At 50.5% G+C, this 537,571-nt stretch overlaps 187 protein-coding genes and 1 non-coding gene across 188 annotated transcripts in view; 86 read left to right on the plus strand and 102 right to left on the minus strand.

Annotated features, from left to right (window-relative positions):
- Window positions 1–4,141: 4,141 nt before the first annotated feature.
- Z518_02274 (uncharacterized protein) lies at window positions 4,142–5,353 on the minus strand (the record flags this gene model as incomplete). Its single annotated transcript, XM_013419303.1, has 1 exon — window positions 4,142–5,353. One exon carries the CDS (start codon window positions 5,351–5,353, stop codon window positions 4,142–4,144), a length of 1,212 nt encoding a protein of 403 aa, XP_013274757.1.
- Window positions 5,354–6,053: 700 nt separating this feature from the next.
- On the plus strand, window positions 6,054–6,458 carry Z518_02275 (uncharacterized protein; the record flags this gene model as incomplete). The annotated part of the gene is made up of 1 exon (XM_013419304.1): window positions 6,054–6,458. The coding sequence occupies one exon, from the start codon at window positions 6,054–6,056 to the stop codon at window positions 6,456–6,458; it is 405 nt and encodes a 134-aa protein (XP_013274758.1).
- A 1,153-nt stretch (window positions 6,459–7,611) lies between these two features.
- Z518_02276 (uncharacterized protein) lies at window positions 7,612–8,359 on the plus strand (the record flags this gene model as incomplete). Its single annotated transcript, XM_013419305.1, has 2 exons — window positions 7,612–7,803; window positions 7,883–8,359. 2 exons carry the CDS (start codon window positions 7,612–7,614, stop codon window positions 8,357–8,359), a joined length of 669 nt encoding a protein of 222 aa, XP_013274759.1.
- A 903-nt stretch (window positions 8,360–9,262) lies between these two features.
- On the plus strand, window positions 9,263–10,042 carry Z518_02277 (uncharacterized protein; the record flags this gene model as incomplete). The annotated part of the gene is made up of 1 exon (XM_013419306.1): window positions 9,263–10,042. The coding sequence occupies one exon, from the start codon at window positions 9,263–9,265 to the stop codon at window positions 10,040–10,042; it is 780 nt and encodes a 259-aa protein (XP_013274760.1).
- Window positions 10,043–10,817: 775 nt separating this feature from the next.
- Window positions 10,818–11,114, minus strand: Z518_02278 (uncharacterized protein; the record flags this gene model as incomplete). Its single annotated transcript, XM_013419307.1, has 1 exon — window positions 10,818–11,114. The coding sequence occupies one exon, from the start codon at window positions 11,112–11,114 to the stop codon at window positions 10,818–10,820; it is 297 nt and encodes a 98-aa protein (XP_013274761.1).
- A 2,042-nt stretch (window positions 11,115–13,156) lies between these two features.
- On the minus strand, window positions 13,157–13,650 carry Z518_02279 (uncharacterized protein; the record flags this gene model as incomplete). The annotated part of the gene is made up of 2 exons (XM_013419308.1): window positions 13,157–13,499; window positions 13,550–13,650. 2 exons carry the CDS (start codon window positions 13,648–13,650, stop codon window positions 13,157–13,159), a joined length of 444 nt encoding a protein of 147 aa, XP_013274762.1.
- Window positions 13,651–14,130: 480 nt separating this feature from the next.
- Z518_02280 (uncharacterized protein) lies at window positions 14,131–14,941 on the plus strand (the record flags this gene model as incomplete). Its single annotated transcript, XM_013419309.1, has 3 exons — window positions 14,131–14,305; window positions 14,389–14,802; window positions 14,865–14,941. The coding sequence occupies 3 exons, from the start codon at window positions 14,131–14,133 to the stop codon at window positions 14,939–14,941; spliced, it is 666 nt and encodes a 221-aa protein (XP_013274763.1).
- Window positions 14,942–16,962: 2,021 nt separating this feature from the next.
- Z518_02281 (uncharacterized protein) lies at window positions 16,963–19,477 on the minus strand (the record flags this gene model as incomplete). The annotated part of the gene is made up of 2 exons (XM_013419310.1): window positions 16,963–18,874; window positions 18,924–19,477. 2 exons carry the CDS (start codon window positions 19,475–19,477, stop codon window positions 16,963–16,965), a joined length of 2,466 nt encoding a protein of 821 aa, XP_013274764.1.
- Window positions 19,478–21,521: 2,044 nt separating this feature from the next.
- Window positions 21,522–21,725, minus strand: Z518_02282 (uncharacterized protein; the record flags this gene model as incomplete). Its single annotated transcript, XM_013419311.1, has 1 exon — window positions 21,522–21,725. One exon carries the CDS (start codon window positions 21,723–21,725, stop codon window positions 21,522–21,524), a length of 204 nt encoding a protein of 67 aa, XP_013274765.1.
- A 308-nt stretch (window positions 21,726–22,033) lies between these two features.
- On the minus strand, window positions 22,034–22,577 carry Z518_02283 (uncharacterized protein; the record flags this gene model as incomplete). Its single annotated transcript, XM_013419312.1, has 2 exons — window positions 22,034–22,502; window positions 22,567–22,577. The coding sequence occupies 2 exons, from the start codon at window positions 22,575–22,577 to the stop codon at window positions 22,034–22,036; spliced, it is 480 nt and encodes a 159-aa protein (XP_013274766.1).
- Window positions 22,578–23,354: 777 nt separating this feature from the next.
- Z518_02284 (uncharacterized protein) lies at window positions 23,355–24,035 on the plus strand (the record flags this gene model as incomplete). The annotated part of the gene is made up of 1 exon (XM_013419313.1): window positions 23,355–24,035. The coding sequence occupies one exon, from the start codon at window positions 23,355–23,357 to the stop codon at window positions 24,033–24,035; it is 681 nt and encodes a 226-aa protein (XP_013274767.1).
- Window positions 24,036–26,826: 2,791 nt separating this feature from the next.
- Window positions 26,827–27,217, plus strand: Z518_02285 (uncharacterized protein; the record flags this gene model as incomplete). The annotated part of the gene is made up of 4 exons (XM_013419314.1): window positions 26,827–26,867; window positions 26,915–26,952; window positions 27,010–27,080; window positions 27,128–27,217. 4 exons carry the CDS (start codon window positions 26,827–26,829, stop codon window positions 27,215–27,217), a joined length of 240 nt encoding a protein of 79 aa, XP_013274768.1.
- Window positions 27,218–27,383: 166 nt separating this feature from the next.
- On the minus strand, window positions 27,384–28,106 carry Z518_02286 (uncharacterized protein; the record flags this gene model as incomplete). Its single annotated transcript, XM_013419315.1, has 1 exon — window positions 27,384–28,106. The coding sequence occupies one exon, from the start codon at window positions 28,104–28,106 to the stop codon at window positions 27,384–27,386; it is 723 nt and encodes a 240-aa protein (XP_013274769.1).
- A 339-nt stretch (window positions 28,107–28,445) lies between these two features.
- Window positions 28,446–31,643, plus strand: Z518_02287 (uncharacterized protein; the record flags this gene model as incomplete). Its single annotated transcript, XM_013419316.1, has 1 exon — window positions 28,446–31,643. One exon carries the CDS (start codon window positions 28,446–28,448, stop codon window positions 31,641–31,643), a length of 3,198 nt encoding a protein of 1,065 aa, XP_013274770.1.
- An 819-nt stretch (window positions 31,644–32,462) lies between these two features.
- Window positions 32,463–34,235, minus strand: Z518_02288 (uncharacterized protein; the record flags this gene model as incomplete). The annotated part of the gene is made up of 1 exon (XM_013419317.1): window positions 32,463–34,235. The coding sequence occupies one exon, from the start codon at window positions 34,233–34,235 to the stop codon at window positions 32,463–32,465; it is 1,773 nt and encodes a 590-aa protein (XP_013274771.1).
- A 478-nt stretch (window positions 34,236–34,713) lies between these two features.
- Window positions 34,714–35,460, minus strand: Z518_02289 (uncharacterized protein; the record flags this gene model as incomplete). The annotated part of the gene is made up of 1 exon (XM_013419318.1): window positions 34,714–35,460. One exon carries the CDS (start codon window positions 35,458–35,460, stop codon window positions 34,714–34,716), a length of 747 nt encoding a protein of 248 aa, XP_013274772.1.
- A 601-nt stretch (window positions 35,461–36,061) lies between these two features.
- Window positions 36,062–38,915, minus strand: Z518_02290 (uncharacterized protein; the record flags this gene model as incomplete). Its single annotated transcript, XM_013419319.1, has 6 exons — window positions 36,062–36,362; window positions 36,432–37,173; window positions 37,226–37,491; window positions 37,545–38,112; window positions 38,160–38,753; window positions 38,810–38,915. The coding sequence occupies 6 exons, from the start codon at window positions 38,913–38,915 to the stop codon at window positions 36,062–36,064; spliced, it is 2,577 nt and encodes an 858-aa protein (XP_013274773.1).
- Window positions 38,916–42,354: 3,439 nt separating this feature from the next.
- Window positions 42,355–43,488, minus strand: Z518_02291 (uncharacterized protein; the record flags this gene model as incomplete). The annotated part of the gene is made up of 1 exon (XM_013419320.1): window positions 42,355–43,488. The coding sequence occupies one exon, from the start codon at window positions 43,486–43,488 to the stop codon at window positions 42,355–42,357; it is 1,134 nt and encodes a 377-aa protein (XP_013274774.1).
- Window positions 43,489–44,065: 577 nt separating this feature from the next.
- Z518_02292 (uncharacterized protein) lies at window positions 44,066–44,836 on the plus strand (the record flags this gene model as incomplete). The annotated part of the gene is made up of 1 exon (XM_013419321.1): window positions 44,066–44,836. One exon carries the CDS (start codon window positions 44,066–44,068, stop codon window positions 44,834–44,836), a length of 771 nt encoding a protein of 256 aa, XP_013274775.1.
- A 489-nt stretch (window positions 44,837–45,325) lies between these two features.
- Z518_02293 (uncharacterized protein) lies at window positions 45,326–46,235 on the minus strand (the record flags this gene model as incomplete). Its single annotated transcript, XM_013419322.1, has 2 exons — window positions 45,326–45,892; window positions 45,969–46,235. 2 exons carry the CDS (start codon window positions 46,233–46,235, stop codon window positions 45,326–45,328), a joined length of 834 nt encoding a protein of 277 aa, XP_013274776.1.
- Window positions 46,236–47,346: 1,111 nt separating this feature from the next.
- Window positions 47,347–48,416, minus strand: Z518_02294 (uncharacterized protein; the record flags this gene model as incomplete). Its single annotated transcript, XM_013419323.1, has 2 exons — window positions 47,347–48,166; window positions 48,226–48,416. 2 exons carry the CDS (start codon window positions 48,414–48,416, stop codon window positions 47,347–47,349), a joined length of 1,011 nt encoding a protein of 336 aa, XP_013274777.1.
- Window positions 48,417–48,787: 371 nt separating this feature from the next.
- Z518_02295 (uncharacterized protein) lies at window positions 48,788–53,449 on the minus strand (the record flags this gene model as incomplete). Its single annotated transcript, XM_013419324.1, has 1 exon — window positions 48,788–53,449. The coding sequence occupies one exon, from the start codon at window positions 53,447–53,449 to the stop codon at window positions 48,788–48,790; it is 4,662 nt and encodes a 1,553-aa protein (XP_013274778.1).
- Window positions 53,450–54,310: 861 nt separating this feature from the next.
- On the minus strand, window positions 54,311–58,696 carry Z518_02296 (uncharacterized protein; the record flags this gene model as incomplete). The annotated part of the gene is made up of 2 exons (XM_013419325.1): window positions 54,311–56,172; window positions 56,221–58,696. The coding sequence occupies 2 exons, from the start codon at window positions 58,694–58,696 to the stop codon at window positions 54,311–54,313; spliced, it is 4,338 nt and encodes a 1,445-aa protein (XP_013274779.1).
- Window positions 58,697–60,088: 1,392 nt separating this feature from the next.
- Window positions 60,089–61,028, minus strand: Z518_02297 (uncharacterized protein; the record flags this gene model as incomplete). The annotated part of the gene is made up of 3 exons (XM_013419326.1): window positions 60,089–60,711; window positions 60,760–60,863; window positions 60,922–61,028. The coding sequence occupies 3 exons, from the start codon at window positions 61,026–61,028 to the stop codon at window positions 60,089–60,091; spliced, it is 834 nt and encodes a 277-aa protein (XP_013274780.1).
- Window positions 61,029–61,544: 516 nt separating this feature from the next.
- Window positions 61,545–63,254, minus strand: Z518_02298 (uncharacterized protein; the record flags this gene model as incomplete). Its single annotated transcript, XM_013419327.1, has 1 exon — window positions 61,545–63,254. The coding sequence occupies one exon, from the start codon at window positions 63,252–63,254 to the stop codon at window positions 61,545–61,547; it is 1,710 nt and encodes a 569-aa protein (XP_013274781.1).
- A 1,199-nt stretch (window positions 63,255–64,453) lies between these two features.
- On the plus strand, window positions 64,454–67,296 carry Z518_02299 (trehalose-phosphatase; the record flags this gene model as incomplete). Its single annotated transcript, XM_013419328.1, has 2 exons — window positions 64,454–67,076; window positions 67,136–67,296. The coding sequence occupies 2 exons, from the start codon at window positions 64,454–64,456 to the stop codon at window positions 67,294–67,296; spliced, it is 2,784 nt and encodes a 927-aa protein (XP_013274782.1).
- A 1,879-nt stretch (window positions 67,297–69,175) lies between these two features.
- Z518_02300 (uncharacterized protein) lies at window positions 69,176–70,683 on the plus strand (the record flags this gene model as incomplete). The annotated part of the gene is made up of 4 exons (XM_013419329.1): window positions 69,176–69,935; window positions 69,987–70,093; window positions 70,152–70,454; window positions 70,516–70,683. The coding sequence occupies 4 exons, from the start codon at window positions 69,176–69,178 to the stop codon at window positions 70,681–70,683; spliced, it is 1,338 nt and encodes a 445-aa protein (XP_013274783.1).
- Window positions 70,684–71,307: 624 nt separating this feature from the next.
- Z518_02301 (uncharacterized protein) lies at window positions 71,308–72,097 on the plus strand (the record flags this gene model as incomplete). Its single annotated transcript, XM_013419330.1, has 2 exons — window positions 71,308–71,356; window positions 71,412–72,097. 2 exons carry the CDS (start codon window positions 71,308–71,310, stop codon window positions 72,095–72,097), a joined length of 735 nt encoding a protein of 244 aa, XP_013274784.1.
- Window positions 72,098–72,742: 645 nt separating this feature from the next.
- Window positions 72,743–74,033, minus strand: Z518_02302 (uncharacterized protein; the record flags this gene model as incomplete). The annotated part of the gene is made up of 2 exons (XM_013419331.1): window positions 72,743–73,869; window positions 73,952–74,033. 2 exons carry the CDS (start codon window positions 74,031–74,033, stop codon window positions 72,743–72,745), a joined length of 1,209 nt encoding a protein of 402 aa, XP_013274785.1.
- Window positions 74,034–76,583: 2,550 nt separating this feature from the next.
- Window positions 76,584–78,164, plus strand: Z518_02303 (uncharacterized protein; the record flags this gene model as incomplete). The annotated part of the gene is made up of 1 exon (XM_013419332.1): window positions 76,584–78,164. One exon carries the CDS (start codon window positions 76,584–76,586, stop codon window positions 78,162–78,164), a length of 1,581 nt encoding a protein of 526 aa, XP_013274786.1.
- A 318-nt stretch (window positions 78,165–78,482) lies between these two features.
- On the minus strand, window positions 78,483–79,368 carry Z518_02304 (uncharacterized protein; the record flags this gene model as incomplete). The annotated part of the gene is made up of 2 exons (XM_013419333.1): window positions 78,483–78,749; window positions 78,805–79,368. 2 exons carry the CDS (start codon window positions 79,366–79,368, stop codon window positions 78,483–78,485), a joined length of 831 nt encoding a protein of 276 aa, XP_013274787.1.
- Window positions 79,369–82,603: 3,235 nt separating this feature from the next.
- Z518_02305 (uncharacterized protein) lies at window positions 82,604–85,962 on the minus strand (the record flags this gene model as incomplete). Its single annotated transcript, XM_013419334.1, has 10 exons — window positions 82,604–83,131; window positions 83,154–83,824; window positions 83,883–83,967; window positions 84,021–84,440; window positions 84,494–84,607; window positions 84,661–84,739; window positions 84,813–85,359; window positions 85,410–85,475; window positions 85,542–85,647; window positions 85,699–85,962. 10 exons carry the CDS (start codon window positions 85,960–85,962, stop codon window positions 82,604–82,606), a joined length of 2,880 nt encoding a protein of 959 aa, XP_013274788.1.
- Window positions 85,963–87,103: 1,141 nt separating this feature from the next.
- Window positions 87,104–89,263, minus strand: Z518_02306 (uncharacterized protein; the record flags this gene model as incomplete). The annotated part of the gene is made up of 1 exon (XM_013419335.1): window positions 87,104–89,263. One exon carries the CDS (start codon window positions 89,261–89,263, stop codon window positions 87,104–87,106), a length of 2,160 nt encoding a protein of 719 aa, XP_013274789.1.
- Window positions 89,264–89,809: 546 nt separating this feature from the next.
- On the plus strand, window positions 89,810–91,344 carry Z518_02307 (uncharacterized protein; the record flags this gene model as incomplete). The annotated part of the gene is made up of 5 exons (XM_013419336.1): window positions 89,810–89,865; window positions 89,920–90,136; window positions 90,188–90,940; window positions 91,002–91,099; window positions 91,194–91,344. The coding sequence occupies 5 exons, from the start codon at window positions 89,810–89,812 to the stop codon at window positions 91,342–91,344; spliced, it is 1,275 nt and encodes a 424-aa protein (XP_013274790.1).
- A 1,361-nt stretch (window positions 91,345–92,705) lies between these two features.
- Z518_02308 (uncharacterized protein) lies at window positions 92,706–94,558 on the minus strand (the record flags this gene model as incomplete). Its single annotated transcript, XM_013419337.1, has 4 exons — window positions 92,706–93,437; window positions 93,505–93,767; window positions 93,820–94,416; window positions 94,474–94,558. The coding sequence occupies 4 exons, from the start codon at window positions 94,556–94,558 to the stop codon at window positions 92,706–92,708; spliced, it is 1,677 nt and encodes a 558-aa protein (XP_013274791.1).
- A 442-nt stretch (window positions 94,559–95,000) lies between these two features.
- Window positions 95,001–96,956, plus strand: Z518_02309 (uncharacterized protein; the record flags this gene model as incomplete). The annotated part of the gene is made up of 2 exons (XM_013419338.1): window positions 95,001–96,704; window positions 96,759–96,956. 2 exons carry the CDS (start codon window positions 95,001–95,003, stop codon window positions 96,954–96,956), a joined length of 1,902 nt encoding a protein of 633 aa, XP_013274792.1.
- A 389-nt stretch (window positions 96,957–97,345) lies between these two features.
- Z518_02310 (uncharacterized protein) lies at window positions 97,346–97,801 on the minus strand (the record flags this gene model as incomplete). The annotated part of the gene is made up of 3 exons (XM_013419339.1): window positions 97,346–97,448; window positions 97,541–97,606; window positions 97,677–97,801. The coding sequence occupies 3 exons, from the start codon at window positions 97,799–97,801 to the stop codon at window positions 97,346–97,348; spliced, it is 294 nt and encodes a 97-aa protein (XP_013274793.1).
- A 1,183-nt stretch (window positions 97,802–98,984) lies between these two features.
- Window positions 98,985–99,944, plus strand: Z518_02311 (uncharacterized protein; the record flags this gene model as incomplete). Its single annotated transcript, XM_013419340.1, has 4 exons — window positions 98,985–99,045; window positions 99,099–99,405; window positions 99,463–99,775; window positions 99,828–99,944. 4 exons carry the CDS (start codon window positions 98,985–98,987, stop codon window positions 99,942–99,944), a joined length of 798 nt encoding a protein of 265 aa, XP_013274794.1.
- Window positions 99,945–100,817: 873 nt separating this feature from the next.
- On the minus strand, window positions 100,818–101,751 carry Z518_02312 (uncharacterized protein; the record flags this gene model as incomplete). Its single annotated transcript, XM_013419341.1, has 2 exons — window positions 100,818–101,400; window positions 101,585–101,751. 2 exons carry the CDS (start codon window positions 101,749–101,751, stop codon window positions 100,818–100,820), a joined length of 750 nt encoding a protein of 249 aa, XP_013274795.1.
- Window positions 101,752–102,857: 1,106 nt separating this feature from the next.
- Z518_02313 (uncharacterized protein) lies at window positions 102,858–104,531 on the minus strand (the record flags this gene model as incomplete). Its single annotated transcript, XM_013419342.1, has 1 exon — window positions 102,858–104,531. The coding sequence occupies one exon, from the start codon at window positions 104,529–104,531 to the stop codon at window positions 102,858–102,860; it is 1,674 nt and encodes a 557-aa protein (XP_013274796.1).
- Window positions 104,532–104,878: 347 nt separating this feature from the next.
- Z518_02314 (uncharacterized protein) lies at window positions 104,879–106,015 on the minus strand (the record flags this gene model as incomplete). Its single annotated transcript, XM_013419343.1, has 1 exon — window positions 104,879–106,015. The coding sequence occupies one exon, from the start codon at window positions 106,013–106,015 to the stop codon at window positions 104,879–104,881; it is 1,137 nt and encodes a 378-aa protein (XP_013274797.1).
- A 3,763-nt stretch (window positions 106,016–109,778) lies between these two features.
- Window positions 109,779–112,850, minus strand: Z518_02315 (uncharacterized protein; the record flags this gene model as incomplete). The annotated part of the gene is made up of 3 exons (XM_013419344.1): window positions 109,779–112,531; window positions 112,583–112,726; window positions 112,784–112,850. The coding sequence occupies 3 exons, from the start codon at window positions 112,848–112,850 to the stop codon at window positions 109,779–109,781; spliced, it is 2,964 nt and encodes a 987-aa protein (XP_013274798.1).
- Window positions 112,851–113,868: 1,018 nt separating this feature from the next.
- Window positions 113,869–117,096, plus strand: Z518_02316 (uncharacterized protein; the record flags this gene model as incomplete). Its single annotated transcript, XM_013419345.1, has 1 exon — window positions 113,869–117,096. The coding sequence occupies one exon, from the start codon at window positions 113,869–113,871 to the stop codon at window positions 117,094–117,096; it is 3,228 nt and encodes a 1,075-aa protein (XP_013274799.1).
- An 844-nt stretch (window positions 117,097–117,940) lies between these two features.
- Z518_02317 (pre-mRNA-splicing factor slt11) lies at window positions 117,941–119,083 on the minus strand (the record flags this gene model as incomplete). Its single annotated transcript, XM_013419346.1, has 1 exon — window positions 117,941–119,083. One exon carries the CDS (start codon window positions 119,081–119,083, stop codon window positions 117,941–117,943), a length of 1,143 nt encoding a protein of 380 aa, XP_013274800.1.
- A 505-nt stretch (window positions 119,084–119,588) lies between these two features.
- On the minus strand, window positions 119,589–119,724 carry Z518_02318. Its single transcript has one exon. It is a non-coding gene; the product is annotated as a tRNA-Arg (tRNA).
- A 421-nt stretch (window positions 119,725–120,145) lies between these two features.
- Window positions 120,146–121,367, minus strand: Z518_02319 (uncharacterized protein; the record flags this gene model as incomplete). Its single annotated transcript, XM_013419347.1, has 2 exons — window positions 120,146–120,271; window positions 120,333–121,367. The coding sequence occupies 2 exons, from the start codon at window positions 121,365–121,367 to the stop codon at window positions 120,146–120,148; spliced, it is 1,161 nt and encodes a 386-aa protein (XP_013274801.1).
- A 1,506-nt stretch (window positions 121,368–122,873) lies between these two features.
- On the plus strand, window positions 122,874–124,804 carry Z518_02320 (glycolate oxidase, subunit GlcD; the record flags this gene model as incomplete). The annotated part of the gene is made up of 3 exons (XM_013419348.1): window positions 122,874–123,180; window positions 123,230–124,680; window positions 124,733–124,804. The coding sequence occupies 3 exons, from the start codon at window positions 122,874–122,876 to the stop codon at window positions 124,802–124,804; spliced, it is 1,830 nt and encodes a 609-aa protein (XP_013274802.1).
- Window positions 124,805–125,181: 377 nt separating this feature from the next.
- Z518_02321 (D-xylulose reductase A) lies at window positions 125,182–126,314 on the plus strand (the record flags this gene model as incomplete). Its single annotated transcript, XM_013419349.1, has 2 exons — window positions 125,182–125,205; window positions 125,265–126,314. The coding sequence occupies 2 exons, from the start codon at window positions 125,182–125,184 to the stop codon at window positions 126,312–126,314; spliced, it is 1,074 nt and encodes a 357-aa protein (XP_013274803.1).
- Window positions 126,315–126,557: 243 nt separating this feature from the next.
- Z518_02322 (uncharacterized protein) lies at window positions 126,558–128,509 on the minus strand (the record flags this gene model as incomplete). Its single annotated transcript, XM_013419350.1, has 9 exons — window positions 126,558–126,664; window positions 126,720–126,953; window positions 127,027–127,301; window positions 127,362–127,367; window positions 127,441–127,696; window positions 127,818–127,890; window positions 127,951–128,225; window positions 128,342–128,380; window positions 128,434–128,509. 9 exons carry the CDS (start codon window positions 128,507–128,509, stop codon window positions 126,558–126,560), a joined length of 1,341 nt encoding a protein of 446 aa, XP_013274804.1.
- A 1,329-nt stretch (window positions 128,510–129,838) lies between these two features.
- Z518_02323 (uncharacterized protein) lies at window positions 129,839–131,712 on the minus strand (the record flags this gene model as incomplete). Its single annotated transcript, XM_013419351.1, has 8 exons — window positions 129,839–130,200; window positions 130,250–130,366; window positions 130,421–130,931; window positions 130,978–131,037; window positions 131,088–131,147; window positions 131,206–131,349; window positions 131,399–131,646; window positions 131,700–131,712. The coding sequence occupies 8 exons, from the start codon at window positions 131,710–131,712 to the stop codon at window positions 129,839–129,841; spliced, it is 1,515 nt and encodes a 504-aa protein (XP_013274805.1).
- A 1,139-nt stretch (window positions 131,713–132,851) lies between these two features.
- Z518_02324 (uncharacterized protein) lies at window positions 132,852–133,961 on the plus strand (the record flags this gene model as incomplete). Its single annotated transcript, XM_013419352.1, has 5 exons — window positions 132,852–133,184; window positions 133,232–133,373; window positions 133,422–133,521; window positions 133,566–133,801; window positions 133,849–133,961. 5 exons carry the CDS (start codon window positions 132,852–132,854, stop codon window positions 133,959–133,961), a joined length of 924 nt encoding a protein of 307 aa, XP_013274806.1.
- Window positions 133,962–134,420: 459 nt separating this feature from the next.
- Window positions 134,421–134,735, plus strand: Z518_02325 (uncharacterized protein; the record flags this gene model as incomplete). The annotated part of the gene is made up of 2 exons (XM_013419353.1): window positions 134,421–134,602; window positions 134,657–134,735. The coding sequence occupies 2 exons, from the start codon at window positions 134,421–134,423 to the stop codon at window positions 134,733–134,735; spliced, it is 261 nt and encodes an 86-aa protein (XP_013274807.1).
- A 745-nt stretch (window positions 134,736–135,480) lies between these two features.
- On the plus strand, window positions 135,481–136,167 carry Z518_02326 (uncharacterized protein; the record flags this gene model as incomplete). The annotated part of the gene is made up of 3 exons (XM_013419354.1): window positions 135,481–135,527; window positions 135,578–135,872; window positions 135,949–136,167. 3 exons carry the CDS (start codon window positions 135,481–135,483, stop codon window positions 136,165–136,167), a joined length of 561 nt encoding a protein of 186 aa, XP_013274808.1.
- A 142-nt stretch (window positions 136,168–136,309) lies between these two features.
- On the plus strand, window positions 136,310–138,823 carry Z518_02327 (uncharacterized protein; the record flags this gene model as incomplete). Its single annotated transcript, XM_013419355.1, has 5 exons — window positions 136,310–136,757; window positions 136,816–137,392; window positions 137,448–138,269; window positions 138,325–138,504; window positions 138,562–138,823. The coding sequence occupies 5 exons, from the start codon at window positions 136,310–136,312 to the stop codon at window positions 138,821–138,823; spliced, it is 2,289 nt and encodes a 762-aa protein (XP_013274809.1).
- Window positions 138,824–140,875: 2,052 nt separating this feature from the next.
- Z518_02328 (uncharacterized protein) lies at window positions 140,876–142,186 on the plus strand (the record flags this gene model as incomplete). Its single annotated transcript, XM_013419356.1, has 2 exons — window positions 140,876–141,585; window positions 141,658–142,186. The coding sequence occupies 2 exons, from the start codon at window positions 140,876–140,878 to the stop codon at window positions 142,184–142,186; spliced, it is 1,239 nt and encodes a 412-aa protein (XP_013274810.1).
- Window positions 142,187–146,339: 4,153 nt separating this feature from the next.
- Z518_02329 (uncharacterized protein) lies at window positions 146,340–148,792 on the minus strand (the record flags this gene model as incomplete). The annotated part of the gene is made up of 6 exons (XM_013419357.1): window positions 146,340–146,807; window positions 146,861–147,223; window positions 147,304–147,491; window positions 147,548–147,980; window positions 148,097–148,354; window positions 148,403–148,792. 6 exons carry the CDS (start codon window positions 148,790–148,792, stop codon window positions 146,340–146,342), a joined length of 2,100 nt encoding a protein of 699 aa, XP_013274811.1.
- A 686-nt stretch (window positions 148,793–149,478) lies between these two features.
- On the minus strand, window positions 149,479–150,775 carry Z518_02330 (uncharacterized protein; the record flags this gene model as incomplete). Its single annotated transcript, XM_013419358.1, has 2 exons — window positions 149,479–150,594; window positions 150,641–150,775. The coding sequence occupies 2 exons, from the start codon at window positions 150,773–150,775 to the stop codon at window positions 149,479–149,481; spliced, it is 1,251 nt and encodes a 416-aa protein (XP_013274812.1).
- Window positions 150,776–151,224: 449 nt separating this feature from the next.
- Z518_02331 (uncharacterized protein) lies at window positions 151,225–151,776 on the minus strand (the record flags this gene model as incomplete). The annotated part of the gene is made up of 1 exon (XM_013419359.1): window positions 151,225–151,776. One exon carries the CDS (start codon window positions 151,774–151,776, stop codon window positions 151,225–151,227), a length of 552 nt encoding a protein of 183 aa, XP_013274813.1.
- Window positions 151,777–152,195: 419 nt separating this feature from the next.
- On the plus strand, window positions 152,196–154,239 carry Z518_02332 (methionine-tRNA ligase; the record flags this gene model as incomplete). The annotated part of the gene is made up of 2 exons (XM_013419360.1): window positions 152,196–152,282; window positions 152,335–154,239. 2 exons carry the CDS (start codon window positions 152,196–152,198, stop codon window positions 154,237–154,239), a joined length of 1,992 nt encoding a protein of 663 aa, XP_013274814.1.
- Window positions 154,240–156,629: 2,390 nt separating this feature from the next.
- On the plus strand, window positions 156,630–157,601 carry Z518_02333 (uncharacterized protein; the record flags this gene model as incomplete). Its single annotated transcript, XM_013419361.1, has 3 exons — window positions 156,630–157,034; window positions 157,087–157,152; window positions 157,230–157,601. 3 exons carry the CDS (start codon window positions 156,630–156,632, stop codon window positions 157,599–157,601), a joined length of 843 nt encoding a protein of 280 aa, XP_013274815.1.
- A 1,064-nt stretch (window positions 157,602–158,665) lies between these two features.
- On the plus strand, window positions 158,666–160,150 carry Z518_02334 (uncharacterized protein; the record flags this gene model as incomplete). The annotated part of the gene is made up of 1 exon (XM_013419362.1): window positions 158,666–160,150. The coding sequence occupies one exon, from the start codon at window positions 158,666–158,668 to the stop codon at window positions 160,148–160,150; it is 1,485 nt and encodes a 494-aa protein (XP_013274816.1).
- A 2,528-nt stretch (window positions 160,151–162,678) lies between these two features.
- Z518_02335 (uncharacterized protein) lies at window positions 162,679–163,824 on the plus strand (the record flags this gene model as incomplete). Its single annotated transcript, XM_013419363.1, has 2 exons — window positions 162,679–162,936; window positions 162,997–163,824. 2 exons carry the CDS (start codon window positions 162,679–162,681, stop codon window positions 163,822–163,824), a joined length of 1,086 nt encoding a protein of 361 aa, XP_013274817.1.
- Window positions 163,825–164,875: 1,051 nt separating this feature from the next.
- Window positions 164,876–167,017, minus strand: Z518_02336 (uncharacterized protein; the record flags this gene model as incomplete). The annotated part of the gene is made up of 1 exon (XM_013419364.1): window positions 164,876–167,017. The coding sequence occupies one exon, from the start codon at window positions 167,015–167,017 to the stop codon at window positions 164,876–164,878; it is 2,142 nt and encodes a 713-aa protein (XP_013274818.1).
- A 910-nt stretch (window positions 167,018–167,927) lies between these two features.
- Window positions 167,928–169,843, plus strand: Z518_02337 (uncharacterized protein; the record flags this gene model as incomplete). The annotated part of the gene is made up of 2 exons (XM_013419365.1): window positions 167,928–169,638; window positions 169,719–169,843. The coding sequence occupies 2 exons, from the start codon at window positions 167,928–167,930 to the stop codon at window positions 169,841–169,843; spliced, it is 1,836 nt and encodes a 611-aa protein (XP_013274819.1).
- Window positions 169,844–171,694: 1,851 nt separating this feature from the next.
- Z518_02338 (uncharacterized protein) lies at window positions 171,695–174,501 on the plus strand (the record flags this gene model as incomplete). The annotated part of the gene is made up of 6 exons (XM_013419366.1): window positions 171,695–171,819; window positions 171,869–172,136; window positions 172,189–172,290; window positions 172,349–172,537; window positions 172,594–172,732; window positions 172,781–174,501. The coding sequence occupies 6 exons, from the start codon at window positions 171,695–171,697 to the stop codon at window positions 174,499–174,501; spliced, it is 2,544 nt and encodes an 847-aa protein (XP_013274820.1).
- Window positions 174,502–176,874: 2,373 nt separating this feature from the next.
- On the minus strand, window positions 176,875–177,638 carry Z518_02339 (uncharacterized protein; the record flags this gene model as incomplete). Its single annotated transcript, XM_013419367.1, has 3 exons — window positions 176,875–177,111; window positions 177,296–177,445; window positions 177,531–177,638. 3 exons carry the CDS (start codon window positions 177,636–177,638, stop codon window positions 176,875–176,877), a joined length of 495 nt encoding a protein of 164 aa, XP_013274821.1.
- Window positions 177,639–178,539: 901 nt separating this feature from the next.
- On the minus strand, window positions 178,540–180,134 carry Z518_02340 (uncharacterized protein; the record flags this gene model as incomplete). Its single annotated transcript, XM_013419368.1, has 2 exons — window positions 178,540–178,617; window positions 178,677–180,134. 2 exons carry the CDS (start codon window positions 180,132–180,134, stop codon window positions 178,540–178,542), a joined length of 1,536 nt encoding a protein of 511 aa, XP_013274822.1.
- Window positions 180,135–183,204: 3,070 nt separating this feature from the next.
- Window positions 183,205–184,395, plus strand: Z518_02341 (uncharacterized protein; the record flags this gene model as incomplete). Its single annotated transcript, XM_013419369.1, has 1 exon — window positions 183,205–184,395. One exon carries the CDS (start codon window positions 183,205–183,207, stop codon window positions 184,393–184,395), a length of 1,191 nt encoding a protein of 396 aa, XP_013274823.1.
- An 801-nt stretch (window positions 184,396–185,196) lies between these two features.
- Window positions 185,197–185,749, plus strand: Z518_02342 (uncharacterized protein; the record flags this gene model as incomplete). The annotated part of the gene is made up of 2 exons (XM_013419370.1): window positions 185,197–185,446; window positions 185,508–185,749. The coding sequence occupies 2 exons, from the start codon at window positions 185,197–185,199 to the stop codon at window positions 185,747–185,749; spliced, it is 492 nt and encodes a 163-aa protein (XP_013274824.1).
- Window positions 185,750–185,790: 41 nt separating this feature from the next.
- Window positions 185,791–186,333, plus strand: Z518_02343 (uncharacterized protein; the record flags this gene model as incomplete). Its single annotated transcript, XM_013419371.1, has 1 exon — window positions 185,791–186,333. The coding sequence occupies one exon, from the start codon at window positions 185,791–185,793 to the stop codon at window positions 186,331–186,333; it is 543 nt and encodes a 180-aa protein (XP_013274825.1).
- A 215-nt stretch (window positions 186,334–186,548) lies between these two features.
- Z518_02344 (uncharacterized protein) lies at window positions 186,549–187,031 on the plus strand (the record flags this gene model as incomplete). Its single annotated transcript, XM_013419372.1, has 1 exon — window positions 186,549–187,031. One exon carries the CDS (start codon window positions 186,549–186,551, stop codon window positions 187,029–187,031), a length of 483 nt encoding a protein of 160 aa, XP_013274826.1.
- Window positions 187,032–189,712: 2,681 nt separating this feature from the next.
- Z518_02345 (peptidyl-prolyl cis-trans isomerase-like 4) lies at window positions 189,713–191,204 on the minus strand (the record flags this gene model as incomplete). The annotated part of the gene is made up of 2 exons (XM_013419373.1): window positions 189,713–191,072; window positions 191,125–191,204. 2 exons carry the CDS (start codon window positions 191,202–191,204, stop codon window positions 189,713–189,715), a joined length of 1,440 nt encoding a protein of 479 aa, XP_013274827.1.
- A 2,582-nt stretch (window positions 191,205–193,786) lies between these two features.
- On the plus strand, window positions 193,787–195,427 carry Z518_02346 (uncharacterized protein; the record flags this gene model as incomplete). The annotated part of the gene is made up of 4 exons (XM_013419374.1): window positions 193,787–193,813; window positions 193,874–194,068; window positions 194,121–194,231; window positions 194,282–195,427. The coding sequence occupies 4 exons, from the start codon at window positions 193,787–193,789 to the stop codon at window positions 195,425–195,427; spliced, it is 1,479 nt and encodes a 492-aa protein (XP_013274828.1).
- A 1,269-nt stretch (window positions 195,428–196,696) lies between these two features.
- Z518_02347 (40S ribosomal protein S24-A) lies at window positions 196,697–197,166 on the minus strand (the record flags this gene model as incomplete). The annotated part of the gene is made up of 2 exons (XM_013419375.1): window positions 196,697–197,024; window positions 197,090–197,166. 2 exons carry the CDS (start codon window positions 197,164–197,166, stop codon window positions 196,697–196,699), a joined length of 405 nt encoding a protein of 134 aa, XP_013274829.1.
- A 281-nt stretch (window positions 197,167–197,447) lies between these two features.
- Z518_02348 (uncharacterized protein) lies at window positions 197,448–198,609 on the plus strand (the record flags this gene model as incomplete). The annotated part of the gene is made up of 2 exons (XM_013419376.1): window positions 197,448–197,696; window positions 197,818–198,609. The coding sequence occupies 2 exons, from the start codon at window positions 197,448–197,450 to the stop codon at window positions 198,607–198,609; spliced, it is 1,041 nt and encodes a 346-aa protein (XP_013274830.1).
- A 441-nt stretch (window positions 198,610–199,050) lies between these two features.
- Window positions 199,051–199,575, plus strand: Z518_02349 (zinc-binding alcohol dehydrogenase domain-containing protein cipB; the record flags this gene model as incomplete). The annotated part of the gene is made up of 1 exon (XM_013419377.1): window positions 199,051–199,575. One exon carries the CDS (start codon window positions 199,051–199,053, stop codon window positions 199,573–199,575), a length of 525 nt encoding a protein of 174 aa, XP_013274831.1.
- A 29-nt stretch (window positions 199,576–199,604) lies between these two features.
- Z518_02350 (uncharacterized protein) lies at window positions 199,605–200,081 on the plus strand (the record flags this gene model as incomplete). The annotated part of the gene is made up of 1 exon (XM_013419378.1): window positions 199,605–200,081. The coding sequence occupies one exon, from the start codon at window positions 199,605–199,607 to the stop codon at window positions 200,079–200,081; it is 477 nt and encodes a 158-aa protein (XP_013274832.1).
- A 783-nt stretch (window positions 200,082–200,864) lies between these two features.
- On the minus strand, window positions 200,865–203,736 carry Z518_02351 (uncharacterized protein; the record flags this gene model as incomplete). Its single annotated transcript, XM_013419379.1, has 2 exons — window positions 200,865–203,153; window positions 203,458–203,736. 2 exons carry the CDS (start codon window positions 203,734–203,736, stop codon window positions 200,865–200,867), a joined length of 2,568 nt encoding a protein of 855 aa, XP_013274833.1.
- Window positions 203,737–204,223: 487 nt separating this feature from the next.
- Window positions 204,224–205,367, minus strand: Z518_02352 (uncharacterized protein; the record flags this gene model as incomplete). The annotated part of the gene is made up of 2 exons (XM_013419380.1): window positions 204,224–205,255; window positions 205,308–205,367. The coding sequence occupies 2 exons, from the start codon at window positions 205,365–205,367 to the stop codon at window positions 204,224–204,226; spliced, it is 1,092 nt and encodes a 363-aa protein (XP_013274834.1).
- A 1,494-nt stretch (window positions 205,368–206,861) lies between these two features.
- On the minus strand, window positions 206,862–208,244 carry Z518_02353 (uncharacterized protein; the record flags this gene model as incomplete). Its single annotated transcript, XM_013419381.1, has 1 exon — window positions 206,862–208,244. One exon carries the CDS (start codon window positions 208,242–208,244, stop codon window positions 206,862–206,864), a length of 1,383 nt encoding a protein of 460 aa, XP_013274835.1.
- A 2,291-nt stretch (window positions 208,245–210,535) lies between these two features.
- On the minus strand, window positions 210,536–210,754 carry Z518_02354 (uncharacterized protein; the record flags this gene model as incomplete). Its single annotated transcript, XM_013419382.1, has 1 exon — window positions 210,536–210,754. The coding sequence occupies one exon, from the start codon at window positions 210,752–210,754 to the stop codon at window positions 210,536–210,538; it is 219 nt and encodes a 72-aa protein (XP_013274836.1).
- A 760-nt stretch (window positions 210,755–211,514) lies between these two features.
- On the minus strand, window positions 211,515–213,306 carry Z518_02355 (uncharacterized protein; the record flags this gene model as incomplete). The annotated part of the gene is made up of 6 exons (XM_013419383.1): window positions 211,515–211,587; window positions 211,646–211,839; window positions 211,941–211,956; window positions 212,012–212,655; window positions 212,705–213,115; window positions 213,202–213,306. 6 exons carry the CDS (start codon window positions 213,304–213,306, stop codon window positions 211,515–211,517), a joined length of 1,443 nt encoding a protein of 480 aa, XP_013274837.1.
- Window positions 213,307–214,632: 1,326 nt separating this feature from the next.
- Window positions 214,633–215,974, plus strand: Z518_02356 (uncharacterized protein; the record flags this gene model as incomplete). Its single annotated transcript, XM_013419384.1, has 9 exons — window positions 214,633–214,921; window positions 214,955–215,117; window positions 215,170–215,239; window positions 215,302–215,309; window positions 215,372–215,407; window positions 215,468–215,521; window positions 215,572–215,608; window positions 215,669–215,813; window positions 215,868–215,974. 9 exons carry the CDS (start codon window positions 214,633–214,635, stop codon window positions 215,972–215,974), a joined length of 909 nt encoding a protein of 302 aa, XP_013274838.1.
- A 569-nt stretch (window positions 215,975–216,543) lies between these two features.
- On the minus strand, window positions 216,544–217,024 carry Z518_02357 (uncharacterized protein; the record flags this gene model as incomplete). Its single annotated transcript, XM_013419385.1, has 2 exons — window positions 216,544–216,815; window positions 216,853–217,024. 2 exons carry the CDS (start codon window positions 217,022–217,024, stop codon window positions 216,544–216,546), a joined length of 444 nt encoding a protein of 147 aa, XP_013274839.1.
- Window positions 217,025–217,968: 944 nt separating this feature from the next.
- Window positions 217,969–219,725, plus strand: Z518_02358 (uncharacterized protein; the record flags this gene model as incomplete). Its single annotated transcript, XM_013419386.1, has 5 exons — window positions 217,969–218,126; window positions 218,203–218,419; window positions 218,482–219,166; window positions 219,207–219,348; window positions 219,374–219,725. The coding sequence occupies 5 exons, from the start codon at window positions 217,969–217,971 to the stop codon at window positions 219,723–219,725; spliced, it is 1,554 nt and encodes a 517-aa protein (XP_013274840.1).
- A 626-nt stretch (window positions 219,726–220,351) lies between these two features.
- Z518_02359 (uncharacterized protein) lies at window positions 220,352–220,690 on the plus strand (the record flags this gene model as incomplete). The annotated part of the gene is made up of 1 exon (XM_013419387.1): window positions 220,352–220,690. The coding sequence occupies one exon, from the start codon at window positions 220,352–220,354 to the stop codon at window positions 220,688–220,690; it is 339 nt and encodes a 112-aa protein (XP_013274841.1).
- Window positions 220,691–222,194: 1,504 nt separating this feature from the next.
- On the minus strand, window positions 222,195–223,424 carry Z518_02360 (uncharacterized protein; the record flags this gene model as incomplete). Its single annotated transcript, XM_013419388.1, has 1 exon — window positions 222,195–223,424. One exon carries the CDS (start codon window positions 223,422–223,424, stop codon window positions 222,195–222,197), a length of 1,230 nt encoding a protein of 409 aa, XP_013274842.1.
- Window positions 223,425–225,447: 2,023 nt separating this feature from the next.
- Window positions 225,448–226,776, plus strand: Z518_02361 (uncharacterized protein; the record flags this gene model as incomplete). The annotated part of the gene is made up of 2 exons (XM_013419389.1): window positions 225,448–225,651; window positions 225,730–226,776. 2 exons carry the CDS (start codon window positions 225,448–225,450, stop codon window positions 226,774–226,776), a joined length of 1,251 nt encoding a protein of 416 aa, XP_013274843.1.
- Window positions 226,777–230,195: 3,419 nt separating this feature from the next.
- On the minus strand, window positions 230,196–232,241 carry Z518_02362 (uncharacterized protein; the record flags this gene model as incomplete). Its single annotated transcript, XM_013419390.1, has 3 exons — window positions 230,196–231,420; window positions 231,476–231,665; window positions 231,719–232,241. 3 exons carry the CDS (start codon window positions 232,239–232,241, stop codon window positions 230,196–230,198), a joined length of 1,938 nt encoding a protein of 645 aa, XP_013274844.1.
- Window positions 232,242–232,454: 213 nt separating this feature from the next.
- On the minus strand, window positions 232,455–233,774 carry Z518_02363 (uncharacterized protein; the record flags this gene model as incomplete). Its single annotated transcript, XM_013419391.1, has 1 exon — window positions 232,455–233,774. The coding sequence occupies one exon, from the start codon at window positions 233,772–233,774 to the stop codon at window positions 232,455–232,457; it is 1,320 nt and encodes a 439-aa protein (XP_013274845.1).
- Window positions 233,775–235,163: 1,389 nt separating this feature from the next.
- Z518_02364 (uncharacterized protein) lies at window positions 235,164–235,712 on the minus strand (the record flags this gene model as incomplete). Its single annotated transcript, XM_013419392.1, has 1 exon — window positions 235,164–235,712. The coding sequence occupies one exon, from the start codon at window positions 235,710–235,712 to the stop codon at window positions 235,164–235,166; it is 549 nt and encodes a 182-aa protein (XP_013274846.1).
- A 1,646-nt stretch (window positions 235,713–237,358) lies between these two features.
- Z518_02365 (uncharacterized protein) lies at window positions 237,359–239,483 on the minus strand (the record flags this gene model as incomplete). Its single annotated transcript, XM_013419393.1, has 3 exons — window positions 237,359–237,489; window positions 237,537–238,064; window positions 238,112–239,483. 3 exons carry the CDS (start codon window positions 239,481–239,483, stop codon window positions 237,359–237,361), a joined length of 2,031 nt encoding a protein of 676 aa, XP_013274847.1.
- Window positions 239,484–240,369: 886 nt separating this feature from the next.
- Z518_02366 (uncharacterized protein) lies at window positions 240,370–241,264 on the minus strand (the record flags this gene model as incomplete). Its single annotated transcript, XM_013419394.1, has 2 exons — window positions 240,370–240,796; window positions 240,855–241,264. 2 exons carry the CDS (start codon window positions 241,262–241,264, stop codon window positions 240,370–240,372), a joined length of 837 nt encoding a protein of 278 aa, XP_013274848.1.
- Window positions 241,265–242,332: 1,068 nt separating this feature from the next.
- Z518_02367 (uncharacterized protein) lies at window positions 242,333–243,094 on the plus strand (the record flags this gene model as incomplete). The annotated part of the gene is made up of 2 exons (XM_013419395.1): window positions 242,333–242,944; window positions 243,005–243,094. 2 exons carry the CDS (start codon window positions 242,333–242,335, stop codon window positions 243,092–243,094), a joined length of 702 nt encoding a protein of 233 aa, XP_013274849.1.
- A 455-nt stretch (window positions 243,095–243,549) lies between these two features.
- Window positions 243,550–244,074, plus strand: Z518_02368 (uncharacterized protein; the record flags this gene model as incomplete). The annotated part of the gene is made up of 1 exon (XM_013419396.1): window positions 243,550–244,074. One exon carries the CDS (start codon window positions 243,550–243,552, stop codon window positions 244,072–244,074), a length of 525 nt encoding a protein of 174 aa, XP_013274850.1.
- A 173-nt stretch (window positions 244,075–244,247) lies between these two features.
- Z518_02369 (uncharacterized protein) lies at window positions 244,248–244,567 on the plus strand (the record flags this gene model as incomplete). Its single annotated transcript, XM_013419397.1, has 2 exons — window positions 244,248–244,391; window positions 244,451–244,567. 2 exons carry the CDS (start codon window positions 244,248–244,250, stop codon window positions 244,565–244,567), a joined length of 261 nt encoding a protein of 86 aa, XP_013274851.1.
- A 313-nt stretch (window positions 244,568–244,880) lies between these two features.
- Z518_02370 (uncharacterized protein) lies at window positions 244,881–245,724 on the minus strand (the record flags this gene model as incomplete). The annotated part of the gene is made up of 2 exons (XM_013419398.1): window positions 244,881–245,626; window positions 245,676–245,724. The coding sequence occupies 2 exons, from the start codon at window positions 245,722–245,724 to the stop codon at window positions 244,881–244,883; spliced, it is 795 nt and encodes a 264-aa protein (XP_013274852.1).
- Window positions 245,725–246,641: 917 nt separating this feature from the next.
- Window positions 246,642–248,456, minus strand: Z518_02371 (uncharacterized protein; the record flags this gene model as incomplete). Its single annotated transcript, XM_013419399.1, has 1 exon — window positions 246,642–248,456. One exon carries the CDS (start codon window positions 248,454–248,456, stop codon window positions 246,642–246,644), a length of 1,815 nt encoding a protein of 604 aa, XP_013274853.1.
- Window positions 248,457–248,910: 454 nt separating this feature from the next.
- Z518_02372 (uncharacterized protein) lies at window positions 248,911–254,208 on the plus strand (the record flags this gene model as incomplete). Its single annotated transcript, XM_013419400.1, has 6 exons — window positions 248,911–249,291; window positions 249,343–249,555; window positions 249,609–250,686; window positions 251,569–251,737; window positions 251,787–252,082; window positions 252,128–254,208. The coding sequence occupies 6 exons, from the start codon at window positions 248,911–248,913 to the stop codon at window positions 254,206–254,208; spliced, it is 4,218 nt and encodes a 1,405-aa protein (XP_013274854.1).
- A 2,070-nt stretch (window positions 254,209–256,278) lies between these two features.
- Z518_02373 (uncharacterized protein) lies at window positions 256,279–258,229 on the minus strand (the record flags this gene model as incomplete). The annotated part of the gene is made up of 4 exons (XM_013419401.1): window positions 256,279–257,143; window positions 257,199–258,004; window positions 258,072–258,145; window positions 258,202–258,229. The coding sequence occupies 4 exons, from the start codon at window positions 258,227–258,229 to the stop codon at window positions 256,279–256,281; spliced, it is 1,773 nt and encodes a 590-aa protein (XP_013274855.1).
- A 4,254-nt stretch (window positions 258,230–262,483) lies between these two features.
- On the minus strand, window positions 262,484–264,346 carry Z518_02374 (uncharacterized protein; the record flags this gene model as incomplete). Its single annotated transcript, XM_013419402.1, has 5 exons — window positions 262,484–262,675; window positions 262,750–263,061; window positions 263,136–263,362; window positions 263,418–264,153; window positions 264,206–264,346. 5 exons carry the CDS (start codon window positions 264,344–264,346, stop codon window positions 262,484–262,486), a joined length of 1,608 nt encoding a protein of 535 aa, XP_013274856.1.
- A 4,187-nt stretch (window positions 264,347–268,533) lies between these two features.
- Window positions 268,534–270,260, plus strand: Z518_02375 (uncharacterized protein; the record flags this gene model as incomplete). The annotated part of the gene is made up of 4 exons (XM_013419403.1): window positions 268,534–268,766; window positions 268,817–269,199; window positions 269,254–269,897; window positions 269,955–270,260. 4 exons carry the CDS (start codon window positions 268,534–268,536, stop codon window positions 270,258–270,260), a joined length of 1,566 nt encoding a protein of 521 aa, XP_013274857.1.
- Window positions 270,261–270,640: 380 nt separating this feature from the next.
- Z518_02376 (uncharacterized protein) lies at window positions 270,641–273,960 on the minus strand (the record flags this gene model as incomplete). Its single annotated transcript, XM_013419404.1, has 10 exons — window positions 270,641–270,815; window positions 270,876–271,061; window positions 271,112–271,979; window positions 272,029–272,219; window positions 272,280–272,313; window positions 272,376–272,611; window positions 272,658–272,759; window positions 272,868–273,481; window positions 273,541–273,778; window positions 273,830–273,960. 10 exons carry the CDS (start codon window positions 273,958–273,960, stop codon window positions 270,641–270,643), a joined length of 2,775 nt encoding a protein of 924 aa, XP_013274858.1.
- A 518-nt stretch (window positions 273,961–274,478) lies between these two features.
- On the plus strand, window positions 274,479–278,000 carry Z518_02377 (uncharacterized protein; the record flags this gene model as incomplete). The annotated part of the gene is made up of 7 exons (XM_013419405.1): window positions 274,479–274,829; window positions 275,043–275,235; window positions 275,280–275,702; window positions 275,754–276,374; window positions 276,426–276,534; window positions 276,666–276,941; window positions 276,995–278,000. 7 exons carry the CDS (start codon window positions 274,479–274,481, stop codon window positions 277,998–278,000), a joined length of 2,979 nt encoding a protein of 992 aa, XP_013274859.1.
- A 3,717-nt stretch (window positions 278,001–281,717) lies between these two features.
- Z518_02378 (uncharacterized protein) lies at window positions 281,718–283,776 on the plus strand (the record flags this gene model as incomplete). The annotated part of the gene is made up of 8 exons (XM_013419406.1): window positions 281,718–281,910; window positions 281,974–282,081; window positions 282,135–282,245; window positions 282,295–282,400; window positions 282,453–282,615; window positions 282,669–282,751; window positions 282,803–283,012; window positions 283,068–283,776. 8 exons carry the CDS (start codon window positions 281,718–281,720, stop codon window positions 283,774–283,776), a joined length of 1,683 nt encoding a protein of 560 aa, XP_013274860.1.
- A 2,791-nt stretch (window positions 283,777–286,567) lies between these two features.
- Window positions 286,568–286,897, minus strand: Z518_02379 (uncharacterized protein; the record flags this gene model as incomplete). The annotated part of the gene is made up of 1 exon (XM_013419407.1): window positions 286,568–286,897. One exon carries the CDS (start codon window positions 286,895–286,897, stop codon window positions 286,568–286,570), a length of 330 nt encoding a protein of 109 aa, XP_013274861.1.
- A 1,076-nt stretch (window positions 286,898–287,973) lies between these two features.
- Z518_02380 (uncharacterized protein) lies at window positions 287,974–289,470 on the plus strand (the record flags this gene model as incomplete). Its single annotated transcript, XM_013419408.1, has 1 exon — window positions 287,974–289,470. The coding sequence occupies one exon, from the start codon at window positions 287,974–287,976 to the stop codon at window positions 289,468–289,470; it is 1,497 nt and encodes a 498-aa protein (XP_013274862.1).
- Window positions 289,471–291,405: 1,935 nt separating this feature from the next.
- Window positions 291,406–293,146, minus strand: Z518_02381 (uncharacterized protein; the record flags this gene model as incomplete). Its single annotated transcript, XM_013419409.1, has 2 exons — window positions 291,406–292,901; window positions 292,963–293,146. The coding sequence occupies 2 exons, from the start codon at window positions 293,144–293,146 to the stop codon at window positions 291,406–291,408; spliced, it is 1,680 nt and encodes a 559-aa protein (XP_013274863.1).
- Window positions 293,147–294,265: 1,119 nt separating this feature from the next.
- On the plus strand, window positions 294,266–294,960 carry Z518_02382 (uncharacterized protein; the record flags this gene model as incomplete). Its single annotated transcript, XM_013419410.1, has 3 exons — window positions 294,266–294,427; window positions 294,483–294,808; window positions 294,879–294,960. 3 exons carry the CDS (start codon window positions 294,266–294,268, stop codon window positions 294,958–294,960), a joined length of 570 nt encoding a protein of 189 aa, XP_013274864.1.
- A 2,158-nt stretch (window positions 294,961–297,118) lies between these two features.
- On the plus strand, window positions 297,119–298,081 carry Z518_02383 (uncharacterized protein; the record flags this gene model as incomplete). Its single annotated transcript, XM_013419411.1, has 1 exon — window positions 297,119–298,081. The coding sequence occupies one exon, from the start codon at window positions 297,119–297,121 to the stop codon at window positions 298,079–298,081; it is 963 nt and encodes a 320-aa protein (XP_013274865.1).
- Window positions 298,082–300,398: 2,317 nt separating this feature from the next.
- On the minus strand, window positions 300,399–300,818 carry Z518_02384 (uncharacterized protein; the record flags this gene model as incomplete). The annotated part of the gene is made up of 1 exon (XM_013419412.1): window positions 300,399–300,818. One exon carries the CDS (start codon window positions 300,816–300,818, stop codon window positions 300,399–300,401), a length of 420 nt encoding a protein of 139 aa, XP_013274866.1.
- Window positions 300,819–301,534: 716 nt separating this feature from the next.
- Window positions 301,535–303,059, minus strand: Z518_02385 (uncharacterized protein; the record flags this gene model as incomplete). The annotated part of the gene is made up of 2 exons (XM_013419413.1): window positions 301,535–301,641; window positions 301,697–303,059. 2 exons carry the CDS (start codon window positions 303,057–303,059, stop codon window positions 301,535–301,537), a joined length of 1,470 nt encoding a protein of 489 aa, XP_013274867.1.
- A 2,153-nt stretch (window positions 303,060–305,212) lies between these two features.
- Z518_02386 (uncharacterized protein) lies at window positions 305,213–309,878 on the minus strand (the record flags this gene model as incomplete). Its single annotated transcript, XM_013419414.1, has 5 exons — window positions 305,213–306,792; window positions 306,841–309,222; window positions 309,274–309,538; window positions 309,586–309,639; window positions 309,690–309,878. The coding sequence occupies 5 exons, from the start codon at window positions 309,876–309,878 to the stop codon at window positions 305,213–305,215; spliced, it is 4,470 nt and encodes a 1,489-aa protein (XP_013274868.1).
- Window positions 309,879–310,926: 1,048 nt separating this feature from the next.
- Z518_02387 (uncharacterized protein) lies at window positions 310,927–312,279 on the minus strand (the record flags this gene model as incomplete). The annotated part of the gene is made up of 1 exon (XM_013419415.1): window positions 310,927–312,279. The coding sequence occupies one exon, from the start codon at window positions 312,277–312,279 to the stop codon at window positions 310,927–310,929; it is 1,353 nt and encodes a 450-aa protein (XP_013274869.1).
- A 673-nt stretch (window positions 312,280–312,952) lies between these two features.
- Z518_02388 (uncharacterized protein) lies at window positions 312,953–314,455 on the plus strand (the record flags this gene model as incomplete). The annotated part of the gene is made up of 1 exon (XM_013419416.1): window positions 312,953–314,455. The coding sequence occupies one exon, from the start codon at window positions 312,953–312,955 to the stop codon at window positions 314,453–314,455; it is 1,503 nt and encodes a 500-aa protein (XP_013274870.1).
- Window positions 314,456–315,059: 604 nt separating this feature from the next.
- Window positions 315,060–316,525, minus strand: Z518_02389 (uncharacterized protein; the record flags this gene model as incomplete). The annotated part of the gene is made up of 2 exons (XM_013419417.1): window positions 315,060–316,176; window positions 316,230–316,525. The coding sequence occupies 2 exons, from the start codon at window positions 316,523–316,525 to the stop codon at window positions 315,060–315,062; spliced, it is 1,413 nt and encodes a 470-aa protein (XP_013274871.1).
- A 649-nt stretch (window positions 316,526–317,174) lies between these two features.
- On the plus strand, window positions 317,175–319,101 carry Z518_02390 (uncharacterized protein; the record flags this gene model as incomplete). Its single annotated transcript, XM_013419418.1, has 3 exons — window positions 317,175–317,239; window positions 317,291–318,831; window positions 318,953–319,101. 3 exons carry the CDS (start codon window positions 317,175–317,177, stop codon window positions 319,099–319,101), a joined length of 1,755 nt encoding a protein of 584 aa, XP_013274872.1.
- Window positions 319,102–319,939: 838 nt separating this feature from the next.
- Window positions 319,940–322,778, minus strand: Z518_02391 (uncharacterized protein; the record flags this gene model as incomplete). Its single annotated transcript, XM_013419419.1, has 2 exons — window positions 319,940–322,147; window positions 322,200–322,778. 2 exons carry the CDS (start codon window positions 322,776–322,778, stop codon window positions 319,940–319,942), a joined length of 2,787 nt encoding a protein of 928 aa, XP_013274873.1.
- Window positions 322,779–323,980: 1,202 nt separating this feature from the next.
- Z518_02392 (uncharacterized protein) lies at window positions 323,981–325,836 on the minus strand (the record flags this gene model as incomplete). Its single annotated transcript, XM_013419420.1, has 2 exons — window positions 323,981–324,177; window positions 324,336–325,836. 2 exons carry the CDS (start codon window positions 325,834–325,836, stop codon window positions 323,981–323,983), a joined length of 1,698 nt encoding a protein of 565 aa, XP_013274874.1.
- A 2,040-nt stretch (window positions 325,837–327,876) lies between these two features.
- On the minus strand, window positions 327,877–329,418 carry Z518_02393 (uncharacterized protein; the record flags this gene model as incomplete). Its single annotated transcript, XM_013419421.1, has 1 exon — window positions 327,877–329,418. The coding sequence occupies one exon, from the start codon at window positions 329,416–329,418 to the stop codon at window positions 327,877–327,879; it is 1,542 nt and encodes a 513-aa protein (XP_013274875.1).
- A 686-nt stretch (window positions 329,419–330,104) lies between these two features.
- On the plus strand, window positions 330,105–332,558 carry Z518_02394 (uncharacterized protein; the record flags this gene model as incomplete). The annotated part of the gene is made up of 9 exons (XM_013419422.1): window positions 330,105–330,177; window positions 330,294–330,359; window positions 330,417–330,474; window positions 330,535–330,686; window positions 330,747–330,901; window positions 330,952–331,071; window positions 331,118–331,262; window positions 331,315–331,470; window positions 331,525–332,558. 9 exons carry the CDS (start codon window positions 330,105–330,107, stop codon window positions 332,556–332,558), a joined length of 1,959 nt encoding a protein of 652 aa, XP_013274876.1.
- A 554-nt stretch (window positions 332,559–333,112) lies between these two features.
- On the minus strand, window positions 333,113–333,665 carry Z518_02395 (uncharacterized protein; the record flags this gene model as incomplete). The annotated part of the gene is made up of 3 exons (XM_013419423.1): window positions 333,113–333,243; window positions 333,311–333,382; window positions 333,461–333,665. 3 exons carry the CDS (start codon window positions 333,663–333,665, stop codon window positions 333,113–333,115), a joined length of 408 nt encoding a protein of 135 aa, XP_013274877.1.
- A 1,734-nt stretch (window positions 333,666–335,399) lies between these two features.
- On the plus strand, window positions 335,400–337,363 carry Z518_02396 (uncharacterized protein; the record flags this gene model as incomplete). Its single annotated transcript, XM_013419424.1, has 2 exons — window positions 335,400–336,021; window positions 336,075–337,363. The coding sequence occupies 2 exons, from the start codon at window positions 335,400–335,402 to the stop codon at window positions 337,361–337,363; spliced, it is 1,911 nt and encodes a 636-aa protein (XP_013274878.1).
- A 917-nt stretch (window positions 337,364–338,280) lies between these two features.
- Z518_02397 (uncharacterized protein) lies at window positions 338,281–339,413 on the plus strand (the record flags this gene model as incomplete). Its single annotated transcript, XM_013419425.1, has 3 exons — window positions 338,281–338,517; window positions 338,593–339,074; window positions 339,143–339,413. 3 exons carry the CDS (start codon window positions 338,281–338,283, stop codon window positions 339,411–339,413), a joined length of 990 nt encoding a protein of 329 aa, XP_013274879.1.
- Window positions 339,414–340,955: 1,542 nt separating this feature from the next.
- On the minus strand, window positions 340,956–341,777 carry Z518_02398 (uncharacterized protein; the record flags this gene model as incomplete). Its single annotated transcript, XM_013419426.1, has 1 exon — window positions 340,956–341,777. The coding sequence occupies one exon, from the start codon at window positions 341,775–341,777 to the stop codon at window positions 340,956–340,958; it is 822 nt and encodes a 273-aa protein (XP_013274880.1).
- A 1,194-nt stretch (window positions 341,778–342,971) lies between these two features.
- On the minus strand, window positions 342,972–344,507 carry Z518_02399 (uncharacterized protein; the record flags this gene model as incomplete). The annotated part of the gene is made up of 2 exons (XM_013419427.1): window positions 342,972–343,298; window positions 343,353–344,507. The coding sequence occupies 2 exons, from the start codon at window positions 344,505–344,507 to the stop codon at window positions 342,972–342,974; spliced, it is 1,482 nt and encodes a 493-aa protein (XP_013274881.1).
- Window positions 344,508–346,534: 2,027 nt separating this feature from the next.
- Z518_02400 (uncharacterized protein) lies at window positions 346,535–347,586 on the plus strand (the record flags this gene model as incomplete). Its single annotated transcript, XM_013419428.1, has 2 exons — window positions 346,535–346,571; window positions 346,646–347,586. 2 exons carry the CDS (start codon window positions 346,535–346,537, stop codon window positions 347,584–347,586), a joined length of 978 nt encoding a protein of 325 aa, XP_013274882.1.
- A 1,145-nt stretch (window positions 347,587–348,731) lies between these two features.
- On the plus strand, window positions 348,732–351,656 carry Z518_02401 (uncharacterized protein; the record flags this gene model as incomplete). The annotated part of the gene is made up of 1 exon (XM_013419429.1): window positions 348,732–351,656. The coding sequence occupies one exon, from the start codon at window positions 348,732–348,734 to the stop codon at window positions 351,654–351,656; it is 2,925 nt and encodes a 974-aa protein (XP_013274883.1).
- Window positions 351,657–352,533: 877 nt separating this feature from the next.
- Z518_02402 (uncharacterized protein) lies at window positions 352,534–352,800 on the plus strand (the record flags this gene model as incomplete). The annotated part of the gene is made up of 1 exon (XM_013419430.1): window positions 352,534–352,800. The coding sequence occupies one exon, from the start codon at window positions 352,534–352,536 to the stop codon at window positions 352,798–352,800; it is 267 nt and encodes an 88-aa protein (XP_013274884.1).
- Window positions 352,801–353,275: 475 nt separating this feature from the next.
- Window positions 353,276–354,445, minus strand: Z518_02403 (uncharacterized protein; the record flags this gene model as incomplete). The annotated part of the gene is made up of 1 exon (XM_013419431.1): window positions 353,276–354,445. One exon carries the CDS (start codon window positions 354,443–354,445, stop codon window positions 353,276–353,278), a length of 1,170 nt encoding a protein of 389 aa, XP_013274885.1.
- Window positions 354,446–356,751: 2,306 nt separating this feature from the next.
- On the minus strand, window positions 356,752–358,122 carry Z518_02404 (uncharacterized protein; the record flags this gene model as incomplete). Its single annotated transcript, XM_013419432.1, has 1 exon — window positions 356,752–358,122. The coding sequence occupies one exon, from the start codon at window positions 358,120–358,122 to the stop codon at window positions 356,752–356,754; it is 1,371 nt and encodes a 456-aa protein (XP_013274886.1).
- Window positions 358,123–358,891: 769 nt separating this feature from the next.
- Z518_02405 (pre-mRNA-splicing factor rse1) lies at window positions 358,892–362,778 on the plus strand (the record flags this gene model as incomplete). The annotated part of the gene is made up of 3 exons (XM_013419433.1): window positions 358,892–359,135; window positions 359,187–361,260; window positions 361,461–362,778. The coding sequence occupies 3 exons, from the start codon at window positions 358,892–358,894 to the stop codon at window positions 362,776–362,778; spliced, it is 3,636 nt and encodes a 1,211-aa protein (XP_013274887.1).
- Window positions 362,779–363,281: 503 nt separating this feature from the next.
- Z518_02406 (uncharacterized protein) lies at window positions 363,282–364,478 on the minus strand (the record flags this gene model as incomplete). The annotated part of the gene is made up of 1 exon (XM_013419434.1): window positions 363,282–364,478. The coding sequence occupies one exon, from the start codon at window positions 364,476–364,478 to the stop codon at window positions 363,282–363,284; it is 1,197 nt and encodes a 398-aa protein (XP_013274888.1).
- A 3,234-nt stretch (window positions 364,479–367,712) lies between these two features.
- Window positions 367,713–368,645, plus strand: Z518_02407 (uncharacterized protein; the record flags this gene model as incomplete). Its single annotated transcript, XM_013419435.1, has 1 exon — window positions 367,713–368,645. One exon carries the CDS (start codon window positions 367,713–367,715, stop codon window positions 368,643–368,645), a length of 933 nt encoding a protein of 310 aa, XP_013274889.1.
- Window positions 368,646–370,085: 1,440 nt separating this feature from the next.
- Window positions 370,086–370,706, minus strand: Z518_02408 (uncharacterized protein; the record flags this gene model as incomplete). Its single annotated transcript, XM_013419436.1, has 1 exon — window positions 370,086–370,706. One exon carries the CDS (start codon window positions 370,704–370,706, stop codon window positions 370,086–370,088), a length of 621 nt encoding a protein of 206 aa, XP_013274890.1.
- A 735-nt stretch (window positions 370,707–371,441) lies between these two features.
- On the plus strand, window positions 371,442–372,406 carry Z518_02409 (uncharacterized protein; the record flags this gene model as incomplete). Its single annotated transcript, XM_013419437.1, has 2 exons — window positions 371,442–372,241; window positions 372,286–372,406. The coding sequence occupies 2 exons, from the start codon at window positions 371,442–371,444 to the stop codon at window positions 372,404–372,406; spliced, it is 921 nt and encodes a 306-aa protein (XP_013274891.1).
- Window positions 372,407–373,427: 1,021 nt separating this feature from the next.
- Z518_02410 (uncharacterized protein) lies at window positions 373,428–373,832 on the plus strand (the record flags this gene model as incomplete). The annotated part of the gene is made up of 1 exon (XM_013419438.1): window positions 373,428–373,832. The coding sequence occupies one exon, from the start codon at window positions 373,428–373,430 to the stop codon at window positions 373,830–373,832; it is 405 nt and encodes a 134-aa protein (XP_013274892.1).
- Window positions 373,833–374,948: 1,116 nt separating this feature from the next.
- On the plus strand, window positions 374,949–376,226 carry Z518_02411 (uncharacterized protein; the record flags this gene model as incomplete). The annotated part of the gene is made up of 1 exon (XM_013419439.1): window positions 374,949–376,226. One exon carries the CDS (start codon window positions 374,949–374,951, stop codon window positions 376,224–376,226), a length of 1,278 nt encoding a protein of 425 aa, XP_013274893.1.
- A 433-nt stretch (window positions 376,227–376,659) lies between these two features.
- Z518_02412 (uncharacterized protein) lies at window positions 376,660–378,747 on the minus strand (the record flags this gene model as incomplete). The annotated part of the gene is made up of 3 exons (XM_013419440.1): window positions 376,660–377,065; window positions 377,135–378,253; window positions 378,314–378,747. The coding sequence occupies 3 exons, from the start codon at window positions 378,745–378,747 to the stop codon at window positions 376,660–376,662; spliced, it is 1,959 nt and encodes a 652-aa protein (XP_013274894.1).
- Window positions 378,748–383,590: 4,843 nt separating this feature from the next.
- Z518_02413 (uncharacterized protein) lies at window positions 383,591–384,115 on the plus strand (the record flags this gene model as incomplete). The annotated part of the gene is made up of 1 exon (XM_013419441.1): window positions 383,591–384,115. The coding sequence occupies one exon, from the start codon at window positions 383,591–383,593 to the stop codon at window positions 384,113–384,115; it is 525 nt and encodes a 174-aa protein (XP_013274895.1).
- Window positions 384,116–385,827: 1,712 nt separating this feature from the next.
- Window positions 385,828–387,191, minus strand: Z518_02414 (uncharacterized protein; the record flags this gene model as incomplete). The annotated part of the gene is made up of 4 exons (XM_013419442.1): window positions 385,828–386,748; window positions 386,826–386,923; window positions 387,026–387,082; window positions 387,140–387,191. 4 exons carry the CDS (start codon window positions 387,189–387,191, stop codon window positions 385,828–385,830), a joined length of 1,128 nt encoding a protein of 375 aa, XP_013274896.1.
- A 421-nt stretch (window positions 387,192–387,612) lies between these two features.
- Window positions 387,613–389,611, minus strand: Z518_02415 (uncharacterized protein; the record flags this gene model as incomplete). Its single annotated transcript, XM_013419443.1, has 6 exons — window positions 387,613–388,634; window positions 388,686–389,010; window positions 389,066–389,243; window positions 389,301–389,370; window positions 389,422–389,456; window positions 389,514–389,611. The coding sequence occupies 6 exons, from the start codon at window positions 389,609–389,611 to the stop codon at window positions 387,613–387,615; spliced, it is 1,728 nt and encodes a 575-aa protein (XP_013274897.1).
- Window positions 389,612–390,351: 740 nt separating this feature from the next.
- Window positions 390,352–393,305, minus strand: Z518_02416 (uncharacterized protein; the record flags this gene model as incomplete). The annotated part of the gene is made up of 2 exons (XM_013419444.1): window positions 390,352–392,959; window positions 393,010–393,305. The coding sequence occupies 2 exons, from the start codon at window positions 393,303–393,305 to the stop codon at window positions 390,352–390,354; spliced, it is 2,904 nt and encodes a 967-aa protein (XP_013274898.1).
- A 1,331-nt stretch (window positions 393,306–394,636) lies between these two features.
- Z518_02417 (uncharacterized protein) lies at window positions 394,637–396,394 on the minus strand (the record flags this gene model as incomplete). The annotated part of the gene is made up of 1 exon (XM_013419445.1): window positions 394,637–396,394. The coding sequence occupies one exon, from the start codon at window positions 396,392–396,394 to the stop codon at window positions 394,637–394,639; it is 1,758 nt and encodes a 585-aa protein (XP_013274899.1).
- A 749-nt stretch (window positions 396,395–397,143) lies between these two features.
- Z518_02418 (uncharacterized protein) lies at window positions 397,144–398,236 on the plus strand (the record flags this gene model as incomplete). Its single annotated transcript, XM_013419446.1, has 3 exons — window positions 397,144–397,313; window positions 397,535–397,814; window positions 397,889–398,236. 3 exons carry the CDS (start codon window positions 397,144–397,146, stop codon window positions 398,234–398,236), a joined length of 798 nt encoding a protein of 265 aa, XP_013274900.1.
- Window positions 398,237–399,649: 1,413 nt separating this feature from the next.
- Window positions 399,650–400,429, plus strand: Z518_02419 (uncharacterized protein; the record flags this gene model as incomplete). The annotated part of the gene is made up of 2 exons (XM_013419447.1): window positions 399,650–399,901; window positions 399,953–400,429. The coding sequence occupies 2 exons, from the start codon at window positions 399,650–399,652 to the stop codon at window positions 400,427–400,429; spliced, it is 729 nt and encodes a 242-aa protein (XP_013274901.1).
- Window positions 400,430–400,981: 552 nt separating this feature from the next.
- On the plus strand, window positions 400,982–402,202 carry Z518_02420 (uncharacterized protein; the record flags this gene model as incomplete). Its single annotated transcript, XM_013419448.1, has 3 exons — window positions 400,982–401,441; window positions 401,494–401,552; window positions 401,597–402,202. 3 exons carry the CDS (start codon window positions 400,982–400,984, stop codon window positions 402,200–402,202), a joined length of 1,125 nt encoding a protein of 374 aa, XP_013274902.1.
- Window positions 402,203–402,548: 346 nt separating this feature from the next.
- On the plus strand, window positions 402,549–405,170 carry Z518_02421 (uncharacterized protein; the record flags this gene model as incomplete). Its single annotated transcript, XM_013419449.1, has 1 exon — window positions 402,549–405,170. One exon carries the CDS (start codon window positions 402,549–402,551, stop codon window positions 405,168–405,170), a length of 2,622 nt encoding a protein of 873 aa, XP_013274903.1.
- Window positions 405,171–408,451: 3,281 nt separating this feature from the next.
- Window positions 408,452–409,321, plus strand: Z518_02422 (uncharacterized protein; the record flags this gene model as incomplete). Its single annotated transcript, XM_013419450.1, has 2 exons — window positions 408,452–408,776; window positions 408,804–409,321. 2 exons carry the CDS (start codon window positions 408,452–408,454, stop codon window positions 409,319–409,321), a joined length of 843 nt encoding a protein of 280 aa, XP_013274904.1.
- A 2,707-nt stretch (window positions 409,322–412,028) lies between these two features.
- Window positions 412,029–413,657, minus strand: Z518_02423 (uncharacterized protein; the record flags this gene model as incomplete). The annotated part of the gene is made up of 2 exons (XM_013419451.1): window positions 412,029–412,594; window positions 412,646–413,657. 2 exons carry the CDS (start codon window positions 413,655–413,657, stop codon window positions 412,029–412,031), a joined length of 1,578 nt encoding a protein of 525 aa, XP_013274905.1.
- A 967-nt stretch (window positions 413,658–414,624) lies between these two features.
- Z518_02424 (uncharacterized protein) lies at window positions 414,625–416,607 on the plus strand (the record flags this gene model as incomplete). The annotated part of the gene is made up of 1 exon (XM_013419452.1): window positions 414,625–416,607. The coding sequence occupies one exon, from the start codon at window positions 414,625–414,627 to the stop codon at window positions 416,605–416,607; it is 1,983 nt and encodes a 660-aa protein (XP_013274906.1).
- An 859-nt stretch (window positions 416,608–417,466) lies between these two features.
- On the minus strand, window positions 417,467–418,960 carry Z518_02425 (uncharacterized protein; the record flags this gene model as incomplete). The annotated part of the gene is made up of 1 exon (XM_013419453.1): window positions 417,467–418,960. One exon carries the CDS (start codon window positions 418,958–418,960, stop codon window positions 417,467–417,469), a length of 1,494 nt encoding a protein of 497 aa, XP_013274907.1.
- A 5,395-nt stretch (window positions 418,961–424,355) lies between these two features.
- Z518_02426 (uncharacterized protein) lies at window positions 424,356–426,797 on the plus strand (the record flags this gene model as incomplete). Its single annotated transcript, XM_013419454.1, has 3 exons — window positions 424,356–425,312; window positions 425,361–426,698; window positions 426,750–426,797. The coding sequence occupies 3 exons, from the start codon at window positions 424,356–424,358 to the stop codon at window positions 426,795–426,797; spliced, it is 2,343 nt and encodes a 780-aa protein (XP_013274908.1).
- Window positions 426,798–427,807: 1,010 nt separating this feature from the next.
- On the minus strand, window positions 427,808–429,288 carry Z518_02427 (uncharacterized protein; the record flags this gene model as incomplete). Its single annotated transcript, XM_013419455.1, has 2 exons — window positions 427,808–429,127; window positions 429,187–429,288. The coding sequence occupies 2 exons, from the start codon at window positions 429,286–429,288 to the stop codon at window positions 427,808–427,810; spliced, it is 1,422 nt and encodes a 473-aa protein (XP_013274909.1).
- Window positions 429,289–430,271: 983 nt separating this feature from the next.
- On the minus strand, window positions 430,272–431,217 carry Z518_02428 (uncharacterized protein; the record flags this gene model as incomplete). Its single annotated transcript, XM_013419456.1, has 2 exons — window positions 430,272–430,436; window positions 430,849–431,217. The coding sequence occupies 2 exons, from the start codon at window positions 431,215–431,217 to the stop codon at window positions 430,272–430,274; spliced, it is 534 nt and encodes a 177-aa protein (XP_013274910.1).
- Window positions 431,218–434,986: 3,769 nt separating this feature from the next.
- Window positions 434,987–436,096, plus strand: Z518_02429 (uncharacterized protein; the record flags this gene model as incomplete). Its single annotated transcript, XM_013419457.1, has 1 exon — window positions 434,987–436,096. The coding sequence occupies one exon, from the start codon at window positions 434,987–434,989 to the stop codon at window positions 436,094–436,096; it is 1,110 nt and encodes a 369-aa protein (XP_013274911.1).
- A 1,254-nt stretch (window positions 436,097–437,350) lies between these two features.
- Window positions 437,351–439,401, plus strand: Z518_02430 (uncharacterized protein; the record flags this gene model as incomplete). The annotated part of the gene is made up of 5 exons (XM_013419458.1): window positions 437,351–437,583; window positions 437,632–437,732; window positions 437,921–438,158; window positions 438,285–438,639; window positions 438,736–439,401. The coding sequence occupies 5 exons, from the start codon at window positions 437,351–437,353 to the stop codon at window positions 439,399–439,401; spliced, it is 1,593 nt and encodes a 530-aa protein (XP_013274912.1).
- A 395-nt stretch (window positions 439,402–439,796) lies between these two features.
- Window positions 439,797–440,525, minus strand: Z518_02431 (uncharacterized protein; the record flags this gene model as incomplete). The annotated part of the gene is made up of 1 exon (XM_013419459.1): window positions 439,797–440,525. One exon carries the CDS (start codon window positions 440,523–440,525, stop codon window positions 439,797–439,799), a length of 729 nt encoding a protein of 242 aa, XP_013274913.1.
- A 4,974-nt stretch (window positions 440,526–445,499) lies between these two features.
- Window positions 445,500–446,363, minus strand: Z518_02432 (uncharacterized protein; the record flags this gene model as incomplete). The annotated part of the gene is made up of 1 exon (XM_013419460.1): window positions 445,500–446,363. The coding sequence occupies one exon, from the start codon at window positions 446,361–446,363 to the stop codon at window positions 445,500–445,502; it is 864 nt and encodes a 287-aa protein (XP_013274914.1).
- A 1,802-nt stretch (window positions 446,364–448,165) lies between these two features.
- On the plus strand, window positions 448,166–450,313 carry Z518_02433 (uncharacterized protein; the record flags this gene model as incomplete). Its single annotated transcript, XM_013419461.1, has 1 exon — window positions 448,166–450,313. One exon carries the CDS (start codon window positions 448,166–448,168, stop codon window positions 450,311–450,313), a length of 2,148 nt encoding a protein of 715 aa, XP_013274915.1.
- Window positions 450,314–450,613: 300 nt separating this feature from the next.
- Z518_02434 (uncharacterized protein) lies at window positions 450,614–453,089 on the minus strand (the record flags this gene model as incomplete). Its single annotated transcript, XM_013419462.1, has 6 exons — window positions 450,614–450,964; window positions 451,016–451,475; window positions 451,546–452,010; window positions 452,076–452,351; window positions 452,409–452,815; window positions 452,952–453,089. 6 exons carry the CDS (start codon window positions 453,087–453,089, stop codon window positions 450,614–450,616), a joined length of 2,097 nt encoding a protein of 698 aa, XP_013274916.1.
- Window positions 453,090–455,150: 2,061 nt separating this feature from the next.
- Window positions 455,151–455,885, plus strand: Z518_02435 (uncharacterized protein; the record flags this gene model as incomplete). The annotated part of the gene is made up of 1 exon (XM_013419463.1): window positions 455,151–455,885. One exon carries the CDS (start codon window positions 455,151–455,153, stop codon window positions 455,883–455,885), a length of 735 nt encoding a protein of 244 aa, XP_013274917.1.
- A 1,946-nt stretch (window positions 455,886–457,831) lies between these two features.
- Z518_02436 (uncharacterized protein) lies at window positions 457,832–459,069 on the minus strand (the record flags this gene model as incomplete). The annotated part of the gene is made up of 5 exons (XM_013419464.1): window positions 457,832–457,871; window positions 457,937–458,022; window positions 458,071–458,195; window positions 458,296–458,818; window positions 458,878–459,069. The coding sequence occupies 5 exons, from the start codon at window positions 459,067–459,069 to the stop codon at window positions 457,832–457,834; spliced, it is 966 nt and encodes a 321-aa protein (XP_013274918.1).
- Window positions 459,070–459,881: 812 nt separating this feature from the next.
- Z518_02437 (uncharacterized protein) lies at window positions 459,882–462,162 on the plus strand (the record flags this gene model as incomplete). Its single annotated transcript, XM_013419465.1, has 9 exons — window positions 459,882–459,933; window positions 459,998–460,566; window positions 460,621–460,665; window positions 460,728–460,787; window positions 460,889–461,100; window positions 461,167–461,266; window positions 461,337–461,440; window positions 461,518–461,699; window positions 461,801–462,162. The coding sequence occupies 9 exons, from the start codon at window positions 459,882–459,884 to the stop codon at window positions 462,160–462,162; spliced, it is 1,686 nt and encodes a 561-aa protein (XP_013274919.1).
- A 1,026-nt stretch (window positions 462,163–463,188) lies between these two features.
- Z518_02438 (uncharacterized protein) lies at window positions 463,189–467,687 on the plus strand (the record flags this gene model as incomplete). Its single annotated transcript, XM_013419466.1, has 6 exons — window positions 463,189–463,610; window positions 463,659–463,726; window positions 463,788–463,958; window positions 464,020–464,044; window positions 464,110–464,685; window positions 464,774–467,687. 6 exons carry the CDS (start codon window positions 463,189–463,191, stop codon window positions 467,685–467,687), a joined length of 4,176 nt encoding a protein of 1,391 aa, XP_013274920.1.
- A 1,138-nt stretch (window positions 467,688–468,825) lies between these two features.
- Z518_02439 (uncharacterized protein) lies at window positions 468,826–469,991 on the plus strand (the record flags this gene model as incomplete). The annotated part of the gene is made up of 4 exons (XM_013419467.1): window positions 468,826–469,147; window positions 469,204–469,264; window positions 469,341–469,754; window positions 469,826–469,991. The coding sequence occupies 4 exons, from the start codon at window positions 468,826–468,828 to the stop codon at window positions 469,989–469,991; spliced, it is 963 nt and encodes a 320-aa protein (XP_013274921.1).
- A 1,891-nt stretch (window positions 469,992–471,882) lies between these two features.
- On the plus strand, window positions 471,883–473,683 carry Z518_02440 (uncharacterized protein; the record flags this gene model as incomplete). The annotated part of the gene is made up of 2 exons (XM_013419468.1): window positions 471,883–472,600; window positions 472,653–473,683. The coding sequence occupies 2 exons, from the start codon at window positions 471,883–471,885 to the stop codon at window positions 473,681–473,683; spliced, it is 1,749 nt and encodes a 582-aa protein (XP_013274922.1).
- Window positions 473,684–473,889: 206 nt separating this feature from the next.
- On the minus strand, window positions 473,890–479,421 carry Z518_02441 (uncharacterized protein; the record flags this gene model as incomplete). The annotated part of the gene is made up of 1 exon (XM_013419469.1): window positions 473,890–479,421. The coding sequence occupies one exon, from the start codon at window positions 479,419–479,421 to the stop codon at window positions 473,890–473,892; it is 5,532 nt and encodes a 1,843-aa protein (XP_013274923.1).
- Window positions 479,422–481,023: 1,602 nt separating this feature from the next.
- Window positions 481,024–482,466, minus strand: Z518_02442 (uncharacterized protein; the record flags this gene model as incomplete). The annotated part of the gene is made up of 2 exons (XM_013419470.1): window positions 481,024–481,437; window positions 481,492–482,466. 2 exons carry the CDS (start codon window positions 482,464–482,466, stop codon window positions 481,024–481,026), a joined length of 1,389 nt encoding a protein of 462 aa, XP_013274924.1.
- A 1,585-nt stretch (window positions 482,467–484,051) lies between these two features.
- Z518_02443 (uncharacterized protein) lies at window positions 484,052–485,506 on the minus strand (the record flags this gene model as incomplete). The annotated part of the gene is made up of 1 exon (XM_013419471.1): window positions 484,052–485,506. One exon carries the CDS (start codon window positions 485,504–485,506, stop codon window positions 484,052–484,054), a length of 1,455 nt encoding a protein of 484 aa, XP_013274925.1.
- Window positions 485,507–487,646: 2,140 nt separating this feature from the next.
- On the plus strand, window positions 487,647–488,506 carry Z518_02444 (uncharacterized protein; the record flags this gene model as incomplete). The annotated part of the gene is made up of 3 exons (XM_013419472.1): window positions 487,647–487,733; window positions 487,837–487,972; window positions 488,067–488,506. The coding sequence occupies 3 exons, from the start codon at window positions 487,647–487,649 to the stop codon at window positions 488,504–488,506; spliced, it is 663 nt and encodes a 220-aa protein (XP_013274926.1).
- Window positions 488,507–489,021: 515 nt separating this feature from the next.
- Z518_02445 (uncharacterized protein) lies at window positions 489,022–493,189 on the minus strand (the record flags this gene model as incomplete). Its single annotated transcript, XM_013419473.1, has 3 exons — window positions 489,022–492,068; window positions 492,135–493,050; window positions 493,112–493,189. The coding sequence occupies 3 exons, from the start codon at window positions 493,187–493,189 to the stop codon at window positions 489,022–489,024; spliced, it is 4,041 nt and encodes a 1,346-aa protein (XP_013274927.1).
- A 1,221-nt stretch (window positions 493,190–494,410) lies between these two features.
- Z518_02446 (uncharacterized protein) lies at window positions 494,411–496,306 on the plus strand (the record flags this gene model as incomplete). The annotated part of the gene is made up of 3 exons (XM_013419474.1): window positions 494,411–494,649; window positions 494,709–494,996; window positions 495,055–496,306. The coding sequence occupies 3 exons, from the start codon at window positions 494,411–494,413 to the stop codon at window positions 496,304–496,306; spliced, it is 1,779 nt and encodes a 592-aa protein (XP_013274928.1).
- Window positions 496,307–497,017: 711 nt separating this feature from the next.
- Z518_02447 (uncharacterized protein) lies at window positions 497,018–498,400 on the minus strand (the record flags this gene model as incomplete). The annotated part of the gene is made up of 1 exon (XM_013419475.1): window positions 497,018–498,400. One exon carries the CDS (start codon window positions 498,398–498,400, stop codon window positions 497,018–497,020), a length of 1,383 nt encoding a protein of 460 aa, XP_013274929.1.
- A 263-nt stretch (window positions 498,401–498,663) lies between these two features.
- Window positions 498,664–500,172, minus strand: Z518_02448 (uncharacterized protein; the record flags this gene model as incomplete). The annotated part of the gene is made up of 1 exon (XM_013419476.1): window positions 498,664–500,172. The coding sequence occupies one exon, from the start codon at window positions 500,170–500,172 to the stop codon at window positions 498,664–498,666; it is 1,509 nt and encodes a 502-aa protein (XP_013274930.1).
- A 1,381-nt stretch (window positions 500,173–501,553) lies between these two features.
- On the plus strand, window positions 501,554–502,225 carry Z518_02449 (uncharacterized protein; the record flags this gene model as incomplete). Its single annotated transcript, XM_013419477.1, has 1 exon — window positions 501,554–502,225. The coding sequence occupies one exon, from the start codon at window positions 501,554–501,556 to the stop codon at window positions 502,223–502,225; it is 672 nt and encodes a 223-aa protein (XP_013274931.1).
- Window positions 502,226–502,495: 270 nt separating this feature from the next.
- Window positions 502,496–503,279, minus strand: Z518_02450 (uncharacterized protein; the record flags this gene model as incomplete). The annotated part of the gene is made up of 2 exons (XM_013419478.1): window positions 502,496–502,803; window positions 502,883–503,279. 2 exons carry the CDS (start codon window positions 503,277–503,279, stop codon window positions 502,496–502,498), a joined length of 705 nt encoding a protein of 234 aa, XP_013274932.1.
- Window positions 503,280–506,535: 3,256 nt separating this feature from the next.
- Window positions 506,536–507,811, plus strand: Z518_02451 (uncharacterized protein; the record flags this gene model as incomplete). Its single annotated transcript, XM_013419479.1, has 4 exons — window positions 506,536–507,104; window positions 507,176–507,307; window positions 507,401–507,479; window positions 507,554–507,811. The coding sequence occupies 4 exons, from the start codon at window positions 506,536–506,538 to the stop codon at window positions 507,809–507,811; spliced, it is 1,038 nt and encodes a 345-aa protein (XP_013274933.1).
- Window positions 507,812–508,475: 664 nt separating this feature from the next.
- On the minus strand, window positions 508,476–510,697 carry Z518_02452 (uncharacterized protein; the record flags this gene model as incomplete). Its single annotated transcript, XM_013419480.1, has 9 exons — window positions 508,476–508,589; window positions 508,652–508,927; window positions 508,988–509,148; window positions 509,205–509,711; window positions 509,779–509,874; window positions 509,943–510,117; window positions 510,180–510,231; window positions 510,290–510,366; window positions 510,437–510,697. The coding sequence occupies 9 exons, from the start codon at window positions 510,695–510,697 to the stop codon at window positions 508,476–508,478; spliced, it is 1,719 nt and encodes a 572-aa protein (XP_013274934.1).
- A 336-nt stretch (window positions 510,698–511,033) lies between these two features.
- Z518_02453 (uncharacterized protein) lies at window positions 511,034–513,271 on the plus strand (the record flags this gene model as incomplete). The annotated part of the gene is made up of 5 exons (XM_013419481.1): window positions 511,034–511,155; window positions 511,222–511,293; window positions 511,446–511,853; window positions 512,033–512,254; window positions 512,305–513,271. 5 exons carry the CDS (start codon window positions 511,034–511,036, stop codon window positions 513,269–513,271), a joined length of 1,791 nt encoding a protein of 596 aa, XP_013274935.1.
- Window positions 513,272–514,356: 1,085 nt separating this feature from the next.
- Z518_02454 (uncharacterized protein) lies at window positions 514,357–515,730 on the minus strand (the record flags this gene model as incomplete). Its single annotated transcript, XM_013419482.1, has 1 exon — window positions 514,357–515,730. The coding sequence occupies one exon, from the start codon at window positions 515,728–515,730 to the stop codon at window positions 514,357–514,359; it is 1,374 nt and encodes a 457-aa protein (XP_013274936.1).
- A 1,266-nt stretch (window positions 515,731–516,996) lies between these two features.
- On the minus strand, window positions 516,997–519,047 carry Z518_02455 (uncharacterized protein; the record flags this gene model as incomplete). Its single annotated transcript, XM_013419483.1, has 6 exons — window positions 516,997–517,638; window positions 517,698–517,943; window positions 518,006–518,352; window positions 518,398–518,510; window positions 518,631–518,849; window positions 518,911–519,047. The coding sequence occupies 6 exons, from the start codon at window positions 519,045–519,047 to the stop codon at window positions 516,997–516,999; spliced, it is 1,704 nt and encodes a 567-aa protein (XP_013274937.1).
- A 1,050-nt stretch (window positions 519,048–520,097) lies between these two features.
- On the minus strand, window positions 520,098–522,531 carry Z518_02456 (calcium/proton exchanger; the record flags this gene model as incomplete). Its single annotated transcript, XM_013419484.1, has 2 exons — window positions 520,098–521,660; window positions 521,713–522,531. 2 exons carry the CDS (start codon window positions 522,529–522,531, stop codon window positions 520,098–520,100), a joined length of 2,382 nt encoding a protein of 793 aa, XP_013274938.1.
- Window positions 522,532–527,760: 5,229 nt separating this feature from the next.
- Window positions 527,761–529,563, minus strand: Z518_02457 (uncharacterized protein; the record flags this gene model as incomplete). Its single annotated transcript, XM_013419485.1, has 1 exon — window positions 527,761–529,563. The coding sequence occupies one exon, from the start codon at window positions 529,561–529,563 to the stop codon at window positions 527,761–527,763; it is 1,803 nt and encodes a 600-aa protein (XP_013274939.1).
- A 1,224-nt stretch (window positions 529,564–530,787) lies between these two features.
- On the minus strand, window positions 530,788–532,414 carry Z518_02458 (protein ssh4; the record flags this gene model as incomplete). Its single annotated transcript, XM_013419486.1, has 3 exons — window positions 530,788–531,563; window positions 531,613–531,918; window positions 531,976–532,414. 3 exons carry the CDS (start codon window positions 532,412–532,414, stop codon window positions 530,788–530,790), a joined length of 1,521 nt encoding a protein of 506 aa, XP_013274940.1.
- A 732-nt stretch (window positions 532,415–533,146) lies between these two features.
- Z518_02459 (uncharacterized protein) lies at window positions 533,147–534,151 on the minus strand (the record flags this gene model as incomplete). Its single annotated transcript, XM_013419487.1, has 3 exons — window positions 533,147–533,372; window positions 533,450–533,540; window positions 533,599–534,151. 3 exons carry the CDS (start codon window positions 534,149–534,151, stop codon window positions 533,147–533,149), a joined length of 870 nt encoding a protein of 289 aa, XP_013274941.1.
- Window positions 534,152–535,022: 871 nt separating this feature from the next.
- On the plus strand, window positions 535,023–535,406 carry Z518_02460 (uncharacterized protein; the record flags this gene model as incomplete). Its single annotated transcript, XM_013419488.1, has 1 exon — window positions 535,023–535,406. The coding sequence occupies one exon, from the start codon at window positions 535,023–535,025 to the stop codon at window positions 535,404–535,406; it is 384 nt and encodes a 127-aa protein (XP_013274942.1).
- A 1,698-nt stretch (window positions 535,407–537,104) lies between these two features.
- Z518_02461 (uncharacterized protein) overlaps window positions 537,105–537,571 on the minus strand; it is a gene marked incomplete at both ends in the record, with an annotated part of 576 nt that continues 109 nt past the window's right edge. Inside the window, one exon of the mRNA XM_013419489.1 lies at window positions 537,105–537,571. This exon is cut by the window's right edge and continues 109 nt beyond it. Coding sequence (XP_013274943.1) covers window positions 537,105–537,571 — 467 coding nt within the window.

Consider the following 537,571-nt stretch of genomic DNA (forward strand, 5'->3'; position numbering starts at 1 on the left):
GACTGTTTTGCATGGAACGGGATTCCAGCGAAGGAATAAGGGAGGAATCTCTGGGAATACGTTCAATTGTGTCTGTTTGAGTCTACGCATCGCACCGCATTGCATGTGTTCTGTGTCCTGTAACCTATTTCTCCCCGATGTGGTCAAGAGACCACATTCACAATCCACCCCGACTAATTCCGTCGCCATCAGTAGGTAGCTGAAGTAGGTAGTCGAAATCCAACAATTACGTAGTACAAATGACCTATTCAGCTGAACATTGTGTTGTATACAGCAAACTTGTTTGAAGTGCACTGCATAGATAGCATCATGCTGCATTACATTTTCATTTTCCACCAGTCACCCGATGCTCAATGGCTCTCGGTGTATTGTCTCGTCTCGTACCAACTCAATTCAGCATCATCGCGTGCTCCGGTTTCAGTCCTAAGTCTTGACTCGGCCCGCTCGTGTGCCGCTACATACTCGGTAGTCGCCCCTCGCAAGTCGCCCGATATGATACTGTGACTGAGATCGAGGCCGGGTCCTAACTCCGCGTCGAGCCATCCAATTTCTCCACAGCCACCTATTTGACAGTAATAGTCAATTGTATTTGACAGCTTTTGACTCCTTTGAGACAAAAACTGCCGGTACCGGTGTGCTTCGGCAAGCGGCTTTGCGCCACGCCACGGTCCACAGTCCACGGTTCGAAAGGAAACCAACCGGTCATGCTTTGTTTTTCAGGCCAGGCGGGAAGTGTGGATGCGGATGTGGATGGACGCGTTTGGGCCTTAGACGCCAAACGGTGATATGCACGCGTTTGCGTAGATTCTGACTTCTATCTAAAGGTATCGGGGATGCCTTGCGTGCTTCAAAACGGTCAGAAGGCGCGTGGTCTTACGTCAATAATCTGCACGCACTTACAGGTTCAACTAGCATTTTCGATGAACCTCATCTACGAACAGAACACTAGCAAAGCTGAAGGATGGTCATGTTGATGATGGTCGCGTCAGAAGTCCCGCGTAACTCCACGCTAATTCCTCACTAGGAGGAAAGCTAGGACGAGGATTTACTAGCCTCACCTGGGCTCCATGCACGCATTTTACATGGGGTTTCAAGTTGGTACAAGACATCAACGTCAGCGTTCATTCGTAATCGCCATCCTTCATCTCCACAGACAGGTCAAGACAAGCAAGTTCACTTCGTATCCGCATTTACTTCCCGATCTGTCTTTCTTATCTAGCAAATTCTTCATTTGGTATGATATTGGACAATTAGTTTGTGGAAATCCTCGATCATTCAGCTGAGCAATACGCTATACTCGGGACCGGAGTGCGACGTGGCTTGAGAGAGCCTGGTGGCTCATTGATGATAAGATATATTCCATGATACAGAAGCAATTTCAGACGCTTCTGGAGTTCGCAGATATGTTTCCTAAACATCCGGGGGAACATGCGATGGTCAGCACACATGATCAGGCGAATGAGCACGAGGCGGGTAAAGTACCTGCGCATTTCCACCTTCGATTGAATACCTCTAGTGCTCTTAATCAAGGCAACTCTTTCTTCTTCAAGAAGACATTGTCTCTGAGATCCTTGAAGCGAAAGTCATGGTCAACTCACAATTGCTTTGCGTGCCTGCACGACTATCTCCGATATGAATTTGCTCGCTCTTCTAGCACGCTCAGATGGATGGGTTCGAGTCGATGGCTCGCAGAGGGCTAAAAGTGTGCTGTAACGCATCATCTCCATCTTTTTCGAAGTTCTGATCCGGGTGTTGTGTTGCTTCCCTGCAGGGTATGCCCATGTGCTAGTGTACAGACACCCCCCGTCTTTTCAGCCTCGGATTCGGCTGCTGTTGATCATAGTCTTCGCCGGCAGCTCCCCATCCCACCGTCCTACCTGGACGAGGATATCTGCATTTTCTCCACCTAGATCTCAACGGGTTCAGCACCATTAAAGCCTTTGTTGACGTGTTTGTTTCGATAGAGTCTCGTCTGGACGTGATCTGGCGTAATGAAGGTGTCATGGACATTCCTCCAGGGGGTACCACTGCCCAAGTGTTCAAAAGTCATCCTGGAATCAACGCATTGAGGCATTTCCTCTTCCAACATTATCTGATTCCGTTATGTCTTAGGACAGCGTCTAGCCCGGAAACAAAGCCACTTGCCCCGCCTGTCATCTTCGTCACCTCCTCGGGATACAGAGGCTCCACGAAGCCAGACAGAGTCCACTGGGATGATATAAACATGAATGCCTCAAGGGGATAAAAGGTGGATTGTTCAAATATGGCCAGGGTAAAGCCATGGATGTCATCTTTGCCCATGAGATGACCCGTAGGGATGCCTCACAAAGACCTGGTCTCCTTTTTCTCTCTACCCTGCATCAGTGACAACCAACTTGTAACGCTGTCGGCTAAGCTTCTTCAGAGCAATCACGTCGCTGTTGCTGTATGAGCAGCATTATGGTAGTTTCACTGAGCTTTTTGCCGGCTATACGAACGGCATCCAGGACTCCAAGTTGCCAAAGGGGGAAAGGACGTATATTATATTCAACCATGGGGACGGTGGCGAGATGAAAAATCGCATGGTATTCGAAGGTCTCAAGGAGAAGGAAAACCGGAGGGCGGTTGAGGAACATGTGTGAGGATACTTTGAAAGCCGATTCCTTTTCCCACTGGCTTCTCGTTGCTGGAAAAGGTGACACATTTCTCTCTCTAGGATATGCAAAGCATGCCTTGAGCAAATGGCATATAAGGCTGAAACAACCACCCCGCCTATGCTGCGTTATGAAAATCCCCCTTCCCGTATCACGCAACTGTACTCCCCTTAATTTGCGTTGACATCGTTTAAGTGCGTGACCTATTCTCGGCTCACGAACCCGTGCCCGTCGGTGTTGGCATAAGAAAGCAGAGATCAACAGCACACGGTGCTACGAAGTACGTAAAACCACTGATAACGTGGATAAGTCACTGGGTCCTGGCCTTGTCATGAGCCATGCCGCGGCTGAACACGCTGGTGGAAGCGAGGATGGATCGAAACATTCCAGGGAAAGGAGGGGCTGGGAATTCTCTTAGACGCGTGCGAAGGATTCGTGTGAGATGTTCTTGCTCCTTTTGATAAAATCCGTGCTTGTTCAACGATGCGAGTCCTAAATATATTCACTGGAGCTTGTAGTTTCATCAACGAGAAGAACGATGACTTTCGGGCCCCCGAACAGAAGAATGTTGGACGAAGAGTACAGATTTTTCCTTTCCCACTTTACGCGTCCAATATACTGGCCGTGTCTTAGCGCGTGACGCTATCAGGGAAACTTGTGATTCAAGAAAGCCAAACTTAGCCAGCCCGATGTTCATTATCAATGAAACTTGGTCCTGTATCTTTGCTTGCATTCTAGCCGAGACAACGGCTCCATGTTCAATAGGCGGTAGATGATCGACAACCGGGTCCATCGTCCATATCCTCTGATTCTCGTATGCACACCAAGACACGAGATTCAGGAGCCAGGGATCGTCCGATATCAATGACCTTGCCGTCCGCGGTAGACTCTGTAGCTGGCCTGGCTCAGTCGTCACACAAACCAAAAGATTGGTAAGCACCCGCTCATACCGCTCAAATTGTCCCGCGGCGAAATTTTATGCCCTTTCTGCTTGATATCCAGCTCCTGAATGCCGAACCCTAGCGTCATGGGGCGGCCCCTAACATTAAGACAAACATGCCAAAGCCAGCAAGCTGGCAGCCCTTCGAATCGTCTGTGACGGGCATGTTGCCTTCATGTCCCCTCCAAGCGCGACTAGTCGATGTTATAGACTAGCTCGCTACCATTAAGATCATCACCCAGCTCCCATGCCTTCATATCATTACGATTCCACCATGAGGCACTTTATCACCTGATCGTGAATCTCTCTCGGATTCGGAGCTCTCGCAACAAATTCCCTTGAAGCACGTTTCACCATATTCTGACCCCAATCTGCGCCTGAATTTGATAAGAGGTGGACAGAACCAAGACGGGGATGCTTCAGATAAAATTGACAGACGACTCGGAATCATCGGTTTCAGACATGGGACGGTGGAGTTCTCAGTCCCCTTGTTTTGTAGACCATGGCCAATATCCGTTGTTCCATCGCGCATCGATCTCCCGGGTGAATACCTCCAATGCTCTCGCATTCACTTTCTCACCACCCTTTCTTCCCACTGAACTCCCACCCATTCCTCCCGGAATGATATCTTTCCTGGGTCGCCACAGTTGTTCACACATGTCCCAAGGATGACTGTCCCCCACTCCATGCCGTCTTCCAAGTCCAATACTTCATCTTTTTCTAGTTCGTAGATCAATCCCGGCACTAGCTGCAACTCGAAAACTCTTTGTGCTGCGCAGCTCTCACACTTCGGGATGCCTCTCACGGCACCTGATTTGCCATGTGGAACAACAAATCTCGAAGCCACACTGTCTGTCCCAGAGTACAGGAGTGGTTCACCTTTGAACTCGTACCGCAAGACCTGTTCCGGATTCTGGCCTATTCGGTCTGAAAACTTTTGAAATGTCTTATCCAGTGAAGACTCAAAATTGTCTTTGTCCGCCCTGCTATTTCCACTATCGTCTATATCGTATTGTGTCTGGGACGATTCGGCTGTCGGCGGTTCAGGAGGTGCTGGGTACAAATCTTCAGGATAGGCGTCAAGGTAAAAAGATGCATACGGAGAGGGGAACGCGGAATTCTCCGGCCAAGGTTCTGTGGGCTCTTTCTTCAATTGTTCAGGGCTTTGGTCAGACACTATCTTGAGTTTGTCTGCAAAGGTCTCAGTAGGAGGCTCAGGTCCATCGACGGGTCGCTGTGGAGGTTTCGCTGCCAATGTTGAGCGGGAGGTCAGGGGGGAGAAAGGTTTTACGGAGGACCGTGTGCTCGTGCCGGACATCGAGAAAGGGTTTTCATTGCTTGTCGAGAGCTGTGGTCTGGTACCTCCAAAAAGGGCACTTCCCAAGTCTTGCAGAGGCTTATTTGATTCCTTTTCCTTCGGTGGGATTTCCTTCTTCTCTCGTCCTTCCGCTTTTCTCGTTTCTCGGAAAGCTCTGATGCTGCCAATTTTCTTGGAGCATGCTTTCTTTCTGCAGCACAGGACGTGAAGTCTTCGTTCGTCATGGGGGAAGTACTGTCGGAGATCTGCATTGAGCTGAACTAGGAGGGACATGTAGCCGTTGCACACTTTGCATTTGGCGAAAGTCGCAGGAGGAGGATGGTTCGAGTCTAACCAGGTGGGATGCCCACCGAGGTGACTGATGTCGTCGCCGGTTGATTCCGTGGTCGCATAACCGAGAGTGACGTTGGTGGTGGAATAGTCGTCGCCATCATCGGAGGAATCGCTGTCACAAGAAGGCATCTTTGCAACAGGAGAGGTGTGGGGGGAGCTTCCAGTAGTTTTTAGGAACCCTTCATCGGCGACTGATTCTTGATAATTTTTTTTTTATTTTTAGTGCCGGCCCACATTATTGTTAGAGGAATTAAGGTGTGTGCCGTACGGGTACCATGCCAAAACAAGTTAAATGGGGAGCCTTAATTCCAACCTTAGTCATCTACGGTTCTCCCCAACTTTTCCCCATTCCGGAGTACATATTCCGTACTCTGGTCTCCCGCCATCTCGTCCAGTCGTGAGTCTCTTGTCCCCTTTTCTCACCCTCCCTCATCCTGCCAGTTACCCTGTACCTCGCTGTCACTAACCGCATTTGTGCCCTGACAGTGCCCTTTCCACCATCATACCACCCATTCAACGTCCCCGTCTGTTCCCGGTATGTGTACTCCTCACTTGGCTATGCCAGCCAGATATTCCATATCCTCCCGTTGTCAAGGGAAAGTCCAATCATCCAACACCTCATTTTCCGTGTCCCACAATATTCCCCCGCGCATCCAGGCGGGGAACCATGCCAATCAACGTCTTACCTTACCCGGCATTCGAGCATATAACAAACCCGTTAGACCATCGCATCAGGCTTGCCGGAGAGTTTCCTGACGTCTCCTCTTGATCTTTCAGCATACAATCGCACCCGGCAGCTCCGAACCGAGAGAGCAAGTATTCGACCGCCATGGCTTCCCACAACGCCTCTGCTGTCACCATCGACGAGTATGAACTTCCCAAAGGCGGCAAACGAGTCGCAACGCTGGTATGTGCTGCGTTGATGGCACTTTCAGCTCGACGAAAACTCATCGAACCACGCTCAATCCTTCACGATCGAGTCCTAGCAAGGAGTGCCACAGCCGTCAAATACTCCAAGCCCGTCCAAGATGCCCTCTTTTATTTCTTCTTCGGCCTCCATGGGGCCGAGACCGTTTGGTTCGCTCTGACCAAGTTGAAGAAGCACAACGTTAAGCGTTTCAGCCCGGTGTGGTTCAAGTGGATCGTCACCGTCTTTCTTGGAGGTGTCTTTGCCACCAAGCATTGGGATGAAGTGGTGGAGAAGAAAGAGATCCAAGCCATCAAAGAAATTTAAGCAGAGGCCAACGCCCACCAATCATATTTTAAGAGCAAGCGGAAGGGGTCCCATGTTGGATGTCATTCTTTGGTTTCTGTCGTCGCATTTTGTCTTAACCATTAGCTAGCCGGAGTTATGGCGGAGTCTCTGGGATGTTTTGTTCTGCAGGATTTACCGACAACTCAAATGCCTATGAACTTCTCCCTACCAACAGACGGTCCAAAAAAGAAATGCCGCGGGCGATTAATGTCAGGTGTGAACCATGTGATCAAGCAGAGTCAATCCCTTCCAACGGTCCTAGTCCTTCCTTCGTCCTCCTATGATACTCCACTCTGACCACCAACCCATTTTGAGGTCTCTGCACGCATCACGCCGGGCAAGGTGAGTGGGAAACAAGTGGCTATCGATCACGGCATGTTTTGGAAACAGGGTGACCCGGGGTGCCTCTATCTCTCTGAGCGTTGAACAATATATGTTTGCGTCATGGTCACCGGTAGATAGTAGAAGAGCAACCAAGTCCAACTTAGCAGCATTATGATTGGTGGAGTCCTATGGATGCCGCTGGCTTTATATTGGCCCTCCACCCGTCATTCCACGAACTTTGCATTTTGTTCAGCCCAGATATCGCGTAGGAAACATTTGATTTCTGTCTGACCGACTCGACAATTCCAAATCAGAATCGCAAGAAGATTTACAATAGGGGGTAAGAATTTAATTTGGGTCGTTGGGTCCCAACCAAGCGTTGTGAGTGGTGTTATTGTACCCGTTATTCTCCAGTCTCGGAAAATTCAGACCTAGGAAGTAAATTACGGAGGATCTTCCTATATGTCGCAGTCCTCCATAGGAGAGCCTGGGCGCCGATGATGCGACGGCGCCATATCTGGGCATATCGAATAACCATAACTTACGCAAGGCGTGAAGCACCAAGAAGCTTGGCTTCGACATGTTTCAAGCCCCCATGGCGGGCCTGAGATGTGCAAAGGAGCCCTGGGTGCAATATGTGCGATCTGCTGTTTACTCTATATCATAAACCACCTGCACATTTTCATCCCCCCTGGATATTCATCAGGAGCAAGGCATATCCGACAATGTCCATCGATCCCTCAACGAAAAACCAAAAGTGCTACGACGCGAGGACTTGATCGAAACAACTCCGAACAACAGAACCAGGATGAAGTATTCTTACTCGATAAGCGCCGGAGCAACAGCAGCATTGTTTGGCCTGCTCTCTACCTCCGTGCGAGCGCAGAACGACACGACAGAGATTGACGGACCCGTGATCGACGTGTTATATATTACTGACCAGTCTCTTCTCGGCACGACGCTACAAGACTACCAACTGGCAGGAGAAGTCCTAGAAGCCGTGCGTATACTGATGTTCTCTCATCTTGTGCACTGCCCTCCTTTTTCTTTTCAAATCTGACTCGTGGTCGACTGAACAGAACCCATCCACTACGGTCCTTGCAATCGAGTGCTTAGGGGATGGCATCGACACGGATGTGTGCGGTGCAGACGCGGCGACACTGACATTCGGATCAACAACATGGCTCGCTTCGGACTCGACCGGTAACGTGGAGCTGACGGTGGACTGTTCGATTGCAAGGAACACGGAGAGCGCCGTTTGCGAGGAAGCGATCAAGGCACCGGCCCAAGTGTTCACAGATCCTTACATCAATCCAGCAGAGATTACTTCACTCATCACGGCCAGCGTGGACGATATCAGCTCGACAACCTTCACTGCCACCCTTGGCTCAACGCTGCTTACCTACCTCCCTATCACCATCACCGCGGGAGACGAGCTCTTGGCCAGCGCAAGTGCCCAGGCCACAGCCGAGGGTAATAACGCTGCAGCCAGGTCGAGCGTTATGCTGAACGGGCTTGTAGCCGGTGTTATGGGGGTGATGATATTGTTGTTGTAGATCTGTAGAAGAGCGAAAGAGGTGCACAACTTCAACTCTGAACATTGGGCGAACGGGTGCCCCATCTCATGCAGCTAACCCTAGCGAGGATGGGCTGTCATTTGTCTGTTGGAACAGAGCCAAGCATTTCTCACCTTTCAAGTTTCCAAAATAAGGCCGCGGTATCAACAATGATTTTGGGTTGGTATAGAGGTCTGGTGTGCATAGTCCACAATGGCAGAAGCAAGAGTGTTTGACGCTTCCCTGTATGATGTGTTGATTGACCCTCTTTATGGAGAAGGTTGAGGTTGGCAGTCCGCTGGTGTCCAGATGTATCGTTGTCAATCATATGCATTGGTCATACTATGGAGCGCATATCATCACCTGCTAGAATCTTGATCATCTAGGGTCCTTGTTGATTCTGCAGAAGGCCAACAGGAACGCATCCCATATTTCAGCTGTGGCCCCGGTTATCCTGTAGTTATAGTGCTTTTAGTACAGCTCATTAGACGCCAAGAGCCCGGGGGAAAGAAGTTGAAGCTAAACCTGAGAGATGTCAAGTTGATGGAAAAATGACTTCAATCCTCGTCCGACCATCTTTCACCTCTTTCATGAAGCTTGCGTAAACGCAACGAGATCTGGCCAACCACCAGCCTGATGAAAGCTTGGGAACTAAGTCAATGAGGAGCTTCCCAAAGTGGCGGATTCAGAGAATTCGGGGCAGCGGCGCCCTTGACTTGGCCCCCAAATCGCCCTTTATCTCTTCACCGCCGACTTCAACCTCATCTTCCCTTCCCCTCCATCCTTCTCCCCTCCTCCCCCTCCTCCTTGTTAGATCTGCTTCCATCCTGCTGCTCCTTCAATGCTCCCTAACCAGATCCTCTTGTCCACTGCTATGATTCCCTCAACCTCGTCCTATCCACAATGACAACCCTTGCGCCTCATGAACAGGCTTCGAACTTCCTCAGGCTGCCGCTCGAAGCTAGACTCCATATATATAGCTTCCTGCTCCCCCAGGGCACTTTCACAATTCAGTTTTGCCGACAATCCGAGCAGGATCTTTACAACCCCCGCCCAGGGAAGCGCTTCACCGGCTCCAAGCTTGTGGGACAAGTCTTTGCAATTGAAAACATTGTTCGCAACAACGGTCTCAACCTGCTCCTGGTAAGCAGACGAACCAGAGACGAAGTCCAGCCTATCTTGTCCAAACTGACAGTCCGCTTCCACTGCCCCAAATGCTTCGAAGAGTTGTTGCGCAACTTGTCCAACGGCCTCGGCCCCGGTATCAAATGGATCAGACACATCGAGATCCTCTATGAGACTGGATCGGGATTCTATGGCCCTCCACTCCGTCCCATAACCATCTGTCTAAGCAGATTCATGGCATCAGAGGAAATGCAAGCCATTCAATATACCGCGTGGTTGTACACCGGGCAAACAGCGGTCCTGAGGAAGGAAAATTGGACACAACAACCCCTTGCTCCCGACTGCAAAGCAATAACCCCGCCAGATCCAAGCCAGCCAAATACGGATCCTTCACTTAGAGGACGAATAGACCGCATTCAAAATCGGCTGGCGTATCAGACCGGTCCTACGCATCCCCAACTCCTCGCTCGGGTCGGCGAGCTAGCACACTCCGTGTCTCGCTATACGTTCGATCCTCTCACTCATGGGAAGTGGTTGATCAGTTTTTCGTTCGATTGATTCTAGAGCCATTGATTCCGATGAACGCGCAAAAGACCTACTCTCTCCGCTGAATTGAAATATACCAAGGAGATTGTAAGGATGGATTAAAAACGCATTCCCCTCATGCTCCCAGTGTACCCGTGTATTACGATGACCATGTTCGTCTGCTTCCAAATAATTATTACCATTACAGTCAGTAAGTTTTATGCAAAAGCCCGCCAACCAAATGCCGGCACATCATACTTTTCTCTTCTCCAATCTAACAAAAGGAGAACCTATGAGGTCGAATATAAAAATGTGAACTGCACCAATCCTGGGTTCAGGACAAGTGGTAGCCCGAGACTCACGACACTGCGAAAGGCAACAGTCAAGCGAAACTTTCGCATGATAGGGGGAACTCTCTTGAAAAAGCTGAGGTCTACTGCCTCTTTACTCGTCGCGCCCCAGGTCGTGTCCACGCTGAAAAGATGGCCCAAGATTGCTTGGGAGACGTGCAGTGAGATCTAGGCCCAAAATTATTGTCAGCAACGGAGTCCAACGGAAATTCTCCCACAGTGCTGAGACAAGAGTCTTGTTCTCGACCCAGTACCACATGACTGCAAGCGAGATGTTGCCGAAGAGAATCGCCACTTCAGAAGAGGGATTGCTCTATCTCCCTGACCGGGTCGAGGAAGCCGTCCACTGGCACGCGTGTGTCCGAGTCAATGAAGAGGATACAGTCGCCGAACCCCCACCTTACCGTCAGCTTGGGTGGGACTCTTCATCTTCAGCAATGACTTCGGCTAGCGCATGATCACAAGCCGCAAGCTCTTCCTCTGCAGGCCCAAAATGTCGGGGAGGCAGATTTGTGCATGTGTCTTCGACGCAGGCACTCGCGTTCAACGCATGGTTCATATTGGAGGCTTTCTTGCACTTGCCTGCTCGAATGGGCGGCTTTGCTCCATCGGCAAGGTTTGGGGTTATGTTTCGGTCGAACAGTCCAGCCGATGTTGTGTTTGTCATAATAGTCTCGTCTTTCTTGAGCTCGCTCCGCAGAAGTAATACGCATGTCGCCGTCGTTGACAAAGATGTTGGCGGTGCCTTCTTGCATCTTGTACGTGGAGATGGCAGCGATGATAGATTTGATGGTGGGATGGACCACGGATCACAGCCCTTCCCTTGTACAAGGGACATTGAGTCGTCACACAAGCTGCGTGGAGGTCGTGGACAATCGAGCTGGGACTGGCCAGAGAAGGATTTGGTGTTGGGTGTTTCGTTGGTTGATGGGACCGATGATCTGGGCAACTCAGCCGGCCACGGATTATATGAAGAAAATAGCTAGCCAGCATTGCAGGGCACAGCAAGGACAAAAATAAGGCGGATCCAGGATTTGTCAACTTTAATTTAAACGGCAATTTAACGCTAGCCACTGCCAGTGGCGTTAATAAGGAGGATCAGGGTAAACGTCGTGAGCAGGCGCTGAAATCAGGACGACTCGTCGAACAGGAGCTAGTTGTGTCACATTTTTGAGGTCGTCTTGTTGTGACTCTTCTGCAGAACTGTTATCGAGATTTACCGTACTGCTGGGCATGACACTCGCAGCGCAAGCGGCAGCTTTGTCGTATTCGATTTCTTTCAAATCATACTGATGAGTTGATTCTCGATACTTTGCATCCGGCGTAGGATGTAGTTTGGATCATCTTCCCAGACCACTAGGATTCCGTATTCTTGAATGAACGCCGCGAAATGATGCTTCTAACAGTCTGGCAAGCGGGATATACTGGGCAGGGTCCGCAGGAGGAGTTTGATGGCCCGGGTGTTGATCGTCATTGCACACTATGGGTATTAGTATCAATTGCAGTAACAAGTTTGCTATATCTCCTGGGTAAATAAAGCTGTCTTATCTTGACGTTAAGTTTCTAGGACGTGATCGCGGGTCTTCGGGAGGTAGACCTGTAGTCATCTTGGCTTTCTTGAGCGTAACACCCTCTTCGACGCCATGGGTCGGCCACGTTTTCTCCGGTTACTGTTTGTGAAGCCCGCTACACGTCATATCTGTCTGGAGATCTCGGAATTCCGCTGTAGAGCTGTTTCGAACGTCCCTACTGGTGTACGGGAAGTGTTTCCTGATTGGAGATAGTTTTGTGGCCGTCGATTTATTGTTTGTGGGAGAGCCACTACGAGAGCGTGCCTGGGTAGTTGGGCTTGGTGTTGCTGGACGGTTGGGAGTTGATGAGTAGTCGAAAGTTGGAAGAAGTCATGGCTCGACCGACGGGGAAGCATGGTTGTCAAGGTTGGGGGAACTTGGCCTGGCATCTCTTCTTTCGGGAGCTTGAGGATTGTCTTCAGTGTCTTCTCGGGCACACATGGTAGGAGCCTTGAGCACAGCACGAAAAGAATCGAAACTGGTGTGGATGGTAGATAGACTTTTGGCAAGGAGCGAGGATTGAAATAGAGAGAAGGAAAACGTCATGCATAGGTGAGAGAAGAAAAGTGGAAAGCTTGTCCAACCTCGTATCGGATTTGATCAAAGGAATATGGCGCCTCTAGGAATATTACCACTAAGGCATAGTAGCCAGGTCACCCACCGCTGCTACTTGGAAGTTTACTCGCATCGTGTTAAGGGGTTGATCAGCGAAGGGGATCAACGTACCCAGTATGTCCTTCCAACGAAGAAACCGGACCGATGCAGATCGAGAATTGAAATTCCTTCAGCAGTGGCGCGCAACACCTGGCCAGAAGGAGAGTCGGATAGAAATATCTGGACCGAAAGGTCCCAGCCGAATGGAAACGAATAGCTCGTACCAGAAAACGAATAGTCAAGCTGATCCTTTCAGAGAAGGTAGCGTTCCGTGATAGGGCTGAGAGGTTATTCAAAACTGTAGATACTGCAGGATTTTGCCGGGATTGTCATCGTCCTTATCTGAGATCCTGGCGGGCCGAGTTGTGAATGTTGCGATTCGACAAGGTAACCATGTGGTAAATCATGAAGCATAGGTTATGGTATGCTTGCAAATGATGCTAGAATTGACCGGACCAGGCCATGGTTTTAGCATCCAAGACATCTGGGAAAGAAAAGCTCGCCAGCTCCGAATAGAACTTGTCCCGGAGATATCAGCACCTGGTTTACCGGCCCAACTTCGAGGTTTAGCATCATTTGGGATGGGCCTGAAGCTGCTGCTGAACCAGTCTTTGCTCCTCCAATGTGTTTTCATAATCTCTTATTCTCAGAGAGCCGGCATCCCAGATCAGGATCGCTTGCAGAGAGACGACTTCGTCTCTCCGATGTAAACTATCCTTCCTCTTTCGGGCGTGTACGCCTGAATTTTGAGTATATCCAATCACGTTGATCCAACAGCCATGCCGCAGTGCCGAGGATGCTGTGCTTTCAAGAACAAGACTGACATCGACTGAGACGCGAGGGACTGGGTGAGCGTTCTTTGGATATGCATGCTCAAGAAGTAGTTGACCGTTGAGAACGTCATACTGCAGCACACTGGAAGTCTAAGTCAATAGCATGGCAGCTGTGATCAATGAGAACCCTACCAGCCTACGAATCTCACCTTCGTTGCCGGTGGCAAGGAAGCAAGTTCGTAGAGGAAGACGAGTTTGCTTGGAACAGGCGCGTTGGTAGCACCTTCGCTCATAGCTGTGTTTATGAAGGTGGTGGTGGGCAATTTGATGCCTGGCATCTCAGAAATATGTCGCGGCTGTGCGTCTGGGGGTGAATTGCTTGGCGCACGTGCTCTCGGCAAACCTGCAAGCGATGTCATTCATGCCTTGGACTCTTCCAGATGGCCGGTCTCAGGCTGCTCATCAAAACTCCGCCTCTCTTGTACTTCCCGACTAGTCCTCCCATTTCTCTATCCTAAAAGAACTTCAACTTCAAATTCCTGTTGCCTGGGTCCTTTTCGTCATTCTTTTTCACCCTAGACCCCTACCACATCAAACAAAGCCGGTCCGCCACCGGCTGAACACGCGATAAGAATTGAAGACTTTGGAGAGACCATTACCACTCCGCAGCCATCTTTACGCTGAGACTTGTCTTTCCGCGCATCGACACGCAGTCTACTACTTCCATTCCTGTGCACTTCGTTGCTTAGATCTTCATTCTCAAAGCGAACAATATGTGGGGTTGGTTCGGCGGGGCAGCGGCCCAGGCCAGAAGAGATGCACCCAAAAATGCCATTTTGAAGCTGCGCCAGCAACTGGATATGTTACAAAAACGAGAAAAGCATCTGGAAAGTCAGATGGCAGAACAAGATGCGTTGGCCCGGAAGAATATTTCAACGAATAAAAATGGTAAGCCCGCACAGCAATCCCGTATTACTCGGCGGAATTGTGTTTGACCTAGTACTGATACGAGGGTTTTTCTCAACACACAGCCGCCAAAGCCGCTCTGCGACGCAAGAAACTCCACGAACGCACTCTCGAACAGACTTTAGCCCAGATTGCACAAGTCGAACAGCAGATCTATTCCATCGAAGCCGCCAACATTAACCAGGAGACCCTGAACGCCATGAAGAACGCTGGAGCGGCCATGAAACAAATCCATGGCAATCTGACGATCGACAAAGTTGACCAGACCATGGATGAACTACGTGAACAACACGCTCTTGGAGAAGAAATCGCCAGCGCAATCACGAACGCGCCTATTGGAGAGCCCATTGACGAGGCGGATTTGGAAGAAGAATTGGAAGGCCTGGAGCAGGAAGCGATGGACGAAAGAATGTTGAAGACCGGCCCGACCCCTATCACAGGCGAGGTCAACCGGTTGCCCGCTGTGTCCACTGGTCCAGGTAGGTCAGACTCTATCCCGGCGAACCCTATATCTCAGCAGTCATATTGATCCTTTCTATAGTCAGCAACAAGCCTTCAACAGTGGAAGAAGACGAAGAAGAAGAATTACGCAAGCTGCAGGCCGAGATGGCGGTGTGAGAGCATTGCGACAAAGCCTCAAGTTGAGGATGATTTTCCATCGTTGGTTTCCGGCGATCCCAATCAATGCCTTGGCCACAGGGCGTTCTGTGAGAATTGAAATGAGATCTCAGATTCTGATGTACCCAGGCAGTAGAGGAGGCGTTTTATGGATGAGGTACGCGCTGAATGGGCTCGGCTCTCATGCTTCATGACCAAATTACTATGTTAAGAACGACAATCGCATTTCTTTGGGCCATCCCATCCTGTCTTCATATCCTCTGTGAATGGGAAGGCTGCCAGCAGCAAGCGCGTACTCCTTTCCCTTGTGGCTTGGGAAGAGTATCACGGCATGGTGAGTATTTCTCGTCGTGCCTACTAAGAGTTCATCGGGTTACAATATGACTCCCGTTTCCCTTGTGAAAGAGGAGGCCACCAGCAGCAAATGAAGTACTTGTTTCCGTTGTGCTATTGGAGGATAACGGTCGTGAGCCGCGTCTGTATTTCTTTCATGAACTGGGAGCATGTCTACGCCAAAGTGAGTATTCGTTGCCTTTGTCCACTAGAAGCACACCAACAGCAAAGTAAGCGCACAGCTGCAATATGTTCCAGGTTTCCTTCACTTATATCATTCCATTTCTTCCTTCACTTCACTTCAACGTGCAGCACAGGCATATAGCCGTGCCCTTTTATCGCCAGTCGCACTTCACGTCACCGTGTGCACTCATTTCCCACATGACAGCTCCCAACAAAACAGGACGGTAGAGCGTTCGCGCTTTCATACGGAGGTGCTATAGAACTTAGCACAGCAACTAATCAAATGACAATACCGCAGAGAATGACGAGCTTCGCCGGGAGGCAGCATTCCCCTTTGATCTTTGACTTGCGAGGCTGACCAAATCAGAGGCGCTCTTGTAACTCTCTGCGCTTTGCGACTAACGAGTCCAGATTTCGCCAGTATGAGCAGCATCATTGCCGTCCTCCTTAGAGAAATCGAACTCCACGTCACCAACGACAACGCCCCTCATCTGGGGCAAACAGATATCGGACCCATCGCCCGATTTGTCCAGAACGACTGTCGTTTGCCCTTCATCGTACGCCGAAAATATCTCCTGGAAAGATTTCAAGAATATTTTGCTTGTCAGTATCTACGGTCGCAGAGACCAGAGGCTTGTTGATGAAGGGTTGTTCCCAAAACATTGGACTTACGCACGAGGGAGATTTCATCGTCTTGAGTTCCCGAAGATTGTGTCCTCAATCGATGCTAGACCTGAGACGGCATGTTTTCCTCAAATCATGCTTGGGTTTAGCTGTCCTCTATCCTGTGCGCACGCAGCCTGCTCGGCCGAGCAACTGTGCACTGTTGAGATATGCTATTCAAAATTGTCTTGGACTGCCTCACGAACTTGAACGGAAACATATGCATCAAATTCTTCCCATCGAATTGCGAACTTTCAAAGACATGAGGTCGGGAATGGTCTGATTCAAAGTGGGATCAGCTAAGTTTCGGACACCTCGAAAAATTATAGTCGAGCTATCTGCCATCGCGTTTGTTCGACAATGCAATTGAATATCACCCACGATTGGGCACGTCCGACGATGCTTTAGAAGCCCTGCTGACCGCTCAAAATACATCGCAACTTGGAGTTGTATCGGAACCCACAACAAGAATATCGCTCTCTTTGTTTCATAGAGGTCGTCAACATCGTTTTATGGGTTCGGATATATTCAACCAGCTTATGGTGCTTTGGTCACCTAGAATTCATAATCGTCACAGGCTGCGTTCCCACAAGCCTGACACTAACGTCGGAAAAGATACGCCCAGGAGTCTCCGCCTCTGCCTTTCAAACCAAGTGGAAGTTAGCCAAGAACGGGAAGAGGAGTGTTCTCAAGAATACATTTTCAGGCGCAGATTGGATGACAGGGGCAATGAATGTCTTATTAGCGATTTGGAGTTGGCTTGAGGATGGTAGCCACTCGCGCAGTTGAATGGTAGCCTTGTACCACTAGGTAGAGTTCATTGCTGACGATTAGGACAGCAATCAAGACGTGAACGTCACGCTCTTGCCAGCCAATTCCTTACCCATCTTCGCACGTTTCGCCCCCGTACTAGTATCCAAGGCCTTTGCAAACGGGTTCATTCTCTTCGTTGCTTGCCCATTCGCATTACCCTGCACCGCCGGACTCGGTTGGTTCAGCAGTGACTCTGCACTCGCGTAATCAAATGGCTGAGTCGTCTTCGTGGCAGCCTCAGCCGTGAGTCGCTTGGCTTCCCTACGTGCTTCTCTCTTTGCTTTCTTGTCCGATTTGTGTTTCTCCTGAGCATGGCTCTTCGGTACGTCTTCGGGATCGGATGCTTCAGCGGACAGTATAGTCGCCTCTTTGAACGTTGGGGGAGAACCGTTGACCGGTGTCAACTTCGGCGCCGTTGAGGGCACGACGATAGAATCGTCGACATCCTCCGCCTTTCGTTTCTTGGGGGGCGAGACGTTTTTCAACGTGAAGATTTCGGAGACTTTGGAACGGAGTTGTTCTTGCGCCGTCATGACCACGGCCGCTGGTTGCATCTTGGCTGGTGTTGTGACCTCGTCCACTTCGCTCCCGGTGGCGAGAACTGGGAGCGGTAGGATCGATATCAAAGCGTGAACTGCAGTCGTGGCTTCCGGAGGTGATTGCCGATATTGCGGCGCCACTTCACCCCAAAAAAGGGACGTGGAGCATCGTGCCGCAATCGGAGTGTCATTTTCAACGTAGCCATCATAATTCAGGCTTGGAGAGGCTATACCAATGTCCCCATTGGCAGTGAGTTGCTGCAATGTCGCACCTAAGCCTGAATATGTAGTGGATGGTTGTTCTTTTCTTTCCCTCCGCGACCGGTAAGGATAAGCACCATGTACTTCTTCATAGTGCCGCATAACCTCTTGGAAAGACTTCCCATCACGGCCCTCATGCTTGCCCTTTTTGATGACCTCGATGAGTTCAGGTAGGTTTTTTAGGTTGTCTAGAAGAGTTTTGGGGACTCCTCGGATTGAGACGTGGAAGTTGAAGACCGAGGTCGGCATGTTGGTTGCGATTAAGAATAAGAGACGATTAGGAAGAATATATTGAATCCCTTCGTCCATTTCTCTTGCCTTGCGGTCTCGCCACGCGTGCACAGCTCGAAAGACCCCAAACTGTTCTTTGTTGAAGGTCACGGTTCTCTGCATGAGCAGTCCAAGCCACCCATACGAGCCACGCCCGAATTCTGAATCATAGAATGGATGATCATAGACTTGAAGAGCTTCTTTCTTCGATTGTGTCAGGACATGGTCCGTAAGATTTTCGGTGGGGGTGGATGATTCAATGAGCATGTTTCGGACGTGATCATAGATATGCAGCAGGTAATGTGTATCTGAGCGAGCATAGTCAACTAGTTCCGGCGGTAAAGGTCTTACCCGCCAATCGGCTGTTTGATACTGCTTCTGTGCCTCGAAATTGGCGAAACGGTGGAGGAGATGCTTCAGACCTTTCCCCTGAATCTGCAGGGCACAAGATGCGTGGAATGTGTCGAAAAGGCCAACGACGTATAAGCCGAGATCTCGTTGTAGCCAGATTATGTCCATATTTGAGCCGTGGAGCACTTTCAGGATCTTTGGATCTGCAAAGACCTCGTTGAGAATCTGTAGATTCTCGCGCCAAGGCTTCAAGGTATCGACAATCCAATCTTTTTCACGAGTGCTGATTTGCATGAGACACACCATACCAATATATGAGCGTTGGTCGTTGTGCTCAAGATCAACTGCGATCTCGGTGGCGCCTTTCAATTCTTCCAGCATTTCTTTGACGCCCTCTTCAGTGTCGACGAAAGTCGCTTCACTTCCATCTGCCGGATTAAAGGGAATGGGAGGACGTGTTTGATACACGGAAGCGGGATAGGCATATTCTTCGATCTCACGTTGATAGGGGTGCTTGTATCTGTCGCAATAAATCAGCGAATACAGAGTGGAAATGAGATTGAACGTACCCAGTATCTTCGTCGCCGATGCTCTCTTCTAGGGGAACGACTGCGTGAGGCTTTGTCCGAAGAAGAGGCTTAAAATGGCTGGTCTCGAAATTGTTGACCTTTCTTTCAAAAAGTTGTTGCGGTTTCTTTATGACTTTGGGAGACGACTGCGGAAAGTCACTGACGGGCGTTCCAGGCTTTGGAGTCGGCACCACACCTCGGTCATTGAGACTCTGACGCTGAAACGCCCCCGATACTTCATCCAGCTTGGAATCGGTTTTCTCAAGAAGATTGTCAATCACATCGACTATGCGGGGCCACCTATCCTCTATATCATCTTGACTTTGGAGGGATGGAGCTTTGATGTTCGTATCCTTGGTGGCGGCTTTCAGCAGTTTGTTGGTCAAGCGCAAAAGGTGTGCATTCTGCCGGTCGAGCGCACGAGACAGTTTTTCGCTGGAGGAGCGATGAAAGCTCAAATCTTGGTTAGAGATTTGATTTGCGGTTCTCGTTACGTTGATCAGGGAGGATTGCACCAGCTCTTGGAAAGACTTGAAATCGGCGGTCAAGTCCATGCTGAACCGGTCTTCATTTGACACATCGACAAGCTCACTGCCATCTGCAGGATAGAAGGGTAACAGGGATGTTGACGCGTGGTATGAATGATAGTCTCTCATCTCCAAATCTCCACTGGAGGACGAGTACCCGTGCTTCGGCGAAGTGAGGCACACTTTGCGCAGTCTTGGCATATAACTACGGCGGATCTTCCAACTCGCAGCGACACTTTTCCCGTGGGCAGAATCGATTAGATCGTCCTGCTGAATGCAAAGACGACACATGGTAGGGACATTCAAAAGCACCGGATGCGAGACCTGCCGAAAACGCAAGAAAAAGGTGAGACATTGTCTGGGTTCGAAGCGTGTTTGGAAGCTTCACTAAAATCCCATTCCTTAAGTGCGGCGAAGAGCTGCCTGAATGCCTCGCTTGCATCAAGGCCGGTTGGAAGTGCCCAGGATACTCCAAACGATGGAAATTCGTGGATGAGAATTCCCAGCTGGTCACATTTTATCGAAAAAGAAAGTACATTTTTGAAGATACCGACCCAGCACCGATTGACGACTCGGAAGTATTGGGAAGATATCATCATGTCATTCGTCTGAGGCAGAGATACGCAGGGCATGGCCACCAGTTTAGTTTGGGTATTGGAAGACCTTTGACCTCAACTGTTGATCAGACTTGCTCTGCGCTGTCATTTTTACTGGACAACCCTCAAAGCCGGAGTTGCTTCCCGGTGAGATCTCTCGGAAGTTTCTTTCCCATGATACCTGGTCGCCTTGGATACAACAATCCCCTGGACGACTCAATATCTTGCCTGTGCAGCATATACTTTGATTCACTCAGGCAAAACACAAAAGCTTCAAAGGGTTCGCTTCAGCTCTATGCACGAAGCCTAAGTTCCCTTCGCAAATACGTAGAGCTATCGCCGGCTCGCACTGATTCTGAGACGATATGTGCATCCATAATAATGCAAATATGCGAGGTAAAACCCCAAACCCCTCTTCCTTCCACATAGCTAAACTTATGTATAGCTTATTCTCAACGACGACACAGGACGATGGAATTACCTCTGTATGGGCACCAAGCTTCTTATTCAGAGATGTGATCCTACTCGATTTCTACAGCCATTTGAACGATCCATGCTCGAATCACAACGAGCTTGGTTTGTGAGTTGCATCCGCTAGCCCCTTTTCGATGACAGTTTGAATGTGACAGACAGTATAATTGCTTGCATACCTCGGGACGCAGATTGTGCAAGATATGAATGCTGGGCAAAATTGCTTCCTCACGGATCCGATATGGCGTGAGCTGCTGAAGACCTCGTCACAGCATTCTGTTACTGGAGGACCTCAGAGCTTGTCTCTACGGGGAGATCTCTGTAACTTCCTCGTGGACATCCCGATCCTGGTTACAGAGATATCGAGCATCTCATGCATCACCGAAGACTGTTCCGCCAATTCTGTCCACTTCGTGAAGCGACACGAAACCCTATTCAATCGGACGTTGTCCTTGAGAAACACCATTGAAAACTGGTATTCTGCAAAGGTAGTACCTCAACTTTCAGCACCCGGTTTGTCCTTTGCTACCTCCCAAGCTCCAGATAATAAATGCACCAAGGGTGTCACTCTGGAAGTTGCTGAATACCCAGAACTATTGCTGGCAGTCGTCGACTGTATTTCCAATTGTGTAATGATTCGACTGGACATGTTGCTGACTACTTTGCTCTCAAATTCACCATATGAGCAGAACGCAGCTGAATTTATTTACTCTCCTGCTATCATTGCGAGACGGCAAGAAATCATCTCTCGATCGCTAAAGTTTGTCCAAGGAATCTCGGAAGTGGCGGCTAAGCCTCTGGAATTCGGCCTACAACAGATACGATGCAATGACGGCCAAGGATTTGGTTCATTTAATGAACAAGATCTGAGGGAGGAAACGACGCCTTGAGCTGTATTCAATGAATCGATCGACCTCACAAATCATGGGACAGAGGAAGCAGAAGTCTAGAGTTTTCTAGATCACCGACTCTTCGAGTTGAAGGTAGGGGTTCGACCAGACACCCTACTTTTTCCCGAGCACTCGTTGAGCCATTTCCTCCCCGGCGTGGGCAATGAAATGGCCTTCTAGCTTCTTCCAACTCTTCTGAGCGAATTGCTCGCCTCGGGTCAGCATATCCTTTTCATACCGTTTGATTGTTGCCGGCAGTTGTCTAGCATCACCGCCACATCCCGCGATAGCTTTTGCTAGGTCCAGGGAATCAACCATGGCAAGATTGACGCCGACACCGGCAAAAGGAATCGTCAAGTGAGCAGCTTCTCCTACCAGGGTTACTCCGGGACACGACTCTCACCTCATACCGATGGGCAACATCCACATGAGTCGAGGAACGGGTTGATCGTTGGCGTCACGGATGGCTCGTTTCAAGTCCGATCCACAGTTGGCGAAATATTGGTCAATTCAGCTCTCCCTTGCTTGGTCTGGCGAGCACCAATCAATTCCACATGTCTGAAGCCAGTCATCTGGCTGTCGTACGCCAGCGTCGACTCGAACGCAATTATTCCCATTCTTCTGACTCAATATGGCACGTCCTTCATCGAACATGAAGCAATTGCCTGCTTCCACAAATTCGGAGAGCCATTGATGACGTTGGTCGATGTCCATTGCCCAAAGCTCAAAGGTGACTTATCCACAGACTTCAGCTTCTTTCCCCAGACCACCGTTCCAAGCTTAAAAGAATCAAGGAGCAGGTGTCGCAGCTTTGTTCGGTCGATCTCAGGACGGTCCGCATATTCTTCAGGCCTGCGGTTATTCTCCTGGTTCTCATCGAATATCACAGTGCCATCATATCTGAGTTTCATGACTTCTCCTGGTCGCGTGAGTCGTTTGTATTCATCGATGAGACCCGCTTCTTGGAGAGCAAGCTGTCCTCGGCGATACAAGTCGACTGTGCCTCCTTGGTCTCGGTCATTGGGAGTCTGTTCAAGTTCGAATACCGTGCATGTAATGTCGTGGACCTGAAGGAGCCTTGCCAGATTTCCTCCCCTGGCTAGAGGCAAGGTAATTAGGATTTGTGGAACGAACAATTTCGGCACGCGGTAAGCCTTACCAGTTGATCATTAGATGGAGCGCAACATAGACAGAGAGTTGACGTTCCAATTACGGCATAGTCGTGGCCCTAACACCATTTCAACCTCAGGATCGCCGCCTAGAATAAGGCTTATCAATACACCGAGCATGGTGTAAGACTTGGATCTCCGAACCGAAGAGATAGCCCCCTGATCTGTCGGTGCACTTTTGAGTGTTGGAGACGACAGCCAGACGGTGTCCACTCAATGGATCCTCCCGCGCCGACTGCGGATTGGGTAGAGCGCAACATCAACCACCATCCATTGAGAGCCATGCAGCAATTGCCCAATCACGGTATTCATAAAGAGTACCCGCAAAGAGCCATTCGCGTCATTCTGCCTCAGGTGAAGAAACAATAATGCTCAACGTATCTGATGCGGCACAACCATTCCCATCGTCTCCTGCAAGAAGAAACTCGGTCTTGCCAAAACCACGGTTACGCCCGAGACCGCTACGCATTTATGATGCGGAATTGATGGTTTATGGAATACAAGAAATAGACGCAATTGTGACTGTTATAGTCGAACCTCGAGCATATAACATGCGCAGTTGAACATTAACATCCCTTGCATAATTCATCTGTTTCCTATCACTATTTGGCATTGTCACCAACACAAGACTCAATAGTCAGTGACGTCGCCAAATTGAGTTGCTGAAACCACGGTCTTGAAAATTTTCAGTCTCGGTACCTCAGCCTATTAGATTATCTACTTAGTTGGCACAAAATAATGTCGACAAACACTTTCAACGGCGACATATTTGACAATCATGTCTGAAGGAGGGAAAATACTTACGCCAGGTGGCCTCCCCCTCCGATTCGGAGTGATAGTCTGCAGCCAGCGGACGCCACGCGCAGGCCTCCAAATCAGCAACCTTGTCATGGACACCCTGAGGAAATACCAACAAGCACAACCATCGTCACAAACCTCATACTCGCTCACCATGATCGACCTCGCCGAGCAACGCCTACCACTATTCGACGAACCAGGTATCCCATCTCAAATCCACTCATCTACGGACTACCAGCACGCGCACACGCGGGCGTGGTCAGATCTCATTTCGAGCTTCAACGCGTTCGTTTTTGTCACACCGCAATATAATTGGGGATACCCGGCAAGTGTCAAGAATGCAATCGATTACTTATTCAACGAGTGGAAGGGCAAGCCGGCGATGGTAGTCAGCTACGGTGGACACGGGGGCGGCAAGGCGGCAACGCAACTCAAGCAGGTCCTGCAGGCCGTGGGGATGAAGGTCGTCAGGGAGAATGTCGAGTTGACGTTCCCAGATCGCGGGTTCTTGATTAAAGCCGCTACAGGCCAAGATTTAAGGTTGAATATCACGCGTGAAGAAGAGGCTGAGGACGATAGTGGCGATGTTGGGCTATGGGCAAAGGAGAAAGAGCAGATGGGCAAGTCGTTTCAGAATCTGCTTGACACGTTGAATGAATAAGGGGCGCAGTAAAGGGGGGAAACCTACGATCACGATTATTTCCTGAGCAGTTTGATTGATGGAATGGGATGGAATAGATTGCAGGAACCATTAGAGGAAGCTGGATAGACACTGGTCTGACTTGCGTTTCCATCGTTGTACATTGAGAAAATTCCCAAAGAATCAAAGACAGCTTTCATTCTTTACCTCTTTTTCCTTCTGTGAAGTTGCCATACAGACCACTAAATTTCTCAGCGGTGGTGAGCTCGAACCGGAGAAGTCCCCGTTAGATCGAAAAGGCAGACAGCGGACTGCACGAGCATACCAGACTAGCCGCATTTAAAATCTTCAGGACTCAAGTTTTCCTCAGATCTCCGGTCGCATCGATTCGGCTGACGCGAAATCACTGAATAACAGAATGCATCATCAGAGAAATTATCGTCAGCTGCTTGGACGGAAGCGTTTCTTGGTGACGGAACAGCCAGGGCAATTCTGAAAAGAAGAACTGCCTCTTGATGGTAGGGGTGCCCAATATTCATGATAATCTTTCGGAAAACTTCGTCTAGATATCAGATATATCGTGCAGCCAACCGAAGATTCCCCCCACACTGTCGGTCTCAACCAGTTTTTGCAGGAGTGGCTATACTACCTAATACGCCACTGTGGTTGAACAGGTTGAAGATCTCGAAATTCAGTGTTCTCTTCATGGGACAAAATGTTCGATATCTGCTTTGGTGAGATCTCCAAGCTCTAGTATCGGCCGCACGCAACAGCGTTCTGAAAAGCTGGCTATGGCCGGCTGGAAATGCGGACGCTGGTGTTTTTGTGGGGCGAAATGAATTTCAAGGAGTCAATCAGGCCGCTTTGCTCCGGGAATGTGCCTTTGAATTCATCCAATCCATCTATGAAGAAAGCAATATTGTGTGTGTGTTATGGCTGCCAAACAGCTAGGAGAGCAAGGTGTTGTCTTCCTACTCGCGCCCTCCATCCCTGGATGGCTCTCAAAGTGATCAAGTCGATATCAATAGGCCAGTCAATTCCGTCTCCAATGCCCCGATATCATTCTTGCGTATCCCCTGACTTGGCCAGTTTGATCGTGTGATTCTGCACGTGGCGGCAATGAATTGGTTAAATGCCTGAATCAGTTCTGCATCGTTCCGTGAAATCACGTCCGGAAAGTCGATCAGCAACGACTTCCACATCCACGGTGAGAGTCTGGGTAAGATGGATGGCTCTTGTTCCACGAGGTCGTAAAGAAGCGATTTGATCAACCTTGAAAGGACTTCTGCAGCTCCGTACCTGCGAGTCAGAAGAAACCGTTCGCAACAAGGGAAGGATTCGAACATGACCAAACTTTGAGCGATCTTTTCGTTCGAAGCTCCTGGAGGAGGAAACGCATAAGTGTAGATCTCCCCAAGCTTGGTTTACCGGCCACCTGGTAGACGCCTCTCTTTGCACTGTGGCTTTCAATCCACTCCACCAAATTGGTGAAAGGGAGCTGGCCTTTACTGAGAAACATTGAACATCCAACCAAGACTTTGCATCCGCCGGTGAACACTGTATCGCCTGTCACGATTTCGCGGGATATACAGCTTGCTGATAATGTATTGGTCGATTCGTTCCACTCTACCGGCCTCAAGGACTCGGGAAAAATCTATAACACGGTCAATACGTCATCTTGATGTCCTACCTGTCAGTTCTGCCAATCCTCACCCAATGGAAACTATGGGGTGCGATGTTTTCTGTGAATGCTCAGAGCGTTTGACAAAGACGGAAAACTGGTTCTGTCGTTCATCATTCGATACTCGAACAGCTTCACCAAATACGAGCTTCATTGACTGGATACTCCTTCAGGAGTACGTCTTGATACTGTAGCGTGCCTGATGATTACTGGCGTTGGTAAGATCATGTCATTCCTGGACTAGGAAAAATCCGATCTCACCTCATGACTACAAGTAGATGTAAAACCCATAGTTCCCGCTGCTGTTTCAACCTTCGCTGTATCGTTTCCAGACCGTTCTTGTTTCATATCGCCTTGGAGGTTTGACCGCAGCTTTTCCATACCTTCTACTCAGGCGACACCAGAAGACGAATCAAAACAGTCCGAACCTCCTGCGCAATTTACCCACATTCGAGAGATACTTGCTCGAGAGCTGTTTCGTCCGGTTGACGCCGTCTTCCGCGAGGAGACAAGGTTTAGGGGGGTTTGAAGGCCATCGCTTAGCTGCGCTAGACGATCAGAGATCGCGCTGAGTTCTTGCTGTTCGATAAGGGCATTGCAAGAGCCCTCGTATAGCTCGGTAGCCTTTGAGACTCATTTCGTACAAAAGTCGACAAACTGAAACACGCTTGCAGCTACCCCCCCTGGGCGCTGACAGGATCAAGAACCATTTGAACGAGCGCAAGTGATGGACTGTTTAGTCCTGCATGTGAGAACGAATAGGTTGAACATGTGTGAGGCTACAAGGCTGAACTCGAAACCCGATGTGTTACCGGTGGTATAAGCAGTGAGGTACGACGCTATGAGGCCAGGCCGATCTCGCAGTGCAGTGTCATGGTCTGCAAAGTCGTGCTGGCAGCCATCACGACGCAGTGAAAGCATGGTGATATAGGCTAAAACAACATGTTGTGTGTGGTACCGAGTAGATATCTCGAGTATTGAGATACGGGGGGAGTAGAGGGGCAGCCGGCTCGGCTCGGAGAAATTGTTTCTCCCGGTCTGGGCGTGAAATTGGAGTTTTAGCAAGCCCTTCAGATTCAAGTTCAAATTTAAACTTTCTCCCTCACTCATCATCATCCACAAATACTAGATATGTCGGCTTCGCTTGCTTCTGAATGTAATGAAGTCAAAGAGTATGTGTGGTTCTCTCTTCTTCGCTCAGATAGCTAACCGCTTGCAGGAAATATGATACATGCTTTCTCAAATGGTATTCTGAGAGTAAGATTGCTTGACTCCGTGCTCATCTGCCTGGCACAAACTCAAACGATTCCGCAGAATACATTCGGGGCAATTCGTCCACTGACGAATGCGAACCGTTGTTTAAACAATATAAGACTTGCTTAACGGTATGGGCCTGAAAACGGCCAGCACGAATCGGCTAACCCTGGTGCAGAAGGCCCTCAAGGAGAAAGGCATTGACAAGATGCTGTCAGACGTCCGAGAGGGCACCGTCGAGACTGATGCAGAGTATCTGCGACGATGAAAAAAAAAAAAAAAACCCCCGGTTCGATGGATCCTACTTCAGCAACCTCCATGCAAGTTCGAGGAAGGGGGGAATTCCTTCACCACAAAGGCGAAGATGATTCATACCCAGCCATGAGCATCGAAAATCTTTGACCAAGACTCAATAGGGCAGACCCGAGTCTGCATTACCTTTGTACAACAAGATCGCTCCTCAAAACCCACTTCTCGCCACTCTTAACCTCCTTGCCTTCGTGGAGCAAACAATCATCGCCGTGCTTGTGCAGCAGCGCCATTCCAGTCTCCAGTCCAACCACGATGGGTTCCGGTGTCATCTGACCCTTCTTGAAAGCCTCAGGGTAGAAAGCAGTCTCGCCACCTTCGCAGTTTGTAAGATAGATCAGAAGCGTCCAGGTTGTTTTGGCAGGCAACTTGTCCTCGCCAAATTGTAATTTATTACTTTCATCATAGTGCTTGTCGAAGAATTGGCCCGGTCGATACCGGTACACTCTGATATTTGGGTTTAATCCCAGTACTTGGCCCTCAAAGATCCCTCTGCCTTCAAACGACTCAACCAGGTGCTGAAGCCCGCTTCGCTCCCAGAGCATTTGGGCAAAAAGGGCGTCTTGGACCTGGAAACGATCATTGACTCGGATGGCCTCTCCGCGTTTCGGCTTCCCTGGTGTCGTGGTTAAGGGTAAGGAGGACAGAAAAGATACATAGTTCTTGCATAGGCTCGAGGTGAATAGATTCCGAATCACCAGAATTTGCCCCGCCACCAGCGTCTCGATAGAGAGGTGCTCTGCTGGGACTAGCGGATTCAGAGGTGGCCAGTCTGGTGTTGGAGGGTTCTTTGGTCTATGGCTGTCGCCTATCGACTGGACAAGCTTTTGCTTCCCTCGAGGGGCCATGTTGGAATGGTACCAGGCGGTCGGGCAAATAGGAATTGCGGATTTTCTGCACCTTGCAGGAAATACGTAGCTGGTACCAGTAACAAGTGACTCATGGGGGTAATTAGTGTGCAGAACAAGGGCTCTGATGTTTGCAGCCAGCGGATTCAGCATGTGGCGTTTGTCGGCCCGAGTCATAGAAAGCCCTGTGATTGGTTCCTACTTGACTTCAGCGAGTTTTTCGTCTTGGCTGCGCTCGCCGCCTTTCTCGACTTTCATTCATTTCTGGTACGATCCTCAAGGCTTCGCGCGCCGTCGACCAGTCGCCCTACCGCGTCTTCCTCCTTCGCAGACCTCGCTATGTCGTCGCAGGCAATTGCGACGTCCACAAGAGGTCTGCGGGATTTTCATTCTCCAATCGACGTGCACAACTTTTCAGATTCACCATGGTCCGACCACTCGAATTCTCACAACACTGCCTCGAAACCCGAGGATGAATTAAACCAAAACGGCGAAACGCAATCTCCCACCGCTACCCAGCCATCTTGGAATGAAATGGATGCGCAACAACGGAACAGAGCTGTTGGTAACCTGCTCGCAGCTTTGGTGCCCGTCAGTCCCACCCAGACCACAACAGCAGCTGCACAGACAGACCTCGCACCTGTTGCAAACAAGAGTGATGACACGTTCAAACCAAGAGACAACCATCTCAGTACTACCCCTGCGGAGACAACAGAGTCGACCAACGACAATGTCAACCCAACTTTAAACACCTCACATCCTCCTCTTCCACCACTCAGTAACGACGGACTTATGGATGAACACGGTCCTCCGCCGTTCCCTCCTCCCCTCCCTCTAGATTCACTTGAGCGGCTTCAGACCGAAGTGCCTGCGACAGAATCCTTCACGATGCCCTCCCAGATGGAGTTACAGCCTCCAATTGCATCCCAAGGTCTAGTCCGAGAACGGCGAGAAGTCGAAGCTTTCGCAAAGATTGAGTTCGAGGATGGGAACTATTATATCACCACATATGCATGTGAACTGGGTCGAGATGCTTTTGCGTACAGAGCTGCACTGGTTAAGGCCGAAGAAGAAAGGCTGGCTGGAAAAGGCCGTGCTCAAAGCTCCAGTGGCAGACGGTCCGGTTTGTCTGAGGGTATCTCAAGACCTGGTGACAGCCAAGTGCAAGGAAGCGTGGTTAGTGAGGCCGGAGGCTTTGGTGGTGTCGACGATGGTCCAATTCTAGAAGAGGGTGATCAAGGCGACGCTCATCCGATTCATTCCCATTCATCCGAGAGATCTGCTGGTAGTGTGGTGAAACCCCAAGAAGTGCTGATCAACCCCCCGCTTATTCCATTCGATTACCACAAAATGAGCGAACGGCAGGCACAGCTGGAGCAGGACCTCGATGCGGACCAAGATAACGAGCTACCAGCGCCGGTCACCGCAGACCATATTCCTGATGCCAACAATTGCCCCCTTATACCCATCCATGCGATGCGAAATTTCCAGAAATCAGAACTGGAGAATCATAGGAGTATTTCCCGCCGACACGTCAAGATTCAGTGGGATTTTGACAAGGAATGTTTTATCATGATAGTCTTGGGCCGGAATGGTGCTTTCTTGGATGATCAGTATCTCCAACGAGGTTCAGCAAAGCGTCTTCGTGACGGCTCCAAGATCCAAATCTCGAATGTCTGGATGACTTTTCGACTGCCAAATCGAAAGACCGAATTATCAAGTGACGATTCGGAGCGCGAAGAAGGAGGTCGGAGTCCTCCCCCGCAGCGTAGCACCTCGCCCACTTCCAACGAACCCACCGGGAGTATTTCTCCCTCGCGAAATGGGAAGAACCAAACGAAAGTCGTCTTGACAACGGGTCAGAAAGCATCGCTAGCGGCTTCAGATCCTTTGATTGGACCCGATGGTCAACCCTTGCCTCCAAGAAAGCGTGGACCTGGAAGACCTCCCAAGGACGGAATCATGTCTACCCGAGAGAGGAGGGAGAGGGAGAAAGCTCAAAAGTTGGCGGATGCAAAAGCTGCGAATGGCGGAAAGACGCCACCGCCCTCAATGAAAGGGAAAATGGCTAAGCCGACTCCCAAAGAAGAAGTTATCAAGGCCGATCCAAAACCGGAGAAGAGAAAGTACAAAAAAAGGAAGCGATCTGGAGAGGATGGCGACATTCTGCAATCTATTGAGGGTGGTGAAATCGACCTTCCCAGCGAACCGGAAAAGCCGCCAACAAAGAAAGCAAGACAATCAAAATCGCCTACTCCAGAATATCCTGCTCTGGAAAGTTTGACCGAAGAGCAGCTCGCCAGGCCGTCCGAGCCATATGCTCGTTTGATATACGACATTCTAACGGACATTTATCCCAAAGCTCTCCCGTTGAGGCAAATTTACAGAGCGTTGAAGCTCAAATTTCCATTTTTCGTGTACAGGGTCGACTCTGAAGGCTGGCAAAGTAGTGTCCGGCATAATTTGAACCAAGAGTGGAACAAGTTGTTCGAAAAGGGAGAGAAGGAGGGCAAAGGGTTTGCCTGGAAAGCAATCCCTGGTGCTCTGCAACCACAAGCAGAAAGGAGACGAGCTGCTCAACAAGCAGCAGCAGCTAAACCCAAACCAACTTCCACACCACGTCAACATCCTCCACAAGGGCCTCCTCCTTTGAACTGGCAGAATAGCACTCCTTATGCTCAGCAACATGGTATGCCCCCTAGAGGGCCTCCTCCACCTTTCTTCGTGCAAGGCCCAAATGGTCAAATGCCACCACCACCAAATGGTATACCATGGCCTCTCCCTCCCCCCCCTCCTCCTGCTGGTGGGATGCCAACATCGACCGCACCAAATACAGATGGAAGTGTGCCCGCCATATTACCGCCTGGTCAACATCCCCCGTTCTATCCTCCTCCCCAAGCAGGTCATCCATCATTTACCCCACAACGGTCACCATCACAGTCCGGTCCTGATCAAGCAACGCCTCCAGCACATCAAGGGCCTCCTCGATCTTCTCCGTCAGCGTCTACACCGGTCCCGCCTTCCTCCATTCCCACCAGTTCTTCCGCATCTCGAAATATGCCGTGCACGACAGATGGTCTGATCGCCATCAGAAGATTTGAGAACGCCATGTATCAGCAAGTAGGCGACCCGACGAAAATTGAATATTGGCAAAGAATATTTGCCTCGGTCAAACGTCGATTACTACATGGTGCTCCTCATTCTTTGTTGCCAGAGGGCGAAACGAAAGAGGAGCTTACAATCATGGAGCATGTCCGACGATTTATCGAACGCTTCAAGAACCCTAATTTCGTCGGGTTTTCTCTCGAGCAGCCAAGGGGGACTAGTTCACCAGCTCCGGTCAACATGGCCAATGCCGGCGAAAAACCTAGCTCCTCACAACCAGTGATAGCGCCCGTCCCTGCAGAGACTGGGGCTTCAATAACTGCTGAGGGTGCTCCAAAGAGCGACACCCAGCCGAATGAGAATGAATCGTCAGCAGAGGATAAGGGAAAACCTAAGGAGCAGCCCACGAATTTAGATGAACCAACGGCTTAGTGGGTGAAAGGAATTATTTCTCACACGTTTCTGAACGTCAATTGTTCATCTGCCTGCCGTGTCCTGGCATAAGGATGTTCCTCAAGGAAACACCAGCCGGTCGCTCTACAAGATTGCTCTATCACTCGGCAAATTCCGTTCCTTTCGAACCCTTTATGATAACAAGGCTGAATGAAACCCTCGGCGTTCGCAATTTTTATCTTTCTCAGTCCTGGACATGGTCATCTTTTTACAATGACATATGAATGGAGTACTTCAAAGGTATTGATGTCTCTCTCGACGACCGAGACTTCAAAGAGAATCCAAACAAATGGGACAAGTATGCTGGCGTTGAAGTATGGCTATTCGTGTGGCTCTCACGATGGAATGAGCCGACCAAAAACAAAGGTGACCGACACCATGGGCAATAAAAACGATGAAAATTCTTCACGATTAGTATTTACATCAGAGCGACACCGTGTTGCGATGGACGTGTGACGTGCTGCCTGAAGTGACTGGGTTCAGGTGCTTAGAAAAAGTGGTCATTCCCAGATAATATAGATGAGGCTGAAACTGAAACTGAGTTGCAATAGACTGCCAGGGTTATTGGGACGGCTCTAACCTAACGATGAACTGTAAAATGATGGTTTCCAGTTCTGATCGCTCGATTTCTTTGATTGTCGACTTTTGTCCACAATTCGTTAGCGTGATGATACCCGTCACCAATTCCGCGATTAGAGTTTCCTCCGTTCCCCCCAAAAATTTACTCATGACTACGGATTGTTCGTGCTGGCATGCCATTGCCCGCCAAAGTCCCGCAGACCCTCGATGTCCCCGGTGCTAGTACCATGGTGTTCGAGTTGTGCCCTCCCTCCTCGCCTGTAGCTGGTTGACGATCAGCTTCGCGACATTCATCCCCGCGAGCGCACTGGTTTCCATCGTCGAAATGAATGATTCCATGCCCGAGAGGTACCATAGTCCCTCATGCTGGCTATCAGAAGAGGATGTGGAGGACAGAGCGGTGGTTGTGTGCAGCGTGAAATTCTCAAAAGTCGTAATGGGCGCTTCGTAGGGGTAGCTATGCCAGTGTTTCTCGTATAGCCAGGTTACTTCAGATTTAGGGAGGGATGAGAGTGGATCGTTGTTTGGGCTTGAGTCCGAGTCGGACGGAATGTATGGGAATCCGAGCAATGAGGAGAGGAATTTCCCTGTGAGAGGTGCGGGCGAGAAGATCTTGTACAGGTATTGGGCGTGGGAGTCATCGCTGATTGAGGCTTTGGTACCGTTGGAGTTGGGGGCATGGTGGGAAGTAATTGGGCCAGAAAAGGTACCGTCTGTCTCTGGGTGGAGAACGCGCAGTGTGCTGATTGACCAGAATCCGGCTGGGCCGACGGCGTCTACGCCGCGTCTGGAAGCTAGCTCGTCGCTCAGATCCTCGGTCAGTGTTGTGAGGACGGCAGAAGGTACATCTGCTTGGGATTGTAAGCCGAAGAAGGACGGGGACAGGCGATGAGGTGAGGTGAAGAGGGTCACGTAAAGCGAGACGTAGGGGATTTCGGCAGGCGGCCGAGCCAGTGGTGGTGTGAATGTTATGTTTGCGAATTGATACGGCGCCGCGAGGACGATAGTGTCGTATCCCTCCGTGTCGGTTCGATTGTTGATTTCTGAGTGAGCAGTTTGCAACTGAAAAGTGCCCCGGTCTGCATCCTTGATCACGTCCGTCACAGTGGTGTTCAACAGGAGGCGAGTCGCGGAGCTTTTCACCATCCTGTCGAAAATCTGCCAGTTCCCGCCATCCACGGCCATGGCGCCTTCAATGGCCATGCATACCAAAGTCTCCAGTCCATGGATACCTCCTAGATTGGAGGCATAATTGACTCTTGTGCTAGCCTGGATGAGCTCCCTGGAGAATAATTCACTTATGCCCGCCTCTTGTAAGGTCTGCTTGCCGGGCACAGCAGTATATTCATCTAGCCCCGAGCTGTCGACGGCGGATTGCAAGGACGGGAAGGGAAATAGTGGATCATTGTAGAAGGTCAGAAATTTCCCAATAGCAGCTTTAGTGGCCCTTTGGGTTCTGATAGGACTCCACCCGTATTTCCACAGCAGTTTTGCAATATCCCACCACTCCCGCCAGGAGCTGTTGTTATCGTCTGTAGCGGTCTTGAAGACAAAATCTGTCCCGTCCCATATTCCAAGCTTGTAGTTCGAGTTTGGGCCGGACTCGTAGATTTTGATGGAAGGAGTCAGGTTGAGGTCTCGAGTTGCATTGTAAAGGATGTGGTTGATCTTGACGAAGATACTGGCGCCAATTTCGGTCGGATACCGTGGGTCATCGAGGGCATTCACCGTTGTCGTTCGTCCGCCGATTCGAGAGTTCGAGTCGACGACAGTAATCTCGAAAGGGATGTCCACGGAGGCAGATCGAGAGAATTGGTTCAAGTAATAGGATGCAGCAGAACCCCCAGGCCCAGCACCGATGACGGCTATGCGGTGAGGTTTTGATTGAGAGGCGGGTGCATTGCGGAGGGGAGCTTGAATTGCGTCGGCCGCTGCGATTGAGAGGAATTGACTGAGGAAGACGGTCCACCTGAGAATTATACCATGGAACATGTTGAATCGATTGCCTAGAAGGCAATAGGGGTTATTCAAACTACATCATTGGGTAGATGCTCAGGCCACGGCGTGTGGTACACGACTTGTAAGCGAAGATGTGATAGAACTAACCACTCTTGAAGGAAATGTTTGTCATGTTTGCACCTCAGTTTCAGCCTTGCCCTTTTGACGCTTGGGTGGCATGATTGAGAAAGGGACCGAGTAACTCGTCTTCGGTTGGTTTTCTCCCCTATGTATTGATCTTTGTCTCTTTGTTAACTATATTCTCGTCGTAAGTTCATCTAAATGGAAAGGCACCCACTGAACTGTTGAAAATCTCAGTCTTGGCTTCACGATATGGAAAGGCGTTGGGGCTCTCGAGCTCCAAGCTCCTGGGGACGAAATAGACAACCCAGAGATCCAGGTTTTGACTCCGGTCTGATCAGGATACCAGCTGTCGGGGACCTCGCCAATCCAAACATTCCCACCACCGTCCTCATAACAAGCCTTTGGAGTGCTTCTCCTGGCACAGCTTCGCGAAAGTCTCAAGATTGTGCTGATCGCCTCCATTCCTAAACCCCGGCATAAGAGCCAGCCACTGGTACACACTCTTCCTCACTTCCTTCGGCATCCGGGGTGGTTCCTTGAGGACCTCCTCAAAGGCGTCAACGACCTTCTGCGCCACATTCTCGAGCATGTATTCGCCAGCGGATCCTTCTTGCCCCTCATTCATCGCCTTGGACAGACTCATCTTATACCCCACCATAGCGTTGATCGTCACACCGACCGTCCTCGGCCAACACGAGGTCATCAAGTTCCACGGATCGCCTGATCCACCTTGGTCGCCGGCCCCGCGAAAGTCCGTCCGCAAGATAACGGTGGGAATGTCTGCCATCTTGGCCACCATGTACTCAACGACAGTACCGGCATCGAGCTCTGCGCCGTCGTATGTGAACATGGCCATATCGCATGAGAGCAAGGCGCGAAGATCTTCATCTCTAATGGAATGTGGACTGAGATCTCTTTGTTCTAGATCTTGCGGCAAGATAGCGATGAGTTTCCCGGAAGAGTGTTTTTCGATGGCCTTGGACAAAAGAACGTTGTTGTGGAGCTCCGCGAGCGTAAATAATGGTCCGGCATGGTAGTAGGTGTATGATTTTGGCGGATGGGATATTTCTCGTTGAGATGGATCGATTGAAGTATGCGTGTGGAGAACGGAGGCCGTTCCGGCGGTTTCTGACATATTCACGGATCTGGTTGGATGGTAGATGTGAGATTAGAGACGAGCAGAATCGGCGAGGCGAAGTATAAAGAAATACTGGGGGTACTCCATGAAACTCATGAATTGAACCAATGGGTCATCGGCTTGGCATGGGAGGCGGAGAACAAGTGCAATCCCTCTGCCTTCAGTACTCAAGCTCCCCGTTTCGATATTATCGACGGACTCAACTCGATTACCCCCCGCCAAAACGGCGTCGCGCACCACCAGGGGCAATTCTATTCGAATACAGAAATTGGTGTTCTGGGCAGCAGCTATTGTCCTGTAGCATGCTGGCCAGAAGGGAGAAGAGAAAGAAGAGAGCTGGAGTTCAAAATGGCCTTGAACGCTATGAAGGGATCCTGCATTCATCGACGACCAAAAACTCATGTTTAAGTGGTACTCGGCGTGCCGCTTCCACGGCGCTGTCGGCTTTTTTCCACATTGGGAGTGCTCGAACTGAGACTGTTGGGGGGAATCGTGACCCATGGTGACACCTGTTCCTATTTTAAATCCTCACCGGTCGTCTAGTAGCATTGTCTCTAAATCCGACCATCGCGCCCCTTCCGTTACATCCTGCGCCCTCTCATATACCGGCAGCTCGCCTGTGCCCCTCGTTCTTCCCGTAAACCTCCCTGACTGTATGGTTACCATAAGATCGAACAGCTCCATCTTCGGGGCGTAGCTGCTTGAGAATTTGTGGGTGATCGCGAATCATCCGATCCTGGAAGTCGAGCGCTTCTTGCTCTAGTCCATCGGCCTCATCCAGTAATTCTGCCTGCCTTTTGTCTCTCAGGATGCAGGAAAGGACGTATTTTCCGCGTGCGTGGTGTTCAAGGGACCAAGAGGACTTTGCAGCGGCTGATAGACACTTGCGGAGCATCAATCTGACAGTAAGAACAGAGTTAGCATACTCTCTGTGCTCGAGTGTCATACTCGACTACGGGTGCACTCACTCTGCCTCGTCCAGGTTTCCATATTCCCAATGCATGGCTCCTGTACTATAGTAGCTGTCTATAGTGAAATGATGAGACTCGCCAAAAGCAGTAAGCCGGCTGCTAAGGACTTGGAGACTCGCGTCGATGGCTTCGACGTGGTGGCCCATATTGAAGAGAACATGAGAAGTGTGAAAATGATATAACAAGGTCCAGCCACTCTGGCTGCCTGCTGCTCGTTCACATAGCTCGGCGCCATGACGGGAGTATTCCAGTACCTCTTCATACCGCCCTTGCCAGCACCGTACCCATGTCATATTTTCATAGTATTTACTATGTTCATATGGTAACTCTGTTTCATCAGGATCCCACCTTTGGTATTGTTTCAAAGCGTTCTCCAGTATCAGCTCGGCCTTGTCGAATTCCTCGCGCTCGAGGTAGCCGCATGCTACATCTGTCCAGCCAGTCCACAGCACGATTTCCATATCCTTTGTACGCCTTTCCGGTGGCATGGAGTTGAAAAAGTGCCGTCGTACCAGGAGGGAACGACGGTAGTGTTCCATCATCGAGTCGCGAGCACTGATGCCGATCCATTCGTCGACAACGCCAAGGTCAGCCTCGACGTCGGTGCGAATACGCCCGTCAAGGTCGTAGCCAACAGCGTTTAGAATGTCGTCAACGCTTTGCATAGTCGCACGACAGTTTGTCCAATCTCCTGTCTGGAAAAGGAATGTGCCGATATCTCTCAGAAGAGTTGCAAACTCTATTGTCTGGTTCAGTGGAGGGGGGGGGTTCATGTCCATGTTGGTGCAAACTAAGCACTTGTGGCACCATTGTTTCGTAAAAAGGGTACATGGATGCGCGAAGGGTAGACGGCGCTTCTGGGTCGTATGGAATGATCTGACGGATGAGAGTAAATGCTTGATGAAAGACTTTCGTGCGGTGAGGAGGGTTCTCGAGTAACCTGTGCAAAATGCTCCACTGGAGCGAGCGATGTAGAGAAAGAGTCCTTTCACCACTTGCACTCACTTCACGTTTAATCAAATGACGATGCCGTAGTTCCCTGACCATTTCGATGTACCTGAGGCAATTGAATTAACGATAGCAATATGGCTGTATTCGTTATCAGCTCACCTTTCGCTGTCACCAAGAAAGTCGAGGTCTGCGTTGTTTTGTCGCTTCCGAAAGATGCTCTCTGGCACGCTATCCGGATTGAGGAAGGCCAGAATGTTCAATAATGACGATGCGTCTGTGGAAAGCTCGCTGAGGGCCAAGCTGAACACAGTGGCAAGCGTCTTCTCGTATCCTCCAGCTGTTTCTTTGTTTCCTCGAGTCCAGATGCGAGATGAGCGCGTGAAATTCGCACGATACTCAGCCAATGAGCAAGCCGACGCTCTGATATAGCCACTAACGGTGACTAGAGCTAGAGGCAAGCCACCTACAAGTTCAGATATGGTAGCTGCAGCGGCTTTGTCCTGTTCGGTGGACGATGAGCCTCGAAGATGATTGAAGACCAGATCCGCGCCTTCGTGGCTTGATAAAGACTCGAGTGGCAATTCCACGAAAATCTTCGAAATAGGACTGAAGTCGGATTTTTGCGTAGTAATGAGCACGGATCCTCTGCTTTGTGAATTCTTCGGCCAGTAATGTGCCAAGCTGTGAATACTCTCGACATTGTCGAAGACCAGGAGCCACTTCCGGTCTTAGCATGCAGAAACAGTCGGATTATTTACTACTGAGGCGACTTACCAGTCCGCTCTAGCCAGTTTCTTGCCATCTCTACAGATCTGCCCGCATCTAAGCCACCATCGGCTCCAGGTAGGTCTAATTTCCTGGCTATCGCGGCATACGTGGTGATCAGGCTGTGGTCCGTCTCGGCTCGAACCCAGAATGTGGCGTCAAAATCATTGCTATGCGTAAATGCATATTGCAAAGCAGTTTGTGTCTTACCCACGCCGCCAATCCCATGCAGCAGCACACAAGCAGGATCAGAGCGGTCCACGATAATCTGAGAATTGAAGACCTCGTGTATCTGGTCTAGGACATCCGTGCGCCCGGTGAATGCATAGTTTTGGAAGTCGACAATAGTTGTAATGGGAAATGCGACTCTTTCAGCGGTGCTGTTCCACGAAGTAGAAGGGGTAAGCATAGACGCAGGAGGTGTGAGAACTTGTGGCGACATGGCCAGCCTTCGTGAAAGGTCTAGTTGTTCTGCTCTCTGAGCTTGCCTGTGTGCAAGCTCGACTTCTTGTTCGAATTGCAAGGCAGACTTACTCATGCTCACCTTGATGCGGTCAAGGCTTGAGAGCAGGGACGACGAGCCGAGAAATCGGAAGAAGTTCGCTAGATTTTTCGTTGTATAGGTATCTCTTTGCTGGCAGAGCAGAGAACCGACTTACCGAATGGCTTGCGTCTCAGGTGCTTAACAGCAACAATGCAAAAGTCCATGTAATCCAGACACAGATCTCGCAGCGGATACTGCAATTGGGGTCGACCGGGAAACATGGCCAGATAGTTGTCGAAGAGGGGCAAGCAATTGTTTACCTCTTCTATTATATCTGCTATCATTGCAATGGCGTCTTTGAATCGGCATCCACACTGGGCAGATCAGCACTGCTGGTGCAGTCCAACATCAGCTAATACAACGTCTGGATACCTTAATAATGAGCTGCATGCCGCCCCGCAGAAGACAAGCTACGGACTCTGCTTGTGTAGCAGAGGATAAAGCATTCGTAAAGCTTTGAACATGGAGAAAGCTCGGTTCTAGCCTTGTGATGAAGCGTGTAACACAACGGTAGGTCTCCGAGCTCAGCTCTTAGAACGAGGTGGTGCACGCTGGCTTCTCACAACCATAGCATGCGGAGCGCTGACAGCATGAGACAGATATCAGTTCAGCAGGCGCCTTGAAGCGGGTCCACGAGCATTCGGGCCCAGAAGCGGAGAAACTCCTGAAGGGCCGTGTCCGCGTCGTTAAGTAAGTAGCGTGTTTGAAACGCAGTGAGACCCCAGGGCGCCGCAACATCAACCGAGCACGACACAGAGTGTGGTTTCCACTGGGTGGCTGAAGCGCGCTGAAGTGTTGAACACTGTAGCTGACCCAGCCATACATAGCACCTGGCGCCCGATATCTCACCCGGTCGAGGACTGGCCGCTCTGTCTTGGCGATGGAAGCACTGTTCCTGCTGAGTTTCTGGTAGAGTGCGACCACGTCCTATCGTCAAGACAAAGCAGCATGCAATACCTTCTTCCACCACCCAAGCCAGTCGGATCTGTTGTTCGAAACGGAGTCTCTGAAGAGCAGAGGCAGTACAAGTGGTACTATCTCAACCGCCAGACACCAAATGAAGTCACCTTCATCAAAACCTTCGATTCTGACGACACAGTAGAAGCGAAAGGCAAGTGGGCGTCTTTTACTTGCCTAGTTCTTCAAATGTTCCACCCAAACCTTGATCTATAAAATCTAACTCTTCAATTACAGCGTGTTTACACGCGTCATTCCGGCATATGCATGTTCGAGAAGGAGCACCACCCAGGGAGAGCATCGAGGTTCGAGCGCTAGTGTGGACCTATAGCACCACGGATGAAGGGCAATGAACAATTCCAACTATTATGTTACCCAAGTTTCCGTTGCTGATATATGACATATCACTCTTGAGACCGTACTGGCCAGCACCACATCGAAGCGAGAAGCCGCTCGAGAGATACCAAGCAGAGTAGAAGACGTTACTTTGCATAGAGGAATATCACTACCAGTAAAAGCAAGTCGGAAGTCCATAGTTATGGCCAAGACGCCAAGGACGGCGCCTATAAAACGGCCACGATTGTTCATAGACGACCCCCAGGCTTGGCGCATATGCGTAGTCTGTTCTGTTTCTCAATGTAAAGTCGGTTCTACACACGATGCTAGTGCGTCAAGCGATGGACAACCCACTTGACTAGTGATCTCAGGACGTCTGCTGTGGTAGGACGCCTGTCCCACATAATCTGGGCCATGACTGATGTCCTGCGGCAGTTTCCTAGCTGAGCGGGCATTCTGAGACATTCGAGCTGGGGACATATTCACATCTAGGATTACGCTCCCAGCACGTTCAGCCCCCTGGGACATCCACTCCCAGAAATGATGCCCCAGCTAACCGACCGTAACAGGACGTCGATCCTGCGGTGCTGCCGTTGCCCGGGAGGAGATAACCTAGTCCACGCTGGACGGACCAACAGGTAAACGGAAGTCAAACGAAAAAACTATATAAACCGTTCCAGTATTACAGCAATCCTTCTTTGCCTTATTCTACGAGGGCTGATAATCGAGTTCAAAGAATTGGACTTCATCCGCCAAGGGGTTTCGCACTTTTCGCAGCTTATCCCGGACATGATCGGCAGCAGAAACTGTCGAAATCATCAGTACGGTCACAGGACTAAGGGATAGATTAACGGATCGGCAACAAGCATCTTACAGCCTCTCCTAGTCGTGCTGTCGTCCTCGATTTAGTCCGGTTCGACGACTCTCTGAGTGTTCCAGTCCAATTTTTGCACCTCGTTGCGGATGGTTTCCGACATTGTGCCGTGATTGATGTCATTCAGAAGGCGGAACTTCCGATAAAAGAGTAGCCTTTAGGCGAAATATCCAACCACGTGTGTTCCGGGGTCATTCAAGACTGGATTCTGATTTCTTGAATGTCCTGAAAGACCCAAGAGGAAGATTTTGACCGAGGATAAGTTAGGAGACACAGCCTTAAATCCATGCCATTGACCAGCCCTTCCATGAATAAGACTCACTGCGTCTAACTCCTTGTTCGGTGATCTAGTGGAGTTCGGCCAAACGAAATTGACATGCTCTTCCCCTTTCCCCTCCGTTTCCTGGAGCTCGGAGATACAGCCGAATTCGAGTCTCCTCTTATCGTCCCGCGCACTCTGGACAATTTAACTGCTTATCTCTCTAGAGACGAATCCATTCGAAGTTCCAGCTCTCTGGATGTAATCTCATATTCCCACCAAAGAAGATCAAGATCGAGCGACTTCGACGAAAGGCTTATTGCCGTCGTCAAGTATACTTTGCCGTGGCCGTATCAGCAAGTATGTCGCACCTCCACCTCTCTCTTTCTTCGATGTGTGACAACTACATCTGCAGGAAGGATCTACCAGGGAGCAGTGCGGACTCTCTTTCTCATCCTAAACCCGTCCCAAGTCCAGTCGCTCTGTCGTCATCTCGACTGCGCGCTTTGACTTCTTGCGAGGCAGAATTCGAGCTTGACGACCACTCCCCAGCCAGTCATCATGACCGTGCCTTGTCGTTCCTCACATTTCACGCCGCAAACAGGTCGCCGGGGGGTCCGAGGTCGTGCGTCTTCGCCATCCCACTCTCTCACTCGTCTGCAAACGAGGCGGTGAGGCACTTCTTACCATTGGATCGAAGGTCCTGTTCAGATGCTAACGCGTCCGTCTCGAATCATAGATATTCCGGCTCGTGGATACCAATACCGGTCCAAGTTAACATTGAAGAGTTAGAATCTCTCACGCAAGAGAAGAGTCCGAAGGTCCACGTTCGAGATGTCTGTCCGATGCGAGCGAAATGGTGAATGTTATGTCCATGGTGTCATGGATGGGGGACGTATTTCGCATTCGAGACCGCTAGGGCCCACCATCTACTGAGTTCGAGCTCATATAAGAGAAAGTGCACACATTGGACATCATGGGCATCCGGAAACAGAAGGTTTGAGTATTAGACACGGACCTGGATTCAGAAGCGCCATCCACTTTCATGGGAGGGCAGGCAAGACATTGACAAACAGACAGAAAACCACTTCCGTATTTCTCCAGACTGGCGACAAAGCCAAGCAGCCTTCCGCCACCACTGGTGAAATTTCGTACCGTGTCCAATCTTTTTGCTGTTCGTTGTATGAAGTTTTGAGAAATATTTGTGTGCTGCACCAGGTAGCCTTGACCAACACTACTCCCGCACGGCGTGAATAGCTGCCATGACATCCAATACAGCAAGTTGACTGTGACTGGTAGGCAAGTCCATGGGGCCATCCCACCATGGACCATATTGACCCTGGCCATTGGTATCACGCTCCTGTAAGCTTTGGAACTGCCATTCGATGAACTTAGCAATTTGAGTCTGTAGCTCCAGATCGGCTTCGTCTCGTTGTATGGTTTTATACAGCTTGGCCAGACCGCGTACAAGGACCGCTTTGAAGCCGACCCCATCACTATTTTCCCAAGCTTGTTTTCGCCCATCACCAGTTCCAGGATATGCATCAGGCTCCGTCAGCGTCCCGTTGTCGTCGACCCAACCGGGCCGGGTCATGGCCCGACGCGCCATGTTACATGCAAGATCCAGGTACACGCGGCCATTGGATGATTGAGACTGATCAGTGTTGTTCTGATTCATCACATCGTAGACGGCGATGGAGGCAGCAATGGCCTGACCGGTGTTGTATGTGAAGGTCCAATCAGTCTTTTGGCCTGTATCGAGGTCGATGTGGTCCAAGACTAGATATTGATCGGGAACAAATCGGCATCTGAGTATCCAGGAAAGACTGCCGATGGCAAAGTCGAGGTGTTTCTGTCGGGATGCCGCATCTTCATGTAGACAGGCCAATCGAGCCGACAACTCCGAGAACAGGCCCGCGGTAATGGCATTCAATTGAGTCTCGTTCGGCTTGCTGGTCCACATGACACCGCCTTCCATGTCATTGTCGTCAATGATATATCTCCGAGGAGGGACGACGTAGTCACGGACATGTGTCCAGATGCTCCGTGCCACCCGGAGATGGTTGGGGTCTTGGGCGAGATTATACGTCTCTAACATACACATGGCCCACCACATGGAGTCGTCATTGAACTCGTTGATGTAGTTCTTCTGACCGTCTTCGACCTTTGAGAGAAGGTCGTGTAAGATCTCGACATTGCCGGTCGTGTGGGACCAGGAATCGTGTAAGGCTATCGCCGTGTAGCCATTGGCAGTCTGCCAGTAGGAGATTCCGGCAATTTGGCCATTGTCTTGTTTCGAGGCCAAGAAGATGCCGATGGCCTGTTGGGTTATTGCGAGTGGAGAATCACCTAGAAGAGAGAGATTCATGGTTAGTCTTGTCGGATGAGTCGAGCTAACGGAGAAAACGGTTCCTTGATTCATCTGAGTTGGAGCAGAGTTCAGACTTGGGGGGAGTCATGGTCGATCAAACGGGATGGTTTGACGGACTTATCGACTGTGGGCAAGGGAGTGATATGAACTCGTTGGTCTGAACGGGAGAATGGATTCCACTCGATTGTGAATCGAGGGCGGGTGCCTGAGGGATGACATCAGCGGACCCAATCTCCGCCGGTCGGAGAAGGGGGTGTTCACAAGCTCACGGGGTCGGGTCCCACTGTAACGTATACATTACTGGATCAGGAAATAGTGTTTCTGCGGTATCTCCTGCGCCTTACCTGTTTGAGAGCTTTCATCTGCCAAAACTCTGGTGATAACGGATTTGAATGATGGACCATACACTTCAATAGGCTCATGATGCAAAGACTCACAGAGGTGGAGATGGAGCTTGACAGGTTATATAAGCGTGCGACGAGCATCTTCGCCACCGACCTGTTCATCTCCCTCAGCGCAGCCTTGTCCTACAAACCTCAATACTGAAAACCAAACACCAACCCCAAACTCCACCATGACTTCCTCCATGTCCACGATCCTCATCTTCGGCGGCACCGGCGGCATAGGCGAATCTTTCGCGCGGGCCTTCCACCAAATGGGCAAAAAGGTCATCATCACCGGCCGCCGTGAAGGTCGCCTCGCGGCTATTGCCAAAGAGCTCCCCGGTCTCGAAACGTACACCATGGACAACAGCGACTTGGCTGCCCTCCCAAGCCACGTCGAGAACATCCTATCCAAATACCCCTCCATCGACACCGTCTGGGTCAACTCCGGCATCCAATACCAAGGCAATTTCGCCTCGTTGGATAACTTCACCGACGAAAAAATCGTCACCGAAATGAACACCAACCTGACCGCGCCCATTATCTTGGCCCGACACTTCATCCCACACCTCTTGTCGCTGAAAGACCGCGAGGGCAACTTCATGATCACCTCGTCCGGCATCGCATTTGTGCCCGCGGGCATGTTCCCCGTGTACACTCCCACCAAGGCGGGCGTACATGCTTTCCTCGTCGGACTCCGGCAGACGCTCAAGGATACAAACGTCAACATTATTGAGATTGCGCCGCCGTATGTGCGCACGGATCTTGATGCCGAGAATCGTCTCGATCAGGTCCACACTCCCATGGAGCTAGACGACTATACGAACCAGACGCTTGAAGCGCTTAAGAAGCCGGCCAAGGAGATCAAGGAGGTTGGCGTTGGATTTGCGGCGATGGGGATACAGACTTGGAGAACCGCTTTTGATCCGATCTTGGAAGCTACAGGAGTTGGTTTTTCTTGAATGGGGGAAAGAGGTGTCTCAACAAGGAGGAATCAGAAAGAATGGAAAAGCGCCGAGTCAAGTTCGCGCTGATTATCCAAATCCAATCAACGTCCTCATAATCATTGATCACGCAATGCCATCGATGCGGATGAACGAGGGATTCCGCTTTCTTCACATTACCAGACCGTTGTTCTCTGCGCTTGATCTCGTGAAACTTGAATTCTGCGCTGTTGTGTCTAGGCAATTCGCTGCTGTGGATGTAACTACACTACTCAATCCAACCCAATCAATCCAAACTCCATCGGCATGATAGATATGAACCACCCACACATCCCTTCAAGCGTCATGTGGCTATGTGTAGTTATTAGTAGCGTCGACAACCCATCTCTCTCAACTCAACTCATTCCATCTTCTCTCGACGTATTGTGTCCTCCCTTTTCCTTCATCCTGCTCGGACCCGCGGCGCCTCCAGACCATTGCCGATTCCTCATCGATGGAGACTCACACTCAACTCTCACCATCCATGGAGTCTTTCTTAAGCGGTACATTCGGATCACTCGCCGGCTCTGCATCGGGATCGTGTTTCTGTTGTGGCAGCGGGGGGTTCGACGAGGTGCCACTGGTTCCGGCGTCTGCTTTGCTCGCGGGTCCGTCCGAAGTAAAATTAGAAGGAGATGGTTCATCTTTCTTCCCATCCTTCTCCTTTTCGTTATGTTTCTCTTTTCCCTTTACGGTCCCTTTCGCGTCTCCATCTTCCTCGGCTTTCTCCTCTTCCTTCTTCGGCTCCTCCTTCTGCTCCTCCTTCGACGTCGGTTTCGCCGTCACAGGACTCTCGTCTAGATCCGGCGCCTGCGGTTGCTGCGTCAGAACCGCACTCTTAGGCCCTGGCGGTCCGGGATCGACCCCGACTACCGGTGCGGCCATGACAGGTTGTGGACTCCCCGCAATGGGCAGAGGCATGTTGCCTTGTGCGCCGCCCGCTGGCCTAGATCTCAGAGTCGCGCTGTACCCTTCATTCCCGGCCCCAGCCATGTACATGTCCGGATTATTGACGGTGTTATTTCGCACAGCCCGCTCGTATAGACGAGTCAATCTGGCCACCTCGCTGCGGACGGTGACTTTGTTGTCGTCGGTATCTATTTCGTCGTACCCATGCACGCCCGCGCGAGATGCCTAGCCACATGATTTCGGAGTTCTCGATCTCGTCGACGACTCGTTCCAGGTCGTCACGGTACATGCGTGCACGCATGGGTTGGCCACGCGATTTGAGGTACGCGACAAGGCCGGCGATGATGGTGTTCATGGCCCCGAACACCGTGATGAGGACGTGTGAGGACTCAGAGGCGCCGAGGGCCGTGAGCGCCGCGCCCAAGACCACTTGGGACAGGAGCATGGTGTTGGACAGCGAGGCGGTCATGTAGTACGTCGAGCGCTGGTTGGATAGTTGACGGCTGGCTCGGCCATAGAGGGATTTGGGTGGCGGTGAAGATTGAACACGGCAAACTGCAGCCTCGTGCCGATATTGGTGTGCTCAACGTGCTCAGACCAGAATCCTTTTGCTCTTCCACATGAGAGCTTCTTGCTCCTGCTCGTGCTCTCGACCGCCTTTGCACATCAACGACAATCCTCGTTGATAGCTGTAATGTCGATCAATGCGGTGCAGTCCACATTGATCCTCAAATCAGGCTCTTCGATTCGAGAGAACAAGACAACTGACTCTTTCTTTGTTGACCTTGTTGTCTGGCTAGCCAACACGCTTCCTAGAGAGCGGTCTCTGAAGGTGAGCTCCAGCTCCGCCATGACGCTGAATTTGAGGCCGGTCCCCAAAGCAATGCGCTTGACTAGCTAGTTGGCGCCATCGTGGCTCTTCGCGAAGGTGAATCCAGAAGAGGGCAAGTCATAACAAACCCATCTACCGCTTATCAAAAAGTCAAACTCAGTCGGTAAACGTCGAGCCGAAGAGTGGAGAGAGAACGGAGAATAAAGATCGATGGGGAAGGAAAGTCCAGGTCCAACGTGTGGAGTGTCCGAATTTCTAACTCCATCACGCACAAGAATAAAGGTGTTATATTCAAGTTCTGCAGATTCAATTTTGGCTCGTCTCTTCGTTAAACGAGGTAGTACATCAAAGAATCACCGTTTTCGAAACGAACTCCTCTTATCCATTGATTAATGGACAACATCTGTCAAATCATCCATTCAAAGAACAGAAGCATACCCGGACAAAATAACAAATCATGGTGTCCAACATCAACTTGTGCATAAGTGCTCCGCGTACAAGTCCTCACTCGCTATGCCAAAAAGGAAAAGAAGAAAGGCCCCCCCAAAAGGAAATAACGGCATCAACGCTTTCATCACACGTCTCTCGGAGAAATGGAACGCATCCATGGTCAAAGAGCCGACATTTCTGGACCGGGGAGTTGAGATCACAGGGCTTTGCTCTGGTGATTCGTGCTTGACGGGACGCAAACCTCTTCATCTCGAATCCGTCCAAGATCAATTTTGCTCTTCCTTCACGCCGATCGCTTCTACCATCCAACACCGGGGTTCCAGACCCCAATTGCCGTCGGCGGCCACGCCCCCTGCGCCGTCCTCAAACTATACCCATGGACCGGGCCGGCCGAACTGGAACTGGCATGCGGATTCTGCCCCGGTTGCTGCTGCTTATTCCTGGCCGTCGTAGCCGCTGCTCTCGCAGCACACACCGTCGTTGAATGGACATGATAACAACACTTATCCCACGTGGCAGGGTCCTTCCACGGTTCTGCCTGAAATTGCCATATCTTCTTCATGACGTAGAACACCAGGTCAGGAATTTTGAATAACTCCTCCATGTCGACCCGAGCGGGCTCGTTGCGTTTCAGGTCATGATACCATTTGGGATGCCTCATCATATGATGCACGAGATGTTCGACGTAGAAACGCTTGAGCGGGGATTTAGGCGGACCCGTGAGATGGGTGAGCGCTAGAGCCGAGAAGTTGGGCGCCTTGCACGGCTCGTTTTCGCGCCGACTGAAATTCGCTCGGACATTGTCTATGATGTTATTCTGAAGTTCCTCCATGCCGAACTTGTCGGCCATGCAGTATGCGGCGGACATGTCTGAGACGTCGAACGAGGGTTCGGTTCGAGAAGGGAGGCGACTTCGATAGATCCAGTCGACGACGATGGAGAAAGCCTTCGGGTCGTCTTCCGGCAGGTATAATTCGTTCTTGTACCCTTCGTCGAAGTGGCCTTTCTTTAGACATTTTTCCATGAAGGGGGACCGTTGGCAAACGAGTTCGCGGTGGAGGAAGAATCGTTTACGTTTGACGCCGACGTAGACGGTGACGATCTCGGAGGTGGTGAAACTATAGGGCTATTAGACCTGATGGTCCTGCGAACATGCTTAAACTGGGCGGTGACTCACTTTTCAAAGTCATCGTCGTCGTCTTGGTCTTCCTCTTCCTGTGCCCCTGAGCCTTCACTGTCTGCACTGATCTCCTCCCCGGCCGGGGTCTCTCCTTCGACATCGGCTTCGGATTTCTGCTTCGGCTTCTGTTCCTCGACACTGTCGCCCGATGCCTGGGATTGTGATTGCGGGGTCTGACCCTCGTCCATTATGTCTTTTGCTGCAGATGAACAAGTGGCGTAGAGAGAAAGGAAAATGACCACCCGGTGGTGCGTCAATGGGAGTTGAGTGACATCGGCGTGCGCCGTCTGGGCGGCCTCGTCGGCTCGGCGAATGTCTCGGAGAGAGGTTATCGGGTAATCAGGCCATCTACAGTCCTATCTACTTCCGGTGGGGACAAAAATGTTGAATCAGACATCAAAAAGACAAGGTACTTGTTCTCGAACTAAAATCCGAATACAAAGGGGCATCGCTTCTTCGGATGCCTATGGTAAAGGTATAAGGATGACGTTTCCCCGGCCCTTATAATGATACAAACCAAAACCCGCTGGAGAATTCAAGATCACCCCATAAAATGAATCTAGCGCTTCTTTGTTCCACTACCCTGTCCGTCCGATTCCGCCGCTGGAGCTTCACCGGCAAACGGTTGCAAGACGGCCTCACCCGCTTCCACGCTCTTTCGTACTCTCTCGCGTTCCAGCTCACGTCTCAGCTCTTCATTGACCGCATCTCTCTCCTCCAGTCTTTTCCTCGCACCACTTCGGTCTAGAAGTCTTGCCTCACGCTCGGCCTTGAGTCTCCTCTCCAATTCTCTCAGTCGATGAATCCATTTCTCTTGTCCCTGCCCACTCACGGCGGTCGTGATACTTGCGATATCGGACCCGGATGCCGTGCTTGGAGGGGCGGGAGGCGCTTCTCGTGGCGGTGGGAGGGGAAAGTTTCCGTTCGCTGGGGCATTGAATGGCCCGGCAGGAATCATGAGACCGCGATCACGTTCGCCTTGCGTATAGGCCGAGTTCCGACTGGAGATGGAGTTGGAACGCATCGAGGTTACATCTCCATTCATATTGGCCAGGTGCTCCACGACGCCCGTCGAATGGTGACGCTGGAGCTCCATTGCTCGATTGCGTCTCATGCTAGACGAACGTGCGGGAACACCCACGGCACCGTTCAATGCAGCATCTGGCGCTTGGCCCGGGCCGTCGTTGGACAGGATGCTTGAATAGCCCGACGCTCGACTTTCGTTCCGGTCTCGTCTGTGCTGGAGGCTGTGATGGACTTGTTGCTGTTGGAGGAGCTGAAGTTCTGCTTTGAGCAACCTATTTTCGCCCTTCAGCTTGCTAATTTCAGGCGTCCTGCTGGATTTCGGGGTTCGAGAACCGTGGTCGGAATGCATTCGTGTCTCCATGTCCGACATCTTGAGCTTCATTTTCTCCCAACTCTCCTCGATTCGTTCCAGCTTTCGAGTTCGCACCTCGAGAGTCTGCTCCAGGGCCTGATATTCCTTGTACAGTTCTCGCTCGACCCGTTTGATCTTGTCTTTGAAGGTGGATAATGTGCCTTCCACTTGCTTGGCAGCCAGAAGCAGATTGCGGCTGAATCCGGGCCAGAAGAGCATGTTGCCAATGACTTCCTGAGAAGGCAGATTGCCATTGATCAAGCTGTTGTTGTGGGCCCAGTCCGGGCCGCACATTGCAGAGAGTCTCTTCCAGAGATTGAGCAGGACCTGATTTCGTTCCGTGAGTTGATCTTTGAGTTGGCTCTCCATCTGTCCCATCCGTTTCCGATCAGCCTGTCGCAGGGATTCAAGCTCGGCCACTCTTGCAGATGCCGCGGTGAGCGCCCGAGTGGTCGAGTTATGACCCTTGTTGGTGCGCTCAAAGTCAATCTTGTCCTGTCGTCGACCTGCCTTTTCACGTTCAAGCGCATCGGCCAGCTTCCTGCATTCGTGGCTGGTCGACTCCAGCAGGGCATCACGGTCAGCCAGAAGACTCTCACTCTCGTCCAGTCGCCGTCGGACGGATTCGAGATCGACCGTCGCCTGGTCCAGTTCGCGTCGCATTTTCGTCACCGCACTAATCAGGCTCGATCTCGAGCTGTGGGGATCGCCAATGATATTCCGCAAGCTCTCTTCCAATTCAGACAACCGGTCTTTGTAGGCGGTGGCCTCAATGTCCCGAGAAGAGAGCGCCTTGCGAACTCTTCGAAGTTCGTCTTTGGCCCCCGAAGCTTCGCGATTGAGATCGTTGATGACCCTTTGAACTTCTTGCTTTTCTTGGCTGGCCACGGCGTCTCTTTGTGATCGTTCCTCGTTGATCCGACGCTCCAGATCCCTGCTCTTGTCTCTCTCCGATTCCAGGTTGAGGTGGACCTTCTTGAGCAGTGATTCCAAGTCACCGATTTTGATCTTGTCGGCGTCTTGCTCCTCACGGAGGAAAGCAATCTCGTTATGACTGCTCTCCTGTTGGACTGTCAGGCGTTGCACTTTGCTCTCGGCCTCTGCGAGAGTCTTTTCCAAACTCTCCACTTCTCGATTGGCGTCATCGAGCTCCCCTTTGACCGATTGGTAACGAGAGAGATTGTTTTGTGCATCCTCTTCGAGCCGAACAAGTCCCTCGGCAGCCGATCGCATCTCCGCTTGTAAGGCTTTGACATTTTCAATCTGCCCCTTGAGCTCTTGGTCCAGCCTGGCACATTCCTCCGCTTTGGCGTCAAGCTCGTCACCCAATCCGTCGATTTCTTCTTGAGCCTCATTCTTCAGTTGTTGGAAAGCGTGATCTTGTTCCTCGGCATCTCGAAGAGCGTTGTCGCGTTCTTGAGTTAACAGGTGGAGCTCTTCGTTGAACTGATCTGCATCTGCTTGGGCTTGCGCATCCACGGCATCGAGCTCGGCCAAGGCCTCGTCAAATTGATTCTGAAGATTTTGATTCTCCAATTTGAGTTGTGATACTTCATCGCGAAGTTCGTTGATTCGAGTTTCCAGGGACTCTCGTTCCTGATCGCTCATCCGAGACAATCTCGTCCCATTGCTTGCTCGAGAATGCGACCTCGCTCGAGACGCTGATCGTTCAAGAATGGAGTCTCCAGCCACAGATCGGAGGCCCCCCATCCGTCCGAGCTTTAAATCTTCGATCTCTTGGTACAGACGTTCCTTTTCTTTGTTGCGAGACGTGAGGGTAGATGCCTGCGCACCTATCATCTTTTGGAGTTCAGACACCTCGTGTCTCAGTCTTTCGATCTCCGCCGTCTGAGCATTGGCGGCCTCGACACTGCTGGACCTCGACACAACCGAGCCTCCCATGCGAGCCTTGCGTGAATTTGATTTGCCCGAGGCCAACGCCTCATTTCTGAGCTTGGCCATCTCCTCACGCAGTCTCTTGTTGTCTTCTTCGGATTGTTCACGAGCAATTGTCTCGGCCTCCAGCATATCTTTCCACATGTCCCGCTCTTCCCTCGAGCCGACATCGGATGTGGCGGCTCGAGTGTCACCCAAGGACTTGACCATCTCAGCCAATCTTCGCTTTTCCGATTCCTTGGCAACGTTCTCGGAACGAAGCTTTTCAATCTCGATTTCGTTTATCTCCACCCTCTCCCGAAGGTAGATGACTTCTTCCTCGGCCGTAGGACTCCTCTCCTCGTCAGTTCCGTATCCTTGATCGGCGCTGGGCGAGTCCCGAGCGCCGCTTTCGTCGAGTTTCTTCTGTAAATCTCGAACCTGTTTCCGTAGATTATGATTATCTTTTTCCAATCTGAGTCGATCAGACTTTAGTTGTACATTTTCGGTGATCATTTCCTTGATACCATCCTCCGATCGTTTTTGAAGAGCCTGGTCCAAGAAGTGTATCTTCATTTTCAAGTCAAAATTTTCTTTACCAAGCTTTTCCACCGTACTTCTGTGCTCTTTCAAGGTTAACCCTCGCTTCGGGCCTGGTGTCATACCAATAACTGATGTACTCTTCTCAGGTGAAATGCTTCGTTCTTGTCGATATTGGCGGGCGAAGGTCCCCGGTACTTCCAGGTCTCGAACATTATTGGCAATCACGGTGTCGGTCGGCATGTTAAAATTGAAATGCGACGCACGGGGGGTGGATAATTCGCCCGCTTTATGAGATCGTGGACTTTCTTCCTCCAGAGTACTCAAGTCGGGTGCACTCGGCTGCCGTTGCGTGCGAGGGTCATCGTCACTGATGCCCGATATCCCAGACATCATGCTACCGAGGCTAGCTTGCCGTGAAATTGTCGTTCGAGCTTTGCGCTGTGCACTAGAATCAGGCAATGCACCCCCCGACTGGAGGGCAAAGTCCGCCCCGAGGGTGGTATCACTGGCATCGGTATTGGAACTGGCCATAGAATCGTAGGACAGCCGTGCCTGAGATGATCGTTTGTGGAGATACCGAGGTCGCCTGGATCCTTGTTTCTGGTGGGTATCGGCGCTCTCCTGCTGTCCGTCCGATGAGTTGGGAACCCCAAGAAATCGATTCTCTTGCTCATATTTCCGAGGTGTGGCATCATGGTCATCTTGGGCCGGCTCGGATTTCTTGTCAGACCTGATTTGGTCTTCTCGTTCATTGGCTGTTTCGTAACCCCCCAGCGTTGCCAACGACTGGACTCGTGAGAGAGTTCGTGCGGCAGCCGCCGCGGTCGGGGAAGATGACATTTGTTCGAGGGCGGAGGTATTACGGATTTGAGGTGTATTCTCTTCGGACCCGTCCATATCGTGGAATTCTTGTTGTTCCAGCGCCGGGGTCTTGTACCCACCAGGTGGTGTCCGAGGGGATTGCGCGCTGACCGTGTTGGTCTCAGGCTGGTTTTCGGTATCTTCAGAGGTATACGAGATGTGGATCGGGTGCGGTTTCTTGCGCACGGCGATGTTATCGTTCAGTATCCCAAAAAAGTGTGTATCGTCGGCGCCGGTAGTTGCAGGGTCTTTCTCTGCCAGTGGCGATGACTCGGGCATGAAGCTTGACTCGACATCGAGTAGTTTCTTGTTCATTGCGCTTTCGTCTAGGGTCATGTTGGCAGGGAGTTCAATATTGGTGTTTTCATCAAGTGGCTGCAGGAGGCTGCTCGGATCTTTCGTGCCCGGCGGCAAGGACGAGGTCGGGCGGGAGTTGCTGTGCAAATCACCATCAACGCTGGCCGCAGGTGACATGTCCTCCTCCTCGTCCGGATCGAATCCACCTGGCACCCTCGATGACCGGCGCTGCGTCCGAGGCCGGCCGATGATGGTTAAGGACGACATTGTGGTAGAATCTGGAGGGCCAGCGAGCGCTATTGGGAACGCGGATGGCGATGTTGCAGGCCGATGTGGTTCGAGCCTCCGAGCCGTGATGTTGCGGACATCTGTGTGGAGACAGACAGATTCGGTTTGACACGTAAGGACGACAATGGTGGAGGGAGCGCGTTGTGATGGTTTTCCAGCGCGGACTGCAGCAGGATATTGAATGAGGCTTGCGGATGACGGGCGAGGTCGAAGATCGCACTGAAGAAGGACGTAATGGGATGAGAAACACAATTCACCCGTGGTGAGTTGGTGAGTGCAGGGCATCCCTGAAACCAAATTCGCTCTGGTGACCACTGGTGAGTGACTGGCTGCTCGTACCTTGACCCGATGCGGGCACGCTAACTTTTGGTATCAACAACACCCAGGCAGGGGGGCCGCGCACATCGTGGAGTGGCGTTGTCAGACACGCGAATCTCTCGACGGTGTAGTAACAGCCTCCTCAGTCAGACCGTAGCATTTCTCCTTTTCTTTTAAATCAGTGCTCACAAAACCACTAGTACGACAGTAAGCAGGGAGCCTTCCGCGAACAAGCACTAAGCGAAGTAGCCCGCCTGCTATGGTGTAACGCACTCGACAACAAACTTTATGAAGCACCAGGATATGCTGATATCTATGGGAGTACAGTAGGTGAGAGAGTCAAACAAAGTGGGTACACAAGAAGGGCTTCCGGTACACCAACGGCTCCAAATGTACGCCTTGCTTCAATGTTTACATTCCCGCACATAAATCGTTACTCGTTTGATATCAAGTACAACGTGTACGTGGGGATGATCCTATTGTCCTCCTTAGAAATCCTTCTACCCCAAAAGTCAGAGAGCTTTACGTCATCCCACTGGGAGGATTCAACATCCTGGAGTCGATTTTAGCCCGTTTTGCATCGTCTTCCTCCTTTCTCATCCGGTAGATTCGTTCCTTGGTCGTCTGGGCATTCTGCAGAGTGTCGATGTAAGTCCGGAATTTCACAATTTCCCTGAGAAGGTAACTGCTCTTCTTCTCCCAATTGTTCATGGCTTTGGTCGAATTGGGATGTTTGGTGGAAAAGGCTAGCAGCATTAATCCTCGAAGTTCATTGTGCTTTTGCAACTCCTCTTCCACATTGCTCACATATGTTTGCAATGCCTTGAGCTGGTCGACCTCCATCAACTGAGATGCAAACATCGATTGTTGAGGCGGTGTCCAATCGGCAATGTGTATCCTGTCACCAGGCAGTTTCACTCGAACCCCGCCAACGTGGTCCATCGAGCTCCGCATGGACATCTGCGTACTGGGACGTGGACTGATCGAGGCATTCAGTCCGGGCTGGGATTCTGATGCGATCAATGCTCGGTTGACGACCGCATCGCTCCAGCCGTATTCCATGTTGCTGATACCGCCCATCATGGGTTCCTTTGATAGCCTGGCGCTCCAGAAGTTTGCCGTGGAGACGAACTCCTTGACAATATCAGGAGTGCCGACCGAGAAAAGGTGTACAGCACCTGTCGGCAGGCTCAGAGCCCAGACATATGGCCGTGCTTTGGAATATCCAGGAGGAGGAAGTGAGCTTGCAATGGTGTGTCGAAGCATGAACTTCCATACCTCTTCCGCATTTTCTTGCCAGTTGCCCCCTCCAACCACCGCTCCCGCTTTGGGAGTTCGAGCTTTGTTTCGGAGAGACTTCGCCGTCATGGAGAAGGAGAACAGTCTCATCCATCCCTTTTCAATCACCGCGAAACAGTCATTCCAATTCCTATCTTTGGATCTCTTGTCCACACCTTCAAGGTGACATTTGTGTTTCACATTGCCCTCCTTTGCCCAAGGTGCACCACAGAGCTCGAGGGATTCGTCCTCTAAAAGTGCGCCCGCCTTGAGACCATCTTCAATTGGCAGATCCAGTTGGTCATCACGAATGATAGCTTGGCTCAGAGCATTGGCGAAACCAATAGAGGATTGGTAGTCGGCGTGAGTCGCCTCGGTATTGAATGAGTCGACCGACATGGATGTCGGTGTCTTCCCGAGCGATGCTTTGCTCCACGTGCTGGACATTGACGGACTCCAGGTCGATGACTGCTCATCAATGCTGGTCCTACTAGAACCAAACCCCGGTGCCGAGGGAAGACGAGGTCGAGATCTCGCCTTCGTCATGAATCGAGCCCCGAGAGATTTGCTCTCACCGGCGAATCGACCACGATTGGTATCGGAATGTGCTTTGCTGAGCACGCTGGGAGTCCGACGTAACATGTTGGATCCAATGGATAAGAAATTGCCCGACTGGCTGGATTGGAAGTTGGTATCCATTTGAGCTCCAAACAAAGGCAGCGGTTCTTGGGAAATTGAAGCGTAAAATGCTCTGAGGACAGATTCAATGTGTGATTCCCAGCCTTTCCCTAGTCCCGTGTCGGCCATTGATTCGCCGTTATAGTTGTTCGACTCGGAATTTGGCTGATCGTCATGGCCGGACTTGTCGACCGATCTTTTCGACCCTTTAGAAACGCTACTGAGATCATCTGCCGACAATGTGTTGGTACGAAAACTGGTGGGAGGACCCCGGAGAGTCTTGTCGGCCGCCGTTCCCTGGGCCACACGTCTGATGGTAGGGAGCGTATTTCGCACGAATTGGCTCTTGGTCATTTTCTGTCCAATGTCGGCCAGGTGGAGATCTGTATTCAGGAGCAAAATGGAATAACAAATGGTATGGACCACATCTCCGCGAGTCAGCCAGAAATTCGTCCACGTAAATAGCAATGACCTACCGCTTGATTTGAAAGGGTGTGACGGGTTGCATTCGCACCACCGCTGTGCAAAGGCATCCATGATTCGGTCCATTTGCTGAGTTTCGCCTCTTAGGGCAAGTCGATCGCAAAGACCTCTGAGAGAATCGAGGATGTTCTGATCTGACCAATCGAAGAGCTCCATGTACGCTTTCCTCACACGTTCTCGTTCGACACCTGCTTCTCCCAGCCAAGCTCCCACGTTTGAAGAATCAACCTCGTCATCTGTGTTGTCAAAGATTTGTTGTGCTTTGCGTTGGTCCCCATCTCGGGGACGTGTCTGAGAGTGACTAGGTCGAAGAGCATGGAATGATAACGCTCCGGTCTTCTCATTTTCGGATCCCTCGATGACGAGAGGAGTACTCGGGGCCGACCGGTACTCACTGACATCAGATGCGGAAGCATAGGGCGAACTCTTGGATCCGTTGGGTGCAGCTTCGAGAGTCTTGGTCTGCTTGTTGGGGATGGTGGATTTATTGCCCTGCTCCAACCTCGTGGCGCTAGAGAGCTGATTTGCAGCCGTGGATGAAGATGGCGATATCTTCTCTGATTTCCAAGATCCTTGCCGGGTGGTGGCAGTTCTGGGATCAGCTGATGGACTTGGTAATGTACCGGATGATGTTGCAGCCTCCAGCTTCAAGTCATTTACACTATGACGCATTCGCAACTCAGGTCGTTCGTTATCCGAATGATGGCCACCGTCAAGCGGAGATCGCTTCGCCACCTCTTCCGTACTGCTGCTGTCCGCCAGGAACGAGTCCTGATGAGGGATGCGAAGTGTTGATACTGGTTTGGTGTGGGATCTCAAAGTCCTACTGCTCCCATGAGAGTCGTTTCGATTGTGGCCTGCAGCTTTGGATCGGCTTCCAGGCTCTTTCGGCAGACCGAACGCAGGAGGAGAAAGAGTTGGAGTATAAAATCCTTGCATAGAGGAGGTTCGAACATGGCCGACAGAAGGCACAGGGTTTCCAGCGAGATACGGGTCCATGAAGGCTCTGAGGCTACTGACGGGGCTTGTTCCACCCACCGGTTCAGCTTCCGATTTCAATTCAGAGCTCAGAGTCAATGGAAGAGGTGGGGGAATACTGCTGGAAATGGACTTTTTGCGTCGACGGAAAAATGCAGATGACTTTTTGGTGACCACGGGTTGATTTTCCTTATTCGCAGAAATATCTGTGGATGTCCGCCTGACGGCTTTCTGCGTTTTACCCGGGGGAGTCGTGGGATAGGGTGTCTCGTCCTGAACCGGGGTCGATCGGCCATGTTGTTGTTGTTTCGTCAGGGTATTTGGGGTGTGGGAGTGAGCATCCGCACTGACCGCAGGATTTTTTGAGGATCCAAAGACACGGCGGAAGAAGCCTGGCCGAGGAGCGGTAACGGGTTCATGCGGCGATCCCGTAGCCGGCTTTGGTTCGTGCACGGTGTTATTGAGACTGGGCACACTTTTCATAGAAGGTAATTGCGGAACAGATTCGCTGTTTGCTCTCATCGTGTTGGTTCCCAATGCTGTCATGCGACCTTTTTTGGCATATGCACTCTTGGAGGATTTAGTGCTATTTTTTCGAACGGGCGGAGAAGCCGATGAACTGGCTGGTGTACCATTCTGAGCGTCGGATCCCGCAAAGTTCACCGGAGTAGGGCCACCATCGGCGGCCGTTGACGGTTTTGCGGTGCGTACACTTCGTTGTCTTGAGCCGAAATCAAAACTGCGTGATCGTCTGTTTCCTGCTCCTCCCAGCCGGCCCGAAAGACTGGCAAGATGACCCAGGTCAATGCTCGACGATGCACTGCTGTTGGTGCTTTTGCCGCCACCAGAAGCATTTTTCTTCCTTCTGGCCTGCCCTGATTGAACTGCGCGTTGGGCGTCATAGATTTTTGAACGCACGGAATCTTCATCCTCTCCAAATATGCTGGGTAGTCTCTGCAAATTCTTCTGATGTCTCACGCTATTTCGCATAGGCACTCGGGAGAAGGTCTCTGGAAGTGATGGTATAGGCCTCATGTCGTGCATATCACCCTCTGAAGACACCGAAGAAGAAAAGGTATGTCCTCTTCTCCGTATTCTGGTGCCTGTATCATAGCCGTTGTCGCGTGGTGTATAGTGCCCATCGTCGAAGCCCCCGCTCGAAAATTGATCCAACGACATGACCAAGTTGTCCACCATCGATGCACGGAGAATATGGTTGGAGGAAAAGGACAAGTCGTGGGGGTCTTCGATATCGTCATTGTCATTGATCTCATCGATCGGAGGAGACTCCGCCAAAAATGTGCTCGATCCTGCCATCTGTTTACTTGTTGTTCCCCCATTCATCTGGCGAAAACGTTGTGATTGCAGTGTGGGAGAGGATGGTATGGAGGTGGATTGTCTGTGAGACTCCAACTCCGTCAATGGCTTGGATGAGTGGCTGCGTGAATTCATTGGCTTCGCCGGAGAAGACAGAGGCGGCGCTGCGGTCATGGCTTGGGAAAATTCGACTGAATCTAGCGATGCGTTTCTGGGCTATGGGCGCAGCGGAAGAGTTGCGCGTGGTTGTCTGAGACAACTAGTAACACCCTGGAGCGCAGTTGTATGTCGCACGACGTGAAGTCGGTCGGATCGCGTTCCAGTGCATGTCCCACTTTCGAAGGCTTTGGAAGGGTTGCACACCAGAGGGATATTGCGCACGAGAAATCGAGCGGGAAGGGATTGTAAACAGGACGCCCAGGGTCAGAGATCCGGAGAATTGCTGATTTTGAGGAGTTTTGGGACAGGGAAGCCCACATTGAGTACGGAGTATACAGAGCACAGAGGAATCGCAGAGGCCGGGGGGCAAGACAACGGAGTCAAACAAACCACAGAGTGAAAAAGGGTGGGTACAGAGCATTGGAAGTCGACGCAGGGATTAGGGGGAATGACATGGGGCTAAGAGGTGCTAGACAGGGATCCTTCCATCCCTCCCAGCGAGAGAGAGCCACTCTCCCTCTCCAAGCCCACGTTGTAGAATTTTTCGTAAAAATTAGGAAATACGAGAACGTGGTGCACTCCATAGGGAGCATTCAGTTCTGACGCTGGAGCAGACTCTTTAGAAGCCGTAAGAGAACAGAGACAGCTTAGTCGAACGACAATGTCATAATTTTCCGGATTCTATCTTGTCTTTTCACTCTGGGCTTTGCGGAAACAGTTATCCGAGACACTGCCGACGCTTTGGACGACTCTCATCGAGTCGAGTATCACTGTCCGGGGATGGATCAGGATTCTGTTGTGTTTTGCTCTGCATCGCTAGGCCATGTGCATCTTCGATATATCTGCAGAACTTGATCGCGCTTTCTTCCAATGCCAACTTGGAGGCACATCGACCCCCTTACAAACCTTCCATGCGGATGTTGGGCACGAGGATGACCGAGGGACCTGCATTAGCATTCCCCACTACCGAACGCCACACCAACCCCAAAAGCTCCAAATCGAGTGCCTTGGCTTGGCTAGTGTTGTAAGCTGGGCCACACACGGTCATTCATTCCGTGTGTGAGGTGTCATGTCCCTCGACACGGTAATGCCGTCTGATATCCAAGTCGAAATCGTCGTGATTTTCTCAAATCGACCGAACTGCATCATAATTGAGGTAATGATCCATGTTCCTAATCTCAAATATACTCCGTCTTATAAGGCGATTGGCGCAAAAAAATAAGACCCGCCCGGTCTCTGCCTCTGGCGTGGCAGTACTGCCGTCGTCTTCTGTAAGCGCAGCAAACAGATAGCGACCTCGTCACGGGGACTTCCAAGTCCTATGCGCTATATTCAAGGAGGAATTTCGCAGGATTGTCCTCCAATGGAAGCTGGATAAAGATATTCCATATGCTTGCTCTTAAATGCTCAACTCTTCACGCCCAGAAACAGCCACCTCGTACCCAGAGTCGTGAGATTGATGCCCAGGATAGTGCACACAAGCCATATGATGATCCAGGCCAACATCGGCGAGAGGAGAAGCTGAGTATGATGAAGGAAATGCAATGCGTTGTAGCCGAGGAATGTGATCATGCTCCAGTAGAGCCCGGCTGCCAGGTAGAGGAGATTGGCGAAGAATGTCGCGACGCGGTTTTGGTGATTGATGGCGGGCATGAGAATGTATTGAATAATGTAGAGCAGAACATATGGCGGAAAAAAGGCGCGTATAGAAACATCAAAACAGTAGCCGAACTCCAGAACCTCAACACCTCTTGTTCCCCCCGGTGGACCGAAGAGTCCTTGTTGGCGTCTCCGGCCGGGGAGTCCTGCGATTCCTGGCCCGAGGAGGCGCCCTACCAGGTAGTACGCCAATGTTGACACCAGCAAAGAGCCTGCAAGGAAGTGAATGAGGACAAACATCAAGGCTAGTTTGATGACAGCGGCGACAGATGGGGTGTAGGCGAGTGACCAAGCGAAAGACGTGAGCAGGAGGAAGAAGGACAGCAAGTAGGTAAAGGAAGGGTCGGGTCGATGCCAGGTATTTCGGGTCTCTGGAGTGCTCATTAGCGAGGTGAATTGAACTGGCTTGTTGCACTGACGTTTATGGTAATATATGGATTTGAAGACCTTCTTGGGCGCAATCAAGAGATGTGTCATTTCCCATACAGCCATCTCAAAGTCCATCTGAGGGAATTTGAAGAGCCTGCGAACGCTGTGTCAATATGCCCGGCATCAACAGAAACACATTTAGAATGGCTCACCTTTTGAAGAATCGAGGCATGCGGATGTCAGAACGGCGCCTGTGTGTCGTGGCACCGAAATGACTACCGCCATACTGACGAGGAGTTGTAATACGAGGACTGCTCATCGGGCAGAGTGAGACGACCGCTGGAATCAGATATCCAAATGAATACAACCCGAAGGCGCGGCGCAGGAAAGGAAGAATATGGACAATAAACGGGAGCGCTTGGTTGGCCTAATAGGTAACGAGGTTACTCAGCAGGCAGAAGCCGTCCCAAGCGTAGGTTGGCGGGACTCGCTAACTCCCGTGGGAACACAAAGACACTTCATTCTTTCCGAGGCTGTATTTCACCAAAGCCCAAGATGGATCTCTTCAGGCTCATGGGGACAAAATCGGTTACATGAAATGAGATATCCCTCTGACCCCAAGGAGATGTCAAATGTTGGTACATATATACAGATTGACTTACGGCAAAGGAAGAACAGCGCAATCACCGCCGGACTCCCTCTGGTGTAACAATAGATGGATTTACACTGTTTTCATGATACATTACACATCAATAGTTCACCCGGTCTTCAGTGCCGGTAGGGTAAGCCCTTAGAGGAGATAGGTCGTGGCCTAGGGCATCAATTGATCAACTCCTCAGATGGTAACCTTCTTCAAAGCTCTTCTTCCCTGATCCAATTTTCTCAAGTCACTTCGGTCACCCTCGTAGATTCGATAGTCACCACCTAAACAGGGTTCCAGCAACGATCGCACCACGGAAGAATTCTCTATACCACCTGATGTGCCCTGTGAACTATCCCATTCCCTCATTGCTTTCTTCAGCTTCTCTCGCAGGCTGATGAAAGTCTCCTGGACATCCTTGATCCTGTAAACGGATTGTCCTAGGTCGTTGGATGGATTTGCCGGATCTTGCAACGTCATAAGATGTGGGTGCATCTTTGAGCGAATGATCAGTCGGCGCTGCCCTTCAAATTCATATTCAAGAGTCTCTGTTGTTTCCGCACCTTCTTTGGGATCGGGGAAATGCAATTTGGACTCCTCGGTAACTTCCTTGGGGAAAAATTGGGGTGGTCGTATTGAAATGCCCTGGGAAGAAAAGTCGATTTCCGAGTACATGTCAAGGAAATATAGAAGGTGGCTCCCAGCATCTGTACTCTGGAACTTACCTTCCGAAAATTTGAGGGCGGCCACGATCATGTTCAGAAGTGGATAGGAAGTCAACCCTCCGCTGCTGCCAGTGGTGAGAGCGCGCATGACGAGCATCTGTTTCAAGACTTTGTAGAGGCTCCCGAGTGTGGGATATTCCTTAAGAAAGGCCTTGGTATATTCGGTGCTATCGTATGTTCGAGGTGTACACTGCACCTGAACGGGGAGGCCGGAGGACTTGTGTCGACAGATTAAGATGGGCACCTTTGCGTTCTTAAGGTGGACAATGACCTCGAAAGGGCGATGGCTTAATTTGATTTTCTTGTGGCGGCCACGGAAAGCGCCCTCCAAGAAACCCAGGATCGCGCGGGGAGTTCTGAGTTTGTTCATGGAGGCAGGGGTCAGAGGATTGGAGACATTGACATCCAGATCCGATAAAGCGTCTGCGGTGCCAGTGGCACGGGAACCAATAATATCAACATCAAGATTGCCATCGGCGGATTTGATGAACCGAATGATGTCTTGAAGGGCACTATCGGCAACCCTTTGTTCTTCCTCAGAGGGAGAAACATACGTATAAAAGGCTTGAATCTCCGCAGAAAGTCTGTCAATTGCCGGAATCCAGGTCCCGGGTCGAGCATCACGAAGATGGACTAACCATGGAAGCCGAAATCGTATAGGAAGAGTCTCGCCATTATTGGGCCGCCACACGGTGGCTAGACCTCGACTTCTGCCTTTCACAATCTTCCCAGGCGACGAGGACCAGCGGCGAGAATTTTGAGCAGCACGAGAAGAGAAAAGTTGGGCGCTTTGTGATGACGTGTTTAGGTTTGGCTCCTGTTGATCAGGATAGTGAACGGAATCCGCGAGAGCAACCGCTCGGTTTTGAGGATTGTTTATTGTGGTAGTACGACCTTGCTGGTCGACCTTTCGTATGATGGAGGCACGATTCGCTTCCCGGTGGGCATCAAGGGTATTTCGCAGACTTGTGATATCGATGTTTGGTTCAGAGGAGAACGATGGCGGAGGGTCATGAGGGGAATGTTCAGAATCAGAAGGAGTCAGGCCGGCGGCCAGGAAACGGTGACTGCGGGAAAGAGGCCTCCTTGCCCAAGGAGGTCTCGAGATAATGAGCCGAACTGAGGCATCATAAGTGCGGAAGAGGGCAGGTGTTCGTGTGGACAGATGATCTCGTAGCATACAGCATAAAAGCCAGCCCCGAGAGGGGGACGATGCTGCGGTCTAGGGTAGTTTGGATGGACTGATTGATAAGACAAGGGATTAGTGGACTGCTACTTGGATTGAGAGGTGGGTAGATGTAAAAAAATTCTCTTTCAATTCTCTGGCTTATTGTGGTCAAATAGCGGATGACACTGGCCGCTGCTATACTCCTCCGTGATGCCTGCGCCCTCCAGAATCCATGATCTTAGTCATCGCCCATGGCAGAACGCAGGGCTAATTAAGTACGCTTGTATTTCGATGGTCCGGAAGTCCAGGCCCTTGTCCCTGTATGATCCTCCACCGCCTTCTGTCATAGGTCATATCTGGTGAGCCAGATTCTTTGGCTTGTTGGTAGACAAGATGGTGTCTCACGAAACTCCCAGACTCCCCGCTGCAAATACCCGTACCAATGGCAACACCTCTCTTTAATTCTCTTCCCTCTGTCTTCCGCACCGTTCCTGAATCGCCTTCGCTTGCCCTCGGACAAGCGGTTCCTTCAACAAACAAGGTTCCTGGGATCACAGACGAATAGGAACCTTCCCATTCCTTCCTCAACTCTTTCCAAGGTCCAACCTGGCCCAGCAAATCCAGCACACTGCTATGATCACCCAATCAAGCTGTCCGCCGTCATAGAACTTCCTATCCGCTTCCTATCCGTTTTTTCCATTTTCGATATCCTCACCTCATCCGACTTGCACGAAGGGGGAGAAAAAAAGACGGAAAAAAAAGTAAATAAAAAGCTGCATTCTCTTTGGGGCCTCCGATTTCTTCCCGGATGAGTTTGAGCTTTCTCAACTTGCCTTGGTACCGACCACTATTGGTCACTGAATAGTACTCCATCATTTCGTCATTTCTGCACAACTTATTCAGCTCCCTGAAAGGCCGTTGTTGGTGCCCGACACAGAAAGCGCCATCGTAACCTTCTGACGATTTTTGATTTTTAAAACACCCTTTGTTTGCTGCCTTTTCTTGGGGATTTTTGTAAAAGGTATTATTCTGTTCGTTCCTTTATTGTCATTTATTGTTATCCCTACCCCACGTCGTCGCCATGGCGATTACTGCCCTTTGCTCACCGGAGTTCTAATGCCTGCGAACGCAGAATCTAACCTAACAGCTCTCCAGTTTGGCCCCTCTCTGCGCTTCTCTCTCTTCTTCAATCTCACCGTATCAATCTCATCATGACTGCCGACTCCTTGGGGGGAGGCCCCAGGCCTTCGAGAGAAAACGATCTCCCAAGTTCTGGTGTCAACCCAGTTTCTGGCGCACCGAACGACCAAACTGCAGATTCGTCGCGAGGTCCACCTACCACTTCATACTTCTCGCTCCCACAAAATCCACCTTCCGATGAATCCGCAGCGTCAGGATCTCCGGTCGACGTCGCCAAAGGGGCTAGATCGGGCCAGGAATTACTCCGTCGACTCAGCCTTGTCGATTCCAAGGGCGCAGAATCATTAGATGTCGATCCTCGCACTGCTCATCCCGGCCTGAGGTTGAGCGGCAATGTCATCAGCGCGACCTTCTGCATTCCCTATCAACTCACTCTTGGACCTCAGGACGACTGGGTGCTCTCTACTCGTCACGGCACCTCTGCACTGTTCGATTCATTTGTCCACCTTGCCTCCGACAAAACGCCGTGGAACCATACATTGGTTGCATGGACTGGCGAAATTCATACACAGCCACACGACCGGGCTATGAGCATTTTGCAAGTGGATGGGGCATCTGCAACCACGACAGCACAGGCATCCGTGCCGATTAACAAATCAGCCGCCCCATATCCGGTTAACGGTGCTGTACAACATTCTCACCCACATTCTGAACCCCTTCGCCTATCACGTAGTTCCCGAGCCCAGCTCGAAAAGCTCCTCGCCGAGCACCCCAATGGGAAGACTCTTCCGGTGTGGTTGCCTGATGGTCCCGGGGACGAGCCTGGAGAGCTTGTGTTCAAAGACCAAAGTCGCTGGCGTAAATATGCAGAGCACGAACTATACACCCTTTTCCACTACCGACAGCACGGTCCCGACGACGGACGGGCCGAGAAGACCTCTTGGGCGGATTACGTACATATGAACCAGACCTTTGCCAATCGAATTCTCAACATCTACCAGCCCGGTGATATCGTTTGGATTCATGACTACCATCTAATGTTACTGCCAAGTATGCTTCGCCAACGCATCCCCAACATCTATATTGGCTTCTTCCTCCACATTCCCTTTCCCAGCAGTGAGTACATGCGATGTCTTCCCAGGAGGAAAGACATTTTGACCGGTGCTCTCGGAGCTACCATGATTGGCTTTCAATCATACAGCTTCTCTCGGCATTTCAATTCCTGCTGCAAGCGCATATTGGGCTTCGAATCGAGTTCGGCGGGCGTGGATGCCTACGGCGCACACGTGGCGGTGGATGTCTTCCCCATTGGCATTGATGTGGCGTCCGTTCAGAGAGAAGCGTTTATGGACCCGGTCATCGAGCAGAACATGGAGGCCTTGAAACAAATTTATGCCGGAAAAAAAATCATTGTCGGTCGTGATAGACTCGATACCGTCAGAGGAGTGTCTCAAAAGTTGATGGCATTCGAGATTTTCTTGGACCGATATCCCGAATGGCGCGACAAGGTGGTGCTCATCCAGGTGACTAGTCCTACCAGTGTTATGGAGGACAAAGTCGACAGTGCACACAAGATCGAACACAAGATCTCGAATCTGGTGTCGAGGATCAACGGCGAGTATGGTTCCCTAAGCCACTCTCCGGTCCAGCACTATCCACAATACCTCTCGGGTCAGGAATACTTCGCTCTTCTCCGGGTCGCCGACGTGGGACTCATCACCAGTGTAAGAGATGGCATGAATACCACAAGTCTGGAGTATGTGATTTGCCAAAAGAATCACTACGGGCCCTTAATTCTGTCGGAGTTCTCGGGCACGGCCGCGAGTTTAGGAAACGCCATCCACATCAACCCGTGGGATCTCGGCGGCGTTGCGGATGCCTTGAAGAAGGCACTTGAGATGCCCGAAGCAGAAAAGAAGAGCAACCATGAGAAATTATACAGCTATGTAACCACCCATACGGTGGCGACGTGGTCTAATAACTTCCTCAAACGCCTTCTGACCAACCTCACTTCCTTCACCCAAGGTGATCTCACGCCAGCACTGGATCGCAATCGCATGATTCAACAATACCGTGCTGCGAGGAAACGCCTCTTTATGTTCGATTACGACGGCACACTGACACCGATTGTGAAAGATCCCAATGCCGCCATCCCTGCCGATCGGGTCCTCCGAACGCTGAAAGTTCTTGCCGCCGACCCCCGCAACAACGTTTGGATCATCAGTGGTCGTGACGCCTCCTTTCTTGAAGAATGGATGGGCCATATCACCGAATTGGGCTTGAGCGCGGAGCACGGCTGCTTCCTCCGTCGACCTGGGTCTGAAGCGTGGGAAAATCTTGCTGCTTCTATGGACATGGGCTGGCAGAAGGAAGTCATGGAGGTGTTCAGTTACTACACCGAACGTACGCAAGGATCTTGGATCGAGAGAAAAAAGGTAGCTCTCACCTGGCATTATCGGCAAGCAGATCCGGACTTTGGAGCGTTTCAGGCTCGCGAGTGTCGAAAAGCGTTGGAAGATAATGTCATGAAGAAGTGGGATGTGGAGGTCATGTCCGGAAAAGCAAATCTGGAAGTCCGGCCACAGTTCGTCAACAAAGGGTTTATCGCTACACGATTGATCAATGAATACGGGTATGCCCGTGGTGATCCGCCCGAGTTTATTCTTTGTTTGGGAGATGATCAAACCGACGAAGGTGAGCTATAAATCGACTTCCAAAAACCTCTAGAAACACTCGGCTAACTTTGATATAAGATATGTTCCGAGCGCTTCTCAAGACAAATTTGCCAAAAGAACACGTCTTTGCATGCACGGTGGGAGCGAGCAGCAAACGGACGCTTGCGACCTGGCATCTTCTCGAACCGGGTGATGTGATTGCTAGCATTACTGCCTTGAATAAGCAGGAAAATCTATAGAGGCGAGGCCAAACAGCGGGTGCTATAGAGAGAGAGAGATCCCGGAGAATGATGCCACGGGGGGTGAACCGTTGCTCAGAATGTGCCTAGCCCGCGGCAGGATTTGAGTTTGATTGAGTTATATGAAGATGGACTATTTATGGCCGGGGCACTCGGAGTGAGCAATCAATTGACGGGATATGGACAGACAACAGCTATGAATGCTACTGGTGCTACTGGTACGAATAATGCGAGAGGGGGAAAAGCGAAGACGAAAATGGGGGGATGCCATGCCCAAGCCATGTCTTGCATAACTTTGGGCAAAATGAAGACAAGACCACAAAATAAGATGGTTATAGGGGACACAGAACTGAGCAAGATACAAGAAGATAGAACATGAAGATGACGGATTCGTTCCATTCAAAGTCATGGTCTAAGCACCGACCCCGGCACCCATTGAGAAGGGGCCAAGAAAAGAAGACGGGTGGCATAACAGATGTGGCGAACATTCCATCGAAAAAGTGTTTGTTGTCAGTGTTGGTGGTCTGATTTTTCGGATTGGGCAGCAGCAATAATTTACGCAATATCGCACGTGTTCCGTCTTCTAGTCCAAGCAAAGATGATGATTCTGGCTGTGATTCCGAACATGTGCTCTGTGTGCAGGACGCTGATGGTCCGTGATAGATGAGATTGCTCAGAAGAACCTCGCGGCGAACTAGCGGGCCACAAAACAACGTATTATATGAATCATTGCCGTACGTAGGACGTACATCAAGCTATTAAGCCGAGTTCGAATTTGTTGCAGTGCGCGTTAGCTGGTGTTTTGTACTCTGTGTCCCTTTCGCCTCGGAAGCATTGAACAATTCCTCACTCAATATCGCTAACGGGGGTAAATAGAGTACAAAGTCATTCGAGACATAGCGTGAGCATTCCTTTGTCCCAGACTGACGATAATTTACTAGTCTGGAGAGGAAGGGAGTAGCGAAGAGATTCAATGTTAGCTGAATATGCTAAAAAAGTTGACTCGTATCCGGCGGAGGAATTCTCTCCATCTGTAGTTAAGAGCGTTGTTGCTCATTTGCTGGGCTATCTGGAAACGTACCTGCATCGCTGTTCTCTCCGTCACTCAGTTCATCAGTGGGATCGCTAACATACCCTAGGTAGCCAGACGAAAACCACCACATACAATTGAGGATCTGCTGGGCCATGGTTTGATTTTTGGTCATCGAAAGAGCATTTTCTTTCTTCGGTCTATCGCAGAAATGTCGTTGAAACCGTCCAGAATTATATTTTGATTCGAGGTCATGCATCGACGGCTCTTAAGCAGCGGTCGGGGCTAACCATTCCGTGCAAGGTGATACTTGATCGCCATGTTGGGCCCCGGCGGGCGGCTATCACGGCTTCATGCCTGGTGCGGGGAACAAGTCTTTTCGCTGATCTTGAATGCTAGGGGGAAATCGTTGATATAATCAAACATCCCGCCCTGTCTCGTTGGTCTGGTTGCTAACATTCAGATGGTCTTCACTCGAATTTTCAGACTCGCTCTTTGATTCTTGGTGGTGGCATCCAAATGATTTGTGGCACAGTGGTCTCCGCATATTGTCACAATCATTGGAAAAGAGTTCCTCGAGTAGTGGAGCAGGGGGGTCGACAACCGTAGTATTCCAAGAGGACGACTACAAAGTGAATATGCGCGTGGAGTCATCCGTGTTACCATTGACCATTGCCCAAAATTTTCTGATACACATTGCAAAGTCGAGAAATATGTATCATCGTGAATGTTGACCGATTCCGGCACCTATTTCTATCCGCCGGTTGGAATAATCCCAGAGTTGACCCAGCGGTCTGTTTGCATCGGAAAGCCGCATTTGGTGCCGTCTGTCTATCGTCAAGGTTCACCATGTCCAAGACAGCCGACGTGGAGAAGGCGTCAGGACCTCAACGGAGCTCGGGCGATATCGAGAAGGCTGCGGAAGCGACATCGTCCGTTGAAGAGGAATTGAAACCAACAGTTTCGATCTCGCAGACTGTCACAGGTGCCCTGACCAAGACTCTTTCCAGAGTGCGGACGAAAGACGGGATCGACCCAGGACCACCACCTGATGGAGGCTTGCGAGCCTGGCTAACGGCCTGCATGGCGCATCTTGTCATATTCAACACCTGGGGATTCATCAACAGCTTCGGGCTGTTTCAAACCTTTTATGTGGAGGTGATGAAGATCGGGGGACCTAGTTCTGTTGCATGGATTGGAACCACCCAGGTATTCGTTCTGTTTGGTATGGGCACCTTCACTGGACGAGGTCTGGATGCAGGATTCTTCAAACTTCAATTCATCTCCGGCAGCATCATCTATGTCATTGGCATGTTTTTGCTCAGTCTGTGTGACCAATACTGGCAGATCTTCCTGGCTCAAACCCTGTGTGTTGGTATGGGATATGGCTTGGTCTTCGTCCCGACTCTGGCCTTAGTGAGTACCTATTTCTTGAAGAAACGAAGTACGGGGCTTGCCATTGCCGTCACTGGTTCGGCTACCGGCGGATTGGTGTTTCCTGCCATTGCGGAAAAGATGCTCCCTACTGTGGGCTTCGCGTGGACCGTTCGTACCATGGCATTTCTACAAATGACTCTTGCTATCGTGTCTGCAATATTTTTGAAAGCAAGTTTTATCCGCGTTGACTGTTGAAATATCCGGCGCTGACGGTGGATAACAGCCTCGTTTGCCGCCGCGAAAGTCTGGACCTTTGGTCGAATGGTCTGCGTTCAAGGAGACACCATATACACTTTATGTGATTGGATCTTTCCTGTACTTTTGGAGCGTGTATGTTGGTTTTTTTTTTGTTGGGAGTTTTGGTCGCAATGCTCTCGGCACCAGTCAGGCAACAAGTATCAACTTGCTGATGGTTTTGAACGGAGTGGGGGTTCCTGGTCGAATTCTTCCGGCGTATATCGCTCAGAGATGGATTGGTCCGTTGAATCTGATGATTCCAACCGTGGCTACCGCTGGGGCTATCCTTTATTGTTGGACCGGGGTGGATTCGGCAACGGGACTGTGGATTTGGGCGTCGTTTTACGGTGTTGCTGCTGCTGGTCTGCAAGCCTTATTTCCCGTCGTTCTGACCAGTTTGACCACAGACCCCAAGAAGGCTGGGGTGCGAGCGGGAATGGGCTTTTCCATTGTCGTAAGTTTCCCTCTCTTTCTGGAAGTCAGAGATGGATCTTACTCATTGATCTCGATTCTAGGGCTGTGCTGTTCTTACTGGACCTCCAATTGCCGGAGCTTTAGTACAAAAGGACGGAGGAGGCTTCGTGGGGTTGCAGCTCTTTTCCGCGACAAGTATGGTAGCATCAGCGGCGGTTCTTGTATGTGTAAGATTCGCAGCCGTAGGATGGAAACGAGCGAAGTTGTAGAGTGATGAGACCAGCGGTTGTGCAACAATTGAATTGACATCGAACCACTCATTCAAAGTCCTTTTTGCTAAAATGAGAAGAGTGGCTTTTTCCCTGGGAGGATCAGCCTTGCCACTGCCGGGCACAAAGTGTTGGCTCGACCCTGATTGGTCCAAGAAAGCCAGTAACAACTCACAAGAATTTGTCGCATCTTCCAACCGACCGTTGTATCTTCTCCTCTTCCCCCCCTAGATTTCGACTTGGTTGTCTCCTACGTGACAAGAATCTGACCTCTTCGACCTTGATCATTCACAAGATCTACCCTCGCGCACCGTAAGTCCCTTGCAAATCGACGTCATATCCCTCTTCGTTGGACACAAAGAAAAACATTTGGCGGCAATCAAAGGGGCCCCCCGCTCTTTGCTGCAGTCACATGCCCACAATTTCTTATGCCTTTGGGAAATTCTAACAAGGCCAGCACTGATCGAGAATTTAGTCAGGGTGACATTTGAGACTTCCTTTCTCAGCCTCCGCTGTTAATCAGCCGTCAGGTCCAAGTTTAGGATCCTGAAACCTACGGACTGCCTTCCACCCTTGAGACTCGATAGATACCTCGTATCCGGGGCAGCTCTCACCTCTGCAATCATGGCACCAAGAGGACGAGGAGGGAAATTTTCAAAACCTTCTAGGGGAGGTGAATCATCATGTTTCAATCCAAGCTGCAGCACATGCACTGACTCATATTTCAGGCGGCAAGCACTTCTCCCGCGATCTACAGCCCCTCGACAAAGAAGGGAATCTCATGGGTATGTGGCGAGAACCAGGTGATGAAGACGACGAATCTTCAGAAGAGGAGTCATCCGAGGAAGAATCTTCCGACGGCGGTGAAGGATCCTCCTCTGTACAACAGCCAGCCTCGAGCGAGATGACTCGGGAACAACGAAAGGAGGCCGCACGGCTGAGGAAGCAGGCCGCAATTGCGAAGAAGAGCCAGAAGGCCGCTGCCGTGGGAGACATGCCAAGCAGTTCAGAAGAAGAGGATGACGATGATGATGATGAGATGCCTGCAAATCCCAATCACACACCAAAGGCCAGATCACAGGCAAGAGCGGTGATAGGAGCAAGTGGCGAAGCACCCAAGAAGGGCGACAAGGAAAACCTCAGCAGACGGGAACGCGAAGCCATTGCCGCACAGCAAGCCAAGGAAAGATACCAGAAGCTACACGCCGAGGGCAAGACCGATGAAGCGAGAGCGGATTTGGCACGACTCAAATTGATCCGAGAGCAACGTGAGGCTGCTGCGGCGAGAAAACAGGCGGAGAAAGAAGAGAAAGAAGCGCGTGAGAAAGAACGGAGCGAGCGAGAAGCGAAGATGAGAGAGGCCGCTTTGGCCAGTGGTGGCGCCGGAAAGAAGGTGGGAAAGGGCAAGAAATGAATCTATCTCCTTGATCAGTGACTGGTAACGGATAACCGGACGGCTTCTGAGTACATACGTCGAAACGAACCGAGCAACATGACCATGATACGCAGCATGAAATGCACGGCTGGATGCCTTGTGGCTTGTGGTTGGAAACGCGGCTTGTGAGGAATATCCATTCTGGAGCAGCAACCTGGTCAAATGGGGACTGCCTTGAATTTGCATTGCATACAGCGTATGGGGGCTAGAATGGCATGGCATTGCATGGAATAGGTGGGTGCCTCAAACAATTAACACGGTAGCCTTGGACAGGGGACTGTTTTCCTCCTTTGCAGCCTTCCTCAACGCTCCACACCACAGCTTATTCTTTGTTAGATATCAAATGCCAATCTGGAAAGACTTCTTTCTCGGATATTATTCGTACTTGTTGGTTTACCTTTGAGCTCGTTATCACTTTCTTCCTCGACACCATCGCTTACTTGCCTGCTTGCCCTGTGAGCCTGTTCAAAAACATTCTGTCGATGCATTCAGGCCATAAGCACAATATGAAACTTCAGAAACAAATCCATGACGCTCGTCTCATCAATCTGAACAGCTTGCTCCAGACAGGGCATACCTTAGCCAATAAAACATCCGGATCATCCGCCTCGGAGAGATCTCACCTCAGACATCAGATGAATTTTTCTTGTACCAGTCGGCATACCTGCTGCGAGAACTGTACCGACTTGCCTTGAGTCCATACCCATTTCCACTCTTGATGTCCAGATACGTGTAGGCGTCGATTTTGTAGTAGATCGTCTTCAAGGCATGTCCGGCTTTGCTGTTGTGATCGAGAAGCCCGAGATCCTTTATCGCGCGTAATACCCGATCCACGTCATCTTCAGCGGTAAAGTCGTGCGTGTACACGCAGAGCAATCTATACCCCCCCTCAGTGTTGTTGCTTGATCTTTCTCCTTTGCCGTCTCCCCTTCCGTCCCCACTCTCATCGCTGTCGCCGTCCGACGCTGTTTCGACTTTCGCCGTGACCCCAAGCTTACCTTCCCAGGTGGCTCGCGCTACAATTTCCCACACTCGATCGACCTCTTCAGGAGCGAGAAACAGAAGCCATTTTCCAGACGTCACATTGTGCTTCGTGGCCAGGTCAATGATCTCCTTTTCCAAGTTTAGGCGGTCGTTCGACAGCATGCGTGTGATACTTCCCTTGGCCTTGCCTGGGTTCTGGGCTTCCATCTCCGCCTTGCGCTCACGGAAGCGTTCCAGGAGCCGCGAGCCATGTTGGAAGAAGGTCTGCCTGTCGACATCGTCGGGGTGACGGCGTCGTTGCAAGCCCGGAGGACTCCCGCGGACAATGGGTTGAGGATGGGGGTTGTCAATGTGGATCCAGGGGCCACCGTCCGAGATGGTGGTTGTGGAGGGGGGCAGTCGAGTTAGGAAGTCATCGAGGGATTCTGAGAGTTGTTTGGCCATGGGATTGCCTTCGTAGTAGTTTTGAGCGCTGCTATCACGAGCCGGATCGAGAAAGTCTCCATGTTCGAGCCCTGGATTCCGGACTTCGCCAGCAGCCTGCCGTGGTTGATTCGAGGACTCGGGTTTTACTGACAACGCGTTCTTTTCTGCCCGTTTCTTCGCTGCCTCCTTTGCGACCCTCCGTGCTTTCCTCGATGCGGCTTTCTGAGCTTTTAGGCCCTTCACGGCGACGACTTGGGCATTCCACTCGTGGGTCCTCCAGTACTTTTGCGGATCGTAAGATACGGCTAGCCTGTCATAGGTTGATTTGGCTTCCGAGTTGCCTAAATTAGGGGGGGGATTAATAATTTCATCTGCGAACAGATGTATTTGAACATGGGCACTCTTTGCCGTAATTTGACTTACCGAAGAAATCCGATTCTTCACTGAATAGATCATCGGATATGGGGCCAAGTTCTTCCGTCGTAGTGCTTGATATCTCCGACATGATTGCAACGTACGTCTGCAGAGTAAGTGGCTTACATGGTGTTTAGAACGACGAGAACGATCAGTCAGATAAGTAAGAGATAGAGAAACGCGGCATGATCAAAAACTGGAATGGCGTAGATCACGAGGTGAATGAAGCAAGAAACGACGAAAGGATGGTCGTCCGAGATGGCGAACAGGCTGAAGCGCTAGAAGAAGCCACATGAACAGGGGCCCCTGTTGCTCGGCGGTTAGAGGCAAGGCTGAACTTGCCACCATGTGTACATCGCTCAAACAAAACGTCTTAAATTCAACATCATTCAAATTCTGCGGGTCGTAATGTGCGCACATGAACTGCTAATTGTCCAACAGGTTCGACTTACAGAATGGCTAGGTCTGCTTCAGATCCGTCCCACCGTGCGATGTCCATCAATCAGTACGGCTTGTCCATCTCGAGTGACAATTCCCTGATTTCACGGTTCGGGAATCTCGGGAGATCCCACCGTTGTTCTCATCTCCTTGACCCATCGATATATTTGAAGCACCAGCCGTAATATGCGTCACTCAGCTCTCCGGTGATCAAAGTAGTTTCAGGCCCACAAGCCCGGAAATCCACGGTATGAGTTCCATGTCGCAACAAATAATGCCACGCTAGATTCGCCACACCCCTTTTCTGGCCCAAGTCCAAATTGACAAGTGCTGATGATGGAGGCAGACCTGTCAGTGGCCGTGACATTGAAGCCCGTTACGCCATTAGGACAATTGTCAGGATCGAACGAAGGCCCCTTTGTCCGAGCAGTACATTCATCGGATACATTGGCGCGTATGAAGGAGTCCACGAGCCCGTCAGGTGGGTGTACATACTTAAGGCTTATTTCTAGGGGTATACCAAAGGTATATGGTTCGCAGTTCTCTGAATTCGGGTCATGCGGATCGTCGAGTGTTCGCCGCTGCTGGTGTAGCAGAAGATTGGTGAAGCGCAAGATCTCCCAGAGGGGTGAACACGTGGTGATCTGCTGCGGCAGGCAAAGGCATTGGAGCACACCTGCTCGTGGTCGTTGATGATGGTACGGCGAGTGATGACATCGTCGAAAGACTGATCATGCTCGCCGTTGTCGTCAAGGTGGATGAAGATGCCTTCGAGAAGGAGGGACTTGTCATTATGGAGAATGTGGTCGTCGTAGTTGATGTCAGGCTACTCAATGGAGTGCTGGTGTCTCCATTCATGCTCATTAATGTGTAGAGAAAGCGGTGGGAGGATGGTGTGTTGCTCAAAGAGGAACTCGACTTCCCACATTCCGCAACTTCGGTAACAGTGATCGTTTTCGGGGTGGTTGCAAATGTCTCGGTGTTCGTAAAAGCAGTAACGGTAACAGTCTCAGCGGTAGTCACAGTGACAGTGGAGGTTATGGGCAGCAACGTCCGCTTCGCTGCTTCGAAAATCGAACAACCCATACGTAATTCTGCACGACAAGGCTGGTATTCAGAGCCAAATGGCTGCTGAAAATCCGTCGATAGTTGCATGCCTGCCAGAAGCTCTGTACAAAACCTGTCTGCAAGCGCTGTGTTTGCTAACAATCGAGAATAAAGAAGACGAATACCGCTGGGAATCAATAAGTAAGCATTTCCACACATACGAGGGGCCAAATACCATGCTGCTTGTGCCTGAATGGGGCTCAAGAGGGAGCATAAGATGATTAACAGACCTGTTCGATTCATTTTGTACATTGGATAGTCAAGCCAGAGTGAGCCGGACTGAAGGGGGCGTTGAGCAAGAGAATCGAAAGGTCAAAAGCCTTATATCTTGTAGTTCCTAGCCCTGAGAGTATCTTGGACCTCCGAATGGCCTATGCGTTTCTGTGCCGCTGAGTTTCGCGCTGGAAGTCGGGCCCGAAACGGCTCTTGACCTTGATAAGCGCATAGCTGCCCGCCGTTGCCTGTCCCCCTAAAGGACAGCGCTCAAGGAAATTGCCATCGGTTTTGGACGATGATACCTAGAGGCGTAGGATATCTACATGGACCTTCGAAGCTCAAGGGAGCGCCCTGCTTTGGGTTATCGGCCGAAGAAATTAAGGAGACGCTGACATGAAGCTGGCAAGTTGACAGCCTCCTTTTGTTTGGGCGCGAAATTCCTTTGACACGCGATCAGGCCGAAGTGCATGCCACCGCATCATATCGACAGCTTATGTTCGTAGGTATAATTCTGTCGAGTAGAAGTAAAATTTGTTTGGGAATGTCAACCAGCTGGATAGCACAATGAAAGAATTCGCTCCACCGTAATCGCAGCCTTGTCCAAAAAAATTTTGACTTTGACTGCATACCCTCCAACTGATGAAAGACGGCGAGATTGGAACGTAGGATAGGCCATCCGTTATGGTAGGCCACTATGGCTTCTCTGCAGCACCACACGACTACTGGTGCCTCCCTCTCCCTCTCCCTCCCCCCGAAACAACCCTTCTCGGAACGCGGTAAACGAGTTGGTGCAACTTTTCTAGCATCCGCCTTGAGCAAGTCTTGAATCGTACCTCAATTGATCCCCCTCGGTTCCTCCAACCTTACGCATCATCCCACAATGCCTCCCCCCAAACCTTCTCTCAACGAACTAATGCAGACCGTCAAAGCCAACGTCAAAAAGTATCGTGCAGAACGACCGTCTCTGTTAAAACCTACAACATCAATGCTCAAAATGGATGAACCTGAAATTGAATCCTCCTCCCGTGCTGCGGATCAAGAAGTGGACACTGTTGAGATCTGCCCTGAACACCCAGAGTACATGATCATTGGGACGTATTCGCTGGTGAAAAAGGGCGAACCGTGCGACTACGAAGGCCAAAGCCGCCGGGGAACACTACAAGTCATGACCGTTGCTTCAAATCCCCGGCCCAAATACGCCGGTATGCTGCCTCCGCAGCTCGATAAGGTGGCATTCTCCTGCGCTGTGCTGGACATACATTTCCACCCTACGGACAGATCACTCCTGGGCGTTGCGACAAGTAATGCTGAGATGCATTTCTTTCGTTTTATTATCCACGGCGATGTGCTGGGTCGAAGAACGATAACGAAACTCCTTCTGCTGGGAACTATAACGGTGGCAGAGAATGACGAGCATGGGCTCGTCCCGTTGGTTACGCAATTCACATGGTTTCCTGAGATCCGAACACGTGGAGTATCTGGAATCAGCGACATGGAGGATATCTCATTTGCAGCGACGACCTCATTCGGAGATGTCAAGGTCATCAAGACTTCCATTCCGGCGATCAAGGTCCTCTTTGATGATCGACTGTCTCAACCATCAGATCCGATACCAGTGATTTCCACTGATATCCACAAACATGATCTGGAGGCCTGGACGGTTACCACAATCACCCTCAACTCCTCCGAAAGCAAGAGCAATGCCAACCACTGTATGATCCTCAGTGGAGGCGACGACAGCGCCTTGATCGCATCCGCGGTTGGTCTTCCCAGGATAACATCCCAACCGAATTCTCCATCCATCTCCCCATCTGACATCCCAGACATCATTGTTCAGCCCCTCTGGAAAGACCGCCGCAGCCACACCGCAGGTGTAGTGTCAATCCTCCCACTCCTATTCCCGAACAATAGTGGCCTTGACACGGAGCACGAAACCATCTCCTTTGTAACAGGCAGTTACGACGAGTACCTCCGCGTTTTCGAACTCGACGCGAAGACGCTCCGCGCCCATTTCAAGACCGAGCTAAGACTCAATGGCGGCGTATGGCGGTTGAAAATTTTAGATCAGTACGATACTACAAGCGAGACGTCCGTGACTGCAAGCACGGGCCCTTCTCCAAACACCATATACCAGAGTGGGACAAGGATGGAACGGCACCAAAACACTCTCATCCTAGCATCCCTGATGCATGCCGGTGCCGCGGTCCTTCGCCTGACATACTCGTCTCCTTTCGACAGCTCGCAAGGAACATGGACAATCACACTTGTCAAGACCTTCCGCACCGGTCACGAGAGCATGGTCTATTGCTGTGACGCGAGGCGGGACACCGGGAACGAGGCGCTTTCACAGAAGGAATCCACGCCGACGTACACGGTCGTCAGTACCAGTTTTTACGATATGAAAATCTGTGCATGGACGTTTGCGGATCAATTCAAGGGGCAGATTCCGGCTCCACGTTAGGACAAGGAGGATATGAAGGGGCCTGTCATGAGCCTGGATATTCGTTTCGGTTGCTGAAGGGTGCATGGTCTGCTAGGTGCTGATTCCTGAAACACAGGCTCGCGACATTATGTTAAGAGTATGGCGACTCCCTGGAGGGAATACCAGATCAGGACCACAGCTAGACCGGCGCACCAAATCTCATATTCTGACTTGACTGTCTATGCTTTTGGCATGATTTCGGTTCCCGGTCCCAGGCCACGCTATGAGTGTACAAGAATATTTATCTCCCCTTTCCTGCCACCAACTCCAAAGCATCTCGCTCTTGTGAAGTAGGATTCAGACAATCATCTCCAATTCCCGGGCGTATTCGACCATGTGATTGATGACTTCTTTCTGATCACTCTCTTCTGCCTTCTTCGCGTCTTCCATGCCAGGGAAGTATATTCTCCCGTCCTTCAGGCTCCACCCTTCTTCATTCGCAAAGGCCATCACCGCACCTTCAGAGTCTAGGAAGAGAAGATTCTTGGCCGAAGCAATTGGGAGGGAAGGGTAGGAGCGGGCGGCGCACGAGGCGATCTCTCGGCGGATGGTATCAATCAGAATCTGGTCGCAAGTTAATCATTCGAGAGATCTTGTGTAATTCGCACGGGGGACGTACATCAGAGAACAAGGCGAATTCTTCACCGGGGACGTCTCGACCGCTGGTCTTGCGCCAGACTTGATCATAGCTCCCTTCCATCAGACTCCTTTCCAGCTCGATTGGGTATTTAATGAATTGGTCCTCTTCTACTGACGACGCACCATTCGACCCTTCGGCCACGATCAAGGTTTCGAGGAGTGTGTGAAATCCAGCATAGTCACCCTGACTGAGGAGGAGTAATAGATATAGCCCGGTGATTTTCGATCGGCCACGCGAGGGTGATGGTTGAAGGCCAGGGAAGTCGTAGAAAGGTTGGAGTTGGGAGTAATATCGCACGAAGGATTCGGGATCTCGTGATCGGATAGACAGAAGAGCGCCGGCTTCCAGGATCGATCGAGCGGTTGCCAGTGTGGAAACGGGAATTTGTTCTGAGGGTATTAGGGCATTCTGTTGGAGGAGGGCCAGCTTTGCTTTTTGCAATTGTGATTGCGCATGAGATGAGTCGCCATGGGTGAGTGATTGCTGAAGCGTATGTAGTATGGAATCGAGGGACGAGGAGTGTGAACCTGTCGCCGAAGGCATTTCGGATTTTATTCAGAGGCGCGATGGGCCCTTGTATTTTGTCGAGTGGATGAACAGACGGGCTCGGGTTGCTTGCGCTGGGGGAGAAGGATTGTGCAAGAACAGACGTCTCACTGGCAGTAGAATCGTTCTTGCCAAAGTTGATGCATGGGAGAGCCGCACAAAGCCAACCCGGAGTGCTTGCGAGTTGGAGTCCCAGCCTGCTCCGCCAAGAGCTGGTTGGTGCTCGGGTGGCGACCCACAGCTTACTTAATCACCAGCATGTTGGGACAACTCATCTCCCATCTGGGCGGAGAATCCCAAATCATTGCAGCATTCCTCCGGCGAAGTTCAACCTAGTGGGTCGAGTGGATTATCTAAATGTCAGGTACATTGCCTAGATATTTCGGGTTCCTACGATCATGCTGACGTAGAGTGAGATGAAGTATCGAGGATCCAAATACGGAATGCTTGTCAATGGGCAGGCACAGTTTCGTCCGCCTTGAGCTAGTCAACGATGTATCTGGCCTGCTGAATCAGATGTCTCCCTTAGAAGGCAAATCATCCTTTGCTTACTTGATCTTGGAACCCCAAGGTCAACATGACTCACGGCATAAAGCGACCAAGCAAATAAGTGACTCCCCCAATTGCGGACAAGCGACAATGAACTTCCAGTCGCCGTAGATTGGTGACGTTGGTACGGTCCGATTTAGACCGGACATCGGATCATCTTGCTTTGAAAGCATACCAAAAAGCTGAGGTACAGATGCTAGAACACCGTTTTGGAGTTGTTCAATCATTTCCCTTAATTTATTATGTTGAGCATTGAGAGCCGCAGATATCTGTTTTGAGGTATCAAGTAGAGCCTGAACTGTGTCGTCGATGGCACGTTGGAGGGAGAGAAGGCGACAGATACGCGGCCCTTTCCAGATCTGTACTGCCATGAAATTCTCGTAGACATGGTAAGAGCCTTTGACAGCATCATTTGAGATGTTTGTTTGTAATGTTCGAGGTAGCTTGCATGAACAGGCGAATTTCCGTTTCGATTGTAACCGTTGATATTTTCGCATCTTGAGCAGCGATGAAACTCCATCAATGCGGGCTTGTCGAGTAAAGATACCCTGCTGAGGGTAAGTATTCAGTTCTTCGAAGTGGCTTAGCACTATCACTGTTAAGAGACTGCTATCCCGTTTGATAGTTTTTTGGATCTCGAAGTGCAAAGTTAACAGGTTGTATTGCTGATCCGTCAAGACTTGCAAGTGAGCTCTATGGGTTTCTGAACGCTGGCAAGCCCATCACATCCAACGGCTTTCGTACAGTCTGCAAGGGCTTTGGAAGCTTTACTTTGGTCATTCCATTGGATCGATGCCGCAGAAGGTAACCATCCACTGTGAAGTGCAACGCAAATGCCCCCATTGCAAGATAGTCTATACCAGGAGAAAATGTGCTGTAGGGCAACGGTGATATGATGGCCTGACCAGCCAGATCAGCCTCTCTAGGTCCAATGACCCGAGCGGTCGATGGTTCCTGGGGTCCAGCTCGAGATTCATCATCAACTACAGTGTGCTTTGAAGGTGCGTGTTTTTCTTCCGCCGAGGCAATATCCTGGATTCGCTTACTGACACGACGTTGGACTTTTCTTGCAACATGGGAGGTTTCATCGTGAACTAAGACATTTATCTCGTTGCGGTGTCCCTAACATTAGAAATTCGCGTTCTGGCGATTTTTGCGCCCACCAGCAGCTGAATTATATTTTCAGCAAGTGCCGCCTGCTCTCCAAGAACCTGTCACGATACATCATCTCTTTTATGTAGGACTTTGAAGGAAATGAACTACTGTGCAAATCTTGACTTTGAATGAAATCTCTTGCTCAAGTACTTCTTTCCGTATCCCCGAGTTTCTGGGCAACGACCATGAAAGCCAGCAGGAGATGCTGGAACCCGATATCCCAATCGATGCTCAAACGGTACCCAACCGTATAGGGTCACCTGTAAGAGGAAACACCCAACCAGAATCTTGGAAACTTCGGCACCTCACCCCACAGAGTCAAGGTAGGTTCGAATAGGGTTGTTATGCCCTCAAATAGCGGGAAGAAATGAAACTGGAAACATGAACGGCGCTCGCCGAGACTTTATTCCGCAGTAAGCTTTGTAGCGGCCATGATGTGCAACTGCTTTGGTGCGGAAACGAACTGTCACTTACAAATTCCACATTTCACATTGCAATACTCGCTCGGATGTCTTTCCATGCGTCCTTTGGGTTTGATATGCCTTGACTCGGTGTGGAGACTTCAGGTAGCGACACTCGATTTTGATTGGCTGGTTTGGCCACCCCTCCTTTTCAGTCGGAGCCTTGCGATGCTGCGGGTTCGCACGATCACCTGAGCGAGGAAAGAAGTGAACTAGTGCTTGGAATAGATGTTCGCCCCTTCAAAGTGATCAACCGCAGACCCATCTAGTTGCCGTCTTATATGAAATACAAGCATCACCAGCCCTGAGCAGCTCTGCATCTCTCTATCTCTCGGATCATTCAAATATTTCATATCCACAGGAATCAACCACATTCAATCCACCCGACAGAGACCACGCGCACCAAGCATATCGTCCTCTGCCAAAAGTTCCCCCTTACCACCAATCCGCCGCGACACACATTCCTCTTCTGTTCAATCCTGTCTCATGGCGCCGGCGTCTAACTCGTGTGGTCCTCGTCGAGCTCGTCTGCTGATGCCTCCTCGCTCGAGGACGAAGATCTTGTAGCCACAGGCCTCGTGCTCCGCATCGTTGACTTCTCTCTACATATTAAGGCGCACGTGCACCGGCGTATTAGTTTACGTTACATCCTTATTTTGAAAGGAACGGAGTGTTAACGTCAGATCAGGGGAGTAGGACCAAGATCGAGGAAGAGGGACTCGTCATACAGCATACAACCAGCTTCTTTGAGTACGCTTTATCCGAGTGGGTAAGAAACCACTCGACTTTTACCTCATCGTCTGCCACTATGCTTACACTGGTTAATTCCATCGATCTTACTAATCTCGAGTTATAGGTATACCCTATGCCGTGAGTTCTATTTCGTCCTATAATCAAATGCAATGTCTAGATTTGAATTATCCAAAAAACAAAAGTCATATTCATATAGCTTGCATATTTTGAAGTAGGAAGCCGATACAAGGCCGGTTGCTTGCGCATTTTGGGAGCAGTCAATAAATACACAAAACAAATGAGACTGGCAAATTGCTACTCCAGACAGATTACTATTAAATGAACTTCCCAACAGCATCGACGATTCCATCGGGATCCTCAAACGTGTGCCAATGACCAGTCTCCTTCAACATGACCATTCGGGCTCCCTGCAAAAGTTTCACGAGTTTGTTGACATGGGCCGGAGGGCTGACTTTGTCTTCATCTCCGCCAACGATCAACGCCTCAGACCGAATACGAGGGTAATCAATTTGGAGATCTTTGGCCGAAGCTAACGCCGTACAGGCCTTAGCATACGCCTCGGGATCTTGAGAAAGCAAGCTCATCTGCACAGCGGCATATGCACTTGAACGATTTGTCTTTGTTCGGTCAGACGTGCCAGCGGTCGCCACAACCCTGGCAACATGTCTCATACCCTCTTTGCGAACGGTGGCGGCTCGTTTGACACTTGCTTCCACGCCGGGCTGAGGAAGTGGAGATGGAGGAGGGCCGATCAGGACCAAGCGGTGGGCTAGTTCTGGATGTTGCTGTGCGAACAGCTGTGCCACCAGACACCCCATGGAATGAGCAACGATGGTGACGTCCTTGTTCAGTGGGAGATTCAACGATGGCGTCTTGATCAGAGCATACAAAGTCTTCGGCGAGGCTCGAAATCGTGATCTCGCTGGTCGCTGACGTTGGGGAAAGCCCGTGGCCTTCAAAGTCGTAGAGAAGACAGGTGTAGTCCTTGTCCTGGTTGAGACGGTCCACCAGAGGCGTGTAGAAGTTGATGTTTCCTCCAAGACCGTGGACAAAGACCATCATGCGATTTCCTGTTCCAATCTTCTCAACATTTACTTTCTTTCCGGAAGAAATGGTAGTTAGCCCCAAACCACCCATTGTGATTGAGACGTTTTGAACGGGAATACTGCGTGCTTCCTCTTCGGCGATGCTCACGGTAACTTCCTTTGGATCTCTCGAATCAGTAATTTTGTTACGCAATGTGCCTATTCCCGCCACCGAAATCTCGACGACATCTGACGGTTTCAGGAAGACGGGCGGTTTCCTGCCAATGCCGACCCCGGCGGGAGTTCCGATGGCTATCACGTCTCCAGCACGCAGAGTCTGAGACTCGGACAAGGTCTTGATGAGTTGCGGGACTGAAAAGATCAATCGTTCTGTCGAGGCTTGTTGTCTCTTCTCACCATTGACATGAGTTGTCACGGTCAAAACATCTCCCACGGCTGATGCGGGTACTGCGACTGGACCCATGGGGCAGTATGTGTCGGCAGATTTACCTGTTTCAGGTGTCAGCCACCGTCCTAGAAAATTGGAAAGTTGTAGGCTGGAACCTACCAATGTAAAATTGTTTGTGATCTCGCTGCCTCTCACGGGCCGTGATGTCGTTGATAATGGTATATCCCCAAACGTGATTTTGAGCCTCATCTTCTGAGATTTTGAACCCACCCTTTCCAATGATGACTCCGATCTCACCCTCATAGTCCATTGACGTTGTAAACTCTGGGTCAGCATGACTTCCTTGTCATGTGCTATGATGGAAGACGATCGTTTAGTGAAGAACACGGGTAGCGACGGTCTAGCTTGGTTGTCAGACGAGTCGTATCCACTTGCATGGAACTCGTTTGCGTGTTCCATGTAGTTCTTGCCGACGGCAATGATATCCCTGCCAGATAATGGCGGAAGAATCTCAACACTATAGCCCCATTGAATGGCAGCCTGCCCTGCTTTGATGATTGCTGCTGGGTAGGCGCTGAGAGTGGATGGGTCGTCAGATGATAAGGCCGCGATCAGCGCAGACACTTGGTCTTTTGGAAATCCTATAGGAACAACAGCAGCAGTGGTGCGACTCAAGATACTGTCGGACGCTCGGTTGCCCAGGATTGAAGCAAAATCCTCGATTTGTCATCAGTTTAAGTGAAAACAAAAAATTGGACTGCTAGACTCACCGTCGTGCCAATAGCAGCACCTAGAAATCTGAACGTGCCCACCAGGCCGAGTGCAAGACCAAGGTCGCGCTGTGGTGCGTTGAGTCTAGCAATGATGTAATAAGCCAAGGTGATCTAAGCAAACGGGAGATTGGCAAAGAATTGAAAGACAATTGCCACCGGGTAACCGATCCGGTGTCAATATCCCAAACAGCGCGACAAAGATTGACTGCAGCAAGACCCAGTAAAGAGTTGCCATTGAACACGCTTCATCTTCGCAATGAGACCACCCAGGATCACGCCGCCTCCCGCGCCGGCAAATCCTCCCGGAATGTTTTACAATCCGGCTTCGACAGGGTCAGCAGAGTACATGTAGGCGATTTGCTGTGAGATCAACGCTGTCAGACTGAAATACACCATGCCCACCACAAAAATGAAGGCGAGCAAAAACGTGAACTCTCGATATTTCCGGAGAAGACGCGCAGGGAATTGTGGTCTTTTTGGTCGTCCGCTGAGCACGGGGGCACTGGCCCATGGATAACTGACACCTCCCCAGCCGAGCCCAATCAGAAACACAGTGATGCCGGCAGAATATAAGAAAATGCCAAGACAATCCAGCTCGGAAAGAAGCTGTCTTCTTGAGATTTCAATCAACGGGTGGGAAGGGGGATGGTAGAAAATTCCCGTTCCAACAAGTGCAATCATCCCTGTGGTGATCCCGAGAATGAAGACCCAGCGCCACGAGGCATTGGTTGCCAGGGTGCGAGCGATCAGAGGACCAAATGTTGCAGAGGGTAGTAGGTTCAATTCTGTCCAGGCCAAACCGATCGACCGATACCGATTTGGAACAAGCTCAGAAATTCCAGGGTAGTGGACAAATGTTGCTCCTCCTCTGGTCAACCAATGGGTTTCCTCTGGATCGAATCAGAATGCTTACCGGTACCAAATCCGATGATTACCATTCCAGCAATTCCTTGACCCAAATTCTGAGCTGTGGCGGCAACTAGATGACCCACGATGAGCAGCGTCTGACCAAACATGAGGATATAATGGCGGCCAAATTAGTCACTCAATTGTCCAGCTATCGCAAACGCCACACTTCCCACCAATGACCAGCCCGAGGCCATCCAGTTGGAATTTTCCGTATTGCCTTGCAGTGCAAGCGCCATAGGCACCTAGTTATCTCTCAGTTGAAGCCTCTTTGTAAGCAACGGGTTACGGCATACAATGAGCGGGAAAGCGCAGTACATTGCGAAGCTCAGTGAAGGTTGGAACGTAAACCCCAGGAAAAAGACTGCGGCGTAAGTGGATCTCGTCACCTTTGAGTCCACATCAATGTCTTCCAGGGCCGCCCGATGGGGGTCGCCGTGGTCATCCCGAATGTGAGGGTCAAGCTTGTCTTCAACTGTACCTGCACGGGTTGGTTGCGAATGCTCAACATGATGAATGTCGGCGTCTGAAGCTGCGGCGCTCTTCTCTTGAGAAGCCATAACGAATTTCCTGATAATGTCCAAGGCAATATTGGATTGTCAGGGATAACCCCTCCTGGGTATCAAGGCGATATACATGGTTACTTATGAAGCCAAGCTTTCGGGGGAGGACTCGTGCTGAACATTTCGCTGGGCTTCCTCCGCAACCTCTAACGTAATCGAACCATCCATGGGTTCGGGCCGAAGGTCAGGACCGGAGGTTAGCTTCCGGTGGAGAGGTGCGGGAGAACGTGGCGGAGCGGAGTAGGCGGCTTTGAGTGCGGTGATAACGGAAACAGTACTGGGGCTCTGTTCTTCCCCGAATACCAAAGATCTCCTTGGGGGGAACATTGCTAGAAAAGCTTATTTATTCGGGAATTCTAAGCTCCTTGTCGGGGATCATTCTTGTCTTATTTCTTAGCCAGAGCGGACGTTAAAATTCAAGCTTCATTGGCCATATTCGCGCCGACTTTTTTCTACCTGAAAGATGCACAGGAAGCAGAGCACATTGAAGTGTCGAGTCTTGAAAGCTGTGCTCCGTAAAAATGGGCATGGGTGGATGAAGTGTCTCGCCGTCAGCATGGGAACATCTGATCTTCGGAAACAAGGTAGTGCTGAGAACGTATACCCAGAGATATACCGATAATGCATTGGAGAATCGTAAAAGTTCTTTTTGGAGTGTACAGTGTCATTAGTCTTCCAAAGCTCTTAGATGCTGATGGAAGGCTCAGAGCATCGGCAATGTTATCAGAGGTCAGTTCGAGGCATGAGCCTTCGGTGCTAGCAGAGCTCCACGGTAGTGTACTCACGTCACTCTTGCACCGCGGTACTTGGACTTGCCCAAGACGTGGCGAACCTTCTATGTATACCTTTCAGAGGGTTCTGCGCGAGGCTTCCAGTGCAACTGCGACTTTGCTGATGAGTAGTCCATAATCATATCGACTCATGGGCTCCGTACGGAGGAAGAAGGTTGAAGGAATCTCATAAGAAGACACTTTGGATATGGGATGTTGGACCTCTACTTGCCGAGACATGGCCGGTTTAAACACTAACTGGTCTAACCGAAATAGTGACCCAGCTAACAATTAATAGAAGGTGGATTTGTCTTCTATGAGACAGTTTTACCTTAATGTACATTTTCCCCCTACTTCCTGTATATTGTTCAATATCTCGAATCGAGATCAGAGAAGAGATTGTCCCACTCAGGCATGTCCATATTCGGACCAAACTCCACATAGTCCTTCCAGATCTCATCAAAGTCCGACAAATAATTCTGCGGATTGTCTGGCGGTGGCCATGAATCATCGTATGACTGTCTTTCCTGTCCGGCTGGTGTTGTGCTCAAGCCATTACCACGTTGAGGCATTCCAGTCGAATCCGGAAGGATTCCCTCCTCGGTAGAGTCACCAGGTGGAGGATTATTATGCAATCGAACCTTATGCGTTCGCAGAATATCCATGAGAGATTCCAAGAATTCGTGGGCCATTCGAGACTGGCATTTCACGTCTTCCAATATCTTACAAGCTTCTCTGACTTCTGCTTTTCGCTCTGCATCATCCCCGGCTGTCTTGTTGAAACATAAGTCCATCACCAAGACAATCGTCGCCATAAAAACATGATGCACCACTCCAGTGAGTTTGACGCTGGCAACCAGGATGGATTGGTATTCTTTTTCATGGAGTCTCCACACACGGATGCAGGAACGAGCTGACTTGAGAGAAATTTCTCTCGAATAGGCGTAGTTGGGGTCAACCGAACCCCGAATGAGAAAAGGTTGATGCAATTTGCACCGCCTGGTGTCGGCAATCATCCTCAGCGCATATCGCTGAACCTGAAGAGCAGGATATTGGCACATAATTGGCTCAGCCGCAAGACGGCTCTTTTCATCGGTTTGGAAAAACACGGGCAGCTCCTGGAAGAAAGCTTCGAATTTGTCATCTAGTGCAATGACATCTTGATAGTCGACAAGGGCGAGATCCCGGCCATTTAATGGCATGACATCGACAACATTACGACATATATCAGCCAGCTTGATTCTTTGGATATAGTATGACATCGTAGTCGGTTCCGACAGAGGTAGATTTACGGGAGGTTTGTCGTGCGTCAGGTCGCTATCATTGACATTACAAGGTATGTTCACGCACATATGTCGGGGTTGCAAGAAATACGTGCCTTCTTGAGGACCACCACTGAGAGATAAAAGCCTAGAAAACCCCCCAGAAATTAGTAAAGACCCATAAAATGAGAAGAATGTGTACCAATCAGTAGCGACCACGTGCCACCAAACTCTTCGGCTGATTTCAGTCTCCAAGTGATCGGGTTGACAGCGAGAACCTGGGATTTGGCCAGGCCGAGCATCCAATTTGTGCAATGAGAGGTCACGAGCTGTCGTGATAGCGTTTGCAAACAGGCATCGAGATCTTGTAGAGAACCCTTCAATGTGGTAAAGAAGGAAAGCCAAAATGATGGTGGTTTGGACATCCTCTAACCTCCTGGACGCAGTACGACGGGAGAACTCGAGGACTTCAAGAGCGGCATTGGCCCAGAACAAAGATGCTTGAGAAGCATCGGAAGGTGAAAACTGAAATCGGGTGCCTCCATCAAAGTGAGAGCTGAACATGGATGAACTTGCGAAAATGCTCAACAGGAGTGCGACATGGCTATGGATCACAGGCAGCCCTTTCTCCAGATTTGCGTATATTGAATCCATTATCCGGCGAACCGTAGGGATGTAAACAACGTGTTGTAGGCCATCAAGATACTTGACGTAGTGGTCCATCAGAAGCACGGCTTCTTCTTTCCGCGGAAGGCTATACCATTTTGTGGCAGGGCGGCAATGAGAAAGCTGGTCTGGGACGTTCTGAAAGATGCCATAGTTAATGGAGATTTGGTGCGTTGATGAAATTCCAAATTCAAAACCTTTAGAGCTCAGAGAGATCCAAGAGTCCTCACTGGTACCAGTTCCTTCAAGGTTGTGAACAGCCTCCTCGTATTCAGGGTCAGGCGAAAGAGAGGCCCGAGGAGAGTGGATTTTCGGTTGAGCCACATGTGGCGTCGAGTTTGATGACCCTATTACGATATCCTCCAGCCTTTTTAACCGAGCCAAAATGGACACATTGTCGGTATGAGACGAGGCCGGAGTCTGCCGGCTATATGGCTGAAATTGACCCTCGCAGGCGAGACCCCTCGTGGCACAGTTTGAACAAGGTTGCTGGCGATTGCACTTGAGCTTCTTGGAGCGACAAAACTGGCAGGATACCGGATCTTGACGGGGTCTTTTCAACGGGTTGGCGGGATGAGGCTGGCGTCCGCTTGAGAGCATTTCGAATGATGGTTTGGTGATGAGCTGAGAGACGAGATGCCCCGCGGTCAGTCCATTGTAAGGCTTGACACTTCGATTTCGCGCGCTTGTGAAGGTCAAGAAGAAGGCATCTGCCTGAGAAATTATTCCACTCTCTGAGGGAAGGGGTAAGAAAGAAGTCGAGACAAGTGGGTCGCCCGGGAATTCGTTTCAATGGTGCCCCCTTCCGCTCCATCCCATTTCGGGCTTAGCGTATGTGAGTCCTTTATCATTCCGAAGCTCCGTGGACTTTGCGAACCGTCACCATCCTTGAATGCGAAGATGAACCTGTCCATCCGGCGAGTCACTTTCATCATCCTTGTTGCCTTCTCGGGCGAGTGTCTCCCTTGTTGTTCTCTTCTAGTTAAGGTGGGCTGATAATATCGAAATGTCCGACTTACAAGATGCTCTGGAGCAGCTATATAAGTGCTTCCGGGCTCCGATCTTGCTCCTCGATGGAGAGTTTGAAGCAGAAAATTGCGCACAAAACCTTCAACACGTCCGAAAAAGTCTGAGTTAGACACAACTATGAAGACTGATCTGCAAGGAAACGCTGAGAAGCAAACTGACGCCGGTGAATTCAAGTCAGCCCGGACTCCTGAGTCCAGCATTTCAACGATCCACTGACAATGCCGCAGCACCAGATCTATCCTGACAATCATCGGATCCGCCCTCTCAGCTTTCTGTACTGTTGGCTTTCTCAACGCATTTGGTGTTCTTCTGGACTGGTACCACCGGCATGAGCTTAGTGATCACAGCGAATTTGACATATCTTGGATCGGGTCCTTTACTACATTTGCATTGTTCCTTACAGCCATTCCCGCAGGTCTGCTGGCAGATCGAGTACGTCCGACGGTAGGTCCGGACCGCCACATTATGAACCTTCATTACCTGACTTCTACCCAGATCCTTCTCATCGTCGGCGGCATCGTCACCCTCTTTTCCATGTTCATGATCTCCCTCTCCAAAGAATACTATCAATTCTTCCTTGCTCAGGGCTTTCTGCTGGGCGTGGGCCATGCTTTCTTCACCTTCCCCGTCATCACTGTGGTCAGTCTTCATTTCAACAAGAACCGCGGGTTGGCAACAGGTTTCACAATATCGGGTTCATCACTCGGAGGCGTCATATGGCCTATCGTGCTGGACCAGCTCCTCAACTCAGACGGTGTCGGCTTCTCCTGGACCATCCGAATTGTGACTTTCACCATGCTACCACTCGTCGTGATATCTTGTGCTACTGTCCTTCCACCTGCCAAAAATAAAGCAACAAATGAGGAAGGTGCATCGACGACTGCCGGAGAAAAGGACCAAACAAAGAAGAAAACGGACCTGTCCATAATCAAGAATCCGGTATTCATTACTTTCTGCACAGGCCTTGGAATCTACTATTTGGGTATGTTCACCCCTTTCTTCTTCGTCACCTCATACGCCGTCAGCATCGACATGTCAACCGGCTTCGCATTTTACCTGGTTTCCATTTTGAATGGAGCCTCACTTTTTGGAAGAATCTCTGCCGGCTTCTTCGCGGATCGGTATGGCTACTTCAACCTGTGTTCGCTAGCAGCTTTAGCTTCGGCCCTGATTACTTTTTGCTGGACTGGTGCAGACAGCTCCGCGGGTCTGGTGGTGTGGTCTTCGGCCTATGGATTCGCGTCCGGCGTAAGTAGTTTCTGATTCCAGGGGAATTCAATTTGATAACTGACCCTTTTGGCCATTCAAGTCGATCCTGAGTCTTCAGGTGGCGTGTGCAACTAAACTGGCAACTCCCCAAACATATGGCACTGCTGTCGGCATGACCATGGGTATCGTCTCCTTAACGTAAGTACCTCTCTTTTCTGGGGCCTCTAGTTTTTTATTCTTCTGCATCTGCTATTGAAATGACTCCCACACTAACGCCTGGTTTTCGGGGCAGAGGCCTTTTCGGCTCCCCTATCAGCGGCGAATTGATCAAGTACAGCTATCTCGCCTTATCCATGTACGCGGGCGCAGTGCTGGCGGTCGGTGGTATCCTGATTTGTTTCACCCGGCTCCAATTGTCTCGCAAACTCCTTCATATAGTGTGAGCAAAGTGGAACTCAATTACGGGCTGATATTCCACTTGGGCCCTGTCGGATGTATAACTATATAGACGGGTAATCTCTTCTCGACATACACGTTGTTAACATCATATCGATGCATTGGTTCTAACGGGGAGAGTGACGTTAGAAATATTTTTTTTCCCTTCCTGCAAGACGCATACCGAAGATACCAAAATTGTGAAAACTTCTAGACTGCTCCAACAATCTCTCTGTCTCGGTGTCGTGATATTTAACGATCCATATGCTCCCTCGGCTTGAACTGGGAGCGGATACGAAATTGAAATATATGAGATCTCTTGGCCATCTCCAGCGTGATATGGGTGCGAAATATGGTAGTTTCTCGAGCACTCGGCAGGGTCAAGGACAGCCTCTACGACAGCAATGGACACCATTGTCCAATTCCTGACATGGTGCTGGGACAGCACGTGGCTCCCGTTCGAGTAGGCATCGTATCATCCAAGACTGGACCGATAATGAGTTCTTCAGACAGCATCAAAGTCACCATCTTCGGTCATGGCAGCCACGGGAGCATGTCGCGCCGTTGCATAAATCCGTTGTCATCGTCAGTCACACGATGGTCCGTCTGCGGACGGTGGTGGGCTGCATGATGCCTCTGGACGAGGTTGCCGTTATCAAAGTGGGATCCGTCATGTTGGTGAGGTCCACGCGAGCCTCCCAGCCAAGGCCTACACGGCGACCGTGGATTTGAAGCCGTGCCATGCATTCCAAGACCATTTTGCGCAATAATTCATGGTCGCTCCCAAATCCAGTCTGGCGAGCGAAGACTTCAGCATCTTCGCATGGTCGATCGGGAAGCCGGATTGCTTTTGGCTGTTTGGCGGCATCATTCAGAAAACGTAGGGTTCTCTTGTCGAGCACAACAAGTTGGACACGATCCTAATCAACCAGAGCTCCAACTTTGCACTGGCCATTCACCCGAACGCTTCCGACTGGCGAAGGCGCGATGACAGTTGTAGCACTCTCGTTCTTGCTCGAATAGACCTGTTCGGGGCCATTTTCTGTATGTCATTGACCAGGTCCGGACCTCATTCTTTCACAGACATTGTGACGGTGGCTTCTGGGAGCTGAGAGTCTCGGTGACTGTGCTTGGAGTATGGAGGTGAAATGTTGTATTGACCTACAGCCCCTAGAGCAAGCCCTATGACGTAGCTGCTGGTATGATAGTCGTGAGCATAGCCGCCACGACCACAGCAGGGACGGTGGCTTGTGTACGCAGACCGAAGGCGGAGGTTGAACCAGGTGGCGAGCTGAGAGGTGGGAGACTGGATGACAATGCGAGCCCGCCGGAACAGGTCCGATTTTGATGAATTTTTCCATCATCGAACTCACTTCCTCACCCTCCGCGCATGCCTGACAAGATTCTCAATGACACCCTCAAATGCCTCCTTTTCCTTCCGCAGCCCATCCCGTCTTTTGAGCCAGTATTCCAACAATTCTGACGTCTTCTCCGTGACGACTTTCAACTCCTTGACGTGCTCCTGAAGCTCCTCGTCCGTGAAGCCATCTAGTTTCTCGTCTGTCGTCGCACAGAGTCGCTTCACAGCCGCCAAATCTAGTTCTGGAGGAGGCGGAGGACCTCTGGGTCGTTTGGACCGACTGACCCGTTCCTTTGCACCCGACTGGTTGCTGTCAACTGAGCCTGTTGAGTCGTTAGCCGCTTGTGCCTTTAACCGCGCAACCGATCCCAGCATCTTGTCGGATTCCGATTTCCGAGGCGACGGTTCCAAGTTGATGTCTGGAAGGACTAGTTTCTTCTGTTTTGATGGAGGGAGAATCTCGTCTAAATCGACGGGAACGCCGAGGCTGACCAGAAAGAGACGTCGAATCCGGGACTGAGTCCAATTAGGTGGTTGAAGGGGGGGTGGTGTAATGAGTTGTTTCCATAATGACCGTGACCGGTCGGATGGAAAGATGGGGGAAGAGTCTGGGATGGGTTCTTCCTGTGGAATCGAGGAAATCTTTTCAGCTGTAGACGATGGGAACATGGCGTCGAGATGGATTTGTGTGGCGGTGAGAAGATCGGGTAGAGATGTCAAGGCATCGAAGTTTATCAGGGGCTGGAATTGAAGCCAGAATTTATTAGCATCGAATATACTGAGAAACGAGAAGGGTACAGGAACTCACGAAGGGCTCGGCGGGAATGGAATTGTTTTGAGAGGTAGATACAGGCGGTGGGTCCACAGTTTCAGCTTCAGCTTCAGGTTTCTGGAATCCTTCATCGAAGTCCCCAAAGTCATCATCAGCTCCAGTCTGGGCGCCTTCCTCAAAGTTATCGAAATCGTCTCCAAATTCATTGCCGTCGTTATCATCATCATTCCCATCATTATCGTTCTGAAGGGTCGATCTGCGTCTCGAGCTTCTCATGGATCTGTCGAGTTTGGGTGACCCTGAATCAGGTCAATGGTCCTCCTGATCGTGCTTACAGGCGCTAGATTTTACCTGCTCCCTGACTTTTGCTTTCTGAAATTTCCGCCGCCGCATCTAACACCGGTTTCTTGCGTAATTCGGTAGCCCGTGCGTCACCCAGAGTTGGAACGGTATCAGCTCGTGTAATAACCGTCTCCGGAATGGAGATATTTGAGGTAGATCTTGGTCTACTTGTAGTATCGTCCTCCGAATAGCTCGATCTCTCCCCCGGTTTAGGGCTCTTGAGGATAACATCGGGAGCCGAATCCATCTGTCTCTGCAGATAGGCCGAAGTTCCGGGGACTTCGCCATAACTTGGAGACTCGGGGTCGACTTTTTCTACCACGGTACGGGGGATGACACTGCCGCCAGGAGTGGTTGGAGGTTCGAGGAGTTGGGAGGAACGTTTACTTAGGCGACCTTCGGGGATTATCTCCACCTCATCAGGCACCGCATCTTGTATCCGTTTTTCATATGCCGGTGTTCCAGGAACCTCGCCATAGCTGGGGTCATCGTCGACCTTCTCCAAGCGAGTCTTTGGAATGGGAGAGGCAGGAGTAACTGGTCTTGAGAACCTCTTTCGACCTTCTGATGCGTCCGAGAAGTATTCGTCTTCGCCATCTGATGATACTGCAAGAAAACTTAGCCCGACCATCATTGGTCCATGTCAAGTCAGCGTTGTCTTACGTTCGTGTGCACCAGGATCGAACAATTCGACACTCTTCGGTGGTGGCTCAAGATGTAAACTTGTTCTCGAAGTTGGTCTCGACATTGTAACCTGGGGAATATATTGGCGCTCCTCTCTCTCAGCAGATGAGATAAAGACTTGCTCGGAGGAGGACCAAAGCCGAGCAGAGGAAGCAGCGGGAAGATGCTGAAGAGTGGCAGGATGCTGGGTGTGCAAGGGCCGGCATTGGCGTTTTTCGGTGATTCGCCCTGCATTGTCTGCCTGCACCGCGATCACTTTTTTTTTTAATGCTCCGCGCCTTGAGCGCGTCTTGCTTCGGCGTCAATACCACAACTCATTGTGAAATTATTCAACACTCACCTCCCCACTATCATTTTACCAGAATCGCGCCTTCTCCTATCTTTTGGCGACTTGATATTTGCCGGCCAGTCTCTTATTTTCTCAATTATACCCACCCTGCGATGCTGTCCTCCTAATCCTATCCTCCTCCCGCTGTGAACACATATTTCACCGGCCAATCCTCAACATGTCTTTCAACTTCGGTACATCGTCGTCGACCAGTGGTGGAAGTGGCCAGTCTCTTTTCGGAACAACAAACAAGCCTGCCGGCTCAGGAGGCAATCTATTCGGAAATAGTGGGACATCAGGCACAAATACTACTGGATTCAGTTTTGGAAGCTTCGGTCAACCAACATCTAATCCTCCTAGCCAGCCGAGGGAAGACAATCAGGGCAGTGATGCCTCCAAACTGGTTTCTCAAGGATTTGGGACTCCCGGCAAAACATCCACTCCATCAACATCAGCCCCGTCATTGTTCGGTTCAACCACTCCCGCAACTAGTGGTCCGAGCAATGTCTTCAACTTCGGCAACCCTTCAACCACTCCCGCTGGTCCTCCCCCATCAACATCGGCCTTTGGAGCCAGTACAGGAGGTGGTGCTGGCCTATTTGTCTCCAAGCCCACTGAAGAAACATCCAAACCGGCGTTTAACTTTGGAACCCCGGCTGCAACACCAGCTCCATCTACAGGAATATCTACAGCATCCGGCGGCCTCTTTGGATCCAAACCAGCCTCTGGCGGCTTTAGTTTCGGAGCCCCTTCAAAGCCAGCGGAATCTTCCTCAACCACCTCTGCTCCAGGCGTAGCGGAAACTTCAGCCTCTGAACAGAAACAGACATTCTCCTTTGGAGCTCCTACGTCAACTCCATCTTCTACTACGGCAGCTTCTGCTCCGACCCAATCAACATCATCTGCAGCGCCATCATCGCTGTTTGGTGGAGCACCCAAACAGCCCTCCAGTGGATCAAGTCTCTTCTCCAAGCCTGCGACGACAGAAGCAACAGCGTCAGCCAGCAAGGCGACGTTTCCTTTTGGACCTCCCGCCACGCAAGCTCCCGCATCAGCGGCACAAACCAGTTCCGGGGCGACCCAGAAGCCACTTTTTGGAGGTTTCAACTTGGGTACACCCACCACCTCTTCTTCTACGACCGCTGGCGCTACAACGACGACGACAACAGCACCGGCAGCCCCTGGGGCAAGCCCATTCTCATTTGGTCCTGCTACGACCGCCGCACTGCCTTCCCAACCCGCGACGACTTCGGCGAGTCCATTCTCCTTCGGCGGTGCCACGACAACAGCGCCGACATCGCAGTCGCCCACAACCGCCAGTACGGCGGCTCCGACAACAGGGGCGACTGCTGCACCGTTGGGTGTTCCAGGGACTTTGGGAACGCAGACGTCGACAACCGGCCCGGCTCCTCCAGCGCAGTCTCGGCTTCGTAACAAGACCATGGATGAAATTCTCACCCGATGGGCGACGGACATGTCGCGATATTCCAAAGAGTTCAAGGAGCATGCAGAGACCATCGCCCGCTGGGATCAGTTGATCGTCGACAATTCTTCCAAGATTGACAAACTCTATGTGAGAACGCGAACATGCGAGAGACAAACAATGAGCGTGGACATGCAACTCGCGGCGGTCGAAAATCAACAGACGGAGCTGGAAAGCTGGTTGACGAAATATGAGAATGATGTGGACGAGATGTTGGCGAAGGACAGTGCCAGTCCCAGTGAACTGGGCGGGCCAGATCAGGAGAGGGAACGAACATATAAGCTTGCCGAAAAACTTGGGGACCGACTCGAAGAAATGGAACGTGACTTGAACAGTATGGTGGAGGAGGTCAACGCGGCCAACGCAAGCTTAAGCAAGGATGGCAAGGCTGATGAACCAGTACGAAATCCTTTGTGCTATCATTCTGATACCTCGAGACTGACGAATGATTAGATCACTCAAATTGTCAAGATTCTGAATTCTCACTTGATTCAGCTTCAGGCGATTGACCAAGGTACCATCGCTCTTCAAGAAAAAATGGCTGCAGCACAGAAATCAGCTAGTAATTTGGGTTATCTCACAAGCTCTATGAATGGGAACAGCGGTGCAGCTGTTCAGGACTTTTATCGTAGCTACATGGGGAGAAGATGATGGCAATAGGAGTTTGGGAGATGGATGACCACGCCATTAAGCCACATCAACGCTGGATACCTGTCCACAGCACCGAGGGCCGAGTCTGGAAAAGCTAATATGTTAATCATTGCCCACCATCGATTTCAAGCAGAAACAGATTGATCTTATGAGGGAGTTGAGGGATACGTAAAATTAGAGGCAAAGGACCCCGAAGATGGACATAACACCGTCTGAGGAGGGAGAAGAAATATGATTGTGTAGCAGCCAATCTCTGTACAATGCAGAGCACTGTGTGCTAGGGGGTGTTAAAACGCCCCATGAATGTCCAGCACAGTCTCGATCAAATCAATTTGCGTAGCCACTCAATTTTGCATTGCCTGCCATTTGTGATTGTCCTCTATGCTGGTTTACTGCTCTCCCGCACGGTCGCTCTCCAAGTCCTTGATGTGCTGATCCAATTCATCGAGGTGCTTTCGCTGCTGGGCGAGCTTCTCTTTCAACTTTCGCAGACTAGATGGAATCCAAAGTCAGTTGTGTCCACCGCGGCGTGGAAGGCCGAGTTCGGATAGTTATCTGAAGGAGGGCATGGACGGTGGGATTACCTCTCCATTTCCCGTTCCCGAATGAATTTGGTTTCGCTGGCCTGCTCTCGTTTGGTCCATGAGTCACTACAGGTCAATATGTCAGCTCTAATATCGAAGAAAATCCGAGCATGAAATAACTGATAGAGGAACATACCTTGCAGCAATTCCGCCAGATCTGGGGGCACCGGTATCTCCCTCCGACGCTCTCCGAGCAGAGATTGAGAAAGGTCTTTTGATGGAAGATGCTCTTGCGAGCTTGACAACTGGAGTTCGCAGCATGATTGACGATTTGGAGTTTGGCGGTTCTTGAATCCGAAGTCAAAGATACTGGTTGCAGTTTGAGGCAGATGAGGTCTGGCTGCGGGAAGCTCGCTGCAGTCCAGACGATTGGCCCTACTCGGCTTAACACGTGATCTTACTGTCCATCGCGGGATTGGGATTGCGTTTTGCAACAACAGAAGGCTCCCCCCCCCATTACTCACCAGTGGCTTGATGCTCTTGTGGAGAATTGGGTATATATTTGCGACGGATGAAGTCATACCTCTGGGTTTCTACAGGGCCAGGAAATGGCCGGATATCTGAATCTCAGTCTCAACCTTATCAAGGGCTGGAAGAATCCCTATACTTTGCCCACCAAATAGCTATCTGTAGGGTTCAGGAGTAGGCTGAGTGGAACTGATTGATTGACGGGCTTTGCCTCATTCCGTCATAGGGGCCAAGCCTGGACTTTTCCCGTGATTCAGTCACAGATTCGCAGCTCCGCCTCTCCCTCTTAGACTCGCACTAAAACCCGCGAGTCCACTTCCAGCGCCTGCACCCAACTGTTCTTCTCGCCTTGTCACCGGGATTCCTGCTTTCCTACCCCCAATTTTACGCACACATCTTCTGCGCAATCACGTCCATTACTCTCTCTATCCATTGCCATCCTCTTCGATTTTCCCGAATTCTCTCCTCTTCGAGTCTCAGTCGTCTCCCTTTCAACGGTAAGCTGCCCTCCAACATCTCTACCTCTTTGTCCAGGGGTTCCTGTACCTACACCCCACGTCTCCCGCCGCAACGACGCCGACCATAATTGCGCACTCGATCATTCAAGCTTCAATCAGATTGACTGTTCGATCCTCTCATCGCCTGTGACTGCTCATCGTTCGCCTTCCTTCTCTGCCTTCCTTTGCGGCTCGCGCTGCGAAACACGCGCCCTGATTGACGCCAATCCCGTCTCTGGGCGCTCACTATTTTCAACCTCGAGTTTGAGCAGCCACAATCATTGCGGAACCTCAAGGGGAGGCTGAATGGTGCAGCTTGCGCGGTTTTCTACATTGAAAATTGTCTCCTGTTCGATATTTTGTTGTTGTTTACCCGTTTGTGGTGGTGATTGTTGACGTGTGTGATGGATGACTTGGCTAATCAATCATCACAGCAGGTCTCTTTTCATCTGAAATAATACACAAAATCCAATCCCAAAATGGGTGTAGAGGAGTCAGTCTACCTGGCAAAACTTGCCGAGCAAGCTGAACGATATGAAGGTAAATGTTTCTTGATCCCCCTCTTATCTGCATTGCGACTAACGACCATCTAGAAATGGTGGAGAACATGAAGGTCGTTGCCTCTGCGGATCAAGAGCTCTCTGTTGAGGAGCGAAATCTTCTGTCCGTTGCCTACAAAAATGTCATCGGTGCCCGACGAGCTTCCTGGAGAATCGTCACGTCCATTGAGCAAAAGGAGGAGTCGAAGGGAAATGAGGCGCAGGTCAAACTCATCAAGGAATACCGTCAAACAATCGAGAATGAACTCGGCCGGATCTGCGAAGACATCCTCGATGTTCTCGACAAGCACTTGATCGCCCATGCACAAACCGGTGAATCCAAGGTCTTCTATCACAAGATGTAGGTTGATGTCTAGTCGTATCTATTCGAGAACCCGACATTGACTCTCCCCAACAGGAAGGGTGACTACCACCGCTACCTCGCTGAATTCGCCGTTGCCGAAAAGCGAAAGGAGTCGGCTGACAAGTCCCTTGAGGCATACAAGGCCGCCACCGAGGTTGCTCAGACTGATCTTCCACCAACCCACCCCATCCGACTTGGTCTCGCCCTCAACTTCTCCGTCTTCTACTACGAGATCCTCAACTCTCCCGATCAAGCATGCCACCTCGCCAAACAGGCTTTTGATGATGCCATTGCGGAGCTCGACACTCTTAGCGAAGAAAGCTACAAGGACTCAACATTGATTATGCAATTGCTGAGAGACAACTTGGTTCGTTCTTCTGCCTCCACATTGGCCCCGATCCACCACTAACCGTCTCCAGACTCTCTGGACCTCTTCTGAGGCTGAGCCACAGGAACCAGCCGGCCAATCAAGTGAGGCACCCAAGGAACCCGAGGCTGCACCTGCTCCCGAAGCCACCACCGAGAGGACCGAGTAAAGAGGTGGCTGTTGCTTCCACGGGCATAGGCGTCATTTCTGATACCCCAGGCTGTGCTAGAATGGATGGAGGAGGTGTCTTTTTTGGAACAGCTGGGACACATCAACACAAAACATTCAACGATCTTTCCTTCTCACCGAACCCCCCACCCCTGATATTCCCCCCTGCGATAGCTCTTGCGGATGATTCAGCAGACATCTGCGGCGGTACAAAACCGATTGAAGTAGCTACTCTTAGATAAAAGACAGAAATAGCAATATGAAATCGGATCATCGTTTCAGGCTTTCAACAGGTCTTGTACCCTGTGCTTACGAGGCATTTTTCATTTTCGGCCCCAAGGCATCTCTGGTTCAGCAGCTTGGCTGCCCAACATGGGGTTTTGGTTTCAGCCCTAAGGAAATCAAGATCTCAGGCGAGCTTGATGCACGCTACCCTCGTAGTGGCTGAGCTAAAATCGACCTCTTCCATGAGATTGCATAAGGTTGCTCCCTGGGAAAGAGACGGTTCGATGGTAATGATCATGGTATCTTCCATGCCTACAAATTTCAATACAAGCAGTCTTGCTTACCGAGATATTTCTACATCTATCCCACTTGTTGGACGGTATTTGACTCTTTGGAAATCGTTGGTCCCGTTATCAGTAAGACACCTTTGTTACCGCGGGGAGCAGTTTATGGCCACATTTGGGCGATGGTGATGACAGTCTCCTAATTCTCATTCCGCTGCTGTCTACCTATTCATCACTGAATCGCACTTGCCCAGCAATCGTCTCCTTTCCTATGAATGGCCTCTCAAACCTCATATCTGACACCCATGGTCCTTTTCTCTGCCGGGAGACACATCTGATGATAACTCCACGTTATATATGCCATCTCATCCCTTGAAGTACATGGCTTTAGCCAGCGTGGACGTCGCCAAGCACGCCTCCAACCGACTCTTCTCCTCCTTCATTTGCTTGAACTCCCCTGCTGCAGTCCATCGGTTACACACGAGGTTGAACTCGGCCTCCAGCTCGGGGTTCGGCTCAGAATCCCCCCGCCCAGGGAGAAAATGTGGGTGGTGCTCGCTGACATAGTCGAGAAATCGACGCAGCTCGGTTTCTGGGTTCTTGCCGGCGTCAAGTCGGTAATGGATATCGATCAGGGTATTGATGTTGTTCAGGCGCTTTCGTGCAAATTGGTCCATCTTCGCCACCTCTGCGAGCTTCTTGATCAATATGTCTGGCTTGTCCACGTAGACGCATCCCTTGTCGTGCACGTAGACGACAGTTGGGTATGGGCGACTCTTGTTCTTGACGGTATCTTGGGCGGTGGTGGGATCCGCGTCAAACGTGATCTTGACGTTTTCCTGCAGTTCCTTTGTTGGAATGTCGGTCTTGCCCATCTCAGAATACAGTGCATGGATTGTTCGGCGGATCTCGTTGAGCATGGGGCTGTCGAAGGTCAAGTCCTTGGATCTATTGAAACATTCAGCACCATGACTGCAGCCATCAGAGCCGATATTAGAGGACCCGGGTCAACCATATCCGGATATTGCTGGGTGTCCAGTGCCGAGGGATCCATAAAACAGTGAATGAGGGTACACAGGCAACACCTTGAGTGAAAGAGAATGAGAACATCGACAATACAGGTTGGGCTCACGCTTCAACGTGTTTCTCACACAGCTGGAACCTCACAATCGTCTCTCCTAGACAAGCGCGGACTTCATGAGCGCGGACACAATCTGCACACGCTTTATAGGTCTCGTGTCCCCAATGATAGGACATCGGCGTTGCAATCTCATTGGTGAAGTGGATAAGGAAGACCATTGTGGTGAGGTGATTCACCGATGGCGATAGAGAACCATGAATGAAAGAAAGAAAAGATGAAGAAGAGGAGGTCCGGGGTTGAAAGATTTGAAGAGTGAAAAGAAAAGATCGGCGCGGTCTTGATTGAAGTTCATTCTGATATACCGAAGAATGCTAGTAGCACCGGTTAACATTTCAATTGAGTGACAAGCGCCCAGTCCCGTGGTTATATAGTGCGTTCGCTGGCTCCATGAACAGTCCCATGCCTTCTCAGCGTCTCCGCAGATGTGATGCCTGCTAAACCCAGAATACTCTGAAGCATCCTCGGGGGGCCTCTAAAATACAACCATGCGTGATCGCACAATGGCTGGTATGCGATTGTTGTTGATATGCCATACACCGGGCATCAATAGCTCCGTAGTGTGCAGTCACAAATGATTCGAGAAGAGAACAGGTGCCCTTGTGGTGATCTCTTGTCTGAAATCGAAACCAGAGCAAAATAACTGGGAGAACTTTTCAGTTACCGGCAAGCAGCTATCTGACAACATTCATGCTTTCGCTGGTACAGGGCTCGAAGCACGTCATAGTAACGGTAATGTCCATATCACCCCTTAAGGGATGGTCGACAGTCAGAAGCCGTGAATAGAGACCAGTCTTAGCATCTAGGGAATATATGGGGTGGGAGATGGGTTTGGTCTCAGGATTTGACCAGTCGTCTGTGACGATGTACTAGCCAGTGCGATATATGCGACATGTGCGAATGAAGAGGGTCTCTGGATCGATAGTCGATAATCGTCGTGTCTGGTACACAGTGAGGGCAACCAGGCCTGCGGAATATCTCCATTGTTCCTTTACAGGTCGGCTCCCTTACTTTGACCGCGTTTTTGTGACAAGCCTGTGCACTCTTGGTGGTGGCCATTAGGGGTATAGACCTAAGGCGATGATTGTGTCCTTGATCTTAACACGGCTGATCGAAGTGGCTGACTTATTGCTAGTACCGCATCTGACCAGGTCGTTGATGAACGAGGGGACTGCTTGCATGGGAGCTCCTCCCCCAGCCAAAGATTGTACAGGATGGCCAGTTCATGTTCGATAGGTACGCTGGCCGTTTCGAGATGAATATCTCTTCAATCAACCAATGACTTGGTCTGTCTGCCCGGGGTATTGGTCTTCTTTGTCGAAGACCCATGTTTGCTTTCTGCAGGCTGGCTCGTGATAGCGATCAGGCTGGATCTGACAAGGCTGAAGAGGAGGAACCCAATGGCAACCAAGTCAACAACATGGACGGCCCACCAGACTTTGAGGTTCAATCCACACATGTGGACGTTATACTTCCACTCTCCGGTTTCAAATTCAAACCACGCGCTTAGCAGCCCAGCATTACCGCCATAATCTCCCATCATGCTCCGAAGAGTGAGTTCTCGAAGCCCAGTATGGGAGTCGCTCCCATTTGCTTCCTTCCACCGAACGGTATCCCATTTCGTTTTCCTGTCTTCTTCAATGTCTTGGCTGGACCCTGACCAGACCGAATCGGACGGAATAAAGTGCCAGACATCGCAGCCCTCATGGTCATGGCCGGTCAAGATCAGGCCATGTCTGCCTTGGCCATGAGCTGGTGCATCTAGATTGCCGCTCATGCCAAACAATGCCTCCAGGGTTCCTTGGTGGCTGACATATTCGCTCAGATGATTTTGCTCTTTCAACCCACGGGGTTTGTAGACACCACCTCCGTCATCGTTCCCCCAATAATCAAAGAATGGGGCATCCGTACAGATCCCTTTCTTTTTATGGAGCGGGAGATGTGTGAGAAGTAGGGTGAAAGATGAATGGTCTTCTACCGGCCGTAAACGATGAGAAATGAGTCCATTGAGATAATCATAGGTCTCCGCTTGTAAATCCTCAGACAAAGCCGGTGTATCCAGAATAAGGCTGTTCAGGACGATCAAATGCAATGATGGAGGGACACTTGTCTCCTGACCCGTCAGGGTACCGTTGGTCCGAGGATATTGGAATCTGACATCCCAATTGGCTCTCCCAAACACCCGTTCGAAGCGCTCCATTCTGTGTCTGGAGATGTCTCCAGCATAGCCAACATCATGATTGCCCGCGATGTTGATTATATTATTGGTCCAGCTAGTGTCGTTCATGTCAAAGATCTTCTCCTCCTCTTTATTTTCCATGGTCCAAATTTCGTTTTCCACCTTTTGGCCTTTACCAAACACCCTATTCCAGAATCTCCACCCTCTCCAGTCGAATTCCTCGTCCGTCACCCATTGGCTTCCGATCAAATCCCCCAGGACAGTGACATGAGTCGGCATTGTCCACCAATGCAAGACCCGATAAACATGGCCCAAGTAGTGGTCATTGCCAAACAAATCCAGGCGTTTCCTCAGCGCCTGCAGAGCCTCTGGAAAGTCGTGCAGCCAAATCTCTCGTGCGGTCAGTAGAATATTGAGGAATATCTCTTGTGACTCTGTAGCACGTAGCCGTGTCCAGTGCCGTCCTAACTTCGGTATGAATCCATCTTCGGGTTTGGGAAGAGAACTGTCTCCTTCGAGTTGAGGATCAGCGAGGACAAGTAATCGGAAAGGAATGCGTGAAGGGCCATGAGATGCATGTGAGCCGCGAAAAGAACCCCAGTGTTGGGCGACAGTCTCAATGAAAGCGGTCACGGTGGAGGCATCTTTGGCAGGAAATACGCAGCCATGAAATGCTGGATAGAGATATAGATATGCCGTCAAACAGAGGGCAATCGGAAAAAGAAGGCGCAGAAGCTTGTCTGCAAGTCCAGATATGTACATCGAACCACGAAAGAAACAACAAAGGAAACAGATGGAGACATCGGTTTGCTATTTGGGAGAACCAAAACGTATCAGCACTGACGGGGATCAATGCCTTGCTGTAGGGCGGATTAAGTGGACACTTTGGCAATAACTCGCCAAAACAGAATTTTTGATCTCCACTCCTTTGCAGATTCTTCTCCAAACTGCTCGGGTAGTGCCGAAAGGATATCTACTCCTTCTATGACATGCTGATTGTAACAAATAGCAATTTGGGGACCTGTGGGATATTGCCAGTGTGTCCAGTTAATCCGCCGTACGCTGCAACTTGCCGTACACCATTTTCCCCTGTTCAAGAATATACCGTATTAAGCCCACTTTCCCAGTAGCGCCATCAACCCAGCACCAAGCAAGACACAAACCACCATAAATACCAGCCTCATATTGTCCTTGGTCCGCATAGGATTGAACAAAAAGTCTCTAGCCAGCAGCTCGACGAGCCCAGTATAGATCAAGATACCGGCTGAGATGGCATCCAGGACTCCGCTAACTACATTTGCAGTAAAGGAGTTAGGATTGTACGTTGTGCGTACTCCAAGACCGATGGCAATGGCGATTGGAGTCGTCAAACCGTATGCCAGACAAAGTATCCACGGGAGCCAGCTACCGGGCCTAAACGGAATCGACGACATTCTCGCACCGATCCCCAGGCCTTCAAAAGATTGATGAAAGACTAAAACCGGGTAGAGGGTGTTGAACTCGTCTCCCACGACACCGAGGTTGAGACCGATGACGACCGAGTGAAAAATCACGCCAAACTCAAGGATCAGGAATGCAGCAATCTGTTGTCTAAAGGAGTTTTTCCGCGCACTTGAATCGGCTTCTTCATCCTCAAAATCCTCGATGAATCTTTTCTCGTATGCGGCAGATGCTCGGCGGCCTTCGTGCTTGCGTTGTGCTTCCGTAGTGCTCAATGTCTGGTCTTGCTGGATGGCCGATGGACTGCGGTCCACAACACCAGTGACAGCTTCTTGAAGATCGTCATCGCTGTCAATGCCATACTTGATTTCCACGTATCGTTCGGCCCCAAAGTCCATTAGGAAGACCGCCATGACTGAAGTGAGGACAATCGCCGCACACCAAGGGTAGTCAGCCCATCCTCCTGTCATGCCCACGCACGTTTGCGTTCCGATCTCACTGTATGCCGGTTCCAGCAAATGAATGAAGGCGGTGGCGACGATAACGCCGGAACCGAAATATCGAACGAAGAGATAGACATACAGAGGTATGTGCAGTCGAGGTACTCTTTTGGCGATGACGGGGAAGAATGTTGTACCAGTAGACACGACCAAGATAACGAAGATGGCCGAGATCCTTGCGCCGAGCTGACCATTGTAGTCATTTCCCGAGAAATTGATGGCGCAAATCACATCTCGCGGATCTGCCGTGTTGAGATCCACGTTGTTTGGATTGAAGGTTGGTGCTGCTTCGTCAGGGGAAGCCATGTTGATAAGCCAAGGTCACCAACAAGGCTTAACGAAAGACTGGTTGTATTCCAAGACGATACAAACATTTCTTGTCATGGTATTTATGCATACCTCCGGACGCGTCCAGTGAAGAACTCGGTCCAGAGAGTGTGTAAGATTGAGGACCTTGCACCAAAAGTGAGGACCTTAAGATCAGGGAGTCCCAAAGACGCCAATGCCAGGAGGCTTTCTGCAACCCAACCTTGCCATGTCGAGGCTTTCCATTCTGCAGCTGGCCAATCTCTCTCGAGAATGAGAACCGGGAGGGAGAGGTAATCTCTCATTCAACGTATTAAGTCGGAGAAAGTGGACGACAGATTGTCACTAACTGTCGCCACATCCCCAATTCCACTTCTATAGAAAGAGCTATTACCGCAGCGTCCCTCCAGAAACCACACTTGAACTTTGAACCGGCAAACCTATTTTCCTTCCTGGGCCCATGGCTCTCTCAGGCGAAAGCCTTGTCGTCCTCGACTTGGGGCTCTCGAGCAGAACAGTTCACTACGATTAGCATTTGTATTCTTCCTGCGAAGAGCAACCTGTTAAGAATGAACGTGTCATGGTATACCACTACCAAACCGTCCGCTACAGCCAGCAACCCTGAAAAGACATCGAGCCTATCGAACCTACGTTCCTCCAAAGTTGACCGCAGAAACAACCGATTGAATGAAACGACCCCTTTGTTACTTTCCACCCTCCAATATCCCTTACGTCGAACTATTGGTTCGCCCAAATTACCAGGGCCAGTCTCACCTTCTTTCAAAGATGCAAGATCAGCGCAGTTAAAATTCACCGAATGCAAATAAGACACCAACGAGCGCCGCCACAGGGGTACTGAAGGTCATCGAATGCCGCTATATTTGTCTCGCTATAGAGTGAGGGTATACCAAAAGTCAACCCGACTGATACACGTCCGAAAAGGCACCACGCAGCGGAAAGCTCAATTCTGAGAACTGATGCTAGCTGAAGACCAGATACAGGGTGCCTCCATGGCATACGCCACAGGGATCGGACAACGAGGTTCTGAACACCTGTGTTCCGGAGAAACTGCTCCAAAGATCCGAAATTGACCGAGCGAGATTTCAGACTGCGATTCGAGGACGCTCTCCACTCATCTTTGACATCAGATTGAAGAACAAGTTCAAGAGAATGATCAAAGGCGAAAAAGAAGGGACGTCACATATCTGCTTTGAAATCCTGAGTGTCATCGCTGGAGTACTACGACAGAGCAGGAAATACAGTCTTGATCTTCTGTCGACAATGGGCACAAGGCTCTTTGACATGGCTGAGCCGCAAGGAACCACATTCACCATATAAGACGTTGTCGTGAGGACGTCTGCGACAGAATTCAAACTTACTTTACGATGTGGGTGCTTTCAACTTTCTTATTGCATACCTAGGCCGTCAAGAAGAAGAGCTACTACTTTGAAGCCTTTTGGACCAGAGAACGAGGAGAACTCTGTTGAGTTTCATGTCGGTGGCATTGTTAGTGAAGCCATGTCAAGAATATAGGGACAGCATTCCACAAGCCGTGATAGGGAAGATGTTTGAAGACCACGAGACCAGGGCCTGGAGAATGACAACTACGCACTCATGATGAGTTGTGCTCAATGAAAATGTGACCGGGCGCTACTGTACAAAGAGAGGAGATATAATAGGTTCACTTAAAAGAAGGTGTGTATTTAAGTCATGCTAACAACTGCCTAGCTCTGTACTCCCCCCTTCCATGATTGCCATCATCGGATTTGGTCCAAGTGTCTACAGTGTGCGCTCAAGACACTGATGAGATGTTTCTGAAAACCAACTCGCTATCTGGTTTGATGGAGGACTGGGTTGTTTTTCGTCAATGCTTCATGGTGGACATCAGTCAGTCAGCAATCTCGTCAAAAAGGTCTGGATGAGGTGGAAGGGACGAACCGAGCAGCAAGAGCAACCATTGCATCCGGAGGCTTCGTGGCCGCAGGTGCTGCAGTGAGGCTCCATTGGTGGAAGATGGGTTGGTTGATTGATGTGTGTGGGTTGTGGTTGAGGATTGAAGGTAACTGGATTGGAATCTGATGTTTGGTTGAAGGAAGGTAGGAGCAAAAGCTATGTGGTATTCATTTATATACATGTCAGTAGTCCTGTCTTTTGGTAGCACCTGTTGAATTCCTCCCACGCATGACTACTTGTGTGCCATCTTTGCTAATGGCTTCACGTAAATGGGACATGGGGAAGGGAAAGTCTCGTGCGTGGATCGATCTTCTCCGTGCTGAAAGTTTGGAAGTAAGACGAGTCCTTCCGTCGGCTCCTCTGAGCAATGTGAGTGGGCCTCATCCAGCGAATTCAGGCTCAAAGTAGGCTCAAGACTCAAGCGAAGATGCGAGACCCCCCACCCTGATGGGCCTGTCCGAACGATTCGATTTGGCAACAATCAGTCTCCAGGGAGATAGAATTCAAGCGGAGATCATGCACACATCCCACATTTTCCTGTGCTTCCATGAATTCAAACAGCAGGTCTCGCCAATTGCAGGTGATTCCCGAGCCAGGCTTTGCTTGTCATTGTCTGACATTTGTGTGATCTTGCTGGCAGCAGGATGCAAGGAGCTCTGGGGCTGGATATTGCTTCTGCGAGTAGGGATTGCTGTCCTATGACTCGATAAAAACTCAATACTGGTGTGAGATTCGTGTTCAGGTGATCACGAGTCTAGAAGATCTTCCAGGCAGAAAGAGAGAGTACGCGAAGAGTGGATACCCAGAAGCTCTTGAAGGAGGAGGGTGAGGTATCAGCAAGATACACAGGGATCGATGCCCTTATCCACCTAGAGAGGTGAGATGATCACGGCCACTCAGGACGCAAAATCACTGAATGACATCTGTGTGCTGGATGAGTGAAGGTTGGCCCAAATTCATGGTCACTGGTCGTCCATACGACATTATTCAAATGTTTTTTCGTTGTGCTCTGAAGCCTGGGAATGCATTGTTACTGGTTACATGCCTTGGTGGTGAAGATGGGGCTGAAGCTATGCCATTGACCCAAGACATGGCAATAGGTATCGTTTCGCCAATTATCAGGCTCCTGGTGCTATCAGCGCTGAATTCGATGTTGTGGTCGTAGGCATGGGATATCATAACTCAGCAGCTTCCCTTGCGCCAGCATGAGGCCGGTGTCACTCGCCGTGCATCAGGCGAAAATATTACGCTGCTGGCCGGTGTGTAAAATCTATTGGCTCCATTGACCCAGAAGGTGTGTTCTCGCCTCGAGTCATAGGGGCTGAAGGACAGCCCCACACGGTATAGCTAAGCCGAGCTTGGGTGAGTACGCAACCAAAGCTGTATATTTATCGTAAAGCGTATCTCGAATCCAGGGTCTTGATTCTAATAAATTGCCCCAGTCTGTCAATAAACTGTCTCTGTATTGTGATAGATCATTGAAGGCCCTGTAGCTACGAGTAATTCAGAAAAGGGACGAAACCAAAAGCGCATATCTCGCTAGAAAGGCCTATTCTGGGCTACATCTTCCCTTGTCTAGCACTTGGGCTACGGATCATTCCGTACCGGGGTTCCCTATGCCACTAGCAAAGTTAAGGCGGGTGTCTGGGGTGGGCGACTACTAGACAAGTCTTCCCTTTGAAAGGGGCTGTCATAAGGGACCTGCTGCAAGTGAAAGAAACCCCGGTGAGCATTATGAGTATTTCCATTTCCAAGGGAAAAATTATATATGTGGTCTGAAAAACGGTCATGGTCATCCCCTCCTCGGTCATCACGTCTTGATAGTCTGGGTATCCTGTACTGCATTATCCTCTGGGCCTTTCTCAGTTGCACCTTGTTTGTCAGTTTCCAACTGCAGATTAAGGTCCGACTCATCGAAATCAAGCCCTTGTATGTTCAATCCGCTCTCTCGCGGATCCTTCTCTTCCTGAGAGTTCTGACTCTCGGCCGACTCGGCCGGCTCGGCCATATCCTCAGTTCCTTTCAGCGCAGGAGGTCTCTCCTTTCTTGCTCTTGCTTTAGCCAAGCTAACTGTCTTTTGACGATTCGTCGTTTCAAAGCTAGACAGGTCATGTTCAATGGTTGCTTTGAGAATCTCGCCCATCCACTTTCTCCCTTCGACGATGTTGTCAACTTGGAAAACGTGAGTGGTTGGTTTTGTAAACTGAACCGCCCTGGACATTCCTGCTCTGGGAGGAACGAGCTTGAAGAAGAAGGGCGTGGCTGGGCTTGAATTCCGAGATGTCTCCGGTGAGTTTTCAACCGAAGATCCACCGGATCCGATTGACGGTGTCGAAGAATTTCCCGCTATGGTTGCTTGAAGTGTCGATATCGGGTCGGAGGAGGCACGGAGCACCTTATGGCCGGAAATGTCAATGACGCCCTTTTCTTCCGTGTCGTTTTCTGAATAATAGTACGACAGTCGTCGCCCTCGAAGAATGAAAAGCCGCGGTTTATATTGCGCAATCAGGCCGGTAGATCTTTTCTTCATCCAACCATGGTAGTCACAATGTTGGCGCGCTTCGGCAGGGGAAATCTGGAGTAAGCCTCTCGTGTACGCACTTGTTTGTCTTTTGGTCTTGGGATGTGTGCGCGTAGTGATTTTGGTATGCAGGAGCGGTCCAAGCTGTTCGGTGGTGCCTTTGGAAGAGGTGTCGGTATTATCGATCTCGAAGCTTCGCGACGTCGCCGAAGGAGTTTGAGAGCCTGACAGGGACGCTACGGGGCTCTCTTTCAGCGGTTCTGTCGTGACGGTGGAGGAATTCGCAGATTCCTTCTCGTTTCCTGTGACGGTATCGGGAGCTGCTCTCAGGCCCAACAACTTTCTAGCCTTCGGCGAGGCAGCCCAAGGCACAAGAGCAGCGACAGCTGGTGACGTGGGGCCGCTTATGGCCCTTGGCGATGACAGCGTCGACATGTTTTCATCCTCTAAATTCGTGACGGTGGGAGATTGCGCAGTGGGCGATCGTTGTGTCGTCAAATTTCGCGCACTCGCCGAGCGGAATCGTCCTTTGTATGACCGGCTGTGGTACGCTTTTGCCGCTGGCGACATCGCTGCGATTCCGCGATCTCTGAATGAATCAACGCTGCTGAGACGCGAGCGTCGTTTCGCACCGGCGACGGTCTTGCGTTGCTCATCAAGCATGCTCGACTGACGAGAATGTCCTGCACTCTCGGATCCATCTCTCTTTCTCAACAGATTCCGGGCCTTGCGATTATCGACCTCGTTTCCACTGAAATAACCACGGTCAAGATCAACAGTGGAATTATTGCCGTCGAAGGGAGATTCGGCAACCTTACCCACGCTGTCCAGTTTTGTGTCCATGTGTAATTTCAGAGATGGCGTACTCGCGCCAGCGGCTGCCGTGGTTGCGTTACTCATCGACCAGTCTCGGTCCAAGGACGCGTTTTTCTTGTGCTGAGTCGAAGTATTTGTCACCGCCATCGAAGGCATCTCCTGAGGGCCGTGTTTTGCAAAGTCGATCGACGAATGCCGACGTGAATGGTTCATTTCTCGGATTGACGCAGCTGAAGGCCGACTCGGGCTCTCGGCGGCCATGGATGCTCTCCAGGGTGATGGAGGAGTGCTTCCTCCTAACTGTGGCCGACTGTGAGATGTCGGAGACAGTTGTGGCTCCAGAGGAGGTGAGGCAGCCGCAACCAGGATATATGGATGACTGTGCTGCGGTGGGCGAATGGAGAGTCCTGGTTCCTCCCTCAAACTAGGTATCCTGGGCAGGATGGTGGTACCGGACAAGCCTCGGGAATGTTGGCGTGCCACATCTTCACGCGAGCCGGTTTGCCTCAAGCTCCTCTGTCGAGAATCTTTGGCGTTTCGGATCTGGTTCTGAAAATCCCGAATCTTGTGCCATGTCTTGAGTCGGCGGCCCATCAGACCGAAATCAAATTCTTTCATATGGATGAAAGACTGATCCATCTCCAATAGAACGTCGCCCGTTATCTCTTGCTCTTCAAATATATCGCAATGTCGGGGATCAGCCCCGACACTTCTCAGGTAATCGGCAGTTTCTTTAGCATCCCATTGCTTTACCTCGGCCTCCGTTAATTGGGAGCTTTCTTCACTATCGGTTTCCGGTCCAGCGATGTAGGATGCTCGATCCAGGTGGCTACTATATTCACTCCCTGAGTCTTCCATCGCCGGCTGGGGCGGAGCCAGACTTTGACGCGGGGTGTTCAGATTTGTGATATGCTCATCGATCACACTCAATGTTTCATTCATTACCGGACTCTCCTCTCCAGTCGTAGCGCCCGAGAGAGCCTGACCAATGCTACGCTGCACAGGCGGAATATTGGATGTCGAAGAAGGGGAAACCGAGCTTCTGGAAAGCGAATTGGAGTGTTGATGCGAGGAGGTGGAATGCGGCGCGGTCGATTCGTTGGCAGACGTGGGAGAAGCAGGCGGGTCGATCTTTGCATCGGTGCGGGACTGTTCAGGAAATCGAGGGCTCCTCGGGGCAGGGGCGCCGACAGGAGTGAAGTTGGGGGGAAGCTTTGCGGTGTAGACTAGTGGCATGTCAGAGATCAAGTGATGGCTGCGATGCTGAAACCACTTACCCCCCGGAAACAGGCCTGTCGTTCCCTGTCCCAAGTGCCGTCCCAAGTACCATCCATCGCCGAAGCCCTCGTCTAATTCAACCAACTCAATTTGATCGCCTTTTCGCAGGGTCAACTCATCCGGACTCCGAGCATCAAAATCATCTGTTGATATTGCAGAGTTTAGTTTTGCACATTGAGACCAGATGTGACCTGACGTACGAATGACCACCAGTGCATCTCCCGCTTGGAGAGTGACACGCTGGCGCTGTTGAGTCGGGTATGACATGGTGAGATATGGAGGAAAGAAGATGTCTGGCACGCATCCAAGCGAGCGTCGTAACACGCCAATGGTGCCAATTCACTTCATGGATATCTTAGCCGGAGTTTACCGTGGATGGATGGTGAACTGGAAGGTCATTGACAACTGTCTGCATGATAGAGACGTCTGCTGGGGAATAGTTTGACAGCGTAGGAGAAGAGATCAAGTCGCTCAGGAGCGTTGCACGAGGTGGTGGCTGAATTGGCTGTGGTCTTGCGGCTGCCGTTGTACAAGGCGCAGGTGTCGTTCGAGAAGGATGACGCATGCGACACGGAGATGGGGATGGGTGACAGGAGCCTGTTGTTGTTATGTACAGATGAAAAAGGACGGGAGAGGAGCAAGAAGTTGTGTTGTGAAGGGACAAAGATACAAAAAGTTGTTGAGCTGGAGGACCGAAACGATGAAAAAGGCCATCCGCCAGAGCTCCAAAGCCCATGCGCCGGAATCTTCCATCCGAACTTGGTTAATTTCTTGAAAGCAACAGCACCAACAAGATCAGCAGCCCAACCAGGATGTGATGTCTTTCTCTCCGCAGATAAAAACCATAGAACCACAGCGCACAGACGCAGACCCATAAATCAAAACTCCACACTGAGCACACCCACTCCCGTTTATACCAGCTCAGACAGTTCTTTTGACCTTTCCACCTGTCCGTCAGCCTTGCCGATGTGATATGGTCTGAGATGACTCTCCTGAGTGTTAGTGTTGTAGTCCGTTGTGAATGGTGTTCGTGGCTATTCACCACTCGCACGCCTATCAACAAGTAGCAGCGCGAGCCATATCGCGCTCGTGTCTTGCACCACAAAGGCGCGATGCTGTTTCACCACTCCAGTTGTTGGTTGTCCTGATTTGGCACCAGAGGCCTTTCTCGAGGACTAACCTGGTTCACACGTCACTATATCTACCCTCTACTGCCGTTGATGAGCCTCCTCCTTTCATCCTTTGCGCGTCTCTTTCTTTTGCCGAGCAGGACCTTGTGAGAAAGATGTCAAGTATGCCAGTGGCCAGCGGTAGCCACTCGAATCATGCCACATCTGCTCTCTCTTCTACTTCCCTTCAAGTGTCGAATACAACAAGCAATCATTTTCTAGGTGTATCTCTACGCCCGTGGATGGGTCATACCCGGAGTATTGTAACTGCTCCCAACCCCTCCCGCCCGACCAAACCACACCGCACTCCGGCGTCGAGAAGATCACAACAAGATCCAGCCCTAGGACGTTCAGCCGTTGGCAGTACAACTGCGACAACCCATTCTTCCCCGATACCCTCCTCCCTGCTCATTCAATCGGAAGCGCCAATGCTTTCGTCGTCGGTAACTCAACCGGATGCAGAGGAGAGGAATGAACAGCCCACACACAGAAGAGACAGTTTGAACAATGCGGGCATCAGTGCTCGTACACACAACGGTGTTGAAGGGTCGTCAGGGAAGGATATGAGCAATCGCCCAGAGCTGGTGCAAGATGTGCATCAAGTTATCGGCCCTCGAGGGTTTACCTCCCAACAGTCCATATCCCTACAAACTAACGAGACACTCAGGTTTCAAGTCTCTGCTCCAGGGCAGTCTATTTCGGAAATGGCCTCCATGAACAATCCCGGTCGTTCACCGCAAACTCAGCCACCGCCGACCACGGCCAATATTCCTACGGCAGTTGAAAACGTCGAGGGAATGAGAAAGCGGCCACGCCCGAATGAGGCCAATTTGGCCCAAGAAACGAACAAACGACGAGGAGGACCGAGGATGAGCAACGATGTGGCTCAGGTTTCAGCGCAACTGCCCACACCTCAAGATTCACCTACATTTTCCTCCGCCGCTACTCTTCGTGAGCAATTGGATGCGACAATTAACGCGCAATTTGACCGTCGACAATACACCGTTGACATGAAACCTGTCATCGACGGCCTTAGAATTGAGATGCTGCGTGATGCTTGTCGACACAATGACATTTTCTACATCCTGACGCATTCGCTCTATTGCCTTTGGTACCGAGACTGCACCGGACACACTGATCTGACCCCGACCTCGGCCGAACTTGTTACGTTGGACAAGTTTAACAAGTTTGGACTTACCTTACAACACCTGCGAGCCATGCACGTCTTGCGCTCGATATTGGGCCAGAATGACCTTCTTTCACACGAGATGAATGAGGTATTTGCAAATTTTCCCATGCGCCCGGAGCTCTTTATGGCACAGGCTAGTGGCCCAGAGCCATCGCTCCTTGACTCTGTGAAATGCTTTTTCCTCTGCTTGCCAAGCAGTTTCAATGCTCTCAAATCCAATACACTGCAGAGGGGATATCCTCCGTGTCCCTTAGAGTTCAAGTACGCATTGCAACTACCATCTCCAGTCCTTCTCAAGGCCGTTCATCTCTCAATCCTGCGACATCTGTATACCGACCAAGACTGGTTGCGACAGGCGACGTTACTTTTCGAGCAAGAGCTGAATGCTCCTGTTGGTAATTCTCTTACCATTGCCGAGTTGAACGCGGCTCAAGGAGCTCAATTATCTGCAGCTTCCCAAGCATTTTGCCAAAAATACTTTCAGCTTCTAAGCCAATATTCCGCTCTCAGGAATCGAGCCCCGCAACCAGTTCCACGTGCGGCTGGGATATATCAGCTGACACGCCAACAACCATCCACTAACGGTCAGTTTCACGAGGCTGGTCAGTCACAGAATCAAGTTGCGCCAGTCACACAACCCTTTATGTTCTCCTCTTCTACGTCTGACGATCGTCGATCAGCTCCGTTGAACCCATCGAATGTAATTGGCCCACGGTCCGCATTACCTCAATCTGACACCGGCGCATCTGAATCGCCAGTCAACGGTAGGGCTACTCGAGGTATTCGTCAGGTCTCGGTCCAACGAAATAAGCATCCTAATCCTGTGAGTCCCCCCTCGCCGCCACGGTCTCAGCTCTCGACGACCGCCCGTATTTCTCTTGTTCATACCGGAACTGGTCCTGGGCCGCCACAGTCGGTGTCGTCTGCCGGAATTCAACAGAATCGAGTGCCACCGCAGGTCCAACCTTTTATACCACGCGACCACACACATGTCTTACCGTGGATTGCGGTACCTAATCCCGATCGCATTGCCCTCCATCAAGCTCATCTCCGCAGCCCAACGTTCCAGAAGGCCGACAACACCGATAATGACAAATCTGAAGTGAGATACTATCAGTTTGTGGAAGAATTGATCGAGTTGCCACAGTTCCTCGATGCAAATTCTGGTCTGGTGCGCTGGAATGTGCATGTGCCTCATGAACTCTGGGTTCGGAAAGCTAATAGCTTAGACCCAACTGGCGAATTCCTCTCAAAATCCCGAAAGGTCTGGGACGGATGTGTCCAGTTCCGATTGAAATGCATCGTTTCTGACGCAGTGACCGTATCACCAAACGCTTTGTTTTCAGGCTTTCCCGTCCAGTCGACAAAGTGGCCCAAGTGCTTATCCGTTTCCATCAATGGCGACATGGGGGTTGAATTTCGGCGCAAGGCACATCACGGGGTAGATTTGGCCACAGATGTGACTGATCTACTCAAGGAAGGCGATAATGAAGTGATCGTTTGCATCAATTTCACCGCCGGAGAGTCTCACGTAGCTTACCTTTTTGCTGTCGAAGTTATCTGCGTTGCAGATCATAAGAGAGTACTCTCAATGCCACGTCCAATTGGTGCGGAAGAGGCCCTGTCAGCCATCACTACCGCACTCAAAAGCAAACATGACGGCAAAGATGACGATGAGCTAATCATCTCCCAGCCGCTTATGAGCATTGACATTATTGATCCCATTACGTCTCTTATTTGGGTCGTACCTGTCCGAGGCAAACAATGTCGGCACCGTGAATGTTTTGACCTCGAAGCTTTCCTTCTGAGCCGCACGAGCTATGTTAAGAAAAGTGGCCTTACAAGTCCAGATCAGTGGAAGTGTCCGATTTGCAGGGAGGATGCTCGGCCCCAAATGCTGGTCATTGACGGGTTTCTACAGACCGTACGCAAGACACTCGAGGAGACCAATAAATTGGACACGAAGGCCATTCTCGTCAAAGAAGATGGCAGCTGGGAGACTAAAGCCGATCCACTAGTTTCCAGACCTCAGAGCGAAGCCAAGGCAGAATCAGGTGCTGCAAATTCCGAAGACGCATCTAGAGGGAATTATGACGAAACTCCGGGGTATGGTACTACCTCGAGTACAGCCATTGTTCTCGATGACGATGATTGAAGTACATCTCAACCTCTCTACGAAACGATACGGTGAAGGCTTTCATCTTCTCCTTTTCAACGGTTGCACGACTTACAACTTCTTCCCCGATAAAGCTGCACAGAGTTTCCTTCCCGAGACTTTTTTTTTCCCTTTCGGCCTAGTGACAGGAGACAAGAGGAGGGGCTGACACGATCTTACTGACCCAGCGTTTCATCTTTCTTCCGATTCTCGACCAATCCGATTGAACGAACGGTCTTCTTGTTTTTTGTGTCCGTGGCTAGCGATAGATACCCTTCATCGAACGGCATTGAGCATTGATTATTGTTTGCGTACTCATTAAAAGGACTCAGGGAGGGCAATTGTTTTGCGTCATGAGATTAAAGGTCTTTGTATTGAGTCTAGGGCGAATGCGACGAACCGAATAACTGTGTGATTTTGCTTGCGATTACGCAAGACTAGCGATGGAGCTTATGGCGCAACATGAGATCGGGAATGGAACGAAATTCGCGCACTGGAATTTTAATTGCAGTCATAATCTGCTGCGAGGACATCGATGTGGGACTGGCACCTGTGTTGAATTAGTCAAGCGTCCACTTCGCCCTTATCAACGAGATGGGAACAGTTGAGCGCGGCTTCCAGACTTGGGAAGGATGTGTAGAATTTTCGGGACCGGTTTGATAATACGAAACGACGAGAGAACATCCGGACAAGTCTGGGCGATGAAGGAAAAGGATCTCCCTATCCCGCTTGAGAAATAAATAGTAATCCCGAAGTAAGTTCCGCTGTTCTTGATGCCATCCGTAGCGCCATGCTAGAATGAAAAGTGGTAGTAAATCGCCATTTTATGAATACAAATGAGATTTCAGTCACCCGCCAAACTGGTGTATGTGACTTCTCCTTGGCCGGGCGGAGGTGCAACAGTGAAAGTTGTTTCTCCACCGCCACCAGCCCCTTCGATCTGTGCTTGCACGTTGCCAGTAGCGGTAATGGCTCCTTGGCTTCCACCACCACTTTTAACGGCGGCCGCTGTTTGCCGGCCCTCTCTCGCCCACTCGATTCTCTGTTCTCGATCGGTATTATCCAACGGCTTCGGTTTCCCCCATCTGAGCCGGAGCGGACAGCCTTGAATGATGGCCTTTCCCTGGCAGTGGGCAGCAGCGGCTTCGGCAGCTTCTCTCGTCGCGTAGTTGATAAATGCACAATGGGCTCGGTGGGAGCAAACTATCGAGCGAATTTGGCCGAAAGGCGTAAAGAACGTGCGAATCGCGTGTTCGGGTAAGTCGTCTTCAACGCCCGTGACGAATAGTGAGGTGATGTTGGGATCCGCTGGCGGCAGGTAATCTTCTGGTTGAGGAGGTCGTACCGTCGTGCCTGGAACGGCTCTAGCATTCCTGGGCCCAGCGCGAGAGCCTCGCGGTGTGTTTTCTCCTTTTCTGGCATCGGCAGTTCGCACCGGTCCCGGTCCTGGTCCATAGCTTGGTTGGTTTTCGGTGCCTGATCTCACCGACCCTTCTGCTTCTAGTCGGCGTTGTTTTTTGTAGTACGGTTCACTGTTTGCCAGTCTTCGCAAGAGATCTCTTGCTTTTTCGTCGGTCTTGTCATATGCCTCGACCGCCCCGCGGCCCTCTTCCAATTCTTTTTCGTGCTCCTGGGCGTAGTATTCTCGGTTGATGGTGGATTGGGGGCCTGGAGCGACCATTTTCAAAGCGGCGTCTCGGACGGTAATGGGTAAGCCGAAAGAGAGGTCGAGCATGCAGCACTGGCAGCAGTTCTTTAATCGTGCACATGTCAGACAGATATTGGTTCGCTTTGTTCGAGCAGTTCGATCGGCTTTCCAGCGGAAAACTGTGAAAGGCCTGGTACAGATCTTGCATTCAGCCCCATATTCCTCTTTCAACATTTGTACGTATGGATTGTCAGGGAGGCAGTTTTCACAGCTGGAGGGAAAGTCTGTGGTTTCCCAGCCGGAGCGGTTCAGGTCTTGTTTAATCTGAGGTGGCGCCATGGTGGGCGGGAAAGGTGGAGGGGAAGGAAGAAGACTGAGACGATCGGGGCAGACGTTGAGATATCGGCTTTGAAATAGGGGATCCAATGGAAGCTCAAAGTTGATTTCTGCAATTCCTTATGACAAAATGTGTGGCAGAGGGAGCGGAGGTGGTTGTATCTCGTCAAATTGAAATTTCAACGACGTCAAGCTCAAGACTCAGCCCTGTCACGTGCAAATTGCCTCTAGATCACGTGCGAAGATAGAAGGCGAAAGTCAGAGCCGAATGGTGGTCCCACAACCAGCCTGGCAACAAAAAATATGCATTTCTGATCATAGCTGCACTCTGAAAAGCCAGGGATCCATGATCCACATCTGTACATATTTTAGCTAGACTGTTTGCAAGAATCACGGAATTCCTGCTTGACTTGGCCACACACAAAACCTCGGCTGGAATTCTTCACCGAAAAGCAAAACTAGACCTCTGCGGGGAAGGAAAAGAAAAAAGAAGACAGTTTGCTCATTTCGATCCGGAGAGGATTCGAACCCCTTCGAAATATTAGCACTTCATTATGCATGTCTCTCGTAAAAGACAACTTACCTAATCTTTGGTGTTTGCCAGCAACCGAAAACCAACGCCTTGACCATTAGGCCACCGGACCCATGATTTTTAGTATGACAGAATTCTTGTCGAAAAATTATCATTTTTAAAATATAAAGTAAAATTATTGCACATAGCGGGTCCAATACTTAGCGTGTCGCTAAATGCGGAGCATTAGGATCCGTGAGTTGTACATCATCCCACATTGTTCAGTTGAGTATACAAGTACCTCCTGATTTGCCTTGAGATGTATTTGGGCCAGGCACCCAAGGCAACAAGAAGGAGGCACCAGGCGTCGGCCACTGATGAATACCTGACGCTATTGCCTGTGCTAGTGTTGAGCCATTGTGTCGGATATACAAACAAGTCCCCAAGCAAGCGCTGCTCTGACGCCGCCAATGTCTCGAGGAACATAAAACAAAGAAGACAACATCAGCGGGACTGGAGAAAAATCTCTATTGTTTCACTTGAGAAGAACACTATCAATGCGCTTGTATTGATTGAGGTTGAGAGGGAATTGATGCGGATTTTGAAACAGCTTCCCTCGCAGCGAATTTGGACGCTTCTTCAGCCTGGTCTGTATGAATCTTCTTCAACAATTCGGGATACTATTTGTACAGGGCATGATTAGATTCTTGTTGCCGCTTGATTGAGAAAACACACACTTACCCATCTCTCGCCAACATCGGGATGACTCTTGATTCTGTTCATCAATGTCGCCTCGCCCAATCTACTCCACATGCCCTTGATGAAAGTAAATTCGATATCGTCCAACCTCGCACCGCCTCTCTTCTCCAGAATGTCTGATCTCAACTTCTTGACCGAGTCCGGAACGTCCATGCTTTCAAACGTGGCATCGTAACTGACCCCCTGGAAGAAAGGAATGCTGAATCGCGCCCCAGAGCCCCGTGGGGGACTCTGCACCCGATGTGTCGTGGACTGACATACTCCCTGTGTCAAGGCCTCCATACCCTGACCGATAGCCACGACAAACGTACCGTCAAGAGGCGGGCAATCCACCCATTGACCCTCGGCATTCTGCACCTGCAGACCCTTATGATGACTCGCTTGTAAAAGATAGCTCGTCAGCATGCTGTCCTTGTGAGGTCCGACGCCTTGCGCCTCTCCTTCGACACCAAGCTCCTCCAGATCCGGATACTTGACGATCTTCAACTTGTGCTGCTGGGCTTCATCGAAGAACTGCGCAAAAGCATCGGCCGGCAGCCCAATCGCCTCCGCAATCAGACTGGTGAACTCCATGCTCATGTCCCCCATCCTGGCCATGTATTCCTCATACACCTCTCTGAACCTCGGCAAGGCCTCGGGGTCGGGCCACTGATTCGGTGCCAACAGATTCCTGTACAGTGGATCATTTGGGCCCGGGACAGGGTGGGGAGTCGACAGATCGATCTGTTCGCGCCAGTCGGTCTTGAATCGCGTAATTTCCATGCCGAGTTTGTTGTAGCCGAGGAAACTCGGGGCGTTTTTCATCTCGATTTCCAATTTCTTTTCCTCGGGCAGGTTGAAGAATGCTTTGCCTAGCTGTATCACCTCTTCGACTAGCGATGGCGGGATCCCGGTATTTTTAATGTACAGGAATCCGACTTCGAGCAGTGCGTGGCGGAGGTCAATGAGGAATTGTGGTTTGGTCTCCGGAAAGCGGGACTGTGACAGGTCGAGAATGGGAATGCTGGAGAAAGACATCTTGGAATCCACTAAAGAGGCACTCAGCTGTTGGCAATTATTCCCTTCTACAGGTACCTGGTTGAATGAAACGTGACGTGAATTAAGAGGTCGGTGTTCTCGGATGTAGGTGTGACATTCACCCAGTCGATCGATCCTTTGTCGGGGCGTTTTAAGTGTTCGGATCACGCCATAGTCCGAAGTTCCACGAATGCGGAGACCAAGTTGATGTGTAATATCATGCACAGCTCGTATAAATTGAGTTCTAAGTGGATCGAATCAATGACAAGCAATCCGCCCTTTAGCACAGGGGCGAGATAACAGGAAGTTTTACGACAACAGCATTCTCGATTGCTATTTGATGCTGCGTATATAAACCCGATGGCGTTCAGGCATCAGTCAATGGTTCACTCGATCTACTGGCCTCTACAAATTCAGATGTGAACCAGCAGTCGTCCGACAAATGGAAGTTCATTGGGGCGAGATTGGTTCTTCCTCTCACACCGCAAAAGGAAGTCCATTTGATGGCGTCGGGAACTGAAAAGTTGTTTTCACGTTGCCCATAACACTGCAGTAGGTAATTCTGGAATATTTCAGTATCATCCACGTTTCTTCCTTTCCATGTGATAGGGTACACGCTTATCTGGTCGGCTGTACTCTTTTCATGCCTACACTGTAACGCAGTGAAGTCGCATCCATACTCATCTCGACCAGCTTGAAAAAATATAGCAGGAATTCCTTTGACAATCCATCATTGTAGAGGAAGCCGGCCGGGGCCATAGAGCAAAGAAACAGCGTTCTTAGAGACGATTTTTCAGAATGTTTATGATGCAGGAAAATCACGGTCGGATTGTCCTGTAATTGAGTATCAAAAAGCCCATCAAGGACTTACGGATAGCTCTGAAGGAGGCAAATGCATCCTCCAGGTTTTTCATGATGTTGGGGTCATTAGTCCGTCTTCTTTCAAATTCAGCTGCATTTTCCATTGACCCGAGGTCGCGAGGGCAGTATGGATTCCTCGGCTAGTAATAGAACGCTGCCATGGCCTCGAGCCGTTCGTTTTTCCTGGTTGGATCCGGCATTCATGAAAGGAGCTGGCTTTTCTGGAGGTTCGACATGGTTCAACATAGAGTGCAATCAGGCCACTGGGAAACGAGGGGGTATTCAACGCCAATGAGATGGGAACGGACTGTTATGCGTAGACAACGGCCGAGAACCAAGAGCATACCAAAGAAGGTGGAATAGGAATGACAAAGGAAGGATAATGGAAGGTCGAATGAATGAAGGCTCCCGGACTTCTCAGCAGGTTTGAAGCTTCAGCAAACTTCCCGTTTTTCGACCGAGATTCCAGATGGCGCTAAGCCCATTGGGAAGAAACTTCTCCGCAGTTCGTACCGCGAGTCAGTTCAACGACTTTGCGGGAGACATCCTCGTCCTTTTTTATCGGCCTGTAATCCTCCTCCTCGAGGACGTGTTGAAAGGCAGAAATGTCGAGATGACAATCTGATTCCTTTCTCGAATTCAAATATGACGCAGCAGTTCCTGCGATCGGGCCGCCCGGCCACCTCCTTCCTCCGAAGCATTGAACACCCGAGACGATGGGAGCCGACACTATTACCGCAGCTATGTCGCGTGAGGACCCTTCACAGCTCGTCCGCGAAATCGGAAGAGAAGGGCAAAGAGAATGAAAAGCCGAACTTGTCATTCAGAGGGCAGCTCTACGAAAGTACTGCTGAGCGACTGAAGCGCGAAAGAGCCTCTGAAGCTCGATACATCAAAGCTTCCGCCGGTCCAAAAGGTCCTTCTGGGTCGGGAACTCTGTCTCTCAGTGCTGGTAAGGGCTCTATTTTCATATGCCGGTCGCCTGCTAATTGTACACCGAGTCATTCTGTCTGTTGCGGGAGTATTTTACTGGATGGGAACCCAAGGGGAAAAGGCACTAGATCCGTCTTCTACCACCCCTCTCACTCGCGCACAACCACCTCAACACGATATCCGGACCTCAACACTCCAATCTGCTTGGGTGGATTTTGCTCAGATCGTTGGGAAGGACAATGTGTCAACCGTCCAAGATGATCTCGATTCGCATTCGGGATCCGAATGGTCTTCCTACACGACCAAACCCAACGAAAGACCCTTTTGCATCGTATACCCGGCCACGACCGAAGAAGTCTCCCAAGTGATGCAAATTTGTCACAGACGAAAAATCCCCGTTACCGCTTTATCTGGTGGAACCAGCCTTGAAGGCCACTTCGCCCCGACAAGAGGAGGCATTTGTATCGACATGGCGCGAATGGACAAGATTGTGGAATTCCATCCTCAAGATTTAGATATTGTCGTTCAACCGGCATTGGGCTGGGAGGATCTCAACGAAAGCCTTCATGAGCACGGAATGTTTTTCCCTCCGGATCCCGGGCCGGGGGCCAAGATTGGAGGGATGGTTGGCACAGGATGTTCAGGCACGAATGCCTACCGTTACGGCACCATGCGTGAATGGGTGGTTTCGCTGACGGTCGTCCTCGCTGACGGCACCATCATCAAGACACGACGAAGACCTCGCAAATCCAGCGCCGGGTATAATCTGACACAAATGTTTATCGGCAGCGAGGGCACCCTCGGAATTGTGACCGAGGCCACTTTAAAAGTGACGGTGCTGCCGAAGAGTCAATCTGTAGCTGTCGCGACCTTCCCCACCATTCATGCGGCCGCTGAATGTGTGGCCAAAGTTGTTGGTGACGGGATTCAACTTGCTGGGATGGAGATTCTGGACGACGTGCAAATGAGGTGCATCAACAAAAGTGGGATGACCAGCCGACAATGGCAAGAGGCGCCGACACTCTTTTTCAAGTTCGCAGGCACTCCAGAGGCTGTCAAGGAACAAATTGGAATCGTACGGAAATTGGCAAAGTCCACCCAAAACAACAGTTTTGCATTTGCGAGAAACGCCAACGAAGCGTCAGAACTCTGGAGCGCCCGAAAGGAGGCGTTATGGAGTGTCATGGCGATGAGAAGAGATGGAAGTGATCATGTTTGGACAACGGATGTGGCTGTACCCATCAGCAGATTAGCTGATATCATTCAGGAAACGCGCGATGATGTCGCGAGTAGTGGGTTGGTTGGTGGAATTTGTGGACATGTGGGCGATGGAAATTTCCACACCATTCTTCTTTACAACGATGCTGAGAAGAAGACCGCCGAAGATGTGGTCCATCGCATGATTCGACGAGCAATCGATATGGATGGCACTGTCACCGGTGAACACGGTGTGGGACTAAAGAAACGCGAATATATTCGTGAAGAGCTGGGGGAAGATACCGTCGACGCCATGCGCAAGGTCAGTCCGTCCCTTTTCTGAATTCTGTTGATATTGACAAGTTCTGGTACAGCTCAAGCAAGCATTCGATCCTCTTGGGATCCTCAACTGTGATAAGATTGTCCAGCTTGAGGAAGGTCATTGATTTAAGGACACAGGAATTGGTATACCGACGAGGTAACCCGCCTGCCAAGGACTCGGAAGAACAAAACTCGAAAGTTTCAGCCCCGCACGGAGTCCCGCCACAAACTTCGCCCTTTTTATTAGGCTGATTTTACATCTCCGGTGGTCATCGTGAACAATTGGTCCAGGGCAGTTTGAGTATCATAATGATGAGTGCTCCTGGCGTTGCCTATGGCGGTAGAACTGGCTCGCTGGTTACCTACCAGCACCCCCATTCATAGCTGACATCAACTCGAAAAAAGCAAGCTTGCACATATATTTCCTGTACGTCTTTGTTTACCCCTCATTTGCCATCCATCCTCCTGCGCGGCCTTCTCGTCCGTTGAGTTGACTCGAACCATGGCTGCCCAAACATCGACCAGGGTCTGTCGAAGTACTTTGTTGCGCGATATGCTCTGTACAAATATTGACACACTGCGTAGGAGAACAACTCATTCGTCCTGCGCGGGGTCAAGGATGTGTTCTTCGAAGACCGCCCGATCCCTCAGCTCGCGAGCCCGCACGATGTCCTCCTACAAGTCAACTACACCGGTATCTGCGGTTCGGACGTTCATTATTGGCAACATGGCCAGATAGGACATTTCGTGGTAAAGGACCCAATGGTCCTGGGTCATGAGTCCGCAGGGACGGTCGTTGATGTCGGCGCGAACGTAACCACGTTGAAAAAGGGAGATCGTGTCGCCATGGAGCCTGGCATTCCTTGCCGACGCTGCGTGCGGTGTAAAGAAGGTAAATACAATCTGTGCTCCGACATGGCATTCGCGGCCACGCCACCTTACGACGGCACCCTAGCCAAGTACTACGTCCTCCCTGAAGACTGCTGCTACCATCTGCCCGACAGCATGACGTTGGAAGAGGGTGCCTTAATGGAGCCACTGTCGGTGGCCGTGCATATAACTAAGCAATCGGGACTGAAGCCAGGAGACACCGCGGTGATTTTTGGGGCCGGCCCGGTCGGACTTCTGTGCGGCGCTGTAGCGAAGGCGTTGGGCGCAAAGAAAGTTGTCGCCGTGGACATCAACACCGAACGACTCGAGTTTGCCACAGCGTTTGCTGCTACATCGTCCTTTGTCCCGGCCAAGGTGTCCGCGGCTGAAAACGCGCAGAGATTAAAAGACGAAAATGAACTTCCAATGGGAGCCGACGTGGCCATCGACGCCAGTGGCGCGGAACCGAGTGTGCAGACGGCAATTCACGTCCTGCGCATGGGCGGTACTTATGTGCAGGGTGGTATGGGCCGAGACGAGATCACTTTCCCTATCATGGCAGCATGTACCAAGGAATTGACGGTGAAAGGGAGCTTCCGCTACGGACCTGGCGATTACCAGATGGCGGTGGATTTGGTCTCCGGTGGCCGAGTCGATGTGAAGCAGTTGATCAGTAGGAAAGTCGGCTTCGATGAGGCCGAGCAGGCGTTTGAAGATGTCAAGGCTGGAAAGGCTATTAAAGTTCTGATTGAGGGCCCGAAATAGTCTTCTTGCTGGTCGAGTTCCCTCATGCAATGTGCTGGGCCATGAGGGCCCCAAAAGGAGCTGCGACTTTCCTTCCTGAGATCTGTCGATAGTCGTGCCTGGCTCTACCGGCCTGCGCTGTAGAGCCTAATCAAGAACCCCTTGGTCCACCTCAGTAGCCCCTACACGAGCTATGTGCGGCTGACCATACTGTACGTACACATGTTGTCCTCGAATGGCATGGAACAACTTAGACCCTCGAAGCTACGTGCTATACTCTATGATTGGGCCCTGGTAATATCTGCGAGCATGTGCAAACCAGTTCAACAGCCCAAGAACCAGCAAAATGCCAAGTATAGCGCAGGTGTAGTCTGAAATGAACTGGTCAGCAGGGGCCAATTGCAGGTCACTTCCCCATTCACTTACTCATGCTCGAGCCCGTTGCGGGCAGGAAGGCAGGAAAGTTGAAAAAGATAATCGTGACAACACCGAAGCAGCAGACGATGATGTTGGCGGTATAGCCGATCGGCTTTGGGACTGCGAATGGGCGATTCGAAGGTAGATACTCCTCACTACGCCTACGATAGAGTAGCGGGGCAGTAGGTATGATGAACGTCATCATCTGTAGCACAACCGAGGAACCGATTAAGGCATCGAATGCTGTTGTAGGGTTGTCAGTTGACCAGCTTAGGATCAGAGACCTAGACACTATATGCCTGCAAGACGAGCGTACCTGTAGTGGAAGCCACGTAAATGCACCCGCAAATCGCCAGAAGGACCCAGCTACTCAATAGAGACCTAACGGGGATCTGGAGGCGAGGGTGGATCTGGGACAGATAATCAGATGCGAATAAGCCATTGTCTCGAGCGAAAGACCACGTCATGCGTGAGGTGGTCTCAATGACAGCATGGATGACGAATATTCCTAGGAAGAGACCGGCAACAGTCAGACCAAACGCCAGTGAGGTAGAATGGAGGCCTTCCATCTGCACCTCCACGGGAATAAATCTAGAGTGACCATCATCAGAACAGCACTCGCGACGTTTGAGAGAGACAGAGCTAACTTACACGGTGCTGTTAATGATGGCGTCAATGTCGGTGAGGGAATAACAAGGTGGCAATGGAAAATGGAAAGGCTGTTGTAAACCCTATCATGACAGGGCTTATAATGGCCTTCGGGACAGTTCGGGCTGCAGTGGTACACTCCTCGGCCATGTGCATGGAGGCATCGAGTCCTGCATACATGTAGCAGGATGTTGAGAGACCTGTAATGAAACAGATCGCGTCCGGCCAACCGGTATAGTTGATAAAAGTCGTCCACACGAAGGAGCTAGGTGCTTTAGGGACTGAGCGCACGAGCGTCAAAATAAAGGTCACGATGAACAGCACTATCGTGACGGTGACTGTAGGCAGCTAGGTTAGCATCAGTCACAATTCTTCCTCCACCAGCAGTTTGGCTCCTTCATTGGCAGCCTCGAAAAGGAGAATCACCATGGAGTCCGATGGCCCCTGGTGGAACCTTACAGCCGATATCATGAGTCCACAAAGCTCGTTTCAGAATAAAAAGGTTGAACAGAAGGCCCCAGACGGCGATCGCCTAGTAGATGAGGAAGACGTGCCAATTCTGGAGAACGAATGTGCTGTCGTAGATAATGACCAGTGTCATGATTTGCTGGGCGATTATGATGCCAACCGATGCCCCGATAGCTATCCAAGCAAAGATAGACAACAGTCCGCATGCATAGGACATGCCTCTGCGAACTTTTTCCGGAGCGAGAACAGACACGAAATGATATTGACCGCCTGCTGTGGGGTACACGGACGCAAGCTCGGCCATGGTAAGAGCAATGCAACCAAATACAATGCTGCTGATCAGGATGCCATAGATGAGCGTCACAGGTCCACCTTGCAGCAAAGCAACTTGTATGCTGTCTGACACCCCCGCCCAGCTATTGCAGATGACGAACGAGAAAGCGATGATGCTAATGGTTGAGAAGTGTTTTTGGTAGACCAAACTCCTAGGTTACTGAGGTGGAGTGTTCCATTACCGACAGTGACCGAAGCCAAGTCAGACGTGTCTATAGGGCCTTACGATGCAGCGTTAGTCATTGTTCCATCTCGTTGGAGAAGTAATGCTTACCGTACGTCTCTGGACTGGCAGAGTCTTTGTTGTCCGTGACGATGGATTGAAATGCTTCATTTGTGCTCAGAGTCATGGCGGTGGTTTGAGCAAGAGACACTGTCGCGAACGGGGTCTGAATGAGACACCACCAGGATTATTATAAACTGCCGCTGTCTCACGACCCAGCATGCACCAGGAAAGTTGACCTCCTTGTGAGACAAGTGAACATTGGCAGACCATCTTTCAATCTTGGATTTCATGGCTGATGAGCATGGCGAAGTGCCGCCACGATCTGCATGGGACCATAGTGAAATGGTTGCATTGCGTCCGATTGGGAGCATATAGATCGAGGCGCTTAGATACTGGTTCCCTTGCGAGCACCAGCCCATTTTCAGTCGGGCAGAGCACTTTCAAGACCAGAAGTGGGAAAGTAGGCCAGATAGATAGGCATCGCAGATCTCTACGTTTTGGTACCATCCGAACATTGAATTGATGGCCTCGGTCAACTCGGCACTGATGTGATTTATCTGTGCACAGTACCGAACTGTCCTTCGCTTTTGCTCGCGCGTCATGTGACTAGGCTCAACGTTGATTCTGATTGGCTTCAGCCAATCTCAACATCCTCCTAAGCATTTGCGGTACGAAGGTCGCTACTTCGTCTTCAACAGCAACACTTTATCTCTGTAAGTCGTGCGTGCTAAGCGTTGTTTGGCGTGGCTCCGCGATACAAGGTACATCACATTTTTCCGAGGCCCGCCATAAATGAAGTTCTTGCATAAAGTCAAAGTCAGGTCGATTCCTTCGCTGGTTCGCTGGGCAGTCGGTACGTTTTGGGGGCAATATCAAGATGTCATGCTGCTCTGGCAGATACGTTAATCTTCCTTCCTGGCCTTATTACTTGGTCTGCACCTCCTCTCTGTCTCTAGGTGGTCATCCTATGTGTTCTGCTGACGAACCTTCGTGAAGTATCAATCAGCCTCATATGACAGCCTTGCCGCCTAGATCAAGAATAGCTTTTGACAAGAGTCACGACGGATGGATCTCATACAGACGGACCTCTATAGACCAGGAGATACTAATTGGTATTCAACTCCGATGCCCACATTCCCACTATAGTTGCCAACGTGACCTTCTCGGTCGTTTCCATAAGAATGCAATCAGGGCGAGGAGAACGAGAAATAAAATTCGAATGCCGGTACCGTTTCCTTCAGCGGACAGGCCGCTAAGTGAACACCATGTTAGTTTGATTCCATCCCGCCTCCAACTTATCAAAGGCGCCCCACCGGGCAAGGCAAGAAGCATGTAGATCGGGATGGGCAACAATGCTATAGAGAGGGACCAAGATCATCCGGACTAATAGGTCTTCATTATTGTACGTTCGTGTAGAACGACCAGCAGAGGTATGAACAGGGAAAAGAGAGGCTTACTTCTCGATCAGGATGGGCGGTGGACGAACACCTTCTGGAAACGTCGCCTGCCATGCCGCCATAACGTGCAGCATCTTCGCCTCTTCGTTCTCCGGCGCCAGCATATGGAGCGAGAAGCCTCGGCCGTTGAAGTCTGCAAATCCCAATGGCAGACTCGCCACCGGGAAGCCTGAAGCCGTCCCAACACTTCCTGTGCGAGAGTCGCAGGGCCCCAGAACGACATCGATGTCGTATTCCTTGAGCAGACTCTTCATGGTGCCCGAAGCGAAGTCTCGGAGGGCTTTGAAATTTCTGTCAAAGACTTCTTTGGTGGTAGAGTCATCTCTTGCGGTCTCTAAAAACCACTGATTATCATTGCCTGAAGATATCAGCGACCTTTCAAGATAGAATGGAGGCGGGGAGCTTACGGGCGGTAAATTCTTCACTTGCGTGGTCGTTGTTGAACTCAACTAGCTCTGCGATAGATTGCGGGGCACCTTCGAAACCTGCTAGAAAATGGTTGAAACAATTGCGGAACGCGTAGGCTAGCACAGATAGTCAGTTTCTGACGAGGGTCCAAGTCTTTGACCACTGCGTACGGTTCATATCCTCCATCTGCTCAAAGTCTGGCATGGCTTGGACAATGTCATCCCAGGATGGCACAGGGACAGACTGAACGACTCTGCCGCCCATGGAGCGAATCTTCTCAGCAGCCGCATACATGGCGTTGTCGGTTTGCTGCCAGAAGGTCTCAACGGTCTCCATTGCCGTGGGGTATGAGCGCCACTTGGTTGGGTCCGAGAAGCCAATCTTGAGGCCGCTCCAGGATGTATTCAGAGGGAGATACTTTTCCGGGTGATGGCCCTGCAGTATGGCGACCAGGTGGGCTTGGTCAATAGCATTCCTTGAGAACCCACCAAGGCAGTCCAACTGGGGGAATGCTGGCTGGACACCTGTGTTGTCGACTGTCCCTGGCGTGATCTTCAGGGTATAGAGTCCGGCGCGGGCAGCAGGCATGATGAGCGAACCATCTGATTCAGTTCCAAGTGACAACGGTGCAAAACCAGCTGCTACTCCAGCCGCACTACCGGATGATGAGCCGGCTGGTGTCTGTAAACTGATCAGGAGATGAAACAACAAAAGTATTGCGGCCTACCGTTTGGCCCAGCCATGGTGAGTCTGGAACAACTCCTCCTTTGACATATGGAGTCTGGGTCTGGAAGTCACTGTTGGCTAAGTTCGACGAAGAGTCTCAGTACGCCTTACCTGACCGCCAACAGCTGACCATCCGGCCATCAATGCGGCTCCCTTCTGACTACCAAGTTCCTAGCTAGGTATTTAGCGCTTGACGTGTTGGTTGGATCGACCCAGCATGCTTGCTTACCGATAAATTGGCTTTTCCAATGACAATCATACCGGTTGCGAGCAGTGCGTCCACGATCTTCGCATTTGACTTAGCTTTTGCCTTCGCCAGCGCAAAACTGCCACAAGTTGTCGGCATACCCAAGTCTGGGGTACAGTAAACATCCTGTTTCTGTCAATCGGGCAACCAAAATGGAGGTGGTAGAACGAGCTACTTTGAGAAGGATAGGAATTCCGTGAAGAGGACTCCGAATTAGTCCACGCGCCCGCTCTTCATCTAACTTTTGAGCGCGGGCCAGCACGTCGTCTCGCGGAGGTGTTGAGATGACAGCATTAAGCTTCAGTCCCGCATGGTTGTGCTTTTCAATCTGATCAAGATATCTGCTTATGATTTCGACGCTGGTGACCACACCTCGACTAAAGAGTCCTTGTAAATCGGCAGCGCTGAGAGTCAACAAGTCAACTGCAAATAAATTAGTCCCCTTTGTCATTAGCGGCGAATCGCCAACGAGGTACTCTTAGCCGCCATTTCTCGCTCTTATGTTTCGATGCCCGTTGTCTCCGCCGGCAGAGAAGAGGTAGAGAGTTGGGGAGCTTGACAAAGTCTACGACCAGCCGCGGGAATGTTGCACGCCAACGTCGTGATCGTGACTCGACTTGCGCTGCCACCTGCCAAGACAGCAGAGTCTGCCTAGGTTAGAGACTGCCAACGTGCGCATCACCACACCACATCTGCAGGTCACAACATTTTCTTCCAGTAGGACAAAAGTGATGGATGGGCGCGCACAACTGCAGTTTGACCGGTGAGCGCGAATTTGGGCATTATTGCGCGGGTCTTGCTGCCCCTCGTCCGCAGCCCCGTTGGTTCCTGTCATGGCTGGATCCATGTCAACCAATCAATCCGAAATGCTGTGCTCTAATCCCCCTGTCCTCCTAATTAATTATTGGCCAGAGGCGAATGTATCCCTTCCCTGGCTTTGCTTCTGAGCGGCATGTATGAGCGAAGGAGCATCGAGGACTTCTCCGTCCCAAGCAAGTTCTAACTTTCCGCGTCGATGAGGCTGAGGTCGGAAACTGCAAAGTACCAAAGTACAAAGAATAACCCGCTAGTCCACAATGACAACAGCTGAATGGTCACATGGCGTCTCCTCATGGCCTCTGCCGGTCCCGCACGCCTCGCTCAGAGTTTAGCCCAAAGGCTAGCATTATCGCCGAATCACGCGCTGAATCTGAAGCAGCCAAGGTGACCAAGTCTCACCCCTAGACGCTCAGGGTTTTCGCCTAGGTACTAGATCTCTACAACTCCTTTGACCCGTCATCCCTGCGCGGGAGTCCTCTCAACAGTCTTGCAGCCCTTTAGATACGAGCGATCGAGGCGCGGTGTCTGCTTTCCGCGGGTCTTCAGAACAGAACAATGATATTTCCCCACTGACTATTCTTGGAGATACTTCCCGCAGCCCGGCTTTCCCGCAGCAGACCCATACGCTGCAGCGCCACTTCCCATTTCTTGGAACCGAACTTGACAAGAGACCGGCATTCAGAGCAAGGTCGCAGCATGTCGCAACCGAGCTGGTCATCCTCCCTGGCTGAAGACTCAAATTTAGCCTGTTCGTGCTTTAGTCCTTCGGACTTTTCTAATCGTCTACGGTCTTTTGCCGTCGAGGCAAAATGGAACCCATCGAGACTCACATCGAGTATATTGTCGATGACCCTAGATTTCTCAAGGAACGGCCTTTTGCTGTCAATATATCTCCCGCCTCAAAGATTGACGGGACCCTGCACACGGTGAATTGGGTGCCGCAACGCACCGTCATCCACGATATTCGGCTGTTAAAGGGTGTGACCCTGGATCAGTACGGCTTTCAGAACTTCCAATATGTCTTTACTCCCCTTCCCAAGGAGCAACTTACGCACTCGGACGTTGTACGCTATCAAATAGAGACGGAGCAGTTTCTGAAGCAGGCTCTGAATGTCGAGAGAGTCATATGCTTCGATTGTCGGGTGATTGGCCTGACGCTTCTTTCGGAGTGCTGTACTGACTTGAACAGTTCAGGAAAAATGGCCCCCCTATCAACGTTGGAGAGGTTATTGATGTCAACAATCCACTGCACTTTGACCTTCCACCTCGTGGTGCTCATAGTAAGTCATGTCGCCTGGTACTACAATCTCATATTGAAAAGATCACAGATGGTATGCGCGCTGATCGACAACATGCCTCGACAGCCTAACGTGATTCAGATATAACATTTGAGGGCGGACCCTTTTTGATCAAGAAAATCATCAACACCATAGGCGAGCCGCAGTTGCTGCACCGCAAGTATCGATATCGTATTGTGAAGTGAGCAATCTCCTCTCTGTGAATGCTTTTTCTGATTTGGTAAGTACCTGGAGACCGCTCGTCGAGCGTCTAGATGACAATCCTCTCGCGTTCTGCGACTTCCGGACCGTCGATAAAGATGATTTACTTGCATCCGACCAAATTTATGCTCAGCTCCGCACGGAGTTGTACTACTTGAAGTACAACAAGAACCAGAAATGGTACTGGCTATCACACCAGACACCAGAAGAAGTAATGGTGATGGTCATGTATGACACGAAGGCAGGCTCCGGGGCAAGATGTAAGTTGAGCCAACGACATCAGTTCCTCCCCGCTCATTTTTGACAGTCTGCCCCCACGTGTCGTTTGAAAACCCCCAGGCAGATAGCCAGGCCCCGCCGAGAGAGAGTGTTGAGACCAGAAGCATTGTCTTATCTCTGAATTCCGCAGATGACTGTTGACCGAGGCCTTTTTTTTTTTCCCCGTAGTTTCCCATGCAAGTTTGAGCTATCTCCGATTCGCTGCCTCCATTTTCGCAATGCACAATCAGGCCAGCTGGACTCCTTGCATGGGCTGCTGCAACAAGAAGAGCTGTGAATGCATATCCATACACTATTGGTTCGAGTTGCGGGATTTGGCGTACTATTTAGTACATTTGTGGCGTGATTAAGGTTAGCGTCCGTCAAGTTCATGTCCCATCCTCATCGCTGCAGTCCGTCACCTCGAGTTGCGAATTGATCCCCCTCTTTTGCAGGGTACAGTGAAAAAAGGCAGAGCATCCCCCTCCGAAACTACTCAACACCGTCTTGGTCTCATCAACCCCCCTACCGTTTTTCTTTGAAAAAGGCGTCCTCGAGTTGGAGATTTGGTTGTCACAAAACAGTGCTCCCTTTTTGGATCCTCATTTATCAAATCCTACTATGTCTCCTCCTACTCAATCAGAAATTCAGCCTGATGATCAACATTTCGGAGAAAACTCTTCCGACTCCGAGGACCCCTTCGACTCCGTCGATAGAACGGGCTTTCCAGACGACAGAGACAAAATCAGACCATGGAAGGACCTGAATCTTGAACTAGGTGATGAGTGGGAGCCAGCGAGGTGGTAAGCGTTTAGCCATCTCTGTCCTTTACATGCCTATCTAACACATGGTTGCAGGAATGTTCCCGGAAGAATCTATAAGAAGATTTTAGTAGAAGTGGCAGGATACTTTTCGCTCATGTCTGGTGCCACCTAAGCTGTCTGACGTGCGGGACCCGTAGATCGATAGCGGAAACAAGAAAGCAATGATATCACATCTTTTCGTGGCCTCGTGGGAAGGGGATTTGAACATGCATGAGATGCAACTGCTGAGTTGTCTCTGCGGAAGTCTCTTAGCTGTAAGATGTGCTTGAATGCATTGGACTTGGGTCAAGAGGGCATTGTTATCCAATTTCCCAATGCAATACCTTCTAATCGTCTTCTTCTGATTCCCAATTTGATGTATCTCCAAACATAAGACCCGAATTGGGATTTTCTCTAAAGAAGAAATAAAGATTTGCAGTTTCCAAAAGTCGCAACTCGACGAAGTCCTCAGTTAGGCCGGCGAGCGAAATCTGCCTCGGGATAGCCACACTCATATGCCCTGTCGGATGCGTGCGCGATATTCACCCTGTAATTCGACACTCCCCGCAATCGTGTGGCAGGTACCCCCTGGGTACGCAGCTCAAACGCCACCTTGATGATCGTCACATGGCTGCCCAAAAGATATCACTAACATGCAAGCCATAACCGGTGAGAGATACCTGGCTCAGCAGGTTTGCTGCGTTCGCCTTTTTCTCGTCTTCCAGCTTGCCCTGTGTCGGTATCGGTCTGGGACGTCTCCATGAACTTCCTTTATAGTCGATGGTTTTTTTTTTTTTTTTTTGGCGATCAGTCAGGAGCTCATCAGTCTCAAGCGCTTAACAGTTGTTACTCGACTTAGCTTCGGAAGAGCCTTTGACATGGCCTCTCCACGGCCAGCAACACCAATTTCTGGGTCTGCCGAAGAGTAAGTGAGTTACTTTCCCACAAGCCTGGGAGATTCTAATAAGATACAAGCCCGGAAGCCGTCGCACTTGAAGAACAGTGGAATGAGGCCATCCACGAGTGCGAGAAAAAGTTGCAAGACCCTGAGCTCGAGGTCATTAGACAATTTCAAGGGCCTCAGCAGATAGACGAGGACTTGAGAAAGAGGCTGCAAGATTCTGCACAGGGGAGACTCCGAGGTATGCTGTCTCAGATCAGCCCTTTCTTTGATATCCTGCAGAAGGTGCTGCACCTCTTCACGGCTGCATTGCCCGCCCGATCCATTCCTCTCGCTCTGGTATCAGGAGGAGCCTATCTCGCAGTACAGGTCAGTAATTGCCAGTGCACCAGCGCTAAACGTAGATGCTCTCTTGAAAGGTCGACCTAACAATCGATGGGCATAGTATTGTGCAGAATTTGAATCTGCTGCCCGCAGAATAATCGATATCCTTGACAAGTACAAAGAGCAGCTGGAGCTGTTTCAGAAGTATACCGAACCCCTCAAGCAAGAGAATTACAGGCAGGGGCTTGTTCAGATGTTCAAAGCCATGATAGAATTTTGGGTTGCGACCGTGCGGTTCCTGTCCAAAAAGTCCAGAGGCATGTTTTTCAGGTATCCCTGAACGTACCTAAATAATAACTGTTTCCTCAGGCAAGGGAGGTGACGAAATTGTCAAAGAAAGTTGGTATCAGGTAAATCAAAACTTCTTGAAAGCATTAGGACAGATAGAAGAAGCGGTCAAGCGTGTGCAACGACTTCAAGAGATGGAGGTAGGGAGGAACACCCAGCGAGACCTCGGCAGACCTGCACAAGCCCAAATTGAGCTTCTCGAGCAGATGCCAGGGGTCGACCTCTCAGCCGCCGGCTTTCCTTGCCATGAGATTCCTGCATCGGATGAAAACTTCTTGGGGCGCTCAGAAGATCTGGAGCGAATCGATGCGGCTTTGAACAGGAAGCAGGCTTCCAAGCTTTGTATTGTTGTCATCTCAGGGTTTGGCGGCGCAGGGAAAAGCGCCTTAGCTCTGAAGGCCGCCCACAAATACAAAGAAGCAAGAAAATATGATGCGATATTCTGGCTCAATGCCGAGGATCCTGACGTGCTGCGAGAATCTTACAACAAGATGGCCTGTCGTCTTCTACTTCAGGGAGCCAACGGGAAATCGGACAAAGATGTCAATTACATGTTGGTGAAGAACTGGTTAGACAAAACCAGTAAGTGTGTCTTTCCCATCCAGCTACTAGCTTTGAAAGTCATCTAAAGGGACAAAAGGCAGGAAGTGGCTCCTGATCTATGACAATGTCGACGATGAGAAGATATTGCGCAACTATCTCCCTCCAGACGCGGGAACAATGATCATCACCACTCGCTATCAATCAGTGTCATTTGCAGTCAATGATCCAAACATTACTCGGCTCCAACTTGAGAAATTCAACCCGGAAGACAGCCTACGTTTATTTAATCATTTGAGAGTAATTCGAGACCCTACAGCGGATATCAACGGCGAGATCGCGGAGACAAAAGAGCTTTTGGAAGAAGTTGACGGCCTGGCACTAGGGATCAAACAGATGGCATGTTACATTGCGAAGAAGCGTCTTACGATTCCGCTGTTCCGAGAGAAATACACCAAAATGGCCAAGTCCATTATTAACAGCAAAGCAGAAGGGGTTCACCATGCACTAGGCACCCTTTGGAGGGTTCAGTTCCTCGACATTCAGGATACATCTGCCAGCAAATTACTAGGGCTTCTCTCCCTCTGTGCTCCGAATGATATACCGCGCGAGTTGTTCGAAGTTGGCGAAGCATTGGAGACAGCCAACCTTGCAGCATTTTGTGATGACGAGGAGGTGTAAGTAAATCCCATTCCGTGAGGCAAAATATTGTTCCTGACACAAACTGGCTAGAGTTGAGAATGCAATTGATGAGCTTGTGGACAAAGCCTTGATTGAGATGCAGATGCCGCAGCCGCCACAACAATTGGCAATACATCGTCTCACTCAGCAAGCTTTTCTATACGACGAACACGGATTGTCTGACCCTCCAAATCTTCAGGCCACCTTTGATGGACTGGTTAGCCTCCTCGACCGGAAGTTCCCTCGGTATGGTCGAGAAAAGTCATTGACGGACGTCTGGGATATATGCGCGTCATACCTGCCCCACGTCTCGGCTCTCGCTCGCACATTTGACACCTTTCAAAAGTCCAAGACCCCAATCAAATCTAGTGAACTCTTCGCCGAATTATTGAAAAATGCAACGTGGTACCTACAAGAGATCGGAGAGATCCAACGGTCACAGGACCTTCTCCGAATTGCTTTCGACGCCTGTGAAGACAAGCGTTCTCTTATATATGCATACCTGTGCAATACGAAGGTTGTACTTGCAATGGAACTCAACGACATGGCCGAGGGACAAAAGTATTCAGCGGAAGCAATTTCGATTAGGGAGGAGAAATTGGCGCCGGACGATCTCGACCTGGCCATCAGTTATGGCAATTCAGCCAACATACTCCTGAATGAGGGACGATATGATGAAGCCCTGGCCAATCACGCGCTCTCTGACAAGATATGGGCAGACAACAATCTGAAGGACGAAGAGTACCAGGGTCTCGCTCATCTGAACATTGGGCGGGTATACTCTATGAAGGGTAAAGTCGATGATGCAGTGAGGTATTTTGAAACCGCAGAGAGGGTCCTCAATCGATTCTCCAATGACATGTTCCTGATCGGGTAAGGCATGCCGAATCGACTGCGACGCAAGGATTCAAGTTAACAAGTGCAATAGGGTACATTACACCTGGGCAACCTTGCTGATGAATCAGGGTGATAAGCTGGGAGCACTGGGCAAATTCCAGATTGCCCGTACGTTGGCCGAAAAGTCGACACCCCATCATCTTAGTGTGTCTGCTATTCACTACAAAATTGCTGTTCTGGAGCTGCAGATGGGACTTCTCACTGAAGCAAAGTAAGTTCCTGGTGAGGATTGAAAGTCAAGATGGCTCCGCTAACCTGCGTGCGTTAGGGCAAATCTCAAGAGTGCAATGGCACTTGCTCAATACCACAAGAGAGAAGCGTTCATCGCCCGTATCGGAAGACAACAGGCCATTGCAATCGAAAAGGACCCCAATTCGACCGAAGATGAGATCGAGACTGCCAGAGAATTGAGGCGAGTGTCTGAGGAGACCAAGAGATGGCTTTGGAAAGACATTGGGAGGCACATCAGTGTCCGTCCAGAAACGGAGGACGAAGAGTACAGTTGGTTGGTAGCGGCATGGTACCGTTAACTACTACTTTTCACAATCAAAGTACGGAGGCGTGCACCAAATGTAGTGTTTTAGCGTGGGGCTTAAATGGCAGACAGTTTCAAAAGATCGCTTATTTACGATCCGTTACTGGGAGCGACCTCGCCCGGAAATGTTGGACTCAGTATTCGAGCGCCCATCACGCCAACATCTGAGGCCTAGGGAAGCAGTTCAGGGGGCGGCGCCTGGAGTCAGAAAATACGCTGAACGCCGTCATTTCATCGTCATTTGCTCGGCGCCAAGAACCCTCAAAAATCCCGTATTTTGCGTCGTAAAAGTTTCCTCGTAAATTACGCCAGCCCCACTTTTCGAGAACTATCTTCCACTAAAAGCCGCTAATTTCACTAGTGTTACAATATGTCACGTGCATTATAGTAAAGAATGGTACCAGTGCGCGCTAACTACGTGCTTAAAGTACTGCTTAATTTTCGAAATTCTTTCAATCAGGGGGCAGGAGCCAATTAGAGCGCAGTTATCCGGCGCGCCTCGCGTCAAGGTGCAAATTATCCTAGCGGAGCGTAAGTGTAGCCAGTGTCAAGAAAGCCGCGACGCTGATTGGCTGAAGCCAAATTCGGCGCTTTGATTGGTCAAAGACGATGAAAAATCATGTGATAAGGCTTGGCAAGGCCTCCTCCTAACCGTATATCTACCCAAATTATCGACACCGTCCGTCGCGTTTACCAATTTAGTCCTCGCCACACTTTCCTTTCTCGTGCGTCTCCTGTATGGTCAGGAGATGCCACGAAGTGTTAGGCGCTATCACGTGGCTGAATCTCCTGTACCGGTACAGTAGGGTTCGGAAAACTAAGAACTGGGTATTGAGACTATCTCATGCGCGGCCAGGATTGCGGACTTTGGTCTTGGCATTCCATACCATGTACCATTCCACAACTGTGGAGCCATTCCTATGCAAATTAGTTAGTATTACTATATAAATATACATACCAATGCCTGTAGCACTGTTGTTTAATACATAAATAGACATTGCACCTCGTGCAAAAGCTATTTAACTTGGCGTGGCCGCTTGAACGTCGCTCTTGCACCTCTCCCAATACAACTCTAGCGCCAGCGTCATTATTAATGCCCTGTTGACGCTGCCCTGGGTGCTTACGACCCCATGCGCAATAACTGGGAAAAGTGGTCAATAAGTATGGTAGTGCCAAGACCAAAAGTCCGCAACCCTAGCCACGCATGAGATAGAATAGACGATCACATGGTAGAGCTAGTTCCCAATGGGCCGAGCAGCCTGCACGGGCACGGGAATCAATCAACCAATCAACTACCAAGACACTAAAAGTGGATCCTTGAAATTCTGTCAATTTTACACTTGAAATCAGCGAGGCGTAAATTTTCGTTATTTAAACGGTAAGTAAAGAAAACAACCCCCGCTATCCGCTTGCTTGTTGGGCGGCTGCGGAGGGAACGCCAACAGTGATCGGGGGCCCACAAGACCCTAACTAACTCGTTACAAGGTACTCGTCTTGCCTTGTCCCTCGTGATTCCTCGCGGCAAAATCCCCGTGCCCGGTCAACACTATGCTTATTCATGCATGGCAACCCTGCGACTGCCATGAAGAGGGGGCTATGCTACCCTAAGAACTGTAGAATTTACCTAACCAGCCTCTCGAATATTAGGCCGGAGGCAGTGCCTTCGGCTATCAGTCAGCCATTGAAGACAATTCTGTTCGGAAAGCTGGCTGCTTGAGGCTGAAAGTGCGACACCTTGCTTGCATGCATACGTGCAACCTCGCATCTTTATATTACCTATCGTGAATCCCAGATTCGAGCATGTATCTAACCAAGGCAAAAAGCATCAGATGACTTCTATACTTCGTTTTCGACGCAGGAGCAAGATATTTGACGTGGAAAATGGCGTGGCACTCGGTAGGCAGTTTCTTTGACTCGTCCCAGCCTCGTCGCGATGAAACGAGTCGCTGACTGACATGATCCAGGGCCAGTCAACAACCAAAAGACGGACTTGCTGAGAAGAATGGTGTCTCTGGGACCGAATCAGCCGGTCCAGGATCTCCATGACATGTCCAAAGCTTTCTTCGCCACGGTGGACGCCGTTCTCAATAGCATACCCGCCGACTTGGTCCAGGTGATCCGCACACCGTCTTTCCGCGACTCGTCAGCCGCCGGGACAAAACGCCGCCTGTATGAACTATTGCTTGCAATTACCGATGTATTCCAGAACGAGAAGAAGCATGTCTTCGTCGGGAATTTGTGCACGGAATTGAGCAACCGTGGTCTTGTGGGGGCCGACATGGGCGACAGGATGAAAGTCGCACAGCTAGTTTTCATCTTGTTCGGGGCCTTGACAATGCTTTACACCCCGGTCACGAATCCCGACGAGGGTCAATTTCAGATGGCAGTCCACAGTGACCCCCGGTTGAGATGTCCCACTCACAAGATGGCTACCTGGCACATTCCGTCACAAGCCATCGACTTCACAGTATCATTTGATGACCTGTTGCATCGATTTTGCCGCATGAGTCCAATACCCAAGCCAAAGCTGTTGGAGAAGCAGACCCTTGAGAATTCTGTCGCAAAAAGAATCCTCAAGAGCCAGAATGTCGACTACTACTCCCTTTCCGAACTACTCAATGTACGAATCTGCTGGACGACTTCGATCTGCGAACATCTGGAGCTCGATATCCGATCCAAGACTCTGAAACTGTTCCGCATCCCATCATATTGCGCCATGCTATGCTTGCCGGGACGGAGTAAAACATTTCTAGACAGGTATGGCTGCATTGGCTTGTTGAAGGCCGTCTTCCCCCGGGGAAATCCGACGTTCTGACCGAATGTATCCAGCTTTTTCCAGAAATTTCTCGACGACGAGGTGGAAAGGTTGATCCCGACTGACATCTTCCGTGAAGTGCTGGCAACCTACCGCGTCATTTTCGGGCAACACGCTGACGCTCGGAACTTGATCAAAAGACATTGCTCTCAGGGCACGCTATTCAAGAGGTACCAATTCTTGCGCCGCAAACCACATCCGTCAGCGTTTGTGCGCGACCAAGCCGACCCTTTGCTCGAGCGCCTCTGCTTCCTCGACAGTAGGGACGAAGCCCTCTTCGTGGACCTCGACATGCTCGACCTTAAGAACAATTACATCCTCGACGCCGACTTCCCGTACTTCGCCGATCGCCTGTGGGCGCTGCAGGAATATGTCGAGAACCAGTGCCCCAACAACTGGAAGACGCTGTGGCGGGACCGTCGTGATGTTGCAAAATTTTGGACGGTCTGGGCCGTAGTCGTCTTGGGCGTCCCCAGCATTGTTCTTAGTCTCGCCCAAACCATCTTAACTGGGCTTCAGCTGCGCACGCTGAATCTTGGTTGACTATACTGTTGCAACATTGTTTTTCGGATCCAGAAGGGCTGAAACAGACTGTGGAGGCGTTAGAAGCCCGGACAAGAGTGCTCTGTTTCCTCCAGTCAATCTAAGAGCTATCGAAATGAACTTCGGAGATTGGCTGTAGGATGTGGGAGACGTAACAAAATGACATCCATCTGGCCATTTGCACCTTGTTCTTGGCATTATTTCCGTAGGAAGTACTGCAACGTCCACCTAAAGTTGGGCCCTGTTGCAGAGCCTATTACAGAGTTTCACCTCTTCCTGCGCCTGTTGCGCCTCTTGTAGAGTCTGACTCTTCTCTTACTGACGACGCAGAGCGCTGTCGCTGTTGCCTCAGATCTCTCCGACTCTGTCTCTGAGGAGGACGTTGCCATTGAGGCCCAGGTAAGCGGGGAAGAGATCTCGCGCGCGCAGGAAGGCGAGTACAGGAGTAGTTCAGCATCAACTCTGTCAGGGTGGGGTCGTACAATGGAACAAGGGTGAAGATCCGACAATGATATTTCTATCCAGTGTATTATGAAGTACAAAACGAGAGACAGAGGACGTGAAAGCGGTGCAAGACTATCCTAAATACTCGTAGACAGTGGCAGACTCATGCCACAAGGCTCCCACGCGGGCACACAAGGCTGTCGACAGCCACAGTGGGCCAATGGCAGGCAACCGGCGGGGCCCGCCGAGGCCCTTCAACGAATTCGGAAGGATTGTCTAAACCCGTTGAGGAGGCTGAATCACGTCGGTAACGTTGATTTGCACCACTTCACCCTCTTTATTCTTCCTCCTTTTATGAATTCTCATGGCGTAACCGTGCGGCAGCGTATCGGTCGAGCGCCTCAAAACAACGCGATTCTGATGGATACCGAAGAAGAGAAGGAGGGTCAACGGCGTGCGTAAACAGGTGTTGAACAATTGGTGACCTATCTGTCAAACTTCTTGTGCAACTTGAATGGAGGGAGTGCTCTGGCTCTCCCAACGAGTGCGGGATAGAGCCTACCTATATACCTATCTAAACAACGTACGTCAACGCTGCTACCTAACCATGATGATACAGCCTAGTGAGCGAGTGTCGCAGAACGAGTTGGTCTGTTGCGAACGATAGGTCCCCAATTGTTCAACAATATCACTGTGGATGGCACAAGCGCTGGGACCAATGGTGCCGCTCTCGTGAACTATGACCCTGTGAGCCTCCAATTGAGCAGAAGTGTGAAGAAAATCTAACTGATTCATTCCAGGAGATGAAGTCTGTTGATGTAAAGTTTGTTGCCGGGAAATGCGCCTCCAGTTTGGACGGCCCGGCCCTTTCGAGTATGGTGCTTTTGGCGTCTATAAGAACCCCTTCCTTCCTTTCAACCTGTTTTTCTTTCTCACCTCCGTCACCCTAATGTACCCTGTAGTACTTCACCTCAACGCCGCCTGAATCCTCCCCCCTTACCGCATTAGGCTCTCCTAATCCTCGATTCTCCACCGGCTCCTTCAAAATCTGCCTCGACTCTTCGAGTGCGCCTCGATCACTTTCTCAATCCCCGATCCTCACGGCCGGCACTTCGGCCCCCTTAAGTCCCCAATTTCTCCATAGCATATTTGACTTGCATCGGCTGCAAACATGCAGGCTCAGCTGACCCCGTCCATCACCTACGTCTCGACTAGAAGCCTAACTAGGGGCCGCGGATATTCACAGGGGGGTAAAAGCGTACCTTCTGTATGTTACAGAAGTTGTCTTTTGTGGGGGCTAGCCCCTATACCCTCAGGCCTCAATGCGTTCGAAGGTTCTCGTTTGAGTGGAACTGGTTGAGTTGCCTGGCGACTTGGGGGGTGGGGGGTTAAGTGACCTGCAGGACCAGCTACAACAGGGCCAAGCCATTTTCCCACGCCTTGGCGATTCTTGGGCAGATGTTTGATTTGATTTCATACACCCTGTTGCGGGGCTAAGCCCATAGGGGACTAGCTAACTAGGGGCCGCGGACAGGATATTCCGCGGGGGGTACGGAGTAAAAGCGTAGCTTTGGTATTTTGGGGGCAAGCCCCTAAACCCCCGGCCTCGCTGCGCTCGAGGCATCACGTGGTTGAGCCGGCCACATTGGTCTTGGCGGCGCACTACAACCATTCACGTGATTGGCCAATCCTCGGGATCTGGAAAATCTATAATCCGGCAACTACCAAATCCTTTTGCTCTAATTGGCTGGCCCCGTCGGATCCAATCCACGGCCCCATCCAGGAGGGGATGGAATGCGCCGTATCCCGGAAAAGCTCTAATCCGACACTTAATCACGTGCTCTAATTTGCTAACTCTATCGGATCCAGTCCATGGCCCATCCAGGAGTGGGTGGAACGCCGCCGCGGCCCGGAAAATCTATAATCCGATAATTACCTAATCCCGTGCTCTGGACTGGCTGACCATCGGATCCAATCCATGGCCCACTCAGGAATGGGTAGAGTGCCGCCGTGGCCTGGAAAATCTACTAGAGGCCGTGGACAGGATCCGCGGGGGGTAAAAGCTACGCTCCTGTATTTTGGAGGCTGGCCGCGAACCCCCCGGGCTCACAGCGTTGGAGATTGCCAAGCCTTCTGTATCACGTGATTGAAAGATCATGTGATTTACCTTTTCTAGTCACGTGAACAAATTGAACCCTCGATAATTCTCGCGGGCGCGGGGGGGTTTGGAGTCTAAAAAAAGCTTTGCTAACGCTACGCTTTAATCACGTGCTCTAATTGGCTGACCCCATCTGATCCAATCCACGGCCCACCCAGGAATGGGTAGACCCCCTTGATCGGATGCAGTCTATGGATCACGCGTGGACGATGTTGATCACGGTGTCCTGTGCCGTACGATATCCTCCATCGGATCCAGTCCATGGCCTGTGAAGTAGACGACGGTATACCCAAATAGAAAAGCCGACAATGATAACGGCGATATATCTAGCAAATACCGATACATTGTGCTTAGATATCGGCGATGACGCATAAGAAGGTTGAACACAAAAAACCGCCAGCGCGGGTGCCGGCCGAACCTGCCGTCGTGAAAGCACATCAGATGTCGCGCGTTATCGGTTAAACTCACCTTTCTCATCCGGGGGGGTGTTGAAATCGGCCTGGCCCGTCGGATACAATGTCGGGAAGGCCATGGCAAAGACCCGATCTTTGCCCAATGCTTCGTCGATGGGGGTCTGTCGAATCGAGGGTGCGGGAAGGCTGGGACGGGGGGAATTCCGGCTAGCAATCTCTCGTACGACGAGATCCACCTCGGTCGCGGTAACATTAAGATTAGGGACCATTGATTGAGAATTCGGCGGGGGCAGCTCGACGGGAGCCGGTTGTTCGAGCACGGGGGGTTCCTCCATACTCGTCTCGTCGATCAGAGCGAGAAATGATGAGGATATGTCGCCATCGATCGGTAGAGCGTCGATCCGGTCCGGGGAAATGGTGATATATCGGTAATCCGGGTGGTGCGCCTGGAGAAACCGCAGCCAGGTCATGACATGTCCCTTTCGAACCCGGAAATCCGACCGAAACTGGCGTCGATAGCAGAGATCATTCTCGACGACGCGATCCGAGGGCCGTAACACCACCACGTCTAGTTCCGCGGGCAGATTAGGCAGTATATCGACTGTCTTCATCGTGTTTTGCATGAAACTGACACAGTGTCCCGAGTAGTGGTACTGGTGGCCACGGTAGCGATAGACCATCATTTGCACATGCGACCGGGCGATAATCATCTCCTCGATTTGGGTCAGGGCGGGCAGATGGGCCGGCCGCTCTCCCGGGTCCATGCCGTTCTCGGCGGACATAAGAAAGGGAGTCTTGCCGGCCTGGCTTCATTGGTCCCAGATGGGTAAACGTAATGCTCCAGCCAGCGACTGTTGATGTCCACTTGTTGATACTGTTCGGGATTCGTTCTCCCCAAGTTGAACCTAACTAAAAACTTTCGCTAGTTGCGGCGCCTCATCTATAACCCTGTTATATACAGGAGGGGTGTTCGAACCTCTTGTGTTTCCTTTTTTTTTTTTTTTTTTTTTTGTTTTTTCCTCATCTACCCCCAAGCGTCGCGGTGACGTGGAGGTTGGTGAATGCGGGGAAAGTTAGCCCTTCTTCATACAAGGCATGGGCCTCTGCCCTTCATTGCCAAACCACCACCCTTCATTTTCTAGTGTCTCATTTTGGACCCTAGCCCTGCCATCTTATCAAGGTGATTCCCATTCACAAGCTGAAACTTGCTGACCCACTTGCCATGCCTATCCATCTCCCTCACGAGTATCTGGCGTGATCCAACAATCACCACCGCAAAGGCACGGAAATCTTTGTTTGCAATCTCCTTTTGGACGGTAGGACCCGTAATGTAAGACTGAAGCTGATTGCGGACACTTCCAGATACCGGACCATGGCCTCTTCCATCAATCCAGTTGTTGATGCTTCCTGTTCGGTATTTGTCGCCCTTGAATTTCAGTTTAAGAATGTCGTTTAGCTTCATAGCGTCGAGTCCTTTCACTTTTCCAATATTATCTTCTCCGCTAAGCTCCAGGTAGGGGATTTGGATGTTCTTGAACTCGATAAGGGTGTAGAGGTTTTTATTGTCTGTAATGAGGAGATCGACAAAACCTGGACTGTTACTCACCTGCGCAGATCAGCTTCATATTCGCTTTTATTGGATATAAACAGAGGTCTTACCTTCGTAACCTGATATTCAAGTGTAGACTGCATGGCGTCGTTTTGTAGAATACCCCACCGAATATTGTCTCGGTGGTGTTCCTCCTTCTTTAAAAATGCGTCTCCGAAGACATCACGCTCTCGCATCATGTGACAGTACCCAGCCAGTACGTCCTTTGGGTTCCCAGTTTCCGCAAGAGTATGTACGGCATTGATCATGAAATGGTATAAATCAAGTCGATCAAGGAGCGCGAATCCAAACCTCTTCGCTGCTATGAGGTTAGGTATCTTCAAGGAGTTCGATGGATCATTCATATCAAAAGTCAGACCGCCCATGTAGACCATCAAAGATCGCCATGCAGATATGTCGCCTTCACTAGCAGCCTGGAGGTTTTAAGGAGACAAGGATGTGAGATAACACACTATGCATACTCTCTCCGACTGATAAATGGAACTTAACTTACTAGTTCGGATAGTTTGAAGCTGCGGAGCACTGTGTCATATGGAATCTTTCGGTAAGCGCCGTGTTCGTCCTTTTGAAGTGCTAATTGTATCTCGTTCACCGCTCTAGGTGCTCCTGCACAAGCCTCTAAGAAGCTCTCAGAGACCTCCGAGTTTGGAGCTTCCACAGCTTTAGGTCTTCTTCCCCCGCCTAATTGCCTATATGTTCGGTAATTAGTATTAAAGTTAGCTGGCACGTCTCTTTACTCACTTCAAGATATGAAAGGGCAGTATGGGTGTTAAACACCGGCTCTACACTCTGTTCATCGCAGAAGTGGTAGCCATTAGCGTTGTGTTCCAACTCCCTCAGGTGCGCTTGCACCTCTTCCTCATTGTTGCAGATGACCTTAAGTGCTTCTAGCACGTCGGATCGAGTTAATCCGCAAATAGTTGAAATCAATGGACTGAAAGAGATGTTTTCTTGGTCGTTCGCACCGCTGAAAAGATCGCTTAAAAGCAGAGGCGTGACGCCAGTGATGTATACCTTTTGAATACCGTAACCCAACTTCCCGCCAGCTTTGACATTGGACCAGAATCCCTTCAAGAGACGAGAGGGTGCGGCATCGGACCATAACCTTGGATTGTGCGGATCCATATAATCGTTGGCGCAAGCATCGTATTCGTCCGCTAGCAGATAGATCTAGATGCATTAGAATGTATTCAGTAGTTAGCTGAGAACAAATATACCCCTTGTACATTCCAGAGCGGATGGTCCTTCTCGCCTCTCTCATGAATGTCTCGAAGCGTTCCATCAACAGCATGAATTAAGCGTGCGAGATTTTCGGCTGGGCTTTTCTCCGTAAAAGTAGACGTCTGCGATGCAAACGATTCACCCAGATATTTGGTGTAATCACGTATGAATATCGACAGCATCATGTTTATGTGTTGCCCAATGAACTGCGCAGACTGGTCAAGGTCGTGAGGACGGGTAGGTTGGGAGAAGTCAAATTCCAAAAGAAGATATCGTCCAGGTTGAATGGTGCCATTGCTGACAGCTTCATCCACGTTGAGACCCTATTAAGCATAAGTTACAAATCTAGCAGTAAGGACTCCACCACACACTTTGAAAAGCTTATCGTATTGGTCGCGAAACTGGAATCCATGGAAGTATCGCAGCGTAGTGACGGTGAGCGACTTTCCAAACCGTCTAGGACGGCAAACGAGCTGGACTCCAGCCCCCTCTTCAAGCTCAGAAATATATCCCGTCTTGTCGAAGTATGCCCTTCCGGGGAGCTTGCGAATTCTACTGAAGTCCGATACCCCCACGGGGAACTTTCTTAGCTTGCCGGATACCACGAGATTCGGTGGCGAAGTGGAACTCGGGCGGGTTACCACGAGAGGAATTCGACTGTAGGGCCGGGGTAGAGGAGGGCAAGCTTGAGGAAAATGAAGTGAGGGATTTGTTAGCCTGGTACAGCGCCTGAACAGGTCGACACGCCGGCTGCCGATCATCGCTATAGCAAAGACAGATCAGTGAGAGAAACGGCGGCGAGGGAAGGGGACGCGGCAACTAGATGAAGACGCAGGAGAGTAACGCGTGAGAAAGTTTACTGAAGCTGCAGATACGGCGAAGCGTTGGCTGGTGGTCCGCAAAAAGAAAAAAAAAGTAAAAAATCCGACCACCGGGTAGACCGCGTTGTGCAGAGGCAAGGCAAAGTCAATCTAGGAGACGACCGAGATAGGAGAGACCAGGGAAGCAACCTTGGTATCGAGGGAAGAAACCCTCCCAAAGCGGCGGCACTGACCGCCACATTCGGCGGGAAATTTCCCTGCAACCTGTGTTGAACTGTAAAGTTGGCAAATTAGATACTTTGCGGGGGATATTTAGAGGAAGACGTTCGATGAGCGTATGGAATGCGCTACCATGGACCGTCAGCAGCGTTATAGCCGAAGAGTAGCTTTAGGATCCTATCATACCTCTCAGCGAATATGTGGGGACACCATTTTTCTGTAGCGTATTGAAAAAGATAACTATCCCCAGAGAGGTTTTGCATTGGTCGCATGACAAGGATCCCTGGGCGGGATAAAGCATGACGGAGCAGAGATACAAGGGCTCCGCCCTATGTAAACTCATGTGTATAAGTTTTAAGTTCATCATCCTATCACAATGCGCTTGCTACATACCACTTCTCGTTCTCTCAAGTCAGGGCTTGCCCAGTAATGTTCCATTCAACCTTGCTAATGCCATAATTTCCCATGAGCCACAAAGTCTTAAGGTTCGCACCAGTCCATGCGAAATTCTGCACCGTGTAATTTGTCTGGATCCGGATAAGAAGCTGACCTAGATCATCGATCACATCTACGCCATATCCTGAAGCAGTAAGCACAAGGCCCTCCTGAGAAACTTTCACGCCATCAGGGACCCAGTCTTGTGCGAGATAAAATGGTCGTTTGTTGGAGATCCTGGTGCCATTGTTCTCGACGTCCCAGGCGTAAATCGCGCGCTTCCCGGTGGTATTAAATTGCGTACCTTGGCTACCGAGGCGAGGGTCAATGGTGCCATACACGGCGCCCGTATCGGAGATGTAGAGGGTCTTGCCATCCGGGGTGAAGGCGATACCATTAGGCTGCTCCAAGGTGTCGTCGATCAGGAACGTGGCTCCCGTTTCCGGATTGAAACGATAGCTGGCCACAGGTAACTGTGGGGCGGTGTCCGTCAAGGCGTTGAACCAGCTATAGTTTGGGTCTGTGAAAAAGATGTCTTTGGATACTGGGTGAACGGCTAGGTCATCAATGTTGTTGAAGTAGAAGCCGTAATAGTTGTTCAACAGCACAGTTGATCGGTTTGTGGCCGGGTCAACGGTGCGGATCGAGACTCTTTGCTCGCCTCCGCCAATGCTATCGTTACCGCCACTAGCTCCAAACACAATGAGACCGTTACGGAAGGTGCCGCCGTTGGGAGCGTAAATTGGAGGATCAGGCACATATTCACTCAGGGTCGGGGGATCATTATTCAAATTGACCACGAGCTGTGGGACGAAGCCGGTGGGAGGAGCCAATTGAGACATAAACAAAAGGTTCTGTTTCGGAGCATAGACTGGAGCTTCGTGGACGGCTTCCGAGACCGCGAACATAAACTCGTAGCTTGGATTGGAGCCCAAGTATTCCATGCCTCGTTCTCGGTCAAAGACAACAAAGTCTGCGTCCGCAAGGAGGTCAAAAGAGGATGCATTTCCCACGGTGGTGTCCCGGAAGTCGTAGTGCACATCATTGTTCGAGATGGACCTGTTGAAGTGATACGGGAGGACGGCGGCCTGCCCGGGATTAGTGAATATCTACAAGCCGCGTGGAGAATCATACATATTTGTTCACACAGACGATGGCTCCATTTGAACCACAGTCTTCCACGATGGGCCTGGTCACGCCGGAGGGCTGAACTTGTGCCACCACAGTCGCGGCCAATGACAGCGAGAGCAAACCGAGAAAGACTTTCATCCTGTCTTCTGGGTCCCAAATTGGGTAGACGAGAGGCGAACAGGAATCGGATGAGAGCTGGCGGTGAACCCAGGTTTTTGAATCCCAGGATTTCCTGCGGGGTCGTCCATTTCCCGGACCATCGGTTTAAAAAATGTTTGCTGAAGCGTCATAGTCTCGAGTTAATGTGTTTCTAGGGTGGTCGCTGAAGCCGTCCCCAAAGGTGTCGATCATTCCCTGGGTTCCTGGACCGGAGAAGGAAATATGTGACGGATCTGCCATGCATGGCTGGGCAAGTGGTTTGTTGCTGTGGGGTGCCGTAAAAATTCTGCGGAGAAGCCTGTCAACATGCCGCGGGGGGGTAGCCGCTTATGCCGCTCGGTGTAATGCCGTGCGAAAGCCGACGACAAGTCTGAGTCAGGGCAAAATCCGTTGCAAATCAAGTATAGATTGCGTAAATTGAGCCAGCATCAATGGTGTGCTTGGAGGCCTGTTGCGTCTTCTATACCGGCATTTGAATTCGCCGCGGGGGTAGGTGACTCCCCCACGATGTTGGCAATTAGCTTGGCCTTCGCCCTTGCTTTTGCAATGCGATCATCGAACTCGGTCACTGCTTCATCCGAGTTATCCCTGGCCATGGTCATGCTGTTGGATGTAGCGTACAGAGCTTCAACGTGTTTCCGAAGCCGCGAATTGCTAGGTAGCTGATCGAGGCTTTGAAGGGTTTCGCTCAGCTTTGAAAAGTCGCTTGAAATGGAAATTACCGAGGCTTCAGGGCTGGACGACTTCTGTATCTCCGCAGTCCTGACTGCTTTGTTTGACTGGGTGAATCTCGCTTGCCAGACAAGGGCTCGTCCATGGAGTTTGCCAAGTTCAACGGCTTTCTCGTATCCTTTCTCGATTCCGAAGACCAGACCTTCGATCATACCGGCGTATGTGCTGTCGGTGACACCCGCATCATAGCCTTCTTTGTAGTAATCATTTTCGAGTTCGAGCAGGTCGTCGAACGGATCTGTTGCCATGACGTCTAGCTCGTCTGGTCTCGAATAAGGGTCCCGAGGGGTTGATTGAAGGCCAATTCACGTACCGAAGAGATCAATTGCTCAAGGTAAAGGCAGCGAGGTGGGAAATTGAACACAGAACTTGAAAATTGAGATTGTGAGAAGGGCGAGGCTTAAAATAAGCTTCATTTTAGCGCCTGGGCAGCAATTGGACAGCGACGCGGGGGGGTTTTGTATGACTCCTTCGCCTGTGCAGTTTGAGATGTGCTCAGCAAGTAAATATTTTTGTGTCAACTTCAAAGCAGACAGCTCCTGCTCCTTCTTATCACATATTCCCGCGTTCACTCGAGCTGATCTTTTTCGTCTACCCTCTGTGTTCTCTTGTCTGATCCGGCGACCGAAACTCATCATCCTCCGGGCTATCGCAAAATCCTCTCGAAATGCCCGACATGGGCTCTGAGAAGATTCTCCCACAAGACGGGAAAAGAAATATCCTCATTACCTCTGCGCTACCCTACGTCAACAATGTTCGTAGTCCGAGTCTCTCTGTGCCATCAGTTGACTAATATGGTGCGATAGGTACCGCATTTGGGAAACATCGTGGGGAGCGTGCTCAGTGCCGATGTCTTCTCTCGATACAACAAAGCCCGCGGAAGGCCGACCCTCTTCGTCTGTGGAACCGACGAGTACGGCACAGCTACCGAAACAAAGGCACTGGAAGAGGGTGTCACTCCCGAAGAGTTGTGTGCCAAATACAACAAAATTCATGCCGAGATCTACGAATGGTTCGAGTTGGGCTTCGACATTTTTGGCCGTACGCCCACGAGACAGCATACGGAGATCTCCCAGGAGATTTTCCTTCAACTCCAAAAAAATGGGCATTTGACCGAACATACCAATAGCCAGCCATTCTGCGAAAAGCACGGAAAATTTTTGGCGGACCGGTTTGTGGAAGGCACCTGTCCGAAATGTGGCTATGATGATGCTCGCGGTGACCAATGCGACAAATGTGGTAGCCTCCTTGACCCTCTCGATCTCATCAACCCTCGATGCAAAGTCGACGGCGCGACTCCGGTTACCAAAGAGACAAAACACACTTATCTGCGACTGGATGAGCTCCAGCCCAGGATCGAGGAGTGGTCAAAACAATCCATTGAGAAGGGCGGATGGTCCAGAAGCGCCAAAATAATCACAGAATCATGGTTGAAGCAGGGATTGAAAGAAAGAGGAATCACCCGGGATTTGGCCTGGGGTGTTCCTGTTCCTCTGCCGGGCTACGAGCACAAAGTCCTGTATGTGTGGTTCGAGGCCTGCATCGGGTATCCCTCCATCACCGCCAACTACACCGAAGAGTGGCAACAATGGTGGAAGAATCCAGAACACGTCCAACTCTACCAGTTTATGGGCAAAGACAACGTCCCTTTCCATTCCGTCATCTTTCCCGGTTGCCAGATGGGTTCCGGAGAGAGCTGGACACAACTGCATCACTTGTCCTCCACTGAATATCTCAACTATGAAAACGGCAAATTCAGCAAGAGTCGTGGTATAGGAGTTTTCGGCAACAATGCAAAGGAGACCGGAATTCCTCCAGATGTCTGGAGATATTATCTTCTAAAGAACCGACCAGAATCAGGCGACACCCAATTCGAATGGCGATCATTCATCGACGGCAACAACTCCGAACTCCTCGCCAAATTGGGAAACTTCGTCAACCGAATCATCAAATTGGTCAACTCGCCCAAAGCTTACTCGGGGGTAATCCCCGACTTCGACCCCCAAAATCTCCCTTCATCTTTCAAGGAGCCTCTGGCCGAAATTACGGACCTCCTGAAGCAATATCTCGCCGAAATGGAAGCAGTGCGTCTTCGTAATGGAGTGCTGGTGGCCATGAAAATTGCCGAGGCTGGTAATGGCCTCATTCAAGCTCACCGCCTCGACAATTCTCTTGTTGCCAATGATCCGACCCTCGCCGCAGCTGTTGTTGGTACGGTGATCAACCTCATCTACCTCTGCTCTGCGATCTTTGAGCCTTATCTCCCTGCCACGTGTGCTTCGATCCGCAAGCAGCTTGACGTCGGCTTTTTGCTGATTCCTTCGGAAGAGGCCATCTTCAGTGGCTGGCTACCCACATACATTCACCCCGGGCATAAGATTGGCAAAGCAGAGTATCTGTTTACACGAATCGACGAGAAAAAGGCCGACGAGTGGAGAGAATATTTCGGCGGTAATCAGGCGGAACGGGAGAAAAAGAAGAAAGAAGAGGCAGAGCTTGCTGCGAAGAAAGCTGCTCAGAAAGAGAAAGTGAAGGCCAAGAAGGCTGCGCAAAAGGCTGCAGCTGCCGTAGGGGGTGAAGGTGTTGAAATGAGTGCCAAAGGGGGTAAGAAGGGGAAGCATCTGCCGAACGGTGTCACGGAAGGAGACGAGGATGCAGCAGTGGAGAAAGTCGTTGACGGGGTGGCACAGGTGACGATACCAACTTCCTGAATCGAAGAGATGCATACAGGTGACCTGAAGACCTGATGAAGGGTAGACTTGGGTGGTCACGGACACGGGACATTAAAAAGGCTCTGAATGAGGATAGAATCAAATCTTTGGTTGAGTGATGAGCCTCAACGATATATATGATGGGAAGAAGCATGATGTGCCACGAAATGGATCTTAGATAAACAAAAACCATGTTCTAAGTGAGAACATCTACGGTGACATTACATATTCACCCAAATATTCACGGCCTCTAATGGATCGTTTTGTCCCCGTCCGTCGTTTGCTCATTCAGCTCCTCGGACCCAAGTCCATCGGCCTATGTATGAATCACCAGCAACAAATTGGTCTCGCGAACATCTGGCGTGTATGGCGTCGGATTTGGTACGCAACCGTCTCTTCGGTCTCTTCTCTGAGAAACCCTCTTTTTCGAGCCCGCATCTGGCTTGGATTCCGGTCCCGGAGCTTCCTCAATCGCGTCGATGCACTAGCTTGTACTCAGCCACCAGACAGAATGACTATCGTGAGCTCTCAGACAGAATTTTCACAATTAGAAAGCATGTACTCGAAAACTGCGGCACCAACGTCCCTGGTTGAGTTTCACGGGGTGCTATCGCTTTCTTGTATTCATACTCTCAAGTCAACAGCATCTATCTTTCCTCGGTCGAAAGATGCTTGATCCAATGCCGATTGGTTTGATGCTGGTAGATCAGCGCTTTCGTCAACAGAAAGGATTGAGTTTCAAAAAGGTGAGCGGAAGCCTTGGAAGAGACTTTGCATAACAAGCGAGACCATAAGACATGTTGCCAAGCTGGTAGCCTGACAAGAGGGGGTGGATGTTCGATGATATTCTTTCCGATTGGCGGCACGGACGGTCGGAGCTTCTTATTCAAAGATACCTCCCGCAGCCCTCATTTTTCTTACTCTTCCCTGTCTCAGGTTCGGAACCGATCTATGGCCGGGAAAGTTCTCGACTTCGCAGCGTCAAAGAAAATCCTCCTGATGAAAAGGTGGCTGTGCCGACCATTTCTGCACTAGGTCTTGTGTGGGCCATTGAGACTGCTCGGATGTTGATAAAACCGAACCGAAGCAGGAGTTGCCCATAAGGCTAATCATTGACTTCGACGTCGCAGCTATCGATAGGTATCTCAGCAAGAGCTCGCTTAAGCAAGAGCAGGCCAGACATTGCTTACCTATTCGCTCCGAAAAACACTGCCTCAGTTTCATCCTACGGCTAAAATGTTTCTTCTACACAAGAACAGTAACCTGGGCACATATTGGTTGCGGCTCTCTATCTGGTCAAGTGGTGAAACAACCCCTGTTCTACCCCAGAAACGACCATCAGACGAAGAAACTTCAGCCTATGAACCCTGGCACGGATATGCTCGTTCTGTGAAGTCTCTTCTATTTTTGGTCGATTCGGTACTGGAACCAGTTCGACCACCAGTCGACTTGACATATGAGGACCAGTGAGATATACACAATTTTCGGCCCAACCTGAATTAGTGATGTTCTTTTCCACGAACTTGATAGATCACAGACATCCCGTGTTCTGGTCCGGTCATCGAAAGCGGGAGACGCGAATCGTTGGCTACAAAACACCAAGACTTCCAAGGCAGTATTTCTTTTAGTGGTCTCTGAGACATCGTCATCCTGATCACAGTCCATGCCTCTGCTACCGACAGAGCTTGGGCCACATGCTCTCCTGGGGAACGACCATCGCGCTGTATTCTATACCAACACAGGCTAGCATCTCGAAAGACAGCGTTTGAGACTCGACGCCGGGGAACATCCGTGACCGCTTCTGACGGTATACCACCACCAAACATACCACACAAGTTATCACACCCTTGTCTGTTACTTCTGACCCGAATAGTCGAGCTGCATGGAAGATGAGTTCGAGACTGGCTGAGTCGTGACACGAAACATTCGCTGATATCTATCGTCTTTCATCCACCAATGGGCATTCCACGGGGACCCAGCCTTCCTCGGTATTTTGTTTGGGACAGATGCTTTTTACCTTTTTTTTTTTTCCCCACGTCAATTGGTCTACCTCCATGTTTGTTATGACCTTCGGGTCGCGGCATCCTGTGACGAAAACAAAAAAGGGGCCTGGATTCCAAATTCAAAACGTTCTGAACAGCTGATTTGAAAGATGCCAACTCTTGTGGCCTGGATGAGGAGCTTGATCTGGTGAGGACTTCGAGACCGCCTCATTCCAAAGGTCAGAGCAAGATGTATAAATATCAGTTGCTTTCTCAAGATGACGATCATCATACATCTGCATTCATTTGAACATAAATCAACCCATTTCTTCCATTCACTCCTCGAGAAAAGGGCCTCATTCTCTTTCTGCAGGCTGGCCCTTCACATATCATTGTCATATTATCAATATGGTTGCTTGTTCATCTTTTTTTGCCTTTGGGCTTCTCGCTGTTGCTGACCTCGTTGCTGGTCACGGTGCCATTGTTGCCGCCACTGGTGATGCTGGTGGAAGTGGCACGGCTCTCGGAATCGATTCATCCACTCCTCGAGATGGAACGAGAAGACGCCCATTCCAGCAAGACACCACCCGCTTTCGTGGTGATTCCGCCGATACTTTCGGCGAGACACTTGAGGGTGGTGATAATGACCCAGAAACTGGCACCGCTGCAATCCTAGCTGAGAGCGGTGACCAACTTCCTCAAATCACTCCAGGTGGAGAAGTCCAGATGACATTACACCAAGTTAATGCGGACGGTGCCGGTCCCTACACATGCATGATCAATGATGACGGCACAGGAACAACGTGGACACAAGTTAGTGATGCCAACACAGCGTAGTTGCAGATACATCTAACGCTGCCTATAGATGACCGTTACTCAAAATGTTCCAGGTGAACGAGGAAGAGACCGTGATGGACAGGCGACGGATTTCGTATGTACACATCTTCATCTTTGAATTCCCTCTAGCAGGGCTGAACCTCCAGTTGCGCTGACAATGGTCTCTTTCAGCCGCTGACTGCACAAGTTCCAGCTGGTCAAACCTGTACTGGTACCGTTGCGGGTCAAGAAAATGTGTGCATGGTTCGCTGCCAGAATCCTGCCCGTGCTGGTCCATTCGGCGGAGTCGTTCCTGTCCAGATGCCCAATACAGCCGCAGCCACTGAAGCTGCCACCAACGGTACCGCAACGGCCACGACAGCCAATACCGGTTCTGCGGCGGAAATCGCCGACGCAAACACTCCCAGTGATACCGCCACTCCAGCACAGGCCGCTGCCGAAATCGCCGAAGATGAAGCCAAGAAGAGAAAAGCTCGACGTTCATCGCGAATCGAACGTCGCTCCGCTGCTGCCATCTCGTACAGAGCTGCCGTCAGAAACTAGACCACTCTGGTTCGCTGCCTGGCTGGAGCGCAAAGGCAGAGATATACAGTCCGCAGCGCATACAGATGAGCGATATCCCTACGCAACGCCATGGCCCGAAGCCGAGCCATCGATCAAGAAACCATTGATGACGAAATTCCTTGTTTTCCTATGTCTTTTTGTATTACACTAACCATCTCCATTCTTTGAGACGCATGTTGCTCGATATCTACAGATCCACACTCCTTTCAGATTTGGATGTCATGGCGACAAGACACTGCAGTTGATAGAAGAAGGGGGGTTGGAAGATATGGGTTTCGAGACCGAGTCATGCTGTTATGGACTCAAAGTGTACCAATCATGAAGTGGGATGGAGCACAGGAAACCGTAAAGAAAAAAGATTGTACCACTACGCCTACGACTGCACCAGGAATTAACTTGCCACGACTATCTTACGCTCCTTGACGACAATGGTTTGCCATGTATTATATCTGCATCTCTATGGATCTGAAATATGATGCTCTTTGGAATTGAAATTGAAACTCTTTGCACGCCATTCAAGTGAATTTGATATATACTGCATAGCCCGGCCTGAAGGTTTGTTTGGGTTTGCTGGTGTGATACCAAACAGGTGCAGGTGTAGACTCAGTACCAGCTGTTCGACATGTGATTATTCATTTCATCCGTTCTTGAGGTCTATGATGAGGTGGTAGCGGAGCAGTACGTGCCTAAGAGGACAGTCAGGTTAAATATCATGTCGTGATCGAAGCCAGGGAGGCTGACCGCTGGCAGGGCTCTCCTCCTATACGAAATATTTCCCCTTTGGGAATGTATCGGAGATATCGGAGCAATGTACGACAAAAACTTTCCGAACTCCCATTTATTCCTATTGATGGGCCTTTTTCATACCTACTAACATCGCTGCCTGCAACAAACTCGAAGAAGACACGATCTACCTCTTTCTTCTACATCACTCTGATGACCCCCGAAGTTGAAACAGGTAGGCGAAAATTCGCCCCCAAAACACGCAGAGGTTGCATGACCTGCAAAGCGCGTCATGTCTGCTGTGACCAGCGGCGACCCCGATGCGGTGCGTGCCAAAAGAGCTCGCGGCAGTGCAGCTACCCGACTTCGAGCCACGATGTCGGAGTGCACGAATCACAATCACTCGAGAAAACAAAGCTGAAGGTGGTAATATGGGAGCCGAACGAAACGAGGGTCATTCCCCGCAAATTGGCGCAAATCCCTGGTCTGTCTTCGGCGGAGTACCGGGCGCTGAGGAAAGACTGGCCGGGGCTTTTGACGCGAGTTTCTGGACAGGAATGGCTCTTCAAGTCGCGCGGATAGTGTCGTCTCTGCGCCACGCCATGATCGCTCTGGCATCGTACTGGGAGAATGTCGTCGTGCCAGGATCCGACAAACGAAGCACCTTCGATTGGGAGTGCGGCACTTTCACGCTGCAGCAGTACACGATTGCCATATCAGAAATGCGAAAAAGCTTGCAACCAGCAGGCAAGCCGTCGACCGTTGAGCTGTTGATGAGTAACTTACTGTTCGTCTGCATGGAGATGTTCCAGAACCACTATGAATCCGCGCTGTGTCAATTGTCTAACGGTCTCTATCTCTTTTGCACAACATCTAATCCGACCAATCAGCAAACTGAGATGGAGGACGAGCTGGAAAAGCAGCTGAATCATAATTTCAAGCGATTGATGACACAGTCGCTCTTGTTTCCTGTCAGGCATGTGGATAAGAGGCTATTAGCTCCCTCGTTCACACCCCGCATGCCTAATATACCAAGATCATTCGCTTCGATCGCGGAAGCGAGGAATTCACTCAATGACTGCATCAGCTCGATTGCTCATGAATCCCAAAGTCGAAATTCCTCAAGCCCAAAACTTTTTCTAAACTGGGCTGAAGCTGCTGATGTCTCGTTTCAGGACCAAGTCGGAAACGTACACAATTATCTCGAGCAATGGTCTCAAGTATTTGAGGAATTCAGAAAAAGAGAAGAAGCCAATCTCTCCGAGCGAGAACGACATAATTGCATCATTCTTGAAATTCAGCGAATAGCCCTACCCATTTTGGCACTGGCTCCCAACTCTCAATCAGAAGCGATCTTTGACTTATGGATGCCCGAATTTTCCAGGCTTGTCGACTTGGTCTCGTTCCTCATCCGCAACAAGCGCCGCTTCCCTAATTGCATGGTCCTTCACCTTCCCAAGTTCGACATCAACCTGATTCTCCCCATGTATCTCGTCGCCAGTCGCTGCCGACATCCTGAACTCAGACGTCAAGCTGTTGAACTGCTGTGGCTGGAGCCGAGGCAAGAAGGGATCTGGAACAGCGCCATTTTGGCCAGTGTGGCAGAGCGTATTATTTTAATCGAAGAAAGAGGATTAGGTCCAATGAAAAGTTGTGAAGACGTCCCAGCCCCGGTGCGGATCAAGCTGGTAGAGGGAACAATTTTGACAGCCAGTGCTCAGGTTGTTGCAACTTTTTCTCGTCCAGCCGCACATGGAAACGGTCAAGATGAATTACTCTATGAGACAATCTCATATATGCGTTGAGTATGTTTTGCATCTCAAGGGTGTCACCCAAGACAATGTGCAATGACCGCAATGTTAAAAGCGGACCCGATACTATCTGGCTGTCGACACATGTGTACTAATCACATAACAACATGTCGTTCAGGCCTTTTTTTTCTTTTGTCCTCGTCTGTTTCAAGGAGACAATGATTTCAGGCCCCAGCGAGCTTTCCAAGGAGGGCCATCTGCCCCATGGGGCATCTTGTTTTGGGTCCGCACTCCGGACTTTGATCGTCCGCATCTGCTTTCTTCCCCGGACGTCTTGAAGCGGTCCACATGAGGTTTGGTGTCTATATGCCTGGTAACCAAAATCATACCGGCATTTTCCTTGCAGAGATCTGGTTAATCACACGACCAATCTCCATCCAAATCCCATTTCCACACCACTACGGTCGAGATGGTGCCAAATGCAGGAGAGATTGAGTTCGAAGAACCCTCTAGCCCTATTTCGTGGGCTCCTGGGGCAGGCTGCAGTTCATCCAAGGATGTTTCCGCCGGCACTTTTATGCGGCAGGACATCTTCTCGAATAGCGCTGTTCTTTGAAAGAAATGGCCATCGGGAATACCGTGTGGAAATCGTGAGCTCATCTTTGCTTTGGCAGTTGTCCCGTTGACACCAAATATGTCTCGTGGGGATCACTCGGAAATTTGTCAGACGAAACCGGGACTTCACCCAGGAAGCATCCAATCTCTTACACAATATATGCAGACTCGTCTCAGAGATCTCCAACAGAAGTGGCTGAACTCCTTCATCCATTCAAATCTTGGTAACGAAATACAAAGGACAACAATGACGGGGAATATATCGAAGATCGATTCCACTCCAACAAAACTTGTCCTGGATGTCTTAAACTGTACCAGTGTCACTATTGCCATCGGAGATATTATATCACAGTTTGCCATAGCAAAAATGCCACCAGCTAGCCACTTTCAGTATATCCATTGGTATTTGGAGCCAGCTTTCCTACTGATAACTGCACGGCTAGGTGAGGAGCATTGCGAGGTACTGTAGAGGCGTGATATGCTGACTATAATGCACCTTCAGGAGATGTTTTTGTGCACAAAGATACCTTCATCGTCGGCCTGAGTTTCTTTGCATTTTTTCCTGGCACTTATCACCGGGGTTCAGAACGACATCGCTTGTTTCACGTTCCGAGCTCTCTGGGGAATATCTGCGGCCATGACTGTTCCAAACGACATATGCTCTTGTGTCATTCAATTACATACACGAGAATTCGTTCTTCCCGTTCTTGGGATGGGAATTGTATCAAAATCCACTTTGGGAATGATAAGTCAGTTCCCCGTCCTAAATCTCCAGTTGCATTTCTTACTGGATGATGATCTTTGACATATCATTGTCACAGTGGGCAGTGCCGTCACAAAATCGTCGCTTGGCTCCTCTTTTGTTTGGGATTTCATTCGACTTTGGCATTCTGCTTTCAATCCTGTCGCATAACCATCGTCCAATCCAACCTTCCTCCTGCTCGCAATCCTGACTGTGGAAGTGCATTCCTAGTCACTACAGCCATGCTTCTGAACGTCCTGGGTTTCATTGAAGCGCCGGGCTCCGGCGTCGGAGTACTTGACTTTGACCCATGGGATAAGTATCTGCTTCCAAAATTCGGTCCTACCAAAGATCTTCTGACACCCGAACGGTTATGGTCACTTCGGAATTTTGCAGATGCTTTGCCTATTACAGGCTTCTCGTATCGCGCATGTTATTTAATGCTCTTGAACGGACCGCAGTTCCTAGTCGAAATCCGACAGGTAGGCTTACACGGGCATCTCTTTCCATATCTATGGAACAAGTGCTTAACCCGAGGGGAAGAAATCAGCAATAATGTCAGTGATAGAAATTTTACCCTTCGCCATTGCTCCATTACTTGTGATGCCATCTCTGGACTGCTGCATAAAACGAAGTTGATCCAAAAATAGGGACAGAAGCCAGTTCTATTTATTGGTGTTTCACATTTCCTGCCGTCATTCTCGTCTCTGCCGGTACTTGTCGCCTCTGCAACCCTTCTTTTTGAAAGGGTCTAGATATTCGTTTTATTGCGTTTGCGGATCCACTGGAGCTGCTCCGCTGATCACCGCGTTGTTCTTGCACACGGATCTATCCAGGAGTAAACATGAATGAGTCCTCGCTGTCAACGCTCATGTTGTGTTGAGGCTGAGTCGTAATTGAGCAAGGTCACATGACAGTTCCATAAAGCGGCAAGCCATAGAGTCATAAGTCCTGGGTTATAATTCCAGGTCCGGTTCAGGATGAGCACAGGGCGGCATCAACCTGTACCGATTAGAGTTAGCTCAACTGAGCGCCTTGCTGCCGCAGCATTGTGGCAAACGCCTGCGTCTGCCTTTCTTCAATTTCCTACTATTAGCACTGCCTGTTCCCTGCGTGCAAGTCGTCTTCCTGTTTTCTTTTCTCCCCCTTTTCTAACCATCACATATTTCTCTAAGTTGAACACCCCAAACCCAACAGGACTGGCGTCGCGAGGGCCTTGCGAAAAATGTCAGGCCTCTTTGGCAGCACGACTTCGCCCGCGGCTGCTTCAAGCACCACGGGAGATGTGTCGAAGGATGTTGCTCTAACACAACCACCCGAAGACAGTGTGTCGGATCTGCAATTCTCTCCAGCAGGCGACTTCCTGGCAGTTTCCTCATGGGACAAGAAAGTTAGAATATATCAGGTCAACGAACAAGGTCAAAGTGAAGGCAAAGCCGCGATGGATTTTGAAGCCCCTGTTCTCAACTGCGCGTGGTCTGAGGTATGTGACATGTCAATGTGCGTTTATGTGTTGGTGTCGATGTACTGACTTTGATTTCAGGACGGACAGAAAGTGGCAGGCGCCGGCGCAGACAAGACCTTCCGTTTACTTGACCTTGGATCCGGGAACATGACCCCTCAATCTCTAGTGGCGCATGAACAGCCTGTACGATCGTGTTGTTTTGCCACTATTAACAACGCGCCTATCCTCATCACGGGCTCGTGGGACAAGACTGTCAAGTACTGGGATCTTCGATCACCCAACCCGGTAGCCACATTACAATGTCAAGAACGGGTCTACACGATGGATGTCAGGAACAAACTCCTAGTCATTGGAACTGCGGATCGATACATTAACATTGTCGACCTGAATTCACCCGAGAAATTCTACAAATCAATACAGTCACCCTTGAAATTCCAAACCAGGGTCGTCAGCTGCTTCACCGATGCGACAGGTTTTGCTGTGGGCAGTATCGAAGGACGATGTGCGATACAATACGTGGAAGAGAAGGATTCATCAAACAATTTCAGCTTCAAATGTCACCGAGACAACCCCACCACCGGACCAAACCGTGATGTCGCCAATGTCTACGCGGTAAACGCTATTTCTTTCCACCCGGTTCATGGAACCTTCTCCACAGCAGGTAGCGACGGGACGTTCCACTTCTGGGATGGTAATGCCAAACATCGATTGAAAGGATACCCGGCCGTCGGAGCACCCATCACCGCGACAGCATTCAATAGGCAGGGTACGGTATTTGCGTATGCAGTGTGCTACGACTGGAGTCAAGGTTATCAGAAGAATACGCCAACGACACCGAACAAGATTATGTTACACGGAGTGCAACCTGAAGAGGTCAAGCCCCGACCTGGAGGAAAGAAGAGATGATAGGCAGGACTGTCTGGAGAAATTGCAAAGGAATGATTGATATGAGAACCAGCATCAGATGCAGAGTTTACCACCCAACCCCTCTCCCCTTCCTCTGGGCCTGACTTGATTCCTATAAACGAGGCAAGTATGGACAAAGAGACGTGGAAAATTGGGACCCAGGAAATCAGAAGAAGCGAAACTCGACATAGTTCTCCAGCTCTTCAGGCGACTAGGAGTGAGTGGTTCATGCTACTCACTCGCTTTCGAAAGCAACATGCTTTTGACAGCAGCTTTCTGCACCGGACATAAATTGCGACCAAAAATGGACGAACGCGCCAGATCAGGAAAGCATCCTATCTGTCCACCCTCAGCTGGGTAGTCCGTTCTTCGTTCTGGTGCGCTCCACGACTACTTGCCACAAGGATACAATGGAAATGTCGATGTGGAGGGCTTTACTGTCCATTGGCCTTGATCGTTGCATGGATTGTAACTTTAGGTAGAAAAACAATGTGATACCCGGATCAGATCTTCTCCATTTCTCGGTATCCGTGTAAAACGATTTGCATTGTCTACAAATTCCTCAAACCTAACTCTGTCAATTCATTCATCCATTCTTTTAGTCATTGCATTCTATGAACGACGTACTCCCATTCCAATTTTCCTATTCCATTGCCCAATGCTCACTCCCACGCTAACTGAGTATCAAGCGCATCCTCTCAAATTCCGAAACCTCGCCGCAGAACTGACCTTCCTAACAAAGTGCTGAAATACCTGCAGCTGAAGAACTTCATTCGTGAATATTTTGTTGGGGGAGGGTTTTTGTATCCTGGCCGCGTATTGCCTATGCCGTGCCTGCCAGACAAACAGACGTCCTTCTTGCATTCAGAACAAAAAGGGCGCCTGCTTCGTTGAATGAGGACGAAGAGAAACCCGACAGAAAAACCGTCATCACACTCGAAGTATAAGCAATCTTAGTTCTCCCGTATGATTTTCCTTTCCAGGCTCCTTTCAAAGGAGTTGTTGAACGCGGTGGTGAGAGAAAGTAATAGACGGTCCCTTTCAGCGTCATTCAATTGATATCCATACCATCTTCGTCATCCCCTTCGGTTTCATCCGCCGCCTCGCTCGGTCGATGACTTCTTCTTCGATACCGATGGCCACCAAATGCAAATGCGTCAGCACCGGCGTCGTCAAGCTCCTCACCACCTACGACTCGGCCTTCCATATCCCCGGCCTCACACAATTCCATGAGACTCTGACGGCTGAGACTTCTAAAGCCTTCGGTCCTCACGATCCGGCCCCAATTCATCAGACAGAACCGTGCCGCGCGTGCTCTCAACCAGTCCTCTCCAGTTCGACCGGCACGCTCCCAGATGACAGCAGCATGTTCAATGTCGATCTCGCGGGAGAGGCGATTTACACACAGAAGGCGAAGCCTGGGCATGTCGTACAAGTTAGCCATAACCAGCATCCCTGCCACATCGTTAAGATCTCGACAGAAGTCGGGGTGTGGCGCGATGCTGTCGGTATATAAGTAGTACAGGAAAGCACGAACAACCGAATATGGCTCGGGAATGTGCATGCGTGAGGTCTGATATTCGATCATTTTGGCCGCGTAGAGACGTTTGAAGTGCGGCCACCGGGCTTGAAGGATCATTTTATGGACGTGGATCGGTTGAGATATGTTGGAAGTGTCTGACAGGAACATTGGACTGCTGGCCGAGTTGGGCGAAAAACGAAGTTGTGAGCTGACTTCTGATGCTTCGTCGTCATCCACCGTGTCAAGATTGGCGGTGATGATAAAATCGCTCATGCTGTTGGATTCAGGAGGCTGGTCGAAGATCAACGCAAAATCGGCACCAAGTCCTGAACCGACACCAAAAGCGGAGGCGTTGTGGACTGTTTGTCGTTCAGAAGCAAGGATACGGTTTTGCTCCGACGACAAAGTCGAATCCTGGGAGCCGAGCAAGCCATATCTCTTGAGGTCGACGGCCAGAACTTCGCTCAATTGCAACTCTTGGGTAGAGGTGGTGGCCTCATCAGCAGGGGAACCAAGGAGCCACACCTGGGTCCCATCTTCATTGATGGTGCAATAATGCCATTTGTACCCAGGCTTGAAGAGCTCGGGCCCTTCTACCAAGCGCTGCCATCTCAATGAGTCCAGCTCGAGAGACGACAGGTTGCATTCATTGTGACGAATGGTTGATGATGGCGTGACAAAATCGAGGAGAGATCCGGACGAGCAGACGTGGAAATGAGTGCCTGACGATTGAAGCGGTACATGTGGCCCAGACACAAATTTCAGAGACGATATTGCACCCGGCGCAGTGGGTTTTTCTCGTCGAGAAGAACGAATGTGGATGCTGCCCGAGTTCGCCGTGTACGTATCACTCCGGTCGGCCCGCATGGGGTGCAAGAACTGATCATGTCGAGCAGGGGCCATTCGACCCATTGTCGAATATTGTCTTCCCGATCCCGAAAGAGCAGGGTTTCCTTTGAGATCCAGCCACCATATTTCAGATGGGCGCTCCATATCAGCACCCAATCCACCCAGAACCCAGAGCCGACCGCCCCAAATCCATGCACTGTGGTCGAATCTTTGAACAAAGCTCCAAGTTTTGGACCATGTCCAGGTTTTGAGATCGAGATAGCAGATATCATCGAGGATGTAGTTAGCTTCCCCCGTCAGACCACCAATGACAAATAATTTGTCCTCATAGACGACTGCAGCGTGCCGCGCGCGGCCTTTAGGGATGGGTCCTTGAATGTCGGGCTGAGTCCAATGATGATCTTTGAGGTTGAGAATGACCACGTCCGACAAATATTCACGGTGCTCGTTTTCTCCACCATACACCAGCAGTTTGTCGCCTTGATAGAGCGAGGCGGAATGCCCCATACGCACGCCAGGGATGTCTCCATAGTTGTCCACTAGCGTCCAATTTAGCGTCTTCAGATTCAGCCTCAGCACGTGATTGTAGACTTCGTCCGTAAACTGGTCGAAGCCCCCAAACGCATAGATTTGATCGTTCCCGCAATATGTGACCGAGGCATTCACCAGGCAGGCAGGTTTGTGACCGGTGGTCTTTGAAATTTGTGGTTTGAGGGCATCCCCGAAAGAGACCGAGCTCTTGGCGGAAGGACTGGTGGGCATCAGATAGGTCGAGGCCTTTGGCGTGTTAGTACCGGATCCTGGGGACCGGGAGGAAGACATGCCGGGCCAAAGGGAAGGGTTGGCAGGAACAGAGGTGGGTTGAGGTAGATGGGGCTGTGTCGGTAAAGGCTGAGCCATCACAGACAAAGTCCAATTGGTGGTAGGCTACAAAGAAACCATCCAGAAGAAAGGGAAGAGGGGGTTTCTGAGACGGGAAAGCCACGTTGGTGGTGGTCCCATTCACAAGAGGCCCAGTGATGTCGATTCAAGGGAGCCCGAGGGCGGAAACCGAAAGAAATGCTGCCAAACTGGCAGCGAGACAGTCAGGAACCGACCAGTGCTGACATTTGATGAAGAAGAGAGTTGAAGAAAAGAATGGACCAGCACTGTTTTGGCAAAAGTTTAAAGTTGTCATCCGGGAAAATGATTTTCAGTTCCGGCTTGGCGCTGACATAATATTCATATCACGTGAGGGCTGCAGGGCCCGCGGTTGCCCTGTCAACCGGCGGGCCCACCAAATTTTTGCTACTTCAAACTGCTGCTGCAGCACTTCTTCTTTTCTCCTTCTCCATCCTCCTCAACCGTCTTCTTCCTCTACTCTCACACCTTTTTGCTCGTGCATAGCATACAGTCCATTAGATCATACGTGCAGCTGCTCGATTTGGTCGATCCCCCGACTGCCTTGCCTTGCCGTGCAAAGCTCGGTTATTCAATCATCCAACAATTGCAGCGATACGGAAAAGCTTACTAACCCACCTTACGACCACAGCATCTCAGGATCCATTCAGTTGAGCATCTTGAGATATCACTGAATTGCTGGACCCAGGCACAGACTTCGACGACAAGTTCTGATTGCTTAATCGACAACCGTACTAACCCCGAGATCTTGATTGATTCTCGGTTCACAGGGACTCCGATCGAAACATTCATTTGTCCATTCGATCGATAGCCAAACACACATACAATCATCATGGCAGCGACAGCCGTGTCAACCCCTCTCAAGAGCCATCATGGCCTCTTTTCCACCAAGACAGCCAGTGGCAGAATGCCTCTCACTCCTTCCCCGCGAGGGAGTGTGGCCACCAATGTCTCCACACATTCCTCTCCGTCTACTCCTCTTCGAAAAGACCAATCCATCCACAAATCAGATCCCTCCACCTTCTTCTCTCGATCGGTGTCACGGTCGGTCTCCAAATTTGCCTTTGCCCATTCCCCCAAATCCAATATTGCCAAAGGACGACAATCGCCTAAACAACTGGAGCTTGGTGTTTCGGAATGGACCTTGACAGGAACTGGGCCACACACGGCATCTACACCGTCGAGAGAAAAGTCAAGAAAGGACAGAGCCCTGAGGTCCAGAACAGCCAAGACCACGATCAGACTTCCTCACAACACAGCAGACCGTTTCATTCCCAATCGAAACGCAAGTGCTGGCCTTGCCACGGCAGGCTCTGGCAAGTGTGATGAGAATACTCGACCTCGAACAGCAGGAGCAGACGGATCCATTATTCTTGCCAATGCTGCCAGCGCCTTTGACATCTCCGCTAGAGGTGCTGACGCAGACATCAGCACAGCATTAGAAAGCCTCGGTCTCGAGGACGACAACACTACTTCGTCCTCCCATCGATCGCATCCAGATTCGACAGCCTATGAATCATCACTAGCTTCGGCGTGTGGCATTTCAACTAGTCAGCGAATCCTGGAATTCAAACCAGCCCCTCCGGAATCATCCAAACCGATTGATCTCCGATCACAATACAACCGCCCGTTGAAGCAGGCCAACGCTCAGTCTGCCCAGTTCCGTCGACGCATTCAATCGGCGCCGGAACGAGTGCTCGATGCCCCCGGTCTGGTCGATGACTACTATCTCAACTTACTCGACTGGAGTTCGGGTAACCAGGTCGCCATTGGGCTAGAGCGCAATGTCTATGTCTGGTCGGCCGACAGTGGCACGGTCAGTTGCCTTTTGGAGACATCGCCCGACACATACGTGAGCAGCGTAAGGTGGTCCGGTGATGGTGCGTACGTCGGCGTTGGCCTAGGCTCCGGGGAAGTCCAGATCTGGGACGTTGAAGAAGGGACCAAACTCCGAAGTATGTTCGGTCACGAAACCCGAGTGGGTGTGATGGGATGGAACAAGCACACTTTGTCCACCGGAGCACGAAGTGGCCTTGTGTTCAACCATGACGTTCGAATTGCTCAACATAAGGTTGCCGAGCTCGTCTCCCATACGTCGGAAGTGTGCGGGTTAGAGTGGCGCCCAGATGGTGCACAGCTCGCTACCGGAGGAAACGACAATTTGGTGTCGATTTGGGATGCTCGGTCCCTGACCACGCCCAAGTTTGCCAAGAAGAATCACCGCGCCGCGGTCAAAGCTCTGAGTTGGTGCCCCTGGCAGTTGAACCTCCTAGCCACAGGTGGCGGCTCTTATGACCGACACATTCACTTTTGGAACACGACTACAGGCGCTCGAGTCAACAGCATCGACACCGGATCACAAGTGACCAGTCTCAAGTGGAGCAATCACTACCGGGAACTTGTGAGCTCGAGCGGCTTCCCAGACAATTCATTGAGTCTCTGGAGCTATCCTACTTTGGTGCGCAATGTGGAGATTCCAGCACATGAAACTCGAGTTCTTCACAGCTGTCTAAGCCCCGACGGACAGATGTTGGCAACAGCGGGTAAGTGGAAAATGTGGCCCCCCCTTTTTTGTTTTTTATTTTCCCTGCTCAGTGAACCTTGCAACTAACGAGTAACATAGCGGCGGATGAAAGCTTGAAGTTTTGGAAAGTTTTTGAACGGAAAGCGGGCGTCAGCGCGTCAGCGTCAAGGGAGGGTGGGGTCGGCAAAAGCGGAGCGATGGCAAAGCAGATGACCATTCGGTGATAACGGAGGAATAATGCTTTGTGTGCACGGTATTTGGGTATGGGATCAATCCTCGGCGATGAGGCTCTTCATGATCAATGAAGAGAGGATGATGACTTGGACTGATGTGGGCCTGACTGATTGAATGAAATCTCCATCCTCTTTTCTTGTACTCGTATGAGGTTCTCATAGTTGAACAGTGACCGGGATCAAAACGGTCCCTTACTGCAAGCAAATGAGATATTGAAACTCTACTTTACCTGAGTCAGTAGTCGGTGAGCACGAGCTGCCTGGTTGAACTGTTCTCCGGTCGCAGCATGGTGGGTGGTGAATGGTGCTGCGTTGATGTTGGAGATGGCATAATGCAGACAGCATCCCAGCCAAGGCGTCACTCGGGTTTATTCATTGATCCTTTGCAGCCATTGAGCCAATACCGAAGCCATCTCTGACCGGGCGCTTACGTGCAGCTGAAGTCTCTTTCCTGTATCTCAATTGGCAGAATGCCGGCCTGGGTGTTGAAAAGCTATTGCCCCAGAAGCCTTACCCGCCCATCCCACTCGTTCTATTGTGCCCCTTGTGGCTCTAGGGGCCCTACTATCTTGTACTATCCCTGTTGCCCTTGTCTGCTCTCTCGTCCACCCGCACCCTCTCTTCCTCATTGTCGGCGCTTAAATGTCTGTTCATCAGTCTGGCTAACGGCATCCCGGTGCATCCCCCTCGTGCGAACCACTTGGTCTGTCGAATCATCGCACTGCGTTCTCTTCGCCTGGTGATCTTCTGCGCACTTCTGCACCCTCGACGCACCTCCATCCGTCCATCACAGTCAAAGCTCCCCTCTCCCCATCTCCAGCTCGTGGCGGGCCAGGGCTTCCTGTCCAAAGTCTCCAACCCGCTGGTTCCCAAATTCTCCGGCGCCCTGGATATGTCGTCCTCGCATGCCTAGCTCCTCATCCATCTCGACGAGAACTTCCCTTGAGGGTGTTGTGTCTGTCTGCCTTCCCACCATTCACAGTGCCTCCTCGACGCGCTGCTCCTCCTGAAACCGCCGGACCACATGCCATCAAGCTTAGCATCACACTCTCACCGTCCAGCATTCACGCTAGGCGCGGCGCGAGTCTGGGCCATGCTGCAGCAATGCAGTAGGAAAGACCTCGCTCTCTCGAGCGCACCCAGACCACACAGATGGCCACGGCCCACTGCTCTTTTCGTATACAACTAGCTCGGCAGTGGCATAGACAGTACCGCAGGTCGAGTAGTGCATCACTGATCAAATCAGAGGGTGGGCATGTCCATATCCATCCTTGCTGGGGTGTACGAGGACACCATATGGCTAAGTTGCGCTAACACCCAAATGTCAGGCCTCCACCAGGAATCAGGTATCGTTCTGCCTCTTTGACTCCCCTCCTTCTTTTCGAGAGCCTCTGTTGACACCCTCTTTGTCTGATATCTTCCAATTACTTTCTACCACGTCCTTTGCTGATTCTGCCCGTGCGCGCGAGTACTTTGCAAACTATGGCCTTTCCTGTGTCTTCCCATCCATGAACCGGGCGCGTGGGTGTGGTCTCCATCCATACATTCGATACTTTCGTCTCCCTGCCATCCTTCCATCCCTGTGGCCCAACCCGCATTACCGCACACGCGACCGTATTCCTGGCCGCAACAAATCCGTGCGACTCTGGACGGTGTCTACCAAACATCTCGCAGCAATCTACCTTGAGAGCTGCTGAGTAGAGTAGTCTGCCTTGTCCTCTTTTTTTCCCTTCCCGCGCCTTTCCCGCTCGTGCGAACGAAGCCCAACTTTCCCTATCGGTCTCTGATCGACCTCGTAGTTGGGGTCGATTGTGCCGCAACCGAGCCATACCTGCCGAGATGATGGCTGTGAGAGCTCCTTTAGGGTTCAGTCCTTCGACAAACCCTTTGATTTCTGCTTTCTCGCCTTTCTCAGACCATCCTGACTCACCTCGACCTCGACCTGCCGCCAATTCGGGTCTCCCTATGTAGGCTTCACCAGCATGGTATACACTGGGCCATAATTAACATGAACAGGTCCGCTACCGAGAAGAGCAATACGACAAGTGACAGTCATCTCAAGGCTCCGCCAGCAAATACTATTACCTCGCCGCAAGATCCCGCGGCTCCCTCCCCGGTTGCCTCAGACGTGACCAATTTTGAAGACGTAGACGAAGAAGTTGAAGAGGAGGGAACAGAAAGAGGTTCGGTGGCTGAAGCGCCATTGAATTTCAATGAAAATCAGAGGCCGGAAGTGACATCTCCTCTCAAGGAGAGTGTGCAAAATATCACCACTCCGCTGAGGGTATATGACATCAATTCCATCACCAGAAACCGTCTGTTGACAGGGAGCTTAGGTCGAGACTGGCCCGACACTCGAACAGCAATTTCGTGCGAAACTAGAGGAAGAGAGAGAGCCTCAGTCGGTCATACACATCCCAGCGGGCTTTGGCAAGTTTGTATGCTCATCCCGTCAATCCATTAGGCCCGCTCTTTCTTGACTGACCATCGTTCAAGCCCGTCCAGCAAGCTTCGGGCTCGACGGAGCGACAGGAAACGAAGCCAGCAACAGACGAAAAAGCTGAGGGAGATTCGTCGACCCAGCAAAAGGAAGCTGAGAGGGCCAGGGCCGGCTCTACTGATTCGAAAACTTCGGATTCTACAGTTACAGAACCCGGCGCTTCTGGGGCCAAGCCAACTTCCAAGGTCAGAACTCTGCCGTGTTTTCTAAGTACCAAATCTGACCAAAAACACGATGACAGACCCATGACGTTCCAATGCCTCCGACGCCATTACAAACCTCACTTCCTTCCCTTACAATTCATGATTGGTCTCGAACGCCTAGAGCCCAGACAAGACAAGATCTCAGCTCATTGAGCCGCCCTGGTTCAAGTCTTGCCAGTGAGCGGGGCCGTCTACCACGCTATTATCTTGACTGACCACGGGTAGGCATCCTTGAAGGTGACGACACAGACCATCCCAGTACAGATGAGACTGGAGACGAAAGCCAGATCGGCAAGCGCTTTTTGCGTGATGCCGAAGCCGAAATTAACGCTCTCCGTAACGCGTTGTCCGAATGCTGGACATTGTGTAACACTCTCGCCAGCCTGAGCCACATCCACCGGGAAAGGATATTCAACTTTTCGGGCCGTGGTGACATGCAAGAACAAGCATGGAAGTCTTGCTGGAAATTGTGCCAGAACCTTTACAACACCCGAGACGACAATACTCGCAACTCTTTTTCACACAACTCGTCAAGACCCACCCTGGATCTTTGTCGGGATTTCTGCCAGGCCCTATTTGAAGTAAGAGTTCGGGATAACGAGACCGCGGACTCAGTCTTGAGAGTCAGTTTCGAGTTGAACAATCATCTGTTCAACACTCATGATCGCAGTCTCCCAGAGGCTTTCCGGGAGAGGACGTTGGATTTCTATATCACCCTGTGTCACCGACTGATGAAACAAAAGTCCAAAATGGCAGACGAAACAGATTCATTATTACGGGCCTGTTGGTCCCTGGCAGAAATGCTGTTCAGTCTACGGCAGAATCGACGTGAAGGAAAGAGACCGGACGAAGAACTTCTCGGTTCTGCCATCCAGGCATGTTGGGAGTTGTGTGACTTGTTCAGAGAAGGTTGGACTCAAATTCGTCCTGAGAGAGGGACTCCTCGTCCTAGTCAAACCACCTTCACCCAGGCTTTCAATCAAGCGAAAAGGTCTGGGTTTGCGCCATTAGATGAGAATGGCAACCCCAAAGTCCTTCCAGAAACACCCACCACTATTTTCGAAGATACAGTCACTACCATATCACCAGATGAAGCACCGATTCCTAATATCCTTGTCCTTGGTGCCGACGAAGCATCTAGGATGTCTACTTCTTCCGCCTCGTCGACTCCTGCCCCTGTTCAACGCCAGCTCTCGCCCAATCCCGCTACTCAAGCTCGAAATCCTCATTCCGCTCATCCCATATCTTCCTCTACAAACAATCACAGATGGTCCTCCAATTCCTCCGTTCTTTCACTTCCCGCATCGGCCGCTTCAGAAGGAGGTCCGAACCCGATGTCTGCCACCACGGTCTCCACCGTCCGCACCCCAGCTGAAGACCCCACGCTAATCCTCCTCAAAACATTGTTCGTGAAGGCCGCCTTGTCAACTGGGCGAGGGTATACACGCACTTCCCCCGACCCCAATCTAAATTCCCTGCCGAATTTCGTCAAGAACTTACCAGATAATGCTTTTGGCAACCAAGCCTGGCAAGTTTCACTGTTGGACAACTACCGCAAAGCAGTCATGAATGACTCAGGCTTTCGTAACTTGGGCGTGGCTGGGACCGTCGGTGAAAGGGGGAGGGTGAATGCCGTGGAAGTTGCCAGAGCCGTCCGGGGAATGACCAGCTGTGTCTATGGATTTGGGTGGTTGCGAGATCTCTATCGGCATGTCTTTGGCTATTATGTCGAGGAAGCCCTCAAGGGGAGCGATTCTCATGCCACCGGTGCTCGAAGGTCCGCGAGACAAGGTGGACCGGCAGCGAGTTTAGTGGCTGCTGTCATGAGCAATGTGACGCCTGCGTCTGCAGGCGCAGGCTCAGGAGGAGGAGGTGCAAGCAGTACTGGAAGTGGAAGTGCGAAAGGAGGTGGTATTGGCAATGGGAGAAGAACTATAAGTCAATGATGAGAGCCAGGGAGAAGAGGAACAAGATGCCAGCGCAACAACCTTGCCTGTCCCTATCCTACCTTCTCTGTCATCCTGTCTCACCCTTTCCCATCCCAAGACCTGCCTACATACTTCCTTGGTCACAATGGAGGAGCATGACACTTGACTCGGATACCATCTTTCCCCTTTTTCTTCTTCGCACTTGAAAAGCCAGTATTCTTTTTGGACTCTCTATCCATATTCACGTTACGACTATCCTACACACCCACACCTTGCATAGCGAGCGAGCTAAGAGTTACATCAGGACTTTTTGTAGCTGGGAGATATATTGCACAATTCTGGTCTCATATACATAATCTGCAGAGTACCAACCGAAGAATTCATATTCATATTTATATTACATCTTGCCTGTCTATCTAGCTTGTTGTTTGTCTCACTTTGTTCTGAGGTCGGCTGGAAAGAGATTGTAAAGCGAGTATCCCAATATTTTCTTGCAAGCCCGAGTCTGGAGCGGAGACCCGGACCCCGAGGGTGTCGCTGATTGGGTCTAAGGTTCCTAACTCGTCGAATGGTTTCCTAGGCGAAATGACATGCATGCCTTAGGAACGGGAAGCCATACGCATTTTTCCCTGCTTGTAACGACTCCTAAGAACCGACATGCCTATGGCTGAAAACTCTGCTTCTACTCATGCATGGGACTGCACCATTGGCTTATCTCGTTCAGCTTTGTATGGGGCGGTGTAGGTATGCAGCTGCGATCCTTCGTCGTATTCTTGTTCTTAGCTCCCTCAGCTTCTCAGCCCTAAGGGTGCTGCTGTATTTGTACGTCGTAAGGCCACCTGCCAGCCTTTATTAACCCACGGCTCAAGCATGCGAGCCTTGAAGTAAGGATAGCATTGAAGAGGGAACGCAGCTCCAGAAGCACAGATGCGGACTATTTGTCTGTCTGTCTGCCTGCCTGGCTTGCAGGCCGGTATGGGCATGGGGAGGGAAGGGAGAAAGCATATGCGAGTGGACGCTGAATGTAGATACCGAAAGCACCAGCCAGTCAGACAGTCAAGATCAAGACCAGTCGATCAGGAGAAGTCTTGAGGGCGGACTGATTCGATGCCCGTCGACGTCGACAGGCGCGGCGTTGGCGTATCTTTGTTCTTTTGTGCTATCACAAGGGTGAGGGCTAGAACTAGTCACCCAACTTCGGGCCGGTGGTTTGTGCTTTGCCCAATAGGCTCTTGTCGTAGTTGTCGCCTGGCATTGTGTAGTTGGATTCAAGAGCTTGGGGGCGACTGGAAACACACAGCGAGCGGGATGAGATGATTATCGAATTGAAAACGAGGAATGGAAGGAGAGACTTGCGCAGACATCAAATCATCTGCATTCAAAATATGCACGTTCTGCCTGTTCGCTCGCTCTCATTAAAGGAAAACTCATAGGGCAATGGGGGTTCAGGTATGGATATGGTGGGAGATGGCCACAATTTCAGATGCCAACCTTGGATTCCTTTCTGTGCTTTCATGGTCTTCAAGCAACCACCGACATCTTCTGTCACTCTTTGCCTCCCAACCGATCTATCGCTTGCTCACTCATTCACTCACTCTCTGACTCCCTTTCCTCTTTTCTTTCAGTCCCAGAGAGTCCTGTGGGTCTTGTTTGTTGCTTTCCACTTCACCCCGCTTCTTGTCCACTACTTCTTCGTCGATGGCTTCATCTCTCTCCGCTCCCTTTGCTCCATTTATCCAATTGTCCGGTCGGTTGCGTCGAAATAAGCGCTCTCTTCTGTTGCTCTCTCTCCGTCAGATCCTCGTAAACAGTGGTTCTTCCGATAAGGCAAAATGCAGATAAAGTCGTTTGATGTTGGTGGTGTGTGGAAAAGCAAGTTCATTGATCTTCGTTCAATAAAACGCCAGGATTACAATAAAATGGGTCATTTTCGTCCGAAGCCTGAATCATAGTCGTTCGTTTGTCACAGCTCAACCATGTTTGTTTCCCAAGTAGTTGTTCGTTAATGATCCCATCCTTGCCTTGCCTTTTCTTTTTGTGAAAACTTTTTCAGTGGTGTTGTTGTGGGGTCGTGAATAAATGTTGGAGATGTCGATGTTTTGGTGCATGTTGCCAAAAAGAGCCAAGGCATAGCAGCCTCCGTTGGTTATCGTAATGTAATGGTGGAAGGGTTCGATTTGCCGTAATTGGAAGGAAAACCAAAAAGGAAAAAAAATAAAAAATAAATAAATAAAAAAATCACTGATTGAGAGTTTATCGGGAATGACTGTTGAGGGTTTCGTGATGCTTGTCGCGCAGACCGGGAAGAGAAATGCAAAAAATTTCAACTCGACCAAAAAAATAAAAATGATCCTGCTGTGCCGCAGCGCTGAAGAAATAGAGTGGAATTCTTTATGCTACTGCCGCAGCTGGGGCAGCAGAAGCAGGAATGTCCGTAGTATCTGCCGCAGGAGCAGCTGCAGCACCATCAGCAGGCGTCCCATTCGTCACAACGACTGCCGAACCATTGACTTCTGTGGTGGTGCAGTCTTTGCTAATATGACCTGGTTGTCCACACTTGTAGCAGGTCTTTCCGGCGGCGTTCAGAGGGCCGCCGTTGGGAGCAGTGCATTCGCGAGATATATGACCCTGAAAGAGAGTTCGTCAATGATGAGGCCTCGAAGAAAGATTAGGGTTGAATATACAAGCTTGCCGCATGCGTAACATTTCATAGCCTGAGCCTGACAGTCTCGAGCGTAGTGATTGGGTCCGCCACATTTGTAGCATGTTGCAGCCCTATTGTTTGTGACATTGTATCCCCCACGATACCCACCATAGCCACCACGGCCGCCTCGAGTCGGCGGTCCGCCGGATGGGGTAGGGCAGTTGCGTGCCAAATGACCAATTTGGCCGCATGAATAGCAGCGGCCGCCTGCTGGACCGCCGCTGATGCGCAGAGTAGGGCAATCAGCTTGAACATGGCCTAGGCCCTGGCAATGATAGCATTGTTTTGCTATGGAGCAAAATCAGCAAGACCGAGGTTGCGACTATTTTGAATCCCAACTCACTCTCTGTTGTGCGTGGCATAGGGCACTGGTTTGATTCGTGACCAGGTTGCTTGCAGTTGTAGCACAGTCTTTCGGAAGAAGTGCAGACTTCTGCGTAATGGCCAACATTGCCACACTTGTAGCATGCGCGACGTGAAAGAGACGACATTTTCAAAAATGGTATTGAAGCTCTCCCTCGGTCCCTACAGGAGTTGTATTAGACCCGTCTCTTGACCTCGTTGCGCGCAAATGACGGTAGAGCTAGTGTAAGAAAATATATGTGGACATGATCGCTCAAGCAAAGTTCGATAACCCGGAGAGTGAGCTGGCGTCGCGCAATCGCAGGGAGAAGGATGGAGAAACCAAAAAGGCATACCTGCTCAGGATGGACGTCGATGGAATATCCCAAAGCCCGCAGCCTGTGGCTTGATGTTAGCCGCCCAGCTTCACGGGCACGGTTAGGTGCAGGGGAGGAAGGGAACTCGGGGATAATGAAGAGGGGCCGCAGCGGAAAGTTGAAGTAAAAGGAATCTCTGAAGAGAGGCATACAAATGGCGCAACTTCCCACTCGACCTTTCCAACGTCTTCCAGCCTCCGTAAAACCTTTCGACCGGTCAACACCAGCTGATAAAAACCACGACAGGATGGGGCTAAACGTCGCAAAGCGAAAAGAAAAGGCAAATGGAGGGACGGAGAGAGCCAAGAGCGACTTTTGCCTAACGCAGCCCAGTGTTATCACGTGGGAGCCCTTTGGGCTAATGTGACAGATGGTGAGACAAACCAAGGGGGGGGAGAAGGGAGGGGTCGAACCCGGCAGGTCTCATACCGAGCCACCAGTCGGATAGTAATACAGAGAGCGACAGGAGTGATTCTGTCCCTTGGAGAGAGAAAAATGGTTCCTCTTACAGCCTAGTGTCTAAGATATTCTTTTGTCTGGTCATTCCCTGCTCATGTGTGCTCACCCTAGTTCCTTCTATCCATAAATACTCGATGTCGTCATGTCATGTCGTTGTCTATACGTAGTATAGACCTATTCCGACTTACTCTTTTCAATCACAGCCGGAGCTCGGATCTCTCGTCCATTCAAATAATCAAGTCCTTCACCCCCCTGTAGCACAGGTTAGCAGAATCCCTGGGCAAAGTCTCGAGGAAGCGAAAATCACATACGTAGCTGATAAGAGGAGACACCTCAACTCCCGTGCCAGAGCCTTCAGAGACCACGGTAGCACCTGCGGCACGGAGCCATCGAGCGCCCTGATCCATGATATCCTGTTTGCTGGTATCTGGGTTGTCTTCTGCCGAGCCCCGTGCATTCTTCAACGGTGAGAATTCTTCCTTGCGTTCCACTTCCAAGCATGCAAACTTGTCCATGCCGATGAGTGGGAAGACGTCGAACACAAACTGTTCCAATTTGATGCCATTTGGCTTGTCGGGCCTGACAGTCTCGCGGGATTCCGTGTTCATATAAGGAATTTTCTTCTTAGCGACGTGATGAGGCAACTTATGCGCCCACTCCTCGATGCTCTCCAGAAATCTGAAGGAGTAGTAGTGATTGACAATGTTAGCTGCTCGAAATTTGAGTCGTTCCGAGCTGTCTTTGGCCTCGGCCATCTCTTTGTCGATCTCCGAGTATTCGACCACGTCGGGCTTTCCATTTTTCTGGACAATAAGGCCAACAGGTTCGTTGGCAGCTCGTTTTCGAACGACTTTGGTGGCAATATCGACATCTTTCGAGGAGGAGAAGCCAATGAAGACAGGGTCTGCCACTTTGACCAGACAGTTATCGACACAATATGCGTGCACGTGTTCGATACCACGTTGACGCATATCAGTGCGAGCCTCGGACATCAACAAGGCCTGGTAAATGCCTCCATTGCCATCCGGTGCCACGGCGACCCGAGACTTGCTTTCCATGAGGATCTTGCCCTCATTGCTGATGCAAGGTAGCACCCCTTGTTCGAAGATAATCACGTTCTCTTTCGCCAGTCCAAAGTAGTTGTGCTCGTGGAAGAACATTTCCGTAGGTGCTCTGGTAGGCCCGCTAGTCATGACGTACCATGGGACAACGGGTTCCGTGGAAGAAGAAGCATGCTTCTGGGCTAGTTGTTGCACCTTCAAAATCCTCTCCGCTTGCATTTGAAACAACGATTTCTTGCTCGGAAGGCCAATATCGAAGCAACCCTTGGGATCTGAGCTTCCCAATCGTGTCCCTTGCCCTCCAGCCATTAATACCACGGCAACTTTGTTCTTTCCAATGTGATCAAGCCCAGTTTTGTACCAATCATCTATCTGCTCTTTGGAGGCATCAAGAAGAGACGCAGAGGCAGACTCGGGGAGTGGCTCGATGGAGGGTTCCTCGCCCGAGGACGGGGGGGGATGGAGGGCTTTATCTGCGAGAGCATTGACACGGTCTGGGTCGAAGGTGGACAGTTGGCTAAAAAGGGCTGCTTTTCCTGCAGTGTCGAGCTCGTCGTAGAAGGCAAAAACATGATCTTGGTTCGCCTTCTCATACTTTTGACGCAGAGTTTTCAGCTCGTCCTCGCCGGGCTCCTGGGCCGGGGCACCACGGTCCGCAGAAGTCAGATGAAGCTTCTCGAGCAGATTGGTTACCATGCTCGCCGCCATATTGGCTGTATGTTTACACTTGGTCAGGGAGTGCGACTTAACTTGAAACGCGTATTTTACGCACTGCCACTGGAAAAAGAGATGTGAGATGAGGAATGTACCATTCTTGAGGGCGAGAACAGTGCTCACTCCCCAAAGGGCAATCAGTGGCTCAGCTGGTTTCCAAAATAGAAAAAGGGGGGAAGGGGGGCTGGCTAGCGCGGTGAGACAGAAAAGCAGCCTCGTCGTGACATAGTACAAGGTACTCAGGCAGAAGGAGCCAGATTGGGCTCCCAGACTTGGCTCTGGGAGTTGCTCAGGCTGTCATCTAAACTAGGGGCCGCGGACAGGATATTTGGGGGGCTAGCCCGCAGAGCCCCAGGCCTCGCCGGGCTCGATATATCACGTGATTGAGCTGGGCACACTGGTCTTGGCAATTCTTGGCGGCGCACAAAATGCGGCCCTACGATTCACGTGATTGTCTGACCCTCGGGATCCGGAAAATCTATAATCCGGAAACTACCAAATCCTTTGCTCTGATTGGCCGACCCCATCGGATCCAATCCATGGCCCACCCAGGAATGGGTAGAATGCCGCCCTGAATCGGATCCAGTCTATGGATCATCTGTGGACGATGTTTGTGAGGGTTCGGGGTCAAGGATACAATCAATGTATTCTAGCTAGCATCGAGTTCTAGGTACAAGACGTAGCACGAAGAGAGTCAAGGTGGGATGCTGCGCAGGAAGTGCTGAAGAGCCCCTGATTACGTAATCCTTGGCATGTGGTCCCGTGACAATGTTGATCACGGTGTCCTCCATCGGATCCAGTCCATGGACCGTGTGTACTGTGGTGTTGGGGCATTTTTTCGTGACCCCCCTTGCAACTGCTAGAAGGCTCTAGAGGACGTACTAAGCCTGATTGGGAAATTATGATGACACATTACTCCATTGCGTTTAGTCCCCTAAGTCTATAAATACGTGATCACCGGTAATCCTCCGTAACCTTACTACTGGACCTAGAAAGGCCTACAACACCACCTTCCCGAGCGCCTTTCGAAGCAGTCCCGAGGGTGCAACCGCCCATAACACATCCCCAGAAGCGCTTAACCCGCGACCAAAGACGAGATATGGCTGTTCAACTATAAGCGAGTACCTAGGCCTCAGTAAACGGGCTGTCGAGTACGCATGGTAAAAACAGAAGGCCACGTCGCAGCATAAAAAGGCAGGAAAGCCACCTAAACTGAATAAGGATGGACGCTGCCAGGACGTTATAGACGTCCAGGGGGGGTTATACTAGGTGGTGAAAAATACTCTGTAGGGGCTTAAATATTTATGCTCTTCATCCTCCAGCCACCCTAACCAAGTATGAATTTCAGCATCTCGAAGTTCCTCATGTCTTAAGCCGTATTGGTACTCATAAAATGTTCCACCAAGCCTCCGAAGCCTAAGGGCAAACGCATCTTCTTCGGCGGTGTCGTTAGGTTTATTGCTCTCGTTGAAATGATCCTCAATTCCGAGTATATCCAGCTCAAGTGCACTAGGGTTTTGCAACTCGAGTCTGCCACCAGTGCTAGGCCAGGCATAGACTGTTGCGGCATCACTCAAGTGGAGTCGTCGGTCCTTGAATGATGCGCATAGCCACAGTGAGCAAGCAGTTTGTGAGAGAGAATATAATGATGGAGGAAGACGAGATTAAGCGCATTGTACAGTGGAGCTTGACGAGGATCAATATGGCGCTGCCTAAGGGGGAGGAGAATCTGAATGGGGCGGGGTCTGGAGTGGACGCAAGCGCCTTAAGTACAGCCCAGAGGTCGGCGCCTCAGCATAATGTGACGGACATGAATCGAATTTGAGAGCACAGCCGAACGATCATGGCGGAGTTAGCCAACTTGTACAATGTTGATTCGTCGCGATACTTCCAGTGCTGCCTAGTAGCTCGGAATGCTGCCGCTTGCTCGGGTTTTCCCTTTTACCTTTTCTCCGGATAAGCGTATCAGGAGTTATTAAAGAAGCACGGACCCGTTGACTTGGCTGGTCAGCCTCCCCACTTCCAGGCGGTTGTCTGAGACTGAGGCTACAGTAATTAGCCGCTTCCCAGGCTGGCGAGACAAGAGTAGGACGTTTGACTGAATCCGATACGAAGCTAAGTGAGTGGATATCAAGATCGGCCTCCAGCCTAATAATCACATAAGCGCGGAGCAGGAAATTTAAGCGTACCTTTTGGAAGACCTCTACCATATACCATATGATACAATCGACTTCTTCTTGAAAGTCACATGTACCGTGGAGGAATTGGGGGTTTGAGGGCGGCCGTGAGGATCGTGGATTGGGAGGCGATCGAGGTGTGCTGGGAAGGGTAAGGGAGATTTTTGAAGGAGCTGGGAAGGATAATCCAGGAGAAAGGAGGGGCCTGATGCAGCAGGGGAGGATTCAGGCGGTGTCGGGTGTAGGGCGACGGGAAGTGAAGAAAGAAAACTGGCAGGAAGAGGGAGAAAGGGATGGGATGGGAGACGTGGCTCTTATAGATGTCAAAAGCGATGGCGCGCCTAGCCTGCGATGATACCCGATCGACTCTACGATCCGAGCTTCAGCCACAGAGTCACGTGTGGCCGGCGCGTCAGTGTTTGTCATTCCTAAAATGTAAACATATGCCCAACTCCATTAACCATAGCAAATTCATACATTGAACTCTGCAGACTGCATCCGTGCTGTATATCAAGGGCCAGAGTGATACAGGACGCGATAATCTGACGTAAACGGTATTCCACAATCTACTGGATATTTAGCATCCACGAGGTGCAACCTACTCAATGGGAACTGCATTGCAAAATGGTATGCTCCTTCCATATGAATACGTTCGTGGCTCATTAAAAATAGGCAACCGTTCCTTCCGTTCCACGGTTCGCCCACCATTTTCACTTTCTAAATCTGAACCCAAAACAAATACGTCCGCCATCGCTACCCAGCCCAAGAATACGAATCTATCTCGAAGGTCAAAAAGAGCTCACTCGTCAGGTTGGCCTCCACAATTCTCTGCAGACAAAATTAAGGAGACCGACCCGTATAGAACAGAACTGCTTTGGCGAGAAGTCATGGCACCCAAGACCCCTTCATACGCACGCCAAACGAGATCCAGCAATTTGAAGAGTCGGAATCCCTCAAACACGCCTGGTCAGACAGAAGAGACTGTGACAAATAAAACTTCGGACATTTTTTCGACGCCTATCTCTAACAAAGATACTGTCAGAAAGCAGACAGCCAAAAATGCCACAGTCCGAGACGTTGACTTCGAAGAGACTCAGTTGATTCCGCGCGGAGTCGAGATACTCAATCCACATCAGAGCATCGTGACAGGAGCTCACGCCTATTTCGGCTCCGACACACCTCCGGATCCAGCCCAATCACGCGAATTCTACCTATCCGTCGTTCAAACAGCCCTTGCAGGAAGAGCCGAACGGGACATAGACAGTTCGATATTCCTGCCAACGGACGCCAACTTTATCAAGTCTGTGCGCAGAGCGTATCGCAGAATGGGAGATGAATACGTTTCGGAAGCTGAGTTCAAGGTATTTGCTTGGCAGAATCTGTTCATCGGGCAGCACGTCGTCTTAATGGATGATACTGAAAGACAGCTTTGCGCTGTACGGCTTGTGGAAATATCGCTTAAGCCTTGTGAAAGTTACAACGGACCTATGTGGTTTGCACCTCCACTCCTCTCCTCGAATCAGCCTCCTCCCGAACCCTTTGGCTTCGACATTTCCCCCGACAGTCAATTCTGGCTTTCCAGCAAGATTATAAATGCCGATTATCGAAGGTATATCAAGTCAGCCGTGCATTGCAAGCCCTGGAGTACATTTTGTCCCTATCTCTCGATCGAATTCAAAGCCACAACCGATGACCGGCGCGTCGTGAGGAACCAAATGGCTGCCGCTGGCCTGATTTCCTTGTTCAATCGATACCAGTTAAAGCTCGACGCCAATATTCAACTTACTCCGGAACAATTGAGACTGGTTCGTCATTACGGATTGACGATGGAGAAAGAAGTTTGGACAGTATGGCTCTTTGATCCAAAAATACATAATGGGGCTTGGGCCGGCTGCACAATACGGAGGCTTGAAGCTGGAACTTGTCTGGACGAAGGAGACATTGTGGGATTACTTCAATGGATCAACGAAATTCATCGGTGGGGCCTTTGTGAGTACGCTCTCGGATGTGAAGACGATATCAAACAGATTCTAAGCACAGGTACCACCAACCTCAGAATCTCCACGATAGGGTTCTGAGGAAGCGGGATCGATGCAGAATCTCCACGATAGGTCCTGAGGTAGCGGGATCGATGACAGATGTCAAAGAGCAGATTTCCGGCGCACTGTATCGGCAATGGTAGAACTTTACCAAAAAATTTCACGTGTGAGTATCCATATGACGTACCACGCATGCTTCAATATTTCCAGCAAAGACCACAGATTATTCCTGGGAGCACCCGGCCTATTCCTCAGGACACGGGATGGGGAGAGGCGGCTAAGCGACGACACCAAAGAACTCGCCGACAACACTCTAGTCATCTATCTGAATGGAAGTGGAACGCGGGGAAAATTCCAGTCTGTGGACCATGTGCCCCCTCGCCTCCCCGGGGCCCATCGGATCCAATCTATGGACCACCTAAAATAACTCTACTAATCACACTCGACATCCTTCGCAACCGAGCATGAACGAGGAGCCTCGACGTCGACATGGTCCATGGATTGGATCCGATGAAATCCCCCCGGTCGCCCATCGGATCAACCTTTTTCCGGGATCACGTGCTCCCCGGGGGCCGCCCTCCTAACTCGACGTGATCCGTGGATTGGATCCGATGAAATAAAGCCCCCGGAGGACAGCTCATCGGATCCAGTCTACGGTTAAAACTAGAATTCGACATATGAACCGACAAAGGGCAAAAGCACCTCGCGTTAGAGCGGCCACCGAGAACGAGCTCGACACCACTACAATTCAAAGCGCCATATAGGACAGCGCACCTCCAAATGAACATATCGCATGCAAAGAGGCGGAAAACACGGAGTACCCCGGACACATACATCACAATGATATCAAGTGTACTAGGCCCAGTAGCGAGGAAACTGGAAACACTAGGAGGACATATGGAAGGACTGAATAACAACATCGGGACGAATAACACCAAGACGCACGCACTCGAGAAACAAATCACCTCATTCCTCACGACGGTCAAAAACAATGAAGCCTTAACCAGAACGCTAGTAGAGGCCAGCAAACGAAGCGAGACTCCACCACCCCTTCGTGGACTGGGAAGATCTGTTGTCGGTCGACGGCCAGGTTTACCCGTCGTACGTGGATGCCTTTCAGGCCTGTTCCCGCTCACATGCTCATCCGCCAGACTTCTATGTCGACCCGGAGCCGGAAGAAGGCGCGGATGTGGATGACGACGAGAGTGATGAGGATCCTCCCGAACAGCCTGACGACCACCCCCTGGCCGATTTTGAGGCGTTTGCTCGCCGCCGCCCGCACGATGATTTCACCCGGATCATCGACCTCGATGGCCTCGGCACCCGGGACCTGGACCGTGGCTACGATTGGTCACCGCACGTCGGCCGATACGACCTCTCCCCGGACGTGTGAGACCAGCTGAAGGCCGAAACCCCACGGCACAAGTGGTGACCATGAACTCATCCCCCGTGCCCTTGAATCCCGAGCAGAGGAAGCTCTACGACACCGTGGTGGGTCAGTATGCGCAGGAGCTGGCGGGCGAGGCGCCTCTCCCCTCGCAGCTCCTCTTGAACGTCGACGGTGTCGCCGGCTCGGGAAAGACCTTTACACTTCTCAAGACGTGTGCCCGGATCCAAGAGCTGGCGAACCAGGCCGGGAAGCAGAACCCCGTCTTTCGAGCGGCGCCCACGGGGGTGGCCGCGTTCAATTTCGTGGGGAAGACCTTGCATAGCCTCTTGAAGCTCCCCGTGAAGGGGAAGAAGTCGGATCTGTCCGTCGCCACCCTCCAGTCCTTACAGTCTCTCTTCCGGGACTGTCGATTCCTCATCATCGACGAGAAGTCCATGATAGATATCAAGACGCTGTCTCTGACCGATGACCGCTTCGCGCCATCCTCCCGGCCAGTTCGCACCAGCCGTTCGGGGGCGTCAACGTCTTACTCTGCGGCGACTTCTTTCAGCTCCCGCCCGTCGGAGGGAAACCCCTCTACTCGTTGAAGCACGTATCCGTCGACGCCATTAAGGGCCACCACTTATATCGAGCATTCGACCGCACAATCCGACTGATTCAAGTGATGCGCCAGCAGGGGAGGACGAAGTCACGACCAGATTCCGGCGCGCTCTCCGTGGGCTACGGGTATCCCAGTTATCATGGGAGAGCTGGGAACTCCTATGCACTTCGTGTGGCTAACTAGCTCTCCCCGGAGGAGGTCATGGCTTTCGACGCCGCCTTACGACTCTACTTTACGACTGAGGAGCTCAGAGAGACCAACAGCGCCAAGTTGGCCGCCGCGAATATGCCCGTCAAGAAGATTCTCGCTCAGCGCAAGGGCCGAAATGCGGCCAAGGCCACGGAGGAGGAGGCGGATAACCTCTGCCCGGATATCCACGTGTGTATGGGAGCCCGGGTCATGCTGACGACCAATCTCTGGACCGAAATGGGACTGGTCAACGGCTCGATGGGTTCTATTGATGATATTGCATGGGACCAGGGCCATGATCCCTCTTCCATGCCGTCTCTCATACTCGTCAAGTTTGATAGCTATACCGGGTCGGTTTTTCCACAATGTAACCCGGGCATCGTACCGGGTTTCCCACAGACCGCCAGTTCGAGTTCAAGGGGGTGGCATGTTCCCGTACTCAGTTTCCTCTCCGGCTCGCATATGCGATCACCGTCCATAAGAGTCAAGGATTAACACTGTCCAAGGCGGTGATAAACCTGAATCAGAGAGAGCATTGCCTAGGCCTTTCGTACGTAGCCGTGTCACGCATGAAGACATTAGATGGGCTGCTATTTGAGGCGCCGTTCGATTTTGAGCACTTTGCCAGTGTAATACAGTGGGATCCCAAGAACGGGACTTGGACTATACTTTTAGAACAACGCAGTTATTATGACATGAGGTCGAAATCGCTAGCTATGTAGATGGGCCCCATTCTCATCGCCGATATCCGAGCATAATGTATCGGTATTTGCTAGATATATCGCCGTTATCGTTGTCGGCTTTCCTAATTGGGTATGTCGTCGTCTACTTCACAGGCCATGGACTGGATCCGATGGAGGATATCGTACGGCACAGGACACCGTGACCAACATCGTCTATATATGATCCATGGACTGGATCCGATCAGGGCGGTCCTGGCAGACAAAGGCGGCATTCTACCCATTCCTGGATGGGCCGTGGACTGGATCTGATGGAGTTAGCCAACTAGAGCACGTGATTAGGCGTCGGATTATAGATTTTCCGGGACACGACGGCATTCCACCCACTCCTCGGTGGGCCGTGGATTGGATCCGATAGGGTCAACCACAGGATTATGTAATACTCGGGTTATAGATTTTCCGGAGTGGGGAGGCTTGGCTAATCACGTGACACGAGGGCCCGGGGGTTGGCCCCGTAGACTGGATCCGATGGCGCCAGAGTCGTCGGATTATATATTTTCCGGATCCCGAGGGGTCGCAATCACGTGAATCGTCGTACGGCCGCATGTGTGCGCCGCCAAGAGTTGCCAAGACCAGGGTGGCCGGCTCAATCACGTGATGTCTCGAGCGCGGCGAGCCTGGGGTTTGGGGGCAAGCCCCCAAAAGACAAAGCTACGCTTTCGCCCCCCGCGGAATATCCTGTCCGCAACTCATGTTCCAAACGAGCTCCAGTCTGCTCCGCCCATAAATAACACCTAGACGTTTGTGCCAAAACACCGAAACATTTTGTTGCCATCCCCCCCAACCACTTTGTGTCGATGTACACAAGGACAATCAATTGGTATATTCTGTTGGATCCCAGAAATCGAAGACTGACTCTCTGCCCTTCTCTCGTGCGTCCTTATCAAAACGGGCTAACTAACACTGCCGGGCCAACCTCTGCGCCAACTGGCTTCTCGTCACCTGGTGGTGATACGTCGGCGCCGGGCCAAGAAAACCTCTCCTCTGAAACAATTTCCCCGGCTTCCAGGTAATTCGGCGGCCTAGAGCCTATCCATTTCTTATTCTCCAACCAGAAGGAAGTCGCTCCCAGTGCTCTCCCGAGCCAATTGGTTTTGGGATTGCTGGCAAGGACACCCAAGCTCTAGAAGGTCTCATATCAAGCGAAGCGGCGAAGAAGACTGCAACATGGGGTGTGAAGAGGGAGATGTTCCTCATCGTCTCCGCCGTTGCAGTAGTCATCATTCTGGGAGCCATTCTTGGTGATGCACCCTTGGGAAGCAACATGAATCCAAATCCGGTAATTCAATGGCGCAGACGTCGACGTCGTCGCCGGCACCCGGTCCTACTCCACAGGCATCTAACCTCCTGCCAGGCTCCAAGCTTTCCTCGATAAGCACTGGACCCACAAGCGGGCGTCATTTCGAATATGTCTTCCAGGATCCGTACGGCGCGGTCATGGTCACGACTTTCGACTCCGACTCGAATATCTAGACCGTCTCCAATATCACGGACAGTCTCGCCAGCACAAACGTCCCGCCGAAGCCAGGAACCAGTCTTGCCTCATCCTTTCAAAGTGATGAAATGCATCTATATTATTTCGGAGACAACGGCGCCATTATAGAGTTGATGAGAGATGACCGTACCGGTAGCTGGAAAGTGGGTGACCTCAATGCTAGTAACTATGTTGCCCGTCCCAACTCGCAAATGTCGGCCGGCGAACTTCAGTACAATAATTCGGCTTATTTGCTTTTGGCGTTCCATGAAAGCGACCACTGGTCCGAAAGGGAGGTCAGGTTTCCATCCGAACTTGTCAGTGGCTCGGGCGTTGCGTTGTTGCCTTTCGTGGGTAACCAGTTTCAAGGCATGGGTGTTATTGCAGAAACCCCAACCGGCCTGAATCTTCTCGGTATGAGCCTCATCGATGATGAATGGCAGCAAAGTGTGATCGGAAGGGCTCTGGATTACTCGACAGAGCATCATGGGCGTCGTCCTTCAAGCGAGAGCGCTCAACGGCGAGTGTCTCGTTCTCGGCTTGCAGATGATTGACTTTCGAAGTGAGAGTGATGAGTGACGCGGATGCCTTTGAAACCTAACGGTGCCGTCGACTTTACCTTACAGTCATAAGGCTGGATGTAGCTGCGGTATACCTTCTCTGACGCTTCGGCTGCGCCGCGGCTTCAAATGAGATACCGACTTCTCAACGTGGCTCCAGGTATGCTCTAGGGAATGTTCGCTTGTTTCGTGGATAAACACTCGCTTTCTTCGGCCGCGAATCATTTTAAAAGGTCAAAGCCCTTGAGACTGGAATGGCATAGTGCAGAATAGCGTCGTGAAACTAGTTTTCCCTGATATAAAACCGTCGTGTCCGTGTATGGAATTTCCGGGAACTGAAATTCCAATATCACGCACTCTAACCGTCTTCGACAAAACCCCGAGTTCATCCGTTTCTGTCCCTCATGAGCCAGACCGATATGAGTCTCCCCGTCTATCTGAGTCTCTCTCTCTGTCTCGGTATCCGCCTCGGCATCTGTCTCGCTCCACCCTGTCGGGTTCACGTCGCCTAGGCAGCCTTTCGCGGTCTCTGCTGTCATATCTATCATTGTATCTATCTCGATACACGTCATGGTGTCTCCTTCTTCCGTCTGATTCGTCATCCCTTGGATGTCTCCTCTCATATCGCGGGCTCCAGCTTCGACTTCGGGGTCTACGTGGTTCGTCTGCCCGGCGAGAATCTCTGGTTCGTTGAATATCTTCCTTGTCAAAGACCATTCTGTAGTCCCGATCACCTCGACTCTGACCGTCTTGTTCCCGATAGTGGCGTCGCTTTTCGAGACTGGCGATTCCACCAAATCCTCCAGATTGACGTGCTCTTTTGGAGTTGGTTGCATTTCGCCAGGTATCGGAGAGCTTCGAGACGCTCTGGGAGAAGTCCACATGAATGCGATGATCGTCAATCAGAACACCCTGCATCTTGAAATATGCCTGTTCACAGTCTTTTTGGTTTTCAAACTCAATAAATGCGTACTGAAGACTGTCGCCCGTGCGTTTGTCCCTAATTACCTCACACGACAGAATCTTACCAAATCGACTGAAGATCAACTCGAGATCATCGTCCTGTGTGACCGGGTTCAGCTTGCAAACAAATAGAACATTCTCGGGAGGCTTGACTTCTGCAAACGGAAGATCGCCAACCATTTCAAGAGTCAACGCCTGAGCACGCGCTTCTCGCTCCCTGCGTAACTTTTCCATCGCCATCTCATCCACTTCTTCATCCAATTCTTCATCATCCGCTATCATCACTGTAGCCAGCTGTGCTTTGGTCGGAGCAGGACTCTTGTCCGGAACAATCAGTCCGGGTGGGTCGTCATATGGATCTTCCAGTATGATTGTGTGCCGTATGCGGATATCCTTTAAGGGTCGGCCATTAGAGTCTGTGAAAGCATCGTTAATTTTTTCGAGGGTGTCAAACCCTTCCACAACCGTGCCGAAGGGAGCGGCTCTGCCATCAAGATAGTCGATGTTGTCGCCAAGGGTGATGATGAATTGGCTCCCTGCGAGCCGCTGATCTTCATCTTGGGTTGAAGGCACCGTAGCCATACTGACCGTCCCCCGCTCGGTATGTTTGACCTTGGGATCGATCTCGGCTATAAAGTTTTTCTTCGAAGGCCCGGACAGAAGTCCCCATATTGAGCTACCCCCGTCACTTTCGGGTGAGTCTGGACCCAGAGGATCTCCCGTCTGACATGAGAAACCTTTCTGAACAGTGTGCACCGGAGAAAAGTTGTAGTATTTGACTTTGCACAGCTTCAAAAAGCTGACCGTGGTTAGAATCTTTAGCCATTCTCGCGATTCAGAGTGCGACTCACTTTTCACAGCATTTTGGTGCACTGTCGACGAGGAGGTCTATGACGATCTCGCCTAAGGAGGTCTCTAGCAAAACGCTCATGGCGGCGTCTCAGGCTACCGTTGACGAACCCAGAGTCTTATCTGCTAATATAGATGTACATCCGAGCGGCTTGAGAAATATGTGCCTTGGGGGCTTCGAAATTAACTTTTTGTTCTACACTTTGATTGTTCGTGTTGATGGAGTGTCGGATACTCGAGTCGTGAGTGAACATTTCAAATGACAACAAATTCGTCATTTCGATATTTGATATGAGACTAGTTCATAATAGGTTAGACGTCAGGTGATAGAATGCTAGTCCTAATTCAGACACCGAACAACAGAATTGAAGAAACGACAGGAGTTTCGAGGCTAGCCTCTCGTTTGCCCCATTGTCATGATCTCTCTGACGACTACGCAGAGTATGAGGCAGTCAAATGACTTTACTCCGATCTTTCCATGAGTCTGGAAGACCTCCAGCGGCAATTCGACAATATGATGTTGATGACTCGACCTAACCACCCCCTTCTCACTAGTCACAACCTGCACTCAAACTACTGATAATGTCTGCACTAAAACTTCAAATAGCACGGCTCATCTATAAGAGCCGCTTCATTGCTAGAATCAAGAAGCATAACGCCATTCTCGGCCTACTCTTCTCACGACAAGTTTAATGCGAAACATTGTCCACAAGGGACCTTGCTCATTGGCGAGTATGCAACTATCCACGTCGTCTGTCTCCTTTACACCGTTATACAGAAATCCCCCGGTTCTGTCGCGAACCGTCTTCTTTATCGGCTTCCACCCGCTTCGATGATAGGTCCAGCCGCCCAGCCCTGGTCTGGCCATCAACCTCCTCGGGCAATAGGCATTTCCCTTGCACTACGCGGTCACTCGCCAGAGGAGGCTGCGATCGGGCATGGTCCTATTTTGAACTGGGGCTCATTATTTTTCCTTGCACGTGGGACTGCACGCAACCTCCTAAACCCCCAACCATGCTAGCACTGGATTCCTGATCTGCCTCTGCCGTTTTTCCTGACGGAGCGCCTTCCAATAGTGTTGCATTCGGGTGTCGATGACATCGGCGTTTCATCTGGATGGCTGGGGGGCAGTCTGGGGTTGCCTTCACCACTGCATCATGCATGACATGCAGCACAAATCCCCACCCAACGGATTTTCCTGGTGGCATTCTCGCCAAAGTGGCGACAGTTTTGACCTCTTTGGGGCTACACCCTGGGTTTGTTGCGCCTCTGTATCACGACCACACACTCGAATCTCTTCCTCCAATTTGTCAGAGCTTCTGTACACGAGGCCTGTGACGGAGGAGGTCAGTCTTTTGACATCTCCGTGTCACGAAAATCCCCTGCGACGTTCCGCAGGCATACTGCAGCTGCTTTTCCAGGGCTGACCTTGCACAGATGATTCAAGGCAATTGACACCTCCTCATTACCAGTGTCATGCTTTGGGCCTTCCCGTCTGCCATGTGCAGTAGTCCAGTTGCGAGCCGACTGCGTGAAAACATCCCCCCACCCTCGGATTGGTTCCACCATGAAACAGACAACAGGTGCCCTGCTGATTTACTAACATGTTATTCAACATAAAGCACGCAAAATCAAAATCAGCCCCTCTACAAAGGCATTTACAACGGCGGGCAAATAGAATCATCTAATTTTTCCTATTCAAAACCCCTTCCCAAAATACATCGAGAAAGCGCGGAATTTGGAAATTTTCGGCGGGAGAATCGCCCCTTAAATCACATCTTAAATCCCATTGAACAATTCTGACCAGCCTTCGGCTTGCTCGAACACGAATGGCGTGTCTGCCACGTTCGCGGCAAGGGTTGACGGCCAATCAATCTGATGGTACAGTGGTAGCAAACAGAACCTGCCTTTTCACTCTTGGCGGAGGCCCCAAACGCCAGCGATGGACAACTGGAGTGGCCCCTCTACAGAATTTGGCCGCTGAGATGTGCGTCATGCATCTACCTATGTATGTGGTTCACAGGCAATTGCAATACCTATCTTGTTTTCCCATACGGAACACGTCGAGACGACATCCAGAACCAGTGCAACCTGCACCATTTGCTCGAATACGATTTGCCGGCTGGCTTCTGGACCATATTAAGATGATTGTTGGTCGATGGGAGAGTCCGATTTGTTTCACAGCTGATATAATAGACACCCGATCATCCTTTGGACGACTGGTCACGCCTTCCTTCGCCCGTTGAGTCAGGTTGTTCTTGTGGACCGACCATCATCGTCACACCAACGGAAACCGGCAGCAAGGCCGTTACAAAGAAATCTTACGACCAGGTTTCAAGGAACCTTCGACAGATATGACTTGGTCTAGGCACGAATTTGAGGAAAGCAGAGCAGTTTAAGTCTAACATGGATTGTGATATGACACATTTCATGATTCTGTGTTGGGCGGCGTCCGCAGGCTGAATCATTGCTTGTCCTGGTGTGTATCCTTGAAAATGCTAATTTTCACCTGAATTCTAGGTTTCCTTCTACTTTCTCTGCCAAATCCTATTGCTTGTCCAATGCTTTTCACTCTTCTAGAGCTTGATGCATGGGCTCTACGTTGGCCTGGAAAGAGACTGTGAATGATAACCACGCACTGTTTTTGTGATTGGATATTCTCGCATGCTGGTCCTTATTGGGGTCTCGGACGTACACCATGGTCAAAAATATTCCCGGTCCTATGTGTCTCATGACTGACAGATGTGCTAGATCTCGACACGACAATACTACTCCTCGGATCTTGAGTTCTTCAGACGCAATGACCGAGGCATCCCTATACCGTTGAGCCAGAGTTCTCATATCCCTGACCAATATGAGACTTCCAGTCATCTCAGCAGTCGAACGACACCCTCTGAAACCGAAAATAGGGCGACCAGCGGATCAAGGAAGCGTGTGCCAGTTGCCGTGTGTTTATTTTCCGGTTTAACAAGATGGGTTCTACACTTACACATTGCAGTGCGAGAGATGCCGGAAACGAAAAATTAAATGTAGTGGTAACGAGGGAGATAATCAAAGTTGCGCCAACTGCAAACATGCCGGTCATGAAGACACCTGCCGATTTCTTCGAGTGAGTTTTTTCTCGTGAACCAGTCGGTGATAGAACTCATATTATCCCAGGTCTCGTCGATGGAAACAGGGCCTTTTGGCTTTCGAAGTTGGCAAGGACCTCCTCGATACTCCCCATATTCACTCCCTTCAAACCATCGACTAAACTACATATCATTGTCGTCAAGATGTAATCCACAAGCATCTCTGCAGTATCCTTCTGCTTCCCCAAACCTTGACTTCGGAGAATATGCCAATCCAAATCCGAATATCGACTGGGCAAGAACACCGTATGTTGGATCATACTCTCCCTACCCGGACGATGAGGTGACAAGGCCATATTCGGCCCAACCGCCACCATATATCCTGCCAAACACAGACCCTATGTCGGTAGGTAATGGGTACTATGTCCATACGCAGGGAGTTCGCCCACATCTTGAAATGCTTTGGGCCGACCCTCAGCATTGCATGCCTCAGCCCACCTCTCAGTTACCAAATTCAACCTTCACAGTTACCTCCGAAGCTCCACAGTCCTTCCACACGATTGGACTTTCCGGAAACCTCCCCTCAGACCGGATTCTCCCAACGCCGATTACGGGTCGAAGTTTCATTCCTCCCCCCATCATTTCGATGGACAGCATTCCCCTGTCCACGTCAAACCATCGGTATCACACTTACTGGACCAGTGAAACAGCGACATCTGACCAGCAAGTTTCTGCTCCGGTGGACCCAAGTGCATCTCCAGATCAGTCCAAGGAGACGAGAGATACATCGTATACACTTCAAGACATGCCTTATGGCCAAATGTCTTCGGGGGAAAGCCTTTCCACCACGGCCGTATCATCCGGGCTTCCACTGACTATCAACGAAACGCAACCTTCACCTAATAGGACTATCACATCGCCAGAGGAGGTCCAACCGCAAGCACAACAAACGGGCCCGGGATTGAGGCTAAGAACGGTGTCTCAGGAGAGCCTCAAGTCCACTCCTGAAAGCACCCCAATGACATATGGATACAAAGGCTCAGTCAGCGGGCGCATCTCACGTCTGAGAAATGCTACAGGTCGACTCTCGAGCGGATCACTCTATGGTCGTACGCAGATGGCTCCACGAAGAAATCCGACCTCAGATGACTACAGCCATGAGTGCTCTAGCTACCAAACTGATTCGAATCGCGCTTCAGTTGCCCCAATCAGCAATGTCTCATCGGGTTATTGACCTGGAGATATGACACTGTGACTATCGATTCCCGATGATCTCTGGCTCCATCCGAGCTTAATTTCCAGTCAACTTGGTTTTCTTTTCTTGCATGCAACGTTATTTCGGTCGGTTCATCTCGTCCAATATGTTCAATCATCTCGCCATCGACTGCCGCACGCCTATAATGAGTGCTTCAACACGAAATACCACACCTCAACGTTTAGAGATGCCAACAATTTCGCAACATTTCCACAAGGACCACAGAGCTTTCGACGATTACATCTATTGCATTTGGCGTTGCTATTTTCGGGGCTTCGTCAGGACGGCGAAAAAACTAATTTCATCATTTTCCGTCCAACGGGGAAATCGGGCAAGGGTAGACCTGACAGGAAAAGAAAACAGCGTTCTTGGTTTGGGAAGGCCAACTGTGCTCTCAGTGTGGGTGGCATATGTCCAAGCTTACTTTTTCGCAAAGGCGAGAGGCAAACATCATTCTCAAATGAGAGTACTTTCCGTTTCCTGTCTCGAGCATTATCTCTCTCCTAGTCCCACAGGACCCTACGTTTGTTTGGCTGTCTGTTGTATTTAAAGAGGGCAAAATCAACTGGCCGCGGGCTCCGCTCGAAGATGGCAAAAGGCTCCCTGTACCATAATCTATCCATCAAGCTCATCTTCGCCATCAAAGGGGAAGTGCCCGTTTGAGAGGAGCACTGACTTGAACTGGCATCTGATTGACCATGAACGGGTTTGTGGCATCGGCTTTCCAACCCCCCACCCCCTAAAAAGACCGTTTCCCTCCATCTGCTTATAACTCAGCTTGATTGACTTGGAACTTGGATGGGCGTGGGAGTCTTGTGTCCCACGCATTGGAACTCCGTGCAATGCTCCGAAAAATTTGGATCAGGCACTTCTTCGTGGGGGTTCCGATTCAGGAAATGCGCAACGTGATCAAATGTTCAATTCAATGTTCATTTGGGATTTTGACGCGCTTCTCTATTGTTCCATCCTGAAAGGCGGTTTCAGGACTAAAACATTGCATGCCCTGGTGCGCTTGATGGCTGAAGTTTCCAATCCTTTTTGGGTATCTGTTTGGCCATGCCCGAAGTCACCCTCCCTCCATCAAAGACCAGGGTTCAATGAAGACATGTGACAAGTCCGACGGGTTTTCTCTACCACATGAGCCATTGCTATCACCATCAACACCCCATCCATGCCCGTACTATCATTTGATCACTGGCCTCCAAAACCACCCACATCGCCTGGACCATCATCATCACAACCTCACGCTTATTTCTTCTTGTCCTTCGACGCACCCTTCGCCTTGGCCGTACCTCTGAACTCCTTGGATCGATTCTTTCTCTGCTTCCGCTGCTGTCTGCTGGCCTTTTCGATCTTGGTTGCATGGCCCACCCTGACCAGTCGGTAGTATGGCTCGTACTTCTTCATGGCCTCGACGCTGTCATAGATAAGGGCAAACCCAGTTGATTTGCCGCCTCCGTACTGCGTCCTCATGCCGAAGACGTTGATCTGGTCTTTGTTGGATTTGTAGACTTCGGCCAATTTCGCGCGCAGGTCGTCCTTGGAGACATTGGGACGGTTGGGGTGGAGGACATCGCTATAGGCCGAGGGTTAGTTTCTGAGACCAGAACACTAATTGATAGTCTTTTAGGCGGAGCTTACACGACCATCTGCTTACGCGACAGAAGTCGGTTGGTGATGAATTTGCGGGTTCGGATGGTGACCGGAGAGTCGGCCATGATTGCGAAAAGCTATTGTCTGTCAAAGAGTCGCAATCGAAGAGCAATTGAAGAGACCGCCAAGCTGGTCGAGGGAGATTGATTGCGCGTGAAGGTCAAAGAATGGAATTGGTAGTGGGAGTCTTCAATGAACTCACTCCAACTTCCCGCTGCTGCAAAATGTGGGCTTGGCACAGCGAAATCTTGGCGGTATTCACGCTAGTCCCAGTTTGTCTACCTTCCTTCTTCACCACCAACTCATTCTTTCAATTGTTTTGTTCGACCTCTTCTTCCCTAACAATATGGACATCTCCAGGGCCGGGATAGAACCCGTTGTGGTCAAATTCTATCGACAGTACATGCAACAGATCAATGATGTCACCTTTCCGCCGGGTGCCCTTCTGGTGAAGCCGGACGTGCAAGACTGTCTCTACAAATACTTTTTCGATGCCTCTCAAAATGAATTTCTCCCTCCAGCGAGGTATCAAGCCAAGATCCTCAGACGTCTCATTCAAGACATCGAAAAATCATGCAAAGACCCTGAAGAAGATGTAGGCGCACACCGGTCAGACTGCGAACCATGATGATTTCATCCTGATCAAAGCATCAGCCTGCGAATCAATGAACCACCCCCATTCGTATTGAAGCACTGACTGCTAATATTCCAAACAGCAAGTCTCAGATCTTTTGATGGAACATATGGGGTACTTGTCCACAATTCTTCCCCAAAATCCGTCTGATGAAGTTCAACAATTACACATTCATTCGTATTATCCCCCACTTCCGCTTGATGAGCCAGGAGTGCAACCGATCCTGATCAACGAAGCACGAAATCTACTCTCCCAAGGTAATAACGTCGGACTCCGCACATGGGAAGCTGCTCTCCACCTTGCATGGTATCTCGTCACCCGACGGCCTGACCTGGTCCAAGATAAGAACGTTCTCGAATTGGGTGCTGGAACGGGCTTCCTCTCATTATTGTGTGCTGGTCAACTCGAGGCCTCACACGTCCTCGCCACTGACGGCCTCGGACGTGTCTGCGAAAGTCTACAAGCCAACATCGACTTAAACAGGGAACATGACATTCTTCACAGACGCAAACCACCAGAAGTTCGTCAATTTGATTGGACAGACCTACCGGAGCTCGATCACATCCTCGCAACTGCGAAACGGTCTTCAATTCTGTACGACCTTGTCATCGGAGCGGATATAACCTATCATCCCGACGTTTTACGACCGTTAGCCAAGCTTTTGGGTATATTAAAGGATACATTCCCAGACGTCGTCATCTTGATTTCCGTCGCCATTCGCAGCGACACTTTCTCTCAGTTCATCGCAATATGTCGAAATGAAATCAGGTTCAACGTCAGAGAACTAGCATTCAAAATCCCTGACGGACTACGATATTCTGGATTTTTCCATTCCGTGGCCACAGAAATCAAAATCATCTCTCTAGAACGCTGACAGATATCCAGGCACACCAGGATACAATTGACAGGCTCGGGGTATTAAAATCAAAATCCACAACCGATCGGTCTTCGGACTCACGCAATCGTTGCCTTTGTAATGTTTCGGCCTCGTACACCGATGCTCGGATATAGGGTTTAAAGCTGATAAAGAGCGGCTTCGGGCGCTGCACGTACGAAATGTGCCATAATCGGTCCCACCTGTCAAGGGAATTAGCTACACATCAGCAAAAGTGTCAACCTCAAGATACACATCAGAATCAAATCGCATTTTTCCTACGGAGAAGAAACGCCATATGTCCATCTTGCGGCCTCTTGGCTCGGCTCCCAACTTTATAAAACCATTCACTTCGCCGACATCTTGGTCAAGATTTCGCCAGCAACCACCACACCTTTCTTGAATCACGATACCTCTGCACCTTCTTCCCCTCGAAGAAACATGTCGACAACGACCACTCCCACCAACAAGGCCGCGTGGCTCGTCGCTGAAAAAGTCAAACCCCTAGAAGTCAAATCGGCACCCTACACTGCTCCAGGGCCGCACGAGCTCGTCGTTAGAAATGCCGCCGTTGCCATCAACCCCTTAGATTGGAAGCTCCAGGACGCTGCACGCTACCCGTTGAAGTACCCTGCGATTCTTGGTCAGGACGTGGCAGGGGAAATCATAGAGGTCGGCGACGCCGTCACCAGATTCAAGGTTGGTGATCGCGTCCTCGGACACGGAACGGGTATCTTCACGGGACGCAACGAAGAAAGCGGGTTTCAACTTTACACCGTGCTCGGGGATAATCTCACCTCGCCCATCCCCGATAGCGTGTCCTTCGAAGCTGCCGCCTGGCTTATCGACCGCAGCATGCGGTCTTTTCCAAAAGAGTCATCTCGGCCTCAACCACCCGTCCATAAATCCGAAGCCGACGGGCGAGATTGTGCTGGTCTGGGGTGGCGCATCGAGTGTCGGCTGTAACGCCATCCAACTCGCTGTTGCCGGCGGGTATGAAGTCTTTCACGACCGCGTCGCCAAAGAACTTCGCATACCTTGAATCCTTGGGCGCCAGCAAAGTCAAGTGCTTCGACTACCGCTCTCCGACGGTCGCAGAGGACGTGGCCGCCGGACTGAAGAGCAGCAATGGCCCCCTCGCCGGCGTGATTGACTGCACCAGCGTTACGAACGCCGTGCAAACCTGTGCGTCCATCCTCTCGCTATCGAATAATGCAGACAAGATCATCGCTACAGTTCTCCCACCGCCGGAAACTATCACCAATGCGCGCCGTATCTTTGGCCTAAGTCTCAAGGAGAATGAAGTCGGCAAGGCCATCTACGAGGACTTCCTGCCAGAAGCGCTGAGCAAGGGCACGTTCATCCCTGCCCCTGAACCGATGGTGGTTGGCACGGGTCTCGAGGCTATGCAGGCCGCTTTCGATGCGCAGAAAGCCGGCGTCAGTGCGAAGAAAGTCATTGTCAAGCTATGACCCATCATCAGGTCTTTTCCTTTTTCTCGACTTCTTGACAGGTCGAATGGGAGATCGCCTTTTTCCAATGCTATCTCTATTATTATCATCATCTTTATTCCCTGCCTGCCCACCAACTAAAGGTTAGGTGTGGGGCCGAGAATGAGGGTTGAGACACGAATACTGTATGATGGAGAAGCAACAACTGAGTCCGGTGGCCATATCAGCGTGCTGCCCAGATAGATAGATCGATGTAGGCTGCTCCTACTAGCTCTAAGAAGCTTTCCAGCTCCCTTCAATCATCGAAGGCAAAGAAGAAAAGAATTTTTTGCCAAAGCTGAGCAAGATTCAAGAAATGGTGTCGCACCTATATGTGTAAATGTCTTAAATTCTCTGCATTATCTCAACAGCTGGGTGAGTGATTATGACTCTTTAATCTCGAGTATGTATGGTGTCATCGTATACCGGTGCTCGAAGCATTGTATTTCATTGCAATTCATGGCATATGCTTCAAGAGTTCAGACATCCACCCAATTTGAAATATGTCAACAAAAGAAACAATCTGCAGGTGGTATCTCTGGAACAACTTGGCTTGCGCCTGATAGCTATTAACGAAAACGAACGATCTCTCCCTATGCCTCATAGAAACGCCATGCTCATGATGAATTTTAGGCATTTCCCCATGCGAATCCGTGTGATGTGCAGAGTTCCGGACGAAATCCAGAACGCGATCACCAGCCAACGCCGCGGGAATGCTCAAGAGTGATAACAGCAGGATCAGCCAAGTTATTAGCTAATCGACTTTCACTCCGCCAAACTCTCTCTCAATCCCTCCTCATCGACCATTTTCACCTGCACGTCAGTGCTGGATAGTCTTCGAGGTGGCCTAAACCCGGGTATCGCTCCTTTTTGATTGATGCCGGGTAGCCTTCCACCAGGAAATTGAAAAGGTTGTTGCCATTGACTCTCTGTGGATGAGGATGTCGATACCGATGCCACAGATCTTAGGTCCCCGCTTGACTTCGTAGGTGCAATGCCCCATTTACTGCTGACCCAACCACCGATGAGTCGACCAATCCCGCTTGGAGATGATTGCGGTTCTTGTGATGTCGAAGGTGGCAAGCCAGCAAGTCCACTCAAAGCTTCCACACTCATGCTCGCGCTCCTTTCCGGCGTCTCTGGTCCTGCACCTGCATCGGCTGAGGCAGTATTATTTGCACTGAAAGATCTCGTAGAGCTAGAAGCCGTAAATTCCGTCACCGTGGTCAATGGCTGTGCAGCAGTGAACTTCCGTTTGGCGGAGGGAGAGAGCGCAAAATATGCTTTGTTGCCTTTCAATAGGCTTGATGACTGAGACGTTGATGAGCTTGGTCGTTTAGGGATATGTATGTCCATTCCAGATATGGACATTAGAGAGTCCTGAGAAGAAGAGCGTCGGAGACTTGGTTGAATAGTAATCTCGGGTATGCCGTTCAAGTCAAACGAATTTGATGAGACAGACATCTGATCGGAATTTGGTAGGTCGACGAGTGGAACACCGCCAGGCTCTATTTCTGCAATATTGATGCCTGTAGGCTCTCTCTCGGCCTCGGGTATAGAAGTCCGAGATGTATCCTCTGTCGAGCCACGATCTGGGGGTTTTGGGTCAATTTGGCGATTCGTCTGTTGATCAGTGAGAAGGATTTGTGACGCTTTCGGCGTTGGATCACGTGACCCGGGCTCGGTGACTCCCATATCAGTGTGATCGTCTTTCAGGCTTGAATTTTCCGGTGGCCCAGACTGTTCAAGAAGGTCGTCTCCTGCCTCGTGAACCTCCTCCTCTTCCTCATCCAGGACATCGGCTGGTCCCTCATCCGCTCGAACTTTTCGACTTCTCCCACCGAACAATGGCTCGACGAATCCCGCCGCCGACTCTGGACTAGTTGGTCTAGAAGATTCGTCGCCCGCATCCAATCGATCAAAGATGGAGCTGTTCCGCTCATAATACGATCTCGGAGAGCTAGGGAAACTCGAAATCATGGAAGACCCAGTCGCAGCCGACTGTACTGACCAACAATTACGTCTTGCCCGGGGTTGATGAAGTGTGATAGGTAGGATTGGACTGGAGACGTAACGATGTGGCCCGGCGACGGGCGTTGTCGGACCGGAAGACCCTGAAGTCGATGGGAGCGTACCAAGTCCCAGAACCGCTCTTTTGCGTGAAGACTTCCGCACCGTCGGTGTACGCTCTCGCTTCCCAGCAATCTTCGCGTGGTAGTGATGATGGACATGAACTTCTTGTTGTATTTGTTTCGATGAAGGTTCAGACCAGCCGAGTTGTTCACTCAATGGAAGAGATCTTGATACTCCTTCCGGAGGATTGTCATATTCCACCGGTTGGTGTTGAAGAATCTGCTCTCTAAGATTTTGTACCTCCTCGTTGGAAGCTTGCAACAATTCCCTCAACTCAGTGATACCAGCCTGAAGGTTCGCGTTGTCCTTGAGGATGTCTCGAACAAAATGGCTGACAACGTTCGTCCCCGATGATTTCCCACTGAGTGTTTGTAGTGCAGCGGCACTTTTCAGTCTGCCTTCGGCACCGCCCAATTCTCTTTCCAGTACGCGTTCGCGCTCCAGTCGAGCGACGATTTCTTCGTGTCGTTCTTTCTCCTGTTTTGCTTCCCATTCGATCTTTTGGACTTCGTACTCAAGTTGTCTAATTTTGATTTCGCTCTCCTTCCATCGTTTAATCGTGCTTCGGGTCTCGTCCTTGGAATCCTCAACCGTTTGCGACAATATGGATCGATCCTTCTCCATATCCAAGATCTTGAGCTCCAGCTCTTCCGTCCGTCGAGAGAGACCATTCAACCTCCGGACCTCCAGCTCGCAGTCTCGGAGCAGCGCCTCAAGACTCTTGACATGGTTATCACTATCCTTCAGTGAAGTATTAGCTGCTTCGAGCTGGTTCAGCAGTTCGCGATTTTCTCCGACAATCTTCTCATTCTTGGTTTGTAGATTTGCCCTTTCTTTTTCTAATTGATCGATATAGGCCGTGAGGCGCTCATGTTCGAGTTGCGATTCGCTCACATAAGACTCGTGGCGATTGAGAAGTGCCTGAAGAGCAAAGGTTAGTCCACCGGTCGTTTGCTTCTCGTCGGTTGCGGTTTCGCAGGGCGCGACCGGCAAAAGCACCTCCATCCTCATGCGCAGTCTCAGGGGACAGGAAAGGGACAGAGAATCGTGGAGGAGGAAGCGGCACAGAAGTAGAGCGGATATTCTTGAGTTGCAACTTTCTAGCAAAGCTTCGACCACAATCTCCAAATTACAGGGACCCGAGCGCGAGGGGCGATTAGCAAAGAGAAACGAGATGATTCAACCGATATCCGCTGATTTTCGTCTTTCTGGGGTGTGCACGTACCTGACCGAGTCTGGCAGCGGTCTCTAGATCTCGCTCTATTCCACCCAGAAGGGTGTTGTTGTTCTCCAAATAGGCGCATTCTGGTCTGCCACAGCAACATTGCAATTTCACCTCGCCGGCCGAACGATGGGTGCCATTGGCTCGAGCAGTCACGATGTTGTCGACCGTCTCCGGAATGTGGCCAGAGCGCGTGTCCATGCTCGGCGGGGTGGAGATATCATTGTTTGCCTGGCAGAAGGATTTGAAGCGGTGGGAGGTAGTGTTGAAGGGTGAGGACATAATGCGAACATCTCGGAGGATAATGGGCCAGGGAGTCGGGAGGCGGGCGACAGGCTCCTAGTGACCGATACCACGTCGGATTTCCTTGTTAGAGAAAAAACCAGGAAAGGTGAACCTTGCCAAGGGCGCAGTTTGGAGACGTGCATCGGCAAAAACGCGATCAGAGAGTGATTGGCCCAGCCTTGTCAAAGGGCCGCTCAAAATGGCCACTGACATCATATCAAAAACCGAGCATGTTCATGGTGACCGCACGCCATCGGCCATCCCGAAAAAGGTTAACGAAAGTCGTCTGCAAACAGAAAGGCAGCGAATGAAACATCTACCGCGTCTTGTGATTATGGAACTTGGATAGTCTCGTGCCCAAAAACAACAATCCGGGTCAAAACAATTGACGAGGAGCATTGATGCAGAGCGAAGATCTTACGGACTGTGTCCGGATCAATAGGTCTATCCGAAATTTTATATTGCTGTAAGAACGACGCTCTATTCAGTCTGGTTCTTGCAAAATCGGGCCACGTCTCCTCCGGTCCAGGGCCTTTTGTACCGCCTCCCGAACCTCAGGATTCTTCCTCAATGCTCCTGTGAGCAAAGACTCTTGCATGCCTGACCTCAGAATCTCTGATTTCTCTCGGCTGCCTTTGAATGGGCTCAGTCCCAGCTGCAGGAGACTACCAGACTCGGCACCCAATCTCTCGGCCGCTTGAGCGAGAAGCGTGACCTGCTGTTGACTCTGGAGATCTCTTGTGGTCGGATCTCTTGCCGAGGGAGGCGCGAGCTGGGAGATGAAAACATTGAGGGACATGGACACCCGCCTTGCTAAGCCAAGGATTTGATATGGTAAGAGATGAGGAGGCAGTAGTTGTGGTAACAGCTTCTGGGCCATGGAAGCCCAAAGCGTGGCCAGTCTCGGAGGCTCCCAGGTGTGGGTCAGAAAATAGAGTTCCAGAGAGGCCATACAAGCCACGGCGAAATAGCGCCAGAATTGTCCCCATTTTGGTAGCCAGATATAATTCAGCAGAACGAGCATGGCCGCATTCGACACGTATTCCGGGACCTTGGAACGGAGACCCGCATACACATAGTCCCTAATGGACTTCAACCCTGGCTGTTGAACCTGAACAATCACAGGTCCAAATCGGTCATACGCGAATCTTTTGGCCGGATCCAGAATGGTATCATGAGCTAGCCTGAACTGGACGAATATGGTATCGGCGTCCGATAAAGACTGGCCATTTTCGTGGAGTTTGTCTGGATGGTATTTCGAGGCTAGTTTCCTAAATCGACTCTTGACCTCCCTCTCCATCGACCAAGGCGTGACTCCAAGGAGGGTGTAGAAATCGCCCGCCAGTTTGACATCGTAAAGGGCCTGAATTAGGGTGTAGCAGAGGTAGAGGGACAATACAAAGACGCGGATTCGTCGATTGTGGTATGCAAACAGAGGCTCTCCAGGCTGCGGGTGCCGTGATCCCGCTCGAATTGTGAGCCGGTAGTAGATTGACTGGAGAAAGGCCGTGGCATACTGGAAGAACTATTAACATGAAGCAGACGGGGTTCTGAAGGGGATACCATACAGCAGGCAAGAATGCCCATCCGACAAGGGACAAGGCCTGTGTTACAACAGCCTCAGCCATATCAAGCTGCGAAAAGGGCAGAGAACAGCATCACATGAACATCTGGTCTTTAACAAAGGAGAGTATTCTGCGCCCCGCACAGAGGACCAAAACACAAGACCTTTCGACGGAAAATATTGTTGTGAGATTCTCAAGACCTTACGAAGCAGAATATCTGGCGTTTCAGGTGCGGGAAAATATAATTCCCGATCCGAAGATACGACGCTAACTGCTTTTCTGAGCCTTGAACCCCCTTTTGGTTTCCTCTTCTAACCCACTCCCTCTTCGCCCTGTCATCCAAACCCTCATCCAGATCTTCAAAAAGTTATTCTGCATCGAACAACATCAACCCAATCTCATTCATGCTATCTTGAATTTTGAGAGGCGGCTACAAAATCGAATTTTGTCCCAGCCCTATAGCACCACCAGCAATTCCCCGATTTCGCCTTCCGTGGTGGGGAATCAGATTATCCAATACGGCTTCAATCAAGTTTACCCTCTGCCTAAACGATGGTAGCTGGCTACTGGACACTCTTGGACCAAGGCCGACCTCACACTGGATTTTTCAGAAGAGCACGCTGTGTCCAAGCCAGACTCTTCAGCCTTGCTCCAGACATCGTGTTTACTTGTTGATCTTCCTCCGGCAACTTGGTACTCTCGAAATCTGATCTCTCCATCTTGTCCATGTATCCCCCCTCCTCCTCTTGGCGGATTTCATCATCTATAGGAATGTTGATCAAGTGAAAGGGGTCAGATTGGCGAGTATTGGCCAGCCATCGTGCGAATGGATGCTGCTGCTGTCGATACTTCCAACGACCTGATCGATGCAGCGAGACTGGGAAATGAAACTGTACCGAGGCCTCACTTATTCAGGCGGCTTGTTGGGACGTCAACATGATGTCCACCAGATGCACCTGTCGACGAGCCAGTCTCTTCTCTATATCCAGTTTCCAGATGAAATTAAAGTCCCCGTCCCGGCTTCACAAGGACCGAATGTAGATTGGCTCGGCTCTGTTCTTGAAGTATTCCGCCACGCTTAGCTTTCTACCTTCTCTTTTGTAACTTTGTCTCGTTCTTGTTCCCCTAAATTCTGTGGCTGTCCCCCGCTGGAAAAGTGTGGTTGCCTTGTCGCTTACCCACGTTATTTCGATACACGAGCAGTGGTGCGAGATTTCAGTGCAAAATCTTTAGTTCGAAGACTTTCAGTGTCAAAGGTACGAAGTATGGCTGGTTCCTTCGCATCTTATAGTTGGCAGTTTTCAGCGCCTTTGACCGTCGAAGTGACACCAGTTCTAATCACCGCCAGAAAATTAGGGACCAGGATCCCACTACATCTCTCTCATTATACTCCTATTCTCTAAATACATATCTAGTCATCTTGAGATCTGCTGTTCAATAACCTTTCCAGTATGATAGATACGACAAGCTACCGCTGTGAAGCCAACCGTAATTGCATATTATTCACGAACAATCTCTGATCCTTTCGCTCAGCCTTGCTGCTCTGCCTTCATTCATTCATGAAACACCTGCGTAACTAAATTCAAACTCATTAAATTTCAGCTTTCTTTCATATGGCTTGCCTCCAATAAACGCGCGAAGTAAGTCTCTGAGACTCGACTGGCGCTTCACAGGGAGATACTTGACGACGTTCGCGATGCCACAGGCGCGCCAGTGACAGTCACGAAGATCAAGACGCTGCAGCGCCTGCATCGACGCGACAGTCAAGCCTCGGGGCTTAATTTCCCAGTAATTTTGAAGCATTACCCAAAGCATGTCTGCCACGGCTTGGGTTTCGCCCAGATCATGCTCCACGAGCATATTCTCGATCCAGCTGACATATCCTATGATCGCACCCCTGAGTACCTGGGCTTGCGCGGCTGCTTGGATGTGACTTTTGCCTTCCAACTGGCTGTACAGTCCGGTGATAATAGAAACAACAATCAGCACACATCGCTGCTGGGCCACGTCTTCGTCGATGTCGCCGTAGACACTAACGAATCGTCCCGCTGTGTTCCGGTAAAGGAACTCGTGCAGTCTGGTATCTTCCGCGACGAAGGGACCCTTCTCTTCCAACGGCAGCAATTGCCGATCTCGCCAGATCCGATCAACTTCTCCCAGGAGCCTTCTCAGCCAGCTTAGCCGCTTCGTTGCGTCCTCCTTGCCCCAGATGAATGAGGCCTCTGGGTCTTTATAGATGCCCTCGAACCAGAGTGCCTGTTCCTCTCTTAGCCGGCCATTGAGTCCGTCTGCGAAACCCATCTGCTTGACAATGTCTCTGCCCGCCTTGAAATGCAGTACTGCATTTGCACGCTCGCCGTACCGTTGCTCAAATGTGGCGAGGCTGATGACCGAGGTTAAGATCGCCATCCGGTCAGCTTGATGGCCGCGAGAGACCTCTCGTCTCAAGACCGTCACTGCGCTACCTTGGTGTTTCAAGGCCGCATATTCCAGATGCTTCCGAGTAGTGAAAGTTGCATATTCGTTCATACGCAATTGATGCAAGGCCGAGCGGGCCATCAGAATATGAAAGTGAGTCACGCATACTCCTGCCTGATATTCCCAGGAACCTTTAATGCTAGGTCGAATCTTTGGAGACAACGAATATGCGGTCTGCCAATAGCTATCCTGTCCATAGAAGTGTAGCAGTTGGTTGGTAACCTCGTCGACTTCGATAGGTAGCGTGTCGAATGGATCCACCAGACAGGCTGAGATCGGCTTGGGCCAGGACATCTTGGGATTGTTTATCAGCTCAGAGGAACGAGTAGATGAAGCGGCACCAGGGTTCCGAGCATATGGACACTTGGGCCTGGCGGATGTAAGTTCAAGATGTTCGTTTTCAGTGGAGTCCCATCCGTCGGTTTCTGACTCGGTGCTGGGAGTCTCTGCGTATTCACACATGTTGGACGAGCACCGACCCTGGTCCTAGGCCGTTGAGTTTCTGATCCACCGAGGTGGACTGAAAGTGCTTAAGAAGTTGCGGAGAGAAAACGGGGCCTCACTGAATTGGCACAACCTTAAACCTGCGCAATAAAGGGATGCGAAAACGGGCGCTTAGGGGGCCTTGGGATCGGTAGAGACTTGCAGGCCAAGAGAATCGATATTGGACCAACTGATGGGTAAGCAGTGGGGGAATACAGCTGTGTTGCTGTGTTTGGTGGGCTCGATGGGCCTGGGGGCATTTGGGGCTCAGCCGCGTGCAGCGAGGCGCTTGACGAGAACCCCCGATGTTCAACGGCTTGTGGGGCGTGTCCGTTAGCCCCGGCGAATCTACCATGGTTCATTGGTGAGAGGCTTGCTAGGAGCCAATTTTTTTAGCGAAATTAAGCAGGGAGGATTTTCTATCAGGGTTAGGTTCGTTCAGAGTGAGGTGTCGATTTCGGGTTACTGCTACATATTGGAAGATCAATCATGCAATGTCTTCGCAAGGCCGAAAGAGAGCAATGTAATGAACATGATACATCCAGCATCTCTCCATACAAATCTTCGATCGGCTATCTCAACAACATTCTGGTCCAGTTTACCTATTCATTCGAGTGTAGGTCACCTACTAAGCCAATCAGGAACCTGTTGATCCCATCAGACCTACCAGTATCAGTGATATTTGCCATCCACCGCGTCATACCCTCTAGATCTAGGATATCAGATTGCCTTGAAGTGCCTGGCAATATCGACTGTTCACGATTCATCCCCACCATCATGGTCATTGTCCGACTCGCAAGCGCTTCAAAGATGTCTCGGTACGGCGCTGCACCCTCCCAGTGTTCTGCCATTACTACCAGCACCATAGTGTAGTCGGTACACGTACTACTAACGTCGTCCTAGCGAGCGACCTCACGGACTGCGAGCGATGTCCAGAGGCAATGAAGATATGTCAGTCCGGCGAGAAAAAGAAAGTGAAGTGCCCCCCAGGTATATCCCAGGGACTTTCCGATGAATAGACGACGATAGCCGTGGCAGACGTTTTCTGCGGTTTGAAGACATTCGAGAAATATGTCATCTGCGACTCCTCCTTGGATTTCTGTCAATTGACCACGGTACAGAAGGAGAACCGAGTAACTGTAGTTCACTTCGAACCAATCGGCCCTTGCAAATAACGAAAGTGCTTTGCCCCTGTGAGGTGATATAGGAGGAATTGATGCCCGCCAGTTCTCGAGCTCAGAGCGTAGATTCGCGACTCGGGTGTGGTAGGTCGGATGGGAAGGACTCCTGAGCGTTGTGTCGGAGTAGAGAGAGGTATGAATACAAGCCCAGAGACGCCGAAGACGGAAGACGTGAATCGCAACGGACATACTTGTCGGTGGGTCATCGGGAGAGCTTCGGGGCCTTCCACAGATTCCGGTGTCTGTGATGTAGGAATCATTGATATCCATAGGATACTAACATGTCGTACTGATTAGGCTGAGGGTCTTCATCAATCTACCTTCGTCGGGCTTTGCAACAAAAAGAAAGGATGAAGTCACGATTCCTCAGCATCCACCTCTTGGTGAGGCATACCCAATGGCCGTCCCAGAGTGATGGCACCTGCACAATCTATTATGTAGGCAGTCCAAAACGCTCTCTTTCGCAACTCTAGTCGAAGCAGGTTTGTGGTCGATCCGAACCGTTTGGCGTTGCGGTGGTATCCAAGCTCAATGCATTGGCGCAGTGCTAGTCCAGAAAGCTTCCTGGTGGATATGAGTGGATATTTCTCTGGATGGGGTATCGAGCTTTACCAAACAGATGGACCCATGGGAGATCGAAGAGAATATATCGCGTAGTATAGTGTTGCTTGTATGGATTCCAAGTTATCAAGTGGCAGCACATGATCAATGTATAGCTATGCTGAAACGTAGAGACGCTGAAGGCCAGTCAGAAATTGTAACTTGGACATGGCATTCTGACTTCCCTCCGGAGAATATCCACAACGGGGTAAGAGCAAAGCACCAACGGCATACACCAGGGGGCCGGTATCAATTCGTATTCCCACATGACATGAACCCATGACTTACCATATACAAAAAGAACAAGGGAAGAGGATCTAACGTGTTCGATGTTTCAGACGGCCTTGCCAGCTCCATCTCCCAAACTCTAAACGTTGCTTCATCCAAGAATGGGTATTGAGGTTGAATGTTCTGGAAGTACGCATTGCTCAGCAGAGCTGCAGTATCATAATCCGGTAGAAGACATGGAAACTGCGCCGAAGTATTGTCCTAATTCAGACCAAAGGTCCCGTTGAGTTTCGTAGGCAGTCCTCGGAGAAGCGACGAGCTGATTACTCGCGAGAACGCAAAAGCGGATGATGAGCCCAAATAATGGGGCTCCGCTCTAGCTGCATTCAAACCCAGCATCCCGACTTTTGAAGCCAAATCGCTGACTTCATCATGTTCCTCGGGGGGATTGGAATTGATACGATTGACGGACAGATTCATTGTTGATAAATTGCGTCGATATAGAAGGACTCGGTTGGAATTCCGTGCCAGAGACACTGCCATGAGAGAGATCACCGCTGGCCAAATCAGGACGAACCTGCTGTAGGATGCCTTCCAGACGAGCCACACGTTCTTCCAGTGTTTCAATGTAATTGCGCGGTTGGTGTCGCTTCGTCGCTGGATCTTCCACAAGGCAGGCTAGAGTTCCTTATCAGGCACATGAAGCTTTCGTAGTATAAGGAGGAGGTATGATTCCGGGTCTTAAACCAAATCGGTGACAGTGTGCTCACGCTGGAATCCCATCATCGCACTGTGCCGGTCCGTTAATCAATCGTACATCAGATCAAGAGCATTCTACCTTGAGCATTCTCTCTTTACAGTTGATACAAGCTACCAGCATTCGGGTCCCGTGCGGGTACGTTGGGGTCCCTTGGAAAGCCGATTCTTTGAACTTCTCGTATTTTGATTGATCTCGCTAATTCTCGGCTACTCATCGCGTACCCCTCCCGCTATTCGGTCAGCCCATCGACGTCATTGGTACCAGACGAACTCAAACACGACCGAGAGAGGGTTTTGCTAGGAGATGGAAAATCACGGGTGTTAACTTATATTCCCACCTGACAACTTATTGCCACTTGTACCGAACTTGATAGATATATCTATGTACAGGAATATGGTTACATGCGAGGCTTTGATTTTTGACCAACATACGCAGAGACCTGCAAGTCCTTGGTTAACCTTCTCGAGCCCACGTCCATCTTCAATACTGCTTGGTAGATATTTCAGTTTGAACTAGGTAGCCCTTTCTGTCCAGTGCTCCTTTGCCTTCCTCGCTGGGAGAAGCACAAGATTAGCTGATATCCTTCAACAAAAGGATAAGGGAAGACTCACGATAGCGTTTTGACCGCCACAGCCTCAAAGGTTGTTATGGTTGCCGGCTTCTTGGAGCGTTTGTAGGCATTGAACCATGGGCCTTTGAAAACATCGTCGATTTCTTCAACACTGAGACCAGCCGTCTCAGGGACCACCAGGTATACGTAGAGTAGGGAAACAAAGCACCAGCCAGCGAAGAAAATAAAGGCCCCCTAATTTGTTAGTCTCCTCAAGAAGCGACGGCACGCCGTAGGCCATGGCGTAGATGAACAGCCAGTGAAAACATGAGGATAGAGCACTACCGAAGACGTACGGGAGGATGAGCAAACCTTTGACAGAAAAAGTTAGAGAAGACCAAACATCTCGGATTCTTTTGTGACTTACCCACCGCACACCCAGAAGCGTGGAGGAAGATGAATGCGACCGCCGCCTGGGACGAAGCGTGGGACGAGGTGTCGTCTTGCTTGTGTTTGAGGTATATGCCGACGTATATATCCGACAACATTTTGCAGGCAAATGCCCACGAACAGTGATTTTCGCCGACCCAAACCGTCGACGAAGAAGAATGAACCAATCAAGGAGAAGAAGAGTTTGGACATGGCGTACATACCGGTCAGAAACAAATTCCGGAGGGTACCGCCACCCAGACCCAAAAGAGTCAAGATGGGTACGAAATAGGAGGTGATGGAGTTGGCGCCAGACAGTTGTGCGAGCGCATATGATACCAAACTCTGCTGAACATGTTGCAAGTTGGAAGGGACCGCGAATGTTTCTTTAACAATGCTGACAAGGCCAGACGAATGGCGGCCATCACCGAAGTTCTCCCTCTCCCTGCGTATAGAATCCTGGATCTCTTGAAGTTCCAACTGCACCCGGGGGTGTTCCGCGGGCAAACCGCGAACTCGGACAAGAGTCTTCACGGCCTCGTCATATCGGTCAACCAGAAAGAGCCACCTAGGTGATTCACAGAGGAAGAAACTAATGACGACGCAGAGAAACATAAAAATGCACGGCGAGAACCAGACAATCTGATATTAAAGTCTGCTCGCCGCAACATGGGCAAAAAAAGCCATAGACGCAAAAGGTTGACGTGGTCAGCGCGATACCCATGGCGACGTTGAACCACGCTGTGAGGAGACCCCGTATTTCGGCCGGGGCAATTTCGACGATCGACATAGGGCCTGTGACGGTGAGAGAGCCAATGCCCCACCCCGAGATGATGCGTGCCGCATATAAGCCTGCTAAACCTGGAGCCGAAGTGGCCACCATTTGTCCAATGATGTAGATAACTGTGTATAGACGAAAGGACCATAGACGGCCAATCCGGTCGTTGATGAAGAAGGGTAAGCCGGCACCCCAGGCATAGCCGATGTAGACGATGGAAACGAAATTCTTAATCTCGCCAGCGTTTGACCCGGAGCTGATGCCGAAGTGCTCTTTGAAAACCCGGTAGTGAAGGGATGACGGAAGACGAGCCTTGATCCCAGGCTTTGTCACATGATCAGTAAAAGTTTGACAGACATTCATTGGAATAGCCTACTTGCAGGGATAGCAGACATGGCGTAGAGAAGTACCGATAAGATCAAACTGCGATTGCAAACCACCTCGTGAGGAGCGGCTCTAATTGCTTTGCCATAGTTCGCAAGCACGGACTGTGAGAAGACTTCCTTCACGACCATCTTGCCCGAACGAACTCAGGTCCTTGACTGATTGCGACGATAGTGGAGTTTTCTCTAGGTACGCTGCGCATAGTCTTCAAGTCAAAGGGGATCTGTGAGTGGTATTTATGCTTGTCCTCGCCCATCTTCTTCCCAGCGACAACCCGCAATATCGGGAAACTCTGGCTACATGCCTCAAAGTGCACATCACTGATTATCCCCCACCAGGTTCAAGATAGCGATACCTCTTGGCCGCTCGAGACGCTACTCGGAGGAATACGAGTATCAAATCGAAGTGGGTCATCGCCCGGAAGAATACATGGAGCCAATAGGATGTTCACCGCGCTTCTCCAGTCCTCTTTTATCATTCCCATCATGATGATGCGGACACCACGCTTCGGCGCTGGCCGGGGTCACCATGAACAATATTCCGCGCTATTGCATTGATGAATCAGTCGTCCCAGGCGGCCTAGATTGATGAAGCCATTCGGAAGCTGATCTGATACAATTCCAAGTCCATGGCGCCACCGGGGCAAGCTCAACTCAGCTCAATCTCAGTCATACCAAGCCATTATCGGCAGTTTGTCATTGTGGAGCTCCAACATAGGCGCCCTCACTCATTGAGTGACATTTGGTACATAGTCTTTCCCCGCCATTGTGCTGTTGGCTCATGAACAAACTTCAACTCATCCAGCTCTGAGAAATGATTTCTTCCGAGTCGAAAATAATTATTGTTGGAGCTGGCGTGTTCGGCCTGAGCACCGCACTGTGGCTCGCTCGCTCTGGGTACGAAGACATCACTGTTTTCGATTGATGCGGTTTCGACAAGAACAATCACAATCCTTCAAACGGTTGCGATGGGGCTTCCGCTGACATCAACAAGATCTTTCGAGCAACATATGGATCAATGCAGGAGTATGTATTTGCAAAATGCATGGAGTCTTTTTCGTAGTAGCTGACGAAAGTTTGCTCTAGATATCAGGCACTTGCTCTTGAGGCAAGGAATATATGGCTAGAGTGGACCAAAACCGTTCAAGAAAGCTCTCCATTCGGCCTTCCACCAGGGATCACTCCAGAGGATAAGCTCCTTGACATTTGTGGTTGCTATTACCTTGCTGAAGGGCCAAATTTGTGGCCATTCTATGCAGAGAGTATGGACATGACGAAGAAGGAGGCACCGGATTTTTGAGAGTTGCAATTCACAAAGGTAACTATCGGACAATAGAAACCAACAGGTATCTAGACCAAGAGCTAACGGTCAAGAGGGCAACTTTGAAGACGAATAACGTCTACGCAAGGTCGACCCAAAGTGGGTCAGAAAGTACCATGTTCTCGACAAAATCAACCATGGGAACACAAACGGTTTCCTCGATCTTGGTGCCGGGATCAACCTCGCCGACAAGGTCAGTCGAGAGACTCAAATTCCCCCCTCATTGGAAGCTGATGAAAAATTCGCAGGCCTGTACTTTTGTGCGATTTCTATGTGAGCAAGCTGGCGTTGAATTTGTCTTAGGAGATCCTCAGAGTAAGGTTCAGAGCTTGGTCATCGAAGGAGCCGGCCCAAGCAAGAGAGTTACCGGTGTCAAGATGTGCGATGGCCGAAGCCACTCTGGGGATATTGTGATCATCGTCCTTCGTTTGGTTATGCCATGCTGACCGGTCACTGAAGGTGGCCCCTGGACCGCATCCATCATCCCTGAGGCGCACCGGACCGTGGAGGCCACTGCAGGAACTGTTATGTTCATGGACATTCCCAAGGCGAGGAAAGACATATGGGAAAAGTTCAGCCCTCAAAACTTCCCCGTCTGGTCCTACAGGAGGGGAGAGGGTGAGTAGTAAATTTCTCTTTCCATGAGGGCTTTCCCGATCTGATAACATGCACAGGTATTATCAAGGAGGCGGTTTCCCTATTACAAAAGAAGGCCGATTGAAATTTGGTTTTCTCGGACGCAAGGTACGTGAAGGTGTAGTTTTTATAGGGTTCGATTTGTTGATTGGCCGAAATTGGATTTACAGATAGCAGAGTACGTATGCTCCCTCTCGTGAAAGCCACGAGGCCGCTTGTGTACTGACATACCCCTTATAGTTATGCTGGTATACAGACACCGTCGGGGATGACGACGTAAGTGCACCTACACTCACCCTTGACCGATTGTGTGTCACTGAGTCTTGAGTCTCATAGTTCGTCATTGACTATGATCCTGGCTATTAAGACTCTCTTTTTGTCTGCTGGCGAGTTCTTCGGACTCTACTGGAGAAGGTTCCACATCTGATATGACTATACAGCGGCCACGGCTTCAAATTCTTGCTAAACCTTGGTAAGGTATGTTGTCGCTGATTACAATTACTCCAGCCTTTGGATCTGACATTGGGAAAACCACAGTACGTCAAAAACCAACTAGAACGCGTTCCCGACCAGTTCACGCAACTGTGGAAGTGGCGTGCTGTTGGAGAAGGTAAAGAAAGTAATGGGATCGGGCAAGGAGAGAACGGTCCGAGGGAGATGTCCAAATTTCAGATGGCAGATCGTACGTCTCCTGTGGATGCTAGACAACATGATACTGACCAGTATTGCCTTGCAGCTAAAGACTTCAAGTTCCAAAAGGCGAGATCTTCCATAATCTTTCTTAGCACGTACATGTTTGCGGCTAATACCTCTCAAAGAAGTCGCAGCACCGACTCTGAATAAATGGATGGCCAACCAGATGAAGCAATTGTTCACTGTGGTTATGTTCAGTGAGGATATCGAAGAAAAAGAGAAATACGGAAGAAAATCAATCGGGTAGGGAAAGATCATAGAAGTGAATATAGAGAGGATGCTGAGGCGTGCACCGAATTACCTGTTTCTCCTAAATCTGTGTTCTGTCAAGTTCTCAGCCGACTCTTTACCTTCCTCCGTTGGACAAACATCGTCGGAGATGCGTATTGTTGATTACTGGTTAGCCCTATTCTAAGTGATAGCGACGAGTTGTCGAAGTGGAGAAGGTGGTCAAGCTCGGGGAAGGACAAAGGCACTGAGCAAATGCTGGAGAAGATGGCTTATTACACGACTTGAAAGATAGGAATATCCGTTTGCAGCAATCTCCTTTGACTATGTGTCAGATTGACTGAGAATACTCACCCTCTATCGCCGAAATAGGGCCTCACCACATGTTACCCTTTTCCTGCTTCCCCTTCCTGCTCTCCATATTCTTCACATCGAGATTTTTCCATATCAAAAAGCAATCAACAACAGAGGCATAAAATGAGTCCCCGCAATTACCATCTTTCTCTGAACATCCGCATAGGCAACAGTAATCGCATCGCGAATTGGGAAGTCATCGGATAGGACTTTTGTGTTACGATGGATGCGTAGATACTGGTCCACAGATTTTTGCTGCCATCGGGCAGGTTGTCGTATAGTGCATCGGGTAAGATGTTTGTCCACAACGCTCTAGCAACGGCCTGTTCGATGGCCGCCCCAATGGAGCCAAAAAGACCGAACATTGCGAGTACCACGGCGATCTCCTGGTGAGTAACGGATGCCATCACTGCAAGTTGACCAGTCAATGCCCAAAATACTTGTACCTATGCCATTGAACATCTTGCACATGACGAGATAACCGAAGTGCGAGTCTGGTGTACGGAATTGGAATAGGAGAGTGGTTCCAAGCACGGCGAAAGGTAGTCCGGCGTAAGATAGGTGTTTAATACGACCGCAATAAAGAATGACGCTAGGAGATAAGGTAAATGGCGACATGGTAATGGAGGTGGAACTTACAGGCCAACGAATCTGAGTTATGCCGTGAGAGAATAATTTGTTCGCTGTGCTGAGTGGATGGTATCGGATGTGAGCGCGAGCATGTCGTATTGTTCCGGTCTAAGCGCGAATGGTCTCTCCTAGTATTCGCCAGTGTTTCTCGACAACTCGTGTTTCGCGAAATGTGTGTTGTCAAATTCTGTATCTGACCAAGTTGATCTCTTGGAGTTCTGGGCTTTCTCCCGAATAGATTGAGTCGACAACAGCTAGATCGGCAGGCGCTTCCTATTATATATTCCCAGAAGGCGCAAGCGTTATATACACCCCAAAGTTCATCGGCAGAGATTTGTCAACAGGTTCATCTTGGCAATGTGCTGTGACTCGATTGTCGTCGAACACATTTCATGTCGAACATGTCTCTTGTCGGCTTCAACTTTAATCTCGATGAGGAGCACGGTATATACCTCTGTCGAATCCATCCCTCGTCCATTGATAGAATCGAACCTGTACTGATTCAAGGATTATTGAACCTTAGCGATCAGACCACTTTTCAGCCTCAATGAACAAAGAGAAGGAAGTGTGGAGGCGATTGCTGCAGTCCTCCTGGTGACCATAACCAAGACCAGCATCATGGTAGATCCATCAATCCACAGACCGTTCAGCCTGAAGAAAAAGCAGCTGGTGGCAATACTGGTTGTTGCGCCATTGAAGGTGGCGAGCATTGCGATGGCGGCTCTCCTCGACGCGTTCATGTGATAATGGCCTAACTTAATTCAGTACAATGTATCAAGGCGACTGCTGCGGTGGAATGTCAAATTGCTTGCAAGGAAGAGGTCGAAAAAGGTGACTCACCCCCCGAATAAATACATGCATAGCGAAGAGAGAAGATGTATTGACCGTGGCTTCCATCGTAGTCCACCAAGACTGCAATTGTCATACGTGCAATGACGAGCACAACACCGAAACTGATACGTGCTGATCATGGCTCTGATGTTCCTCACGATGATGACCACAAGACTGAGCGACATGAGCACGAACATGGAGAGAACGGCTGTCATCTAGCTGAAGCTTGCGGTGCCCATCTTCACGCCGCCTTCGAAAGGTACGCTTCCTACTTGGAATCGGCTCGATGTATCTGCAGCAGTGTTCTTTCCCTACAAACCATCTCAATGTTGCAGCAAGCCGCCACTGTTTCCGCCGTCAGAACCAGCAGTCGGGACTTCGACTGGTCATTTTCACGGCAACGCTCGTCCCGGAATGGTGGCTTTTCATCACATCAAGAAACCGGCTAAACAAAGGGCGAAACCCATTCGCCTCATGGGCATCTTGAGCACGGCTCGTCGTCGAAGTTCCGCAGCAGCGACAAAGTTTGTTTTGAAAGCCCCATCGTCCATGGTAGAACTCTTGAAACGAAAGTCTTGCCAGCAGTCAAAGAGATCGAGACCGATTTGGAAAAGGCAGACTCAACGTCCCATGCGATGCTTAATGTCACTGGCATGAATTGCTCCGGTTGTGCCAACAATCTTACCATGGCTTTGAAAGGCACCATGGCGTTCACGATGTGCATGTTGTCTTCGTCAGGGGAACTGCCGGGTTCGATGTGGATTTGGATGTTACCAGCCGTGGAAAAGGCGATTCAACATGCTAAACGTGCCACGGGATACAAGCTCACCCCATTTTCTGCCGACACCCAAACTCTAGAAATTCTCATGGATCCGGATACTGCGAAAAGATTCATCCATGATCTCCCTCGCGGCGTGGAGAAATGTGAAAACGTCTCCAAGACTAGATATGAAGTCAACTATGATCCATGTCTATTGGAACAAGACAAAGTATTGTCGGCGACAGGGGGCGGATTGCTTTCAGCCGGAAGACGCAAATTGATCGACACTTCGATCAAGATGACTCTTGCTCTCATCGTGACCATCCCGGTGGTCGTTCTAGCATGGTCCGACGTCTCCGTCTCGGAGCGCACTAAGCAGTACGTCTCAATCGTTCTCGAAACTCTGGTCCAGGCCGTAGCGTATCCGGAATTTTACAAGCCAGCCATTTCGACACTTATCTACAATCATATTCTAGAAATGGACATGCTCATCGTCATCGCCATTACTGCCGCCTACGGATATTCTGTCGTGGCATTCCGTCTCATGATGGCCGGAATGGAACTTGTTGGTCATTGCAGGAAACCTTGACGTGGTCCACGAGGAAGTCCTGTCGCTTCCCCATTTGCCTTCCCTTCAGCCGTTCTCCTTGATTAAAGCTCTGGTCAGCAAAAACCAGCATCCGGTCTCGCAAGCTGTGGCGGCTACTCTTCAGAAGCGGGCGTGTGATCCATTGGAACTGACGGAGCTGCGGCGATGGAACGAATGATGCAGTCGCGGTGGCTCAAGCAAATGTCGGTGTTCCGATCGAATCCTCCAATGTCACACGGGCAACAGCAGATGTGGTCCTCCTTTCTGATCTAGAAGGTATCGTTCATCTTCTCGACGTCTCTGAGGCGGCTTTCCGGCGTGTCATCTTCAACTTTGTCTGGTCAGCGATCTACAATGTGTTCGCTATCCTGCTGGCTGCCGGCGCTTTCGTCAAGGTCCGCATTCCACCAGCGTATGCTGGTTTGGGTGAAATCGTCAGCGTCTTGCCTGTCGTTGTGGCTGCCTTGACAATGCCAAAAGTGAAAACTGCATCGACTGGTCGGCCCTAGATCTGACAAAGATCGACGATCATGACTCCATATGGGAGAGATCCACGACCTGACAAATGTGTACATCAAATCATCTCGCACCGGCCCACTTCGCTCGTTCGCTCTGTGTCAAAAGCCTACTGTTCTGCCGCTAGGATCGACTTCGTACCAAGCCGCTTTCTTTCGCTCTGCCTCTGTTGTCCTCAGGTTTGATTCTGATCACCCTAGATGCCTGGTCGAAACGGACATCCTCGCACGTATGGACCGATCTTCAGATAGAGTTCTCCTGCTACAATGACACTTGACGCGGGCAAACGGATTGCCGTGTCGCTCATGATAGTCGATAATAGCGTCGCTCGGTAGTTGTGCAAATCACATAGAGACCAAAGTACTCCACCTCCTCGTATCCGTACATCTTATTAGTATTCCCACTTCATTATTTCTCCTCATCAACCCAACCCAAATGTATCCACATATATACAACATCTACGTCTCAAATTTCAAGCTTCAACAAACACTCCAATTGTAGGATGGAAGGACGCTGCCAGTGCGGCCAAATCCGCTTCGTCACCCCCCTCCCCAAACCCCTTTCCATCTACATCTGCCACTGCACGGAATGCCGTCATCAATCCTCATCTACCTACGGCATGACTTTTATATTCCCGAGCTTCAACCTCAAGGCACCTCATGAGGGCGCCATCGCAATCTACAGCCGACCGAATCCCCACGGCCGCACTGACGGCTACTTCTGCACCAAGTGTGGGGCGAGGCTGCTTCATAGGCCTGTGTCGCATGATGGTACGCCGGCGAATGTGGTCAGCGTCAAGTCCGGATGTCTGGATGGGGTGACGAAGGAAATGTTGAGGGGTGCAGTGCATATTTGGACGAAGAGCGCGGTGGTGGATGTGCCGGAAGGGGCGGAGCAGTATGAAGAGGAGCCGCCCCGGGGAAGTTTTCAGGAATCTGAACCGCGGATGGAGCCATAGGAGTTGTAAAGTTGCGGCGGGGCATGAACATGAGCGAGATGGGTGAGCCTTAACTTGAAATCAAATTTGTGCCGAAAATACAAGTGGGAATAAAATGGAAGTGGATAGAGTCAAAGGGGAATGGTGAAAGCACCAGGAAAAGAAGGTGAAGATGAATTCTCTTAGGTTATGGTACTACGCTGCATCACCTCATGAGCGCAACGCCGGCACATGAATCGATTGAGGTTTTCCGCCTTGTTCCTTAGCCACTGCACCTGCGCCTGCACCTCACGAAGCCCGGCCTCCATAATTGTTCTTACGTTGTTGCGCGCGTTCATACTGGTTCTCAGCCTCGTCGTATTCCTTCTCTCACTGACCATAGCACCAATAGCACATTAACATCCACCAATTCAGCAGCTCCATTCTATCCGCGAGAGAACAGGCCACTTTCTCGCGTCTTGAGGCGAGACTTGTCAATCCCTGCAAGTTGCGGTAGATGTCGTAGGAGCGGGAGTATAATTCCCTTTACGCACGACTGAGGATGCCTCAACGGTGCGTGGATATGCTGATCTGGCCCCTTGATGCAGCCTTGAAGCTGAGATTTTCCTTGAATCGATTGAAAGTGTGCTGATTACAGGATATGCAGTGCAGTGCAGTGCTATGCTCTGCGAGCGAACCAGTTTGCTGAATGGTCACTGAGAAGCAGCAGGTGCTGAAGTTGTTGCATCGAAGTTTGACGAAGTACTGCGTCAGAGGAACGTAGAATCAAACCATTTTGGCTCCACGGCGAAATGATTCGTATGATTATCGGGATTCAGGAAGAGAATAACTCGATCCAATCTAGGACGTGGCTGGGGAGCAGGCTGTGCGGGTGGTTCTGAATCACGGTGTCCGACCGCAAGGCAGGATTGAATTCCATTTTGAATCTTAATTGGAAGATCAAATCACCTTTTGAGTTCGGCAAATGTCGCTTCGTCATCTAGGAGTAGTGATATTGGAAAAATGCCTTGGACGCGAGAAAATGAGTGAAAGTGCATAGGACGGCATCGAACAATGAGCAGTGCCCTTTACTTGGAAAAGGGTTATCATCCCTAGGAGTAGAAAAGGGTCAACCAAGCATGTATATATACTGGCAATCTGGCAGGACCAGATGCTAAAGAGGCAGAGCATTCAACACATCCCAATTTGGGCCCCTAGTTTGACAGAAGGGAACAGTTCAGCATATTATTGGCTGGCAGAATGGCAGCCTTGTCAGCCCGACCATACAAAACATGTGGGTACAGGCGAGAGGGCCTTGGCGACTGGCTTTCGCTGCGCGTCTAGGGATTTGGTTCCTGTCTTTTTCAACGGGATAAGCGACACACATTCTGGGAAATTAAGCAATAAACATTATGCTAACTCTAAAGTGATTGATTACTCCAAAGGAAAAGAAACGTCATATTATATTCTGCTGCGCACTCGGAAATGTAAAGTCATGTCGTATGTACAGAGAACCCACCCACTTTTCCTTTTTCTTGTTGTTTTTTTATACGTAAATGTAGCACAGCGGTCCCTCAGTCGTGCTCATAACGTCCTGATTCTGCACGGTCGTGGATAGGCTTCCCATAATGATGGGGTCTGTGAGTTGACCACGAGGGCTGTTGACGGGATCGAGCGTGGAGGTGCCGCCACCAAAGGCATTCTTGCGGTTTTCTAGGTCTTGGTTTTGCCAGATCCACCAGGTTCGGTCGATTTGCGCGTGGTGCAGGAAGAAGGACGGTTCGGCGGGGGAGGCAAACAAATCACCGCCGGGATCGCCACCGGTGGTGAAGTGACCGCCCGTGTGCACACCGTAGTAGCCATTGGGGAAGTCTCCTTGCATGCGGTCCTGGAAGGACTCAATGTCGTCGTAGTTAGAGATCAGGTCGTAGGAATCTGAATCCTTGGTCCAGTTGGAAGAGACCCAGGACGAAATGTCGCGACGAAGGCATCGAGGGTTGTAGGCCAGAGGATCAGGATTGGAGTAGTTGATAATTCCGGGGATGTCCAGAGTGGGAGAGACAGGGCCCAAGTTGACAACATAGTCTTTGAAAGGTCCAGTGTTGACACAGCCACCCCCTGATCCGGGAGGAATGCAGTTCAAGCCTGTAGGAAGAGCATTGGTGCAACCGTGCTCCTCAAAAGCTCCATTGCCTGACATACTGTAGTCACTACCGTCGAAAAGTGGAGAGTTAAGAGGGTCAAAGGCGTACTTTCCCCAATTCCAATATGGTTGATAGCCAGTATAACCGCACTCATTTCGGAGCGCTTGCTCGAATGACCAGGTGAAATATCGGTGCCAGGCCAAGAAGTTGGCTGTTCCGTGAATGGATAGCGTCTGGTTGATGTGAACGGCAACAAAGTCATCGTAACGAGTCTTTGCGCCGGCTGCGAAGGCGGGATCTTCGGATGGCTTGGACATCAAGCAAAGTTCGGCATCGATATATTCGCGTCGTTCTGCTTTGGACAAGGTTGACCATTCTCGCCGAATAGCAGCATTGAGCAAGTTGCAGCTTCCACCCGAAGGGTGTGTGATTTGGTAAAAAGCAAGATTGACGAGGCCTTTGGCAGCCAAGATATCCGTTTTCAGTGTCGATGCGGGTATATAAATTTTTGAAGAAGCCGCTGACAGGTCGTCTCGTTCTTCCAAGCTCTTCTCGAAGCTATCCACGGGCGCGGGAGCTGCCCAAGAACCGAAAACGGCCAAAAGGGCCGGGAGAATCCAGCGAAGTTGCATGATGAAAATGTCAAACGCAAAAAGATAAATTTTGGGAAGAATGTGCAAGAGAGTGGACGGTCAGAACCTGAAGGTCAGGATCCAACCAAAATAGTACGCTCGTAGCGGAGGCAGAAATCCCTAGAAAGAAGAAAACCGGGAAGCTCGAGTTCTTAAATAAGGAATATATTGGTTGATATCGGGAGCCCCGCTTGGAGTACCACGAGGCAATTAGTTTGCCACGTGAGATATCAAGATAGGAAGGAAGGTGGAATGATAGTGATTGAATGTCTTTGTACAGTGTAGACGCGCGCCCAGCCGCGGATATTGGGAGACCTAAAATGCGGTTTTGTAGTTGAGCCAGCAGAGGGAACTAATGATCATCTATTGAAAGATCCCAACCCTGTATGAGTTAGAAAATGGCCCGAAAAGGAACTTCAGATTGGTCGTGTCGGAGCCTCATGAGACTACAAGCCAACGAGATTGGATGTTTGAGCAGCATGTGGGCAATTCACTGTAGCTTGGATGGAGCCTGTACATGGCCAGCCACCTCGAACGCCTGCCGATCATTTCGGTTCTGGGGAAAGAGTGTCGACATGCATGCAATGGATTTCGGCAGTTGTCTGCGAACGCTTAAGCGAGGTTGGATATAGATCCGTCGAATCTATCCACAAAATGTCGGATGTCCGAAGAATGGTCGCAGCCATCGACAAGGGAAACTTCGGAGCATGAGAGAGATTCAAATATGCCCTGCTTGTTCCTGGTGTGCTCCACAGATCTCGAAAGTCATTCAGGTCACCCGTCACAACCGTGGAGGTGAAATCAAGGCGACAGAGGGAGCGGAAAGAGGGAACGGGGATGGAAGGAGAGATGAATTTTGAAGATGGGACGGGGTTGAAGCCCGGAAAAGAATAAGCAGGCCCGCAAGTGGATCGCTTCTAACACCGAGATGAATGCGCTAATGTAAACACATGACATCTCCTCCAAGGACCCCAGGGACAGGGCACAGGTCGCATGTCAGACGCACGAAAATTTGAAAAATGGTCCAGTACAAGTATGGATAAGCGATAAATTAGTGCCAACCTTAATCTCAGCTCCTGGTTGCGCGAGTTTTCGCCTCTCGCCGCTCCCTTGCTCACAGCATCTTCGGTCCTCGACCTTCATGTTCGGCCAGACGATGTTCATCTGCCGCTAGGTGCGCTTTTTGTATCTACAGAACCAGCCGGAAATCTCGGAGTGACCACTGACGCCTGGGCCATTCCAATGACACCAGCAATCCTGGGGGCCCTGGCCCTTTCGCTTGCTAGGTGCCCCGATAATCCCCTTGGCTTGGTAGCATTGCCTCGTTCTCCTATTCAAGGGGTGCTATTGTACCTGTGCAACTTGTGCCTCCTGGCCAACATAGTCAGGGTCTCTTTCGTGAAGAATGCCCCCTGTGCCGTCAAGCCATGTCCCTTCAAGGTGCGGAGCCCTTTCCACCTTTCTCCCTTGATTTGAGGAGAGCTAGGTCCGCCACGGGCCCCACACTGCGTCAATGTTGCCAAAATTCCTTTTGCACCACCGACCTAATTTCAAACAAACTCATTTTTTTCTGCCATCATGTAAGCGATTGGAGCGACGCCATTCTCATGGTTCATCTTTTTGCTGGTTCACCATCGAAGCATGATCCAGGAGAAACGCCACAAAATGCACCGAATGAGTCGTTTGCAACGGTGGGATTTCACAAGCCTATGCGGTTTGCTCTGAAAACTCCTAGACAGGTTAACCGTTAAGAAGGCCAAGACCCGAACGCAGGTCCGAAATAAACTATGGGCGGGCATGGCAAGGTAGTCCGTGCAAGTTCTCTGATTCTGGAAAAATGTACTTCGTTATATATCAGGAGGAAGGATTCCGAAACAACACAGATTCGCTTAGGACGGTCAAATATTCTTAACCTCTCCCCCGTCCGACACCGTGTGAAGAAAATCCCGTTGTTCACAACCCAAGAGTTTCACACCCGGTACTTCAAAGGACCATGTGAGTCGGTCGAGACTCAAACTCCATCATGGTTATTCCAGATCTTTCTCTCATTGAACGTCAGTCTCCGGATACTCCTCAGTACAAGGATGTATCCAACGCATCTAACCTCCTCGCCATCCATGGGACCTTCTGTGGCGTCGCCATTCTTTCGGTTATTTTGCGACTCTATGTGCGAATATTTATGATTAAAAATGTTGGGGCTGATGATTATATCATTGTGGCAGCTGCGGTCAGTAGGCCCTGATTTGCTCTGCCGCCATCTATTCGGTGTGATGACCGTGACGACTGACTTGAGCGTTTTCTCCAGGTTTGTTCTATCGCCGTAGTCGTCTGCTTTGTGGGAGAAAGCGAAGCGGGTGGGTTGGGTCGCCATCCCGCCTTGGTGTCCCCGGAAGACTGGTCCTTGTTCAACCACTGGCGATATTTCCATTCGCTCATCATCATGGTCGGAATCAGCCTGGTCAAAATTTCCATTGCCTGTTTCCTTCGCCGTTTCGTGCCGAATAAGAACTACCGGCGCTTCCTCCTCGGGTCGATCGTGTTCCTGGTTGCATTCACCATTTCGTGTGCGGGCACACTGATTTTCAATTGCGGCACGAAGGTCTCGGCCAACTGGGATTTTGAATTACGAGCCAGTGGTGAAGCCAAATGTTTCAGCAATGCCACATTCACGAATATTGGCATCTTCAACAGCAGTATCAATATCGCTACGGATGTTCTTTTTGCGCTGCTTCCCGTTCCCATTGTGTGGCAGCTGCAAACGAACCTGCGTACTAAAATCACCTTGGTGTTTATTCTCTCCTTGGGTCTCTTCGCCTGCGTCGCTAGTATTGTCAAGACGGTCATACAGGCTCATGTCCTCCAAAATCCGGATTGGACTTTTCATGACAGTTTCTTTATGTGGAACAACATTGAGTTCAATATTGGAATTCTAGCCGCCTCCTTGCCGGCCCTTCGCCCTCTGTTTTCGAAAATCCTGGGAGCTACTCAGAGATTCACCTCGAGCAACAGCCGGAATCGACAAAACTATGCCGCTTACGACGCCGATGGTCTGGCATATCGTCGAAGCAAACCGGACAAGCGAACGTCTCGAAATCCGGCCAGACAATATTATCAGTTCGATTCTCAACAATCGACTGAATTAGGAGAACTTCAAAAAGGGCCGGGTGCGCGTCGGTTCGCAGGTGACCGTAGCCAGACACCGGGGGTAACAAGCACCGAGACCGCGGGTGATGATGATAGTGATAAGATCATGCTGGACCAGGAGTTCCACGCCGTGGGGACGGACAAGGAATGGACGAAGCCACCGAAAAGCATTACGAAGACGACCACTGTACAGATTTCGAGATATTAGCAATGAAAAGATCTTCGATGATCTTGACACATCTTGTACACATATTCTATTCACGCAAGCAACACCCCCGAAGATATCATTGAACGATTTCGCGTGTTGAACGGCCTCTACATCCCGGGGGGGAGGTCCACTGCTTCCGGAATCCGGGAACAGCCATGGTTGTATACATGAATGTGTTGATGGGTGAATGACACCGGGTTGAATAACCATCACGACCAACCCAATATAGATGATCGGACGTTGAGGAGTTTGGAGGGTCTTGATGGTTCATACAAGCAACAGTTCTACAACGCTCTGCACGAAATTGGGTGTCTATATCGGGCAATATTGGCGGCTTGCGTTGGCTGGACACGTTGTGCCATATGCTTATTTCCAGTTCTGTCAATCCTGGATTGTACATACGGCCATTATCTGCTTCATTCACTTCCTGGGAACTCCCTAGCATGTTGACATGATTTCTGGCGACATGTGTCCCAACTTTGTCTATCTCCTGCCAACGAAAACTCTGATAGCTGACAGTCTCAACAAGAAGTCGGAGTCGGAGAGCTGGTTCCTATCTCGCATGTTGCATGGAAACCCGCAGTGGTAAGACACCTACGGCGATCACTTGCAATGACAAGCCAGCATAGACCGTTTCCGCGTCTTGTGTATCGCTCCATATATCAGAGTTTAACTACGGAGCAAAGCCACTTTGAAAAGACTATATTCCTCGTGTTTCTTCCTTCGAAGCGAATGTCAATCCGGCCCAATCCGATCCAGGAGCCCATGACCACTGGTCTCTAACAAGATATGCCGTATCCTCTGTCGCGGTTTCACTACAGCGACAGATCGTTCGTTGCCCTACGGGTTGTTCCCTTTCCTCACTGTGCAGACTAAGGGTCACGCACAGGATCTAATGATAAAGCATTTTCAATCCTGAACAATTCAAACTTCACACATTTTCTAGCACCCGTCTTTGCTGGTGTCAAATTCTATTCCAAGGTTCCGACCGGAGCAATTATACTTTCGTGGCGGGTCCAGAGGGAGGGTAACTTTTTCGCAAGAGATACGCCTGAAATATGGGGTCAAATTTTGTTGTCAACAATTCTAAGAGCCATTCACTTAGGATTCGTTCCTAGCAGTGCGTCTCCAGCTTCAATCACTGCTCTGTCCTAAATGGATTGTTGTCTGCCTGCATACGTTGCTGTGCAGTCAATTGACCTTTCTCCCACCACCAACCCGATCTTCCCCCGCCGACCACCTTTTCCACCGGCAGGTTTAAGCGGAAGCACGAGGTCGCTTAAGTCGCTTGCTCTGCAATCACGGCTCGAGGACTCTATTTTGCTATGGCCTGTTCCCTGCAAATCTGTGAGGGAGAAAGGCTTGACTAAAAAAATCGTAGGTGGGGAATCCAAGACTCAATCCCACGAGGCCCAGTTGGGTCGTCCGTAAAGTTTTCGACCCTCTTCTGCATCAAAGGATCAAAAAGTGGTCAATCTGCGACGGTGGAGGGACCGTCCCCCCAGCCAAGTGAGTGGACGATGGTGACACTTAGCGATATCTCTTTTATTTAGAGGTGCATATTACAGGCTAATGAGAAACAGGGGGAACGCATTCATGTGTATCAAGGTTGCCCAGCAAGCAAAATGAGACCCAGGTGTCGAAGGGATAGTCCCAGTTGCGAGCAAAACCCCACCGGAAGCTTTTGACTGCAATCTAGATTGTGGTTGGGGGGGGCTTCTCTCGATTAGCGGATACATGAATTGCTTGCCTATTTGAAGCTAGAACTCTAGGAACATAGGTATATTCCACCTATCTTTCTCTGGGGTCGATTATCAATGATGCAATTAGTACAGCACTATCTTCTATAGTATGAACGCCGCATGTAAACTAATATAGCGCTGATACCTTGATGTGGAATACCCACGGTCCGCGAGCAAATTCGGGACCAATTTCCACGTTCGCCACATGGTATCAAGACGCCTAACATACCGCAGTGTACTGACGAACGACCACCACCAGGTTTTCAGCACCGGCAGTCAAACAGATCATTCACAGAATCTCGATTTGGAGAATGAAATTTCCCCACCTCCTCGCTTCGGGAAACCCCTGAGCCTTCTCTTGCGAGACTTCGACTGAAACGAACGCGCGAACTACCGAGAGACAATAACCTAGGACTTTGTTCCAAAAGTGTCACCATATATCTCGGTTGACATCTTTGACAAGGTCAAAAGCTTTGGCTCAGGTTTCAGAACCCCTTAAGACTTCTCAGCTCCCGCGTATTCGGCTGATCACCGTTGAGTGTGGATCCTCCTTGATACAAGACCGTGGGGCCTTCCTTCATGACACCGCTGAGGGACAAGTACCTGGTATTTGCTATCTCACACTGTGAATGTTAGCAGATCTGGGCCGAGGCTTTTCAAGTCAACTACCGGTTATCAACGGTTTTTCTCCTGGTGGACCTGAGAGTCAATGTCCGGGAAAAGCCCATCGCCTGCATCTAGACTGTTCTGGGTCCAACGTGCAAAGGCTCGGGATGGACTTGCCTTTGCCCGGTGGATGCCAGCAAGACCCTGGGCGGAAGAATCTCAGTATCTTCAGATTGACCTGACCGGGTCAACATTCCCCTCACCATGGCGCTCGCATTGAGACGAGGGTTTCCCATCCTCACAACGCTTAGCTATCCCGAGCAGATCTCCATCACGCACCAGGACCGACCCAAATGCTCAAACACGTCCCTGCTCTGATTCCCGGTCACTTTTAACGCGTTGCAGTTCTTGTTTCAGGATGTGATCTGATGTTTCCATCCATTCCGTCATGCCGTGTGTTGAAGGCTTGCCAACCAGTTTATTGACCATGATCATTGATCATCTCGTATCTAAGTAACTTCTAGGATCCCCGGACTCACTGTCTCCTTCGACAACGGGCACCAGGTAATATGGCACTGCAGCACCAACTAAAGGTTGAAGGTCCTGGACAGATGGACAAAATATCCCGGCCGCGAATGCGCTAGACGTCGGTCAAATCGTGGTCATGTTGCCAGAAAAGAGATGGATCGGGACAAAAAAGACATTCCACGAGCTGTACTGTTACACATATGTATGAGTAGCACTTTACTCGTGCGAAGTCGACGTGATTCATTGCCAGGATTGGTAGTGGCAAGGCATCTAAGGTGAAATCAGAACCATGAATTATTCTTCCGGACCAGGTATCGGACATTCCCCAGAAGCCACCGGAACGTAAGGAGAAGAAACAAGCTTGAAAGGTCGAGGAATGCAGGCCGCGTTCTCTATATCTTCGGTTCCTGATCAGTTCAAGTTCGATATCTAGACCTACAATCATGCAGCTTGTTATCTTCGGAGACACATTAATGGGTATGCTACCATATTCCCGTTCATCTTGATATTGCTCTGAAGGCCGTGTCTGATTCAATGGCCACCTCACAAATTTGCCTGCAACACATCCATTCCACCTTGAATTTCCGACTTGGACGGCATCTTGCCCGAACGCATTAGCTCCGCACACTTGACCATGACGGGATCCATCATCATACTGGCGACAGCCACGATCTCGGCGCCCTTGGCGTAGTATGCTGCGAATTTGCCGTTCTCTGGCTCGCCCTGGACTACCAGATCGTCCCAGCCATTCATCGGCGAGCCGCAATATCGCAGCTGACTTCCCAGTGCTGACCAGAAGATTGGAATAAATGGGTTCGGCTTGCTCGAAGGCTGGGCGATAAGCCGGCCCACGCTGCGTCCCATGTTCTGTGCCACGTTCCAATGTTCGATGCGCACGGGTTTGCCTTCTCCACCAGGTCCGTTGTATGGGTACGTAGCGATGTCACCGACGGCGTAGACGTCGCTGAGGCCTCTGACGGCAAAGTTTTCATCGACCGACAGACTACCGTCTTTCAATAGGTGCACGCTCGAGTTGTCGCGGAGGTATTCGGTGGCAGGGGCGACGCCGATGCCCAGGATGACAAGGTCTGCCTCGAGTTCGGTGCCATCTTTGAGCTTGACCGCGCCCACCGAACTCAAGCCTGCGGTGTCGGCGAGTTTCGAAGCTGGAAGAGCTGAGTCGACGCTGGCGTTCATATAAAATTTCGCACCATTCTTCTCGAGTGAATTCTGGAAAATCTTGCCTATTTCCGTGCCCATAGCCCGTTCCAAAGGAGCAGATTCCATGCCCACAATGCTCACGGTGTTCTCCTTGGCCAGGGCGTTTCCGACTTCCATACCAATGAAGCTGGAGCCCACAATGACAATCTTCTTACCCTTGTCGCCGACAGCGTTCATGATCGCTTGCGTATCATTGACGGTGCGTAGGACGAAGATATTCGAGAGGTCCTTGAAGCCAGGCAGGGGTAGTCGTCGAGGTGTTCCACCCGAGGCAAGGATGAGTTTGGTGTATGGGAGTGATTTACCAGTCTTGGTCAGGACGGATTTTGAGTTGAAGTCGACGGATGTGACAGTGTCGGCTTGAAAATCTATGGAACCGTCTGCATACCATTCTTCGGGTTGAAGGTAGAGCTTCGAGGCGTCGGTAATCAAAGCTTTGGAGAGTTTCGGTCGGTCGATGGGTAACCCTTCGGGGGTGATGACAGTGACGTGACCGGGGAAACTGAACTCGCGAAGTTTGAGGATGGCACCAAATGCTCCTGAGCCGCTGGGCAATGGTCAGTCGAGCGCGGCCATGTTCAACCTAACGGGATGTTGCTTACCCTCCAACAATGACGACTCTGTCTTGAGTAGTCGGCTTCGTCTTGATATTGATTCGTCGTTTTCCACCCATGATATCCGAGTCCGTGCCTTTGATATAAACACCGCTATTTTTCTCGACCACATCGAACTTATTCAGAGCAAAGGGTGCAGGAGAATCCTCGACGTCGCCGGTCTTGACATTGAAGCACGCTGACAATTAATCAGTACCAGGCGGAAAAGAATTTGTGAGTTCCAAGACAAACCTCCATGCCATGGACACGTCAGGCGTCCCTCGGGTGTGAGCACTCCGTTCTTCAGAGGCGCACCGTAGTGTGTACAGTTGGCATTGACAGCGTGGATCTGATCGCCGACTTTGACCACGAGGACCTTCCCACCCTCAATGCCTTCAACTTCCGCCTCAACTTTATCTTGGTTTTTCAGATCGAGCTGGGACAAGCCCTTGAGCTTGAACTCTTGTGCCATTCGGGCTGGAGGTATGGAGAGGGATCTGCTTGCAACTGCGGTGGTCGTGCGTGGAATGGGAATGGATGACAAATGTAGTTTGTACGAAGAAGAAGCGGCATATAAGCGAAGAGTCGACCGGGCAAACATGAAACACCAATGCAGGCGGGTTGCTGAAGGCCGATGAGGGCAATCCGCATTCACGGTGTACACGTGGAAGAGAACAGGAGGTGCATGGCGACCGTGTCGAGACTGGGAAAATGGTGGTGCGCTGATGTTGAACACAGGTCGAAGTCCCAATGTGTGAGGGATGGTTTGCGTCATGCTGCGGGCTCTTGCATTTGTCCCGAGATGGGCACCCGGCCAATGAGAGTCTGCGTATTGTTAACCACCCAAAGGCTAAAGATCCTCAGGTACCCAGAGAGCCACCACAGGCACACATGCTTAACATCAGGTATTCCATTGCTAGCCGGCCACTGACACTTCATGGCTGCATGATGGCTTTCCTGTCAGACCATCCCGTCATCCTATCCCACGTCAATATCTCAACCAGTGTCGCCCGGGAGTCTGTCCGGATATCCTTGAGGCAACACTGCCTTCCCGGCTCAACCTCAACGCCCCACTCATCAGCACATCCTTTGTGTCTCTAGGCGGTGGGGACCGCCGGTGTTGCTGTGCTTGCTCGAATTTTGCGCGTTCTTCCTCTACAACCTGCCGCTCAGCCTCTTCATCTAACAGTGTCCCATCAATCTGTAAAGCCCACTTGTGGCGATCATGTGCAGGTACCATTTCTGTGTCCACCACTCGGAATTTGAGGGTCTCAGAGATCTTGGAGCCTGTTGAATCTGCGAAAAAGCCGACGTCGTCGCCGATTGGTACATGGAAACTGGAGAGATCGCCCGACTGTGGTTCCTCTTGTGTATCTTCCTCCCGCGCCTGGCTCACGCCGTCTCCGTCGCGTAATCTGCCCTTTTTGGCCTTCTTCTTATTTTTCCCAGCTTGCTCTTTTGTTGGCCCATGCCAATTCCAGTCGGCAGGAATTCTGGGCTTGCCTACAGCCGTCTGAAAATAATTGTAGCTCACCAGCCCAACGAAGCCTTCTGATGCCACGTTGGTCCATCCGTATAGCTCGTCTCCTCTTTGCGGTCGGAACACTAGGAAAGTGGCAGTGAGCCATATCCAGCATACTCCAAATTCATCAGCTGTTCGCGCCCACACTTCGCCCTGGGATGGGATCTCGCCGTTCCGCGGAGGTAGGAGAGGCAGATTGATGCCAGTATCGGGTTTTGCTGAAAGGACGGGATCGGAGAATCCAAGGACGACACCTTTCGCCGGGGGGAAGTATGTTAGCAGTAATGGCGCGAGGTGCATAGCGAGGATCGAAGAGCTGCTTGCTTCAAGCGCGATCGCAGGTATCGAGAGGTACAGGGACAATCGTGTCGAGTAGAAAGATGAAAGATCTTGCGAATCCAGCAGGTGAAGAACCTCTTCTGAGTCCACGACTATTTCATCCTCACCATTGACAGCAGTCGACGAGGTTTGCGGAACGACTTCATTTGGTTCTTCTGCTGTCTCGGGCAGCTCAATATCTTGCGACCCTAGTGCTTCTTCGTTTATTCGTGTGCTTCTTGAAGTCTCATCTTTGGGATTCTTCCTCTTCTTCTTTTTCTTTTTGCCTTCCTCTGTCGAAGTTGCCAGAGTGGCCGCAGAGGGATTAGCTACGATTTCTCTCCGCTGCTTCTTCTTCTTTTTGGAGGATTCTCTTTCTTCGGTATCGTGCTTTCGCTTTTTGGGTGTTGTCAGAGATTCGACTTTCTTCGAGGCCGAGACATGCTTCCCGTTGACCTGCACCGACATTTTCATGTGCCTGGGGCCGACTTGCTTAAATTCACAATTCTTCCAAACTTGAAATGTTTCACAATATTTTCTTGCGGATGTCGGAGAGCGCGGGGAATCATTTCACCGAGGCCAAGTCTCCGTGATCACGTGAAAGCCCCTTCCTCTGGCCCTAGCTTCAGCCTCGTGCCTTGGGTAACCTGTGTAGATCTCCCAACCAGTCTGATCTCCATGAAATCTTTGTTCGTGAATTGTTTAATCAGCAAATCGCAATTTGGCTCGCTAGGCAGACAACCTGTTCACTCAATTAGCAATGACCTTGGGTTTGAAGACTAGCCTCACCTTCAGGTCTCAACTACATTATGTGACCCCTTCGCTACACGAAGCCTCTGACATCGATATAGCCTCTACGATCATATCTCAGCTTTTTGCCCGGATATGGCGATGAAGAGTCCAGACCTTTTAAGATTTTCTGCCGAGCTAAAATGAATTTTGCCAATCAGGCTGAAACTTTCAACCGGCAATAACATGGGGATAAGGCTTTGAGTTTTCCGGAATCCGGGCTATTTGGTACCTCATACAGCTAAAGAAGAATGACAAAGACAAAGACAAAGTGCTGTTGATTAGGCTGAACAGTTTGAGGACGGAAATTCATCGATGGTCCCGCCTCTCTCTACGGCGAAGAGCAATTCCTTTGCATCTTCTCTAAGTATGCCTAGCTTGATAGATTCCATTTAACAGTATGTCAGGCCCATGTTTGAAGATCAAGGACGACTAATGAGCATCACATTACCAAACGCCCCGAGAAATGAAAAAAGAAAAAGAACCCCGGCGCATCCAATATTTGGTGGCATTTGACGTCGAAGAAAGCACCATGGGAAGCTTTCGTGGCACTCTAGACGTCAAATGAAGTCATTAGCTCTTCAAGCTGACAGGAATCTGCCTCAACGTGACTATGGTATCCGACTGTTGTCACTCTAGCCGCGTGGCTCGAGGATCGCATGTGTATCGCCATGAAACGTCCAGGGCGTTGAGACCCGAGTCCTACGGCCTCACAGTATCACCGATGCGACGGCTGCAAGCGCAAGGCACGCTCGACAAGGCCAATCCATATCTCAAAGGCAATGTCCACATGGTCACGTGTATCTGCTGCAGCTGCGACGGAATCAGTGATCGAATACTACGACAGGCGTGGGCACAGCATCTCTGTCCTCACTGGGCCACCAGTCGAGGTCATGGAAGATGTGTTGCAGAAAAATATGTCGTAGCAGAGTGCCTTGCTATGACAAGGAGACAAGATCACCACCACAAACCCAGGACAACATCCTGGGATCGCTGGGCCGGTGTGGCGCCTTCTCTTCTACCTTGAAGAAAGACATACGGCCGTTCGTCCGGTGTACCTCTCTTCGGCTAGTTCACCAAAGCCGCAAACAGGCAGGCTGCATGGTGTGGAGCAAGATGACGTCTATGCTCTCCCGCCGTGCGGCACCGAGAAACTGGATTCAATAAGAAGATCGCCGCCGCCACGGTGAAAGGCACCGCAGTTATCGAGTCCGAATTGTCACTCGACAGAGCTCTAGATGTGAAAGACCGCATGGTGGCCACCCTAGAAAACAAGGCTTTGCAAGACGGGCCGTCTCGTGCAATGGTCCAGCCGAATTTCGCCGGTTCATGAAGGGGTGCATGGTAAAATGATCCACTGGTCATCGAATCCCGGATCAAAACGAAGACAGCCTCACTCCCGTCAACTATGACGGCGCACACTTGCCGGTTCGTGACAAGGCCGATGTAGAAGTTGACCGATAGCCGTACGACTTGACCCCAAAAGCCAACGTGAGCACGTCTGAAATGCTCCAACAACTCAAAGTACTTGCCGGAATCCAAGATCTTGCCAACATGGACTCCAGCAAGGAGAAGGATGTGTTGAATATGGGTATCGATCTCGATTTTAGCGTCCATGAGCAAGGCGCGAAAAGGATCCTCGAGACCGATGTGTTAGTCATCTGCCAGGACGACCGGATTTTCCTGCGAATCAACAACAACGTTCCCAGATTCTGTATGCGCACATATTCGAGGTGTGTGCAGGCAACAGAGAACTCCGAGGCAGCGAGGATGATCACATCTGGGCCCCGAATGATGGTTGGAATGTGCCATGACCTTCTGACGCCGGATTCGGGACAACGGTGCTTGACGGTACCTTTATCATCATCGTAACAAGTACGCCGTTCGACCTGCCGTGTCTTGACAATGGCACATCTCAGCTCCAAAGATTATGAGCACGGGAAGGACAACTAGGAATTGCTAGACATCATGGAGCATTTTGGGTATGGCCATGATGGGGAGAGACTGTCAAAATCCAAGGAAGCACCACGGGTCGTTGTATCGACGTGCAACGTATTCATGTGTAATTTTAGAAGAATTGAATTGTCACAAAAAGAAAGGCAAACCCCCTTTCCCCCAATTTTAAAAAAAAAATCGGTTGGGCGGAGACGGGGTTGTTGAAAAGAGAATGAAAAAAAAGTATCCATATTGATGACCATTGAAGCACTGAATGAAATGACCAGATTGTTGTTGCGAGACAATTGCCCCCAACACGAGCACTTCAGCTCAGAGACTGGTCTTTGAGGAGTCATGTCCCCATCATCAATCACGAGTTGCAGCACTTTTTTTTCAGCAATTGAGCTGTCCATTGCGGCTGGCTGCCTTTCTGCTGATTGCATTAGGTCGATCGCGGTTCTCTGAGGGATATCTTAGTAGGATTGATTGCCGCAGTCGCGATGTCTCAAGTCACAGAGATCTTGGCAATGCACACACTCGTATGTGGATCTAGAAAGGATAAAATCTCACTCTCTCTGCAGGGCGAGCCATTCCGTTCTCCCGTTATCTGATATCAGTTTAGAAAGTCCTTTCAGCCTCGTCGCAAATACCGGTAGGGGCAAGTTCAAGCTTACTATCCGTTGCGCTGAGTACGGGAGTAGGCTCATCTGGAACTTATCCGTCCGGCTGAGACGAAGGCAGGGAAATAAAGGAGGCCCAAGTCTAGGAAAAGAAAGCCCTCCCGCCGAAGATCAAGCGTGCCAATGGACAAGAGAATGAGATAAGTTGGGGGGAAGTTAGGCGTAATTCTCTGCTTCCTCAGGGACGTCTTGTTTCGCACAAAAGGATGGTCCAAGTACAACTAAGAATGAGGGTGTGCATAGCAATTAGTCAGTAACTGCCAATATTGCACACTGCCTGTGGGTATCTTTACTGTTGGACTTGAGAAGGAAGACCAGGTTGCTATAGCTTGAGATTCAAATGAAAGGCGCATCTCTACAAAGTGAATACATGTGGAGCATATATTTCCAGCACCAGTGCCATTCAAGGTCATCCATCCCACATTAATCGCTTACAATACTGACGGATATCACAAGTTCGAACGCCTGTACAATGAATCCTCTGAAACTTCTCACCCATGCAGTGACTTGGTAAACGCCCGTTGAAAAGCTCCAGGTTGCGCTGTTATTGCACAGACATTCATGACAACACTCCTATTGAAACAGCGGAGATAGTTGAATGCACCTTGCTCGGGACCGCTACGGCTGCCTTCGGTGTTCTACCAGTGGTCAAGACGAAAATGACGCTTGGAGATTGACAAATGCGGCAGGACCACCGTCTTGACTGAGAATATCGATCAATGCTTCGGTTTGTTTCCATGTTTTCTCCAATGCGGCTGAGGGGGATCTTCCCAGAGAAACTGTTGCAGGTTAGCAGAATGATGGGCTCGTCTTGTCCACACATTACCTAGAATGGCCGAGTTTAGCTCCTCTGCGACAGCCACACGCCCAGCCGGATCCAGCAGGTGGCCGTGTACGCTCTCTTTAGGAAACTTGTAGGCGACCAGGCTGAACGTGTCCTCCAGAGTCTTCGCATATTTGCCATCTTCATCCCGGTATTCTCTTTTCAGTTCCTGACCGTAGTTCACCGCTTCGAGGATGGGTTGATCATATTGCGGCAGCCTGTCATCTGCTGACGACCTTCCCACACCATTAGCTTGGCGGGCGCTGTCTGGATGATCGTCAAGATCCATCTGTTGAGCAAAATGGTCTTCGGCACTAGAAGAATTATTAAACCCGTTGCTTGAATTCCGCTCATTCTCAACCGCGGATTTTCGAGTATTCAGCTCTGTCGTCTTGCTGAACAGCTCAACCCATTTTCGGCATTTGAGCCTGAAGAGGATTTCGGGATTCTGCACAAGCACGGTTGGGAATTGTGCATGGGTTACCTCAAGAGCCTGGTCAATATCTCCAGAGAGAATGGCTTGTCGTATCCCTGGATCTGTCAGCTGCGAGAATACCAGAGACATGAGAGCCACTCACTTTGGCGGTGAACAGCATCGGTATCGTCTCGTTCCGGTGATGCTGGTGTGGTTGTTGGTAATATATTGTTTAGAGACTGCTTTTCTCGTCGGATTTCCTCTGCAAATGCTTTCGCTGTCTCCACGTAACCATCGTGAGCCAGAAAATGAGCAACTAGGTCCTGGATGAGACTGCTTTCATCCTGTTGCTGTTGTAGTGATGAAATTTTCGCTTTTGTAATATCTCTCGTCACGTTTGCCTTCTCGGAGAGCATTTTATCGTCAATATCAAAGACGAAAGGTCGCTGACCGAAATTTCCTGTCACTAACGCCCCCGAATGCTTCTTCATCCCAATTGTGGGGAATGGCTTCATGTCTTTTTTTAATTCTCGAAAACAGATCCCAAGGTCCTGTCCATTTTTGGTGAAAAATGCATACCCAGCATTGAAGTTGAGACCACATCCAATGATATCTCCTACGCCGAAAGTAGGACCGTAGTTTCGACCAGAATGTTCCCCAAAGAACATCTTCCCGTCATCTCCGTGGTAACCCCATGAATGGGTTTCCCAGCCCGGCAATCGTTCTAATGATGCTTCGGCCGTAGAAAACCCTATGGCAATGGCTGTATCCTTACTCTTCTGTTTGATCTCCACTTCGAAATAGTAGATTCCACATGCAGGTGACATTGGATAGTCTGCGCGCACTGAAGCGGCCTCGATTTCGGCTTTACTTGCAGAGCCACTGTATTTGAGATCTTGGCCATCATTCGTCACGTCAAGTCCAGGGTATTTGTCCTGTTCACTCCACCGAGACGGTAGCGGCATCAACTGCTCTTCCTCTTTCGGCGGATTGCTCTCAATGATATCGTATGTCATGCCACGATGAGACGGCGCCATCCGATGGACGTTTGTATTCCCAGCGCTGGTGGAGAGCGAGTTCATTGCTGACAATCCTGCCGATGGCTGTTCTCGTTCTCTCTTCATCTTGGCTTTGTGTGCAGCTTCTAGCTTGGCAACATATCTCGAGTGTCGGAGGTAGGAGGGTATGAAAAAGGGATTCGGAGTCGTATTGTTCGTTCCTAGAGCTGGAATGTTTGCAAACTTTCTTGAATATGATGGTAGAGATGTTGGTTTCCGCCAATACGTGCTACCTGGAGAGTCGTGCTCTTGTCCCGAGTGCCGCCTCTGATATTGATGGTCTGATGGATATTGTGGGGGAAACGAGCTGCTTGAAGTTGAATTGGCAAGATGAGCAAGGGCTCCCGATCGAGTAGGAGGTGGAAGGTTCTGAGATGTCGCCCCAGACGCCACCGAAGCATAGGATAAACGTCGAGCGACATTGCCGCCGTATTGGCTTGGTCGGCCGCTGCTGCTCGAGCTAGAGCCGTCTGTCATATTGATCCAACGCGATGAATGCGATTCTAGGAGGAATGATCGGGGATTTCACGCAGATGGATGAGGGAATAGGTGGAATGGTCACGAGGAGGTAATCGGAATCGGAGGGAGGCGTGATGGCGTTGAGTTCGGAGGGCTGGGGTTCTCCCGGAGGTTCGCCCTAGGGCATGGTACTTTGTTGAATGCTCATGATGTGGTTTGTCAAGCAGTGTCTATTGTTGGCATTTTGGAATAACTGAGAGCAATGTCGATGTCGTTATCACGCTGATACGGATGGTCTCGACGCAAGTGATGCTAGTCTCATTGGGCGGCATTTGGGTGGTAGGTCGTCTCAGTTGCGGGGACCGGAGGAAAGACTAAAGACTACCCGACATTATCAACAGGTTACGTGAGGATGTTCTCTCTATGCCTGGCAAGAACCACACGATAACGAGGTTAAAAAAAAAAAAAAAACAATCTTCTGATTCTTGTCTATTCATACAAGGTCCCAGAGAAAGTCTCTGAATCGCAGATATGGACGCCCGGAAGCCTAACTCATTGGCACCTCAACAGAGGGCAAGCACCATACCGTTTTCGATCTGTTTCCCTCTGTGATGTAGTACAATTTCCCAATCCCAATTCACGATTCCTGTTTTCTATGTCTGTAGCAACCTGTTCCCGAAAACGCCATGCTCGATGATCATGTTTCACATACTTCCCATTCAGCTCTTTTTGAAATCCGTTGTGGGCGTCCCCCGGCCAATATGTCGATGTTCGAGATGAACATGAATCACACTTTTGTAATCTCGGAAGATAAAAGTCAATCCTGGTACAGAGACCGCTCACTAGCTAAGATTCTGTATGAAGGATAGTAGAAAAAAAAAAAAAAAAAAAGGAAGTTGCTTTGTTAACCTTGGGCAGCAATAGCTGAAGAAGGTGGTGGTATTGGTGCAGGAGAGCTCGCAGCTGGGGTGGACATAACCATGGGGTCGGGTTGATCACCGGCGGTACTATCCATGGCGGTGTCGCTTTCGTCGGGTTTGACGTCGCTGCTGCTTTGTGAAATCTCCTTGGTGTCGCTTGACTCTTCGCCGTTGGCTATTCTTGGTCTTTCTTGGCCCCTCCAGGAAGGAAGATCCCAAACTACACCGGTGAAGCTCTTCAGCGAGAAGGGCTTCCTGGTCCACTTGCGACAGGGTTTGCCTGATCTATCCAGGGCGCGCAAGCCGGCGTTGATAGCACCTTGGTTTGCTTTGGGGCCCAATTTGTGGCTGGGACCCACTCCGGTGGTGATTGAAGCCTTGACGGCGCTGTGATCGATGGTTCCATCTTCTCTGTGACCGGTCAGCATGGTGTTATGGCAAAACGTGGTCACAACAGGAATATACATACAATCTTGGCTTCTTCTTCGGGCCTGGTTTGCCTCGCGGTTTTGGTAGTCCGTTCGAATCAAGCATTTGTCCTAGGCTTCTCTTGGATCCCAGGAGAGGGCCTTTGCGCTTCTTTGGGACATCAGCATTGGATGAGTCCGCGGCCGTGGGTGCAGGTGTCGAGTTGGACTCTGAGGCGTTGTCATTGAGCTCGGGGACCTTCAAAGTAGAGGCGTCTTCAACTGCAGGAGCAGGCGACGAGGCGGCCGAGGGTGTAGATTGTACCTCTGATCTGGTGGAAGGGTCTTCGAATTGACGCAGGAGTTTCGGCAGCAGTTTGAGTGTGACTATTTTCCCTTGCTTTTTGCTTTTGTCTGTTCGAGCCGCTGAGGCAGAGGGCGAACGTGTTGTGCTTGAGGACGACATGGCCATCGATGAGAATGGTGATGTTGTGATAAAGGTTTGGTAAAGTTTTTGAAAAAGGAGGAAAGTAGGGTGAATTGATGCAGGCTACAGCCCAGTTGGTTTGCTGGTGGTTTGTGGGCGGGTGGTTCTTGCTTGGGCTGAGAATATTTTGCCGGTGGAGCTAAAGTCTGAAGGTCTGAGGTATTGTTGTAAAGCCCAAGTTAGGCATGTGGTGTTTGTGAGGTTCGGATGCCGTTGTAACAAGGTGTCATGGTGGATGGGTGCAAGGTGCAAAATAGTGAAGATAGTGATGAGGATGAGAAGGATGATGATGGAGATGATGAAGAGGATGAGGTGGGCAAAGAAGGGGATGAGACAGTGCTGGAGCTGGCGTGTGATTGTGTGGCCGGATCATTATTATGGCAATCGGATGGGAATGGCCTAGGTTTTTGGTTTTGGTTATGGTTTGGTTCGAGTTTGGGTTGGCTCAGATCACGGACGGAGGCAGAGGGCAGAAAAATGGTGGAGGGTGCAGCTGCTCGCGGGAGACGGCGAAGGCGGCGAGGTACGAGGGTTCTGTGCAAGCCGAGTTTGTGGTAAGTGGTGAAGCACTCCAGACTTGGTATGGAGGAACAAGACGCTGTTCGCGGCGGCCGCCAAACTAAGAAAAGGATGCGATAGACGGGTTGCATATTGTCATTTGAAATGATGGCCGTCCATTTCCGAGGAGCATTCTCTTAAATCCTCGGTTTATTATTCTGTCTGTCACCTCGCATTTTGCTCATTGCATACAGCCTAGCACCCTAGTCAGGAGCATTGGCTGCCCTTACTCCTAACCGCGTTTCCAATAAGCGTCCAGTTCTCCTCACTAGTCGAACATCAAAGGTGGTCTGCCACTCCTGCGCTTCAATTCTGTCAATCACTCGTCAAATCCTTGACGCTTTCATCGCTAACAGCTTGGAAGGCCTCATCCAATTCCATTTCGTTGCCCACAAGCCAGCCCGCTCCGTTCTCTCGCTATCCACCCCCGAAGGAAATGGCTCACCGACTGAGACACGCGTCACGAGGGTAGATCAATGAGAGCCCCTTTCCTACATGAAGATGATGCATCCAGTAAAGAGAAGAAGGCTGGGTCAATCTCCAAAATTCATCAACAAGCCATTCCGTTCACCGCTCCGGAGGCCCGATGTTCGATGCCCGGTCCAAGCACCTGAGGAACAAAGCCACAGACCAGATTCAGTGCCTGAACGTAATCCCGCGCTTTCGCCATCCGTAACCACTCTGGAAGTCCCGGTCCAAAGCTCTCCCACTTCTGCGTTGTCTCTCGACTACCAGTCTGCTCATCCTGAGTACAAAAATCTCCAGAAAAAATATTCTGCACTGTCCCACCGCCTCACACAACTGCGCCAGTCTCTTAACACGTCCCAACAAGCCCTGCAGATTGAAGCCTCGGGCCAAGATGCTGAATTACAAACCTTGATCACGAAATGGAGGACAATTGCCCGTGAGGCTGCAGAAGAGCTATATGCTGATGCTAAAGAACGAATTAACAGGATGGGCGGACTCATCGCATGGCGACGGCAGGCAGCAGAAGAGGCACTGCACTTGAACAGAAATACAGAGACAGATGAGATGCACCATGATAATGTAAGTGTACTTGAACATCAACAATTGGATGACCTGGAGGACTCTGAGAAAGAGGAGTCTGTAAGTCGGGAACGTTACCCTATTCGGGTCTTCCTGTATGCGCTAATTTGCAATCCTCAGTCTTTCTCCATGGCCACCATGCTTCAGCAGATGAATATTGATTTGTCAACCATTGGTTTTGATGGGCGATTGGAACGGTGGGTTGAGTGAGTCCTTTAGACGTGAGTTCAGTTGTGATCCAGCAGGAAGAGGCTGACAAAAGCACTCCTAAAAATTATTGCCTCGTTCAGCTGGGCCCAGCTACGGCCTTGGGTGCATACCTAGTCAGGATTCATTCATCGCCCTCCGAAACGACGAGATTTGCAATTCTGCACTGTTCTATCGCAGTTGAGGTCATTGGAGTTGCACTGAATCCTGCCGTCATAAGATGTTCCAGGCCGATAAATGGCGTGACGCGAACAGGGATGGAAGGCAATATGGGCACAGATGGTCAAAGGAATCCATATTGTATGAGTATCTGAATTGCAATCGAGCAACTGATTGCAAGATTCTTCAAGTGAACCTGTCTCCTCAGCCCGTCTTGTCCAATTCATTAAAGAGAATCGGCCATTAATTCCCGTCAAATCACACTTCTCTCCGTTCTCGCTTTTCAACACAAGCACGAAATGCCCACCACACTCGTCACCGGCGCCAACGGCTTCGTGGGCGCTACTGTCGTCGATGAACTTCTCACTCAGAACCACGATGTGGTCCTCGCCATCCGCAGCACTTCCTCCGCTGACACTCTGATATCCATACACCCGGAGTGGCCCGCAGAGAAGATCTCCGTAGCCCCTGTCCCCGACTTCACGCTCCTGGGCGCCTTCGACGCCGCCTTCAAGACGCACCCAGAAATCAACTATATCGTGCACGTGGCAGCGCCAGTACCCGACGATCCCCTCAACGCAGACTTTGTCGAGCATTTTGAGAAGCCCAGCGTGTTGGGCAATACGGGCCTGTTGGCGTCGGCGAAGGGATTCGGCAAGAACGTCAAGGCCGTCAGCGTCCCGGGCAGCATCAATGCGATTACGCTTGGAGATCAGGATGATTTCAAGAGGAGAATTTTGGGGAATAACGAATGGCTCCCCCTGGGTAGGGAGGATGCAATCGAGGCGCAGAATGCTTATGTGAGTATTCCGTACCTCTACTAAAAGGGGCAAAAACCCAGTAATGATCTTGTGGAATGCAACTTTGGAAAAGTGAATGGTAATTTTCTGGTTCCCGATTGACAGATCCCATACTCCGTGGCCAAGAAACTTTGCCGAACAGGCTCTGAGGAAATTCGTCGAGGAGCAAAAGCCCGTCCTTCAGCATCACAAATTTCATGCCCCCTTGGATCTTCGGTCCGATGATGCAAAAGGTACCCGGTGTCGACAAGATCAACGTCAGCAGTGTGCAGATCTATAGCATCATGAGCAGCGCGAAAGCTGAGGGTGGAAAGGTCCCAAATACTACGATTCCAGCATATGTAAGGTATTGCTGAATTTAGATGCTTCGGTGGGCAGATGGCTGATCTCTTGGATATAGATTGATGTTCGTGACCTTGCGAAATTGCAGATCCTCGCTCTTACCACCCCTGCTGCGGCGACCAAGCGATTTATCGTGGGCCATCCGATGACATTCAACCAATTCGCAGATGCCTGAAAGAAGGATGCGGAATTGGATCTGTCTTCACGCATTGGCGAGAATAATGATGAGACGTCGAGTTTGACATTGCCGAAACGCGATACCAGGGATGCTGAGGACGTTTTCCAGTTCAAGTGGACGCGTCTCGAAGACACGGCGAGAGATGCCGCGGTCGGACTTCTCAAGGTTGAAGCACTCAAGGCTTAATTAATTGGCTTGCTGGTAGTTGGCATTGCTCTGGACGATAGGTTGTTGATTTGCCCTGGTGAATAGAAATGATCCGCTGCTCATGATCTGTGGAGCTCCAGATTGTCCATCCAAACCAGTCTGGTCATCTCATAATCGGTGGCCGACTCTCTTTATTCCACACAACTCGACTCTTGACCCATTCGACAGCCTCCTTCACTCCAGTACCTCGAAGCGCACTCACAGGTAAGACACGGCTGTCTCGGACCATCCCTCCCTTTTCACCTTCAAAGACTTTCCTCACGAAACCCTCCTTGATCCTAACGACCTCAAGACAATCTTCTCGATCTTGTTTATTGGCCAGAACCAATATCGGGATTCCGGCTGTATCTTCATTCTCCAGTACGCTTTCAAGGACAGCCCGGCACTCGTCTAACCTACCTCGAGACTGTCCTGACAGCAGCATGCCCGGCGTCATTGGTGTCATGGGCGTCCACGGTGTCTGTGATTCCTCATCATCAACTTTGCCCACGTAGCTTTTTTTCCTCCCATGCCAGCCGGGTGTCTTTGGTTCATCATCGAGTTCTCCATTGCCTAGATCTGTACTGTCAACCACAAATACAATAGCATGTGCACTCTTGTAGTAGCTTGTCCATAGCCTGCGCAAGCTCATCTGTCCGCCAACGTCCCAGATCTTCAAGTACATATCGGGCAGAGCGATCGTTGCCACGTTTTGTCCGACGGTGGGGACTGTGTTTCCTGCAGTGTCTGAAGGAACAGCATCGCCTGTCTGGCCGGCAGGATCGGCGGCGGTATTGAAAAGGGCCTTTATTTGGGACAAGAGGGTAGTTTTGCCGGCGTTGTCAAGCCCGAGCAGGATGATGGAGTATTCTACCACCTCGTCAGGATTGCTAAGAGGGAGGACATTGCGCTTTCTTACCTGGTTTGCTCGTTGCATAGAGATAGAGCGATCGCACAAGGTGATACATGCTGTAGGAAGACGGTCTGGGTTGTCAATTCTCCCCAGGGAACGCAATCAAGGAACAAGGAAATAATAAGGACAAACAGACGCGACTAAAGCCACGTGTATCATTGTTGTATCGCAGTATTTCGAATTGGGTCTCTGTTTTAGGCCGGCGAGCAGACACAGCTGCTCAAATTATACAATTTGGAGGCTGAAATCGAGGGTTGTATATCACGAATTCCTAGATCGTCTGGGCTAAATGGAGTGGTTCATCTACTTGAGTTATTGTGACGAACAGTCCTACCCAGTGGTGGAAAAGTGGACTGGTCTGACAGTTCCTGAATTGCCCTTCTTAAACGGTAGAACAGTTGTCAGACGGCTCGAGTCCAGACATACAAAAATTCCTGTTGGTTGAGATGATGCTGTTCTCTTCCTCCAGCCTATCCTCGAGCTATATCCTCCATGTGGCGACGAGCAATACTAGGTAAGTGGTTTCAAGTCATCTGGCTTCCAGTCTGCACACCATGGGGCATAATGATCGACTCGCGCTGCGTCAATGGGCGTGGGTGGCAGGTTCGTGTGTTTTGCAACGAGGAAGTGAACGCGAACACCTGGACCTACATACCACACAAGACCTCCTAACTGCAAAGACTAACTTGATTCTCTCGTGTCCTTAAATTTTCTTCAGACCGGGAAGTCTGTTCTGAGGTTAGCCAGGCCTGGCCTGCTTCGATTTTTAGCCCTTCTACCGACTGAGCTCACACTACATGCTGATGACACTCCAGTCCAGCGACTTTCTAAGGACGAGAGGCTATACGGCCTCAATTTTACCGCAGTTCCTTTACGCTCCCTCCTTCGTGCTTGAGAATGGATCAGCCGAAGATTCACCCAGAATTACCCAGTGGCTGCAAACTGATACTGGTCCGTTACCTTCACAGTTTATCATGCAAGCACAATGTCCATCTTCAGGTCTTTCAGGACATCCTGCCACTGTATATCTACCTCTGTAGTGACGAGACTCCTTCTTCGCCACAACTCTTTGGCAATGTCCTTGGAGATCTCAAGATTCATGAACCCATGCCGTCGCTTCAGCATATACCAAGACAGCATGCGCTCTTGCAGATCTGTGCTCTGGCATTCACAGGCTACCACAAACGGAGGCCATACCAGCGTGCATCCAATCATATCGCCTCCAAGGTCTTCGATGTCCTCGAGATGTGCGACCGCCAGTTTCACCATCTCTTGCATCTCATCTGGTGGTCGCCGCCGGAGGGTGCGCTGGAAGTAGATCAGGCTTGCGTAGTAGAAGACATATGCATGGTGGCGGGTTAGCGCTTGGGCGAGCGGTTCTAGACCCTCGAGATCCAGGTCGTCTGGCGTTTGCATATACAGCTGCATTTCTAGCTCATCGAGGATTTCGGGGCTGACGCTGGGGTCTGTTGTCGAGATGCATTTGATCAGAGAGTTCATCATGACGATATGTTTCAAGATCGGACGTGTGAGTCCGAAGAACCGGTCTAGCACATAGTGTTTTTCGTTCAAGAAATCCTCCGACTCCACGTCGACGGTCGAGGGTAGATTGATGTTGCAGAGCGCCGCAATTGCCAGGTACCCCTGGTAGACCATCGAGGAGCTCTTGTCGCGGTCCCATACGTTGCCTTCGATGGTGGCGAGCCAGGATGCACCCCCTTGCAGGTGCGTTCGCCATTCTGAAGGGCGACCTGTAATCATATCCATTGCGGAGAACATCGTGATGGTCGCGAGAATGGATCCCCGTTGGACATCAACTTCAAGATTGTCTTTGAGGTTCGCGAGGCTGTGACGTAAGTGCATGATGGCCAGATGGTAGTGTTTCATCGCCAGGGTGAGTATTCTCGCGTCGCCATTGAGGAGTTGGCCGCGGCTAAATGCTGACGTGGCGCACAGGGCATGGAAGAGGGCAATTTTCCCATTCGACTGATTGGACGGGGAAGTTAGACCTGCAAGTGCCATGGGTGTGAAAACGCTGCGAAAGGGGTTATCAGGTCGGTCGACAGGGACGAGATGCCGACAGACAAAGGACGTCCAGTGGTTGATTAATTCGCGTTGTTCCGCGGGGCGAGGTAAGAGGTCGAGATGACGTAGAATGAGTGGTTGGAGGCCGTTTTGGGGTTGATCTAGGGTCGTGATGAACGGGACGAGCGTGGAACAACCTGAAAAGTGAGTGTCATTCTCAGAGGAGGGTGTTGAGGGGGGCGGCGTGATAGATGGAGAGATAACCGCCTCTACTTCCTCGTCTTCGTCTTCTGCGCGTAAATTTGTCGCTAGGTCCGAACAGGCTCCTTCTTGAATTGGTTGGCAGAAAGGTTGTAGTGTGTCGAGCGCATCGAGTCCATTTTCGGTAGAAATCTCCATCGCGAAAACAGAAAAAGGTCCCGAGGATAAACTCTCTCCCTCCTTGGACAGCCTCTCTATCGATTCCAATGCCTCATGGACATCGACCTGCATGAACCCGGAATCATCGTCGTACACAGCGGGCTGGCCAATCACCCGCCTGATATTCTGCTCTCGCTCCTGGGTATCAGGATCGACCCAGACGAGTTTGATGCCATAGCCTTGACATCCGAACCCACCCTTCAGACACCTTGTACACTCTGGCCGACCTTCATCGCATTTGACATGTCGCTCCCGGCAGGTCCAACAGCCAGAGAACGTCTTGGTGTGCTTGATAGGCTGGCGGGCTCTGGCGGATTTACGCGCTGTAGTGGACGGTTTCATCTAGGGAACAGAGACATTTCGTAGTTCGGGGCGAATGAATCTTAAACCATTCCACGTATGACAAGAGATTGTGTCAAAACCCGCGTAGAGACATTCCTTTACCGAGAACCAGCGCGTGCGACCGCGGTGATAAGAGCCAGATGTTATGACGGCCAGTGTTCTCGATAAAGAGATGAGGTTGGCCGGAAAATATATTTATCCGAGCAGCCCGCCACGTGTTTGCCTAACTGGTTTGGTTAATTGGTCGTATTACCAGTACGACGCATCCAAAATGCTGGACCGACATGAGCGACGTCAAAAGCCGGAGGGTCCCGTTCAAGGATTGTGGCTCAGCCTTGCAAGGCATACGGTCTTGAAATCCTTCGTTTATTCATAACACCTTGCCACCTCCACATCCTTTTTCTTACCCTCCATTAGGATCCGGTTGCTCTGATGCCTGGCCTGCGCTGGATCGATGTCAGTCCATATTCAGTTTGATCAGTCTGACTCCAGGTGCTACACGAACCTCGACTTTATTTCCGGCACCGTTGTCCTCATCCTCCCCAACGATGCCACCATTTCCGCAGTCACAGTCAAACTTGAGGGCGAGAGCCGGACTCGTCTTGCTGGACTCAAGTTCCCCGGTAACGAGCGCTCGGACAAAAAGAGAACCGAGTTAGAAGTACACAAGGTCGGTGAGAATGCATCAAGTCGCTCCACGGCCTGCGCTCACGGAAGGCAACAGCTGCTGTACAAAGTCGTTACCGTTTTCCCCACGCCGGAGATTCAAGAGCGGAGCAGCGGATCTGCGTATACTCTATTGGCTGGACAGTACCTCTACCCCTTCAGATTTAAGGTGCGAGCCCATCTTCCCAAGACAGGAACTCCCGGCTGACCTGCAGCCCAGTTTCCGATCAATAATGACTGCACAAAGGCTCCTAGCCCCCTTAAAGATATCAAAGTCGGTCAATTGAATGTTCAATTTGCGCTGGACACCACAAAACATGTGAAGAAGACTCTGCCGCCTTCGCTAGGCGGCTTTCCCGGCGAAGCAGAAATCAAATACTATGTGAAGGCAACAGTTGTGCGGCCGAAGTTCTTCCAAGAGAATATTCGATCGGTATCATACTAAACTCGGGTTGGCTTTCAAGAAAGAATATTAACCCAGAACAGGTGACCGATGTCAAATTCCTACCTATCGAACCCCCTCGGCCCGCCGATCGGAATGAAGAAACCTTTGCCCGCCGCAAGAGACAGTTTCAGCGATACCCAGCCGATCCGCAGAAAAAGGGACTGTTTCGAAAATCATCCACCCCTTCATCTGCAGGAGACGAGCCTCCGGCATTTCAAGTGGATGCACGTCTTCCCAGCCCCGCCATCATCACTTGTAACGAGCCACTCCCTCTGCGAATACTTGTTGAGAAACTCAACGACAGTTCCGCCAGTGTCTTCCTCAGTATGTTGCAGATAGAGCTCATCGGCTATACCCAAGTAAGAGCTCATGACTTGGAACGAACCGAAAGTATGACATGGATTTTGATGTCGCAGGCCAACATGAACATGCCTCTAGGCAATCCTGCTGACAAAGGCCGTCGAGAATGGAAACTGCCTTCTCGGTTATGGGATGATCTGCCAATACCCAACACTGTTGCTCCATCCTTCGACACTTGCAATATTTCACGACGATATGAGCTGGAAGTCCGTGTCGGATTGGCACATGGCGTCGCGGGTGGCGTGCGGCCCGAGCTGATCGTTCTCCCATTGCGTCTACCTGTGACGGTGTACTCCGGCATTGCTCCTCCGCCGGCACTGCTTCAAGCAATAGCCAACAGACCACGGCCTCAACACATACCCTCGCCGTTATTCTCACGACCAACAGACCACAACGGAGCCTTGCTGCCACCAGATACGCCCTCAGATGCTCCGACCACGCCAACCTCGGAGATATGTTCCTCCCCAGCTCAAGTCGGTTCATATCAACCCCAGGGTCAAGGAGATATTCCCGACGTGGCTCCGCCAAGCTATGAAGACGCCATGGCCGAGGAAATTGCACCTGTGGATGGCCCAAGGCGAGACTATCACGTACCAGCACCGACTAGAGCTCAGGAGCATGCTTTCAACGCTGACTCGAAAGGGAGTGGGCTTGGGCGTCGCGTCAGCGAACGACTATTTGGCAGCAATGGGGCTGCCACTCCACTCAGGACTGTTTCTAGTCCAAGTAGCCTCCAGGGAGTCACAATAGCAGAGAACGGTGACGAAGCCTTTCCAAGCTCACCTGCAACTGAAGATTCCTCACAACCTTCCCTTCGGAGGCGGGGTCTCACTGAAAAAAGGGAATAGGACGAAATGCGATTTTGTGTTCATCGGAAGAAAATTTCAGAATGGGTCACCGGTCCTCCATCAAAAGCAAGCAAGGCGTTGGATACGAATGATTGGTCGAAGGGCCATGGAGATAAATACTAAAGCTCCTGCACATAATTGATAGCGTGTAGACCAAGCCGCTACAATGTTCTGTTTTCTGTTACCTCGTGCTCAGGAGGACATTGTTCTTCCCTCCACAAGATAACTTCCCATATTAGGAACTCGTGTCTGGCGCATCGATTCCATCCAAATACCAATATCTCTGGGGCGGGGATCTGTGGTTGTACGAAAAGCTCCCATTACACGGCATGACGTCATGGCAGGAAACGAGTTTTGAGACGTTCAAGTTTCAGCTTGCCTTCAATTCCCTTTCCATCGTTCTGACCTGAACAGGGCCAGATACGCCCCTCTATGTTCTGAAACAATAACATCTGTTTGGCGGGCTAGATGCTCGGTGACCACATCCCCTCCCAAGAGGAATTCAATGACGAATGCCTTACCTCCGTAACGCCATGGATGCCATGAAGGACACGGTGAGAAAAATTCCAGCATAAGAATCGTGGACGCGCCTATTTGTTCGACTTCACGCCTTGAATATCTTTTATTGCAGAGATGTCATGCGAGGGCTCTTTGGTTCGCGACATGGTGACCCTCTTTGCACTACGCCGGTGACAGGGAACTGCCCTGAGCACGTGTGATATTACTAGTCGACTTCTCAATGTTCAACCGATATTTCAAACCCTGAGACATTACTAACTTTTGAAGACACCAGGCGCTGGTGGACATCGAAGCTCGGGGTCAACCTCCTTTGCTGCCATAGGAGCTGCTCTCATCCCGACAATCATAACAGCCGGCATATTTTTGTTTGCATTTCTCCTCCTTCGGTCAAAGTACAGAAATATATATGCGCCGCGTACCTACTTCCGGACACTCTCCCAGAAGTAAGTTCTCTTCATCACCGTTGATATACCTCATGCCAACAAACAATAGGGATCGGACCCCTTCGTCATCCAGCCACACATTCGTGTCTTGGTACCATGACTTTCGGGCCCTGGACGACAAATTTATCTTACGTCATTCTTCATTAGAGGCCTACCTCTTCTTGCGGTACCTTCGTATGATTGTTCTGATCTGTGGGATTGGCTGCTGCTTGACTTGGCCTATTCTTTTCCCCGTCAATGCTACCGGAGGTGGCGACGCTTCTCAACTTGACAAAATATCCTTCAGCAATGTCCTTGATCGCAAACGGCTCTATGCACACGCTGTTGTGGCATGGGTATTCTTTGGTACTCCTCACTAATTTTACCGGTAAGAGGTGCTAATGTGCTCAGGATTCATCATCTTGCTCATCACACGCGAGAGACTTTTCGTGATCGGTCTTCGTCGGGCCCATCAGACAATTCCTCTAAATGCCACCAGACTATCGTCCAGGATTGTCCTGTTTTTGTCTGTTCCGCCGGGAGGTCTTCGGGAGGATAACCTCCACCGATACTTCGGAGAGAATGCTGTGAGGTCCTGGGTGGTCTCGGATCTCGGCCATCTGGAAAGCGTCGTCAGGAAGAGAAACAGCAAAATTGACAGTCTAGAGGAGTTGGAGCTTCAGTTGTTGAAGAAAGTCAACCTAGCCAGAGACGGTGCCCGCCATGGCCATACTCCGGCGATGGAATCTTCTGACACACAGCCGAAAGCGGTCGACGAGCGGCATCGACCAAAGCACAGGTCAAAGTATGTCATCGGAAAGAAGATTGATAGTATTTCACAACTACGGGAGGAAATAAGTACGGTTGTTTCCAATGTTGACCGAGTTCGTGACGCAGACAGCAGCGAGCCAACCAAAAGGACTGGTGCCATTTTTGTCGAGTTCAGAGATCAAGCCAGTGCCCACCAGGCTTTCCAGCAAGTGCGGCATCCATCTCCACTAATGCTTCAACCGAAATACATCGGCGTTCAGCCCAAAGAAGTAATCTGGCAAAATCTCAATCTTGACACATCTCGGCGCATCACGTACTCGTACATTGCAATAGGAATTGCTATGGCCACTGTCATTCTTTGGTCTATTCCTATCGGAATCATTGGCACCATCTCCAACATCAACTATTTGACGGACAAATTCCCTTTCCTCCGATTCATCAACAAGCTCCCGGATTTAGTCCTAGGTCTTCTTACCGGTCTTGTTCCACCCCTGCTCCTCAGCACGGTGGTATCCTACGTCCCGCATTTTTTCAAACACGTAGCAATACTTTCGGGCAAGCCAACGACGACAGAAGCTGCCAGATGGGCCCAAATGTGGTATTTCGTGTTCCAAGTGGTTCAAGTTTTCCTTGTCACAACCTTTTCGTCCGGGGCGGCGGCGGTAGCCAACAAAATTGCGAATGAACCAATGACAGTTCCGACCCTCCTTGCAAAGAACCTCCCCAAGGCGTCAAATTTTTACTTGACATATTTCGTTATTCAGGGGCTTGGAACGGCGTCAAAGAACATTGTCAACTATTCAGATCTCTTCTTGTACTTGTTTTACTACAACATCCTGGACAAGACACCCAGACAGAAATTCAACACTCACTCGCAGATGAAAGGGATCAGCTGGTTCAATGTTTATCCCAAATTCACCAATCTGGCGGTGATTGCGATCGCGTATTCATGCATCGCTCCGTTGGTCCTGGGTTTCGCCGCAGTTGGCGTGTTTCTCTTCTACCTGAGCTATCGATACAACTTGTTTTACGTGATTCAGGTGAAGGTCGAGACACGTGGAGAGAGCTACACGAGAGCCTTGCAACATTTGATGACTGGTGTCTATCTTGCGGAGTTGTGTTTGATTGGTCTTTTTGGAATCAAGCAAGCCCCCGGCCCCTCGACTCTGATGACGGTGCTCCTTGTGGGTACGATCATTCATCACCTGACGGTAAATCAATACCTTGCGCCTCTGGAACACTACATGCCAGTTGATGTCTTGTCCGACGAGGAGAGACCGCTCCTTGGTGCCGATGAAGAAGTCACTAGGCCTCGGATGGATCAGGTGGAACAATCTCGTGTCTACAAACTTGGCGCCGGTAAAGTCCCGACAATTTTACTCGACCCCTTGGCGACTTTTCTAGAACCACGCATCTTTGCTTCACAAGAGGCCCTTCGCCGTTGGTTGAAAGATCCCGAAGGAGAGTTTGAGGAGTCTCATTCGTACAGCAATGAACAGATCAGGAATGCATATCTGAATCCGGCATTGACGTCGAAGACGCCTCAAGTGTGGCTTCCCAAGGATAGAAAGGGCATTTCAAAACTAGAGGTCGGTGAGAACGAAAGGGCTGGACTGCCTAGCACCGATGAAGGAGCAGAACTGAGCTCATCCAACGAAATTGTGTGGAATACGGATGATTTCACGACTGTCCCCATTTTCAAAGAGGCGACGAGGTACTGAAGCTTGTTCGACGTCCAATCCCTGTCTTGAGATGGGAGACACTTGCCTTTTCCACAGATCTGCCACATGTTATGGTGTCAATTCTGTCACGATCACCCGGGGCCCAACTTCTACGCTGAAGGGAATGTTGTCGACAATCACATCTCCAGTTTTGTTTGCGAATGCCACAATTATGTCAGTCACGAAGAACGTGAAGACCGAAGACAGCCCGAAAAATTCCCAGAGCCCATTGAGTACATTTTGTGCATGTTGTAAGTGACATACAGCCACAGGTTCCCCCAATGGAGGTTGCGGCGAGACACTCTCGATGCGCATTTGTCTAGCAACAACAGACAACTTGATCTCGAAGACGAGGCCCAACTAGGAATTCACACCGCCGTAAGAGGAAAAGTGGCTCAGCGGATATCCCCATTCATCCTCTGTGCAGCCTGCCTCAGAGGGCGTTTAGCCGCACGTTCAGTTCAAGACCACGCTTCGACTTTCGCTAACTTCCCGCTTGTTCAGTCTTCAACCTTCGCGTGCAACTTTAACAGGCCACCACACTTTCCTGTCCAACTCTGCTGGCTACAACTGCACTATTGATTTGTCCATCAACCCCAAATACGACACCATCAGTTCTCGTTTCTCATTTTGTCCGAGTGTTGGCTGCTGGCACAATTCGTAGTGGCTGGCTGATCGCGGGGATCCCTGAGGCGAGCTGAGATTGCTATGGACGCTTTCTACCCAAAGGCGAATGAGCAGGGCCTGTACTGTCTATACCATTTTGCATCGTCGTTACCAACTCATCATAGTCAGCTACGCGTGAATTTCGACCTGATATGAGTCGCCGATTGGATTAGACGATTTTTCCACTTCCGACTCGGCCTGATCCGGTGTGGACAAACCGAAATCTCATTACAGCACTCTATCGTTTGGTGGGTCCTATTGATGATCATTAGGAGAGCACGGTGCGCTTGAAATGGTGAGCCCGATGAAAGAAGCGTCTTATATCAGACTCAATGCTTCAAGGGGCTTGGACCTACCAAGGTATAAGTTTGTGTCACTCCCTCAGCCAGTATCGACAATCTCTTTATCACCTAGCAAAACGCAAGGCCAATTATCAATCCCTTTCATACAAACATCTCGACCCATATCTATCTTTGTCTGGCACAAGTTCAAAAGAAGGAAAACAAAAACACTCCTATAAACCGTGCCTTCCTCCGGTCGATCCTCGTTCTCTTTCCGCCTGTCCTCCAGCAGTTCTTCAATGAGATCCAATTCAGAGACCTCCTCAACATCCTCGTTAACACCAAAGGGCTGCCGGACCTTCCAACGCGCTCGATACGCCAAAGACGGCAAGGTCTTCGACTTCAATTTGACCTATCCCTACAGTAACGTCAACGACGACAGGTCTGAGCCCGGCTTCCCAGTTGGATGCCGCAACTTCAAGCTCCGTTATGCAAAGGATGGCAAGGGCCATGACTTCACCTCAACCTACCCTTCCTCTCCTGCCAGAGGTTGCCGAGATTTCAAGAGCATGCGATATGCCAAGGACGGCAAGGGACATGACTTCTCCAGTTCGTACTGCCATGATAAGAACTAAAAAGCGGACTACAGTTTTTGGACTGGATGACGGAAGCTTTACGCGCGAAGCGCCCTAAGAGACCCTGTGGGAGTTTATATCGTTTGTGGGCTTACTCAGGCTTATTTTTCTTGGCGTCTGAGACGAACTGACAAACTGTGCACTTAATGGTTATAATATGAGGTCGTTACTAGCGAGAGATGCTTTAAGTGCGAGCATGGGCTGCTGTGGATTAGATATGGCAATGCCAAAAGATATCATTTTCTATATCAAGGTCATCATTCCAGTTCATTTAAATGTCACTATCACAACAGTCGAAAAGAAGATTTTGAAGTATATATCAGGCCTTCGCATGTCAAAGTGTCGTGCATCGGACGTCGAGCCTGAATAATCACACCGAACGAGGTGAATCACCATTTCTCGACTTCGGATTCGGAATGATGTGGAAAAAAAAAAAAAAAAGGCCTCGAGACCGCCGAAGAAAGAAGATACGTCGAAATTGAGCTCGCTCATATTTTGCCACCACTTAAGAGAGGATCAGTCTCTGAGGTTGTTTTGCCATTGTTAGCCTTGAGCCACTCCTGCACGACGCCCTTGTAATCTACACTGAGATACGAGTCAAACAATTCGGCGACGATATTTGCTTTCCGCCAATATCTCAGTTTGAGATCCTGAAGCAGCAGGTCGAAGTAGGGCACTTGATCAAACACCAAATCAGGGAAGAACCGACCGTGGCCGTAGGGGGCCCGGTGTCGAACGTACCGCGTCATCAGAGCCGTCTCTTCAAACACGGTCGAAGTGTCTATGTCTAGTTTGTGGTTGAGATAGGCGTAGGCCCACAGACATTGTAATTCACATCGGTGAGTGTTGGCCTGGTTGGAGAACATGCTGATGAAGGCTACCGAGTGGTCGCCTTTCACGGTCAATCCCGGTGGTGCGATGGCTCGATAGAGTCGAAAAGGCGTGTAGTTCATCTCAGGATCCAAGCCCGGGTTGTACGGTTGCGCGATCTCGGAACTGGGCGATTTGAATGGTCCACGCAAAAGACGGGGAAAGCTTGCAGCGATGGTCAGATCAGCTTTCTGTTCTAGGTCTTCCCAGAATTGGTGTTGAACCGGCGTGAGCGATGTCGATGGAATGCCCAGATCGGAATGAACAGTGCTGGGAGTGAACTGGAGTGTCAGTTTTGCGGAGAATCCGGTCGCAGTAATCAACGCATCGGCTTGGACAGTCTTCCCGCTGGCAAAGCCGATGGCTCCCTGGGAGAGACGGGATATGTCTTCACGATGGACGCGAACTTGGCCATGTTTGATCATTTCATAAATGTCATTTTCGTAGCAGTAGATTCCGGTCGCCGTACCATACCAGAAGGGGCTATGAAGCGGCTTAGTATTCATCCACCTCGAGCTCAAGCTGGGGCGCTTCATACCTTTGTTCTGGCTCCAGGACCTTGGTCCGCTCATCCTTCAACATCCCACAATCATCCAGAGTCGCCTGATGGATATTGGCCCAAAACTTTTGCGAGATGAGTTTTCCGAGCGTGGTGAAGTGCAGGAAATATCGGATCCAGCTGAAACCATCTTTCCAGAGACACGGACTAAAAAAGGAGACAATTCTTCTTGAAGTCAGTCGTTCTCGGGGCGTTGAGATCGGTCCGATGTTCGTGTGGCTAGGGAATACCCATTCAGGGCCTTTGCCTGATTTTCTGATGATCCATTCGACTCGACGACCAGAGCTTCCAGCAAAGTGCACCGCATCGTATGCTGACTTTCCTCCTCCCAACACCGCTATCGTCTTCACCTCCGGATCCTTGATCAGAAGGTTTCCTTTTGTTCCAAGTTCTGCAGAATGAATGATCGGGCCCCTAAAACTCTCCGAGTCCTGGAGGACGGGTCGATGTGGATGATTGGTGACTCCGGTTGCGATAATCAGTTTCTTCGTCTGGACGTCGGTCGTTGAGCCAGAATTCAATTTCAAATTCCATCCTTCGGTCCCCTCGAGTCTTGAGATTTCCTGGACATACGTCTCAAAGTCGATCAATTTCAACAGATCAGATCGCTCCGCATATGCCTTGTAGTACGCATGCATCGATTCCCCTGAGGGGTGCTCCCCTTTACGAACACCGAAACCATCGTGCATGGGAAAGTCGGAAAAGTCGATTCCACCACGGAGATTGTTTGTTTTGAGCCCAGGGTAGATGTTCTCTTTGGCCCAAACACCGCCGACAGTCCTATTCTGGGAGGTATATATGTCGGCAAACGTGGTCGAGGAAAAACTGATATCGATGGGGCCGCTCACTTACTGAGTCGAGAATCTTCACATTGGCATCCGGCTCGCACTCGCGTATTGTTTTAGCCGCGCATAATCCTGATGGGCCTATTTAACTGTCAGGGATTGGCGCATGCGATTCTGCGGAGAAAACATTTACATACCGGCGCCGACGATGAGATAGTCAAACATGGCATATGTCGAATCCACGGATGTCCAGGTCTCAATACTCGCTCTTCGGCTGTACACCTTCACGAGGCTGAAACAACGAAGCACACCAGCATTTCACACACACACACACACGGAGGAGAAGCTGAAAACCATTTTTCCACTGATCGCGTGGCCGCCTGGCGCTTTTAAGAGATCCGCCATCAAAAAGAGTGAATTCCAATCAGCGCGGACCGTGTCATCAATCATCCGAAAGACGGGATCCCGGTCGATCTAACTAAGGCGGCATGAGTCAGCCCCAATCCGTACCCTAGTAAGCTGATCCCGTAACCGGCAGCCTGCAGTATGCAAACCGGTTCCCAGCCGCAACCAGAAGGAGGGTTGGGTTGTCCAACAAATCCCACTGTAGTTATCCTGTCAAAGCGTGCATCTAGGACGCCCGGCTCGCCTAATTTGTCGAAAACTGGTTGGGCGCGGAATGTCCATGCTATGCCCGGATTGAAGTTTCTGGGCTAGCGAGGAGAATGAATATCCTTACCACCGTACGTAATGAGAGGTACATTGAGTACCGTTATCAGTCCACCGGTATGTCCCTGGCCAGCTGTGGGCCGGTGATTGGAGATATGTATCTATATAGAATCATCGTGCTCTCCTTAATCCATCCAAGTAGATCCTTCGCTCTTTGAGTTTATTCCATGCGTATGCATTCCCGATGGAACGTGTCCTGGAGATGAGAATCGGAACTAGACGCTCCGATGGATTCAGCAACAAGATAGGCTGGTAGCTTACGTATATAACCCTTTTCAGCGTCACATCTACCTCCTGATGACATGTCCTCTTGTGTAGACTGAAACTTCACCGCCAGTCTGACACTTGGAAGCACGCTAAGTGAATCCCCTCCCATCACGGAATCCATGGTAGGTATTCCATCATTTTCAAACCGAGAGCCTCCCCGTAACACAGATCCTTCATTTCGTCTTGCACTCCAATCATATAGAGAGAACAATTACTGCTCCTAGTAGAGGCCAAGAAGTGCCTGAATCACGAAAGATCCAGAGGGATGGCAACTCGTATCGTGGGTCAGGCCACACCAGCATCAGCATCATTAATGTATCTTACACCATAATGCCGGTTCCAGACACGAGAAAAACCTTGCGGTTAGAATTAACAGGCAATGACGGTTCTGGTAGTACTTTTGGCACCTGAATCACCGGTTATCTGCTTTCTTATCGGATGTCTCGCGGCAAGCTCGCATGGAAGACGCCAACTAGATCTGGAATGATTAGAGCAAACGCATGCGACGAAAGGGTATCCAGATGTTGCGCATAGGGCTTAGATTGCAGATCGCGTTCAGCTCTCCAAGCCGGATCGCATCACGAGGTATCTCTTCGAGCAAGTCCATCATGATATAAAAGAGGTTGTTGTCTTCGCGGGACTGCGATTCGCTGGTAACATTGTCTCTCGGTCAATTGGTCGAAGAGTTGCAGTAATCACCCTTGGAATCGAACTGCAGGCATGAAGGACCGTATACCCGTGTGCCTTGCACAGTGTACAGCCGCAGCAAATCCTTGCAATCGCACTCCGTGCAATGCACCACGTGACACCGGGACTTTCCCTTACCTCCTGCATTTTCCTCCAACCTGAGCCAGAATCAGGTTGCGACAAGATGTAATGTTGCATTGCGCCCTGGTTACCAGTTCGAGCTGATATTGATACCAGGATCACGGCGACAAGCCCATGAAAGAAAACCGCAATCAAAATCAGGAACCTTGTTGGTCGTACCTTCGCAGTGGGCAGACTGTGAATGTCTGCTTCGGCCCCATCAGAAATGTCCTAGAATCATTCGTTAAAGATCGATGTCCGTTGCAGCTGCATCGGAACAGTCCCACAAGCCTACCGTGAGGACAGGGGCCGCAATAAGGCCGCCGTACACTCCACTCCCTCGGCATGCCCAATGGGGCCCAGTCACATACTCGCACCCCCCCAAGACAAATGCACCAGGCAAGCTCGTTTCCCAGGGAGCTTTAAGCCCATCTGGAGCTTACACTACCAATCTCGTCTGTCTCGGCACCATGGATGGACAAGATAGTGACAACCAAGCTGACTCGGTAGGGGACTGGTCAACCAACTTTCATTCCATCAATTTCCGAGCTCAAATACATATAGGTGAGAAGATTTCCTTTGTGTCCAAGGTGTCCTCTACTTACTTTTATGGACCTTGAGTCGACTTACAATCTGCTCACCAATCAAACAACAACCAAAAAGGAACCTCCCCAGAGAAAACCATCAAGTATTACGCTTGACGTCCCCTTGCTCTATCCGCAGTCCGAAGCGACACGTCAGGCAACAATCGGAAAGAACTTCTAGGCGGCTACTGCCTGCATATCTTCGGCGAATCCAACGGCCTCTTTCCCGCTATTGTCTCGCACAGGTCCAAACACGTCCTGCACACACCATATACCTTACTTTCCCAGCCAATTTCACAGGCTATGATCCGCCTGATGGCCTGCTGTCGACATTGCTCGTATTCTTCTGGCCGTTGGTTGATGGGCAGAATCCAGGCGGCAGTTTGATTTGTTTCTTGTTCGCCGGGCAGGCGCTGGCTGTGTGGACGGCTATGGTGTTGGAAGGATCTGGTATTATTAGTTTGTAAGTTCTCGCCCTTTCTCTATCTTTCTCTTAGTCTGCAAATTTGTGGCTCCCTCAACTATCGAAAAAAGGGACTCCGCCGAGTATGGAGATATCAAGGAGATAGATGCCTAGATCGATGATCTTCGATCATTCAGTGGCTCCAGCTAACCATATGGTACTGTACCAGCACCACAATCTTCGGCCTCATTTTTCAATCCCTTGGCTTGGGCCTCGCCGGACCTTTCTACTTGGTCATCTACCTCTTCCTGTCGCCCTTGATCACCTCGAGCTCGGCATTGACTCCATCCGCTTTATCCATCCCAGAGGGCTTCCTCAGCGGCCACCCCCTTCGGAATCATCATCGGTTTCATCATCCCCACGATCCTCATGTGTCTTCCTGAGCCGGCCATTCTATCCCTCAGCTCCAAATCACTGTTGTGCTGATCTGGCAGCTTTTCCCTCTCTGGACCACTGTGTACACCTACATGTGGAAAACAGCTCTCTGGCCCAAGATCGAGTATGCCAGCGAATCTGAGGCGCTCACAAATCAGCTCTTTCTGCTGAGAATCGTGTATAAATTCGCCCTTACTATCAGTGTCCCTTGCCACATTGCTGCCTGGACACTCAGTCTTACGACCGTTTTGTTTCCTGGACTCTTCATGCCAGAGGCTGCGCGATCTCTTCACCCCCTTGAATGTCTTTGTGCCCCCAAATCCGCTCAGCGATGTTAAATCTACCAGTGTTTCGCAGGGCGCACACTGGTTTATTCAGTATGACTATGCCATCTCATCACTTGCATGTCTCATTTGGGCTGTTGCATCGAGATACGCGACAAGCGTGAAGAACGCGAAGGCTGACGCCGGTGGATTCGGGGTTGGCAGCTTGCTAGATATCGTGGCCAGGTCTGTGGTTTTGGGACCTATGAGCACAGCATTGAGGTTGTTCTGGGATAGAGATGAGGCTGTTTTCGCCACCGCTGGTAAATCGATAACCGTCAAAAAGTCAGTGTGAGATTTTCTTTCCGACTGAGGTAATAATGTGAAAGAATTGGCTCATTTGGCAGTCCCTGGCGATGTTCTGGGCGATTATCAACTGGATGAAATCCAGTTGATAGGGATGGAATCCAGTTGATAGGGATGGAATCCAGTGCAGACGGAAAGAAGACTCCCGACTTATAAGAAAATCGATATGTTCGTTTTGATCCCGGTGACTCCACAGGTTATCGAGCACCACTACCTTCTGGTGGTTTATGCCCGGCAGCTTACGCCCGGAATGCTTCGATTGATCATATCAGAGAGCTCGGGTCTGGCTACAACTTTCTAGCTGTGATAGTATAGTTCTTGAGTATTAATATTGGATGTTGTCCTACTAGAAAGGACTAATATTCGCTTGCGATGCTGAACGCTGCTCAAACGCTTCGCCTTCGTCACTGACGGTGTCTAGATTCATCAAGCCATCGTTCATCAACGTCATCGGCCCACTATGTCTTTCTTGCCCGAGAGCGATATACTGTCTGTCCCTTACTTGTGCATTCACATCTTCTCTGTAGCTTAGCCGCTCACAGATCTTCTGGCCGCTAAAGTCTCCTACAATGCTGCATCATCATCGGCAATGGCCCTTTTCAGTCTCGATCTCGCCGGTCAGATCTCAACCGACAGCAACGGCCGTCTCAGCAACAGCCTTCTCATTCGACCAAATGATCTCCTCATGACTGACTCTGGCATGGTGGTGTTCTTTCTCACTTCCGCTTTCATCCTCTTTCGCCGCCGCCGCCACCGCCGCCACCGATCCGACACACTTGTATTTCCGGAAACTGCGGGCTGGGAGACGTGCCTCAAACTAAATCACCCGAGATGTTAGCAAAATGTTCACTATTGGAACATTCACCCGGCGTGGATTCTAGATTGACGTACCATCTCGTCGATTTCCTCAAACTTCCGATTCTTCACCTCAGGGAGGAAGAAGTACGTCCACAGAGCGCCGAGCAAGCAGCTTGGGGTCCAGATGTAGCCATACTTTGGTCCCCAGTTCAAAGAATCCGGGTTGATGAAATATGGTGCTGTGAATGTCGCGAGCCAGGCGCCCAGAAAACCAATCGAAGACGCCAGACCGAATGTGTAGCTGCGCAGACGCTGAGATGGGAACTCGCCACCACAGAGCCAGGCGTAGGTCGCAACCATGCCATTATAGCCGACGATGTAGACGACCGAGACGCCTACAATGACCTGGATAGTCCTGTTATTCGTGATGTTCTCTCAAAGAGAAAAAGGGAGCGAGGGTTTCTTCAGGAAGACCCTACCTTTCCGGTCGAAGTACTTGGTCCTTGCTTGTCGTAGACGATCGCGATGATAAGTTGTGTGATACCACAGAGAATCATACCAGTGGTAAGAAAAACTCGTCTCCGTCCGTATTTGGTGATAATAGCGCTGTTGATCAGTATTGCTGCCACCCCAACCGCAACAAGGATACACGAATTCTCGAATGCAGAGCCGACTTTTGCCATTTCGAAGAAATATGTGCCGTAGGCTGGGATGGCTCGGTGAGTATCCCATTCGGTAAAGAAGATTCGGGAGAAACTTACAGATCATGTACATGGCACCAGAAGCGGCTTGAAGCGACACGGCCCCCACGGAAAGCAACGTTCGACGTCGATCAACTGGATTGCGGAACATATCAAGCACATCAGCACTCTTGGCCAAGGCTCGCTCCGCTTCAATGGCAGACGAGATCTCCGTGATCTCGTCATCGACCGTCTCCGGATATGGCCGGAGCCATAGCAAAGACTTGCGAGCTTTTTCGGTCTTGTCGTTAAGGAGGAACCAACGCGGAGACTCGGGGATGAAGAGTAATCCAATGGACATGATCCCAGGGACAATGTAGATGATTCCCAGCGGGACGATGTATGATTGTTTACCTCCCAGCTTGACGGTGAAATTGTCAATGATTGTGCCCACCAGAGTTCCAATTGATGTCCAGGACTGGAACAAGCCGATGACGAGACCTCGATAAATGGCAGGAGCGCATTCTTGCAGGTAAAGTTGGGCAAATGTAAGGAACATGCCATTTGCCACGCCGATCAAGAAACGAGCAAAGTACAGCGCTCCGATGCTCTCGGATGCCATCATGATAACGTTTGAGACGACACAGAGAAGGGCTGCGACCCAAATGGACATCTTTCGGCCAATGAACTTTGCAATTGGCCCTCCGAATGCAGAACTGATGAAAGCCCCCAAGATCATTAAGGATGAAATGAGCTGCTGTCGGGTATGAGAAATGTTGTAACCGATTGGTGAATCCCGGTCCACATGTCCAAAGACCTGTTAGTCTGTGAGTGTCTTCAATCAGAAGTGACGGGTCGTACGAACGAACCTCCAAGAATCCAGGCATGGCCTGAAGACCGCCGATGATACCAAAATCCACTCCATATTGAAATGGGCACATGCTAACCAGGGTACACGCGGCCAGGCATTTCCAGTGGGCCTTCAACGTATCAGGCCGTGGGTTCGACATTTTGGCTGTGGTGTTCTGATTGTCATTCAAGGCCACCTCTAGGTATCAGGTGAGAATGAAGCAAATATACTCTTGGTCCAGATACACCGTGATATATTGAAGTTTCTTCTAGGGCGGCTGGGGCCAACTGCCGGACACCGTTGACAATACTGGGGATAGAGGGACAGAACCCAAAGAGCCCCACGTGGAGGCGAATGTTTTTGATCTACAGTGGTGACCTAATAGGTAAGAGATGACCCAAACTTTGCTCTAGATGGCAAGATGCTGGGCGGAATTGGGGATATCTGGGGTAATGGGGGAGGAAGCTATACCTAAAGCCGTCAATGACCCACATTCAAATAATACTTTGCGCAATGATTCCTCGCTTGGCTCAGCTTCAAGAGGTATCGTCTGGTTGAAGGTGGTCGGTGAAGGAGAGAAGGGCAGCCTCGCTTGGATGTGAAATAAACGAGATTGATGCATGCATTGCCTTGTCGGAGAGAACCTGCTATCAGAAAAGCTCAAGCTCCCTCTTGTAGTCATGGTACCCTGTCGAGAGCAGATGGCGACCAGACAAAGTCCAGTCATTGACCGGGTTGCTCTGATCATAACAAAGCCTGAGCAAGGTAATTGGGTTAGCAGGAGATACTTGAATACATGGCTCGCGGAAAGGCTGCAGTCTCGAAGCAATCTGAGAAGGGCGGCCCAAAGGTGTTTATGGACATGACAGGATAAAGTTGTGGACCAGCATTCGATGCGAAAATCCAGTTATTTGGCGTTACCGGACATCCATTACTGGTGAAGGTCTCCTCTCCACAGACAGAAGAGAAGCCCCAAAGTTCTGAGGTTTCGGCCATTTGTTTGAGGCCGACATGCGGGGGAATAGTCACTTGATGCTCGTTAGTCATAATGAACCGGCGCCCTGCTTGATAATTGAACAATGACCAGTGTTGGGCTGGGATGTTCTGGGCCTTCTGCATGATTCATTTGCCAAAAAAGGTTACGGCGATCTTTGAGCTTTCTTGGACAGCTCCAGTGGTCCCAGCTTAAACATTCCATGTTGCTACTGGGCTGCCCTCTTTATTCAGGGTCCCGTTTGTCACCCAAGGACTAGTGAGCCATAAGCCATCTCATCGAATTGGCTGAACCGGATGGGATGTTTTAACGACTATAGGTTACCGCTGTCTTGGGTTGACTCGTTTCGGAGGATGCTCTCAAAGAGAACATGTGGAGGTTAAAACCATAGAGATTGCCGATCGCAACCATCAGCGACACAGCCTGGAAGACGAAATGTCCAGAAAATTTTAGGGGAAGAGCTTCCAGCCACCATTAGGTGTGAACCGGGCTTACGCGCCAGGCTTTCACGCCAACGTGGGGCGGTGCTGCGGGTTCAGCCTGGTTTACCATATAATGCTACCGGGCCAGATCTTGCCACATTCAAAGCACAGCATCACCAACAGCAATCTCCCGACCATGAGGGAAAAGCATTCTTGAACTCAACCAGAGCATTTATTTCGACAGCACACCGGAGCCATCTGTCTGACCACAGCTTTGAAGCCTATGAGTCTCGCAGCATCTTGTCAGACTTATTCAAGAATGGAGATTGATATGGATGGCACCTTCGCACTTGAACATACCCGAGGAAGGGAAGGTGTTCCATTCCCCTGGTGATTCCATATTTGATGTCGACTCACTCGCATGCCCAGTACGATACAGGTGTCTCGGTACTTGTTGAATATCGATCCCCAGCTCAAGGTCGAAGAGATGAAAGTTCCACAAGCTACCAGACGAGTGCACCACATCCCTTTTTTTGTCGCTCATGTGCATTCACTTTGAAGTTCGCAAGCTGGACGGGGGCCTCTTGAGAAATGTTCCAGAGCTTTTTGCAAAGTCTTGCTTTGCTTCTTGCCATACCTCACATGGCGAGGTGGATTCGTGATGGTGGCTTTCCGACAGATCTAGCAACTTTGAGAGATATACGTGTTCGAAATCAGGACAGACATTTCTTGAGAGGTGATCACGCTAAACAGCTGCAGTCCGCTCGATTTCTAGCCCCAGTGTTGACAAAAACTGCTGCTCCCGAACTGCCAAGGTGTATTATCTCGGAAATACCCTGTAGTGATTCTGCCGATCGTCTCGATAGGCCATCCAAGTTTCTCCATTTTTATTCCTTCATTCCAATCACATATGTTTGTTGACATTACCGAAAGATTGGCACGGCTGGAGGTACGTATGTGGGTTAGGAATCGCCGGTTGGTGTTCATCGCCGGTAATCAGTACCAGGAAGACATACGAAAATAGGTAAATGCTCCGGTGCCGACCCAGTGGTCCTTGAAATTGTTCTGCGTTACAAGAATTCTGGGATTCGGTGCCGCCCTCTACCCGACGAGCTTGTTCTGTCCTTTGCTGCGGAACTCGATTGAAATCAGGAAGAATTGTGGAACCTCAGTATGGTATGGCTTCTCTCGCTTCTGAAGATGAATACTGCTTGGCGACAAGCAAACTTTGGAGATCATACACAGAAAGGGGAGCTCAGGCATGTCTCATGGCGCTCTTTTTCATAATCAGTTTTGTGTTAGTGATGTCGTCAAACTTCCCGCACAGCGCAGCAGGTCCCCTAACCCCCCCCCCCCCCCCCCCCCCCCCCCCCCCCCCCCCCCAAAAAAAAGGGTCGGATTCATTAGAGAGTTCTCATGAACCTCGAACAGCTTGAGATGTGAGCAAAAGCGGGCAAAATTCCGAGGATAGAGGGGAAAGCAACGCATGACCAAATCAGCCATGCAACCTGACTGAATCTTTCCGAGACGATCACTTAACGACAGTGATGGTTAATCGAATGAAGTGTTTGCCTTGCCAAGTCGTAAGGTGGAGGACGAGGATCTTGAGATCACGAAGCATGATTTAAGGAATTATTGGCTCGGAAGAAGACTGATGATATGCCACAACAGAAACTATCGGATGCGACCTTCGGCTCTGAACGCATCACTGATCAACTAGATATCCCAGATGCTTTACACTGAGCTCCAAGCCTTCCATCTGGAGTCACAGCTGTTCAAGACACGCGTCGATTGAAATAGACATAGAAGTCTTGAGGGTTGATGGCAAGCCGGAATATATGATATGGCGGCCATTGAGATTTTGTGATATTGCGGCATCGAGAGCTGTGCGACGCAACTTCACAGCCGCTCAATGATCTCACTGGAATGAAAGGCCCGACTTCCCATCAACCTCCCATCATTAAGCCCGCGGATTCGGGTGATTGAACAGGAAAGTGGCGCATACAGCATTGTCAAGAAAAGGGTGAAGTTCGAGGTAAGGGACAAGAATTTTGATGATGGAATCAATCTTATTGGGGGCCGAACGAGGGAGAAGCCAAGCAGTTAGAGTAGCGCCAAGAACGGGAGGCCTGACTTTAACTGACTTTAAATGGACGCCACTGTCTCCACCGCGCTACGGGTTACATAAGTCCTGACCGATCTTCCCAATCCGCTGCTCTGTCAACATCACGTCTTTTTGTTAAAGCCTCCGCGTCGAGCTCAGGGCTGAGCACATGGCTGCGACACGGCCTTGCACTATGAAGCTCGAGGATCCCAAATTACCAAACTCCTAGGGCTTCTACATCTCCACACAGAAGCCTTTGCACCACTCAATCAGCTCCGACCGGTTCTACCCTAGTGTATATACTAGGTCCATAACGACTTGCTTCCTGGGCATCTCGGACTCGTGCTTCCCTCTCTGACCCATGTTCAATATGGATTCATGGCGGCGATCAACGTTCAGAAGTCTCGTTCGACGCCATATACTGAAGTTCAGGATCCTTCTCCCCCACATGAATGGGCTGTTAAATGTTTCATTGTTGCGCTCCGCCAAACCGGCCCTGGTCGGTGGGTACCAGTCCGATATTGACTAAATCCTACTCAGCCCTTTTTCCGTTTCAAAGCCTCCATTGGATGTCATACTACAAGCGTCGTTAGGCATCATGTTGCAGACCAAGTATGTGTTATTTATCCTTGACGGCATAGGATTGGCAGATTATGGAATCTAGATATCTGGAGATATATAACAACTTTCTTCAATCTTGAAATCTTCATTGCCATCAACACACATTCAAGAGCATTTCCGATCACAACTCACTTAAAGCCCACTGCAAATCAAACAGGGAAATTTTTCTGCAAACATTCCAGCAAGCGTCGCACTTCTCTTTCGCAATGGACAGAGACAGTAACACACCTCTCACATTGGAGAACACAGAGTACACAGGTCCTCAGACGGATGCAATAGATCAAATACCGGACATGGATCATCATGATGCTCAGAGAGAAGAAGCTACAGGAGGCATCGGGCACCAGATGTCGGCCTCGGATCCGGACAACCCTCAGAATTGGCCTCTCCATCGAAAGCTCCACGCCAGTTTCGTGGCCTTTTCATTTGCATTTGCCGTGTATGCACTTCTCCTACCTTTCCCTATGTCGTCGACTAATGCACGTTCAGAGCGTTCGGTCTTACGTCCTACTCGATCGCCGTCGGCGACGTGATGGCCGACTTCAACGTTTCAATGACAGCTGCCATCGTCCCATTCTCCCTCTACCTTGTTGGCATCTCCTTCGCACCTATATACACTCCACATATGACTGAGAGATTTGGCCGGTCGCCAGTCTACTTCGTCAGTCTGCCTATCTGCGCCTTGTTCTTGCTGGGTGTCAGTCGAGCTCAAAGCTTCGGCGCATTGGCAGTATTACGGTTCTTCGCTGGCTTGGGTGGCGGACCGTGCCTTGTTCTTATCGAGGGTACCTTCGCCGATGTCTGGTCAGCAACAACGACTGTAACATACTACTCTGGCTTGACTTTGGCTTCTTATCTCGGAGCTGCATTCGGTAAGCTAGACCCTCTTTTGTCACCTCTCTCGGACTTGCTAACCACTTCCCGAGGCTCAATAATCCTCGGCAGCATCGTCCCCAGCACATCCTGGCGTTGGACCGCGTACGTCTCTTTGATGATCTGCCTGGCAGCCTTCCTGATCGGTATCGGATTCCCAGAGACCTACGGTCGTGAAATTATCCGCACCAGAGCTCGCCGCGCCGGAAGACCTCATAATCTCCCACCCGCCGAGTCTGGTACGACAATCTCTCGCATGGCCCAGTTGACCATCGTCGATCCTGTCATTATGCTCTTCACCGAACCGATTGTTATCATGACCACACTCTACGTGTCCTTTGTCTTCGGTACCACGTTCCAATGGTTCATCGCAGTTCCTGCTGCTTTGAACCTCACGTATGGCTTTGGAATTCAATCGTCAGGTCTGGCATTCATCTCGGCCGTCGTGGGTGCACTACTCGCCGCCGCTACGGCGACTTTGATCGAGAAGTTCTTGATCTTGTTGAGGCTGCGGCAATGCCAGGGCCAGGATATGGTTCAGATGGACATCGAGTACCGACTGGTGCCTGCCATGGTTGGGGGAGTGCTCATGACCGGGGCGTTCTTTTGGGTCGGTTGGACCGCCGTGCCTACGACACATTATATTGTCCCGATCATCGGCACCGGAGTATACGTCTGGGGAAGCATGATGATCCTGGTAAGGTCCCTGACTCAAACCAATCCTATTCATGCCTCCTAACCCGTTGACGGATAGATTTCGTACATCTCTTACCTCTTTGACGCCTATCCACCCGCCGGAACCCTTTCCGCCCTCACGATCGCTGCAAGCATGCGTCTCCTCGTCGCAGCGGCTATCCCACTTGTCATCATTCAAATGATCACCAACCTCGGCGGCGACTGGGCTTACGGAGTCTTTGGTATCATCTCCGGATGTTTGCTGTCTATCAATTGCATCGTCTACAAGTTTGGTGCCAAACTGAGGATGAAGAGCAAGTACAGTGCCCAGAGCATTATGATGATGACATTGCGTACTCATCAAGAACTCAAAGCTATGCCTTAAGACACTTGTTGAGTTTTCTTGAAAAGGGACGGTGTTATTGAACGAGAGTACGGTCCCTATTTGTAAATCGGTCTGATGCCTCTCGGTCTTTGGATGTATTTCTTAGGTAGGGCTATAAGATATAATGGGTGAAACCTGGGATAATCGTATTTTATTGAACTTTGGGACTTTTGCTGGACAATATGGGGGAAATCGATAGACATTGCTAGCACATCCGGGGGAGATATGCTCAGATAGCATTGCCACCGAAATATCGACGACGAATCTATTCTGTTGAGCACAAATCTGCGATCTGGGCCATTTTCTTCTTCCTTTCTTGTTGATTTCGCATATCCTGGATTTCGATTTAGTCAATGCATATCTCCCCATCTCACCAAAACTTAGTGATCGGAAATTCGACGTACCATCTCAACAGTGTCTTTGATCACATATCGGATCACCTGGACATGCTGTCTCTGGCCCAAGCGCTCAGCTCGGCCAATGGCTTGATTCTCGATGCTAGGATTCCATTGTGGTTCGACGATGAAGATACGGTTGGCGGCTGCGAGATTCAAGCTGTTCATCGCGTCAGTGACAGTTAGGCTAATGGTAGAGGGGGAGATGGAAGTCTCGTACCCAACCGCTCCTGTGCCTGTGGTCATAATGAGCACTCGCACGGAGTCCGACACAGAAAATAAGTGGAGGATATCTTGTCTGCAAGACACAGCGCTATCACCATCAATCCTCCCAAATTTAATGTTGTTGTCTTTCAGATGCTTTTCTATCAAATCTAGAGTGGTCGTCCAACAGGAGAAGATGATGCTGGCAATGGTTAGCGCCTCCCCCCCCGTTTCGTCGCTATTCTTGCGTACCTTTTGGTGGAGTCAAGTCCTTGTTGCAAGTCTGACATCAGAGCATTGATTTTGGTGGAATATCCATGTGTTACGAGATCTTGGTTCTTGCCTGTCTTTGGTTCCAGAGAATGATTGCTACGTCCGGTGATTCGACCGTTTTGAGCGCTGCATATAGGACATGACACTTTCCTTGTTGACTCGTTATGGCCAAAGTCTTGTGATGGCTCTTCCAAGCACTCATCGCAGAGAACGTGGGCACACGTTTCGGTGAAAGTTCGATATACCTGGTTGGTGCTCAGGGCTGGCATTGCTTGCTTGCATGAAGAACATTTTACTTGCTTGGTCCTCCCGAATAGGTAGTACGCATCTTCTCGCTCTACTTGCATGTTCCGACGTGTCCAAGAATAGGGATCCTGGAAAGTACCGTGGTTGCAGAGAATTCGTAGCTGCAGCTGGGCATGAAACAAACCGAACGTATTTTTTCTGTCAATTTCTCCGGCTCGCTGCTGTAGGGCGCGTGACATCCTTCTTTTCGTTTGCTCATATTGGTTCCTTTCTTCTGAAGAGAAGCTGAGTGGCCGTAGCTGTTCGGTGATAGATGGGAGGTGCAAGAGACCTCTGCTTCGTCGGAGACAGACAGAGTCGATAAGTCGAACAAGCCTTTCGGACGCCAGAGCGTGAGTTTGGCCTTGATCCCAAGGAAGTGCAATCCATCTTCGAAATTCGGCAACCTTTTCGAAAGGCTGTGCTCTAATAAAGGCAAATAAATTGCCAATATCGTCCAATTTGTTCTGGATCGGTGTGCCGGTCAGACACCAACGAAACCTTCCTTCAAGATCCGACACGGTTTGGTAGAATGTCGTTTCTTTTCGCCGAATGATATGCGCTAATGTAATTAGATTTTTGAACACACGCTCACCACCAGCCTGCCTTACCTTCATCAAGCACAATTCGATACCACGCAACCTGGTGTAGGAGGCTTTTCCTGTCGACCGGCCCGGCCGCAGATTCAGTTGCGAGTGTATGGTATGTGGTAAGTACAATGTCCGAGTCGGCAATTTCAGGAATCTTACGACACCGGTACTTGCCGTGGTACGTCGTGACCTTGAGACTCCCATCAACGTGTCTGCAGCAAGAGTTAGCAAATCTTCAGAGAATTCTTCCCTGTCAAGATACAGCAACCTACTTTTCGATCTCGGAGCGCCATTCATTCAATAACACTAAAGCAACCATTAGTTTGACCCCCTGATGAATGTACCGAACAATTCGTCATCGTACGTACGCGCAGACGGCACCAGAATGAGCGTTGCTCGTGATGTGGTCAGATACGAGAATTCGAATGTAGTTGGACTTTTGTCATCACCACTTTGCCAGGTGTATGCGTTCTCCAATGTCTTCGTCACGAGCGCAAGTAGCGAAAGGGATTTTCCCATTCCCATTTCATCGGCCAAAATGCCCCCTCCGGTCTCGTCGGGCTTGACAAGAGATTTGGATTTCGTGATGACATGTTGAAAGGCCCTGTAAAATGTTAGAAGAGAGCAGCTCCATTTCGCGGTTACCGGACTCAATTTCAGGATCACTCTTGTCGGGCACCCATAGCGAGAATTCGGACTCAACCGGGCCCTTCTCTCTTTGCATCATAAAGTCCAAAGCCTTTTTCTGGTGGCTAGATAACGTCAATCAGCTTGTGCAAGTCTCAAATGAAAGGAAAAGGCTCCAGTTAGCGCTGGCAGCCGGCGCCCTTTCAATTTATGTTGGGAATTCGCCGACTTACTCCATCAGGAGAGTCTTCAACCGAGAGTCGCCTTCAACCATCTTCAATCGGGAGTTCCTCTTCAAGGATGAGTATACATCTGAAACTGCCTGTCGAAACTTTTCGTTCTTGTCAGATTCTAAGTTATCTTCGGCCAACATGTCAGACAGTCCATTCGACCCGGCCGTGTTTAACCCGGGGAATGTGACAAGGTGGGGATTTTGGTATTTTGAGCCAGCCCTTGGGTTCTCCGGATGCTGTAGCCAGACTTTGTTATCAGTGAACAGGCTTTCCACAGTCTCTTTCGTGTCAACGGATCCATAGACGGTTATGTTTACCGGTACAGTCGCTTCGTTCGCCTTCGTTGCCCTTCGAATCGTGTCACGCACCGTCAGAATATCCGCAAAAGCTTCAAATTCTATGGAGGGCAAATCCAGAATTTTCTGCAAGACATTGGATATGTGGACGTTCAGAAGAGCAAATTGTGTCCCGTCTGGAAATTGGAGAGCCAAGAGCGATTCGGAACGGCCTACGGAGAAAACAAAGCTATTGGCGTTTCGAGAAACGATTGGTGAATGAAGTTTGGACTCAATTTGAGACATCACCCCATTGAGTCTGGCGGCCGTACGATAGATCTGGACAAGGCGTTAAATTTCCGTTTCGTCAAAAACAACAGAACAAAAAGTGTACAGACCATACCAAAGCAGAGCTGCGGAGACTGACCGGAAGAGACCGATTCGATTGGAGTGCTGATTCCAGCATCGACGGCACGCTTTGGGATGTCATTCTCGAAGGCCAGGTTCTCTGTCGCCCAGGTCTCGATGCTAGATCCAACCGTAGGTTCAGGGGAGAAGTCTTCCCATGCCGCATCTGAAATGAAAAGTCCGTCGTATACACCGTTCCATGACTGCTGATCTATGATCAGGTCATCGCTGTCCCAAAAAATTAGCGTGACGGTTGCTTTGCCGCAGGAAATAAGGCACCTCGAATCGTTTGTTTGTGGCGTATCAAATATCCAAGGCTGTGAAAAGGTCGTATCAATGGGATCATCGTAGAGCTGGTATTCCCTCACGTCCACAGTATCCCAATTTAAAAGATGATTGATTGCAGTCATGTTGGAGTAGAGAGATCTTTGTGTGAGCCTTGATCAGCCAGTCCTGTTCGATTCAAAGACGCCTGAATCAAGTTATAGATTTCTGCTAGAAATTTGTCTGTCTATCGATCTGAAGTGACAAAATTGAGAGCCTCAAGGCTCGAAGTTTTGTCAAATTCGAATTTTCCCGGCGTTTCGCAGTTTGCCCTGTAGCAATATAAGTAGTACGAGAGGTTGCCTTGAGAATGCCTAACACCGCCTCATCGGGCCCTCGGTCGCCAATCAGACACAGAAACCTGCAAGCCATTGCCGCAGCAAGGCAACTTGGCCAGGTTTGCCTGTCACCAACTACATCACCCAATAGGAGTGCAGATATGCAGAGGCCATGCACATTTCCCTTTTTCCAGCCTGATGTCGGCATCTGAGGAAGACTTTTTTCTTCCTCTTGGACTCACATATCTTGCGAGAAGAAACGAACTTTCTCTCCAGCCCGAAACAATACTTTGAAGTCAACAGCTGGGGTTATATCCCACGATCAGATGCCGGAAGAGCACCTGTCAAACCCGGTCTCTCCGGGACACACGAGTCTTGGCCTCACCAGAACTGTCGATGTCTCCTTTCAAGAGAGCCTAGATGAGTTCCTCAGCGAGTTCAAATCTCGCCTTACTAAAGAGGAGGAGGAACAATTTCGAAATACCACGCTGGAGCAAGTGAAGGTGGAAATCCTTCATATTCAGGAAAAGCAAGCAAGGGACAAGAAATTAATGGGCCTGAATCGCATTGCGAGATTTATTGAGGGAATGGAAGAATGGGGGAGAGTGGTCGCTATTTTTGCCAACAGCTCAATATTTGTTGCATTTGTTTGGGGTCCCGTGAAATTTCTTCTTCAGGTATGGGTTCTCTTCGTGATTCAATTGGGATGTCAGTTGCGCGGTGCGCCCTTCACGTGTCGTTATTGTGTGTTGAATTCGCATATCTCGTTCCCACTTGCAGCGACTACGGCCGGCCGAGGTGGATTTTCTCGTCAGAGACTTTCCGCCTCCAGTACCCTCCCCTGTAACGTGAGGCTTTCTTTGATGAGGATATACTAAGATCTCTCGCAGGCTGCGAAGAACTTTACCGACTCATTCGAGATTCTACTCGATGCTTATCGGCAAATCGGACAACAAATTCCCCTGCTAACCCAATACCAGACTCTGTTCAGTCAGAGCCCCGAGATGAGGAATGCTCTCAAATTGATGTACTATGATATTCTGACATTCCATCGAAAAGCTCACCGCTTTTTCTCAGGTCCAGGTATGTAAGAAAGGTCCAAGGGGTCACATTCTCACTGAAGGTAGCCTGGAAAAAGATATTCCATGCCTTTTGGAAAGATTTCAAAACAAGGTTCGACGGAATACTCAAATCACTCAGCTATCACAAAAATATCATCGAGAGTCAAGCCCAATTGCTACATTTTCAGAGATATGATCAAGACCGAATGCAGCTCCTAGCATGTCTGAAACAATACGAGGACCTGCGAGAGGATCTGTGGAAAAGGATTGATGAACAGGAAAGCGCCGAACTCCAGAAAAAATATGCCGATGCTATAGCTTGGTTGGCAGCATCAAGTCCAACTTACGAGCACGAAAGAGCCCTTGAGAAGAGGGAAAGATACCCAGACAGCGGGAAGTGGATATTCGAGAAACCGCAAATGGTTGACTGGAAAGATGGTAATACACCGTCTTCACCGTTATTCTGGCTGAATGGTATGCCGGGAGCAGGTACGTTATTCGTTACAGCAGACTCGTGAAACGGAGAACTCAAAACAACAGGTAAAACTGTTCTTGCATCAAGCATCATCGAGAAATGCAGGGAAGAGTATCAATCTTCAACGGTTTTCTTTTATTGTGTTCAAAAAGATCCCACGAAGAACAACTTCTTGTCAGTCGTCAAATCCCTATTAAGCCAATTGCTGCACCTATCTCGCGAACTTGTTCCGCAATACCACGACCGGCTGAAGAAAAACGGTGAAACAATATTACAATCCCAAAAGCAAGCCATTGAACTTCTGGAGTTGTTTTTCCAGGTCAGTCTGGGCCAACCCAATCACAGCGAACAGGCCGATGGCGAGAACCGATTTTATGTTGTGATTGATGGACTAGACGAGTGTGAAAACAACGAATGGTGCAAGATCATCGATCTTTTTCAGAAGATCACCATCAATGCAGAGAAGGAGAATTATGGAAAGCTTCGGGTTATGCTCGTGAGCCAACATCTCAACCAGATCCAGAAAGCACTGAGGAACGCCTCCTGCCTGTCTATCGAACCGAGCGATAACGCTGGTGATATCCAAGATTACACTCAGCAAAGGGCGAGGGCGATTCAGACGAAATTCGACCTGAGTGATGATGATACAGCAGATGTGGTGAGGCGAACATGCAATGGGGCTCAGGGTATGGCTCATATCTTCTCACAAGTATCGTCTCTTACTGAATTTGTTCAAGGAATGTTTCTGTATGCCCGACTGGTCATTGATAATCTTCTAGATTCGGATACGAAAGCCAGCTTTCGGAAAGAATTGACAAGAGACTTTCCGGACGGTCTTGAAGAAGCGTAAGCGGTCCCTAAATACATCCCGATGACTCTGGGCAGAGTTTTCCCTCCCTCCACATACGATTCGACCAGGAGGAGGCTGTTTTGCTAGGACATTGTAGAATTGTGCAGAGATATCTAACCAATCCTAGATACGGAAGAATATTGGAGCGTCTCGAAAGGTACTCTGGTCCTGGCGCGGATCCGCAGAAATGGGAAACCATCAAAACGATTCTGGGGTGGTTAGTGTGTGCTCGGAGACCTCTCAAATGGTCCGAAATTCAGTGTGCGCACTCGATCGACTTTGATCACAAAACTGTAGACTTGGAGAGCAACCAGCTGCGCTACCATATCCGGGACAAATGCGGTTCGCTTATTGAAGCGTCATCGGATGAATTTGTATATTTCGTGCACAGCACTACAAGCCCGTGAGTGCCTTCTCTTCTCTTCGGTCTGAATCATTTTGACTATCAAGGTGCAGATATGTCGTCAAGACAGGTTACGTCCACGAAATTTCCGCGGAATTGAGTTTGACTGCTAAATGTCTTCAGTACCTTACCCTCCCGTGCTTTAGTCCAGAGCTGGACCCTCAGGGGCTCACCAAATTCGCGATCGATGGATATTATATTCTCCAGGACTATGCCGTCTCCAAATGGTCGGAGCACTTCTCTGCTTTGATGGGGAAGTGCGAAAAGTGCGAAGAAGACGAACTCAATATGGTGTTTTGCAGCGATGCATTACCCGAGTTCGAGGACGCCTTGATCCATTTCAAAACAATCTATGAGGATGCATTTGATGGAGCCATGGAAAGTATATGTCTTCCTTGGTGCGAACCATTTCTGAAAGACAACGAGGATTTTTACATCGCACTTTGTGTGTTGAAGGCCCATGTCCAACAGCATTCCAAAAGCCGCTTCGAAGTCAGAAATACAGTCAGCATCAAAACACTAAAAGAATCGTTTGAACGAAGTAGGAGCTTCTTGGAAAGGCCGTCACAAAAGCCGATTAAACTCGAGCTCAGTAGGGGCGACTCAGAAAAGCTGGACCATCTCTATGGCGAGTGCAGATACAAGTGTCCCAAACTAGGTTGCCTACGCTTCTACAACGGTTTCAGAAATGCCGGGGAGCGCCAAAAACATGTTGATGCACATGATCGCCCGTATCGCTGTGATGTGCCAGAATGTCAAGGCCAGGCGTTTGGGCTTACCTCTTCGCAGGCCCTCGAGAAACACACGAAGACATTTCATCCAACAATTGCTGATCAAATGGAGTCGTTTGGCCCGATTGACAAAAAGGAGGAAAACAAAACCGCCAAGTGGCCTTGCACATATCCGGGTTGTCCAAAAAGATTCACGCGTGGTTTCCACATGAGAAATCATCTACGGACCCATAATTCTGAACGTCCTTACAGCTGCACGCAGTGTGGGAAGGCTTTCACCAGAGATTATGATCGTAAGAGGCATGAGAAGATTCATTTGGGGCGCTGAGATTCATATTGGCCTTGGCCGCAGCCCCGGTACAAGGTTTTCTAGGCTGGCCTCCTCTCCGGACTAAAATTGCAGGGCAAGACACAACGCTAGAACCAGCGACCTTACTAAACACCAATTGAGCCTAGTTGTGCGGGCGTTGTCCGCATGGTGGAAAGGTACCTGAAACACTTCCCATTTTCCTAGGAGTTTGAGGTACCTTTCCACCATGCGGACAACGCCCGCACAACTAGGCTCAATTGGTGTTTAGTAAGGTCGCTGTTGTACGCGATTCGCTGTGGGTGGTCGCTCTCTCGATACATTCCCAGTGTGCTGGTGGGAGCATGGACCGGTGGATGGCGAGGTACCTCAAATCCCTAGTAAAATGGGGGGTTTTCAGGTACCTTTCCATCGGCTTTGCCTCCCTCGCATAATTGGCCCTTTTGGTGCTTCTTTTCCAACGTCGTTGATCCTTTTTGACAGAGCCCTTTTGTACTCGCCTTTACAGACCCTTTTGCACTCGATTTGGGCGTTGTTACGTGACCAGAATGTTTCTGTTGTCTATGAGGCCTTTCTATTGCCCGTGCAGCCCTACCTTCTTCCTTCTGACCACGTTGTCACTTCTGTCGCCTCCGTTGGGGGCCTTCCCGCCTCCTGACTATCGTCAATCACGTGATAATTTGCTTGGAATGTCACGTGAGGAAGTTGGCTTGGACAATGTCGCGACTTGCACCCTTCCTCCCTATTCAGGTAGAACAACAACACATTCCTTCTTTAGACTCCACAGTCTATCATTGACCTCGCTGCCGAACCCCTTCAGGATCTCTCTGGCACTCTATGAGCCTCTTGTGCTCTTTTGCCTAGTTGTATCTGCACTCTCTTGCCTCTTACCCCGGCCAACGCTTGCACAGCTAGGCTCGATTGGTGCATAGACAGCTCCAGACCCACTCGCTGTTGTTCGAAACTCGCTCTCCCGACTCGCTCTCTCGAGGCAATTCCCCGTTCTAGTCAGCTTAGCCCACCACCCTTGTCGTCTTGGAACGACTATTGGCTGTACCATATCTACTTCCCTTCTTCTACGCTAAAATTGCAGGGCACACATTGCAGGGCGCACATAGCAGGGCATCATGTTTTTATGGGCGGTAAAATTCTGAATGACATAGTCATCTTCTCTTTTGCTCATTCCTCGTCGAACGTTAGCCAAAGAGTTTTCATTTGAGCCGGTTCCGGAGATGCAATCATTTCAAGGCTCTGTTGACGGTGAAAAAATCGGCCTGCATTGAATTTGGCTGGTGGTAGAATAGCCTGCTGAGGATACTCTCCGGATCTCGTTGATTCACGGGTCCAGTGGATTACTTTGAGTTACTGTCAATGGATCAAACTTTTGGACTGCTTCTACCAAGGCGGCGGATGCTCTTCTCGTGATATTTGACAATCTTCTCCGTATGCCATCGTGTAGATGTGGAGCGGTTGGAATTGGTGTTTGCGTGCCAGGTTCATGATAATTGTGGTAGTTGGATGGATGATACCAATTGATGTGTCTAGTATTATGGCTTTGCTCGAGTAACAAGAGCATGAAGGACAAGGCCGCTTCTCATACCCCACGCTTTTCCATGGTATGAACTTCGTCCTCGTTCCCAGGAGAAGCCTCAACATCTTTGACCAGAGATTATCTCCCTTTCATTTCAAAAGGAAGAATGCTAGACGACCTGAGCAATGATTGTCTTGAATGATGAGGATCCATGGCTATTACCGGTGGGATGTGGCTGTCAAACCGCTATCCCTAGGTAAACAATATGAAAAAGTCCCGGTAAATCAAGATGTATCATCGTTCCCCGGCCGAACCAGCCCCAATAACCCACCAGACCACCTGTCCGACGCCTTGGTTATCTCTTTTCAGATGATTCAATATCCTGTCCTCTGAAAACAGACCACATCCACAACTCGTACCCATTCACCAACATGCGACTAGGTCTATAGCCCATTGAGGAATGAGTTTGCAAAACCTGAAGCAGGCTGAATATCAAATCATGGAGCAAAGATTTGACTCATCAATTCTCATTGTATCAGCTGTAAGGATCGAAGGACAGAAAGACGCCACTGCAATGCTCCTGATCTAACTCCTCTCGCGGCTCATAGGGTTAGCTCTCCACAAAACAGTCAAAAGGGAACTTTGACTTTTGGTGCTGAGACTTGAAAATTCCATCTTTGGTCCCAGCACCCACGACGCTGGGGCGGTGAAGAGTTGGACTATGTGGTCTCGCAACTATTGAGACTATGGGACTGACTCAAGCGCGCATGCCCCTTCCCCAAAGACGGCGTTACAAGTCACGAGAAGGGATATAGCCTTTGGGACCGCCTTGGGACATCAACTAGCAGGAGAAATGGTCGAGAACATCTGGTCTCCTAGCTCAGTTCTCTTGTCCAGGATTCTGCACATGGGAGCTCAGGAAGGCCAATCGGCTGAAGATTCAGGTCGACTAGAGGAGGGATCAAAGAACAAAGACTTAGGGTAATCTTGAAACTTCGTCAAATAACAAGGTCCAAAGAGTTCAACACTTGCCCCAGACTGTTGAAGGTAGGGATTTTTGGACCCATTCAGTCAGATTTACGGGGTGCGAAGTCCAATCCGAGAACAACATTAAATCGACATAACCGATCATCAATAAAGGCATATCCATGGGATGCTCTGCAGCAGTATGCGCTCGACGTGCTATCATTTCCTGTGAGATCGGCTGAAACCGAGAAAATCTTCAGTTCGGCTAAAACTTTCATTACTACCCCCACCCCAACCGCTTGACGGACAAGACGATCGAGGAACTGGAGTTATTGAAGTAATGGAGGGTGGGTGGCCTCATCAAACAGAGCTGAGCGTCTGTACGATAGGAAGTACAATAACACGGCCACCAACACGACGGGCCGATATCAAGATCCATACAGAAATAGCAGGATATCAGGATCGTCCACATTGCCGCAGGCTGCTTACTTCATGCTCAAGTTACTCGCCCGCCAGCTCAGGCTATTCATCGTTGAGCCTAGGTAAAGCTTCAGTCTCTCTCTCCCTTGTCCTTTTCTACAGACCTTGTCACGTGGTTAAAATTGACTTTGAACAATGATAACTAGTTTAGACATCCCCTGTCACGGTCAGGTCTGGCTGTAAGCAGTAGGATAGGTACAATTGCACAGGTTAGATAGATCAGGATAGAAGAAATCAGGTACAGCCATATACGACCGGCTTATGTAACGCAGGACAGGTGTAGCAGGAAGACCAAAACGTATCTTGAGGAGCTACATATCAGTCATGCGCTTGTCTTAGCAAGCCTTGAGCCTGTCGTGACAAGCTCTTGCATAGGGCCAATGTGTTAGGGAAGGAGGACTGTTTCCACTCCACCACAAACGCTGTGAATCTCATCGCTATGTGACCGAGATTACAAGCCTTCCAACCCATAATTTCAACATGACATGCCCAAGGTGGACAAGAACTTGGCATTCATGACGATTTCTCCGCGTTTGATTGCATACACAGTAATTGAATTTCCTTTTTATTTTTTAGCGTAAGTGCTTATCAGGTTGGTGAGATGGGGTCTCTTATCTCACGACCATGGATGTGGTAGATCATCGAATGCCCGCCCGATACGCCGCAGCTTTTGGCTATATAGATGGGGCCGGAATGATGATTCAACCGGCTACATGCGGTGCGCCATCCGACAATATATTGCTTTTGAAGTTTTGGTCAAGATGGACTCAGTGCTGCACAAAAATCTCCCCCTCCCGAGGAAGGATGAAAAACCATCCGCTTCCGAAGATATAACAGATGATGGCCAGGGCATCGCTGAGGGGGAGATCATAACTGCTGGATCTCAACAGCTTCACCGAAAGCTACGTGGAAGAGAAGTCCAACTTATTGCGGTCGGAGGAGCGATCGGCACTTGTATGTGCATATACACGAGGCGTTTATACGGCCCTAGAGAATAACGACTGATGGAAGAAATAGCTCTCTTCGTACAAATGGGAGCAGTCCTTCCTCGGGGAGGACCAGCCGGCCTTTTCATTGGATTCGTGGTATATGGCACCATTATCCTGGCTGTGAATCAATGTTTCGGTTCGTCATTATTTCCATGCAACGAGGTCGGCTGCTAATAGAATGAATCCCAGCCGAAATGATTTGCTACATGCCGATTCCTTCGCCTTTTGTCCGGCTTGCGGGCCATTGGGTCGATGAAGCGCTGAGTTTCGCCATGGGCTATAACTTTTTCTTAGTAATGGGTGTGAAGCCATGGCATTCATACTTGGATATTCAGCTGACTTCAGCCAGCACTGGGAATACCATATGAGATTGTGGCGCTCAATGTTCTTCTGACGTACTGGACGGACAGAGTTCCTGTCGCTGTGGTCGTCGTTATCTGCATTGTCCTCTATGCGTAGGCAGCCATCTCTCATGTCGCGAACGCATCGTCGCTAAAACTAGCGCAGAGTTCTGAATGTTCTTACTGTTCGTTACTTCGGTGTCTCGGAGTTCTACTTGTCCATTTTCAAGATTTTCTTGATGGTGGGTCTAATCATGTACACCTTCGTAACCATGGTCGGAGGGAATCCGGATCATGATGCTTACGGTTTCCGGTACTGGAGCGATCCCGTAAGTGCTTCATACTGCAAGAATGATATCCAAGCAGCTGACTTCGTGAAAAGGGAGCATTTGTCTCGTACCTAGTACCGGGGGACACGGGCCGATTTCTCGGAGTGTTAGCCTGTATGGTCCAGGCATCCTTCACGTACGCAGCTCCTCTTGAAACCGGCCCGCCCATATTTCTGACAAGTTCTAGAATGGTCGGACCAGAATTCATCTCTATGACTGCTGGAGAAGCTGAACAACCCCGACGGATTATGTCCAAGGCTTACTCATCGTTTGTCTGGCGTCTCATGTTGTTTTTCTGCCTTGGAGCGCTCTGTATGGGCATTGTCATACCATACAATGACCCCGTTCTTGAGGCAACTTTGAGCGGTGAAAGGGAGGGGAGTGGTACTGGGGCAGCGTGAGTTAATTCATCCCTTTTTAGTGTTGTGTTTTCGATCTAATATTATCTCAAGGTCTCCGTACGTCATCTCAATGGACCGATTCAGGATTCCAGTCCTCCCAGACATTGTCAACGCTCTTATTATGACCTCGGTTTTCTCGGCTGGAAACAATCTGGTGTACTCCGCCACGCGAACACTTTATGGCATGTCCCTTGAGGGCAAAGCCTTCGCTATCTTCTCAAAGTGCAGCAAATCAGGTGTACCCTATTACGCCGTGGCTGCGACCATGAGTTTTTGTTTACTCGGTTTCTTGCAGATCAACAGCAGCTCCGCCACAGTCCTTGGTTGGTTGGTGAACTGTATCACAGCTTCGTATTTGCTCAACTACTTTGGAACATGCATAACTTACCTTTACTTTTTTAAATCGCTTCGTCAACAAGGTATTGACAGAAGAACCCTCCCGTACCGAGGCTACCTACAACCCTACACAGGATGGTATGCTGTTTGCGGGACTGGCATTATGACTCTGATTCTGGGTCATAGCCTGTTTATATCGGGACAGTGGGACGTCACGAGCTTTTGCTTGAACTATATCATGATTGCATTCTTCATACTCACTTTCGCATTCTGGAAGATATTCAAGCGAACCAGGGCGGTGCCTTTGGGCAAAGCAGACCTTCAACTAGGAACCACCAAGCAAGAAATCGATGAGTACGAAGCGGCTTACGTTCCACCAACTCGCGGGAAAGCAGCGCATTTCTTTAATCGGGTGTTCGAGTAGGATTTGATTGCATATGCGAAAAGACTCAGTACTTGGATAGAGAACGGCGTTCGGCTTGAGTGGCGTGGCATTTCAATCCTGTTCCATGAACGAATAGATGATCATCATCAAGATGTTGCAACGTATTTTATGCGGCAGGGTAGGTATTGGACAAACCACAAGATTTTCGGGGTCCTTGATGAGCTAATGCTTAAGAACTAAAGGGCTACTATTAGCTCATCTATTTTTCTAAATACGAGTTGTTCACCAGCTCCAAAAGTTTGTCAGACTTGCAATCGTTTTGATAGAATGGCAGAGGGGCCCTTACGCGTTGTGGGCCTAGCTCCTCGACTTTCTGCGCTCCCATTAAGAGCATGCCGGTTCTGCAGAGAGTCCTCTCAACTCCCTCAATCACCTCCCGCCACAAGCCTTCAGAGTGCAGGTCCGCCAATGCCTGCAGCTTTTAGCTCCCAAACAGAACCTTCGCCACATTTCGTGCCCCGTCGAATGCTACCATCAACTAGGATCTCAAGCTTGCCGAACCTGTCAGCAACCGGGGGGTCTAGCGTCAATACCACTAGCTTGATCTCTTTCAGCCGATTGATTCGATTCAACATAGCTACACTCTTGCTCCTGTCTATCCGGATGTAAATCTGCCACCCAGACACCTGATCAGAGCCGGCGTTGGCAACAATCTGTTCTGGTGACATAGGTGCGTTGCTCGATATGATTTGGAGCAAAGCTGCGGCAGTCCCTGCCTCCCCCAGATGAATGGCCGAATCGAGCCATGGCTGCTGGGGAAATGTAGATGGGCATTTCCAGCTTGTGCCCCAGGACTTCTGTGCCTAGATCGCAGGAGCTTGCAATTGTCAAACAACTTGAGATGTATTTGCTCTCTCTCTTCTATCAACTTGTTGCGCTCCTGAGAATCTCTATATAGATGTTGCGAAAGTCTCGTCGTAGTGCGGAATAATCGCCAGGAATGCTGTTATCTATGACAACATCCTAAAACAGTACTAGCCCCGTCTCTTGTAGAGCCAGTGTATGACAGTCAGGTTCTCACGTTAGTTTGGGGCATGTCTCTCAGTCAATCTGGCTAAGAGGAGCCTCGGAACTCAGATTATGCTACGTGCCAGGAGGTTGGATAGGCTCAAATTCGTTTGCGGTATCTCTACCTGCAAGCCGAAGGAGGATGGCTCTAGGTCCAACAAGATGGACAGAGAGGGTCTCAATCACTTATGTGCAGGATTCCAGTCATTTAGTTTCAAGATTTGATATCGGACTACCTCAAGAAAGACAGGAGGCGCAGACCACGAAACGAATGGAACGCCATGGGAATGCTCACCTCCTGGACTTTTCCAGAAAGCACCATCCAACAGATTTCTGGCGTCTTGTGTATTCTCACCGTGTTAGTATCATCCTGGACCGAGTCCGAAGCTTTGTCGCAAGCCCAAACCGTTCCATTTATCTTTGAGTGACCTTGGCGACCACATACCTTCTGGCTGCGCTGAATACTTCGCCCATGGCAAAGATGATCACCGGCCTAGTGTGTGAGAAGCAGTCAGTGGGCAAATTTGCAATTGAGCGAGAAGTTCTTTTGAAATGCTACCTGGCTACTGCGGACCCGCAAAATCCGATTCATTTTCTTTCCCAGATCATTTAAAGTTGGAGTTTCAGACCACCAAGCTACTCGTAGTCGTCCCTTTTACGTCTACTAATTCACACTGACCTTGTTGGTCAGTTCGAAGGGAGTTGTCTGAGTCACTGGTTGGCTGTTAAACACGGGATCTCTGGCGAGTTCTCCACTGACCCACTCCATGTCGCTGTGGAGACGGCCGGATATGACGTTTTTCAGCGCAAATCATGGCGATAAGCATCGTGAGAGTGCCTCCAAGAGGAAAGTCATTGTGTTCAATGTCCGCCCCTTTATAACCACGGAGCGGCAGAATTTATAGGAAACTTCCCGCTCTCCCCATATGGATGGCAGCGTCTTGACGTCTTGGTCCATCTTCATGCCGAGTCCTGCCTCCTCAACGAACGCTGACCGCCCCTTTCCCCAATGGCCGCCCGATACGCCGGCGTTTTGCCCACTGACGGTCGCATTCGCTCTTGGATGTCGGACATGTAAGGCTCGCAAGAAGTCCGATGAACAATACTCAAACACTGATAAGCCCTGTCGGTCTTGCGCGCGCCTCGACCTGGTCTGCCCAAGACTTCTTGCAGTCGAGCTGTGATAAGTGGCGACGCCAAGGCTTGTGGAGACCCTCGGAGGCGTTGTATGTCTGACCGTCCCTTGGACCCCTTTATCCCATATTCCACCTTGCCCTCTGCCGGAAGTTCCAATTACTTCAAGCAAACAGCTCGTACCGCTGAACCAAGTTTGCCCACCTCTCTCCGACGCATCCTTTCTTCACTTTTCAAGGCCCACCCAGGACTTTGTCAAATAGGGGATGAATCCGAATGAGCTGTGTCATTGCACTGGTCCCGAGTTATCAAGGCTGGGTGAATCGAATCATTCATGATGACCTTTGCTCAAATTTCCATTATTCAATCCCCGACCCAGCTCCAGACTCCTACTGCCCTGGACCAAAAAATGTTCAGACCGCTGTCGGTCTTTTCAAGTGCAGGTTATTCGACTCGTCGCGTCTCAATGGTTGAACCGCTTTCCCGTTAGCCCGGCCGCGCCAATCGGTGATTAAACCTATTGACTGGCCTTATTTCTCTTCGTCTTGATTCTCACGATCTAGATATGCATGAATCGGCCGTTCACAGCCACGGACCATGGGGCGACTTACCCAGACCTGTTACTCACTTAGCACAAGGATCCACTTTCAACCATATCAAGGAGGGATTGATTTCCGTGGATCTCCGGCTCGCCAGGGCCTTGCCCGAGACCTTTTTGCCGCCGATGCACAACATCTTTGTTTCGGGAGATATCCACGCCTCGTTTGGAAACCCGGGGACCAAACTCATCCTTGTGCTTGGTTGTACGATCTTTAAGCTGAGTCCCTTTCATCTCAGGGCTTTTCGTCATGGTAGGATGGGCTAGTTTGCTGGGAGCAGATATCAGCTCCTCTTTGGATTTATCCGACCGTGAGCCGGGATTGATGTGCCTTGACTCCTTTACGTGGCTGTTGAACATGTTTTGCGGATGTGAATGCCTGCTATATCAGTAAGGAGAACCAAAAGACTGATCCATTCCTGACTTTTCTGATCTCATATGAGCTGATCCGCGAAGGTCCTTATTGCTTTACCATTGCCTGGTTGATGCAAGCTATCATTACATTGGCTTAGCTAACGCTCAGGGCACCCACGATTACTATTCTCAACGGGCTCGAATGATGATATTTCAACCCGCAATTGCGTGCAATATCGGCAGATGAATTTCTCCCTTTGGGCACGCATCCCTACAACCACAAAGATCCAGACTCTTCTCATAGGCCAGGAAAATCAATCCCACCTCAGGGATATACCTGACTCTCCATCTACCGGCAGCTTACCAATCCGATCCCTTATATTCGCACAGGCGGTTTGGCATAATCCTCGACAGCAGTGCACGCATTGTCACGTGACGGTATGGCGTGCTTCTGCCCCTTTATTTGGTGCTCGACAGGCGGCGCCATCCAGAAGATGTGTTGGAGAGAATCGCTTCGCGACGCACGGTATCTTTGATCAACTGCGCGCGGAGTGTACAGGGAAAAGTACAAGTGTGAACCGTTGATCTGATGGACCAAAGAAAAGTGGATAATATCAACGCTGCGGCAGCCAACAGCCTTTTATCTCAGAATGAAGACTGATGGGGCTTCGGTTATTTGGAGCGAAAGCTCTGTGGCCATCCTATGTTGAGCATGCATTTCCGTCAGCAGGACTCCCTCAGGATACCAGTACCCTAGACCACCCTCAGGTTGGTTCACGCGTCTATCGTCTTAAGCTGCTGCGGAACGCACGTTATCATACATCTGACAAGGAGAGGAAGCTGACTAGAATAGAACCATACTGTGCTAAGATTACGAGATATCTTAGAACGCAAAGCTAATGGCCGAGAAAGAGAATGAAGTTCGACTGTGGTAGGCTCACATCAGACAACCTCCGACTGGTCCCCCCAGACAGAGACCGACGGATGCAGATTCGTCCTCGTGGCACAGTGAAGAGCAGATCAAATTCTTCTTAAAAGAAGTCATCATCCCAAGACCCGTGTTGACCAAACACCAGATAGGAATGGCATCGAACAATGTGAAAAGAGTGGCTGTCATTGGAGCAGGGATTAGTGGAGTATGCTCGGCGGCGCATCTCTTGAAGCAGGGTCCCGAAGTCATTCTGTTTGAGAGGTCTGGAATAGCTGGAGGTGTATGGCATTTTGACGAGAGATCTGCACTCGAACCCTCGTATCCGAATGAGAATCCATCTCTGGGAGATTACAAAACAACCTTGCCGCATGCCGACGATACGCCACCCCCAGAATCCGGGGAAGACCTAGGTCTAGAAATCATCCTTGCGCCTCCTGGACCTTGTTATGCTGGGCTCATGAACAATGTCTCGACGAGGCTTATGAAAACAAGCCTTCTGGATTGGCCGGAGGGAACTGAGGATTTTGTCAGTCAGAAGGTTTTAGAAGAATACGTCCAAACCATCGCAGATGTTCATGGTGTTTCTGCCGTCGCCCGGTATCACACTCGAGTAGAGGACGTCCAAAAGCGGGGCACGGAATGGGTCATACGAACGACGACTTTGCACAAGGCGTCTTTCGGATCGCAGCTGGTGCAGCGACAATGGATTTTCGACGCGATCATCGTCGCTTCTGGGCATTATAACATGCCTCGCGTGCCTGATTTTCCCGGTCTCCAGGAGTGGAAACATGCCAGGCCCGATCGGGTATGGCACTCAAAAGGGTACAGAAATCCTCAACTCTTCAAGGATCAAAATATTCTTCTGATCGGCGCGGGTGTCTCCTCTTGTGACATCGCGAAGGAATCCAGTGCATATGCACAACACATTTTCCAGAGCTCTCGAGGTGGAGCGCTCGATCTTCCCGCGAGTATATTGCCCAACAACGCCACACGAGTTGGTGGGATCAAGTCATTCGAACTCGATGAGCGTCGACTCGATGAGAAGAGTTCCGACTCGGACCCCATTCCAGGGAAGATTATTCTCGACGACGGTCAGGAGTTAACCAACATTCACTCGGTCGTCCTCTGCACCGGGTACATCATTTCGTACCCATTTCTTCCCAACTTGCATTCTGATACGACCCCGGCACACCAGGCGGATGAATCTGTGCTAGTGACGGCCGACGGGAACATGGTCCACAACCTGTACAAGGACATATTCTACATTGAAGATCCTTCTCTGATCTTTGTTGGTGTGCCATACCACATTTCAACCTTTTCCTTCTTCGACATGCAAGCCCAATCCGTAGCGAGAGTCCTGGGTGGGAAGGCGTCACTGCCAACACAACAAGAAATGCGAGATGACTACGCACAGCGAGTGAAGAGGAGTGCCCTAGGCAGAGACTTCCACAGTCTTCGAGGCTCCAATGAAGAACAAGCATACGTTGCTGACTTGGTAGAGTGGATGAATCGGGACGCAGTCAGGTTGGGAATAGAAGACAAAATGCAAGGTCATACCCCGGAATGGCATGAAGCGAAAAAAGATATGGAGGAAAAGCTCAAGTGGCTGAGGGATCGGCCACCAAAGCAGGGCATAAGTCAAATTTGAGAAAGCGTCAGCATGACGACGGCGAGGTGGAACTCGGGAGCAAGAAGTGAGAACATATACGCACCTCTACAGGGGAGAAAGGATTGTGCAAACCGGCGTAGAGATCCGCCGTAGACACCCTGCGTGCCTTGAATTTGTGGTTTTCCGTAATGTACCAGCTATTCCCAATTCGATCTTTTTCTGCTGCGCTCTGAAATTCCAGCTTCAACCGAATATTTACTGTAATACTTCTATCAATCAATCATCTCGTTGCACTTGATACAAAAATCTCGTTGATACATCTATTCTTCCAATCCGTCCTTTCTTCCTCGGTCTTGACGGCCAATAGCCGAAATCTTTAGCCGACTACCGAGATCCAAATCCTCTACGAACGTCCGCCGGAAGTTTCTTGAAAATGCCTCCCAAGCGCATCACAGTGCAGCCCTCCCGTCGCCCCGTACAGCCTAAGGGCTATTTCGGCACGATATACCATACGCTGACATCGGAGGAGAATGCCAGTGTCGTCATTAGCTTGGCTATGTTCGGGGTAGGTTCTTTCAACTCACGTGTCCTGTTACTGAGATTGTTTGAATACGTGGAGTGGCTCTTATGGCGATGCTTAAGATTGGGCGAGCGAAGCGCACGCCACAGGTGAAGCAGATGATGGAGATGCATGTATTCGTCAGAAGGATAGGACAATCATTGGGAAAGGAAGACCGTCGCGAGATTTCCACATTCTTTGTCGAACTCACCATTGACTCTTTATTGATGCTCCTTCCACATTTACCTCAGCTCTTTGGGTTGGAGGATATTCTTACTGACAACACATTCCTCATCGCAGGCCGCCGTCACATTCTTTAACTCTGAATGGAGTGAAATGCTCCTACCCGGCTTTTGAACCGAACCATTCATCGGCGGTCCTCCTTCCTCATTGATAACTCCGCTCTCCTTTGCTTTGACTCGATATGATACGATAGAACGCCAAAGTCCCCACGAGTTGGATTTGGGAAGATTTGCGCATGTGGAGGTGTTCATTGGCTGTGAAAGCTGCAACGCGGTTGGTTGCAGATGTCACAGGATTGACACGATTCGATTCGAAAAGCAATGCGTACGGGGGAGACTGCCCCTGCAATTGAGGGACGAATTTGCATGTTCTGCTCGATCAATCCCAGGTTGAGCGGATGATTCCGCCACGTCGGCAAAGATCACACCTCCGAAGTCACAATTGACCAAACAGTTATACGTATTGGTGTGGCTTTCCGACTTGTTACAGTTGGCGAGGTTTGCTGGTCACAGCCATAACAATGAGGAAGAATCAAATCTGTACATTACTTTCAATCAATAAACGCATCCGCCCACCAATAAACCGATTCACAACCTCAGACAAACGAAACGGAACTAGTCACGACTTCCATGCTTGAGACCCACAACTCCAATTTTGCATATTTGGAACAGCAAGTGATCTTGACACAAGTCTCATTTCTCCCCCCACCCCCCACATTGTTCTATTAACCTTTTTTTCATTTGGTGAGATATGATGATAACGATGCTCTCCTTTGCCGGTATAAACATTGGACTTCGACACAAGCCAACGTGGCGTTCTCGATCATAGCCAATCTGAATCAATTGTCCCCAACCCAATTAACACATATTCAATCCCTGAGCGGAACAGACGGCATGGTCAGACTGGACCAGCCCAGACCCAAATAAAGTATAGAATACCTCACGTCAGGTCTTCCTCATGGGTGGTACTAGTAGAAGAGGCCAATGGACCGCCAATGGTGCGATGTCAAGCGATTTGAGATGCATGTTGAATTCGATTTAGTGTGAAACTAGCCTCTCCGAGCTTTTGATAAAATGTACATCATCTCGCTTTCCTTCTCTTGTTCCCATGGGCGAATATGTACTAGAGCAGCAAAGTTTCGGTAGTATATTTGATAAACCAGCGACAGTACCCTACGTGCCGTAAGAAATCCCGTTCGCACCGGGCATCAAAGTCTCGGTGGCATCCTCGGCCTCGTCTTCCAGCAGATCACGTTTCATGCTCCGACTCTTGACGAGCGTGAAAGCGACCAGGGCGGAGCCGACGACGACAGCAATGCTCATGAGAATAACATTGACCGGGATGGGGTTGAGATTGAATACGACATGCGTGACAGCGTCGAGGGGAGATTGGAGAAAATTGAACAAGCCCGCGAGACAGATGATAAGACCATAGACTTTGCCGAACGTTTGGAAACCGAAGACCTTGGCCGCATAGTCGGAGACGGTTGTGTAGTAGAAGGGGCGGTACACAACGAAGAGGCACACGTTGGCAATCGCCGCCCACATGTACGGTAGACAGCCTAGGATACCGATGAGGGTGGCGGTAGCCACGAGGAATCCCAACGCAAATGGTGTCGATGTGTTGTCGAGGAGAAGGCCGATGAAGGGAATACTGAGTACGCCGCCAAGAGGCAGAGCGACGTCGAAGAAGTCGTTGACAATCTTCGCCTTGTGCGTCGAGCCCAGTAAGTATCTCTCCTGAGGTCTGATGGTGGCCACGAAGTAGTTGATGCGTGTCATTTGAACCACGGTGAAGAGGGTAATGAGCCAGAACCACGCGGACTTGATCTGCTCAAAGGCAGGGTAGCCATGCATGGCGCCCCAAACACCGGATTTGACGTTCTTCGCCTCTTCGCGCTTCTGGCGTTTCGTGTTGGTGCTCTTGTCCAGCAAGAGATTCACTTCGGCGATGGTGCTCTGGCGTCGTTCGCGATAGGCGCGACGTTCTTCTTCCGAGATTTGCGGAGGTGTTGGAGCATTGATTTCCTCTTCGGCGTCCTTAACCACCTCGCTGACAGTCTTGTATGATTCCTCGGGCATGATCCAGACTTGGACGATGAAGATGAAGATGGGGACGATTAGATAGATGAGGAAGAGACGGTGTGTGTTGAGTTCCCCCCCGGTAGCCTCGTAGAGAAGGCGGAAGACGAGAAAAAGAGCTGAAGAAGAGTCGAAAGCGCCGGTCAAGAGGGCAAGGATGAGTCCCGAGTTCTGCGGAAAGGTGTTGGAGAGCTGGAAGGAGGAGATGAAGACGAAGGGCCCGCCCAAAGCAAGGAAAAAATAGCCTGGGGTGAAGAGATCACCTTTGACCTTGGAAGCAAAAGAGAAGAGTAGAGCTCCGGTGGCCAGAAAAATGCTCCCAATGATCCCGCAGACTCGAGGGCCGTATCCGTCGAGGATGGTGCCAATGGGTAAGGCTGCCACATTGGTGGATACGGCAGCAACCGTAAACATCAAGTTCAGACGAATCTCTTGCTTGTAGCACGGAGACGCCTGTCTCTCCACCTCTTCTGGGGTACAGAACTCTTGGAAGACGCCTTCGTCGATGAGGACAGGCTTGATGGCCGCATAGCCAAACACAATGCCGGCGGCGAAGAGGCAGTATACAATGGCGACAACCACCTGAGCTAGATTGAGGCCGTCAGTGGGACGGCATCTTCTTGACGTGCACGCCATCATCTCACTTACCAATGCGCTTTTTCTTGGAGACTTCCTCGAATTGGAGAGCGGCCGTGACCACGCTGGCTTTCCGGTCGGCAGGAGGAACCCATTCACTCACCGGGTTGAAGCTCATTCTCCGTTGGGATGAGACGCTGGAGCCTCTTCTTTCCCGTTCGAATCCATCGACGGAAGAGAGCCGCGTAAGAGACATGGCGAATTTTGCTCAGGCGACTTGACTTCTCGTGCCCGTGCGGTTCTGAGTGGAGGAGAAAAAAAATTTTTGGGCTGGACCAGGAGTCGCAGCCCGCAGCGAGGGGAAATCTCGTAGCGAAATGCGGAGAGATGAGATGAGGGTGGGGAAGCAAGTGAAGAAGTCAAAACCAGTACCAGATGAATCGAGGGAGGGATGGAAAGAAAGGGAGGAAGAGCGAGCTCTGCAGCTATATGAAGAGCCCTCTCTATCTCGGTCTTCGATACTGAGTAAGTCGAAAGCAATAATTGTTTGTGTTGCGGCCTCTAACCGGAAGCTTTCAAGCCACCAGCTGATAACGATAAGGAAATTTTGCACTTGGGGGTGAAAAACGAGAGGGCAGCTGGCCAGTGACAATGCGACTTGGCGGGGGAGTGGCTGGAGGGAGCCGACCACCGATTCTCCATCAAATCATCTGTGTCCGCCGCTTGCGTCTGGTTGTCTGGGGATCAGTGGCCACCTCCGACTGCCTCTAGGGAAGGAAAATTTGAACCCAAAAATTTCTGAGATTGACACAAAACATTCATACCCACTCACCTGTCCACAGCGATGTCAGATGATGCGCTCCATAAGCGAATGAAACGGCCCAGACTGATGGCCTCGTCTGGCTGGCGGCTGCGGCGACTCCCTCCATTCATAGCCGCCCAGGTAGGCTCCACGAGGCTGCCAGAAATAGACTGCGAAACAGCCTCGTCTCTCAAACGGAGAAACCACCACCATCCATCCTCTCGTTCATTCACGCGTTTCGAGACTGACCGGAGACATGTAGTGGTCTCTCCGAGTGATACAGTCTCAGATACTTAAGCTGGCAGCAACTCCTTCTGTCGACTCGGACGGTCTCTCGCCTTCTCAACCCAGCTACAACACAACTCTTTAAGTCTAACTGCCTCGTTCCCTTTCCCAGAAAGTTTCTTCTCCTCAGAAACTGTACTTTCCTTGCCTTTCCTTTTCTCTGGACAACAGCAAAAGGCTCGACGCCAAAAAGCTATCAATCACGTTCCTTTCTCTGAACCCTTTGGCAGCAACATTCCTTGGTTCGCTCCATCGTCTCCACTTTCATTTCGCGGTCTCTCTTTCAACATGGGTCCTGATCATGGAGTTCTCGGGGCCACCTTCAAAGCTACCAGAGCCTTGCAGATGGCTTCCATGATCGCCATCATCGGCATCACAGCCAACTTCATCTCTGAGATGGTCAGCGCTGGAGCCACTCCGCCGTCAGTCTTGATTGCAGTCCTAAGCATCGTAAGTGTTGCGATCTAATCTGGGGCCCCCCAAAACCCGGCTGACCTTACCCCAGGTTTGTATTGCTGTGTTGTATTGTGCCATCACCGTCATTCTTTATTTCGACAATATTCTTCCTTTCTTGATCAGCACCGGCATTGACGCTCTTTTCTTGATTGCTCTGATTGTTGTATCGGTCGTGGTTGGAAAGCCCCTCTCCTACCTCGATTGTCAAGTCCTGGACGAGACTTCGAATGCCACGTCGAGCGCCTATGACTTTACATCGGCCTTGGGTAACAGTCTCAATCAAGATGGCAACGTTGACTATTCACAATGGATCGGCACCTCCAAAGCCACTTGCCTCGAAATGAAGTCGATCTGGGGATTGAGCATTGCTCTCTGGTGAGTGGAGTCGAGCACCCACACCTGTGCGTTGGCAAAACCGGAAGCTAATTTCTTTGGCTTACGATAGCATTTTATTCACCTTTTCGGCCGTGAGCACTATTTGCCTGTGGAAGAGAGCCAAGGCTTCTGTTGACAAAAGTGAGGCATGAGGAAAAAAGGGCAGGAAGAGCAGGCGAAATGACAAAATTGACTTGTTGAAGCCCAAAAATCAACCGCAGACGATATAGAAATCAAAATCAAAAAAAAAAATAAAAAGGGGCCTCCCAGGAGGAGGAACCTAGGCATTGGACGAGCTCTCCTCTTAAGAGAGAGGTCCATGGCAGACTGGCATCTGTACCCAAGGCCCGGGGTTCGCATCAAAAGTCTCGTCTGATGAATCTTTTGATGAGTAGTTCGATTAATGCATGATAGAAGTGGCATGGACGGGGCGCACCCGGGAGTGTCATCCCCAGTATAAATGTGTCAATTAATGATTGGCAGGAATGTCATAGGCTAAATTTCGCTCGACACTCCGCTTGCGAAGTTTGCAAAGTTCTTTCCGCCATTCTAGACGATCAACATCGCGCGACTTTTCCTTCCAGGGAATGGATTCTGCACATGTGTTATGCAGCAATAAGGGTGAAATGTCTAGATAGGAGCTGGGTGGTTGGGGGGGGGTAAGGAAGAATCCGTAGCGAATGTTGACAAGTTGCATCAAGCAGGAGAATGTTAGCATATTGCCATGTGGGGACTCGTGCTGGACCGTTTTCTTTTCGTGACCTTTTTGACGTGACCGATGAAACCTCTTATTCTGCAGGGCGTGGTCCTGCGTCGCTGAGGCTCTCCCAGGTGGAAATTGGACCTGATTGCCTTTCATGGTGGTTCGCGAAGCACGAATGCGCCATTGTCAGGCCGCTATCTGACCAGCGTGTCCGTTGTCCGCGGGGGTTGCACAGTCAATTGGGTGGGGGGGAAGGGATGGATCAAGGTGTTACAGCATTAGCAAGCATATAGAGATGAGGATCAACCATTGAGACCGCCAAAGAACTTGGGTCAGACGAACACAGGTAGAAGAGGAATCTAGGCGTATCGGTACAGTCTCTCCGGTTCCGAGGTACCCAATCCAGTAGTAAAATAGGACGCATTCTGCACGAGTACCTACGAAGGTACAAATCTACATGTAGCAAATCCCAGTGTCCCGTTGTCCTGTGACAGAAGGAAAGCTTTAACCAAACTGCCGGGCCGGTAGGGGGCTGTGTGAACCAGGAAGGCAAACGGTTCCCAAGCTAGCATGGACGCTAGCGGGCGCTTTGGGGATGGCCTCGGACACCGGGATAGGCACTCTAGCCGCACCAAGACTAGTCAGATTACAAGTACTAGCAAAAGCTGGATACAAAGATGCCCTGGCTGGTGTCCCGAGTCATGGATCCGAGTTGCTGGGAAACTTGTTTTCATGCTGCCCACCACCCCCAACCTATCTGCGCCATTGACCCGTATTCTCGGACTCCCAACACATTATTCGAGTAGGTATGAATTGCTCGTTTCTTTGTCCCCGCTAATTACGTATCCACTATCTGCTATCGTACACTCCCTGTAATGTTCCGGTTTTCGACAGCAGTTCCTCGTGCTCTTTTCTTTCCTCTGTATCATCCCATCCTCTGGCACGGGATTGATTCAATTGCGCTGAACTTCGGGCCTCGACTTTTACGCCGTCCAATCTCCTCCACCCCCCTTCCTCCTCCTGGGTCTTCTCTCTGCACGAGATGACGAGCTTCCCTTCCCGGCCCTTGGCCGAAGTATCGCTCACAGGTCCCAGCTTGCACTGACTCCGACCCTGGTCGCCACCTTTGCCTTGCACCAGGAGCCTGGTCACGAATACCGATTTGTCTTCCTTCCCCGGCGCGGCCAAGCGACTGTCGAACCTTGTATCTCCCGCCCATTCCTACCCTCCTGTGTCTGTCAGAGCCCCTCGTTACCAAACTCTGGCCCGCATTTGACTACTGCAGGTCATTGACCCATTGGAACTGGGTGCCATGATCCCCACCCTCTCACACTGAACTACTTGGCACTAAATAACTAAATACCTCGTCCTGATTCCTTGAATATGACCAACTGACAGCCCGTCGCCCATTCGACCCTCGCTTCCCGCTTCTCTTCTCGATTTCAGCATCGTTCTTCGTTGATTCTTCCGACATCACTTTTATCATTTCCGAATTCTACCTTCCCTTTCTCGAGGCCCTTCTTCCCCCGGCCTTTTATCAGACGTGCCTTCCAACGGAAGCTCAAACGTGCCTGTCCGGCGTCGGCAGGGACCATGTCTATTCGGGAATGACTTGCTTGGACAAGGACATGGATAACCTAAACTTGTCCAATGTAATTCCCGTGGATGAGGATTACGGTCGCTATCAATACGAAGAGAGAGAAGAAGAACAGGATGCAACCTCATCTTACACCATAGCCTCGTCTGTCTACAATTTCCGAGTCGAAAATGGCCGTCGATATCACGACTACAAAGATGGTCATATATTTCCTTCTGACGACGTCTCACAAGAGAACGAGATGATTGGCCATGAAATGATCCTCCTTCTGCTCGACAACAAATACTACTTGTCTCCTATCGACGAATCGTCCCTTGGCTGTGTGGCCGACGTGGGAACAGGAATGGGCCTGTGGGCCGAAGGAGTCGCGGAGAAGTATCCCGATGCCACCGTCGTGGGAATCGACACCACGCCTCATGAACGGACCACCCATCCGAATTGTTCGTTCATCATATCCGACGCCACCGAAGAATGGGTTCTGGATGACCCGTCCATGAAGTTTGATCTCGTCCACCTGCGATACATGTTCGGCGCCATCAAGGACTGGGCTGCTTTATACAAGCAAAGTTTCGACAACATGAACTCGGGCGGATGGATTGAACAGCTGGAGATAGAAATCAAGGCCTCCACCGATGACGATTCCGATCGGCCAGGCAGCCACATCAAGAGAATATGTGCCTTGCATACAGAACTGGGTGCGGCGTCGGGAAGGGAGTTTGACATTGCGGCGACGATGAAAGAACACATCGAGCAGGCCGGCTTTGTGGACGTACAGCAGCAGAGACTGAAGCTGCCTCTCGGCCCTTGGCCAAGTGATCCCAAAATGAAAGAAGTCGGCCGACTCTTCGAGCGATTCTACAAAACGGGCTTGCAAGGCTGGCTGCTCCACATCTGTACTCGGTCCTGGGGGGTGAGTGTCTTCGGTCGGCTTCACATCTTCATTGCCCACCCTGCAGAGGCTGACATTGCGTGACCAGTGGACTGTTGAAGAAGTCAACAATGAATGTGTCAAAGCTTTCCAGGAAATCAACGCTCGCCAGCAACATTACTATTTTTCCCTGTGAGTCCAGCCAACGCAGCCAGCCACACCATCTGCCGTCAACCGTCAGCGAAGGGTTGTGTCGTTGCCTTGCTAATCGGACCTGCCAGTGTCATCGTCATCGGACGAAAACCTTGAAGAAATTGTCTTGGCCGGTGCCTTTGGGATATCCTTCGATGGCTTCTCAGTCTGCCTTTGATCTCTTCCTTTCTTTGGAGCAGGGCTCTTCATCAACCTAGCTAGGATTACGATTTGTCGTGGTGAGCTATCCAAAAAGGAGCATGGGCATTGGGGACCACGTGGACAGATCATACTAAAAGAAAAGCCGTCCCTCGGGAAACAGCACGATCATCAATGCATAGAAAAGCAATGGGGGAGAGGGTCGTTGGTAGGGTGGACGCAGCCATGTGTTCGGTACACGGATACGTTGAACCTTTCGGGATCCCGGAAAGGAACTGCCAGATCATGTCACACATATTGGGGGGATCGTGGAGTCCTTGACATAACAATTGCATGAACGAACCTGGTCACCGGGTTGAAGGATAAAGATTGGGACCAACACCATGATTTCGGTGTGGTAACGCCGTCATGATTCTATGATTGAACGACTCCAACATGTGGGAGATATATAACGACTTGAAAAAATATAATGCTCAGCGACAGGCGTCCCGTAACGGGAGATACTCTTCTTCCTCGAGATATTAATGATGATATTCGTCTGGCATATCAAAATGAGGAACCTGTTCGCTCACTAGTGTCAATCATTCCACAGATATGACCGACTCAATTATAACCACTCTTGACCGAACTTGGTCCTTTTTCCACCTCATCGGTTGGCTTTGACGCTTTTGCCCCAAGAATGAATTTCAGATTTTTTAGAAGCCGAATGCATCTATTAATGCAGCACTTACGGAAGGCAATCGGGAACTGGTTCAGAGTGCCGATTTCTTAGGTGACTTTGACTGATTTGGGGGGCAGGCCGCACCTTAGCAGCCTTACATGGTGCGGGTGATCGGCTTGGTGGGCTCCAAGGATGCCCGAGAATTCGGCGTGCAAAGATGTCACATTTTAGGCAACCTTTTCGCCCAAATTGTTTTTTTATCAAGGACAAGCACCTTTAGCTCCTCCTACCTTTACCTGGTGCTCCGGGACGTCGCACGCCATGCGAAAAGCGCTTGAGATTCGAAGCTTGGATGCTGTGATGCAAATATCGGTCTCTATGAAAAAATATCGCAAGGCAGCCCAAAAGAGATGAAATATCTCGTCGCCATAATAAGACGAATCTACAGTAGGCCGCGCAACTCCGCGTACCCTCCAACGGTGCTTCTCTACCAGATAACCCAGAATTGGGGTGAGGAACTACGACCTGCCCAACTCAGTCGAGGGGCGTTTCAGCTGTTGGCGTTCACTTTTTGCAGTTGCTTGCATGAATTGTCCCGCCTTACCTGGCTCCAGGAGAAGAATTGCTTGGCTTCGATGGCAAAAAAACAAAAAGGCACGGAACGATGCTCTTCTCTCAGTGGCCGGTGACAGTAACTGAATCCTATGAAGATGATGACAGTTTTCCATCAGCCCTTGCCAATATCTATCCTACCGGGGGGAACCGCCTCGATCAAGTCACCATTCTCAGAATTATGCTCTAAGTGTACGGTGACGAAATAGGCATGACAACCAGAAGTCTAGTGGAGCCAATGAGCTCTTTCGCTTGACATGCATGCTTCCAAATACCTTTCGAGGCCGTATCTCGACATCGCCTTTGAGATTTCAAGTATTAAACACGTCGAACCCCCCATTCTTTATATCTCATTTCCACCATCCAGCAATTCGATAGCAACATTCCATCCTCAGCAAATTCACCATTCGAGACACATCCACTCCGAGAACCTTTTCAGCCTCACCAAACTCCATCAACTAAAATGGCCCAATACGAAGGCCAATGCCACTGCGGTGCCACCGCTTGGACCGCCGTGATCCCTGAAGAAAAACACATTCTGTGCCATTGCGAAGCCTGCAAGCTCATGGGAGGCAGCAAGCCTTTTGGAAGTGAATACTATATTTGAGATGTACTGTACAAGGATGAATTCGTCACACATTTTCTTCATGGCCCTCGAGGAACTATTGAACGTCACACAAGCCCTGGAAAAAGAAGTAATCCGAACCGCGTCCTCATTCCGTTCATGTCAAAGCTTCCTAACATGGCGTGAAATTTCTAAATAGCTCGATTGCCATCAAGCCCTATTATTCTTCCCCATCACCCACTACTAACAGGTGGAATAACCCCGACCTCATCGCCCGTTTGAATCAGCATGTCCCATCCATCCCCTTTTCCTTCCTCCCGATTTTCCTCTTCCTTTCCCTCCGTTTCGAAATCGAAGTCGAGATCCACATACTCCAAATTCACCGTAACGGCGGAACTTTTCAAGATCTTCTCCGTGAATCCCGGAAATCGGGCCTCAAGCATCTTGAACACAGAACGTAATGTGCTCGGCGCAGGCAGCATAAGGGTCTCTGTCGAAGTATATGTGGAGGCCGAGGCAAAGAGGAGAAGTGTAAATGTTCCCGCCTTAGATTCTGCATTCGAGGTTGAAGTGGTGGATGGCATTGTCTCCTGCCTTTTATCTTCTTCTTGGGAGGGCCCAAATCGGGAGGATATGGTCGTGGTCGCGGACATGGAGATGCCCAAGGCGGGAAATCTTTGGAGTTTTTCTCACCCTCCACTCTCTTAGCTATTTTCGGACGTTTTCTTCTCCTCCTGGTTTCAGAGTTTCATCAGCGTTAAGAAAAGGCAACGGTACTCCTCGCAAGTCCGACACAGGCCGGGGTCAAGCCGGACCATTCGTCTTGTTTGTTCACCTCTTTAGACCGATCGAATATTCTTTCCCTCTTTCTTGCCCCTTTTCACTTCCTTTTCGTCTTTGGGCCACGCCAAAGCTTTTCACCACCTTGCAGGTTTGATTCCTCTTTCACAGGGTCAAGTGCAAGAGTCGTGTGCCTATCAACGTGTTCCTAACAAAGTCATATCAGAGCGTTGGAACTTATTGGGAATGCGAAGACGGCGGAGAAATAATGATCCGGAATAGCAATCAATGCGGGGGGGTCTAAACATGCCAAGACGGAGATGGCCATCCCATCGAATTACTTGTGGATGAATGACGTCATCCTTGTTTACGCTTTTTTCTCTTTGTCGCGCTGGGGCATCGGTTCATGTTCAACCATGTCTATGAAAGAATCGAGCTTTATCTTTATGAACTCAATGCACAAACTAATACCATGTACATTCCCTTCTCACCCGAGAATTTCTCTTTTACCATGTGCGGAAACAAAGAGTCTGGTGTTGTCTTTTGCTCTAATAATCGACTTCCCCTCACTTGTCATTGTACACATAATCTAGTGCTCAAGGAGTCTCAAACTGCCTTGGACCACGACATTTTCCAGGATGGAGCCAGGTGGGATGTCAATGGTGCTGTTCTCAGTCGCGACGATGATAACAGTGCCTGCATGAAACATCAGTGCGGTGAACCCAAAAAAAGGTATAAACGGAGAACTCACCTTTCAGTACGATACCGCGACCAAAGTTGACATCTCCGGTAACGGTCAAGTGATCTAATTCGACAATATTGGGAATGCTGCTCACTCGCTTTTGGAACTGCGCGACTTTCTTGAAATCACTGCCCAGCTTGATCAATGGAGCAGGACCAAATCGGTTGGGATCAATGATCAATTGACCATGGCTCAAAGTGTAAAGGTTGGACTTGACAAGCATGAGATCTGAGCAAGTTTTGACGGGCAGGAATCGTCGTCGAGGGACGTTGACACCGTGAGCGTTCTTGAAGTGTTTGATGGCCGCACCCACAGCGGTTTCCAGTTGAACAATGCTGATGTCTGCTTCACCCTTCTTGTCCGCCGGGATGGATTTCTCATTGGGGATGATTTCCATTTCCAGTTCATTGGCCTCAACCACACGTTTGATGGCTCGGAGATTCATCCAGATGTTGTTGGTGTTGAAGTACTTGAATTTCTTGATCGACTTGAATTCGTTGACGTACTGCTTGGGAACTTGAGCAATTTCCAGCAGTCTGGCCCTGCCCTCGTAGTCGATGATGGTACCACCCTTGACGTCGGCTTTGGTCTTGTCGGTCAATTCCATGATGTACTCGGCTTTGGTCTCGACCATGTGTTGCAGAATGCGAAGATCGACAACGGCACCGAGGTTGTCAGCATTGGACAAGAAGATGATCTCAATGCCTCGTTCAAGGAGCTGATCAAGGATTCCACTGTTGTAGAGCGACTCGAAAATATCCCCGTGACCAGGAGGATACCAGTCAGACAGTTGAGAGATGTAGGACTTGGGTGCCGGGAGGAGAGAGTCTTTGAGGACGCGAGGATATCGAGATTGGTTGAAAGTGAGAATGTCGATGTTGTGGCCCTCGTACTTCTTGATGATGGCGGCGGTATCTTCGTCGGTGTTGAAGCTGTTCATCAACACAAATGGCACGTTGACATCGTAGGTGCGGTTGAGATATTCAATCTGTCGGACGGAAAGATCGAGGAAAGACATGCCATCTCTAACTTCGATGACTGATTTGGGACCAACGCAACCCATGGAAGTCCCAAGACCACCATTGAGCTTGACGACAGCAAGTTTGTTCAGGAACTCGACAGCATCGCTGTTGGGCAGGTTGTCATAGTTGACGACCTGGTCTGGGTTGGGAGGATTGATCTTGGCCCAGTCAATGGTGTTTCCCTTGGCTCGGTCATTGAGGTATCTTCTGAATAGGGAAAAGAAGTTGTCCATCTCTGCCTCAAATCTCTTCTTCTCTGCCGGATCTTGAACAGTGTCTGCGAGGTTATTGAGGGCATTGCGCATCTGGCTGGCGGCCACATTGGTGGATGTGTTCTCAAAAGCCTGCATGGTAGGAGATTTGGTCAGTGAACAGTGTTGATGTTGACGCGTGATCGACAAAGACGATGGTGATGTGGTAGAAGGTTTTAGGAAGTGGCATGTTATGATGCCGGTCGGTAGTGAATATCAACAGGAAGGCGGTGGCGCTGAAGACGACATAGTTTCGCCAAGGGGTAACGCTGAGCGAAGAAGTTGAGGAGGATGAAACCAGGTAAAGAAGGCTCATTTAGTGTTCAGCACAAGCCGGTCTCTCTTGAGATGGAGGCTTGGGAAATTGCGGCGGAAGACGGCCAGAATATTGGGGGAACCGCTTCCGTGGGGTGGGCAGAACGAGGAGTGGGATTTCCATCTTGAAGCGTATGGCGAAGTGGGTATGGGAAAATCTCGACTCTTAAGCTTACCACATGAGATTGGGTTTTGCCGTGATGTCTCTTCTCAGCAGGAACTGGACCATTGCTACCGTTGGCGGCTGCGCGGAGGTGGGAGGGAATAGCTTTGGAGGCCATGGTGATAGCTGCGGTGTAGATTTAGGACGGGTGCGCAGGAGGCGGAGAGAGGTAAATTAGCAGTATCAGACGGATCTGGAGAATCCGAAGGTAGATTAGCGACCTGAATGCGAGATTGCAAGCCGACAAGAGGTGGAATGACTGTGGGAAGTCGAAGGCTGGGGGAAGTAAAGAAAGTGTTAATTGAAAGGGAAAGAATGTAGAAAATGGGATGGCAAAAGTGAAGGTGAATGCGTAGGTGGGATGAGAAGATGACGAAGTAGCAAGCTTTGCCAGAGGCATGGGCAAATCAGGGTATTCAGTATTTTCTCCAGGACAGCCCAACATTCCATCAGGTGGTGCGTGGATCGTCAGTCCAGGGCCTGCGATAGTTGCGTCGCTACCAAGATGTCATGCACAACCACGGCTGCGGCATGAAAAAGGACATGGAACAAGGGGCGGTCAGTACTCACCAGAGATTAATGGGATACTATAGTGGTACTTCCGTTGCGGTAGCAAATAATGTCTGCGTCAATGTCGGCGTCGGGTGTAACGAGTTTGGTCTGCCAATTTGAAGTTCGATTGAATTTGATCCCAGTTTATATCTCCGGATGCTCCCAGCCATCCACACAAACGTTTGCCAATTTTTCTGCCACCGCCCAAACTGCGCACAGCGGCTCTCGTCCCTGCTCGCCGCCTCTTCCCCCCAACCCGTCAACGGTTCCCAAAAGCGCCTCTGCACGTCTTTTCCCGTCCAGGGACATCGATTTTCATCGCTCTAAGCTCATCACAGTTAGAAGGACCGCCAGATTCACACTATTGTTGCATCCGCCGTTTAACTTGGCTTGTCCCCCCCACACCATTCACATCCGAGTCTGCGCCTTCTATGTCCCTTCAAACTTTCTTCCGCACCTGGGGTTTCCGATTCAAAAAATTTCAAGATGGAAAATATCTTATTCTGGGCCTGGGAAAAATGAGCCACCGGGTGGCCCTCATTCGAGGTCGTGTTCATTCCCACCCTATTTATGCCTCAAGAATTGACAGACGGACGGATTCGTGCTTTTCTCTCGATAGCCCAATTAAAAAAAAAAAAAAAAAAAACCCTCAAACATTAACGTCACAATGCCCACCAGTCCAGCCAATCAACCAATCCTCCTCTATCCTGCACATTCCGACAGCCTTACTTCCTCCCGACTTGACTCTCTACTCCGTTCACACAAGCACGTTTACAATGAACCTTGGCTCACTGGCGGAATATTGTCCTCTACTTTCCTTTCCCCCGTAGATCGCCCTGAACTCCTATCACTTATCAGTCCGCTCCTCAGCTAGACGAACACCCACTGGTTGGGTCTTCCGAGCCTCACCGCCCCCGTCTCAGTACCAGGGTGTTGGATAGCTCTATCACACGCAATTGGAAAGTCGAACTCACTCCGTCGAAACGATCCCATTTGAGTGCTCTATCGATCCGTGTTTTGATTTGTTTTGACCGTCCACTTCACACCCTGTCTCTGTGCAAGCCACAAATTAAAACCTAAAATTTGTATCACTGCATTAAGTACATGTAAAAACCAACCCCGGGGGGAAAAGGGTGGCCGTGCGATGTAGCAAGAACGCTTCTCGCGCCGCCATATTCCCCCTCCAATCAATGCCCACACTGAACGAAAGAAGGCCCTCCTTTCACTGTCCCTCGTTTTTGCCGCTCACATCTCTCCGCCCAAAGAAGCTGCGTCGTCCATCCCGCTTCGAGTCCGGGCTATCCCGCCCGCTGCTGCCAGGCTTGAGGCTGTCTGAGAAAGGCCCAGCATTGGCTGTGAAGCTGCTTCGAATTGTCACAGTGCCCGGTCCAGCCTTGACGACTTGCTCGGAACCACCGCCCTGATCCGACACAAAGAACACTCCTTCTCCCAAATCTTCCGAACGGAAAGTACCTTTATCTTCAACCAACACCCCGAACTGGGTGTCGGCCGAACATGGAACCTTGAAATTCTCGTGAGTGGTATCAAATTCCACCGTACCGGACGAAGACTTGACTGCTTTGGTCTTGAATAAGTCCTTTGGCTTGGATCCCATCATCTTGACATGCACTCGAACATCTGCCCCAGGCGGGTACCCTCTAGCCGACACAATGATGAAGTAGGCTGTTCCCGTCTCTCCACCCTTGGTCGTAGTCATGGTGGAATGGTTGCTCTTGGTGCGGGTATGGAGCAATGTCGGTGTGACGGGAGGAGCCGATCCGTCCACCACAGGAGAGGCCTTTGATGGAGTGGTCGTGGGAGTCACAACCGCATCCTCGGTCGATACGCTTCCGTTGATGTTGGATGGCGCTTCGTCCTTGCTTCCTCGCCCCATCAAGCCGCGTTTGATGAACGAGGCTCCTTTCACTACGCCTCCCCCCACCTTACCAACTCCTTTCACAGGTGCACCGATCACCTTACCAGCGGGGGCGAATGTGCCGGAGAATGTGGAAGTTCCTTGTCGCGCACGGGTGATATAATCGGGCTTGAACAACATTCTCAGTCGAAGAACGCCCGATTTCCCGTCCAAGGCGAACGTCAATTCCTGGGGTTGGAAAGGTTCCAGCACCTGCAGATTCAGATCTGCAGAGCCCAGCATGTCGGCTTTGTCTCCAAAATCCCAGTCATATACATCCACCTTGAAATCGGCTCCCGTTCGAGAAGAAATTGGCACTTCGAAAAACTCGTTCCACGCCGGATGGAGTGTCTTCTTCTGGGTCTTGGTCTTGTACACCTCCTTTCCATTGAGTCGGAATTTGCAGTACGGATCACTGTAGCCATTGCGATCAGCAGAGGGAAGATCTGCGGCGTCCAAAACATCGACTCGGAGAGTCCCCATGTTGTTAATACTCTCGCTGGGGTCGAGCTGCATCTGGACCGGCAAGTATTTCAAATTGACCACCACCTTGTTGACAGCACCGCTGTTGCTCCTCAAAGTCAGTTCCGTAGGCTTATATAGGCATTGCTGCAGGGTAACAAGCGTGGGACCCGTCAACTTCGCAATGACATCTTCTTCGTCTGATTTACCGGCCTTGTCGGTTTTCTCCGTCAATCGCAACGTGATTCGAGACATATCGATTTCCCGAACCATCGCGTCACCTGTTTCACCAAAATGATGTTCGCGTTGTCGAACTTTCGATGAGACGTATGCAGGGAAAGCGTGGTCATCCATCAGAACTTCCAGCTGGACATCGGTCTGAGCAAAATGACCCTCGACGATATTAAACACGAGGAGACCAGATTCTGCCGAGGTCAGTTGATGAGAACCACTTCATTTCAGTTTCGACTTACCATATTTGCTAAGATCTTCCGCATTAATCCTGACCTTAGGTGCCTGTTTCTTCACAGAGGTCACAGAACCGTTGATGGACGGAGTACCATTTGGCAAAGACCCAAGCCGGCCAGCTGCTTCCAAGCTCTTTCGGTCTTCGACGCTTGGTCTCGTCTGTTCGACTGAGGATTTGACATCAACGGAAGATTTCTTGCTGTGTGCAGGTGTGGCCGGCGCAGATCCGGCGGCATCAACGTCGGCCTGGGCCTTGCGTTCTTCTTCTTCCTCTTCGGGATCAATGACATTCAAAGTCGGATAGAATGACACCGTATAGCTGACCGTGCCCTTCGTCCCACCGACGCCGCCTATCCGGAGGCCCTCCGAGAACTCCTTTTTCGTATCATGGACTTCATATCCGCCTTCATCGCTTTCTTTGATGAAATCTGAGGCAGCGATTTGGACCAATCCCAAAGAGCGATCTTTCCCGAGCTTCTCTTCATCCATGACCTCTAGAATCAGGCGCTCGGTGGGCGTGTGCATGGGGACATAGATAACCTCGTCCCACTCAGGATTGAGTTGGTTCTGGAAGGTGACTGTGCGGCCTTTGGGTATGCCTGAGAGCAATACCCTGGCGTACGGATCAGATTTGCCCACGGTTTCGAAGTTTCGTAGATCCTTGGCACTTTTGACATGTATCCGCATGACACCAATGGGGGTAACATAGCCGCCAGATCCGGTAACACCTTTCAGTTCAACTGGTTTCCAGTCCAACATCAACTTGGCCTTCCCGGTCTTGGTTCCATGCAAGCTGTACCACTCCTGGCCTTTGTCCACCAATTTCATCATATCATCCAATTTGATCTGGTAACTGCCCAAGACCGGGTCGGTGGAAAGATCACGATTATCCTTGATAACCAGACCAATTCTAGCCTTCTTACGGTCGGTAATGAGGACGGACTTGGTATTGTCAGAAAAGACCGGGTTGTTGGTGCGTTTGAGTTTATTGGTGACATGAATCTCTTTGCCATTGAGAAGTAGAACGGCATAAGGATCCAAAGCCCCAACCATGCTCTTACTACCGTCCAGATCTTTGGCTTGTTCGATCGTGATCCTGGCTATACCCGTGTTAGATTCCGGTGGTGGAAGAATCTCTCCGCTTTCCAGCTTTTCAGACTCCAGGACAGGAAAGAAGCGAATATCGGTCGAGATAACTCCACGTGGTTTCCCACTGGCAAGGACATCCAGGGATAAGTTCTCATGCTCGGCAGACCCTTCGAGCTGATCCAGGGCGAATGTGGCCGTGCCTAGATGCTTATCCTTGCGAACATCATTGTAGTCGTAGACTTGCAGAGTTAGAGCATCCGTGTAATTCGTGATGATGATATACAAAGTCTCGTTCCAACGTGGGTTGTGGTCTTCATGAATGGTCTTGGTCCGTGCAAGCTCTTTGGCGCTGTTCAATGAGACGACCACATAAGGATCTGGGGTGCCAGAGAATTTGTCAGGATTCTTCAAGCCGTGAGCGTTGTGGATCGTGACGGCAACAACGCCAATCGCCAAATCGATCGGATTGCCCGACAACATCTTGGCCACTTCGATGGGGAAAACATTTGGATCGTACATGATGGGGGCAAGATTTCCGTGGATCTGTTCTTTAATAAAGGATTCCAGTCCCGGAATGAAATTGATGTCGAAGCCAAAGGTCTCTCCACCAAGAGGTTTGCAGACATAGTCAATTGTGGGCCGGCCGAGGAACGATATGTCGACTCTGTCGATGTGCGGATACGGAATCTGCAATTTCATCTTGACACGCATCAAGCCGGAGAATTCGAAATCTTCCACGATGACCTTCATTGCCTTGCTGACCACACCTTTACCGACTCGGATTTCAAGCACAACCTTGGGGTTGATCTTGGTCTTGAGCTGGCGCGCCGTCATATCCATTGTGTCGGTGGGCGTAAAACTGAATTTCCAGTCCATCATCACAATGTCGTCTTCCGACTTTGGGTAAGTCTTGACATGGTCGACGCGGGGAGGTTTGGTGCCCAAAATAAAAGTCTCCAATCTCATGCTATCGAGGAACGCCGGAGTCGAGGTACTCAGAACTTGGTCGACCGATTGAACGATTGCTTTGGCAAGCTGTGGGGCATAGATGGGCCAGAATTTGACCAAAAAACTGTTCATCCATTCAAGACTTTCGGTGTCGGTTTCCAAGCGGGCTTTCGCCAGTTCACGAGTGATGTCGTCTCGAAAATTCCGCCTCACTCGTCGGATGGAGGTTCTGTAGTAGGTCCCACAGGTAGCCATGATGATGAGAACCCAGCCTAGGCCGCCGCCGAACAAAGCAACCAGCCATGATGATAGACACGCAAATATGATGACCGCAGTATTGTGATACCAATCTAGAATTTTCAGCGACGGGCCCATTTATGCTAGGAGATGGAAATACGCACCCCCGAAAAACTTCTCATCCAACCTTCCCTCCAAAAGTGTTTGATGGTCGAGGAGGTCTCCAGCCTCTTTATCCTCTTCCGTCTCACCACTGCCGAACCGAGGGGCCCATCCGACTTTGGACCATTGTTCTGCATCTTCTTCATCTTCTTCTTCAGGAGGTTTCCCATTTGCTGCTCCAATCTGAGCGGTGGGCACGTTGGCGGCCTCGGCTGCGGCAATGGATTGAGGCGGAGGAAGATCGTACTGGTCGGGTTTTTCGTCGTCCTGCGCGCGTCAATTGGAGTTTGTGGAGTGGGAGAACGATTACTCACAAGGTCGGTAACAACGCCAATGCCCTTGGGTGGACGTTTGGTATCGTTCATCCGCTAGCTGCAGGTCAATATTGGCTCCCGTAGCAGACACGGGTTCATCTTACCGTCCTGGCTTGCGCGGCCTTCTCATCAGGTGAGGCATTTGGATCGAAATGCAGCGCCGCCGAACCGGCTTTCTTGCTCTCGTCTAATATGACTCGGTTTGCATCTTCGCCCGTGGCAGAGTTGTCGGGATCCTGAGCCGCTTCGATGGCGCCCTCTGACTTGAGTTCGTTCTTCAATTTCGAGCTCATGGTGGTGCGCCAGTAACTATTAACCGACCCTGGTCTTGCTTGCGCTAGTTCGCGGTAGTCATGGAGAAAGAAGGGAGGGCCAAAGAAGAGGAACGGGGGAGAAAAGACACAAATCCCAATCTCCCGTGCAACCTTTTGTTTCTTGCGATTTCCGTACAAAGGAAAAGTGAGAAAGTAGAAATGGAAGCTTGGATCGAGAAAGGCAGACCGTGCAAGCGTCTTCGAACTTGACAGGCGGCTGGTAATATGGTTGATGGTTGCGGAGAGCTTCCCAGTTAGACTGGAACCTTGAGTTGGGGCAAGCGGTTAGTTAGTCGACTTAGGCGGCACCAAGCAAGCTGGACAAAGCGAGATGGCGTCGACAGCGACAAGCCTTCATTCGTCACGGCGACGATCGATCCTCGCTTCACGACGGCAGAGATAATGTACGACTTCTTGCTTGCTCAATTGGCCACTTTCAGGCCTAACATGCCTACCAGTGCCACCCCTCTTGTCTAGCTCGGTACGCGACTCGTTGATTCCACGTGAAATGTTTGTCCCTCTTCGCTTGACGGCGGATTCTTCAGCAGGACCAGGGTGACCGGAGATCACCTTCACCTGGTTAGAACCAAGCCGCCCTGCCTTGGATTTCTCCCGGCGATCACTTTATATGCTTCACCATTGTCGGCGATTGCGCAGCCCTGCGGTCGAGTGAGACTCTCAGACCTCAGCTGCCGATCTCCTGTTAACTCGACTTTTGTGCACCCAAGCGACCCGAATCCATTCACGCCCCTCCCCGAGCCACTGTACCCTAACTCTGTTGGCGAGAGGAGTCTCGCAAAGCCTGTGTGACCAATAAGGGGGGACATGCCTCAGCTGGATGTTCCAGATATCGTCCAACTGGCGAGCCCTGTGGCTTGGACGCCACCTGTCATCCCTATGATCGCATGCATAGCTTGATGGTGGCATAGTGGCGAATTACAGAGTATTGGGAACCAGATGAGCGGCAAGAGCAGGCCTACTCCGGAGAATAACATCTCAAGTACTCATACACGATACCAGCCATCACTCACTTCCTTCCGGACTTCTTCTTCAACCGAACCTTTTCAATGATCTCTGGCTTCTCCCTGCATGTCGGACAATACCAATCTTCATCCTCGTCGGGCACTTTCTTCATGTTCAGGCAGCCAGTATGGAACCACTGGTAAGGACAGTCATCGTTCTCACAAGCCACCATTTCACCGTAACTGCGTTGATTGCAGAAACAGTATCGCTTGTCATCCTCGCCTTCTTCATCTTCCGCATCCTCGTCTTCACCCATCTCTACGTCAGGCTCATCGACAGGGTGCTTCTTGTTGCTTCGCCTTCCTCTAGATTGCGAAGCATCTGTTTCCGACGCATCTGCAGATGACAAAACCGAGTCTGCATCTTCCGAGGCTGCCGTGCCTCCACGCCCTCCACGCACAGAGGGGGATTGCCCTTTCTTGCGTCCAGCCGATAGCCTTCCCTTGTTGGTCCCTTTTTGCTTGAGCTTATTGACTTGCTGATGTGAGATTACTTTCTTCGAAAGGCCTGACTTTTTCGAAGGGGCTGCAGCTTGTTGAGAACCTGTGGTTCGAGGGATACTGCCAGCCCTGCTGGCTGAGGTACCGGTGGGAGTGCCGGCTTTTGGTGTGCCGGGACCAAGGGAAGACTGCCTGAGATTCGAGGGTTGAGTCGGTAGGCTTGTTCCTGCCAAGGGATTGCCCAATTTACGTCTTTTGTTGTCTGCACCGAGGGAATGTTCGCGCTCTCGTTGCCGTTGTTGTTGCACCGCCGAAGCGGGTGTCGCAGGAGCGGAATTTCGTTGCACCGGCGCATTAGCTGTCGCTATTTGCGGGAGCGGCCTGGTTTGTGCCTGCTGCATGGTGGCAACCATGTGCGCATTAATTCTATGCGTATTTGCGTTCAGAGCACTGATGGACGCGTTCTGAAGTGGTAGATTGGCGGGCAAGTCAACGAACGTTTTCTGCACTTCGGCCTTGCGGTTGAAGACGCTGGGTAATGGGGGCCCATCGAGAAGCTGGCCGTCATTTTGCAGCTCCTTAATCTTCAAGTCCAGTTTCTTGACCTGTCGCTCTAAGAGATTGCATGCCTTTTCGCTCAAAGCCGTCTTTTGGTCCTGGAGTTCTACACATAGCTCGTAGTTCTTCTTCACTAACTCAGCGTACTCGTTCTCCTTTGGATGAGGGGTAAGAACGCCGTTCACTTTGAGATGCTTTTGAATAGTTGTGTCTTTCTGGTTGATAACAGAGAGGTACTTTTGCAGGTCTTTGTCTTTGGCCTGAATCTCTTCCATCATATGGTTGATCTCGGCGGGCAAATTAGCAGCATCATGAATGAACTGCTCCAGTACCGAAGCACAATCCTCATTTGATGCCATTTTGGGTCCTCGTGAATGATGAGGGGGTTAGACTGGAGTTGAACTAGGCTTCGACCGCCACAGCCTTGCTTCAACAGTTTTTTCTCTCAACGAAGTCAAGACGATCTGGATCGGTTGGCATCCGAAAAGAGAGATTTATGGGTCTACGATGACTATACGACTAAGATGACCCAGAGAAGATGCCGATTTAGATGAGGGAGGGGAAAAAAAAACACGTCGTTGTCATCGAAGAGTGCAAGAAAGGAGGGAGCGAAAACGATGGCGGAAGTCGATTCGAGGCAAAACTATGAGATGCTAGGCCTATTTAGGGCTAGTTGCCGGGTGGCGCAAATATGACCCATCAGCCACATCAAAATTCATCGGCCCAGCCACTTGTCGCTGTCTCGACAAAGCCCTTTGTCAAACTTCATCCCTCCCTTCCGTCATTCGACATCAGACTACCTTCGCAGTAACCCGTTATCCGATATGATGAACGTCGCTCTCTCGGTTACACTCAATTGCGCTTGAGCTCCCCTTTGACCTTATCACTGAGGACGCCTTCTGACACCGGTAATCGGCGTGACGAGGCTCATACACATTCTTCAAGGCACATCATGAATCTACGGTGGAACTGTACTTCTTCCATTCACCACTCGCGACATCAATCCTCCTACCCGCTCCTACAATAGCAAAAATGGCCAACGGTTCAATTGTAGAAGAATACTCGGCCAACCAGGACCCTGGGTCGTCTTCAACATTCACACTTTCATCCAAGATCCAACGAGAAATCGAATCAAACGGTATCGCCCGGCCCAAAGGCTATACCGTATCATGGCACTACAATCCAGACGTGGAAAACCACCACTTTGGACAAACCCACCCCATGAAACCCTGGCGATTGACGCTGACCAAATCCCTCGTCCTCTCCTACGGCATGCACACCGCCATGGACACATATATTTCACGTCCGGCGACCAAAGATGAAATCGCCGAGTTCCACAAGGACGAATATGTCGAGTTCCTCAGCGTGGCCACTCCGCAGAATATTTACGAGATGTACCCGGAGCTGGCGACAGGGCCTCAAGGCTACTCGTCCGCGATCTTCGGAGTCGGCGACGACTGTCCGATTTTCGACGGTCTATTCGCATTCTGCGCTACATATGCAGGTGCCTCCATCGACGCGGCGCGCAAACTCTGCAACAAACAAACGGACATCGCCATCAACTGGAGTGGCGGACTGCATCACGCCAAAAAAGCCGAGGCTTCCGGCTTCTGCTACGTGAACGATATCGTCCTCGCGATCCTGCAACTCCTGCGCTACCACCCACGTGTCCTCTATATTGATATCGACGTCCACCACGGCGACGGGGTGGAGCAGGCATTCTGGTCCACGGACCGAGTCATGTGCGTGTCCTTCCACAAATACGACAAAGAAGTTTTCTTCCCCGGCACGGGTCCCCTGGAGTCCACTGGACCTATCCACCCAGATAATCCAGGAAAGAATTATACAATCAACGTACCCTTGAACGACGGTATCGACGACGAAGGGTACGCATACCTCTTCCAAAGCGTCGTCGAACCCACCATTAAAACATACCGCCCTTCAGCCATCGTCCTCCAATGCGGCGCCGACAGTCTCGGTCACGATCGCCTCGGATGCTTCAACCTGAACATCCGCGGACACGGTAGTTGCGTGACTTTCGTGAAAAGCTTTCAAATCCCTCTGCTGGTAGTGGGTGGGGGAGGGTACACGCCGCGTAACGTCGCGCGGGCCTGGGCACACGAGACATCCATTTGCATCGGAGCGGACAAGACACTCAACCCGACTTTGCCAGAACACATGCCGCACCGCGAAGCATTCCGGCGCGAAGGTCTGACTCTCTTCCCGAACCTTGGTGGGTGGCGGAAAGAGAACATGAACTCCAAAGCGGACATCGAGCGCATCATCCGCCACGTGCGCGAACAGCTGAGTTACATCAAAAGCGCGCCGTCTGTGCAGATGCGCTACATCCCGCCGGACATCCAAGGGTGGCGTGAGGAGGTGGAGGAGGAGCTGAAAGCGAAGCGCGCGGAGAAGGAGGAAATCAAAGAGGAGCGAGATGGCGCCGGCGGCCTGTTGGCTAAGGCCAGCAGGAGGAGGGAATTGGAGCGCAATGGGCTCGGTGGAAGCGCTAGACTGGGTGATTTTTTGAGCTAATTTCTTGTTGTTCGATCTGAAGGTTTCTCCTTGGTTGCGTGTCAACTCTGACGGTATGGTTAAAGGGTGGTGAGGGAAAGGATCGGCTCTATCCTGTGTGGAGCCGGAAAAGGTGCGAAAAATTTCGACCTAGTGATAGAACCCAAACATGCATGACAAAAGAGAGGAACATATATACATAGCAAGCGCCGTCAACGGTGTGCAACTGTGCTAGCACTTCTTTGTCTCCCTCATTCATTTATCTGAATCTTCTCTCTCTCTCTCTCTGTGTGTGTGTGTGTGCGTAGTCGCCGGTGGGGGTATCTTCAACGTCATATCAATTTATCTCGGTAGCTCAAAAATTCCGTATCAGCCCCCCAAACCTGATTTGTTCAGAAGAGGCGAATCAGGCTCAATAAGACCAGGATTTGGTTGAGATTTGAACCTTGATCTTCATCTGAAGCTTGAATGCTAGTTTCAACGCCGTCGCCCATGCATGTCGATCGAAAAGTGTTCCATAACTCAACTTCATGAAACAAGACGTAAAAATGTAGTAGCGAATCCTCCCAAAAATTCCTAACCAAGAGCGACCTTTCGTCGGACAAGTATGTCGTAACCAACTTGCCTACGATGGTTCCCATTCGACTTCAACCGGAGGTTCAGAATCTCCGTTGGACGTGACAGCCTTGCCTTTACCTTTCTCCCGTTCTTTCTCCCGATCTTTATGTATGCCCTTCCCTTCCTTCCTCGAGCTGTATGGTCCAATACCGGCTTCTTTGTCGGCTTCGACAAGGTTGACGTACCACGGCTCGAAGTACCGACAGGTGACCACATTGACCGGGCCGCCATCACCACAGATATCAAACGCAGGACACCGCATGCAAGGCACCTCGCTGGATCCACCCTCGGCAATGTCTTCCAACTCTTGCTGCCGATATGCGGCCTTGCGAGTACTATCGTGACTGCTGACCTTGCGTTTCTCCAGTTGGTGAAGCTCAAACAATTCTGTTGGATTTTTGAAGCAACGATACATGGTGATGGTGTTGGCAGCAGGATCATCAGGAAATTCGTCGTCATTCGGAGGTCGGTACATCTTGAATAATCGATCATCGTAGACCATGACATCGAGCAGTTGGAGAATCGCATTTTGAGGCAAGATTGTCTGCGTCACTTTGATGTCCAAAATATGGCGAGTGATGTCCCTCAGTGTGGGATATGACCTGTGACCGGCAGGAAAAGGTTGATAGGTTCTCTGAGGAATGGGCTTCGGGCCTTTTCCCTTTCGCTGTGCTTCGTTGGATTTTGCGGCTTTGGCTCTTTGTTCTCCTCGATCCTCAAATCCCGCAGCAGGCGCCTTGCGCTTTCGACCTGGAGACTGCGGTTCATCTTCGAGCTCACCCTGCTCGACTTGTCGCCAACTGTTAGTAGACACAAAATGTTCAATGACTTGAGAGATGGTGTCCACCAAGCCCACATCAAGGTGGCCATCGGAGAACCATGCCCCACCAGTCGCTTCCTCGGAGGGCTCCAGTCCCGCAAGGATGAACATCTTCCGATTAGGGTGATTAACGTGTTTCATAGGCTTGATGAGACCTTTGGCTTCGAGATTCTTGTAAACTCGGTCGAGCACTCTGCTGTGCAGTTGAGAACGGAATTTGATAACTTTGGTCCATATTCCCGAGTTTCCAGCCGCGTCGATGAGAAACAGGACCATCCTCTCATCCCTGGTGAGATTCGTATAGCTGTAGACATCAAAGTCAGGACTGAAATTGATTTTCAAAGCAGTGTGGGATACTTTTTGGCTTTTTCTTGATCCACCAGTTCCCAGCCAATGGTGCCTCCACTTCGATCGTGAAGTCTGAAGAGCGAATTGTTGACGAGATGTTCAACAGATGAGAGGAGAATCTGAAGGTCACGATTGGGAATGATGCCAGCGGACAAGAGTTCTTCTTGGGAGAAAACATGGCCGATTTCACGATTTTTTTGACACCAAGCATAGAGAGCTTCGGCAGTACGATGTCGGCCCCCTTTCATGGAGGGCCCCGGAGTTGGGGAGTTTGCGATCGAGGAAGGATTTTGGGGCGGCGCCATTTTGATGTGTGGTTCACGAGTGGTGTGCTATCGATGAGGATAGATGTAGCAGATCATGTTGGTCCAGCAAAAGTTTGCTGAATAAACGAAGAAGAGGAGGAGGAGGATGGATGTCACCGCAGCATGCTGGTAGAGAACGTCAGTGAATTCAATGTGCAGGTGAGAGATCTGGAAATTTTACGGGAGAATTTTTAGTTGGATGAGGATAGTGGGGTTGGGTACAGCCTGGTAAGGCACAGAGGACGAGCATTCAGAACAGGCAAAACCGGTACGAATTCCAAGGGACAATTTGGGCTGCAGTGAAGTGTCTACGCAGCTCATGATAGACTTCGTATGCATGAATGAATGAATCAGTATAGCTTCCCAGTACTTTGCACCGGGCTTCTCTACCGCACTTTGACCTCAGCAAGTGACCTTGATGGTGGTCTGTGCGCCGAATTTTCTAGACATTTTGAGTTGCTCTTCTGTTGCCCGCAGTTGGAACCCGCTACAGGGCAGTACATATGCAGCCTTTCGTGTACAACCAGCTCACTAAACATTTTCCATCACTCCACCTCCGTTTATACTCTCAAAGTTCCAGCTTGAATTTAATCCTATTTTCTCACTGCTAGCGCTTCAAGTCTCCCTCACAGCCTCGTAGTGATCCACCATGGCCGACGATCTCAAGGCTGAGGGCAACAAGGCTTTCGCGGCCAAAGACTTCAAAACGGCCATGTGAGTCCACCATGCACCCCGTCTCGGAAGTTCATCTGACCGAGAGGACAGCGATAAATTTTCCCAGGCAATCGAACTCGATCCCACAAACCATGTTCTCTACTCCAATCGTTCCGGCGCGTATGCTTCGCTTAAGGAATACCAAAATGCTCTTGAAGATGCAGAGAAGACTACCGAAATCAAACCCGACTGGGCCAAAGGCTGGGGTCGTAAAGGTGCTGCTCAGCATGGTCTAGGAGATCTCGTTGGTGCAAAGGATTCTTTTGAAGCGGCTTTGAAGCTTGAACCATCAAACGCTCAAGCTAAATCTGGCCTGGAAGCGGTCAATAAAGCCATCGAAGCCGAAGCACGAGGGGATGGTGCCGGATTGGGAGGGCTGGGGAACATGTTCAATGACCCTCAACTCATCCAAAAATTGGCCAACAATCCCAAAACAGCCCGCTACCTAGCAGACCCACAGTTCATGTCGAAACTGCAGCAGATGGCCAAGAATCCTCAAAATATGGGAGAGGCTCTGAGTGACCCCAGACTCCTGGAGGTGATGGGTGTGCTGTTGGGCGTCGATATGCAAATGGGAATGCCACCGGAAGGAGCTCCGTCGGGAGCAGGCAGGGCAACGGAAGCAGAAGAAGATGTTCCAATGCCCGATGCTCGTCCGCAATCCAACCCTCCACCTCCCGAAAAGAAAGAGCCCGAACCCGAACCCGAACCCGAACCTGAACCGGAAGATGAAGAGGCCATTGCTGCAAAGAAGGCCAAAGAAGAAGCCGATGATGAGAAGAAACTGGGCACCGAGTTCTACAAGAAGCGACAATTCGACGAGGCGATCGCACACTACGGCAAAGCTTGGGAACTCCACAAAGACATTACATACTTGACGAATCTCGGAGCCGCCAAATTTGAACAGGGCGACTATCGAGGTTGCATAGAGGCGTGCGAGAAAGCGGTAGAAGAAGGCCGCCAGATGCTCGCCGACTTCAAGATCATCGCCAAGGCATTCGGACGAATTGGTTCGGCGTATGAGAAACTGGGCGACCTTCCCAAAGCCATCAACAACTACCAGAAATCTCTGACTGAACACCGCACCCCCGACATCCTGGCGAAATTCAAAGCGGCGGAGAAAGCCCAGATCAAAGCTGAGAAAGACGCTTACATCGACCCCGAAAAGGCAGAGGAGGCTCGTCTTCTCGGAGCCGAGAAATTCAAGAACGCAGATTGGCCTGGTGCCGTTGAGGCGTATACTGAGCTCACGAAACGTGCGCCAGACGACCCCCGAGGCTACAGCAATCGTGCCGCGGCACTGATTAAACTCCTCGCATTCCCTACCGCCATCCAAGACTGTGACGAAGCGATCAAGCGAGATCCCAAGTTCATCAAAGCATACCTCCGCAAAGCCCAAGCGCTGTTTGGCATGAAAGAGTACAACAAGTGCCTGGATGTTTGTACTGAGGCGATGGAGCATGACGAAGGAGGCAAAAATACCCGTGAAATTGAACAACAACAGCAGAAGGCTCTTGAAGCGATGTATGCGGCTCGGGCAGGCGAGACAGAAGAGGAGACAAGCGCCAGAATCCAGAAGGATCCAGAAATAAGTAAGTGACTTTGTTCCCTTCATCCTACTGGGCAGCCTTGGGGCCTCCTTGGGCCTTGCCAAGAAAGCGGGGGAGGAAGACGAGTTATTCGAAACTTCTTACTAACGTCTACGCCCTATAGTGCAAATCCTTTCCGACCCCGTCCTACAGTCGATCCTACAACAAGCAAAGAGCGACCCCGCCGCACTGAACGAACACATGAAGAACCCTGGAATCCGAAGCAAGATCCAAAAACTCATCGCCGCTGGCGTCATTCGCGTAGGACGATAATTCAATAATGCTAGCTGATGATTGTAACGCGACGCCCTTCAATTGATTGGGGTCAAACGCCAAATTCAGGGCTTCCTGTATTTGAACGACAGAGACCGCATGGCAATGATAACAATCTGTCATGACGAAAAAACCATCACTTCGAAGATAGCCAATTGCGAAAACTGAAGGAGTTGCCGGTTCGTCACAGAAGAAACAGCCAGAAGAAATCGCACTGCACAGATGCAATCGTTGGCAATTATCTACCTACCTCCATACATCAGAGGCGTCAAGCAAGGTGGAGTCACGTTGATGAAGCATTTAGCGAGGTTTGTCCTTTCTATCGAAATTCCAGTTCCACAAAACATGCTCCTATCACGTAGAGACTCTAGTATCTCCAGGGTTTCGAACAAGTCATGCGTATCAGCGCATAAACCAGACGGAGAGGGAGCATTTTCTGTCCCAAAAATTCACTATATTTGCGTACCGGGTCATTTTCTTGCACTAAGGAGTCTGGTACATGTTTTTGTTTCTCGTCCTATAATTTAATTATTTGCATTCCTTCTGTCCCCGAGCCGCATTCGTCAATCCAAGTGATCTCACATTCTGGAGCCGTTTCATGGTAGGACCCTCAACTACCTAGATCCGGTGCAGACAGTAACTGGTTGAGTAATCGTTCATTTCTCCACGTGTCCCAAAAAACTCAACAGCCAGGTTTCGATCGAGGTCATATAGCACCTCTTCATGACAAGACTTTAGACGATGCTGGCTGATAGGTTGGACTTTTGATCCGGATGTCGCCGTGTGAGAGTCACCGCTTTGTCAATAAGGGGTTATTTCCCCCCCCCCCCTAGCCAGCCTAGTCATCGCTCATCATGCTTATCTTCTTCTTTAACGGAGGCAACCCCTTGACACCGGCTGCAGGTGCAACTAGTCCTGCTTCATCGGCCTCCCGTCTAGCCTGCACGACCAATAGACCGGTATGTAGCTGCTTCTCGCGTACAGCCTTGACCACGCTGGTAGCTAGCGGGCCCAGGGTACGTGAGTCGTCGCGGCTCGAACTCCCACCGCCCAGGATCATGGAATTGGAGAGTGAATGGTCGGGAGTAGCGGCCGTACTGCGACCGAGGATCACGACAGTCTCAGCGGCACTGGGCTCCGCGATCGCTGTGGTCACGGCTTCAAGTCCTGAGATGTCGACGTCAACGACCGTCACACGTTCAGTCAAAATCTCGGGTATCGACACACGGAGGGTTTCGAACTCGAAGTCGGCGGCCATCTTGGGTGTGTGGACACCGGTCTCCTTATGCGACTCTTCGACCTCGTCGACGCGAGCGCTGAGAATCCTGAGGTCCACACATTCGTTCTTGGCAAGTTGCAGGGCAAAGCGCACGGCAAACAAGTCGTCCTCGCCGCCCTGGAAGAGCGCAAACAGCCGGTATCGGCCACTGTCCGAGAGTTTGAAGTGGATCGTGGAGTTCATCTGTTCGGCCAGGCTGATGCCCGTGAGTGTGCGGCTAAGCTGGCGCGTTGGGCGTTCTTGAATGGGTGATTCTGCGCTGCAGGCACTGGGACCGCACAACAAGCTCTTGTCGACGACCACGCCCACGTGGCATGTTTCGCGTGCCTTCTCGAACATCTCGCCGGCCAGTGCTGCAAATGCCCTATTTGCAAGCGGATCCCCAGGCTTGGCGTCAAACAAGCTAGGGTACTCGGACATGGTCCCTGTCTCGGACCATGGGATCAGGACTAGATCAGACCTCAGGTCGCGGGCACGCGACATCAGTGTACCAGAGAAGGAGTGTTCAGGGACGACGGCGATCTGCCCGCCAACCGCGATGTCGCGGGATTGGCCGAACGTGCCAAACGCTTGGATGATGGGATCTCGGCTGGCGAACTCTTCGATTTCGGACACGCGCATGACACTCGACTCTCGCTCCGTGAGCTCCATGAGGCGCAGTCCGTGGACTTGCAGAGGAGGACGTAACGTGAGGACCGAGGTCATGGCTTGAGCCTGTTTCATCACGCCTTGGTCTTGTTGAGGGGAGCCGGCGGGAGCATCAGATTTTGCGTGGTGGTCCTCCTCACGTTTGTGAGCGAAGAGAGACACCATGGTGAAGAGGCTGGGGAGGCCGTCGAGGCGAAGGTACACGAGGATGCGTTTGACCACATCTGCCTTGCGGAGAACGTTGGCCTCGCTGGCCTCGTCGGTTTCATCGTCGTGCTGAAGAGGGTTGCCGTCCCAGTCGATTTTACCTTGCTTCCAGAGTTCGAGTTTCCGTTGGTACCACGGCGGGTATAACCATGTGGTTAAAGGCGTCGTGGTGAAAGTGGTGACAAGCGCCATGACGACGAAGATCGTGAATGTGCGCTGGCTGAGGATCTTGGCCTGTAGTCCAATGTTGAGGACAATCAATTCGACCAGACCCTTGCATGACATGAGGCAGCCGATGGTGAAAGACTCCCGCCAGACAAGTCCATTCAAGCGCGAGGCCAATGTTCCGCCCGCAATCTTGCCGAAGAAAGCGATGGCACAAACTCCTACCACGTACCCCCAGGTTACCCCGTTATCAAGAAGACCCAGGTTCGTACTGAGTCCTGAGAGGGCGAAGTAGAGAGGCAGGAACAAGACACCAACAAGGTCTTCTAGCTTTTCGGTAAGTTTGATGGCGAATCCTCCTTCGTGAGGGGCCATGAGACCAATTATAAAGGCGCCAAAAATGGGGTGGATTCCAATAATGCCGGTGAAGAAAGAAGAGGCCAGGACGAGGAGGACGGTCAGAGCCACCACCGTCTGAGTGGGACCGTTCGCAAGACTTCCTGTTCTTCTGAGGAGATACATGAAACAGGGTCGGATGAGGAAGACGACGAACAAACAGTATCCGAGGGCGACGAAGAGGATCCACAAGGCCGTGAGCCCGGCTCCGGAATTGACCAGAGCCACACAAAGGGCGAGCAAGATCCATCCCACCACGTCGTTGCCCACTCCGGCAGAGAGCACGATGACGCCGACCGGGGTGCTGAGGAGCTTCAAGGAGGTCAATATACGGCAAAGGACGGGAAACGCCTGGTTATGGTCAGAAATGCTGGGAGCAGTTCAACCGCTCGCAATAACACACCGTGATTGCCATGGCCACCCCAATAAACAGCATATAAACTCCAAAGCTGATAGGTGACAACCCAGGGTCATCCCGAAACTCATAGTACAGACCCCAAGCAATGCCACAGCCGAGACCGAAAGGAATGACCATCCCCAGCGCGCCGACGCTCAAGGCTATCCGCCAGTTACTGGCCAGGAAACGCAAATCGACCTCTAGACCGACCAGGAACAAAAACAGAACCAATCCGAGGTTTGCAGCCAGTGTGAAGGCGGGCATCGATGCGGTGGGGAAGACGGAGTCCGTGAAGCCCGGAATTCTACCCATTATTGACGGGCCTAGGATAATGCCCGTAATGACTTCCGCTATGACGCGGGGTTGGCGGAGGTAGGCAAGCGGGAAATGGATGATGCGAGTGAAGATAATGACAATACTGGCCTGGATAATGAAGAGAATGATTGGGTTTTTAGGATCGTAAGTGGAAGGATTGACGCCCTCAAAGACACCGCCCTGGGGAGTTGCTCGGTTGGTACTGGAGCTGGCGGCTGTGCTGGCATTGACGGTGGTGGTGACAAAGTCTGTCACGGTAGCGGTCGCCATCTTGGACAGTGATGAAGAGATTGATGGCGAGATGAGTGTGGAGGAGCAGAAAGATATCAGGCTGGTTGAGCCTTATTTGGGGGGCGGGGGGTTTGTTCTGGGGATGGTTAGAGGCGGGCAGCGTGAAAGCGTTCCGCCTGACTGACGTCGGCTGAATGGTCACGTTTCAAGATCAGGCCATCTAAGGATGGATCATGCGGTGAACTCGACTGTCGCCATGTTGAAACTTCGACTTTGTCTGCAGCGGTATACAATAGATCCACCCCTCTAGCTTCCTCAATAACAACTTCTGATTCTATGCGACCCCGGTCAGGGAAGGAATTGGCGGAGTATTGACACCAGCATTAATGAATGATGCCTTGCCGGAGAAGGTCATATTGCCTAGCATGGTTCGGTCAGGTATTGGGAGTCGAGCGAGACTTGTTGACAGTTCAACCAATGAGTTTGCTAGAATCACTTCTTGTTTCCATGTAGTTTGTTCGGCAATCCAAGATGGGACCGTGGCATTAAGCGAGGCTCCTATCCGGCTTGCTGAGGAATGAATTGACAACGGCAGTGACTTCAGTATCACTCAAAGCATGCTGCGGTGTCTGTTGAGGAAGCCTCGCTGGCTCCGTTCAATGCTGTCGTACTCGATGAGAAGACGGGAGGGTAAAGGAGAGCTGCTTGGGGTCATGGTCACTGTGTGGTTATCAAATTGTTGCGAGGCATCATCCCGAAATACGAATGTCCGGTCCAAAATGACCTCCTAATGGAACTCCAATCTTTGCCTCGTTTTGACTGAACCAAGTTGATGAAAGTTCGTCGATGAACAATGGCAGTGGTCGATACTAATGAGGCGGTATATTCTTCGCTCATCCTTCGACGTTCTCCGCGCTCGCTGTCCACTTCTTCATGTGCAGATTGTACACGTATCAAGTGCCAAAAATTTTGTGTAATAATATTTAGCGGGATTTCTATTGGTATCTGTCTTCGCTGCGATGTTCCTTTTCGTGTTTGCAAGTGTAACAGCACGTCAAGGTCACCTCATGCCAGGGGATATATGTGTATTGCAGATGCGCACCACTTCTTCCTGGTCCGTCTGCATCGTCATTGAGACAGCGGCATACGCTACCTACCCCACCCATTCATAGGTGGCAGGACGTAGATGTCGATGATGTGCGGCTCATAAATCGTATCAAAACAAAGGGCGCATAATAATTTTACTCGTGCTTCTCAGTGATGTCGTTTTGATTTATGTGCCAGTGGGCTCGCCGAGGACGGTAAAGCTGACGGGCGTAGAGTACCTTGTCCAGAGGATAGAGGTGTCTGCGTGCAATACGCACAGACGTAAGCCTCTGGCCTACGCCGATTGTCCATGCCCACGCAAGATCTGTGCAACCACTTTGAGCATGAATCACTGCATGATATCAGATTAGCAGATGAAATAATATGAAGAGCGACAGTGGAGAGAATAGAATATCACAGGCGCTGAGATGCCCCAAAAATAAAACCCAAAAAATACTAACCATTGAACCATTGGCACGGAACTGTCGACGACAGAGGAGCCACACACACATCTCGTGCTCGTGTTGCTAGCAAGGCTCTCTCTATCGGTGCTCGGTGTCGCCAGGTCTGGGTCTGTGATTGTAGTCGGCGAGGCATTGTACACTGCATATTGACTTTGCTGTAGGGGCGGAGAAGAATGCCATTGTGCCGGGTTTGAATGGTCGCCTGGCGTTGAGGTGGACCGTGATCGGTCCTGGATGATGGCTCTTAGTGCATATTGAGCATTTCCGGCAGGTTCGTCTTCCATCAATGTGTCGTCTTCGATGGTGGAGCCCAAGATTGGTCGCTTTCGCCGTGCGTGGTGGCCGTCGGAGCCTCTGGTGTTGGTGAGGCTGGACGCCGAGCTCTGGTACGAGGATTGCTTGTTCGAGTTGACTGATGCCATCGTAGAATGAGAGCTGGTCTTCGAATGGCTGTAAGGTCTGTTCATACGGGCATGGCTTTGACGAGAAAGATCCTCATCATTCAAAAAGGCAAAGGAAATTTTTTGACTTCGAAGAATGTGAAAGTCTGTGTCGTCAAAGGATTCAGCGTCGCTCCCAGACGCGCCACCCAAATCCATATCATAATCGTTCTCGGCCATGATCGTTTTCGCTACGCCGTTCTCGTCAATGGCCAAGGAGAGTGAACCGCGTTTAGGATTTGCATTCCGACTGCTGGTCAGAGTTCGTGATACGGGATCGGCATTTGATTTGAGAGGGGAAGAACGTCCTGGTCGATTTGGCCTCTGAGGCTCAACGGGAGCTGGAGAATTGCGTCCTCCAACAGGACCATGTGTTTGGAGTTTGGGGCCTCGGTCACCTCGCACGCCCGTGTGTGTGAGACTCCTTTTGAGACCTGGCCTACTATCCTTTTTCGGAGAGACAGGTCGCCTCAAAGCCTCCATCACCGACCGTGTAATGGATGGCTGCTTCGTGTCTCCCCCCCGTAGGCGTTTCATTTCTTGCTCTCGCCGAGATTCCTCCATCTGATGTGCATATGCCGGCCGCTCGAGAACAGGATTGTGCTGGGACCGGCTTGTGCGTCGATCGGAGGGACCAAATCTGCGAGCAGGCGAGCTGAGAAACATACTCGGGTTCTCGACTTGTGGGAGAGGCATTCGAGGCGAGGTTGTAAAAGGTGCAGGAAAAGCAGCGCCGTCAATGTGAGAGAAACTTGACGAACGGGGCATTGCGGGCAAATCGTAAGGCCGGTCATCTAGGATAGCCCCTTGTGGGGTAAAACTTGGTCCTACCGTCGAAGATGCGAATGGGTTACTCAGGGCAGACGGATTGAATTGGAAAGGGTCTTGATATTGTTGAGACAGAGACGGCTCATGAAAATTGAGGTTTGAAGAGTCCCAGAGCAGCCCTTGATTGGGATATACCTGGGCCGTAGTTGGACCAGAGAACTGATGTGCGTACAAATCGGGGGAGAGCTGTAAGGTTGGGAAGAGACTCGAGGATGGTTGCATCGCTCTGCTTGGTGTTTCAGGGGGTCCCATAATGGGCCGTTGGTTCGACGAAGACATCGTGAGCTCTGTTGGCGTGGAATCTCCTTTGAATCCCTAGGTCTTGAAAGAAAGGCCAGCAAACCTCAAATTCAGACACTCAACGGATTGCTGCTGCTGGATCCGATGGGTAATACTCTCCCACTGCCACGGCCAAATTCGTTCGGGGTGTGTCTTGGGATCACTTTGAAGCCAATCGATGCTTGGAAGAATTGGATCAGGTTTAAGGGGCGTTATCTCTTTCGAGCATCGAACATCACAAAGAGCTTTTCGCACGTAAATGCTTCGAGCTCTTCTACCTCCTAATTGTATATATTCTTCCTCTTATGTTTGGTCAATAAACACTGCTGCAAAACCGGCACATGGATAGGAAATTCGTCTCGTCGTCGATATTGGATTGGGACGGGTCGTATACAAGGACCCGTCTGCCCTAGGAGTCTCTGGACATTTACAATCAGCATAGTTAATTTGTAGACGGAGCAACAATGAATGACCTTGGGTTTGGACTTTCTTGCGCTATGACCAGGATCCACTCCAAGGTTGATGTGACAGCATCCAGATTCCCCAAGTCAACGCTCCTACCACTTCTTAGTTGTTCAAAGACGACCTTGTCAAATTATAAGGTTGACTTCGACTCAGCCGTTCGGTTTCACATGTGACTCTTGCAATAAGACCCTTGGAAACCGAGTGGTGTCGAGGGAGGTTCGTTCTTTGGATGTGGAATGCCGTCAACGAAGAGCCAATGCTTCATTTGACCCGGAAAGGGAAAATGGACAAGCTGGACCTTTTCAGACGTCTAGTTTTCTCCCCATGATACATCTAGAGTCATTTCTAAGGCCCAGGACGTCAGGATCATGATTGGTCAGGCAGAATCAAGCACGAAGTCTGTAAAGAGCAGAACAAGTTAAGCGGTAGCATGGGTAGCCCGAGTTTCTGACAGGTACCAGGACCAGGCAAGGAGAGTTTGGTGGGCTCGACCGTCGACACAAGAACGAATGGACAGAAAGGGCGAACGGGTGACATTGTGGAGGTGGTTTTTACGAGGGGAAAAAAAAAAAGGTTCAAAGCCCTACCTACGGTGGCCTTGAATTGGCTGATGATGGTTAGCTTTTTCGGCAGTGGAAACACTTGCTACTGACTGGCACACGAGGTTCCAACCTGGCCGTCCTATCATTCAGCCGTGCAATTACGATAAGTTTCAGGAGGACAGTGAGAAGAGGCAATTCCCTACTAATAAAGAAGACCTTCTGCTTCAGATAGAACCCTCGCTACTTGGTGTGCACTCATTTCTTCTTCCTGGTCCTGGTCCTGGTCCTGGTCCTACTTCAAAGTTCTGATCTTCTTTCTCTCCCCGAGCTTGGCTGGCTTGGTGCCTGTCAATGCCGATGCCTGCTCCTGGGGATAGTGAGCACATCCTGAAGGCTCTAATCCACTTTTCGCTGCCCTAAACTTTCTTGAGCACATCTCTTCAAATTCTCCCCAACCTTTTTGTCTGTTTCCATCTGTGGGTTCATTCCAATTTCCACGCTGTGGGGGTTTCCGCTGCCGATCTCGAGGGCTATCGATACCATGGAGTCCCCTTACCGATGATGCTAATGTTCGGGGTGTCATCCATCAGAACATGACAGCATTACCCGCCAAAGACGTCCTTGATCCATGTACCAAGTCCCCTCCGCCGTGGACCGGCTCCTCGAGACTCAATTACTCGGAAGGTCTTCTGGACTCTCGACCACGATTCCAAACCGAAGGCGTGGATCTTGCCTTATATCCAATGGCAATTCGCCATTGGTTCGCCCAGTGGCTGTGTTCGAAAAGCGGGAGGATTATTGAGAAAGAGTTCGAACATCATCACTTCGCTAGGACTCCGCCACTGACATCTCCCCTGGCATGTGTCCTTGAACCCACCTCGTCATCTCCATAATATTATCTCTCCACACTTTTCATCATTCATCCTATCAGGTTTCTGCACCTTGACCGAGAGGCGGTTCTTCCCCATCGCGAGGGTCTGCGGAACACTAGACCAAGGTGGGCGAAAGAGATCATGAGTTTCAAGAAATAAAACTATACACACCGAGCTTCATCTCCCTCACTATCCTCCCCTTCTTCAATGGGTTCCACAATAAGATTTGCTCCCCTTCCTATTCTATCACCTATGGGACCTCCCTTTCCCAGGTCAAATATCGCCCGCGGCATGGGTGAAACTAGACGGAATCCGTATTCATGTTCGTAGTTCGTTGGTTCCTCGACGTCGGCGGTATCCAACGCCGAGCCTTCTCTGGACTTGACCACTTCATAGCACTCGACAAACGCATAGAGTTCGTCGAGGTCTGCCTCGGAACGGAATCTGCGGATAACTCTCTCACCGGAGGGCATACGAATACTGATTCGGATCGCGTCTTTCACCTCAGGACCCGGTTCACTCGGGAGTGACTGGGCCCGCCACTGCTTCCACTGTGCTACGATCTCTTTCCTCTTCTCGAGAGCCCGAGCTTGTTCTTGAGCTTCCCTCGCGGCTCGGGCAGCGGCCTCTTCTTCCTCTCGTCTTCGACGGGCCCGCTCGCGGTCCTGAGCTAAAGAGCGCTCGTATGCCGAATCCTGCTCCTGTCGCAGATTGCGAGAAGCCTGCTGCTCTGCTCGTTGGGCACGCGCAGCGCTCAACTGGGCCTGTTGCGCGGTCATGGCTGTGCCGAGCTTTGCAACGAGCTCGGATGCGGGCATCAGACCGACTGCACGCATAATCACCGTCATGGCAGAAGACCCAGACTCGTTGGTCTGGCATATCAAGGCTACAAAGGGAAACTTGGTGCATTGCAGGCTGCTAGACACCTGGTAGGCTTCTGAATCTCGAACGTTACCGCCCCAAAGTATCAATTCGTCTTTGTGGGAATCTAGGAAAGACTTCGTTTGACCCGACAGGAGTGTTTCGTGGACCCACGTGTTATTTTCGTCGTGACTTGGGGAGAGTAGAACCACGAGGAGGAATTTAAGATCTTTCTTCGCGTTGTCAAGAGTTAAGTTGAAGCCTGACTCTGAGAAGGGTATTGTATTCTCTCCATACTCTTCACTGAACTCTCGGGTGAACCTTCTTGCGTTTTCCCCTGGTGGCAGAGCTCTTCGTACAGGACGTGATTGTTGGTAAATTAGACGGTGAAAGAGGCGGATAAGAAACGAAGGGACCAGGAACCCGAATGGGGAGAGTATCGTCCTAGACACCCGGTATATCGAACTAATCATAGTGAAAAATATGGAAAATAAGAACGGAGGACGGTACTGGGTTTCGGTAGTGGCACTGGTATCAACTCTTTCCACGACATCTTCAGGGTGTCGACGCGGAGCAGGAGGTCGAGTCGATGCCAGGAAGGATTCATATTGGAGGTTGGCCGTCTGTCGAGCAGAAGTAACCGGAAGGGTAGAACGAGATTCTGCTACAGGATCTGTTGCTGATTCGCCATCGAAGAAACGAGCGATAGCGATCTGGACATTCCACTCGCATCTTTGTAGCAGGGGGATTGCGGCTATCGGATCTTGCGCAGTAACTGAAGTGTAAGTCTGCAACGCCTCCTGTTGCGAAGGGCTCAATTGAGAGATATCGGGAGTAGACATTTCCAACCAGGGCTGAGGAAGACTTGGTGGAAACTCAAGTGAAGCAACTTATTTTCTCGTTCGATTGCCTCCGCCTGTGGACAGCCTCATGGGAAAGATTGGTGGTTAAAAAAAAATAATAAAATGATGACTGGAAACTCTCACAAAATGTACATCTTTGGCAGTTCGAACCGCTCCGAGCAATGTCATAATGTGGGTAGAGGGTCAACAGGTGTTCAGTGCGGGCGCATAAGACGCGACACCCAAGGTATTTTTTTTCCCCCCTTCGTCACCAAGCTGGTTACGCACTGCCACAGGACCCGAAGTGCGGCGTCCGGCCTTGCCCTTCAACTTTGTCCCGCCCCAATCCCCAGGTCCTATCCATCACTTCACTTCGCCATCGACTTGACTTGACCTTTCAACTCCTCGTCGCAGGCGCCATAGCGCTTGAGTCCCATCCGCGATCCGTCCCAGCTGGTGACTTTGCCATATTCTTCCGTTTCTTCCTCGACATTTTGGATATTATTATATCGCCATGTACATTCCCTGCCTCATTGCCACAGTGATCGTCTAGCCTGGCCTTGATTCCGTCGCTTGCGAACCATTGTCTGAACCCCCTACGATGCGTTGAACCACACTGGACTCGCAGTGTCCCTCTGAACCTGATGGAGTCTTTGGCTATGTACAGTATCGCTCAGTAACCGATTATGGCCGCAACTCTCAAGAATAATGTCGAAGATACGAAGCAGACAGCTTTGTCCCCTCGACTCAAAGGTCGGGGTATGTTTGGACCTGTTGTGCGAACTTCTGTTCTGATGATTTTTCGACCTCTCGATCGAATGGTACCCCGGCTTGTTGAGAAGAGATACACAGTGCTGATACGTGGGTGATACTAGAAAATGCGAAAGAGACCTTGTGTCGGAATGTCACAATTTATGGGAAATGCCGATATGAAGACAAGGGTAGAAAGACCTCCATGAGACCTTTGGCTCGGGTCTAGTAGAACTGACATTTTCTAGGTTGTGCCTTTAGTCACAACATAGAGAAGGCGGCCTCTGATAATGGACAAAACGAGAGGTATATCTGCCGGCGGGGGGTTGATGTCGACATGAACACCGACTGATAAATCTCCTTTAGTCAATCCAAGAAGACATTGAATGTCGACTCGCCCAGCTTCACGCCTTCCTTTCTGTCTCCAAACGGTGCAAATGCGACGGTCAAGAAAACACCTGGCATTTCCCCCCAGGCGGCAAGCGCAGCCCCGTTCATGCCAAAGGCGATTATTTCCAGTGAGACTGTGTCCAGCATGGCCAATCCAGGTAATGCCGGTGACTTACCACTCATTCCAGGATCATCAAACGCGACACCTCTTCGTCAAGACGCTCGAACCCCGGATTGGGCGTTGGCTGATGTGCAGGAATTCGTTCCGCGGCGGGCTCAGGAGACCACGATGGTAGGTCAGAGGTCGATTCGTCCCATTTCTGTCGTCCCGTACATGGCCATGGTTTGGACTGTTTCTCACCTGCTGATGGCCCATTCTTTCAGACAAACGAGAACGAAATCCCCGTTGCGCATACCTTTGAGACATTCCAGCCCAGCCATGCAGCTAATCCATACCTCGACCAAGGCATGAATGGGGCTGCCTTTTACAATGCCGCCAATTTCCAGCAGCCAGTTGGTACTTCCCGGCCAGCCCGGTTCCGATAACTGATCGTCACAGGTGCTATATCACCAATACGCTCCAATTGGCCATTACAGCACCAACCTCGCCCCTTATCAGCGGACCGTGCATGATCTATTCATCCCCAATGATCTGAGAGAAGAAATCCAAAAGAAATCCGCTGCAGCTCTCCAGACTTTGCCCAGTATGTATTTGAAGTTGAACCCGAGTACAAGCAATCCTAATCTCCCCCCCAGATTCCCAACTGCCAAATCATATCGAAAGCTATCATTCCCTTGTGCCACTCGACACCAACCACAAAAGCTCCACCATCTTCGGAGGATATACGTCATGGATATATAAGGCACAATCAAGCGCCAATGGTCATTTCTTTGCTCTGCGAAGAATAGAAGGTGAAGCCTAGGGGACGATCGCGGTCGTTGTGGGTCAAAGCTAATACGTTACAGGCTTTCGTTTAACAAATGAACTGGCCATCAGATCCGGGCAAGCATGGAAGAATCTGATCAGTGCAAGTGTGGTTCGAATTGTGGATGTTTTTACGAACCGGGGGTTTGGTGACAGCTCTCTATTCATTGCAACAGATTACCACCCGCTCTCGAAAACTCTCCTCGAACATCATCACACGGGCCAGAATTGGACCCGTCCCGCCCGAAACAGCAAAGACCAGATCACAGAGCCAGTCTTATGGAGCTACGTAGTCCAGATTGCCTCGGCGCTGAAATCGATTCACGGCAGCGGTTTGGCGGCCCGAGTGCTCGATCCCAGCAAAATCTTGGTGACAGGAAAAAATCGCATCCGGCTCAACGGCTGCGCTGTGCTTGACGTTGTACAATTCGACAACAGCGTCGTGCCCCTCGCCCAGCTGCAAAGGCAGGATCTGGTCAATTTTGCTCTGGTGATCCTCTCCGTTGGGACGGGGACGGCAGATGCGGGCGCCAACTTCGCCCGCAGCATGGACTTGTTCAAACGGTTTTTCAAGCCTGAGCTGCAAAATGCGGTGGTGTGGCTCTATTCTGCCATGCAGAACCAGGACAAGACCATTGACCAGTTTGTGACACTAATTGCAAACCACATGATTACAGCCTTTAATGCCGCCCTACACAATGATGATAGTCTGTACTCAGAACTCAGCCGCGAAGTCGAGAACGCACGAATTGTGCGCCTCATGGCAAAGCTCAACTACATCAATGAACGACCAGAATTCGAACACGATCGCGCCTGGTCAGAAAATGGCGAACGGTACTACCTCAAACTATTCCGCGACTACGTCTTTCACCAGGTCGATGCGCAAAACCGGCCCGTCATCGATCTCGGACACGTTCTTACGTGCTTGAATAAATTGGATGTTGGGAGCGAGGAGAGGATTACTTTGATCAGCCGAGATGAGCAGAGTTGTTTTGTCGTGAGCTACAGAGAGTTGAAGAAGGGCGTTGAATCGGCCTTTCAAGATCTATTGAAGAGGAGTGGACCGCTACGTTAGGACTCGAGATGGAAGGATCACATGATGTGTGGAATTTGAAAGGCGAATTGCCGTCGCAAGCATATGACCATGACGCTGGTGAGTAGTTTGGTGGCGATGAGCGATGCGAAAAAACAGGTGTAGGAAGGCCAAGTTTTTCTACCAAAAAGACTGTACCCGCCAAGATTGCTTTTTGGGAATCTGTGTGTGGAAAGAGAAGGCCTGGATCTGAATGATTTGAAGATGAGAAAGACCGGAGGGAGAAAAGAAATGAGGCAACATAAAAAAAAAAAAATCCTAATCTCCATTGCAAATCGTCTGTGAAGGGTATCTCCATTTCCCATCTGCTGGTTGAATGCAATTTGGCATTCCGATCGTGGTGCACTTTTTCAGTGATGACTTGTGCGTGCCGTTTTAAGCTGAGTGAATCGAGGACATGGCCTTGGTGGGTTCTGGAAAAAAATATTTTCTGATGTCGTGGGTGACGCTGGATAGATCGTGAGGACGGACATCCAACTTTTACGCTCCGAAATTCTGTAGTTCGAGAGCGTGATTGGGATCTTGATCAGGGAACATTATTCTTCTGGAGGCTGTTGAAAAGGATTTTCGATTTCTTCGCTCCCGTCAACTGGTGAAATCAAGACCAGCAGAGTTCCACGAGCAACGACCAAGCCGAGCGGTCTTGTTGTCTCGTTTCCTTCATCATCTATGACCAACCAGTTAATGTCGAGATCCTGTGCCATAGGAGTTGTACCGCTAGCCTGATGGCTTACCTCTCATGGTCTCTTTGACATCGTCCAAAACCAGGTTCATTAATTGATCGTAGCCTTTGAGGGTTCCGGCAACTTTACATAGGTCAAGTCAGTAAATTTCTTCCCCCCCCCACTTATCCACGATGAAAATTGTAATGGCCGGAGACATACTTTCTCTTCCACCGTTGAATTTGACATTGATCTGTTTGTCCACGTATTTCGTCAAATCGAGTATATTTTCCTTCTTGGGCTTTTCGTGAGGTTGATTGGTCTGTGAAGAACCGCCGCCGGCACCTCGACCTCCGCCCCTGCCACCACGGTTTCCGCCATGGCCTCCTCGTCCACCTCCTCCACGAAAATGGCCTCGCTCGGACATGGCTTCACCAAACACTAAATGATGGGTGATTGGGTGTGGGAAAATTCGGTGTACTTTGGTTTTCGTGGGATGGGCTTGAGCCCGGAAATCCTCCGAGGCCAAAAAGAGACAAACGCGGTTTGCCTGGTGGTGGAAAAGAGATTTTCAGTGCGGACCAGTTAGAAATGAGGGGCCGCGGATGGGTTGTCCTGTCGTGGTGTTGGGCATGAAACGTGGCGGGGGTTGGGCTGCCGACACAAGTGAAGGGGCCGGGAAGAAATAAGGCCACAAGTCGTGACAATGGGTGACTTTGGTGGGAAAAAGAGGGAAACGAATTAACTAAGACCAGTTACACCGCGACTGAAATGACGAGGATCCAAGTCAGCGAGCCAACGGTGGGCGAGAATGAAGTGAGGGAAGATGGCGATACGGGTTCAAATGTGTGATTTCCGCCGGCGTCTTTTGGGATCGGGAGCTGATGATTGGGCGGAACGCCGCCCTGCATGGGTGCACGGATCTCCATCATCCCTCCATGGTATTTCCCCGAATCGGCGACGAAGAAGGTGGGCGAGAGAACAGGTTCGAATGAGGATCTGGTGTGAAGAAGAGGAGGAATAAGAAAGCAGGTCGAGGGGCAATACCGAGACCGAGAGCTAGGTGAACTTGAGAAGAAGCTGTGCTGTATATGACGGAGTGAGCTGCTTGCGTACGGAGAGCACTTCCGCTCACCAAAGACAGAAAATGAATGGCATGCCGACAATGGGCTGCTGGCTGCTAGATACTGTACCTGCGCACAAATCGGAGCATGTTATGACACCTGGGCCATGACAGTTAAAGCCAACTGAGGTACCAAAACTTCATCCCGCGCACACCACGAGACATATACCTCCCTTGTAACTCGGTAGGCCAATGTGTCCGAGTCCCCGCTGTCCCGCGCAGTGCTTCAGACTACAACAACTTGCAACTGCTTGATTAGTCCCCTACCTGCCGGACTAGTTCCAAGTAGCCTCCTCACCCGCCCGTCTCCGTACTCCCTGGCCATTTGTCCAAGCCCCGCGAATGCCCTATTCCTCCCCTTCTGGTCCTCCTCTCCTCACGTCGACCCTCCCCCCTGCCCACTGCGCTGCGCTCTGCCAGTAGTGTCTCTGGCTGTGCCAGTAAGAGCCCATCCCTCGCCCGCATCCCCCGTTCCTCTCGTCTTCGAGTCACTCTTTTCCCCGATCTCTGCCTCTTCTTAATTCCCCCCCCCTTTCGTTCGATTCCTACTTACCAATACCTGCTCAAACTCTTCTCTGAGCTGAGCGACAACCTTTGAAGATTTGTGGTCCATCGCCTGTCAGCGAAAGATTACCAGCGCAGGTTTTCTCGCGATCGACTCGTCCGCCGCCCGTTCGGCATCCTTCCCCTCTCTGATTCCAAACCGTTCGACACTTCTTGCCGCCGCCGCTGCCGCCGCCGCCGCCCTCCCAGAAAGCTAGCCGTCCTTCCCTCCTCTTCTTCCACCTTCCTCTCAATCTTTATTGTCCACATCTCTCATTCTTCCTTCGCGAAAGGCGCTGCAGTTTCGAGATATAGCTTTGTCCGCTTGGGACAAAACTGATCGAGGCTGGTTGAGCAATCCCTTTCTCGCTCTCCGGCCGACGCTACTCCGTCTCCCACAGAAGTTACCGCGACTTAGCTAAGCACGCGCAGCCCGAGCGCACCACAGCGCCTCGGGCACACCCTCATACTCACTACCACTTCCATGTCACCACGATGGAACAGTCGACAACAATGACTTCCGAACAATCCTCCTCGCTCAAGAGACCTCGCTCGCCTAGCGAGATCCCCCCCTTTCCCGCCGCCAAGGTCCCGAGGACCGCCACGAACCCGCTACAGATTAACTATCTGGCCCGACAACATAAAGAAACTATTCCGCTCGTTACTGTCAATGACAAGCTTCCAGAGATAGTTCGGCTTCTCAACGAATACGATGGGGTGATACAACGCCATGAGAGCATGGCCGGCAACTTGGGTGCATGTCCCCTCGGACCTATCTTGCTCAAGCGATTTGAAAGACTGTTCGAAGGCCCTCCCAGGGTCCTAAAGTCTCATGCTAGAGATTCCAATATCAGCTGGCTTGACGTGGTCGAGTTTGCCCAAAGCAACCCTAAACAATTCAACTTGGAAAGAACTCGCAATGGAGTGAGGGTTTGTCAGTTCTATACTAAGCAGTGTCGAGTTGAGATTTCAGAAGAAGACTACGTCCTCATCGCCAGCGGTATGCCGCAGAAGCTCATCCCCCCACAGCCAATCTTGGAGGACGAAGAGAAGGAACTCGGGGTCATGGATCTCTTGGATCGAAACCTCGGCCAGGTCATCCAGCTTGCTGATCAAGGTACATTGCTGACACTTCCTATCAGAACGTTATTTGGGACTAACAGGAGACAGTTTCTGGTCGAGCTCGACAACTGATCCACAAGATGAAGAATCGACGGACGGCCATCTTGAGCAGACGTGAGCAAGAAGCTGAGCTGAGAAGGAACAGTTTAAGATCCGACGGATCACCCATCTCGCCCGCAGATACCAATGGAGTCAACACGGGCAAGCCTGTTCGAAGCATCGAAGTCTCCCAGTCACCTCCTGTCGGATTTACGGCGGTCAATTTGAGGCAGACAGGAGAACAGGATCCGCGAACCTCGGGAGCTTCCGGTGAAATGACCAGAAATCACACCGATGATCTGTATGCCCCATCTAACACAGGCAATGTCACCATCCTCAACGGGAAGTCAATCAAGGACGCTTCACCCTCAGTGCGAGCCGAGATGATGAAGAAATTCCTGACACCAAGTGAACGCGAGGCTGGTTTGACCGAGGAAACTGTCCGACGATCCTCGTTAGAGACAGCCCGCAGTAATGCCACGCAGGGGTCGTCGGCCGAGAAGCCTCGTTCTCGGTCCATTGAACTGGCAAGTGGGAGCTCGGGGGGGAAAAATCCACCCACTGTGGCCATTCCCAATACTCCGGCATCTTTGATGCCTCACTTGAAGCCATCCACGTTCGAGAGGGATGATGGAGGGCCGTTCAAGTCGGAAATGGTGCGCAGAATGGACAACATGTGGAAAGGAGACCGGGTAATCCCGCCGTGTGACCGTTGTCGAAGACTACATATGGACTGCCTGAAGAATCTAACGGCATGTATGGGCTGCACCAAGAAGCACGCCAAATGTTCATGGAAAGAAGTCAAAGCGTCCGAATTGCAAATGACCGCCAAGTCAACCTCCCCGGAGAGGGAGGCGGCACCGGTATCTACAGTCCCAGAAAATGCGCCTCCATTGTCTGCCGGATCCACCATTGAAGTGACTCGGCCATCGAATGACTCGATGCGATCCTCTGACATTGCTAGCGCTTCTTTGGAATTGGCTGGTGATAATCCCGAGGCATCGAAAGAGGAGAGCCGGCATGACACAGACCTACCCCGAAAAAGTGAGCCTGTCCAATCTGGTACCAGCTCGGCACGATTCGATGTCCGACCACCACCATTGGTACAGCGCTCGCATGACGCCGCGGATAGACGATCCCCAACAGCTCCAAATTCAGTTGCTTCAACATTCTCCCATGACCAGGGGAAGGACCGCCATCACAATAATGATGATGACGACGACGACAACGGGGATCGATTACAAGCACTTGCGGCGCGTGTTTATCGAACGGCATCTCAAAGCGGACATCGATCCTAGGGGGAAAAGTGCCGCGCAAACGGGACCATATGTGGATATTATCCTAAGGTATCCGACTCGGGACATGCGATACAGAACAGAGCACTTCGGCACAAAGTAGTAGTGTTGCCGGTGTAGATGGGAACTCGGGTGTATTTCCCTCCAGGTATTCAGAAGGCAGAAGTATTCATGATGGACGCATGGACTGTTTTGATTGATTTAAGCATTGAAAAGTCTCGGGGACCGCAGGGAATCAGAGTATTATTAGCATTCCATAGTAGTGATCTGAGTACGAGTATCAGAAGCATCTTATGTTCAAGTGAATGGCCCGCATGTTCTGGCCAGATGGCTTGAAAAAGTGTCCTGTTATTCCTGCGACCACAGGTGAGTTTGCCCGTACACACCTGAGATGTCTGCGCGTTGCGGAATGGATTCCACCGCGGCGTCCAATGTACGATGAGAGTTTGTCATCTATGTCAAGTTCCCCACGCCGCGTCTCCGCCGTTTATAGGCGCGAGGATGGGGGAACCCGAGAGATGGAGGGAAGAGGGAATGTGAAACGAAAAAGGGAGCGTAGGCGACCCCCCTCCTCCTCAATTGTGGTGCATTTGCCGATATCCTGCGGGATTCGGATCGTGGCGCAAGACACAAACAGGCCACCGAGTTTGAACCATACGGAATTCCCGTCATCTCCTGACTGATTCTTCCGTAAGCGAATGTTTTCATTTTTCCTCATTTCGATCTTCCTATATTACCATCTGTCTATCCTTTTCGTACGACCAACTCTCGATCCCATTGCGCTTTACTACCCCCACCATCTCGGAAGAGGTACCGAGTACATATCCCCTCACTCACCGTCGTGTTCTTCAGCTCGACTCTCTTTCGTCAAGTCTAATTCTTTCCTTCTTCTGCTCTTGTGTATCGTTCCAAATCTCAAGATGGACCCATCACAAGTGAAAGTTCCACCGATGATGGATCTGACCATCGACAACATCACGGAGAACGTGGTCCGGATCAATGCCAACAACCCGGACCCGCGCTTCAAATACGTTCTCGAGCGCCTGGTTGTCCACCTGCATGACTTTGCCCGAGAAACCCGACTCAGCACCCAGGAATGGATGGCAGGGATTCAGTTCTTAACCCGGACAGGCCAGATCTGTACTGATGTGCGGCAAGTGAGTAGAATCAAGACTCCAAGGTACACTATATTCCTTCAGAGAGATTGGATATTCATATCAGATCGCCTGTAGGAATTCATCCTTCTCTCCGATATCTTTGGCCTTTCCCTCCTGGTCGATAGCATAGACCATCCCAAGCCTCCGAATAGTACCGAAGGAACCGTCCTGGGACCTTTCCATACCCACGAAGCCGAGAACATGGAACACGGTTCTTTAATGTCACAAGACAGTAATGGAGATCCTCTCCTGGTCCTCTGCACCATCAAAGATGTCAAAGGAAAGCCCATATCCGGAGTAAAGATCGATATCTGGGAGACCGACTCTTCGGGGAAATATGATGTTCAGCACCCGGACCGAACCGGACCAGACGGGCGATGTATCATGACCAGTGACGACGAAGGCATATTTTGGTTCAAGGCAATCGTCCCCGTGCCGTATCCCATTCCGCATGATGGACCGGTAGGCCAGCTTTTGAAGTTGCTACGGAGACATCCCATGAGACCTTCACATATGCATTTCATGTTCGAGAAGGAGGGATATGATCATTTGATTACGTGAGTTGCTCCCACAGCCAGTGGATTTGCGATACTGATACAAAGAGCTCTTTCTGACGGTTCAACAGAGCACTCTATCTCAAGAACGATCCTTATGAGACGTCGGACGCAGTCTTCGGCGTCAAGAAGACACTGGTTGTTGAACTCGGTAAAGTTGACAAAGCCACTGCGGACAAATACGGCGTGAAAGAGGGTACCGCTCTCTTAACATACGATTTTGTCTTGGTCTCAGATCAACAAAGCAGACAGCTCAGAGAGGAGAATTCTCGGAATGCTTTGGAGAAGTTGGGAAGACGAGTTCAGATTGTAGCGGGGTTGCCGGTACCAGAAGTCGACTAAGGACGCCGATTCAGGATTCCCGAAGCAAAGGATTTCAGAGAGCGCATTCTGTCGTCTGGTCTGATATTCTGCGCTGCATGTGCTGGCGCCTCCGATAGGCTGTCCATTCCAAACATGTAAAATAGTTCAATACATACCATTTCCGAATCTAAGGACACAAGAGCACACCCATTATAGCGTGCCTTTTTATCGCCGATTTATTCTACGAGAACCAAGAAGCATTCCCGAATTTCTTGTATTGCAGGAGAAGCGGAATGCAAATTCAAAATGATGCCAGAATCAATTGTCCGCCAAATGTTCACATTCCTTTCAGAGATGGGAACACTGTCATAATCTGAATCCAGAGTCAATGATTGGTAAACTCCTGCCGCTGTAGTTTTGCCCGTGACTCGGCAAATTTGGCGGTGGACAATTACGGCATCAGAACATCAAAGCCACCGGCACCGTCATATCTCATACAGTCCCTGAGAAGCATGAACATGTACTTTAGGCTGCCTCAGGCTGCCTCGTTCCTCATCGCAGGTAGATCAGGAGAAGCTTCGGAATCGAACACAAGCGCGCTCTTCATCGCAGCGGCAGCCCTTGTCGAATACTGATTTAGCAAGATGACAGAAGCCCAAGGAATCTCGTCGCCTTAGAGCATCAACCTCCCCCATTCCCCCTTCTCTCCTCACGACACCTTCCGTACCTCTGATTCGGACCAAGAGGACCCAGAATATTTTCTCCTCATCAAGTCACATACTGGGACGATCTCGGATGGACGGACACGTTTGGACTGGCCACTAATGACGCCCGCCAACGCGACTACGTGCACAGACGGAAGCTCGATGCGGTATTGACGCCTATGGTCGTTGTTAACAGAAGGAGCGTCGGGGTCGGGAATACATACGCTGACTTGTGCAGGGTATTGGCTGAAGAATGACAATGCAAGAACGCCCAGATTACAGTCCTCGCAGACGCGCAAGATCATATTGACAACCCTTCCAGCCTCCGTGTCCACATCGACGTCCCTGGAAGAATTCCAAATCACATACACGCCCTCAGCCCAAAACGTACGTATCACTCGCAAGAAAACCGTTGGGCTTACCCTTCCGCACCTCAACGTAGTCATGGACATGGGGAGACTTGGGTATCTTGAGCGTAGTTCGAAGGGGACATTTGATATCCAGAAACCGAGTGCGACAGAGAGTGGCATGGCGATAACGCTATTGTCATTGTCCAGGATGGACGGGGAGGTGAGGCTTTAGGTCCTGTTTGAGGCCACTATCTTTTCTCACAACGGGGCAGGAGGACATTCAAATTGGAGGAGGGTATATTGTTATTGGAAGTATCATCTAGGTCAAGAATGGAGTATCGAGGTCTTCTACTCTTTTCGGTGTCTCATGGATGATCTTTCTTTCCCAAGCTTTCAGCGGCGGATACACCCTGCGGAAATGCAAGCCGGTCTTCAACATCTCTAATCGGCCTGAGCCATTTGATTCTCTTGACCGTACGGGTCCATCTATTACTTCTACGTCCAGCCCTTACTGACGCTGTATACTCTCATTTCCAACAAATCACCTCACCCTGCCACCCAGCGAACCATGCATCTTCGCTGTTTCCCCATGCCCTCATCGCAGCCTTCAAGCTCTCCAGCTCCTCCTGATTCCTCAGAATACCCCATTTCAACCATTTCTCGCCAATCTCCCCCGAAAGCCGACCTACATGCACGTCTGCCCACCACTTCGCCTCGTCCGGGGCCGTATAGCACATGGCTCCCGCGCCTATGGACATCTTCGTCCGCTCAAATCCGGCTGCTTTTGCCCAGACATGAAGCCGACGCCCGGACTCGAAACCCTGCGCCCCTGTCGGTTTCACCGAGGCGGCCGTTAGAGCGTTGAATCGCTCCAACCCCTCGCTGGAAGGATACCACGACATCCCATCAAACTCGCGCATAGCTAGCATGCCGCCTGGCTTAAGCACGCGATGGGCCTCCTTGATCACGATCACCGGATCCGGAATATGGCAGAGCGTCTGATGCGTGTAGACGACATCGACAGAGTCATCAGCAAAAGACAAGCCATTTGTGATATCGCCGACTTGGAACGTTAGATTCTTGTACTCCGTTTCTGTGCCTGGCGTTAATGAGCGGGCCTGTTCGATGACCTTCTCCGCGGCGTCGATCCCAGTGACACGTCCTTGTGGAACCAGTGCACAGAACCCGCGTGTAATTGTCCCCGGACCACAACCAAGATCAAGGATGGTGAAATGCGGCTGAATGTGCGGAACCAGAAAGGCAGCCGAGTTCTGCACTGTTCGTGATAAATGTGATGCCACGACAGCAGCGCTATGGCCTTGTGTATAGGCCGTGCCAGACGAGCTCATGATGATCTAGCCACAATCACAGTCGTGGTTGAATTCTTTGATGAATTCAATTGCGGTGATCGACTTTGCTTTTTTTTTTGGTGTTTGGAGGAGGGGGGGGGGGGTTGGTTTTGGTTTTTGTTGTGGGGAGGAGGGGGGTTGGGTTTGCAAGAAATTGGAAACACAATGAACACGAGATATTTCCTCGAAGAAGGGCCTTGGCAAAAGAAGGTCCAATTCGGCCTTGTGATCCTGAATATATCCTTCAGACTCGTCTAGATGGCAATAAATCTATTGGTGTTCACCTCCAACCGTCTATTCGTTCAGTGGTAGCGAGAAAATGAAATTGGGAGGCCGTGGCGTGCTCTGGTTCTCGAGGCTCGCTCGTTGATCCAGCTTGAGGTATGAGGTGTGATCGAGGTGAGCATAAAGCTGAAGAGGATAGGCGCGCTGTGGCATGAATCATGACAATTGCCGGGCATGACGCAAGACAATACGAAGAAGGGTCAGTAGAAATATGCGTAGCGTACCTGTTTGGGCGTGTGAATAGAGTTGGGTTCCCACAAAGCTTGGGAAATGCTTTTTGCTTTTTCTCGGTTCGTGCTGTCAAGGGTCATTTCGGGGAACTCATTTGCACATCAATGGGGGCCCAAACATTAGTTTGACGGTGGCTTTTCACGTGCCAAAATGTTTCATGTAACAGATGGTAGACATGCGAGACCTGTCAACCAGTTCTTGAACGATTATCGGGTATCACAGAGCTTAGAGCATAGTTTGAGGGCAAAGAAAGGACAAGCATGTAAATTCATGTATCAATTCTCATTTCCTCTTGCTCAAGACGGGGGGATGAACAGCACGGCACGGGTGATTATATTGCAAGTGTCGATCAGAAACAGCGTTGTGTGTACATTCAAAGCAAGTGTACTCCAGCCAGGTCATGCCATGAGATTCATCAGTCCGTCACGTCAGAAAAGTCCAAGAATTTGGTTCTTTTTTTTTTTAAGTAAAAAGAAATACGAGATGGATACACGAAGTGAATATTTCTCCCCCCTTTTCGCGTGACATTTGCCGGTTACTATTTACCAGGGAAACCTCCGAGATGTGCATGCGAGTTAGAAAAACGTGTCTTCTGGACTTGGAACTCACTTCCCTCTTCTAATAGACAAACCCAGACACCATGTTCCCTGGAAAATATACCCCCATCATCCTCATGACTTAGTAGAGACGAGCAGATCGTTTGAGGGCGGGAGGATTGGGAGAGATAGTGATGTTGTTGGTGGCGCATTGTCGGCCGAAGGATTGGAGCCAGGCACCGTTGTCGAATTCGGCGTAGTTCTTCTGGATCTTGCCGTCCTCGTCGATGATCATTTGGTTGATACCAGTGACAGGGTAGGCATTAGGGTTGGAAAGGAGTCTCCACCTCCAGGTGATGGTGCTGCAGTCGTGCCAGATGTTCAAAGTCTGCACGCTGTAGGCTTCGGGCTGCATCACACCTTGGCCAATATCGAAGGCTTGCTTGGTGGGGAAGGTAACGGATCCCAGCTGCAAGAATGGTTAGCAAATGAAATGAAAACTCCCAAGCGAAGGGAAACTTACCGGGAAGCCAGCCATGAAGTTGATCGAGTCTGAGATATCAGAGAAGTCGGCAGCCAAAGTAGCATCAGAGACATTCTGGTGGTAGCCGTGACCCGCCGGGATGCCTGCAGCTGGGTTGCCGGCATAGGAAGTGAACAGCAGCAAATCAATGAAGTTGTTGACAATGGTTTCAGCCAGGTCATCATCCACGACGCAAGTTGAGGGAGTAGCAGAAGCCGAGGTGGTTGATGAACAAGCACCGGAGGTGGTCTTGGTAACAGTGAAGGTGGAAGCGGTAACAGTAACGGTGGTGGCAGTGGCCGAGCCAACGGTCACGGTGACAGTGGAAGCAGTTGCAGAGCCGACGGTCTTGGTGACGGTAGTAGCGGTGGCACCTCGTGAGACAGTCACGCTGACAGTCGATGCAGCAGCACAGGTACTAGAGCCGTGGAGAGTGACCGTGCTGGTCACGGTGCTGGCCGACCTAGATCCCGAAACAGTTACACTGACGGTGGAGGGAGCAGCGCAGGTGCTGGAACCGTGCAGAGTAACGGTTTCCGTGAGAGTAGTAGGAACGGCAGAACTGCCAACCGTCTTGGTGACCGTGGATCCTGCAGCGCAGGTGCTGGAACCTTTCAGAGTGATGGTGTCGGTGACGGTCGCAGTGCTACCAGGACCACCGACCGTCTTGATGACGGTGCTGGTTTCGGTTTCAGCAGCAGGGCACGTAGTTCCGGAGACAACAATGGCGGTCGAGCAAGCACTGCCAGTGGGAGCGACGTAGACGGTCTTGGTAGTGGTGGTTGGTGCGATGGTGGTGGTCTTGATCGCGGTGAAACCGAAGCATGAGCAGGCACTGGTATAGCCAGCCTCGTCGCAAGCGCTGGCATAATTGGGGACCTCGTTGGGGCAGACGGTCACGGAGGCTCGCTTCCACGCTTCATCCTTGGACACTCCGGTAAGGGTCTCGGTGACGGTAATGGCAGGAGGAGTAACGGTGGTAGCCAAAAAGCTGGCGCAGTGAGAAGCGCGGAGGGAGCCATCACCAAGGGCAGCCTTGCCTGTCACAGCGGCCAAGCATGCATTGGATGTGCAAGCACGTCGCCATTCAAAGGGATTCGCCAAAGCGCCGCTGACCAAAGCAGTCAACGGCAGGGCAATTGATAAATATTGCATAATTATTGTTGGAAAAAAAAGGATATTTTCAAAAAACGAGTGGCTAAGGTCAAAGACCTTGGAAATCAAAGAACGACCTCAAAAAAGAGTGGATGACTGAAATGTCAATCAAATGGCGATGAGGTTGGAACAAGCTGGGAATGGACAGAAGATCATCCACGAAAGAGGGAATGGTAGAGGTTCTTTATGTCGGCCCTGTTGTCGCGCCATGGTCGATCAAAACCACTATGGCATTCTGGTGGAAACAACCCCAGGCAGCCACGTGACGGTGTCAAAACAGTAAGCTAATTTACAAGCGATGCTTTAGTCTGGTGAGATTGCTGAAAAAGGAGCTGCACCATGGGGATTACTAGACTCGGACGAGAGAGCCGCTCGATTCCTCTTCCAGTTTTGTAGAGGATGGGTCGCATGGGAAACTTTACGAAGTGGCGTAGCTCGAAGGCCGCCGGCACTTGTCAACTGGCAGATTGATCAGTGATGCGTTGGAAGCTTGACAGTTGAAGTGATCGCCACATCCGAACTCCATGTCCGTTCTCCATCGGAAAAACGTGGAAAAGTAGGTTTTATCCAAGGTATAGAGGAATGGTCATGGGAAGCAATTGGTGCAGGATCAAACCCCTCTGGGCCTGTCGGATAGTAGCGCGCATATTTGAGAGCCCGATTCTAGAGGGGGGGAGAATGCCCAGCTAGTTGCTATCTGCCAGGAGAAACATCAAAGAATGGCGTGCTTTCAGGGGAGTTTTTTAAAAGAGGGGGAAGGGAAAAGGAGAACTAGGATAAAGGTGTGTGGATCTTGCGGCCGATGGGCCCAGACAGGCTATGCACCCCAGGCCCGAACAGGCAACAAGATCGCCAATCAGCGGTCGAGATGCCGGCTTGGGGCTGAAGCGCCCGAGGATTTTTGAGACCGTGGTTCAATTTTGCAAACCACAGCTGCCCGGACCTTTGCCATGTTGGGTGTTGTTCTCGTGCCGCGCCTCATAGTTGCAAATGTTTTAGACACGATAATCTGTAGGGCACATTGACGGTTTCATAATCCAAGGCTCGACTCATCTATGTCTTCCTGGGCGTCTCCCATCGCGGACTATCCACATCAATATCCTCTAGGCGAAGCTGACATCTCGATCTGTGGTGCTCGACATGACTTTGCCCGACACCTGTGTTGCGTAGCGGAAAATATATGTCGTCGTCGCTTCTACGGATCTAGACCCTCCGTCCGAACGCACGAGTTCGTGTTCTGAGGGATATCACAGTCCACATTTCTGTGCTAATGCAAGCGCGTGCTCTGAGCCCTACTGCACCTGGTCCGAGGAACAATCGTTCTGGACTGGTCTCCTCGTGGCTGGGCGGGGGAAATTGGATCCAGAGGCTTGAGCGGGCGCTAAACCAAAAGGTGTCAGGCACTAGAGCCGGGAGCCTCAACACCAATGCCCCCTCTGTTTCGGTGTCAGCACGGCCCAAAGCTTTTTTGGCACAAAATCCCCCTTTTTTGAAAACGGGCCTCGAAAATCGTGATTGCGAGGAATTAGAGGATGGATCGAGTTGAATTTGCTGCAGTCAGCCTGAGGTTGCAGGAAGTCTGCGGGAACCGCATCCAACACGCTGGGTTTGCTCTCTTTATCAGGATTAGCCTCAAACATCAAGCAACAGCCAAGGCGGGAAGCCAAGACCAAGCCAACCAACAAGACGCTGCCGATGCGCATTTCAGACTAAAACTCTGTCTTGTCTTAATTTCCACCGCAACCGAGAGTCAGAAAAACAGTTGAAGAACCACTTTCCCGTGTCTGGAACGGCCACGGCCTTGCTCGCTTCATCCATATTTAGCAGTGAGCTGTCCAGTTTCGGTTCTTCATAACGTCACACCGGATTCCTTTGATTAATCAATACCACCAGACCCCCGGTCCACGTGGTTGGTTCCATTTCTTCGCACTCTCCGAAATACCAAGCATCAATTATTGTTCTCGCCATGCGATAAGTATTGCACGCTCATGTCCAGGGGCATACCTCCTTTTACACAGCCGCCTGACATGGGTTCAGGTCCAGCGGATGCCATATTGCGCCATGGTAGGTTCCGGTTTCATATCCTCGTTACATTCCTTCAATTCCTTCGCGCCCGTGTCCAACCAGAGATGGTGCAGTGTACGATTTACCTCAGCTCTATCAAAAGCCGTCAGCATCTGCGCTCCTTCATGCTCTGGGCCTTCTCTCCTCCGATGCGCCCAATTTTTCCATCACCAACAATGTCAGCCGTCGTCCGGTAGAAGAACAAGGCGTGCCAAGATATCTCACCTCGATTGTCTCATCCAGCCTAAATTGGATTGAAGATGAGGCTGTCAAGGACTCCATATGGAACGCTGCAAGTACCCGGTTGAGCGAGCGATCGGGGAGAAATGCCATGCCTCCCATGACTCGATCATTCATCGTTCAAGGTGATCTCACCGTCAGCCTTCATGAACCTTCACTTACCGAAGACAATTTGGGACTGAAGACGTGGACGTCCTCATTGATGCTATCACGCCGACTAGCGGAGTTTCGTAGGTTTATTCCACATCGACGGCCTCGGGTCCTGGAATTGGGAGCCGGAACAGGGCTTGTTGGAATTTCAGCGGCCTGCATTTGGCACACACATGTCCAATTGACTGACTTGCCGGAAATTGTCCCAAACCTCCAACGGAATCTCGAACAGAACCGAGGTTTGGTTGAAAAGAATCATGGCAGCGTCGATGCTCGGGCATTGGATTGGGCTGACGAGATAGACCGTCCAAGTAACGACCCAGAAAGATTTCCTGTTATTCTTGCGGCTGATCCTATCTATTCTCCTGAACACCCGGAATTGCTCGTGAGCACAATCCGTCGATGGATTTGCCGGGATATTGAGGCTAGGTTCATTGTGGGGCTGCCGCTCCGTGATCGTTACGAGGGGGAAAGACAAGGACTACGGGAAAATTTGCAAAAGAAGGCATTTGATCTTATTGTAGAGGGCACAGATTCTGGTTTTGATGATTGGCACGATCAAGACGGTAATCCTGCTGAAGTCGTGTGCTGGTGGAGTGTATGGAAACCCTCGGATCTGGCTTAACCGGAGTGGCTTCGGAATACCAGAGCCAGTCTCACTTCGTAGACCAGAAATCGAGAACGATTCTGGTACGAATTATGATCCAGGCCGATCCTGGCGCCATCATGTTCCGCATCTCTTGCAACGTCCCCTTCCCTGTCGTCCGGATTACTCGAGGCTCTTCAATAACATTGTGCCATCCTTCGGACATTTCGGCCCTTCTTCCATGGAAGCTGCTGCCCCTGCCTGGTCTTCTTGCTCGGATGCTGCTGTCGATTGCAGGCCGCCCTCCAGCGTAAGTCTCATGTGTTCCATCCTATCTCAAATTTAACCCACGCCTGCATCCGCTCACAGGGACATCAATTTTCAAGTTTCACGGCTTTTGGGGGTTTGCGCCGGCTGACGTCTCATCTATTTGGTCAAGTTCAAACTGACTTTACCAGAAGTTCGCCGTTCGCTTGGGGGGGTTTCTTCACTGTGCTTTGAGCCTTCGTTCCGCAGGGTCGTATCTGTCGATCGTGATGCGGAGTCAGCAAGTGGAAAGTCTTCTAGAATGGAGCCTCCAACACTGTTCTCCTGACGGTGATTTGCTCTATACAACAGGAACCAACGTACTGTAGCAGTTTCTCAATCAAATCCACATGTGTCATCAACATGCGCCGGCAGCAGTATCGTTTGGCGCCAACCTGATCCATCGCTTCACTGTTGCCAGAATGCACCGTTAGAATGCGACGACGCTCAACTTCATGAATTTATAGGTGGTCAAGAACGAAAATTTGAGTTGAAGACTGACCCATCGGCCATGCCACTTTCAAGCAGCTTCATGTATTGCTCCCAAATGTCGGCGATGACCTGATAGGAAGCACCAGTCAGTTTTCCGTGAAGGAGAGCACCCCGTCAGAGGCATCTTACCTTTCCGCACGAGAAGCAGCGTATTGGGATAATCATTCTGCAGGACGCACACGAAAACACTTGGAAGCGAATTTATGAAGTTTCTGGCAAAAAGAGGATGGACACGCCTTGAAATTCCCGCGTCGATTTACCCTGCTTGGTACGGCTGCGGCAAACTTACCAAATATGATTTCTGCGGAAGGAGAAAAAAAAAAGTCCCACTTCTCTGCGGTCTGCGCCTCGAGACTGTCGCTTCTGCTGCGAACTCCAATGTCAGAATGCCCCAATCGATGAAACGCGATGTAGACACCGCTTTTGAAGGCGCCGTACATGGTAGTCCTCATACACCCAAACGCCAGAGGAAAAGAAGGCGACGTACGAGCGAAAATGGGCCTACAGAGGGTAAAGTCAACGCCGAGCCTGGTCCTACAACGGCGACGCCCGCAAACATCTGCCACCAAAAATCATCGGAGATTGCAGCATCACAATCTCCTCTCGAACGAACCAGGAAAAGGAAGAGGTTTAGGACAAAAGGATCCGTGAAGGAACTGTCTCCCAAGAGCGGCAAGCCGCATTCGCTGAAAGGTTCCAGAGAAGACAAAAAGAATGCTTTAGTCAGGACGAAGACGAGAACGAAGAGAAAGACAACGCAAATCGAGAAGGCAGGATTGAAACGAGCAGATGTCAGTACCCAGGGCTGGTCGCTTTCTCCAGGCAAAGGCGGCGTCTTCATTGAACAAGATCCTCTCCTTCCTGAAGATGGCCAGCATTTGATTCTCCCAACACACTCGGAAGTCCAAGTATATGCCACTCAAACATCACTTCTGGTTAGAAGTTTCCATACAGGCAGCAAGTCAGACATCACCAACTGCACCCTTTCACAAGCAGACCCCAAGAAGTTGTATGTTTCCAATGCAAAGGGTGCCCTGTCTGTTTGGGATTGGACGACAGGGGTGAGATTGGGCCGGTCAGAGATTGGTAGACCAGTGCAACAGGTCCTGACGTTACACTCGAATGGAGGGAACGAAACTATTCTTCTGCTTCGAGAGGAAGGGGAAAAGCGCAAGTCTGCCGCTGTCTATACCGTCAGCACGTCTACGCAAAAGATCTCAGAGGGCCGCACAATACTTCAGAGGACCGGTGTTCAGCTAAGTATCAAGTCGTATGCCCAAGGAAGTGTCTTGGTTGCTTGTGCGGATGACAAGCTCTTGGTGGGACAGTCTCAAATCCTCCAGGATGGCAGTTTAGATCCCTCTTATACATGGAGAGAGATCACGGTTCTAGGATCTGTGACGAGCTTTGACGCCCAGGTCCATTCCGGAAAATCTAAGAGCTCCAGGAAAGTCCCTTTCTTGGATGTCGTGATCGGTCTCAATACTGGAGTCATTCTTCAATATGAGGATATTCTGTTCAAACTTATCGGAAAGGAGAAAAAGAACTCAGCCGAGGATATACTGGCCCGCAAACTTCACTGGCATAGGACCGGAGTCAACACAGTGAGATGGTCTCGCGATCGCAATTACATTATCTCTGGTGGTAATGAGACCGTCCTCGTTATTTGGCAATTGGATACGAACCAGAGACAGTATTTACCTCATCTTTCCACTTCTATCCTTGGTTTGACGGTATCAGCTACGGGGTCGGCATACGCCTTAAGATTGGGTGATAACTCTATTATGGTCTTGTCTACGGCCGATTTGCTGCCGTCAACGAGCGTCAACGGCCTCGCATTGGGCGACGGAAAGCATACCTCGTCGTCATTGGTACTTCACCCTAAAGTGGCAAGTCGACTGTTCGCAGCGGTACCTGCTAATGCGGTTGCGCCGGGACTGCGACGAGGTAAAAGCTCGACGCTCCTACAGGTCTACGACTTGGAATCAAACCTTGAGCTCTGTCGACAAGCTTTGACCCGGAACATGACGACGGCCCTGAATGTCGGACCCGCTGGCCAATTTGTGAAAGAACCGAATGTGACGTACATTGCCATCAGTCATGACGGGAAGTGGTTGGCAACCGTCGATGAATGGCAGCCAAATAATCAAGACCTGGAAGCCATGTACATCGATAACGATAGCGGCGAGACGCGCGGCGCAGCAACTGAAACGCGACTTAGGTTGTGGATCTGGAACGACGACGACAATAACTGGGAACTGGTGACTCGAATTGACGAACCTCATGAACCGGGACCTTGCTCCATCCTTGGTCTCGCCGCCAATCCTGCCAAGGTTGAAGTTGCTACAATTGGATCAGACTCCATGATTCGTATCTGGTCGCCCAAGGCGCGTCACCGAAATGACATTGCAGTCAGAAACTCATCCGGTGGGCAGTTGTATACTTGGACGAGTTCAAGAACGATTCCATGCGACCACAATGCAGTGGGAGGCACCAAAGCAGCCACGTCGGCTGTTATAGCATATTCAAACGATGGATCAGTCATAGCGGCCTCATGGTCCTGGCCCGGCACTCCGTCTCGATTCGTCCATCTCGTCGACCCTGCAAACGGCAAGATCTGTGTTTCCCATCCTGATCTTCTATCAAACGGCGACGCCAAAATGGCATTTCAGGGCCGACATCTGTTGTGTCTTTCGGGGAATTTCACCATCGTTGACACCTTGACCTGTCAGACTACGGTGTCGATCAACCTGGATCCCGATTTTGTCGCACCAGAGAGCCATAGCCAAAGTCATCTCGCGACCAACAAATATGATGGCACAGTTGCGATAAGCATCTCGCGGTCTGAACGGCCCCGAAGTACCAAACTGCTCATCTTGAACCTTCTTGGGCCCGAGCTGAAGGTCATCTTTGAAATATCGTTCCCGGGCCTCGTTAAGGCCCTGCTCGCACTCACTACGGGTCCAGGATATTTGGTCATCGACGAAAAGAATAGATTCCGACAACTGCGGCCTGCGGGCGCGGGAAGGGCGTCTTTGAATGGATGGACTGCGAGGAAACAGGACTCGGATCAAGTGATGAGGAGTCTGGAGAATATTTTCGACCGAGCATCGGGCTATAACAATGACGATGATGATGGTGGTGGAGCCAAAGGCTCACTCGCAGCGGTTGAAGACGCTCTCCCATCCGCCAGCCCGGGTGGTTTAGATGCAGCGCTCAGGATTCTTTCGTCTGCCCAAGCCCCTACTCCAGTTGAGTTGTTCCGGCGAGTCGTTGGGGTTCTGGGAGGCAGCCGAGATGATATGAACTGACCGCTGTCGGAGTAGACGGCGGAAAGACAGGAGAGTGGGATGAATGTTCCATGGGGATGTGGATATTGATGGGTTATCGACACTAAGCTTGTGAGATGACACAAATGGCACTCTAAGTCAAGCTTCACTGTCGCATATATTAGAGGGACTCATTTGTCACATTCCCCGGTTGGGCTTATTCTAAGTTAACTTCGGACCATTTATCACAATCAATAAAAGCTATTCTTCCCCAGGCATCAATCAATTCTCACAACCAATAAGATTGCCTCAAACCCTTTCCAGAGACGCGATCGTATGAATCGCCTAGTTCGCCTTATCGTTTCTGAGTCCGAGTTGGGCATCAAAAGCCCCATGCCGGTATTATTCCGGAGGAATAGCCTTGGATTTCCATGAATATGATTGCTCATGAATAGGTCGGCAGAGCTGTGTTGGGCATTGCATATGCAGTGCTGGGTATGCAAATTGTAATAAGTAATTACTAAGTACAGAATGGTTGTTCTGATGCAAGGCCAAGCAGGCCCTCTCAGTGCATGAGTGCTCATTCTTCTCCCGTGAGACCGCGACCGAGGATGAATAGTACTCCCATCGTCCTCCTCGGTAGAAATATTCACCTCCTGCTCTTCTTCTCTTCTCCTTGCCCTTCCTCTATTTCTTCTCTCCCAACGATCTGAATCCTACTTTGTTGTGAATCCCTCCACCCCATAAACCAAAGGACAACCTCGTCACCTCTTTTGGGTCCACACCACCACTATCACCACCTATCAAGGCTGTACCGACTTTGCGCGAAAACGAAAGTCTCAAACATCACTGCAAATCACCACCATGCCCCGTCAGCGCAACAGTAATCTACCCCGCTGAGGTGGACGCGGCCTTTGACATGTCCCACTACCAGTCCAAGCATATGCTCTTGGTGAAAGAGAAATGGTCCTCCCACAGCCTCCAGGACTGGAAAGTCGTCGAGTTCACACCGATCCCAGACGGCAGCAAACCATATAGCGTCGCTTGCTATCTGACTTGGGACTCGTTCGATGGCCTCATGTCGGCGTTGGCTGGTGAGGATGGCAAGATCGTCATGGCTGACGTCCAGAATTTCAGCAACAAGACTCCGCTCTTCTTGATGGGTGATATTGTCTGGAGCTGTTAGTGAGCAACTTGAAGGATAAAACTCCAGGGCAACCCGGGGGGCCGGGTGCCGGGGGTGGGATTGCCTTTTGTCGCGCGATCTTTAGGTGGTACCTGTTCGACCGTAGTTTGAAGAGGAAGCGGAGTCTGCCGTGATTGCTGTGGCTATCAGGTAGTCATCAGTCCTGGGACTGGTGTGTTGGAAAGAGCAAGAGATACTCGAAGGCGATTGCAATCGCTGTTGACTAAAAAAAGAGGAGTTGCCGACCGAAAACAGGAACTGTAAACCCAACTCGATCTTTCAGTAACAAAAGTGTGGATATTTTGGCTGGCTAAACAGCTCCACCACTCGCTTTTTAAGTTGTGTGCTGGTATGACTGGCTCCCGAAAACTCTTCTTGTGGTACATTCTTGGAAGGGTCTTCTCAGAGGTGGAATTCCGTGCGAGGGGATTGACGAATGACCCTGATACCTCTTGCTTCTTCCACGTTTGAGATCCTAGTTATTCTTATTTTCCGCATTTTTCTCATCTTGCTCATCCTCCATCGTACCCTTCTCGCCGTCCATATCTGTCTCTTGTCCTTCAGCTCGGCCGTTGTTGCGCTTTGCCATTAACGCTGACTGCATCTCCTTTCGCTTTTCCTTGTGCTGGAGTACTCGGTTAATAAGTTGTTTTGATTCAAGCCCGCCATCCTTGAACATATTGGCGAAGGATTCGACCCCGGCATCAACGCCAGAAATGAGATCGGATTCTTCCCATAGCCGGACCAGACGCTTCTGCGCTTTCATGGCCTGTACGCCGCTGAGGCTAATTGCTATTTGGTCCTGACGAATCAGCTTGTCCCAGATTTCTCGATTGTGGGTAGCGAGGCCGTCAACTAGACCCCATGAATGAGCAGTGGTCGCGTTGATGTTGCGGCCCAAATAAACGAGCTGCTTGGTTTTCTGCCAGCCGATGATGTTTGCAAGCAGCCTTGCTTGAACAACGGAAGGGATCCCCAGCCTCACTTCCGGCATACCAAAGGTAGATCTCCGGGTAGCGTATCGGAAATCACACGATGCGGCAAGCTCTAAACCTGCGCCGAGAGCAAATCCATTGATGGCCGCGACTGTTACTGCATCCAAGTCACGAATTGCTTGACACGCGTCTTTGACATTTCTGATGTATCGTTCTGCCTCGTCGGGAGCGCGCAGGGCTTGCAGCACGGAAATATCCGCCCCAGTACTGAATGCCTTTGTAGATCCCACTGGGGTATTAGCACTCGACAGAACGACTGATTGAACATCTTCCCGCGAAGCCAGGTGTTGGAAAATCTCGGTCAACCCCACAAGCATCGGGGTTGTAAGAGAGTTGAGTTTGCGACTGTTTTGAATGTAGACGAAGGCCCTAGTACCTTTGTATGCAGATAACACATCGCATCGAACACGTCCTCCAGGATGATCGATGGTGGCTCCTGCCGGCCTTATCAACTGCTCTAGTATTTTGGATCCAATTTCGGGCTCTGTGGATTTGTCCCGGCGGAGTAGTAATGAAGGGGGCGAATTGCTGTGTTTATTGTCCTGAGGAGTTGGTCGTCGGCGGCGAATGATGCTGGTGAGACTGAATGGGCGATGACTAAACGAAGTTTGGATGCTTGATGATGTGCTGGGCAAAAGAGCAGCTCTCATAATGCGATGAGGCCTCATATTGATCGCCGAGTGAAATTGGGCTAACCGTTGTACGGCTTTATGTCAAGAGTGGAAAATTTGGTCGCGGACTGAGTGAGCCGCGTCTTCTTCCGTTCCAGCAAGCCCCAGAACGGAGTGAATGGTTCGTGTATTAATTTGAAGCCCAATGGAGATGGCGTTGATGGTTTCTTCGTGTGGTGAAAAAGGAGTTGTAGGGTACGATACTTTATCAAATAGTGGTGGGTTAGTAGTATTTTATTAGAGTATTTTGCGTCAAAGCCATGAAAATGACCCAAAACAGTAAATCTCGAAAAGGAGTTAATGATCTCGGGGGGTCATTTTTGTTCATCCAGAGTCGACCACAAGGCTCACGTTGGGTGGTTCTTAAAAGCCTCATCAACTCATGGTCTCTGATAGCTCCCTGCCGGGGCGAGACCTGTTCCTATTTCTACGCAGAGTCGTAATCTCATTCACGCTGCGGTATAGGATGACTGTCAAACCATGCAGACGCCCACAGCAACCTCTCAAGATTGTTGTTAGCGATCCGAAAAAACCGGGCAGACTGATGGTTGAGGTCACTCCGGCGCAGCTCATGCAGCAAAATTCCCCTCCGACGCAAACCCAAATACACTCCGGCCTTCTGCTCAAACAATTCGCCCTCTCTCCGGCTCCATTGTGGAACACAACTCAATTTTCCCGCGCTATCTAGCCGACCCTGACATATTTTTGACGCGCAAGATACGGGGGGAGGACAACGGAAAATATCGTGATTGCATGGTCAAGTTTTTGGGATGCACTGGACTCATCCAGCTCTTTCGTCAATCGCGACCCATGAACAAGGTTGTTCAGTGTCATGATTAACAACCTTAACGGCCCCGTTTGCGGATATGCTTAAGCGGTTATTAAGCCTGGCACTTTCGTCTAATTTGGTAGTGCGTCTCGAACGGGTTGTAATGGTGAGACGGGAGGGTTAAAAGAACTCGACGTAGATAAAAAGGGGAAGAAGACTATATGGCATTCCATGCGATGCGTGGCCGGAAGGGCCGTGTTTTTCTTCTACACCGCTGCCCAATAAAAATTGCCTCCTCTATGATTGCGCCGTCTCGACCAGACCGGCCATATTTTGTAATTTTCCCGCTTCCAAGTAACAATGGTCATATCCTCCTCGGACTCCTGTCCGAGCTCCGTCTCCAAAATCTGGGATCTGTCAATCGAGGCCTGCAAATGTTCTTCAACCACTGGTTCCTGCACGTCCAACCGTCTAAGCGGATGTTGTGAAAGTTTCAACATTTATAAATCCTTCGATAATCGCCTGCTGCGTGTGAGCCACCAGATCTATGACGAAGTTCGTCCATTGGTGCGCCGATCGCCGAAGCGCTTCATCCTTTGCAATGGACTCTGCTTGGAATACTTGTTCCTCAGTATTAAGGCTCGGGATCGGAGGTGGATTCAGCACGTGCGAGTGAGGCTGTATGTGGGCAATTTCCACTCGGATAGCTTGAGTGACGGCAATGGACGAGAACTATTGCAGCGTGGGGAATCCTTTGGTGGTCCATACGTACAGAGTGCGTTGAAATGCCGTGGTGTAGGGTCACTGATGACTGCAATGCCAGTGAGAGACATTGAACGAGACGGCGCAGGACGAAGGACGTTGTGGGTAGATCTTACCCTATGTCCATAACGGATTCGACGGACCTTGCCTCGACAGAGCCGTCCTTTACAGATATCTGCTGGGACCTGCAGGCATCCGGTCTATCTCACGTAGAGAGGCTAGCGGGGCGCCGAACACTGAAATATCTCTGCGTGTCATGTTAGAGAAGAGTTCCCAATGCAAAAGGCCTGCTAGAAGGAGACTGAAGCTGCTCTAACGCGTCGCGGAGCATTGAAGGCGGACTAGAGGGCACGAGGGTGGAAGGTTCTTGTTCGACAGAGTTCTCGGTCCTTCCATGAGGATCGATATATGCTCACCTTTCCGCGTGTGAGACTGTTAGACGAGGAATATTGGTCCCCTCGGGGAATCACAAGACATCTGCTGAATATGGACGCAAGACAGGACAATTCAAGCTGTGGGAAACCAGGATGAAGAGACCCCTTGACGCATCGGAAGTAGGAACAGCACTGCGAATGGGACCACAGAATGTTTTGCGGGAGATCATTTGCTTGGACGGTGCACGCATGGTACATGTTGAGCATGGTCGCTCGTAAGAACCTAAACTCCCTAGACTGTGAAACCTTGTTACAATCAATCAATACGTGTCCCCAGAAGACCGTAGCCTCCGCTGATGCATGCTCTGAACCTAATAAACTCAAGGATTATTGAGCAGGTACTCTATAGCCCCATTCACGCTGCCGCCGGTTCTCCGGAGTGCCTGAATGTTGCGATCGAAATCATAGAAGCCCATCTCATTGAGTTGCTGTAACTGATTGGCGTATCGCTCTTCAGGTGGGCGGTTGTCGGGCGGAGGGTCCGGAGCTCCAGCACCAAACAAATCATTTCCAAACAGATTGTCATAATATGGAGGTTGATTGCCTGCGCCCATTGCTTCCATTGCTTGAAAAAGTCGTTGCATCCCGTCTGGGTTTGCGGCGAATGGATTGTTTTGAGCATCAAAAGGATTGCGTTGGTCGGGCGCAGGAAACAAAGCAGGATTGAACAAGGCTTCGAACGGATTTCGTTGCTGTGCTTGTTGCGGTGGTTGTTGTTGATTTTGTATGTTGGTGTTGGTACCCTCGGTCTGAGAAGTGCCATTATTTGGTGATGTGGGGTTGGGCGTGGGCGCGGTTTGATTTTGGCCTGGAGGAGGTGCCCCGAACAAGACCGCAAATGGATTTGCTGGCACGTTGTTACCTCCAGCCCCTTGTCCGAAGGCACCTGGCTGCCGTGGCAATGATTGCGGACTCGTTGAAGCACTCTCCGAATTACCTCCTTCTGTCGTGTTGGTAACCCCGGGGGCTGGAAAGGCGCCGTCTCCACCGGCACCTCCAAACGGGTTCATGCCTAGGGCTTGTTGCATTTGCAACATGGACCGTAACGCCTGCGGATCCGTCATGACTCGCCGAAAGTAATCTGATTGTAGCATCCGTCGCACTTGTGGGCCCATGGCTCTCAAATGTGGGCTCTGGTTGATCATCATATCTATGACCTGGGGATTATTCATCGCTTCTCGCATGATTTGCTGGAAGTTGGGATCCTCCAGCTGTCGCAAGAAATCTTCGGGAGACTGTGGATTCTGAAACATGCTGGCATCGGGTAGCTGGGCAAATCCGGCGTATCTGGCACCAGTAAGACCGGCCAGCGGATCATTTCCCGTGCCGGAGGCCAAATTCTGCGGTACTCCTGTCGCTGGAGGCACAGCGGTGGACGCGGAATTTAATGGAGAGGAGGATTGCGCTGCGGGGTTCTGTCGCTGGTTGCTTGCCGCACTCTTGACGAGATGCATGGTGTTCCCATCTTTAACGTTGTGCGACGCCAGTGTCTCATGATCTTTCAATACTTTCCCGCTGTAGATCAAGCGTTGTGCCGAGGCTGGAACGTTGGCATATTCTTCCGTGGCGAGTTTGTTCTTCAAGTCGGCGGCGGTGGTCGAGAGAGGCAGGGTAAGAGTGTACTTCTGGCCACCGGACGATTTGATATGAAAGGTGACGGTCGCATCATCCGCACCAACGGCGTCGGTCATGATTGCGATTTCGCACAGGCAAGTCTGCGGGACTTGATCGATGACGGTTTGCGGCGAAAGGATGAGGTGTTGGTAGATAACGATCAACTCAGGCTGCGAGGCCGAGGTTTGACTGATGACTAGAAAGACTAGTGATGCGGGAAATGAAGATGCGAGAGAAGAATGATTCTATCTTTCAAAATAGAACAGGGAAGAAGATGGAGGAAAATTGGATGAGGTGATTATCGAATGGTGATAGTGGTGGTGGTGATGGTCAGTAACAGAAAAGACGAGGTGTCGCTGCCAGTTGCCAGTGTCCGTGTCAGTCGGGTCGGGCTTTCTAGTTTGGCAAGCCCTGCACAAAGAGGTCTAACCTTCGGGCTAGGAGCGATCTAGTGTTGAGATTTGGTGTTGAATCTCAGAACGTGCACACAGGGTGCCACCTGAACTCCGTCTGGTGCCGTTCGTCATCCACGCATGGCAATTTATGCCTCTCGCCGGCCCAAGTGGTCATTGCTACTACCTAATAGTCAAAAGGCGGCGAGGGGACATTGGCGGCGGCTTTGCCCCTCGGCGCAGTTGCCCTATCGGACTCCCAGGCTTGGCTTCATTGCCGCGTGGGAAAATACAAGTGTGTACGCTCGAGTGAATACCGGTTGCCCAAGGGCGTTGGACTCTCAGATCCTCTACTTCCCTCTTCTGTACACCATGTTACACATACGTCAACTGTGAAATGTAAGACCGGACTGCCAGCCCGATATCCCGCCTCTCTCCTCGCCTCGTTTTCGTCATGGCGACAACGAGCTCCATGTTTATGTACAGCTTGACTATACAGCCACCGTCAGCGATCACTCAAGCGGTGTTGGGTCAATTTGCCGGTACCAAAGAGCAACAGATCATCACAGCATCTGGCTCGAGGCTCACCATCCACAGACCCGACCCTACTCAGGGCAAAATCTCCCCGTTGTTCACCCAAGACTGTTTCGGTATCATTAGGACTTTGGCAGCATTTCGATTAGCTGGTAGTAGCAAAGGTTGGTGACCCTTATTCTTCCACGGAACGGGAAATTTTTGACTTCCACTAGACTATCTCATCGTTGGCTCCGATTCCGGACGCATCACCATCCTTGAATATGTCCGAGAACAAAACCGATTCAATCGTGTGCACCTCGAAACCTACGGCAAGTCTGGAATTCGAAGAGTGATTCCTGGTCAGTACCTGGCCGTCGACCCCAAAGGAAGAGCCTGCCTTATTGCATCGGTGGAAAAGAACAAATTGGTCTACGTCTTGAACCGAAATGCTCAAGCCGAGCTAACCATTTCTTCTCCACTGGAAGCTCACAAGCCCCAGACATTGGTCTTCGATTGTATAGCGCTTGACGTCGGATACGACAATCCCATATTTGCCGCACTGGAGGTCGACTACACCGAGGTGGATCAAGATCCCAGCGGTCAGGCGCTAGAAGAGGTCGAGAAGCTCCTCGTCTTCTATGAGCTTGACTTGGGTCTCAATCACGTGGTTCGAAAATGGGCCGAGCCTGTCGCTCGAACCGCGACAAAATTATTCCCGATTCCTGGAGGCTCTGACGGCCCCAGTGGTGTCCTGGTTTGCGGAGAGGACAACATCACTTACCGGCACGTAAATCAAGATGCCTTTCGTGTGCCCATTCCGCGAAGAAGAGGGGTCCTGGAAAACCCCGAACGCAAACGACATATTGTGGCGGGAGTGATGCACAAGATGAAGGGACAGTTTTTCCTGCTCCTGCAAACCGAAGATGGTGACCTTTTCAAAGTGACGATAGAGATGGTCGAGGATGACCATGGCCAATTAACCGGTGAGGTCAAAGCTCTCAAGCTGAAATACTTCGATACGGTCCCCGTGGCCAACAGTCTACATATTTTAAAGAGCGGTTTCTTGTTCGTGAGCGGCGAAAGCGGTAACCACCAATTTTATCAGTTTGAAAAGCTTGGTGATGATGACGACGAGACCGAGTTCTCTAGCGACGACTTTCCGGCCGACCCCACGGAAGGCTACTCACCTGCATTTTTCCACGTACGGCCCTTGTCTAACCTCAACCTGGTGCAGAGCATTGATTCGGCGAATCCACTCATGGATTGTAAGGTCGCCAACCTCCTCGACGAAGATGCCCCTCAGATCTATTCAATTTGTGGCTCCGGAGCCCGCAGCAGCTTCAAAACTCTCAAACATGGCTTGTCGGTTTCCGAGATTGTGGAGTCGGAGCTTCCAGATAAGCCTGAAGCCGTCTGGACCACCAAATTACGCCGAGATGACGAATATGACGCCTACATTGTTCTCTCTTTCCGAACCGGCACCCTTGTTCTCAGCATTGGCGAGACAGTGGAGGAAGTAACCGACACCGGATTTCTCTCGACCGCTCCGACTCTCGCGGTGCAGCAATTGGGGGAAGATGCCCTAATCCAAGTCCATCCCAAAGGAATCCGACACATTCGGGCAGACAAACGGGTCAACGAGTGGCCTGCCCCTCAGCATCGCTCGATTGTGGCGGCCACCACAAATGAACGACAGGTGGCGGTGGCATTGAGCTCCGGTGAAATTGTTTATTTCGAGATGGACACTGACGGATCGCTGGCCGAGTACGATGAGAGAAGAGAGATGACTGGTACCGTCACTTGTCTCAGTTTCGGCGATGTTCCAGAGGGCCGTGTTCGAAGTTCTTTCCTTGCCGTCGGTTGCGACGACTCCACTGTCAGAATCCTGAGTCTCGATCCAGACTCGACCCTGGAAAACAAGTCGGTCCAGGCATTGACGTCGGCGCCTTCGGCTCTGTCGATCATGGCTATGGCCGATTCCACTTCCGGTGGAAATACTCTCTACCTTCACATTGGGCTCTATTCTGGGGTTTACCTCCGGACAGTCTTGGATGAAATCACCGGAGAATTGTCTGATACGAGGACTCGTTTTCTCGGGTTGAAACCAGCCAAGCTTTTCCGAGTCTCAGTCAAGGGCCAGAACGCGGTCCTGGCGTTGAGTTCCCGTCCGTGGCTAGGATATACCGACACCCAAACCAACGGCTTCATGTTGACACCGCTCGATTACGTCAGCTTGCAATATGTCTGGAATTTCACTAGCGAACAGTGTCCTGAGGGGATGGTCGGTATACAAGGGCAAAATCTAAGGTAAGTTTTTTTTGGGAATTTCCCTTTCTTAATGCACGTTTCCATGATGTACTCAAATCTATGCTCTTTCCGACAATCGACGATTGATGCGGACCCAAAGCTCTTAACCAATTGTTCCTTCTGAAGATCAGTTATTTCGCATTCAATTTTCAAGGCGTTCATTCATACCCCTGACCGACACTTTTCTGAACTCTTATTAGGATATTCACAATCGATGACTTGTCCCGGAATCTCCTCCAAGAGAACATTCCTCTTCCCTATACCCCTCGAAAATTCATCAAGCACCCTGAACATCCATTGTTTTACGTCATCGAGGCAGACAACAACGTCCTTGCAACGGCCACTAGGAGAAGACTGCTGGCCGAATCTACCGCGGTCAACGGCGACGCGGTGGTTCTACCACCAGAAGAGTTTGGGTACCCACGAGGAACTGGTCATTGGGCGTCCTGTATCCAGATTGTCGACCCTGTTGTGACCAAGTCTGTTGTCTTCTCACTGGAACTGGAAGACAATGAATGTGCCACGAGTATTACCGCCGCTCCGTTTGCTGGGCAAGATGACGAGACGTTCTTGATCGTGGGTACCGCCAAAGACTTGGTCGTCAGCCCCCGGTCATTTTCGGCCGGATTCCTACATGTGTATCGATTTCACGAAGATGGGAAGGAGCTTGAATTCATCCACAAAACCAAAGTCGAACAGCCCCCCACTGCCCTACTCGCGTTTCAAGGACGTCTTCTGGCCGGCATTGGACCCGACTTGAGAATCTATGATCTCGGCATGAAGCAAATGTTACGAAAATGCCAGGTTCGGGCCACGCCTAATCTTATTGTCGGCCTCCAGACCCAAGGAAGCCGAATCGTCGTCAGCGACATTGAGGAGAGCGTCTCATACTGCGTGTATAAGTTTCAAGAGAATAAGCTGATACCCTTCGCGGACGACGTGATTGCTCGATGGACGACTTGTTCAGCTATGGTCGATTACGAGACGGTCGCAGGCGGTGACAAGTTTGGCAACCTGTGGCTCCTGCGATGCCCTCCCAAAGCCTCGGAAGAAGCAGACGAGGATGGCTCGGGGGCCCACCTTATTCACGAAAGACAATACCTCAATGGCGCGCCGAACCGACTCAGCCTTATGGCACACTTTTTCCCAGGTGACATACCAACCAGCATCCAAAAAACCAACCTTGTAGCGGGAGGCCGAGATGTTGTCTTCTGGACGGGTTTCCAAGGAACACTGGGCATGTTAGTTCCATTTGTCAGTCGAGAGGACGTTGATTTCTTCCAGGCTCTGGAGATGCAACTTGCATCGAGCAATGGAAATCCGCCTTTATTGGGCCGAGACCATCTCATCTATCGATCCTACTATGCGCCGTCCAAAGGTACAATTGATGGTGATCTCTGCGAAACATACTTTCTCCTGCCCAACGATAAGAAGTTTATGATTGCCGGAGAGCTAGACCGATCGATTCGTGAAATTGAACGCAAGATTTCGGATATGAGGACTCGAGTGGCGTACTGATTTGCCGGTTGCGGCGCTAAAATCACACGATGCGATTTTCAAGAATCGTTGGTGATTGATTATGTCTTCTTGTCTGGAAAAGAAAAAAATGGGTCTGAATGACTTGCTGCGATACCCCTAATGCGATGGGTGGCACAGTACGAATTGACTTTGATTCTTCAACCCCCGTTACCCTGAATGAAATCTGGTCTGAAGAAACTTTTTTCGTGGCTTGTTCTTCTCGATTGCTTTTTAATCTGGCCCCCCTCTCCCCTACCCGTCATATCTACTCGATCACGTCTCCTACCTCGCTCGATCGAACGCATTCAATCGATTGATCTTGAGCTGGATGCTATCCCCACTCTCTGCACGCAGAGAGATGGTCTGGCACGAGACGAGAGCAACCCCATCACTCTTGCTGATCTTTGAGTACGATTCCATCTCGCTCCATACGGTGATGTGTGTTGTAATTTATGCGGCAAGACATTCCTTGTTCTATGCTCCCCAGTTCATTCTCGAACGAATCAAGGCGGCGGATTGAGATCCAGACCCTCCACTGTCAGCTTGAACGCGTCCGGACGTGAGTAATGCCCGGCGGCATCGAAATCCAGGTGTCCTCGATCACAATCATCGAAGTCGACTACGGCGTACAGGAGCTCTCGCTCCTTTTCCCATACGGGGCCAGCGATAGTCTTGCCCATAGGACTGACGATACAAGAACCTCCGACCGACGCAAATGTGTCCCCTTCACCGCCGGACGAGGCGGCGTTGGTTTCGAGAACTACGGACTCATCAATCGGAGCGTCCTTGCATCTCCAAGCGATTTCATGATTTTCTTCCGTCCGTGTCGACATTGACAGTCGCCGGCCTCCAGCAGCAGCATGGCTCGTGGACCCATTTGTCAATGATTCCAGCATTCTCGTGGCGTCCTTGCCTTCTCCCTGCGACCGGGTGATCCAATTCGGCAAGTTCTTCGTCTTCATACACTGGTTGGCAGTAAGGACAAAACAGCGTCCTTCAAACGCCACCGTTCTCATCAACGGCTCCCAGGTATCCCGAGGATCTGCTGTAGGTGCCAGCCACAGATTTACACCCTGGCTATAGATACTGTGCCGCAACAACGGCATATAATTCTCCCAACAGATGGCACATCCCATGATAACCCTCACGCCTTTGATGGTTGCAGTGACCGCTTTCAGTGTAGAAGGTTGCCCCTGCGCCCAGACCAGCCTTTCGGACCCGGTAGGCATGACTTTTCTTCTCTTGCCAATGGTTCCGCGCCTCGGGTCGACGTACACCGCGGCGCAATAGAGACTTCCACCTGCTTTCTCGACAACGCCGGTAACAATGAATACACCTGTCTCCCGTGCCACATCTTCCAGGTATTCCCTTGTTCCGTCGCCTCGCCGACCCGTCTCCTTGTTGACAGGCAATTTGCCCTCGATCCAATCGTCCCCTGCTCCGATTGGCGTGTCTCCCAGGTCAACCGCGGATTTCGAGTACGCTAGGAATTGATCTCTGCCGGCATCGGTACGAGATCCGACGGTGGCACCAAAGGAACAATTCCGAGGATATCCGCCAAGGTAGGCTTCGGGGAATAAAATTATCGATATACCCTTTTGAGCGGCCAGCTGCGTGGTTTCACGAAGGGCGCCGAGGGTCAATTGAAGAGAGGAGAGCGTATGGGATTGCGAGATGCCTATCGTCAGGAGTTGAGGCATTTCGAGGGACGACGCGGGGATTGATAAGTTTTGTCAGAAGATCTGCAGATGTTTTGAACTTTGTCATTGTTGACCTGCACTAAATGAATTGTACTCGAATAAAATAATCATTGGCGATACAAGGCGAGTAAAAAGCGCTTCAAGCTCACGTGCCCGCTCACTCCTCCTCCGCCGCTTTAACGTCGTCGCACCCTCCTGACTTCCACTGACCTTGCCCGTATTCTGTCGTCGTCTTCCACGCCCGCCTCTCGCACGCATCTCTACGACAGTCTACAAATAGCAACAATAAGGGGTACCCGTTCGGGTCCACTCTACCTTTTGCATATGGAGGCGCGGCGAGTATATATTTAGCCTATTATGTCTTCGTTCCTTATCTACCCCATTCCTTCGCACTCGACTGTACATCGTACACTAATACGAGGTCAACCTCAATCGGGCACCCATTTTCACTGAGAACACCATCGCTTGAGGCGCAACTGTACCTGGATCATCTCAATCCGGGAAGTGTGGTCATTCCTCACAGTGCCAGTAGCATTTTTAGCCTTTTCATTGTACTCATCAACAAGCTCCTTCGAAATTCACACCGCTTCTTCTCACAGCCCATCCTGCTCGCTCTGACACGAAGCTCATTGAAACGGCCGATGCTGAGGGAGCGTAAGTTGGTGGTAAATCAAGATCAGGTCAGACAATCTTGACCTCCATGCGCCGTGCTGCCTGAAACCATGAAGCGAAACAGAACGAAACTCCAAGACGAGAGTATGTTGCTTCGCCCGGAACCGCTTGGAGCACGAGGCATGTTCCCTGTCCACTGTTTATTCGAGGGTGCCATCTTTCAACTGCAATGCACACTGCCCGCCGGCCGTCGACCGCTGCAGGCACGTCTAGTTGGAAAGGTTGTCTACTAGTACTGTGAGAGTTAGGTTCACCACTGTGGGCACGTTCAGGATTTTCGTCATCGCCGGCGGCCGTGTGGTTCTCGTGTTTGCTGGTGTCCAGAGCTTTCTTGTTGAAGAGTGACATGAACCGCGGGTCCTGCAAGGATCAGAAAAGCCGCATCTACAGCTCCAAAGCGATCCTCGAGGCTTGTCAGAATGGTTTGGACATCCAACACTTCTGCAACGACTTCGTTCGCATAGTGCCGGCTAATGTGAGCTTCAATTCGAGCACGTACAGCGATCCACGACCACGACGGACCACAGTATTTCTCGGGGCGGTGGGTCTGGGTCTCTCGGGGGGCCGCCCGAACTACTCGCCACAGCAGCCGTGATGGGAATTCATGCCTCCATAGCCCGGCGCAATACTCGCCCAGTTCGGTCGAAGCAACCAGTCCAGCAAAACCAGACAGGGCCGGTAGCCTATCCCTCTCGTCGCGTAGTGCGTATGCGGAGTATGGCTCCACCACAGATTACCACAGCTCAACCCGGGAAGTTGGAGTCACAACGCGGCTAAGAGATTTCAGCGTTTTGGCCTTGAACGTCCCTGAACGACCTTGAGCTTTGATATACTTGCACTCACAATCAAGATTTTCTCCACACTCAAAGACAATCTCCTCGGCTGAAAAGTGTACCACTCTTTTTCCAAGAAGTCGCTCCTGGAAGCACCAGGCTCGTTCGAACAATGGCGTTGTGTTGAAACAATAGGGATCATTTGTCAAGAAAGCATCGTGAGAAATGGCCTCATTTACATAAAGGTAAGACCTCTTGCGTGGATGAGTGTCGTGTATGGTTATTCTTTGCGCCCCTCGTCGATCGTGGAAGAGTCCCGCATCGCCGGTACTCCCTCTGGTCGCAGCAATGACAACTTGTGCCTGGCTATCCCAGTAAACCTCGTTTGGAACAAGGCGATACTCTGAACAATGAACCGACATCTTCCACAACCGGCCGTTGCAGTCTTCTGAAAGTCACAGAGTGTAGGCCAAAACGTGTGTACTTTACTCTGGGCGACCACGTCCGTACACGAGCAAATTCCACGAAACATGATGCGGTATCGGAATCCGTCCCAAATATCCCGGCCCCTGAAATAAGCGCTGAATGCCCTCTCTGCTGCCCATGCAGCAGATTCTTCAAATCGGGAGCTATCATTGAATTGTTTCCAGCCTCGGACGCGGTACAAGTAACCGACGAATGTCTCATTTTTTTCCTTGGTAACAGGCGTGTATCTCTTTTCCTGAAGCTGTTCCATTGGTCGGCAGTGATGTGCACCAACCTGGGAGCAAGACCATCGAGGCCGGGAGAGTGTGTGATATACGTATCAGAGCTACTGGTCGTCATTATGACCACAGCCTGAGTAACGGGCTAAATACTGCTTCCTGAATAGCGAGCCCGTTAGTTCGAGAGGCGTGCACGATCGGCTAGGTTTTGAAGTGGATAGCTTTTAGTATGAGAACGACTGCTCCAAGAACTCTTTCTTATTGACAATATTTCGATGTCATGATGAGTAGGCTGATATAAACAGGTTCGTAGACGTGTCTGATCGTCCTCGACAAAGGTGTGAAGGATTACATAAGGTCACGTGAGCACACATTGGCAGCAGTCCTGCAGTAGAGTTGGTGTCGGCCAGTTTGCCAAGGCGAGGCTATCTCACGCGACTCTTGGCATAAGGCTCTGTGATGCAGTATCACGTGCCAAAAAGTCCTCGCACTGTAATATGTGGCGACGCCAAGGCTTGTAAAGACCGTCGGAAGGGTTGTACGGTTCGTGCACGCTTCGAAGTATAGAGTCTGACGGTCCCATGGGCCCCTTCGAAATAGGACAAGTCCTCCGTAAAATCACAGCTCCATGAAATGGACGAACGCCCTGTTCTCCTTGTCATTAGTGATGTGGAGCGCGAAGGGTCGGTTATAGAAAGGTAGCGGATTCTTCCGCGGATAAACTATAATAGACATAGATTTGGTACCGGCACTTAGGTTGAGGATGCGAGCTGTGTGTACATATCCACATCTGACATACGAAGGAAGCGTACCTAGCATACTAAGACTGAGCATATGTATCACTCTGTACATGCGCTTGAGTCGGAAATCAGGCGAGAGTCTGGTAAATACGGTTGTAGAACATATCACGGCCCATGTAAGATAAGCTTAGTGATACACAGTTCAGAAGGAATACAAAACGTCTGACCTGGTAGCCCATTCTCTCAAGGTTCAGTATGACTCCGAATCACCGTCAGCGCACGGGTATATATAACCGTCGAGCTGTTGCACAACATTCTGAATTCTGCACATAGACAAAGAAGAAAATGGCGCAAACATGGGATAGTTCACGGTGGAAATCCTGCAAATACATTGCTTCTGGGTCCTTTGTTGAAGGCAATGAAGTAAGTATCCACTATATCCGCTGCGAACCACCTGAGGGCACGAAGACTAGGGGGACTCTCCTGCTGATACATGGTTTTCCGCAAACCCACTATCAATTTCGACATGTTATTACTCCGTTCGCCAACGCCGGATACCGTGTTATTGCGCCCGATTACAGAGGAGCCGGGGACTCTTCGCATCCTCATGACGGCTTTGACTTTGTTAATATGGCTGCCGACTTTCGTGCAATCATCCGTGATCATTTGAAGGTTGAGGAAAAGATTCACTTGGTTGGCCACGATACTGGTTGTGGGATTGCACACGCATACGCCAGCCGCTACCCCGATGCCACCGCCTCCTTGGTTTGGGGTGAAGGCCCCGTTCCCGGTACCAAGATATATGATCAGATCATCCCTGCAGGATTGGGTGGTGGTCTTTGGCACATTGCCTTCCATTGGCAAAGCGACCTGCCCGAGCGGCTGGTGCAAGGGAAAGAGCGAATCTATCTTCAGCACTTCTTCGACATGGGTTCGAATAATGCGAAGTTTCTAACTGACCAAGACCTTGACGTATATGTGGGAAAGTACTCCAAGCCAGGGGCTCTCCGGTGTGCATTTGGGGTGTATCGTGCTCTTCACAAGGATCGTGAAGACAATCTTCAGTGGTTCAAGGAGAAAGGCAAAGCAAAAGTCCCTAGCATGACGCTAAATGGCGCGCACAGTCCCATTACTCCGATAGCCGAGGCGGCAAATGAGGAAATGTACGAGGTCACCGCATCTGAGACTGTCTCTGATAGCGGTCATTGGTGCGCCGAAGAGAACCCAGAAGGGTTTATAGAGAAAGTACTGTTCTGGGTTGAGAAGCATCCACAATAGATCAGCAAATGGAGTGGCCAGTATTGCAAATCCTTAACGATTCCCTAGTCCTTTAGAACCATACGACATGTTACGATTCAGAGTTCCAAAGAACAAAAGAGAGTAACACGAGGCTGTTGGCAGTCCACATTGTGTCATATCCGGGGCAGGAGGAGGAAGAAAAGGAGAAAGGGAATACCGCAATGGCAAAGGCTGACTGAAGTAGTCGTTGTTATGGTCTATCTGTGTCTTGTTGTTCTAAGAGTTGTGTGGAGTAGCAGGTGTCAAACTTCTTGTGCAACTTGAGTGGAAAGAGTGCTCTGTTCTCTATCTAATTGTTGAGCTGTTGAGGGTTTCTTTGTAGACATGCGAATACCTCGTGTAACCCTCCCACCAGTGTTTCAATGGTGGAGCCTATACATTATGGGCCCCTGTTCAACACGTCCATACGTGTACCAGGAACGAGGCCCTGTCCTTGTCTCTATGATAAGCCAGGGTGCCCAGGCGGTATCGGCGGCGACATCAGCTCAGCATCGGCCTGCTACCACCTGACCTCAGGCTAGAATGTGATCGACAAGTCTGCCAAATCCTCGAGAAGACATGGTATGCGTGTCGAGACATAAACCAAAGACGGGGTGGTCTACGACTTGCACTTCGCAACTACTCTTCCTAGTCGGCCACGTGGGTATCCCAAGCAAGGTCCTCATATGCGAAAGATACTGTTGCTGTGGTCCCACATCGGACAACGCTCGTAGTTCACTGTCCGCTATTGCTGTCATTGGTTGGGATCAGTATGACATTTATGCCGAATTCATGGGCTTACTCCAGTCCCTTCAGAGAACTGCGTTCAGCCTTTGTATTCAGCGGCGTAGGCTGGCCTTTCGAAATTGTTGAGGGACCCAAGGTAGAGAATCGTGAAATTTGCATTGGAGCAGAGGGTCTTGATTTGTTTTGTTGCCCATGGCCGAGTGATCTGGTATCTTTCGGCACATTTGTTGAGATAATATATGGCGTGAAGAGTTCAATACCCCGGAAGCCAGCTCGCTGAGCGGCTATGATGCTGTTTTCTCAAGAGTGTGAAAGGGGCGCCGCCCCCCGTGGAGATGGCAGACATTACGACATTATCCGGCATCGCATCTCTGAGCAACCCCACCGTTCTTATCACTATCAAGAACCATAATCCAAATGGAACGGAGTGAATTGGTTTGACCGAGAGCTGTTTGAGGCGCAGGTTGTGAGAAGTTGACCGGACAGTACGTCATGGGAATCAGGCTGGGTTCGGATCTACCAGAGTACAGCATCTCCCACGTTTAGTCGACATAAACCATCAACTGGATTTGTATTTGTAGAATATAGCAAACTTGTATGAACAGGTTTGGAAGCAATGCCGATACCAGTACTGAATAAAGAACGAAAACGATCTAACGAGTGCAAAGAAACACAATCACAAAGCAGACCTCCTTAGTACGCCACGGCCCCCACTGGGTATTCGTAACCTGCCTCAGGATACTGCTGGCCATATCCCGTTTCCATTCCGTCCTCGCCCTCGTAGCCTTGTTCACCCCCATATGGTTCGCCATAACCTTCGCTTGGGTACATGCCCTGGCTTTGCATTTCACCTTCACTTGGGTACATGCCATAGCTTTGCATTTCTCCGTGTTCGTTGCCGTACATATTTTGTCCATACATGCTCTGAGGCATGCTGTATGGCATACCGCAGTTGATAACCGTCTGACTCGAATCGGAGTTGTCGTTGTTGTTGGTAATGGGACCGACCTCTGAATTGGAATGACCTCCCTCGCCACCTTGTCCTCCAGCACCACCATCTCCCCCAGAGATGTCACCAATAGTAGTATCGCCCCCTCTTCCGCCTTTTCCACCTTCGGCGTCACTCTTGGAATTACCACCTGCTCCACCTTTGGCGTCACTCGTGGAATTGCCACCTTCACTTTGAGATTGAGATTGGGATTGAGATTGAGAAGTTGCGGTGGTGGTGGTGTTGTTGGCGGTGACGGGTTGGCTGGTGTCCTCTCCTCCTCCTCCGAAGAGAAAGTTGGAACCAAATTCAAGGAGGCCTGCCATTTTTCAATGGAGAGATAGAAAAGATGACAAGTAGATATAAGGTATATTTTTCAGGGATCGGAGTCACTTTGATGGGATGGATTGCAGCAAGAGAAGTACAAGCAGCTGTACCCCGGGCTCTTATATGCTGAAATCTCGCTCTGGCTTCAGCATTCCGGAAGATGTAGAGAACACCCATTTTTATCGCTTTACCGACATTTTTTTCGGAGCCAACACCCAATGTTAGAGGAATTTCGGATCCACCTTGTCAGCATATGCACGATCCCAAAGCGCCAAAAATCCCTTCCCGATGCCCGGCCCCATTTCGTACCAACGGAAACTGCATAGACGATTCGGGCCAGTAGATCAATTGAATAATAAGTGGGTTTGTTTAATCATCTATTTTGGTGAGAGAGAATGAGTAGTAGCTACAAATCCTTGGCGTCTGAGAATGACCAGCGTCGGGCCATGAGAAAGCTACCAGATATAGAAGCTTCTCAATGATTGAGAGAAGCTCCGGTTCACTTTGTGGCCAGAATAGAATCATGGCTAGGAAAAAAGAACAAGAAGAAAAAGCCCCGTCCAGATATTCCGGCCGACTCTCTAAAAATATTTCAGACGATAAATCCTGCAATAGCTTTGTCACAGTGGCTCGAAGGTCGTCATCCGAGAGAGAAAAAGACAGAACTTTCAGCATCAACGTGCGAACCATTATGTACCTGTATTAACGCTCAGCAAGAATACAATCAGCAAAGCATGCCCAATGAAAACTGGAGGGATGAACTTCAAGATTATGCTCTTCTCCTAGAAGCAGTAGCCAGTGGTGACAGATCCAAAGTCGTGAAATTGTTTGGAGAGTACATTCTGAGAACGAAATACACGGAGACGACATCTGAGAGGCCACAAGAAGTGTTGGAATACGATGAAAATCAGGGCTATGATCATCACGATCAAGATTTCAACAACGATCACCAAACTGCCGAAGAACCTTATTACCCCGAAGTTCCCCCAAAAAGAGTCAGATTTGCAGATGAGGAAGACGCATACTATACGGAGCAACAAGGATTTGGCCAGGAGGATGAGGAATATGGATACGAGGAAGAATATCGTCACTCGGCAGAATATGACCTCGAAAGACCTCAATATGCAGAACATTATATGCATGGCGGTGCCGCCGACTATGCAGATCAGGATGCCATGTACTATGACGACGATGACGATGGATCTCACTACGACGATGAACCATATGTATCCCCAACTGGGAATGAACGATATGCAGCAAATACACCATCGTATGCAAATCAAGCATATGGTAACGACGAGAGAGGGCCGAACGAGGGCAGAGGGGGCGCAGGTCATGAAACACAAAGCTTCGGATATGGGTTCGACCCAACCTCAGATGAGTGGGAGTTTGGCACTGGAAGGAACGAGGACGAATACTATGGAACGACTGGCGACGAAAATGATTTTGGCAATGAGAGTTATTATGGAGGAGCCGCCAGCGGAGGTATTCATAGGCAACAGCAAGATTTTGGCTTTCATGAAGGAGGAAGTAAGTATTACAAATACAAATCCTTGAAAATGATTCTTTCTCTGACAGTAGACTGCAGATCCCTGGCTTCATGAAGATTGGAGAAGGCCCTGAATACACGGGCCTGGCGCAAAGGGAAAGCGGGGAGGCAGATGTCGCCGGAACCTTTGTACGCAACATTCGTGCATGAGGGATATAGATTCTTTGGAAAACGATCTTGGCAGAAAAATAGAATTGTAGATACATAGTTTCACACACACGCACACACAAGGGCGCAAGTTTTGGAATCACTCGACCACTGCTCGAACATGACAACACCTATCAAGCTCGATCGTGAGAAATTGAAAATGACTGTTTCATTTCCCCCAGAGCCATAAGCTGATGCGAATATACAGCGTCCAGGATTTCTTCTTAGGAATCACCGCCCCCATCCAATTATGCTTATCGGTCTTCAGTAACTTCCTTGGGTGATGTTTAAGGGGCTGAATTGATTTGATATCCCCATCAATTGCGGCATTCTTAGTAGGCCATCACGGAGGAATGCAATCTTCAAAAATAATGCCCTATTGTTTAGCTGATCGGGAATGGGAAACCAAAAGTTGGCCCCTGAATGGTTGTGCCTCGGAATATCTACGAGTATCTCAGGGGGCCTAGCCTTGTCGCCCCGCACCAGCCACTCCCCAATCTGAACACATCCCTACCACGCGCTGTAAATCTTGGAGAGGCCTTGCATTTAACCGCGGAAGAGAAAAGAACCACTCGTCCTCCAATGTGTGCCTCGGACCACGCAGATTGAATGGAGCTATATCCAAATCACACGGGCATTATCAGTCCAGAGCTAATCTTAGGGGTTGCAAAGACTTCAGGAACAGCGAGTCCCTTCTTGCCCATACCGTAAAATGTTCCGTCTGCTTCTGGATCCACTTTTTTTCTTCTGGGTATAGTTGGCCACGTGGAGTAAGCATCAAATATAGCTCCGAGTTCTAGATTCCAATGCGGAAACCTAGCTACTACCGAATTCTGTTGTGCCTCTGAACGGGCTAGGCAATGCCGACAAACTTCTGATACAAGATCGTAGTTGCTTCAACAGCCAAAGACCATATGCATGAACCATTTGTTGAATCCGGAACAATAATGACAATCTGCCAACCTTCCCACTCTTAATTTTCTCGTGTACTTGATCATCGTCCCGTTCTCAGGTACCATATCCCATGGACTACGATTACTACTACGATGAATATGGCTATTATGAGGACTGGGGCGACGGATATGACGACCAGTACGACTATCACTATGACAACTACGAAGGCCCCTGGAATGAAGGTGAAGAGTTTTGGTACAACGAAGCGGAGGAATATTTTGGCGAAGAATACTACGACAACAGCAGGTACCCAAACGAGAGGTACCCTACTGAATATACAGGTGCATATCCTCCTGTTGAGGCCTCAGGTGAGTACCCTGTTGAAGATACAGGTGCGTACCCTCCTGTTGACGACACAGGTCCGTATACAGATGTGCCATATAATTACGGCATGCAGCATCAGGAGGGACAGAGTGGTATACATGATAACTTCTTAGGCGTTGCGTATGGTTACCCCGTACCTCAGTATCTATAGATCCTGTGATCTGGTAGTCATACCTTTTGGGCAAAGAGGTGGAGGGTTTGGCGTGTGAGAACTGGTATGAACTTAAGTATCCTACAAATATTCAATAGATGGCGGTTTCTTTCTCTCCTTTTCTTTTTTTCTCCGGCACCACCGGTGACTCTCGACCGGATGAACGCGCTCAGGTTACATTGAAGAGTGCGTTTCCCCCCGCCCTCTCCCCCTCCCAGAAGGGTTTTCGGGTTGAGTGGGAAAGCTTTTGTTCTTCCTTTTTCTTTTGCCAACTTTCTGGTTGCGCAAATTGAGCGCGGCTGTTTTGTGCGGATGTGCAAAATGAAGCTGTGGTGTATGCTCGCTCACTGCTCTTAGGCGAAGAGTGGGATGCTCACATGCTTTCTTCATTTCTAAAGCGGCTATTGATCAACATGAATTGTTGGTCACCTACAATTCTGTCTTCTTCAGGTTCACGTATCACATATATAACTATCTCTCCATCGGGGATTAGGGCGGTATTCTTTCGTTGACAAGGCTGAGTGAGCGCGGAGATGTCCTGCCACATGCCTGATACGGCTTAGCTTATCGGATGCGGGCATCGGAGAACCTTTTCTCCAGATCCCGGTCCCGAACCCATCACCAACTGCCCAGCCTGTCGCGCCATTGATCAAAAAGACCATTCAGTCAACAATCGTCTCTCCATTTCTAGATACATTTCCCGTAGTAGCGTTCTCATTCGATACTGGTTGAAATTTATCACATGTTTGCACTGTCGATCCTGGGTCTCGAGAAACAGGGAGAAATAGAAGAGCTAGCACCACCTCGGTCCCGCAATAAGGCCCAACGGAGGCAAATCTGACCACCTCGAATTGCCGAAGGACAGGTCCGCACCGGATAAAAGACTGTTCCCACCTCCAAGCCAGGGAAACATTGTTGGTCCCTGAAACAAGAGGCATACATTCTACGATTTCCAAAGATCTCATTGTGTCCAACCTATTGACGGGTACTCAAATTAGACCACAAAATCCCCTCGAACCGTCTGAGCTTGTTGTTACGGCAGTCATTGAATTATCACCAATACAACAGCTTCGAATCGCATCCGAAGTTCATCCATATAGCACAGTTCCGTCTACCATGTCCGAAAGCTACGACTTCTTCGTTGGCACTTTCACAACCCCCCATCTATACACTCTTAGATTCACCCCTCCATCCACATCATCTTCCAAAGCAACGGGAGACCTCCAAATTCTGCATCGCTCATCGGCCATTGGATCCCACTCCTGGCTCCATTTGACCCCGCCCCAAAAGAAGGGCCCCCGGAATCTTTACGCCACAGCCTGGACCGAACCTCCCTCGGTGGTCGCCTATACAGTAAACTCGCCCACGGATATCCGTCTCCTCGGAAGAGCCCTGACCCGCTCCCGCAGCGGGTACGTCACCGCCAGTGATGTCGCCGTGTATTCCGCGGGCGGGGCGACCGGGGAGGTCTTCAGCCTCGACCCCGAGACTGGGAACTTCGTGTCCACGTCTCTCACTAATGGGACTACCAATGGAATCACCAACAACGCCAACGGATACGACGCGCCCACGTCGTCGATCGAACCCCTACAGAACATCTCGTTCCTCGACTCCACTACCCAGCGAGACGACGGCAGCGTCATGGACTTTGGCGGCCTGCGGCATGGCGCCCATTCCACAGACCTATCCCCGTCCGGCGAAGCCCTCTATGTCGCCGACATCGGAAGGAACTGTATCTGGACATTTGCCGTCTCTCCGACCGGGTCCGTGACGCTGGGAGAGAAACACATTGCGCCACGGCCCAACGATGGACCCCGCCACGTCTGGCCGCATCCGGCAGGAAAGTACGTGTATTGCTTGCAAGAGCATACCAGTATGGTGGATGTGTTTTCCACCGCCAACGGCGGCGTGAATCTGTCGCATGAGCAGGGCGTCCGCATCATCCCGGCTGACGAGCGAGAAGAGGAGTTCTGGGCCGACGAGGTCCGCACCAGCTTCTCGCACGGCGACAAGCCTCAGTACCTGTATGCAAGCACCCGCGGCCTGAAGCCTGAGAAGAAGGGCTATGTCGCCGTGTTCAAACTGACTGAGGACGGGAGGATTGATAGCTCTCTGCGCCTTGCGACAAACATGTCCGACAGCCACGCCAACGGGGCCACGCTGGACCCCGACCCCTATGCTGGCCTGTTGTGCATGTACAGGACGGCGACGAGCGGTGGGTGGGCCAATGCTATTCAGCCAGGTCCCACGGTCGATGGCGTCGAGTACCTCGCCTTGACGGATAGTGAGCAAGGCTATGTTTTCGTGCTGGGGTGGGATGGAAAGAAGATCAGAGAAGTCGCCCGCACCAGGTTGGACGAAGGTGCCGGCGCTGCCACTGCCGTTTGGCTGTGAGGCGGAGGTACGAAGAAAGGATGGGGGCTAAGTAGTTTGCATTGCGGATGCGCCGGATTGGGTTTCCATGGATGGGGCTAGGCCGGTTGTGGGAAACAAGAACAGACAGACTTTGAAGACATATATGCGCACGGTCCACGAATACGGGGAAACAAAGCTTGGAGGACCACCACTGGGAACCATCATCTTATCTACACTCGGCACTTGTGTCTTTCTCTAGCGAATTTGCATGGTCTCATAAGGAATAAAAAGAACGCGTATGCTAGACATGGAGACTATTGCAATTATGGATTTGACACTTTCAAGCTCTACTTCCTCCAACGACATAGCAATCCTGTTGCCCGGGATCTTGATATCCCAAGACAGATTCAAAGTTTGTTGGACTCTGCAATCATACTTCCTCTTCCATTCTCACTTAAGTGGCCGTGGTTTTTCATCTCCTCTTCTCCTGATCCTGGTTTGTAACGTCGCCGCCAGTAACCCCCAAAGAGCCATTAGTCTTGGATCGGGCTCGGGACCTTACCGACTCAAGATCATGATGAGTTCTGCTCCTCGTAGCATACAGCGCGGCCATCTGCATTTCATCATCTTCCCCGCTGTCTTCTTCGTCCACAGGTCTCTTGATCGCCATGGTGGGAGCGAATTTCGATTTCCGTCGTAGCTTCTTGCCGTATAGGTAAAAGACGACTGGAATCGGTACGAGACACAGGGCAACGCAACCTAGTAGAGTTCCGGCCCATTCAATGCCCATGCCGTCAAACATTTGACGCGCAAATAATGGAAAGCCGGCCGCGGCCACTGAACGGAGAAATGTGTTTGCTGCAATGGCCGAGGCAGCGCTGTGTGGTGTGTCAGTGTGAACAAGAGGCGAACGGGGGACATTTCCTCGTTTTAATTTTCCCACTTACAACATGAGATACGAATCGATGAGGTAATTGAAACATTGGATAAAAATGGCCAAAAGGCCGAAACCGGTGAACAATCCGGACAAAGTCGGTACAATCCAAGGAATGGATCTTTTGTAGCCGGTCCAGCCGAACCAAAAGAGACCGATAGCAAATAAAGTGCCTCCAATCATGACCGGTGGTAGACGCCACTCGGGGACGGGAATGCCATCATTGGCCGCCAGCTTCTTGTTGTAATTCTTCGCGTCGTAGATGATGTAGCCGGCGACAATGAATATCCCCACCACCATTCCGAAGAAAGGCAGTCCGGCCACACCGGGTTTCATTTGATGAACTCCCTCGAAGACAAGAGGGTAGGCTGTCAAGAAAAGGTACAAAAGGCCGTAGATGAAAGACATGTAGCAGGTAATGGCCAAAATAATGGGCTCGGAGACCAACAATCGGATGGGGCGAGAGAAGTTCTTAGCAATCAGCTCCTGGAAATCGACCTCCACTTCCTCTTGCTTGGCGTGAATGCCCCAATTCTTAGTTCGTCGTCGTAATTCAGAGGCCTTGCCGACCAAAACGACCGGCGCATAGGACTCTTGGAGGAAGAAGAGATTGAGGACCACTGCCAGGGAGCCCATGATCCCGGGAAGGTACACGTTCCAGCGCCATCCCAAGGACGAGGTATCAATAAATCCACCAATGAAGGGTCCGAGCATAGGCCCCATGAAGACCATGGAAGAGAAAATCACGACGGCAGGTCCTCTCTGGGTGTTGTCGAACATATCAGCGAATACGGCAGCCACAACCGCCAGCGGACAAGAACCAAAGAAGCCGGTAAAGAATCGACAGAGCATCACGGTTTGCAAGTCCTTTGCTGCGGCGCAACCGAAACAAAAGACTGAGAAGCCGAACAGGCCGACCAAAATTGGGAGTTTTCGACCCTGTAATTCGGAGAAAGGTCCCCAAATAAGCGGTCCAAAAGCATATCCCAGGACGTACAGAGACGTGCTCAGGGTGGAGACTTCCACACTGACGCCAAAGACCGAGGCAACCGTGCCAGTCGATGCCGAAAAGATGGAGGATGTGAATGTACTGCACAAGCAGGTATAGGCGAGCATGGCACCGATGTATAATCTAAGGGCGCCGTCAGCATCAGTATTTGATCCTCATCCGCCATTGTGGATCTCAACCCACTTTCTCGGAAAAGGCCAATTTTGTGGATGGAGCGGATCATCCATGCCATCAAATTCCACCACATACTCTTCCTGCGCAGGTAATTGCGGAGGATACGGCTTCCCTCCTCCAAACTCTGGAAGGGGCCTTGAATCAACCCGTGATTTGACGCTCGCTCCAACTGTCTGGCTCTGCTGCAGGCGATGTGTCTCGGTTCGGAGGTCTTCGATCGGATGAGTTCTTGTCCGGGCAGCCCCCAGTTCAGCATTAGAGGCTCTAGCCGTAGCGATTCTACGCATTGAAGGTGCACTAGAAGATGTTGACCTGCTGGACCCGGAAGATGTGGAGTCTCTGGATCTCTGGCTGCGAAGAGAACGGCGTTCTTTGCTCTCTTGTGACCAGGTCCGCGTCGCCTGGACTTCAGCCCGCTCCACATCACGATCGACGATATCCATGTTGGTGGTGGTGTAGGTTTTTTTTTTCCCTCTCCCTTGTCTCTTCTATCTCTTCGGGAAATTGTTTATATACAAAGTTTTTCGGACATTCGGATGTGACAGCAACGGATGATGGATTCAACGGGTCTCGTTTGTGTGGCGAAGGAAAGGTTGAGGCAAGATCTCACGGATTTGCGTGTGATGGGGAGGGGCGAATTGAGGATGGAAGATATGTGACGGGTAAAATGGTCGACCTGATGGATGCGCGAAAACGAGTCTGGAAGTCTCCCGGTGGTCGGTTTAATATACAAAAATGTGAAGTGATCGAGACAGATGAAGAGGGAGACGGGAAGCACGAGATATGATGTGGAATGTACAAATGGATGAGTTAGGATTGAGATGCGGGTCGCACCCTCTCTAAAGGCCGAGAGAACCGAGGCGTGGCCCCGGGGAAAGGATTTGGTGACAGCAACAGATGAGACACATCACGGTGGGGTTGGGTGAAAACCCAGACACGGTACAGCGCCCACCAAGCATTTAACCCTACTGACTAGTCCTGACTCTAAGAGGACACTTCAGAGCTTTTTAGGTAAGCGCAACTAACCTATCTCGGGCTAATTGGGAAAACTGTCGTCGGGGTCTGGCCGGGATGCTCCGTTCTGGGGGCGTCTGAATAAAGACCCGAATCCCTGCCCTTCCCGCCATGTTGTCGACCTAGCGAAGAACACACCAATCATAAAGTAGTCGCTGTGCTTACGAAGAGTATCGCTGTAACCATCGACCTTCCTTCTTTGCTATAGTTCGTGTCTCCATTGCTGACAAAGGCGCGGCATCACGGCACCAGATGACCAAGTTCCAAACTTTATCACCAAATCAGTGAGAGGGAGATCTATTCAGTCACGACTCAGTTTAAACCATCCATGGGTGTTCAAAGGGTTGTTGGAAAGCACGTGATGCGGTTGGCTTGGCATCGTAGCAACTCGCAACCTTCCTACTTATTCAGAAAAATAACGCATTCCTCCATATCTCTTCCCGAGACTCCACAGTGCTCTGACCGGATCCGATCAGAGGATAAAGCCCATAGCATTGTTGCCTGTGCTGTTGTCTGTTGTAGCCCGCTGAGGGAGCTATAGTCTAGTGAGCAACAGCCTCATGGAACCAAGAAGAACAGAGATTCTGAGGTAGATGGGACCCGTGGAGTAGATTTGTTCGCTGGATCCTCTACATCCTGAATAGGAATGATAGCCCCTTTTCCAATAATGGGCCACTGACACCGCAATTGGACGCTGACTTCCCAACATGGTTTCTACTATCCTTGACTGCCTTCCTTGGTCGGAAAATTCGCTTTCAAAGGAGGGCAGAGAGCTACAATACATGAAAAGGCTTTCTCCTCGACTTTTTTCAGCTACATGCAGATGACGGCTAGCACATCCCAGTTCTTCCTGCAGCCGTAATGGGTAATATCGTGTTGAACAGTTGGTTAGTAGCAAGAGCCTCTTTACCGGGAAAAGGGGTCGGTCAAACGTGTATAAATACCAGCAGCCTGGCAGGACCAGTTCCTGAACAGGGCGAGCATTCAATTCATATTCATTCTGGATGGATGGTTTCCGAGGACGGGCTATGGGTGAAGACATTCAGTCAGCTGCCATAACGTCATTGTGTCGTTAACACAATTTCAAATGGTTCCGCCGTCCAATTTCCGGTTATCGAGTTTGTTTTCCCGCCTCCAACATATTTGGTCTTCCGTGTTTACGTCGCTGGGTCGTTCAAGAATCACTGGTTCTCATCCCGCTTCTTTGTCCGCTCGCTTTGACCGTGGGTAAGGAGGAATCATATGAACACCCTTCCAGCGGAGTAACGCTGCCGTAGGCAGTATTGTTAGGGCGAGTCGAATGCCAGCAACGATGGCTGCTGCCTGCAATGCCCCGTATCGTCATTTCACTCGACCCTCAATACCGGTTGCTACCGCCCCGAACGCAAACTTTCAGCGGCCGAATGACAGCTATACCGGCCAAGACATGAGGATAACAGGAAAAATTCATTCTCTATCCACGGTATTGTTCCACCACTGATAGTCATGCTAGATGACCAGTCATTCCGGGTTGCAGGCCATCGGTGTCAAAATTTCCATTATCGAAGCATAACATTCAGCAATCACCAGATTGAAGATGTATGCGACAAGACCCGCAAAGACACATACCACTGCCACCGGAAACATGGTCCCCTTGAACTGACAGCATATCTAATGGCTACTCATGGAAGAAACGCCATGGCCGTAGTCCTGCGAGCGGTGTGAGGTGTCCAGACAATAGCCTATTGGAATGTCATGCTCTCCGTCCGAGGCGGATGATGGCGAGAACAACTTTGCCAGGACACTTTTAGGAATGGCAGTGCCAACGAAGATCCTAAAGCCAAGGGGAGAGAATGCAGAGCTCAACATCAGCCGGCCGATATCGGTAAAGGCTGATACCGAAATTCCAAGCAGCTGTCGATGGCAGGACGATTACCCTGTCCCAGTTTAGAGAGACATAACATCAAATTCAGCGTGAACAGAGAGGAGGCCCAAGCCGCATACATTGACAAGATCAGGAAACCTGGCTGCTTGATCATTTTCCTGCTCATTTGGATGGCAGCCTTCACTTCCTTCGCCGCACCAATACGGCCCCCTTGCCCGGTAGATGCATCTGGACCTCCCACGCGCAACTCAGCTGAAAATGCCCTTCTCACCAATGGTTTCTGCAAAGATTCGGCCAAAAGCTAAGCGACGGACTTCGAGGGCGATGACGTTGAATAGCAGAACAGTCACCAGCAAAAGCCCTAGTCTATAGAATTCCCACTGATGATAAATGCTTCAATCATGGATCCGATGCGGATGGAACCAATCGCGCATATAGATTCCCCAACCATACAGAGGATTCACTACTCTGAAGCGAGGCACCAAACACGTCCAGGAACGGTATGTGATTTCGAACCTGCGCAAGAAAGGGCCAGGGCCAAAAGATCAAGGTCGGGATTGCAAGACCGCAATGTAGGAAAACACTTCCTAGAATCATGAGACGATTGGAATCAACAATGACAAATGGAATCGCAGGGACTTCTCCGGAGTATGGTAATAAGTTTTGTGAACATCGATGTCATTAGGTTGGCCGGACAGGTCAACATGTCTTGCCCCATTGAGGTCAATTTTGTACCCGGGCCACGGGGCTGAGGTGCCCCAGATTCGAACAGGGTTGCCTGGAATTAACCCAAAAATTATGTAAATGGCTTACATATCCTGATTGAGCGGCTGAAGACGATCCCCGCTGGGCAACGGCTGATCTTTCTCTATAGTATTTCCATCTGCAGGATCCACATCATTCAACCTTAGAGTTGATAGAGAACGCGGAGCCGATGGCTCACGCTGTATTCTTTTTGAAGGCCTTGTTGATGCAACCTGTGGCCCAATTAAAAGCGACTTAAGAAGTTAAAATTGTCGGCTCTTTTCCATTTGAAGACATTTTCCCTTGAAGCTTCGCTCCTTTCCTTTTTCTTCCTCTACCGTGCTGCCCATTCGAACAGACCGTCCTCGGACTTTCTTGCCCAAGCAGCAATTTCCACTACGGTTTGTGGCACAAGAACTCCATCCTTCTATTTTCCTCGCTTTCTCCCCATCTTTCTGACGATGATCTACTACAATACTCAAGCTCAAGGCCAGAGCTACTACCCCTTAACCCTACAATCACACACCAAATTACAAAGCACCCCCCTCCCCCAACACACCCAGGGGAAGTTCCGCCACCCTGAATCGCAGAATGGGATACTCGTGATCACCGCTAGTTGTATGTCAATGGTGAAATGGAGGAACATACTGTCGAACATCCGCAACAATTCTATGGATGAGGTAATTATGAGCAAGAGCTACAAAAGGAATCTCACATTGGCCACGACATCGTGCTTTGCGCAGCCGCTGGCGTTGTAAGTGGCACCTTTTTGATGCATGTGGGAGAAAAGGTCGGTGTGTATATGATATTCACAACGACGTCCCTCAGCCTCAGTATCGTATCTTGTTTCTAACCCCCTAAACAGAGGAAAAATGGGACGAGGCAAAAATACCGTGTCGAGGGTGATGTTGCTGATAGGGTTCAAGACGTTGAAAGCTTCTCTGAGAACGTAGTGCGTTGGACTGGAGAAAAGATTCAGGACGTTGAAGACATACCACCAGATGTCGGAAACAAGGAGGACAACGCAGTTCACGATGTTGAAGATGTATCCGAGGATGTGGTTGGATGGGCCGATCGGAAGTTGGGAAACGTTGACGGATTGGGGACAACATCGATGATGCATACGACTAAGATCGAGTCGATGCGGGATACGACGATGATTATCAGGACAGATGTTGACTCACACCAAGGACGAACACGAATCAAGGTTGCCAGCCCGAAACGACTTCGCAGGCTCACGATCAGCAGGCTAGAGCCATGGACTAATAGCTATCGCCCATGTATTGAGAGTGGTACTGTTTCAGAGGTGCAGGGGCTATGAGTAAGTATCGGCTTTTGGCATACAATCGCCCTCAACAAGGGCGAGAGCATTCAAGAAGCTCTTACTACTCAAAGGGAGAGAACATTTCTCACCAGAAATTTCTGCATCCTCTCTCTGCATGCCAAGTTCTTTCTCCTCGAAGCCTTCGCAGCTGATTCCATTTGTTGTTTGGGTCAATTGGAACTGCCTTGGTCAACAAAGGGCAACAAAAATCTCCTCAATACCGGCTTATGAGGACAATCACCCTTTGTCCTGCACACCGATTATATGTTCACCCACGAAAAATATTCATTCGTCCTTTCTTTAGGCAGTGTATATAAGACATGCATTGACAATAACCCGGATGTCTTCAAGCCCGGAAGACGGGAAGTCGAGGCATAAGAATGGCCCCAGTTCCATCAAGAACGACTCTTGCTTCGTCATCCAAGAATTCCCCCAAAGCCTTCAGTGGAAGCAGTATTGGTTACAAGCGATCACAGCTACATTTACGACAGCTAACCGCGAGTATACGCCACAGTCTCAGGCAATACTGCGTCCTGATTCCTGCAATATGGCTCCCTCCGAAGACTCTAATGGCAAGCCGAGCTCCAAGACCGCGTACCATGCATGTCTCTACTGCAAGACCGACGATCGTGGTTCCAAGAAGAAAGGTACAGGCTCGAAACATAGCACCTTTTGCCCTGAACGCCAGAAGAGACCGGTGACCGCCGCAGGTGCTTACAATTGGCAGGATGGAGACATCAAGGATCGCATGGATAACTACTTGGTTCGACTCGAAAAGTACAAGTCTCGTTGGGAGCACGAGATAAGTTCTTCAATATCTGGGAAAGACTCATTCGGTAATGGGTATACTTGCTGTCCTAATTAAATGGCTTGAATATTTGCTACGGTAATATAAATGTAAATATAGACTTTGGGGGCAAATTGGATCGTCAGGTCGGAATTTCCGGTGGAAAGGAAATGTGACTCAGTACAGGAAATGCGGACCTCGTTCGAAACCGAATTCTCCATCTCTTCTCCCTTGTTCATATGTTGATTTCTACAATTGTTGATTGAGCCTGCAGGAGTCTGGGAACCAGGGTTTCTTTTAGCAAAGGGCTGGGAAACGCAAAGACAAACGGGCCCCGGGGACAAAGACGACACTGCCTGTACGGATATATCAATGTTCAAGACAACGCACAAAGGATCAAAGGATAAACCTTTAAAGGACTTACCGTTACGGACTGATATGTTTCAGCCTCGTGGGCCATCACACTTTGCTGGGTATGGAACAAAACCCAGTTGTCGGCAGGGCCAGGTGAGTTGGATGGCTATTTATTTCCTCCACAGGTTGCATAGTCAGACTATACTCTCTTACTCATCCACCAGACTAGAATCCCGCTCCATACAGAGACCAGATACTCCATTTATCAAACGTTGCTTTCAATATCGAAATGAATTCCTCTACCACTTCATTGCCTTGAAGACGTGCTAACGGCAAAATCCGTCTTCGTCCAAACCAAATCTCGATTTCGTGTTAGAAACTGGGAGAAAACAGTTCACACACGGCTGCCCCCAGGGGGGTTCTGCTGACTTGGATAGTTCCAGCGCTTCACATTCACATTCCAAGGACGAGAATTAAGATGAGGATATCGACCTCTTCGCAGATCCCGAAGAAGAATGCGACGAAGAACAATAGGAGGCTGAGTGGGCTGATCTCACGGATGAATGGTTCGAGCAGAGAAGATCGAGCCATTGAAATAAAAGGAGAATAAGGGACAGGCTCGCCAACGCCGTAAAGGTGAGTCATCGTCCCCACTCGAGCAGGGATCAAGTCTCGTATCCAAGCGAGGACTATGAACCGAAAAAGATTGCAATGGAAATTATGACGATCCTGAGGACTCCGGATATTTCTGCCAGGGGCGGCTAGTGTTGGGAGCACGATGGGGTGAGCGATGAATGGTAATGAGGAACCATAAGGTAAGTGGCATATCAGCCTGGAAAGCAGGTGCTTCTGGCCACAGTGGAAAAGGGATGACAAAGTAAGACAAGTCAGACATAGTCGGATGAGTTCATATCATTGTTCGATTCATTTCTGAGCCGCATATATAGGTGACAGAAGTGATATCTGGCAATGTCTCAAGGAGGGGCCTATGCTATTTGTATAAGACTAGAAGTCAGAGAATGAAGAAGGCATATCGAATCGGCAGGGGATGTTGAATATGTGGCCAGATGGTCACTAAGCTAGCAGGACAGGAGGTAGAGACAAGTCGCTTTTCCTGAACAAGAATTCTCTCGATGCCAAAACAGACCTGGCCGTGGCTTACTAGTGCTGAAAAACATGCGATTAACAGCAGGATGCAGGGACAAACCGAGTTTCTTACCTCCAAGAACACACTTTTCGGCAGCTGGTCTCAGGACTGCATCCTTCCAGAACAATGGCAGGACTCTGGTTGGTAATTTGTGACCACATCCCCTCCTCATATCTACGCCGCCCTTGGTGTGACGTTTTTAAAGCGGCACGGTCTGGATGAGCGCCGACGTGAGCGCAGAGCAGTTTTCCCATCGCCTTTAAGGCAAAGCACGCGACTTTGCAGCACTTCACAACCTCGCCCGCTCGATTGGTCTCGCCACAAACCCGATACGAGGGAAATGGATCCTCAATTCCCCCAGGCTAGTGTCCTGCCCATTGTCCCGTGGAGTTATAACAACTTCCTCCGGTGTCACGGCCACCAACGTCCCAACGGTTGGGCTGTCTCTGCCAGTATCATCAGGTGCCACCCCAACTTCCGCGCCCGGGACGAGGCCGTTGCGCATGTCTAGGGAGGTATGAGGTCTTGCGGGAGTTGGAAGCAAGGGAGTTTGCTCGAGAAGACGGGTTAGCTTCAAACGGTCAAGTAGATTCCGAATTCCTCCCTTGTCTTCTCTCTCCACGCGTGTCTCCATGCGGGGAAGACCATCGAAGAATGTCTTGACACGTTCAAACCAGGCTGTCAAACCAGGATATCTCTGGCCATTGAACACGGCCTCCATTCCCTCTCCCGGTCTATCAGATGTGCCACCACCGGTTAAGTCCTCGGTCCCTTCACCTCGACTAATTTTTTCACCCCAGTCTAGCTGGTACCAAAGCGCGATGTCCGCAGCGCTCGGTGTAGGGGCATCGAATATCCATTTCCGTTCCTCAGACCCCGGTGAGAAAAGAGGTTCGAGCAAGCTTAGATGCAGATCGAGCCCGCTTAGGTTCTGGGGAACTTTGCGCTCCAGCTTGTCGGGGTCGAGTTTGTGGCCAATGAGATTGGCTCGGTCGATGCCAAAACGTGTTCGCCAGACACTGCTGGGGATCAAGCCCGTGGTCACTCGGAACAAGGGGCGGTCTGTCCAGTATGAAGCAAATCCTCGGATCAAAGGACGACAGCGATTGGTCGTCGATGGTGTTGGAGACGGATAAATGGTGCCATAGCCCTTTGAAGGCGGGAATTGGTGTTCGAGGGTTTCAAGGATTAGAGAGGTGTCGATATAGATCTGCCATGGAGGTGATCTTCAGCGAATTCGCATGGAGAAATGGGAGGGACGATGTCGCAAGACTCTGCTGGCCTTACCTCTCTGCCAATGGCTAGGACTGGTATCTTCCGATATGTGACATTGAAATGATCTTTCAAGATAGGTCGTGGCATCATCGACGGGACAATGACGAACGCTATATTTTCCCCAAAGAAGACTTTGTTAGCCGAGCAGTTCCTCCGGCTTAAGACCATCCCTCATTATTGACATACAATATTTGGCCCAGGGTTTCACTTACTATAGGGTATTTGCTTCAGTTGAAGTGTCAATCGAACTTTGTTCGTAAACGGCGACGCTAGACGATGACCAAGGTGAGTTATCTGAAGCTTGTTGGAATTGAGGTCAGGCTTACAGTCATATCCAAACAGGACTACAGGAGCGGTATCGGAACGGCGACTCTCCATGTTGAAGGACTGGCGCTGCTAGTTGTGCTGTGGCAATCTCGCGTGGGCAGTGTGACTGGGTTGGTTCTCGGCGATCAAGTTTTTCAATCGACGGTCAAACAGGACGAGGATAAGACTCCTTCATATATCAAGAATTAAATCCCGAGATTCCTCCATCTCAGACAAAGACAAATCATCAATGCACGCCTGGTGCCGGCCCGAATGCAATCAAAGAAGAGGAGGTCTTTGCCAGAGAAGTTCTTCGGTAAGGTTCGGCCTAATGGCTGAACTCCGCATCCAAGCAAAAGAGACCTCGGATGTACTCAGCAAACTTCCTTGAATATGATATACGCGGTTGGGCGGCTAATGAATTTTTATCATTGTGACGGCCTTGGAGAGTATGAGTCACACGGATTCAGGATAATGTCGACAGACCGTCTCGTCAGAGAATCCTGAGGCCACAACATTCAATCACTCCAGCCCGTACAACTGCTTTTCGTCCCCACCACCTTTGGACCAACTCCTCCACAAACTGCTCGTCTGATACACTCCAGCTATCCAGTCCCATCGCTGCCATGTCTTCCTCGTTGATCTCGACTTTTGCCTTCTCCGGTTCGGCCAAAAGGCCCTGGCTCTCCTCCCCCTCAACAGGAGACCTTTGTGCCAGGGCGCTTGGTTCGACGGGTCTGGCATCATCTTCGTCATCGTCATCGTCGTGACACGGTTCAGCGTCGGCATTTCTGCCGTCCGTTCTCGCGATTGCTTTTGCAATGGTCTGAAAGATGATGCCAGTCATGCGATGAAAATAGGCAACAAGAGCCACTTCACGGGTTTGCTCATCGTCCCCTTCACGTCGCACCAATGCAAAATCGCGTTCCGTTTCGGCCTCCTCCGTCTCTGCAAATCCTCCTCGTCGATCGCCAGCAGAAGCCCACCAGACCAAAGAGGTGTATGCCACCCGTGACCAGGATGAGGGCTCCACTACGGCCTTGTTGTCCGAATACGACGAGGAAGTTGTCGAAATGGACGCGGCGTCGTTGTTATCACTGGTCTCGGTCCCCTTGCCCGTGACTTGGCTCCGGGGAAATTGGAGAAGTCCCTGCTGGAGGTGCACAAATCGACGGAAATCCCGCCGAGTAGATTTGACTCCCGTTTTCGGGAAAGCCTTGTTCAGCCCCGGGCTCGAAACAATCACCCGAGGAAACACTTTGACGGCCGCATTTTGCGATTCGGATGGAGGCATCAAAACGAGAATGTCGTAAAGATCTGGCTTCGTACTCAACACATCGTCTGTCGTACAGGCAATCCAGCTGGAGTCGGGAGATGTTTTGCTCCGCTTAAGTTGTGGAATGTCGAGCACTCCAACGGTGAAGAGAGGCCGAAGTCTCAGACTGGGCGTGCTGTCTGCAGGAAGAAGTGGTGACAGTGCTTGTGAAATAGAAGACAATATGGAGATATTATATACTATATCTCCAGTCAGCATATGGCAGACCCGGGCCACGGTTTTCTTCTCACCAAGGTTACAACTGAATTCCACGGGGGTGTCTGTGACGACGAGAATCCGTTTTCGAAGCAAAGCGGCGCGATACAGTGGGAAAATGAGAGGACCAAAGAGATTGATGGAATCCAGCAACGTCAAGGCCGGATGATGAGGTGTCAAGGCGTGAAGTGACGATATGAATGTCGTTGCCGTACTCATTGTCCTTGCTTTCCGGTATCCGTTGACTTGTTGAGAACTGAATTGTTCTGCCGAATCGTAAGGAGTCTGTACCGGTCGATCTCCTGGTCGAGGCTTATATTTCCCCCAGTATTCCTCCAATGCGGAGGTGTCCTCCATATTCTTAATTTGATTCCTACTTGAGTCAGCTCCGGCGCCGCATGCGACACTTTCTTACCAAGGCGTACCTTGCGAGTTCTTTTAGAGACTCCGCATGGCGCCAGCTTCGCCCTATGCGGCCATTTTCGAGGGGGACAAGAACACCAATTGCCAGCATTCGCGCAGACCGTTCCGATTGCTCGTCGGGCTGGTTGAGGAAAGCGCTGAGGCCACAGTAATCATCGTGGATAAAATAGCTTCCCCTGTTCTTAGTATGTACTTCTCTGAACTTCCAGATGCGATGCATCACTCACACCAAATCCTCTTCCACATTGTGTAACCCGGACGGAAGGGACTTGAACTCGACGACGCCCTCGACTTGGACTATCGATTCGAGTCAGTAAAGATGATCGGGGCATGGGAGCGAGAGCTGACCGTCTTCAAGTGATCTGTGCCATCCTAGGGTGTACCTGGCACATGTTAGCATGGACACAACTTCCTTCGAACGTGGGCAGAATTATGTATACCCTTTGCGATGGTCAAAGTTGACCAAGAAGGCTGCTGCGATAGGCGGGACGGGTCGCTCGTTACTAGTATCAATTCTGAGAGGACCCCGGTCTGCCATGTGTGAGGTTTCCTTCTCATACTATGGAGCATGTGGTATCACGTCCATCGCATGCAGACCATGGCAGCAATGGATGGCAGATTATGGTCAGATGCTAGAGAATTGTGATGTTGGTGGACTGGGGCCTTTGGCGCAGACGCTGTGGCGGCGGCTCGGGTTCCGGGTTCTTCAAAAGGTTGCTGCCGCTTGGGGGCCAAAACACCCTGAGACCTTAGTGGTACAAGGTACATTATTATTGGTACGTACAATTTACGACACGGTTTGTTTAAATTGACGTGTTATATCAGACTAAGTATTCTCGAAAACCACGCGGATTCTGAAGTATGCAGATACAGTATATGTATCTGGTAGCGACAGGAGGACCATTCATAACCCCCTACCCTCACAGTAGTCGTGCCTTGATTGATCCTTGAGGCGACCAATCCGAAATTCCAGCTGTTCTACGCTTCTCGTCCCGGATTCATATCAGCTGGCGACCAGCAAGATCGGATATCGTGCCATTGGCACATGTGATGTGGGCCTCTATTGCGTCTTTCAATGACAAGGCTAGGGCAAGCGATGAATGGCACGGTGGAACTCTGATCGTCAGAAATCTTGGTCAAGACATATGCTTCACAGCAGTTCGACTTCGGTTGACCTAAAGCTTGCAGAACTCAGAGAGATGTAGTTGAACTCTTTGGCCTATTTTCATCGCTTCGCACGCGTCGACTTATATGCTAATAATTGAATCGTACGTTCTACTAAAGAGCCTGGCTTCCGTTTGTCTTCTTGAAGACGTACGAAACACCGCCACCCCCAGTGACGTCGTCGCCCAGACTGAGAACATGCTCGAGACAAGCATCGTCAACCCCGGCCAGGATTCGACTTACCAGGTCCTCGTCTTTGTCTGACTGGGAGAGATTTGATGTGTCGAAGTGAGAATATTTCATAAGCTCTTGTCGCTCCGCTTCCAACTCGGTCCTAGTCGACGGCGATTTCGCGTTGTTTGGCTCATGCATGTTGACACTCTCCTCATTTCCCGGTGAAGGAGATTTTCTCTTCGTGGAGATTGATGCCTTGGGCAACTCTTCTTCGGAATCTTCGAGGAAAGATTCTGTTCCTTGGTCGAGAGCGGTTGCAGACTCACTCACAAAGCTCTCCTCAACCTCGCGTCCTGCACCTTTACAGCCGCATCCGATTAAATCGTGAGTCCGCAATCCATCACTCTCATCCAGGCGGAAGAGATCCTTCAGTTCGTCCTGGCTGAAAGGAGATGTCCTACCTTTACCCGTGCCACCAGCATCGAGAGAACCGGAAGAGGCGGCAGACCCCCCCTGCATGATACTGTCCGCGAGCGCTCTTTTCACTACTTGTCTCTGCCAAATTCTCTCTTCCAGCCCGCCTTTGATCAAGAATCTGTAGATTTTGCAATGTCTCTTCTGGCCTTGCCGGTGGATTCGGGCCACAGCCTGATCATCCGTTGCCGGATTCCAATCCACATCGAAAAGAACGAGTCGGCTGGCTCCGGTCAAATTGATACCAACGCCACCTGCCTTTGCGCTCAACAAGAATGCAAAACACTGCCCGGGTTTGGAGCGATTGAACTGATCTACTAGCCCTTGTCGCTTCTTTGCTGCGACTGTACCATCGAGACGGAGATATGCGAGATTCGAGTTGACGAGCAATTGCTCGATCAGATTCAGGGTGGACGTGTAGTTTGAAATCACCACGATTTTTTCATCGGTTTTATACCGTATTTGCTGGAGCAGTTGGTCGAGAAGTCGAATTTTGCAGGAAACTGAATTGTTGTACAGTTTCGAAAGTCCTTCGGGAAGCATTTCGCTCAATGTCGTGAGTGATGAGGACGGCATGAGATCGTCACCGCCCAATTTTGGGTCCATCAAAGCAGGACTATTGCATAACTTCTTCAAGATCGTGATGAGTTGGAAGGTGCTCTCATTGCTACAGAGAGCGTTGTGAAACATGGGCGACTTCAAAACAGTGCGGTAGATCTTGGCCTGTGCTTGTGTTGGCCTGCAGAAAAGTACATATTCTGTTCTCGGTGGCAAGAAATCGGCTAGTATGTCTGCTGTTCTTCGAAGGATGAACGGAGACGTCGTTCGAGCCAATTCTTCGCTTGCTTCCTGTCCCCGTTCCATGTCTTCCTCAGACGCGCCAGGTTGACGGCTTTTCAAGATAGGCATTTCAAAGTCTCTCACAAAGGCTTTTTGTGATCCTAGACAACCGTCATTCACAAAATTGACCATGGCGTAAAATTCGCTCAAGTCATTCTGGATCGGTGTCCCGGACAAAATGATTCTCCTTGGAGTATTCAATGATTCGATTGCCTGGACGTTCTTGTTCTTCATCGTCTTCAGGCGGTGGCCCTCATCGCATACAACAATGTCTATCGGATGACCTTTGGCCAGGTCATCGGCAATCATCCTCAGCCTTTCGTAGCCAATGATCATCACCTGATAGACCTTGCCATCAAAGTTGCTGAGACGAGTGTTTTGATCCTCGAATTCAAGAACTCCAAGCCTGTCCGAGCCAAGCCATTTTTGGAACTCTCTCTTCCAGTTTCGAATCAGAGACACCGGACACACAATGAGAGCTTTTCGTACGACTGGTGGGTCTTTGTACACTGAATTCTGCCTTAGCAGAGTCCATAATAGAGCGATTGTAGTCAAGGTTTTGCCCAAGCCCATATCATCGGCGAGGATACAACCCTGTCCATCAAAATTCCGAAGTCCCATAACACATTCATACAAAAACTTGACGCCGTCTTTTTGGTGTGGTCGTAATAACTTCTCAATGAGAGGATCCAGAACAACGTCGACAATTTGGCGACCTAGAGGTACAATCCTTGGTCTCTTGAAAACGAGAGCACCAGATGCGTTGGGGTCATGTCGGGGAGTTGGATTCTCGGAGGACCCTTGCGGAAGAATTGTCGTGTCCTTCAAAGGTTGCTTGAAAGCCTCGACACGAGTAGACCGTGACAAGTCCCGTTTCTTTATATGTGTCTTCTCTCTCTGTATCTGGGCCTCCATCTGAGCCTGTATGCTGAATCTCTTTTGTTGGGGGGGGAAGACCTGTGTAGTCTCAACTTTCGACTGAGGATTTTTTTCGACCTTCTTCGAGCCGGCACCTGATTTGACGATTTCAAGATATTCATCCTTTGTGATACAAGAATCTACCTCGACTTCTTTGCCTCCGATCGACAGGTTGGAGCCGGGTAGTAAGGGCGAAGAGAATGCAGTGCGGCCGATGGTCTTGCCAGAATTGTTATGGAGTGTTGCAAAACCACCGGAAATTACAAGGACTCCATCATCGGTCCATGTCTTGTTCTTCTTATTCGTAGGAAGACGCCTGAGTATTGATTAGCAGGCCATTGTCGTTCGGGGCATCGAGAACCAAACCATAAAATTGAATAATAAACACTTTCGATGCCATCTCCCTCTCTTAACTTTGGCTCTTTGACAGAGCTCGGAGGATTGGGAACATTCTTGAGCACTTCTCTCTTCTCGCTGTTGTACCCGTCATTACGAGGGCTGGTGAGTGCAGGTGTTGTTTGCCTCGCGGTTTTGAAGGTGACCTTGGAAGTGTCTTCTGGAGGACTGAGTCTTCTGCGTTTCGGAGGAGTAGCAAAGTCATTGTATTCTTCAGCTGGAACAGGCTTGCGGATTGTCAGAGGCTTAAAGGGCTTTGAAAACATGGTTCGAAGGAGCTGGAGGGACGCCGTTTCATCACGTCCCAGTGAGGATACAAACCTGATGCTTCGCAGATCGCGACCAGACACGGATCGCGTGCTGAGAAACGCACTGTCACGTGCCAATGCTGGTCACATGATGTCAAACGCTAGACTACATTCGTTTACGGAGCATAAAAAATAAAGCGGCCGCCCCCAGCAGATAGTTCTCATCCCGCCGCTACAACAACAGATATAGAATTGAGCACGGCCAGCGATTGCTCTATTGGTATCGTATCATCTTAACAAGAGTCTATGCCTTCCATTGGCCCATTTTGGACGACAATGCCTCCATCTTGTCGCGAGTCTTTGTCCTGCAGTCCTATGGGTCTATCGCCTAGGAGTTCTTGCCAAATTCCTCATATCTCGCAGAACTCGCTCCCGTCCTGCTTGACATTGATCAACTTCTCAGCTTCCCGAGCTTCGCAATGGTCTTTCGATATAGATATAACGCCGGCGTAGCCTCGCATGATAAACTGATGGGGGCAATCGCTCCCAATCAAAACCAACGAGTCAACCCCAAGAATCACGAGTAGCCAGTCCTTTCAGTGTTACTCCGGCCGGATGAGAGAACAAAGTCCCAAAGCGGACCAGGGACAAGGCATTTCAGCAGGTCCCAAAGGTTTACCCAAGAAATCCAGGCGTGAACGGTTACCGAGACCTCGTTCTCCCGCTCGCATATATGGACGACTTAGTCAAAGCCGCCGTTTCTGTCGGATCAGACTACCACCTCGTTCCTCAAAACCTAGGGTTGCAAGCTTATGTCGATTCAGGCTTTCAGGCTTCCAGGCTTTCATCCAGCGCATCCGTCACCGAGCATATTTCGACTGCATCTCTAACGCGACCATATTCTTTCCACAGTTCTCGCCTCAAATAGACCTGAATTAGTCCGCCATTCGTCACGCCTACAATATCTATCTCACTCGCGTAGCAGTAGGAGGTCATCATACGCTGATGTTGGCTTACTTCATCGCAGGCCGCAGGTCCTTTGCAGACCCCCGTTTTCATCATACCCTCACGGCACCTAGTACCCTCCCGTAGCTGCGGAAGGTGCGGGCAGAGAGGAGACGAAACGGAAATTCTGGCTTGGGTCATGCTTGTTTTCATCATCTAAGCCTGGAGAACATTAAGATTGGTCTCTTCCAGGCATTGGTTTTGGAAATCACCTATATCTCGGCGGCATTGATTGAAACTCTTGTTACGCGCTATGTAAGTAGAAGGGTATCTAAATCGCTCGAAGGGAAGAACGGTAATCACCCCCGATCCATATCGAGCTCCTCCGCTTCAGTTACAGGGTTCTATCTAGCAACAAACAAGTTGACCAGAATCGTAGCAAGACAGAACACACTTTCCCACATATTGTGGCCCATGATGACGCAGGAGGAGAGAAAGAGGAGGCAAATCATGGCCATGGTGGAAGCGCCTAAGCTTTGGCAAAAGAATACACGTGAGGACCAGACGATTGCACCAGACCCTTTCCTTTCAGAAGGCAGCTCCAGCTCCCGGTCCCAATCAACATGTTTTGTCGGAGTTGGAGTCCTGAGACTATCGTCTGGAAGTTCTTGCAAGACCTGCTCCTGTTTCTGTCGGCTTGAGTTTAGCTGGCTGTTCTTCAATTGGAGTTCGCTCTGTAGCGACTGAACGAGGGCCCTCAGCTCTTGGATCTCATCCATAGCCAAGTCCACTCTTTTCTGTAGAACGAGCATCGGGGATTTGGACGAGTAAGGTGCTTCCGGTGGTGGAGTGCAAGGTGAAAGGGTGGCACGCCGACATGGTGACTCCGGAAAATCCGCATGAAGTTTCAGCGGCGAGAGGGGGTGTCTTCGTGCAATGGGGGACTTGGTACCCCAGTCGGGTTTCATTCGCCACACCGAGAATGGGGTGGTCGGACCCGACACGGCACTTAGGGCGTCAATGGGTGATGTTGGTGATAGCGCCAATGTTCTAATCTTGCGAGCTCCCACTGGGGTGCCGCAGTGGGCAACGCTGCTGTTCATGGGTGTTTCGTATTCCCCGTCACACTTCCATTTGATCGAACCAAATGTTGTGCGAAGGATTTTCATCAATAACTCTTCACTTCCAGCAGCAGTGTCAATTGACAGTGAAAGCGATGGCATAGGTGATATTGGTGGGGTTCCGTTACTTTTAAGGAGCTGTCTAAGGGCGATTTTGATAACAGGGAGAAGGTATGCAGAACCCCATTCTTCAATGGCTTCGATCCAGCCTTGAAATTCAAAGAAGCTCTCAGAGTCATCCAGGTTGAATCTTGATATTTCCGACATACAGTAGCGTCCATCGGTATCCACGTAGTGATAGTGGATTAGAGCGGTCGGGTTATCTATCGCACAGGAAAATGATACCGGTCTCTCAAAGACTGGCCGTGGGCCGGTACACCGTCTGAACAGCAGCTGTAATGCTCGAATGCAATGGGCTCCAGCAATGGCACATTGATTTTTGGCAGATTGCACGGCATCCTCCGACGTAATGTTCATCCGTTCAAATACTAGAAAGGGGCAATATGTGGTGGTACCGGGTGACACACAGCCGGACTCGAAGTCCACAATTGTCCCTGTTCCAGATGCGCAGTTCGGAAGAATGGACAGTTCTCTTTCGTTGAACGCAGCAGTGGCGAAGCCAGTGAGAAGGCCTGGCCGAGGAGCAGGGAGTTCGAATAAGCTTTCTTGGGCTTTCACAGCTCGTGGTGGCAATGCTTCTCGATTCAGCTTCGGAGCCAAGCATCGGTGTAGAGAGCGATTGGAACTGATGGGAGGGAGAACATTCGGCGGGAAGACTATCGTAGATCCAAAACCTTGTCCAGATGCCAGCTGACTGCGCCATTCTCTTTCTTGCTTCGTAAACCGTGTCAAATTCTGCAGACATGGCTTCAACCGGTCAGAAAACGGCCGTGAGAGGTCGGACAACTGTATGGTTTCCGTGAGGACGATCCGAAATGCACCAAGGACTGTTGTTCGAAAGTCTGACCATCCAAGGTGACTGCCGTCAATAGCTCTCACAATGGAGACCGTCGTATCCAACAAGGGGCTTGAAGTTTCCATCGACGCCGTGATCGAGGTCTTGTTCCACAGATGTGACGGCTGAGACTTGGTGAGGGGGGCAGATTCACGACCGTAATCTGGAAAACCCTTCTCAGCGGGCTAGCAAGGTCAACCAAAGGGAATGGAACCCAGATTGGAGTGAATCAAGAGAGGTGAGGGAATTGCAGGAAAATCCATCATGTATTATGTGTGAGGCACGTGGTAGGCACTTTGTGGTGACAAACCACGTCGGCGGCTATGCAGGAGTACATTTGAGCGGATGTATCAGGCCTCAAACACGGCCAAAGTCCCAACTGGACCCAGAAACATTCTCCTAGGACATCAAAGAGCGTGTTAGCGAAGAATTAAACTCGGTCTTGCACGAACGGGCCGCGTCAAGATACGGGATTGTAGCCCCCATCGGTAAATTTTCATCGGTTAGCTCCCAGGTCAAATAGGGCTATATGGGCGCGTAGAGGAGTTTATCATTGAGAACGAAACAGGTTCGACATCTCGACAAAATGCTCGTCAAGCCTCAGGCCAATAAATTGGTGGCGCCAGATCCTGGAAGTCCGATTTGTTGGTGAAACTTGCATGTTGACTTCGGCGGTTATCAATAGGGGGGGTGGGCGGTTAAGAAGAGATCCCATGTAGGACGCGTAGAGGGGGATCTTCAAAGAAGAGATCACGAGGCAAAGAGGTGATGCATGTCTAGCAGCTTGATTGAGTCTGGTTTAGCTGGGATGTACACTTCTTTTCGCGGATTCCTCATGAAGCGAGCAAAGGTGGAACGAGGTGAGGGAAACTCGCAGCCCAATAGAAATGCACACAGAGTGTGGTCTGTAAATGGAAATTTTGCCGATGCCTTCGTACTCGATGGCGGAAAGGATGGACCTCCGATCACAAAGTCTCAATTGTCTCTCTTACACTCACAACTCGCGTAAGCTTTAAGGATTCGTGAGATGTGGTGCTGTGACTAGCATCAAAAAACTGCGACATTTAAAAAGACATCCCTTGCAAATGGTCATTATTGGAGAAGGGATTGACAGACTAACTGCTCTTATAGGCAAGTTGAATCGCCGCAACAGATGTATTATTTGAAGCGCACTTTTGCGAAGCCACCTCTGCTTCCTCTGAGATTGGCGCTGATGTTGGTCTCAGCCCCAATGCTGTGCAGGCTATGAAAGCGATGGACCCCCGGCTCCAGGATGCCTACTTCCAAATTGCTCCAAAAGCACCCGTATCCGAAACCGATGGTCGAAAGATGGTCATATTCCATAAAGTCCTTACAGGGATGGACGGAGAAGACACAGGCAATACACTAAAGGCGTTTGAAGAAGTCCATACACCACACACTAATAACCGCACGCACAACGTTCATCGGGCTACGTTTTGGGGTGAAATGACCAAACTGTTACCTTCTAGTTTTGGGAAAGAGCTAGTCAGCCTCAGCATGCAGTGCGCCGACATCCAAGACAATACCGACGGAGGAGTCATGGTCTGTTTTGCGAATAGGACCTCGATGCCATCATTGGTTGTGATGGGGCCAAGTCCCGAGTGCGAAAGATATTTCTTGCCGGTGAACACAACGTTGGCCCTCAGTTTACCGGCAAGTATGCTTATCGAGGTCTAAATGGCATGGAAGATGCTGTCACTGCTACCGCAGAGCAAGCTCGTATTCCCTTCATACTATGTGATTATGGCGGTCACCTTGGAGCCTTTCCGATTGACCAGGGAAATACGTTCAATCATGTCGCTTTTCATGGTCAAAAGGAGGTCAATGGAATCATGGTAGGGATTGGGTTGCCCCAAGCACGGTCGAAGATGCTCTTGAAGACTGCAAGGACTGAAGTGAGCCCGTGAAGAAGTTGCTCTCGTTGACCAAGAAACCAGACAAATAGGCCTTGTTTTGATCATCCACCGGCAAAATCCTACGTCAAAGATGGCAAGATATGCCTCCTTGGTGATTGAGCTCACGCTTCCACCCCTCATCAAGGTGCTGGGGTGGGCAGGGCCATTGAGGATTCTGCTTAGTCGACTACTTGGGAGATCGAAATCCCTGCACCAACAGGAACTGCCAAGTGCTTTTGTAGCCTACGACGCCTCGGACCCAGAAGCTAGTGACAATGAGTAAGATGATGGCCTTGTGTATGATTTTTGGAAAAAGGGTGGTGCTGAAGATAATGTAGTGAAACTCCGTGAGCTCATGATGTCGCGATGGCATTAGATATGGGATTCGGACTTCGAATCAAACCGCAAGGAAGTAATCGATTTGATGGTTCGACGCAAAAGATTGAACTGGATATGGGTAACGGGTGTAGTATTACAGTATCATCCATGGTATGGACATGACAGTCATTAGTGCAAATAGCTCAAACTGTACCAATTCACCCACCCCTCCTTTTTTCCTCTCCCAAATCCCAACCCAAAAAGGGGCGCAGACATAATCTCTCCTCTCTCGGCTTCCTGGATGCAATGAGTCCATTCATTGCCGGCAAATATGACTGCTGGGCTCGATATTAGTCACCTGATATCCCGCTGGCTCATTCGCGGGCATCGCCATTGCTTCCGACTTCCGATGACAAGCTGACGCTCGAATACATTCTCATTCTCAGAGATGGTCGGGGTGATGTCAAACCACTTACCGTCAGACGTGAAGGATACGACCTGACCAAGACCTCCTCTGCAGGAGGACTCATCAAATGTTATGAAGTGAATCCACGATGGCCAATATCAATATCACAGCAGGTTGGGCCGGACGACAAGACAACTACGACAAGCATTTACACATTCACCTGCGCGATCACTCATTCTACCCTTTTCTCTCCTAGCCCTTCTCCATGAACGTCTGGCACCGCCTCATTTCACCGGACGGGATGTGCTATCCGACCACGGCTCAAAGTCCTCCTTTCGTTGGATTGTGGATCTCGATTTGTTAAACCCAGGCTCCCTCATTATTAACCTGCCCGTTGAACCAGTGTATGGATTCGATATTGTCAACGCGTTATTCGAACTCCGCCGGCTTTCCATCCTGAGCTATATTCACCGATGATATGTCATGGGGGGGAACTTATCCCGTCTGACAGAACTCACTTTCCAGGCCATCAACCACTGGCACTAGCAATTCCATCCAAAACACCTCAACGTCATCCTCAACCAGCCCTATCAATGGAATGCCCTCAAAAAAACCTTTCCGGCCTCTCCTATTGGCGAAAATGCATCCGATGCCTTGTTCCGCATAAAAAGGGCCGGCTGTCTCTAGCTCCCAGGCGAATTATGAACCAGAAGCATGCGCAGCCGACTTCGCCTGAAATTACACCCTCCCACCAATTTGGAATTCTGACGAAGAGCATGGAGGCGCATACATCGGAACATGCAAGATTGGAGAATTCACGGCAGAAGTGGCATTTTACTAAGAAGAGTCAATACATAGCGAGGCTTTTGCTTATCGCGAGCCAAATAACAACGGCGAAAGATCTCATCACAAAGGAGTTGATGAACGTCGCCGAGATCAATTTGAACTATCGTGTAAGGAGAAGAAGAAATTGGTAACAGGAAAGGTGCTAACGATTTTGTCAGCTCAGACCCAGAAAAGAGTCCCTTTCCGACCTATCCTTCCGACCTTACGAAATTTACCAACGACCAGCGTCTTATATTATGGTCATGATTGCCACAGAATTAGCAATTTTTCTGGCAGAACGTTCCGACTCGGCATATTATCGTCTTGGGGTCACAGCCCTGCCCTCCGACATAGCCGTCCACCAAAAAATACGAAGGTCCCATCATATTCAAGACTTCATGCTAGACACCTTGCTAATTTCACCAAAGCGTGGAGGACTGCTAGGTGCTGTCGCAGAGGAGAATTGGGCAACTAATGGAATGACTGTGTTACAAGAGATCGAACAGCTTGAAATGCAATCGAGTGAAGAACATGGTCCCTGGACGGCGTTCAGTTCACAAAGGAGCAGGAGAAGCAAGAAACCAAATGCTACAGCTTTTCCTGAGAAAATACGAGTAGGTTTTCCGCCTCTGAGAGTGGGTACACCTTTACATTAGTTTTTCACGTGGTCGGCTGAGGTTAGTTGCCTAGGTAGGAATCGAATCAAGAGAAAGCAGAGCATTCTGGCTTTTTCAAGAAATGCGCAGAATGATCCATTATTTTTTGTTTTGTCCTCGTTTGAGAGAGTCTGTTTCGTCGTTTGAGCAGCTGTATAACTCCTAAGGGCGGGATTCTGGTATACTAACAAGAAAACATTGGCTATTACGCATAAAACGGGATTCGCATGGATCCACGTAAACTATAAAATGTTTCCGTTGGGATCTCCCTGCATCGTGCTTCGTGAAAATCTTTCGCCTTTGCCGTGCCAGCATCGTCGTCTTCACTTTCACTCCACCTGGGTCATTTCCATTGCCAGGCTCACAGATACCACGGAAGTCACCTTCAAACACTCGCAGTTTTATTTCACATTCCATTTCAGGTCAATCGTGACCCGGAATTGTTTCTAACGTACTGTTACTACTGATATTACTGACATCAGTTTACCCTTCAACCGCATGAACAAAATTCGCCAAAATTTTCTTCCGCCGCGACCGCGACCAACCGCAAACATGGCCACCATCGACTCCTCTGTGTTCTATAGCACCCTAGGCTTATCGGACAATGCATCTCTAACCGATGTTGACGCGAGATATCTCGAACTTACCTCATTCCTGAGTGGTCCCAAGAACCGAGGAAACCAAGAGGACGCAAAACTGGAACAGGAAAAGGTCGATAAGGAATATCATACTATTCTGTCAAAGCTCCTGATGAGCAAAGAGAAGATTCAAGAGCGCGTCACAGAGCATGTTACAGAACCTTTCACAATGAGACAAGTCATCAACGCTGAAGATCGAATTCTGATGCCGAACACTGACAACAAGTATTGGTCGATAGTTAGACGTCTTCTAGAGACATCTGATTCACAAGCCTCAGACGGCAGAAAAGTTGACTGGGTAAAGCCACCAGGCTTTGGTATTCTAGAAATCGAGGGGGATATTATTGATGCTCCAGATCGAGCAGTTATTGTTCGTATGGGAGCCTTTCATTCCAGGTTGTTCAAATCTAACACAGACCATGATAGATGCGGTCAATTGTCAAGGCGTCTGGGGATGTGGAATGGCAGCACAGCTCAGGAAACAAGTGTGTACATAGACATTTTCAGATGCGCAGCTGACTGACAATAGATGAAGTTCCCCTATGCCTTCGGTGTGTACAAAGATCATTGTCTGCGAGCTGAAAAGCCATACGATCTGATCGGTACTTGTCTCCTGATCGAACCCCAGCCTGGGGACTACTCGCACAAAATGCAAAGAGTCATGGACAAGTGGGAACCAGAAAACAGCCTTGTGTCCGGAGCCACAGTCGACGGCAAGCGTCACTGGATAGCATGTTTGTTCACAAGCGTTGGCTATGGAAGACCAAACATGGCGGCAAATAATCCAGGGAAAGACCCCCAAAAACTCATTCTGAAGCACACCAGATATGCTCTTGAGGAGCTGAGAACGAGACTCGAAGGTTTTGGGCCGTCCAATCTTAATGAGGAGACCAACTGGCAAGCCGATGACATGAAACCTGGAGAACTTTGGAGTGGGAAATTCAACAGCGGCGCTTTTGGAGTGGACTGGGAAATGACCCGCGATATCTTGGAAGACGAATTTGAAACCTTTGAACGGCCTTGGACTGTGATAAGGAAGTTCAACAAGAGTGATTGCGAGTCTCCAGATACTGGTGGGAATGGACACGCCCAGCAGAGTTCTCGTCAGCATTCTCGCTGGGGCCTTACACGTTAATCTGCATGGTTTCAGGCGGGTTTTGCAGTTGAGAATCATCCGGATCGAAGGTGGAACGGTAAAATTGATCCATTGGCATGGACTCATGTTCGTACTAAAGCTCCTTGAGCTCAGACTTGAGTCGAATACAGAATAGCCGTGCTTCTTGCAATCCGAGAAACTGGCGAGGCGCGGAAGAATAGGAGACGCTCTAAACCGTAACAAGATTAGCCTCTTTGTTTCTTGGCGCGGTTTTTGTTTTTGATTTTCGTTTCTCGAGTACCACTGAAAACGAGCGCACAGCATCTTGACGTTCAGGTGGATTTAGAATCCATCGCGGTTCAATATCGCTCGTATCAGCGTACGTATGAGGCTTGCGGCAGGAGCGGGTTCACTTCCACCACGCCCACCTCACGTCATTGCGAGCCATCGGCTTCGAATCCGGAATATTCTGATACCACCCCTACTTGTGCGCCTCTTTAGCAACAAACGAATAGACGCGGACAGATACAAGATTCGCAAACCACACATCCCGGATCCCCGATTTACGACAAAGCTCAAGTCATCTTTGATAGACGCCATTCGAGCCCAAATCAAGAGGGCATTCAGCCTGGATCAGCCCATAGCTATGAATGAACCGAATTGGGACCCTCGCCCCCCCAAACGACCTAAGCTTGAGGAGTCTCAGGCCAGTGGAGAGATTTCTGAGGATGGGCTCACTGTCCCTTTGAGTCAGGCGAGTCCGGGCTATCCCCGAGCAGCCAACAGTTCCTCCAACAAAGACAGTTCGAAGGAAATCGAGGTAGGTATCACCACCTTCGTTAATGGCTCCCGGGCCACCTTCCACGGCGTCCTCAAGAAGAGATACACCGATTTCTTGGTCAACGAAATCTTGCCAGACGGGACTGTCTTGCATCTGCAGAAAACAAGTGCGAAAACTGCGGCAGACTCACCTCCCAAAGCTGATATTTTCAACTCGTCAATCAAGGAGGATCAGGCCCTAAGCAACGAGGAAACCCCGAATGATGACACCTTAGGTTGCGCACAAGACCAGGGCGCCGACAGTAACGGACCCTCCTCAAGAGAAAACCATCAAGGCAAACAGGAGAAGGAGGCTTCAGAGGTGACTATGGTTACTATAATGATAGATACTGTAACTAACATGTATCAGGTTTCCGACAGCGATCGTGCAAAACTGGTTGAATATTTCAATGAAGAAGCTGTCGGCCAGCTGATGGCTTTGTACCAGTCCATTCTCAGGGATCCACGTAAAAAATCCCGTGAACATCCTACTGTCCGGACACCGTTTACTTCCGACCGCACTATTCGATCCCGGATACACCAGGACATTCGTCAGATTTTTCACCGCAAAATCGATTCGTCAACTGACAAAGATGGCATTTTAGTCCTCACGGCGGCGACATCAAATAGCCGTGGCCGAGGAAGGCCGGTGCCCGGTGAGAAAGAACGACCCGGAAGGCTTGGCTGGCTGGACCGTGGCGGCGAGTTCCTTCATTTCACCTTGTACAAAGAGAACAAAGACACGTTGGAGGTGATTTCCTTCCTCACCAAACAGCTGAAGACCACGAACAAGACGTTTCAGTTTGCCGGGACCAAGGATCGACGGGCCGTGGCCGTACAGAGAGTTAGTGCCTATCGTATCGAAGCCGAGCGACTGGCCGCTCAAAATAAGAACTTGCACTTTGCGGCGGTGGGAGACTTTCAATATCAGAAACAAGGCCTGGAGCTTGGAGCGCTTAGTGGGAATGAGTTCGTCGTCACTCTCAGAGACTGCCAGCTCGCCGGATCACCCGATGTGAACGCTTCTGAAAAACTGTCAGCAACTCAGTCCTATTTGTCGCAGTCACTGCAATCGCTACGCGAGAAGGGGTTTTTGAATTTCTTCGGCTTACAGCGCTTTGGAGCATTCACGACGCGGACTGATGCGGTCGGCGTGAAGATACTTCAGGGAGACTTCCAAGCCGCTTGCGACGCAATTCTAGACTTCTCTCCGGTTGCCCTGAAGTCCGATGAACCAGCCGTAGTTGTTGCCGAAGACGACCGGGCCAGAGCTGAAGGTATAAACATTTGGAGGACCACGGGGAAAATCAGCGACGCTCTTGACAAAATACCTCGAAAATTTTCCGCAGAAATCGCGGTGATCAGGCATTTAGGACGGAGACCTCAAGACTTTCTCGGAGCGTTGCTTTCTATACAGCGGAATCTGAGACTAATGTACGTCCATGCCTATCAATCATTAATATGGAATTTGGCCGTCGGCGAGCGGTGGAAACTCTTCGGGAGCTCTGTGGTTGAAGGGGATCTTGTCCTGGTCCAGGAACACAAGGACAAAGAATCAAAAGAAACAGGCGAGGAAGTGAACCCAAGCGTTGATGCCGACGGGGAAGTTGTGATACAACCCTCGGGTGAAGACCGAGCATATGACCCAGATGATATCTTTGAGCGAGCAAGACCGCTTTCTCCTGCCGAAGCCGCCAGCGGTCAGTACTCGATTTTCGATATCGTCCTCCCACTTCCGGGATTCGATGTGCTTTATCCCGCCAACGCAAGCGGCGAGTGGTACAAGATCTTCATGGCGACTGACGCCGGCGGCGGCCTTGACCCCTACAATATGCGCCGAAAGCAGAAGGACTTCAGTCTAAGCGGAGGATACAGGAAGATGCTGGCGCGGATCAGCGCGGACTATGATGTACAAGTTCACGAGTACGTTGATGACAACAAGCAGTTTGTCGAAACGGACATGGAGAGACTTAGGGGTGGTCGAACGACAAAGACCATCGAGGGAAATTTACAAGGAGAACCGGAGGGTGAACCTGAGGGCGAGGGAAAAAAGACGCGATCGCAGCCGAAACTGGCCGCCGTGCTCAAGTTTCAATTGGGTTCAAGTCAATATGCGACCATGGCATTAAGAGAGCTATCCTGTGGAGGTATCCAGGCTTACAAACCTGAATTCACAGGTGGAAAATAACTCGCGTCCTTTCCCGGGCGAGAGCGCAGTTTTATCGCGTGGGGTTTCAGCAAGTCCCCCCGGTTTAAATCCCCCTCTCGCTCTCTATCCGCAACCACTACTTCGCGATAACTCATTGTCAGATCACTGCTTGAAATACTCTCGGCGCTACCCACGGTCCCATTACAAGTCTCTCGAGCCTTCTTTATGCGAAATGCGCATATATGGTTATCCGTGCCTGCGTCGACCATGCCAAGCCTTTCCTCTTGAGATGGAGCTCATTGCCGACACCTACCCTCAAGGCAACATACTCCAGAACAGAAAAGAAGTTTTGTTTTTTAAACTCGCAAAGTATCCCAGAGATCGAATTCTTTTGGACGATATGTGGGAACTGTTCGTATTAATGCTATGTGGCGTAACACTGGCTCCTCTGGGAGTACTAAGAACTTAAATAGTATACGAGGAAGCAATCAAATTTGGTGCCCTTTTCTATTGCACTCAACTAGGGGCCATGGACAGGATATTTCCACGGGGGATAAAAGCGTAGCTTCTGTATTTTGGGGGCTAGCCCCCAAACCCCCGGGCCTCGCTGCGCTCGATATTGCCAAAGCCCTTTTCATCACGTGATTAAGCCGGCCACATTAGTCTTTGGCAATTCTTGGCGGCGCACACATATGGCCCCATAACGATTCACGTGATTGGCCAACCCCTCGGGATCCGGAAAATCTCTAATCCGGAAACCACCAAATCCTTTGCTCTGATTGGCTGGCCCCATCGGATCCAATCCACGGCCCGTCCAGGAGTGGGTAGAGCGCCGCCGTAGCCCGGAAAATCTATAATCCGAAACCTAATCATATGCTCTAATTGGCTAACTCTATCGGATCCAGTCCATGGCCCATCCAGGAGTGGGTGGAATGCCGTAGCCCGGAAAATCTATAATCCGATACATAATCACGTGCTCTAGTTGGCTGACCCGTCGGATCCAATCCACGGCCCACTCAGGAATGGGTAGAATGCCCGCCTTTGTCTGCCAGCCCCCCCCCCGGTCGGATCCAGTCTATAGATCACGTGTGGACGATGTTGATCACGGTGTCCTGTGCCCGTACGATATCGCCCCGTCGGATCCAGTCCATGGCCTGTGAAGTAGACGACGATATACTCAATTAGGAAAGCCGGCAACGATAACGGCGATATATCTGGCAAATACCGATACATTGTGCTCAGATATCGGCGATGAGAATGGAGCCCATCTACATAGCTAGCGATTTCGACCCCCACTCATAATAACTGTGTTGTTCTAAAAGTATAGTCCAAGTCCCGTCCTTGGGATCCCACTGTATGTACACTCACAAAGCGCTCAAAATCAAACTGCGCTTCAAATAACAGTCCATCTAATGTCTTCACGGTCGTAGAGTCGTAAGGCCGAGTCGAAAGCCATCACCTTCTCCGGGGAGAGCTGATTGGCCACACGAGTGCACAGGAGTTCCCAGCTCTTCCGTGACAACCGGGATACTCGTAGCTCACGGAGAGCGAGCCGGAACCTGGTCGTGACTTCGTCCTCCCCCTGCTGGCGCATTACTTGAATCGGTCAGATTGTCCGGTCGAACACCCGATATAAGTGGTGGCCCTTAATGGCGTCGACGGATACGTGCTTCAAGGAGTAGAGGGGTTTCCCTCCGACGGGCGGGAGCTGAAAGAAGTCGCTGCAGAGTAAGATGTTGACCCACCCCCCCGAACGGCTGGTGTGAACTGGCCGGGAGGGTGGCGCGGAAGCGGCCATCGATCAGAGACAGCGTCTTGATATCTATCATGGACTTCTCGTCGATGATGAGGAATCGACAGTCCCGGAAGAGCGACTGTAAGGACTGGAGGGTGGCGACGGACAGATCCGCCTTCTTCCCCTTCACGGGGAGCTTCAAGAGGCTATGCAAGGTCTTCCCCGCGAAATTGAACGCGGCCACCTCCGTGGGGGCCGCTCGAAAGACGGGGTTCTGCTTCCCGGCCTGGCTCGCCAACTCTTGGATCCGGGCACACGTCTTGAGAAGCGTAAAGGTCTTTCCCGAGCCGGCGACACCGTCCACGTTCAAGAGGAGCTGAGAGGGGAGGGGAATCTCGCCCGCCAGCTCCTGCGCATACTGACCCACCACGGTATCGTAGAACTTCCTCTGCTCGGGATTCAAGGCCACGGAGGATGAGTCCATGGTCACCACTTGTGCCGCGGGGTTTTCGGCCTTCAGCTGGTCCCACACTTCCGGGGAGATGTCGTATCGGCCGACGTGCGGTGACCAATCGTAGCCACGATCCACGTCCCGGGTGCCGAGGCCATCGAGGTCGATGATCCGGGTGAAATCATCGTGCGGGCGGCGGCGAGCAAAAGCCTCAAAATCGGCCAGGGGGTGCTCGTCGGGCTGTTCGGGAGGATCCTCATCACTCTCGTCGTCATCCGCATCCGCATCCGCGCCTTCTTCCGGCTCGGGGTCGATATAAAAGTCTTGCGGATGAGCATGTGAGCGGGAACAGGCCCGAAAGGCATCCACGTACGACGGGTAAACCTGGCCCTCGACCGACAACAGATCTTCCCAGTCACGAACGGGTGGTGGAGCATCAGTTTCACGCGGCAGAAGTCCGGATAACTGGGAGATTGCGGATGGTTCCCGTACCGGGGGAAGTAGTTGATCATCCGGGGGGTGGCCCGTGGCCGAATCTTCCACGTCATCCAGTCCCAGTGTCGTAAACAGTCAAACAGCGACAGGGCCGGCAGGGTGGTGTTGCGATCCTCGGTATCGATCAGTCGATCTCGATACCTCCGTAGTGGCGAACGCCGGGCGGTGACCTCCCCCGACTCGAGGACGATCAGGTCACGCTGAGCATCTTCCGGGCAACAATCGAGGCTCACGAGCATCCGCGATACGAACGACAACAGGGGGCCGCGGTCGTTCAGATGGGGAAGGACCTGAGCCTGCAGTTCTGTGTACGAAGCCGACAACTTCTCGGGCTTGGACACGTGCTTGTCGATGTAGGAGAGTACCGCGTGGAGACTCGTCGGGGGTTGAATGTCGGTATTGGCCATCCATCCCATGGTGATGACGGGTGCACATTGATTGATGGTCTCCTGGTTCCGAGTGGGCGAGAATAGCCAGGCCTTGTGATTAATCTCCTTCGCTACGACGGGCCTGGTCGATTTCAACACACCACGGATGCGAAAGGTGAGTTTAAACGATTACGTGCGACATCTGATGTGCTTTCGCGATGGCAGGTTCGGCCGGCACCCGCGCTGGCGGTTTTTCGTCTTCAACCTCCTCATGCGTCGAAAGGCCAACGGGGCGGCCCGTTTCTACGTGTCGAAGGCGTCCGGTCTCAAAGATCTCAGTCGAGAGGAGCTAGCGGAAGTCCTACCGGCCGACGATGCCCTCCTCCCTCATATTGTGCGCCAAGGTTCCGATCCGACGGGGACGCGCCCGTTTTGGAGGAATAAGAGAAACCACTTACAGGCCCAGGCCCGCTTTCTCTCGCCCGGCACGCCGCCTGTTTTTGTGACTTTGAGCGCGGCCGACATGCAGTGGCAGGACCTCCACCGACACCTCCCGGGCTTTGCGATTGTTGCTGGGGCCGATGATCGCAGTCGGCGTACATTTATTTGGGATGGTGTCTAAGACAATCCACATATCGTTGCCCACTACCTGCTCCTGCGATTCCAGGCGTTGACGAACCACGTTCTCCGTCCGTTTCTCGGCTTTACCGACTCCTGGAACCGGTTCGAGTGGCAGGCCCGCGGTTCCGGCCACCTCCATTGCCTCTTCTGGATCCCCACCGCCCCTCCCCTCGACTGTGAGACAGACGACGCGCGGGCGGCATTCGCCCAGTACTGGGGTGCCAGGATTACCGCGTGGAATCCGGACCCGCTACGATTGCCGGATGCCCGGAATCCCGCTTCCCTGGCCCCCGCCGATGTCGCCAATACCGCGCGGATCAGTTTGCGGCCCTTCTCAACCGCCTCCAGATGTATTCGGCCTGTCGAGCGCCGTACTGCTTATAGACGACGAGTGGCTCAGATCAACCCTCGGCCTGCCGCTTTTTCTTCCCCCCCTCCCGCTCTTTCCCCAACCCGTCGGGTACAATGTCGGGAAGGCCATAGCAAAGATCCGATCTTTTCCCGACACTTCGTCGATTAGGGTCTGTCGAATCGAGGCTGCGGGAAGGCTGGGAGGGGGAGGGATTCCGGCTGGCAATCTCCCTCACGATCAGATCCACCTCGGTCGTGGTGATATTGAGATTGGGGACCATCGATTGAAAATCCGGGGAGGGGGGAGCAGCTCAGCGGACACCGGTTGTTCGGGCGCGGGGGTTCCTCAATACCTGTATCGTCGATCAGAGCGAGAAACGATGAGGATATGTCGCCATCGATCGGTAGAGCGTCGATCCGGTCCGGGGAAATGGTGATATACCGGTAATCCGGGTGGTGCGCCTGAAGAAACCGCAGCCAGGTCATGACATGTCCCTTTCGAACCCGAAAATCCGACCGGAACTGGCGTCGATACCGGAGATCATTCTCGACCACGCGATTCGAGGGCCGTAACACCACCACATCTAGTTCCGCCGGCAGATTAGGCAGTATATCGACCGTCTTCGTCGTGTTTTGCATGAAACTTACACAGTGTCCCGAGTAGTGGTACTGGTGGCCGCGGTAGCGATAGACCATCATTTGCACATGCGACCGGGCGATAATCATCTCCTCGATTTGGGTCAGCACGAGCAGATGGCCGGCAGCTCTCCCGGGTCCATGCCGTTCTCGGCGGACATGAGAAAGGGAGTTTTGCCGCCCTGATCCCGCAAGAAACAGGCATGGTAGATCCCATTCTTCAAATCCATCGAGAACCGCCGTGCGTGACATCGGCTGGATGGACGCCCATTGTTCGGCAGGGAGAGAGCCCGAGGTTCTGTGAGCGGTGTCGCACGCCTCTTAGACGGGATCGTCGGCGGATGAGGTTGGAGGAGAGGAGGCAGTTCTGGCCTCTTGGACGGGATCGTCGGCTATGACGGGTGTTGAGCCCTCCTCTTTCTGGACTTGTCACGGCAGGATATACAGGTGGAAAAGATCTTGCTCCCCGTGGGGGGAGGGGGGCATCTTTGAGAAAGAAGGAAAGGAGTCGCTTTTGAAGACAGGCCGAGCAGTATTTGGCATCCTCGTCGGACATGACAGAAGGGAAGAGGGTGGCAACGTGTGTGTGTGTGTGTGTGTGTGTGTTTCATTTACGCCCATTTGGCCATGACAGGCTGGGGGTGGCAACGTGTTGAGGAAATCCGAAGGCGCGCACGGATCGCGCATGGATCGCGAGATCATGTGATTTAGCATTTCTCGGCCAGAGACCGGATTTCGGATTTTTCTCGACCAATCAGAAACGGCTTGAGTCACGTGAACAAAATCGATCCCTTGGTCCCGCGAGCGGAGTCTAACAAAAGCTTCGCTCACGCTACGCTTTAATCAGCACGGCTCAAGTCACGTGAACAAAATTGATCCCTAGGTCTCGCAGGCCGGGGGGGTCGGAGTCTAGAAAAAGCTTTACGCCACGCTCTAATCAGGAAAATAGAGGGAGGAGATGAGTCACAGGGACCCTTCATTCCTCCTTCATGCAGCAGGCCCGGAGGTATGTTGATTTGCCTGACCGGTGACAGCGCACCAACCACGCCTGCTTACCACCAAGCCCCTCCCTCGTTTCGCTGAGTTCCAAATCTGTGCTCCTCCATCGCACCGACGGGAATCGTGATTCGAAAAGCTCTCGATCGATGCGAAAGGGTTCTTAAGAGGCGAAGGAAGGCGCTCTACACGACAACATCTAATCAAAAAGTCGATGGATTTTGCGGCTGCTCTCTTGATGGTCTGTGTTTTGATCGGCCGATCATGCCTCCGTGTGAATACACCGCTAACAAGGGAGAAAGGGTCTGATAGGTTCCTATTCTTCAGGACAACTTAGGAATGGTATCTTTGGGCAGCGGCTCTGTGAACCGGGCAAGCAATAGTCTTTTCCCAACAACCAATACACAGAGCTTCCGAGGCCACTCGCACAAAGTACAGTCACAATCAAGTCACACTTGCAGCTCGGCGCTGGCCAGGATGGCCGTGGCCCCATGACCATTTCTCACGCACCATGCAACAGGCAAGAACAGCTGGTGCCCTTGTCACAGTGGGCTCACCGGCCCGGAGCAACTGGGAACCTACCAGGCTGCCGCCTTTCGAAGTTTGTGGGAACGAAAGTTAGCGCCAGCGACGCCCCTCAAACGCTGGAGACTATAGTTTTCTTCGGACTTGAGTTGTTCGGTCTCTGAAGAGCTCTTATAGGTAGGGACTTGTGACTCTTCGAGAATAGTCCGAGCCGGGGTTAGCCTTTTGTTTTGCACCCTTGACAAAGGGGCAGACTTGGCAGTATCAGTTTGATACGGTATTGGGGGCTCTCCAGGCTGTCATTTTGAAAAGAATTCCAGCTCGAAGGAGGCTAGCTGAGCATGTATTTTGGTCTTAGTGCAGATTGCAGCCCATATCGACGAAGAAAATGACTTGAATAACATCTTGAGGTACTCACGACCTATTCAATACTGACGGTGATTGCCACACGGCGCGCAGGTTGAGGAAGAGATTTCTCTATTCAGAAGATCTTATGCTAGAACTAGCTCGAATTATGTATCATGGTAGCGATTATCAGATCGAGGGTTAAGACATTCAATCAACATAATAGCTTCAAAACACAATCAAATCCTTCAAAGAGATCGGGGGTCCACCGAAAAGTAAATGCCTCAATACTACGCAAAGGGAAATGCTACAAACTCTTGATCAACCACCTATTTCCTTGGTAGAGTCCTCATGACTAGCAGACAGATCACAGCCTAAACAATTGGACTTGAAGCAAGAACCTTCTCAGATACATCCCTTGAACTGACCTCAGATGCCTCCAGCATGACCTGGGCTTTCACAACCACTACGGGCCCTTCACAGTCTAGCTCGCTCAGGACACTCCCACGTTCATAACTGCAAACCGCAGGACGCAGGCAAACAATTACGTGATAGCTGCCATTAGCAGCCTTGTGCCATGAACCAACCGCCTCCATCCACCTTCCATCAAATTTGTCCCCTTGTTTGTAAATCTTTGCTTCGTATTGACGGCTTGATTTCGCCATGTTCAATCTCAAAGTCAGTGTGTCACAGAATGCCTTCTCCAGGCAATCTTGCCATTTAAGGAGCCTCGCCTGACGGTACTCATGACGGTAATTGAAGTCATCGTTCTCACCAATTCTGAGAATCTCATTGGCACGAGACTTACGAAGCGTAAGAAAGATATCGAACAGCTGGCGTTGGTATTTCTCGGCCAGTTCTGGCAGCCTGGGCTGCACAGAATCCTCCAGGAACTTAATGTTCGAAGCAACTGAGAGGCGGTGGACTACCTCTGGATTGTCTGGAACTTATTGTGAGCGGTTCGTCTCACGATATGAAAGGGTAAACTCACATTGACGAAACAAATTCACGACATCAATGAGGTTCGGTGGGAACTGGTCCTGCGGAGTTTCCTCAAACTCATTAAACGCCCAGGTATAAATAGCATTGGATGCCACAACTAGGAGAAACCTCTTCAAAGGAACGGCCGGATGTCCATAAAGGGTTCTCAAATTCTGCATCAGTTCCCGGCCCTGGGCTGCGGGAACCATCATGCGACATAGCTCCAGAGCGTCCTCTGTCAGTTGGCTGGTAGAGAGGCCGACCACCGCATGCGCCTCTGTAAAACACTGAATACCACATTCGACCCGCTCCATAGTTTCATCCATCCTTGTTTGGACCGACGAATGCATAAGCGGTAGTTTGTACATCCTATTTCGTAAGATCATTCGAAAATTCTCTATCAACTTTTGCTCCCAGGGTTCAATTCGCATGTTCGTGTTTATCGTTTCGGAATTCGCAAACGATCGCCTACTGCCCGAACTGTCTGAAGCATTGACAGCAACGTTTGATGCAATCTCTCGATCGTATGTCTGACAGTGTTCCGAAACCGTAGATGTGGTTTCCTCTTCTAGGTCACCTGTTGCCTCACCAGTGGAGAGCTGTCCATTTTTCTTCGATCTCTTCGACGCTGGAAGAGGCAGGTCTGCGTTAATGAACTTTTTCGGTTCCACTTTGGGCGTAGGATTTCGATGTTTAAGTGACATTTTGGGCCGCTCTGAAGGCGATCTCTTTCTCGTTTCAGTTATCCTCTCCTTGGAACTCAGCCTCGTGTTCCGGCCGGGACCGTGGGAAGGATTCTTCTGGCGAAGTCGGATTAATTTGCATTGAATCTCACACTCGTTGCGTGGCGAGGTGCCCTCAGGTATGCAGTTGCGGAGGGCCTCTTGAAGGTTATCAAACGATGCACGGTCGGCCTTCCCGTTTTGCCCATTGTGACAATTGATAAAGTTTTTCAAGATGAGAACTTCGGCTTCAGTCCAGAGCCGGTAGCGGCGTCGACTTTGTGGAGGAGCACAAGGCATGGTGCTATGGTTCCGCCGTGCCACGGTGCAATCCTAATTGTGACCGAGAGTTGAGTTTGACGAGACAAACATTAAATATCAATGGTGATATCAGGGCTGCAAAAACTGTGGGTCAAACTCAGGTAGCTCTAAAAAGGTAGGCTGAGGGAGAATTAATGAGAGAAGGAGGAGGACGAGGAGGACGAAAGGGAAATAAAAAGGAGAGAAAGAGTCTCTGCGGGGTTTGTAATTGACGTATGGTCTTGTGTAATTACAGAATTGAGGAGGCTGAAGGCTTTCGCTCTTTTGTGTCAGCTAGCCTAGACTGGTAATGTCGGCAAGGGGGTGGGTCCTTCACAATACACCACAATTTCGGACCGGTCCCGGAGTCCGACCCCTGCACATAACCGGTGTAGATACGTAGACGCATTGAGCAGGCCAGGGGGTTGGGGAGCGTCTCGTTAGTTTTACTTATTTCCTTCCAGCCTTCTCCCACCCTATCCAATGCACTACTTCACCATATATATATATGGCGTCCACCCTACCAGCATATCATCTTTCACACCTTCCTCAGCGTCCCTCAAAAATAAGAGGCCACCTTTACCTGGGCAGTCGGAACGACCGGAAAGCATTTCCAGTCGATTCTTCTGTATACAGCCGCTGGCTTTTCTTTCTTCTCATTTCAAACCCCACCCCCGGGGGGTTTTTCCACCCTCTCTATTTGACAAAATGGTTCGCACGGTCTGCCAGTACTGTCGCGATGGACATGTGAGAGAATGTTCGACGGCTATCGCACCGGAAGCTGACTTGCCTAACCACACAGTATCGGTGCTCTCTTGGTACTGCCCGGTTCCCCACAAGCTGCAAGCGTTGCAGGGAACAAGGAATCCTGTGTGTACCTGCTTCTCTACGGGCTGATAGAAGGCGAGCCCGTCTCCCAGCGTCTGACGCCAATCTCAACCCAAGGCCACCTTCTATCGGTTTACCAATGACACGAGCCAAAATATTCATATGTCTAGACTGCGGGACAGCATACTGTAAAGCAGCATTCAGAGTCTTCTTGTACATCGATGGCCAGCAACCTATGATGTGCAGAGACCACCTGATTGCAAGCTTACAGCCAGTGGTATGGCCAAATAGCCAATGCCATGTCTTGACGCAGATTGCATATGCTCGCTCTCCGAATTCAGCCCGGCAGCAATACGAACAGCTATGGGGCCCCCAGGTTTCGGAAGCCCTCAAACGACAGGAAATTCGGAGAGAAGATGTATTCAAAGACCTAAAGCCTGTATTGTTTGGCCAAGGCGAACGGGAAATGATACACGTTCGTCACAAGATCACAGGCATGAGACTTGCAGGCAAGATCCCATCGCGCGGTACAAAATTCGACAAATTGGCCAATCACGTTTATATTGATTCCTTGGAATTATATTCGGACTTCATGGGCCATGCATACCGTTACATTCTCCATCGTATCTCCGAAGACTGTCGACAACTTGGGTGGCCAGACTACCACGCCAGCAATCAATACCGGGACTTTACCCCACCTCAAGATATTGAGGTAGCTCTTCCTCTGCCCGTCAATTGCACCCCGGAGCAAGTCCAACTCGTTTTGATGGCTGCCCGCTGGGCAGGAATTCCCAATGCATATCCTGTTGCAGAACCTGCTGCAGCCCTGGCACACCACCTCCAAACTGCATTTGAGACCGCGGGGTATGTTTCAACTTCCACTCGCACCCTAATCCTCGACATCGGAGCTGGTTCCGCAGATTTGCAAGGATGGTCTGTATTAAGCACGAAGCCGCTCATAGTCCGTGAGTTGATACCTGGCCTCACATTCTGGTGTGGCGGAAATCAGGTGAATCGCCAATGTGGGATTTTGATCTCCAATTCCATAAGGCCGTGGGATCAGGTGCTACACACACTCGCCTGTAAGGAACGAAGGATGAGCAAAGAGGACGTCATTCGAGCGCTGGAAGATAAATTTGAAATGGCTAAGAGTTCGTTTTCTGGGTCTGAGCAATGCAATTTGAAGCTGCGTGGCCTCCCAAACTTGCCAGCATTCAAATTGAAAGGTGGCGATCGCGTTGTTCTTGAGCCTGAGGATGTGAGAGAAATCTTCCGCCCGACTCTAGGAACAATTTTAAATAATATCAAAGATGCCATCAAAGTCGCTCAGGAAAACGGAAATGATCGCGTGGATGAAATTCTGATGGTGGGGGGTGGAAGCTCGAGTCGCTATCTGCGAGACCAGATCTCAAGCGCCTGCGAGAAGGATGCCCAGCCACTTGCGGGGTATCCTATTCCTGTGAGGTCTCCGAGTGACGCAACGGCTCCGTTTTCGACCACCGTTGCCTTTGGATCGCTCTTGCTATTAACCGACAAAACCTTTATCAAAGAAAGAGTGGTGTCGCGAGGCTATTGTGTGGCATGGGACAAAGAAGTTCGTGATCTTGACCGAGGACTCTACCCAGAAGAGCCGGTGGTGCGAGATCCCCATGACGGCGTTCAACGGGTGCTAAAAGTGTCCAAGTTTTTCATTAGGCCTCAAGAAGTCGTTCCTCAGAATTACAGTGTTTCCCACCGGGGTTGGAGGGCATTTTTGGAAGAGGATTGCGAGGATGGCGGCTGGATTTTGGACGAAGATCTCTATTTCTCTGAAACGGTTGCTACGGACGACGAGCCGGTTGAAAACCCTCTGGTCGACATACATCCCATGCCTTCTCCTCTCAAGTTTTTCATTCCCGTGGCCGGATGTCAACAATTCGAAACGCACCTGTCTCCAGAAGGCAAGAGATACTTGTATGCGGAGTACGAAGTCGGGCTAGTTCTTAGGGGGATTATCATGACTTTCGAATTGGTGATCCCTAGGACGGGGAAGTTCTCGAGGCAAGGCAATGGGTATGGAGAGAATCCCCTGAGGTGGGAGGGACCATATCTTGGATTTCCGCTTGTGCACTATTCAAAATGAGGACTGGTCGATTTCGGGGCGTCATTTGCTTGTGAAGAGCTCAGACCTATGAAGCTGGGGCCGGTTCTTCTCCAGGGCTTTGTTGCTGGTTGGTGTGTTGGATGTTGATCTGTCCGTAGAGACTCTGTTGCTTGTCATACAGAAGGCTATAATGTCATGATAGCCTTCGAATGCTGTGATGAGAGATGCCAAGTAATATCTCAAAGCGGTTCGCCCACACCCATACCTAGTGCCGACAGAAAAATATCTCGCCCAAACATTCAACAAGCTCTAGTAAATCTTTCTGCGTCAATGTCGGGGAGTTGGCGCTCGACTTTATCGTGGGGGGTTCAAATTTTAACATGGCCTGTGAAAATCTCGCCCGGGCCGGCTTGTTGGCCCGCTTTTCCCCATTGGCTAGAAGGGTGTTGGAGTACGGTGGACACTCTTCTTTCCATACAAAGGATTGACTAAAGAGAACGCTCAGGGAGCGGTCCAATTAATATCAAGATCTACGTTGAACATTCTAAATTTCACTATGAAGCCACAACTTCACGCCCCGGTGGCGCTGGAACATACGGGCTATCGGCCTCGTGGAGATCCCCCCGGCTTAGACTAGATGGGATGGCTTTGACCATACTCCTAAAGTCTAACCGGGGTATATTGTCTCACCAGCCTCCAAAGGCCCCGAATTCGTCGGTTTATGTCCGAAATCATCAGAAAGTACTTTCCTCTCTGTCATTTCTCGGAGTCATGAACCCATTATAAGTTCCGGTATCTCCACCCCATGTTCAGATAAGAGCAACGCCGGCCAAAAATCTGAGGCTCAGAATGAAAATTCCTTCTCAAGTTCTCCCCCTCATCTATATTTCAAACATATCTAAAAGCTACTGTGGCTCTTGGCCCTCTCCAGTGCTTGCATTATTTCTTTCATTTCTCTGTCCGAGGGCAGATTCACAACAGTCAAGTACAGGACATCCTTGTGGAGGACACGACGAATGACCCCACCCTTCTTGCGGCGAGGCAGACGGCCCATTTCGGCATTGCGAATGTCTATCTCACTAAGCTCGTATCCCCGCCTGCGGGCGCGCCGTTGGGCCCTGATCCCGCGCTTCTTGGCCTTAGGATCGAACTTGCCCCCCGTCAACAGGCCGACAATAGTTCCCGAGTTGGCCGGATGGTTCGGGTCTGCGAAGCGGGATGCAAACTTCTTCTCTGGTGGTGGCATCACGAGTTTGCTGTCCGGGTACATGCCGGCGTAGGACGCCTGGGCGCGACGGTCGAGGTAGCTGGCTAGGAAGCCCGCTGAGGCTTGTAGGGCGTTGGTTTTTTTCTCGGGGAGTTCACCAGAACCGTCAAGGACAGCTTGCGCCGCAGTGTCGAGAGCCGGGAAGATCAGGGGCGCGGACTCGGGGAGCGACATTTCGCCTTTGGTGACACCGGAGGTGAGGCGGAGTTTTTTCAAGTTCTGGCGCAGCTCCGAGTCTGGGATCGAGGTGGCTTGGACCAGTGCTTCGTCGGTGGATCGCAGGCCGGAGATGTCAATGTCGAGGACCGGGTCGTGCGGATTGGCCGGCTTGAAGGTCATGATCATGCAATATAGACCGCGAGGCTTGAAGAGAATCTCGTTGATTTGATCGAGGTAGGTGTTGCGGCGGTGGCGTGATTGCACTTCCTTTGCCGTCGTGGCGGCGACTTGTACGGCGATCGTGACCCCCATGACGATAGGGTTAGGGACGAATCCAACGGCAAAGCAGGCCAGGTTGATCACGTCGAAGACCGGGCTAGCTTTGGAGGCCCTGTCGAAGTCGCTGAGGAAGTCGATGAAGGTCTTCTGATCGATGCCTGAGCATTCTCCAAGCAGCGGCGCATAGGCACGCACAAAGCCTCGAGATTTATCTTTCGGTCGGCGCTGGGGAAGGATAACAGGGCAAGGGAGTGGTTGGTATGTCTGGGACGGCGCGGCTGTGACTTTGTGATTGTGTAGGAAAGCGTTGACGACTTCTTCAGGAGAGGCGAGAGGGGACTGGGCAGACGCTTCGCTGTAAGATGGAGGAGGTGAATCAAGTTCTGCAGCGGCTTCATCGAGGGCCCATTCAGCCTTGTCATTGTCCAAGTCCGAGGTGCTGACGCTGGACGAGTCTGAGTCGTCGTCATCTTCGGCGGCTTTTTTTCCGAGGTCGCTTTTTTCCTCAGCCGGTCCTTTCTCGTCGGCATTGGATCTTGAACTCTCGCCGATATCGACCTCGCTTCTTGGATGGGGGGAGACGCCCCGCTCTCGGGCGGCTTTCCTTTCTTTGTAGTCGGCAACGGCTTCGGAGGCCAGGCCTATACCTGAGCCAATACCCTTGACGAGCATTTTGATGATAGGCATGATTACGGGTGCGGGGGAAGGTGAAGAGGTGTTCGTATTTAGAAAATATTGAATTGACTTGGAGTTGGTAGGCAGAATAACTTGTTTTGGACTGGTGGGATGGAGGAATGGATTGTATGCAGATGGGAGAAAATGTTCAATTGCGAAAGCCGTCCGGTCTTATATACAAGTGGCTTACGCTGTCGTTGAAAGTGGAGACGAGGGGGTGGTGGACAGTATCATTGCGGCCGATTGAGGCTAGTCGCGCGAGATGAAGAGGATTTCGAGAAGAGACAGTGACTAAGCACTGCCTTAATAGGGACAGCCTCGTCTCGCGATATCTTCCAAAGTGAGCCAAGTGGAGCTGCTGATGTGGGGAAGAAAAGAGCTTGGGCGTTGAAGCTAAGGGTGCTAAGTGAGGATAAGCCTAATGCCAAGTATACTCAAAGAGTCTTCGGCAAACTCGCCCTTGTTGCCGACTCGTGCGTAGAGGAGTTCCCGCGGTGCGCTGGAGCCCCAAGGCTGAAGCTGCGGTGGGTTTTAGTCTCATCCAACCCATCGGTTAATCATTCACAAAACATAGTCGCAATCATCATCAAGTGAGTTTGTGGACTCTCAATGGACTTTTTAGTTCCCCTTTCGGCCGAAGAGATAGCATTGTGCAGCCTCACCTCGTAAAACCGGGTCGAAATGGAATGTGATTTGCTTGTTGAAGTGGTTAACACGGAGACTCCGGTCAGTCGACGTGTTGGGCAGCATTTGGACCAGTGCTTGGGCAATTCCCTCATCCAAGTCCTTTCACGAGAATATGTGCGAAGAGAGCGCCGACCACGTGGTTGGCATTGGCATCTTTACTGTCGGGATTGAACTGGGCTAGGTAAAATTATCGTCATCGACTTCATTAGATTTTGAGAACTATGCTCATCACCAAAACACCTGTCGCTTTCAATCCGAGCTCAAGCGATGCTGTACGATTTGCTGTGTGAGTCCCCACGTCTAACAAGCGGTCGATCAGGCTTCCACCGGTCCATTGTGTTTCCATCTCAGTGGAGTCGTGGAGCTCGAAGCGACCTCGAAGCGGCAAACATTTGACACATAATTCTCGATAAACGAGTGGTTGGCCTTTGCCGTCGTTGAGCTCGTGACATTGTTTCTGGAGAACCTCTGTCCAGTAGCACGACATCATGAGACGCCTAAATAACAGATCGTCGGACTTTCCAATCCAGACCAACCATCTCGATAAGAACCATCCTTTTGACTGCGCCGCTGGCACGGAATCATAGACAAATGTGCAACGAAAAGCTAGAAAGCTATCGGTGTTAGGGTGGTGACGGTATCACCAGCCATCGTTCCCTGGGAAGAACGCTTTCTTTTCATTGTCCTCGCGCTGTCAATGCTCACCAGAACCCGGGTAAGAGACGGATGCAGTCTGCATGAGGTCAGGATGACAGACGTCTTCAATATTCTTGTATCCCTGCCCTGGATGCCATCATATTTTTACAGCGAGCTGAGAAGTGAGAATATTTTTGCTTTGAATGGTGCAGGAAAAGGATCTGGAGCGGGGTGACAGACAAGATAGTGCATATAATTCCGATTGCTTGGCTGCAATCTCCCTCTTTTCTTTCCTGCCCATTTTCAGGAGATCCGGCCCCCAGTGACGGGCGGTCTTCAACGATTAGACTTTCGAAAGCGAGATCTCGGAGGAATTTGTCGATCACTTCCCGGTCAAGGAAGGGGCTCACTAAAGCTATCAAATCTTAAGTGGCTATGAATGGCAAAGGGGAAATTATGCCACCATCATGGCCGGCATCAGGCCAAGATGTGAGAGCGGCCTCACGACCTTGGGCGCATGATATTCAGGGATGACGCATTTCATCCCTCCCGTGTCATGAGCCGGCGAGATTACGGAGCTAGATCTAAAGCCGGGGATGGTCCCAGCAACAACCTCAGTGCTAATGGTCTTCCTCTTCATACCAATGATATCACAAGCAACAGTTATGGCAGAAGAGAAAGGTCAGGTTTCGGCCTTCAGGAATGTCCATGGTTTCTTGGCCATATATAGTGACCCGGAGCGTTCAACCAAAAGAAATGTGATGGCTTGATCTCAACCCCTTGTGGGTCCTGACCCCCGCACTTCTGTAGATGGGCGGCGATTTGCTTGACAGAGTATAGCATCTGTTCCGAACACAAATGCAGTATAGGGACGGAGTACGGGGTAGTCAAGGATGAAACCGTGGGGAGAACCATGGCAGAAGACAGCTCCACCGGTTTACCAGGGTTCTCAAAGTCGACCAGACATCGAGATCCTTTAAATTGTACGTTGCTTGCGTCAATCCGCTGACCGACGCCTACGGGAAAAGGTGGGCACGCTGACGAGGCCACCGAGATTCATGCTCTGATCACCCTACGATTGGCCGCAGGCATGCAATCGTGGACAGTCCAAGCTCGTTGGCTGAGAGCGCCCGGAAAGAGATACTGTACAATACCTCGCCTTAATGAACGGCAAGGCCGCAAAAGTCATGAAAACCTACAATTCTGCGTCAGTTTATCCCAACCCAAATTCTCCCCCGCAATTGAACGGCATGGTCGGACAGCTGCAGCAAACAATGCGGCTCCTTCCCAAAGATCGGAAAGGCGTCTTCTCTCGTTAGATTCAGGTCGATCGACCCCATACCTATTATTGAAGAAAACATAAGTCATCATGCCACCGGGAAATGGAGCTTGTCACGTCGAAACGTGTCTCCGGTCACATCGGTTTCTCCTTCCTGGTGGAGGGATTGTAGGTTGGAGAGCGCGGAACGGCTGGTCCTCCAAGTGAACGGTCCCCTGGACGATGCATGAAATATTCCTTTTTTCCCACCCGCCCATTGGAGTCCACTCCTCTTGAGCTTCTCTCTTTTTGCTCCTTTTCCCTACTCGTCGGCAGGCTGCTCGACTGGTAGTTGCGTTTCTTTGGCGGACTGGAAAATCATTAAAGAAAGGGTCGAAAAGTTGGAGTCAGGCGGGTGCCCGCTCAGGTCAAAAAGAATGTACGCTTGTATAGAGTTTTTCCTGTTCGCTTACGAGGGGACCCTCCATAAACCATTTTCAGAGAAAAGATCTGAAACATGTGTCCTGCAGGTTCTCGGTAATGAATATAACTTGCCCTACTTGCTCGTAGCTGCATGTGAAAATAAAAACTTCTGAGCATGTGACTTTGTGTGAACGATCTCGAATTGGCGATCTGAATGGACAGAGAAGCTATGCCCCTCTATGCCTGGTATCCCTACTTGGCCGGACTGGATGGTTGGTGGAGGAACCAATGGTCCGGTCTTCGGGTTGCGCAGGCGACACGAAAAGCCCTGGAATGTGCAGCATTTGGGCGGAGAAAGAATGGGTCGAGGGAGCACACAGAGACAACCAAGCACAAGTCAAAGACTTCCAAGCCGAGGGAGATTTTATTCTTGCTTTGCCTGGCGTGAACGCTTTCTTTTCCGTTGGTGCTCGGAAGGAAGAAGGGGGTGGGAAGACTGAGTAGTAACTAAGGTGACGACGTATCAAAATACGGTGGGAAATTTTGGAGGTTCGGATCGGGGGGTAGGACTCGAAGGATCTGTGCAGACGGGCGCTTGCAAGTTGAAGTTCGGCAGGTTTCCAAAGGGCGATTTTCATCTCTGTTTTCTCGATTGATCCTGAGAGCCATTTAGGAAAGTCAAATTTGAAGGGTGAAGCAGCGAAAGGCGGGAGCGATGACTCTGAGCGGAATAGCGCCTAGGATATATGCGGGCCCCCTGCTGAGGGCAGGGAGGCCCAGGTTTCAACCGATCAACAGCATTTGTTTCGGTGGTTCGGTTCCTCACCCAATGCCAAAAAAAAAAAAAGGATTGCATCAAATAACGCAACCCCCTTGTTCCCTACACGCAGTTCATTTTGAGTTCGTCGCTCAGCTTGTTCTGTTGTTCAAATCGAGTCGCCTGATCGGCTGTCTTGGGTTCGAAATGGAAAATTCGCGGACATGATCGGATAATGACCGACTACCCTGGTCGTTTTTATCGTCAGCAATTGTTGTGGACAGAAGACTCGCTTGTGCAACGAAAAGATCGTACCCAGGCGAAGGAATATCAAAATCCGTGGTCACTAGTGGTCAGCAGCATTTTGTTGCTTGCGTGTTGTGTCTCGGGCAATCGGCCGCTGGAGGAAACCCTGTCCGAGATAAAAGGTACATCGTACTGGTAAGTAAAAACTAGTCAATGAAGCAAGTATTGTCCCAATTGCCCGTGATAATACCGAACATTGGCTGCAGGTGTGTGGCACTAAGAGGCAAGCTTGTGCGGGACGAGAGAAAAGGGTGTGAGCCTCTACATTTCTTGGGCGCAGGCGAAGACTTCGTATTCAGGCGCCGTCAGGACGGGCATTGGAATTGACCGTGGCACATTTTGGTTAACCATTTGTTATGTACCGTGTGTGGCGGACGCCCACGGCCCATGCTCACCGTCCGCCAATTCTTGTACCATATCTGCCACCATTTCTCCTGACCCTGATTCTAATCCGGAGCCCTGCTCCACCATCATACGTGACCTAAACCAACAACCGTTAAGCTGCATTGCACCGCGCCCGCACTGACTGCTCTTTGGAGTCTGCTCACAAGGGGACTGCCTGCAAGCTTGCCGAACGGCAGGTCTACACTCACCAAACAGCGTTTTCGACTTCCTTCCCTCTTCTTCCTCTAACGACCACTTACCATCACCACCAACATCCCGTCATCACATTCCCCCAACTCTATTCCCATCAATTCGACTACTCCATCTCTTGCTTTATTCTTGTTGCTCTTTATTGTCGTCTTTTTCTTCGACCTCCACCGCCGCCGCCTCCCCTCCAGATCCTGCACAGCCGCTTTCTCCTTTCCACGCGCCGCCGCGGCTGTCACATTCGTTTCTTGAGCTCCTTGTCCTTCAGAGCTGTTCTGTTTCGTGAAGACTGTTCAAACAGACTCTTCCATCCTTCGCTTCTTGATCCTCGCCTTTATTCCATACTTAATCGACGTTCATTCCTCCTAGTCGAATTTAACCCGCGACTTCTCGACGTGATTTGTCCCCCATTCTCCTGGCCTAATCATTTTCACTGGTCACTCACGCTCTCACGCTCCATGTTGAGTCCGGAAGCCCTGTTTTAAAAATATCACCAGACGAAGGTACGTCTGCTCTGTCACAACTGATCATTGGTATCCGTTCTTATTCTCCTTCGGAGGATACTCTGGTTTGCTGGAGTCCACCCCCAGGCTAACTCCCCTGCACAGTTTGCCCTTGGTCGAACACACCTTTCCCCTCCTTTTCCATCCTTATTCAGGCCTAGACCTCGACCTCGAATCCAGATTGCTTCAACACGAACTGACGTCTGCTGGTTCGCTCGACTGAGACACCATTTGAGAGGAAAAAAGATGGCTGCTTTGGTACAGACTCTACCACCTCAAACTGCAACGGTCACAATGCTTGGTCGCCCATCGTCCTCTGGAGGCTATCCGTCACAAGGCTCACCGAGCCAGGCGAGGAACCACCAGCCGAATCGATACAGTAACATGTCAGCGGCGGGTTACAGAGGCATACCGGCCAGTGGACCGGTGGCTCCTTATGCTTTTACGTCCACGCCGCAGTTGACCAACACGAATGCCAATATCAACTCTCGCCAATTCGCCATCAACACTCCACGATCCATATCCTCCCCGAAAATACCTCAGACACATCCAGGCGGCTCCCCTTCCTCGTTGCCTACCTCTCCTACTAGCCTCTCACATGTCGATGCTGGAAATCGTCCTCTGTCATTAGGCCTGCCTGCAATACCTCCGACAAGTTCTTTGATGGGTCCTTCCCTCACAATACCTCCCGCCGCGGCTGTTACCACCGCTGCATCTAAGCCGTCACCCGATCGTTATCGAAGAAATATGAGGCGACCTGATGGAGAGAGTGCTCTAAACCGTGTTTCTACCGCTTCTGCTCTCCCGTCGGGATCCGGGATGGCGGCCGTCGGTTCTCTCTACAACCACCCCTCCCAATCAAGCAGTACACCCTCCTTTGGATCTCAACAGTCCTACCGGGGTTCTACATTTGGCAGCAGTGGGCTGAAAAACTCTAGTGCTGATGACATTCAATTGGGTCGAAGCCAGACCCCGGAGCTCGCCGCGAGATATCGCAGACGCAGTTTCGGTAGCATCGAAACCGCCGGTCTGAATCATTCATCTGACACCCAAGAAACCTCTTCACCTCATCCAAATGCATTTCTCCCTTCTCATGCCAATCCAGACGCCAATGTGCCACCTCAACGACCTATCCACCAACATACGGCCAGTTCTGACAGTGTTGCTTCTTCGAGGTCCACTCGGTCTTCACGGCCTGGATCGGTTAGTAACTCGTTATACGTAAGGGGTCCGCATCTGACATCTCTCCAGGTTCGTAACGAACCGGCCTCGGTCCAGGCCGCGACCTCCAACCCCGGTCCTATCTCATCACCCAAGCAGGAATCCAAACTTGCGGCTCATTCTCGACCGGGAGATTCAAGCATTCGTCAGCCCTCACCTTTATCTCGACCAATCGATATCCACGCAGAGGATGGAGAGGACGACTCACCCAGCCCCGCTACTTCGGCCGTGCCATCCCCACCGTCTCAGACTCATGCCGCTGTCAGTCCAGCTGTAGAACAACTCGCCGCTGTCAGTCAAAAGGATGCGAAGAAATCGAAATCCAAATTGCGGAGGGCATTCTCGTTCGGCAGTGCTGCTGAACTTAGAAAGGCGACAGCCCAGAACAATCACGAGAAGGGCGTGGCCAACAAAGCAACATCTTCATCGAAGCGAAACTCGAAATATGAAGATGAATTGGATCCTGAGCAAGCAAGAATTGCGGAGAAACAGGAGGCCGCGGGATTGGGCGAGAGTATCTATTCTGGCCAGGGCCACTTCTTCACCGGCTCGACTGATAACCTCTCAATCTCCTCCACAGCTTCATCTGCGTCTGTGATGCTCAGAAAAATGGGCAAGGGCGTCAAGAAAGGTACCCGATCTCTGGTCGGATTGTTTCGGCCGAAATCGGTAGTGGATGTTCCTGCTGGTGATGGCCCAATCAATCAAGCGAGCGTGGCACAAGTGTCCATGGTTACTGTAGAGGCTGATCGGGAGAAGGTCAATGTCAACGTCAATCCCCATGAACAGGCCGGCGGAGGAACCGGATTCCCCAAACTGGACCAGAATTCCATTGACACCAAACTTTCCTTTGACAGTGGCACCGTGTCCAGCGATACTCGATCACGACGAAGCATCGTCGGTGGAGAGAAAGAACGTGCCGAAGTTCTAGCTGCCGTGAAGAAGGGCATCCTGAAGCGAACAGATTTAAACCAGCCCTCACCAAAGCTCAAACCCTACGACTTTAAAGTTCCTGACTTCAACTTGCCACACATTCCCCATGTCAATGATTCACCGAAATCCAGTGCTCCCAGCACTCCTGCCGATGAACCACCTCGGTCTGGTCACCGTCGGACCGACTCAATCACGATCGAAAGCAACGACCATGACGACTATTTTACCATGGCTAGATTTGCCAGCTTAGACTCCAAAAATGCTCCGATGACTCCACAAGGTCTCATTCGCAACATCTCTTTTAGCCCCCGCATCCAATTTCACGACACTTGGCCGAGTGCTGAGTACGACCGCCGTGGAGAGATTGCAACGTGCAACCGTTTGACACCCATGCTTGCACAGCAAATCAAAGAGGAGCTCAATACCTTCAAAATGGTAAGGCTTGATTCTTACTGACTTAAATCGGTCAATGCTAAACAATATCAGGAAATGGAGGTCCACGAGTCGTCCAAGGTCTATACGCACTTTTTCTAGTGTCGCTTTTGTCAACTTTGGATACCAAGAAATCTCCCACCGGTAACTGATTTTCAAATTCGCCAAACTGTGATCAGAGACATCCCAGATTATCAGCGCACTCTCACGATTTCTACGACTCGGACAGTACATATGCAGCAAAGCCTTTTTTTTTTTTTTCTTATTTTTTTTTCGTCGCTAGACTTCAGCACGAAAGACTTTTCGGGCAGCATTCCGCGATCGGCCCCGTGTACACTTAAAAAAGCCCTCCCATGTTGCATTTTCACTCACGACTCGTTTCAAAGTAAGGCGTTTGGCGCCCCAGGATCAAGGCCTGAGGTTGGGCATTAGTTTTGCATTAGAGGAGATTATTCGTTGAATCTCTTTTACATCCATGGAATGGGTTTTCCTTCGGGCATCAGTCCATGTTCCTCCTTTTTATCGGTGTTGGCCCAAGGAGTTTGATCAAAACATTTTTCCCATTTCCTGGCGTGTCTGACGGGGAAGAGAAACACGATTCATTCAGAGAGGCAGGCTTGGGTTCATTTAGCTTCGTACGAGTAGGACCGGATGGTATTTTCTTGCCTTAGATATTTCGGGTCAAGGAAATCAAACAGGGCAGGGCTTCTTAGCGGAGGAACTAATTGATTTTGAGGAATGATAAATCCTTTTGCGGTCTATATTGTCCGCAGAGTTCTATCACGTGTCTGTTCTCAAGAGTTTTCTCTGCGGTCACTCAAAAAATTCACATGGCTGGATTGTGCGGTTAATTTGGAGACATGATTTTCTAGATATACCGTATGTCGTCTGTCTCTACCTACCCCAGGAGTGGCTCGAAAAACAGTTTGCGATGGATGCAATGCCGTCCTGGCCCGCTCCCCCTGCCCTCTCCCATCCCCTTTCTTTCTACGACGCTGAATGTACACTCACACATATCCAAATGAAATAATTAACCTCAACTCCCCTCATGAAATTGATCTAGCTTATAGATCCAAAGGATTCGGCTTCTCTCTCTACATTAGCTCCTGGTTTTAGCTATAACTTGGCTTCGTCCCCAACGGTACTGGAGGTGGCGAGACAGCGCCTGTGTGCGAGCTCAAATTCCCCTGCATGTTGGCTGGTTTCTTTGGGGGTGGGGGAGGAGGCTTGCGCGATATTGAGGCTGCGATCTCGGGACTTTGTGGTGTCGTTTGCACGGACATTGGCGCAGGGGCAGGGGTCGTGTTCACCGGAGGCGGATTTTCGGACGCAGGAGAGCTGTGTTTCTCAAGGAACGAGTTTAGACGACCGGTCACGTTGTATTTCTTGTTCCACTCATTGGCTTTTGCTCCTGCAGCATTAATGGAATCTTGATGCCGCTCACGGAAGGAGTTTGCTGTTGTGGCGGCAGAGCGAGCATCGGAAACGGATACCTTGGAAGGATCTCTATGGATGTCTTGCGCGGTACGCAAGGCAGCTTGCTTTTCCGCCCAGGTGGTTCCCTGAGTTTGAGGTTGATGTGGAGCCGACGTTGGTGTTGGTTGGACAGAAGGTGGCGCGACCGGAGGGGATTGAACGGGTGTGACGAACGGAGGGGTGGTGCTTTGCTGGCTGCCATTTCCATTTGCGTTCATGCGGGCGAAGCGGGATTGGAGTTCAGAAAGTTGATTTACTGCTGGCTCGGGGTTGGGGGAAGGGCTCTCTGCTGCGTTGGATCGGCTTTGCTCATTCTGCCAGGGTTTGGAGGATGTATCGGTACCAATTCCGAAAGCTGGAACGGAAACACCGGCGTTGCTCAGTCTGTTGACAGCGCCTTGGCTGATTCCGTAGTCCGTCTTTTGCTGTGTCCTGGGCTGGCTGGATGCAATTGACTCGTACGGCGGTGGTGCTGTTGCTTGCGAGGTTGGGGGATTCACAGCAGGTGGTGTGGCACTAGCACCGGTATTTTGACGGGACGGAAGACGTGGAGGTAAGCCAGGTTTTGGTTGGGGAGACTGCGTTTCCACCAGGCTGGGACTTCGATTTACGTCTCGGTGAGAAGGAGGCAGTGGGAGGTGATCTGTTTTCAGACCAGTCCTGTCTGCTCTGTATGGCAAGGGAGGGGCGGCCCGTCTTTTCTCTTCTTCCATTTCTTCTTGGGTCGGCCCATTGGCTGCCCTGTTTGCATTCTGTATTTGTTCTTGAGTTAAAGGTGCTCCCCAGCCGCCCGTGTGAGGTGTCACCTCGTTCGGTAGTGCGGCGCCGCCATGATAATTGATGTTCTTTGGAGGAGGACCAAACGAGGCTGGATCTTTTAAACTCGATAACGGGCGGGACATATGTTCAACAGTGTCATTCTTGTGAGGATCTCTCCCTTTGCCCATCCAGCCAGCCTATGGTAAATGATCCAGTGTTAGGTTCTCTTAGTAGCATCACGGCCCATATTACTGACCACCTGATTTATACCCTTAAAATCGCCTCTCCAGGATTCTTTCCCTCCATCCTTGCCTTTGGGGTGCCATCCCTCTTTCATCACACTTCGGAAGTTACTCATTGTCGGTAGGCTCGGAGGAGCGCAAGTCGTGTGCTTCTGGCTGCAGCGTCCACTGAAATATTTGGGCAATGACGGTAGTGAATGAGCTCGTGGATATCGGAGATGATCACACCAATCAAAATACGAGGCGATCCAAACAAGATATATCGAGAGCTCGAGACCGACTCTACCTGCGATTCAAGTAGTGAACTTGAGCCTCAAGTGGATTTGTTCACTGACGTCGCAGCCCACCAAATGCCAAGACTCAATGTCTTGGCTATTCCGCAATAATACTAGCGTGAAATCTCAGCCTCACACGATATGATTCGCTGAATGTCATGTACCAACGACGACGAGTAAGGGCTGTCAACACCTCTTGAAAATTAGTTGCAGTTCTATATGACTCGAACCTTTGTGTGGTTATCGACTGGACACGCACTGCTGAAAGGGAATAATCTTACCCGCGATTGAAGACAGCCACGGCTGGAACCTCAGCTTCGGCGCTTATTGAAGTCCACCCGTGACCCGTCCATCGGTTGCAAATTAAGGACTCTGAATTATGAATTTGCTCAATTTTAGAGTAACATTGTCCATTATACCCCCTGCGAATGACCTGATCAAGCTCACCGAGAGGACAATTGTTCCATTCGTCGCCTATGTTTGTCATGTTGTCAGCAGCTCCCCTTCTTTCTTTTTCTACAGCTGATGGACTTTGAAGATATTCACTGGAGGGAGAGCCAGAAGACATTGCATAGAAGTAGATCTAGAAGCAGTGGAATCTGGAATAGCTTCGGGAGTATGAAGACGAACTACCCGTCACGACTGTAACAAAGTACATAAATGGGCTGCAAGAGATTAGTAAGCCGTAGGCGAAGGTCCAAATTGACTTTGATAAACCTGAAATATACCTTGGGGTCCCTAAGGCAATCTTTCGGAACCCCCCAAGTGGGTTTTTCCTCCATATATTCTCTCGTATCGCGTGCTAATTTCTGGAGAAAAGTCCGTCACTCGCCCTCAGTGAAGTGTCTAGTCTGTTCAGGCCAGTCCGGCAGCACAGAGAAGGAGAAAATGGCAACCACGATGGTGAAAAAGCCCTCGATTATGAAGATCCATCTCCAAGCGCTGTACCCACCAACATTATCCATATGACCAATGGCGTAGGCTAGCAACTGGAAGGGTGGCTACGTTAGCCACGGACCTTTCACCCTCCCCGGTCCAGCTTCTTGAACTTTCACCACCGAAAGCAGTTGAGGGCAAGCCCGCCGAATAATATATATTCGTCCGTGTGTGAAGTTCATGACATGTGTAACACATTGCAAGCATGTAAATTGCACCTATTTGTTGATATCAGCAGTGTTGACGATTTATAAGGGGGCTCTCGGCAGCAACGACCGCCATGATTTTCGACGTGTGCGCTAACCTGGGAAGTACCCGGCTCCGAGAGCCCGAGAAGCACTCTGCGGACAACTAGTCCGGCAGAGCTTTGAGTGACGACCTCTCCAATCGTGACGACACCTAAGAGCGACGAGTTAACTGAGGAGCTTCTTGCCAGCGCTAGAAGAGGACAGAATTTGGACTTACCCATGCATACATGAGACTACTTAGACATCGAGAGGGGCGCAGTTTCTTCATGACTATGTTGCAAGGAACGTCGAGGAGGAGATAAGGGATGAAGAACATGAAAAGGGCAATGTTGTAGTCCGACCCTTTCATGTTCAAATCTTCCTCCATCCCCTGAATTCGAGAGTTGCCAATAAATGTACGGTCCAGAAAGGCCGCGGTGAGCAACAAACAGAACATGGGGACCAACACGTAGTCGGTCTTCCGTAGGACCTTGCGCTCCTTATCATGGTCGATCTCCCGTGTAGACAGGTCTTCGATTTCGACAAGAATATCATCGCCCGTGATCTTGATATCAGTGGTCAGTGCAGGGGCCGGCAGGGTTTCCATTTTGGATATGAAAGCCAAAGTTTCTCAGGTGCAGCTTCAAGAGACTAGACTGGAACACTCTTGCTGGCTAACCGAATCGATAATGGGGAAGAGGATCTGTGAAGCATCCCAGACGAGGTATGACAGTATTCAAGTACACACCATTCCATAGGCGTGTGTTCGGCGCATGTAAGGCTTCAGCACACCTGAAGGTCGTCGCATCAGAAGCTTTCTTGGGGCTGGCCCGGAATGACAGCGGGTTCCTGGACGTAGGTAATAGTCAAGATTGTTTTCCCCAGACCGAGGAGATCTGGAGTCTTTCCCCGCGACAAGGCCCCCGGAAAGGGCGTTATTTCCAGACCCCGTGTTGATACCTGCAGTTGCGTGTTCCTCACAGCCTTTTTTGGTAAACCCATTGGCTCAAATGAGGGAGTCTATGTGGAGGCGTACACATTAAGGGGATGTGTTCTTCGGTAAGAAATAAACTGAGACTCGATCCGCAGCCGCACGATAAGTGAGCCCAGATTGTATCTTGACTCTAACAAGGCCCAATTGCTTCCAAGTGCTAAAAGGTAACACTTTTTGATTTGCTTTCGATTCTGCTGGCGCCAAGGCTGTGCAGAGGCATATACCACGTGACTCCAAAATGACTGGCTCTGATTGGCTGAAAAAATTAAAGCCAATGCTTCGACGCGTCTATCCCTTTTTCCCGATGGCAACACCATACTTACTACCTCGACAACCCCACGACAACGAGGTTCTAGCGTCGGCAAGAGTTTCTATCGATTGGTCTGGACTGGGATTCAATGTGATTGAGGTAAAAAATGTCTCAGCCCCCTAAAAACCTAGAAAGATGGCGGCAAAGCAAGAGGGTGCCAAACATACTCACATATATTGAGCATAATGAGGTGACGGCTCCAGAGGCCCTCGGAGCACTCAATTTGAGTCATGTGACAAAGTCCCATATGCATGAGAGGTGTATCTCGGGAAGCAGGCCCATATCCAGACGCAAGACTCCTCATATCCCATGTCGGGTGAGGTGGGCAAGGCTTTCCCGTGGGATTCCGAGATACCCGGAGCGCAAGGCTGAATCCTCTCGAAACGACCCATGCTGGCAGCGACGGCGGGCCTGGCGTGTCCAAGCCTAATTTGATCGACAACCATAACATTCTCGCAGAGAATTCCTTGTCGAGAATTTCAAAGTTTTAGTTGAATTCGACCTCCAGTTTTAGTACACATGCTGCGGGACATCCTCTACTACCATGTTCAGGGCTACTCACCCACTCATCAAAGATGGCAACAGCTCTGAATCATAAAATCAGGCCCCGTAGCCTATGGCTTATTGGGTCTCACATGCTCGGGTCCGGCAAAAAATTCGCGGTCCCCCTTAGACGAGCGCAGGCATTCCCCAAATCCGAAATCTTCGTGTCCATCAGCGAATTGCAATGGGATGACTAGCAAGCGGAAACATTTTAGGCGTCGAATAAGCACAACAAGCCATACTAGTAGGCCAGTGGACAAGAAAGCAATTTGTGACAGGAGAGTCATGGGATCGGGACATGCGCCATGTAACTTGGATGGCTCAGCCGCATCAGGCGTTCGGACCGTGGCTCACTGGCGTACATTGCATGTTTGAAAGAGGAGTCCGAGAAGTCAGATTGGGGATGCCGTGATATTTCTTGAACACCGCCTATGGCCAATAGGCATAGTCAACACTAAAGCGTGCGATGGGTTAAGTAATTTTCTCCAATTGAACCAAAAGGGGAGATTTCTTTTGCATGCATACCTACGACTCGAAACATGCTTTTGACGGGCAGGGTTTGGCTTTTGCCCGTTACATAGTTTTGGATTGGGCCATCCAGACCAATGGCCGTCATTTCGGACCACGGAGTATGACACCTGTTTGTTCTGGGTACAGACCACATGGTATCGCTGATCAATAAACTGGTTGAATTGGAAGGAGACTGTTAGCCCACTTCTTTTGCGAGTCATGCCGCACAACGTGATACATTTTCGTCACTTGAATCTCGAATATGGAGTCTTTATCCGAGACGAGTAGAAACGCGGAGACATGTGAACGAAAAAATGCGGAAACGAGAGGGGACAGCCACGTAAGTTGACCTGTCTCAACTGGGGTCTGGTGTCGCTCCGGACAGCATTTGCAGTGGGAGGCAAGGATCATGCTCAATGCCAGGCCGCAGGGTGCTGGAAGGCGGTGAGTGGGCGAAAAGGGTTTTTCTTGAGCCAAGATGACTGAATTGGGCTTGAACGGAGGAGCTGGTGTTGGACTGGTGCTGGATAGGGACTGGAGGGTGTGCAAGTTTTGTCTCAGGAAGCGGGCAGCCGGAGGTCGGCAAGTCACAATCAGCGACTTCCGCGTCAGGTGACCTGTAGCGAATCACAGATATGCCACGTGGTCAGACAGAGCCATATAAGGTTTAGCGCTCTTCGGACATCCAGCAGTGGACTCCATTTATAGATCCCAGCAGACCAGCAGACTCCCGCTCTCGTCGCCCATATTGCAAAGCTGCACCCTTCGCTTGGTCCAGTCAACAGTCCACTATTTGCCAAAAGTAGTCACCGAGTAAGTCGCACCGTGCCTGACAACCGGGGGGAAGCGGTGCACGGAGTCCTGAAGCATCGATGCGTCACAATTTAACGATTTGGTTTCTGTCTCTTGGTGTCTCAAAGCACACAGATAGTAGATCCAGAACCAGTGTCAGATTTCTTCTCCTTTTGTTTGCTAGTAGCCTTTTTTTATTTCGGTGGAGGCTCAAGTGTTTGGCATATGGGCATCCAGACTCACCGAATGGCTGGTCGAGGGGTGGGTCATCGTTTCTTCGGCTGCACGATGGGGGCCGAAGTTACTGTGTCAACTTGGTACTTAGCAGGAGTTGGTGTTCGGAGGTCCGTTGTCCTCAATAAGTGTAGCGGTGGATCCGGGCACTTTTAGAGAGCCGCTAAATCCTTTGTGGCTATAGCACCCCGTCTACTCTGAAGACTAGCCAATACAGCCTCATAGGTTTCCCCTGCCAAGTCCCGCCAAAGTCCAACACTCTCTGCCAATCTAGACTTGTCTGCTGCCCTGATTCGCTGGATTTCTGAATCTGGGCGATTCGGTCATTCAGGAGGGCCAAACCACCAATAAGAACTCCGCGACTGCGGCACCAGTTCTAAGTACGTCTTTTTCAGCCAGACACCCTCCGCCTGGCCCCTGGCCCCCCCCCCCTGCCCCCCCTAGCCCCCTGCCCCCTTGCCCGGACTCCTTTCCAACCAGCTCGGTGCCCAGCTCCGGGGGGCCTCTTCGTCCAGTCGACCACACACAAAAACTCCCACTGCGGTTCCTACCTTAGCATCCCTCTTAGCCTAGGTCGCCCTGCCTGGGCCTGTCTTGTCCTCGTTCAAGCACACCAATCTTCGTCCAGCGACCCGTATTCTTTCTTACTGCGCCTCGCTGATCTTGTCCTCGTATCTCATCCTTCCGACTCCTTCGATCTTCTCTACAGTGTGGCCCGCAACTCGACTCCCCAAGATTGGCCTTTGTCCGCTTACCACGACTTCTTGGTGTTGCCCTGCCACCTTTTCGTTGAATCCTCTCTTCCTATTACATGTGGTACTCTTACCCTCTCGCGGGGTTGACACCACTCTGGATCTCGACAACGTCTTCCGCTTCTTCCTCTCGAGGCCTCGTGTAGCCCGAAGAAGTTTACAGAATACACACTCTTTTACACAAGAATTCACCCAGTCATTCACTGAGTCTTTCCCGCCGACTTTCACCACTCCTTCGACAATGCCTGAACCCCAGAATGGTGGGTTCACAGCTGTTTCTGGCCCGGGTGGGCCAGAAACCACAGGCCTCACCGACGCTGCCGCCTCTCTAGAAAGCGATTCCTCCCGAACCCGTACCGGTACTCTCGATCAGAGCGCTACCACTTCAGCGAGCTCGACTGGAGACGCAGCTGCCTCTGCCGCGGCCACATCCCCAACAACCTTCAGTACCTCTGTATCGTCGGCTGATGGAAACGATGTGGCATCGAGTACGACCAGCATTGCCTCTTCGACCGCCGCCAATGCGGCCAGCAACACGAGCAGCGGAGCGGTGACTGTCACCGAGAAATCCTGCAACAGTATTGGTTGCTCCACTGCTCTGAAAGCGGCCATCGCTGTCCCGATCGTCGTTGCGGCTATTGCAGGGATACTTTTGATTTTCTTTTGTGCCAGAAGGAGACGGAAGAGTGGTGGTGGTGCGGCGCTGTCCGAAAAGAAACCGAAGAAAGGAGGCAAAAAATGGTCACGACATCTACGGGCTTTCTCTTTCGATGCAGAGCTGCTCATGGGAGGTCGATTTTCAAGTTCCAACAGCATTCGCAGCCGAGACCCCAGCGTTCGGAGTGCCGCCACCAACCCTCGAAATGGAACACATAGCGCAGAACCGAGCTTGCACAGCATTGAAGAAGTGGCACCCCCTTACAGAGACGCAGTGTCGCATGTTCAACCCCCCAGCCCTACTCAGGCTCGTACAGTTCCTCCGGTCACCTCAATTGCAGCCGATCCCATTCCTCGACCGTCTTCCACGGCTACGGCACCGCCTCCATATCGATCAATTGTTGGCGAAACCATGACCGAACCGCCCACGCCTGCTTCAGCCCGAAATCCATTCGCGGACTCTGCCCCTGTTAGTCCAATTGAAGGCTCACCTTTCAACGATCCTCCCGAAGACGAGGAAGCCGCGGGGGGATTACAACCAACGTTGAGTCGAGGATCATCCCTGTACCAGAGTGTCAGCGCCGACGACGATGCCACTCCCACACAATCGGAAGCTGGGAGCATAAGACAAGCTGTGCTCGGCAGACGTGTGTCCGCCAGGGCGACCGATAGTACGGGTGGTGGCGGCAGCTAAATTTGGGTGTAATTTTCGTATGGTTTTAATCATGGCGTGGCGTTTGGACTTGGGAAATGAGAAATCTTCCTGAGAGAGCAGGAGAACTCGTAACATGTCGATGCAGAGACGGGTTTTGAGATGTCCAATATTGTATATGAGTGATCAAATGTGGAAGGAAGAAAGACCTAGAACGGCCAGGGAAATACCAATATCTATTCAGCGCTTCATCATCTGTGATGATTTTGGAAGTTTGGGATGTTCTTGTCTTGTCGTCTTCGATGTGTACTCAGATGGCAACATGATACAATGCGGGGTTTTCCCTGTTCACATCATGTCTGTAACTACATGCTTTCGGTACCGAATCAAATAGGATCCTCGAAATATCAATGTCGAGTACTCCGTACGGGTGGTATACGGCATACGGAGTACTCGGCTTGCATAGCGAGATCGGGGATTCACCCGTTATGCCCCGTGCAAACTCTCATTACGCCGGAAATTCCGGCTTTGATCGGGTGGAGCAAGTCTTTGAAAAACCTCGCTCTTCGTATCTCTCCACCGGCAAAAATGGCCGCTGGCTCCGTACCTTTCATTTTAGCCTCAAAGGGAGAATTCCGCGCGTATCACTTCTAGGTCGATAGGGTTGAGCCGATCGAATCCGCTCGTTATTCACTCTGGTTCCTTTTTATGTGCACAAGGCTACACACACAATCTTTGCACCGAAACTAAGGCTTTGTCGGCCCAAGAAACGGATTCCCAAGCTTGAGTCTTCCGTAACCCTAAGCTCATGGTCCCAAGTGCATACTACGACCGTCTTATTCTTCACCTTATGCGGACATATCTCCCTTTTTTTTTTTTTTTTTCAACAATCAAGACTAATATCTCTCGCCGGAGACTCCCATGGAGACGTGATGAAACTCTATGACGGCCTGGTAATCAGCCGATATCAACTTTGCCCTTTGCAGTTTTGAGCGGGTTGGTATGGGGTTGTCGAATATTTCACCGGAAAGCCAGTCTTGGGAAATATGGAGCAATGACCCGTGGGGTGGAGCTGGAGTCACACACATGTGGCAGTCGCAGTCTTTCTGCAAGACGGTAAGCGCGATAGACCGGGGACGTATTCTTTATATCTTCCCGCCCTCGCCTTTCCTGTTATCTCTTCCTCTTCTTCGAGTGAGAAAGCCACCTCATTGAAACCAAGAAACACTTTGAATATTCTTCTGCCATATTTTCCTGCCTTCAAGGAACCTAGTTCTGTTGAGAAGGTTTTTCACCATGCCATCTCACGAGGCCCCTCCCGATTATATACAACGTGACTCTGAACAGAGCTCTGTCAATGATATCAAAATCCCCGCGGCCGAGTTGCAAGAAGATATTGTAGCCGCGAGATCTTTGAAGCGAGAACCTCCCGAATATGTCAAGTCACTGAGTCCAGAAGAGCGGAGGATCGCAGAGTGTGCTCTCGTCCGCAAGATCGATCTCCGGTTGATCCCTACCATTGTCATCATGTATATGGTCCACCATCCTGGTCATAGACCAAGCTGACGAGGTCTTAGGTACATTATGAACTACCTTGACCGGAACAATATTGCTGCAGCGAGACTTGCTGGGCTCGAAGATGAATTGCAGCTCCACGGCACCCAATACCAGACAGCAGGTTAGTTTAAAACGGCCTCACGCCTCTCCCTGGGAAACCTACACCAGGATCACCTACTCTGCTCGAAGCTCTTGGTGCCGCCTTTGACCCAACAACTTTGGAAGCTTCCCATCCCGCTCCCTCTGAACCCCCTTCGGCGGAAGACCACAAGTGCTGACCACCAATGCTCACTTTTCCACTCTCTTCAGTCAGCATTCTCTTCGTCGGTTACCTTCTCATGCAAATTCCATCCAATCTCTTCCTCAACAAGATTGGGAGGCCTCGCATCTACCTTCCTACCGCCATGGTCTTATGGGGCATCATTTCAGCTGTCACCGCTGCTGTCAACTCCTTCGGCGGCCTTGTCGCTGTGCGATTTGTACTCGGTTTTGTCGAAGCTGCCTACTTTCCAGGCTGTCTCTATTTTCTGTCCGCATGGTATAAGAGGTGCGTCGGATGTCGAAAAGTGGATGTTGCCGTGCTGGAATTATGAGAACGCCTTTTTCACTGTCGGCCTTGCTACCGTGCAAAGAAATGAATCCCTTTCGTTCTGACATATTTTCCAACATCTAGATCCGAACTTGGCTTCAGAACCGCGATGTTGTACTCTGGTTCCCTGATTTCGGGAGCCTTCTCCGGTCTCATAGCCGCAGGTATCACGAAGAATATGGACTACTCTCTGGGCCTAAGGGCGTGGCGATGGCTCTTCATCATTGAAGGTTGTATCACCATCGCAATTGCATTCGGAGCTATTTTCGTCCTGCCCAATTTCCCTCGAACCACGCCATGGCTGAGTGAACAGGAGAAGCAGCTCGCCGTCTGGCGCTTGGAGGAGGATATCGGCGAAGATGACTGGATCGACAGCAAGCAGCAGACCTTCTGGCATGGCTTTAAGCTTGCGGTCAAAGATATCAAGATGTGGATTATGGTATGTCCCAGCTACTCCCCTTTCACACACTGGTTCTCTTCCCTTCAAGGACCCGACTCGATGTTTGATAATGTAGATCCTGATTGGGGTTTCTAGATGGTCATGCTCTTCTGCATCGTCGCGTCGGGCTCCGTGACAAACTTCTTTCCTACCGTCGTCCAGACCCTGGGCTACGGTGACATCGAGTCCCTCCTGCTCACTGCTCCCCCTTACGTTCTCTGCGTGATCACGGCTTTCTTCAACGCCTGGCACGCCGACAGGACGGGTGAACGTTACTTCCACGTCACGATTCCTCTCTATGTTGGCGTGGGCTCCTTCATCCTCGCGGCCGCCACCACCTCAATAGCCCCCCGCTACGTTGCGATGATGCTCATGGTCCCCGGCGTCTACACTGGCTATGTCGTCGCCCTTGGCTGGATCAGCAACACCATGCCCCGACCACCTGCGAAGCGCGCAGCCGCCCTCGCGGCCATCAACGCCGTCAGCAACACCAGCTCCATTTACGCCAGTTATATGTTCCCCAAGAGTGCAGGACCGCGGTATATTCTGGCCATGAGCGTCTGCTCGGCAACGGCGTTCATTGCCATTGTCTCCGCGACGATTCTGCGCATCATTCTCGTCCGCTTGAATCGTAAGCTTGATCGGGGCGAATGGGTTGAAGGTGCGGTCAATAAGGCCTCCGGTTCTGGAGCAGCCGCTATCGCGCCGGAGGGCGCCGTTCCCGGAGAGGCTGTTGCACGAGGATTCAGATTCCTCATATAAATATAGATCTAGACGTACATCTCGACATAGACATAGACCTGATGTGACTGGACAAAGATATGTAGGAGCACCGAACAGGAAACGGGAAAGAGGTAAGGGCTGTGACAGGACTCTATGTGAAAGTAGGTGGATGAAGATTATCCGGACTACATGATAGAAATAGATGCAAATACGAGATTATGACGAGATGGTGCGACTCGCTGCTTTCATAAGGTTTGTTGGTGCTCTGCTTCACAGGAGATGAAATCTCGTCGGATGGAACTCAAAAGCCCGTCATGTGAGCTTGATACCCACAAAACTAACCGTGGGAACAACAGAGCTCCTTCACATCACCTTCTGGCTTTGATGGAGCTTTTGTACGCTTGTCGGACGTCAACATTGATAGTACCTCGTCTTCATTGAATGATGGATTTAAATCCGTTGTATGCCTGTTCCATATCAAACGCCAAATCCCTTGCCTGTTCATCACTCAATTCCTCCGAAGTCTTCATCTGATTCAGTGTAATGAGCCATTGAATGATTTTCCCTCGATGTTCAAAATCCTGATCCGTCACTTTATTCACAGACTGAATGACATCCGAGAGTAATGGGTGTAACGCACTCTTCGAAACCATGTTCAACCGCAATGCGTCTAGGAATGTAATGAAGTTCTCCGTCGCAGCGAGAATCAGACTCCCGGACGCACCACCCGTCGGGGCCGTTGACCCTGGCGCTGCTTTTTGCACGGTAATCACTTCGTCTGCAGTCAATCCGACTCTTAAGCGCTCTTTGGCTCTGGGGCATTCGATGCCCCATTTCGCGGTGAAGGTGTCTAGATCCACAAACTCGTGTGCAACATTGTCGTCGTTCAAGATCGAGCGGTATTGTTTCAGGAGTTTAGAGCACATGTCCGAGTACTCCGATTCAGGCAAGGCATCTTTGATGTATGCCTTTTCGAGGCCGTCGAGGGTGCGGATGATACTGTATATTTCGGCGAGGGAGTCGATAAGGTCGCGTTCCGCGGTGGAGTCGGCGAGTTTCACTTCTTCGTCAAGATTGATGCGGGCAGAGAGTGTGCTGGTAGGAGCGTAGGTGTAGGGCGTTGGGGCGTAGGCGAGAGGCCGTGAGGTTGGAGTGCCATACATACTGTGCTGGACAATATGCACTCATCTTAGACGTAGACAATCATGTCGTTCGACATGCTAGGGCTGGACCTGGACAATGCCCATGTGAGGTACTATATTAGCACGAGGCTGTGATGGGAGGCTACCATGCAGAAAACTCCGGCTGAGAATCTAGGGCCTTGGCGCGCTAGCCTTAGACATAAAGCGGCTCTGTTCGTTCTAAGAGGAAGGCTAAAAATTCTGCTGCCGCTTTTAAAAATGTCTCTTTTCCAATAGGTATGCACTTCTAGCGCAGTAAGGTATCTTGAGCACGAGTCATATAGTATGCACAACCGCATTCCCGGATACAGGCCCGTCGGAGGGATCTGAAGAAGCGCCCGTGACCTCTGAAGTTATCTTCACCGGCGTTAAGTCGTGCCTCTTCAAAGCAAATTCTCACAGTCAGCCAGCCCCTAGTCTGCCCGAAATCCATTTGTCCCGCATTAACAAGGCCAATCACTTGACCATCACTGATGCACTGACTAATAGTAGGAGCTAGGTTGTCCACTACCTGGATTTGGCCATTCTGTGCGCCGGTAACAGCGCTGGCGGGAGTCGCCTCTCACAAGGAGCGGAGGCGGCTCCGGGAGGCGACTCCTACCACCTCCGTTAAATCTCGGTTGTGGAATGGCGCCAAGGCACAGGGAGAATCATGTCGTCGTCCTACCCTTTAGTACGAAGAGAGACACACTTTCTGGCGTAGATTGTATAGCAAAATGTCGTCAGGTATGAAGCATTGGGTTGACCATGAACGCTGAGGGATGAAAGTTAATCGGTTCCTGATTAACTAATTAGGAAGGTCTAGGCGCTAAGGGAGGTAGGAGTAACGGAGGCGACTCCCGACAACGCTGCCGGTAAGTTAAGCCGAGGATATTGTGCCAAAGGGTTCCGCCTCAATGTCCTCGGATGAGGCCCTGATATCAAAAGCGGAAGGGCTGTTGAGGCAAGACTCTAGCGTGGGAATTTGGGCGTGGTTGCGGCGGAATGGCAAAGAACGAGCGAGAGTCCCCGAGGAACATCGAGGCAGGAAATTGGGTGCTATTTGAGCGTATGGGCTGCATGGAATAATGGGTGTCTGGTTGGATTGGTGTAAATAAAAAGGATTGGATTGCACTGGTGAGTCAGTATTTCCCAGTTCTGCAATGTTTGTCGAGGCTCGCGGCGTGGATGCTGCACCAACAGCGACGGTAGAAGGAGGACGTGGAGTCGTGAAATCATCAGTCTCTGCTGCCGAGATGGGAGTGTCGCCATCATGTCCTGCTAGCGAAGGATGACGCACAATGGACTCTTCTGGTACATGATCTGTAATCTCGAGCTTGTAATTTCATGTCGTTTCTTCGACGCCTGAGATTCTTAGGGGAGCAAAACGATCAAGACCTGCGAGCAAAACCACAACAGACAGTGTGAAAATCGTCACCCATCCGCTTACCATTATGAACGTCATGGCCGGACGCCGTCATCATCAAGCAGTGCTGGCATCTCGCATGCGGCAGCTAGATGATTTCCGAGCAATCGAATCATCCAGAAAAGCCTCTTACCAGTTTCATGGGCAGCGAAATCTTCATTGGGAGGGATTGACTGGCGAAGCCCCATCTTCAAAGTAAGTGACAAGGTCTGCGTAAGATACAAGAAGTCCTTGCACGAGCAGTGCACAGAAGAGACCCGGGAAGACAATCGCCTGTAGTATAGTGAGATCTTCGTATTCGGAGATATCGATCATGTACCGATTAGCTGTGAAGTATCACAAACTGATCCATATGAGTTTGGGACGTCATAATCATGGGTCATAAGATGCTCGCCCTTCAAGGGAAAGATTGTCGTGAGATGGAATGGCGACACCTTGCCCGGTGTATAAGCTTCCCAATGCAAGCAGAGATTAGAGCAGAGGAAGGAAGCGCAGTTCCTCTGCAGTGGACTCAGTTCGGTCAAAGGAGTATAACAAGCTCATTGAATCATCGAAGCTAGGATGATGTATGAGATAGTGGCGCAAGTGCCTCGGAGCGTCTTTCTTTCGCACCGCTTCGAGTCCTTGCGAGTTTCGGCAACATGTCCAAAATGGCGAGGAAAGGTCGGTATCCGGGGGCTTCAGGCTTCTTTACCTGCTTACTGAATACGGCCGTCAGCGTTTGACCACATCGCCTCGATATTCGATAGGCTCTTCTCGAGTGGATGATTAGTCTCCTCTTTACGCCAATGAAGCCTCTGGCAAGTAAATCAAATCATCCACAATCATGTCTATACCATTTCGCCTGCTTATCAGTATGGGATTCTTCAAGATGTCCACCGGCTCCCCTACTGTAGGAGTAAAGTCGTTGCCGGGAAATCCGCCTTCGGTTTAGGCGGTCCTGCCGTTTCGGGCATGGTCGCGGGCTGAGCGCGCCGCCGCTTTTGACGGCTATAAGAATCTCGTCTCCCATCCCCATCCTCTCTCTGCCTCTCTTCCAACCTGCTATTCCCTCTCTCGCCTCCGTTCACCCTGGCGCACCCTGTCGTGCTTCACTTCGACACCGCCTAAGTTCTCCCCCCTGCCGCATCGGGCTCCCCTCGATTCTCCCCTCCGGCTCGTTCAAAGTCTGCCTCATCTCTTCGAGTGCGCCTCGATCAGCTTCCCAATCCTCGATCTTCGCGGCCCCCTCGTACGCCTAATCCCTCCATGGCGTCTTGGACTTCGCCGGCCGCGCATCGTGCAGGCTCAGCTGAACCCGCCCATTATTCACGCCTCGACTAGGGTCCTGGTAATATTGGTGTGAGCGTCGCCAATGTCGGCGAGCCCCCTTCTACCATCTTGCGAAGGTGAACCCGTGTGACGCGTTCCCTCTAGCGTTTGTTCCAGACCTACAACCCTCCCAGCAAGCTCGATATTACCGACAACAGCAAAATCGAACATCCTTCGGGACGCCATGGTCGGCACTCAACTCTCCGTGCTGCGGTATTAGGGGTGGGGATGCTGCGTCTCGACTTTGTGGAGTAAGACATGGAAAGTGGCAGGAGCGCGGCGGATCCTTTGGCACAAGCCGGTGCAGCAAGCTACATGCCGCATCTTGTGTATCCAATCACGAAGATGCCATACAAGGTGATCGGTAGTGTGCCTGTATTGCTGCCTACGCTCGGCCTTGGAAAATGCAACGTTGAAGGGGGCTGAGTCTTCCATTTCGGCCCTCGAGGCTTCCGAGGAAAAGAGTCGCTATCCAGCGAAAGGGACACGTCAGCATGTCGCAAATGGATCCTCGGTCTGGAACAAGAACAGCGGTTCCTTAAGGAGGGGCTGGCGAACGGCACTATGAAGGAGAAAGAGTGGGATTCGCGAGACACGATTATCGCTCGGACAGACACAGATGTTGATTCGCAGGTTGTACCTGATCCCGATAGCGGGCGGGCGTGTGCTTGTGAGGTTGGCCACCGATTTCGTCGAAGACTTGCAAGGTCGTCGAAGAACAACCGAAGGCGGCCGTCTCGGTCCAGAGCGCGCATTCTCATCATTCTTGAACCCTCAGGACCTGGGTAAACGGACCAACGCCCTATGACCCCTGCGTTCCCACGCGGCGAAAATCGCATCGATGCTCGATATTTTTACAGAGAGAGAGGCAGTACGTCTGGATGCGCTCAGACGACTGTTCAGCTGATGTGAGAAAGGTAGGGTCCCCTTTCCGCATGGCGGAAATCAGTCGCCGCTGCTCTCGTGGAATGCCTATGCGGGACTCCTAAAGCATCGATCTATCACAACCCCGAGAGAGCTTAAGGGCAATGTCGCTCCACCCTGTCCCTCATCATCCGGAGCGGGCCCCTGCCCTATCCGGATTCCCCGTCGTCCAGTGCAGCAAGGAACGGTGAGAATCGACCCTTGGTGCGACATCGACTCGTGTGCCCACGACTTGGGGTGCCGCGCGATCTTATTTCGGCGATAAGATCCTCTAGCAATGCTATCTGCAAGCGCCAACAACTTTTGCCCCTCTGGATGCAGCAAGTGTGGAGGGTTGCAGCCCCCTACCCCTGAAGCAGCCCCCACGATCACCATAACCCTCCCACACAGCGACATTACAATAGGTGGGGGGGAATTCCCCACCAAGTTGAAGTGGTCAGTTGTTGAACTTCAGGCACCACTGCCAAGATGCCAAGACAAGCCCTGTCTCGAGGGGTATATATAGAGAGATTCTTCTCCTCCATATCCTCAATCCTCATACCTTTCTCCCCATTCTCGCGGTGCCCCGACACGGCTATTCCGCCGCACCTCCTCGAGTTTGACATCAGTACACAGTGGGTGCGCACAACCCCTCAAAATTGGCACCGGTGCCGCCGCCCAACACCATCACAACAAAAAGATTTTTATATCGACATTTATTGGGCCACGCGACGAGGATTCATTGGAGAAGCTGAGTTCTAGGTAGAACGAAGTATTCTCTATCGGATGGTACTCGTCATGTTAGAGGCGAGCCCCTTCGGACGGCTTCGGGGCGCGGTGTTAGAGTTTACATCTCCCAGACTTTCATTGTTGGAAACACTGACGGCCAAGGCCGTAACTATTGAAAAGTCAAGCTACGACTCATCAACCCGTGGTCTCATGCCATCCTCGACGCGACGCGGAATCGATCCACGGGTGAAAAGGCAACCTTGTCTCACCCCGGATTGTCGTTTCCCTGCCCGGTGAGTCCCCCGCCCCCGCCCCGGGGCCCCTTCAAAACGGAACCAAATTCTGGTGGTTGAACCATGCCACCGAAAGTCGACGCTTGAATACTTGATCTGGAATTGGTCAAAGGATGGGAGTTTGGTGCCACGTCTCACAGACTGTCGATCCACCCATGCGCTTTCATCTGTCTCGATGTGGATCGGCCTCCTTTCTCGCCGACCACGTCGCCGTCGTGCCACATGATCTTCTGCTATGTTCGGCATGATGCACGGGAGACAATTGGCATTATAGAACCGTATGGGCTAACCAGTTTAGACAGCGTGTGGGCTCGATCATTGTATAGTCAGTTTCCCCGTGAGATATTCCACAATGTCATCGATCTCTTCCGGGATCTTATACCAGTGGCCAAGCTCCGGATAACAACGCCACGTAACATCCATCCCCAACATCTGGAGAGTATCGGCGGCTTCCTTCCCTAGGCTGCATTTTATCTTCGGATCTTCCGCCCCGTGCCCGAGAAACACCGGGGTCGCGAGGCCGAGGTTTTCGCGAGCGTGATTTAGGTTCTCGGTGTCGATGTCGTCTTTGGACAAGATGTCCCTCACGAGGTTGACGGCCTGAATCGGCGCCGGGCTTTCGCCCTTGCCACTATCGTCGCTGTCCTCGCTAAACACGGGATCCGCAGCTCCGGAGCCGATTAGCTCCATAATGTCGTAACGGAACGGAAGCCAACCGCTAAGGCCGACGAAGCCCCCGATGGGAAAATCTAAGCTTAGCAACACAAACACCGCCATGGCACAGCCTTGGCTCAATCCCCCTAGAACGACGTGGTGGGGAAGGATCGCGTCCGCTTCCCGTTTCAAGATTGACCAGACATGATTCGAGGACTCGGTCAGACCGTCAATCTGTAAATCTCGGCGCTTGGAGGGATCGTCCAGAGACGCCACGTCGAACCACTGGTTGATGGTCGCCCGCTTGAATGCCGACGATCGCCGTCTCCGGGCGGTGGGAAAGATGAACTTCATGCCGGGAAACGAGTCGGCGAGGCTCCGACCGTTGGACGTGGTTCCCGAGCGCAAGAGCTCCCTTCCGAATGTCTCGCCGTTGCTCCCAAGGCCGTGAAGGAGGATGGCGGTGTGCGTATGTTCAGAAGTTGGCGGGACAATAAAAGGGTCGGGAAACGTGTTCCCGGCCATGTTTGAATTTTCCACACGAGCCTTAACCGGGTCAATTTTGGAGATTCCCCTATCGTCGATAATAAGCGCTGTGATGAAAACTGATGAAGACGTACGGCAATGCGATGTGCAGTGCGTTGGAGACTGAAAGTAGCTAGCCCTACTGCTGTAGGGGCTGGACGGGGACCAAGGGGTAACTGGTAGATTGGAGCATGCTACGGCGTAGGCAGCCAGATAAGGGCTCTCAAGGTCACATAGAATCACGTAGTGCTACACTACTGTCTATAATTCTTCGAAAGTGTGGATTTCTGCCAAGGATTCTGGCTTACGCTAAACTACACTCGTTTACGGAACATGTATAAATAAAGCGGCCACCCCCAGCAGATAGTTTTAGCTAGTTCATACATTCTCTTCCCGCCGCTACAACCACACGAGCACGGATCCCTAGTCTACTCGCATGCTAGGAGCAGGGAGAAGAGTCTTCTCTCTTCTCCTAACAGTGCGAGTAGTCGATTGTCTATAGGACTGCCTCGATGCCATCCATTGATTTCGCGCCTGGTTAGCACTCTGTTCGCACCTACCGGTTCCACCCTGAGGCACCCTGACACCTAGCCGAGAGGCAAGTATAACCGATCGCCAGGGGCCAGATTAAGCCCCCTGCTCAGGGAGCGCTCAGTGATGCTCAACCAAAGGCTCAGTTAAAAGCTCAGGTTGAAGCGGCCTTCGCTCACCCACTAAGATCAAACCGTATGTGGCAGTTAGGTTTTTCGTTCTCGACTAATAGAGGTCCTTTCGGCGCAGCTTATTGCCCATTCCCTTGGTCATTCTCATCTTTCCGCACCCTAACTATTATGGTTGTAGGCTGCATCGTGTGGATCCTGGGTCAAACGCAGAGTGCTGACTAGGGCTCTCGTGATTTTGAAGTTCCGGACCCCAAAATTGGGCCTCTCCCTTCAGAGCCAAATTTTGGTCTCCTTATGTTCACCCTTCACGGCACAAGGGGCGCGGAATAGGCACCCTGAGCTGAAGTGGGGGCCTTCTTGGGCCCCTCGTGGTTCTTGAATTGTTTGAGATGGAGTTCGACATGATTCAGCCTCGACGAAAACACTCTTCTCTGCAATTCTTTGCCCCTGGTAATGGTCGACGACACGAAGTGATCGCTTATACGTAGGACAGTATAGTTTATAGGGTCATTCTGCACGGAGAGGAGAGAGACAAAGCTCGCGGTTGCCGAACTAAAGGTGGAAGTTGGGTATAGTCGATCAAATACACAGTAGAAAATGGGTGATGAGACACGGTTCGAGAGGACTTCGTGAGGGTTAGAGCAGGGCCTCTTTCTGGGAGGGAGTGTGAGAAGGCCCATTGTGATCTTTGCTGCGCGTCCTTGAGGCGCCATACTTGGAGCAGTGAAGGCACCCGTAAATTGACGGTTCCGTTGTTTCTGAAGGGGGACCGTTTCTGGTCCCGCTGAAACATGAGTGCGGAGTCAGGTCTGCGATGAGGGAAGACTGAGGTCGGCGTTCTTGGCACCGAGGAAAAACCACTCCAGAAGCGGCGGCCGCTACCGCCATATTCGGCGGGAAATTTCCCTGCAACTTGCGTTGACCTGTAAGAGGCATCACCTTTTTTCCCGAGACGAGGGCGCAGTGCGGGGAAACTGCGGCTAATTTTCTGCTTGGCGGAAATTTTTTGGGCTTTCCAGTTCGAGGAATCCAAAGTCGGAGTGGGCGACCCTGCACAGTTCCTGAAGACTGTTAAACGTCTCCTCTTGTCCTCTGTAGACCGTGACTGGACCTCCTCATCCCTTAGAGGGCTTCCTCAAGATGGGAAAACAGACGAAAGCAACGAAGAAATTCGAGAAGAACCGCCTAAAAGGTACGATCGATCGAAGGAAAGAATTCGCAAAAGTCAAACAACGACATCAACAGAAGGCCAAGAAGAATCAAAGAGCCGCACAGAGACAAGAGGCCCGGAAAGATGAAGGAGACTCTGAATCTGATATGGAGGGGGAAGATGGAGTTAAGATGAACGAGGACGAATATTTTCAAGAAGGATTCATGATACCGGAACATGAAACGATGGCTACATCAAAGGACAGGACTAGGAAACGCAGGAGGGCTGGGGCCATTGAGGACGTCCAAACATCCTCAGTGTCGGATAAAGATGGCTCGGATGACGAGGCGGGCGATCACAAAGGCCAATTGGCGGCACTGGCACAGAAAGATCCCGAGTTCTACAAGTACCTGCAGGAGAATGACGCCGAGTTGTTGGACTTTGATGAAGATGGCGATCTTGCGGAAGTTGATGATCTCAGCGAAGGAGAACCTCCCGCCAAAGACCGAAAGACCAAGGAATCGCAAGACACAACAGTTCCCGTCGAGGTTACACTGTCCATGGTCGAGAAATGGAAACCTTCATTGACCGAGCAATTTTCCATTAGAGCGCTGCGGCAAGTTGTGCTAGCATTTCGGGCTGCCGCTCACGCAGGCGACGAAGAGGATAAAGCATTCAAATACAGAATTCCAAATCCGGAGGTATATCATGAGGTTCTGATGACGGCACTGAAGCAGGTCCCCAAAGTCCTCGCACACCATCTTCCAGTCAAGGAGTCTGCAGGAGGCAAAGTGCGCGTCCCGACTGAGATACCGAAGTTCAAGACTCTGGCACCCCTGATCAAATCCCATGCTTCATCCTTACATTGTCTGCTTGGGCACCTCTCAGACACAAATACGTTACGATTAACCCTCCAATCATTTGAGCCGCTGTTACCGTATTTACTGCAATTTCGCAAATTCTTGAAGGTGATTACCAAGGCAGTGGCATCAGTCTGGTCAGATAACTCTTCTGATGAAGCAACGAGAATCGTGGCTTTCATCGTCATCCGCCGACTGATGGTCGTCGGGGATGCAGGAATTCGAGAATCTGTCCTGAAGGCAACATATGAAGGTGTTGTCAGAGGCAGCCGAAGCACGACTATTCACACTCTCGCTGGTATCAACCTGATGAAGAATTCAGCCGCCGAGATCTGGGGCATCGATCAAAAAGTCAGCTACACAACCGGCTTCACATTCATCCGGCAGCTCGCTATTCACCTGCGTGGACATATCACCAAGCCCACAAAAGATTCGTACAAAACCATCTACAATTGGCAATTTGTACATTCGCTTGACTTTTGGTCTCGCGTTTTGTCGACGCACTGCAATTCCCTCCTTGAGGCACAACACGGCAAACAATCACAATTAAGACCACTGATCTACCCTGTTGTGCAGGTCACGTTGGGGGTCATGCGACTCATCCCTACATCGACCTACTTTCCTCTTCGATTCCAGCTCATGCGGTCCCTGCTGCGCATCTCGCAAGCGACAGAAACATATATTCCCCTCTCCGCAGCCCTTCTGGAGGTGCTCAACTCGGCGGAGATGAAGACACCGGCAAAAGCATCGACTCTCCGGCCCCTCGATTTTTCGTCGAACATCAGAGCACCCACCTCTTATCTGAAGACAAAGGCGTACCAGGAAGGAATCGGGGAGCAGGTAGTCGAACTGTTCTCCGAGTTTCTCGTCTTGTGGACAAAGAGCATCGCATATCCGGAGCTACAACTGCCGGTGACAGTGATGCTTAAGCGATGGCTGAAAGCTGCGTCCAAAGGTGGCGGGAACAGGAACAGCAAACTGAACCAAGCGCTTCTGTTGCTGGTGCAGAAATCCGAAGCGAACGCAAAATGGATTGAAGAGAGGAGGAATAAAGTTAACTTCGCGCCCAAGGACCGCACGGAGGTCGAGGCCTTCCTCAAGGATATTCAGTGGCAGGACACGCCCCTGGGAGCGTTTGTGGTCGCGCAAAGAAAATTGAGAGAAGAGAGAAAGATAGTGCTCGAACAGGGCAGGAAAGAGCAGGATCGGAAGCAGAAGGTTGATGCTAATGAAGATGAGGATGAGGATGAGGATGACGAGATCGGGATAGCGGGATAGAGAAATCATTCTACCCCCTTCACTTCGCTAGTATCCGGAGAACGAGTGTCACGTGGAAGCCCATTGTTTGGGACTTATCCTGTCCTTTAAATATAACGTGATTCCTTGAAGAACATGTCGTCGCCCAGGGTCCTGCTCCTACTCAAACACAGTTATGGCCATCTCTCGATCATTTCTTCCCTCTAGGCGGACCAAATTCCGTGACTCCATGCCCACTCGTCCACACATACTCGTCCATGTAAATAAAACCTCCGTCTTCCCCGAAATTCAAAACATTCTGTTGATGACAGTTGCCGATTCTTAGGTAGATAGATGCCGCGGCAAACGCGGCTCTCCATCCTCGTATGGTTCCCCAGCTGCTTCCCGCGCCATGTCGTTGATCCATCTCTCATTCGGCTTCAATGTCTTACCTCCAGCTAGAGATGAGGCGAGGTACAGCCAACTGAGGGCATTTCCGACTGTTTGCACCTCATCGCTGACATGGGTCATGGCATACTCGCTCATTCTTTCATACAGGTCATAGTCATTGACGAGGTCGTAGAGATGTTGGGCCACGGCGTCGTGGTCGCCTCGTCGAACAAGAAAGCCGCTCTTTCCGTGCTCGACTTGAAGTGGAATGCCGCCGGCCAGAGTGGCGATGACGGGTTTGCCCTGTCCAAAATATCAGCGTCTAGTGAGGAGAGCGTGACGGGGACGATTTACCTTGTGCAGGGCTTCGGAGACTTTGACCTCAAATCCTTCCCGTGTGGAGAGCTGTAAGGCCACAGTGCACAGAGACATGATGGCGTTCAAGATCTGATCACTTGGTCCGAGTCGGACAACTACAATATCCTCAATCAAGTCCGGGTGATGCCTGAGGATCAAGTTCATTGTTTGATCGTAAATCAGACTTCCGTCGGGATCATCCACGGAGCTGTGGCCGCAGAGGACCAGTTGCTGGATATTTCTCTTCGGTTCGTCCTTCATGAGCTTGCAGAACTTGGCGTAACTTTCGATAACGTCGGGTATACCCTTTGAAGGGTCGAAGCGTGCGATCTGAGTGAAGAAGCCACGTTGAGGATATGCGAGCTGTGGAATACCTTGGGCTTGGCAGGTTTGTCGTAGGACGTGGAAGTAGTATTGCAGATCCCATTCATCCATGGTTTTGTTCAAGCCATCAAGCCTATCCGTGGTATTGGTCACACATTAAGACTGAATAGCAAAAGGGGGGCGGGGGAGAGGGAGGGACTTACCAATCTGTGGTAGCCGGAAGCCAACCAAGAGTCTCTTTCCGAACATCATTCGGGACGAACGACCGGACAGGGTGGCTGAGGAAAATGTCGGCTTGTTTGATGCTGGACCACATATTTCGCCAAACATGTTGAGCGGCACTTCCGTCCTCCCGGACCAAATCGTCGCGGACCTCAATATGACTCCGGAAAATAATAGGACGCTCAGGCGACATCTTCCTTGCAATTGGAATAAGCTCTGGCATTTGAGGGTCGTCGATAATGACAACATCCGCACCTCCCTCTTCCGGTGCTCTGAGCGGCCCTTCTTCACCAAGCCAGTAGCGTTCCGCATTGTCGATAATCCATTGTTTGATCTTTGCAAGATGTCCATCCGTGGCGCGTACATCAGGTGGGACAACACCTTGCAGAATATTGTGGTTTGTCTTGGTGATTCGAAAGACGTCTGGCCTCGGTTTGGGTACGAACCTGGAGGAGATAATTAGTACCGATTCGGCTCAACCAAGATTTACTAGGCAAAGAGGGGGCCCAACCATTCAACGTTAACGCCTTGGAGGTCCAAAAATCTGAGTAGGGCATGGCGCATCAAGGCGACTCCTCCTCCCTGCGGTGTAGCACTGAAGAAGACGATTCTGAGCTTGCGATCGACAACATCCTTGACGTATTTCTGGACTGCCCTCCAAGTCGGTGGTCTGACGGATTTCTCGTAATCGTCAAGAGTGGTCAACTGAATCATGCCTGCTAAGTCCACTTCGACTTGATTACGATAGCTGATTGCTAGGCGGGGTTGTTTCGTTGGTGCGTACAGTCTATTCGTCGTGCGGTCAGCTCAAGGAGTCGTGATGGGGGGAACTCAAAGCACATACGCTAAACATTTTCTTGCAGCAGAATCGGCAATTTCATCGACATTATTCAGCAGTTTCGGGACATTCTTCGAGATCCTCTGAACTTGCAGCACTGGATTCGATTCGACCACGATTGGCACCATGTCCAGCTCTAACCAGAGCCTGGAGCAGAGTGATGGGCTCTTCTTGTGAAGATCCAAGAGGATACCGGCCCCCAGGATTTTGCACACGTGTTCTTTTCTATACACGGAGAGCTGAGTGATCAAATGATCAGCGATCCAGTCTGAGTTTTCGTCTTTTTCCTGGTCATCATCCAGAGAGATACGGTGGACAGCGAAATCCACGCTGTACGTTCCATCGTGCACGGCGATGCCGACTTTGACGGCTCTGGGGGATTCTTCTTGAATTGCTATGCCCGCCCAGAATTCCTAAAGGTAGTCAAGCAAGTTAGGCCACGTTCCAAATCGTTTTGAAGGTCATAGAGATGCCACAGGCCCACCTCTGTGGCGGTCTTGATACATAGACAAGGTCGTGAAGAAGAGCATCTGAGGGGTGTGGACGTACACTCAAGCTGGTTCCAATGTCCACACTGTCAGACTGCTGCTGAATACTCAAGGATCGTCTTCGATGGTACTCGGGCACATGTGACACGAAGTCCCGTTGAACCACGATACTAGGTCTTCTCGTTGCTGGGTCACCCATTGCTTCAAATTGTTTTGCGATGGGAGATGTCAACTCAATGGCAATAGGCTGTATTTATACCGGTGACAGGAAAAGGCTGCGTGGGATAAGTGAGGCGGGCGTAAAAAGACGCAAGCTACAAAAGCAAAGCTCGTAGGTCCAGCAAAATTTCCAGATCTAGGGTATGAGTGATGGCCTGAAATGTAGAGACGAGCAGTAGGTAAGGTGAGTTCAAGGGCTCACATCACAAGGGGAGACCTTGTGCTGGCTGATATCAGCTGTTTCAAAAGTTGGGCACTTTCTTGTGTCGGGGCAGGGTCTGAGCGGGAAGCTGACCTTAGCGATGAGCTAGGATTTTCTTCTGACGTATGGCACAGGCACAGGTAACAGGGAATACAAGGCACTGGCCCGACGGAAGGGCGGCCACGTCTTCGGCAACGCAGGGGATGGTGGAAAATGCTTAGATGATGGCTGGGATCGAATGGAAAATGATCGAATCGTAGGAGGGAGGCGCAGGATAGGCGAGAGATCCTGGTGAGGAATCACCTGATATTCAATGTGTGGCCCCTAGAAAAATATTAACGGGGAGGCCCGTTGGTGCTTCCGGGGGGCGCTGTAGGTCACGTGAACCCTCGATTGGCCGTCGGTAGGCAGGGGAGCTAACGTCGTATCTGCTAGAGTAAGCCTATGTGCATCGTTTTTTCGGTGGACATTATCGGCTTCGCCTAGGATGAGATTCATGATTGAAGAGGAACGGAGGGAGTGGCACCTGTCTCTATCCCTTGAGGGATTTTGGGGAATCGGTGCTTGAAATTACGAAATCCGTTTCCCTTCATTCGTCCACTAGTATTCGCCAAACTTGGGTAGAAGTGCACGCTTGATGCGGGGAGATGGAGAAAGGGTATATACTGGATTGTGACACTGTACATGGCAAAGTCCGTCAACTTCAAGGCTGATCGAGGCTACTCTCATCTTGTATGAAATACTAGGAAGAGAATTATGGTATTGTCTGACAGAAGCATTTTGGTTATGTACGGGCCGGAAAATGTGTTTGTCCGAATGGCTTTGCCTCGTCCAGCAAAAGTATCTCATGTTTTTCATGCTCCCATGTTTTCACCGTCGTACCACCAGAATGAAAATTAGTCTATCATAAGAGTAACTATATGAAATCTTTGAGGCGGTGCAGCCAACACATCCCATGTGCATCCCGCGCGGGATGTAGATGGTAGACTAAGTTGCTATCTATATCCCACCGCGTCGCCCCCCGACCTCTCTCGCCGCATCGGCTTTATCATGCTCTCTCTGTTTTCTCCGATGATCTCATCGCAATTCAATGGAGGCTTCGACACGCTTCCGAGGTACAAAACTTTCAGACAACACATCATCAGGCCATGTCGTCGGCCGTCTGCTCCAAATATCATGCAGTGGTCGCGATCTCGGTTTCGAGAATCATCGACAAGGCTGCTCGGGGGACATGGGACTTTCAGAGCTTGAATCTCCACAGCGGCGGCGCGGCATCCAACAGAGCCATACGCGTGTACCTGCATCTTGATCCGTCGCTTACGCAGATGTGGCACCACCTATGCCGCCCCTATCAGACAGTCTCAGGCACCAGTCGTAACCTTACACCCCCATGCTGAACATGGACCGACAGTAGATAGGAGCTCCTGATGAGTCCTCAAGAGTTACCGCAAAACTTATTCGGCCCCATGTTTTGTTTCGACGCGAAACTGCCCACAAAGACCCGGAATCATGTGAGGTTGCGAAGTCGGCAAGGCCGAATTCACGTGATTTGGACTCAGCCTTGTCTGCCTCGGCTAATCACCTTTTGGCTTTGTCATTCGGAGGGCTAATCGTATCAGATCCTTTTGGCCTTCACGGCTTAATAGTGACCCCCACGATAAAAATGGCCAAAACCGGTATAATGTCGCCCACGCACTCAACTCTAATTCTAGGTTTAGTGCTCCTCTTTTTCCCCCCACCTTCGGCTTCCCTTCCCAAATGACGCCCTCTATTAACTACCTAGGTGCTTGTCAAGCCAAAATCAGGACATTACCTCAATCCTCGTCCAGACTACACAACATGTATCGCAAGCGAAATGGTTCTCTCGGCTTCTCTTTCACCCGCTTCGCCAATGCTGCCGTTCCCAATTTCTTTGCCGATGAGTCACCTACGCGGACGGCGGACTTGACCTCTTACCGTCGCGACATGTGCTACATGCATCAAATCGCGTCCCCAAATCCATATGCTCTGGACGAGCGTTCCTTCTACGTTGTTGGCGTCGTGGACTCGGAGAGCGTGAGCAAGAGGGTGCACAAAACACTCAAGAAGCATGAGATTCTCAATCCTCATGATGGCACTGTCGATACCTACAAGATCGGCCCCAAGTTTCCACACCAGCTCGCCCTTTTGAACATCAACAGACAGAAAGACCTAGTTGGTATGTTGTTCTGGTGGGAAGAGGAGTGTCAGAGGCTGCGGAAATTGGATGCCGAAGAGAAAGAGCTGAACACGTTGATAATGGAGTCGGAACGCAATCTCACTAAGATTGGGGAACAAGAAGATTCGCATGGGCCGAAAGAGACATTGGATCAACTCAAATTTGCAAGAGAGAGGGTCAGGATGAAGAGAAGGCAAAGACCCAGTCAAAGGCACCCCGACATCGAAGCTGACCGAGACGATATTTTGTTGGCATTCCACGGTCGAAGTAAAAGCGTATCCAATATTAGCACTCGTCTTCCCGGAAATCCCGGAAACAGTCAAGCAGGGCCGGTACAACGGGAACAACCACCACAGTATTTTGCGAGTACACGATAATGGAGCTGCTTTTGGCTTTTGAACGACCGAATCATCCTTGACCGATCTCACCAGGGCCCTCCTTCCTTCAGATAATTTTTCGGCGCCTCTTTGTCGAGGAAAGGAGGCACTCTGGCAGAGCTGCAATTTTCGAGACCCCCCCCACTAGCTGCACGTTCCGCTGGAGGCCACTTGATAGCACATGTCACTCCTTCTATGGTAGATTTTTGGATGAAGCCCTTGCTGTCTCCCTTCAGGACGGATCACCATTCGAGGATGTGAGTCTCTGCGACATGTTTCTAGCAGCCCATTGCCCCATTGACAGAGTATGAAGGAAATTAAATCAAAGTACCTTTTCTCCGCAGGATGAGGCCCACCCACGGCCCGAGATGCCCCATAGTTCCATAACATCTAGGGGAGGGAAGATGTTCTGGTCACACAAGCATATTCTCGCCGGGGTCCCCGTGGCTTCACCGTATCCGACCCGAAAATAAAGAGCAATGGGACACACAAAGAGAAGGGAGAACTGGGAACGCGAACCTGAGCAGGGGCGCCTTCATATTGTTCTATGAATCCCATTCCAAACTTTTGGGGGGGGGGGAATAGTCGAGGAATGATGGAGAGGGCGTTCCTAAATAAAGAGGAGAGAGTGACCTCATATTATGAGTGTAGTTGTGAAATTCTGGACGTATCCCCTTGGCCCGGGAACACATTATCCATGCCGATACATACATACATACAAACATGCCCAAATCATCCAAAAAATCCCCGCGTCCGGCAGCCGATTCAAACAATCTTATCATTAGTGATCTGCGGAAACAGCACCGACGACTTAGATGACTCCATCTCATCCAACCGGTCGCTATAACTCTTCGAATTCAGATACAACTGCTGCCATGAATACTCCCGGAATCGCACACAAAGATAGCCCAGAGCCGCCTCCACTGCGACGTCGGCGAGCGGGAAGTTGTCATCGATCAGGACCTCATTGTCTCCCGCTCCCTGTGCTAATTGATGCAGGCCGCCATCGGCTTTTCATCGTTGTCGCGTTGTTTCACTCTGGCCGAGGAGAAGCGTGCTGTCTCTCCAACATCAGAATGCAGTCATCGGCGATTACTACAGAAGAGGGGAGGCGTGAGAGCATGTCAGTGTACCACCAAGCATAACACATTCGACGAGAGGGACATCTACCTGCTCGTCTTCGTTGAAAGGGATGGACTGAGGATCCGAATTCACCCTGGACTTTCTTCACGAAGAGCTCCTTTTCATTCGTCGCGGACGTCAAGCCCAGCCACCGCGGCGGCAGGAACTCGTACTCGATCCACTCAAAGATGAAATGTGACTAGTACGCTGCGAAATCCTCCTCGGCAGGCTTCTGGCTCCTTTCCCTGTTGATCAGTACGGCCAGGTTTCTAGCGGATTATACTGCGGCGTCTGCGTCGTGTTGTTCCAAGGCACTTCGGTAACGAGCTCGAAGGAGATTGACTCTTCGGTTAGTGCGGCTCGCATTTTTCGGGCGTAGCGGGAGCTGTTATACTCGTAAGTAAAGATTATTGGTGAAGGGAATTTCAAGCAGGAGCGTGGGGTTTTCCGCCGGTCTTATAATGAGTTTGAGGACCACGGTTTTCTTCGCGTCCACGTTTCGTCGATTCAAATGAGCACAAAGGTGTCTCACGAGGTATCAAAGATAACGGATATGATACTGGTATACTGAACTTCTTGTTCTTTCGGAAATGGAAATTTCCTTGCGCTGATAAGGGGTTTTTTCTGGAAAGTCAGCGAGTGTCACAGAAGTGCTGCAAGGGCTGAAACGGTGTTCAAAAACGTCGTATCATTGTTATGGTTACTATTTCTCCAGTGGTCAAAGGCAAACAACTTTGGATTTCACGATGAAAAGAGACTTGTCCAAGTCCTGACCGTACCCATTTCCCCGTTTCAGCAGTGCTGGAGAGACACAGAATAAGATCCTACTCTCGACCGGGCGATTTGTCACCTCCTCTACCACTTCTGAGGGCCAGCCGTCAATATTCCTGTTGTTAGTGATTTTGGGTTCAGGTATCCAGAGCTCCAACCGGCACCGCTGTCGCGCAAATAACGTTGCCACTTCCCACCCCTTTTCCACTATCCTCTGCAGATAGTTGTCCAGAGTATTCGGGTCCTGGAACACGTGTTTGATGTCTTCTAAAGCGACACCAATCCTTTTTACCCCATCTCGTATCCGATGTTCCTTTTTCATCCCAAAATCGTCTTCCGCCATCTGAGTGCACAGCTGGTGGGTGGTAATACTTCTCCATTTTTCGGACATTTCCGTGGGACTTGGGATAACTGGAGCTGTATAAGGCTCGCATTTGATTAGAATATCTGCGAATGCCCAAAAAAAAAGGGAGATCGTTAATTTGTTAGTTTTTGTCCGGACGATATCATCACATACCTCTTCCGAAAATTATCCCCCATGTGTCGAGAATTTGCTGTCCATCCTTTCCAAGCGACTGAAATGGATGCAAGAATAGCTCTTTCCAGAGTTGTTTCCATACAATACTCTCGAGTACGTTTTTCATCCCTATTTTCCTAATTCCGGACCGTGATAACTGAGACAATGTAAGAGCAAGCTTCCCGTACTCGGATGTCTCTGTCTCGAAGTTGGACCCGACACAATCCCGCAAAAATCTTGAAAAGTCGGTGATTTGTGCTTGCAGTTTCATCAATTCTCCGCCAAGGTCGGCATCGCTTATGGGCTGGAAGTGATCTAGCCCTGCCAATCTCTCCTGCATGAGATCCTGAAGGAGGTTTTTCTGGCTTTGGTTTTCAGCCTCGAGTCTCTCCACCCGAGCTTGGAGTTCTGTTGTCGCTTGGCCTATATCATAGTTCTGTGCGTGTAGTCCTTGATCATCGTAGTCATCATGAATACGTAGTTGGTCGAAATTTGAAGTTTCAAAGTTGAGTCCCTCCTCCGGCTGAAAGAAAGTCAGCATGATAGTATCGAGTTATGTAACATTCCAAGTCTGAGGCATACTTGCTGAATATAGGATGTGTCACCATATTCATTCGATAGATATTGAGGTTCATACAGCTGGGTATACCCTATGTTTCCTTGGTGATACTCTTGCGCTGGATCATCATTTGTAAATCTGCTGGCGTGGCTGTTAAGGAACGAAGGTTGATGATGTATGTTTATGCGAGGAGGAGGCCATCTGTTGCCTGACATGGCAGGCCAGATCTACTAAAGTCTGGAAACATCAACACATCTCTATATCGATCAGATCAAGACGCTGAGAAGGAAAAATGGAGAACAATCTCCCCCCCCCCCCAAAAACTTACCCGGGTGCTCGTCTCAATGGGCCTCAAGGAATCCAAACAGGGTCACTAAAACTTGTCGGGCCTATGCAGTAGATGTGTCAAGACAGCGTGGTGCTGCCCAATGTGTTGTCATGAGTGGTGGTTGGGCACTGACAGCTGGTGGGGAGGATATTCGAGACAACTGAGAAGGTGGGCCGTAGTCAGATCAAGTTTTTGCAAATCACGCAAATCACAAGTCTGCAAGAACGGACAATGAAGAGTCGACACGAGCTTTCTCCTTCCCTCGCGGCCAAGTCGTCTGTGGGCTTCGAGACTCATGAAGTGTGGCTCTTCCCATGCTCCTGTGCGTGGGCCCCCACTTTCTGATGGTAATAGTGGCATTGTTACAACCTAAAGGTATGGTCTTGAAACATGAAAATCAATTACGTATCCCAATCCCGTCTCGACACTGTGCATTGTGCTGACTATGAAGAGGCAAGCTTGCATTGATTTCTCATGAAGTGATGTTGGAAGAGTTCACCAAGATCTGGTTCACATCGGATTTTTCCTTCCCTGTTGCTTTGCCCGTACCCGAGAGGCCGACCCAAAAGGGAACGCAACTCCGAGGCAAGAACTTGGTGTTTATGGCAGGTAAATACTCTGTATCAGACACTCACGTAGTTGCTTCACTGTCCTTGACTGCACTCCCAAGGTCCTACTGATATTCGGGGACTTCGTGTCATGGCCAAAGATCGCCTTGTGATTGCAATTGACTACGGCACCACTTTTACGGGTTTGTTGAAGAGCTCCACGCCCACTACAGCTTCATATTTATTGAAACTGACCATGTGGCTCAGGCGTCGCGTTTTGTCATAGGGATTTAGGAACTCTACCCGTCCTCCAGGCGATACATCTGATCACCGACTGGCCTGGACAACGGCTGAACGCAACCAACGAGAAAGTTCCAAGCCAAATCGCATACTTCGACGGTGGATTCGAATGGGGAAACAGAATAAGACCCCGAACAAGGAGAGAGGCTTGGACGAAGCTTTTACTCGATGAAAAGGAGACTCGAAAACTCGCGGTGGACCTCTTGACGGGGAATAATAACGACGACGGAAGCCCCCCGCCATATCCTGGTAAGCCCCCAGTGGAAATCGCAGGCGACTTTCTCTCTGGAGTCAAGAAACATCTCGAGGACAGCCTGAAAACACGATATGGGAAGATAGCGAGCCTGTTTGAGAGGGATATCGTCATTACTGTGCCTGCTGTATGGTCAGACAGAGCCAAAGACCTCACTTGCCAGGCTGTGTCCCGGGCAGGATTCCACGACGCCAATACAACGATTTCCATCATCACAGAACCCGAGGCTGCGGCAATTTATGCTTTGAAAGAGATGAGAGAAGGTCCTTTCTCACATATTTCGGTATGGCCACAGTTTTCCTGAATGTTTCCCGAGCAATGCTGAATCCTTATTCAGGTCGGAGACAATTTTATTGTCTGTGATGCTGGAGGAGGGACAGTGGTAAGTTTTGGCCTGGCCGAATAGACCTCTCGATGTGGCTGAAAAACCTTTTCGCTCTCCAGGATCTCATTTCGTACAAGGTGGATTCGATAGCCCCGGCTTTCAAGGTGACCGAGGCAGCTGTGGGCACTGGAAAGTCATATCCCCCTGATGGCTGCCTCTGGTGCTAATATGATAAACAGGTGAAAAATGCGGATCCGTTTTTGTTGATCGCGAGTTCAAGCTCTGGCTCAAACGAAAGCTGGGAGACAAAAATTTCAAGAAAATAAAAGAGGACAAACTTCTAGCAGGAAGCAAATTGATGACTGACTTTGAATTCATCAAAGCGGCTTTCTGTGGCGACAATTTACAGTTCTACATCAGCTTGCCCCATGAGGTTGGAATCGTTGACGACGAGGAACTAGGAATTGCTGATCAAGAAGTTAGACTAGGCCCGTGAGTTTCTACGGACACGCGACAGCAAGAATTGGGCGAAGCTAATTGGGAGACTATCGAGCATAGGGATGACGTGCAAAGCATATTTGATCCTTGCGTCCACCGAGTCTTGACGTTGATTGATGGCCAGATCAATGAGGTTACATCAAAGGGGGGCAAGGTCAAGGTGACAATTTCTCTGCCGTCATTGCTGATGAGCTACATTTTACCGACTAACACTGTTTACTCTGATGCAGTACGTCCTGCTTGTTGGGGGATTTGGCATGTCCGACTATCTGTATAGGAGAATCAAAGACCATTGTGGGAAGGCATCGATTGAGGCAATCAGACCAACTCATCCGTAAGAAAGCCTTGACACGGCCACCTCATGTCCTCCTTTGGCGAAAATTTCTAGCCCATTACTGACAAGCGGGACAGTTGGTCAGCGGTAGTTCGAGGTGCGCTTCTCCAACGGCTTGATACACCGAGCCAAAATCTGGTGCAAGTCCGTTTATGCCGTCGATATTATGGTACCAGTGTGCTCGAACTATTCGATAAAGACAGACATTCCGAAGCAGATATGTTCATGTATCCCAACACGAATGACATCTATGCCAAAGGTTCGTCCCCATTTTTCATTGTTTTTCATTGACTGGACACCGACGCACATCACTATTTTGGCGCCCAATCCTATTCGGACGTTCAAATAACAAAGGACCAGGCTGCATGAAGTGGCTGCTGTCAAAAGGGGACGCTCTACCTATTTCAAAGCGGAAGAAAGCGTTTATCAATGTCAGTGATATCTTTCGTAAGGATGAACCTCGAATCTCCCACGCAACGCTGTGGGCTTATGACGGCGACAATCCACCGCTCCGAGAAAAGGACGGTCCTTACAAAGTGTGCGTTTTGGCAGCCGACCTGAGCAACGTGCCAGAGGACAAATTCGAAAAGGCAGGGAAAGAAGGTGATGAAATGGCGATTGTGACTTTCAAGATCGAAATCACAATTGAAGACTCCATGTTTGAATTCAGAATCTTATTCGATGACCAAGAGTACGGGTCTGTCAGAGGGGAGTATGTCTAGGAAGAAGAAGTTCTATGTCTACAACGGATTGTCAAAAACCCGATTCACCTTGAAGGACTCGTTGTTGTCATGGACCACACATACCTGGAGAGCTTATCGGATCGACCAAGAGCACGCATGCTTCAACAAAAAGGTGCCAAAACGATCTGAACACAGGTCATCAGTTTTTTCATCAATTTTGATGCCCACGTTGTCTCTACGGCTGCTAGCCGTTTGAACGGTAAAGAGGTCCCTTTTTTTGGATTGCAGGGTTCTCGGTCCTCGATACCGTTTGATACCTGACAGAACCCAAATACGAGGTTTGGCATTCTGCAGCTGCATTCCTACGGGCCTTCTCCAAAATTGCTGCTGCATTAGCTTCTCTGCGTACCGGCTGGACCGATCGTATCCAGAGCCTAGTATTCCAATTTCGACACTAGCTACACCTTAACTATTTGAGCATCTATTTGCCTACTTGAGACACCATTCCTAGGTGGACGTGGTCTCCATGCAGTCGTCCCAATTCTGTCGGAAATGTGGAAATGCTTTCGAAGTTTTATTGTCCAATCGACAAGTTGTCTCCGAAACCGGTCAACGTTGCTACCACGCGTATCTCGATCCCTCGCATCTATCCTATCCTACAAAACCACGTATCGAGAGCATTGCAAGTTTTCGAGTTGAAAACACGAACTGCGACTCTGGAAAGTCCGAATCGACGGTCGAAGCCCCCCCCCCGGGGGAAGATCTCTGCTGTCAGGCTGACACACCTTAATTTTGTGTCTTTTCAATTGATAATGGAGTTTGCCTAGGAGCCTATCAGTCGAACCAATGTCACCGCTCCACAGCTGAAGAAGGAACTTTCTGTGCATCAAGCAAGGTAGAAGCGGGGTTCTGTGATTCACTAGTCGACTGAAGCCGGGACTCTCACTTCCCAGCTGAGTGGACGGACAACCAGAACTCCGAACTCCCACTCTATGGGCTCTTGTTGATCCAAAACTTTGACCTTCTATAGAGGCTCCAAGCATTTGATATACACTCGCATCTGAGATGGCAGAGGTCCTTGGAGTGGTGACGAGTATCGCCACACTCGTCCAGTTGACTGGAACATTATCACAATTATGTTACGGATATATTAAGAGTGCAGCAGGAGCCTCCAAGGCAGCGGAACGAATCGTGACCGAGGTTTCCGCTTTAGATGGCGTCCTACGTGCCCTGGAACTCTTATCCCAGAACACCCAGGCTCCCCAATTGCCAGCATTGGAATTGCTCGCCGGCCAGAACGGGCTTTTTGAGAGGTGTGGGAAAGTACTGAAAGAGCTGGAACGCCGGCTCAATTCAGCCCCTGGGAGACGACAGAAGATTGGAAAGGCCATCGCGTGGCCACTGGAAGAAAAAGAGATAAACAGCCTGCTGACGACTGTGGAGAGACACAAAGCAATATTTCTTCTTGCTTTAACTGGTGATCATACGTAAGTGATTCGTCCGAAGAACATCCACCCGTGCTTAATTATTTTCAGAAGTATATTGCTGGAGATTAAAAAGGAATTCGAGCAGTTCCATCAATCATTTCAGTCAATCCAGGCGGGTGAGACAGACAAATGGAGGCACAGAGTACTAGAGCATGCTAATGAAAACCCTACTTCCAGATGAAAAGAGGGAGAAGATTCTTCAATGGCTCTCCCCGAATGGACTGTACGGCAGCCATGATGCCGCACGTGAAAAGCACGAGGAAAACACCGGTGACTGGTTTCTACAGTCTCGGCAATTCAAAAAATGGAAATGTGGCCCTGGACAGTTTCTCTGGTTAAAGGGCATCAGTGCGTTCCACATCTTCTTGACGAAAGGATTGAGTCTATTGGCTGATACTTTAGAGCCAAGTGGGCTGTGGAAAGACCATACTGTGGTATGATATCTTGGACTAACCTCCATGCACCGGAAAACAACAAACGACTGACATTAATTCTCTAGCTCTACGGTCATTGAAGATTTGAAAAATTCTGGGATCGATCTGACCAAGAAAGGACTCTCCCACTTTTACTTTGACTTTCAAGACCAGCAGAAGCAAAAGGTAACACGGTTTTTAACTTCTGCAATTGCGCAGCTGGCTTGCCAGAGGGCTACCATTCCGGAGGAGATCGAAGAAATGTACGACAGCCAGACCAGAAAGTTGATAGAACCCAGTGTCGACAGCCTATCCTTATCACTAATGTCCCTTATGAATGATCTAAGCCAGACCTACCTCATCGTGGATGCTCTGGACGAATGCGCGGAATTGATGCGACTCCTGGAGGTCCTAAGGAACCTGGCCTGCGAAACTAGGGTCAGTATTCTGGTCACCAGTCGAGAGGACCAGCGTATCGAGTCGATGTTAGCACTTTTGCCGCCGGACATGGCCAGTGTTGTCTCAGTTCAAGGCCCGGCCGTCGATGCGGATGTTCGACTCCACATAGTCAATCGACTCAACACAGACCCCGAGTTGAACAAATGGCCTGCTGGCATCAAGAAGGAAATTGAAAGGTCTCTTGTCAAGGGTGCCAATGGAATGTATGTGTACATTAGAGCTCGTCATCCCCCTTACCACATCACCTCTTACCTCCATTGGGTTCCCGGGATGCTGACCAGGCTTGAAAAGGTTCCGCTGGGTATCCTGCCAACTTGACGCCCTGCACACCTGTATAAGGGCTGCCGATATCCGCAAAATGTTGAAGGAGCTACCGAAAGGGCTATATGAGACTTATAAGAGAATACTGCAGCAAATTCCCGAATCCAATCATGACGATGTTCACGCAATCCTCCAATGGTTGGCATTTTCTGTACGTCCGATGAAGCTAAATGAAGTGGCGGAAGCTATTGCAATCGAGCCATGGGATTTTACTCGAGATCCCGACAGAAAGCTGTGCCGACCAGAAGATATTTTGAAAATTTGCCCCGGTCTGGTGAGCATATCGGAAAACGGGCAAGGGCTTCGGTTGGCCCACTATTCTGTGAAGGAGTACATTACGTCCAAGAAAATTCAAGAGGACACCTTGTCGCATTTTTTTGTGTCGAAAATATCGGCCAACAGCTTGATGGGCCAAGTTTGTCTCACACATCTGCTGTCATTCACTGACGTTGACTCAATGACGGAACGAGTGCTGGAAAAGTACCCGCTTCTCAACTATGCGGCCCGACACTGGTTTAATCACGCTCGAACTGTGTCAGACGAGCACCTTGACGCTGATTTAGAGGACCTCTGCCTAATGCTATTGAACCCAAACGATACCTCAAAGCTCCGGCAATGGCTCTGGATTTTTGATCCTGAAGAATCTCACTCGCGACACAACTCTCAACATGGCTCCAAGGACCCGAGCATCTCCCTTCCCTTATACTATGCATGTTACCTGGGTCTTTCAAGAACCACGAAAGCGTTGCTAGGCAAAAACGTAAATGTAAACGCTCGATCCCGGCGCTATGGCGCAGCAATGCATGCAGCATCGTTCAAAGGGCATAAAAGGATTGTCGAAATGCTATTAAATAGCGGTGCGGATGTGGCCTTGGAGGCAGGGCGCTATTCCACCCCGCTGCAAGCTGCTGCGTATGGCGGACACATGGACATTGTACAACTACTCGTCAAACGGGGAGCGAATATTGATGCTGAAGGAGGAGAGCATGGAACTGCTCTACTAGCCGCAGCAGAGAAAGGCGACGAGACCATGGTTCGGCTCCTGCTGGACCTGAATGCAGATCTGAACTTGAACGTCAGAGGCGACTACCATGGCACAGCCATCCAGGCCGCTGCCTACGAAGGCCACCAATCTGTGGTGTCATTGCTTCTTGATCGTGGAGCAGATATCAACGCTCTAAGCGGACAATACGGCAATGCGCTAGGAGCAGCATCGTACGCAGGACACGAAGACATGGTGCGATTCCTGCTTGAGAGAGGGGCAGATCCGACGGCAAGTGGTGGATATTATGGTACTGCCCTAGTGGCTGCATCATACAAAGGCCACCTCAATATCGTGTGTTTACTCATCTCGAGAAATGCAGACGTTGACGCGGCAGGTGGGCAGCTTGGTTGGTGTCCTCTGCAAGCGGCAGCATATCGTAGACATCGGGAGGTTGTGAAATACCTTCTAGAATCTAATGCTCAGCTTGGAAAGGTTTTGCGGCATGCGGCCGAGAACGACCATGAGGAAATTGTCTTGTTTCTCCTGGACACATGTTCACTTATATCCGAGAAGACTGAGTCCGCTGATGACGAAAACAGTGGCAACCCAACCGATAAACCAACCTCCATCAGACAAGTGGAGAGGGCGATTCAATTGTTGCTGAAGTGCGCGGCCTTGGCTCAACCTAGCAAACCGTCCGGAAACGTGGACCTCTGGTTCGTAGGAGCTGCGCTTCAGGGCGACAATACCGACGCTAGCGTGACGCTTGTACCTAGACGTCGCGATACTGGGGCCCCGCGAAAACTCGACATGCTGCTGGAGAAGGTGAGCGACGTCGAACTCAAACGTGTGCCGGTCCCGGGAGGACCGCCAGTCAAGGAGCATGATGATCCAAGACCACCGCAGCCTCCATCAACTCCCACGGCACGAGGACGAAACCAGCAACCTGGAGCAGCACCATTACAGGACTATTCCCCTCCCCGAGGACCTGTTTCACCATCAATAGTGAACAGTCCACGACCAAATATTCCACTAACAGAACAGGCCAATCTAGTCCGAGCAGAGGCCGCTCAAGCGGAGCGGAAGAAGCCGACGAATTCTGAAACCGATACACGGAAACATGTCGCTGAGCAGGTGTTCCGATTGCCAAAATATGAGAATGCAATAGCAAAAGGTGGACAACCCCCACCTGTAACAAACGGTCGGAGCAACACGAAACAAGGTGAAGTTCCAGCTACGCAGAATGGCGAGCCTGCTCATCTTCCTGAGGCCTTGATGGCTGGACATGCGCCGACAACGATTCCATCAAAGCGTCCAAGCACTCCGAGTGTCCTCCTGGAGAAGATCAACCCGACCAGGGTCACAAAAGAGGCCAGGGCAGCCATACCAGAGTCATCGTCAGAAACTCGGAGACCCGACGCAAAGCACAGAGTGGAAAGTTTGGAGAGAATCTCAACAGAAGTGCCTCCGCAGGATGAGACTAGAGACAACCAAATGGCACCTGTTGCGGCTGCTTCCACGCCCTCTACGTCGTCATCTTCAAGCACCCCGGCCGAGACCCAAAAGGAGAGAGCCCAACTTGAGGGGAGAGAACCTGTAGTCCCCTTGTCTCCTGAACGGGATACGCAAACCGCACCTAGAGAGAAGGCTCGCAACGCGACGATGTCTCCGGCCAGATCAGTACAGATCGAGACTAAGACTGGTTCCGAACAAAAGAAAACAGATGACAAGGCTGCCATTGCCACTACCACCAAATCCAACAAATCTCGGGCCGTGCTAGCCAAAAATGAAACAGAGCTTCACTCAAGAGCCAACTCAACTTCAAAATCCGACTCGAAAGCCAAAGTCATGAATGTTGAAGTCAGAGATAAAGGCATTTTTAGTTTCCTCGGGAGGTAGGATGTGATGTTGAAGAGGACTTGAGGCTGAGGTACTTCCAATGAACTATATTATCTTCTTATTGTCTCCTAATTAACTGTTGACTCGATAGGGTAAACCGCTTGATTTGGTTGTTATATGTACCGGTAATCTTGGTGTTGCTGTCTGTTCGTTGTTGACAATGTCCCCATATTTCCTCCTTGGTCCGTTGGCGCTGCTGCACTCGTTGCTGGGCCTTGACCAAGCTGGGGACTTGTGTTTCTTTCCGGCCCACTATTGTAGTGAAGCGTCCACGTTTTGCCAGAATGCTGCGATAGATCACATCCTCCCAGCCTTGTTCTGACAGTGGGGACTCCCCTTTTACCCTCTAACTCCCTACTGCTAGCAGCTCGCTATCATTGCCATCTCCAGCTACTGCTCGGAGAGTCAGCGGCAACGGAACAATTCACCTCCGTTTCTTTCGTCCGTTGGAGTGGAGACGCCCATGCTGCCCATCGAAGGCCAAGCGAGTCCAGGCGAGCCCAAGCAAACAGATCAACGTCATCCCACCCAAAATATATCCCCCTGACCCAATCTCTTCCATTGCCAATGAAACTCAATCCAAAGTCCTAGGGAATTTTCCTTCTCTATCTTCTGCCACATGCATCTCCCACTCACGTTGCACTCTGTTAGGTAAGGCCGGATGGCTATGTCGTTTTACTCCAGTTTCAATATACTGACAAGTCTCTCCACTTAGCCTTGTTTCATTCGCCAATGCATCGATTTTTCCTTCCGTATCCGTAACTCGTATAGAGAAGTCTGCTAATATTTTCACTCCTATTCCTGTAATGGCCACGATATGGCGCTGGGCTGTTCAGCGCTGAACAACTGGACTACACTGCCAAATCGACGTTGGCCCAAGTATCGACGTTTCGGCCGTTGATTAATATTCAAACATGTGAACGGATTCTGTGAAATTGATGTATAAAGCCGGCCATGGAGTTCTCAACGAACAATTCCCCTTCTGCATCAAACAAATAACGACAGCCAGTAGACCCAGGAGCGACAAAACAGCAAGAATACCAGTACCCTCAGAGCCTAGAATAAACTCCCACCGGCGAACGTCACCCTTCTTCACAAGCCACCTTCATCTTCCTCCCCCCCTTTCTTTACCATCAATATGGCCGACAATGCTTCAACGTTCATCACGCCTGATGGCACTGTGTACATCGGAGACGGCGATCAAGCCAATTGCACCATCTCAGTCTGTCCAGTAGAAATGAGCGTCTACGGCTACCGCCCATCCCTGGGTGCCAGTGGCGCCCTCATTGGTCTCTACTCCGTTTGCATGATCATCCAGATATTTTTTGGATGGCGCTACAAGGCATGGGGTTTCATGACCGCTATGGTGCTGGGCTGTATCGACGAAATTCTCGGCTATGTCGGACGGATCTTGATGTGGCAGAATCCATGGGACAATGACAGCTTCATTATGCAGATTGGTAAGTGTGAAAATACACTCTGGTGGTTGGTAATCTCGAATATCTAACTTGGATAGTCCTCATCACCATTGGACCAGTTTTCTTCGCTGCCGCAATCTATGTCATGCTCTATCAAATGTGAGTACTCAATTTCTGATCCTCCTCCCTTCACCTCCTAGGGGACGGCAAGTTAACTTTTCTCTCTTCCCGATAGAGTTCACTATATCTCCGTCAAGCATTCTCGCTTCACGCCCAGTCTCTTCTACTACGTCTTCATCACCTGCGACATCATCAGCTTGATCTTGCAGGCTGTTGGCGGCGCCATGTCCTCAACCTCCAACGGTTCTTCACAAGCAGGCGTTGACATTGCTCTTGCCGGCTTGTCCTTCCAAGTCATCACTCTGGTCGCCTTCATTGTCGCGACTGTCGATTACTTCACCCGCAGCCGCCCTGTGTGGATGAGCATCCGTCTTCCAACACGGTTCCTCGTCTTCGTCAGCTTCCTTTCACTCGCTACCATTCTCATCCTCATCCGATGCAGCTATCGTGTCTACGAGCTCAATGAGGGCTACTCGCGAGACAGCGAGGCTTTGCGAGACGAGAATTTGTTCATCGGCCTTGAGTCAGTGTAAGTCGTTTTACCCGTGCGTGGCCTTGATCAGGTGGCCTGAACCAGAGGCTAATCTTGGTTTCCCACAGGATGATTATTGCCGCTGCATATGCTTTGGTCCTTGCACACCCCGGCTTCGTGTTCAAAAAAGGTGGAGAGCATTTGGTCGATAACGAGAGATTCGCACAACACTCTAACGAGCAAAAACATGTTGATTCTGATTCATCGTCGCCAGAATCGCAGTACAGAGTGTGAAATCTATTATGTTTGCTAATGCTAGGACGAGACAAATGATGTAATGATTCAGGAAGGGAAATTGAGTAGAATAAGGGCAAGGAGAGGAGGTCTTTTTATGGGGTTTTGATACATGTTAGGCGGGATTGATTATTACGAGCAGGGTCAGATCGTAGGAGGATAGAGAATATGTAACATTTAATGACATTGGGAGTATGTGATATATTACTTGTGCCTAGTCCAAGTTTCGGGAACCAGCCTCTCTGATAATCTCATACCTTGAATATATGAGTATTTAGGTGCTTGGATAGGTATTTTCAGTATCCTCTTTTGTCCAGGGCTTGTGTATTTCAGTCAATCGATCCTCCAAGCCGATTATCGAACCCTCTCAAACACGATGAAATCAATAAAGTCAACATAGCGACTATATACTTCCCGGCAAACTAAGGTAGATTCAAACGGTCGTTGCACGTTTGTTTGCAGTTTCCGTACTGACAAGACGATCGATCAGCATTCTGTACGGTCCTCGCTATGCGCAATTGATTCTAAGATACCGCAGCTTCGAACAACGCTTGGACCCGTTCGTTCTCCCCAGGACTATTGCGGAGTTCCCCTCTGATCACATTTGGTGGATAATTGGCCACCGCATTGATCCATCAATGCCGCAGCAGATGTTGAACGAGTCAAATCCAGTACGATTATTGCATGTGATGATATACGGAGAGGAGGATCTAAAGGACCTTCATTGAGCTCGCCATCCCTTGACTGTACGAACAGCCTTTGCGACTGAAGCAGCTCTTCATTCGAATTTGTTAAAGCAGAATTACCCTCTTTGGTTCGCTCCAAGACTCGGACCAGCAGCGCGTGGTCGGGTATATGGCCATTCCTTGGGTACATGGGATCTGGAAAACGAGAAACCGTAATCATATACTCTCCGCTCAAGACGATTGGAAGAGGCTCGCGATGATTTCCTGGGCCTCCCCCTACGTTTGTTGGCCCTTGATAATGCTTCTCTGGTCACTGCGCAAGGGAAAGCAGGGTTTGCTTTGTTGGTACCGTTGCGCAGTCTAATGATTCACCTGGAATACCGACCGTGTTCACGATCCCGAAAAGAAAGACAGGCATCATGTAGAAGGGTATCGAGGCAAATTTCGTTCGTTCATACTTCTAGGAACCGCATAGTGCATAAATACCTCATCGGGATTACCTAAAAGCTGAATGCACCGCACTCAAGCAAGGCTTAGCATAGCCTACCGCCTACATATACGATAGGAGACAACGGAACTGAAGGCCATAAGGGTGTTATTAACGTCGATCTTGATGACCTCTCGCTAACCAAAACCACATATTGGGCTCCTTCTGCGTGGTCGAAATCGCATCGATTGGCTGTCATCATTCCAGGAGATCTACGATACGATCACTGCTCGCGTGCTACAAGCTCGCTCTATTTACGATTTTTGACCATAATCGACAAAGCAGAGCCAAGCAGGGCCGATATCAACTTCTACGTGGACGTTCACTCCCACTCAAAGATCCTGAATAAGCACGCTTCCAACATTCAGACTCGTACTGGTTGAAGTTCAAGTCCTGGACTTTCTCCGCATAATGAGCGAACGACGCAGTCTTCCCATTTGTTAAAGACATCAGACTAACAAGCACCAAGTCAGGCAGCCAGAATTTTTCAACTACGGAATCGACTCGGATAACTGGCATTTTGCCGTTGACATTCGCACCCACGCGCGTTTTCAGGCCCGCCACGCAGCCAGCCTCACGATGAATGGCATTTGTCGGAATTTGAATACGTCATAGGTAATGATGGGCACACCTCCAAGTTTCGATTAAATCTGACACTGGATCTCGCTGCCCCTCGAAGATCCACCAACCTAGTAGCTTGTTTTGAGAGCTAAGGGAAATGCGGCTTCTTGAAACATTCTTTGTCTTTTGGCTCTCCATCATTATTGCTACTGTGGTGGGCCAGTCTCCGGTGATCGTCCACGATAATGTTCACAATTTGACCTACATAGGCTACAACTATAGCGGTGTGGAGAATTTCCAGGGCATTAGATATGGCAAGGACACATCGGGCTCAAATCGATTCAAGCATCCTCGAGCCTTTACTTATCCCGCAGGGACAACAGTGGCTGCGACAGCGGCGGGACCATCGTGCCCTCAAAACACAATCCAGTCATTTATTGGCTTTACTCAAAACCCAGGCGTCTACAATATGTCCGAAGATTGTTTGAATTTAAGAATTGCCAGGTCTGCAGGTACCAAGCAGAATGCCAATCTCCCAGTCATGGTGTGGATCTATGGCGGAGGGGACGAGACAGGATCCGCGAATTACTCGCTCTATGACCCCACTGCACTCGTGCTGGGGGCTGAAGCCAAAGGGACTCCATTGATGTTCGTGGCGATGAACTACCGTCTCAATATCTTCGGTTTCGCCAATAGTCCCGCTTTGAGGGCCGAGAAATCCCTCAACTCAGGGCTATTAGACCAACGCCTTGCTCTTGAGTGGATTCAGGAAAACATTGCGGCATTCGGAGGCAACCCGAAAGAAGTCACACTTTTTGGCCAAAGTGATGGAGCGACCGGCATAGGTTTGCAAATGACTGCCTATGGCGGGAAAGGTGAAGTCCCTGGAAACTGGTGTCAGGACGTATTTTTGACCTCAACTGCTAGGCTCTGTCCCTTTTCGACGCGGAATCATGGAATCTGGTTCACCAGCCGGTGATCCGGGGGTGTCGGGTAATTTCACAATCATCAGCACATCTACTGTTGCGGGGTTGGCAGATTGCACGGGAACAAATAGCTCCATGGTCCTGGCGTGCCTCCGCCAACTGCGGATGACCACTCTGCTGGGTGCGGTCCTGACATATGAGAACATGACCAAAAATGAGACGTCCCAGGATATATTCTTCCCCACTATCGACGGCGACTTCATACCCGCACCACCTTCGAGTCTCATACGGAAGGGACAGTTTCACAAGAACATCTCCATCATTGCCGGCTGGACCTACAACGATGGCAGCATATTCACGAGCCCTACACTCAACAGCTCAGAGCAGGTGCGGGGATTCGTCCAGGCATCCTATCCACACGTCAATTCGTCTACATTGCAGACGCTGCTCTCTTTGTATCCGGTTAACGACTTCGCAGCTGCCGCTCAGGCCGTTACTATCTCCCCATACTTCCTTCAAGGCGCCGAAATATATCGCGACATTAACTTTGCATGCCCGGCAATGGACGTTGCGCACCACGTCGCTCAGTATGGCAGTCCGAGCTATCTCTACGAGTTGAACGCTACGTCATTCGATTCTCTGCTCATGCTAGCCAACGCCTCGTTTGAAGGCGTCATCCACATCTCAGACGTTCCTTTCGTTTTCAATCGAGCAAACATAGGCCTTGGGATCACAGCTGCACAACATGCTATTCAAACAGCCATGTCGGGAAGCTGGGCACGATTTGTGGACGACGGAAATCCCAACGGGAATGGAACAACCGCATTTTCAGGCTGGACTCGGGCATATAATAAGACGGAGGCGGCTGTGAAAAGTCAGACTGTACAGCACGCAAGCGTCAGGGTGATTGGAGGACTGAATGCGGGACAGCATGAACTGAAGATGAATGCTGCAAGGGGTATAGAGCCACAACTGCTGAAGAGATGTGCTTTTCTCAATTCGGAGAGCTTCTATCAGCAGCTTCAGACTTGATGTCGATGATTATTAGGAGCGCTATTCTCGGGGAGTCGGTAATGAATAATGTAATCTGGTCGTTTCAATGGAAATCAAGATGTTACAAAAGCATCCCTGAGGCTGTTCAAAACCTTATCTCCTTGAAAGTGTGGCAAAAGTTTTGGAGAAACTGAACTACTCAAGACCATCGTCTCCAGAGGAGCACGTCTTCGACTGGAAAAACCTTAGTGAGTATTCTCACCATGAGCTCTATCGGCCAGGGGGATCCCATTTGAGATGAAATCGCCCTTTGATGTTGACGAGAAGAGCACGTCGTGGGGTTGGTTGACCAACTGTTCTAAACATGTACCGAGATCCCTAAGCAAGGACTCAGCGAAGCCGGACCAAGACTCGAATGTGATGATCTCCAGAGTGAGAGACTCGCCCTGGAAAAATGCCTGGATCTTCCACTCGCGGAGGGGTTCGACATGTGGGTAGATGGACTGCATTCTGCTGTTGGCTGCCAGGAACGCCAATGTTTCGACATGCTCGACGTCCTGGTGCACGACCGAGTCGAACCAGTCCACGGTCTCGGACCAGTCGGTACAGTTCCGGACGATTTCCTTGAGCCCGATCCCCTCGAAACGGGTGCTGTCAACGTGTTGCTGCTGGACAAAGCGGAGCAGGTCCTCCCCGGTCCACTTTTCTTCAAACTTCACTCTGACTGGGACGTATTGCCAGGTTGGTCCCATTACGGTGTCGCATTTGGGGAGATCGATATTGCGGCCGCTGACAACCTCACCGAAGGTCACGTCTCTTAGAGAAAGGCGACGAGCCAAACAGAGAGCCCACGCCGCCGTCGGTAAAGTGGCCGTGGTCATATCTGTGGATCGACCTGAGATGTCAAAGGTCCGGGAAATTGCCGCATGATTCCTCGACTCTAAGGGAATTTCCGGTCGCAACACCGTCATAGAAGAGCCCTGCAGGAGTTCACGCCAGTACTCGATACTTTTGGGAATATTTTCTCGAATGACGTGATATACAAATTTCGAGAATGGTTGCGACTCGGGGACTGTATTTCCCTCGTACAACGCTGCCAATTGATGCAGCAGGCGAGGCATGCATATTTCGTCATACTGGGCATGTGATATCTTCATGATCAAACAGTTCTGTCCCTTCTCACCTTGCACGAAGCAGAACTTCACGAAGGGCGACCCCGGGGTCATCTTGGTCTGAACGTCAACAGAACAAAACTTCTTTGCGAAGCTCTCTAAGTCACCTTCGACCTCATATTCGACGACCGGTATCGTCAATTCCTCGAGCACTACCATGTAGTAGCGATCTTCATATTGGGCGAAAACCGTTCGGAGAATCTCGGTGCGGGAAACGAGATCTTGACAACTCTTCAACAGGAGGGCGCGGTCGATGTGAGCATCAAAGTAGAATGCCTCATATCGCACCGAGTACCGGGGAAGATGAGTAGTCCCTCTGACAGCGATCTCTTGAAGCGGACGTGCTGGCAAGACGTCTTGAACCTTCCATGTTGGTTGAGCCAGAGCAGGCAAGATCGACGTTGAGACAAAAGCATCAACATCGGAAACGTTGAGGGTTGAAAAAGGTACCGGCGTCTCTGACGCATCCTGTGGAGGGTCAGTGTCTTTGATGATCTCGGCTATTGAGCGCAAGGATCTATGACTGAAGACTTGCGCAACGGTTAGCTCGAGTCCTTCCATTCTTGCCTCCGACACCAGTTTCATGACGCCAATAGAGTCGCCCCCTAAACCAAAGAAGCTACTGTCAAGGCCAATCTCTTCTTCAGAAATCCGGAGGACCCTGCTCCAAAGCCGACGCAGCTGCTCTTGTCTGGCGGTGATAGGGTGCAGCTGCTTTTCTAGGCCATTGTTCTGAGCCGACTTCGCCGGCTGTGACTCCGTTTTCTTGTCCACTCGACCCAGGAAGACAATCGACCCATCACTGCTATACTTCGACAAATGTTCAGTTTTGTATAGAAATACCTGGTCTTCTGCAACATTGCTATATCCTTTGAAGAACCACCCAGGCTTATCGCTCAACGGCAAATGCAACTCTTCCCGGGACTCGAACAAGAGTTCTCCGACGGCACCCACCGGGAGAAGACGTTCTGGATCGTGGGGATCAACGATCCACGTTGCCTCCACGCCCTCATAGCAATTAATAGCGTTCTCTCTACACCATTGAGGCATGCTGCGAATCCCAAGACGGCTGAAATACAGGAGTTCTGCTAGACTTGGCTCTCTCAGAAGCTCGAGGTCTGAGATTGATCCGGCCGTATTCTGGCAAAGCTCTTGTGTGGTGCGTCCAAACTCTGCCAGTACAGTCTGCATGTGTGCCGTGTCAACAATTTTTGAGTCAAAGCTCGCCATCGTCAAGAAACCATTCGAATCCAATGAGCATACCAACATCAGTGCATAAGAGTTGAATTTCAATGCCTCCTGCGCTGCCTCTATGTCGTCAACCGGCACAAAACCATCAGCAGGAGTATCTTTGACCAAGCCAAGATCTTTTTGCTCTGGGTCCGTGTTCGGGTGTAGTACGATACCAGTTCTTAGTTCGCAGGCTTCACGGGCAGCAGGACTCAGACGCCGAATATGCTGAAGACCCATGTGCTCGTGAGGGATTCGAACAATGGCTTGTCTATGGACGCTTTGGAGGTAGTCAGAGATACTGACATCCCAGTTCACACGAACACGTGTTGGCACCGTCGTGATAAGTGGTCCTTCGATTGTTTCAATACCCGGAATGGGGGCGTTGCGTCCGGTAAGTGTCTCTCCGAACACGACGTCGTCGGAACAAGTGTATCGTGCCGCGACCAGCGCCCAAGCCGCTCGTATGGCAGTTGCTACCGTGGTATTCGAGTTGACCGCTCTGGAAAACTGATCATAGTGCTCCAGCACGCAGTCGGCCTGTGGTTGGTATCCAGGGTAGGGTAAGACAGGGAATTGAGGCCCCGTTGCATCTGTCAATTGTTCTCTCCAGAAAGTTTCCGAGCTGGAGCGGTCTGTGTCATGGAGGTACTTGATGAAGCATTTGAAAGGAGTCGGTGACGCAGTCTTCAGGCCCTGATATGCCTTGTTGACCCGGCTGATGATCAAGGGCATCGACCATCCGTCGTACAGTGCGTGATGTATCGTCAAGACGATGCAGACTTTTCCTTCCTTCTCATCGGTAACTATGGCGAGCCGCGCAAGTGCATCCCCTAGGCCCATGGAATGGCCCCGATCCTGCCGCAGATACTCTTCCAGGCAATTACTCGAAGACCACAGAAGTTTGCCGCTCACGACAACCTGCCTCAAACCACGACCGGGGACTTGGACGATCCGAGTGCGCAAAATCGGGCAGGTTGGTGCCACCGCCTCAAAAGCTGCTTTGAGCAAATGAGCGGTGTGAAGATCGGGTAGGTCGACCACTCTTTGGGCAATGTAAGCGTGGCTAATCTTTGCAGAAAGTGCCATGAGACCTTCTTGTAGTGGAGTGCAGGGGTAGACATCTTCCACTGTTGATGGCAGCAGCTTGCAGAGGTTCGCTACCTCAGTCAGAGCCCGTTCCTGCTCCCAGGCCGAATCAAGCAGGGAAAATGGACGTATATCTGTTTCGAGGTCGGCACTGACACGCCTAGCGCTCGACGACAAGCAGGAGAGCGTGGGGTTGGCAAAGATTTGGGAGACGGTCAGAGAGAGTCCTTCCGCTCTGGCGGCAGCAACCAGCTTCATTGCCTTCAAAGAGTCGCCTCCAAGCGCAAAGAAGTTGTCATTAGCCCCTATTTCGAGGTCCGCGCCCAGAATTTGTCGCCAGATTCTTTGCAAAGCCCTCTCAGTGTCCGTTTTTGGCTCATGATTCTCTGTCACTTCTGCTCTGAACTTTGCCAGCTGCTGGGGTGACATTGCGAGCCCAATCTGATGGAGTCTTTTTCGGTCAACCTTGCAGGAAACTAGCAGCGGCAGCACCGATAGCGGAATATAAGCCGTGGGTACCATGTAGCTTGGGAGCTCTGCAGTAAGGTATTTGTCGATATCACAGAGAGATTGGCGAAGCTCTCTTGAAAAGGAGATGGTTTCACCGGTCTCGCTATCTACCGGAGGTTGTTTGTCTTTGGGCTCGGTTATGAAGGCCACTAGACTCGGCTCGCGATCTTTCCCCCCTGGAGTGATCACCTCCGTTGCGACGCTGGCGCCCTCCGGCAATTTTTGAAGAATGTGGTGTTCAATCTCTGCCAGCTCCACCCGCTGGCCTCGGAGTTTCACCTGCCGGTCTTTTCGTCCGACAAAGATTATGCATCCAGACCCATCGGGGTCGTATTTGACCAAGTCTCCTGTCTTATATAGACGGCCATGCCTTCCCGGGATATTCCTCGACCCGGCAAGTAGCCACGTCGGATTTTCAATAAAGACCTGTGATGTCTTCTCCGGTTCATTAAGGTAGCCAATACCTACAATCGAGCCTTCAATTAATAATTCCCCTATCCCGCCCACCGGGGATAGAATATTAGGATCGTCGGGGTCAACGATCCAGGTAACGCCTCCGACTCCTTTCCCAATACTTGTATATGACCTTCCTAAAGTAATGTTGTTGTTTATGGTACAACCAACAGTACATTCTGAGGGTCCATAAGCAATGATAAGCTTTGTTGTTTTGCTCCAAATAGCCGCGTCGCCAGCGGAAAGCGGCTCTCCGCCAAGCCCAAGAACCTCGAGAGAATTCAGAGCGTCTAGTGACAACAGCCTGGCCACTGATGGCGTCATGTGAGCCATATTGACCTTCATGGATATAATAGCACCGCTAAGGTCATTGACACGCTGATCGTCTGACGGGATGCAGATGCATCCACCTTGGGACAAGGTACAGAGCATACAGTCGATGCTGACATCAAAGGCGTATGACGGAAAGTCGAGGACTCTTGAGTGCGGTTTGTAGCCCACAGCTTCAGCCCTAGGTAGTGCTCCGGTGACAAAGTTTTCATGTGAGATTAGCACTCCTTTCGGCTTCCCCATGCTGCCAGAGGTGAAGATGACATACATAATAGCTGACGATGGAATCGGAGTCCAAAATGCGGAACGCGATTCTGTGGCTGACTTGAAGAGCTCTGGACCTACAACCACGACATTGGCTTTAGGTGCGATTTGAGTTCCCAACCCAACCTGTTTCTGAGATGTGAGGACAACTCGGGCATTTACTTCGCTGGCTATGGTGGCCAATCGTGCTTCTGGTTGTTGTGGATCTGTCAACACAAATGTTCCGCCTGCTCGCATGACCGCAAGCAAACCAACAGCCGTCCACATCGATTTTTCGAAACATAGGGGCACCATAGTGCCCAATCCAACCCCAAGGTCGGACAATTGTCGGGCCAGAATCCCCGAGAGTCGGTCCAGCTCTCCATAGGTGAGTTTGCCATCCCAGGATACCACGGCGGGCTTCTCTGGGTGTTCGACCATTTTTTCGGCGACGATGTCGTGCATGCAGCGGTCTATCGCGGGAGGCACCGTTTCATTCCATTTCCATAATTCTGCTAGCTCGTGGTCACCCAATTTGAGAACTTGTGCGACCGTCTGATCCTGGTCGGATAACACAGACTGTAAAATATCCACCAGTCCGAGTATTTGGAATTTTACCAGTTGGCAAGATGGGACTGCCGCTGGCCGGTATTGCCGCAAGTATAGACGCTCATCTGTAAGCCGAGATTCTAGCTGGACGATTGTAGCTTCCTGGACGTCCATATCTGTCAGACCGAATTCAAAGAGCATGATCAGAGCTACCTACATCAATACTCTGCGCGGATGAGGAATTTGCCGCCCTCAGGAATAAAATTCCATTATCCAAACAAGAAAAGTCATGCAAACGGCAACGCATGGTCTTGGTCTCTTCAAGAACCTTTGAGATTTGCGTTGTTTTCCCGGATATAATCTCTGTCAATTTAATCCATCCAAGAGGTGGCCACAAGGTAATTTCGTCTCTTTGACTAGAGAAGCCCCAAGAGAAAGAGTCCACGTTATTACTAATGCTTCCTCGGTAGACAAGGAGCACCCATGCAAGTAAAATGAATCCTGCTTGTTCTTCTCTGGATATGGGATTCAAAAGTGGCAGTTTGAAGGAAGGTGAGTCCGTCCAGTCATCCAGAGTCTCACCCCCACGTTCCTGGGTGTTCTCACCGTCGGCTGGATTTTTCAAGAGTCTGTCGTGGCTCGCCATATTGTCCAGTCATCGATTGAGCAATATACATACGGGTAAGGACAGTGTGTCTACAGGAGATTTTCCTTCAGAAGGGGACGTACTAGCCTTTAATACCTTCGCCTCCATCAGTACTGGCTCTTTCGAAAGACGGCATCTTCCTTGGCTGTGATCCGATCTCCGAGTTCGAACAGCGTGCTGAACTGAGAGGCTTAGGTAACACGATACTAGGATGGTTTACTTTTAACTCCCTGGCGAGCTGTATCGATGGCGCTGGACTCGTGGGACTCGATACGGCACAATTCGCGTGTTTCGTAATGAAGACAAAAAATACGGCCAGCCGCTCCGTTCTTCGTATGTATCGACTAGATTCGTAAACAAGCTTGGTTCAATGCTCCACACCATGAGGGAGTACTTGGTATCGAATACAAACTCTTGTAAATACGAATGCACCAACCCACCACGGGTCATTTTCAACAACAGCTTAGGTTCAAGAGCATCAAGAGTGTGCTTTTGGAAGCGACCCGCATGGTTCGAGCTCTTTTTCAATGTCTTGTGTGCGTTTCTCCGATCTTCGCACCGACCAGAAAGGCGATGCGTGTGTGCTGACTGTCGTCAACGACTTGGCCATTGCCGTCGAGATTGATACGATCGGTTTGACTGCCAGCATCCACGACTTTGCTCCATAGGGAAGGCAAAGTGGCTCCACAAGCACATGGCAGGGGCACAGGACTACACATTGACGTAAATTTTCCTGCCTGAATTTTGTAAGAGCTTTTCGTAGGCTTTCATCAAATTTTGTGAGCTGCAAATAGTCCGCGTGGCGAACGATGCGTCCATATCCTGAGATTCCAGTCGCCATGAAACATGGCGTCGGAAGTACATTCAATGTCCGCTTTGAGGCTGACATGGAATTCTCGGTGAGTCTGGGCTAGTACGGTGAAGATGCAAAGGCAGTTATTTGTGTGAGGAGGCCAGTTTACCAGCAAGACCACTTATCCTGTATCTCATGTGAATTGAACAACCAGTACCCCAAATGGGAACTTGTTACTTGATAGTGGGTGGACAATGAACAATTTATGTAAGCACTGGGATGGAGGGCAACGTGTCATGATCTATAATGTGTTGCCTGAAATCAGTACTATTTGCCTTATGCTGACTTTCCTGACAAGCACCGCTCAAAGTCGTGATGATACCTGCCGCTTGGAACTCGACGCCTTAGAATTGACAGTTTTCCGGCCACCGCCGTCTGCGATCTTAATGTTGCCTCCTTGCAGACCAAATCCTACGGCTTGGAAAAACCGGATGCGCTCGCACTTCACGATGGCTGATCGTTTATGAGGCAGATCGGCCAACTTGTGAATGTAAAATCCATTTTCGGCATCATACCGGAGGACGTTGGAATTCGTGTATTTTGGCTCCCCAACCACAGTCATGGTTCGAGGATCATCAAGGAAGAGATAGTGGATCAAACTTGACCACCAGGCTGAGGCACGGTGTGGCCCACGGTACCTGACATCGCCCACGAGTGAGTGTCTACCGCGATCCCAGTCCCCGGGCGCTGGGGACAAGTAAACACCCATGTGATCCTCCTAGAGAATTTATTAGGTTTTCGGCCAATCCAAGATGGTACCAAAGTCACTCACCTTTGCCCAGTAGATCTCAAAGTATGCGAAGTAAGTATCGTTGAACTTAGCCAGTATCGCCATTTGATGGGGGTCCTCATCCATCTTTCGTAGGTACTCGCGGTGCTGCTCCAAAGTACCGGTTTCATTCCAACCTTGAGAAACACGGGGATCGTTTTGCCACTCATGAAATAGTTTGAGGTGCTTTTCATCCCGCCAATCGAGATGGATCATGGAGAAGAACTCGTCGAGGTGCGATACGTAGCGACTGTAGATCACGGCACCACGCGTTGGTTTTGGCGGGCGGATTGGATGCTGCGCGTGGATCGGCCGACCTTCCACACTGAAGGTCACTGTATGCTCGCAAGGGAATGCTGGGTAAGACGTTATTGGCTGTGGAAGGTGCCTGTAGAGTCCTGGATGTGCGACCCAAACTGGTCGGGAACCAAACGGCGACGCTGCTCCTTGCCAGAAAGCCGAGCGGGATATAGAGACCTGAGAGCCCATTGTAGAAGGCATTGATGAGTGTTCTGGGCGTGATGGCCTGGGCCGTGGTGTTGCAATCCCTGTGGCTTGAAGTGCTTCTGACAGGTCCTCGTGATGATTTCCTGTAAATTCTAGACGAAAACGTTCCTGGTCTGGGTACAACGTGACGATGGCATAAATCAAATTCCATATTTGACCAACAGTGGGAACTCCAGCTTCATCCCAGGAAACGTGGGAGATTAAACTCTGATGGTATCTGGCCCAAGGCGAATTGTCTCCTGTAACCGGCGCAAAGGAATCAAGTCCAGACACGAGGTCGCTGAAAGTCAAGGATTCGTGATGAAGAGGATCTGGCGGTAATATAGATCCAGGAAGTTGATTCTGAGCAAGTCTGAGGCTGAGTGGAGGATGATTTTCCGTCTCTGATATCACATGAATCTCGTACGTCGTTTTCCATGGCTCAGGGAGCCTCACCGGGGGCAGATGCTGAGACGATAATGATGCGGACATCTTGGAGGATAAAACCCTGTCAAAGTAATGCTATACTACGCCTGGGGCCCATCAGGATGCCGCTAAGTGAAGGGCATACTTGTCTCGAAAGCTTTTCCAAAGCAAATATGCCGCCTTTGCACATTATATGAATCGCTTCCTGACCGAGGTCCTGTCAGCGGAGGATGCACAAAGAAGTATAGGCACTCGTCTTGTCATTCGCACTCGCTTCAAATCCACCGATTATCCAGTAACATCCGTCTTGTCTCTTACCAAGCAGTTGTAGGGAGGGTGCTATGGTTTGACCCTCCAGGAGGTTTCCGGGTGGTTCAAAATCTTATCGAACGAGGGGTTCCTTATCGAGGAATAGTGAGAGTATCGTTGCAACGTAACGTACGGTGCCAACAGCTCTGGAACACCAGTACGTATTACCGCAAACATAGCTGTCGAGCAAGGTCACTTTCACAGTATCTGACCGAGGCGTCGGTTCGGAAGCTTCGCATTTTACAAAGTGACTAACGTCGATGGTGTAATGTTAAGAAATATTCTTGGTTAGTGCCACGAGCTTCCTTTGGTGAAAATGTCCTTGTGTTGAAGGAAAGTGAGCCATTTCCTTCTCCCAAGTTGACCCCAGTCTATTCTGCACTAACGAAATGGTCGTGGAGTGTTACAAGGTAAAGAGAGGAGGTTCGTGATTTTACAATCAGATTAGATTAGATTACGCGATAGATTTTCTAATTCTTTGTGGAAAGCCTCCCTTAGCTTTGCTTGGTGGCGGTGGAGTTGGCTAGTTTAGAATTCAGCCCCCTTGGCGAGGCTCTTGGGTGACTTGAAGGCGAGAAATGTTCTGATCCTCCGCCGAGCATTCGTTCGAGCAGCAAATATGAGAGCGACCTGTCTGAGAATATCCCGTCGTGGTTGAGCAAGGCTGCGGATATAAAAAGCCAGTGAAGGAGATCAGTGGATATGTACGGCATCTTCCCTTTCCGTGCGGATGCTTTCATGGATGCGTGGCAAGTCCCTATGGTTTTGATCCGAAATACATCAAGGATCGGAATCGCTTGCATGTTCTGCCACGGCTGGATATTGAGCGAACTTGTGAACCCTGGCATTTGCGAGTGCTGAGCGAGCTCCGTGGATCACGGCACCAAAAGAAGAAAAGCAAAGTTCTTATCTCAGATCTCCGGACCTGGAATCCTAGTAATTGAGTCAGTTCAAGAAACCTTGGCTAGAAAAGTCTTTCTTGGTCACACCATCTCAGCCATACCATTGGACTTGTTGTCGAAGGCGGCCCCTCGTCGTGTCAATGAATTTCCTTGAGCTTGAACCATTTTACTTATCGTACTCCGCTCATGGTGGGAAGGAACTCCCACCCATACATTTCGTAGACGTACGTCTGAGAAAGAAGTCATTGTCATCTTTGGAGCTTAATTTTCCAGGTCCCATATCGTAATCCGTACTCAAAGCTTTGGTGTATGTTTCGTTCTATTATCTACTAGCATTCCTTTTCACTATAAACAATATTCATTCCGGTGTAGGTCCTCTGGGCCTCAAGTGAACCATTTCGCAAGCCTTCCAACAGATTTTCTAGATAACTGGATTGCGGCTATTTGTCCTGACCATTGCTGACTGTCGGTTCTGGTTTCGAGTAAACAGTAGAAAACTTGGGAATAGATGCGACCTGCTTTACTGCAACGACTGAGATGCTCGGCGCCAGCTGGGAAGCGACCTGAGAAGCGAGTGCCACAAACGGTCTGAGCGCTCTATGATGTACCATGGTTGGGCTGGCACTGAAACTGGTCACGGGGTCAGTAGATGGGTCGGTTGGTGTCTCTTTCAGATGTCGAGCTTCAAGCCCAAAGTGCTCGAGCTGATCGACAGGATAGGGATCTGGTTGTCCATCACCAGCTTCTTTCTCTGCGATCAGTCTGGCCTGCTCCTCCGGAGACATTGCCTCGAAGACAGCTTTACTGAAGTCCCAGAGCTTGACACACTCTGGCTCCCAATTGCACGCTTCCACTTCACCATAAACAGGATGCTTGTACCGCGGGTGTGTATTTGGCCATCCAGACGCATGATAATGATGCTTGACGAGTGCATTTCTGGAGTTGTGGGTTCCTGAGTCCGAATGGCCTTGTCCAGCCGCAAACGCTTCAACGGTAAGAACCAGTATCCCGCCAACAATCCGGGACTCGTCCATATTGTGAAAGTAGTCCCAACTTATATCTTTTTTCTCCCGTATCGACATCTCAGTCAGGATCGCCTGAGTAAAAGCTGAAGGTCCAGTGCCACTAATCACATCGTCAAAATTTAGATTGATATCTGAGATAGGCACATTTTGCTTGTCTGCAATCTCGTGGAGCCAGTCAATGATATTGTCTATGAGACGGAGCATCACAGGGAGCTTCGGTTTGCACAAGAATGTCCATTGACAAAATGACTGTGATTTCGGACCAAGGATTGGATGTCTCGCAAAATCGGGCTGGTCAATTTCGACTCCGATAATCATATCGATATCTTGTTCCTGGAATCGGTCCGTAACGGGGATAAATCTCTCGATCGGCTTTAGCGCTTCCACGTCGATATCGACGTAGACTCCTCCTTCTACGTACATGACCAGGTAGCGTAACAGATCCGCCTTGATGATCTTCGCAGTGAGAGATTGATAGACATTGACAATATCCGGTCGGTCGAGTCCGTCTGGACCGAAATGTGTTTCCACGTATTGAAGGTCGTTGCTATCGGTCAAGACCTCGTAGCGGTAACCTGGATTCTTGAGGGCCCATGACCTGGCACATATCTGGTGTTTCTCCTCGAAACCCAATGGGCCCACTTTCCATGACTGCCAGATCTTCCTGGGAAAGGCTCCAAGTGCCAGAGTCGGTTGGGAGGAGTAAGAGGTCCTTTTCACCAATTCGGCAGATTCTGAGGGTGTTTGAGGGGGACTAATTTGAGAGATGAACAAAATAAAGAGTCCACAGCAAAAGACATATATCGGAAGAGCTCTCTGAGCGTGTTTGGCCACGCGGCGCCTGAGGCGTAAGAATACACCACCTTTCATCTTCGCATGTGGTATCATTGCAACACGTATGAAGTGAGTGGGCACAACTCGAGTGACGAGGAAGGGATATGACGGTGGTAGATTCACCTTGGTCGTCGAGATGGAAGTTTGAAAGTATGATTGGAAGAGTTTTCAGAGTCCAGCACGCGACTTCCCTGCCTTTCTTTGTCAGATAAGGCCATGGCGGAGGGCAGTGTCAATGGTGCAGAGCACCGAAGTCATCATGAATGCCGAAGCCGGCAAAAAGCTCGAGTTAGCTAACTACTTCCATCTCCGAGAGAGTTTTCAATTGGGCACGTTTTACAACTGTCATGTGGATTCGACGTGAGAGCAGAAAAGTCTTCAGGAGAGCTTAGCATACTAATGTCTGGCCACGGACCGGGATACTATGGACGTGAAGATACTGATGGTATTACCTTGTGGTTCCCCGCCCAGGCGAGGAATGCATAGAATCGCAGATAAGAGATGACGCCACAGAAAGCATATGGCAATTTTCTTTGTTCTAAGTACACCTTAGGAATAAGAAAACTTAGTACATCGATATGGGAAGTTAGAGCGGTGGGTCCTAAAATACCGAACAGGGTCAGAAGGAGGAGGTGGGATGTGGTAGTGGTCGCGTGAAAGCATTAGCTCGGTCATGTCCCTCCCATTCGTGTGACGTTGGGAGGTTCTAGTTATTCCGTTGTCGTAGAAAAGGCTCTTCGAATATTGCGCCCACGAAATAAGCTAAGTAAACATGTGGCCTGGATTATTTGGGGTGGGGGGTTCTGATTAGATGTCACAGCTCTACAAAGACAGGTCGTCACCTTAATTTGGCCCATAGATATGAGAAGAACCTGAAAAGTCAAAGGTATTGCTTCTTTTTGCCAGCAAAAATGGCATCCGTGCATAACTTGGTCCACCTACCAAACAGAAAGCAAGCAGAAGAGCCGATACGTGACCGTCACAATCAAAGTAGGGTCATTTGAAAACCTATCTCAAATACACCATGTACAATATTCTATGGTTCATTGACCGGCTTCGCGATCGAGATCAAGGTTGATGTTTTACGTCCTGGCAAAGCCGAGTTGACTTTGCAGAGGACCTAAGCGAGCTCGCTATGGCGGCATAAGCAACCACATGAGGTCGTTCCAATTGTAGACTGAAGACCGTCGAGATCCATCGTCATGATTGCGGAGCTGTGGTCTTTGGGAATAGAGTGAAATCCCAAGCCTCTTGACACAATCGTTGAGTGCACTCAGTGAGAGTTACAGAGTAACTATGCCTTTTTGAGCTTTTCACATGGCCATGCGGGAACATTTGGCAATAGCTTCAAGCGAGACAGGACATAGATTGACACCACGACGTCCTTCTCCTCACATGCAGCTTTCTACCGGTGAAAACCGACATATCCATGAGAGCAATCCTTGTCCTTGTGGATGGTAGTGGAAGACTCCGATTCGGATCGTAGCCTCGCAGAACAACGACTTTGATTGTGCCTTTTCTCCGCCTAAGACTTGGCGACCTGTCGACCTATCGACCCAAAATGCCACTAAGGCAGCTACACATATTCGCTCGTTCCCGCAGCCGGCCATTTCTAGGGAAACGAGCCCGGAAAAGCTAAAATCTCGTCGACGATGGCATGTAATCGCGATTGTGCTCGTCCTTCGCCTCAAAGTCGTGGAGCCAGGTCAGTCCGACGGCGTGAGGAAGGTTGTGGATCTGGAAATTTTCAGTAGTAAAACCCATGAAAACACCGAACTGTAAATTACCATGTACGGTGACCAAACGCTGTATGTACGTATGTATCGTAACGACGATTGGATACCTGACCGGGCCACGCGCAAGTAGCATTTCTTGTCTCCACTACTCCCATACAGCGAAGCAGGTTGCGCTATTTTGCTTTCTGTCGAGCACTCTCGAAGTCCCTTCGGGGCTACACAAGCGATGTACATGTCTTCTCTGACATTGGAACGTCCAGCTCGAAATGAACGCAGAGATCCGAAGCTCCATGTCCGATATTCGGCGGGGGCAAAGGCCATGTCGAGCCGCAGAAAATTATCTTGCATGCCAAAGGGAGCCTATAACCAATCGCATGCCAGTCTACCCACAACTTCCTCTCTTTCTGTTCCCAGGTTCTTCACCATCGAAACTTCCAGAGATGAAATCCCTCGCGGTCGGTCTCATTGCTCTGGCTTTGGCCATTCCTGCTCTCACTCAAGATATCACGAGCCTGCCGCAATGCGCTGTAAGTTTTTCTCAGTATTTCCTCCCATCTCCGACACTTTTCTTCCTGTTGTCTGCTCCAAACGAAAGAATCAAATGCTTACTCTCTCGTCGCACGGTTGCAGCAACAACCAATTCTAGAAGCTATCAGCGCGTCTGGTTGCCCTCTTACCGATATCGCGTGCATCTGTGACAATGACAACTTCATCAATGGTTTGGTGCAGTTGATTCCAACACTTTGCAACCCTGACGAAGTAGCCGGTATGTGGATAAACCCCCGTTTCCTGATTAGCGTCGAACTACCTATCAACTTCTGTTGGCCTGGTAAGATGAGTGTATTGACCATGTCGAACAGTGACCAGCGAGTTCGCGGTCACGCTCTGCAGCGCCTACGGGGTGCAGCTGGATCTGCCTACATCGGCCACGGAGGGGCTCGCCTCGTCGACTGCTGTCTCAACTTCCCCAGCCCCATCGGCCACAACAACCACCACCACCAGCGCCACAGCTGCTACGAGTACAGAGTTTACAAGCTCTGAACCGATTACGACTGTAGAACCGACCATGACCAGCGAAACAGCCCCTCCTAGCATGGAAAGCACCGAGACGACTTCTTTCACTGAGACCACTGCTTCAACAGAGGTCCCAAGCTCTACCGACGCCACCGAGACCACCGAGGCGAGTGCAAGCGAATCCGGTGCTCCCGCTCAGCAGACAGACAACTCAGCCATGGCTAACACAGTCGGCGTGTCGAATTTGTTTGGCGTAGTAGCTGTTTGCATGTTTGCCGCAATGTAATGAATTCCACCTTCGAACGAGGCCCCAGATGGATCTATGAACGTATGGTAGCGGTGAGAGTGAGCACTGGACGAGTTAGGGGAAGGAGAAAACAATGAGTGTTCTAGTCAAACAGACCTTTCATAATAGAACTGGAATCTGGTAAATAAGAATCGTTTGTTTGTCAATTACGTACAATGAGGACTGTTGGCGTTACCAGTATGGTCCTGATGTACGACGATTCATTTTTACGTGTGTTAGGAAGATCATCTCCTTTGCCTCCTTAGGAGCCGAGTTTAAAGCCCAAGAGTCTTTGTTTCAATCTGTGTCATAAACGTGCTCCCCCCAAATCTGCGTTTATCACGCATCATTTTGTGTTTATAAGCATGACTTTTCTTCAACAGCCTAGTTCTTCAGAGAGTTCGCATAAGCTACTCGTGATCTATGCTACTTCGGAGCTTCCATATTTTCACCTTCTCTTTAATTGTTCTAGCCTGACTTATGTTTCTTCTCTTTTTCTTTTGGGGGGTAATTGTCTATCGGAGCATCTGCTGCTGCGCGTTGATCCTATAGCTCTCACACCTTTGCACCAATTCAGCATGGCTTCCCGAGTCGACTATTCTACCACCCTCGACGACGAAGATAACATCAGCCTTCGTCACCGTATGCAAGCGATGTGTGATGGCAATGACCGTGATACCTGACCCGCGAATTGATCGGTCCAGGCTGTCCTGGAGAGCGTGCTCTGTCTCGGCGTCCAGGGCGCTGGTGCTCTCGTCGAGAAGTAAAATTCTGGGCTTGCGGATAAGAGCCCGCGCAATTGTCAACCGTTGCCTTTGACCGCCGGACAGTTGGGAGCCACTGGGGCCACACTCTGTGTCGTATTGCTGCGGCAGCGCCATTATTGTATCATGAATCTTTGCCAGTTCGCATGCTTCTTTGATTTCGACCCCGGTTGCCTCATGGCCTCTCTTGGCTCCCAACCCGACATTGAATTTGATGGTTCCACTAAAGAGAGCATGATCTTGGGGGACAACCGCGATATCATCACGGAAATCTCTGTGCGAAACGTTTACGCCATCGATTTCCACGCTACCGGAGGAAGACTCATACATGTGCTGGATCAAGCTGATGATAGTGGATTTTCCAGCGCCCGAGGGACCAACGAGACCACAAAACTGACCTGGTTGGACTGAAAAGGAAACATCCTCCAGGACCAGTGTACTTGGGCTTGAAGGATACGAGAAGGAAACGGATCGGAAGGCCACGCCGGCCCCACGAAGAGGTCCCAAAGAGGTCATGACATCTACTGCAGCCACCTTTTCGACATCGCTGGCATGAATGGTGCTGGTTGACTGTTCTGGAACTGTGAATGATGGCAGCTCATCTTGGCGAGAACTAGCTCCAATCAGGCTGAGAATTCGCGACGCGGATGCACGAGCGCGGGATATTTCAGGCGCAAGGGTGAACATTTGGCCCCAAAGTTGCGCACTCACCAGCATGGCCACCAGAATGATGAAGAATTGTTGCTGCGAGTTTTCTCCCTTGATGATCAGATGAGAACCCCACCAATAAGCAAAAGCATAAACAAAAAACCCTGTGCAATTTGCGATTGCCAGCCAGAAGTTGGTATAAATACTGGCAGCAAGGATCTCTTTTCGTGGGTTGCTTAGAGCTCGACGGTACGTCCCCATGACTTCACGCTCGAGGGAGAACGTTGCCACAGTTTTGAAGGATGTAACGGCCTCCGTGCATATCCCGACAGCTTCTGTGAAAGCCTGAGAGTTGCGCTCCTCGAAACGTGAAATGCTGTACAGCTGCATAAATCCGGAACCCAAGAGGATCGGCACCATTGTGAGACACGCAATCGCAATCTTCCACGCAACAATGTGAGAGAGGATTATGGCAACAAGGAAGTTGACGAGGATTGAAAGAATTGTCCCAATCGTTGAGCCGCTAAATCCTCCAATGGCGGCACTGTCTTTTGTGATGACGGATAAGAGGGACGACGGGGGCCGAGAAACAGACTGATGCCATTCTATATTTTGCTCCAACAAGGAACGGAAAGTTAGAACTCTCATTGTGTATAGTAGTCTCTCCGCAACGATGCCGAAAGAAGACCAGCTAATCCAGTTGGCCAAAAACTCCACAGCCGCAAGCATAAACAACATGCCACCGAAGAATCGACCGAGAAATAAGATGCGGTCTATATTGACACTGCACGGGCTGAGAGCATCGACGGTGTGTCCAAAAATGAGACCTGATGCTGAGAATGTACAGCCAACTATGATGGCAGCGACCACAGCCATGGCCAACCAAATGAGATTGGGCCTTGTATACCGACCCATCCCTTTTATTACTATTCCGGGTGAAAGACTGGAGTCCAGATCAATGTCTCTTAACTTGGAGGCGTCATGTTCGTCTTCGGCAGTTTCTCTGTCTGGAGGCAATGTATCATGAAGGGAATGGATCGAACCGCTGTCAATACCATGACTCGTGTCTGCCATCTCGGACGAAAGGGCTAAGGAGGAGTTTCTGGAGCCTGAGTTTGATTGTGCATTGCTTGGAGGCCCGGGATGCGAGGCGTCGAGTGCCTGCAACTTGACCATGTCCGCGAACACGCCCACCCGAGCCATCAACTCATCGTAAGTACCTTGGTCAATAACCTCGCCACCTTTCATGACAATTATGTTGTCGGCAGTCTTAATGGTGGAGAGCCGATGTGTAATAGAGATCACGGTTCTGCTCCCGACAATTTGGTTGATTGCTGCTTGAATTCGCTGCTCGCTAGATGAATCCAATGACGCCGTGGCTTCGTCTAAAATCAATACTTTGGGATTCCGAATAAGCGCTCGTGCGAGTGCAATTCTTTGTCTTTGGCCGCCACTGATTGACTGGCCTCCAGAGCCAACTAACGTATTATAGCCACGGTCGAGGCGTTGGATGAATGTGTCGGCATCTGCGAGATTCGCTGCTTGTTGCACTAGATGAAGAATCTCGGAGGTGAGAAGACTGTGTGATAGAGTGCTATTCGTAGGATCTGTTTCCTCTTTTGCCATTTCCGCGAGCCTCGGTCCTAGAAGCTCGTTTTTGAATTTGCGATGTGACGGTGCCGAAGAACCGGCAAGTCCAAGAGCTATGTTTTGCAGAATTTCGCCATTAAGAAGAACGGGTTCTTGTTGTACTAGGCCGCAGAAGCCCCTTAAGCTTCTGATATTGATATCAGACAGTGAATGATCGTCAAAAGTGATGTCCCCTTCCATGGGGTCGTACAGACGAGTTATCAAGGCTGCAATTGTGGACTTACCGCTCCCGGAAGGCCCCACGATCGCTGTATGCTTTCCGCCTCGGAAGGTGATGTTAATGTTTCGGAGGACTGACTCTTCAGGGCGAGATGGATAAGCAAACGAGACATTATGAAACTTGATGGTGCCTGGGGAATCCGGGGAAACGACGTGGCCGACGTCCGAAGTACCCTCGATTTGGGATTTATGATCAATATCTTTCTTCAATTTCTCGAATGCGGTTGCGGCGGTGCCAAAAATGGGCAGCAAAGGGGCGGTTGAACCCAATACGACGCAGGCTAAGAGATGCATCAGTCAGCATCATTGATGGCGGCCAATTTCTTCTTTGAACAATCCTCTCTTACCGTCAACAAGAATGAAGACGACGGTGTATATCTCGCCAAGTGTCGACCCGTCACCCCGCCCCGCGAGCATTTCCGTAATCATGTGGCTGCCCTGCCAAAAGGCAAGAGCATTAGCAGAGTAAGCGATAAAATAAAGCATACCCGCTTGAATGCCCGCCACGATCCCCTTCTTGATGCCTTCTCTGCGACTCTGAGCCATATGCTGAGCGAACTTCTTCTCCAATCGTGGCCCTGCATCAAAAGCCTTGACAACGGTAAAATTGGACAACATCTCAGAGGCGATGCAGGAAGCAGAAATAACAGCATCAGACATTCGACTCGAAAACTTCTGGAAGAACCCACCGCCGACTATGGCGACGAGGAGAAATGCAGGCACAAGAGATATGAGCATGCCCGCAAGTCTTGCTTCTTTGATAAAGGCGACGACGTAAGCGGCAACAAAGAAGGAGAGGCCCGCAATGAATATACCGACTTTCTCACAGATTCCTGACTGGACGGCTTGAATATCTCCATTTAATCGAGACGATACTTCTCCGGCCTGGTGCCGATCAATGAACGCTTGATCCTGTCGTAGAAGGTTTTGAAAGTAATCTTCTCGCAGGCGATAGGCGACCCGTTGGCTCAGAAGACTCCAACACACGACATAGATAAAGATCAGCGCGAATGCTGCGGTGGCGATGTATACTAGCTGCAGCACTTTGTCGTTGATGGTTGCTTCATAGGACTGAGCAGTTCCCGTCTCGCCCACTTCGCATGACACTTCGTTGATGTCGTTTACCAGCTCGCCGAACAGGATGGCCATGAGTGGAAATGGGACACCGGAAGCTGCGGCACATATACCGCCAATGAGCATGAGTCCAACATCCTGCCATGTCGAACCCGCGTATAAAAGAAGCCGGAGATATCCAAAGAGTCCCTGTTCAGCATTGTAAGTTCTGATAGTGTTCAACAAAAGACTATTATTAAGATGCACTGACCGGTGTTTTGTTCAGCGCCATTTGGTCCGTAGCAACAGCGCCGGGAGACTCTCCTCCCTCAGAACGGTCGGCTACCATGATTCTGTCTCATTGTTCCCTTGGGAAGGAACGTAAACTTGTGCAGTTATTCCTTGAAGGCGTTTGATGTGGCCTTTGGTGGAAAAGAACATCAAACTCCATAAACGTGTCAAACCATCTCAGAATTACCACGGTGGGCTGTCAAAATCCCAACTTTCCACGCTCGGCAACGGAACTTGGACATTGATGCACGCAATGGCAACGTTCTAGCGCCGCCTCTTACGTGTAGCTTGTTCGTGGAAATATCCTTGCGTTCCCCGATCCCGGACTTGGCCCAGGGAAAAGGAATGCACAAAGCCTCTTAGCATGATTGAGTTCTCAGTCAGTACCAGAGATCACCCTACTCGGGTTAGGTTGTATGATGGGTATGCTCTTAGTATTGGCCGTCATTTGATTAACCTGACAGTATTGTATTTGGCACTTGTAATAAATGCCGAGCCTTTTTCGAGGGGCGAGAGCCTTGTCCGTCTCCAAGCCGGGTGGCATGCATACCCACAAATTCAGTTTAAGCGAGCACTCAACAACCCACTCTACCATCCATACTGTCAGCAAAAGTGAACAAAACCCAAACTGGTCTTGGCCGAGGGTCTAGCCGAGCCCTGATCCAGCAGTGAGCTTCAAACCCGCCGACCTTCGATGCCGAGGGGCACTAAAATTGAGTAGCGTTTCTGTACAACATACATCGGGCCAGCGCGCTGTTCTTGATCTCAAAAATGAGTTGTATAATTCATAAACTTGGGCTGAGATTGTTAAGTGCTCAAAATGTCACTGTTCCGAGTTCGCTTCTTGAGAAGGGCAATTGGAAGACACTCCGAAGGTCTAGAACGAAGATGGTGTAAACGCCACAGTTCTGTGTCTTCACAATCTCTGCCACTTAGGGGCGAAGCCTGACTGTGAAGCCGGCCAATGATTACCGAGTATGACTGACTTCGGCACTAACTGCTGTTTCGATAGCATCGATAGCACTTTTTGTCGTCCCACAGCGCCCACGGGATTGTGGTGTGCCCCGAAACCGGCCCTGGAACCACTTCGAGGAAATTTACTCCGATCGGGCGGCGAATATGGATTATCGAGCAGCATTTCTGCACACGATTCATCATATCAATCCGATTGTCTCGGTTTCACGTGGACGAACCATCCAGGCCGTGAGGCAGAGAGATTTTGGTGGCCTATCTCATTGACCAATCTGTTCCAAGGCTTATTTCTGACCGCATTCTAGGGATGAGCTCACTCCTAAAAGACAACTCTGAAAGAACCGATGACAGGGAAAAGGACGAGACACAAGTCGAGGCCCCTTCCAGCAATGTTGCCACGAATAATGGGAGAGACTCCGCCAGCAGGGAGAGAGGCTACGAGACAGATGAGGAGACAATTTCGAAAAACGCCCAGGCTGGTGTACAAAAGATGCAAGCAGCAACATCAGTTTGGAGCAAGTGGAATTTGATCACAGCATATGGGCTGTAGGACTTACCCCTCAAGCGAGCTTTGAGGTGTTCAACAGGGGACTGACGATGAATAGAATCTGGCTTATTTACTTCGTCATCTCGTTAGAAGAAGTTGTCGTTCGCTCTCTGAACCCTTATGTCACCAGTTCCTTTTCTCTACATTCTCTAACGGCTGCCACGAACATCATGTCGAGCATCATAGGAGGTCTGGCAAAGATCCCCACTGCCAAAATCCTCGACACATGGGGTCGGCCCCAAGGAATGGCGCTCATGGCCTTTATCTGGGTCGTTGGCTTCATCATGATGGCCGCCTGCAACAATGTTCAGACCTACGCAGCAGCTCAGGTATTTTCCTTGACTGGGTAAGTAGCCGCTCCTCGCACGGCACTTGACTTTCATCTTCCACTTACAGGTTGACAGGTCCCAAGGAGTGAGCTACTGCTTGACAGTCTTTATCTCGGATACGTCCTCACTGAAGAACCGAACACTCATGTTGTCCTTTGCCACTTCGCCATACATCATCACGACTTGGCTAGGAGGACCAATATCCCAGAGTATTGTGGGAGGTGTGGGCTGGAGGTGGGGATTTGGCATTTTCTCAATTGTCATCCCTGTAGCCGTCGCACCACTGACTCTCCTCTTCTTGTTCAATCAGCGCAAGGCTATGAAGGCCGGTTTGATCAAGCCGACACGTCTCAGTTTCAGTCCAGCCTCGTTGAAAAAGTACGCCATCGAGGTCGACCTCTTGGGCATTATCATCCTGGCTGGAGGCATGGCATTATTCCTGCTTCCTTTCAGCCTTTACTCCTACCAGGCTGACCAATGGAGGTCGCCCATGATTATCTGTATGATCACATTTGGCGGAGTGCTACTCATCCTGTTCGCCTTGCACGAGAAATACCTGGCACCCAAGACTTTTATCCCTTTCCAGCTGTTGATGGACCGAACTGTATTTTGTGCTGGGCTGATGTTCGTCTTTGTCTTCTTCAACTCTATGGTCTGGGGCAGCTACTTTTTCTCCATGTTACAGGTTGTCTGGAATCTCAGTATCACCAATGCTACATACGTGAGCGCAATATATCGAGTCGGCTCATGCCTCTGGGCGATTGCTGTGGGATTCTTGATCCGTTGGACGGGAAGATTTAAATGGCTCGCGCTCTATTTTGCCATTCCCCTTATGATGCTGGGAGTAGGGCTCATGATTGAGTTTCGACGGCCCGATAGCGACATCGGATATATCGTCATGACACAGATCTTTGTCGCTTTCTCTGGAGGCACAATCGTTCTCTGTGGAGAATTAGCGATGATGGCACCATCGGATCAGCAGAATCTTGCTGCCATGATTGCCATACTGAACCTTTTCGGAAGTATCGGCAGTGCTGCAGGGGGAACTGTGGCTACTGCGATCTGGACGGGAGTTTTCCCAGCTGCTTTGCGCAAATATTTGCCTCCGGAAATTGACGTCGACAAGATATATGGATCTATCGTCGCCCAAATGTACTATCACCAAGGAACTCCGGCTAGAGACGGTATCAACAGGGCATATGGCGACGCTCAACGATATATGCTCATCACCAGCCTTTGCCTACTCGCTGGGGCACTCATCTCAGTTGCCTTCTGGAGGGACATCAAGATCAAGGACACGAAGCAGGTCAAAGGCCGTGTAGTCTGACCATGAGACGTGCGACTCAGCCAGATCTATCAAATTCTTTCCTAACAAGTCTTTGCCTGATAGTGGTATTTGCAAGGCTTTGGGGGAACCATTGGCATGTCATTGTTTGGCCGTCGGAGCATAAGCTGTCTGCCTCTCTGCCAGCTGTGAAGTTGAGTTAGTGCTCCAAGGTGATAGGAACGAATGCCGAGAGCCAAAAATTTTTCCACAAACCCCTTCCTGAGCAAAGGGACACCAGTGATATCCGTAGTATTCAAAGTGCGCCGGCGGTGGAAGGAGTCCACGATGTACTGCAATTACGAGGCAATCAAATCTTATCAGATCATCTGCCCAGCAAAAATTTCCCGCCCAGAACAGGCCCCACTCTTGGCTTTAGAAGAACGGTTGCTGTCTCCGAGGCCGACGACCGTTCTTCGGCCAGGCAAGGAACAGGGTTGGCACGACAAGGGGCAGAAGGATCTTGCCTGCCCATCCGGTCGCTGCACAGGTTGTCCCCGCAATACGACGGAGGCGAGTTTTTCTTTACAGGTCACCAAATTGGCGATTCTTGTGAAACGGCGCGACAGGGCTCAAAGGGAAGAAAGATTTTCTCCCAAAAACAGCTTGTCGAAAGACAGGGGAATCGTCTTGGTATACAAGCATGGTCGTTTTAGACAAACCCGATGTACACTGTATATTGCTAGCATAAAAAGTGACTCTCAATGCTTTCCCTCAAGCTAAATTGCACCAGCCCAGATCTTGCATGAGATCTTCAGCAAGAATGTCAATACCTCCAGTCTGCTTATCTTCAATGCCGAATGCGAAGAACACTTGATCGTCACTATAGCCATGATACTTTTGGCCGTGCGCCTTCCAACTCATCGACGTCATGTACAGCATCTCCGTCTGGTTCCATGGATCTGTGGGTTTCAAAGGTAGGTAATCAGGTCTGTTTTCACCTGGCTTGCCACGGCCATTTATCCAGAAAGGCTTTCTGGAGATAGCTCGGATCTCGAACGGAGCTTGCTGACTAAACAGCATTAGGTAGGGCTCATACACGCTATGGTAGGAGTAAAATGTCTTGTGTTGGAAGATAGTCATAATATAAGTATTGGTGGTGTCGGGACGACAGGTAGAATCTGCGCGTTGGCAAAGAGTAATGAGCAAGGAGTTCGTAGCCTGGTGAATGGACTCGAGCGTGTCTCCAGCCTTAGGCATGTATCTGGCCGCGCAGAGCTGATCACTAGTACTCGCTAGTGGTGCCAGATCTGGTCCGATAGATCCATCCAGGTTGAGTCTAGCAAATACGCGTTGAGGATAGATGTCGTGGTGTATATAAATTTGGCCGTGATTATCCCAGAAGACGAACCAATTTTTCTCGATCGGGCGGTAGGGAAGCGGTCTCTGGAGGTCGGTGGGTACCGGGAATCCCCAATCTCCCAGTTGTTCCTCCCAATCTACTAGTATTGCAAAGTCCTGAATCCACTGGCCGAAGCACGTATACGCCGAGTTGGACCCGTACAATGCGTACGGTGTAGTCGGTCCGTAGAAGACTCGAGCATCATGAGGACCATAATTGAAAGCCAAATACGCTAGATCATCTCTGCAGTGAGGACCGAAGGTTGCTGGGATAGGCAGCGCAACAGGTTGCTCGATACACCTCAAAGCGCCCTCCGAGAAGACAGCATTGCACGATATCTCAGTTGGCCTGGAAGTCGAGTCTTCGAGCCGCTGCTGTGCCACGATCACCCAGGTATCGTGTAGTTGAGGATGAGGAATAATGTTGGGATTCATGGCCTCGTATGTTCCAAATGTGATGGGAAAATACCTCTGGTCATACGTAGAGGCCGACAAGAGAATATTGTGAGATGTCGACATGTCCATGGCCTCTGGCTGGGACGATCCTGTCGTCGTGGCGTCGGTCGGATTCCTCCATGTAGAATTGAAGTATTGGCCTCGATGTCTTTCCGAGGACGAAAATGCTCCTTCAGCCCACTTCTGGACATAAGGAGGGAAACCGTCCACATTATGGATTTTGTATATGCTGAAAACAATGCCGAACAGAAATACGCCCACAAGGATGAGTCCTGGACGTCTTTGGCCTCGGAGAAGCATGGCGGGCGAGCCTTCAAATGTTGTCAGCGCTGAGAAGGTTATGGAGAGACTTTCGGTGGCTGTGAACGGAATGAGAGCTCTACCAGCTAAAGGGCCAAGCCTGGGACTTGTCCTTTTCCATCCACTGCTCAAGTCATGGAATTACCGACAGGAGCAGATCAAAAGCAGCATCGGTTTCAACGTGCTCTCTACTTCTTAAGCTATACCATATCGAGAATTTTTGTTTCATTGGGTTAAATCTCAATCTGACAAACCCTCGCTATTTATCTCTTCAGGCCAACCCCGTTCACACTTTTCCATTCGTGTTTTTGGCCCCCTCTTCCTTTCGCGGTAGCCACGCTATAGAGCCACCGCGAGAGATTAATGCTGGGCTCATCGAAGGCTGCGGTCGCAATCTCTGCCACCCAAAAGGTCACCGGCAAGAGAATAAGATGGGGTACAAGAAAGTTCAGCTCCATCCCAAGCGGCCCAACTCGAGGTAATGGAAACCGGTCGATCCAGCCAGGTATCTCATTGATTTGCCAGTCCTTGCTCCACCCTGTAGCAGCGTATAGCCTTTCGCCTAATGTCCATAGTACAGGTCCATGAACCAGATAGAAAGCGAAAGATATACGGCCGAGATACTGACAAAACCTGGATTCAAAGACGCTCCTGAGCCATGGTATTTTCGGAATGGAGGCGACAGTAAACGTGGCGCTCCAGAAGAGAAAGAACCACTTATAGTCAAAGACTGCCTGTGGAACGAGGAACGCCAAGTGCCTCCAACCAGGAGAATCGTTCAAAACCTGAATGTCGAGGTGGTGGGAAGGGCAGCCTCCGAGGAGAATACCCAGCATGAACATGAAATAAAAGATTGGTTTTTGAAATTTCTTTAAGCCCCACGTCCATTTTGGAAGTCTTTGCTGCTCAGAAAGATGATCTAGGTCACAGAGGAGCATTCCCACCGTAAACATGGCGAAGTGCGCCCCATCGGCGATGTAGAGGAAATAAAAGATGAGGGTAACCTGGCACCAAAGTCTCGCGGATGTGGTGCATCTTGAGAATGCCAAAAGAGCAGTGTAGACACAGATTGAACCCCGGAACTCAAATGGTATCGACCAAACATGGAAGCTGTAGCTGAACCACGGCTCACCACCGAGGCGGAATGCAAAGCTGAAATTCTTAAATTCACAATACCACTTCCACATCTCATCTCGCCAGGTCCGTTCCGGTGCGAAGTTGGCCTTTATCCCGAAGATATGGGGCATCGAGGCCGTTATTGCCGTGGTGCAGATAACGGGAATATAGAGCCTCAGCCATCGGCGGAAAAGTGCTGATGCCAAACTATCAGCCAGTCTCTCGTGGTCACCCGAATAAATGAGATCTCTGGGCTTGATCGAAAGTACATAGCCTGAGATGACGAAGAATACCGACACGGCAAAATGCCCCCCAGAGAAGAATGTTCGTAGCACGGGCAGACACGCCATGTAGTACTGGTTGTCGTACCCGTACGCGTTCTCAAGGATCAGACTCGAATGAGCCCAAACCTCGTGATGCAAGAAGTAGACGAGGAGGGCTGCAAATCCTCTAAGTCCATCGAGCCATGCGGTCTTCCCAAGTTTGTTGATTCGACTATTCCGTTTCCTTGACAGCGATTGTTTTGCTGTGGAAGCAAGCCATTCCAGGGTTTGATATACTCGGGGCTGCTGTTGAATTGTAGTCTCTGAGTTGCAAATCCCTCCAATCTCGGTCCATTCAGACTTTCCGAGGAGGCCTTCGTATTGAGAAGACATTTCTCTGGTTGCAATGTCGTGGGTTGCTCGGAATAACCGATGAAAGAATGGTCCTCAAGCAGGTGCGAGAAGGGAGCTGGAACGGAAAGATCGCTTAAGTCGCTGGCCCTGGAAGACTCTCATTCCCATTGCAGATTGAAGTTGCATTCTTTGCGGTTGACAGGAGGTATCCGATAAACGCATTGTATCTACACCTTTTGCTCCACTCACAATGTCATCGTTTCTTGGTAGCTGCACAAGTCACCTGTAAGACAACCAAGGAGGTATGGCCTAAGCCATTCACGTTCGAAGGTGGCTTCCAGCGAAAAGACCCTAACCATAGTATTAGCACTGGCCAAAAGTCGGAAACCGGGGTTGTTCGTGTAGGGCATGTGAAGGCCCGTCTAGTCAGGTAATTTTACAATGATGCTGCACGCAAGACGGTACGCTGAATTCATGTGGTAAAGTAATACTTGTCTGACGAACGGTACCAGGCAAAAACAAGAGTCGCTTAGAATAATACTAGCGCGAATACCAAGATTGCCCGTGGGAGGAGGAAGAAACTATGTTCAGTACGAACCGTAGTTTTAAGTGGATCTAATCTAATCTTATCAGATCCGCTCTTTCTCACTAGTAGGAAAATGTTCGCTTAACTTCAAGTCTTGGCTCTCGGCGGGCAAAGTTGGTTGTCGAAGTCTCCGCTTCGGCCAGCTATTCTTTCAAGGTATTCCTTGGCATCGGACAAGTCTGTTTCTCCCTTCGCTAAACTTTGCGTCCCATTCTTGACTTTCTGAGCGGCCTTTCAAGTCGGTGCCATGTCGGTGGCGCCATTCTCGACTCCCAAACCCCAGTGGGGGTTTAAGGGGACGAAGAAGAGAGAACTTTGTTCTGTCATGATTTTGACAAACTCTTTGGCAGCAGACCCATCTGAATTCACCTCGACCGATGAGCTTCTCTCCCGAAGTCTAATTCCCGTGTCAAATCCGATACCGCAACAATTCTGGTCCCACGAGAGAGGATGGAGGGCCTTTTCCTCTGATCGCACTCGAACAGGCTAGAGTGCCAACTAACAACGCCATCCATGACATGAAAGACAGCTACGCAACGACAATCACGACCATCACGAGGTATCCATTCCTACAATAGAATCGACTGGCAACTTTGTGTGTTTGATCCTTGCTGGGCAAGTCAGGCCAAATCTTCGACATAAAATGAATATTCGAACATAAACTCTACCCAGAGAAACAACGGGCAAGCAAAACTTTTCGTTCGCGATCGCATATCACCAAGGTTACATCAAGTGGCCTTTGGGGTTCAAGAGCGCTCCTTGGAGCAGTCCTGCGGAGACGATAGAAGCATCCGTGTGTTTTCCTTAAGCCCCCATCAGGAAATTCATCCAAGGATGATCAAACCGCAAATCCCACCCGGCAAGACCTGGGTCGACACACATAAGCAAAGCTTCGCTGACATAGCCATCCTCGATGACCAAAGAGTCCCCACTACCGAATTTCTCAATGCCACTGAAGCTACCACCACGATCTTTGACCTCCTAGGTTCCCCAGTCTTCACGCCCATCAAGAACGATTTGTTGTTCAACATTGGCAGAATCCGAGACAGGCAGAAAGAAGCTCCGGAAGAGTCGACCACTCTCCAATCGCTAGTTGAGAGTGAGTCAGCATCAGGATCCCACTCAGCTGTCCAAGGGTTAACATGGCTGGTTCGAGGGCTGGATTTCATGGCTCAGGCATTCCGAGGCGACCTCAGGGAGAACAAGTCCGTCCCAATCGGCGAGCAGAAGCCTCCCAAAGAAGTAGCAGAGTTGTTCAGGGCGAGCTACAAAACCGCATTGTCTCCTTACCATAACTTCTTGATCAGACCCTTTTTCAGAGCTGCCATGAATGCGGCACCGTGTCGAAGAGACTTATATCACCGACTGAGTGGAGAGAGCACGGAGCCAGAGGCCACGAAAGAGGCACTGAAAAGATGGGTTGATGCTCTGGAAAGGATCGTGGAAATTTTGAAGATGTTTCTGGCCCAAAGAAGTGACCAAATGGTGGAAGAATATGGCCCCTGAACGACCTAGAGTCTCTTTCTTGTAGATAAATTCTGATTGTATCTTGCCTAGTGATGTTGTCATAAGCATTTTTCAGAAAATGGCCAAAGTTGGGGTAGAGCTCAATCGGTGGACATATCAATTGTTTTTCTCTCTTTCCGCAACGGTAATTTTCCCCATTCTATATAATCAGCATGACCCCAAAAGGAGGAAGAGTGCACTCCTTTGGCAGAAAGGTGAGTCATTTACGCACACACCACTTATTAGGGGGGCAGTAATGGCTATCCTGCTTCACTGCTCGAATGGAGGATATCCTTTAGCTCTCCATTCGTCGAACGTCATGCCCTTCGCTACCGTGGGCATTCTGACCATCAGAGGTACATCAATGTCTTCTTTCGCGTGAGTCAGCTCCTTTTTGTGCACGATCTTCTCCTCAATTCTTTCGAAACCCACTCTCTCGTACAACTTCCAAGTCGACGGAGAAGACTCAATGTAGATGGGCACCTCCCCTCGATCGGCCATATCAATACCCCACTGTATTAGAGCCATCCCGGCCTTGAGACCCTGCTTCTCCGGCTTAATGGCGATGGCGTGTACATCTGCTACTTTGTTAGACGAACGTCGACTCCTCTGATTAAGCCTTCCTCCAGGGGAAATGAAAGAACTGATTGTACTTACACACATACCGGCGCCCGCCAAACAGCTTCTCTCTCACCTCCCACAGTGGGCGAGTGATTGCCTCCGCTCGCTCTTTCTCGGCACCCTGCAGCCATGGAATACCGGTCCACTGACGCTCTTGCTCGCTCCGTTCCTTCCAATAGACATCTGCAAGGATCATGCCTATGATCTCACGAGTCTCGACTTCGACAACTTTGAACGTGTACTGAGTGGTGCTTTTGTGCCACCAGTCCAGGGTGGCGGCTGCATGGCTCTTGCGAAATTCCTCTGTGATGCCACCGGGGAACAGAATTCCAAGCATGATTTCGCCCATCGGCTCATTTTTGAATGCGGCAAAGTAAATGTCATAGACCTCTTCAATGTCCGGGATTAGCGCCGGTAAAACTACGACAGGCATTGTGAAAACTCCTTCGTTAGCTTGAGTGTTGGTATGATGCTCTTTGGCCGCTTAGTCTATTGATGATTTAGATTGGCGTGAAATCACGGAACAGACAAAGATCAAAGCTGCTAAAGAATATGAACTTGAATCACAGAATATGTGCGCGAGATTATGTTATCCAAACAGCCATACTCATAGGTTTCGAAAGAAAGAAAAAGAAAAACTAAATCTTCCCTCGTCGTGCAAACATGAGAGGTCAAATTCAATTCCGAGGTCGGACCTGGGGCTACCATGGAAGAGAATTATCAAAACGGTTCTCGCTTAAGATATCTCGACCCAACTCAGCCGAGATCTCAGCCCATAACGTAGGACAATTCTGTCAAGAATCTATTTTTTGAGACAAACACTTGGATCAATTCAATATGCAGGTGGCGTCCGAGATGACAAGGGCAAAAGGAGTTGGCAAGTTCCAGCCACGAGCATAGTGGGTCTAGAGAGGGGTTGAAAGTTCCCAAGTCAGACGAAAAAGACAAACAGTTTACATACTTACCTAGGGGCCTGGCGTCATTTTCGGTGACAAAATGTAAGAAATAGCTCCACTTTCTCAACCCAGCTTGAAAGAATCAACCACTGCACCTCGTATCGTACGATTTGCGATGGCTCCTCGTTTCCACCGACTCACACGATTCACACGGATTTCGGATTTGCGAGTCCATGGGATTCGAGGTGCTGCTGAGGTTTATGTCGAACTCATCATTTCTGTTCTCTGGCGGGATTTATTCTGCGCAGCCATTTTTACGCACACAGATAACCTGCCTCTCACCTTCTCCACCGGTAGGATTTATCAAATTCCTAACCCTTCATCGCAGTCTTCAGAAGACTTTCCTCGTTGGTCAGGTAGCTTCGCCGGTAGAGCAGCTATATCTTGATACTAATAGGTAGGAAATAGGTTATATTTCTGGTTTCGATTTCAGGCCATGCAAGATCTGACCTACTGAGACGCATGCTCTCGTAGGTGGACGTGCCACCAGCATTCCCCCTACGTCGTGGACTTATTAAACCGGTATGATCTCTGGCTTCTAATCATTGCAATCCTCATCTTCACAATTGGACATTTTTTCCGACATCAACTCCTCTTTCCGTGGCAAAGTTAACAAAGCCCGGATCTTCAAACAATGCCTTGGCTCCCCCTTCCACACTGTCGAACGTGAGGACGGCAACACTGTCCGATCTTGACGGCTCCAATCCAAACGCCTCATCGAGGTTCATCCTCTCGTCTTTATCACCGCGGGACCGGACACTCAAACGCCCTACCCCTTGGGATCGTGTCTCTGTTTCTAAGGCATGGTGTTATGGATAAAACCAATTTGAATGCTCCAGTGGTTCTCTGACGATCCAGGCATCGCAGGGTCGTCTTGGACGAACGCTAACATCTTAAGAAGAACCGTTCTTTGTGCAAACCCAAATCGGGACCCGTTTACTTACTCCAGTTCTCTTGTACTCATGTTCAAATTGGTTGACACGATCTGCGAAAGGCTAAGCTAGCCAATTTTTGCGCTATTGACGCAAAGAGTCTTTGACCGACAACGGAATGATGAAGCTCACTGTAGGGCAGGGAGAGGAACATCCCTGCGTCAAGGCTAGTCAAACGAACCTTCACGCACACAGTTTGAATAACTGCCTGGGGTGTAGAATAATTGCACAGTGGGTTCCTGATCGAGCAATCCTTCCCCATTGAGAGTAGGACCCGGATCTGGGTTTCGGTTGCTCGGCTATTGCTTGCTTACATTGCTTCTCGAGGGAATGCAGAACAGAAGAACGAATCTATAAATTCCTTTGGCTTCGCTGACACTCTACCACCTGGGAAATTAAGATTGGCCTTTGATCTTGAGAGCACTCAAAGCTTTCCATAGACAGTATTCATTTCACCTATAGAGTATCCATCCCGCTAGAGCTTCATTAATTTAGGCTCTTTCTCGCCAAACAAAGACCAATGGTTTAGAATTATGGGTTCAAGCCTTACCTAGGACATTGAGTGTTGCCCCAACATCCTCAATTCGGTCACTTCGCGTCATCCAAACAGGGTAGAAGCCATGACAACGGCAGCATCCCTTCCATTGACGTTCTTGCTATCTGGAGCCTCCATGATCGCTTCAGTAATGGCATTCGGCTGCCTTGTGCCGTTTACCACCTACCCTCTCCTAGGGATTTCCGCACATGCCCATATCATCATGAAAGCAATGACACTCTCAAAAGTTGATGGAGAAAAGTCATCTGGTGGGGATTTGCCTTGTCGTGCCACTCTTGATAGCGGAAGCTTTGAATAGATGGGGGGGAACACGCATGACCTTGCCGGCCGCCACGGACGCTGCAAGAATTGCCAGAGCAGCAGCGCCATGGCAAGAGTTCATTCTAGCAATCACACATTATCCTTCTGCGATGCCTCAGTTTGTTGCGGTAGGCAGCAACTCTCCGGTCCTTACCCATCAGGACTTGGCAGATAAAATTTCATCGCAGTGGCCAGTGGTCGTCCAGCTTCGTGACAACACCTAAAACGGGCCGTTTAGAGCACTTGTGCTATGTTTTAAAACTCCTCATGGGTTCATCCAAGAGATGAAAGACTTTTGATGACGTCAAAACGATCGATGTCGAGTACTGAAGGTGAACGGTGGTGCCTCTTGAGCAGAACCCTGAAGTAAAAGGGTTCTTCTATCAGTTTTACTATATTTGACTCGGATCAGCATCGATATTGGCTCATGTACCATCCTTACACATGGACGTGGGCCGGATAAGGATAAGGATTTGTGAGAAAGATGTCCTCGTCATAAGTACTTACTAGCAGCAGTTGCAGTATAATTTTTGTCCCGCTGGGCAGCAAGCTCCACTTGGCCTTCGGCCGCCTACTCGGCAGTTCGGCAGTCGAGGTGAATATTGAAAAGTGGCTTCTGCTGGGCATGATTTCCAGTTATTAGGGCGAAGTGGGCACATAGTCGTTGCCCATTCGTTGCCCTCTCCTCCCTCCTCAGGCCTGGGGGCCCAACCCCAATCGAAGGGGCAACGTCATATCGATATCTCACCAAGCTTTGGCTAAGCCTTCTGCAAGCCTAGGCATCGCGCTATGGGAGTGGATCCTCATACCATACAATTCAACATCTGATCCTCACGTTGACATCCCGTCTTCGCATTATCTCCATTTCGCGTGTTGGGGACCCTTCTCCACGTCGCCACTCCCGGGTCCTTTGGCCCAAGTACTGCGCACCGAAGCCGCACAGCCATGTCCGGTCCCCTTGCCTTGGGCCACTCTAAATCCCCAAAGAAATGGATATCCAAGATCTTCCGGACCAAGTCTATCTCGACCGTCGATACTGCCGACGCTGCATCCATGATCGAGCCGCTGGTTGGAGAGGCCCTCGAATCTGTCAAGGCCACTTCGGCCGATGAACGTCAGACGTTTGTCAGTTTGATGGAGAGGGCACAGACAATGGATCCGGAGGAGTTCCGAGCATATTTGAGAGAACATCAGAAGAAGGAGAATGAGAAATACCGTCATATGGGAGGTGGACCCAGACGCGGATATATTAAAAACATGGGACAAAGCGAAGCAGCGTGCCTGCGGCTCGATGAGCAACTACAGAATGTGCTCATAACCAAACAACTTTCGACTTTGATATATTCTCCCAGCTCAGGTGCAATCTCCATGCGGACGAAGACTAAGCTGCTGAAGCTGTCAACATGCACCAAATCATCCTCGATGTTAGGCATTTTCTTGATCGGCGATTTCAACTCGTTGATTCGGGTGGACGGACATTGGGCATCACCTCTCATGTCCATATGTCTTCAGCAGTATATATATGCGCTCTATGTGAATATCTCGGGAATCTCATTCTTGATGACACTGTCCTCCGCCCTAGCAGGGCGCATTTCATTCATGGACGGATTCATATATTTGATCTGAGCGTCCATCCATCTGCCAAGTTTGTGAACATCAACGGTATCTTCTTGCAAGCGCCTCGCCGACTTCCGTCCATCTCCTCAATGGCTTTACCGTATGCCTCATCAAGAACCTCGGCTTCAAGTCGAAATCTCTCACTGAGTAGATAGAGGCGGTAACTTGTCCATTGGCAATATTATTCTGGCAGGCGAGATTTAGTGCGAACGCTCATATTGGAAGAATCCTCCAGCAACCTAGGGGAGCATGGGCGAAATGAAGTCACAATTGTGAGTCTCTCAGGCATGTTTCCGGCTGGAATGGCGATATGAGATCCGTGCTGACCTACTGTTTCTCGACCAAGAAGACAAATTATGTCTCGTTACCACCGCAGGCCCTCATGATTCTATTCGGAAAACTCCCCGGCGAAACCTACGACTCGATCCGGCCTCATCTGAACTTCCTCCAGGAATACTTCAATGTGGAAGAATTTTCGGGGACAGGCATGAATGAGGCGCAAAGACAACTGCATATTTTTCTCCGCAGTATTTTCGCCTACAATCGTCTTCTCGCGTCCATTGCTCGCCGGGACGCGATCCCTGCAATTCAAGATCCAGGATAGATAGAGGGAGACGTCGTCGGAGCGGATAAGGGTTCGACTCCGGATTTCCTCGCTCTTCTTCCAACTACGAGATCGCCTCGGACTGCCTGACACATTGACAACTCGAGCCTTCCCACCATTCTTAGCTCAATCAGAGATCAAAAGACTCGCCTCCGCGGCCATTGACATCCTACAGCTCCTCCCGGCTATATCACCATTCAACAGCGCAGTATTGTTTCCCCATTGGTATCATCGCTCCAGAGTTAACAAGTAATCGAGCTCGAAAGCTTGTCTCGGAGAAATTGGCCCTCTTACGACAAACGCTTCATTTCCAAAAATTTTGGGACGATCCAGTGCTCGACTGGACTCATACAGACACGAGAGAAGCTATCGTCAAATTGGAAATGAGTCCTACAAGAGAACTGCCAGACTATTTGGCAAAATCTGGACCACCGTCGCAGCGGGAATTTGGGAAGCCATTACGCATTTTATTCACACACATGGTATCCCTTTTTGATCTGATCTACCTATTCACTTTACCAAAGAGCAATCTTCGACGCCCATCTCATAACACCTATTGCAAAACGAATTAAGTTTATATGCCAAAGGTGTAAAGCAAATTTTACCCGAACATCAACATCTTACAACTACAGTCCAACACTCCCAAATTAAGGTACGAGAACGTCTAGGGGTCTCCACCATCTGTCTTCTTTTGGTCCTTCTTCTGCTGTGGAAGCTTTTGCCAACCCATACCGAAACTGGTCAGAAAAGCAGCGCAAGATCCACCAACGGCGAGATACTATAAAGGCAAGAACGATTAGATCGACTTGAAAATTTTTCTTACAGGATTCTGAAACTTACAAATGTATCAACGATTGCATAGTCATATGCGCGCAACACGCCGGGGAGATCCACGGCTGACACATTTGATCTCACAGACGAAGCGCCAACATCGATTACATCCTGGGGATCCGCACCGGGCGCATATTTGTGTAATGAGGCACGAAGGACGGTGCTGAAGATGGTATCTCCGATGGCGATAAAGACGGCTCCTCCCAGGTATTGAAAGAAGAATACCTGAGACGTGGCAATGGAGATTTCTTTCGCTGGGAGAAGATTTTGGATCGCGGTAATTGGCTAAAGATGTGGTGTTCAGCATTTCATAACACGCTCATAGAGACTGAAAGCAGAGCTTACCATTTGAAGGACAGAACCCCGGCCTGTGCCGACGAGAATCTGATATCCAATCCATGGGCCAGCACCAGTGGAAGGGACAAAGGTCGTCATTAAGCCAGCACCCACGGAGGTCAACATGCATCCGATCAGCGCCCAAGATGTACAGTATCCAATCACTTGAACTGTACAAGAGTGAGCACAACATTGCACAGAAACCGACAAAAGAAGGAATACCCACCGAATTTGCCGGCAATTACAGCGCCGAAACCCTGGGAGATCGCCGTTGGAAGGATCATCACACCACTCATGGTCGGGCTTGCGTTCTTGACGACCTGGAACCAAAGGGGGAGATAATAGGATAAAAGTAACGAAGACCCCATTTGAAAGCAAGAGGTGAAACAGCCAAATATGACAAGTCGATTTCGCGCAATGGTTGGAGGGATCATGGCCTTTTCTCCTCGATAGACTTCCCAGACGGAAAACACGATGAACATGGCAAAAGAGCCGCAGAAAAGCCCTATAATCGTCGATGACCCCCAGCGATACTGTTGGCCACCCCAAGTCACCGCCAGTAGTAGCATGACACAGGCCGGGGCAAAGAAGGCAAAACCCGTGAAGTCGAGTTCCTCGAGGATTATGGATTTGAAGTTAAGCCGGACCGGTTTCTTCTCCATTTGTTCAGGGATGGCGAGAGAGAGGAGAACGCAAAGCACGAAGCCACTGGGAGGCAAATTGATATAGAAGCCTTCAGGAAATTTTAGCCACCTTTCTCTCTCCAAAATCAAGGTGAACACCCAAAAAGACAAACCTACACCAGCGCCACGAGACTTTCTGCGTGAGTGCGCCTCCTATCAAAGGCCCGATGACAGATCCAATTGTCGCACAGGCCATGCCGATGCCGATAAGCACTGCTTGGGGTCAGAAGACTGTCTCTGGGAATTCTCAGGGGAAAAGAGACACTGGGGATATTGCTCACATGGTTTATTTTCTTTAGGAGCAACTACAGAAATTGTTATGAATGTGCCATTGATGACTCCAGCACCCCCGATACCTTGAATCGCTCTTCCGACAATGACCATGTTCGAGGAAGTGGCGACTCCAGCGATCAGAGATCCGAGAGAAAAGAGAGAAACGAAGATTAGGTATGTTTGCTGGAGTCACGCATTAGACTTTCTGGCGCCGCTGTATTCCGATCGGGTATCACTCGATTTACCTTGATCGGGAAATGAGTATAGAACTTTCCAACCAGGGGTTGCAGAGAACAGCTGAGAGCATCATCGTCATTCAAACCAATCCGGCACAGAAATGTCGGGGGTTACGTACGTGGAAATTAGATAGGCACTTCCATACCAGCCGATATCATTAAGAGAATTGAAATGGGAGGTAATTTGTGGAATGGCCTATATTTGTTTCCGAGCATGTTACCTCTTTTCCTTTCTTGAGTTCGATTTGTTCCTGCGCGTGACATACCGTTGCGATAATTGATCCGTTGAGAGCCATAAGGAAGGCTGCGAAGAACACCGCAGAGACTAGAATGAATAATGCGAGACCGGTAGGCTTGGAAACTTCGCCTATTTCATCTTGCTTTTTCTCCGGGTGTACAATAGGCTGGCCGTTATTGTTGGTTGGTCGGCTTGGGTCGAGAGGTGTGGGATCTGTCTCATCATTGGTACCGCTCATGTCCTTTTTTGCCAGCATCTCGTGCTGTTCTGAAGACGATGTATTTTCCATAATGTTGTTAATTTCATGTGTTCAAGGAGATATTGAGGACTATATCAACCTTTTGAGACGTTTCACTGATTGCATTTCGTACCTGTACTCCGTACCAGTCCGTCCACCAATACGAGGCTGAGTATGCTTGTTGTACGGGGTCAACGACAGGGATCATTTGCGGAATCGGAATTCCGTGTCCGCTCTTTTCGTTAAGAACAGAGCACGCCACAAGCATCCCACATTCTGTGCTCCAAATCGCGCCCATCAAAGTGAGCAATATGCTTGCCAGGACACTAGAAAGGGCCCCGAGTTCCCACGAACCCGGCCACTTGAACTGTGATCAAACTTAACAATATGTTTCATATAACTCCGACTAGCGAACCCGAGGGCGGCAATCGTGTTCCGAAGGCCTGTTTTCCATGCGCCCGTGCAAAAGTGAGATGTGAAATCGAACATGGAGCAGGTATCTGCAAACGGTATTGGATTGACATACCCTACCTTGAATCTCAATCCCGGGACGTTTCAGGCTAAGTTGTCGCTAGGTGTCAGCGGCTAAAGAAACCATGCAGTGGACAGATACCAGGCGCACATAAGCGCAAGGAAGCTCAAAAATCGTAAGCTGCAACCTTGACGTCTTTTGACCGTGGTGATTCCTTATGGCCATGGAACCCTTCCTACCATCTTCAGTGGTGGCTTCCTTAGCAGACCGTACCATTTTCAATTCGCATGAAACCTGTGAACGCCCGCTCTCCTAACACTTCATTAGTGATGTGACAAGGCTCGAGCAAAAGTTGGACGGAGTCACCGCAATTCTTACAACGTCCGAGCGAATAGGAGGACCTAGTTTCGAGGGACCAGCTCTGCTCTCACCCACGGCTAGTGTTGAGCATTTCATCAAGACCGATGGCGAAGCGGAGTTGATACTGGAGACATATCGAAGTTATATGGCGCCGTACTTTCCGTTTGTGGTCATCCCGCCCAATGTTGACGTCAACCGGTTCAAAGAGCAGAAACCTGTTCTCTTTTTGACGATCGCGATGGTTGGATGCCGACATGATAGATGGCAGCAGTCAGCACTGGGGAAGAGAGTGAGAGAGATCATCAGCCATAAGGTTCTAATCAAGGGAGAACAAAGCCTTGATCTTCTTCAGGGACTACTCGTATACCTCGCATGGTTCGTCCCCCTCTCGTAATTCCCTGACCTGGCAGATTGTTCTGTTTACTACCGAATGTCGTTGTCTGATGAAAGGCCACCAATCAATATGGAGCATCCGCTTGGATGGCTGGCGAGGGTGGCAGTATCGAAGATATCAGACTTTGGCCGCTTCGGTTTTACTGACATTGAGAGAACAGGTATCATTTCCACCTTCATCTTGGAAACCAACTCACCAATCTCACTTACTTGACAATTTCCATGATGACCGACCTCGGATTGTACAAAGAGCCCAATTCCAAGAGTCGTCTACGCTATGCAAATGGCAGTCTCAAACATTTTCGCAAAGACCCAACACCAGCAGCAACGCGGACTCTGGAAGAGCGAAGAGCGTTTCTCGGTTGTTTCTACACCAGTGCCGTGTACGTCTCGTATTTCTCTAGTTCCACGGCTCTATCTCACTCGAAAACAGCGTCTCAATATGCGCCAGAGACATTGAAACTGTCAGATATTCCAAATATGCCGAAGAATGCTGTCACATCCTGGGTGAGACGGCAGAATATTCAAGCGACCAATATCTCGTCCAGCTAATTCGATTATATTGCCTCGGAGAGAAAATCAATCGTACTCTCAATCACGATGAAATCGATACCTCTTCGGGTCTCTCGACTCCCATAGGTGCCTGTGTCAAATTATTTGAAGTTGAACTACGACGGCTCAAGGCGTCACTGCCATTGGATATGCCGCAAAGCAGTAAGTTCCATAGTTCCCAAAACCACCCCACACTCACGGAGCAAGCAATTCTTTTGGTTAATTACCACGCCATTGAGATTGTATTATACGAGATCGCATTAAACGACAACATCGATCCCATCAGATACGGGAGTCTGCCCATGACTCGACTCAACATGCTCCACGCGTGTCTCAACGGCGCAAAAGCCTGCTTTGAATTATTCTATACGACCCCGGTGTCCATCTACTTCGACCTCCCTCACACGGTGTGGGCGCTGGTCGGCCACGCGATTGCTGTCACATCGATGCTGACTGTCTTCGTCAGCGATGGTTGGGATCAGAACTATGTCCATAACACACTAAATTTCTGCAGCGCGATCGATACCATGGCGCAGAAGGTTGAAGAAGCAAAGGAGCATGCACAAACATCGATTCGCCAAGTAAATGGCTCGTCAAACGGATCGACGCCGAGAATTGCCCCTGAGATCTTCATGACACTGGCACCGAAACTTCAGATGATAAAAGAAGCGCACGAGGCGAGACGGCTTGCTCAATTGAAAACATTGGACAATTCTCAAGTCGCCACTCCCTCCGAAGGAAGCATCCCAGCTGCTGCTGCTGCTGGTTTCGATGACGATCCAACCATGCCTGGTGCAGCGGCCTTGTTCGAATTCCTCGACGACAGTTTCTGGCAGCAGTTTACATGATGACGACACTGAGTGCAGACCGTCTTTGTCACAATCAAAGGATCTCCATTGGGAAGAATTAACACGGTAGCCAAACGGTGCCCAACTGACAGCTCATAACAGGGGACGTACACATTGAGGAACTTCCCGGCATTAACTCATCGTCTACCACCCAAGACCGATCCTGCTTGGACCTCTCATTTTCCGAATGCATTTTGCGTAAGACCTCTCCGTCTGACGGTCGTGTCTTCCGGAGGCCCTTCAATACCATTATTGCTGTCTATGCCACAGGGAAGGGGCGGTGATGGGAATTCAATGGCTGCGCTTTCGCCAGGTAATCGACTGGATGGCGGGGATTCCGGAGCCGCGACGCACAGATATTGTTTCCTCACCAGTATGGCGATTGTGTCATCGTCGTGTTGACGAGTGGTTGAAGAGGTAGGCTCGCCTCGGGAGTGGAAGGGATTGGTGTTAGAGAAGGTGATGGCTCGGATTTAGTGGCTAGGCTGGTTGGATATATTGTCATTGACGTTGCTCATGATGGACATTGCATAGATGGTATACCGTACGCTAGATATCTGTACGGATATATTGAGATGCAGACGTAAGAACAAAACTTTGCTGGACTCGGATCTAGAGAACAAAGTGGTCAAGCGTTCACTTGACTCTCGGTCGGGGTAGCTCGTACGGAGATCCTGATAAAAGTCAAGCCTTGCGAAGACCTCTCTAAAGGGCATGTTGAGGGGATCCTTAGGGTCAGGATCCTTGATCAGCAACCTGATCCGCTAATAGCGGGCAAGGATTGTCCATGACATCTACCATATGCCATATCCATATTACCACATTCGACACGTCCGTAGATCGGACCGGGAAAAAGTGCACGAGATTCGGTCCAGGATCGGATGTCAGTTCAGCACTAGAGTCAGTTGTAGGATCGGGATCTATTGGATGAGTGAGATGACGAATAGAAGGCAAGTTGTCGCGAGGACTGAGGTGCTAGAGAGGCTTCACATCGGAGGAAATTATAATGTATACGCTTCCTAATAAAATATATTCTCCTTTTAGCTTGCAATGAGCAGGGCTGTATCAACCAGCTACAGGTAATTTTAATGCCGTTCCTCAACAAAACCGACAATACCGTGCATCGTGACAAGAAAGGTAACAAATGCCATGAGACATTGAGTAAGGCCCGTTCCGCCCTGGACATCGTTCCCGTGAAGTTTTGCCCACAGGATTCCAAACACAGAACTCAACATCAGACCTATAATGCCCATGATTCCAACCCGTAATCCATCCAACCCGTCATCTAGCTGCATTCCCCATCCCATGAGGACGCCACTGGTGTCGGTGACGACAAGCTTCTCCTTCAACTTCCTGGGTATACGAGCAAGGATCTTGGGATGTTGCGGACATTCATGCCTGCGCTCGAAAAAATGGAGAAGAAGATTCGGGCCCCATGGACAGAATTCTTCCCGTTCAAAGTCGCCTTTGCTCGGTTGATAATGTTGATTGTCCTCAGGAAAGTCAGGAGTCTTCCGGATCTCTACATGTTTATTGTCGAAAAGGAGCTCGAATTTGACATATCTGATCGAAATAATCTTTCGGGGTCTCAATGTTCCCCGCAACGTCCACCTCTGGTCGTTTATTATCTTTCTAAGAAGATCAAAATACTCGAGATCCGAATGAATTGATGCGGCTGGTGACTGTACCAGGGTAGGTATACGTGCATCTTGAGTCGCACAGGTGAGATAAAAGGATGTCGTTGCAGACTCACTTGAAGTTGATGGGTTTTGTTGGGCTTCTGAATCAATAGATTGGCCAGAATGACCCTGAGCCCTACCAGGAGAGCTGCGATACAGACTCCTGAACCCACGGGCGCAGACTGAGAAAAACGATCGCAGAGTTTTGCCAACTCTGCCATCTACAGTTTTCCTAGAACTGTTGACAGCTTGTCTAAAATGTCGATCTAGATGATGCTCAAGGGATTTCGCTGCATTGGCTATGGTATCTGGGTAATCATCCCAAACGACGGCCTGACAAGCGCACCGAAACCTTATTCGAATCATACCCGGTTGTAGTGGCGGTTCTTTCTGGCTCCAGGTCCAATAATTCCTCCTGTCAAGACGGCTTCCATTCTCCACGTTGTTGTAGTGTTGGCCGGTGGTCATAGAAGATGTCTCCTCTTCCTCCGTTGTCTTGCACTTACCGGACTGTGAAAATTCTCCTTGCCGTCTTGATTGAGAATATTCTTTGGAATCTGGAGCATATTCTAACTTAAGATCTTCCTTAGAAACGAAATCCCCCGCCCGCGAAGTTGGGAGCGTCTTGGAAATTGTCGCTTCGCCGGGAGATATATTTTTCTGTTCAAGGCCATCTTGCTTGTCTCCAAAAGGATTCTCCAGCTTCGTTGCAAGGTTCGGGTTGAAGAGGCCCAAGGCGTCTTGATCGACATGTATCTGTTGTTCACCCGGGTCCTGCATTGGTCTTGGTTTGGCCTTTCTCCGGGTGGTTGTACCGGTACTTTTGGACGGGCCGGAGGGGTCCGGATCGGGTCTTGGGTGTGAGGCGCGGCCCTCAAGTCGTGCGGCCCATGGGTCCACTGGAGGCGGTCTTGTGTGTTCGATTCCATCTCTTGGGGGGGTTGTTCTATATGATATATTTTCGTTGAAATCCGAGTTGAAACTACGGCTGGAATTATTAGGCTCGACAGGACATCTCGAACACCGGGGACAGTAACAAGAAGAACAGTGCGTATTGTGAGAAACAAGCATCGGCCCACTTTTACATTCACAACAATACCACACCAGAATACGCATGGGTTTTGCTGGCATTATGTTAGAGTGCCTCAGGGTGGAATCGTAATGACACAGGGGAATGGGGACTGGGAAATGATCTAAATGACAAGCGAGGCAGTCAATATAACATCGACTAATCGCGCTTTGAGAAGGCATCAAGGCAACATGCTTCTCACGGCCCGTGACACATTTTTATTGCCATGGATTTCCGCCCTACGCTCTGGCTCATGCTAGACTACATTCGTTTATGTAAGTAAAGCGGCCACCCCCACCAGAGAGTTCTAGTTAGCTCATACATTCTCTTCCCGACACTACAACCAAATCGCCAACTCAATCGTTGGTTAATAGTGATATCGAGTCGTAATTCCGTCTTGTATTCGCATTAACCTCCCTAGACCTCTCAAAAGGAAAAGATAACAATCCACAATTTTCAAAGGAATGAGCGGAGGGGCATTTTGAAAACGTCGCGTGGCAAGGCTGTCATCTGACCTTTCCCGGGGCTGTAGAGTCTTGAGGCGGCGCACCGCTTCCACTTTTGTGATTGGTGGACTGAAGCCGACCAAATGTAGCTGCGTCAAATAAGGAGAAACTAGGGGTAACTTGCGGCGCAGCCTTGGTGTGGGCTATGGTATATTCCTTTGAGTGAGGGAAAGCCAACTTGGAAAAAAGGTGGAGAGATTGGACAGAAGAATGCTTCAACTCTTCTTGACGTGTTCTTCGGGGAACCCTTTAGTGGCGAGGGTGATGCGTTACCTTCCATGAATAAGTGGAACCATGTACAAAGAAGCACGCGAGAACTCAGGAAAAGGTAGAGTCTGATATCCAGGGCGGTCCAATTCTCAGGTGGTCATTCCGCCTATTTGATCATGGACATGTCCCACTGAATCTGGCACAATTCGATACCTCTCGGACGAAAATGTGGCGACCATTGTTCTCTCAGCCGTTTGAGATTTACGTTGACTTGAAGGGTGGGCTGGGACTGCCACTCCTGCCGCCAACGATACCTTGGCCCCTGGTCCCCTCTTCCTTCAGGCCTTCTTCCCTCAGTGCCGCTTCCTGTTCTTCCGTGAGCTGGCTAAGATCAATCGTGATTTGAGGACCACGGAACCACTTGCGCGCATCAATGAAGTAGTAGAGCAAAGCACCTCCCCATACCGCAGAGTTGATCACACAAGTGTAGTTCATGCTTTCAGCATCCGGGTTGGGTCCGCCGACAGGGAACATGGAGAGGAGAATGCCGAAAATGAGAAAAGAGATGGCGGCCCACGCGATGGGAACGGAGGCTCTACCAGTGTATATGGGTCCCGGGCTGAATTTCTTCTGCCCCCATAGAACACGGCAGAGAATCGGAGTACCCCAAGCAAGATTGTTGCCAGCCACCGCAAGTGAAAACAGGGCTGCGGCAGCCGCGGGAGCAATTAGACATAGCAAGCCCAGAACTGCCGCTAGGACCGCACATCCGATTGTAGTGCGGACAGGGATATAGCCAAATCGTTTAGAGATCGGCCGGAAGAATCTGGAGAAGGGTAAAGCTCCATCGCGAGAAAAGGCCCAGGACTGGCGGGAGGCGGCCACCAGGATAGAAATGCCCATCTGCAATCTACGTCAGTGAATGATCGATCACACACGGAAACCTCGGTTCGAATGCTCACCAAGAACTGAACAATCATCAACAATGACATAAATCCCAAGGCTCCGTTTTTTCCAAGGGCATCGTAGTAGATTTGCGCCATGGGCTGGCCAAAAGGAGAGCCGAGAATGTGTTCAAGATCTTGTGACATGCATGCGGCAATCACAATACAACAGACCCATCCAAACAGCCAGCATGCTCCGATGGAAAACAAAATGCCCATTGGCGCGGCTCTGGTGGCATTTTGGGCTTCTTCGGAAATGTGGACCTAGAGAAGTCAGATATGCCAGGTGTTTCAAGATTCCTGTCAGTTTGATCCATCTTCCTTACCGCGGAGTCAAAGCCGCCTATGGTCCAGATGGGACTTAGCCAGGAGAGCATAAAAGCCCAGCCTGATGGCCAAGTCGTGAGATTTTCGACCTTTGTGAAAATGGAGGAAGCGCCATTGCGTTTATCCGCCCCGATTGGTAATGCAACGATAGTGGCGAATATCAAGACAAAATTCATCACAACAAAGACGGTCTGCAGTTTCCCCATAATTCGTGCCATAGTAGAGGCGATCAGACCGTGACAGGCGACCGTGGCCACAAAAACTCCATAGATGGTGCCGTTGCTCGGAGTCCAATTGCCGTCACGCGAGATCACGATGACGGAGAGAAACATGAGTGAGAATCCATCTGCGACTGACTTAGCCTCGAAATAATCCACGGAAACACACGCACAATCAATGGAACAAAGTCCTCCCACAAGTCCAAGGGTGTTGCTATAGCCGACAAGGAAGCTGAGAGGATTTCTCCACTTGGGTGATGCATAATAGTGAGTCCAGTAATAAAGCCTATCGCCTTGTTAGCTTCGCGGATCGCCACCTGGTTTCGACCTCGTATTTCATTGATACAGAAAAGGCGACAAGCGAAGGGAGACCGAGCTGTAAACAGTACCAAAAGGGGGTCATTACCCGCCGCTTGTCGGCATCGACGAAGCTATGTCGCTCATGGCCAGGCCAACAACAAAGATACAGCCTGAAGCAAGAAACCAGCCCCAAACAAGACCCACAGGCCCGGCAGGGATTGAATAGGCCAATGTACTGGCAATGGAAGGTAGAAGGCCCATAATGGCAAAAGCAAGGCCGAAAACTTCAAGCATGCTGAAGTTGCGACGGAGCTCCTGTTTGTAGCTTTAAAAACAACGTTAGATCTCACAGTTCGACGGAAGGACGTTGACAGAGATGGACCCACCCCATCTTTGCCAGAGTAGCCGCATCTTCCTCGCTGGCGAGGTATTTGTCGACGATTAGAGATCCACGCCGCTCGTCTTGGGGTTGAGCATCTGAGCCGTCCTGGCTCTTGTCTTTCAAGTCTGAAGCTTCCGTCATGGTTTGGGAATCAAGGCTGAAAACAAAACCCCTGGAAGGAGGTTATCAACTATAGAGGGGTAGGCACCCTGGAAAGAAAGGCGGACACAGCAAGAAGATGTCGTCCGAGGAAATTGCATCGACAAAGTTAGTAATGACTTTCCAATCGACGGCAAATGGCACCATCTTGAAGCGCAGAGTTTGGCGAAGCGCGATAAGGTGCTCCAACGCGTTGCAGTGTTGATCACCAAGCATACTGGATTTGGTTGGCGGAAAAGCTGGGCCATATAGTATGCAGTGGCGTAAGAATGATAAGGAGAGGTTCGACGATAAGCATTTTGGACGCACAAAACACCGTTCAAGGGCTTGTTTTGGCTGGGAGCCCATCCTACATGGTGCTGACATGCTTGTGCCATGCAGGTTGCTATTGAACAGGCGAGCTCTCGGTGTAGCGCCAACATGGAAGGTGATTAAATATTTCGTTCAACACTGGGGTTTCTCCGGCTGCCAGACAATGGAGAGACAGCAATAACGGCCCAACAAGAGATGACTGGAATTGAAGGAGGCTCTCGGAGATTCAAAGATAAAAGCGTGTGGTCCAGACTGAAGACAGGCGAAGAGGCCGAGATTGGAGGCTTGACAAAACCAAGCACGCACCCTAAATCTTGCCCAAACTTTACTCCCGCGCCTAAAAGACTAGCGGGCCGTCAGCTTGGACCTATACTCCTTGCGGTTTAAGAATACGAGGAAACGGCTCTAGGCAATCCCTAAGGATATAAGAAGATTCCACCCCAGGTTCAACGAATGAAGAGTTATGCTGATAGCACTGTGTATCTGAAGTCCTAGTGACTGGGCCAATATGACCATTTCCATAAAACGAATGTGTCGAACTGGAAGTGATCCCGCCATTTTCAACGTCATTCTCTCCTCCAAACGTACTTCAATGTTGCTGTCTGAAAAAACCCAGGCCGAATCCTTGACTCCTAACGAGCGTTGAACAAGAAAAGGAATTCGGAGTAATTCCGGCTGCCTCCCCCCTACGTCTCCACTAATTGCCAACCATCCCCCAGTCTAACAAACTTTGTCCGTACCCTCAAGTGGTCCGCTGGCGGAGCTCAGGTCGCAAGTAGGGTAGAAGAACGCCGCAACCGCGATGATGACGTACGCTGCGATCAGTAAGGCTCCCTCCAGGTAATTGCTGCGGCCATCAATCATCAAAAAGCTGACGATAAAGGCACTGGCAAACAGACTAACAGTCTCGAAGAGGCTGAAATACAAACTCATGTCTGTCTTGAGGATCCATCCAAGGATGACCATTAGAGGGGTGACAAAAAGCGCGATCTGGATGCTACTCCCCAGGGCAATGTTGATGGCCAAATCCATCTTGTTCTTCGCGGCCACTGTGACGGCTGTGACGTGCTCGGCTGCGTTGCCCACAATGGGCAGAATGATCAGACCGATAAATGCCTGGCTGATACTGCTGTTGGCAACCAGGTAATTGATGCTTCCCACCAAGAACTCGGCACACAGCGCCACGAGTCCTGTAGTTGCCAGTAAAAGGATCACCGCAGAAGTGCGGGATAAATGCTCCTTGACTTCGACGACTTCTTCGGTTTCAACTTCCGTCCCCCCCTCTGAATTGGGAGAGCGAGGCTGCACCGGTGCAATCGTCACAGACGATAGTCGGGGGTGGGAGATTGTGGGATGAATCATGTCCGGCATGGAAGAAGTCCGGCGAAGACCTCGCGATCCAGATCGAGGTCGGGAGACGGATCGGATAGGCATGGCAAGAGGTCTTCCCGTAGCTTGATGGTGTGGGAAGGCAGGCTTGACTGCTTCAGACAAATGGCGAATGTTGAATGGTCGTTTGGGAGTGCCATCGGCAGGAATCTCTTGAGTCTCCGCTGCAAACTCGACTTGCGGTAGAACAGTATTCACCGGTGTCAGAGAGTTCACCTTGGTCTGTGTCTCAACAATAGGCGACTTTTCCGGGTCCTTTGCCTTTGCCTTTTCATTTTTCGAGCGTTTGGTCTTCTTGAAATTCTTGCGACGTTTCTTAGATTTCTCGGACGTCTGATCTTGTGGTACTTCACTCTCAAAATCACGAGACTGGATGACCTGAGTACGTGATCGGCGACGACCCGTCCTCCCTTCGCCATCAACGTCGGCCTCGTCGCCAGAGAAGACAGGGTCTAGATCGAGAGATGTCGGAGATGTCGCCTGGGTAATTGAGCCGCCATGTCTAGTGAGAACCGATGGGCTTCTCGTAAATCCCGGGATTGAGACGGTGTCTTTCGTACTAGAAGTTGATTTGCGCCTCCTTCTGCGGAGGGCTCGTCTGATTCGTTTGGCGGTGGTATGAGAGCCAGAGCTGGAGTCAGAATCGGTGGAGCCGGAGGCAGAGGTGTCACTGGAAGAACTGGATGAATTGAGGATGTCGGCAAGGACTCCAGGATGGGACTCCTCGTCAATGAGATGTTGGGGAGTACTCTGGTACATGAACGCGTGGGATTTGAGCTGGAACAGGAGGTACAACATGTAGACCAACAACAGGACTACACTGGTCCCCCGTGACACTTTCAAAACTACGTGGTCTGCTTTGCTTGTATCGGAGAAGGAGGCGTGGAATGCCGTCTGGAAACGGAATCAGCAGAATGCAACACGGTCTCAATTTGGGGAGACTTACGGGGAGGAGCAGACTGATGACACTCAAACACAAAAGACACGCGCTCATCTGCGAGACGGTTGAGTTGTACAACTGTTCTCGGAATCTCAGACCGCCGGCGACAAAGCACATGCCCAAGATCAACAAGAGATTGGCCAAGATGGAACCGAGGGCAGCGGCTTGGACGACGCGGACTTCTTTCGCCGCGAGGGCAATGATAAAGATGATCAATTCGACGGCATTGCCAAAGGTGACATTCAGAAGCGCACCAATGGTGTCGCCCAGTCTGATGGCAACGCTCTCTGTTGCAAATGACAGGAGTGAAGCCAGAGGAATGATGGCAATGGCGTTGAGGGCAAAGACGGCGCTGGGACTTACAACATCGGTATGAACCCAGTCCACCAAGATTCCCAGGATGAGGCCAACAGGCACAAAGACAAGGAGCCAGTTGACCCAACTGGAGAAGATGATGCGCTCGACATCGCGGAGGAAACGATGGACCAAGGGCGGTTTGTCCTTGGGTTCAGTAGTCCCTATGGGGGAAGATTGCGTTCCATCTCCTTTCTTGTCCACAGACGGTAGATCTTGTTGCTCTTTATCGGCCTCGGCGATACGGTGGTCTGAAGATGCAGGACCAGCTGCAGAGGGGTCGTGGCCAGCATGGTGTAAGCGGGTGTCTGTCTCGTTTGGTCGGGAATCAGGGGATTGGACAGGGTCTTCACGGAGGTTTCGGGGAAGGTTGAGGGACGGTGCTGCTGCTGGTGTTGGTGGTGACACCTTAGTCTTAGCCCATGAGTGTAGACGACGTGACAGCGGAGGCTCGTCGGCGGAGTCGACCATCGGCGGATGAGTGGGCGTGTAGAGAAATGATGAAGGAATGTGTAACAGACTTGCTTTCAAAGCAGGTCACAGACGGTGTTGAAGAGGATAAAGCGGAGGGAAATAAAAACGCAGCGTGGGAGGCAGCTCGGTCAAAGGAGGCGATGTGAGTGGGCAGGCGTAGGTTGGCTCAACGGATGACGCGCCCGGACGATGCTTGGAAGATCTAATTGGGAGAAGGGTGCGCTCCCACCGTAGGTCCGCGGTGGCTGCAGGGATCGCTGCGAGTGGGGTTCGCTCGTCGTTTTCTCACGGTTTCCCTTTTGCTTCCGCGTACGCCCAGATGACGATTCAGTGGGAAAAGAAGGAATGAAAACTGGTTTGGTCGTTTTATAGTTGGAGATCAGAAGAATGGCCGGGTTGATTGCTTCGAATTGCTTGTTTTAACCAGGGGGCAGTTGTTTGTCTGTACGAGCAAAGATGTAATGAAAGAAGAGGCTTTAATGTTACTGAAAGGACAGGCACTCGGGACTCATGTAAACGCAAGTAGTATTAGGCATGCAGCAGTCACTTCTAAATCGGCGCATTTCACACTCACCGTCACAATTTAGCGGCGAGGTGCCTATGATTGCGAAGAAATCCGCTAAACCTTCTAGGGAGTCTTATCTGGTGCTTGGCTTTGGCATTGCGAGGCAAGCATCCTGCTTCTCCATCCAATCACCGTGGAGGATTCACTCCTATGATCCCCAGTAAAATGCAAATGGCCACTCGATTTCAACTCAACATTTTCCTACCCTGCAGTCATCAACATCCAGCATAGTGATTCCAAGTCATTCACGTCCGAAACACCCTCATACTGTGATTTCAGAGCCATTCCCGGCAACAACATGTTTTCCAGTCATTTGCTAGTGAGATGCGGAACGTACACGCTAGGTACCCTGCTCATTCCTTGAGGGGTTCGAGTAAAGCGCTAAGAGTGCTTCCACACTCTGGTCACCACTCCCAAACAATGATACTGACTACATTGTGAATAATACAGAACTATTGGCCTACTTGAATGGACGCCCTTCTTGATGACGAGGTTGCCTCTCGGCTCCAAACCGATTTGCAGGCCTCTCTCCGCCGTGCCATAATGCAAAGCGACTTATCCTAACACCCCCCTCCCAATGCTGATACGACCTAGCTTCTATCTATTTCTGATCCTGTGATGGAGATGACGTCCTCTACCAAGGGGTGATCATGTATCTTCCCACTGTCAGCCTGGAATCGGCTTAGGCCAACCGATCACGAGCTTTGATGCCCTCTATTATCATTCCACAATTGTGATTTGTATAGTGGAAGCTGGATTGCCAGAGATGCCGCCATATATTCCCCCCATGACATGGAAGCAACCACCCTGTCAATTCCGGCCACCACGTCCCCTCCCTTACAAGTCCTAGCATTTCTCCACAGGCTCCACGATGTTTCGATTTCTCGGAGCGAGCAAAACGACTGAACTTGGGTGCGATCAGCGCCACCTAGGCGCAGAAATTCGTCTGCGAAAGGCACTGGATAGGTACACACGACGAAGAGAAATCCGGATCCGGGTTGGTTGTACCATTGCTACGGTGAAAGAATCGGACGGTGTCAGGCATTTGCGAGCCCTAAGGCGGCAGGAGCAGACAAGGCTGGGAAGACCCCAGATCGTGGGCAAATGATCTGACTTGCGTAGGGGCCGGGGAATAGCAAGAGTGTGCTGCTGGAATAAGCGACTAAAGTTCTCAGGCGGCGGGATAAGCAAGTTTGCAGGCATCGATGATCTGATGTCATCCCGCAAAAGCAGTCTAGCTGCTTGAGTATGGGTCAATTAGTGGTCACCGTGCCTTGTCTCAATCGGCCACATATCATGTTCTGTGCTCATCATCAAGCCGCGTCGCTAGCCAGTGATTTTGCAAAATATAGTCCTCCAGACACTGCTTAGAAACAGTGCTCGAGTACTAGTAGATGTAAACTACAAGTTGGGTTGTGAGGGCACCGAAAGCTGCCTAGGTACCTTCGTAATAGCCTGCGACGATACTTCCTTCTCCACGACCGGTACGTATCGCCCGTGGGCATGAACTTTCCCATCCCTCTATCATCAAACACATTTCAATCCAATTGACCTTGTTCCTGTTCTCCTGTTTGTTTTCCTTTTCCGCTCAACCAGGGACAATCGACTCGCCCATCGAACGGCCGCTGTGACTAAACGTCTTTTAGCTTCCTTTACCACGTTCTCTACTAGTATCATTGGCGATGAACAGTCTCCGGGAAGAATGCTAGGGTCTTTATGACCGTCACGAGCAACTCCGAATCTCGAAACCTTCCTACTACTACCGACACCATCACTCCTCCACCGAATCACTCTCACCTATCCGCTTTCCATTATCTTTCCCCTTCTCCTAGCCTCCCTACTGCCAAGTATCCTAAACGATCTTTCTCTGGCGCATCCCTAGGTTCTGATATGCTGACTTTAGCGACCGTCGACGTGATCGGGAGGATGGGTAGGAGGATGGCTGGAACATCAGAGTCGAACCATCTGCCAGCAATCGTCCCCGATGTCTAATCACATATCTCTCCTAGAAGTAGCTGTCCCTGTACTTAATCAAGGAGACGAGTTGACTACCTTGAGAATGTCCATGGCGAGGGTCTTCAAACCCAAGGAAGCCAACGGCGTACAGTTGTTGCGTTCTGTTGCTCTCATTGAATATTTGCACCTGGACGAGCGCCCTACGTTTTGTCGTGGACATCACAGACGAGACCAACCTCACATTCTCTGGCTTGGACTTTGCAAAATCCCCTCTCAGGCTGCGAACAGCTCCTTATGATAATGTCCAAGGCACATCCAAAGACCCATACCTGAGAACACCTTTTCTCGACCTCAAAGGCTGGGCTCTCAATCCATGGTAGATCCCGACCGTTTCGATCTTTATTTTTGGAGTTGTTGTGGCAAAGTTCATTGATTCGGAAACGACCGAAGGTCATGCATGGCCGACAACATCCGTTTTCTTCTCCGGCCACAGGGAGAGCATGTGTGACCAAGTATGCAACAATACAGAAGCTTTGGCTCTGTTTCCTCATCCACCGTCTTTGGTCGTGGAGAAATGGCATCGCTCAGCTATTTCGATATTCCCACGCGCAGTGGCGCAGACATTCCCCGGACGATCCAGAACCTTGTGACTGATTCGGTATCAGAAATATCTTCCCACACCCGGGAGCCCTCTTCACCAGTGCCGGGTTGGGACATGAAGCATTCTGATCTCCTCTTCTGTCAGGCTCGTTATCCCCATCTAACGAGCAGAAGACCGTTCCATCCAACATTCAGCTTGAGTTCGAGACGGACATGGTTGGTGAAATTGATGAAGAGGGCCATTTTGATTGGACCCGCTTACCCATGTCGCCCGCTCCCCCTGCACGCGTACAGTTCGCAAGAGGGATTGATTGGGGAGCATCGAGTCTTGACCCAATCGAAGACTGGACCTCAGATCTCCGGGGAATGTGCAACGTGATCACGGCAGGTCCCCACCACTCGGCAATGTAGGGGGGGAAAGACTCAATTACAATATACTAGGGGCCGCGGACAGGATATTCCGCGGGGGGTAAAAGCGTAGCTTTCATCATCTTGACCGGGAGCCGTAAGAGACTATGAATGCTAGAGAGGGTTGCCCTTTCCGGCGCCGAGGTGTGATTTCACGGAGGACTTGGTTGGCGTTCGAAGAGGTCCGAGGGACCGTCTGACTATATAGTATCTGAGGGTTACTAGTGTGCTTCGAAGACCCCTGGTCATTACAAACCTTGGCGGACCGTCAAAAGGGTCACGTGGGCCACCTATAGTCACAGAGGTTCGACCGGGAAAGCACGTGATACGGTCATTTTCAGGCACGTGATTTATTTTCGCCCATGGTCAGGTCACGTGCAGGGGTTTCGGGATTTAGAAGAAAGCTTACGCTTTCAATAATGAGGCCCACGTACTCCTCGGCAAAAAATACCCGACGTTAATTTTGGGGGGGCCGCTATCGAGACGCATGAGCAGAGATCTGGGATGTTCTGGAGGACGTCTCCGACGATGCGTTCTAAAATGCTCGGGCTACGATGAAGGATCGTGACTGTCTCTTTATTATGTGCAACGGATCTCTGGAAGAAACTCACTTTTCCTGATCTATTATCCTGTTGACCGGAGCCGATGGGAGTGACATCGGTCTCTACAATCCTGCTTTTGAGAAGATCCAGCGAAAAGTTGTTGCAGAAAGGCGCACGTTAACCCTGCCCGAGATGGGAGAACCGACAGCCACTGCTCGACAGGTGTCTCAATCCCCAAAACTCGTGGCCTTGCTCCGATTCATCCTACTACGGGTAATCCGCCCTGGGCTTTCTAGCTCTGGGGATAAATCCGCGAGGGATCATACGACGAGGATCGTGACTTGTTTATTCAACTTCTTGGTCGACAACTTGTAACTTTTATTACATCGGCCGTCTTGTTTGAGGAAGAGATTAGGAGGGGTAAAACAGCGGCCAGCTCGCAGCCCAAGACCGAATCGAACTCAACAAGCGGTCGAGGCAGAAAATTAATTCATCCGAATGGCGGAGCTAACATCGGTGGGGATCTTCATCAGTAATGTCGGTGGTATGATCAATTTCGTGAATGATGTATGGTACAAGTTATCATCCTATTCTCGGGTATCCCAGTCGAAAATCAGTGGATCCACTACATTCACAAGACCAAACAGAAGTATTGGCGACATAGGATGCCATTTTGGAACAAAGAAGCGCAGAGTCGTTGGAATTTTGCTTCAAAACTCCTTGACAGGATAAAATGGGTAACAAAGAGCACACTTCGGTTCTCATAAGTGCTTCCCGCGCGCAAAAGTTTGCAGAGAATCTCCAGCCCCGTAGATGGAGGAGGTTGTTGAACTCAAAACCCAGCAGGAACGATATTTTGACACTGCATTCCACGAGATGCAGAATCCTCTATTCACCTTATTATAATGTTCTGATCCGCTTACCGGATCTCTCACCGAAATGCACGACACAAATCAGTTGACGAAGTCCTCAGCAGGACATTCTTGAAAACAAAACGAGGCCGTTAATAGACACTGGGCATTCCACTGCAGAAGGGAAAAAAAAAAAAAAAAAGGATGGAATAGGGAGAAGAAAAACATGACATTCGTCGCATGTGCCGTGTAGAAAATCATCCACAATTTGTTCTTTACACCCTATTAGTGGTCACGGAATCTCTCACACCCAAATACTATCCCCACAATTCGTGACATTAAATTCAACTCCAAGGCCGGCCTCTTCGCTCAGAGCACGCAGTTGGGACACAATAACCTCTCCAGGAGGCGGCCCATCTAGCATCGTGTCCTTCACGTGGATGATGTGGACTGTCAAACCTTTGAGGGGCTCGGCAAGCTTGTCACGTAATGTTATATGTGAGGAGTTGGACTGTGAGTGGTGGTGTGTAGCTGTGGGCGTCACGGAGGCGAGAGGAGTGTTTGGGCCAGAAATGATTTGACCGGTAGATTGCACCGGACTTGCGCCAGGAGCAGATTGAAACTGCACGGCACGTCCGCGAACTGGAGTTGCGGAAGGAGCCATAGCGGTGGCATCTCGAGGCGAGTGTGAGTGTTTCCTGCGGGTCGTGGAGACGGATCCGGTTCGATTTCCGACATAGGGGCTCGAGATGGGTTGTGAGGAGGACGCGTTGTCGAATGTGGTTTGCGTAGGTTCCTGGCTCGTGCTGAGGTCGCCGTTGAGGGTACGCTTGCGTTTGCGTTTAAGTTCAGAGGGAGTGGGCGGTTGTCCCATGCTCATGTCAGGAACTATGGGTGAGGAGTCAACTGATTTTGATGTAGATTGTCCGTCGAATGTCTGGCTGGCAGAAGATGGAATCGTCCCAGAAGCTATTTGTTTACGTTTGACGACGACACAGTTGGCCAGGAAAACAAGTTCGGCAATTAAATGCCTAGGGCAGAGGTGGCCATACAGATCTTCATTGCGGACCCGGTCGTCGTAGGAACATTCGATAAATATCGCTTGCAGAGTTTCATGTATAATTTTACCTGCCGCATCCTCCCAGACCACGTGGTTTCGGGGGAACATGCTAACTGAATCAGGTTCAATATCGCCAAAGATGAGGAGCTCGTTGCCGGTGACATCGTTCCGGATGAAGAAAGCAGAGCTCGACACGGGCTCGAACATGTAGCTTCCATCCATGTGAGCTGAAGCGGTGGAGCCACCAGCTATGCCCGGAGTCACTGGACCGGTCGGCACGTTCACGGGCATTGGTGTTGACCCAGAGGGGTATGCGGCTACAGTTTGCAATTGCTGGGTCACTGCGGCAAAATAACCGTGGTCGTCTGAGATACGGGACAGTCTTCGAGACGGAAAGCTGTAATCAGACTGATTCCATCCAAACGAATCACCGTGTTGGTGGGATATGCTGTGAGTCCTTCGATGGCATTTGCCGTGACTGACGCTCCAACATTTCGCGGCCAGACCATCGCAGATATTCACATACCCTCGAGACTCTCCCAACCCTAAGCGTGGATTACCTCCTTCGACCAGTCGTCGATAGGTGACAAATCCCACGCCATTTCCCTCATCGGATAAGTTGGGCCAGAGCCAGTCATTGAAGATATGGTTTTTGATGGCCTCAATAGTAGAGGGTAGAGCCACGATTTCTTTTGCCTCTCGGCCATACTCCAAGGCTGGTGTGTTTATGGCCATGGCAGACAGATGGTCAAGATGTGGATGTGTGATGAGAAAGGCATGGAGGATCTCCCGAAAGAGATACAGGGCGTTCGCTTTGGCAGATATGTTCGGAAAGCGTACACCGGCGAATGGTCCTCCTTCCAGCACCTGACAATAGTCTTTGGGAGGCAGCTTTTCTGATATAAGAGGCATATCTCTTTCGAGAATGCGAATAATGCTCGCCAGGTGCGCCCCTGCGTCAATCGCGATCATGGAACTCTTGCGCCATTCTGTCTGAGGTGCTCTAACAAGAAGTCCTGTCACATTGTCTTCGCGAGGGCCGCCCATTGATCCCTGAGGTCGCGGTCAGCATTTTGATTGAGTGTTGTCAAGCGAAGTCAACAGAACTCGAGGTATCGTAGAACAACGCGCATGCAGGTCATGAACAGAGCCATGCTCAAGCACTGCCACGTGAGAATTTCTTTGTTCTTGACGCCAACTCGAGCTCGTGTGAAACACTTACCAGAACTATAACCTGGAAAGATGCCCCGTCCTTTGTGCCGTATTCGCGAAGCTCCGGGCCAGCATCGCGTCGAGCATGATGCTCTCGCATGGATATATGTGCGTGCTCCACCCTGCACTGCCGTTTCCTATGGTATGCCCCCCTCTTGACTTACCCCGGGTTTGTTGCACAATGTCTATTGTTTTCAATCAATAGCCCACTTAGATATTGTCCGGGCCTTGAATCGACTGGAGATCGGAAATTTAAGTTCTCGCGGGCGCTCTATGTTGGAGCAAAAAGCAATCAATGTGTCCGCTAGAGGTAAACGGGAGAGGCAAATCAAACGTGGCAGACAACTCGAAGAGCTTTTGGGTAGTGAATTGGAATGATCACAGGAGCAGTTGTGTGAAAGAGTTCACTGTTCGGTAAAATAAGCTGCCAACATTGGAATGTGGAGGATTGACGCTAAAGCAGACATCTTCAGAGTGGACAGCTGTCAGAAGAAAGGGATGGGAAAAGATACTCTTCAGCTGATGGATGGATGAGGTAGAGCGTGCAGAGGTTGCTGGCGTCGACTAGGCTCAAAACTTTGGACCCGGGTTTGGTGGCTTTCCAGAACTGCGTCACATCTTGAAATCTCCAAAGAGTGCTTTGGATGCTTTTCCCGGCCCGAGCTCCCAGCTTAGGTACTTTGTGGGTTACGGTGGACTTCTGATATAACTGAAAAAGGCTCGCAGCCGGGTTACGGTATAGAGGCAGCTAGTTGATGGAGTTGGCTGGCATAGGCTGTTCCTGGCGATGGTTCATTGAAACGGGGTTGCAATAAGGACGAAGTAGAAACTGACGATTGGCCAGGAGATTTTACGGGGCAACGGCCCAGGGGGGCAGGATGGGGCCTGGAATGTTTATTCTTTTGTAAATGCTTTCATAATCCCATTCTGTGACAGCTTCCCATCGCGTATATATATGCAGTTAGACGAAGAACAGGAGCCAGGATCAGAGTCGTCCTCTTACAAAATCACATTCCATAATAAAACAATGTTTTCATTCATTCTTGCGGGGGGTATCTCTCATGTATGACTGGGTCCAGCCGCTTCACCTACAGCAGCATCATAAGTAGGGATAGGTGGTTGACCTGCTCGATTCTGTATCAATTCTCTCCTTTCACCCTCGTCACCTCCATCACTGCTCCTTCGACTCTCTGGAGGGCTACTGTATTCCGGGGGGGGAATAATTTGCTGCCCACTTGGTGTGTTCTCCACCGGTTGGTGCTGGATATCACCGATGTCGAGCACATTGTTGCCTTGATGGGGGAGATCTTGGGTCGAAATATGTGCCAGTTGTGCCAGTGATATATCCGTGGGTGACCGAATTGGTCCTGGACTACCGGCTGGAAACCCAATCCTTGCAAGTCCGCTGCGGGTTCGCGAATGACCAGGTTCGTAAGTAGGTTGTCGATTTCCCTCTCTTCCTGTCTCAAGCAAGATGCTCCCTTGCTCGCTGCCATATGGTGGAGGCGGAGCAAGACTTCCGGTCATTGGTGCCAGACCCCATTTCTTGACATTGGCTTCAATGAAGACAAACCCCAATTGACCGAAGTTGACATGGACAGTGCAGGGTCCATTGGCGCCCACGGTGGGAAAGAAGTTTTGACTCTTCAGATTATGCACCACCTCATCCAGCTTTTTGCCGTTCCGTGTGAAGAATATACTTCCGGTCCGAGGGCGATATCCTACTCCAATTACGTCGCCTTGGACATAAGGAGGGCCATAGGAAGTTGCGGTAAACGGTTGGTTGTATCGTCGATGTCCCGTTGACACATACGCTACGGATGTTTTGTGGAACCCTAGTCAATCAGTACGACAAAGACATTTCTAGGGAGAATCATCACCTACCAGGCAGTCTGAACAAAGGGTATGGCTTGGTGGTCATTCCAATGCTGATCAAGCTGGTCTCGGGTTTGTCGTAAATCTTCGCCTCCCAATAGTATACTTCGTTTTGTTTCGGTACTGGTAAATTGCTCTGAACGCTGCATTCGGAATCAAAAAACTCGATCTCCGTCCTCGCCTCAACAAAACAATTGGCAATTTCTAGCTCAGGCTCAAATTCCCAAGCCGACACCCCCTTCTCTTGGATGGCCAGAAATTGGGACAGTGAAATATCTGTTTGCACGGATTCGGGGGGGTTCGCTTGGATGAACGCTATCAAAATTGTTAGATTCCTCGACAGAAAGAGGAGAGAGATTGGATTCGTCCCACCTTTGGCCCTCAGATATTCCGCCCTTTGCAGCTCGTCCATCGTCTCCAGGGCGTCGGCCTCTTCATGTACAAAGGCTTGTTCATCATCGAATTCGCCGGGCCGGCCTATCCGATCTAATAATATTCGACCTCGAGAGGTATATTTGAAGAAAAAGAAAATGGCCAGAACTAGAATAGCGACGCCAGCTGAACCAAACGCTGATAAAATTCCGATAAGAATACCGCGGCCTGTAGATCCGCCATCATTGATATTTATGACGATGGAAGCCGGGCCACCGTCGGTTGGAGGTCGAAATCGACCTTGCCGCCAGCCATGATGATCGGCAAGGGACGATATGGAGGTCGGATGGGATGAGGATGAGGCTGGAGAGGGTCGGAGGGAGGTGTCGAAGGTCATCGTGAATCGCTCATGTTGAATCTGCTCAGCGCCGGGCCGCATCGCTCACCAGATGAAGTCCTTGATGAGGAAAAGGAAGAAGAATTAAGGATGGACGGTGGCGAGGTGATGATGTGAAGAACAAATTGGCGCAGGCGGGGTCTGGGCCAATCCAGAGAGCTAAATCGGAGAGGAGTGTAGAGATGTCATGAATCCAATAGGGATTAGAATCAAATCAGGTGCATGGCCTCCCACTAAAGGACATGAGACACAATGCCACCATTTTGAGATACCCAAAGGGTTTTGTAGAAGGTAGTGAGTGAGTTACTAGAGTAATGGTGGTAGAGAGTTTAGGAGAGGAGTTGTGTTTGGTCATGGGGAGAGACGCAGGCGCAGGTGGAGGAGACAAGGACAGAAGCCCAAACCAAAAGGCTGAGAGTCAAGGGCCCTTGAGACGTTGATGGCTCGCTAAAACTAAGCTCACTTTGCAACGAGCAACGCTGCGGATGAAACCATGGCCACTCGGATACAGACTCTACCGCCGAAGCCACACGCTCAGCCTGGCACCAACCACACACCTTGCCCGTGGCTCTCACATTGATTCAGCCTTATCACTTCTCCCGCTGAGACGAAATTGTTCTCTCCTGCTGATCACTCCTGCTTGTTCGTGGTCCGAGTGTCAATCGTTGCCTCAGCTTGATGCCATGACCGTTTCTCAACAGTCTCGCTATGGACGCGACCGGACCCCACTTTCCACTATTATCTATCTACAATCGCTACGCGGGAACAGCTCAATCATATTTTGCTGCCTTTCTTGCTCGCTCTCCAGCCGGTGAGCGTGCTCCCACCGTCAATCTCAAGTACGTTGCCGGTCATATGCGCAGCTCCCTTGCTGCTCAGGAAGAGAATCAACCCTGCGAAATCAGATGGTTTACCCAGTCGACCTGTCGGTTGTCGTTCCAGCAGAGTGTCCAAATACTTTGCCAAGCCGAAGTTGGTCATTCGAGATGGGAAGACACCGCTGGATACGTTATCATCAGTATCTCTTGTCCTAGAAAAAAGAAATCGGCCTGAGTGATGTATGGTAGAATGACTCACGGGCAGACACAGTTAACCATAATATTCATGGGTGCCAATTTCGAAGCCTGAATCTTACTGAGGTGAATGCAAGCAGCCTTGGAAGGGCCATCTGCGAGAAGAGAGGTATCAGCTTAAAATAACCAATGACGAGGCGTCGGAAATCTTACAGCTGAAAGTGCCATGCCCTGGCGCAGACAGTCCCCCGTCTCCACTCGCGGTAACATCTACCGTCGAAATCCCGGCCATGGAAGCTATGTTGATCACTCGTGAAGGCATGTCGGCGTTGGTTCCCTTGAGCAACAGCGGTTCCAACCCTACAGTCATGTAGAAGATGGACTTGACGTTCAATGCCATCAATTTATCCCATCCACTTTCCGGAAAGTTATCATACGGAGCTCCCCAGGTTGCTCCTGTATTGTTGATTAACACGGTCAACCGATCCGTCCGGTTCTTGACCTCTTTCACCAGACCATCACACCCAGCCTTGTCCTTCAGGTCGGCCACAATATATTCGCACTTGCCAGGGCCCAGAGCATTCAATCGATCGGACGTCTTTTTCAACTCGGATTCCTTACGACTGGCGATGAAGACTCTGGCTCCGTTTTGGATGAACCCTTGAGCTGCCATTTCGCCCAAACCCGTAGCACCACCGGTGACCAGGACGACATGGTTGGAGAAATCAAACAACGAGGAAACTCGGAGATCGCTCGACGATGTCATGTTGGACTTTCTTCTGACGTCGTTTGTGAAGAGGAATTTTTTGGCTTGAGGATTTTCACAGGCTCTCGATAAGTAACAAAATTTGAGATTCAGCCGCGGATGAAAGACTATTTAGGATCTGGGGTAAGGAAATCATCAACCGAGCCGCCGATGTACCCGTACAAACTTGAACCTCGGTTGTAGCGCTGGTCCCCAGAGGGTCCCTTTGGCCTACCGTAGAGAGATTTTAACTATTGCGTCTGTTGCGTCTCGGCTCCGACGTATCTTTTGCCAAGCCTGTACGTTTAGGAACCCGAGTCTTTTTTGTGACTCCCCTCCGATTTGCCATTTAACCGCCTGGAGCTGCTCAAAGAAGAGTTGCAAACGCAGGAACCAGATCTAGACCCTCGCAGCGGAAAAGATTTTCACTCCGATTCCCTTGACTCTTCATCGCGCCACGCGAGTCACGCGATGGACGTGTTTTGGCTCGTACACGCGGCAAAGGAGTGTCATGACTCACTAGCACACATCGGCCTCAGCATCGGCCACTTCCATTACCCACTCCTTCTGACTCTCACACCACAAAGCCTTGTTGCGCCTGTTTGGATGTCCGAAAACGCAGGCATACCCAACACTCGTCATACAACCTCTGCCATGATACTAATGATCTGCTGCACCGTCCTCTGTCTTTGTCTCATGTGACTCACGCCGCCGATGCCGTTTTCGAAGGAATCATTTGTCGGCGAGGACAATCTATACCTCGCTCTCCTGTTCTGCTCCCATTTACCCCCCATTTCCTCTATCCCCCATAAAACCACCCCCAGCTGGCACTCACTTGATCTCCCGACAGCGCAAATTCATCGTCAGCCTCCCTCTTCTACTTACCTTTCCAATGGCACACAAACACAATCGCAGACGAGTCCGCCCACGTGGCCGCAATCGCAATGCTTTGAGCTTGAACTTCGACATATCAGATAACCTCATGACTTCATTCGATTCATCCACCCCCTTTCCTTCTTCTACCTCAGAGATCAGTCGCAAACAAACCCCCGGACCTCCGATACCCCATAGTCTAAACAACGGCCTTGCCTCCCGACACTGGCACAACCGATACATAGCCTGGCACAACCGCGAAATGGCCCAGAAGCGGGAAGCCGTCAAGATTGAAGCGGAGCAGATCAAATTATTTGGTGGTGAACCCGGTGATGATGTCGGACTATGCTACAAGATGATGGAAGTGTTTGAAGGGATGAATTGGATTGATACTCTGGACTAGGAGGGGAATTGAATCTGAGGGACCTTTGCAACATCCCGGCGTTTGGGGCGGCTTAAGAATACCAGATGAGTACATGAATACACGAGGAAGCTGGAGGGATGATACTGAATTTCGACTCACGGGAACGGACGCAGCTCAAGCTCGACTTGTAGCAATGAAGGCATTTCGACAATGGAATGACCGGATTGGTCTCTCTATGCTTGACCCGTCACTGCTGAGGAAGATGTGGTGGCTGGTGCTCGCGCATTTCTACTCCGCCGCATAATACGGTACGAAAGCGTGTCTTTGCACTTGGCGCTTGAGCTCGTTACCGCAGGACAAGAATCGGGACATTGATACGGAACAAAGATGAAACTATCCACTCGACATCGATGTGCATGTAGTTGAATATATCACTACTCATTTTACTTGAACATTCTTACTGAGTTACTGTGCAAGGCTCGCGGTTCTGACCCTGGTGGAACTTAATAGGTAGCTGCTTACAAGTCTGCGGCCTGCAGCCTAATTGAACTGTGGCGTTGCGCCACATCACGTGGATTGCCAGGTTGTCCTTGCTTTCCCGTGTGATGGTGGGTCCTGCAACGCGTCTAGCCACTCTTCCCTCTTGAGGGAGCCCAATTTCTCTCCAATCATCCCCGACATTCTGGAACCTGATGGCTCTTTATGCCCCCATCCTTGGTGCCTGTTTTATAACTAGTTTACTGACTATTGATGAATTTCACAGTTTTGGTACGATTGCGTGGCAGGAGCGGCCATCGGTTCAACCTTCGCCATCTCCAACTGCCGTATGGTCTATCCCCCTCTGTTTGGAACTTCCATCATATCCCTCCGACAAGACACCCTCCATTCTCATACGGGGCAGGAGCTGCTGATGCAGGATGCTTTTAAAACTGCAGTCCTCACTCGACGAGCCGGTTGGGGACATGGCGAAGCTTTGCAGAGAAGCTCTCTTCGATGCGGTCCATGGTTTGAGAGGACAAGGTGCTGGATTCGGCACCGGAACTGCAGGCTTGCGCTCGAATTCCCCTCATCTCGTTGGAAAGAGAGACGGTGATGTAGAACGCAACACCGGGCTGCAGGCACAAATACCTATACAAATAGAACATCCCCTTCGCATGGAGCGTATGCCGGTAACCCTCCTACAGTAGCCGTACCAGACGGCAGATATCTCCACTATCACAGCAGCACGGAGCGTAAACTGGTTCGTACTGACGGTATGAGTTCTACCTCGCCACGGGCTTCTAATGTAGCTGGCCTTCAGGGTGTAGGGTGCTCTTTGTGAAGCAATCAGGACATTGCTCAGGAACAAATCACCAATGCTCAATGCAGGTAAATACGACCATGGTCTCGAATGAATTTCTATGACTCTAACCCATCGTCTGAGATAATACGCTTGTATTGTAGCGGGGCGCCACGTGAAAACAGACATGGGTGGGCAGAAAGCTGGGGAGTGCATCGAGTCTTTCTGAGTTGGTTCGACACACAGATACACACAGCGGAGAGACAGAACATGGAGGAATCAAGCAATTAGAGCTTCACGTGTGGTTGCTCAATGATCCTGGCACCGACATCCTCCTGTATGACAGGCACTCAAGTGCTAAACCGTTCATCACCTTTACAGTATATCTATATTTCAGTCTACCTCGTAGATCTATTCTGTCCTACCGTGCTCACTTTGGCTTGCCGTCACAATCTAGTTCATCTCCCTTCGATCTTCACCTTGAACGCCTCAAAAATAACATCCTCCTGCTCCTTCGTTGTCAACTTCAACTCGACATCCCCTTTCCTACCCGTCCGGACCTCTTCCTCTGTCACCCACACATATGCTTGGTGTTCGTTGGGATCGAGGCGAACCTCTAAATGTCCGTCTGCAGAATTCTCAACCTCAACTATGAAGTGGAACTTGCAAACGGCCCTTCCGCTCCTTGTAAGAAACAGCTTTCCCTCGCCAACGGGAGGCCCGATGCTCGCTGCAAATAGTCCGGTTTCTTCCCACAACTCGCGCGCGACGCCGTGCAAGATACTGGGGTCTTCTTCGTCGCATGCCCCCCCGGGGACTTCCCACCGCAAGGGCATGGAGTCGTGCACGGCGCGTTGGATTAGTAAGATGTGGTCGGAAGAGTCGAAGACCAGCGCACCAGTAGCGACGTGTTGGTAGTAAATAG

The sequence above is a fragment of the Rhinocladiella mackenziei genome (assembly GCF_000835555.1).
Source record: "Rhinocladiella mackenziei CBS 650.93 unplaced genomic scaffold supercont1.2, whole genome shotgun sequence".
Classification (NCBI taxonomy): domain Eukaryota; kingdom Fungi; phylum Ascomycota; class Eurotiomycetes; order Chaetothyriales; family Herpotrichiellaceae; genus Rhinocladiella; species Rhinocladiella mackenziei.